At 38.0% G+C, this 546,419-nt stretch overlaps 7 protein-coding genes, 1 long non-coding RNA gene and 2 pseudogenes across 16 annotated transcripts; 4 read left to right on the top strand and 6 right to left on the bottom strand.

The window, feature by feature from the left end:
* Positions 1-51,506: 51,506 nt before the first annotated feature.
* On the bottom strand, positions 51,507-57,185 carry LOC149076649 (uncharacterized). The gene is made up of 3 exons (XR_016194083.1): positions 56,780-57,185; positions 53,307-53,409; positions 51,507-51,673 (listed from the first exon to the last, which is right to left on the bottom strand). It is a non-coding gene; the product is annotated as an uncharacterized LOC149076649 (long non-coding RNA).
* Positions 57,186-63,192: 6,007 nt separating this feature from the next.
* LOC149076648 (zinc finger MYM-type protein 1-like) lies at positions 63,193-63,675 on the bottom strand. Its single transcript, XM_089242276.1, has one exon. The coding sequence runs from the start codon at positions 63,673-63,675 to the stop codon at positions 63,193-63,195; it is 483 nt and encodes a 160-aa protein (XP_089098402.1).
* Positions 63,676-87,606: 23,931 nt separating this feature from the next.
* LOC149076647 (uncharacterized) lies at positions 87,607-88,482 on the top strand (annotated as a pseudogene).
* Positions 88,483-96,250: 7,768 nt separating this feature from the next.
* LOC149076644 (rho-related BTB domain-containing protein 1-like) lies at positions 96,251-502,673 on the bottom strand. 8 transcript variants are annotated; one of them, XM_089244256.1, is made up of 14 exons: positions 502,469-502,661; positions 481,481-481,759; positions 481,008-481,111; positions 468,893-469,090; positions 438,564-438,608; positions 437,947-438,154; positions 398,811-399,059; positions 383,421-383,857; positions 351,028-351,121; positions 321,442-321,598; positions 288,053-288,171; positions 239,981-240,223; positions 136,915-137,063; positions 96,258-98,002 (listed from the first exon to the last, which is right to left on the bottom strand). In XM_089244256.1, the coding sequence occupies exons 2-14, from the start codon at positions 481,658-481,660 to the stop codon at positions 97,834-97,836; spliced, it is 2,352 nt and encodes a 783-aa protein (XP_089100382.1). In that variant the 5' UTR covers positions 481,661-481,759; positions 502,469-502,661; the 3' UTR covers positions 96,258-97,833. The 8 variants fall into 8 exon arrangements, with proteins under 8 accessions (XP_089100383.1, XP_089100382.1, XP_089100389.1 ...); XM_089244257.1 differs by lacking the exon at positions 438,564-438,608 and having other exon boundaries at positions 96,251-98,002; positions 502,469-502,666; XM_089244263.1 differs by lacking the exon at positions 136,915-137,063 and having other exon boundaries at positions 502,469-502,653.
* LOC149076646 (uncharacterized) lies at positions 249,067-250,793 on the bottom strand (annotated as a pseudogene). The gene is made up of 2 exons (XR_016194082.1): positions 250,331-250,793; positions 249,067-249,287 (listed from the first exon to the last, which is right to left on the bottom strand). The product of XR_016194082.1 is annotated as an uncharacterized LOC149076646 (transcript).
* On the bottom strand, positions 415,360-417,285 carry LOC149076645 (uncharacterized). Its single transcript, XM_089244265.1, has 2 exons — positions 417,039-417,285; positions 415,360-415,867 (listed from the first exon to the last, which is right to left on the bottom strand). The coding sequence occupies exons 1-2, from the start codon at positions 417,041-417,043 to the stop codon at positions 415,534-415,536; spliced, it is 339 nt and encodes a 112-aa protein (XP_089100391.1). The 5' UTR covers positions 417,044-417,285; the 3' UTR covers positions 415,360-415,533.
* A 17,906-nt stretch (positions 502,674-520,579) lies between the features above and the next one.
* On the top strand, positions 520,580-521,386 carry LOC149076643 (uncharacterized). The gene has a single exon (XM_089242274.1). It carries the CDS (start codon positions 520,580-520,582, stop codon positions 521,384-521,386), a length of 807 nt encoding a protein of 268 aa, XP_089098400.1.
* A 37-nt stretch (positions 521,387-521,423) lies between these two features.
* On the top strand, positions 521,424-522,431 carry LOC149076642 (uncharacterized). Its single transcript, XM_089242273.1, has one exon. It carries the CDS (start codon positions 521,424-521,426, stop codon positions 522,429-522,431), a length of 1,008 nt encoding a protein of 335 aa, XP_089098399.1.
* A 1,725-nt stretch (positions 522,432-524,156) lies between these two features.
* On the top strand, positions 524,157-524,711 carry LOC149076641 (uncharacterized). Its single transcript, XM_089242272.1, has one exon. The coding sequence runs from the start codon at positions 524,157-524,159 to the stop codon at positions 524,709-524,711; it is 555 nt and encodes a 184-aa protein (XP_089098398.1).
* Positions 524,712-535,819: 11,108 nt separating this feature from the next.
* Positions 535,820-537,100, bottom strand: LOC149076640 (uncharacterized protein F54H12.2-like). Its single transcript, XM_089242271.1, has one exon. The coding sequence runs from the start codon at positions 537,098-537,100 to the stop codon at positions 535,820-535,822; it is 1,281 nt and encodes a 426-aa protein (XP_089098397.1).
* Positions 537,101-546,419: the final 9,319 nt, after the last annotated feature.

The raw sequence follows: 546,419 nt of genomic DNA, 5'->3' as shown, positions 1-546,419 counted from the left end.
TAACAAACCAAGAAAATAAATTTGCTTAAAAAAGGGGGAAAATTCAGAATTTTTTCCAAAAAAAATCAGAACCGTCCTGAAAAATTGAACACATTGTCACAACCACCGCCCCCACCCACAAATTTGCGTTTATCCACCACTGCACCCTTTTGGCCCTAATAAGAACGAGATGGTTCACTAAAATGAACAGTATTATGAAAATCATAACTTTTTTTTTATTTTTGCATCACCAAAACCATAAACACAAAAATAAGATAAGGAAATATAATGATATTCTCTGGTACTAGATGAAAAATAATCACACTCCCATTAAAAAAAAAAGTCACAGTAAAATTCTGCATCATATTTTTAGTAATCTAAGATGTCCGCCCTGGTGCCTTCAGCCACACGGCAAAAATGGAGATCCGTCATAGTTTTAGTAATTTAATATTACTGATTAATAAAGATTTGATAATATCTCAAATATAATATATTTGATTTGATATAAAGATACTGATAATATTTAATAGAAAAACATTTCTTCAATAGAGGGAAGAAATTATATCAGAGTAAATATAAGAATTATATTTTTAATGGAAGAAATTAGGTCAGAATGAATAAAATTTAATGAAAGAAATTATTTCATAATGAATTAAAATTATTGTCAATGAAAGAAATTATTTAAAAAAAATTTTTTAGAAATTATTATTTTTTATTTGTTTATTCTATTTTATTTTTACTATTATTATATTAATTATTATTATTTTCTCTTTCAGCCACCTCGTTGGGCACTCTGCCTGTTGTGGCCTTTGCCTTTGTATTATTTGTATTCAGAGTGAATAAAAATCTTCTATATTATGCCCCCCCCCCGTTTCGTTTAATAACGAAAAATGACACAGTATAACATTGTGGCCCGCGTACTTTATAAAATGTTTCAATATGGCCTGCTATGCCTCAAAGGTTGAAGACCCCTGCAGTAGACTCTCGCTAATCCGGTACGTATTAGACCACGGTGTGCCAGATTTTACCGAAATTGCTGGATTAACTTTGAAGAAACCCATTGAAATAATATATGAAATTTCGTGCAAAGACATAGTCAGGACTTGATCAGCAATTAAGAAATATTAGAACGTGTTAAGGGGTTAGGGCATCAGGAGAAAAGTGACACCACACCACCTAAATATCCTGGACTACTGGACGTGCTGGATTAGAGCACGATCGAATTCTCGAGAGACTACTGTAGTTGAAATGCTCAAATAAAAATTTATCAGATAATTTATATATTTTTAGTTTTGCTTACCGTTATTTTTGAAGACTCTGCAATCTATATCCTAAAGGAAATCTTGAGGATCGGCATGGAAATTTTTTTCATTACAATAACACACATTACAATTACATTAACAATAAACACTTTTCGGTCTGACACAAAGATGTTGTCTACCCAAGCCTCCTTGACCAATCCAAAAATGTAGCTCTTTTTTTTTAGAAAGAAGGAAAAGAAACCCCCTTGATTTTTTTCAGCCGGGGAGGGAGTGTTAAAAGAGAAACAGAAAAATCACGTGATTCAGAATGCATGTCATTCAGCATTCATTTCAAACCCCACTTTTTTTTTGTCATATGGTCGTATGGTTCCAGTCATAGATTGCAAATGTATGTGTAAATTGTCTTGTAAATTGTTCTTTTCTTTCAGTTCCCGTTTTTCTTCCATAACTCTTATAGGTACAGTATACATTAAAAAAAAAAAAATTGCGGTTAAAAAAAAAAAAAGGTAGAGCAGATACTGTACTTAGTTCAAGAGATTTGTTGATGTGCATGTAAATTCATATGTAGGATGAAGCACACAACTATTTGGAGGCCCCCCGCTCTGCCGAGGCCCCAGGCGCGCGCCTCATGCGCCTGTGCGGTAATCCGCCACTGGGTTCTAGCATAGACCAATGATTCCCAAGGTGGGCGTTAATGCCCCCGGGGGCGATTGAATGTTCCAGGAAGCGGTAGAAGCTACGGGTATAACATAGGATCCTATAGGTTGGATTGCGTTAGTGGGCGATGGGAGAAAAACATTTCTGCAGAAGGGGCCGATGGAACAAAAAAGGTTGGGAAACTATGCCATAGACCAGGGGTGCAGGCCCGTCATTTGGGGAGCTCAGGGGGACCGTTGCTCCCCTGGCTATTAAAAATACACTAAAAATGATATATATACAAATATATATATATATACATACATTGAGTACATGTCTTGGTCCCCCCACCCCTTCCCTGGAAAAAGTTGAAATGACGGCCCTGCAGGGGTGGCCAACCTGATTGTCCTACAGGGTTTTGGCACGCGAACGCTTTTCAAAAATCATAGGCTGCCAAACCTATATTTACAAGGCTTTTCAAATAGACGTCATAATCATCAGCATCACTCCTAAGGGACATACACTGGATGATCCCCATAGAGATCAATATTAAAATTGCTGATTTTAGCGTAGAAATGCGTAGTGTGGTTTTCCGCCACATCAATAATTTTAAAAATTGAATTGAATTTTTGGTTTTCGAGATATTGAGATCGCTTAGAGATACGAAGCTTGGAAAATTAAATATAAATAATGAACCAGACCCCCCATTTTTTAAGGTGGATATTCATGCTATAACATTGATTTCAAATTTTTATTTATACTTTCTCAAGCGGAAAAATGAGAATTAATGTCTCCGTATTGTCTTATATTATCCAATTGCACCAATTCATATAGTTTAGGATGTTTTTAAATTAATTATGGGCCCATATAAATTACATCGAAGAACCGCAGCTTTAATCAAGCATTTTTTGAAGGGAAAATAGGCAGATCGATTGAAGTTAAAAATAAGTCGAAATTTCTAGCTGCCATTGAAAAGAAAAAAACGATTCATTTCTATGTTTCTTAATTTAGATTTGTTTCTTTCATGAATCACACAGGAAGCCGCCATATTGGTTACCTTGAATGTCCCTAAAAAAAAGGGAAATATCACGTGATCCAAAAAGCCTCATTAGTGTAGCAGGCCCCTCTTAAAATAGTAACTATGTCATGACTTTCTATTCAATACGTTTCTAATCGGTTTTTCATCTTTAATAAAATAAAAAAATCTTTTGATTTTAAATAGGATGAAATTTAAATTATTCATTCTAAAAAAACTTAAGAACTCAAAAGAGTGGCACACTTAATGTGACCACGTATTTTTCTCCAGAAAAATACGGAAATTGAGATTTCAAATACGGAAAAATACGGGATATTGCCAATTTTCGCCAAAAATGACGTCAAAACCGAACAAATTTGCCAAATATTTTCGAATTTACGGAAAAATCACAATGGCGGTAAATGAAGCAATACAAATTCCAGTGGAGTAAAATGAATTCCACGAAAAAAACCGTTCACCAAGACAAATGTGAGAGAGTAATATTCTCATTTATAGTTGTAATTATCATAATATAATTGAAGAGTTGAAAAATAATTTCAATCTTTGACTTTAATAAAGAATTAAAATTCAAGTAAGCTTCGTGGAAAATACGGGAAAAACCGGGACACTTTTGCCAAAAAGTCGGGACGGCCAAAAATACAGAAAATACCCAGACTGGAATTTTTAGGAAAATTAGAAGACAGTGGAACAATATTTTGCAGGAACATTAAGAATGTTGATGTCCCATAAAAACAGGATGTATGGTCTGACTATTAAAATTCGTGGAGTAAATAATCATGATGAGGCTTTTTGGATCACGTGATATTTTGATCCTACAAGGTAACCAATACGACGACTACGGGTGCGATTCATGACCCGGCGACGTTGCCCGCCCCGTAAAAAATTCATATATGTATAGCTTATTAATTGCATGAATATCCACCTCAAAAAAGGGTCTGGCTCATTATTTTATATTTAATTTTCTACGCGAGCTCAATATTTCGAAAACCATAGATTCAATTCAATTTTTAAAATTATTGATGTGGCTGAAAACTCCACTAAATTTCTGCATTTCAACGCTAAAATCGGGAGATCATCTATGGAGATCATCCAGTGTATGTCCCTCAGGAGTGATGATGATTTTGACGTCTATTCGAAAAGCCTCATTGTGGCACGGTTGGGAAAAAGGTTGGCCATCCCTGCCGTAGATCATCGAGCTTGTATTACTGGAGGGAGCATACAGCCGCAGCGACGGCATGGACAAAATGCAGGGAAATCACGGGACTCGGTGAAAACAGTTCTTTTGCCCATAGAAATAAATGTACAGTTCGGTCTCTAAATAGTGGGTTTTAAATATTAAAAAAAGATAGAAGAACTCATCTAAAGATGAAAAATTATTTATTTTTCATTAATACTGGAATCATTTCTTTCATTAATTCTGGAATAACTTTTCTTTAATGTTTGAATAATTTCTTTCATTAATGCTGAAAATTTTTTTTCATCAATTCTTCAATTTTCCTTCATTAATTCTGGATTTTCCTTCATTAATTCTGGAATTTTCTTTCATTAATTCTGGAATTACTTCTTTATTAATTATAATTTCTTTCATTACTTCTGGAATTACTTCTTTATTAATTATAATTTCTTTCATTACTTCTGGAATTACTTCTTTATTAATTATAATTTCTTTCATTACTTCTGGAATAATTGCTTTCATTACTTCTGGAATAATTGCTTTCATCAATTCTGGATTTGTTTCTTTCATTCATTTTGGAATTGTCACTTTCATCAATGCTGAAATTATTTATTTCATTAATGCTGAAATTATTTATTTCATTAATGCTGAAATGATTTCTTTTATTAATGCTGTAATTATTTTTTCATTGATTCTGAAATTATATTTCATTAATTCTGGAATCACCTCTTTCATTAATTCTGGAATCACCTCTTTCATTAATTCTGGAATCACCTCTTTCATTAATTTTGGAATTATCACGTTCATCAATCTGAAATTATCTTTTATTAATGCTGGAAATTATCGCTTTCAATTGTTTTGGAATTATCACTTTATTAATGCCTGAATTTTTTATTAATGCTGAAATTGCCTCTTTCATTGATTTTCGAATTATCTCTTTCATTAATTCTATAATTATCTCTTTCATTAATTCTATAATTATCTCTTTCATTAATTCTATAATTATCTCTTTCATTAATTCTATAATTTTTTCTTTCATTAATTTGAAATTATCTCTTTAGTTAATTCTAGAATTATTTTCATTAATTTTGGAATTATCACTTTCATCATTCTGGAATTATCTTTAATTAATGCTGAAATTTTATCGCTTTCATTGATTTTGGAATTATCTCTTCGTGATCTCAGTAATATAAGCTCGATGGCATAGACATCAAATGCAAGAAAATCAAGTGACTCGGTGAAAAAAAAGCGCATGCCTGGCAATATGCCCATAGACAGTTCGGTATCTAAATATTGGGTTTTAAAGATTAAAAAAAGGATAGAGAAAACTCATCTCTCTATATATAAAGATGATAAAAGATTAAATTATTTATTTCATTAATACTGGAATTATTTATTTCATTAATGCTGGAATTATTTCTTTCATTAATGCTGGAATAATTTCTTTCGTTAATGATGAAAAATTTCCTTCATCAATTCTTGAATTTTCTTTCAGTACATCTGGAATAATTGCTTTCAATTATTTGTTTCTTTCATTAATGTTGAAAAATTATTGCTTTCATTGATTCTAAAATTATATCTCATCAATGCTGGAATTATTTCTTTCATTAATTCTAGAATTTTTTCTTTCATTAATTTTGGAATTATCACTTTCATCAATCTGAAATTATCTTTCATTAATGATGGAATTATCTCTTTCCTTAATTCTGGATTTTTATTAATTTTGGAATTATCTCTTTCCTTAATTCTGGATTTTTATTAATTTTGGATTTATCACTTTCATCATTCCAGAATTATCTTTCATTAATACTAAAATTACCGCTTTCATTAATTTTGAAATTAGTATGTATGTAAAATAAATAGCCTCGGTTGTTTGCAGTTCATTTATGGTGTAAAAGAGAGGAAATCAGCAGAACGAACATGGGACCTAGAGCCCTGTCTGCTCCTACCAGGGCCACAACTGAATGTTTCGTCACCCGGAGCAAGTGCGCATTTTAGCGTCCCCTTGTAATGTTGAAGAAGAGGTTTGATAATAAAATTTGCGCCCCCTCTAATCCAGAGCTCGGGGCATGAGACCCGCCTGCTCCCCCCCCCCCCCCCCTAGTTGCGGCCCTGGCTCTTTTCCCCGCCTTGTGTGAGCGATGACATTAGTTGATGACCTATTGGGACACTTATCGGTAAGCTACACATACAAAGTCCAATGCCTGAGCGACACGTGTTTATGTGAACCATGAGAGGAACAAGAATTTCTAATTTTCTGCATTTATCTGAAACAAAATCATTCACGTCTAATACCATTCGGTCAAAGTTAATGCACGGCAACATCAAGTTCTCTATCTTTCAGATCACTTATTCACGTTTAAATGAGACTGGGGTGGGGCTTTCTGATTATAATTAGTATCGAGGGAATTAGGAAATTTTAAAAAGAGTAATTCTTTTGTTCTCAATGCTCAAAATATTCAAGTTTTAGAGATTATGGCCTCTAAAATTCACTAATAAACTTAAAAATACGTTAAAATAATCATTTATGGCAGGAAACCGTCAAAAAGGCATTTTTACCAAAAAAGTTTGAAAATAGTAAAAAAAAAAACGCATTTATGGAAATTTGCCTGAACTTCTGGTCTCTAATAATAATAATTAATTTTCCCCAAGTAAAGTACCATTTAAAAGAGTGACCAAGGATTTCAAAAAGTCATAAAACATCTACCGCGGAACGGTAATTCTCCTATAAGGTATTCTTCCGCTATCAATGTAGGAGGGAAGCGCGAAGTTCGTCGCTTCTGGTCCCGCGGGCCAATAAAATTTTTTTCTCGGTGGTCCTAGTGTGTAATCATTGGTGTATAACCAGTGAACCACAACGATATTCTGACAATAAATAAAAATATCCATGTAGCATATTTGTGATTTTTTTTTTTTAATTCACTACAAATTCCAGTATTGTTTCATTTCCCGCAATTGGCGACTTTAATGTGATTTTAGCATCGAGCTTTATATCACTGGATACTGGAGAGAGTATGACGTCAGCGGTCTCCCCTTGGCAGTGTCCCCAACACCATTCGTCGGAAGATCAAACCAAACAAAAATATCAACGTTTCCTAGACATAATTATTCTCAACTTAAATCTGTGGACTAAATCATCATCAAACATTACTAAAGAAGCAAGAATAAATGGTTTACTAAAGAATTAATAGAAAAGATAAGTATCAAAGAAAAATTATACAAAAAATATAGAAAATATCCTAATATAATATCGTATGAAATAGAATACAAAAAAAAACTGTGATAAAATGGTGAAAATTTCAATACGAAAAGCTAAATTTGTTGAATGTACTGACAAACGGAAGCAATGGAAATGCTTAAACTATTTTGTGCTCAATAAAAATAGTGGAAAGCAAGTTCTACCAATTCATCAACATCCACAAGTTTTAGCAAATGAATTTAACAAAGAATTTATTGAAAGAAATATAAATAATACAAGTCTTGGTGCACAAGTACTTATCAAAGTCAAAGCAGGAATGATGTTATGAACTCAATGGTATGCATGAATATTGACATCCCTTTCTTGAAAAGAACGATAAATGAATTAAATTAAACTAAAGCAACTGTGGATATGATGGCCTAACTCAAGGGCGTAGCGAGGGGGGGGGGGGGGGCTTAAGGGTCTGGTCCCCCCCCCCCCCCGAAATGTGAGAAAATGACCGAAAAAAGGGAAAAAGATGGCCAAATCCATTGTTCTGTCTCTTTGGTCCCCCCTCGAAATGTGAGAAAATGACCGAAAAAAGGGAAAAAGATGGCCAAATCCATTGTTCTGTCACTTTGGTCTCCCCCTCGAAATGAAAGTGGTCCCCCCCCCCGAATGAAATTTCTGGCTACGCCCCTGGCCTAACTCCAAAAATGTTAAAAATAATTGCATCCTACAATATTGATGTACTTAAACATCTCATTGATTCATCTATCAGTGGAAATTATTTCTACAATGAATTAAAATTTTCTCTTGTCTACCCAATTTATAAGAAAGGAGACCCAAATGCAATGATAAACTACAAACCAACATCGGTTCTTCCAGTTTTCTCTAAAATAATCGAAAAATTTATAAATCAACAACTAATAGGTTTTTGTAACGTAACAATTATTTAACAACGAATCAATACGGTTTTCAAAAAAAAATAAAAACACTGAAATGGCTATAATAAAAATCTGTCACTATTTAAATACCGGCTACAATAACAATAAATACTGTACTGTTGTTTATTTAGACCTAAAACAAGCATTTGATAAAGTGGATTTGAGTGTATTAACAGAAAAATTACATAGAGCTGGTATACGAGGACGAATATTGGAATGGTTCAAAACATATTACTTTGACAGACATGAAGCAAAAGTTATAAACTGGAAAATGAGTAGTTATCTCCAGGTTCAGAAAGGGGTTCCCAGGGTCCCACATTATTTCTCATTTACATAAACGACTTCTGTAAACTAAAACTAAACGGTCTAGAGGATGACGACATAACAACTTTAATAACAAAGACAAAGGATGATCTTAGACGTATTAATCAGTGGATGGTTGCAAACAAACTTGAATTGAACGTGCAAAAGACCAAATATCAGATTACTAAAACGAGAGCTACCGACACAGAAATCCTCATTAAAATTCATATCTGTCATCCTCAAACACAACAAAACTGCACCTGCCAAGGAATCCAAAGAGTGTATGAATGCGAATACTTAGGGGTAACAATACAGGATGACTTGAAATGGAATATTCATTGCGATAAAATAACAAAAAAAAATTCGATTTTACACAGCTCTTTTGTACAAGCTCGAGTATTCGATAGGGGAGGATTTTTTGAAAGATGTTTTTTACGAGTGGGTTTTTTCAATTATAACTTATGGTTTGTGTGCGTAGGGTGGAGCATGCCATTGTAATATCATGCAACCAAGTAACGAGGTAAGAAATATGCTAACACAAGCCTATACTGGAAACGTAGAAAAATTAACTGTCACACACTAAACATCAGACAATTATATATTTACCCAACTTTGCGACGAAAAATAAAACTTGGCTTCAGAGAAAAACAAATAGAAAAGCAGCGAGATTCAAATATGATTTTGAAATGCCGAAAACAAAACAAAAAAAACTGTTTCAAAAGTGTTTCTCATTTACTGCTCGTAAACTTATGAATTCATTTCAAAAAACCAACTACTAATAATACTAACCACACAAATATGAAATTTACATTACACTGGTGAAATAAATTAAGAGAATTTGCATATTTTATCGAATTTCATGAAAAGAACTGAACTGAATGTAAAACCGCTGCTTCTAGACAAAAATGCAAATCTTGTACGTCAAATACGTAAGCTTACACGTGTGTGTAGGCGGAGCCAGTAGAGAAACAGGCTTTATGAGCGCGCGTAAGTTAAGACGCATTTCGTTCGCTAGCACACCTCGGCGAATTTCTTGGTGTTATTTTGTAGCAATAGGTTAATTTCAAATTGTAACAGTAAAAATGAGTAACCACCAACGTTTAGATGATGGAATGAGGTGGTGAATTGTGGGGAGGCTAGAAGCAGGCCAATCTCAAGTCCAGATTTGTAGAGAGTTCAATTTAATGCCCAGCGTCATGTGTAACTTATGGAAACAGTTCCAGGATACCGGATCCATCGAGAGAAAGCTTGGGCAAGGTCGTCCAAGAGCCACGACGGCCAGAGAAGATCGCCATTTGTCCATTATAGCGAGGCGTAACAGGAGTGCTACAGCTTCTCAGCTCTCTCGTGACTTGTATGCAGCCACAGGAACCCGCGCATGACTGTTTCCAAAAGACATCATGAGAGAGGGTTGTTTGCAAGAAGACCTGCTGTTTGCATCCCGCTCACTTCTACGGACAGGAGAATCCGATTATCATGGTGCAGAGAGCATAAAGATTGGAGTATGGATCAATGGGCGACCGTTCTCTTCACTGATGAGTCCCGATTCAGCCTAAGCACCGATTCTCGCCGTACGTTCATATGGAGAGAACCAGGGACCCGCTACCTACCCTCCAATGTCCGCGAAATCGACCATTATGGCGGAGGAGGTTTAATGGTCTGGGCAGGCATCATGTTGGATGGCCGCACACCTCTCCATGTCTTTGAAAGAGGCACTGTGACTGGGGTGAGGTATGGGGATGAGGTCTATGTTCACCTTTTCAGGGGTGCAGTTGGCCCTGAGTTCATTTTAATGGACGATAACGCGAGGCCACATAGAGCTCTTCTGCTCGACGATTTTCTAGAGTGAGGATATTTGCCGGATCGATTGGCCAGCCTGATGTCCAGACCTTAACCCTATAGAGCATGTCTGGGACGCTCTGGGGAGGGCAATTACAACTCGCAACCCCCCCTCCGGGAACCATCCAGGGAGTGAAAACAGCGTTGCTGAACGAGTCACCAATTGCCACAGGAAATGATAAATTGCCTTATTTCAAGTATGAAATCACGCTGCGACTGCGAGACCTGTATATCTGTAAGAGGGGACCATACCCCCTATTAACCCATCTATTAACCCATTTTTTTGTTTATTCTGCAACTGCTGTTTCATACCTTCTGACTCCAACGAGAGTTACGCACGATCATGCGTGTGTATTACAGTTATTGAATGGTTATTTGTTTTGTATTGTATCAATGTATGTACATATCAAATTTCATTAAAATCGGTACAGTAGTTCTAGAGATAATCGACCAAGTCTGCAAATTCTCTTAATTTCTTACACCAGTGTATATGCAAAAAGCATTCAAAATTATGATGACATGTTCTGAAACGGTTGATAAAAAATCTAGATAAATAAATATAAAATTAACAATTTTTTTACATATTACTGCTTAAAACTATATATTTTTATGTGAATTAATGTTGTATCCAGAACATACTCGCATCATCTTGTTTAAATTTCACTAACCCTACCAGCTTGTTCATGCCAAATCAATCAGTTTGGCAATATTGGAGGATTCCAATAAACCAGCGGTTCTCAGACAGTGCTCCGCAGAGCCCTTAGGGCCCCGTGTGAACTCCCAGGGGTTCCGCGGCCACTCGAGGAAAATAAATAAAAAAAACCAGTAAATTTGAAAAAAATAATTATTAATATTTTTGAATAATAAAAATAAGTCAGAAGCTTTGATGAATAAATAAAAAATAGGCGTCTGGGGCTCCGCCATAGAAATTACATACCGGAAAGGGCTCCGTGGGTCATAAAAGGTTGAGAAGCGCTGTAATAAACGCGTTAATCCTCAAAAGACTACAAGTTCTGATATATGTTTTTAATTACTTCTTGTATCAAACCGTTGTTTCGAATATTATTGCATAATATGTGTATAAAGATTTAAATAATCATACTTCAATCAAAACAGAGACACAACAGAATTAGTTAGACACTGAATAAAAATACATGCCTATAATCCGCAGAAGCTAATTTTGATACTTTTTAAAGAACATATCACCGTTAATGAGATGAAGCGAGAAGTTATCCATACACCTCGATGATGAAACCGTAATTTTTTTATGACCTGTGTATCATTATGAAAATGATTGTTATTAGCGATAAATGTATACGTGGTCGTTAATCACAAATTATCAGTGTGGATCCATTATTTATGACATCCCAGAATTATAGATTCCTCCTATATGCAGGGCCGTCTTAAGAGCATCATGGGCCCCCGGGCCAAATGATTTTTCTGTGGCCCTACCAGGCAAATTCTCGAAAATCTCAACCACATCTCACTTTTGTGAAGCCTTTTTTATTTTGAGGTCCCCTGGGCCGTGCCCCGGTGGGACCATGCCTTAAGATGGCACTGATTTTATCCGGCATGTTCTGTGCATAACCAATTTCAATGAACGCGCGGATGCTGCGATAAACTGGTTTCGATTTTGTAAGAAATAGAGATATGTATTGTGTGTGAGATGCTCATTATTTGCATCAAAAAAAGGGTTGTGTCCCTTTCATAACACACGGCATTCCAATTCAAATCCACGGAAATAACAGATATTCAGTACAATAAAATAGAGAAAAAAACAGAAACCATGTTTCCACAATGTTAGTAAGCGATGAGCAATCATCACGGTGGTTTCCGAAAAACGGGTTCTCAATCTCAAACATTTTTCACTAGCGCCGCCCATTTCCCTTATGAAGAGCCATTGGCGTACGCAAAGGGGGAATTTGGGATTCTAACCCCCCCCCCCCCTTAAGCCAAGATTATAGTGGTATTTTGCCGGAAAAACATAAACCCCCAGAAGGAAAAACAAATTTCAATTCCCCCCCCCCCCCGAGAAAATTCTGCGTTCGCCTATGTGAATATGTGAAGAGCAGTTGTCAACAAAGCATTTCTTTGAAAAACCTACGTCAGGGCCACTGCGAAGCTGCACCCCTGACAAAGGTTGGCGCGCACAGTTTGAGAACCCCTGCTAATCCATCAACGTGTTGACAAATCCAGGGCCGTCATTCGAGGTAGGGGGCTTTTTTTATAAATAATGTTTCCTGAACTGGTTTAACATTAATATAACTGATTATTTATTACTTTAAATGTGGAGATACATAATCTAAGCACTGGCGTGAAAATGCACAAACAGCTTACTCGCTGGAGACACAAAAACGTTGTGTTTTGTTTACAAAAACACCGTTGCCACTATATGATAGCCAAATAACATCTTTAGGTTTTAGCCTTTTAAATGGTTAAGTATATTTATTACACTTTTGAAAATACACTATATAAAAATGGTATATATACATACAAATATATATATACTAGGGGGCTCTGCCACCTTTAGCGGCCAACCCCCCCCCCCTTTTCTCATCACAACATATCTTGTTTATTTCGTTCCCTTCATCAGCGTACTATGGAAAGGGACATGTGAAAGCACCAGCTTACTGAAGAAACGAATTTTACAATAATAAAACCAAAACAAATGTGATTCATCAAGTACCCCCAGAAAACTTGCCCATGGCGGTCCCCAGACTCCAATTCGCTGAATTTTAGTGGGGCCCCTGACAGGATTTATCTCGGGCTACCGATGTGTTGCAAATTTTACAATGTTAAACAACAAAAATCAATAAGATTCATCAAGGGACACCCAAAATGAAACCTGTCAACATTTCCATGGGGCCCCGACCTGGAGACTTGCCGGACATCTCCCCGGTGAGGGGCCACGAAAGTTTTAAATTTTTATTAATTTTACAACGAATGAAATCCAGGACCCCCATCCAGTAGCGGGTACCCAATACTCAGATTTTTAGTGGGGGACCAGACTGAATTCTGGATTTATCTCGGGCTTCCGCTGTTGCAAATTATCCAATGTTAAACAACAGAAAAGAATGAGATTCATCCAGGGCCCCCAAAATGAAACCTGTAAACATGGGGCCCCTGACTTGGAAGCTTGTCGGTCATCCCCCGCTGCGAGTGCCATGAAAAATTTTCATTTGTATTCATTTTACCAACGAATAAAATCTAGGGCCCCAACCAATTACCTGGGACACCAGTTCGCATACTTTTAGTGGAGCCCCCAGATTGGCTTTATCTCGGGCTTCCGCTGTTGTAAATTATAAAATGTTAAATAACAGAAAAGAATAAGATCCATCCAGGGCCCCCAAAATGAAATGGTCCCCTGACTCGGAGCTTGTCATACATCCCCCCTGTGAGTGCCACGGCAAATGTTCATTTGTATTCATTTTATCAACGAATAAATTCCAGCCCCCCCCCCAATTACCCGTGACCAAATTCGCAAATTTTATGGGTCTCTAGACTGGATATATCTTGGGCTTCCACTATCGCAAATTTTTCAATGTTAAAGCAGGAAGAAAACAACGAGATCCATCAAGGGCCCTGGAAATCAAACCTTTTAACTTCCCCATTAAGGTTTATGTACAATCCCCCCGGGTACCCCAACCCTGTGTGTTGGGAGCACTGGTGTTATATGTATATTATACATATACATACCTCTCGGCATGATCCCCCGACACAAGGGCAGGGTTGACAGGGGCCGGAACGATTCATATCACTTTTTGATTTTTCACACTATAAATTAACCACAGAGGGCCCCTGAAAAGCTGGTTTGGGGGCTCGCCATCTATTCCAGCCTAGGGGCCCTGCTGTAGGATGTGGGAGCCTCTCGGTACATGCACGTAGCTTGGTCCCGATGGGTCCCGAATATGCTAGAGCTAAATAAATACTTGACCCAAAATCGTAACAGATTTCCGTCACTCAAAACACGTCACCCACTTCCGTAACATAAAATCGTCACTAATTTCGGTTGCTTAGAAACAGGCCCTTTTCGAGTTTGTGATTTTATATTATAGAGTAGATATACATACATTGAATTCATGTTCTTTGCCTCCCCCCCCCCCCCTGGAAAACGTTGAAATGACGTTCCTGCAAAAATCTCCACAAATTTTTTTGTTGAAATTCTAAGAACATGATCAGTATTGAGTAGAAAATGAGTGTCGACCAGCAATTCTCAACCTTTTTTCTGGGTCACGGATCCGTTTTTAGTATATAATTTCTACGACGTAGCCCCGTACATTGTTTTTTTTTCTTTGGTCATAAAATTTACTGATTCACTTTACTTTAATCGAGTAAACGCGGAGCCCTCTCAACTAGTGCACGTGGAGCACTGGGTGAGAACCGCTGGTATAGACAGTACATAGAAAAAGTTTTCTTTCTAAAAGATTTTTGATGTGTTTGTGGGGAAGACTGGATTTTTCCGCCCCAGCGACTGTATGATTTATAGTGGTATATAACTTCAGTGGCGGATCATGATTTTGGGAGGCCCCAGGCGCAACCTGATCTGGAGGCCCCCCCTATCAGGGGCGGATTAAAGGTAGGGGCTGTCACTCCCCCCCCCCCCCGAGAGCAGAAAAATTAAATGGAAAAAAAAATATTTTCTACGTTTTTGACTGAATAACAAACCAAGAAAATAAATTTGCTTAAAAAAGGGGGAAAATTCAGAATTTTTTCCAAAAAAAATCAGAACCGTCCTGAAAAATTGAACACATTGTCACAACCACCGCCCCCACCCACAAATTTGCGTTTATCCACCACTGCACCCTTTTGGCCCTAATAAGAACGAGATGGTTCACTAAAATGAACAGTATTATGAAAATCATAACTTTTTTTTTATTTTTGCATCACCAAAACCATAAACACAAAAATAAGATAAGGAAATATAATGATATTCTCTGGTACTAGATCAAAAATAATCACACTCCCATTAAAAAAAAAAAAAAAATCACAGTAAAATTCTGCATCATATTTTTAGTAATCTAAGATGTCCGTCCTGGTGCCTTCAGCCAGCCACACGGCAAAAATGGAGATCCGTCATAGTTTTAGTAATTTAATATTACTGATTAATAAAGATTTGATAATATCTCAAATATAATATATTTGATTTGATATAAAGATACTGATAATATTTAATAGAAAAACATTTCTTCAATAGAGGGAAGAAATTATATCAGAGTAAATATAAGAATTATATTTTTAATGGAAGAAATTAGGTCAGAATGAATAAAATTTAATGAAAGAAATTATTTCATAATGAATTAAAATTATTGTCAATGAAAGAAATTATTTAAAAAAAATTTTTTAGAAATTATTATTTTTTTATTTGTTTATTCTATTTTATTTTTACTATTATTATATTAATTATTATTATTTTCTCTTTCAGCCACCTCGTTGGGCACTCTGCCTGTTGTGGCCTTTGCCTTTGTATTATTTGTATTCAGAGTGAATAAAAATCTTCTATATTATGCCCCCCCCCCGTTTCGTTTGATAACGAAAAATGCCACAGTATAACATTGTGGCCCGCGTACTTTATAAAATGTTTCAATATGGCCTGCTATGCCTCAAAGGTTGAAGACCACTGCAGTAGCCTCTCGCTAATCCGGTACGTATTAGACCACGGTGTGCCAGATTTTACCGAAATTGCTGGATTAACTTTGAAGAAACCCATTGAAATAATATATGAAATTTCGTGCAAAGACATAGTCAGGACTTGATCAGCAATTAAGAAATATTAGAACGTGTTAAGGGGTTAGGGCATCAGGAGAAAAGTGACACCACACCACCTAAATATCCTGGACTACTGGACGTGCTGGATTAGAGCACGATCGAATTCTCGAGAGACTACTGTAGTTGAAATGCTCAAATAAAAATTTATCAGATAATTTATATATTTTTAGTTTTGCTTACCGTTATTTTTGAAGACTCTGCAATCTATATCCTAAAGGAAATCTTGAGGATCGGCATGAAATTTTTTTTCATTACAATAACACACATTACAATTACATTAACAATAAACACTTTTCGGTCTGACACAAAGATGTTGTCTACCCAAGCCTCCTTGATCAATCCAAAAATGTAGCTCTTTTTTTTTAGAAAGAAGGAAAAGAAACCCCCTTGATTTTTTTCAGCCGGGGAGGGAGTGTTAAAAGAGAAACAGAAAAATCACGTGATTCAGAATGCATGTCATTCAGCATTCATTTCAAACCCCACTTTTTTTTTGTCATATGGTCGTATGGTTCCAGTCATAGATTGCAAATGTATGTGTTGTTTGAACCAGCTTATAGTATTTCATTCAAACAAGTGGGAGACAAAATCACAATAAGAGCTCTACTACATTCATTTTAATTAGTACGAGTGTCTCTTCCTGTCGATGTCGCCGCTTGCCGATAGCCATCTTGTCATCCATTATACTGTATACAAAAGCTTACACCAAAGCTGTCGTATTATTGGCGCCTATAAAAGCATTTAATATTGTGGAATGAGACATCTGTTTATGCCTTCACTCCAATTTTCATTTCGGACAGACATTAGGACCTGCTGTTCTCACCCCTCCTCCTGCTTGTGCCCTTAGGGAAATACTGTTTGAAAATGACCCTCCCTGAATGATCGCTTTACAATGTCTCTTCTTTCTTTGTCGGGGAAGAACTGGCCCTTGAGAGCTGCGTCTTGTAAATTGTTCTTTTCTTTCAGTTCCCGTTTTTCTTCCATAACTCTTATAGGTACAGTATACATTAAAAAAAAAAAAAATTGCGGTTAAAAAAAAAAAAAGGTAGAGCAGATACTGTACTTAGTTCAAGAGATTTGTTGATGCGCATGTAAATTCATATGTAGGATGAAGCACACAACTATTTGGAGGCCCCCCGCTCTGCCGAGGCTCCAGGCGCGCGCCTCATGCGCCTGTGCGGTAATCCGCCACTGTATAACTTATGATTTTATAGTGGTTTTCCAGTTTCCGACAGAAATTGCCACCCTTTACATTTTGCAGTCCAGGGCAAAGGCGTGGGCATGAAAAAACATTGAGAGGGTTGAAAGTTGCCAGTCGTACCGTGACGAGCCCGTATGTAAAAGGATGCAGTGCCCCGCATTATTTATTCATTAACTGGGGAAGGGGGTTCTCAGCCCCCAACACAAAATTTATTGGGGGGGGAGAAATAGGCCCCCCCCCGCTATGTTCTGGTGCCTATGTCCCATGGCAGTACGTTTCTTATTAAAAGCTATTCAGGGACAATTGAAAAGATGAAATTTGCGCCCCTTCTGATACTACGCCCGGGAAACCAGACCCCCCCCCGCTTCCCTCCTAGTTGCACATAGTGTAGTTTTCCATGCAAAAAGCGCAATGGGATGGGCGGAAATTTGCGAAATATGCTACCTCGTAGTCCCAGTAAAATTTTGAAAAGTATTCACGTCTAAAAGAATGACGGGGGGGGGGGGAATTTATCCGTAAAATGCCACCACAACAATCGTCAAACTTTTAAATTATTATAGACTGGGTTAAGCACAATGGGAATCGAAAAGAGAGAGCGCCAAAAGTGAAAAAAAAATCTGAAGCGCTCCCTCCAAACCAAATGTGTGTGATATATGACCCCCCCCCCCAGAAGTTTTCTTTTTTTTCCAAGAGAGTGAATAGAAAAAAAAGGGGAGAAAACTGACCAATCCCCAAATAGCGTCTGATTTTACCTCGCGATAAAAATAAACCGGCTTGAAAGCATCAAGAAGAAATATAAGTAGAGGCACGACCTCCTATATAACCTAGGTGGTCGTGGTAGAGGGCGAAAGCCCATTCACGCCCTCTTCCGAACAGGTGCACAGAGTATATCACGTGACTTATATCAGCAAAGCTGCCATGATTGGCAGTTATCTTACGCGCTTCGTAATTTGGCGAGTTCGTAATCGCACACTGACATTTTGTCCGCGGAGCTTTTTGTCGTGGTATGCCGAGTATCTTCAGAAAGTGGATGAAAACTATGAAAGACGATTAATTCTAGAATTAATGAAAAAATAATTTCGGAATTAATCAAAGAATTCTAGAACAAATTGATGAAAATTCATAATGTCTGAAAGAAATAATTTTTCAAAAGTTAAAAATCTTAATTTACAATAATGTTTTTAGGTGCCTTAGTGTTAATAGTGCCTTTTTTTGTTACACATATTTCCAATCACAATGTTAAATTATTTTAAGTGGATACTGTTAATTAGTTTGTATTGGTTAAAAAGTTGAATGGGAAGTTGAATTAAAACCTTCACAGATTAAGTTAACTTTGAATACTTATGAAATATAAAACCTCAAGAGTGATATAATAAAGCAAACACAGTGAAAAACACTTTATTAGATATTGTGTGCATGTGGCACCAACATTTATTTCACAAATAATCATCCGTTCAAAATTCAACTCAAAAATTTTCAAAAGTCAAACAAACATCAAATTGTTTATTCAATAGTTTTGATGATATATGATGAAAATAATTGATGTATAAACACGATGTAAATAAGATGCAAATAAACATGATGTAAATAAGATGCAAATAAACATGATGTAAATAAGATGCAAATAAACATGATGTAAATAAGATGCAAATAAACATGATGTAAATAAGATGCAAATAAACATGATGTAAATAAGATGCAAATAAACATGATGTAAATAAGATGCAAATAAACATGATGTAAATAAGATGCAAATAAACATGATGTAAATAAGATGCAAATAAACATGATGTATAAACACTATGCTGGGAATATGATGCATAAACACGAGGGGAATAAATATAATGTATGAACAATGCTGCGAATAAATAAATGCTTGAAATATGGTTTCATGTTCCATATTATGGCTCCATATTTTTTGGTTGTCACAAAATTACAGCTGGTGCCATCAGTAGTCATAGAGACTACTGTGTAATAATCATCATCACCACCAGCCAAAGAATTGGGTAGTCAAAGCCGTCCGGATGGGAAGGGGAACTGACAAAACAATGTATATGCTCTGTGTGTTTGTGTATGTAATGTTTTTCTTGATTTAAATAAAGTGATAATACAACATGGTGGCAGCGGTAAAAGGCCATGACAACAAAGTAGCAGCAGAGAAAAAAAATGTTCTGATACACATCAAGTAGATGAAAATCAGTACTTGCCAGGAACTTTCAATCTGAAAAGTAAACATGACTGATCCAGTGCACTTTCCTTTTGCCATTCCAGCAATGCAGATGAACCAGCCGGACAATTTTACATTTTCAACACCTGCAAACTGGTCAAGATGGATAACTCGCTTCCAGAGATTCCGTATAGCTTCTGGGCTCTCCACCAAGATGGGAGAAGAGCAGGTAAACTCACTGATTTATATTATGGGTGAACAAGCCGAGGACATTTACACTTCTTTCAAGTTGGCTGACACTGAAAGGGGAAACTATGAATTTGTTGTGAAGAAGTTTAGTGATCATTTCATTGTTAAAAATAATACAATTTTTGAACGAGCACAGTTCAACAAACGTGTGTAACAAAAGCGGTAGAACAAGTTAGGCTTAGTGAATCAATCAAGCAGCAACAACATAAACTCAATGAAACGGAAACCAATGTTCCTATACATGCAATGTCTTCAAGAAAATTTGATCACTTTCAATATCAAAAGTCTGGTGTGAAAAATAAACCAAAGAGCAAGAACTTTTCAGATTCCCAACATTCGGAGACATGCAAATGGTGTGGCAAGCAGAAACATGAGAGAAGATTATGTCCAGCTAGAGATGCCAAATGTTTTAAATGTTCGAAACTGGGACATTTCGGAAACGTTTGTTTAGCAATGAAACCAAACCAGCATTCAAAAATTTCGTTCTTGGGTCATATTCAAGACAACACAAACCAGGATTGGACAGTTTTTGTCAATATTGTGAATAAGAAATTGAAATTTCGACTAGATAGCGGTTCAGATCATACAGTAATACCTACAACTTTGTATCACAAGATGTTTCAGAAATTGAATTTGAAACCAGCTGATAGAACTCTCTGTGGTCCAGATAACACTCCGTTAAAAGTGCTGGGCATGTTCGAAGCACCTCTGAGCTATGTAAACAAGAAATGCACAGAAGAAATCTATGTCATCGATAGCTTGAAAAACTGTCTTCTTGGGAAACCAGCTTTGATATCCTTTGGTTCAGGACCCAATATCAGTGTTGTTCAATGGAATACTGCAATAGATCCGAAAAAAGAGTTTCCTGAACTGTTTGAAGGACTTGGACACATGAAGGAATGCTATTCCATACAACTCAAGCCTGATGCCATTCCATGTGCAGTAACATCGCCAAGACGAGTACCCATACCTCTTTTGAAGAAGACAGAAATCGAGATAAAAAGGATGGTCGAACAAAAAGTCATAACTCCAGTCACCGAGCCAACAGAGTGGTGCTCTCCTTTTGTCATAGTGCCCAAAAGTGATGGAAAGGTGAGAATTTGTGTGGATCTGATCGAGCTGAATAAAAATGTTCTACGGGAATTACATCCCTTACCCAAAGTGGAATACACACTGAATCTGTTATCTGGTGCTAAAGTGTTCTCAAAACTGGATGCAAATTCAGGATTCTGGCAAATCCCATTGGATGAAAAATCATCTTATCTCACAACATTTATTACTCCGTTTGGAAGATTCAGATTTCTTAGACTACCCTTTGGAATCTCTTCCGCTCCAGAACATTTCCAAAGAAGAATGATACAAATTCTGGAAAACACAAGTGGAACAGTTTGTCACATGGATGACATACTAGTGTGGGGGGTCTACTCAAGAAGAACATGATGTGAGATTGAGAGAAGTTTGCCAGAAACTGAAGGATGTTCATTTGACTTTGAACAAAGAAAAATGTATCTTCTCAATGAGCAAAATTAAATTTCTTGGTCACATTATTGATAGCCAAGGAATTCATCCAGATGATGAGAAAATCATTGCTATCAAGGAATATAAGTCACCAACAAATAAGAAGGAACTGAAACAGATGTTGGCCATGGCAAATTACTTGGCTCGTTTTGTTCCAAATTATGCAGAAATGCTTTCTCCTCTAACTATGCTTCTCAGTAACAAAATAGATTTTATCTGGGATATGCCTCAGCAAAATGCTTTTCTCAAATGGAAGGAGATACTGTCATCTGATCCTGTTTTGAAAATCTTCAATCCCAACCAGGAATCCATAGTTACTGTCGATGCATCTTCATATGGCTTGGGAGCCACCTTACGCCAAAAGCAAGATGATGGTCAGATTGGTGTTATTGCCTATGGTTCCAGAACTTTAACCACAGCTGAGACTCGATACGCCCAAATCGAAAAGGAAGCCTTAGCTATTGCATGGGGTTGTGAGAAATTTAAGGATTACCTAACAGGAACTCATTTCAAGATAGAGAGTGATCATAAACCTCTGATTCCTATCTTCTCCAGAAAACATTTGGACGACTTGTCACCAAGGCTACAAAGGATCAAATTAAGGATGATGCGATACTCTTATGACATAGTTCACATTCCAGGAAAGGAACTGTATGCAGCAGATGCTTTATCCAGGAGTCCTCAAGTGTATCCAAACAAGACAAATGAATTGGAAGACGAAATAGATGCATATGTTCAAATGGTTAAAGAGACTCTACCAGCTTCATCGAAAAGACTGGAAGAACTACAAGAAGCACAACTTGCTGACGAAGTTTGTCAGAAACTTTCATCATATACAATGACGGGATGGCCTGCAAAGAAAGATGTCGATTCCTGTTGTCTACCTTTCTGGCAACATCGTTATGAAATCTCCATTCAGGATGGGATACTGATGAGAGGCTGTAGAATCATCATTCCTCGATCACATCAAAGGGAAGTTCTAAATCAGATTCACGAAGGTCATCTTGGAATTACAAAATGCAGAGCTAGAGCCAGATGTTCTGTTTATTGGCCTGGAATAAGTAAAGAAATAGAAGAAAAGGTAAAAAATTGCACAGCATGTATCCAAGAATCTAAGAACAGGCACCAACCTCTCATTCCAACACCATTTACTGAGAGACCATGGGAGATGATTGGCATGGACTTGTTCAAGTACAAGAATTCATGGTATTTTCTTTTAGCTGACTACTATTCTTGTTTTCCTGAAATGGCAAAACTTGATAGACTGACAACTGCTGAAATCATAAACCATTGCAAGTCCATATTCGCTCGACATGGCATTCCAGATATTGTTCGATCAGACAATGGGCCTCAATTTGATCCGGTGCGAACATTGGAATTTCAAACATTTTTTAAAAGGTATGGATTCACACACATTTCTAGTAGCCCAAAGTTTCCTCAAAGTAATGGACTGGTTGAGTCAGCAGTTAAAACAGTTAAAATGCTGATTAAGAAGTCTGAAGATCCATACATTGCTTTGATGGCATATCGAGCAACTCCCCTAGGAAACGGATTCAGTCCAGCAGAGTTGTTGATGGGTAGAAGAATTAAAACAACTTTGCCAATAGCTAAAGGTCAGTTGCAACCACAAGCAGTGGATAGAAAAACCATCGAGGTCAAGGAAGAAAGGGGAGTTGAAAGACAGTGCCAAAACTACAACCAAAGACATTGTGCGAGAGATCTAAAGAAATTACAGGAAGGAGAAGAAGTATGGATAACTGACAGAAGAGCTACTGGTGTAGTATTAAAAAAGATATCTGATTAAGTCGGGAAATAACATCTATAGAAGAAATAGGAGACATCTAATCCCATCACCAAATTTCCACCCAGAGAAAGAAGAATTGGACTTTCCTTCATTAGAACACTGTCCTGCAGCAACTCCATCGAATTCGAGTGAAACCTCAACTGTCAAGGTACCTTATGTCACTAGAAGTGGGAGGATGGTTCGCCCCCCCTAATAGGCTCAAACTATAAGAAAAAAAAGAGGGGGGAGATGTGTAATAATCATCATCACCACCAGCCAAAGAATTGGGTAGTCAAAGCCGTCCGGATGGGAAGGGGAACTGACAAACAATGTATATGCTCTGTGTGTTTGTGTATGCAATGTTTTTCTTGATTTAAATAAAGTGATAATACAACAGACTGAATCACCTTAATTTTCGTTCCCTAAGAGAGCTGCAAAAATCACTTTATTTCAAATGTGATTTAAAGTCTGATTTTTAGGATTGTAATGGTTGTGTTCATGCAAAATCACACCGCCAATCCTTTCCAAAACCAAGCGAGACACGTGCAGGAAATCTTCTGGAACTTGTTCACTCAGATCTCTGTGGCCCCATGCAAATCTCATCAAAAGGTGGAGCTCGTTATTTTCTTACTTTTATTGATGATTTCTCCCGAAAATGCTTTGTATACTTCCTGAAGTCTAAAGATCAAGTTTTTGACAAATTTGTTGAATTCAAGACATTTGTGAAAATCATATGGAAAGAAAAATCAAAGCCTTACGTTCTGACAATGGTGGCGAATATGTCTCTGGAAAAATGGAAAATTTTCTGAAAGATGCTGGAATATTGCATCAGCGAACTGTGCCACATACACCCGAGCAGAATGGAGTAGCTGAATGCCTCAACCGCACTTTGATGGAAGCTGCTCGTGCTATGCTTTTCAACTCTAATTTGGACATTGTGTTTTGGGACGAGGTTGTCTTGACAGCTACCTACATTCGCAACTGATGTCCTACACAAGCTCTGAAAAATTGCACTCCCCAAGAACTGTGGTCTGGACAAAAACCTAGCATATTGCATCTTTGGATGCCATGGTTCATATACCCCAGTGTAAAAGAAAGAAACTGGAGCCTAAAGCTTGGGATGGTATCCTTCTTGTCTACAGCAATGAAACCAAATGGTTATCGCATTTATAACCCCAAAACAGAGGAGGTGCAAATTGTTAGAGATGTGAAGTTTTTTGAAGACCAGTTACCATTAGGCAAAATGGAGAGGAGGAAAATGGAGGAAAATCACTGAGCCATGATCCATTTCCGTCGCCTGAAAATGCAGCTGATACACAGTTTTCAACCATTACTGTCTCTGAGACTTCTCTAGAGACTGAAACATCATTGGAAAGCAGTTCAGAACAGTCTTCTCCTTCCCATACTGTGAGGACACCTGACGTTTTGCCAAATGTTCCAATTAGATCTGATCACTATCCTGGACGTACATGACAACAGAACATTTGTACTTTCAATGATGATTTTGTATCCTTCCAAGCTTCATTGTGTGAATGTACACCTGAAGCTCTGAACAGCCAGGATGCTGAACATTGGAAAAAAGCTATTGACGAGGAACTGAAATCGCCATGCTCAAACATGGATTCCAGCTTAACTTGCTCCAGGTCAGAAAGCCATTTCCATGAAATGGGTATTCAAGATTAAGCAGACTGCTGATGGTTCCATTGAAAGGTACAAAGCCCGGTTGATTGCTTGTAGATGCTCCCAAAGCTATGTCCCTGATTATGATGAAACCGTTTTACTGGTCAACCGAACAACCTCGATCAGACTTTTGCTTGCCCTTGCTGCTAAATATGACTGGGATGTTCATCACATGGATGTTGTGACAGCCTTCCTCCATCCGAAGTTGGATGAAGACCTGTATGTCAAGCTTCCATCTGGATCCATTTGTCGTCTTTTGAAATCTGTCTATGGTTTGATGCAAGTCAGTCGTTCATGGTATATGTTACTACATGATGTTATTCTCGACCTTGAGTTCACTGCGTCCGAATATGATTCTTGTGTGTACTTCAAGATCGAAGGGGGGGAAACAATCATTGTGGGAATATATGTGGATGACATTCTAATTTTCAGTGATAAATCTGCTAGTGATGATCTCAAAACTGCCCTTGTCAAAAAGTTTAAGATGAAAGACCTTGGTGAAGTAAACCATTGTTTAAATATGAGGATCACTCGTGACCGAAAGAACAGAAAAATTTTCATTGATCAAAAAAAATATCTGAAGGATGTTCTTGTCCATTTTGGCATGTCTGATTGTCATGGTGTTGCCACTCCTCTTGAGGTTGGTCTTAGTCTATCCAAGAATGATGAACCAAAGACCGAATCTGAAAAGGAAGAGATGTCCAATGTACCTTACAGAGAATTGGTTGACTCTCTCATCTTCGCTGCATATTCAACGAGGCCTGATATAGCTATTGTTGGTCATCTAAGCAAGTTCAATAACAATCCTGGGAAAGCTCACTGGACTGCACTGAAGCGTGTTCTTCAATACATCAAGTCGACTGTTTCCTTGAAAATTATGTATAAAGCTGATCACTCTGAACTTTCTGCATATGCTGATGCAGATTGGGGAAATTGTTTGGACACCAGAAGGTCCATATCTGGATATGCATTCATGATGTCAGGAGGAGCTGTCACCTGGATGTCAAAACAGCAACACTCTGTAGCTCTCAGTTCGACCAAAGCTGAAGAATATATGTCTCTAAGTTCAGCAGCTAAGGAATGTGCCTGGTTGAGAGGAATAATATGTGAGCTGAAATTGAAAGGACATCAGAAATCCACTGTGATTTATTGCGACAATCAATCTGCAATAAAATCTGCAGAGAACCCAAAATTCTGTGCTCGCACTAAACACATTGATGCAAGGCATCATCATATTAGATCCAAGATCAGAGAAGGGGACATACTCCTTGAATATGTCCAGAGTCAAGATATGATTGCAGACATACTTATGAAAGTACTGCCAAGACCAGCTCACCAAAAGCTTTGCACAGAACTGGGACTTGTCACCTGATTTCCACTAAGGTAATTCAGGCTTACCTCAAAGAGACTTGCTGTTCTATATAAATTTCACATAGTCAAAAATGTCTATAGCTCTTTCTGAACATTATACATTTTCAACCCATCTCTTACTAAAAAAATTCAAAGAAAACAATTCTCTTTCAGTTTTACCCTTTTGTGGTGTCTTGTAATGTCTGAACTGTGTGTAGCAAGGAGGAAGGCAGCAAAAAAAAAAAAAAGAAGGATAAACCATTTTCTCAGAAGAGATAGAAAAGAAATTAGAGCTGGTATTGGCTTTGTTTTCAACAATGGAAAAGAGGGCCTCCTCCTTCATCCATTTACTGAAAAGCAGATTCAGTGACCTTGACCAGCCTTGGTTTCTAGTATGTAAAGGTCCGTTTACATGCACCGTTTTGTGGAAAAGAGGGATGGCAGTACGATGGTGTCGTGTAGATGGGAAAAAAAAAAAAGTCAAAGGTCAAGTGGTTCAAGGTCGCATCAAAAAATCTGGTGGCAGAGCAAAAGTTTTCGTGAAATTGTACGATAAAATGGTGTATGTAAACGTGTTTCCATGTTGTCATCAGTTTTTTCCCTCCTCCCACCCTTTTTTATCGAATGAATTTTCGTTTACAGTTGATCCCGGTTATAACTTTTTTCCCGCTTGATGCAACTAATTTTAAAGATCTAGGTAATTCTGATTGAAATTTACCGTTAAAAGCATTTTCCCGCTTACGTTTCCTCATGGTGGTTTTTTGAAAAATGTTATAAGCGGATCCACTGTATTTTATTTTAATTTTCTGAATTTCTTTTTCCCAGACTTATTTATAACGAACACAGTTTTAATGATAATTTGGCTATAACAACAATTCTTGGCAGAATGACTGATTCCCATGAATTTTTATGAATGTTGCTCACAATGTCGAAGAAATCGCAACGCTCTCAATTACAACGATTCATTTTTTGTCACTCTTTCTTTTGTTTTTATGGCATGTCTTTTTAAGAAACTTCTCCACACACATATTTTTCCCAATTTTTGATAATTTTACCTACAATTGGTTATATTATTAGCAAAAATTGGTGATGTCTCGTATTTATGATCCCAATTCACCATACTGTTCTAGATCAATTATGGTCAATGAACACTTTATTTATATTATTTGATTGCATCTGATTACATTTCTGATCAGAAAATATCAAGTATGTCTGCCTCGCTTGTAATGACTAGAGTCTGGAAGTTTAGGCACTAAAGATGGTCGAAATAGGCAGGCAAAAAGGCACTAAAAATGAATAAAATAGGCACAAAAAAAGACATTTATAATTTTAGGAAAGAAAAAAATAACTACAAATAACTAAAAACTAAGGTATTAAGGGCCCAAAAAATAGCTGAAAAATTGATTGCACTTAATCCATCTATTGTTTTAATAACAATGTATAATAACTGCATTATTATTTAAGTTAATAGATTTCAAGTCAAAAATAAAATGTTACTAGACCGTCAGGATTAGGCAAATTCCAAGGCCACCATTACCAGACGCGGGGTTGGTAGGGATAATGATCTGTGGGGCTATGGAGTTGCAAATGGTTCTCGTTTATTTGTCGTATCATTTTGAATAATCATTATCATTTCTATAGTTGAACACATGGCTATAGTGTTCTATTTTTGTAAAAAGAATTTTTTTTTTCTATATTAACTTTTTCTATATTAACTTTTTCTATATACGGGACTACTTCAAGCGTGTGGCCCTGCATGACCACATCTGTCACACACCACAGAAGGGGAACTCTTGTCAATTTAATCAATTTTAAACGGGTATGTTTAATAAATAGCCATGGTTGTTTGCAGTGCATTTATGGTGCAAAAAATAAAGCCAAACAACATGGGCCCCAGAGCCCTGTTTTCTCCTATTCCGCCTTCCTTGAGTAATGTTGTCAATTCAAGAACTCTTCGGACAATCATCGGTCCACTATACACATCATCATCATTTGGCGTCCCATAGGGGAAAAGCCTAGGCAAATTTTGCCCATTGCTCTAACACCAAGTGGTTCAACATGAGTTGTGGGTCATGTGAGAATGAAGAAAAATATTATTCTGTGGAAATACCCAGAGTTTGGTGGCTGCTCCGGGGACAAGAGTTATGGTATCTATTACCACATTATATTGAATCTCTGTATATGGGAGATTATGGAGAACCGCAACCGGTAAAGCCATGTCAGAAAATTTGAGGCTGCGCCTGTCTGCGGTGCCCTTTTAGAAAAGGAGCAGAGAAGGTCTCAGGGATATGGCTGAGAACTCAACATGAAGTTATTAGATAGTAATGCATGAAAGTTCAAGTTAAAGCAGAATTGAAACTCACCATGAATTTAGGTGTTTAGTGTAATTGAGAAAATTTACCAGGTTGTAAATGCAGGGAGCATTAACAACTTCACTTAGTGTCACCTGAAGATCACCGAAGTAGTTCCTTCTCGGGATAGAGAAGGTGGGACATCGTCCCACATAGAGGAGTGGAGTTTCGTCGTCTTCTCCACACGCAGGACAAATAGGTGAATCTGTATAGCCACAGTTGTGTAGGTGTTTCGCTAGGTTAGCATTACCAGTGATGATCTATATAACCTGTCGAATTTGTTTCCTGTTCAATGAGATAAGTTTTTTGGCGGCAATATTCGGATGGGTTCCCAAGGCCAGCTTGGCCTGTCTGCAGTCCTGCCTTGAGTTCCATTGCCGCATGTGTTTGTCTTCTATCCATTATTTGACATCTCCTTTGATGGTTGACATCAAAACAGGGTAGAAAAGTTCAGGTCCAGATAGCTTCATGTTCGCTGCCTCTTTGGCTATCTGGTCTGTGAGTTCATTTCCCTGGAAATTTACGTGACCAGGAACCCAGTAAAGGTTGATGTTGGTGCTCAATGCGGCCAAGTTATTTAGCATGTCAGTGCAGTATTTTACACACAGTTGAAACTTGAGGAAGTTGTCAAGAGCCAATAATGCTGCTTGGCTGTCAGAGAAGATAACAATTTGTTTCCCATGACACCCTTTGGTAATCAGACTTTCAGCCAGTATGGCTATTGCTAATACTTCAGCTTGAAAGACTGTGGACGTTTTGCCTAGATACAAATGTATCTTATGGTAGTCGTGATCCACTCCAAAGATGCAGAAAATTGCTCCAGCCCCAGTATCAGTAATCCTAGAGCCATCGGTGTAACACTCAATAACTCCTGTTGAGATGCTATCAATTATGTGAGCAACTTCATTTCTCCTGAGTATGTGGATAGTGAAGAATTTAGTAAAATTTTTTGTTTTGGAACAGGAGTCTTTTGGCATTAGTAGAGAGGGGAATCTACACTTTTCCCAGTAGACAGCTGTCAAGATGATTCTTGAAAGAAGGTTTGTATCCCATATATGGTCGATTGCACCATGTACCATTTCTTTCCATCCTATACATAGTTTTAAACGCTTCTCCTTGTAGGTACCATCTCAGAGGTGGTATCTTAAGAGTAGTTTCAAGGGCGATGGAGGGAGAGCTGGGTAAGGCTCCCGTAATAAGAATGCAAGCTAGTCTTTGCACTTTTTGCAGGACAGTTTCATAAGAGGTCTTTGATAACACCTGGTGCCATACCACACAACCATAGCTCAGCATTGGGCGTGCAATAGCAGTATAAATCCACTGAGTGGTTTTAGGGTTTAAACCCCAGGTTTTACCAATAATTCTTTTGCACAGCATAAGTATATTAGTGGCTCGTTTAGCTCTTTCATGAATATGGGATTTCCAGGAGAGCTTAGAATCCAAATGACATTCAAGGTATTTCACTCTGTCACATATGGTTAATTCTTGTCCCTTGAGGGTTAAGTTTCCAATTTCCCATTTTCTGTTCCATGTGAAAATCACAATTCTGGTTTTTTCCGTGGAAAATGTTAGTTGGTGTTTGTCACCCCATCTGCTGACAGAGTTTAAAATTTGTTGAGCAAGAATCCTCATTGTGGATAAATCATGCCCTTGAATGAGCACGACTAAGTCGTCTGCATATGCCCGTGTATACCCTGGTCCTTTCATTAGATCAGAGATCAGGGAGCTGAAGACCATGTTCCATAGAAAGGGAGAAAGGATTCCTCCTTGTGGACATCCTCTTCTGATAGCTCTTTCAGCTTGGGCATCAAGAACACGAGCAGTGATTGTTCGGTTCCTGAGCATGTGATCAATCCATCTAATTAACACAGGTGGAATGTTAAAATCTATTAGTGCCTTACATACAGAGTCAAAAGTAACGTTGTCAAAGGCTCCAACGATGTCCAGAAAAATACCAACAGCAAATTGTCCATTGATAATTGTGTTTTCAATTCTCCAAATCAGTTGATGCAGAGCAGAGTCAGTGGAAAACCCTGTATTAAAACCATGCTGGTTCACATTAATCTTACCCATTAAGAGAGGAATATCTTGAAGATGCCAGAGTATCAGTTTTTCCAGTAACTTTAACTGGAAAGAAGATAATGCAATCATTCTGAAGGATGATGATTTATAATAGGTGTCTTTTCCTGGTTTTGGTAGGAAGACACCTCTGGAGCTCTTCCATACTTTGGGTATATATCCCAAAACTAGGCTGGCTTTGAAGAGGCGAATCAGCTCAATGACTATAACTTCCCATCCTTTTTGTAAAAAGATAGGATATATTCCATCTGTGCCTGGTGACTTGAAGGGAGAAAATCCCCTGAAGGCTTCAGTACATTTGTCATATTCAACTATCATGTTGGCTACTGAGGTGTCTGTCTACTGGTTCCAGGATGGGCCTAGCCTGTACACCACAGTCTGGTTCCGTTGGTCCACCTAGGTGATAGTCCAGAAGACATTCCAGCGTCTCCACTGGACTGGCAGTATAGTTACCATCTGGTCGTTCTATAACATTATACAAATACAAATACAAATACAACGCCACAACAGGCAAATTGCCCAACGAGGTGGCTGACTTAGGACATCGTGGATCCCCGAGCCATTTTTTTTTTTTTGGAGTCCCTACCTACTACTGCTACACCACACATGCACCCCCCCCCCGCGGATCCCCCCAACGAATCGGTACATGCGGGAATGTGCGTGTACGTGTAGTGCAACCTGACGTAAAGTTTGTTTCGGTGTAATGCTTGTTATGTGTAGTGCTGTCATCTGCCCCCAGTTTTTCTAACTATGAGTGAAGTGTTATGGTTGAATGATTTACCGTTGTAGGACTGTTGCTCTCTGTGTCGAGACTTTTTAACGGGGAGATCAGCTCGCATTTGCGCCTTGAAGTTGGAAACCACAGAAAACCAACTTCAGCCGACCACCACTGTGGGGTTCGAACCCGGATCCTCGCATCACGAGTCCGGCACTATAACCACTCGACCACCACAGCGGCAATTCCTATAATTTTATTATAGGAATTGTTTTTGATCAACTTGGTAACCTTGGCAATTTCTGACAGTGAATTCATCTCTGTACAGAACTTCTTCCAAGAACTATTTTTCACTTTTCTGATTTCTTTCTTGAACTTTCGTTGAACTTCCTTATAGTAAGTCCAATTCAATTTAAGTTTAGTCCTAACAGCCTTCCTGTGTGCCTTCCTCGTTTCTTTACGGAGGAGTTCAAGATCTTTAGTCCACCAATTTTTTGAGTAGGCTTTAGATTTGTCAGGCTTGAGTGGACACGCCTGATTCGCTGAGTTCCTGATCACCTCTGTCAGAATATCAGCATGGTGGTCCAAGTCATCTACTGTTAAGATCTCGTCACCGGGGTTGGCGAAAGTGTTGAACTGTCTTTCCAGGTTTCTTTTAAAAAGATCCCAGTTTGTGTTCTTAAAATTCCGAAAAAAAATGGGAGTAAATGTTGCTTCGTAGTAGAAGTTTATGAACATATGATCAGATAAGGAGGGTTCATCGCTGACTCTCCATCTCTTGATCGTGTTTGCAATATCTATTGAGATCAGGGTCAGATCAATAACTTCTTCCCGATTACGTGTACGGAAAGTTGGTGTGTGCCCTTGGTTAGCCCAAACCAGATTTGTTTTCATGAGGAGCTCTAATAATGTTTCTCCTCTTTGATTTATGTCTGAGCTGCCCCACGCTGTGTGGTGAGCATTGGCATCACATCCAAATATCATACTTATATTGTGATGTTCGCAGTATTCCACCAGTTCACAGAACATTTGCGGAATTTTGAGATCATAGGCCATATAGACTGAGCAGATCATAATAGGGCGATTCTTGTTTAATCCCTTACCCTTTATCAGAACTGCAACAACGTCTTCTGATGTGAATTGTGGCAGTGCCCAGGCATGGATACTTTTGACAAGGTACACACATGCTCTTGGATGAAACCCCGTTCCTTTCTTAACGAAGAGTTTGGAGTTCGGTAGACAGCCCATAATCATCCCGTTTCCGACCCATGGTTCTTGAATCAGAGCTACAAAATGATTATGGTTGCGAAAGGAAGCTGCAAGGTTGTAGGATGCAGCCTTGCTATGTTGTAAATTTATCTGCCTAAATAACATTGGCAAGGTATGTTACAAAATTTACTTACCAGTGGGTAAAATAATACCACTCGGTGTATAGGTTTAACCGAGGAGGTCCTAAGATAGATCAGAGTCGGACCCGGTGTTATACTCCAGGTCCAACGCCATTTCCATCTCTGGGTTGTTGTCCTTATTTGCATCTAAGGGTCTGGATGTAAACCCCGTTTCATCAGCGGGTGCTGACCGTTCTTCTGCCTGGGGAGGTGTTGGCTTCTCAGGCCATTGGGTAGAAATTGTTGGCCTGTGCTGTCGAGATGGCTCCCTGAATGTGACAGCACTCAAGCCACAATGCACAGTGAAAGATCTGGTGGAAAGCCACTCCACCATCGCTTGCTCCACCCCGATCACCAGGGTATTACCCCCATTTCCCGGGATGACAGCTCGCAGGTGAAGTTGGCCAGGCACCAGATCTTTGTTGCATTTACTGAGTAGTTTAAGGGATTTGTTAGGATCCCTGTCTCCAGGAATCCAGACAAAGAATTTTTTCATTGGTGGTCTATCACCAGGTCCTAGGGCAAGGTACCCGGTGTGACCATCAACGTTTGGTGGAGGTGGTAAATCGTTGATTACTGTTTTCAACCACCCCAGGGTGGTCTGGTCTCTGCATATAATGCGAACACCTTCCTCCCCAAAGATGGTTCGATCAACGTGAGAGTAAATACCCCCCCAGCATCTGGTCCTCCACCGAGTTGGTAATGTGAGACACATCAGCTGGAGTCAGTTTCCTTTCTGTATCCTAAGCCTGGACCCTGAGGGTGATGCCTTTCTTGGTAGCCTTGCTGTAGGAAGAGTCCTTGCAAGACTTTTTGAAATTTGATTCTGGCGTGTCGCCAGGGACACTTCCACGCTTGCGAGGAATGGCCCCTTTTGTCTGTGAGGCCTCGACAGTGCCCGATGCAATTCCTGAGGGTCCAGGCGTGACAGCCTTCTCATTCCTTGCATCATCCTCTGCCAAGGTCACATTTGCCAGAGCTTTCTCCAGGTTACGCCTTTCTCTTTGGCGTTTCTTTTTGGGTTTCTTCTTCTCGTTGGCCGAGAGAAGTTGATTTCCCTCTACAGCAGGGTTCCTGGCTTACGCTTGTGCTTCCACACGTGCTTTGGCTCTCGTTTTCACTCTCGCTTCCACCTCTCCTCCTGATGCAGGGGTTAGATGCTTTGGGGATTCCAAAGCATTCCTTTTTTCTTTATTTCCCAAATTCATGGTCTGTTTGTAGAGAGATTGTGCGACCAGTATCCCTAGGTTTCCTCAGAGGGAGATTTCCTAGAGCTGACCCCAGATTCCTTCATGCAGCAGTGGCCTCGGGAGAGCCCCCCCCCCCGCATCGTCGAGCATTACCCCACCCAGGTGCCACCTGGAAATACAGGACGAGCAGGATTATACACCAGTTGATAGGGCAGTTATCCCGTTGGCTAGACAGTACCCCTGCACTACCTGGCGGCCCAGGAAACGCTAAACCCAGTTTTTCACCTGTACCCTCTACTGCAGACATCCTCTGAGACCCCATTCCATCCCCCACGGAGTTCCTCCAGTTCTTCTGATCGCACAAGGAAGAAGCTACCATTTTCTTCGTTCGAGTCTCGTTGCTTTAGCATACAAGATCCCAGGGGGCCCCGACGTGGAGGTGAAGATAAGTGGCTTTGACTGAGCAGGGCCCACCGGACTTCGTCGAAAATTACCCGCACCAATCGAGGACTGGGCACCAATCGTATACACATACAACACAGTCTGATGCCTGCGCGAGACATATTATGTGAAGCCTGTGAGGAGAAACAAATTTCTAACTTTCCTCCACTTTTCTAATACCGGCTGCGTTCATCTGAAACAAAATCATTCACGGCTAATACTATCCAGTCAAAGCAAAATTAATACATGCAAATACTCTCAAATCACTTAGTTGCGTCTAAGTGGGGCTATGGGGAGGGCTTTCTGATGATAAGTAATACTGAGATTTGTGAAATTTTAGAAATGGGCCGTTCAAGTATTACATCATCACCAAAGGAGGGAGGGGGGTTTCCGATTTCCTAACTTTTGATGACGGGGGGGGGGGGGGAGTTTGGATAATGCTTACATCATCAACCAACCTTTATGAAAATATTAAATATTTTTAACAGCATCTTTTACTCGGTACGGGAAAAACCTTTTGATAGTTTGTGGACACTTGAAGTGACATCCCTCCTCCAATTGATAAGTGCCCTACAGAGCCACTTTAGTGATCTTTAAATTTTTCGCGAATCCAAGTGATCTGGAAATGTGTTCGGGCTGCTTAAGTGATCTGGAACTGTGCCATACATCACTCAAGTGATTCATAATTATATGCCGCGGATCACTTAAATAATCTGAGAATGTGCCGCTGGTAACATGAGTGATGTAAAACCGCACTGGGGGCCACTTAAGTGCTCTAAAACTACGTCACATGTCACTCAAGGGATCTCAAAATGTGTCACGGATCACTTAAGTGTTCTGGAACTGTGTCCCAGGTCATTTAAGTGTTGATGTGATCATCCTTCACATCAGAAAATGTGCCACGGGCCTCTTAAATGTTCTTGTACCACGGGACACTTAAGCGATCTGTAGATGTGCCGCTTGGTTCATTTTTTTTACAAAATTAGGTTTGAGGAGGGCAGGCTGCATCAGATAACCCCTGGGACCATATTTGATCTGCGGGCCAAGGGCCTTTATGTGATTTATCATCGTATTTATCATTGCATAGCTTAGAGGGTGGGTCGCAATGAATTTATTAAAGATAAATTTTGAGTTCACATAGCCTTTAAATAACATTGAAATTAACAGAAATTGATTATAATAACATATAAAGGTATTTTCTTCCGAAATTTCAATTAAAAAAAAAAATTTTGCATTAAAATAATGAAGTTTTGATCGTGGGAGGGGGCACAAGCCTCCCTATGCCCCCCCCCCCCCGTTTGTATGTGTATCTCCACCTATGGTCCTGCACCAACATTTTTTTGTTGGATAATTTACTTTTTTTTTCTGTATTTTGATTTTATATTATGTGCCCTCCACTTCATCGATTCTTTAATATAGTAAATTATGTCTGACCTGCGATTTCTTTTAATTTTCTTCCTGCTCTTCTGCAGCTGATATAATTGCATGAAGTAAAGGTTGAATAGCAAGAGCACGTCTTCCATTGTGGACATCAACAATCACAAGCTTGATCGCAAGAGAAAACGGTTGAAAATTGTTGCGTGTAGACACCCCCAAAAAATAACATGATTTTCAGACCGGTTTGGTTGACCCCAGAACGGAAGATAAAATGGTGCATGTAAACGTGCCTTAAAATCTCACCCTTTAACTGATAAGACATTTTATTCATGTACACCTAAGTGTCTCTCAGTATGGGATCCAGAGGAAATAGCAGATAAAGATTGCTGATAAGTCTTCCTTATTCTCTCCCAGAGGATCTGAAAGAGATAATTTATTATGGGGAAAAAAAGTGAAGACCCCCACTGGAATGTGTGGGAATTCATCCCCCTTTTAATTTTTTACCTTCAGATTTTCCCTGACTTTTCCCAATTATTAAGAATTTTCCCTGACTTTTGACAAATATTTAACATTTTCCCTGACCATTTTCTGTTTCCCTGATTCTCCCTGACTCTCCAGGTTGCTGGGAACCCTGCAGTAAAATATCATATGCCTTTTTACCTATGCATCCTGCATAATATCAGTATAACATGTTTTGTAAACAGAACAATTGCTTTGTATGAATCTACTTTGGTAATGTGAATGTATGTGTGTATCATAATGCATTTTTCAATAATTTACCTGTAGCTCTGGAATACCGATGAGCTCAGCAGCTTCTACTATTTCAGACACTTTACCACACATTTGAAGATCTAAAAAACCAGAGTATAAAAATCTGGGGGGGGGGGGGGAATAAAAACTATTAAAAAAATAAATAAAACACAACTTTGAATAGTTAAACATTTTAATCAATCAATCATTAAATCATTCAGCTCTTTGATTTCATAGTAATAAGGCATGCCTTATCTCGCTCCATTTACATGTGATTAAGCATATTGGGTAGCGGGACCGTCGATGATTAAGGGTAATTAACGCACCGTCGGTGTGCCATTTTGCAGTTTTTTCTTTTATCTCCTAAAATAATTTGCCTGCTGATTTTATTTTGTAGAATTTCCTTGCTCCCATGAAGGTCAGCTATCTTGAATTTTTGAGATAAATGTCTATTATTTATTTATTTAGATGTATATAAATAATGTTTAATATAATAATGATTATTAATTAAGTAAATATAATAATGTTTATTATTTATGCACATTTTCGGATGAAATTTTTTTTCTCCCACTTTCACTTTTATGTTTCTCTCTGCAAATCTGTCTGGTTTTTCAGTATATTTTTTTGTATTTGATAATCTGCAGGTTGCCTGTTTGCTCATGCTAATTGGGAAAATCTTGTTCCATGATTTGGCCACTTTGTTGTTCTATTTCCTTTTCTTTTTGATAAACAATTTTTTATGTATTTATTTTCATTTTTTGGGGTTTCGTGTTGCAAAAAGAATAGTTTATTTTTCTGGCATTCTTTTATATTTATTACTTTAGGCCTAATATATTTTGTCTAAGTAGATAAGATAGTTTGTATTATAATAGCTTGATACTTTTTTCAAGGAATAGTGAAGTTATTTTATTTTGTCTCATGGTATAGTGTGGGTTGAATTTGAGATAAATGTCTATTATTTATTTCTTTAGATGTAAATATAATGTTTAATATAATAATTATTAATTAAGTAAATATAATGTTTATCATTTCTGCACATTTTTGGATGGAAAGTCTCCCCCCCCCCTTTCACTTTTATGTTTCTGCAAATCTGTCTGGTTTTTCCGTTGATTTGTGGTATTTTAATTAAGTGTGGGTATTTTAATTAATATTTTATTTCAATTTTCTCATAGATTTGTCTTGCAACGTATATGAGATTATAACACTACAAAGATGGGTTGGGGGACTATACATAGAAAAATGGGCAGGAGTCTGTGTGACCCTATTGCTTTTTCCATAAGTTTTTTTGCACATTTTAATATTTTACACGGAATGGTATAAAATTTTTATGACAGAATAAAATTATACTTCAAAGGATTAGTGAGTGAAATCATTGATCTATTAATATATTTTTATTATTTATTTTTTAAAGCATTTTATGCAAACGATCTCTCTTCATGGCGCATCAGTGAAGAAGAAACTCAATGGGGGATCCGTATTTTCTATATTCCAGATAGGCAGTGTTACATCGCTTCTAGGCTGTGAATATGATCAACAAATGTGTGTGTGTGTGTGTGTGTGTGCTATATTTTTTTTTATAGTTGGAAGCACCTGACTATGATCTTTTTGAACAGTTTCAACCAAGCTTGTTGATTTAGATTTGAAAAAAATTCACGTAATTTCAGTGATGTGGAAACAATATCTATAAGCAATGGGTTTCTCATAAAATATTTTGGAATTCTTTATGTCTTATTGACAAGGAACGTCCAGCGATATTTCTTACACTTTCATCCAGAGCAGTTTCTTCATAAGAAAGATAATGAAAAAAGCTTTGGTGTACGCCAGGAACATGATAATTCAGAAAAGTCCAGAAATTTTAAAGCTTTTTGGTTCATTTTTAAATGAGATATGGGAGCAGAAAGTGTGTGCTGAGTCACAAAGACCCTGTCCATCTTTCTTGTGTTAATCTGTTGATAGCAATTACCTTTCTCTTATTTTATGATTGTTTTATTTTGCTTGTTTAGCTTCAGCACTATTGTTAGTATGCCTCGACCATGATTAGTCTCATATGCAGGTCCACGCTCAACAAAAAATTATAAAAAGTAAGACAGGAAGGGTATCCCACTTAGACAGCATAATAAAAGAAAAAATTCCTAAAAAATATTTTTTATTTTTGAAAAATTAAAAAAATTCATAGCACTATTTCAGTATCCTGTAAAATTGACACAAGCTAAAGGAAAGTGACAGAAATTACAAAACAATTTTCGGCCAAAACAAGGTACTAGCAACCACTGATAATTCCTTTCTGTCTCTCCTCACAATATATATTTTATATTGTTTTTTGGAGTCTTCCATAGTCCAGTCTGTCAACTCTCTTCAACAATGCACACAGAAAATTATGAGAAGACATGTAAGTTTTTAATAATGACACTCTTTCCAAACCACTTTCAAAAGCACAGTGCAAAATCTGTAAATTACAAGGTCCAATGTAAACCAGTGATTTTACTGCGCTGTCCCTCCTTTTTTTAAATGGATTTATTTACATTTTACTGTTCGATGCCAGTGCAATCATTTTTGACAAATGAAGCACTTCTTTTTTAGCTCTTTGCTGAGCATTGAAAATATTTTTAATGCCTCTGCATGCCTTAAAAATACAGAAGACACTGAATGCTATTGGGTAGCATCAGAATCACCAAACTTGGAATAGGTCTATGTATCCAACTGCTTTGTTATGCAAACTGTTGTTTCACCTACAAACAAAATTTGCACCATAATTTTGAACGGTGAATGCTAGTTACTGTCCAAGACCCTGAAGTAGTAAATACAAAATTATTTTTTACATCCAGACAAAAGTTTTTAATGACTAGTCTACTTGTTGAACCCTCAGACTAAGCAAATAAAAGATTGACTAAATGATCCACATACACCCCCCCCCCTCAAATAACCTTGAAAACGATACAATTTCTGCTTTGGCAGAATCCTTAGTTGCAATCTACTACATTCATATTTTTTGTCCATTATCGATGATTGGTCCCTCAATTAAAATCAATTACACAAATTTTGTGGATAGGATTTGGTAAAAAAGTAGGAAAAGTAAAGAAAAAAAGTCTGTAAAAAATAAGACATTTTACTAAAAAAAAAAGGAAAAGTAAGACAAGCCCTGCATATGTAGGTTTTGCAAGGGGAGGTTTTCCTGGTTTAGGGGGATTGTAGCTGATAGTTTCATGTGTGAGAGTCATTTGGAGAAGGCTAAGTTACAGCTTGGGGTTGAAGCATTATGGGAGAGAGTTCTGGTTATGCAGAGCCTGCAGATAGCAAAGCCAACCTGTGCAGGGCCAGACTTGGGGGGGGGGGGGAATTGCAAAAGGTGTAGTTGCACCGGGCCACAATTCTCCCAAAAGAAACCCTTTCTTTTCTCAGCAGATGCTTCGGAAATTTTTGATTAAAATTTAATTTTTTCCCCATCAAACTATTATTGATTGTGAAAGGAGGCTTTCAGTTTAGAGCCCCTATAATATAATTTTTAGCGTTATTATATAGGTATAGCAGTAGCTTTTTTTCAAAAAGGAAAAGAATTCAGGTCTTTAAAAGACCCTGAAAAAAGTCAGACCTTTCTTTTTGCCATTAAAGAATAGCAGGGCTATATTAACCAAGAAAAAAAAACCATGCTTAGGGTATCAAATGAAGTGGGACACCACAGAAGAAATCTCGTATTTTTTTCCTTGAAAACTGTAGTTTCTTCCCAGCACTTGCAAAAAAAATTATTTTCGTCTTTGTGGCAACACCACAAAAATGTCAATGTCAAGGCCGTCTGGCCAGAGAGCTTTTGTTATTTATATTTTCCGGTCGCATCTTTGTACATGTCCCTGCTCTCGTCCAAATCGCGTATTATTTTACCTTCGTTTATATTTGTAAATAAATAATTGTTTAATATACGGCTTCGCGAATAATATAGTTATGTCTCAAAACCAGTTCACATAGCTATATATTGGTGACCCTTGTTTTCTCGAACCCGCTCGATATGTCAACCGATTCTACTGATGGATCCACCACGCAAGGCCTGCAAGCAGACAGCGTGGCAATCAAGCCACCCCCTTTCTGGTGTGAGATGCCAGCGTTGTGGTTCGTGCACTTGGAGGCTCAGTTCAAAACCGCAAGAGTGACCAGTGAAGAAACTAAGTACAACATCATGGTCGGCGCCATGGACCAACGACTCCTCAACGTGGTCAGTGACATCGTCATGTCTCCGCCTAATGATCATCCATATGCTGCACTGAAAGAGGCTCTCACATCAAGAATGTCCGAATCAGAGAGCACCCAAATCAAAAAATTACTCTCCGGTTTAGATTTGGGCGATCGTCGACCATCACAGGGAGATGAGAAACCTCGCGGCAAACAAGGTAAGCGACGACATTCTCAAATCCTTATGGCTGAAGCTCTTGCCACAGCATGCGCAAGCAATCTTGTCGGTGAGCTCCGAATCGTTGTCAAAATTAACCGACATGGCCGATAAAATTCTCGAAACTTGTGATTACGCGAATCCGAATGTCATGGCGATCGCGAAACCAGAAAATGACGCGTCTCAGTCATCACATGAAATATGCCTCACGTCTCTTTCATCTCAGATAGCAAAATTAACTAATGAGGTGCAAGAACTAAAACGAGCTAAAAGTCGACAACGCTCGACCAGTCGATCGCGATTTCAACGGAACAGTAGCAGAGATGTGACCCATTGCGGAAAGGACATTTGCTGGTACCATAGGTGCTACGGAGATGATGCCCGGAGATGTACAAAGCCCTGTGCATATATCAGCTCATCTAATCAGGGAAACGACCCGGGGCATCACTGATGACGACGTGTGATGCCAGCCAAGTCTCCAGTCGTCTTTTTCTATTTGATCGCACTTGTAATAGACATTTCTTGGTCGACACAGGAGCAGACGTTTCCGTGATACCGGTAACTGCAAATCGACGACCCTTTCCAGACAAAACTTTTTCCTCGTATGCTGCAAACTCTACCAAAGTTCAAACTTTTGGCACCGAACGTCTATACCTCGATCTTTGTTTAAGACGAAGGTTTCTCTGGACTTTCATCATGGCAGACGTGTCCAAGCCAATACTCGGCGCAGACTTTCTCAAAGAATTCGGCTTACTCGTAGACATCAAACGCAGACGCCTCATCGATCATGTCACTTCCCTTACCTCATCAGGCAGAGTCGTCACTGGTTCTTCTTGTGCATTGATGACTGTTTCTCATGACATCAGGGACGACCGCATCAGAATTCTACTGGCTGAATTTTCCTGTTTTACTCATGAATCACCAGTTCTGAGAACTGTACCCCATCGTGTCGAGCATCACATTGTTACAAAAGGCCTGCCCGTTGTTGCCAAAACACGTCGCTTGGCTCCAGACAAGTTGCAAATCGCTAAAAAGGAATTTGACTATATGCTGCAACAAGGAATATGTAGACCCTCCCAGAGCTCATGGGCCAGTCCTTTACACCTGGTGCCAAAGAAGACTGGTGGTTGGAGACCATGTGGTGATTACAGAGGTCTCAACGCCATCAATCAACCGGATCGATACCAGATTACAAATCTGCAAGACTTTTCATCAAACTTGCACAGTTGCACGATCTTCTCCACTATCGACTTGGTTCGTGCATATCATCACATACCAGTTGCACCAGAGGACATTGAAAAAACTGCCATCACAACACCATTCAGCTTATTCGAATTCACCAGAATGACATTCTGCCTACGAAATGCGGCCCAGACCTTCCAACGTTTTCTCCATTGTGTGTTCAGAGGCTTAGACTTCTGTTTCGTATACATTGATGACCTCTTGATTGCTTCAAAAAATGTAGACAAGCATCACATCCATTTACGACAAGTTTTCGAGAGACTCAAAGATGCTGGTCTTGTAATCAATCTCGAAAAATGCTCGTTCGCTCAACCTGAAATCACCTATCTTGGTCATCACATCACTGCTGAAGGTATCCATCCAACATCCGAATGAATCAATGCCATCCAAGACTACAAGAGACCAGAGACTGTAAAAGATCTACGAAAATATCTCGGAATAATCAATTTTTACCGGCGATTTATTCCCAGTGCTGCCAAAACTCAAGCTATTCTTAACGACTTCCTCAAAGGCAGCAAGAAAAATGACAAATCTCTCATCGAGTGGTCTGAAGAAGCTATTGCAGCATTTGAGTCAACCAAGCAACAACTCATTGATGTCACCATTCTCGCTCATCCGTCTCCTGATGCGGAACTTGCTGTAATGGTCGACGCATTCGATATGGCTGTTGGAGGAGCTGTTCAACAAAAAGTCAAGAATGATTGGCAACCGCTAAGCTTCTTCTCTCAACGATTGACTCCAACTCAGACTTGTTACAGCACGTACGACCGAGAACTTCTTGCTGCGTATTCAACAATAAAGCATTTCCGTTACTTCCTTGAAGGTAGAAAATTCACACTTTACACTGATCATCGTCCTCTCATTTTCGCTACTCAGCAAAAAGCAGAAAAGGCTTCTGGATTTCATATTTCGCCATCTGGATTTCATATTTCAGTTCACAACAGACATACAACATATCTCGGGTAAAGACAATGTGGTAGCTGATACCTTGTCCAGACTCGACGAAATTCATATGCCTCAAACTGTGGACTACACTGAAATGGCTAAAGCACAGGAACATGACGATGAACTGATCAAAATACTTTCTTCAAACACAAGTCTCAAACTTAAAAAATTTCCAGTTTTTGGTTCTAACTTACAAATCTACTGTGATGTTTCCACTGGACAAAGCAGACCGTATGTTCCAGAGTCCTTCCGAAAAACTGTTTTCAACTCTGTTCATGGACTTTCACATCCTGGCATCCAAGCCACTGCCACAACTATTGCAAAAAAATTTGTTTGGCCTTCAATCAAAAAAGATTGCAAAACATGGGCAAAATCTTGTCTGACATGTCAGAAGTCCAAGATATACAAGCATACCAGAGCACCTGTGGGACATTATCTACCAGTATCCAAGCGCTTCGATGAAGTACATTTGGAAATCATCGGTCCATTACTCTCTTCAGAAGGACATCAGTATTGCGTAACCTTGATTGACAGGTTCACGAGATGGCCTGAAGCCACACCAGTTCCAGATATCCAAGCCGACACAGTGGCGGCAGCAATATACTACGGATGGATCGCTCGTTTTGGTGTTCCTAGTGTCATTATTACCGACCAAGGTTCCCAATTTGGGTCCCACCTCTTTACAGAACTGTCACACATAATTGGATTCCAAAGACGGCGCACCACCGCTTACAATCCGAAATGCAACGGCTTTATCGAAAGATGACATCGAACTCTGAAAGCTGCAATCAGATGTCACAGCAACAAGCAGTGGACTCGAGTGTTGCCTACAGTCCTCCTGAGATTAAGGTCCACATTCCGAGAAGAGTTCAACTCAACCCCAGCTGAAATGGTTTACGGCACGAACATCCGACTGCCAGGGGATTTTCTCGATACATCTACCTCATCTCCATCTTCTTCCGATTTCATTCAACATCTTCGTGACCATTTCAACGACCTTAGACCAGCTCCGCCGTCAAGGCATTCAACACCGCATGTTTTTGTCTCTTCAGCGTTAAACACCTGTCCTAGTGTATTTATTCGTACGGACGCTGTGAGAAAACCCTTCCAAGCTCCGTATGAAGGTCCACACAAAATCATCAAAAGGACAGACCAATATTACACTCTCTCAGTAAACAGCAAAGAAAAAAACATTTCCACAAACCGGTTGAAACCCTGCTTCACAGAGAACTTCGACTTAAGGCCCGTTTACACGAGGCAAGCGCTTTAGTGGGCAACTTAATTTTAACTTACCGATTCTTCTTGAAAGTGTCCACACGTATAAGTGGCAAGTAGATGCTCATTGGATAATTTTTACGGAAGCAAGCGCAGTTAGCGCATGCGCGCTTCAGTCTACTCAAATCCACGGAGTGAGAGAGACGCAACATGCGGGAGTATAATAGTAATAATTTTTTATTTATCTGGCATTCAGAGAAATGCTTTTTTTAAAGCTCATAGCTTTTGTAACGGATGAAGATGATCAGGTAGAACTTAAGAATACTGTGATCACAGCCACATTATATGATATTTTTTTAAAGAATATAAATTTATTCACTTAAATAAATTTATTCAATAAAAAAGGAGAAACTATATCACTTGCGCGAGATCAACACACTGAGCAAGAAGTAGGTCACGCAAGGGAAACAGTTCGCTTGTCCCCTTTTTTCGCCTCTATCAGAAAAAACAAGTACCTGATAGAGAAGCGGTTTATTTTCAACAAGAAGCAGACGTTTATTTTCAACATTTCAGGAATTGGTTGTGAAAATTTTTATATGGCACTGAATACAAATACAACGCCACAACAGACAAAATGCCCAACGAGGTGGCTGATAAAAAGATGCCCATAAAAATATGGTTGTCATATATTTAAAAAATACAGCAACTCAATTAAAAATGCAATTACCACAAATTATAAACAATATATACACATGATAAAATATTATACAACACCTGAACTATGTGTATACAACATATACAACTGTATATGTTGTATACACATAGTTGTGAGATGATTGATGATTTCCAGCAATACAACATATACAACTGTATATGTTGTATGCAATCAAATAGCAAAATGCCACAAGTCAATTTTCCCAAAAAATTGATTTGTTCGTATTCTGGAGTCTCGTTCATAAATTTTAGAAGGTGACAAAATTTTGCTTATCTTTCGGTTTATGAGGAACCAACGAAGGCAAATTGCAATAAGTCAAAAAGCCACAGTATCACATTTTTACAAAATATTGTTCACAAATTTGCCCTCATGAAATTTTGAAAAAGTGACATTTTGCCGTCTGAGCAAGAATATTGAATATTGAATGAGAATATTGAAAAAAAATTTAACGTGGACATACATAAAATATAAATGATAAACAAAAAAATTAATTGCACATATACCTTCAATACTAGTATAAATTTCTATAGCTATTTCAGTAATTTTTAATTGCCTCTCTTTTCATTCATTTTTGCAGTCTTGCACGAATAATTACCATGTTTTACAAAGTCTGTAAAAATAATATTCATGAAAAAAATTTAACGTATGAACTTTTGAGATTTGGATTTCTTTCCATTTCATTAGGCTAATAATTTTTTTTTTTTTCAAATCTAAAACTTTACTTCTTTGACATTTTCAAGAAAAGTCTACACACAATCAAGATGTGTTCTGGCATTTGTGCATTACTCACAACTGAGATAAAAAACTACTGACATGACCATACATGCCACAAAAGATTTGCAAGCACTGTTAACCAAGTTGATTGTCATTGGTTAGTTTATTTACAAAATTAGAAAAGGAAAGTAGGAAATAAAAAAAAATGTTTTAAATATATGCAGTACCTAAATTCTTCACTCTGATAATGAATTTAATTCATTTCAAACCAAAAACTTCAGCTTAAAGGAAGAAAAGTTCAACTCAAGCAGATATTTGAGTCATCAGAGTTCAACTTATAGAAAATTCAAGATATACGGAAGACTGGATGTTGTGAAGATATTTATTATTTCAGATGTTTATTTTTTAAGGAAGGAAAAAACTCATCTCTGCCTCCACCGGGAGTCGAACCCGGGTCCCTCGATTGCCGGACGAGTGCTCTGACCACTAAGCTACAGAGGAGATAGAGATTTTCCTTCGCTAGAGCGTATATATGCCGAACGGAACCGTGCGATGGACGGTGAAACCGATCAGCTAATAGCTCATTGACGACGAGCCACCAGAGGGCTATATATATGACATTTATAGAAAATTGACTGTAGGTCTATATAGAATAACCTCATGAAAAATGCAACCATACCTATAAAAGCAGCATCAGAGATTGAAGACTTTTTCCTCATGATTTCCAGCATTTCTTGAAGAGAACTGACTTTTATCTCGACTGCCTTTCTTCTTTTTTTTTTTCTGCCCAATATTGTAATTTAGCTATTATTAACTTATCCTGCGGTTAGCTATTTTCAAAGTTTCAGTAGCTTATGGGCAGGGGACTTCATACCATCAGAACCGAAATCTCCAAGGTAGTATTTCTTTGTTTTTGGCAACTGCAAAATATGTTAACAGTAAAATTAGTGACAAGCATCAGTTTCACGTCAATCAACATGAAAACATAAAACAAAGTTTTGTGGTGTTGTGTTAAGACAAACATGTTCACGGGTTTTTACATCTGCATTTGAGATATTTTTCTTACGACAGACTAGAATCAAATTCATCTATGAAAAAACAGTTTAAGCTGGATTACAACAGAAAACTAAATGTGTTTTGTTACCTGCATATTACTCGTACTAGGCACATTGAATTTTCATCACTTCTCCGCTTCTTTGGCGACTTTCTAACAAGCTTTTTTTAGCTATGAACTTCTCCTAATCAAAACCGTCTTTTGTAAAATGCTTGGAGCAAATTTTGGAGTAATCAGAGGCCTTCTCTCTGAAGATTGATTTCCCAAAGCTGCCTTCTTTCATGACCTTTAAGAAAACTGAAAATTAAAAAATATTTATGTCAGTTCAAGGCAAAAAAACGAGACTATTGGAATACAAATCCAAATAACTTGTTAAAATTATAATTATTAACAAATTATGTTTTATGAGCAATATTTTTTTTTTGTCCTCCAGCTACTACTTTGAAAATTGCTTTACTGTGGCCTCTGAATCTATATTTTTATAAACCCATTTTTGACTCTTTGATTTGGCTGTGTTTAAAAAATTTTTCAAGTAATTTTCATATAAATTTTTGCAAGAAGTTCATCATTTCAACTTCTTCCGGGGAAGGGGTGAAGAACATATACCCAATATATGTATATATTTAACCTTGTTTCCCCATTGCTCTATTGTACTTTTATTATTTATTTACTTTTTTAATTATACTTTTTTTAGCTTTTTATTTATTTATTTTCACTTACTGTTACTTTTTAAATTTTTGTAAAAGCTGAGGGTGGGGGGAAATCGCCCTCTCCAAGAAATTATCATGTTAGGAAATAGAAAAGTAGGATGTTATACTATTTAAAAAAAAAAGGTACAAAGAAAATCACTTTGATTTTTCAAAAATCAAAATTCATATAATTTTTTCCATGTTTTGAAATTGCTCAGTTAAGTAACCAGTAATCATATGCAAAATTTGAGTGAAATTTGGTTAAAAATCGGAAGATCTGTCGAAAATGGGTTGAGAAAAAGCATCTGAGCTGCAGTGGTTGGCGAAAAATTTGGTCGCCAAGAAGAACATCAACATACTTGTGGAACATAGTGACAAATAGATCAAAATTTAATTAAATTTTCATTCAAAATTTTCATTCACGAAAAAACGCAAGTTTTAATGAATGCACCTTTGCATAGCAAACTTTAACAACTAATATTTAGACCAAGTGGCGCCCGGTGCAAAACCTACTGTCGGCCCCCCCCCCCCCCAGTTACAGAAACGAAGTTGGTCAAGCCCTTTTCTTATACAAGGATTCCTGTGATTAACTTTTTAGCAACCATCAAAACTAAGTGATACTTGATTAATTAGGAGATTTAGTAACATTGAAAATGTACTAATCTAGTATTAACACATTTATATAAATATTTTAAAAAATGACGCATTTACGGAAAATATACACAATAATTAATCACAAAGGCTGTAATTACTTTTTTTAATTCTGATTCCCGAAAATAGATTGTGCTTAATTTAGGAAAAGTTAAAACTCGATAAACCTACTAACCAACTACATAAATGGAATACAAAAATATAACTGCATAATAAATATAAAATTATGGTACTTGATGAAATAAACAACTAAAATACATAATGAAATAAACAACTAAAATACATAATGAAATAAACAACTAAAATACATAATGAAATATGCAATTAAATTATTGTAAAAAATATATAATACAAAGTAAAAAAATAATTATATAATACAAAGTAAAAAAATAATTATATAATACAAAGTAAAAAAATAATTATATAATACAAAGTAAAAAAATAATTATATAATACAAAGTAAAAAAATAATTATATAATACAAAGTAAAAAAATAATTATATAATACAAAGTAAAAAAATAATTATATAATACAAAGTACAAAAATAATTATATAATACAAAGTAAAAAAATAATTATATAATACAAAGTAAAAAAATAATTATATAATACGAACTCAAAGAAAAGCTACTTTACGAGCTTTTGCTTTGGCGAAATTTTTTAGCAACACTGAAAAGTCCAAGCTATGTGCAATCGAATTCTCAATAGACAGAATTGCTACCCCAGTAGCACATCAATATAGAACGACGTAGAGATTTCGATACCGTTCGACGTCGTTTACCGATGTCGTTCTACGTAAAAATGGCATATATTTGTCTGTATAGTTCGACCTGGCGAAATCCGACGTCGAACTATATCTGACCCCGACACCGTTCGACGTCGTTTACCGATGTCGTTCTACGTAAAAATGGCATATATTTGTCTGTATAGTTCGATGTAGCGAATCCGACGTCGAACTATATCTCTCCCGAGACCGTTCGACGTCGTTTACCGATGTCGTTCTACGTAAAAATGGCATATATTTGTCTGTATAGTTCGATGTAGCGAATCCGACGTCGAACTATATCTCTCCCGAGACCGTTCGACGTCGTTTACCGATGTCGTTCTACGTAAAAATGGCATATATTTGTCTGTATAGTTCGACGTAGCGATTCCGACGTCGAGCTACATCTCTCCCGAGAACGTTCGACGTCGTTTACCGATGTCGTTCTACGTAAAAATGGCATATATTTGTCTGTACAGTTCGATGTAGCGAATCCGACGTCGATATAAAAATGTCATACATTTGTCGACGTAGTTTGACGTTTACGATTACGTTAGCTATGATTTGTTATTACAATATAAAACCTGTCGCCACATTTCTATTTCGAGAAGTCGGCCCTTTCTTCATCCTGCGGCACACTTAAATTCAAATAAAATAGAAAAATAATTTTTTGTTATGATTGTCACAAAATATGTTTTAAATAACTATTTACTATAATCGGTCACAAAAAATAAATTCAAATTCAAAAACTCAATCTGCTGTTAATTTAATGTTAAATCCAAGTTAATACAGTTTACAATGTCTGCTTTTTCTAGGTTGAATTTTGAGCAAAGATAGGTTTAAATATCTTCTTGTAAGACTTATTATTTGTAATAGATTTCTGCGTTCCATAGTATCAAATGAAATGCAAAAAAGATTGCTTTCCATAAATATGATAACGTATGATAACAAGAACAGAGGTATTTCTATATGCCTTTTTTTTGTGCAATTCTTGAAAATTCTTCCATTAAGTAATAACAGAAATGAACCATGGCCAATATTTAAAAAAAAAAAACTATTGCTTTTTTTCTCTCAAAATTGCTGTTTCCCCTCTTACACATACATCTAATTTGAAAAAAAGAATTAAATTCCTCGCACTTAAGTACTCAGATACTTTGACCTTTGAAGACCGGACACACCCCGCTTCCCATCTCATAGATATATCGAAGTGTTCCCGGAGGATGGGTGTATAGTACTCAGATATTGTATAATCAATATCTACGGCTTCAGATTTCTTTTAAAAATTAATCTGATAATTTCCTTAAAAAATGTTTATGGCATAACTACAATTCTCACGTAGCACACTAGTTGAAAAACTCTGATGCATAAGTTCTAGTTACATTCAGAATTCAGTTTCTATACTACTATACGAAACACTTATGTGTTCTGAACGTAAAAAATAGAACGTACTGCTACAAAAAGTAAGTGTGCCAGTTCAAAATATTTAATGTTATTTTTAATATTTGAAATAATTATTTGTATAATAATTTATTATAATTCAAACTCATCTGTTATTGTTATTAGATCAAATTTTGACTGCTAAGAATTATATAAATAAAATATTTACAGTCCATATAGCAGTAAATGGCCACCCAGATATTGAATGAAAACAATGAAAAATATGCAATAGGCTTGACAAAATTGTAAAAAGAAACATCACTGAAAAATATTATAAGTGGAATAGGTCTCTGATATAATTTAAAATGAAAATTTGACTTTCTTGTATTCTTTCACAGGTGATATTTTTTATCCACAGAAAAACAAGGTGCTGCTCTTTCGATTTCAACTGTGGGAAATAATGCAATAATATCTGGACGTATTATGTAGACACATAATTTTGTACATGAACAAAACGCCTATTATTTCCTGTCAAACTCAAAAACCTTGAGCAATTATTTTTCTTTTATTTCTTGAAACAGGCATATAGTTATATGTATTTTTGAGAGCGCTTTTTTTTTTAAATTTTTATTATTTATTTTATTTTTATTTTGAGTTTTATTTTTTTATTTATTCTTTTCTTTTCCAATTCTTGCTTTTTCTGTTTTCTCTAAGCTTCATTTTTTTTATATTTAAGCATTCGAGAAGTTGCTTCTGCAGGAATTTAGTCTCATTATTTTTTTTTTGTCTTAATATCTGTATGTAGATAGAAAAGAATTCTCTTAAAAGATATAGTATGTTTGAAAGCAAAATGTATTTAAGATTGTTCACAGAGGAGGGTATCACTTCAGCAAGATTGGTAGGCCTGATTACAATGTCACGTCATAAAATTTGAATAATGTGAAAATGATTGACCCTAGAGTAGGCCACCCTTTCAACTTCACGTGCAATTTGTTTAACGTCTTTAAAGCACAATCAATTTTGTATTTAGAATATGAAATTATTACTCTTAGTGCAAAATGAAATGTCTTGCTTTGACTGATTATTGGCATCCTTTTTCCACCTAATTTTTTTTTTCAAAACCAGCTTGGACACCAAACGGCAACTGAAAAAATATAGCTTGGTATATGGTAAAAAAAGCTACAGAGTTTTCTCATAACTTTCGATATATATTTTTTAAAACTTGAAAAAGGAAGCCTATTACTGGCGTACTTACCTCACACTATATACGTACAGGATTCTAGAAATTCAGGCCATTTGAACACACCACCAATAATTTTAAATGCATTTTATATGACCTGTTCAAATAAAACTAGTTCCAGTTTTCTGGGGATTAAATGAAGAGAGCAAAGATAAAGCGAGCACAAATAGAATTATTAGACATGATTTAATATTGCTCCATATACAAGTTCTTAAAGAGATATTTTCAAATATTGATAAATTTTTTTAACACAGCTGCGAACTTTTTATTGCACATGGAACAGGGTGCTTCATGCCAGCAAAAAATTTCAGCAATCTTATGTTTCAGACAAAACCTATAAAACATTGAAAATACATTTCTTTTAATTTATTGAATATTGAGAATATTTTGATAGTAGCCTACATTAGAGAAATATATTTTATGAGTATAATTTGCAGGTACAACTTTTCACTGGCTCAAGCCGCCCCCCCCCCCAACAATATTTCATGAAATCATGATAATTTTAAATAGGTATATATTGAAATGTTGAGCTGGTGTCCCACCAATATCTTTGATAACTTTATGGTGTGAAAAAATCATATTCTCTAACATCAAAATAATCTCTCAGACCAATCACACGAATACCACAAAAAATAATAGCTACTGATACATTTGCACTGGATGTTGGAAATGTTTTGCATCAACGGGTGTTCATCTTGAGCTTCACGTTAAAAAAATCTGATTTCTGGATTGATTTGGACTTTCTAAACAGTGACTGAAATTTACTGGATGACTCTTAGCCGAACAAATTCAGTTTTATAGAATGAAAATAAGACAAAATGTAGTAAAAAAATTACAAACTGTGTGTGTGTGCATATACAAGAATATACTCAGATCTTGCTTTAAATCTTGATCTTTTGTAGAGGTCAAGATTTAAAGCAATGTTTTGTTCATTTGATAAACTAATTTTCAGGTTGTATGAATTGTCTATACTAAAAATATTGATAATTAATTTTCACTCTAAATTGTTCAAAACATGGTTTTTGAAATGAAAATTAATGCAGAAGCTCCACTAATTTTTGCTCAAGTCTCCACAATCACATTTTCAAAAACCTAAGTACAGTTGCAGCAGGAAAAACTGTAATTTAAAAAAAAAAAAACCAAATTTATACTGTACTTATGAATATTCTTTACATTGTATCCTGAAATTTGATTTTACTCCTTATTTTATTGCAAGTTATATAAATAGTCTTCAATTGTACACATAAACTACAAACAAATGCACCACTTTGAAACCATTTTGTGTACAATTCAAATTATTTTTATTTCTTTTAGTTGTGTATGGAGACCTATGCTTGGACTTTCCATGTCAAGGTTTTATGAACTGTAAAAACAGATTATTTCAACGTAGCAAGGCCATATATATGATATGAGGGATATTCCAACTCAGCAATATTTCCTTCATGACAACCCTGTATAGCAATCAGCTGCACAATCACACTCCGAGAATAATCGTTCAATGCATTAACTTCATATATACTGCACATCTTAAATTATATTACAAATTATACAAAATCACCATCATTATTGTAGGAATTGTCTATACTAAAAATATTTGATAATTAATTTTCACTAACTTTTTCAAGGTTGTATTATACAAGTTTACCATTTTAACCACATTTGCCCCCATGGCAGTTGAACAAGGGCCTAGCGAGGGGGGGGGGGGGTCTGGTCCCCCCCCCCGAAATGTGAGAAAATGACCGAAAAAAGGGAAAAAGATGGCCAAATCCATTGTTCTGTCACTTTGGTCCCCCCCCCCCCCGAACGAAATTTCTGGCTACGCCCCTGCAGTTGAACATCAGTTTCCAACAGATTAGAACGCATGTTGATTCCTTTTTTTCTGATACAACTTTTATTTAAAATAATAAAATATCATAAAAGGTAAAATTCCAATTTAATGGTATTTAAAGAAAAAGAAAAATACTTACCGTTGCACATGATTTATTGGTGGAATAGTGCGAGACGACAGCATGGTATCATTATATAGGGAATTATCATTGTATCGCAGTTTCATTGTGTCATGTTTAACTCCTAGAAAAATTCCAAATAGGTACATGTGGTATAAAAATTTCAAAGTATACATTTGCTTATTAATATTTCACGAACATACTTTGAACAATTTTAATCATAGCCCCTTGCATATAGAGTGGAAAGGGGAGCTGAAAAAGAATGTAATCACTGTTCACTTACATTAGAAATATACTACACAGAACCACATAAAAAATCCTGCTCTGAGCGATTATGGGTCCAGATTAGTATATCAGAGGCCCCATGATCTATATATAAGTTAATGGGCTAATAAATATTTTCAACATCACCAAGTAGGCATGCCCCCCTCTTTACATCTTGAAGATGGCCCCCAGACAGGAATCTGGTAAGGTACCCCCAAATGGCGTATTCACAAAGAGGCTAAGTGGGCTATAGCTCAAGGCGAAAATTTCAAAGGGGCTGCAAATTTAAGGAATGACTGGTCAAGTAGTCAACTGGTCATGTCATTCAACCTTCCCACTCTACCAAGAGATCATGGAACTAAGTCACTATGCAGCAAAAAGAATGTGCAAGTACATGAGTAACAGTGTGTGCAAGCATAGGAGTAACAAAAAGTGATTTAGAGGGTGTGAATATGGGAGTGACCTGGAGAGAGCAAGAAATCGGGTGAGTGTGTGACAAAATGATCAGGGTTGTAGTGATTTAAATCAGCAGTTTAAATCATGATTTAAATCAATTTTTTTCAGATGTGAAAAATTATCTGTTGTAATTGAATAAAATTATTTATGCAGCTCTAAAGTGATTTAAATTGTTATTAGATTATTTTAAATATCAATTAATTTAAATGCATTTTCAAATATTTTTATATTATAATGTATATTATAATGTATAAGTTGACTTAGAAAATCAAAAATTGCATGGCGATGAATGGATGGATAATGAATAAATTCTGTGTGTTATCAAATAGCGTGGTAAAGCCATCTATGTTGATACTATTGACACATCTGACTTATCACATGCTGGAAATTATTTAGCAAATGTGGTTTTTAGTTCAGTGAAGTCAACAGAAGAAAACTTCATATGTAACATATCAAATTTTGTTACTGCAAATATGGTTTCATCCAGAAAGACCCTGGATGAAAAGCTTGGCTTTTCGGGACTTACATATTGCTACAGTGCCCACATTTTAAACTTGTTAGTCGAAGATTTGGTTAAAACTGATGTAACAAAGCATGTTACAAGTATATTTAGATACTTCCGCAATCATCTCTCAAAAGCATGGTATCATGTGTAAGGTGGAAGTGCATTGGTCTTCCTGCAGAGGTATGATGGAATACAATACTTATTGTGATTCTCTTGAATCTTATGTTAAAAATTCGTCAGTTGTTACCAAAGTTTGTGAAGACCACAGATCTCAGATAGTAACATCTCTAGTGAAATCTTACATATTTATTAAAAAAGAAATGTCAAGGACATAATTGCAATTCTGAAACCAATAGCCAATTAATTAACTATTTTGTACAAAGGAACACACACACAACTGCTCCATAGCTGAATGTGTATTGGCATGGAAAAAGCTGCAATTGAAGATAAAAGAAGCATCAACATCAAACAATACAAAGGTTTTGTCATCAGAATATAAAAATATATATGAAAAATAATTAACAGATGCACACTTTTATGCATTTATTATAAGCTCGTCAGTGTTAACTTCTAATAGGGAATTAATGTCACAAAAGAAGAGAGAAATAAGGATCTTGAATTTATCGAACAAAAATGTGGCTCTGGCTTCTTTGCAATTACATTAGTTTTTGGGAAAGTTGGAACCATTTCATGATAAAAAAATTTTTTAACCCCAAGGTTGTTGATACAATGTCTGATTTTGAGTGATGGAATAGTTTTTATAATGTTTTGGGTAAAGATACAATTACAGAGAGCGATATGTGATTTGTAAACATGCTAACTACAGCCAAATCATTGGCTGGGGGTCAGGTTTGTTAGTGTGTATAAGCATGAGATTGGCTTAAAGAGCAATGAACTAGGCTGTGAGGCAAAAAAAAAAGAACAACATAGAGTGTGCAAGCATGAGAGTGACCTAGAGAGTAAGGAATGTGGCCAGAGACAAAAGGAGTTACATTGTTATTGATGAAATATTTTTACACTGTATAGAATAGTGTGCCAAGACCAAAGAGCAATATTTTTATATAGCCAATTATCACATTGTGTTGAAGTTTCAGTCAAGTTTAACTCATAGTATGTAAAATTTCAAATAAGTATATACTATAGATTTCAAATAAATTTCCATGTTCATATTTGATTTATTAAGTACATACTTTAAACAATTTTAAGCATGCTTCCTTACATTCAGGGAAAAGGGGGGCATGATGATTGAATTCTGTCATGACAAAATTCAATAACTTTAATTTCTACATAAAAATATAATTCATATAAAATATACATAATATTATACAAAAGTTTACTTCAGAGAACATAAAAACCCCTGCCCTGATAGCCCACAAGTGAGGCTTAGGATACAAAATGGCGAAAAATCGGGCCTGTAAATAGGCTGGGGCATCGAGCCAAATGGCGCCTCACAAAAAATATGTTTACTTATTTTGCAACCTTTTAACAGGGACCCCAAGACGGAACGCTACGACCTTGCCTTGCCCATGATCATTCAGTTTGACATGAAAATTATTGACAAGAAAAAAATATTGAGGGGGCTGAAAATCCCTAATCGTCCCGTAGGCAGGAGGAATGGTGTGTGGTATTGTGTATATTCGTGAATATGGGTTGGGGGCTCAGCGCAAAATTTATAGGGAGCGCTCAACATGGCTCATCACAAGGGTGGGGCCGACAGGGCCCCCCCGGGGAAAATACCATCATTTTTGATTTTTCCATGCTATGAATACAGAAGGGCCCCAGATCTTAGTCTAAGCGCCCTACCCCTGGATATGGGCCAAGGGCGTAGCGGCGGCGGGGGGGGGGGGGGGGACTTTGGGGTCTGGTCCCCCCCCCCCCCCAAATGTGAGAAAATGATCGAATATAAGGGAAAAAGATGGCCAAATCTATTATTCTATCACTTTGGCTCCCTCCCCCCCCGAACGAAATTTATGGCTCCCCCCCAGATGTGGGCCATAGGAGCTCAAATAGCCTCAGCTCCAAGGTTACGGTACGTACGGCTCAAGAGAGAGTGCCGTGACAACCCTTATTTATTTTTTTACATTGTAAATTCACTACAGGGGGCCCATGTTAACATGATCTAAGGGCCCGCCAAAGATCACAGCCCAGCAGGAGGGAACGGATTTATCAAAAACGACGGTAAAAAAAAAAAAATAAATAAACATTGACAATATCTAATACTTGGAAAATTTATCATACAGTTCGATAGCAATAGTGAAATAATGCTTACCTTTTCTCTAAACGCTGTCTTCGCGTCAACTGTTTCGTTAATAAACAATAAAAGCGCCGGCCTTCGCAGCTTGTAACTAACGCCGTGCTTTCAAAATGGCCGGCTTTGTTGATGCTTACTGACAGGGAAGACGGGAGGGGAGAAACGCGTAGTGTCCTATACCGTTCTTTGTCGTTGTCGGTCGTTATAAATGGCAAGTGCGACGTTATGATGGGCGAAAAATTTAGATTATTTCAAAAGAAACAAATTATCGTTTAAGATATTCTCCTTCGAAACGAAATGCTGTAAAAGTGAGAGTAAAACTATTTTAGAGAAAAAAATGAAGGTATTTTGGCGTTTACCGACTGAATACATTTTTACTATACCGTTCGGTATCGGACACGTAGAAATTTCCGACATCTTTCGACGCTCGGTATCCACTCGACGAACCGGCGTCGCATCGACGTCGATCCGACGCATGCCGATACCGTTGTGCTACTGGGGTAAAGAAGACAGTCTATCATCTGTCATAGTCGAACGCAGATAGGTCTTCATGAGTTTCAGTTTCGAAAAACTCCTTTCGGCACTTGCCACGGTCACCGGAATGGTCAATAAAATCCACTATGCCACCCACACATTGGGAAAGCAATCCTGAAGATTGGATTCCTTGATGAAGCGGAGAACTTGGATAGGCGAACCCTGACCCGGACGAATAAAATGTTTCTGTGGTGTCCTTATAAGAAATGACTAAAAGAACTAAACTGATAAGAACATACAACGCCACCTAGTGTTGTGTAAGGGGAACTAGTGAGTTCCACCTCGGACATCAAGTAGACAAGATGTCTAAATGTTCTGCTCTTTCCGCTTTATAAATTCTTCCTATCTATATGTATGCAATCTATCTAAGTCTAACGTAATAATAAATACTCAACAAAATAAATACCCATGTGTTATCCACTCGGCTAACAAAGTGTTAAAGAAAACACAACAAGTGGCGACGAGGCCCATCTTAAAAGTTGGATAGAGTATTTACTCGAAGACTGCAAAAGGTAGGAGAAAAAGTTTTTCATACATCTCTGACGATGGAAAATTTAGTTGAAGAGTTAATAAGACAGAATCAAGCTCTAATGGAAGCTCTCAAAGAGCAACGAGGCTCAACGTCAACAAACCAAAAAGTGACGGTTTCGTTTGATAAATATGATGAAGCTTCAGAGACTTTCGATTCGTTTATAGAACGTTTCGAGGCGTTTTTAGACATTCAAAATGTCCCAGAAGAAAAACGTGCTAAAGTCTTAATTTCGAGCATTTCTGCAAAGCTCTACAACTTGTTAAAAAATTTATTGTCTCCGGACAATCCAGCGGAGAAAGAATTCGCCATTTTAAAGAATGTTTTGAAGAACCATTTGAATCCTAAAGCATTGATTATACCGAGTAGGCACATGTTTATAAACAGAAAGCAGAACGAAGGCGAAAGCATCAGTTCGTATATAGCCGAATTGCGACATCTCGCAATCGCGTGCGATTATAAACAAGAGATGTTGAACACCATGCTTCGGGATGTTTTCGTCAGAGGGCTCCGAGATAGAGCGATCCGAGATAGAGCGATCCTCGATCGTTTATTTGAGGAAGACGACATCGAGCTAGACAAAACAATAAAGATCGCGCTGGCGATGGAGAAAGCTGTTCAGGGGGCGAATGAGATTATCGGGAAGCCGGCAGAATTGAAGGTAGTGAAAGCGGGGAAGAGGAAAACGAAACTGCCCACGCAAAACAGAAACTACTCTGCCGCCGCTGTCAAATATCCGCCGTGTATACGATGCATAGGGACAAATCACGATAAAGACTCCTGCAGATTTATTGCTAGCAAATGTCGCTTCTGTAAAAAAATCGGGCATATAGAAAAAGCCTGCTACGCGGCAAAGAAGACTCAATCGACACCTAACAAACAGAAACAGATTTCAGTTGAGGAAAACAAAAATGACGTTTCCATGTTTGGGTTAGAGAGAGTATTGAGTGAAGAGCCGAAAAAGCCTCCGATGATGGTTACTGTCAACATAGACAATAAACCAGTGAGTATGGAAGTTGATACGGGTGGAACAGTATCAGTAATGAGCTTACAGAGATTCAGAAAAATCTCGAAGAAAAAAGTTCAACCTACGAATTTAGTATTCCGGACATACAATGGAGAAAAAATTGTCCCAGCGGGATATGTCACTGTGAAAGTGGAGTACGGAAAACAAAAGTTGCACTTGAACTTATATTTGGTGAGGGAAAATTTAGACACGATTTTTGGCCGTGAATGGCTATACAAAATCAATCTAGACTGGAACTCTCTTAAGGCTGTGAGGACCGCTAATGACATGGATCTCAAAAAATTGTTGGATGATTATAAAGAAATTTTCGACAACAAATTGGGTGAGATAAATAACCATGAAGTGGAACTAAAGCTAAAACCAAATGTTACCCCAGAGTTTCGTAGAGCGAGAACTGTGCCCTTCGCATTAAAAGACCGGGTTGAAAAAGAAATAAACCGGCTTGAAAGAGAAGGCATTATCGAGCGAGTTGAAACTTCAGATTGGGCTACACCAGTTGTTCCCGTGGTGAAACCAGACGGATCCATAAGGTTATGTGCAGATTATTCTGTCACATTAAATCCTAAGCTAGAGGTGCCTCAGCATCCCTTACCAACGTTTGAGGAAATATTCTCATGTTTAAATGGGGGTAAACGATTTTCAAAATTGGATTTCAGTCATGCATATTTGCAAATGAAAGTGCACCCTGACAGTCAACGACTCCTAACCATAAACACTCATAAGGGGTTATACGCCTGTAAAAGATTGATGTACGGCCTAAATGCAGCTCCAGCAATATGGCAGAGGTACATTGATGGGCTATTCCAAGGAATAGATGGTGTAAAAGTTTTTATGGATGACGCCAGAGTGACCGGAACAAATGACGAGTCACATCTCAGGGCTTTGGAAAATTTTTTCAAAAAATGTCAGGAGCATGGGCTGAAGTTAAATTTGAAAAAGAGCACATTTTTTCAAAAAGAAATAAATTTCTTAGGTCACAAAATTGATGAAAATGGCCTAAGTGAAACAAATGAGAAAACTGAAGCAATTTTGAAAGTTCCCGCACCGAAAAACGTTCAGGAAATAAAAAGTTTTCTGGGCATGGTAAATTTCTACGGGAAATTTTGTCCTAATCTGGCAACCATTGCCTATCCTCTCAATGAGCTGACAAAAAAGGACGTTCCGTGGCGTTGGTCTAAAAAGTGTGAGACTGCATTCAAGAAGATCAAAAAGGAAATTTGCTCAAAGCGAATCTTGATGCACTATGATCCTACACTACCTCTTACTCTTGCTTCGGATGCTTCTCCAGTGGGAATAGGAACAGTTCTATCACATGTCTTACCAGATGGAACAGAAAGACCAATTGCCTTCGCTTCTCGTACGCTGATGAAAACGGAACAGAGATACTCCCAGATTGATAAAGAAGCTTTGGCAATTATCTGGGCAGTAAAGAAATTTATGCTTTACTTGAAAGGCAGAAGATTTACTCTCATAACAGATCACAAGCCTTTGGTAGCGATATTCAGCTCGAAGAAAGGTCTACCAGTGTTGACGGCTACTCGACTTCTGCATTATGCCTTGATCTTACAAGCATATCAATTCGATATCATTTATCGTAACACACAGAACCATGGTAATGCAGATTGTCTTTCCCGATTACCTTTAAGGTCGGAAGACTTAGTTGTCAAGGATGACATAGAACTCTTCCAGTTGAATCAAATCGAAACACTACCAGTGAAAGCTCAACATTTAGCAAAAGAGACACAAAATGATGAAGAGTTGGGTCCATTGCTGAGGAAATTGAAATTCGGTGAACCTTTAGGAGGGAAGGAAGCCGAGTATACCTTGCAGGACGGATGTATAATGCATGGCCAAAGAGTTTTTATTCCGAAGAAATTTAGAAATCAAATTCTTGATGAACTCCATCAATGCCATCTGGGCATTGTTAAAATGAAAGCAATTGCTCGATCCTACGTCTACTGGAGGGACATTGATAGCGACATAGAAAAAGCTGCTAAAAACTGTCCAGATTGCTCCAGATTCAAGTCCGATCCGGTGAAAGCAAGGGTACACCATTGGGAATACCCGAGTGCTCCGTGGGAGAGAATTCACGTAGATTTCGCAGGTCCCATATTCGAGCATATGTTTTTGATCGTAGTCGATGCTCATTCTAAATGGATGGAAGTATACCCGATGAAATCAACAAACACGTTCAAGACAGTTGAATGCCTACGGGACTGTTTCTCTCGATTTGGACTGCCTTTAGTGTTAGTGAGTGACAATGGTCCTCAGTTCACATCACACGAGTTTGAAATATTCATGAGGAATAATGGAATAAAGCACAAAACGTGTGCTCCCTTCAAACCATCAAGCAACGGGCAGGCAGAGCGATACGTTCACACCTTAAAACAATCCCTTCGGGCGATGCAAAGATTTCCCGGAAACATCTACCAGTGAAAGCTCAACATTTAGCAAAAGAGACACAAAATGATGAAGAGTTGGGTCCATTGCTGAGGAAATTGAAATTCGGTGAACCTTTAGGAGGGAAGGAAGCCGAGTATACCTTGCAGGACGGATGTATAATGCATGGCCAAAGAGTTTTTATACGATAGAGCGATACGTTCACACCTTAAAACAATCCCTTCGGGCGATGCAAAGATTTCCCGGAAACATCTACCAAAAAGTGAGCACGTTTCTGTTGAATTACAGAAAAGCGCCAAATGCGACTACCATGCAAAGCCCAGGAATGTTATTCCTAAAAAGAGAAATCCGAACAAGGATAGACCTAGTCTTGCCAAATATCAAAAACAGAGTTCAAGAAAGGATCAGAAATGAGGTCACAGACTTCTATGACCGAACTTTCGAGCCAGGAGATCGTGTGGCTGTGCGAGATTACAGATCCGCCAATAACAAGTGGAAGTTCGGAACTGTTCTCAACAAAGACGGAGTTCTACACTACACTGTAGATGTAAATGGAACTCTCTTCCGACGTCACATCGACCAGATGAGAGCAGCTGGCAATCAAGTCCAGTCAAGCTTGGTGATACCCCGAGTTCCAGGCAAACTTTCATCAACTCCTGTCGCTGCTGACTCCGAAGTACAGATTGCTCCAGAAGAACAGACAACTCCGGCAGAGATCAGTAGCGATCTACCAACACCAGCTAAGGCACCAGCGACGTCCAGCAAGCCACCAGCGATGTCCAGTACTCCCGTTCCTTTGCGACGTTCCCAACGAACCAGGAAAGCTCCTGTCCGGTTGGATCTTTAAATTAGCGGGGAGGAATGTGGTGTCCTTATAAGAAATGACTAAAAGAACTAAACTGATAAGAACATACAACGCCACCTAGTGTTGTGTAAGGGGAACTAGTGAGTTCCACCTCGGACATCAAGTAGACAAGATGTCTAAATGTTCTGCTCTTTCCGCTTTATAAATTCTTCCTATCTATATGTATGCAATCTATCTAAGTCTAACGTAATAATAAATACTCAACAAAATAAATACCCATGTGTTATCCACTCGGCTAACAAAGTGTTAAAGAAAACACAACAGTTTCAATTCTTTGAGTTCGTGCTCCAACTCTGTTCCACTAATGTCATCATTGTCCCCTTGCAAAGCTAAATGAAGGGCTCTACAGCGGGAAGTTCATTTGTCAGAGACTCTATGTCATAAAGGAATCCCCACAAGGCATAATGTTCTTTCAATAGCATGAAGCGCTCTTGTAAGGATACCAAAGTTTTATCTAATGTGGGGTAAAACAATTCATGCTTAAATTTATCTTCTGGATTTTTCACTGCTCCCTGGTCTGGTGATTCATAATCGAACAACTTCTTTTTCTTCCTAACTCGTACGTCTTCAAAAAATTTTGCTTCTATTTCTAAAGATTCTGCTATCTCTTCAGCCTTTTTTCTTGCTTCAGCATATCCGTCTTCTCTGTAAGACGAAATGCTAATTTATGTTCCTTCAATCAAGGTATGGACTACAGCTAAGTTGATGTTTTTTGATTGCAAAGTTTTGCTTATGCCGTGTATTTTAAACAGTATATCATACCATACGCAAAGCGGAACTAAAAATTGGAAATCCGAAAGTTGTTCGGCTAGACAGCAGGCTTCGTGCCGCATACCCGGATCAGATATTTCCGATATCTCCATCAGCCCCTGATATACCTCTTTCGTCTGAAATCTGACAGCTTTGACGCTGTCAATGCGACTCTCCCATCGTGTTTCACTCAGAGGTTTAACAGTAAGTGTTTTTACATGCTTCTGAAGAACACTCCACCGATGCACAGAAGCTGAAAAAACTGTATATATACTCTCTGGAGGACTCCAAATAAAGTTATTCCTGCTTTTGTTTCTGAAGCTGCGTCAGACACAACTAAATTCAAAGAATGACAACCACAGGGAACAAAAAAAAGCTCTTTGATTAACATCTAGAATTCTTGTTTTTACTCCTTTGTTTTTCCCTCGTATGTTCGCACCATTGTCATAACCTTGTCCACGAAGGTCTTCCAACTTTAAACCATGTGATGTCAAGGCATCAATTATGAGTTTAGAAAGACCTTCTCCAGTGATGCTACGAACCTCTTTGAATCCAATGAAGTGCTCAACTACATCTATCTTGGCAGCCAAAATATCTACGTATCTTATAATAATTGAGATTTTCTCAGAATGGCTTATATCAGGCGTACTGTCTACAATAACAGAAAAATATCGAGCACTTTTAACTTTTGAAAGGATTGTGTTCAGAACCTCTTGGGCCAAAATATTGATCAACTCATTCTGAATTCTTTTACTAGCGTAGTGATCAGAAACTTCGTGATTGAAAACTCGTCTAATATGTTCTTTCATAACGCTATCAAACTTCCCGAGTAATTCTATGAGGCCAAGGAAATTTCCATTGTTGGGTGAAATTTTTTTTTCTGAACTTCCTTAAAAGCCAGATTGTGTTCAGCCATAAACAATGTTATGGCCACGAGTCTTTCTAAAACACACTGCCAGTGCTGTACCTCCTGGTTCATTGAATGCTGATGAGCTGCATCGACTGTTTTGTTGGTTTTCAGCCTTATTTCGGCTTCAGACCAATCGCAAGAAGCCCTCAAGTGGTCTGGTGAGCGTTCATGCTCTCTCAGTCTAACTGCCACATGCCTCCAATCCCTATATCCACTTGAGCCGAGTGGAGATGCATTTTTCCCAAAAATTTTGCAACAAAAGCAAAACAGGCTATCTGTTCTAGTGGAATATACAAGCCAGCGTCTTTTCACCTTTTCTCCATTTTCAAACTCCTCCAATTCACGAGGTTTATGGAGAAGCGACGGCCGACCTCATTCGCAGGAAAATTCATTGGAGGAATTTCCATTGGTCCAGTTAAAATGAGTTGATCTCTATGAGAGCTAGTCGAAGGAATGGACCATTGAGATGGATCACTTACGTCTAATAGCTGTGATTGAATTGCCATATTGTCTTTGTTATCACCATTAACAAATGAAGTATTATGAACTTCATCATTTTCTACGACAAGGTTTGCTCGGTTTTCCAGATTTTTGTTGCCCTCGTCGGTTTTGGTTGCTTTCGTTTGGCCCTCATTATTCATTTCTTTCCCCTCTTCAGAACTTAAAGCATAATTATCATCATTTCTTTGAAAAGTTTCCTTCGCAATAGGTGAATTGACTGATGCGCAAGATTCTACTTTCTCTACAGTATTTTGGACCAGAACAATGGTTTTACCCTGGGCGTTGGGCAAAATTGAAACTTCACTTTGCTTGTTAAAATATTTCTGAAAACTGTGTGCAGCTTTTTTTTGCTCTGCCCCTCTTTCTGCTTTCCTTTTTCTGTTTTCTGTACCTGACTTTCTTTTTTGAGGAGCCATCAGCGAATTTCACAGCAAAGAAACGCTGGATTTCTGAAATAAAGAGGGAAAAAAATTGATATTCTCAAGATGTGTAATTTAATTGATAGTGTACATGAAAATAATAGGTACGTGTTCAAACGACCGATAAATTTTCATCGTCTCTTGAGCGTCGAAATCTTTTTCGATTTTTTTTTATCTGAATAACAGAGAACGACGCTAGGACAATTTCATATTATGTCACAATAAAAGAGTGATAAATCCGGTAAAATCAAACGTATCGGTGGTTATGCATAATTACAGACCATTTTGGTGAATTCGTTAAATTTTTTCATACACCGAGATACCTCGGCTAACGAAGATAATTCCTTCTGGAATCAAATTAATAAACCAAAACGCGATTTTCCATAGATTTCTATGGAACCGCTGGCTTAATGTAAAACTCCTCTCAATACAGCGATATCCTTTACCACAATAAATCAGAGATTTCGAAAACGCTACAAAATTTCTTTATATCTCGCTCAAAATGCCTTCAATATGTTTTTAAACTCTTTACTTGCTTTTATTCTTCCGAGGATATCAAATGATATCAGTATTTTGGATCACCTGACCACCGAAAGTATCAATGTAGTTTATTGCCAGTTTCTGTGCAGTACACAGAAATACGATAAACCTCTTTACACACAGTGCCTTTAATTTAACGCATTCAACTGAATTTTATTACCCAACAGATCAATTATAACTTTTTGTGGCGTATAAAATACATCCACTGTCGATTCTTACTTAAAATCACATTGTCACTAAACAAGTGTTTCATTCTAACCTGAAAAATAAAATTGACTATAAGTCTCTTCTTCGATCCAAAACTGCGTGATTTTAGCTCTCAATTAGAGATGCTCATTTTTAACGTTCAAAATTGGTGATTTTGTTCTCAATGTAAATAATCAACCGCCCACGAGTGCTTCTATCCATTAAGACAGTGTTTCTCAAAGTGTGCGTCGAGGTTCCCCCGCCGCCAACCTTTGTCAGGGGCGTCGTGGTGAGCTGTAAACATTGATTTATTATGTGTCGCCCTGAAGTGATTCTTTCATATGGTAAAATATCTAATAAACTATATTCTGGGAGACCGCAGGTGAACCATGAAATAGGCAAGGAAGCCATGGGAAAAAGAAGTTTGAGTTATTCAGAGCTGTCTTAACGCATGGGCCACCCGAGCATGCCCAGGGGCGTCACAAAAATGAGACCTGGTTGAAATTGTAAGAACCAGACAAGCAAATTTTTCCATGACACTTTTAAGATAGCCCTGGAACCACTGCATTAAGGGGGTTGGTGCACTATCTTGGTTTCGTATGCGTTGCACAGGCTTTTTCCTATAGGAAACATTTCCCTCCTTTTAGAAACATTTAAACATTTTCTATTCCCTTTAGGCATTCAATTTTTTTTACCTCAAATACTATGAATGTTTTTATACCATTTAAAGAGAACGTTAAGTATTTTTTGATAGTTTTTTTTCCTGAATTTTAACTTCAACAATTTACAGCTTTTTCAAGAATCACTGAAATTTACTCCTACTTTGTGTCATATAAAATTTCTTTAAAACATTTTAATATTTTAATAAGAAATCCTCTCGCATTAAGGTATGTAACACCTCAGTGTTGGGAGACACACACAAAGTTTCAAGACATTTGAACACGTGATTTTTGGAAAAATGTTCTTTATCTGAAAAAAAAACCCTCAGTTTTTCGAGAACAGAGCATTTTAATGGAAAACATTTAGCATATATAATGCCTGTCACCAGTTTATATTAAAATATGTTAAAAATACTTAAAGTAGAACAAAAAGGTGAACACACAGACGCAAAGTAGTACTAGTTAGTATTTTGAAATTGAAAAATTCGAAAATATGTTTTTTTAGAAAATTTGCGTGCACCAACCCCCTCCCCCTGGGTTTCTCATAATTTTGAAGCCGCATATCTTTGTCATATTTATTGGCGACATCTCGCGGGAGAAAGAAGATTTTTTTTCCCATCACAATTTTGATAAATGTTCAATATTAGATCTGCCTTTGTTCTATACCTGTCAAGTATTTACATAAATAGATCAAGCAACACCTCACGAAACGTGATATCCTGCCAAAATCCTGAGTTGTACGCTATCTCCTGATTTTATTGCCCCATTCATTGGCAGTGCTCCCTCCAGTGCTCTTGAATCAACTGATGACACCAGCGCAACTTAACCGTGCGTGTCTTCTCGGGGCCCCGGGGTGACTTTTCTTAGCCCCCCCCCCCCGAAAGAGTTATTATTAGTCAAAATCAGTGAATGTTTTTGTGAGGCACCTCATTCGGCTTGGGCTCCGGAGTAGCACCCCGCTGCCACATTCAAGTTATGGGCCTGCGTTATCGCATGGTCAGTTGCTATATATCACATGCTTTGCTTGATGCTTTCAATGAAAGCAACATCATTCATTCATGCATAAATTATACTTTTAATGTTATGAAATTTTTCGTGAACAATGTTTTTCGTAAAGCATTTGCACACAACTCAAACGTGTTACCAGATTTCAAAATTGTTCAAATTTTTTTCACGTGTCCTACAAAAAAAAAACGTTATTAACCTTAAAAAAGACAAAATTGACAAAACATTTCAAGATTTAATAAATTTTTCTCTAAATGATGCGCTGTGATCAGCTATTGGAGCCACAGTGATATATTCTGCTGAGTAGATCCACTAATTAAATGGCATAATAGTGTTATTAAAACATTTTTATAATTTATTATTAAAACACATTTACATAAATTATTTAAATTATTATTTTTTACCTAAGCAATGTAGCTGAACTATAACAACGACAAATAAAGGGGTGAAATATTCAAATGTGTGTTATAATGAAATGAGACATAACGAGGAAAAGAATTTGGTCGGTGGCGCAAGGCATGACACCACAACCAAAAAATTAACCACTGTGTTTGCGGACGAAGCATCTTGAATTTTTTTGGCTTTTAAGTTTGCATTTTACGCACATTTATGAAATTTACCTATTCAAAACAAATTGGACATTTCTGGTGAATCAGGAGCTTAGATTGAAGCTATTGTCAGGTCCTACACGTTATCCCTGTTTAATCAGTTTTCAAACAAATATAAATGTTACGGCAAATGTGATAAAACTGGTGATTATTCATAATCGCAGGTCATTATGTATAATCACCGACCATTCTGGTAAGTTTTATAAATTTTGCGAAGCAAGACTGATTAATTATTTTTTCCTACCTTCTTCTCACTTATACCTAATTTTTATGGAATAAACGTGTGATGTACGAGCAAACAAAAACATCAAGTACGGTAAAACCCGCTCTTAATTAAAATAAGGGCTTAAATTAAAGTGATATTACCGTAAAACTTCCATGTTTATCGAACTTGCTAACTCGGTTTGAGAATTATTGCCTGTAAAATTGATGAATGCAGTGAAATTTATCAAAACTACCGAGACGTTTAACCACTATATATATATATATATGCATCATCACCAATCGTCTCGGTAGTTTTGATAAATTTTACTGCATTCATATATATATATATATAAATAACCGATTTATCACATTCACACACTATTTTATTATGAATTTTATCAGCTTTAAAATACCTCTTTTCACCTCTACGAAGATACTTATATCTGAAAATTATCTTGTTCGAAACGGATTTGCTACTCCTATTCTTTTGTTTCAAATATGTGAGGTACTACTTCATTTTCTGTTTTCCATGGAAATCGTAATATAAACTTACCGTATTTTTCTGCGTATATTATATGCGGATTTATTTTTTTATATACGTTTAAAAATTCCTTTCTTACGGAATTTCTTATTGAGAACACTATATACGCTTCGTTTGTGTCTGCCGAATATTTTTCTTAGAAGTTTGAATTGAAGTAAATATTTTTTAAATTAATTTAAAGATTTATCTATGGCGTATAAATAGAAAAATCGACATTTTTGTTTTTTGCAAAAACGATACAAACAACCCTTTCTATACCTCAAGATTAAATTGGTGAATGGAATTTTTTTTTCCTGGTTGATATATGCCCTTATACGAACTTCAAGGTACTTTTTCCATCCTCAAACTAGTGAAATCCGCATTTGTGGATTATACGCAAGAAAATACGGTAGTTTAGTTTAATTCTTATTCAAGACTCACATCAAGGGAAGATAAAAAACATAAAAAATGGACTTAACTTTTTTTAGACGTCTGTTAGTTTCCAATAAGGTCTCCGTGAGAGCTTCTCCAGGGTTCCAGAATGTCATAAGCTGTAAAATTTTTCATTGATGTTGATACAAAAACCATCTATATTAGAGTGATATCAGGCGATTTTTGGTTTCCGAAGAAAAGTCTTGTAGCCATCAAAGGTTCCGCGTTAACTTAACCGTGGAACTCTCTAGTCTGGTCAATTGCATTGGACCATTGTCTCTGGTCTAATTGTAAAGGTCCAATCATTTTTTTTCAAAAGATGCTAAAAAAAGCTTATAATTCATAGAAAACTAATATACACTGCTGGCCACCCAAATTGCAACACCAAGAAAGACAAGAGATATCGCAACAATATTTATATTGTAGATAACATGTTGACCAAGCATCAAATGATTAAATTTATAGACTTCTGTGAAGTGTGGTTCCTGCCAAAATCAGTAGCCAGAGTAGCCGCCATTGTTGGAGATCACCGCTGCCACACGCCTCGGCATTGATTCAAAGAGACTTTGGATGTGTTCTTGGGGTCCAGCAGACCAAGCAGCTTCCACGCGTTGCCAAAGTTGATCTGGTGTGGCAGCTGGGGATGTAATCTGGGTCAATCGTTGAGCAACCATGGACCACATGTTTTCTATCGGCGAAAGATCCGGAGAACGAGCTGGCCAGGGAAGCAATTCAATCTGGCGATTGACGAAGAACCTTTGGACTATGCGTGCCACGTGTGGTCGCGCATTATCCTGTTGAAATATGGCTGTGGGCAAGCCCTGAAGGTAAGGAAGGACAACTGGCTCCAACACCTCGGAGATGTAGCGCTGGCTTTTTAAAGTACCGGCAATGCGTACTAGAGGAGTGCGAGAGTGATATCCAATACCGCCCCATACCATAATACCCGGTGCAGGACCAGTGGGGCGGTGCATAACGCAGCTGTTCAGCATCCTCTCACCACGGTGTCTCCAGACTCGAATCCGACCATCGTGGTGTTGCAGACAGAAGCGTGACTCGTCAGTAAAGACAATTTCATTCCATTGTGCCGTCCACATCCTTCTTTCATCGCACCATTGGCGGCGGAGACGTCTGTGGTTCTGCGTCAAGGGTAGACGAAGCAATGGACGTCTTGCGGACAGACCACTCTGCTGTAAACGGCGTCGAATGGTACGCGCAGACACTGGATGATGCGGTACAGACTGAATGTGCTGTGCTATGGTTCGTGATGTGGCTGAGCGATCCGTCACTGCCATACGCACAATACGCCTGTCATCACGTGAAGTGGTGCACTGAGGTGGATGCGATCGAACACGTCGGTCCGTCGTACCCTCCTGCATTCAACGATCACATATCCGCATTACAGTTGTTTCGTTTCGTCCAACACGACTACCGATTTCCCTGAAAGATAATCCACAATCTCGGTAGGCCACTATCCTTCCTCTGTCGAACTCGGATACTTGATCAAAAGATGATCGCGGTTTTCTACGAGGCATAATTGATCGTTTTTTTGAAAAAACCACAAGAAAAACACAATTGCCGTACTTCAAATCGTCGAAATCTCCAAGCCTTAAATAGCGCTTTGAAGTGGCACCACAGGCGCGCGTGATGTGCGTCTGCGCTGAAATTCTAATCATTTGCATATCTCACCTCCACTAATGCATGTTGTAAATTTCATATTATTTGCATGCTTCCTTCAGGGTGTTGCATTTACGGTGGCCAGCAGTGTAAAAGCGATAAAATTGAACATTTCACTACGATCATTGAGCACCAGATTTTCAAATCCATCGAATTCATGTTGAACAATTAGGCCCCTCCTGGAAAAAGGTGGTTGACGTATTTTTTTTCAAGCAATCCCATGTCTTGGTCAAGAATTTGAAGTGCGTGATTTGTGTTTACCACGACGCTTAAAAAATTATTGGCTGACCACTCCAACATGGCTGTCGCAAAACATCCCCTCGAAAGTGTATCCCCCCCCCCCCTTTTACGAATTTAAAGTGCCTATAGTACAGGAATTAGTCTCTTACGATGTTATACGTACACTTTTTTTGGCATTTGAACAGTGAACCAACCCCACTTGAAAGTCATAAAAAATGGGACACTGCAATGGTTTTCGATTCCTGCCTTCCAACATAGCTGTATATAGCTCCCTATAGTATTTGTTCTAAACCGATGGTTATCAACCTCCCCCTCACGTTTGAAGGTAAAATAACTTTTATTACTGACTTTGCACAGCCCTCAACATGATGGGTATTGAAAAGGGAGTTCAATCTATGGCCCTTTATACAAAGCTGGGCTGATTGTAACTTTCAACTGTTTTACATCTCCTTCTAATGGCAATAAAAGACCACCCAATCTTCTCCTGAAAATCTTGCATTTATTTCAGATATTATCTTTATCGTTTATCTATTACGTGTTTCCTTTTTCTAAAAAACACGGCCATAAAAATCGCCCCAGTTCCCAATTTTTTTTTTGGTCCGCGGTGCCCTTTGTGAAAAGTATGAAAAAGTTTACCATGGTGCCTCAATTCACAACATAAGCCTACCTAACAACTACAGTGCAGCTTGATTAATTTCAAGGCAATATGCATTACGGGGGGGGGAATACACGTTTTAATAAATCGTCACACAATTAAATTAATAAATCTATTTGGTGAGATGTATCGTACACACCCCTCCCAGCTTACCTAAGCACAGAATAATGCCGCGGAGCATAGTTTTGGAACAAATATCCTATAACGCGCTATTCTTCACTTCAGACTTCTTCCTTTGTTTACAAATGCAATTGGGAAGGGATTATTAATTTGGAATCTAGTTTCCAAACACAGCTATTAAAAAAAATCAAATTGGGTTTTTAACAAAAATACCTCATCAGTTTCTTCAAAGAAAAGAGAAGAATTTAATTTTTTAGGCCCGGTATATGACCACAACTTAAGGCTCGTTTACACGACGCAAGCGCTTTAGTTGGTAACTTAATTTTTAGTTGCCAAGTACGATACAATGTATGCTGACGATAAAGGCCCGTTTACACGAGGCAAGCGCTTTAGTTGGTAACTTAATTTCAACTTACCGATTCTTCTTGAAACTGTCCACACGATAAGTGGTAAGTAGGCGCTCATTGGACAATTTTTACGGAGGTGAGCGCAGTTAGCGCATGCGCGCTTCAGTCTACTCAAATCCACGGAGAGAGACAGACGCACAACGCGCGAGAGAATAATAGTAATAATTTTTTATTTATCTGGCATTCAGAGAGGTGCCTTTTTTAAAGCTCATAGCTTTCGTAACGATGGATGAAGATGATCAGGTAGAACTTACGATTACTCTGATCAGAGCCACATTATATGATATTTTTTTTAAAGAATATAAATTTATTCATTTTCACTTACTCAAGGGGGGTATAGTTATATGATACACATTGAGGACGATGTATATTCTGACTCCAATTGAAGAAACGGTTGATAATATTTAAGTTCATTTAATTTTAAAAAACTATTTACATAGGTTAACAATTTTAATTCCAAATAATAAAAAAGGAGAAACTCTTTTCTCACTTGCGCGAGAGCAACACACTGAGCAAGAAGTAGGTCACGCAAGGGAAACAGTTCGCTTGTCCCCTTTTTTCGCCTCTGCCACCCACGCAAGGGGGCGAGAGATGGCCCCACAGGGGAAAAAAGAACACACAACATATTATAAACTTAAGTAAGTCATCGAGAAGAAATATAAGATTTCTCTATTTCTCCTCTAAGTTGTAAATACCGATTATATGATATTTTAATCGATGTTAAAGAGGAGATAATTATGAATTATGTAAGCCGAAAATACGGGAGAAGATTCTTGCCATTCGTAGGAAATTCTAAGGGTTAAAAATTAAATAATAAAAATTCATTAAACAAAAATTATTTCCAAATTTTCGAAATCATTATTATTTTTTAATTTGATCTATAGAGATGATATCTTTATGTTAAATATTTGATCATGTATTTTTACAACAGATGGCAGCAAATTCGTTCTGGACGAGAGAAATATTCGAAACCCCCCCCCTCTCCAGTTTTTAATATATAAATCCTCCCCACCAGATAAAAAAAATTGAAGATTCAAAAATATATAACTCCTGACATCAAGTCGACAGAATATTCCATAGCTTTTCCCAACATCGAATAATTTTAGCTTGTTTGAACAAGGTAATTTCCATTTCTATAGTTCAACAAACATTCATGGCGAAGATATTTTTCAATAAACTTGAAGATTGTGTCCTCTGGCCACCTCACCATCCAATATTTCGGCGGAATTCTAGCGAAACTTCAGGAGACGACGGAGTATGAACAGGTTCACGCTTGAGATCAAAATAAACCCCTCCGTGAGAGAGTAAAAAGACCCCTCCAGAGCGGCAGGTCACGCCCACTGGCGCATGCGCATAGGTCTACTTAACCGGAAAAAATAGAACCGTTCTTATCTGACTTACCAACTAAATCACTTCTGCACTTGCGCACTTGTCAACTAAAGCCGTGTAAACGGCCCTTATCGTCTGCATACATCGTATCGTACTTGGCAACTAAAAATTAAGTTACCAACTAAAGCGCTTGCGTCGTGTAAACGGGCCTTAAGGGCCGTTTACACGGCTTTAGTTGGCAAGTGCGCAAGTGATTTAGTTGGGATTTAGTAATTTAGTTGGTAAGTGAATACGAATGGTTCTATTTTTTCCGGTTAAGTAGACGTATGCGCATGCGCCAGTGGGCGTGACCTGCCGCGCTGGAGGGGTCTTTTTGCTCTCTCACGGAGGGGTTTATTTTGATCTCAAGCGTGAACCTGTTCATACTCCGTCGTCTCCTGAAGTTTCGCTAGAATTTCGCGGAAATATTGGATGGTGAGGTGGCCAGAGGACACAAGCTTCAAGTTTGTTGAAAAATATCTTCGCCATGAATGTTTGTTGAACTATTGAAATGAAAATTACTTTAACAAACAAGCTAAAAATTATTCGATGTTGGAAAAAGCTATGGAATATTCTGTCGACGTGATGTCAGGAGTTGAAAAAAATTGAAGATTCATAAATATATATCAGGTGGGGAGGATTTATAAATTAAAAACTGGAAGGGGGCTTTCGAATATTTCTCTCGTCCAGAACGAATTTGCCGCCATCTGTTGTAAAAATACATGATCAAATATTCAACATAAAGATGTCATCTCTATAGATGAAATTAAAAAATAATAATGATTTCGAAAATTTGGAAATAATTTTTGTTTAATGAATTTTTATTATTTAATTTTTAAACCTTAGAATTTACTACGAATGCCAAGAATCTTCTCCCGTATTTTCGGCTTACATAATTCATAATTTATCTCCTCTTCAACTTCGATTAAAATATCATATAATCGATATTTAGAACTTGGAGGAGAAATAGAGAAATCTTATATTTCTTCTCGATGACTTACATAAGTTTATAATATGTTGTGTATTCTTTTTCCCCTGTGGCGTCATCTCTCGCCCCCCTTACGTGCACCTCCTGATGCGTGGGTGGCAGAGGCGAAAAAAAGGGGACAAGCGAACTGTTTCCCTTGCGTGACCTACTTCTTGCTCAGTGTGTTGCTCTCGCGCAAGTGAGAAAAGAGTTTCTCCTTTTTTATTGAATAAATTTATTTAAGTGAATAAATTTATATTCTTTAAAAAAAATATCATATAATGTGGCTCTGATCACAGTATTCTTAAGTTCTACCTGATCATCTTCATCCATCGTTACGAAAGCTATGAGCTTTAAAAAAAGCACCTCTCTGAATGCCAGATAAATAAAAAAGTATTACTATTATACTCCCGCGCGTTGCGTCTGTCTCTCTCCGTGGATTTGAGTAGACTGAAGCGCGCATGCGCTAACTGCGCTCACCTCCGTAAAAATTATCCAATGAGCATCTACTTACCACTAAATCGTGTGGACACCTTCAAGAAGAATCGGTAAGTTAAAATTAAGTTGCCCACTAAAGCGCTTGCCTCGTGTAAACGGGCCTTTACGCACAGGACCGCAATCAAGCGAGAGCAGGGGCGTTTGGCATCCTGGTCGCTGGACAACTAAGGGCCCTGAGTCACACTTTTTTCGGTTAAAAATTATATTGAGTGGGGCGCTAAAATGAAACCTGGCCCCGGGCGACAGAGTTAACTTTCCTTCCTAGTTGCGGCCCTGCTTACGCACCAGATTAATTCTGGGACTGGGTACCTGGAACTTCGGTCTATGAAACTCCAAAGGGTGTTCAGTTGTGAATGTGTGGTATGTTATAATTTTTCTGTCCACCTACATGCCCTGATCCACTAAGAAAGTCTGGTAAGCCTGGAGACATACCAGGAGTCCGAAGTCCGACGCAAAAATGCATGATTTCCTAACGTGAGACATTTTTTTTCTAATTTGTTCTTGTGAGACGTTCAGAAAAACGGCGCCCAGCGCAAGATCCCTCTATTCAAACAGGGCCTACAAATAATTATTTTTATTTACATTCATTTTTGAAATATATTTCTTAAGTCAATATTTAAAAAAGAAACTGTGTTCACAATTGGATTGCGTAATTGGGGGAACTTTTTTCCAGATGGTCCAGCCTCTCTGGCCATTACCTCAAAAAAAAAAATCTCTCTCAAGAGGGGAAAAAACCCACAACTTTCTCGACTCCCTGCAACACAGGAAACCATTGAGGAGGGGGAAACTCTTTCTTGTTAGCAGAAAAATGGGGTGATGGAGGCATACGACTCCAATTCTTTTTTATTTTTTCCACGAGTACAGGGACAACAAAAGAGGAAGCAAACTGTATCTCCGGGAGGGGCTTGAAGAAAAAACGAGTGTTGTGTAATCTTATCTTCACCGAAATTGGTATACAGTAGACGCTGGAATAGTTGAGCGCCCCCCCCCCCCATGTGCACTGCTCAGATTTTTCTTCCTTTTAAAAAAAATCGTCTTTATACAGCATATACTTAAAACCTTGAACTTTTTTCCTCGCTGTTGGTTTCCATGTATATTTTGTACAATAATTTTTCTTTTTTAAATACCTTAAAGATTATTTTTCATTTATGTGAATCTGATTTTTCTACCTCGTTTCGGCACCCCCCATTATTTTTCGCCCGGTGCAATTGCACCGGTTTCGCACTGCCCTAAGACCGCCCCAAGGTTGAAAGAGTCGCATACCTCTTGGAGCTGCCTCTTTCTCCTCGAAGAAGGAAACAGCTCAGAAAAGTCTCGAAGAAGGAAACTCTCAGAAATAGGAAACAGCTATTTTTCCTTATCTCCCGTAGCGACGGATTATTCTGTAGATTCCTCCACCATCTATAGATGGCGCTGTAAATAATGTACACATTGTAAATAGTGATTATGGTGAAGGTATCAAAATTTCTTTTCTCTTATACTCGTATATTTTTTACAGTATAAATAAAATTGTTAAGGCATATATGTGTAAGTCAAAAAAGAGCTCTCCGGATCTCGCTGGTGATGGTCGCATTTTTCTGCTGCTCTTGGGATCGTCGTTGCTGCCGTGAAGGTGGAGATTTTGCCGTAAAGGGATTTTGCCCTACACACGCTCAGTTATACCTGCGCAGTTATGCCTGTGCAGGCCAACTGTGCAGGCATAACTGAGCGTGTGTAGGGGCCGTCAGTTGACCTGCACAGGCGACCTGAAGGGAATGGTTTTTCGATTCGGTATAACTGTGCAGTTATGCCTGCGCAGGTATAACTGAGCGTTTGTATGGGCCATCAGGTATAACTGCGCAGTTTTTTTTCCCCGCTTTCTTATATTCGCCCTTCTCTCTCTTTCTTCCCTCTTATTTTTTCACTGATAATGTAATAGAACAACTGAATAACTTGTTTAGGAGAGGGATTCCATTTAATTAGAAGAAATTTTTCTAATGGCGTAATTTTCACGATATTTTCTTGCAATTTCATATCGAATAAAAAAATCGAAATAAAATTTTAGAAATATTTCGACCATTGTTAAAATTCGCAATTGTGTTTCTGAAATCACTCTTTTCAATAAATTTGCCCGAAATTATGCACCGAAACACACAAACTCTATATTCAAATAATGTGCTATGACTATTAATTGTTTATTGATTATTTAGAGAAGAGGTTTTTAACCAGGGTTCTTGGAGATTTTAGGGGCCCCGTGACATCAGATTATTTTAGTATTCTTTCACATGTACTTCCTTTAGAAATCAAGCAGGTGTTTATACGAGTCAGTTAATGTTTGCAATTGTTTGCAATTTCAAACGCAGGATTCCTACTCCTTTCTTGACCGAAAACCAGCAAGCATCAACAGGACAAAAATCACTGCAATTTATTATTTTCTTTTACATGTAATTCTCAATGAATCTCATTGAATTTGTTTTTTGGACACATCTCGTCAGATTGCAACGAATTTCAACTTTCAGCTCAAACATTGAAAGAAAAAAATTCAGATGAAATTACGCTAGTTAAACGTAAGAAAACAATCGAAAAATTCTTTGAGAGAGATATACGATTGATAATATAATTATATCATTGAGTAATACTATTAATATACATACTATGCTTCCTAATAAGTCAATTTCTAATTGAGTTGAATTAATCGTAAGAGGTCGCGTGAAAATGCGGTTTTCTTTCAAGGAAAAACACTACGTAAGTTACCGTAAAAATTGTCAAGTCAAAAAAATTATTTGTTTTAAATCGACGCTATCGCGAAAAGAAAATACTATCATACGATGCTGAAGGAGCATGTCTGTATATTCAGAGGAGAAACGATGCTTGTTTTCGAAGATACAGTCGACGCTCGTTATGAGAACTTTACGTTATAGCGATCATTCACGTTATAGCGACAAAGACTGGTAGGGTAGGTCCCAAATGTTTTATGTTTTACTTATATAACGACCGTCCCAATCAGGCCCGACCACACCCCCAAGTCTTCCCCTCGCTACGACCTTGCTCCAAATATAACGTCCATTCTCGACGAGACGAAGGGGTCGTTATATCGGGCGTCGATTGTAATACCAAAATTTCTCTTTTATTGCCTATACGTATTGTCATAATCACTGTAGATATGGATAGCATTCTTGATAAGTATGAGGTCATTATAAGAGGTTTTAGTAACATCAAAATACATTATTGTACTTATGGTGTAGATTCAACAAACATCTTCCGTTACAGCAGTCTTCCTCAAAGTGTGCGTCGCGGCTCTTGAGCGTCACCCCCCTGCCCCGTCCCACCCACATCCTGCCGCAGGGTACAGAGGCTATTCTCTTTGCCGAGCCGCCACTATAGTGAATTTTTTAACGTGGGAAAAAAGAATGATTGGAATCATCTCGGGCTCTGAAACCAGAATCCTGATCCCAATCCCATCTTTGTGGGGGTTGGGGGGAAATGGCTCGAATGATGACAATATTCATTAGTAAAACCAGCCCCCGGGGATGCAGGACCCCAGATGGTGTGGAGATCTGTGACAGTAGGCTTTACCGATCAATTTACAGTTACAATACATCTGAAATGTACAGCGCACATTCAAAGGGAGAAAAAAACACTTTAGCTCTGATGAAACAAGTACGAATTTCTGTGTGCAATATTAGTTTTTTTTTTTTTTTGCCCAAGGCCCATATTTACAAAGGCTTCCTTGGTAAAATGGTCTGAGTTTTCGAAAACTGATGTTTTCCTCTCGTCCCCCCATCACCCCCCTTGTGTCCATTCATAGCCTGAATAGTCCTACTTTGGGAAACACCGATTTCAACACTTCACCAGAGTTTAGTTCCGAGTTCAGTTTAGTTTAGTTTTCACGACTCGAGGTTTATAATGACGAGCGATCTTCGAAACGGGCAGCGCGAATGTTTGGAAGAATTCATTGAAATGTATAGGAATAAGAAATGCTTGTGGCAGGTGAAAACTAAAGATTGCCATAACAAAATTAAGAAAGATGATAGTTATGAGAGATTGGTGTGGAAAATGAGAGAAATAGATCCTCTAGCGAAAAGAGACAGTGTTGTTAAAAAAATAAACAGTTTGCGAAGCAATTTCCGAAAGGAATTGAAAAAAAAGAAGCTTTGAGTAGGTATCTTGATCCATTCTGAGAAAATTATGCCAATCTTTTGGTGCAAATCTCAATTCCTGTAATAATTTAACGTGCGAATATTGTTGCCTTTTTTTTAAAACCAATCTTTGTACCACGCTACCCGTTTTTTTTTTTTTTGAGTTAATAACTTTCAGTGCCATAACCAATCCAACTACACCCAAAGCATCATCTGTGGAAATCATACTAGAAAATTCCGAACTTTATAGACTATGAAAAAATCCGAACTGATCAAAAGACTATGAAAAAATCCGAACTGATCAAAAGACTATGAAAAAATCCGAACTGATCAAAAGACCGCGAAGACAGAGATCGAAGAACGAAAATATCCCCACAGATTGCATAGAACCGGTTCCAGAAGCTTCGCCTGCACAGTTATGCCTGTACAGGTATAACTGTGCAGGCATAACTGAACGTGTGTAGGGCCCTTAAGGACTTGGGACTGCTTCGACGCCGAGTGATAGTTGGAGGACTCCGCTGAACAAGAGTTGCCGTGCTGCTACGGGAGGTGTCTCTTTTAGGGGGGCCTGAGGTTGCACCTATCGCTTGGTCCCCCCTCCTTTGTTTTCTAGGTTGTGGTTTGTAGCATTTACCGACGTCTTGGTGCGACTGACCTTGGTGGACCTGGCTCGTCTGCTCCTCCGGCTTAGGAAGTTAAGGTGGCCCTGGATGTCTGAGAAAAATTAGCGGGGATCTTTTAAAGGTGAGTGCATTTGGTTGTTTCATGCACCATGGTAAAAATTTGCCCCGCAATAGACTCCCTTAAGGGCGTGGGCCCGCAAAATAATTTTGATTTATTGTGCACTAAAACCCAGGAATTTTTTTATGAGGATCGGGAAGCGCTTCTTGATCTCGTGCAACCTTGGTTAGGTCATTATTATGACCTTCAGCAGAACACAGCCTTGATCGTGGAAGACGCCGATTGTTGTACGGCCGTAAATTTTGATGTTTTGTTAAGTACTTTCTCTGATTTTATAAACTGTGAGGATTCGGATAGAGAGGTGTCTGAAACTAAACTTATTCGTGGTACTGTGATATTTTTCGAAAATGTTAAAAAGGAGCTATGTGTACATTTAGAGGCTAGAAAAGAAAGAATGAGAGAGCCCCGTAGTGGGGCCCCTGGGGAAAGCATTGGAATGCGATTACGTAGTTCAAATAAAAGGGGTAAGGGTGCAAGTGCTGTCTCTAAATCAAAAAATAGGGCGACTCATGAAGTCAGCCCCTCGCCGGAGAAAGATGAAAATGTTAGGAGTGATATGGGACTAAATGTAATATTTGAGCCCTCCCTTGTGAGTGGAGAAGAGACTGCAGTGGGCTCGGGAGAGGCCGTAGATGGTGTGGCATCAGAATTGATAAATGAGGGGGGCATGACACCCACGGTTAATGTTGAATCCAGTAATTTGTCTGTGTTACCTGACCCCCAGGAGACAGCGGAAACTTGGCATGGGGATGTTGAAGGCTTCCGGGCCGTCACGTATAAAAAACGTAATAATATTCCGCCCATTGTGCTTTCTGAATGGGGTAGTCAATGGTTGAGGGACTTTTCGGAAATTAAGAAAATATGTGAATTTGTGCCCGAAACAAAATCGACGTCAAATTCGGTAACGGTTAGGGTTTTTTCGGAAAATGATTACAGAACGGTGACCAGGATCTGCAATGAGAAGAAATTTAGATTTCAAACTTTCCAGATCAGGAGAAACAAAAATTTGAAGGTAGTGGTCAGGGGACTCCCCACGAATGTCTCAGTGGACGAAATAGCCGAGGATATATCAAGTCAGGGCCATGAGGTTGTTAAGGTATCTGTTATGAAAAATTACCGCACTGGGCAGACTCTCCCTGGGCAGTTCACCCTAGAAAATAAGGATATCTTTAATCTGGTGAAGATAGCGGGCATCCCAATAAATTTTGAAAGATACAAGGGAAACAAGAACACCCTTCAATGTCGGAACTGTCTCCGCCTGGGACATACCACGCATACGTGTTTCGAGGCCCCTCACTGCGCGGACCCCCCTGCCGGAAAAAATTGTAATAATAAGGGGAACCCTGGAATGAAAAAATGTTTTTTGTGTGATGGAGGACATTGTGGTACTTTTGGGGGATGTCCCGTGAAATTACAGTGGCAAAACCAATCTAGAAATGTACGCATAATAATTCCCTCCCTCCCCCCTGCCCTGAGACCCGGGGGGGGGATCTAGACGGTCGAACCTTCTCAGATGTAATAAGAGGTACAAGTTGGGCACCTTCAAAGGAATTGGGGAGTGATAAACCTGTGAAAATCTGTTAATAGATGATGCCAACTCCGGGAGGGCTGGAGCCCCCGGCTGAAATGCCGAGCTCCGGGAGGAGAACGAGAGGATAAGGCATGGAAGGCATCCACTTGACAAGGGGGACTCCCTGGTTGAGGGAAATTTCGAGCTTGCTTTGGCAAGGTGTATTGAAAATGGACGCCCAACAGAGGTTGAAGGGGTCCTTACTGGTATTTTGGAATTGGTAGAGAGGGAAGTGGTGGAGCCAGTGGCGGATCCAGGGGGGGGGCGATGGGGGCGATCGCCCCCCCCAAGAGCCTTTAAACAATAGGTGAAGGGGCGATCGCCCCTCCCAAGAGCCTTCAAGCAAACATAACTCCAGTTACCTCACTTTTTTTCTTTATTTATCCTAATTTTTTTAATTAATTTCCTTTTTTTCTCAAAGTTCCTTTCCCTATAATTTGTTCCCCAAGTTCCACCTTGAGATTTCTTCTGCTGGTAAGGTCGAAAAAAATAAAGAAGTCATAGCCGGAGGAGGGTCAATTGTATTCCATCAAGGTTCTACAGGGATTCCATGCGATTCGGCTGTCACGCTGCCTTTTCGCTGCAACATACCTCCTAGCGCCTAAGGGCTCGTGTAGAGAGGCAAAAAAATGTACACTCTTCAGTTTTCTTGGTAACGCGCAATAAAGCACAAGCCATCCAATAAGATGAATCATCGTTTTCTAGCGCCTTTCTAGCCTTTGTTATCTCTCTTTTTTTAAATTCAGTCCTGAAACCCGCAAGCTTGACGTGGATCAAAAAATGGTCATGTCTTCGAAAAAAACTGTTTTCAGTAAGCAAAAATTTTAAAATGAATGGGCGTTAAGAAAATTAATTCTATTACTTTTTGTAGCACATCTGGGGTTTTCCCAGAGAATGAAGCTGCATTCGCTTACGGATTCACTGATAATGACATTAACGGGGGGTTCCCCCACAGGGTGAGGCTAACAGGGCTCAGGACGATTCTTATCATTTTTTGATTTTCACTCTACAAATTCACTATAGTGGGGCCTAAAAGTATGAAAAATCTCAGCAAAGCCCCCCCCCCCTCGAAAACGTAGCTCAAAAGCCCTGCTGCAGAAGGTGAGCATTTGAACACACATAGCTTCTCTATAATATCTATGAAAATATAGGCCTTGGCCCCATCTAATAATTAAAGCCTTTGTAATTTAAAATAAGTACCTGGATTAAACATTATAAGTGGATCGCGCGTATAACGCTTTTCCAAAAACCGCCATAAAGCGTTTTTCCGCTTGCAACGTCTCTATAGTCTGAGCATTAGTTGAAGATGGGACCACGAAAACTAAGCGGGAAAAGGTTCTAAGAGTTCGGCCTTGAGGAACGTTATAAGTGGAATCCACTATATAAAATTGATTGTGTGGTGCCGGATGTTCTGCGGGAATTAAATTTAACCACCATCTTTTTAGACAAAAAATCTGAAAATTAATATTGTGCACTTGATAATCATAATTAAATATTAATAAAAATCATTCCGATTTGCATGAAAATAAGCTTTTTCTATTTAACCTATCTGTGGTGAAAAACTGTTTTTGAATAGGTTTTTGACAACCATATAGTCTGCACAAAATTGAATAAGAAATTTATTATTTTAAATCGCGCAATATTATAATTTCATTAGGAAGTTTTTTTACTCTTAAATTTTTCTTAATTATGCAGACAAATTGGTACCCACATATTTTATTGAAATATGCGTCAATTATTTCTTGTTATCGAAAACAGTCTATACTTGTTTCAATAACTTTTCAATGTTATATTTTCATATTTAAGAACATTTTCATATTTTATCTTGACGTCCTATTCGAATAAGCAAGATTTACCATTTAGTATTTCGTGTATTTGTGTTTCCAAGATTTTATATTTCCTGATTAGTAATTCTCTGAAACTCGTGCTAAGGTGGTTCCAAATTAAAGTTTTCATCCTTTATGAGTTGTCCATTTGAAACCGAACCAGAGATTCAGGTTAGGAGATTGAGAGTAATTTAGATGTTCAGTCAGAAGCGCATTTACGGTTTTGCCGCCTGTAGGCTACACAAATTTCACCGCCCTTCTTCCACTCTAGTCTAATTTTCTTGACTACTCTATCTACGAATTTTCCATCCCATGTTATAGCCCCACTTCTGCAAGTACACCTGTGTTAAAGTCACTCTTTTAAAGGTCCGTCCCACGAGAGTTTGCTGGGGGACGCTGGGTAAGATAATTAAAGTTAAAGATAATAAAAGTCTTTGTCAGGATCCGCGGTTACCTCGGGGAAGCAATAATTTTTATGGCTTTCAATACAAAGGCAGAGGGACGAGCGTCTTCCTTTGTGAATGATCGAACAAGTACGGTTTACTTCACGCCCGCTGTTATTTTTGCGGTTTATGTCCGACAAAGACTTTTATTAACTTTAATTATCTTACCCAGCGTCCTCTAGCAAACTCTCGTGGGACGGACCTTTTAGTCATTTACATGTTTGCACCCTGTTTTGGTCACACGTGTTTGACGCTGGTTTTGGTAATTGTTTCGTTACTTACACGCACTCTAGACAATACCGTCTTAACCATAGACTAAAGATATAAATATATAAAAAATATTATTCTTACTCTATGGTCTTAACGCATTCCCCGCGGGCGGGGGCCTCAAATGCAGAGGGGCCTCTGGTTTAAAATTTTAAAAGTAAACGTGTCTCACCAGGTAGGGGGCTCAGAAAAATTACTTTTTCCGAGAGCCCAGTATACGCTTCTGACGGCTGACTCTAGGCCACTCACTGAACTGGTCCCTCATTCTTTATGTCACTCATTAGATCATTAACATACTCTTACTCCCGCTCTAAGTCACGCTTTTGCTCATTCACGTGCTTGCAAATTCTCTAGGTCACTCACTGACACGGTCACTTGCTGTCTGGGCAGAGGTGGGTTTATTTGAGGGTTATAAAAATTTCACCGCCGTTCTCCCATTTTGCTAATTTTCTTGGCCACTCAATCCTCAAATTTGCCGACCTTCTGAACTTGCCGCCCTGGGCCCATTTAGTTCTGTAAATAGGACATTGTCTTCAGTAACGGGGCATGAGGATGGTTAAAATCAGTGTTGCAAAAAAAAAAATTGAGGGGAAAAACTGAAAAATCACCAGCAACAAAAAAGGCTGATGGAATTCAATTTTTCTAGAACTAATAGAGATATGAATTATTAGTAAAGTAGACTCTCGCTAATCTGGCACATATCACACCAGGGTGTACTGGGTTAACGAAATCGCTGAATTACTGCAAATTGATTGAAAAAGTCCATTTAAATAACAAACTTCTGCTCATAAACATGTGCGCACTATGTTTTCCTCTTCTATGCTCGGAGAAAACCGGCCTAAAAACACCGGATTACTGGAGGGATTATTGAAAGTCTGACTCTATACGTAGTAGGATGGGAAACTTTATTTGAAGACATAAATGGGTTTCAGACGCAAAATATTTTCATAAATCGGGTATACAAAGCTGGAAATTTGTAATTTTTTTAATTTTATCGTCTCGTTTGAAAATTATAAGTGATAAATGAGGAAGTTAAAGGTATTATTTGTAAATACAGACATGTCATAAATGGGTGTTTTACTGTGTATAGTACTTATTTTCATTTTAAGAAAGGATACAAGTTTGGTGTGCTATAAAATTGTTCACAGAAAGAAAAATTAACTGTCTAGAACGTGAGTAACTGAAAGAAGACTGCTTAATGTTCTCTACACCAATCGCCAAGTCCTCGAAGCGTATACGTGAACACGAAAAGTTGCTGGAGTGAGTGGAGCTCGGCTTTGGATGCTTGAGTTTCCAGCAGCGGTTCCGAACCTTTTCAGTGCATACGCCAAGCAGATCATGAGTAAATACTAAACAAGGTATTGAGCGAAACAAGAGGGACCACCTTAGAGATCCCATGGATGGAAACAAAGTCCCTTTGGTCGGGTCCAGCGCCGAGTGGGGAGTACTGAGCTGATATGAATTAGTACGAGACAAGCAGAGCCAGTTGAGGGCCCCACATGGATCTGCCGACAAATAGATAGAATTCTCTACCGAACGAGACAGACCACAGAGGGCTCACCTGGAATCATGTAAACAAAGCTCATTTGGCCGATCCCATCACCGGCATTCAAAATCTGAACAGGGAAAACATCTACCCTGTGCTGTACTGAAACCGAAACTGCCTTATCACGGACCCTACATATGAGAGGACAAAAGCTGCGCCGCATAGGTTCAGCTTTTTATCTGAAAGCATGAAGTCGTTTAAAGTTTGAGCGGTCACAAGAATTTTTCGCAAGCTCAGTGCGACCCGTTACGGGTAAGGGGGCTGTCAGTGTGCGCGTAGTAGCCTATCTACTTTGATATCTACTTTGTTGTTGTGCGTAAAGTTCATGCTCCCAAGGGTGGAGCTGACAGAGCCGGGGACGATTCTCATCATTTTTTTTGTTTTTTTAAGCTATAAATTAACTATAAAGGGGCCCGTGAAAAGTCTGGTCTGGGGGCCCACTAGAGGCTTTAGCCTAGGGGCCCCGCTCTAGGATGTGGAGGCCATGGTCAGGGCTTTAGATAATAGTTTTTTCCTTCAAATGTTCAAGGATCGTCTCTCTTAAACGAGGTTTCTTGTATCCGAGTTAGCTTAGAATTCATTTCCTCTGGTTGACCGAGATCCTTATTTTATTCATATTATTTTGCCTAATTGTTATCATAACGTCACAAAGAGAAACGTTTAATACTTTCACAGGGATAAAAAAAAAATTAAATTTAAACGGAAAGTATCTCTCTACTTTGACTTGAAAAGCTGGAAAAAAGCATTTATCGAATACATTCGGATGAATTTTTATTTGTGCACATTGTTTTGTCCGGTTAACTGTGAGCCTTAATTTTTATCAAGCGAAGGAGGAAGAAGTAGTATTCTAGGAACATTTTAAAATACCAATTCTTCATACGCTTTTCATATTCTGCTCTCTTTTCATCTGCAAAGTTTTTATTTATTTGTACAATTGCTCATGATACTGTTAATAAAAAAAAATTTTTAGCTACATCGGAATTCCTTACAATGTTTATAAATATAACACACATTATTCAGTCTGCACCTCAAACTTTTTTTTCGTACGGTATTTTTTGCGAGGGTAGCCGGCACAAACGTTCAAATTTATTATCAAAAACAGCTTATTCATTAATTGTAACACCAGTTGCTGCAAGCAATTTTTTAAATAAGTATGTTGCATATTGAAAAAATATAATTTTTATAAATATAAATTTTAATTTAGATTTAATTTTTAACTGCCTTCAATTTTTAATTAATTTTCATTTAAATTAATTTTTATTTTCAATTAAATGCAATCGTAATTAATTTTAATGTTCAATTAATTTTTTAAATGAAAATTAATTGAAAGTTTTAAATAATTTTAATTCTTAATTAATTTTTTATTAGTTTTTTAATTTTAAGTACGTTTGGCACCTGCGGACACTAGGTTGGGTCTCACCGATCGACATCTTCATTGTAAAAAATCGCCCCCCCCCCAACACATCACCCTGGATCCGCGCCTGGGTGGAGCACGTGGGGGGTGAGCCTAGGACCGCTGGTGATATTGTTGATGGGGCGCCCCCGGGCGTCGAGTCCCTTGAGCAAGAAATTAACATAGGATGCGAGGTGGAGACAATTATTTTATCTGCTACTAAGATTACGGCAGCGTTTGTACTGACGCCTGAAATTCAAGAAAAGCTGGCTCAGCTTCTGAGCGGCCTTACTGAGATTCTCATCACACTATCAACCTCAAAAAATTAGTGGACAGGCGACGCTGAACAGCGGGGCTGTGGGCCCATTGACCATAATGTCTTGGAACGCTAACAGTGTAAAGAATAATATTAGGTAGGTAGAAGAGAAATTATTTGAATTAAACGTAGATGTGTTCTTGATTCAGGAAACCTGGCTCATACCAAGTGATCGAATACGGATAAATAGGTATTCATGTGTCCGGAGGGACCGCTTACACAACAGAAGCGGGGAATTACAATTTTCATAAGATCGGACATACCGTTTACGACCTATGACCTTGTGGCGTCGCCGCCGACGTGTGGAAAAAGAAAGCCACTTCCTCAGAGCGAGGATTGATGTACGCGCTCAAAGCGCCATCAGGTGATTATTCTAGTTATTGCGCAGTTCGTTTCTCGTCATGTATATAGGATGTTGTGTGAAATAAAGTCCGTCCCTTGTGTAAGATATGTCTCTGTAACTACACGCAACCGATGCATCTCATAATTCCCGATATTGGTGACCTTGGAAAGTCTGATCATCAGTTGAGACATTATATCTAAAAAAAGAAACAGCGGACGCATCTCAACGGAAACAACACGTGCTGTTAAACATTCTCGCCCACGCAAAAGCGAAAGCATGGCGGACGTGGCAGCGGTAAAGATACCACCGTACAATTTCGCCGATCCTACACTGTGGTTCTTGATGTGCGAATCAACTTTCGAACTGGGGATTCCGAAACCGGTAACGGACAGTCGCACAAAATTCAACTACATAGTGGCCCATCTACCACCGGAAGCAGCTTCCGTCATCCGCGATGTCATCACGAATCCAACGGCAACAGATCCCTACGGACACGTGAAATCGGAATTAATCAAGCGCAGTGGTGAATCGTCACAGCAAGAGATACGGAAACTTCTCACTGGGGAGCAACTCGGTGATCGTCGTCCAAGTGAACTTTTGCGCGTCATGCGGCGTCGCGCGGAATCACACAGCGTTCCGGACGAGCTCATGTTGGAACTGTTTCTTCAGCATTTGCCAACATCTGTGCAATCTATCCTGGCTGCAGTCACACCACTAACGTTGGACAAAGCGGCCGAAATCGCCGATCGTGTCATGGACGTAGCACCACAAGCGGTAAGTGCCTGTTCTAACTCTTCCGCGAATTCCATCGAGGAACGTTTGTTGTCGGAAATCGAAAAGCTCCATGTGCGAATCGACGAGATTTCCCGAGGGCGAAGTCGTAGCCCGTACCGAAATCGCTACCCGCGACAGCGTAGCAGATCGAAAAATCGAGTGTTGGTATCATCGACGATTCGGCACCGATGCCAAGAAATGTGTCTCTCCCTGCAAATATTCGGGAAACGAACTCAGCAAAGAGTAGAGGCGACTTGCTCTTTGCCATCTACGTCACGTCGCCTGTTTGTGAAAGACATGAAAACGAATCTATCTTTCCTCGTTGATACGGGCAGTGATGTTTCGATCTTGCCGGCAAGCCTTTCTCAGCGCAAACAACGGCCTGTTCAAGCGTTCGCAGCCGCGAATTCATCATCCATCGAGGTGTACGGCCAACGTATTCTTTCCGTGGATTTCGGCTTGAGACGAAATTTTTCCTGGCCATTTTACATCGCCAATGTGTCAACTCCTATACTGGGTGCGGACTTCCTTCATTATTTCGACTTAGTCCCGGACCTTCGCAACAAGTTCCTACGTGACTTGAAAACGAAATTGAAACGTCCCGGACGCGTCTCAAATGCAACGTGCATTCATTCGGTGAAAACAATTACCGGTGACTCGGCGTATCACAAGCTGATTTCTGAATTCCCGGAGATCACTAAACTTCCTAATCCAAATGCACCAGTAAAGCACAACACCATCCATCATATATCCACAAAAGGACCGCCTGTGGTGGCGAAACCTCGTAGGTTAGCTCCAGACAGATTAAAAATAGCGAAATCGGAATTTCACAACATGCTGCAACTGGGGCATTTGAGACCTTCGAGGAGTAATTACGCCTCACCACTTCATATGGTACCAAAAAAGGGTACCTTGGAATTTCGACCGGTCGGAGATTTCCGTGCTTTAAATGCACAAACGTTAAAAGACAAATATCCCATTCCTTGCATTGCTGATTTCACTGCTGAACTGCATGGCACTAAAATTTTCAGCCATGTGGATCTCATAAAAGCCTATCATCAGATCCCAATAAATCCTGATGACATCCACAAAACAGCAATATGCACACCTTTCGGATTGTTTGAGAGCACCAGGATGCAATTCGGATTGTGCAACGCTTCTGCAACCTTCCAGCGATTCATCGATGAAGTGACCAGAGGACTTCCTGGAGTTTACGCATTCGTCGACGACATCCTGATTGCATCAAAAGATCCTGATGAACACATCCATCATCTCAAGACTCTCTTCAACAGACTTCAAGAATATGGACTCTGCGTCAACGTCTCCAAGTGCAACTTCGGTAAAGAAACCATCGACTTCCTTGGATTCCGGCTATCTACAAGCGGCATCGAACCTCTGACAGATCGAGTTCAGTGTATCTTGGATTATCCACAGCCAACGACCTTGACACAACTTCGAAGATTTCTCGGTATGTACAATTTTTATCGACGTTTCATTCCGAAAGCTGCCGATTTGTTACATCCGTTAATAAAATTTCTCGAAGGTCATAAAAATAAAAAATCACCTCGTTCTGCTCGTGCCAACGACCAACTCGCGTGGACCGATGAAGCAACAAAGTCGTTCACTTTGGCCAAAGATGCCATGGCAAATGCCACACTCCTGAGACATCCACTTCCTGGAGCTAAATTAAGTGTTTGGGTAGATGCTTCAGATGTCGCAGTGGGTGGTGCTCTCATGCAATTAGCCGACAAATGGGAACCCATCGCATTCTTCTCTATGAAATTGTCCAAAAGTCAAAACAAATGGTCCGCATACGACCGAGAACTATTTGCAATTTATTCATCTATAAAAAAATTCAAGCATATGCTCGAAGGCAGGGAGTTCATTATCTACACAGATCAGAGGCCCCTAATTTATGCCTTCAAGCAAAATCCAAACAAATGTTCGCCGCGACAGCTTCGTCATTTGGACTTGATATCCCAGTATTCAACCGATATCCGTCACGTCCAAGGCTCTCAAAATTATGTCGCAGATGCACTGTCAAGAATCGAAATCGACGCAATAACTGGTTCTAAGGACATTAATTTCAAAGAATTCGGGGAATTTCAATCAAGCGACCCGGAACTGAAAGAAATTTTGAAGGGTAACAACACATCTCTACAGCTGGAACTGAAGCCATGTCATCTAACAGATGGTGAATTATGGTGTGACATTTCAACTGGCTCACCCAGACCTTTCGTTCCAGACTCGTATCGAAAGCTGATTTTTGACCACCTTCACAATCTATCGCATCCCGGAATCGCTGTAACAAAAAACCTCATTTGCTCACGATATGTGTGGCCAAACATGAACAAAAACATCACAGCTTGGGTACGCTGCTGCCAATCATGCCAGCGATCGAAAATTCAGAGGCACACAAAAGCACCTCTGAGCACCTTCGCACTTCCCGACGCTCGTTTTTCACATGTGCACATTGACATTATAGGCCCTTATCCACCATCAAACGGGAACATCTACTGTCTTACCATGATAGACAGATTTACAAGATGGCCCGAAGTAACACCGATACCGGACATACGCGCCGAAACCATCTGCAAAGCATTCTTTGATTCATGGATCAGTCGTTTTGGGTGTCCCTCAACAGTGACCACAGATCGTGGAACTCAATTTGAATCTCATCTCTTCCAGCTGCTCGCAGCACTACTAGGAACAGATCGCATACGAACCACTGCATATCATCCAATTGCCAATGGTCTGGTCGAGCGATTTCATCGCACCCTAAAAAGTGCCATCATTGCTCACGACAATACCAAATGGTCAGAATCGCTTCCGATAGTCCTCCTGGGTCTACGATCCGCTTTCAAGGAGGATCTTCAAGCCACCTGTGCCGAACTGGTGTATGGAACCACTATTAGATTGCCATCTGACCTACTTTCAGATGAGGTGTCCAAATCTACACCAGACGCTACCTATGCATCAATGCTGTCTTCGCTCATGAGGAGTTTATCACCCGTATCTCCATCTCATAAGAATACTTTCAAGATTTATGTTCATCCTTCCTTAAAATCTTGTTCTCATGTGTTCTTACGCGTAGACAAAGTTCGACCTGCATTAAGCGCACCCTACACTGGACCATATCCTGTAGTGCGAAGGACCGACAAAGTTTTTGTAATCAAAGTAAATGGTAAATCTATCTCAGTGTCTATTGACAGAGTCAAACCTGCATTTGCCATGGATGACAGAGAACCACCTGCAGTCACCGAACTACCAAATGAGATCAGTTCTAAACAGGACTCCAAAAGTCCAGTGTCAACGACAGAAAAAACAGTAACAACTCGTTATGGACGAAGAGTTCATTTTCCAGAACGATTTGTTTCGTATTTTTGATTGCATATGTTTTACACCCATTTATATTCTTGTGTTATGCCTTTACATTTTCGCATATGTGTACATATTATTTTCGCATTTCTCGCATAAGTGTTAATTTACATTATTTATTTTTTCAAATCATTGCAAACATGTTAACATCGTATATATTCGTATTTTTCATTCGTCTTAGCAAAATATTGAATTCTCAGCTGTCGCAAGTATTTATACACATGCACATTGGTTATTATTTGTTATAATTTTGTATCATCAATATGTGAATGTCAATCTTGTATTTCCTACATTAGCGCTCGCTCGCTCACTGGGAGGATAGTCCGTGGCGTCGCCGCCGACGTGTGGGAAAAGAAAGCCACTTCCTCAGAGCGAGGATTGATGTACGCGCTCAAAGCGCCATCAGGTGATTATTCTAGTTATTGCGCAGTTCGTTTCTCGTCATGTATATAGGATGTTGTGTGAAATAAAGTCCGTCCCTTGTGTAAGATATGTCTCTGTAACTACACGCAACCGATGCATCTCATAATTCCCGATAACCTAATTGATTCTGCCTCTACGGAGGCTTTGGGGGTCACGATTAGAATTAATGGTTTTGATCTGAATTTGATCTCCCTGTATAAGGCCCCCAATAATAATCTGGATTTCAATTTGCTGTCTTTCATCTTCCAGTCGAATAAGCCAACTTTGGTTGCGGGGGACTGGAACCTGAAACACGAGGCTTGGAATAGTAACATTTCGACCGCAAGGGGCACGGCCTTGTATAGATACACTGTGAATAATAACATAGATATTAACGCTCCCTTGAGCCCCACGCATTTTCCATCATTTTCCTTGTTCAGACCTGATGTGATAGACCTGTTAAAAAATTTTGATTCGGCCATCTCGGTGGTTACTAAGGCGGCATTGGTTTACCCTCATAACCCCCTTTTGATCAAAGTGGATTTCTTGATCCACTTGAAGTATATGTATAAAACGGATTGGGGGCCTTCTCGGAAGATATTGCCCAAATGCCAATCTTTACCCTGCCGGACCCGACCCCCTCGGGAATAGAGGAGGGAATGGTGGCTCTAACCAATGGGATCAGTGGGGCCATTGGGCGTGCCACAACAAGAATTAAAGTTAAAGAGCACCAGTATGGGTTATCGGGAGACCTATTGCTGAGAATGGGGGAGAAAAATAGGATAAGAAAAGATGGCAACGCGGTATCGGCGGGTTACCGACCAAAGATTGTTAGCAAGAATGGAAAATGAGATAAAGGAGGGCATAAGGGCGTATGTAAATGAGAGATTTTGGAAATTTTATGGAGTAGGTTGAGCTGGCGAATGGGTCGCTCTGGAGGGCCCTACGAATTTGTAAACCTAAAGGGGAAATTGCAAGTAGTATTCATAGCGAACATGGTGGTGTTGTTTTTACCCCCGGGGATATTGCAGAGGCATTTGCAGAACAGTTTGAAAAACAATTTCCCCCGAATGGGATTCAGGACAGAGATACGGCTGTGTGGATACGTGCTGAAATTGATCATTTCTGGGAGTAGTGTCCCCCTGCTCCCTCGGGGGCTCATGAAGGAAAAAAACCTTTTTCCTTCCATAAAAAAAAAATTAACATCTCAAATAATAAATATCTTCACAACATCCAGTCTTCTGTATATCTTGTATTAACAAGTTGAGAGCGACATTCATGTCATATATGATTAAATTAAATTATTTTCCCACTTGCTGGAAAACAGCTGTGATAAGGGCCATCCATAAACCAAATACTGATCTTCTGTTTCCACAAAAACTATCGTCCCATCTCCCTATTGAACAATATTTCTAAACTTTTTGAGCGGATTTATAATGTTAGGCTTGTCTCCTTCTGCTATACAAACTCAATCCTTAGGCCGGAGCAGCATGGGTTTCGGAGAGAGCATTCCTGCGTTACGCAGCTGCTCAGGACGACGGAGTTCTTAATGGACGCAGTCAATAGCAAGGAATATGTTTGTGCGCTGGCCCTGGATTTTTCCCGGGCATTTGACCGGACTGATCATCACACATTGCTGGCAAAGCTGATAGAAATGAGTTTCCCTCCGGATACGATTTATATTATTGAGGGCTATCTGAAAAACAGAAAGTTTATGGTGAGGGTTTGGGATTGCCTGTCCTCCTCAAGACCGATGCGGGCCTCTGTTCCTCAGGGGAGTGTTTTGGGACCCCAGCTTTTTCCGCTTTATGTCAATGATTTTCCCGGTCTACAGCGTGGCTTAATTTCTCAGTACGCAGACGATGTTCTGCTGTTGACAAACTGTCGTGACCTTCAGAAGGCATATGACAATTTGCAGGAAACTGGAGGATTATTGTGCTGACTCAGATATAGTGCTGAACTCAGAAGTGCCACTTCATGTGGTTCCATAAGCGGAAGAGTCCCCCTTCGGCCCAAATCACCAGCTTGAGGTGGGCAGATCGAAACTGAGACCAAAACCACAAATAAAATACTTGGGGGTGATCCGGGATCGAAAATTAAATTTTAAGGCACATGCGGAGCATGTGAAAATGAAGGCTATAAAAAACTTGGGGATGCTGAATAGGGTATATTTTCCGCAGAGTAGATTGTCACTCAAAAAAAACTAATCCTTTATAATAGCGTAATTAGGCCAACCATCACTTATGCCTCCCCTGTTTGGGCTTTTGCTCATAAGGGTAATCTGAGCCTACTGCAGATATTTGAAAACAAAACTTAACGGAGACTCACTGGTGCCTGCAATGCAGACATACGTAGAGATCTGGGACAAAATTTGCTCCTCGAACAGTTTAGGAAGTTAGCGGAATCACAGTATGAGGCATTACAAACCTCTGAGTTTAGACACCTCTCTGAAATAGTAAATTACGACCCGGCAATTATCAGGTACGGGGGACCAATGAATTTGCTCTTTCGTCCCTGGTAATCTGAATGATATGGTGAAGGGCCAGTGGAGCCGTGGTGAAGAAACGTAGTGTTGAAATTTAATATTAGGGCTCTTGATTGAAAAGAGATGATTTTTGAAAAATGCAGAGAAATTTGCCGTACTCGCGATCGGGGTTGTGGGACTGCTGAGACATTTGAAAGGAATTGTACACGGGAAGTTGAGGAATCCTTTTGGGATTTCAAAATTTTAATATGAAACTTTTTGGGGATTTTTAAAATTTTTAATGGTTTTCTGATTTTTAAGAGGTTCTGGTTTTGGTAAAACGTGTTTTAAAATTTTTGGTGTTGATTGTTGGTTTTAAATACTTGTTGGCCCTTGGGGGGCAATATGGGCCTATGTCTGTCGAGTGAATTTGATGGCTTTTTCCTCCCTCGTTATTTGGGGTTTTTTTGGTGACGGCTGGATGGTTTTTAATTAGTTCTTAATGGGTTTTTTAAATAAATTACTGGTTTTGTAATTTTAACGGTTTTTAAGGTGCGGTTTTCCCCCCTATTTTTTAAGAAATACCATGGTGTTTGAAAGACTGGATGTACTCATAATCTGTTTTGTATTTGATTTCTGTATACCGGAGGTGTCAGTTTTTTCTTCCACTTACAGTGCACACACATTACACATTCACACACTACACATATATATTAGATCTCCTACGTAGGGCATCCGTGTCTTAAGTCTGGCCTAAAAATTAGTGCAATGGAGCCGGCGAGCAAATTTCAATTCAGGTCAGGTCATAGGTGTAAGTGATACGGCACCAGCGTGCTGTTGGACCTTAGAAGAATCCGTTTTGAACCAGATAACAAATAGATCACGACTTGGCCTCGTTCCCTCCCTTCTCACGAAGCGATTAAAACTCAGCTGATAACACCCGAACAATAGAACGGGAAAAGAAGAACGGCGGTCTGTGTATTGTGTCAATACCCCACCATGGTCAATACCGTTCTCGTGAATCGATGAAACTTTCACCCCCTAGATGGACGTTAACTTTTTTAAAGGAAAGTACCTTTAAATGAAATTAATCTGCACACAATGTTATGGCTTCAAGCGATATTCGCTACGCAGATGGCGATGCAAGATGAAGGGGGCATGAGCCGCTACTGAGCGGAATACGGGACCCCTACCGATCAGTTATGTGTATGTCTATTTATTATCGTTTATTAATATATTTTTGAAGGCCCGAATAAATGTGCCTTTGTAGAAATCTAAATCAACTGTGAACTTTGTGAAAAACTCGCTCCCTGAAATTTAAATCTTGGCCCTCTTGCCAACAATGAGCGGCGATGGTCGATTTTTCACATTGCTGATTCTTAACGCAGCCAGCGTGCTCGTTTAATTTTTGCTTTTATGGTTCTTCTTGTCTGTCCTATATAATCATGAGGGCGATCACCACATGGAATGTAATAAATGCCCCATTGTTTATTCTGTGGTTTAGGGAGCCTGAAACCTAAGTTTCTAGTCAGCACATCTATACAAGGTTCATTCAAAAGTTTCTAAATAAAAATTAAGGATACAAGATTCATCGAAAGACTGGTTATTTGTGGAGATGAAGATTACAAGGAAGAAAATTCATCACTGACCCCACTCTCTCGCTTGTCGGACGAGTGCTCTACCATCTAAGCTACGGAAGCAGATAAAATATTTCAACCTTGGACGTATATATATGTTGAAAGGCACCATACATTGACGGATTAACAATCAACTAATAGCTCGTGAATGACAAAGGCCAACCGGAACAAAATACTATGCAAAAAATTAAGGAGTTTTTAAGGAGTTTCAAGCAGTTTTTAAGGAGTCATGGCAAACTTCATAACTTTTACAGCAATAAAAAGGTTAAATTTTATTAATAAGTTTTACAGCAAAAAAAAAAAGGGTGGGGCACATATGAAAATTTATTTGCCAAATTTTCCCTCTTCTCAAAAATATAGACGTAGAAGGGGTTCAGAAATTACACCTTTTGATTTGTTACCCAGCATCATAAGAATTCATAAAATAATCAATATCTACATACATACTTTTCTATTGTCACCAAAGTATTCTAAAACTTTCAAGTTTCGGTCAAAAATATAACTCATAACAGCATCACATAAATTCTAAAAATTCTAAAAGTGATATTCATTCCCCCTCTCCCCCAATTATTCAAAATAAAAATCCACAGCTGACAAAGATTTTTCTTACAAAATTATATTTGCAGCAACTCTTTATTCATCTCTCGCTCAAAGTGGATCAACACATACACAAATTCTTTAAAATTAAGTTTTTCAATTTTCCTTCTTGTTTTTCAGTTGTACTCAGGAAGAAATTGTTGCAAAATGAAGCAAATTTCAGGACATTCAACACGATGTTTGGCGATTTAGCACTCGTTATTTGGCGACATTGGCGATTTAACACTCGTTATTTGGCGAAATTTACAAATTAACTCTCATAATTCGGCGGACTAGCTGTTATTCGTGAAATGAATTTTTTTTTCCCACGAAACATCGGGATTTGACGCAATGACGATCGACCATAGTAATTTCTGCTGCTTGCAGTGGTGACTTTTTCTTTTCTTTTTTGAAAACGGAAACCGCTGGCAGTTGTTGAGAAACACTGGACTAAAGTAAACCATCTTAGCTGTACGATCAAAGATATGATCGGAGTTTAACGATGAAAAGCCCGATGAGGGGCCGATAATTTGAATAAGGAGCTGGAGTTACCACAATCTGATTTACGGGGATAAAATCGAGAGCGGGGGGAAAGTCGATTTTTTTTTTTAGAAACAGCTGGATGGATTTTAAGGAGTTTTTAAGGGCCCTTAAAAACGAAATGAAAATTAATGACTTTTTAAGGAGTTTTTAAGCACCGTACGAGCCCTGCTATAGTTGTTAGGTTAAACTTTTAAAAACTCAAAAAGTTTGGAACAGTACATACATAAAATTAACTTTCAATTTTAAAATGAAAAATCATATCTTGATACAGTGTTAATTTTTTATCTTAATTTATACATCTAGACAACAATTACAAATAACAATTGCAGGTAACAACATCACCTAAAGCAAATCAGAATATCGCCTGTTACATTATATTAAGAGTATTCATACATATTAATTTTAAAGTACCGTACATCACAGAAAAACCGAAAAATTCAAACAATGACTGGAGGCAAATTGGTCTTCGCTGGCATTAAAAATTACAAGGAAAAAAAAGTAACATAATATTCACATGATAAGTAACATTGCGAAACAACAGCTCCCTTCCCCACCCCCGAATGACAAAGTAAGAAGACAAGCAGAATGATGCCCCCATCATTAGATGTGCAACACTCATAAAGCTGAGGAAAGGAAGTGGCTGCATCACTGGCTGAATATTTTTTCGAATATATTTAGAATGATGCCATATTGAAAAAAATAAATCTCTGGTATTTAGACAGTGCTGTAGGCACGTTTGGAGTCTCCGCTTCTACTTTTTCCAGCAAAGCACAAGCAACCACTAGATCCATTGTTTCTGTTGCGTTTTAGAACTTTTGGAGCTTTTTCTTGCCATTCTCTTTCACGAACACATCTTTCGTAGTAATCGTACTCTTTGAGATACCTTTATATCATAAAAAAAAGTATGTTTCATTTATTAATTATATGTGAAGTGGTGGCCGAAATATGTAGGTTCTAAAAAGCATGACGTAGCAGAAAAAAAAACACAACATATACATAACACACAACAAACAAGCAGAAAAAATACACATTAAAGCAAGAGCAACAGACCGCAAAAGAAGACATGCCTGATAACTTTTATATAAAATTCGTAGTACAATGCATGCTGCTTAATGTGATCACATTGGGGCTCGTATGTTCACGAAACCTACACACTAAACCACACATGCACTTCGTCCACATTCATTTGATGGATTTCTAATGAATAGGTACATGTTAAAATATGCATGGTGACGTTGTGAACCTAATATGAAGTTTCTTGCTTAGGAATGTTGCTTGATATGTATTCAAATAGTGCCACTATCTCTCTTCTGAATCCTGAAGCAGATAACTTAGCTAGTTTATTTTTGCTTGACATGAATTTATAAATGTTTTAGGCCTGATTGCTCTCTGTAGTAAGATTGGGGAGATTGGCTCACATTCGAGCCTTAAAGTTGGGAACCACAGAAAACCAACTTCAGCCAACCACTGACTGTGCCAGCAGTGTGGTTTGTCACTATGACCACACAGCCGTACAGTCGCTTGCTCATGAAACCTACAGACCCAATGTTAGGGGAGTCCAGATTCAGTTTCGTGATTGATGGCAGGGGCAGTCTTAGGGCTACCGGCGCAATTGCACGGGACGCAAAATGATAAAGGGCACCGAAACACGTTAGATATACATTACTAAAAATATCTTTAAGGTGCGCATTATAAAAAAATAACTATGAAATATACATGAAGAATGACCGAGATGAGAAAAAAATTGAAGTTGTGAGTGTGTACAATAATACACAGAGTGATTATAACTGACGTTCGTTTTTGAAAAGGCTGTAAAAAAAGAACTAATGGCCAGAATGACCTGATGTTGCACCTGAATATACATGAAGCAATGGGATTTTTTCTACCAAAAGAAAAAAAAAAGTTCAAAAATTGACTGATAGATGACGCCGTACTCGTCATAAGATGCAAATTAAAAGACGTGACCGTAAGAAAAATCGTAGAAAAAAAAACGGTGATGAAACCATCAGGAAAAGGATGTGGTAAATTAGCTGCTACTCAAGAGATATTCAATATGCTGTCCACCGTTTTCTCTAATTAGCCGAAAGCGAACAACAGCACGTTCCACAACAGATCGAAGAGTATCAGGGGTGCTGACAGGCATGTCTGCAGTTCGGCCAATTCCCCGAGCACTGCACGCTCCCAAAGAACTGCTTGACGCTTCCTGCAATGCCACTTGCTCCACTCACATCGAAGCAATTGCTTTCTTCCCTCTGCCACATTCCACGTCAAACGAACCGTCTCTTCGAATTTAGCAACCATCTTCTTTGGACCGTTTGCAGACATCGGACCAGAGCCGCTTCTAATACCCTGTAATGTCCGGAATTTCTTTCCGGATTCCACACCGTTACCGTTCTTGTAAAAAAGTTTCAAAAGCAGAACCCGACCCTTCAATAACAACGTCATGACGGCCTTCTCGTACGCAGAGAATAACAGGAACTTCATATTCCCCGCCCTTAATTGCAATGTGCATTGATCAATTTTTTAACTATTTTTTTCTTTTGCCAGACAAAATCCCATTGCTTTATGTATATTCAGGTGAAATATCAGATAATTCTGACCAGTGGTTCTTTTTTACGACTTTCAGGGGTGGGAACTCTGCGCCAATTGCGCCGCACTGCGCCAAAACTAATATCTTGCGCCATCCTGCTCCAATAGCGTATTTTTGCATTTTTCTGCGCCAAATAGCGAATTTTGCTTCAGTATGCCCGAAATTTCGGAAAGGACGCCAAAAAATTTTTGTTCCTGCTAGCCACGAAACGTTTCTTTACGAGAAGAGCGTGTTTTATTCCACTATACTTATCGGCCCCTGATCGGACTTTCCATCGCGAAACCCCAATATTGTCTGTGATCGTGGAACTGAAGATGGTTTGCAATGCCTTTCAGCTTTAAAGTGCAAATTCGAGTGTTTCCGTTTAAAAAAAAAGTAGTCACTGAAAGCAGCAGAAATTACTGTAGTCAATTGTCATTGTGCTAAATCCCGATGTTTCGTGAAAAAATTTTTCATTCCGGGAGTAAAAAGTGCATGTCCGCCGAATTATGAATGTTAGTTTAGAAACTTTGCCGAATATCGCCAATGTTGCCGAATAACGAGCGTTAAATCACCAATGTTGCAGAATAACGAGCGTTGAATCGTCAATATCGCCAAATAACGAGCGTTGAATCGTCAATATCGCCAAATAACGAGCGTTAAATCGCCAATATCGCCAGATAATGAGTGCTGAATCGCCAAACATTTAGTTGATTCTTCCGAAATTCTCTCCCATTTTGCAACAATTTCTTTCCAAGTATAAAAAAAATTAAAAACTTATAAAATTTTTTTAGCTCATTTGAAGTGCTGCTGTTCCAGGCAGCAAATAGTGCCCTCAGTAAGCAAAAATTATCTTAAATAGAGGGGTGCAAAAAATTTTATGATAGCCGCTTTCAAACAAGGTGTCAAAAGCCTAAAACCCCAAAAACAAAAATCAAGCTGACGAAAAGATATTTGATAACAAAAGACAGTGCAGTTTTATTTTGAAAAAGGTTGAGGGTTAATGAAAATATTCTTGTTTATTTCACTGCTCCAATTTATAAATATCTGCTCCGAATCCCATATTTTGCTGCTCCAAAATTGCTCCAAATCCCGAATTTGCTGCTCCAAAACTGCTCCAAATCCTGAATTTGCTGTTCCAAAACTGCTCCGAATCCTGAATTTTGTTGCTCCAAGGCTGCTCCGAAATGGACTTAGTCACTTTCCATCCCTGGACTTTTCAAAAACGGAATTTAATTATAATCATCCTGTATTACGGTTATTTTTCCAAAAAGAAAAGAATCAATGGGCTGTGCACCTATATACGTACGATATATAGCGAATTATCGGAATCGAATCACCAACACAGTGCAATATTAAAACATATATATATATTGAATAAATATTTAAAAAAAATGAATGAATTAAAACCTATGATTTGCAGACCATTTTAAATAGGGATCCCCCTTGGGCTTCGTTCCCGTCACACGAGTAGAAAGAAAGATGTGCTCTCTCTCACGCGAGAAAACCTGTGCACTTTGGCACTCACGATCACTGGTCTGTCTCTTGACTCAAAAGACTTTCCTAATTATGCAACCAGAGGCAGCTCGATCGCACTCGGGGTGCACTAGAAGGGCGTCAAATCCGAAGTGAAAAGGAGAAAAAAAAAGGAAAATTATTTGTGCCGACTGTAGGAGGGGCTCCAAGTCTAAGGTAGAAAGGACGAAAAAAGTTAGGGGAAATGATTTCCACCCCCTCTAGTAGGAGCGCCAAATCCGACGTGAAAAGGTGAAAGAAATTACAGAAAATGAGAAACCGGATACTGTTTGCTTAGTGTTATCACGGAAAAGGGTTCGACCACCTAAAGTTGACCTCCTTCTCACATCAAGTAGGAAACCGGATGCTGTGTCCGTAATGCCATCACGGAAGAGGGGACGACCTCCCAAAGTTAGAATTAATAGTAACAATGAATAACCTCCCACAACGCCTATTGCTAGTTCCAGAGGGGGAGTATGTAACCAGAGGGGGAGTATGTAACAGGCAAGCTGTTGACAAGGATGGAATACTTTTATTCACGAGATACGTAAGGATTAATACGATTAAGGATTATATTGTATCGAGAGACGTGTGGGGAATCGGTCAAAGCCGTCCGGATATTAGATATATTTTTTTTCCTTGTGTTTGGTAGAGAAGTCAAAGCCGTCTAGAGAGATGACGCTCAGTGTTTGGTTGAAGTGTCCCATGTTATTGCGCGGGTGTATGTCCATTCCATGCGTATATAGTGATTTTTGTTATTTGTTTTTGTTAATTAAATAAATTGAATAGATTCTATCATCGTCAATCACTACAACTGGTGACCTATATTGTGAAGAGGACAGGCAACGAAAGGATTTAAACAGAACAAAATAGCAGATGAAAACGCAACTGGTTCGGCAGAAATCACCCATGTTTCCGTAAAAGCTCCACCATTTTGGCGAGCAAATCCAGATATCTGGTTTAGGCAAATGGAAAGTCAGTTTCTTCTAGCAGGAGTGACAGTCGAGGTGACAAAGTATCATCACATCGTGTCTGCCTTGCAACCCGAGGAGCTGTCTGTTTTCGAGGACATTATCACCAGCCCACCCACCGCAACATATCTTACGCTACGCTAAAACACCGTTTGTGCACGCAGTACGCGGACTCGGAGGAACAGCGGTTGCGCGACCTAATTTCTGGATTGCAACTGGGTGACCGGAAACCATCACGCCTTCTCCTGGAAATGCGAAGTAAAGCTGGGCAACGGGTGAGTGATGATATTTTGAAGTCTATTTTCCTCCAGCGGCTGCCTACAAATGTTCAGCAAATATTAGCAATATCCAATGACAGCCTGGATAAATTGGCAGAAATGGCCGATGCCATAATTGCCGCCGCGGAAAGCTCCACTGCAGTTCATGCGGTGTCAACTGAAGCTTCGCAAATGCAAACCATTCTAATGGACATTTCTTCCCGTTTGCAGCGTCTCGGAAAGCGTGCTCGATCCCAATCAAGAAATCGCAAAGGATCTCGTCAGCGTTCCAGCAGTCGTGACAGAAACTACCAGTACTGTTGATACCACTGGCGTTTCAAAGAAAAAACAACCAAATGTGTCCAGCCTTGCAGTTTCAACCAGCAGGGAAACTAGCTGGGCCGTCACTCGATGCTCAGAGTGACGGCAAACTCGAGTGCTTCTGGCTATATCTGTCTGACCAATCATCATCCGTGAAGTTCCTCATAGACACTGGAGCCGATGTATCTGTACTGCCACTACGCAAAGAAGATTCCCGACGTCAGCCAGACAAGCTTCAGTTGTTTGCTGCAAACGGAACTGCCATAAATACCTTCGGTCAGCGACTGTTAAAGTTAGACCTTGGTCTTCGTCGTGTATTTCATTGGTCGTTCATCGTTGCTGCCGTTTCGCGTCCAATCATCGGATCTGACTTTCTACGACATTCCGGACTGCTTATAGATGTTCGGCGCGGTCAATTAATCGATCCACTCACTCAGCTTCGTTCACGTTATAAGATTGCTGGTGCGGATATACCATCCCCAGCAGTGAAGTGCATCCGGGAGAATAGTGAATTTCATCGAATTCTCACCGAGTTCCCTGAACTGACAGAGACTGTAGCAACGTTTAATGCTGTTAATCATGACGTCCAACGCTGCATAGAGACAAAAGGCTCGCCCCAGTTGCATCAAAGCCTCGTAGGCTACCACCGGACAAGCTGCGTGCAGCCAAGAGGGAATTCGATCATCTTGTTGCCCAAGGAGTTTGCCGACCTTCTCAAAGTTGCTGGGCAAGCAACTGCACATGGTACCCAAGTGCAACGGAGATTGGAGACCATGCGGCGACTACAGGAGACTGAATAATGCAACTATCCCTGACAGATATCCCGTTCCGCACATCCAGGACTGTCTCCAGGTGCTAGAGGGGAAACAAATATTTTCTACCCTAGATCTCGCAAAAGTTTTTCATCAAATCCCTGTGAGACGAGGATATTCCGAAAACCGCCGTAACATCATTCGGACTGTTCGAATTTCTCTTCATGCCTTTCGGACTGTCGAATGCAGCTGCAACATTCCAGAGGTTCATACATATGGTGTTGCCGGGTTTCACCTTTTGTGTACCGTATTTCGACGATGTTCTCGTGGCATCCACAAACGCTGAAGAGCACAAGGAACGTTTGCGCCGAGTATTCAAACGTTTTTCCGAATTCGGAGTTCGCCTCAACGCTGCTAAATGTGTTCTGGAGTCATCAGTTCGATTTTTAGGTCATATGATCTCTGCAACCAGCGTTGCACCTCTTCCAGAGAAAGTATCGGTCATCGCTGAATACCCAAAGCCAGACACATTCAAAGAGCTCCGACGTATTCTTGCATAAATTTCTAGAGTGTGCCAAGAGACATGATAAGAGGAAGATCGTTTGGTCCAAAGAAGTCGATGAAGCATTCCCGAAGTCTAAGCGGGATCTGGCAGATGCAACAGCTTTGGCGTTTCCAGCGGCAGGAGCATCTTTCGCTACTGTGGTAGATGCTTCCGATGTCGTCATGGGCGAAACTTTGCAACAACGTGTGTCAGGATCATGGCAGCCACTTGGGTTCTACTCTAAGAAGTTATCTCCTGCACAAAAGAATTACAGTGCCTATGATCGAGAGCTGCTGGCAGCTTACTCTGCTATCAAATATTTCAGGCACATGGTTGAAGGTCATTCATTCGTCCTGTACACGGATTAGAAGCCTCTCACATATGCCTTCAACCAGACTACTGACAAGTGCTCACCTTGTCAGCTTCGACACCTGGATTTCATTGGTCAGTTTACCACTAACATCCGACACATCAAGGGTACAGAAAATGTTGTGGCAGATGCATTGTCTCGGATATCCATATCTTCCATAGACACACCATCTCCCACGAATGGCAGAAGAACAACTCCAATATGAAAGTATTCAGCAACTACTCACCAATCCTTCATCTACATCCTTGAAAATCCAGTCTCTTCCTGTTGATGAACCAAAGCTTCAGCTGTACTGTGACGTCTTTGCAGGACGCATTCGACCACTGGTTCCATCCTTGATGCGTAGGGACATCTTTACTGCCTTGCATGAACTGTCAAAATCTTGGAGTAAAGGGCTCCGTGAAACTAGTTCGAAAGCGTTTTTTGTGGCCCGCACTAAAGGCTGACGTGACCACTTAGACATGTGCATGCATTAACTGTCGGAAGTCTAAAGTGAGTCGGCATACAAAGAGCCCACATGAGAAATTTTCACCACCTGATGCCAGGTTTGAACACGTCCACATTGATATTGTAGGCCCTCTGTCTCCATCAGAAGGCTACACATATTGCCTCACCTGTGTAGATCGCTTCTCTAAATGGCCTGAAGCCTTCCCTATGCCGGATAGCTCTGCTGACACAGTGGCCAAGGTTTTCTATGCTGGATGGGTTGCTCGGTTCGGTTCACCTAACAGAACTACCTCAGATCCAGGTGTCCAGTTTCAGTCTTTTTTGTGAAAGGCTCTAATCAAGTTCTTGGGAGCCAATCGTTAGAGGACCACATCATACCATCCACAAGCAAATGGTCAAGTAGAACGCTTCCATCGTGACCTGCGATGACCTTAAGTCTGCTGTCAAGGCTCATGCAACTAACCGCTGGATAACAGTACTTCCTACGATTCTATTGGGTTTTCGAGCCGCCTGGAAGGAGGACTTGCAAGCTATAACTGCGGAAATGGTATATGGTGCACCTATACGACTTCCAGGAGAGTTTTACCTAGTCGTCATCACCCAGATCCATCAAGCTTCGTTGATAAGTTAAAGACCACAATGGAAAATTTAAGCCCTATAAAGACTGTTCGCCTCGGAAAATACGCTGTTTTTGTCAGCATGGACCTGCTGTCCTGCTCATATGTTTTCCTCCGAACGGACAGAGTGAAGAAAGGCCTAGAACCTGCTGTCAAGATCGGAAAAGGTCTTCCAAATACTAATAAAAGGTCGACCAGTATCTGTAAGCATAGAGAGAGTCAAACCGGCTTACATCTGCGGTGATGACCTGTCCTTCAATGCCCACAAGCCTTCCAACGATCAGCAAGCAACCACACAAGTTAAAAAAGATCGACAGACCTCCAGTGGCGAGGACCAACCTTTCATGACCACCCACTCGGGTAGATGGGTCAGATTCAGGTTGCCCTGCAAGTAGTTCTCTCGCTATCGCTGGTGGGGGACTACCTGTGAGGAATCGGTCAAAGTCGTCCGGATATTAGATATATTTTTTTTCCTTGTGTTTGGTAGAGAAGTCAAAGCCGTCTGGAGAAATGGCGCTCAGTGTTTGGTTGAGGTGTCACATGTTATTGCGCGGATGTATGTTCGTTCCATGCGTATGTAGTGATTTTTGTGATTTGTTTTTGTTAATTAAATAAATTGAATAGATTCTATCATCATCAATCACTACAGACGAAGACATTCCCGCGGAGTTCGATTTTAACCTTCATGACGAAGATGGGAGGTTCGTGAAAATACCAAGTTTTTTGTGTTCGAAGTGGACTCGTTCAAATTTCGGCCACTTTCCCTCTCCCCACTCTTTCTCCATGAGTTTCTTTTCATGCTACCTTTTGCATTGACGTTCACCCTTTCATTTCAATGGATTTTCGGGAGATAATTTGTCTATATATATGTTACCGGCAAAGTATGAAATCCAGGCATTCTATAGAATGCCTGGTCGTTTCAGGCAGAGTATGAAATACCGGTTTTATTCTATACTTTGACTAGGCATTCTACAGAATGACTAGTCATTCTATAGAATGCCTAAACACAAGTATAGCAAGTGGCGGTATAAAATATTACAATTTCTTCGGATTAAAATTTCGCAGAATTTTCGTCATTTTTTCCCGGAAACGTTTCCCTTTTGCTCTCGTGAAAAAGGATCTGTTGAGTGGCGGTATAAAATATTACAATTTCTTCGAATTAAAATTTCGCAGAATTTTCATCATTTTTTCCAGGAAAAGTTTCCCTTTTGCTCTCGTGAAAAAGGATCAGTTGAGGGGCGGTATAAAATATTACAATTTCTTCGAATTAAAATTTCGCAGAATTTTCGTCATTTTTTCCCGGAAAACTTTCCCTTTCGCTCTCGTACAAAAGGATCTGTTGAGGGGCGGTATACAATATTACAATTTCTTCGAATTAAAATTTCGCAGAATTTTCGTCATTTTTCCCCGGAAAACTTTCACTTTCGCTCTCGTGCAAAAGGATCTGTTGAGGGACGGTATAAAATATTACAATTTCTTCGAATTAAAATTTCGCAGAATTTTCGTCATTTTTTCCCGGAAACGTTTCCCTTTTGCTCTCGTGAAAAAGGATCTGTTGAGTGGCGGTATAAAATATTACAATTTCTTCGAATAAAAATTTCGCAGAATTTTCGTCAATTTTTCCCGCAAACGTTTCCCTTTTGCTCTCGTGAAAAAGGATCTGTTGAGGGGCGGTATAAAATATTACAATTTCTTCGAATTAAAATTTCGCAGAATTTTCGTCATTTTTTCCCGGAAACGTTTCCCTTTTGCTCTCGTGAAAAAGGATCTGTTGAGTGGCGGTATAAAATATTACAATTTCTTCGAATAAAAATTTCGCAGAATTTTCGTCATTTTTTCCCGGAAACGTTTCCCTTTTGCTCTCGTGAAAAAGGATCTGTTGAGTGGCGGTATAAAATATTACAATTTCTTCGAATTAAAATTTCGCAGAATTTTCGTCATTTTTTCCCGGAAACGTTTCCCTTTTGCTCTCGTGAAAAAGGATCTGTTGAGTGGCGGTATAAAATATTACAATTTCTTCGAATTAAAATTTCGCAGAATTTTCGTCATTTTTTCCCGGAAACGTTTCCCTTTTGCTCTCGTGAAAAAGGATCTGTTGAGGGGGGTATAAAATATTACAATTTCTTCGAATTAAAATTTCGCAGAATTTTCGTCATTTTTTCCCGGAAAACTTTCCCTTTCGCTCTCGTACAAAAGGATCTGTTGAGGGGCGGTATACAATATTACAATTTCTTCGAATTAAATTTCGCAGAATTTTCGTCATTTTTTCCCGGAAAACTTTACCTTTCGCTCTCGTGCAAAAGGATCTGTTGAGGGACGGTATAAAATATTACAATTTCTTCGAATTAAAATTTCGCAGAATTTTCGTCATTTTTTCCCGGAAACGTTTCCCTTTTGCTCTCGTGAAAAAGGATCTGTTGAGTGGCGGTATAAAATATTACAATTTCTTCGAATTAAAATTTCGCAGAATTTTCGTCAATTTTTCCCGGAAACGTTTCCCTTTTGCTCTCGTGAAAAGGGATCTGTTGAGGGGCGGTATAAAATATTACAATTTCTTCGAATTAAAATTTCGCAGAATTTTCGTCATTTTTTCCCGGAAAAGTTTCCCTTTTGCTCTCGTGCAAAAGGATCTGTTGAGGGACGGTATAAAATATTACAATTTCTTCGAATTAAAATTTCGCAGAATTTTCGTCATTTTTTCCCGGAAAAGTTTCCCTTTTGCTCTCGTGAAAAAGGATCTGTTGAGGGGCGGTATAAAATATTACAATTTCTTCCAATTAAAATTTCGCAGAATTTTCGTCATTTTTTCCCGGAAAACTTTCCCTTTCGCTCTCGTGCAAAAGGATCTGTTGAGGGGCGGTATACAATATTACAATTTCTTCGAATTAAAATTTCGCAGAATTTTCGTCATTTTTTCCCGGAAAACTTTCCCTTTCGCTCTCGTGCAAAAGGATCTGTTGAGGGACGGTATAAAATATTACAATTTCTTCGAATTAAAATTTCGCAGAATTTTCGTCATTTTTTCCCGGAAACGTTTCCCTTTTGCTCTCGTGAAAAAGGATCTGTTGAGTGGCGGTATAAAATATTACAATTTCTTCGAATTAAAATTTCGCAGAATTTTCGTCATTTTTTCCCGGAAACGTTTCCCTTTTGCTCTCGTGAAAAAGGATCTGTTGAGTGGCGGTATAAAATATTACAATTTCTTCGAATTAAAATTTCGCAGAATTTTCGTCATTTTTTCCCGGAAACGTTTCCCTTTTGCTCTCGTGAAAAAGGATCTGTTGAGGGGCGGTATAAAATATTACAATTTCTTCGAATTAAAATTTCGCAGAATTTTCGTCATTTTTTCCCGGAAAACTTTCCCTTTCGCTCTCGTACAAAAGGATCTGTTGAGGGGCGGTATACAATATTACAATTTCTTCGAATTAAAATTTCGCAGAATTTTCGTCATTTTTTCCCGGAAAAGTTTCCCTTTTGCTCTCGTGAAAAAGGATCTGTTGAGGCGCGGTATAAAATATTACAATTTCTTCGAATTAAAATTTCGCAGAATTTTCGTCATTTTTTCCCGGAAAACTTTCCCTTTCGCTCTCGTACAAAAGGATCTGTTGAGGGGCGGTATAAAATATTACAATTTCTTCGAATTAAAATTTCACAGAATTTTCGTCATTTTTTCCCGGAAAAGTTTCCCTTTTGCTCTCGTGAAAAAGGATCTGTTGAGGGGGGTATAAAATATTACAATTTCTTCGAATTAAAATTTCGCAGAATTTCCGTCATTTTTTCCCGGAAAACTTTCCCTTTCGCTCTCGTACAAAAGGATCTGTTGAGGGGCGGTATACAATATTACAATTTCTTCGAATTAAAATTTCGCAGAATTTTCGTCATTTTTTCCCGGAAAACTTTACCTTTCGCTCTCGTGCAAAAGGATCTGTTGAGGGACGGTATAAAATATTACAATTTCTTCGAATTAAAATTTCGCAGAATTTTCGTCATTTTTTCCCGGAAACGTTTCCCTTTTGCTCTCGTGAAAAAGGATCTGTTGAGTGGCGGTATAAAATATTACAATTTCTTCGAATTAAAATTTCGCAGAATTTTCGTCAATTTTTCCCGGAAACGTTTCCCTTTTGCTCTCGTGAAAAGGGATCTGTTGAGGGGCGGTATAAAATATTACAATTTCTTCGAATTAAAATTTCGCAGAATTTTCGTCATTTTTTCCCGGAAAAGTTTCCCTTTTGCTCTCGTGAAAAAGGATCTGTTGAGGGTCGGTATAAAATATTACAATTTCTTCCAATTAAAATTTCGCAGAATTTTCGTCATTTTTTCCCGGAAAACTTTCCCTTTCGCTCTCGTGCAAAAGGATCTGTTGAGGGGCGGTATACAATATTACAATTTCTTCGAATTAAAATTTCGCAGAATTTTCGTCATTTTTTCCCGGAAAACTTTCCCTTTCGCTCTCGTGCAAAAGGATCTGTTGAGGGACGGTATAAAATATTACAATTTCTTCGAATTAAAATTTCGCAGAATTTTCGTCATTTTTTCCCGGAAACGTTTCCCTTTTGCTCTCGTGAAAAAGGATCTGTTGAGTGGCGGTATAAAATATTACAATTTCTTCGAATTAAAATTTCGCAGAATTTTCGTCATTTTTTCCCGGAAACGTTTCCCTTTTGCTCTCGTGAAAAAGGATCTGTTGAGTGGCGGTATAAAATATTACAATTTCTTCGAATTAAAATTTCGCAGAATTTTCGTCATTTTTTCCCGGAAACGTTTCCCTTTTGCTCTCGTGAAAAAGGATCTGTTGAGGGGCGGTATAAAATATTACAATTTCTTCGAATTAAAATTTCGCAGAATTTTCGTCATTTTTTCCCGGAAACGTTTCCCTTTTGCTCTCGTGAAAAAGGATCTGTTGAGTGGCGGTATAAAATATTACAATTTCTTCGAATTAAAATTTCGCAGAATTTTCGTCATTTTTTCCCGGAAAAGTTTCCCTTTTGCTCTCGTGAAAAAGGATCTGTTGAGGGGGGTATAAAATATTACAATTTCTTCGAATTAAAATTTCGCAGAATTTTCGTCATTTTTTCCCGGAAACGTTTCCCTTTTGCTCTCGTGAAAAAGGATCTGTTGAGGGGCGGTATAAAATATTACAATTTCTTCGAATTAAAATTTCGCAGAATTTTCGTCATTTTTTCCCGGAAAAGTTTCCCTTTTGCTCTCGTGAAAAAGGATCTGTTGAGGGGCGGTATAAAATATTACAATTTCTTCGAATTAAAATTTCGCAGAATTTTCGTCATTTTTTCCCGGAAAACTTTCCCTTTCGCTCTCGTGCAAAAGGATCTGTTGAGGGACGGTATAAAATATTACAATTTCTTCGAATTAAAATTTCGCAGAATTTTCGTCATTTTTTCCCGGAAAACTTTCCCTTTCGCTCTCGTACAAAAGGATCTGTTGAGGGGCGGTATACAATATTACAATTTCTTCGAATTAAAATTTCGCAGAATTTTCGTCATTTTTTCCCGGAAACGTTTCCCTTTTGCTCTCGTGAAAAAGGATCTGTTGAGGGACGGTATAAAATATTACAATTTCTTCGAATTAAAATTTCGCAGAATTTTCGTCATTTTTTCCCGGAAACGTTTCCCTTTTGCTCTCGTGAAAAAGGATCTGTTGAGTGGCGGTATAAAATATTACAATTTCTTCGAATTAAAATTTCGCAGAATTTTCGTCAATTTTTCCCGGAAACGTTTCCCTTTTGCTCTCGTGAAAAAGGATCTGTTGAGGGGCGGTATAAAATATTACAAGTTCTTCGAATTAAAATTTCGCAGAATTTTCGTCATTTTTTCCCGGAAACGTTTCCCTTTTGCTCTCGTGAAAAAGGATCTGTTGAGTGGCGGTATAAAATATTACAATTTCTTCGAATTAAAATTTCGCCGAATTTTCGTCATTTTTTCCCGGAAAAGTTTCCCTTTTGCTCTCGTGAAAAAGGATCTGTTGAGGGGCGGTATAAAATATTACAATTTCTTCGAATTAAAATTTCGCAGAATTTTCGTCATTTTTTCCCGGAAAAGTTTCCCTTTTGCTCTCGTGAAAAAGGAACTGTTGAGGGGCGGTATAAAATATTACAATTTCTTCGAATTAAAATTTCGCAGAATTTTCGTCATTTTTTCCCGGAAAACTTTCCCTTTCGCTCTCGTGCAAAAGGATCTGTTGAGGGACGGTATAAAATATTACAATTTCTTCGAATTAAAATTTCGCAGAATTTTCGTCATTTTTTCCCGGAAACGTTTCCCTTTTGCTCTCGTGAAAAAGGATCTGTTGAGGGACGGTATAAAATATTACAATTTCTTCGAATTAAAATTTCGCAGAATTTTCGTCATTTTTTCCCGGAAAAGTTTCCCTTTTGCTCTCGTGAAAAAGGATCTGTTGAGGGGCGGTATAAAATATTACAATTTCTTCGAATTGAAATTTCGCAGAATTTTCGTCATTTTTTCCCGGAAAACTTTCCCTTTCGCTCTCGTGCAAAAGGATCTGTTGAGGAACGGTATAAAATATTACAATTTCTTCGAATTAAAATTTCGCAGAATTTTCGTCATTTTTTCCCGGAAATGTTTCCCTTTCGCTCTCGTGCAAAAGGATCTGTTGAGGGACGGTATAAAATATTACAATTTCTTCGAATTAAAATTTCGCAGAATTTTCGTCATTTTTTCCCGGAAAACTTTCCCTTTCGCTCTCGTACAAAAGGATCTGTTGAGTGGCGGTATAAAATATTACAATTTCTTCGAATTACAATTTCGCAGAATTTTCGTCATTTTTTCCCGGAAAAGTTACCCTTTTGCTCTCGTGAAAAAGGATCTGTTGAGGGGCGGTATAAAATATTACAATTTCTTCGAATTAAAATTTCGCAGAATTTTCGTCATTTTTTCCCGGAAACGTTTCCCTTTTGCTCTCGTGAAAAAGGATCTGTTGAGGGACGGTATAAAATATTACAATTTCTTCGAATTAAAATTTCGCAGAATTTTCGTCATTTTTTCCCGGAAAAGTATCCCTTTTGCTCTCGTGAAAAAGGATCTGTTGAGGGACGGTATAAAATATTACAATTTCTTCGAATTAAAATTTCGCAGAATTTTCGTCATTTTTTCCCGGAAACGTTTCCCTTTTGCTCTCGTGAAAAAGGATCTGTTGAGGGGCGGTATAAAATATTACAATTTCTTCGAATTAAAATTTCGCAGAATTTTCGTCATTTTTTCCCGGAAAAGTTTCCCTTTTGCTCTCGTGAAAAAGGATCTGTTGAGGGGCGGTATAAAATATTACAATTTCTTCGAATTCAAATTTCGCAGAATTTTCGTCATTTTTACCCGGAAACGTTTCCCTTTTGCTCTCGTGAAAAAGGATCTGTTGAGGGACGGTATAAAATATTACAATTTCTTCGAATTAAAATTTCGCAGAATTTTCGTCAATTTTTCCCGGAAACGTTTCCCTTTTGCTCTCGTGAAAAGGGATCTGTTGAGGGGCGGTATAAAATATTACAATTTCTTCGAATTAAAATTTCGCAGAATTTTCGTCATTTTTTCCCGGAAAACTTTCCCTTTCGCTCTCGTGCAAAAGGATCTGTTGAGGGACGGTATAAAATATTACAATTTCTTCGAATTAAAATTTCGCAGAATTTTCGTCATTTTTTCCCGGAAACGTTTCCCTTTTGCTCTCGTGAAAAAGGATCTGTTGAGTGGCGGTATAAAATATTACAATTTCTTCGAATTAAAATTTCGCAGAATTTTCGTCATTTTTTCCCGGAAACGTTTCCCTTTTGCTCTCGTGAAAAAGGATCTGTTGAGTGGCGGTATAAAATATTACAATTTCTTCGAATTAAAATTTCGCAGAATTTTCGTCATTTTTTCCCGGAAACGTTTCCCTTTTGCTCTCGTGAAAAAGGATCTGTTGAGGGACGGTATAAAATATTACAATTTCTTCGAATTAAAATTTCGCAGAATTTTCGTCATTTTTTCCCGGAAAAGTATCCCTTTTGCTCTCGTGAAAAAGGATCTGTTGAGGGACGGTATAAAATATTACAATTTCTTCGAATTAAAATTTCGCAGAATTTTCGTCATTTTTTCCCGGAAACGTTTCCCTTTTGCTCTCGTGAAAAAGGATCTGTTGAGGGGCGGTATAAAATATTACAATTTCTTCGAATTAAAATTTCGCAGAATTTTCGTCATTTTTTCCCGGAAAAGTTTCCCTTTTGCTCTCGTGAAAAAGGATCTGTTGAGGGGCGGTATAAAATATTACAATTTCTTCGAATTCAAATTTCGCAGAATTTTCGTCATTTTTACCCGGAAACGTTTCCCTTTTGCTCTCGTGAAAAAGGATCTGTTGAGGGACGGTATAAAATATTACAATTTCTTCGAATTAAAATTTCGCAGAATTTTCGTCAATTTTTCCCGGAAACGTTTCCCTTTTGCTCTCGTGAAAAGGGATCTGTTGAGGGGCGGTATAAAATATTACAATTTCTTCGAATTAAAATTTCGCAGAATTTTCGTCATTTTTTCCCGGAAAACTTTCCCTTTCGCTCTCGTGCAAAAGGATCTGTTGAGGGACGGTATAAAATATTACAATTTCTTCGAATTAAAATTTCGCAGAATTTTCGTCATTTTTTCCCGGAAACGTTTCCCTTTTGCTCTCGTGAAAAAGGATCTGTTGAGTGGCGGTATAAAATATTACAATTTCTTCGAATTAAAATTTCGCAGAATTTTCGTCATTTTTTCCCGGAAACGTTTCCCTTTTGCTCTCGTGAAAAAGGATCTGTTGAGTGGCGGTATAAAATATTACAATTTCTTCGAATTAAAATTTCGCAGAATTTTCGTCATTTTTTCCCGGAAACGTTTCCCTTTTGCTCTCGTGAAAAAGGATCTGTTGAGGGGCGGTATAAAATATTACAATTTCTTCGAATTAAAATTTCGCAGAATTTTCGTCATTTTTTCCCGGAAACGTTTCCCTTTTGCTCTCGTGAAAAAGGATCTGTTGAGTGGCGGTATAAAATATTACAATTTCTTCGAATTAAAATTTCGCAGAATTTTCGTCATTTTTTCCCGGAAAAGTTTCCCTTTTGCTCTCGTGAAAAAGGATCTGTTGAGGGGGGTATAAAATATTACAATTTCTTCGAATTAAAATTTCGCAGAATTTTCGTCATTTTTTCCCGGAAACGTTTCCCTTTTGCTCTCGTGAAAAAGGATCTGTTGAGGGGCGGTATAAAATATTACAATTTCTTCGAATTAAAATTTCGCAGAATTTTCGTCATTTTTTCCCGGAAAAGTTTCCCTTTTGCTCTCGTGAAAAAGGATCTGTTGAGGGGCGGTATAAAATATTACAATTTCTTCGAATTAAAATTTCGCAGAATTTTCGTCATTTTTTCCCGGAAAACTTTCCCTTTCGCTCTCGTGCAAAAGGATCTGTTGAGGGACGGTATAAAATATTACAATTTCTTCGAATTAAAATTTCGCAGAATTTTCGTCATTTTTTCCCGGAAAACTTTCCCTTTCGCTCTCGTACAAAAGGATCTGTTGAGGGGCGGTATACAATATTACAATTTCTTCGAATTAAAATTTCGCAGAATTTTCGTCATTTTTTCCCGGAAACGTTTCCCTTTTGCTCTCGTGAAAAAGGATCTGTTGAGGGACGGTATAAAATATTACAATTTCTTCGAATTAAAATTTCGCAGAATTTTCGTCATTTTTTCCCGGAAACGTTTCCCTTTTGCTCTCGTGAAAAAGGATCTGTTGAGTGGCGGTATAAAATATTACAATTTCTTCGAATTAAAATTTCGCAGAATTTTCGTCAATTTTTCCCGGAAACGTTTCCCTTTTGCTCTCGTGAAAAAGGATCTGTTGAGGGGCGGTATAAAATATTACAAGTTCTTCGAATTAAAATTTCGCAGAATTTTCGTCATTTTTTCCCGGAAACGTTTCCCTTTTGCTCTCGTGAAAAAGGATCTGTTGAGTGGCGGTATAAAATATTACAATTTCTTCGAATTAAAATTTCGCCGAATTTTCGTCATTTTTTCCCGGAAAAGTTTCCCTTTTGCTCTCGTGAAAAAGGATCTGTTGAGGGGCGGTATAAAATATTACAATTTCTTCGAATTAAAATTTCGCAGAATTTTCGTCATTTTTTCCCGGAAAAGTTTCCCTTTTGCTCTCGTGAAAAAGGAACTGTTGAGGGGCGGTATAAAATATTACAATTTCTTCGAATTAAAATTTCGCAGAATTTTCGTCATTTTTTCCCGGAAAACTTTCCCTTTCGCTCTCGTGCAAAAGGATCTGTTGAGGGACGGTATAAAATATTACAATTTCTTCGAATTAAAATTTCGCAGAATTTTCGTCATTTTTTCCCGGAAACGTTTCCCTTTTGCTCTCGTGAAAAAGGATCTGTTGAGGGACGGTATAAAATATTACAATTTCTTCGAATTAAAATTTCGCAGAATTTTCGTCATTTTTTCCCGGAAAAGTTTCCCTTTTGCTCTCGTGAAAAAGGATCTGTTGAGGGGCGGTATAAAATATTACAATTTCTTCGAATTGAAATTTCGCAGAATTTTCGTCATTTTTTCCCGGAAAACTTTCCCTTTCGCTCTCGTGCAAAAGGATCTGTTGAGGAACGGTATAAAATATTACAATTTCTTCGAATTAAAATTTCGCAGAATTTTCGTCATTTTTTCCCGGAAATGTTTCCCTTTCGCTCTCGTGCAAAAGGATCTGTTGAGGGACGGTATAAAATATTACAATTTCTTCGAATTAAAATTTCGCAGAATTTTCGTCATTTTTTCCCGGAAAACTTTCCCTTTCGCTCTCGTACAAAAGGATCTGTTGAGTGGCGGTATAAAATATTACAATTTCTTCGAATTACAATTTCGCAGAATTTTCGTCATTTTTTCCCGGAAAAGTTACCCTTTTGCTCTCGTGAAAAAGGATCTGTTGAGGGGCGGTATAAAATATTACAATTTCTTCGAATTAAAATTTCGCAGAATTTTCGTCATTTTTTCCCGGAAACGTTTCCCTTTTGCTCTCGTGAAAAAGGATCTGTTGAGGGACGGTATAAAATATTACAATTTCTTCGAATTAAAATTTCGCAGAATTTTCGTCATTTTTTCCCGGAAAAGTATCCCTTTTGCTCTCGTGAAAAAGGATCTGTTGAGGGACGGTATAAAATATTACAATTTCTTCGAATTAAAATTTCGCAGAATTTTCGTCATTTTTTCCCGGAAACGTTTCCCTTTTGCTCTCGTGAAAAAGGATCTGTTGAGGGGCGGTATAAAATATTACAATTTCTTCGAATTAAAATTTCGCAGAATTTTCGTCATTTTTTCCCGGAAAAGTTTCCCTTTTGCTCTCGTGAAAAAGGATCTGTTGAGGGGCGGTATAAAATATTACAATTTCTTCGAATTCAAATTTCGCAGAATTTTCGTCATTTTTACCCGGAAACGTTTCCCTTTTGCTCTCGTGAAAAAGGATCTGTTGAGGGACGGTATAAAATATTACAATTTCTTCGAATTAAAATTTCGCAGAATTTTCGTCATTTTTTCCCGGAAAAATATCCCTTTTGCTCTCGTGAAAAAGGATCTGTTGAGTGGCGGTATAAAATATTACAATTTCTTCGAATTAAAATTTCGCAGAATTTTCGTCAATTTTTCCCGGAAACGTTTCCCTTTTGCTCTCGTGAAAAAGGATCTGTTGAGTGGCGGTATAAAATATTACAATTTCTTCGAATTAAAATTTCGCAGAATTTTCGTCATTTTTACCCGGAAACGTTTCCCTTTTGCTCTCGTGAAAAAGGATCTGTTGAGGGACGGTATAAAATATTACAATTTCTTCGAATTAAAATTTCGCAGAATTTTCGTCATTTTTTCCCGGAAAACTTTCCCTTTCGCTCTCGTACAAAAGGATCTGTTGAGGGGCGGTATACAATATTACAATTTCTTCGAATTAAAATTTCGCAGAATTTTCGTCATTTTTTCCCGGAAAAGTTTCCCTTTTGCTCTCGTGAAAAAGGATCTGTTGAGGGGCGATATAAAATATTACAATTTCTTCGAATTAAAATTTCGCAGAATTTTCGTCATTTTTTCCCGGAAAAGTTTCCCTTTTGCTCTCGTGAAAAAGGATCTTTTGAGGGGCGGTATAAAATATTACAATTTCTTCGAATTAAAATTTCGCAGAATTTTCGTCATTTTTTCCCGGAAAACTTTCCCTTTCGCTCTCGTACAAAAGGATCTGTTGAGGGGCGGTATACAATATTACATTTTCTTCGAATTAAAATTTCGCAGAATTTTCGTCATTTTTTCCCGGAAAAGTTTCCCTTTTGCTCTCGTGAAAAAGGATCTGTTGAGGGGCGGTATAAAATATTACAATTTCTTCGAATTAAAATTTCGCAGAATTTTCGTCATTTTTTCCCGGAAAACTTTCCCTTTCGCTCTCGTACAAAAGGATCTGTTGAGGGGCGGTATACAATATTACAATTTCTTCGAATTAAAATTTCGCAGAATTTTCGTCATTTTTTCCCGGAAAAGTTTCCCTTTTGCTCTCGTGAAAAAGGATCTGTTGAGGGGCGGTATAAAATATTACAATTTCTTCCAATTAAAATTTCGCAGAATTTTCGTCATTTTTTCCCGGAAAAGTTTCCCTTTTGCTCTCGTGAAAAAGGATCTGTTGAGGGGCGGTATAAAATATTACAATTTCTTCGAATTAAAATTTCGCAGAATTTCCGTCAATTTTTCCCGGAAACGTTTCCCTTTTGCTCTCGTGAAAAAGGATCTGTTGAGGGGCGGTATAAAATATTACAATATCTTCGAATTAAAATTTCGCAGAATTTTCGTCATTTTTTCCCGGAAAAGTTTCCCTTTTGCTCTCGTGAAAAAGGATCTGTTGAGGGGCAGTATAAAATATTACAATTTCTTCGAATTAAAATTTCGCAGAATTTTCGTCATTTTTTCCCGGAAAAGTTACCCTTTTGCTCTCGTGAAAAAGGATCTGTTGAGGGGCGGTATAAAATATTACAATTTCTTCGAATTAAAATTTCGCAGAATTTTCGTCATTTTTCCCGGAAACGTTTCCCTTTTGCTCTCGTGAAAAAGGATCTGTTGAGGGGCGGTATAAAATATTACAATTTCTTCGAATTAAAATTTCGCAGAATTTTCGTCATTTTTCCCGGAAACGTTTCCCTTTTGCTCTCGTGAAAAAGGATCTGTTGAGGGGCGGTATACAATATTACAATTTCTTCGAATTAAAATTTCGCAGAATTTTCGTCATTTTTTCCCGGAAAAGTTTCCCTTTTGCTCTCGTGAAAAAGGATCTGTTGAGGGGCGGTATAAAATATTACAATTTCTTTGAATTAAAATTTCGCAGAATTTTCGTCATTTTTTCCCGGAAAACTTTCCCTTTCGCTCTCGTACAAAAGGATCTGTTGAGGGGCGGTATACAATATTACAATTTCTTCGAATTAAAATTTCGCAGAATTTTCGTCATTTTTTCCCGGAAAAGTTTCCCTTTTGCTCTCGTGAAAAAGGATCTGTTGAGGGGCGGTATAAAATATTACAATTTCTTCGAATTAAAATTTCGCAGAATTTTCGTCATTTTTTCCCGGAAAACTTTCCCTTTCGCTCTCGTACAAAAGGATCTGTTGAGGGGCGGTATAAAATATTACAATTTCTTCGAATTAAAATTTCGCAGAATTTCCGTCAATTTTTCCCGGAAACGTTTCCCTTTCGCTCTCGTGCAAAAGGATCTGTTGAGGGGCGGTATAAAATATTACAATTTCTTCGAATTAAAATTTCGCAGAATTTTCGTCATTTTTTCCCGAAAACGTTTCCTTTTCGCTCTCGTGAAAAAGGATCTGTTGAGGGGCGGTATAAAATATTAAAATTTCATCGAATTAGAATGTCGCAGAATTGTCGCCATTTTTTCCCGGAAAAGTTTCCCCTTTCGCTCTCGTGAAAAAGGATCTGTTGATGGGCAATATAAAATATTAGTAACAATTTCATCGAATTAAAATTTCACAGAATTTTCGTCATTTTTTCCCGGAAACATTTCCCTTTCGCTCTCGTGAATAAGGGTCTGTTGAGATGCGGTGTAAAATATTACAATTTTATCGAATTAAAATTTCAGAGAATTTTCGCCATTTTTTCCGGGAAACTTTTTCCTTTCGCTCGCGTGAAAAAGGATCTGTTGAGGTTCGTAATTTTTTTCGAAAACGTGCATTGACCAGCGACGACTTCCATTCTTATTGGTGTATAATCGCACCATTTGATCCACGATGTCGACTCCATATTTAATTTCGTTATTGTAGGCAACTGTTTCTGGGGTCTTTTTCACGTTTTCGTTGATAGTTACATCAGTATGAAGTGAACTCAGAACTAGAACATTTTGCATTTTTTTTTTCTCTGATAAGATGTCAGCGTGATATCAGTTCCAGTTTTGAATACTATCGACGAGTATAGTTCCTGTGTTCCTGTTTTTGCAGTTGGAGGTACCTCACGACGGTCGTTTTGAAGGGTCCCAACCAAGCTTGTCCTTTTGCACAAAAATGCACATAATCTCAGTGATGTAAAATAATCATCTGTTGTTTTGTTTCGACGTTCTCCTAGATAAGGTTTGACTAATCGAATTACATGTTCATAGACAAGTTGATTTGCTGGTCTGGTGTTATCTGTCCCAGTGTAATTGAAACTGATTTTCTGTCCATTCAGAATATATTTGGAATCAACGCAGGCAAGAAGCCAGAATTTTATCCCAAATTTGTCTGGCTTACTTGGGATATACTGTGTAAATGGACATCTTGCTTTTGAGGGTAGAAGTTGTTCGTCCACAGTTAGATTGGGCCCTGGTTTGTAGCAAGTCGCACTGTATTCTATGAATGAAATCCATAGTGAACATGCAAGAGAAAATTGGTCAGATCGAATCGCATGAATTTCAAAATTTCTTTGAAACGATATCTTGCCATTGTTTGGGGAAAAAATAGAGGACCCCAAATCTCGACGACCACAATGAATTCAGTAGGAAGTTTTTTGCACCTCTTGCATACATAATGGATATCGTTGCATCCAGTTCAAGCAAAGAAACTGACAAAGAAGTTTCATTTAGACGAAGATGGTCTTCAGCTTCTGTATATGTCGAATCATTTTGTCGCAGAAAATAAGGCGTCACGAACCCAGAACACTTTCATTTATGTTTTTTGAGTGCATAAAATGTGGGGCCTTGATTTTCTCTCAATATATTTTGCGATCCTCGATATCCTAAAGTTGAGGACGGTTCTATGATTTTCCATATGCTCCCATCTGCTGCAGTTTCTTAGATCGTTTCTGTGGCTTCAACGAGTTATAATGAGTCACACCACGGTCGTTTTCTGCACACGAGAGCTAATTAGACCGGGACCTACAATTTATTGCCGATTCCGAACGACAAGCTTGTTTCTAAGCTCATCGAGAGGTTGGTGCACTAACTCCTCAATGGGGGACTTCGTGCGGTCAAGTCGCCGTGTCTTGTACCCCTGTGCCAGGAAAGTTTTCTGACAAAGACGAACCGGGTATCAAACTCGCGACACCTCTAAACATCCTTTGGTACTTTAGGCGAGTATCTTATCGACCTGGACTACCGCGCCCGAGAAATAATTTTATATTGATTTAAATCTTCGTCATCAGAACCGCTACTTTCTTCACTACAGTTCGACATAGGGTAGGTCTATGCTCTTCTGCACTTTCATCATAACTGCTTCCAGAGTTTCTCTCATCTAATCTTTGCATCTCCTGGAGTATTTCTTCAGTAAATATACGTTTTCTCGTCATTCTAAACCAATGTTTCCCAAAGTGGGCAATATCGCCTCCTGGTGGGCGATAGAAAGGGCCAAGGGGGCGATAGAAGCCACGGGTATAACATAGGATCCTATGGGTTCGCTTGAGTTGGGGGTGATGAGAGAAAAATTTATCTGAAGAAGGGGGCGATGGAGCAAAAAGTTTGGGAAACTATGTTCTAAACTAACTGTTTGAAAAGATCACATGCACTCAAATTTTCTACGTCCCAGAATAAACAATTTAACGGATAATATGGCAAGAATGTTTGCAAAAACCAAAAATGACACACCTGCTGACGACACTTGCAGATAAGAATGAGAGGAAAAGAAAGGTCACACACAAGGTCAAATGCAAAAAAGACTTTCAGAAGGATTATAACCTACTTAGAAATCAATTGTGACGACGATAGTAGTATTTACCGCATAATGTGCTAGAATATAAGGAAGGGTCACTATGACCCCCTTCGGTCTTTCTAGGTATATTATCCGCTCGTAGCTTCGTTGTTAAAAAATATAACGAAAGGAAGCTTTGGTATACAATAAGAACATGCTAATTCAGGAAAAGTCCAGAAATTCCAGGTGGTTCGGTTTATTCTTAGCAGAGATATGTAAGCTTAAACAGCGTGCAGGGTCAAAAAGACCCCCGTTCCGTCTTTCTACTGTTAATATTTCATCATTGATAAATGGAACTTGCAAATGCGGATTATGCGATATCATTTTGTCTTGAAGTAACCGAAATTTTCATCTACGGATTTATGAACAAAAAATATAATGTATAAAGCGCCCGTTAACTCATCTATTCGAGGGAAAGTGACCGTGGTATGTCGGTCACGGAAAACAAATTGGTATACGTAGTTTTACCATATTTTATCGGTGGAAATACGGGAGATAGAGATCCTAAGTAAAGAATTGCTTATTGTTAGGACGACCATATTTGCTCGAGTAAAATACGTGAAATTGGGATTCGAAATACGGGAAAATGCGGGACAATGTCAATTATCGCTAAATGATGCCTCGTTCTAAAATCACTGAAAATTCGCCAATCGCGAGAAATAAAGCGCCACTTCAAATTGCAGTGAATTTAAAAAAAACATGACAAATGTGTGAGATGAATATTCTTGTTTTTAGTCTCTTAATGAGGCTTTTTGAATCACGTGATATTTCCCTTTTTCTGGAGAGACATACATGGTAACCAATATGGCGACTTCCTGTGCAACTCATGAAAGACATAAATCAAAATTAAAGAAACGTAGAAATGAATTGGTTTTTTTTTCTTTTTGATGGGTGCTAGATATTTCGAAAATTTTCTTGAAGCTCAAGTTATCGATTTGCCTGCTTTTGCTTAAAAAAATGCTTGATTAAAGCTGCGGAATTTCTTCAGTGTAATTTATGGGCCCATAATTAACTTCAAAACATCCTAAACTATATAGATTGATGATATTGGATATTATAAAACAATACAGAAGTATTAATTCTCATTTTTGTGCTTGAGAAGATATAAATCAATGTTATTGCATGAATATCTAACTCAAAAGTAGGTCCGGCTAATTATTTTATATTTAATTTTCTGTGCTTCATATTTCTAAGCAAACTCAATTTTTCGAAAATCGAGAATTCAGTTTAATTTTTAAAATTATTGATGAGGCGGAAAACCCTACTAAATTTCCACATTTCTACGGTAAATTCGGTAATTTTAACATTGATTTCCATGGGAAAAACATGCTGTGCTTGTCCCTCCAAGTGATACTGATGATCATAGGCGTACGCAGAATTTTCTCGAGGGGGAATTGAGATTTTTTTACCTTCTGAGGGGGTTTTACCTTTTTTCCTGTAAAATAACACTATAATCTTGGCTCGGGGAGGGGGGTTCCCTTTGAGTACGCCAATGCTGATGATGATTATGATGTCTATTCCAAAAGCCTCATTATCGTGATGTAATTTCTAAGCTGGAAAGATAATTTTAATCGCTGATTTGAAGAATAAAAAGTCAAGTTGACTTCGTTAAAAATATTTGAAAACTCAGGACATTTCTGCAAAAAAGTCGGGACAGCAAAAAAACAGAAAAAAACTGGGACTGTCCCAAGAAATACGGGATGTATGGTCACCCTGCTTATTGCTATTCTATCTCTCAAAAAATTGTCAAATGTTGAAAAATTGATAATTATGGTTAAAATTGATGGGAAAGAAATGCTGATGGGTATGTACGAAGAAGGACTACAATAAATTGCTGTAAATAAAAATGTATTTCACGAAATAAATGTTATGTTATTGATATTTTTTTTTAAATGTCTTGTTTTTGTTATGTAAAAAAGAAACACGTCACAAATATATACGACATGAACGTTTATGTTTACAATCATAATTAATCGTACCGTGATTTGAAAGAAATTAAAATTATCTTCCTCCACGTTTTCAGTCAAGATTGAGCGAGTTTCAGCGAGTCAAGTGAGTTTAGTCGAAAATACGGGACATTTTGAAAAACAAATTCGGGACAGTGAAAATAAAAGATAAATAGCACAATATAGGCCTACTTAGCAAACGTTTTGTGGTGACCTTATGCATATGACACATATGTCACGCATTTCCCGGGACATTCCCGTATTTTCACTTTATTTTGGCTGTCCCGACTTTTTTTGCAAGAATGCCGTGGTTTGTCGCGAATGTTCTACATTGTAGAATCTACAAAGCCTACTTTTAGATGCTTATAGTTATACTTTATTAAAATCAACTATTGAAATTATTTCTCGACGCATAAATTATATCACTATAATTACAACTATGAATAAGAATATTCACCTCACATACATAATGGTTTTTTTACTTACTTGATAAAGTGATCCTCAAATATGTTCAAGAGATCCTGTATGATCTGTTCAGGGAATTTGTTAATGTTAATAAACATCCATGCCCGAGAGAATCGGGGTTCGAACCAACACTTCCACAGTAAAACGCTAGCTCCCAAACTACTCCACTGCAAGACGGCAAATACTAAACGTTGATTTAATTGTTTGCCCCTTCAAACGTTTTATTTCGTTATTTTACAATGTACTTCGTGGAATCCAGTTTTGTTCACTGCAATTCTCTCAGAGTAATGCTTTGTTTCCTGCCATTGGTGTTTTTTAAGGGATTTCTGCAAAAGTTTTCAACTTTGCTTACATTCGGCGTCATTTATGACGATGATTGGCGATGCTCCGTATTTTACCCGTATTTGAAATCCTGAGTTCCGGTATTTTTCTCGAAGAAATTTGGTTAGCCTAAATGTGCAATAAAACTTAGTGACACGGTTTTTACAATCTACCAAAATTACGAGAATTCTTTGGATAGCAATTTACTTCAGCTTTGGGAGCTTAGGTCAGTGGTGAAATAATTGACGTTATGTGTCTCATCAGGCCCCTAGCCAGAAATTTCATTCCAAGGGGGATCACTTTCATTTCGTGGGGAGGGACCAAAGTGATAGAAAACTGGTTCCAAAATTTTTTACGTCGAGGGGCACTTTTCAGAATTGTTATCATTGAGCACTAAATTTGACAACATTTACAGGTTGGTGCCATGTATAAAATACAGTAATTGTGATAAATGTGGTGATTATGCATAATCGCCGGTTATTATGCACAATAATTTCATCCGTTTTGATCGGTGATTATGCATAGTAATCGATATAAATCCGGTGATTATGCGTAATTACAGATTTATGCCGTTTTGTTTACGGTAACATATAAAAGGTATTCCACGAAAAACGTCCGAAAGCGATAAAATGTTGTTGTCCGTATCCGATTTGAAATTCCGAAAAGAAATTAATCGCTTAAATTCAGTTGTGATTTATTTTGACGAATGAATTTTAATTTGACGAAAATGTGACATTTCATATCGTCCATCCACAGATCCCTTGTCAAGAAAGCCAAAGGAAAAGTTTACAGAAAAAAATTAGGAAAAATTATATTAAATTGTAATCGTATAAATTGAATATTTTATACCGCCCCTATAAAAAGATCCCTTCTGCAGAGAGATAGACGTTAAGGTTTCCCGGAAAAATCGAAGAAAACTGTGTGAAAATTTAATTTGACGACACCGCCCCTCAAGGGATTCCTTCTCAAGAGAGTTAAAGGAAAACGTTTCAAATTGAAAACTGTGTGAAATTTTAATTTGACGACACCGCCCCTCAAGGGATCCCTTCTCAAGAGAGCGAAAGGGAAACGTTTCCAGAAAAACATGACGAAAATTCTGTGAAATTTTAATGCGACGAAATTGTAATATTTTATACCGTCCCTCAACAGATCCTTTTGCACGAGAGCGAAAGGGAAAGTTTTCCGGGAAAAAATGACGAAAATTCTGCGAAATTTTAATTCGAAGAAATTGTAATATTTTATACCGCCCCTCAACAGTTCCTTTTTCACGAGAGCAAAAGGGAAACTTTTCCGGGAAAAAATGACGAAAATTCTGCGAAATTTTAATTCGAAGAAATTGTAATATTTTATACCGCCCCTCAACAGATCCTTTTTCACGAGAGCAAAAGGGAAACTTTTCCGGGAAAAAATGACGAAAATTCGGCGAAATTTTAATTCGAAGAAATTGTAATATTTTATACCGCCACTCAACAGATCCTTTTTCACGAGAGCAAAAGGGAAACTTTTCCGGGAAAAAATGACGAAAATTCTGCGAAATTTTAATTCGAAGAAATTGTAATATTGTATACCGCCCCTCAACAGATCCTTTTGTACGAGAGCGAAAGGGAAAGTTTTCCGGGAAAAAATGACGAAAATTCTGCGAAATTTTAATTCGAAGAAATTGTAATATTTTATACCGCCCCTCAACAGATCCTTTTTCACGAGAGCGAAAGGGAAACGTTTCCGGAAAAAAAAGAAAAATTTGTGAAATTTTAATTTTATGTAATATTTTATACCGCCCCTAAAGAGATTTGTTGGAAGAAGATATTTCATACTTTGCCTGGATTGTGTTCTATAGAATGCCTAGGCAAAGTATAGAATAAAACCGGTATTTCATACTTTGCCGGTAACATATATATATATATATATACTGAAAACACACCCCTTTCCTCACAGTATTATCTCTTTGCAAAATGCATTGAGTACCCTTATCTTTCTATAAATGAAAAGACTGGTATACATGAGTGTGAGTGCAAGGAGGTGTAATCCATACAGGTCTATTGTGTGAGAGGGTCTACAGTGTCAGTAAGGAAGACAGTAACTTTACTTGGATATAATCAGTCCATTCTCAAGGAACATTCTACTGTAGTACATCAGCTTTTAAATTCCCATTGATGGGGCGTTGCAGTTGTCTTTTCAGTTCTCACCTCTGACAAGAGCTTCCATCTTCTTCCCCGTTGACAAAAGCCAAAGCCTCCTAGATACTACTACTTCTAGGAGGCTTTGCAAAAGCCCACCAAAATATACCCATACCCCTTAGCTGGGCCGACTTGAGGCGGTTACGGGTATTAACCTACTCGGCCGATCTGGGCATTATAGAGTTAATGTAGAATAAAGGAATTTTCCATGTTCGCCGCTCCGTATACACCATACCGACCGTCACACACTTCTATTAATTTTGGAATTATCACTTTCATCAATCTGAAATTATCTTTCATTAATGCTGGAATTATCTCTTCCATTAATTCTATAATTTTTTCTTTCATTAATTTTGGAATTATATCGCTTTAATTAATTCTATAATTTTTCTTTCATTAATTTTGGAATTATTACTTTCATCATTGTAGAATTAGCTTTCATTAGTTTTATTATTATATTTTTCATTAATGCAGACTTCTCTTTCATTAATGCAGACTTATCTCTTTCATTAATGCAGACTTATCTCTTCCATTAATGCAGACTTATCTCTTTCATTAATGCAGACTTATCTCTTTCATTAATGCAGAACTTATCTCATGCAGAAAATATATCTTTCATTAATGCAGAAATTCTCTCTTTAATTAAGGGGCCGTTCAAGTATTCCGTAAGCAAATTCTTAGCCATTTTTGACTCCCCGTTGTCAGGAAAATTTCGTCATCATTGCCCCTACCTCCTAACGCATATTGGTGGGATCCGAAACGTACGCGGGAGGGGGGGGGCACAGGGAGGTCGTGCACCTCCTCCCCACAGAGTAAGAATAATATAGAGAGCGCGCGAGGGGTTACAATGTGAAGCAAAGATCCGGAGTCACGTGACTCCGGTCAAAAGGCTGGTCAGGGAATCTCGCTTTCAATGCTTTCCTTATGGCTATTCGTATGATGATCTACACGCGCTGTCTTATTTTTGGAATGGCCAACACTTGCGAAGCTTTCGGATGTTCTGAACGGTTTAGGAAAGGGGAACCAGTATCCTTTCACAAGGGAATACTTTTTTGCTTATTCCCCTTCTTATAAATTAAAAATTGGAATATTAAATTGACGATTCAATGGATTTCTGACGTAGTCTCAGTTTTTAACGATTCCATTTTGGATTTAATTCAATTAAAGTTCCAAGTTTTGGTAAAATTCAAATGTCATGAGCCATTATTAAATGTTTTATAAGGGGTAATAGAATTTTTGGCAATAAATGATTGAAGTAATGAGTTTTATTAACTTTTAACTGAAAATACGTCTCCGCAAGATTTGGCGAGATTTGGCGAGCTAGTGAATTAATTCGAGTTTCGCTCAACTTGAAGAAAATATGCTTTTCAGAATGAGGAATTTATGGCAAATATTTTATTTAAATAGAATGTAATGAAAACGCACCCTCTAGACAATGGCAGTTTTGCATAAAAATGTATAACTACCTCTAAAAATAGTATTTTTACCCCTCTCTTCACGCCTGAGATAAAACTATTACAGAAAAAAAAATTTTTTACTGATTAATTTGTGTTTGCTGTATGTGAAATTGCCCTCAAACAACAAAAATCAATTAATTAATTGATTAATTAATTTTCAGTCAATATCTTTATTAGGACAATCTGAGTTAAGATCTGAAGTCACTATATGTACCTCAGATGTTAACTTGAAGAAAGAATCATTCTAAATACTACTTAATGCCTAAAAAAATGAAGATTCACATATGTATACTTCTGGAGCGAAGAGGTTACACATATGTCACATGTAACATACATTTACGTACTCTAAATTATTACATATATACGCTACACGAAATTTCATTTCTTATAATTTAGAAAAGTACTAACGATGAGGTATTGCAATTTTCTTGAAAAATTCATTTTATTCCTGAAATATTATGTAAGTGTTTACATTTTTGTGTGATAAGGTTATAAAAGGTTTTTCAAGAATGACTTTTACTTATTGTTTAAATATTTCATGACTGAATATGGTATGAGTGTGAATGTGTTACATTACATAACATAATATGATGCATTATAATTATATACTCAAAATAAATGCATGATTAGAGTAATTTTCTAGAGTAATTTATCTAGAGTAATGTTCTTGGAAGATAATTTTTATGTTTTAATAACCCTTAGTTAAAATAAATTTTCGAAATTAAAAGTGTTAAAGTGAATGAGAAGAGAATATTTAAAACTATAAATGAAATAGGCTGTATATATAAGAGATAGCTAATATATATAATAGGATTTAAAAACTCAAAAGTCTTAAATTATTAGGAATTATCCCTTTTGGAAAATAAAACAATTTAGTTTTTCAATATTTGTTTATATTATATAGAATTGATTTTTTTTTCGAATCCCTCATTCCCTAAATATTTTACAAAAGAATGAATGAAATTCATTGAACAAATGAAGGAAAGTTTTCATCAACTCGATCGAGTCAAATTTCGTTACAACAACATCCTAGCATTAACACGAAATCACTATGTTCTGCGAAAACGAGCCAAATGTAATAGCGCAGAACCTGTTCTTTCCCCGACAATACAGCTCATCTTTTCTTCACATTCGACAAGTTTTATGAATAGCGTGCACGGTCTATTATATCTTTGGTGTATGCTCCTCCCCCACCAGACGAAAAAAAAATTCATGCTAAAAATATTTAAAAAAAAATTAAAATTTCAAAAGAAAATACCTTTATATTTTACGATTTATAGACGATAGATGGCTCGCAGAAATATCGAAATCGGTTGATAAAGTTTTCGGTTTGGCGGAAATACCTACGACTGGCGGAGAAGTGGTGGGAACATTTTAGAAGGTCCCGCTCCTTCAGACAGTGGTTCCGCACTTTCGTACGCCAACGTGGCACCGCCAACTTGGAAACTGTAAAGTAGAATTTTGTAGAATGTTCCTTTTCTCGAAGTTTCGACAGACCTATAAATAGTAGGGAGTTGTGAGATTTTCGGCTCAAATAGGGACTGGAGGAAAAGTCAGTTGTGATACTTTGCAAGAAAGTAGTTAGCTCTCTGATTAGGTTGTAAATACGTCTAAATAAATCTGTGTTTATACAAGGATGACGTCACTCTTCGCTACCATACGATGGTTTTTAACAACAGGCTGTTGCGAAGATATATTTCAAAAAGAGAGAAAATTCAACTGCCCCTGCAGGGAATCGAACCCACGTCCTTTCACTTTCCGGGTGAAGTTATGAAATTTGGTCCAGTAGTTTTATTTTATGACATTAAAACTAACTAAGGAGATTTTTGAAATTCGATTCTACAGGGAATCATAAAGCCCCGTTTACATGTGCAATAAAACACATCCCAGGAAGTTCCCGGTAACGGGGATTTTAGCAACAAACCATTCACATGACGTTTAGTTAATGCCGGTAATCCCCCCTCTTCTTTCCGGAAGTCGTCACTGGTTACTTGGGCTGAACGGAAGTGGTTGGTTCAAGATGGATACGAAGGAGCTTACAGTAGTTTTCGCGGCACAAAGGATTATGGGAGAGGAGGTCGGAGTCACCCACCATTATTCCGCAACAAAGATGGAACTCTTTTGACGAATCTTCGTCCCCCCCCCCCTTTTTCCCCCACGAAGAAAAAAGTTGCCATGCAGGTAATAATCACTAAAGCGACCTCCAATCTTACACATGTAAACGGGGTTTAAGAGGGTTCAAAGGTTATATAGCGAAATCACGCTGAGCTGAAACCACTGCAGCTATAATTATGAAATTTGGTCAGTTTTATTTTATGACGTAAAAACTAACTAAAAAGAGGATTTTTGAAATTTAACCCTAATGGGGTCAAAAGAGGGTTCATATAGACATAGAGAGTTCATATAGACATAGAGGGTATATAGAGAAATCATGCCGAGCCGGAACCGCTGAAACGATAAATATGTTATTTAGTCGCCACTTACATTTTATCATGTAAGGACTCAGTAAGAAAGGGTTTTTCTAAATTCGAACCCTGAGGGGGGTTATAAGGGGGTTCAAAGGTTACATAGAGAAATCCCACCAAACCGAAACCGCTGAAGCTACAATTATGAAATTTGGTCAGTAGCTTTTTAGTTTGTAGAAACTCACTTTTAGTGAGTTTCAAAACTATTAGCGATATTTCAAAATTCAACATCTAAGGGGCTCATATGGTGGGGGGGGGGGGGTTTCATAAGATATATAGCGCAATTATATCTGAAGCAAAACAGCAGAAGCTGTTTTATATGACCATTCACATGATATATATTTCCCCCCACCTTTCTGGGGAATTTCGCCATTGACCAATCAGCGCCCAGCTAAAAATTAACAACTTGTTGTTGACAAGGTGGGGGAGGGAAAAAGAAATTTTAGAGCGACGCTAGCCTGAAAAAATGGCGGAGATTATTTCTGCAAATGTGAATACGGTTGAGAAGAAATGATAAATACATAATATTTTTTGTAACACGTTGCAGTAAAAAACAAACATACCCATACTTAATCATCCGATATGATTCGAATCAAAGATTCATCCCACGTTCACTGGGATGGATCCCTGCCACCCTCCATGCTATATATGTTAAGGTGAAAGTGATAAAAAGCTATTATTATATGAATAATCACCAGCCATTTCGGTAAGTTTGATAAATTTTGCTCATATACAGTGAATCTATCACATTTGTAGGTCATTATGCATAATCGTCAAACCATGGTTAATGCGATAAATGACTCATCGTTGTGTTTACATTATGTATGTAAGTGAAGCTAACATTACAAGAGTAACAATAATTTTTATAATATGCTTCATGTTTCTTTAAATTAATTGTCATGGCGAAATGAACGTGGTATTGTACATGTATTGCATAGCTGCTTCGTGGCCAAATAAAAATAATATATAGTGATCAGATAATACACCAATATTAAAAATGGTCATCGCTTCTGTAATGTTGGCTTTTTCACGTACACCGAAGTATGTGAAAAAAACAAACGTAGCAGCAGGTTAATAATGATTTTTAATTTATGTACAATTATATTTCGGCCGATTGAAGCTTTATCTCATATATTTTGTGGGCGAAATTTAATTTTGTCAAGTTTTAAACTAATAAGAAATTTAAAATCCACAAGTTCCCATAATATGAAAAAAATTGTATTTACGACTCATCGATCATATTTATGGATTGAAAAATTGAGAATTCTGCATAATAGCTAGTAAATGTGATAAATGTAGCAAAATTTATCAAACTTCATTGAAATAATCCGGTATTTTATCGCTACTATCAACATATATGTGCTGTATATAAACTCCAACACTGTTTTCAACTCTCCACACAACCTTCAGATAAGTTTTCTATAACTTAAAAAGTCTTACGAATTCCTTATTTGGAAATAAAAATGCATTAGTTATTTTTTTTTTTTCATTTTTTTTAAAATATGAACCATAAAAACTTCTATTAAAGAAAGAATTTAAGTTATCTCGCATAGAAGAAAAAAAATTGCTTACTAAGAATCAAACTAAGAAGAGAGGGTAGCTTTGTTTCTTTGTAACTCGATTCTTAATTACGGAACAAAAACGATTTTTAGTTAAGAATGTGGTAGCAAAATTCCCTCTTAATTCTTAACTAAAGATCAAATCCACAGTTAAGAAGCGGATTCTTATTAAGAATCAGAAGGTGGTATATCCCCTGGTGTAACCACGAGACGCACACGGTGTTGCAGTTTCTGGCGCCTCGACGGTCTTTCGAAATAATAGAGCCGCCGACATGAATGGAGAGTTCCGGCGATTTCCGAGAAGCAATTCTTCTGAAGAACCGCTGGTACCATCGGGCCTATAGGCCGGGACCTGACTACGGCGCGGTTGCAGGCGGTTGAGGTTGGGGGGGGGGGAAGGCATCATCCATAGTTCTATTCTGTCAACGCACAGATGCAACCGCAACAGCTAAGGGCGGTTTTTTCAACCGAGAAAATCCACATTTTTTTGGACGGTTGGGGTAACCGGAAAACCACCATCATCTATTGAAAAGGCTTGAACACCCTGATGACGGTTCGGCTGGACTCGCGGTTGCTGTCTTCCATTGTCCATTAAGTGGTTTGACAAGGAGGGTGATGGGATTTTTGATGCACTGGACAAAGGAATTGCTCTTCTTCTCAGGCTGCCATAAAACATGAGGGGAAAAGACAAATTCGAGGAACTAAATGGTGAAGTTCTATCAGACAGAAACTAATACTTTGTTTGGAGCTCTTGCGCTGATAACAATAAAATAAACCAATGAAGAAAAAATTAAATTTTTCTAACTAATAAATTTTTTTTTTGCTTTCCTACATGAGCATACATTAAAACTCGGTTATAATGACATTCATAAAGTAACGTGATTACGCCGCTACAACTGAGATATATATTTTAAAATACTTGAATGAAATGCATTGGATCACAACTTCGAATTAATTTCAAACGGCAAATATTGTTACAGGAAATTAAATAATTTAATCACCTGAAAATTGTATTACTATATACAGTAAAACACCTCTTTTGCGGACACTAAAAAAAAATCCGTGAAAGAGGGGTGACCGTTAATCAGGGATTTGGAATACATACTTCAATAATTTACAGTTGTATAATATATAATTTGACCGTAAAAGACGGAGGTGACCGCATCTGAGGGGTGTCCGTTAAAAGGGGTTTTACTGCAACGCAACTTATGAGCACGAATTTGCATGATGATCGTAACCAACTTCAGCTTGGCGAAAATAATTTAGCCAATCCCGAGATGTCACGAGACATTAAAATATAAAAAAACCCGGTTGCTAACAGCAGTGTGTGTTTCACGCGAAATTCCACGGTTGCTGATTATATCAACCGCACCAGCCGAACCGTAGTGGGATCTCAGCCACTCAGCAAAGTTTTTCGCCGCTCGTCGATCTGCCGCGAGATAAGGGATTTCGTGGCGATTACCCATCGCTGTTTTTTGCCGCCTTTTTTTTGCAATGCGTTACGTGACATCCAGGGGTTGGCTGAATTATTTAGCGCCAAATCGAAGCTGTGTCTGGTTAGCGGGCTAATTAGTTTTCGCAGTGTTAGATAATACGAAAAATTTTCAAGTGGTAATATGATTTAAATTTTTGATGCAATATTTGACATCTGAAATTAGTTCAAAATTAAGAAAAGACATCAAAATTAAAAAAAAATTCCTTATGCAAAATGAAAGCAACTGAACAAATTTTATAAGCAGAATTTTTTTTTATCGATATTTTTTACTCTTATCAGTTCGAGCGAGTCAATCAAAGAATTATTTTGTGCCAAATGGAACTTCACCGTTCAGTTCCTTGAATTTTCCTCTTGCCGAATTCCTCAGCGACTTCAATTAGAAACTTATACGGTAGAGGACCAACCCAAGCTACCACACCTAGAAGAGAAGACGTGGTCCTGGGCTGGCCACGGTGGAGGCCTCACATGGGCCACTAAGCCTAGAAGAGAAGACGTGGTCCAGGACCTGGCTCCGGGCCACAGAAGACGACAAAGGGCTCACTAGAGCTACAAAGCCATGGACGTAAATTTTGTACGCAATAGGAATTTTAAATCATAATTTTTTTTCAAATCTGTATGCACTTTTTGTTTCTTTTTTTTAATATGTGTGTTTTATTCATGCATTATTTATATATGCATAATAAAGCACCCGACACCGACCAGCCCACTCGTCCGGGACAATGGCTGAAATTGACAATGGTTCATAGAGCTCGGGTGGTGCATGGCATGAAGCAGTTAAAGGGTGAATTCGGCGCTCTTCACGTTCACCGATCGGGACATCAGACCCGCCGGCTCCCCTCTAGTTGCGGCCCTGGTTCCGAATCTTATTTATAGTGGTTTTTTTTTTTACTTCTGTGTAACATGGACTCCCTTATGCATTTTGGGCCCGGCTCATGTATTATATAAGACATTTACTTTTATTTGTTTCACCGAGCGAAAAAATAACGTAATTTCATGAAGGCTGTCATAATCAGGTTTGACTCTACAAGTATGCATGAAAGAAAAAGCACCCGTAAATTTGCACTCAAGTCGTGCCGCCCCCCAAGGAGGCTAACAGGGCTGCAGCCTGGAGCTTCAGAGCAATTCTTACTTTTTGTCTTTTCACCATTGCTGTCTTAGTGCATGGGCTCACGCGGGCCTCCCAAAAATAAGAACCGGTTAAATTTTCAAGAATTTGCTGTGTGGTCTCAGAAAAATCACTTGGCCGGAGGCCCCATAACGTTATTAAGACGGCCCTGCTTTCCCCACTCTAAATTCATTTGTGAGAGCCCTTGAAAAATCTGGCCTGAGGCCCGACACAGATCTGGGATGGCCCCCGCTTTAGAATGCAAGGGTCCATGCCTAGGGGGCTCAAAGACTGTGGGGGCAATAGTAAGAAAATCCTTAATCATTTAATCATTTGATATTCGGCACGTCAAGTTCATATATTTGCAATGGTATAACATGTTGGATGAGGATCTCTTCTTTGAATAACCTTTATTTTATTTGATAATTTAATAAATTCATTTGTTATTATTAACCCCTCTATGTGTATTCTATTAATTTTTAATAGTCGTTTTCTTTGTTGGCGGACGTTAAAACACAACGCAAAAAGATTCCTTAATCGTAAATTTAATTGTTTTCCTTTTTTATGCCCCTTCCCCAGTCGACTCCGTCACACTGGGTAGAACTGAGAGTTTTCCCCCTCACAACACTAGGTGGAACAGTGTCTATACTAGTGTTACATCTACAGTTCTTACTTCATCTACAGTTCTTACTTCATCTACAGTTCTTACTTCATCTACAGTTCTTCATCTACACTAGTCCCTATCGGTTCAGATCTTTTCTAGATGGACATCTCAGGCAGTATAATGCTTGATGAATTTTACCTTCGTTTTTTTTTTAGTAGACATGTTGATAGAGGTTAAAAAATATGTATACAATTAACAATTTTATAGTCCTTTATGAAATCCGAATTGCTCAAAACCCAGACTAAATAACTATAATTCAAAGCAAGAATCAGAATCACCATTCACCTATGCAGCTCAGTATTCTATCAGCAGGAGTCTGTCAACATATTGCAAATCCCAGAAAAAGACTAGAAATACAATCCACAGGACATGTACAGCATATCATAGATAAAGTAAGGGACTGAGTATTAAAGTTTTTAAAAATGATGTCTTGTTTGCTAAATGTTTCACAATTTTGTTAATATTTAGACTTTTGGGAGCAGGCGTTTAGTTAAAAGTATGTACGGATAAAAATGCCAATAAATAAATTTATTTAAAGAACTCAAAAAAAATTCAGTAAAAAAAAACAAACAAAAAGCAACATGGGCTGTATAACATGATTATCGCTTATTACTTATTGTGTGAGCATGACTACACAACAAAACATAATTTATTGGTTTTTGTTTTTATGCAATGGTTAATTTTATGCAAATACATCAGTGAACATGTAATGGCTTCAGCACTGCAATAATTTTAAAGTAAAAATAACAAAACCCTCTTCAAATTGCCATGTCTCATCATTTCCGAAATAAGAGGTTTTTAAGGAGGTGAGATACCTCATAATTGCCAAAATATAAGGCATCAAGTTAGATGAAAGATCTCGTAAATGCCATATCTCGTAATGAGCATAGGAACCTCAGTTTTTCAAAGGTTTTTTTAGTTATCCTGAATTCTGCAATCAATTTTTCCTTACAATTTCAATTTCCACAGACTTGATGATATATAGCAAAAAATAACTAGTGAAAGACTGAACAAGCCAACGAGCTGAATGTAACGACTTTTAGGTTGCCACTGATGTGTTTGTGCCTTCCTTGCTGGAGGGGTGCAAATTCATCATGCTTTAAAATAAGAAAGCCGGCTCTCTCTCTCAAGAGCCAAATATAGACATATTTTGGTCATAGAGAGGTAGAATTATTCAATGGCTTAGTATCTGAAGAAAAAAACTTTTCACACAAAAGCGATGCAGTAAAACATGAACAGAGTGATTACTTAAGAGGATAACAGTATAAAGAGAACTATATATGTATATATATGAAAAATAACTTTCACCAAATCCAAGTTATCCACATGCAGGACAAATGAAACATTCAACAGTTACACATAAAAAAATACATATAATATATAAATTAAATAAGCATGTGGCAAACAAAAAGAGTGAGCTGTGTTACTGCAATTATAAGTAAAGAATTTATTCTCAAATTTTGTCCAATTGTAAGAAGTATATGACAAAAAATAATAATTAAAAATATACATTTTATTCTCACAGTTCATATGATGATGAAAAAATAAAAAGCAAACAAAAAATCAGTTTCATACCATACTGGTGGCCATCTGTTTCGGTTCAAATATGCTTGATTCTCAGGATGGAGATTTCTTAACAATTTTGCATTTCTCCGGCAAATTTCATTATAATTAACTGCAATATAATATAAACACCAATCTGCCAACTGGTCAGCATTGTGGATCTACATGTGATGATAATAATGGGGGGGGGGGAAACTTAATTTGAATTACTGCACAAAAAAAAGGCACTCAATGAAAATCTCAATTTTTAAATGGCTTTACTATCAATCTGGATTAGAGTGCCCAACTTTTCCTAAGCAGTGCAACAATCAAGATAATTTTCAATGTGCATGCCATTTCTAAATTTTAACATGAAGACCTTAGACCCATTTTCACAGGATGAGATTATTTCCTTCTCCCTCTCGGTATAATTTAACTATTCTCTTGTTTTTGTTAAAATGCTTATTTCCTGACTTTTTAAAGTAAGAAATTTTTTTGTTCTTGAATCTGCAATTCGGTTATTATGATGCAAATCATTTATAGTCCTCCAAGCACCAAATGAGATCTATGTCGCCCCATTTCACATCACGGCGGACTGTAAGAATAGATTATATTCTTTTTCTAGAAGAAATCATACGTGACAGCTTGGTTGGTGATGAGCGATTCTCGAAGCATAGTCGCTTTGCCTAAAAGAATACATAGTCGTGACATAACAGTCTCATGTCGTGGTTTGAGGTTTATATGCATTCTGATAAAAGTCACATACACAATGGCGGCATAAGCAATGGAACCTGTGATGTTTGGGCCTTCTGTGACGGGGTTGAAACCTCAAAAATTTAAAATGTACAATGAAATTTTGCATACATTTGAATGTATAATGCAGTGTATGCCCCCTTCTATACAAGTGCACTCACATAAATACTGTATAGAAGACCTAACATACAAAATGTAGGTTTGGTAGCCCAAAACCGTATCATTCATTCGAAACAGATCGTTCCAAAATTAAAGAGCATATTGTCGACGTTCAAGCATCACTTAGTCCGGTTTTGAAATTTTGTCAGTTTGGATCCTTATGAAAAATAATCAAAATTATTTTAAAGATTTCTAACACCTACAGTATATTCACTGATGTTCAGATAACCAGTTCGTGGTGCATAACTGTTAATATCAACTGCAGTAGTCCGTCAAAAACTTTTTGTGGACTTGACAATATTTGCTTGATAGCCAACGATATGCTCACACAATTAAAAAATTTAATTATTATTTTTTTAGTTTTTGAAGAGAAGAAAGTTTTTGTCTGCAACTCCTGATACCATGACATGCCATATGTGACATATACATGCCAGGGGTTGGCTATCTCACGAGAGGGACAGAGCCTGGGTTGTGACTGGTCTGTCGGGTTGGCTATCACTGATGCTGACCGGACTACAAAGTGTCATTAACACAATATCTTTCCTTACAGGAGAGCGTTTTGAATCATGCACTGAATTATTTTTGTTGCATATTGTTCAGTAGAACCTCTCTAATCCAGACTCCTCTGGACCTAAATGATTCTACATTATGGATACAGTTTTGTTTACTTCCGAGTTTTCATATTTAAAGCAGTAATGTGCTTCTTTGAGCATTTTGATTCATACTTTCCTTTAAAAGAAAATTGATAATAAATTAAGAAAATTAATAATTAATAATAATTAATAATATACCACTGCCATGGCCCCCTAATGAGGGGGGGGGGCTGACAGGGCTCCAGCCCTGGGCCCGGGTGCTGTGATCTATTTCGTTAATATAGATGGCAGCATCTAATAGACCTTATTCTGTGCTTTGTTTATAATGTCCAAGTGATTTAAGATTGCTGTCTGTTCTGCTTCTGTGTCTCACGCTCTCTCGAGCATTCGCAATCATGTAGCCAACGCGTTAACATCTATTTCTATTCGTGCTTCATCCTATATCATGTGTATGTGTATTAAATGCAATAAGTCAAAGAGTTCACTTCGTCTTCTATCGTCTTCCACTCGGACGAATGTTTCAGCGAGAATGAAACATAAAACTGGCGACGAACTATGGGATGTTTACCAAACTGATGCCTGATGAGAGCTGGTATGTTTATTTCGACATTGCTTTTCCTTATCACGCTCGAGTTTCGTGGCACTGGTATCTATTTATATTGATGTTTATAAAATTCTAACATGGCAACAATTGGGTCTATGCCTGAGTTCGATACCTCAAATTCGGGGTCCTGGGATTTATATATACAACAGCTGACTTTTTTCTTGGAAGCAAATGCGATAACGCTTCCTGAAAAGAAAAGGGCTGTTCTTTTGGCTGTGTGCGGAATAAAAACGCTAGGGATTTTGCGTTCCCTTGTGTCGCCTCAGCAGATTTCTGATGTGAGTTTCGATAACATACTCGAACTACTGAAGAATCATTTCTGCCCAAAACCCTCCGAAATTTATTGCAGATTTCAATTTCATAAGAGAGTACAGTTAAACAATGAGTCAGTAAATTCGTACGTTACCGAATTAAGAAAATTAGCTGAAAATTGTAAATTTGGTGCTACTCTTGCTGAACGATTGCGCGATCAGTTGGTATGTGGATTACGAGATGAAGGAACTCAACGGAAGTTACTGGCAGAGCCAAAATTGAATTTTGACGATGCTGTTGCCAAGTGCCTTGCAGCTGAAACTGCGTTTTCACAATCAAAACAAATTCATTCTCAAAATTCTCAAGTTTCTAATTCAGGAACTTCTGATTTCGTTGATCAAGTGAAGTGTAAAAAGAAATTTAATTCGAAACAAAAAAATGTTTCAAAGGATGATTTTTCTAATAACAGTTATGTATGTTTTGGTTGTGGTGGACGACATGACCGTTCTAATTGTCGTTTCAAATCAGCGACTTGCAGGCACTGTGGCAAGAAAGGGCATGTACAAACTGTATGCCGGGCCAAGAGTATTCAGAAAAATAAAGCATACACACATAATACACATGAAATTAAAACCGAAAATGAATATTCGAATTCTGTAGTTAACTTTTCTGGTTTCAAACAAGGTATCGAGGTTTTATTGAACAACCATGCATTAAAAATGGAGATTGATTCTGGATCTTATTATTCTATAATTTCTAAAGAAACTTTTGAAACTTTGTTTGGTTGCTGCAAACCTAAGCTTAGAAACACTTTTGTGAAGTTGCGGGATTTTCAAGGAAATTTAATTTCACTTCTAGGTTCATGCATAGTAGAAGTACAATTTGGGAACAAGAAAGTCAGATTACAATTGCTAATTTCAAAACGTAAATGCACAAATATTTTGGGTTTCTCATGGTTTGAGCCTCTGGGTATTTCATTGAATGGAGTCAAAAAGATTGAATCTAATCCTGTGGATTTTGTAATTCAAAAATATAGCGAGGTTTTTGATGCTGGATTGGGTACATTTGCAGGACCTGTCGTGTCTTTACCTCTTGATCCTCAATTTCCTCCCATTCGACTCAAGGCTAGGAATGTTCCACTTGCAATGAAACCAAAAATCGAGATTGCTTTGAAAAAACTTCAGGATGAAGGAGTTATTGAACCTATTTCGAACCCAAAGTGGTCAACTCCTGTTGTTCCCGTTATTAAACCTTCAGGTGACGTTAGATTATGTGGGGACTATAAGGTAACTTTGAATAAGGCCATGAATGCTCACCCCTATCCAATTCCAGCTGTTAATCAGTTACTGTCAAACCTGAAGGGTGGAGGATATTACGCTAAAATAGATTTAGCTCAGGCTTATTTACAGCTTCGTGTAGACGAAACTTCAGCTGAGGCCCAGACAATTGTAACTCACAAGGGTGCTTTCAAGGTTAACAGATTGCAATATGGTGTTAATGTTGCTCCTGGAATTTTCCAAAATATGATCGAAAATTTGTTTTCAAATTTGGAAGGAGTAGTTCCATATTTTGATGACGTTTTGATCAGGGCTAATTCTCTAGATCAATTAGCATCAAGATTAGAATGCGTTCTAGACAAACTTAAAAATGTCGGATTACGTGCTAAAAGAGAAAAATGTCTTTTTGGAGTCACTGAAGTTGAATTTTTAGGGTACCGTATCGATGCTGCGGGTATTCACCCTTCCAATTCGAAAATTGAAGCAATACGTTCGACTCCCATTCCAAAAAACAAACAACAATTGCAGGCATTTTTAGGACTGATAAATTTCTATAACAGTTTTCTTAAGGATAAGGCTACAGTTGCGGAAGTGTTGCATAGATTACTGGATCAAAATGCACCATTCAAATGGTCAAAGATCCACGATGATGCCTTCAATTCTCTGAAGGAATTGTTAAGTTCGGATTGTGTGTTAGTTCCTTTCGATGAAAAGCTTCCCATTGTGTTGGCATGCGATGCTTCACCTTTTGGAGTTGGTGCGGTTTTGAGTCACGTACTTCCTGATGGTTCAGAAGCACCAATAGCTTATGCCTCGAGAACTTTAACTACTACAGAACGGAACTATGCTCAAATCGATAAGGAAGCTTTGGGTATAGTATTTGGAGTAAAAAAGTTTCATCATTTTCTGTATGGTCACTCATTCACTATAGTTACTGACCACCAACCTCTGTTGGGAATGTTCAATAAAAATAAGCCCACGAAAGAGATTTTATCTCCGCGAATGCTAAGGTGGAGTTTGCTTCTAAATGCATATGATTTTTTGTTAATTCATAAGCCGGGAAAGAAAATTGGTAATGCGGATGCCCTAAGCAGATTACCGAATGCAAAAACTCCCGAATCCATGGTCACTTCTCCATTAGAAGTGCTATTCATAGAAGAATTAGAAAATCCACCACTTCATGCTGTGGATATCTCAAAAATGACTATTAGAGATCCAATACTTTCTAGAGTGTTGAACTGGGTACTAAAAGGTTGGCCTGTTGAGATGAAAAATTCACAGTTTCGAATTTATTTCATAAAAAGGAATGAACTATCAGTGCATAAAAATTGCTTATTATGGGGAAATAGAGTAATTATTCCAGTGCCAGGTCGATCTCGAGTTTTAAGTGAATTGCATGTCGCGCATCCAGGCGTTGAACGCATGAAAGCTCTTGCAAGATCGTTCGTATGGTGGCCAGGCATGGATGCTGATATTGAAAACTACGTAAGAAGATGTACGAACTGTCAACGTACAAGGCATGCACCTCCCAGAGTTCCAATCCATCCGTGGGAAATAACGACAAAGCCTTGGTCTCGAGTTCACATAGATTTCGCTGGACCATTTCAAGGACAAAACTTCTTGATTCTGATTGACTCTTACTCCAAGTGGACTGAAGTACGACGAATGACATCAACTACTGCCACCGAAACCATCGATGTGCTGCGCGAGATTTTCGCTACTCATGGTTTGCCGGATGTTGTAGTTTCCGATAATGGACCTCAGTTCACATCTAACGATTTTCGCCGTTTCCTGGAAAGTAATGGTATTCGTCAAGCACTGATTGCTCCTTACAGACCATGTGCAAATGGTCAAGCAGAGAGAACTGTCCAGTCGGTGAAGGACTCTCTAAAACGCATCGTTTCAGGTTCCTGGAGAAAGCGTCTTTCCAATTTCCTACTTCATCAACACATCACGCCATCTTCAGTAACAGGGGTCAGTCCAGCTGAGCTACTGATGGGAAGGAGGCTAACTACTGTCTTGGACCGTCTTCATCCAGACTTGGTGGGTGATAGAAGGTGGAAACAAGAGCAAGATGCAGCTACAGAGCAAAAGCAACGAAAAGTGAGACGATTCGATGCCAAAGATGCTGTCTACATCAGAAATTATAGCCAGGGTGCATCCTGGATTCCGGCTACTGTTGTGAAACCAACCGGACCAGTGTCATACAAAGCCATCACCAATACCGGAGATGTTGTCCGACGTCACGCTGACCAAATGATGAACCGTTATCCTACAGATCCTACAAGTTCAGAGATTTCCGGATCGAGTCCAATTCCTGCAGATGTGTCAACAGAGACTAGTGCAGAACCTTCAAGTTCAACGTTTGCAAACGAGCAGATACCAAACGATAACGGAACTGTGGCAACAAAGACTCCGAGACCGAAACGAACAATCATTCGCCCAAAACGACTGGGAATCGACGACTTTCCTAACTAAGAAGGGAGGGGTGCTGTGATCTATTTCGTTAATATAGATGGCAGCATCTAATAGACCTTATTCTGTGCTTTGTTTATAATGTCCAAGTGATTTAAGATTGCTGTCTGTTCTGCTTCTGTGTCTCACGCTCTCTCGAGCATTCGCAATCATGTAGCCAACGCGTTAACATCTATTTCTATTCGTGCTTCATCCTATATCATGTGTATGTGTATTAAATGCAATAAGTCAAAGAGTTCACTTCGTCTTCTATCGTCTTCCACTCGGACGAATGTTTCAGCGAGAATGAAACATAAAACCGGGAGTCAGGGGGGCCAGTGGAAAGATCTTTTTGATTTTCTTTCCTTCAGATATGTCCCATAGGGAAATAGACAGGACTCTTTAATATCAATCATATCAATTTGTACTCCTATGGACCGATATCTTGACCTACATACCTTAGATCTCATTGATATTTTTTTTAACTATACACATGTAAAAGTAAACGAAAAAAAACAAACCCGGAAACGAAGAAAAGAACATTGTACAAGGCCCCCCCCCCCGGCTCTCATGGCAGTCCTTCTCCTAGGAAGGAAGAAAAGACATTGTGATAGTCATGGCTACTGACACGTCAAGGACACCAGTATTTTGTGTGTCTTCAGGGCTATAGCCACTAGAATAAGGGAGGCCACCAGAATAATCCTTATCTAGTCGTCGAGCGTGCGTAGGGACCTACAGGGCTACCGCGCGACCCCTACTGTTTCAGTTCGTAGAAGGCCATAATGTCTCGATAGAATGAAAATTGGAGTAAACAGACGTCGTATTCCACAGTGAAATTGCCTCTGGGTGCCGATAAAGCACATGAACTCCCCCCACCCCAACATCCTGGAACAGGGGTCCGTAGGCTGCGCTCTTCAGCAGACTCCCTCTATAGTGAACTAATAGTGTGAAAAAAAGACAAAAAATGACAAGAATGGTCCAGGCCCCAGGCCTGAAGCTCTGCCAGCCCCACTCTCGTGGGCGGGTTGCGATACTGAGACAGCTTTGCTGCAAGCTTTTGTATACAGTGGATCCCGCATTACTTTTTCCTCCTTGGGTCCTGCGACTCTCTGGTGCCAACTCGACTCTCTTATTACTGATACTCATCGAGATTTCTCGTTTAAAGCGTTTTCCCGCAAAAAGTATTGTACGGAATGGCTGTAATGACGTGTGTACTGAATCACGTGATTTCGCTCACGGTCTCTCTAGTAACCCCCTCCCTCTCCCAGTCCGAACAAATCAAGGGGTTTTTTCCTTGCTTCTGAAAAAAACGGCTACATTCCGTATCGGCCTTTTTTATTCGCTGTACTGTCTTGAGGATACATCTCCCCTCAAAACTTCTATTCACAGACGATATTGTTGAACAGAAAAATATTTACGGTTCGCGTCTGCAAAAATACAGTTGTTCGAAATCTAGTAAAATACACTGCTCAAAACAATCAGGGGAGCACATGGTTTTAACAAAATTACGCAAAGATGTATACCGATAAGTAACATAAAATGAATCATCCATAATTTAAAGCCTAGCAGGAAACGGAAGAAGAAAACTTCATATGCAAATCAAAGTTCATGACGTCAAAAACCAGAAAAAGGAGATAAGGGCAGACATCGGGATGTTGCAGAAACGTCTGTTTTACTGCCGTAACTGTGAAATTTGATTGCGCATTATTTTTTTTTGAGACAAGGTGACTTGAGGATGTCTCAACAACGTGATTTACCGGAATCCATGGCATGGCGTGTTATAGGCAAACTGGAATCCGGGCAAACACAACGTAGTGTCGCGGACGCTGTTGGAGTCGCCAGAAGTGTTGTTGCAAGGCTGTGGAATCGATTCCAAGAAACAGGAAATGTTAGACGTCGACCAGGGCAAGGTCGGCCACGCGCCACTACAGCAACTGATGACCGGTATATACGGTTAACAGCCCGTCGAAACAGAACAGAGAATGCTACGCAGCTGCAAAGACGGTTGCTCTTGGCAACAGGATGAAGGGTGTCCATCCAAACACTACGTAATCGGCTTCATGAGAGAGGGCTCTATGCACGTAGGCCAATGGTCTGCATTCCGTTGACCCCACGCCACCGTGCGGCCCGAAGAAGATGGGCTGCTGAACATCGAGATTGGGAGCCAAGTTCTGTTTACAGACGAGTCCCGATTCAGTCTGGAGTGTGGCACCCGACGTGTTCTGGTATGGAGGGACGTTAGAGGTTCTCACGAATATTAACGTGGAGGCGCGTCTGGTCTTTCGGTATGGAGCAAAGCCGCTTGTAAGTTAAGCGTACCCACTCAATGTTAAAGAAAGGCCGCGGAATTGATGGCAGCGCCATCTGAAGTTTGATGGGTCAAACTTGCCGATTGATCACGTGGCTCCCACGCTTCTCTTCCCCCTTCCCTTGATCGCGTTATTCCGATTTCAACTTTGATTTATTTTTCAGTCTATTGCTACGGAACCTAAAAATCTTAATTCCCACTAAAGCGGACATTTTTAACTTCTTTATAGGAGACGTACTTGTGCATAAAAATATAAATCACTCAGTAACAATAACAATGTTATCGACACTTCAACAGCTAAATCTATACTTGTGAACACCCGTCTTCGTGTTCATTTTACACCCATCAAATGCACGCGGACTTATTCAATAAATATAATTTTAGTTGGCCCTCAGAAGGCCCGTTTTTATAATTTTAAAGATGAACAATTTGCCAAAATAACCACGAGCAATAGCTAACCAACCTAACCGAGAGTCTTCACATGAGTAAGTAAACAAAATGGCGCCGTGATGGGGAAATGCATTATGGGAAATGACTTTACTACCCGATGCTAGCAGCCAATCACAGGCCAGCAGCTACCCATCTAAACAGAAAGGGCGCTGATGCCGTTTGGCTACCAGTTTAACGATAGGACTGTTTACGCTTACTCTTAATGCAGCTTTGGTATGGAGGGACAGGGGCACTCGAAATAACCCCGCATTCGTTCGTGAAAGGTCACAATACAGACGAGCTGGTTGGATGGTATGGGGTGGAATCAGCATAGGCGGATGTACGGACCTGCATATCATTCGGAATGGCACTTTGACGGCCCGAAGGTATGCAGACGAGATACTGCGACCTCATGTCATCCCTTACGCTGGAGCCATTGGAGATTCCTTTGTTTTCCAGGATGATAATGCCCGACCGCATAGAGCTCGTCTGGTGGAGAACATGCTTGAAGCTGAAACAATACAGCGTATGGAATGGCCAGCGTGCTCTCCTGACCTGAATCCAATCGAGCATAGGCCGCCTGTTACTGTCCGAGACTTGCAGATTGCACTTCTTGAGGAGTGGAACAGTATTCCCCAAAGTCTGATCGATAACCTCATCGCATCCATGGCAAACCGGTGTGCAGCAGTCTTAGCTGTTCGAGGAGACCACACGCCCTATTAAAACTCATGCATCATGTCTAAACAGTACTTTTTTTTATCGTTTACATGTAACCAAATTGTTACCCTAAATCATCTTTTCATGTTTTTTCCATATTTTCAAAGAATTAAAGCTTAATTCCAAATTTTTTTACGTCATTTTTCTGTATTGCGCATTGATACGCGTGTACTATCCATTGTATGCCAATACGTGGCTGTCTCGCACGGTTTTCTTCACTTTTTTGCTTGCTCCTCTAATTGTTTTGAGCAGTGTAGTTGACCGAGTTTGCGTACATAAAAGATTAATTTTTTTCCCACGTGGATGAATCCTACGGTTCTAGCCCAAAAGAACGGTAAGCAAAACTAAAAATTTGAATTTTTGTTAAATTTTTATTTTGAGCATTAAGAGTTAATTATAATAAATCTATGTCAGAAGAGTTTGGCCCTGCATCGAGGCCAGTTGCGATGTTTGTTGAATTGCGTTTCATAAAATTTAAAAACGATTATTTTTAATAGGGCATATCTACAAATTACAGAGTAACCTCGTTCATACGTCACTCAGTTATACAACTTTCATGTTTATACCACGTTTAACTTGGGTAGCAACTGGTAACAATCAATTTTACACAACAATACAACAAATGCATTTTCATGTTAAAATATTTCATTCATTTATTTAACGTAAAACCTCAATTATTCGACGTTTTCACTTCGACTAAAACTCGGAAACTTTTGAAAAAAGAAAAACGTAATTTATATCCATCAAATGCACGCAAAATTTTTGTATGCAGTGAAAAAGCGTTGCTGCAACAGTTCTAGCATATTGTCATTGCAAAAAACATAAATTTTAGGGTGATTGCTGACGTATACGAAAATTGCCAGTGAGATTGCTGATGACCATTTAGAGTGGACACTTAAATAATTTGTTTATTGCCTCTTTCTCAGAATACGTAGATGTGGAGAGTCCCGAAGAAATGGGTTTCAATTGTTTTGACGGCCGTATGATCTTTCAGAATTTTTTCTCTCCCTATGTTTTCAACGTTATCCCGAGAGGGTGAGAAACTCTACTGTAAGCATTTGGGGGGTACAGGTCTGCCGAAAATAGGTACACATGCACAGCAAGTTCGTTCGATCATTTCCTGTAGAACTTTCTTTCGATGTGGTGCTTTGCTTGCTGACAGGGCCGTCTTAGGAGCATCATGGGCCTCCGGGCCAATTGATTTTTCTAAGGCCCAACCTAGAGAATTCTCGAAAATTTCAATTACTTCCCATTTTTGTGAGCCCCCCCCCCTATTCTCTTGAGGTCCGCGGGCCGTGCTCGGGTGGGTCCATGCGTTCAGACGGCACTGCTTGCTGACTGTGTCAAATTCGTCGTTCGTAATGTCGGAAAAACAAAAAACGCTCTCTTTAAAAAAAACGAAATTTTGGAAGAATTCAACAAGAATTTTAAATTGATAACGAAAGTTCATTTTGCAAACAGGCCCGTCATTTAGGGCTTTTGAAAATACACTAAAAATGGTATATATATACACATACATTGAGTACATGTGTTTTGCCCCCCCCGGAAAAAGTTGAAATAACGGCCCTGCTTGCAAACCAGTTGAATATGTTCGTTTCAACTTTTTGAAACGATTATAAAGTAGAGAAACAACCAAAGAGCAAGCTCCTGATTGAAGAAAAGTCCAAGATGGGGAAATTTTTGCAAGTCGAGAAGATTTTGTTGTAATTTTGTACTCAATGTCGTGTCCCAAAGGTAATGTTGTGCCAAATTTTATTTCTTTAAATGATTTGAAATGTGATTTAATTTCCTCTCAAGTATGAAATATTTTTTTAGAACAGAATTCGAATGCAATTATAACACATAAAATTTTATATGTATGGGGGGGGACATTTTTTAAAAAGGCTGTTATATTCACTTCGACTAACACATAAAACGTGTTTTATAAAACGGCCTCTTGAACGTCGTATAAACGACTGTAACAGAATTGTAAAGTTGCTCAGTTGCAGGGACGCCGGAAGTCAAAAATGATTGGTGTTGCTCAAAGTATGTCAGTTATTTCTTTGTACAGGCCACGATATTTACACATATTTTCGGCTCACCATACGTCCTTTTTGAAGTAGAGCGTCCCGTAATTCTATCGTATGTATTTTACAGTTTTTTGGATTGGATTGTTGATGATTTAGTTGGATTCGCGTTTCAAGTTCTCCGATAATTTAAATTGACAACCATCACCACAGAGTAAAGTCACGGAACATTTGAGTATAGTGTTTTAGAATATTGGGGAAGCTTACATTGAAAACAGAAAGGGGTACAAATACATAAAGCAGGGGTTCTCCAACTTTGTGCCGCGGCACCCTGCAAAGGTTTTTCGAAGAGACTCTTTGTCAAACTGCTCTGTGGGGATCCGCGGATAAGCGTTGATTAGAGAAAGAGGTGCTGCGGGTGGGAAAAGTTTGAGAGAACTCCTGACATATATATAAGTGTATAAGATGCCCCACACATCCTCCAACGCTGCCTGCACTAGGATCTTTGATGGGCCCCCAGGCCAAGTGATTTTTCTGAGGCCGTATTAGGCAAATTGTCGAAAGTTTCAACCGGATCTAATTTTTGTGAGACTCCTCTTCTTTTAGACCCTGAGCTGTGTCTGGGTGGGCCCATTCTTTTTGACGACACTCCCGCCCTTACCTAAGGGGTCCGGTGCGTCTCAACAGTTTCAGACACGAAAAATATTTTCCCGATTTTATATATTTGGTGGGGGGAAAGAATCGGCATCCATTATTTCAAAATATACAAGAATGCTGCGAAATATCCACACAAAAAATGCTAAATACACAATTCAATAAATTAACACAAAACCTGGCGAAAATTCAGCACTGAAGGTAATTTTAAACTAATTAAAGAAAAAAAAATCCTGAAACCGATAAAAATTTTGTACTTGATGAATCAAAAATAATTGAAAGAAATAATTCCAACATCAATAAAAATTCATAAATTACAGGGGGGGGGGGGGAATTTAAAATTGTTGAAGCTTCAGAATTAATTCAAGAAGTAATTTCAGAATTCATGAAAGCCTCCAATAGTTTACCGTGAGTGCAGGGGTCCACAAAGCACGGTGCCCAGTGCGACCGCTCCTGTCGCACACTCCTAAGAGCGGCTCTCACTTTCACAGCGGAAATCACTTTTTCTCATTTCCCTTTGACAGCCTCAACCGTTTTCTCCACTGAGGGCAAAGCAAGAATTGGGGAACGGGGGAGGGGGTGAGACTAAGGTGAAGAGATGCTTGGCTAGTCAGTGAATATCCTGTTGTTTAATATTTTGTTGGCTGGGCTATGCCCTCACATCCCGTAGGCTGGAATTTCTGGAGGGCCCAAGTAGGAGGTGGATTTAAGGACCGGCGCACAACCTGGGCCGCGTAAAACCCAAACATTACACTTTTTTCTAATTTACGGGGTCCATTATTTACTTTTGCCTCATCTCCCCCCCCCCCTCCCCCCAAGCAAAACTTTTCACGGGCTCTTCTGTAGTTCATTTATAGCTTGAAAAATCCCAAAAAATTATATTAATTGTTCCAGGCCCGTTCCCATGTCAGCCCTTCCCTTGTGGGGTCAAATGCCGAACTTGGAAATTGGGAGTCGACATCTGCACAACAATTTTACCGAATTCAATAGTTGAACTTAAAAATTATTGGCAACAATCCCAGTTTAAACGACAGCGGATGTTTTTTCTACAGTTAATTACATAAAAGAAAGCAAAAAAAATGTAATTTAAATAAAAGCAAACTTACGTGGGGTAGAATCTAGTTCATCATGTCACTATGAAATCCTTTGAACTTTGAAAAAAACAAATCTTAAGCATTTTTTTGCTCACATAGGAGTGTTTCATTATTCCACACATGGCCCCCACATCCTGAAGTAGGGCCCCTAGGCTGGAATCTTTTGCGGAGGCCCCCGACCAGACTTTCACGGGGCCCCTTTATGATGGATTTATAGTGTGAAAAAACAAAAAAATAATGAAAATCGTCCCGGGCCCCAGGGCTGGAGTCTTCCCAGGCCACCCCTTGTGGGGGACATGATTCCACGATAGTAGAGCAAATTTGTGATTATTACTATCTGATAAATAGTTCAATCTTACACGAACGGCAAGGAATGGTTCGATTCAGTACACGCAGCTGGTCATCCGACAGAGATGAACGGAAAAAAAATTACACACCATAGGAAGTCCAGCAGTACGGCTGCCGGCACACTGCGGTTCGGCTGGTGCGGTTGATCTTATCAGCAACCGTGGAATTTCGCGTGAAACACACACTGCTGTTAGCTACCGGGGTTTTTCATTTTTTAATGTCACGTGACATCTCGGGATTGGCTAAATTATTTTCACCAAGCTGAAGTTGGCTCCAGTTAGCATGCAAATTCGTGCTCATAAGCTGCATTGCACTAAAACCCCCTCTTAACGGATACTCCTTCTTTTACGGACAAATAATAATTTACAGTTGTATAATATATAAAAGTATGAATTTCAAACCTCTTTTAACGGTCACCCATTTTACATGGATTTAATTTTTTTGTCCTGTCCGTGTTCACAAAAAGGAGGGGTTTTACTGTATATACTAATAAAAATATTCATTTAATGAAATTTTATTTTCTGTAACAATATTTGCCGTTTGAAATTAATTCAGAGTTGAAGAAAGACAGCCTACAAGTTGACCCACTTTTGATGCTTTTACGATTCGTGACCAAATCGCACAAATTTTTTTATATATGATGACTGGAATCATAATTTATTTAAATAACATATATTAAAAAACTATTTAAGTAACATATTTTTGAAGTTTAAAAAAATTGGCCAGGAATTTAGCACGTTTTTCTTTGTAATTAAAGTGAATTTCAAATTAATTAAATTTCTAATTAATGGAAATTAAGCATAATAATTGTAAGTTTGGGAAACCCCATATGACCAAAAAAAAAGTCAAGGAAAAAATTATTTTCTCCTATTTAAAAAAAATATATATTTCTTTTGATGGTCAGGAAAAAAAAATTCAGATAGGAAATCGGAGTGAAATGTCTGAAAATTTCATGTTTTAAAAACCGTAAAAAATCAAAATTTAAAAAACATTGATACTCATTAGACCTTTTAGTTCCCAAAAATGATCATTTGGGGTAATTCAAGTATTACGTCAGCATCGAAGGTGTGGGGGGGGGGGGGGATGGGGGGTTCGGATGTGCGGACATTCCATGACAAAGGGGCGAGGGGGGTTTGAAGGTTGCTTACGTCATCAACCACCCCCTTTTTTGAAGATATGAAATATATATGACACTAAGCTGCTGACAAAATTTTACTGACGGGGGGGGGGGTCAAAAATGGCTGAAAATCTGCTTACGTAATACTAGAATGGCCCCTTTCATAAAAACATTTACGTGAAAAATATTAAACAAAGCATTGCACAAACGCAACGTTAGTCAAAAATGGGATTAAAAGAAAACCTCATAAAAATACATTGTGCACTCAATGTTTGCACCAAGACGGTTTTTGGCAAAAACCGATGCATGACATTAAGAAGTAACATGAATCCTGAGATCTTTGTCCTGATTCCACCTTCCTCTACACCTGGTTTTTTTTATTTTTTACACTAGTTTATTTCCAGTATGGACTTCGAGACGACAGCCTGTATTGCTTACCTAATCGTGAGAAATCGGAGAAATGAGCGACGCCGACGCTTTCATAGGTACTGGGTTCATACTTTAACCAGCCAACGTTTCACGAAAAGTTATTTCTATAAACTTTATTCCGATATGCGTGACTCAAATTTATTGAAGAAAAATCTCTGTTGTAAAGAATTACTCAAATTTGCCGCCCCTCTGAACTTGCTACCCCGGCCTGCTTAACACCCTGTACATACGGCATCAGGGCCGCACCTACAGAGGAGCAGGTGGGACTGGTGCCAGGGTCGTCTTAAGAGTATTATAGGGCCCCCCCGGGTCAAGTGGTTTTTAGGAGGCCCTACATGGTAAATCCTTGAAAATTTCAATCGGATCTCATTTTTGGGAGGCCCCTCTTCTCTTGAGGCACCCGGGCCGTGCTCGGGTTGGCCCATGCGTTAAGACGGCACTGACTGATGCCCCGACCTCCGAGCCAGACAGGAGCGCAAATGTTAACCTTTCATCTCTCCTTCAATATTAAAAGGGGGCGCCAAAATGCGTGCTTGCCCCGGCTGACCACGCATGTCGTTGTGGCCCTGTACATCAGTATGTATGTTGCAAGGTTTAAGGTACATACAGGGCCGCAGATACTTTTTTAACTGGAGCTAGCAAGCTTTTGGCGTCCCCGTGTAAGGAAACGTTAGAAGGAGTGGCGTTAAAGGGGAAATTCGGCGCCCCCGCTAGTTCAGCACTCGATACAGTGGACCCGCTCTCTCTAGTTGCGGCTTTGTAAATCAAAAACTGCTTGAAAAGAACGGTAGGTGTGAAAATTGTCTTAGTGCACTCTTCGATATTACCCGCGTACAATGTTTTGTTTAGATCAGCGGTTCTCAAATCTTTTTTGACCCACGGAGCCCTTTCCTGTATGTAATTTCTATGGCGGGGCCCCGTAGGCCTATTTTTTATTTATTCATCAAAGTTACTGATTTATTTTTATTAAAAAATATTAATAATTATTTTTTTCAAATTTACTGGTTCTTTTTTTATTTTCCTCGAGGGCCGCGGAGCCGTTGGGAGTTCACACGGAGCACCGGTTGAGAACCGCTGGCCTAGATGGTTTTTTTTAATTGCAAAAACAACAGATAGACAGCCACATTCATATACGATACAAAAATAAATACCAAAAAAAAGCAAAACACACGCTTAGGGACATATTTCCTTCCCGGTTCATATACTTATGCTTTTAATAAATGTTTCAAAAGTTTTATATGGAATTTTTTTGCAAATATAAAAATTTATTCCTTCAGATGTCTAATTATTTTTATTTCTGATAATTTTTTATGAATTTATTAGAAATGGTTGGGCCCCGTGGTAATTTGTACTTTTTTGGATGAGGTAACTAATTGGTTTTTGCTAAAACGTTATAATCGGGATTCAATGCATTTCATTCAAGTGTTCTAAAATATATATCTCGGTTTTAGCGTAATCACGTTAGTTTATGAATGTCATTATAACCGAGTTTTAATGTATGCTCATGTAGGAAAGCAAAAAAATTTCACTAGTTAGAAAAATTTTTTCTTCATTGGTTTTTTTTATTGTTATCAGTGCAAAAGCGCCAAACAAAGAATTAGCTTCTGTCGAATAGAACTTCGCCATACAGTTCTTCGAATTTGTCTTTTCCCCTCATTTTTATGACAACCTAGGAGAGCAATTCCTTTGTCCAGTGCATCCGAAATCCCATCACCCTCCTTGTCAAACCACTTAATAGACAATGGAAGACCGCAACCGCAGGTCCAGCCGAACCGTCATCAGGGTGTTCAAACCTTTGCAATACATGATGGCAGCTTTCCGGTTATCCCAACCGTCCAAAAAAATGTGGATTTTCTCGGTTGAAAAAACCGCGCTCAGCGGTTGTAGTTGTATCTGTGCGTTGACAGAATAAAACTATAGATGATGCCTTTCCCCCCCCCCCCCCAACCGCCTGCAACCGCGCCGTAGTCAGGTCCCGGCCTACAACAGAAACGATTTTTTTCCCCTTCATATGGTAGGTATACTGCCTATCTATTCAAGGAACAGCCAGGCTGCACACCAATTGTATGCTATCAGCGGCTCTCTTTTCGCTGAGTAGTAAAAAAGACCGACAGCTAAAATATTGTTAATTGAGCGCATGTGTTGAATGGGTCTGCAAAACGATTTTTTCCTCTCCCTATAGAAATATTTGGTTCCGTTCGCAATTCCTACATTTCCGCGCGGGAATCGGTGCCGGCTTTGATTTTGAACAATACAACCCAATCACACGGGTATATGAATACAAGAAATGTGGGAAGAAAACGACAACTACATTTGCAAGGACATTTGGTTAATGGTGTCCTTTTTTAAGCAAAATTCTGTTTTGTCAACCCTAGGGGATAATGAGCAAGCCTGGACGTCTGGAAAAGTGTGCAGACTTCTCAAACATAAATTCATTGGTAACTTATGGCCCGAAATAGGGCCAGGCATCACCTCAGAATGCTGATTCTGGTTCTATGAATTCATGGGTTCTCCGTGGGTTGGGGGGGGGGGTGGCTTTTACAGTTGGCAGTACGGAAAGTAATGAAAAAAAAACATGCAAATTAAAATAAATATAGTGATTTAGCTAAAATAATTTTTTTCAATTACTTAAAAAAATTTCCTTCACTTTTCCATTGTACAACATGATGTATAATTTGTGTATGTCCAGAAAAGAGATGCACGAGACATTTTTGTCTCAATTTTCATGGTGCATGCAATCAGTGTGTGATCTCGTATATCGAATCATTTTTTCTTTCATGCACAAGAATCATTGTTGAGATTTGTCTTCTGTAAATATAGAATGCTGAAATGATTATTCACATTCGTTCTGAAAGTAGTTTCAGAACGCATGGGGGTTTCCTGGTGTTTTCGACGATAACTTCATGGTCATTGGCGTACGCAAGAGGGGGTGGGGATTGGAGTTCTAACCCCCCTTGAGCCAAAATTGTAGTGTTATTTTGCAGGTAAAAACGTGAACCACCCACCCCCCCCCCCGAGAAAATTTTGCTTACGCCTATGTTCATGGTGATAATTAAAATGCTGTGTATCTTTTCTTTTTATTTGTAGTCATTTATGTATTTTTTTTCTTCACAAATTCTCTCACACAGTCAGAAGTCATGAAAAATAGAAAAACAAACGTCGAACCATTTCTCCTTCGTCTCTGAATCTCAATATACAGCATCTCATTTTATTAGGATGGTTTTTTTTAAATACATGTTTCTGTGTCGTCAGAAACATGTTTAATCATGTTTAATACATGTTTCTGTCTACGTCAAAACATCGCTTGTCAAAACATCGCTGTGACAAAAACATCGCTTGTCAAAACATCGCTGTGACAAAAACATCGCGGTCAACAACATCGCTGTCCCAAACATCGCCAAATACCTCAAAACATCGCCTGAACATGGCCCTCGAAAAAAGATCGCCTTCTGAAAAATTTTTAAATTGAAAATTTAATGGATTAAAAATTGTAATGGAAATCACCTCATCCCTTTTTTTTGTTCAACTGGTAACCAAAGCTGCACTAAAAGTGCATTAAACTTTCAAGCGGCTTTGGTTGTGACAAAGCCAAACTGTCATGTGTATGTCTGTGTTCGACTGTTTCCACACCTATTAGTTTTCTCTCAATCCTTCGAATTCGGCCTTTTTTTGAGAAAATGAACAATGAATAGAGAGAGTTCTTATAAATTCTGTATTATACAAAAAGGTTTGTTTAACAGCTGGCTGATGCGAAGATATACAGGGTGATTATAAAAAACTATCCCGACATATGGGCCCCTAACTATCATACCATTCACAGAAACTGAATGAAATTTTGGCATAAGGTATTTTGAGGTATGCGCTCAAGAATGATATGGAAAACAACAGTGTCACTCTAACAGTTACGATTACAGTGAGAATATTTCGAAAATATCAAACGGCAACACCAAGTTTTTTGTATTGGAATGTGATCTCCATTGTGAAAAACCCTAAATAGCGTTCGAACGGCAACTGTAGCATGAAAATCACCGGCGGTAGATAGGCTAAAAGTGAGGACAACCAATAAGGACAGAGAAGCAGCATAAAATAAAGCATTTTATTGTGTTTCACAAATTTTCCACAGGACCTTGTGGAGGACTAATCGGGCTGGGATCTCAGCCGAAGAAACGGTGTGACGAATGAAACGAACATTAATGCTCTGGTGCACGACAGAGTCCTTTTTACTTTTTCCTTGCCTAGCTCCGGGGATTTTCGTGCTACAGGTGCCATTCCAACGCTATTTAGTGTTTTTCAGTATGGAGATCGCATTCCAATACAAAAAACTTGGTGTTGCCGTTTGATATTTTCGAAATATTCTCACTGTAATCGTAACTGTTAGAGTGACACTGTTGTTTTCCATATCATTCTTGAGCGCATACCTCAAAACACCTTATGCCAAAATTTCATTCAGTTTCTGTGAATGGTATGATAGTTAGAGGCCCATATGTCGGGATAGTTTTTTTATAATCACCCTGTATTTTGAAAAGAGAGAAAATTTAACTGCCCCTGCGGGGAATCAAACCCACTTCCTTTCACTAATCGAGTGAACACCCTAGACCAATGGTTCTCAACCTTTTTTTGTTCATGACCCCCCCCTTTCAACCATTTTTCATTCCTGTGGCCCCCTTGCGACCATGATCAATTTCCTAACCCCCCCCCCCGTTTTCCCGTTAAATGACAATTGTTCAAATATTGTTTGCAGTATAAATATGTGTTTGAATTTAATTTATTTTTAATTTATGAAAATTAAAACACAATAAAAAAAATATATAATAAGTTATTTTCAATCAATGTAAACATTGCGCTTGCAGACGGCATGTCATCAAGTTACTGTTCAGGATGAAGTTTGAATTATTTACAAATTTGAATTTGGGTGAATCAGAATTTCGAACAAATCACAGGAAGTATAAATAATCAGATTTCAAAAAAAATTATCGGTTTATTGATTATAATTTCGATACGGTGAGATTTTTAGTCGTCGTGAAAATCTGATGTCTCGCTGAATGACAAGTTATATCCAAATGGGTTTTTGGTTCATAATGTGACCTCTCTCCCACAGGCGAACGAAGCAACGTGTGAGTTGGCTTAAATACAATATTTCACATAACAGACACTACTGTATGTAATGTACAGAGGGCATAGGTAACAAGACGTATGGTATTTCACTTTACTGGCAAACCGCGTTCACCCTACAGGAATACTTTCAATTAGAAAAATTATCCAAATAACGTGTATAGTACTCAGATATGCCATTCATGTTGCAAGGGAGTGTATAGTTATTAAAATAAAAATGTTAACTTTTTATACGGACACGTGTGCTCAAAAATCCAATTACGATGTTGTTGCAACGTCTCTTTTGACGCCAACAAAACAGTTTTATTCGCATTTAACGTTGTTTTTTGGTTGGTTGTCTTCAAATAAATGTTACCGTCAATCACTGTCAATAAAGTGACACTGTATGCATATATATGTGCATTCATCTCGAAACCTTATAATTATTGATAAGACAAGCTTTTATGACAAGGGCTTTGATTTTTGTGACCTAAAGAAGAAACTTAGTAGCTAATAATTTATCAGCAACGACGTTTCATCTCTAGGTAAAAATCAGAGCCCTACTTATGAGAAATTGGTTACACGCACGCAAAAAAACTCAACTTTGCAAGAAACGCAAAGGGAATTCCTGATATTCGAATTAACCAAGTTCACCTGTACCTGTATTATTTCTGTAATAAAATCTCAGAAAAATATGAGATAGTGTATATCTTAAGGAATAAAGCAATAATAAAATAATGAAGCGCAATAAAAAATATCCGATGTCTTTTTGAAACGATGTTTTTGTCACGGCGATGTTTTTGTGACTGCGATGTTTTGGCGGGCGATGTTTTTGTTGGCGATGATTTGACGCGATACCGTTTCTGTGTCTGTGTGTATTTGTTTATTTATACTTATGGTGAGCTTTGAATTTTAAATTTTGGTAATAGCGCTGGAATAAACGATTCTGCAGTATGATTTTCTTTTTTTTTTGTGGTATAAACTTCAGATAACAAAGCTATGTCTCATTATTGCATTTATTATTTTTTTTTTGTTTTATTTTCTCAGTGACTTTTTTTTGTTTTTTTTTAACTACATCGATGAGACTATTTGATGTTTTTATCTCTTTACACGGCATAATAGCAATAAGCTTCCTTACGATTTTCAGCAGTAAATGTGTATAAATTAACGAAAAAGTAATGGGTATAGTGCATGGTTTCCCAACCTTTTTTTTGTCCCATCGCCCCCTTCTTCAGAAATTTTTTTCTCCCATCGCTCCCAACGCAATCTAACCCATGGGATCCTATGTTACACCCGTAGCTTCTACCGGTCCCCCCCCCGGAACCCAAGGGGGCGTTAACACCCACGTTGGGAATCACTGGTATAGTGCATGGGCGGAGATACAGGGGGCATGCCCCACCCTCAGCGTTAAAGGTGGAGTCGACTAATCTAATGTATATATTTATATAGGAATTGACATCATTATTAGCGTGCCCCCCCAACCCCAGACGTCCAAGCCTATCTCCGCCTATGGTATAGAGCAGCTTTTTCAAAGTGTGTGTCGCTGTTTCTAGGGGCATCGACAACCTTTATGTGAGGTGTCACGGCGAGCTTTATATATTCATTTGTGCACCTATTTATGCTTTGAAGAAGTTACGGGTAAAGTTTATATGGGAAAATATCTATTAATCTATCTTGAAGAGCCCCTGGCGAATCGTGAATTAGGCAAGGTAGCAGTGGTCGACAAAAGTTTGTGAACCATTGTGTACCTATAGGGAAAAGTGTTCCACTGAGAGAGGGATTAACTTTACAAAATATTTGGGCTTGTCAATGCTAAAATAAGAAGGCGAGATCTTGTCAGTGCCACTCAAAGGGTTTAGATTCAACTAAAATCAGCGATGAAGTGTACTATCTCAAGTCTATTGCTGTGACTGCCGTTGTGGTATTCATATTCTATGATGCTCATTTTATTCTCATGCTTAATGGATATACAGGGTGTATTGGACGTGAAATGACTAGCAAACAAAAGGAGCTATATTTACAGCTATGCAACTCACAAGGAAAGGGTGTTTTTTCAAAAATTTTAATTTAAAAAAAAAAAAAGCTCTTTCATTGCAATATTTGAGCTATGTTCAAATAGTGATTGGTATGATTGGTATTGCTCTAGCAACACGAGCAAATACGGGGTGATTATAAAAAACTATCCCGACATATGGGCCCCTAACTATCATACCATTCACAGAAACTGAATGAAATTTTGGCATAAGGTATTTTGAGGTATGCGCTCAAGAATGATATGGAAAACAACAGTGTCACTCTAACAGTAACGGTTACAGTGAGAATATTTCGAAAATATCAAACGGCAACACCAAGTTTTTTGTATTGGAATGTGATCTCCATTGTGAAAAACCCTAAATAGCGTTCGAACGGCAACTGTAGCATGAAAATCACCGGCGGTAGATAGGCTAAAAGTGAGGACAACCAATAAGGACAGAGAAGCAGCATAAAATAAAGCATTTTATTGAGTTTCACAAATTTTCCACATGACCTTGTGGAGGACTAATCAGGCTGGGATCTCAGCCGAAGAAACGGTGTGACGAATGAAACGAACATTAATGCTCTGGTGCACGACAAAGTCCTTTTTACTTTTTCCTTGCCTAGCTCCGGGGATTTTCGTGCTACAGGTGCCATTCCAACGCTATTTAGTGTTTTTCAGTATGAAGATCGCATTCCAATACAAAAAACTTGGTGTTGCCGTTTGATATTTTCGAAATATTCTCACGGTAACCGTAACTGTTAGAGTGACACTGTTGTTTTCCATATCATTCTTGAGCGCATACCTCAAAATACCTTATGCCAAAATTTCATTCAGTTTCTGTGAATGGTATGATAGTTAGGGGCCCATATGTCGGGATAGTTTTTTATAATCACCCTGTATGTTCTCTATACAAATCTACAATTTTAGATCGATCGCCGCCAAATTTTGCATATATACCAAATGGGACCCGACTTGAACGATAGGCTACTTTAAAATTTCGTCAGAGCAGGGCAAGTGCCCCAAATGGGCAGAAAACTGTAGGGCAACAATGCTTTCTCGGCCTCAACAATCACTTTCCGAACGTTTACTTTGGTTACCGTGGTTCCCTAGCAATGCGTTCAAGACGTGTTTTATGCCTTTAGAATGGTTTGTCATTTCTTCAACGCTGTCAGTATATGTATAATATTTATGCTTTTATAATGGTTTGCCACTTTATTCAATCCTTCCAGTTATGAGAGCTTTTTGAATAGACACCATCATCAGCAACACTTTGAGGGTAAGGCAAAGGATGATCCCCCATATAAATCAGTGTTAAAATGCCGATTTTAATGTAGAAATGCGGAAATTTGGTGGGGTTTTTTCTGTCACATCAATAATTTTAAAAATTGTATTAAATACTCGATTTTTGAAATATTTAGTTCGCTTAGAGATAGATATACGATTAAATATGAAGTAATTAGCCCCGGACCTACTTTCGAGCTGGATATTCATGCAATAACATTGATTTCAACTTTTTATTTATATCTTCTCAAGCATGAAAATTAATGTCTCCGCGAATTGTCTTTTGATATTCAACTGCATAAATTCATATATGTAGGTTGTTTTAAAATTAATCATGGGCCCATAAAGTGCATCGAAGAAATTCCACAGCTTTAATTAAGCATTTTTTGAAGCAGAAACAGGCAGAATCGAAATACCTAGCACCCTTTAAAAAAAGGGGAAAAAAAAATATATTTTTTTACGTTTCTTTAAATCTAGATTTGTTTTTTTCATGAGTCGCGTAGGAAGTCGCCATATTGGTGAACTTGGACACGGTTTGCAATTCCCTCAAAGAAAGAGGGTGGTATCACGTGATTTTAAAAAGCCTCAATGAAAAAAACCCGGGCAACGCCGGGTATTATAGCTAGTATCTATATATAACTGATTTTCTGTCTGTGTGTATGTTCTCTATATAAATCCACAATTTTAGATCGATCGTCGCCAAAATTTGGATGCATACCAAACAGGGCCCGGATTTAACGATAGGCTACTTTAAAAGTTCGTCAGAGAAGGGCAGATACCCGAAATGGACGAAAAATCGTCGGGCAACAATGGTTTCTGGGCCTCAACAATCACTTTCGGAATGTTTACTTTGGTTACCGTGGTTCCCTAGTAATGCGTTTTACACGTGAGTAGTGGGAAAAGGGGGTTTCTGGAACAAAGGACTTAGTACAGTCAAGGCTAGGATCGGAAAAAGGCGCAAAAGGCGTTCGATGTACGCATGCGCGTCAGGTGCTTCTTGGGGGGGATTATTCATAGGGTCCTTGAACTTCGGGAATATATATTCTACAAGATTTTTTTTCATACGAAAATTATAATTGATCCGTTATAAAAGAATACCCAATATGATGTTCTCAAGAAAATCGCACCTGTTCCCTACTTTCACTTTCGGAGAAGATCGTTATGCACCTGTTCATCCGGGGGACGTTCTCAAGAAGGTGCACCTTGCTCGACCTACTTTTACTTTCGATATTGAACACCTGTTAACCTGTGGGAATATGGGATATACTTTTTTTTTTCAAGGGGGACGTTCTCAGAAGATGCACCTTGCTCGACCTACTTTTGCTAGCCTTTCCTTTGGATATAGAACACCTGTTAACCTGTGGGAATATAGCATATACTTTTTTTCCAAGAAAACTTTCACCGCTGACAAAAAGTCACTGTTACTTTCGGTCCGAACACCTGCTAACGCACTAGTATTCTCGTATTAAATCACTGCATTTTCTTCCGCAAGTGGATAACGCCAACTACCTATTTATACAGGTGCTACCCTCATTTTCAGTTGCTTCATCTGCTGCTCCTGAAGTAGTTCCACGTCTTCCCGAACTCTCGTGTAAGTAAAAATTTAATATTTCTTATATTCTATTTTCTTTTCGTTTTAAATAATTATAGATAGACGATAAAATATTTTTCATTATATTTTCAGTTATCTGCCATGGAAACAACATCCAGCAAGGATACTATGAATGCCGTAAAACGTGTTCAGAAGGAAGATGAGACCAACTCGATGAAACGTCCGAAAATAGCACCCAGCGAAGTGAGCATGTTTCCCGTATGTGATGGCGTACACCTATCGGTAGTCATCTTCAAAAATACTTTAAAAGTTCACTTACGAATGTTTGAATCTGGTGGATCCCTTATCCCTACAAAGAAAGGGATATCGATGACGCCCTACTTATTTGAGACCTTACGGGAGATGATGTCGAATGAACCCCGAAAAGTATTCTTTTTTGTGGTATGCGAAGATCTGTTGGTGAAGTCAGACGGAGAAAAGGTGTTGTTTCAACCGATTTACAAAAAAGAAGACGGTACATTCAATACGGTTAAGAACTATATAACAATCTACCGCGATTGTTTCATGAAGTTAGCTGATCCGGCAGCGAAGTGCTCGTCGTATTTAAAACGTGTGAAGTGCATCGAGTTCATGCAGGATTGCATGAAGAAAAACGGATCATTTTCAGAGACCGCGGATCCTGAAATTGCATATGCTGAAAAACTCAGTGACATGCTCGAAGAATGTATCAACGACATCTTCCAGTGTGATGGATGTGATCTTGATGCCCCGGGTCAGAGTTCTCATGATTGTTTAAGCCAATCTTTTGACATACGACTCGTGCGATATTTCAACCGGGCGTTCGCTAAAATTAACATGAAGAGTATTGCTAGCGATTTGCATGTTCATCCGAACTTTTTAAACAAGTTAGATTTTGAAAACTTTATTTTACGCGTGAAGGACCTCTATTCACGTAAAGATCCCCTACCCTGTTGGATGCTATGAGGGAAATAGCCCCCATCAACTTTCTTCTTCCCCCCCCCCCCCGTAGGTGAATAAAAACCCCATCCGCTTGATGAACTCTCCTCACTTGAAAGATGTCGGATCTTAACGAAGATTTTCTGGACTTCGGCATACCTCTTGACGAACTGAACGCGTTGTGCGACTTCTACGAAATCGAAGAACATTTTAGCGAAGTGCAACCAGACTTCTTCGATACACCGTCTTCTCCGAAAAAGCAGAAAGTTACTGTAAGTACTTTTGATATTATTACTTCAAATTTATTTTACAATTAATTCTAATTAGTATTACTTATTAGTATATATTATGTTTGGGTTTGAAGAAAGACTTAATTTTGAAATGTTTAAATTTTCCGGTTCAAATACAGGGATTTTTCTCTAATACTGGATTACACGTTACCCATATGGAAGACTGGTTGAACTCTAAACATTAGATCCAACCCAGTAACATTTTAACTTTCACAAATCAGAGTTCAAATAATAGGAAGAAAAAACATTTTTCGTAGAATTTACGAAATTCTGTCATTGTGCATTTAAATCAAAATATTTTAATCGACAATGAATTCCCAAGTTTCTAGAACATTGCAAAGCATTGACGGTTACTATATTATGTATCCAACTGAGTATAAATTCTCTTATATTTTATTGAACAATAAATATTTATCAACACCGAAAAAAGGGTTTTATAATGGGGAGGGGACTAGTTTGATTCAAAATAATCATACTTTGGTCACATGAGATCTGAAGTATTTGGGGGATATCATTATATATAAAATTGATTTTGTGTGTGTATATTCTCTATGCAAATCTACAATTTTAGATCGATCATCGTCAAATTTTGCATATGTACCAAATGGGGCCCGACTTAAACAATAGGCTACTTTTGTCAGACCTGGGTAAATGGGTGAAAAACTGTCGGGCAACAAATGGGTTTTGGGTCTCAACAATTACTTTCAGAACGTTTACTTTGGTTACCGTGGTTCCCTAACAATACGTTTCAGATATGCCTTTATTAATGGTTTGTCACTTCTGTCAGTGTATGTGTAATAGTTTATGCCTTATAATGGTTTGCTACATTTTCAATACTCCCAGTAATGAGGCTTTTCGAATAGACGTTATAATCATCATCGCTTTGAGGACCTGGAAAATGGTGATCCTCATAGAAATCAGTGTTAAAATTGCTGATTTTACTATAGAAATGCAGAAATTTACTGGGGTTTTCCACCACATAAATCATTTAAAAAATTGTATTGAATTCTCAAGTTTTGAAATATTGAGTCCGTTTAGAGATACGAAGCCCAAAAAAAATTAAATACGAAGTAATTAGTCGGGACTATTTTCGAGTTGGATATTCATGCAATAACATTGCTTTCAACTTTTCATTTATATCTTCTTAAGCATGAAAATTAATGTCTCCGTTAATATTCAACTGCATAAATTCATATAGTTTAAGTTGTTTTTAAAATTAATTATGGACCCATAAAGTGCATCGAAGAAATTCCACAGCTTTAACCAAGCATTTGTGGAAGCTGAAATAGGCAGATGGATAACTTGAAGTTCAAAAAGAAGGGTTGAAATACCTAGCTCTCTTTAAAAAAGGAAAAAAAATATATACATTTCTACGTTTCTTTAAATCTAGATTTGTTTATTTCATGAGTCGTCATATTGGTTAACTTAGACATGGTTTGCATGTCCCTCAAAGAAAGAGGGAGATATCAAGTGATCCAAAAAGCTTCATTGAAGAAAACCCGGGCAACGTCGGGTATTATAGCTAGTATTTTATGAAGCGCAAAACTTTTCCGGATTGACCAATACGTTTGTTAGCGTTAGATTTTTCTACTCGTTTAATCAAATCTATTAGACATATTTTCAAAATTCGTATTTACCATTAACGGAGACTAACAAAAATACTGAGGATACCACTTCAGCCATTTATTGACAAAGGAAAAAATTAAAATTTCGAATGGCAAATTTCCATACCAACCGGCGTTAATGGGTTAAGAAACGAAGTAAAAGTTTTATAAAAAAGGCCCGGTATTTTCTGGTAAACCAAAATCTGATCTTGGAGAATGAACTCCAATGTTTCCCTAAGAGTTTTCTTGTGAATATTACTTCAAAGTCGCTTATATACTCAGTGACCCAAATCGATGAGCTATATGAGAGATGTGAACAACTTAAGAGTTACATTAATTGAGAACAGGTCAGAAATATTTTTTTCCCAGAAGAGAAAAAACTTAAAAACCATAAATCAAAATTCCACATTTTTATGCATATTAAACAGATAATAATTAACCATGTCTGCACAAGGCAACTTCAGTATGGATCGTCAATGATATGTCTGACATAAGAATCGATTGAGATAAAAATCACATAACGATAAAATTAATGTCTTTCTCCCATATCGTCAACCATGACCGTTTCTTTCATTATAGTGTTTGATGTTGCCATTTAATCTTATGGGTACCTGATGTTTATGTATTTTGTTTTTCCATAAGACAACTATTTTTCAGGTATTTTATCTGTTTGTATTATTATTTCTCAGACGTTGTTGCATTTCTACTTTCAGGATGCGCAATCGAACTCTAATGAACAAGATGGTTGCTTGCCAGGCACATCGAAACAGACGGTAAGTAATCAAGTTTATAGATTACTGAGGAAAAAACTTAAACACATGAAAGGATTCGAGAATTTTATTATTATTTCTCAGACGTTGTTGCATTTCTGCTTTCAGGATGCGCAACCGAACTCTTGCAAGACTTGTGGTAAGGTGTTTAAAAGGTTACATGATTTACGTCGACATACAAGAATCCACTCAAAAGAAAAAATTTTTACTTGTAGAAAATGCAGCAGACGCTTTTCCCGAGGCGATAACAGACGAAATCACGAGCGGCAATGCTTTCATGGGGCGGGTGCTCCCCCAAACCAACAGGAAGATGCGTTGAACACTTTCACAGTTATAGTGATAGAACCAACTTCCGATAACGCATATGACCCCATTCTTTTCTTTAACGAGGTTCGAGCCGAAATACAAAACATCATACTCCGGGAAGTAGGTGTGAAAAAGGCTCTTAAATTTTATATTGTGCTGAACGTTCTCTTCTCAAGAAGAACAGAATCCAATGAAATTGAATTTATACAACCTTTTTTCCGCTCGAGAGTGGAACTCATACATTCTGAGGATGAACTCGGTGATAAGATAGATTCAGCTATCAAAAAAATTCTGTCTTCGCTCGACGAGTTTACAAGAATGGGCAGCGGGTGGGTCTTTGATAAGGTTTTAAAATTAGACCTGAATATAGCTGCCTACAACCCATTAGCAGCAGCTTCTTACTTACCCATACCTCCATCAATCGTGAACAGAAAAGCGATTATAAACATCTCAAACACGGATAATAAATGTTTTATTTGGAGTGTATTAGCAGCCCTTCACCCCCAAGACGAGAATCCGCAACGAGTATCAAAATATCTACAGTTCGAGCATGAGTTGAACATGGGTGGGATAGAGCTCCCAGTCAAAATAACCCAAATAAATCGCTTTGAAAAACAGAACCCACACATTTCTGTCAATGTCTATGGGTTAGCGGATAATGAAATCTTCACGATGAGGGTGACAGAGGCAACCCAACGTCTTCACCACGTTGACTTGCTATACATATGTAACGAAAATACCAGTCATTACAGTCTAATAAAAAACATGAGTAGGTTGTTATCCCCTCTAACTAAGCATAAAGCTGCTCGGTTCTATTGTCCTTACTGTCTACACAGGTTTTCTAGAGAAAATTTGTTGGTCGAACATAAAGAGTATTGCAAACCTCACGGTCTACAACGAATATCTATGCCTAATGAAGATGAAAAATGGCTTAGATTCACTCAGCACCAGTATCAGCTACGTGTTCCTTTCACGATTTACGCTGACTTTGAGTGTATCTTAGAAAAAATTTCTTGCTGTACTCCGAACCCAACACACTCATCCACTACCCACACAGAAAAACATGTACTAAGTGGTTTCAGTTATATTATAGTAGGCCCTGACACCACACTTTATAAACCCCCAGTGGTGTATAGAGGAGAAGATTGCGTGCAGGTATTCCTTCACATGCTGGTGAAGGAGAACGCTAGCATTCAAAACATTCTTAACACCGTGAAGCCCCTTAACATATCCCAAGAAGACGAGAAAAAATTTCAGGATGCTGTTGTATGTATGACGTGTGAGAAACCGTTGGGTGGTGATAGAGTTCGACACCATGACCACATATCGGGTGAGTTCGTTGCAGCGTTGCATAACGCGTGCAATTTACAGCTGAAATATTCTAACCATGTACCTGTAATAATACATAATTTGAGAGGGTATGACAGTCATCTAGTCATGCAGGCGGCAGGGCTCTTCAAAGATCAGGATATCTCAGTCATCCCTAATAATTTGGAGAAATACATTTCTTTCTCGATTGGGGATTTACGTTTCTTAGACTCATTTCAATTCCTACCGGCTTCTTTAGATAAGTTGGTTGGCAATCTTACCCGTTCAGATTTTCGATTGACTGACAGCATTTTCGAAGATGCCGACCTACTTGTGAGGAAAGGGGTGTACCCGTACGAGTACATCGACTCGTTCTCTCGATTTTCAGAGACTGAATTACCACCCCGCGAAGCTTTCTTCAGCAGTCTAACTGGAACCGATATAAGTGTGGATGATTACACTCATGCACAACTCGTATGGGAAAAATTCGGCATTCAACATCTTGGTGATTATCATGACCTTTACGTAAAATCAGACGTGCTTTTACTAGCAGACGTGTTCGAACGTTTCAGGAACCTTAGCATGAGCTATTACAAAATTGACCCTGCGCATATGTATACAGGCCCTGGTTTGGCTTTTTCGGCATGTCTGAGGATGACCGATATTAATTTGGAACTTCTCACAGACATAGACATGCATTTGTTTTTTGAATCCGGTATTAGAGGAGGTGTTTCTATGATCACCCATCGTTACGCTCAGGCTAACAGCCGATACAGCGAACAGTTTGAACCCAATCAACCGACCAAAGAAATAGTGTATTGGGATGCAAATAACCTTTATGGTTACGCTATGTCCCAATACCTACCATATTCAGGTTTCCGATGGTTGAGCACAGAGGAAATATCTAACATAGACATCGCAAACGTTCCCGAGGACTCTCCGAAAGGCTATGTCTTGGAAGTCGGACTAGAATACCCCAAAGAACTTCACAATGACCATAACGATTATCCGCTAGCACCTGAAAACATGGTGATAACAGAAAAGTTGTTTTCAAACCATATGAAGAGCGTGTGGGGGAAAATTAACCCGGAGGGGAAACCGTCCGAATGCACAAAGCTAGTTCCCAACTTATACGACAAAGAAAACTATGTAGTACATTATCGCAACCTCCAACTCTACCTCACCCTCGGTCTCAAAATAAAATATATAAAAAGGGTTATAGAGTTCAATCAAAAACCATGGCTGAAACCGTACATTGACTTTAATACCGAACGCCGTCAAGCAGCTTCGAACGATTTCGAAAAATCGTTCTTCAAACTGATGAACAATGCAGTATTCGGGAAAACCAGCGGAAGCATGTTAACGTAAAAATTGTGCATAAGGAGAAAAAAGCTAAAAAATTAATTGCATCCCCAGCCTTTGAAGCCTTCAGAATTTTTAACAATGGATTGGTTGCCATAAAAATGAAAAGGTTAAAACTGAAATTAGTTCGACCTATGTATGTGGGTTTCGTAGTTCTGGACGTGAGTAAAATCAAAATATATGATTTTCACTATCGGTGGGTTAAATCACGGTTCGGAGAAAAAGCGCAACTTCTCTTCACCGACACAGATTCGCTAACGTATGCAATCGAAACCCAAAATCTACACCGCGTGATAAAATCCAACATGGACGAATTCGACACTTCCAATTTCCCTCCAAATCACACCCTTTACAACCCTCATAACAAAGCAGTGCTCGGGCTGATGAAGGACGAATGCCCCGGTGACCCCATTCTATCGTTTGTCGGTCTTCGTTCAAAAATGTACAGCATTGTTACGGCTAAGGAAAACGGCCAAGGGAGTCAGCAAAACCGTTTCCCGCAATCAACTGCATCATGAGCTGTACAAGTCTTCGCTTTTCGATCAAGTGCGGTACAGACATACGATGGTAAAAATCACGAACACTAAGCACCAACTCCACACAACCATGGTACGAAAAGTAAGTCTTTGTCCCCTTGATGACAAACGCTATATATTAGATGATGGGGTCTCAACATTAGCTTATGGACACCACGCGATTAATCCCCACGGAGAAGAAGAAAGTTGATGTAACCAACAGAAAAATAAATGCTTATTGTACATGTTTCTAAACGATTGTGTGTGTGTGTGTGTGTTTTTTTAACAACAGGAGACACAATTCAGAGAAGAAAATCTTTATTTCCAGTACGTTTTTTACAACTCAAGCCATCTTTTCATATATTTTTTATTTCTTATGTAATAATGCGGTAAACTTATCTCGTATAAACCTTGAAGAAACTCTTTCTCACCCGGAACAGGTTTCTTTTTTTGAATGCTCACGACACTGGATAACAGTTCGGAAATATTTGTATTATCTATCTCCACCCCTTTATACACAAGCTGACCGCTCGGTGACCATTTGATAACATTTGGGTAATCTTTAAGGTGACTTATAATTTTTCCCGATATTTCACGGTGAGATTTCGGTAAATTTAACAATATATCAGATGTTGCACTTTTCTTCAACGGCGGTTTACTGAGATCGCGCATTTTAGGTTCTTCTTCTTCTTCATCGAAACGGTCGAGTGGCGAATTGTTTCCTAAGGCAGTATTCCTCTTGTTCAAAATCTGTTGATAAAACTTTATTTTAACCTCGTTCGGTAATTCACTGTTCAGTATCTTCGCCATTTCAGTATCTAGTTCCGTCAGCTGCGGCTCTTTAATAACATGGCGGTTCATCCTATCTTCTGGAACAAGTACCATAACTTTTTTAGCGAATTCCATGTCCTATCAGACTTGAAATCAAACCGATTGCAGCGGGTAAAAGAACTTGAAGGAAACCACCTTTTTGTATGAGGATCTTTCTCTTTTTATAAAGAGGTGTTTTCCTCTTTGCTAACGTGCGGAGCAAACCTTTATACTTTTGAAGTTTAGCTTTTTGGAGGGTGGATATTGGGATATTACCATGCAGTAAATTCAATGCACATTCACAAACGGTTTTGATGTCAGAATTTGGTAACCGCTTCAATAATTCTTTACGTTGTCTTTGAGGACATCCGCTTAACAATCTCAGCACTTGTTGCTTCCTCGCGGACATATCGTTGAATAAATAGTGTCGCTGACGTACCCAGTCTTTTAACGTCTCGGTTGATAGACATACTGCGTTTGCGCGGGTAACACGTTGGTGCGTAAACGCATTTTTTCATCCGTTTCTTGCCTAAGATCGATCGATAAATATGAATACGGAGATTTCGTTGCATCTGCGTAACTTTCTTCGAAAAAATTTAATTTCGTAGGATACAACTGTCTCCCCAAATCCCTCCGGTTTTTAAACAGGAAAATATAATGCGCGTTTAGCGTTATTTCCCGCAGTTTCTTATGAAAGAAATTCTGAGTTACAAAGATAACCGATAAATTTCGATGGTGGCTATACTTAGTAAATAGCTTAACCATTTTCTCTTCTCCCGATAACTCTGACATAAAATCATCGAAAATCAGTAAGGCATTGGAGACTCCCTCGAAATTACAATCGTCTCGGAATTCAACATCTCTAATTTCCTCGTGCAGTGGCTGAGATTCTCCGTAAAACCATATCACGCGTTTCGGTAAAGGTTTGATAAGCCTTTCACGATGTTCGAGCAGACCCTTTAAAAAATATGTTTTCCCGCTACCGCTTGCACCTGCACAGACGGCAGTGAATGGATGGTGTAACGTTAACGGTTCCATCGTGAAAAATGATGAGACATGAGTTATGCAAATCAATTTTATTAAAAAGAAAAGTATTTTCTTACAAAGTTAAACACACGTAAATCGTTGTTCACATTGAAGCGAGATACAATAGAATTCATACTTTCACCCATACATTTACAGTACACGTAATAAATAACATAATAGCCACAAACTTGGGTATCAGCTGACTGCAGCGATACGTCATTGTAGGTGAGTCGTTGATATCTTCTCAGGAATTTCGTGATATTACCTTTCTGAAAGTTTGAAGGATGTCTTCCGAATGAGTCAAAAAACTCCGCGGTCAAATTGTCATGAAGATATATAGCCAACCAATGTGTTCCAGACTCTGCACTGGTATCTGTGTTAACGATCAGAGCTGTAGGATAATTTCGTATTCTCGAAGGCAACGCGTCACTAGCGTAAACGTTCCTGAAAACTTTTTTCGTTTTCGGGTCTCTGCGGAGTGCTCGACGAATCTGTTCGGAATCCATCAGCCAGAGAAATCGCACAATACACTTCTCGATTTTGTTATCTCTATAAGGTTCTGAAACTCACCATATATGATTACCGAGATGGTTTTAGGTAGTGCTTTCGCAAACTTTAGTTCCACACGTAGATTACTATGTTTCACCAAGTGTAAGTGTCCGCAGTCGCTCTGGTCGGGGAGTAGGGAGAAACAAAATAGAGTGTAACCACTATGAAATTCTTCTCTGGTTATGTCTATGCCACGATCTTCCTCGACTCGAAACAGGTTATTGTAGGCTCTTACGGTGTTTCCGGTCTCAAAGTTAGGCTCTAGGGGTTTGTGGGGGACTGGTCGACCATCAACATATACGGAGACGAAGTTGAGATCGTAATGCTTGAAATCGAACGGGTTGCTTCTAAATGTACCGTTGAAAGATTCATTGTCAACTAGGCCGATGATAACTCGTTGAGGCATTGCACCCAGATACACATTGTCTTGGACGAATGACATGCTTCCCTGTGCCACAGAGTAAACCTTACAAAGTACTCTATTGATAGGGTATTTCGCAGTGGTCTTCTCCAATGCTTTAGCATGCCCGATGGCAACAGCTGGGTTAACTCTCACCTTCCTTACAAAGAGGCTGGCATGATCTATGTGCACGTTATAATCAGCTGTCGAGGATATTAGAAAAAACGATGGTTTCGAACGCACTAATCTAAGTTTAACATCTACCAAGTTGAGTAACAGTCTTTGTTGAAAAAAAAGTGAACAGTGTACTCTTCCCAATAGGTCGTAAGATCTGCTGTTTGCAATGTGTTTTGACCGCTCTTTCATACCTTCGTTATTTTCGTGGTCGGCCATGGCACCTGCAGTGTCCTTGTGGAAACCTTCCATAGTGAGGGGGCCCATCTTCGCATCTCGACCATAGTTCAGCAAAGTTTCGATATAGGCTCTGTAAGGGTAGGTGTGAGACGAATTCGTGATATTCCTACCATTGAGAGAGACGTCTACTTGGGAGAAGAGGGAATGTAGCGGTAGATTCGCAGGAGAAACTAGGTCGGTATCAAGAAGGGGTTTACCGTCCTTCTTTGTGACCCTCAACTTGACGTGTAGTTGTGTGGAAGATAGGTCTATGTAATCTTCGGTGCTACCTGTAATGTTGAACTCAATCGGACCGTCTTTAATACTGCAAAGTGGGAGAAATTCAATCCATTCTCCACCTTCTATGGCGGTTTGAGTAGGGGAGCCATCTTCTCAATCGAAAATATCGGGTGCTGTCGTCTTCCTAGCTTTCTTACGAATGACGTTTTTTCTCGCTAAGCGTTTCCTTTTATGTCCTCCGAGCATTGTTTTAACTTTCGTAGAAGCTTTATCACTCAGCAAGCGACCAGCCTCTTTTGCTCTTTCCACCGCAGCTGTTTTCAAATCTCTACCTTGTACGACGTCATTGGCAAAATCTACACCTGACCTGAGAACCTGACGGCCAAGAGCCTTCGCTCCTTTTTTGAACAAAGGCATAGCCGATCGGAAAAGGGAGCTGAATATTGAACCGAAACCGTAACCCCGTTGCAGTGGTATACCCTGATAATATCCAAGACCTTGACCCGCTTGGTTGACGTAATAATCAGTTACGCTGTCTATACAACAGCGATACGGGTGGTAAGACATCATAAATGTTTCAGTCGGAAGTGGAGTTTAACTATCACCTTCCCACGTTCAAATGACACGAGATGACCTGTGTGCGTCCTTATATGAATGTGAACTGTTTCAAAACTCCTTCGGGCTAGAGGGATGTAGTGACCCCTCTCGAAGGCTGCGTTGACGATGTGTGTCCTTCGGTCGCCATCGTGTCCTTCGGTTTTTACGATTCTTAATAACGGGGCAAAGGTGTTGCCGACAATCTGCGGTTCGACTATATCACAATAAACGTACAACTGATGAAAGTCTAGTTTCGGATCAGCCGTGAAAGGCCCCTCTGTCATCATTCCCTTTATCTCACCGGGTTCAAAACCTAGATTCTCTGCTATTCCTGTATGTAGAATTAACTTAGCACCTTTCCTCGTAGCCACCTTTACTTTTTTCGTGGTTTTGTTGAAAATCAAATCAATATCTTCCTTTCTAAAATTTCTCGTCATCACCTTAATCAGGTCTGTGGTACTCTCGTAGAAACCACAAGGGATGACACCTTTTTTTATCACTCCATCTCCAGAATTAAATTCAAAGCTGTTAGACCGTTCCGTTATGTTGTGGAAAGAATGGGGAAATATCAGCTCTGATAGAGCTACTTCCATATCCGAATCAAACTCTAACGCGCTGGGGAGTTTTGTGACGAAGTTGGAAAGGGTGTTATCAGGAAAGAAATTCATGCTCGAATCGCTTGGGAGCGTTAAGTAGAACGAAGCCATCTTGTTGAAATGAGTAAAGATGGATTGAGTCGCTGTATTTATATCCATGATATAAACTTTTCTGGATAATGCATCCACTTTACGAGTAGCTCTGTTTTACCTTGCCTCTTCCTTTTGCTTAGAATTTTTTCTATAGGAAAGGTGTCTTCTAGTGTGGTCTTCGTCATTTCATGTTCGTAAAATGTCCCTTTAATTTTTTCACCCATCAAATCTCTTAGTCTGTAGACGGGTATCTCCCTCGGTATGTATTCATCCACCACGAAAACTTCATGTGTAAAATTAGACTCGTATCCCTTTTCAAAAGGGTGTTTCGTACGAGAAATACGAACGTGGTCGCCGATAAAAAACTTTTGTTTTACTTTTTTAACCTTTTTCTTCCCATAGAGGTTGTCCCACACCCTCTTTTCGTTTTCTTTATTAACTTCGGTAGGACTCATCATTATACTCCTGTGAAACTTATTATTATACCCAAAAACCAGATCTTGTAACACGTCTATGTATCTATGCGTGTTATTTTCTGTGAAGTATCGCCACATCCTCGATTTCAGCGTTTTATTGAACCTTTCTGCTATCGCAGCCTTTGTGACGTCATCCTCTGTCGTAAAGAACTTGACCCCTTTTTCCTTCAGAAACTTTTGGAAGACCTTATTCTTAAATTCGGTGCCTTTATCCGTTTGCAGAACATGTGGTTGCCTTTCGACAAATATTTGATCAAACGCTTTCACCACGCTCCGCCCCGTTTTGTCTTTGAGCGGGATGGCCCAAGCATATTTAGACAACACATCAATACACGTTAAGATATACTGATAACCGTCGTTGTATTTTACCAGGTTTCTCATGTCAACTAAATCAGCCTGGAATTGTTGATTCATTGCACCAACTATAATACGGTTCCTGGGGAACTTTTTTCTTCTTTCACGATGGAGTGTGTAAGATTTTTCCCCTTCTAACCACTTTCTTATTTTTGTTCGAGAAAATTCCCCTTTTAGAGCTCGATATAATGGTTCGACACCCCCATAACTACCCTCACTCTTCGGATTTCGATATACATCTTCCATTTTTTTTTTTTTAATCGGAGTGAAAGTGGAACACGGGTTCATTCCTCTTTTATAATGGGGGGGGGGGGGGGTAAAACCGGGACGCGTACATCGAACGCCTTTTGCGCCTTTTTCCGGTCCTAGCCTTGACTGTACTAAGTCCTTTGTTCCAGAAACCCCCTTTTCCCCCTACTCACGTGCCTTTACAATGGCTTGTCACTTCTTTAATCCTGCCAGTATTATATATTTATTCCTTTATAATGGTTTGTCACTTTTCCAATCCTCCCAATAAATGAAGGAAAGACGGACAGCGCCGGGTATTGTAGCTAGTATTATGCATGATAAAACTGTAGTGAAGTCTCGATATAACGATATTCTGCGGACGAAGAAAAATACCATAATAGAGGTATTATCGTTAATCGAGAGACTTTGACATTGAACACTAGCCATCAGGGTCGTAACTAAATGCTTGATCAGCTGAGGTAAGCACATATTTTGACATCCCTCTCCCCCTGTAATTTTGAAGAGGCGGCTATAAAAAGTGAATTTTGCGCACTCTTCTGGTCCTGGGCAAGATATCTGCTTGCCCCCCCAGTTGCGGCCCTGCCGACCATGGATCACGATCACCATTGGCGTATGCAAAGATTGTTTAGGGTTCTAACCCCCCCCCCCCCAGAGCCGAGATTATAGGGAAAATTATTATAAAATTATTGCAGGAAAAAAGAACGTAACCCCCCCCCACCCTCGTGAAAATGGCAATACGTCTATGGCAATCACAAGTTTCTATGGGAAAACCATATCGCCTAACCAATTCGTTCTTTTAACTGGCCCATAGGGGAGCTCTATTGTATTGCGTAAAATTATATACAAATCACATAATCATATCTCGAAATGTGATAATATTTATCACACACACACACACAAAATTATATTTTATTATTTTGTTTAAATATACAGTGAAACCTCGATATAACAATATTCTACGGACCAAAAAAATATATTGTGGTAGAGGGGTTAAAGAGGTAACATTATCCTCACGTGAGATCAAATTTATGCTATTGTCATTTTTTCTATATCATCATTGTTAATATTATCGGAAAATGAACTTTTATGTATTTATTCGTTACAAAAAATTGTAATTGATTAGTTTATTTATAAAATTCACTTAGATGTGTATTGTCCCTGTACAGAAGCTTACCGCATAGTGCTTTTGTGTCGTACACATAGTGCAGCAATACAAATAACGTTAGCTATCGGTGATCATTTAGTGCAAAATATTGATGTCATCAGACGTCTTCAAAAGAACGAGAACAAGTGGCGAAGTTAAAATTAAATTCAAAACGATTTTGAACAAAATATAAAAAATATTGTTGTAGCGATTTCAAAATTCTCCTAAAAATATCGGGTTATAGAGGCGTTTATCATAGTAGATGATGTCGTTGTACTGAGAGTTTAACATTGAGCCAGGCAATTCCAAACAAGATTTAAAAAAATATCATTGTAGATGTATTTATATTATCGATTATCGTTGTAGCGATGTTTTGCTGCATATACAAATGCCGTATTGTATGCAGGATTTTCTCATGGGGGGGGGGGAAGGGCATTCGACATTTTTTTCTTCCCGAAAGGGGTTTCTTTTTTTTTTTTTACTGAGAAAATACACCATAATCTTTTCTCAAGGGAGGTGCGCAAAATTTTTCGGGGGGGGGGGGGGTAGGAGCCCGCGAAAAATCCTGGCCTGGGGGCCCGGCACTAGCATGTGGGGGCCATGCACTGCATTCAAAAAGTTCTGGAACTTATTTTTTCTGAACAATGATAAGTAGAACCAGCTCATCTGGTATTTGCTTCGAAGTAAGTATAATGCATAAATGTATAATAAATATACATTTAACTATGCATTTTTAACATTGATCATTCAATATGTCAATGCTGGTTGCAAGCCTTCCCTGTTGTCACATCCTCCAGTGCCTTCGTCACTACTACTATATCACATCTGCCAAAATATCTCAATGTGATCATTTCCTTTATCCTCAAATAAAGAATTTGCTTATAGGGCAATGATTCTCATATTCTGAAGAGGTACATCGACGAAGGCACTGGAGGATATGATAAAACAGGTTTGCATGCTTATACCTGCCACATCCCTTGACATTTTCTGCATGCTTCACTTCAATATCAATTCAAATAAAAATCACTTCAATTCAAATCACAGAAAATAACACACCACTGGACAAGTTATAAAACACTAAGGTCAACTGTACAGCGTGGAGAAATCAAATGAAAAAAATAATAGTTCTTTTGGCTAAAGCCAACATTGACTGAAGACATTCATTGATGAGGTACAATCATGCACCTGCTATCATTTTTTACACTTTCCCATAGACCAATAAAACACCTGGAAAATGTGGAACAAGAAAAAAAAAAAAAAATTGTCAATGTAAGAGAAAGTCGAAATGGAATTTGGGTAAAAAAAACACCAGTCCTCGGTCGAGAAAAATAAAAATAACTCGGCAGAAGTGTCCAGATTAGAGAGGCTCTACTGTGATACCATTTCACTCAATTTGCTTGGAATTAAATTAAATTTTTTAATCACGTCTCCTACAGTCCAGCCAGCAGAGATTTCGATTCGAGACTTCGATTTCCCAGTGACGATGGAGTCTATTTGATTTAAATGTGAAAGGTATCATCTTGTCACCATTTCTGTTATTGTAACTCCGCGAGACGCAGACAGTGATACAGTTTCTGGCGCCTCGAAGGTCTCTAGAAATAATAGAGCCGCCGACATGAAGGGAACCGGCGAGTTCCGAGAAGCAATTCTTCTGAGGAACCGCTGGTACCATCGGGCCTATATGGCCGGGACCTGACTGCGGCGCGGTTGCAGGCGGTTGAGGTTGGGGGGGGGGAAAGGCATCATCCATAGTTATATTCTGTCAACGCACAGATGCGACCGCAACCGCTGAGGGCGGTTTTTTCAACCGAGAAAATCCACATTTTTTTGGCCGGTTGGGGTAACCGGAAAACTGCCATCATCTATTGAAAAGGCTTGAACACCCTGATGACAGTACGGCTGGACTCGCGATTGCTTTCTTCCATTGTCTATTAAGTGGTTTGACAAGGAGGGTGATGGGATTTTTGATGCACTGGACAAAGGAATTGCTCTTCTTCTCAGGCTGCCATAAACATGAGGGGAAAAGACAAATTCGAGGAACTGTATGGTGAAGTTCTATCCGACAGAAACTAATACTTTGTTTGGCGCTCTTGCACTGATAACAATAAAATAAACCAATGAAGAAAAAATTAAATTTTTCTAACTAATAATTTTTTTTTTGCTTTCCTACATGAGCATACATTAAAACTCGATTATAATGACATTCATAAAATAACGTGATTACGCCGTTAAAACTGAGATATATATTTTAAAATACTTGAATGAAATGCATTGGATCCCGATTATAACGTTTTAGCAAAAAAAAACAAGTTTTAGCAAAGTACAAATTACCGGAGGCCCAAGCATTCTAATAAATTCATAAAAAATTTTTCAGAAGTATGAATCGGGAGGAAATATGTCCCTAAGAGCTGCATTGTGTGTGTTTTGCTTTCATTATTCTGTCTTTTTGGTATTTATTTTTGTATCGTATATGAATGTGGCTGTGTTACACTGTAAAGGAATTAGCAAAGTTAAATAATAGTATCGTTCGAGGAATAATGGTATGAAAGGATGGACTTTGAAGTTATGTATTTCAAAGCCATACCAGCCAGGTGTTATCCAGGTGTTAGAAGTTAGAGTCCCAAAGAATATGGATCATGAAAGAAACCTATAAATTTGGCGCGTAGCACGTAAGGAATACAGAATCGAAGAAGTAGTATAAAAAGTAGCGATAAACAGATCTATAAATATGGGGACTGAAATGAATCGCATAAAGGGTGCAGGACATTATGAAAGAAATCGGTATAAGTTGTATATGAAGAATATGGTAATAAAATTCAGCGGTCGCGCTCATATTTCAATGATATTTGCAGCTGGTCAGAATTTTGTATACATGTAAAAGCGTGAGAAAGTCCAGGGTTAGAGCAGATGGTATTAGGTGAAAGGAGATTGGACGGATTCCGGGAATAGTTCCCACAGGAACGTCAACCGAACCAAAGGGATAGCAGTAGCCAATGAAACGCATGTCCATAGGAAAATGTTATCCAATAATGTAAAGTGAAGAGAAGTTCGGTAAAGAAAATTTAGGAAAGAAAATCGGAATTAGCGAATGAAATGAAGTTTATGGAATATAGGTAGGAGTAGGCGGATAGCCAAAGAAAAATATATATATGAAGTTTGAGAGAGTCAGAGAGATACAGAGACTGAGTGAGTGAGATAGAGAGAGGTAGTGGAAGTCCACAAGATAAGTGTGAGATGGGCACCAACGAAGGAGTGAAGTTGATCTTCACCGGATTTGGGGTAAGTCACACTTCCGACTTTACGAACCATTTATCACTCTCCATGTAAATTGAAAATATGTAATGCACTATCATAGCTTCTATTTGTAAATCGTATATTTAATGCCCTTATTTATCGTAGCCTAATAATTAAAGAATAATTAACTGTTTTCTCTTTGTTTCCTTGGACTTGTCATTTACACGGGCCTGTGGTTATTGACTTAGTTTCACAGCGCAATGATGTCTATGGAGCACTAAATTCGTAAGATTATGAATAAAATTCAATCACGGCATTTTGGGATGTTTACATTAGTGGGATGATTAGAATCAATGTTGCAGTAGGGTCACACCCGTTTACAATAAAAATAAGGCCACGCGTTAACAGCTGGCTATCTGTTATTTTTGCAATGAAAAAACAATCTAGATAAAACGTTGCATGCGGGTAATATCGAAGAGTTGCACTAAGACAATTTTCACAACTACCGTTCTTTTCAAGCAGTTTTTGATTTACATACGCACACAAAGCCCCAACTAGGGAGAGGGGGTCCATTGTACAGGGTGCTGAACTAGAGGTGCGCCGAATTACCCCTTTAACCACTCCTTCTAACCTTTCCTTACCCGGGGACGCCAGAAGCTTGCTAGCTCCAGTTAAAAAAGCATCCAGCTGCGGCCCTGTATGTACCTTAAGTCTTACAACATACATATTGATGTACAGGGCCACAACGACATGCGTGGTCAGTCGGGGGTAAGCACGCATTTTGGTGCCCCCTTTTAATATTGAAGGAGAGATGAAAGGATAACATTTGCTCACCCCTCTGGCTCGGAGTTCGGGGCATCAGTCAGTGTCGTCTTAACCCATGGACCCACCCGGACACGGCCCGGAGGCCTCAAGAGAAGTGAGGTCTCACAAAAATGAGATCCGGTTGAAATTTTCTAGGATTTACCAGGTTGGGACTCCAGAAAACCACTTGCCCCGGGGGACATGATACTATTAAGACGGCCCTGGCATCAGTCCCGCCTGCTTCTCCCTAGTTGCGGCTCTGGTGTCGTATGTACATGGTGTTGAGCGGGCCGGGATTGCAATTTCGGAGGGGTGGCAAAATTTTTTTCCTGACCATCAACAGAAATAATTTTTTCCTTAATTTTTTTTTTTGGCACATGGGGTTTCCCGAAATTATAATTATGATTAACTAGCTGATACCCGGCGACGTTGCCCGCCCCGTAAAAAATTTATATACGCATAACTTATTAATTATTTCTTAATCAAAAAAAATTTCTGCATCAAGTAAGAGAAAATTACTTTCACATTTTTAAATATTTTAATTAAAATCTTCAGGCAATCGCTTGTGGATACACAATATTTTTTCTTTTTCCATCTGGTGTGTAGATGTTCAAATTTTTGCTATTACCAACACTCGAACAGGTGACGAAAAGGTGTGAAAAACAGGGCTCAAGTAAGTTGATACCTGCCACTGCTAACAACTGGCCTTGCACTTTGTTGATTGTCATGGCAAAAGCTAAACGAATCGGGAACTGTAATCGCTTGAAAGTGAATGGCATTTCTTCGGTGATGATTGGGATACGTGGAATGAAGACTTCTTTTTCTTTGTAACATCCAGTTAGAATCGTCGCTTCAATGATGCAATTGTGCAATTTCTTCACGCAGAGTCTGTTGCCATAGCAGAGTATCGGTGACTCCAAATTTCTTAAAAGCATTACAGGTGACTTTGAGGGTCAAATTGTGTGGTGGCACACCCGGAATATCCAAAGAGCTCAGAAATTCTGCAGGATACAGAACTGTCTGCGCTGTGTCTGTGACAGTGTCAACCGATTTGTAAGATGTGGAGTCTCCCGGAATAATTTTTAGGATTTTTCCGTTGATCTTGTTCACACTCATTTTTCGGTGCCAGAATCGCACTCTCACAAAGCCACTCATGGTTTTGGTCATTTTGTTGAATGTTTGGGAAAACTTTGTCTGCAAGTTCTTGAACTGAGTTTATATATATAATAACTGGCAAAATCCATTTGGGAACGTTATCAGTCCAGTGCTTGGGTCTACGGGAATTCTTCCATTGCCAAGTTTGATCAACTGATGTGAAAATGATAGCAGTGCTGAGTCATTTTGCAGTTGAACTCGCATGTTGGTGGATAATCATAATTTTTTAGCTTCGTGCCAGAGTGTTGATGTCCTAACAAACTCGAGGCGACCACCGATAGACAGCACCTTCACTTCCAACCCATCTCACTAATGGCAGTAAATTGCAATGTAGCGATTTGGCCAGAGTTGGTGTTTGGTGAAGTAGAGTGCTGAGGTTTACGGAAAATTCACCGCCAACAATTCACCGACAACAATTCACCGCCATGCAATTCACCGCTAGGAAAATTCACCGACCAACAATTCACCGACGACAGTTCGATGCGAGTCAGTTAGCGAGGGAATGAGCGATTGAGTTACTGAGTGAGTGAGTGACCCAGTGAGTGACTGAGTGACCGAGTGAGTAAGTGATTCAGTGAGCGAGTGGGTTACTGATTCAATGAGCGAGTAAGTCAGTCCGTGAGTGAGTGAGCGAGCTGCTAAGTGAGTGAGCGATCTAGTGAGTGAGTGATCTATTGAGTGAGTAAGTGCCATGTCCTAAAGATATGGCGGAAAGTTTAAATAATGACTTTATGAGAAGAAATTCAAATGATACGGATTCGGGTTGCTGTATTTTTTAAATATATGACATCCATATTTATTGGGCATCTTTTTCTCGCTGGGCATTTTGCCTGTTGTGGCCTTGTATTTGTATAAATTACAAATTGCTGTTGCCCAATACAAGATAGTATATTCAACAAAATTCCATTAACTCTGTTTTACTCAGAAACTTCTAATGAAATGTTAAAAGGGATAATAACAGAATTAAAAGATAATAAAGTAAGTGGATACGCGATGAATTAACTTCCTAAAAATGCTTAAAATCATCTCCTGTTATCACTTTGATGTTATAAAAAACATCGCTGATCATCACAATGGATTTTTTTTCTGCTGAACTAGCTGTTACCCGCGATTTCACATGATGAACTTTCAGGAATCCCGCCTTAGTGCGTATCTAGTATATGTACTCTATATTTACTATATACGTATATATATACTTCCTATGCAACGGAAATTAGTGACGATTTTTTTATTACGGGAGTCGGTGACGTTTTTTGAGTGATGGAAATCTGTTACGTTTTTGTGTTACGGAAGTCGGTTACGATTTTGGAATCAAGTTTTCATTTAACTCTAGCATATATCGGGACCAAGTTATGTGCATGTACCCAGAGGTTCCCACATCCTACAGCAGGTCCCCTAAGCTGAAATAGATGGCGGACCCCCAAACCAGCTTTTTCACGGGCCCCTCTGTGCTTAATTTATAGTGTGAAAATATCAAAAAGCGATAAGAAACGTTCCGGCCCCTGTCAGCCCTGCCCTCGTGGGGGTCATGCCGAGAGGTATGTATACGTAAAATATACATATGTCACCAGTGCTCCCAACATACAGGGTCGGGGTACCCGGGGGATTGTTCATATACCTTCATGGGGAAGTTAAAAGGTTTCATTTCCAGGAGTCCTTGCGATAGTGGAAGCCCAAGGTATATCCAGTCTGGGACCCCATAAAATTTGCGAATTCAGTCAAGGGTAATTGCGGGGGGGGGGGGCCGCTGGATTTTATTCGTTGGTAAAATGAATATTTGCAGTGGCCCTCACAGGGGGATGCCCGATTGGCTTCCGAGTCAGGGGTCTCGTTTCATTTTGGGGGCACTGGATGAATCTCATTCTTTTCTGTCGTTTAACATTGTAGAATTTTCAACAGCGGAAGCCCGAGATAAATCCAGTGTCTGTGTGCCCCACTAAATATCTGCGTATTGGGTCCCCGTTACTGGATGTGGGCCCTGGATTTATTCGTTTTTAAATTGATAAAAATTAAAAATTTTCGTGGCCACTCACAGGGGGTATGTCCGACAAGCCTTCAGGTCGGGGCTCCATGGGAAAAGTTGACAGGTCTCATTTTGGGTGTCCCTGGATGAATCTCATTGATTTTTGTTGTTTAACATTGTAAAATTTGCAACACATCGGTAGCCTGAGATAAACCCAGTCAGGGCCCCCACTACAATTCAACGAATTGGAGTTTGGGGACCCCCCATGGGGAAGTTTTCTGGGGTTACTTGATGAATCACGTTTGTTTTTTGTTGCTTTATTATTATAAAATTCGCTTCTTCTGTAAGCTGGTGCTTTCACGTGTCCCTTTCCATAGCACGCTGATGAAGTGAAACGAAATAAACAAGATATGTTATGAAGAGAAAAGGGGGGGGGGGGGTTGGCCGCCAAAGGTGGTAGGGGAGCAGAGCCCCCTAGTACTGTATATAAAATACCATGTCCTGACTGATCCATCATCGCCGAGCCAAAACCGCTGAAGCTGTAAATATCAAATTTTGTGAATAGTTTTTTTCACGACGTAAAGACTCACTACTCACTAAGAAATGGTTTTTCCATATTCGACAACCTAAGGGCGTCATAAGAGGGGAGGGGGCGGTCAACGTTGAAATCATGCCGAGCCGAAACAGCTGAAGCTATAAATATGACATTAGATCAATATTGTAATATAGACTCATTGAGAAGGGATTTTTCCAAATTCAACCCCCTAAGGGGGGTTTCAAAAGTTATATGGAGCAATCAGCACTGAGCCGAAGTCGCTTAAGCCATAAATATGAAATTTAGTTAGTATTATATTTTATAATGTACATACACACTAAGACAGGATTTCTGAAAGTTCATCACCCATGGGGGTTATGAGGTGAGAGTAATTTTGAGATTGCAAAAACACACGAGAGAGAAGCCGCGGATAACAACTGGTAATAAAATATAATGCTTACTAAATTTTATATTTATGGCTTCAGGGATTTCGGCTCAGTGATGATTACTCCATATAACCTTTGAACCCCCCCCCCCTCTTCATTAGGGGGGATTGAATTTTGACATTTGACTTACAGTCTTAGACTTAAAACGAACATTCGATAATGTTGATTTAAATATTCTAACAAATAAAAACACTTCTCAGCAGGCAAATGAGGTAATGTACTATATTGGTTTAAAACATATTACTACAATAGGAAACAAGCTACCATAATAAATGGTAAAATCAGCACATTTGAAATATAATGAAAGGAGTCCCACAAGGATCGGCCCTTGGGTCATAATTATTTCTAGTTTATATTAATGATTTATGTAAAATTAAGTAGAACGGTAAAATAATTTCATTCGCAGATGACACAAGCCTATATGTTGAAGACGGGGGTGGATTTAGGGGTCGCTATTGGTAGGGGTGATTTTACAAATCTTTAAAAATCTAGTCTAAGCATCGGTGACCACATGTCCTGCATTTTGTCTCGTATTTTCCGTGACAGTCCGGTTTTTCTGTTTTTTCTTCTCCATCCAGACTTTTTGAAAAATGTCACGGTTTTACTCGTTTATAGTCGAAGTTTTCTTGAATTTGTTGTTTAATTTTTTTTTGCAATATTACCGTATAGAAGTTCCGAAAATTTCATAAAATATCGCATTTCGTTTGAGGGGAAATCTAAGGAGGACACCTACATCCAGCAGTGCATTGAAATTGGTTGTTGATGAAGCCACACCTATTAAAACCAGTATTTTAAATACAGTTAAACTCGGTTATAACGACATCGAAGATTCCGCGGGATTTCGGCGTTATAACCGAGTCTGGCTGTATTGCTTTCACTTTTAGAATATTGTTCTAGAGCTCTTTTAGTTATTTTCTAACATTTACCGGTGATTATGTATGATCGCCACCTCATATCAGTTCGCTACGACGCAGTTCGTTTTGTAGAGGCCATATAATTATGTCCTACTACTGATGCTGGAAAACAAATTAATGGAATAAAGTGAATATAAAGATAAGTTAAATTTTCTCAATCAACAAAACTGGTAAAAGAAAGCCATAGCCTCATATTGGTTAAAATTATATGCGTGAGTTCAAAAATCGTATGAAATTATCTCGTTTTAAACATCCAATTCTTGGACATAAAACCTCTTGGGTGACAAATAACATTTTCGAAAACTGAAACTCACGGAACCACAGCTTCAAGAAACGATATAAAAAATGACATTCTTTTTGGGCAATGTTAGAGGAGTATTTTAGAAGGATAATTTTCACACAGTTTTCATTACATACATATTTAATTGGTAATTTTCAATCAAAACCTACAATATTTAATTAGTAATATCTGACAAAATTTTCATTCAAAACATACAGTATTTATTTAACAATTTTCGACATGATTTTCTTCCTTACATATTTATAATTAAAGGGTTCCAATCTACTAATCTAGAAAAACAGATAACACGCAAATGTAAGGAAAAACGGGAGAAAAATATTCATTTCTCACAAATATTGATATCATAATTAAAATGATACATTATGAGCTATACCTCTCAAATAGTCTTTAATGTCACATCCTTGATGATACTTATCAACTAAATTCTTTAATCTCTGCGCAGAGTCCCGGTATTTCTTTCTCCTAATGTGATGGTTTTGTCCACTTACAATTTGCTCCATCCGAACTTCATTCAAACTCTGTTCTCTTTTTATGGCACCGATGAACGTCCATATATCTGGGTGGTGAGCAGATAATTGCTGTTGGAACGCTCGATGCCATCCTTCTATAGAATTGTTGGTAAATCGTTACGCGTTCCTTGAAAGCAGTTCCGAATGTCGATGTCAAAGCGCGACGACCACCACGACGAAGAGGACGCCCGATCCAAGTGTCTTCAAATCTACACTTCATCATAAATACGTTTTCGGAAAAATCGGATTTTTTAATCATTTGTGACACTACTAGGTTAAAAACTAACTAACTAACCAATTCACTCACTCCCTCACTCACTTACTGACCATTCACTCACTCCCTCACTTACCAATTCACTCACTCCCTCACTCACTAACCAATTTACTCGCTCGCTCAATCACTGACTTGATCAACCATTTACTCACTCGGTCACTCAGTCACTACTGGATTGCTCACTCACCCGCTCAATCACTTACTCACTCGGTCACTCAATCACTTACTTACTCGTCACTCAGTCACTCACTGGGTCACTCACTCACTCGGTCACTCAATCATTTACTTACTCTGTCACTCAGCCACTCACTGAGTCACTCACTCACCCGCTCAATCACTTACTCACTCGGTCACTCAATCACTTACTTACTCGGTCACTCACTCACCCGCTCAATCACTTACTTACTCGGTCACTCAGTCACTCACTGGATCACTCACTCACCCGGTCACTCACTGGGTCACTCACTCACTCGGTCGCTCAATCACTTACTCACTCGGTCGCTCAATCACTTACTCACTCGGTCGCTCAATCACTGACTCAGTCACTCAATCACTGACTCGGTCACTCAATCACTGACTCACTCGGTCACTCAGTCACTCACTGGGTCACTCACTCACTCAGTAACTCAATCGCTCACTCCCTCGCATTGAACTGTTGTCGGTGAATTGCTAGTCGGTGAATTTTCCTAGTGGTGAATTGCATAACGGTGAATTGTCGGTCGGTGAATTTTCCTAGCGGTGAATTGCATGGCGAAGAATTGTTGGTCGGTGAATTTTCCTGGCGGTGAATTGTTGGTCGGTGAATTTTCCTAGCGGTGAATTGTTGGTCGGTGAATTTTCCGGCGGTGAATTGTTGTCGGTGAATTTTCCGGACACGGAGTGCTGATGATTTGAGGTAAGCATTGAGTTCATCAGCTGGCGTTGAACATTTTTATTCCCAGTTTTATCGTCGTAGTTGTTGTTCTCTGTTGTTAGTGACGTCATATGTCCAGCTTCTGCAGCAAATATTATTCAAACTCCTTTTAAGCACTTTTTAAATTGAAACTATACCTCAACGATGGGTGGTTGATGAGATAAAGGTCACATTAGCACTTACAGAACACCCTGTATACATGCAAGCAAAAATATCTGGCGCTTCCCGGGTTTTTTTTTAATTACTGGGAGGATTGGAAAAGTGACAAACCATTATAAAGGAATAAACTGTTATGATGGCAGTGTTAAAGATGTGACAAACTATTGTAAAGGTATATATATGTCTGAAATGAATTGTTGGGAACCACGGTAACCAAAGTAAACGTTCTGAAAGTAATTGTTGAGGCCCCAAAACCATTGTTGCCCGACAGTTTTTCGCCCATTTCGGGCATTTGCCCAGCTCTGACGAACTTTTAAAGTAGCCTACGGTTCAATCCCGGACCTGTTTGGTATATGTGCAAAATCTGGCAACGATCGGTCTAAAACTGTAGATTTGTATAAAGAGCATACATACATACTTTCACATTTATATATAAGACTAGCTATAATACCCGGCGTTGCCCGGGTTTTCTTTAAAGAGGCTTTTTCGATCACGTGATATCTCCCTCTTTCTTTGAGGGACATGCAAACCGTGTCTAAAGTTAACCAATATGGCGACTTTCTGCTCGACTCATGAACTAAACAAATTTAGATTTAAAGAAACATGGAAATGAATATAGTCCCTTTTTTTTGATGGGCGCTAGGTATTTCGATTCCCTCCCCCTGAACTTCAAGTTATCTGCCTGTTTCAGCTTCCAAAAATGCTTAATTATAAAGCTGTGGAATTTTTTCGATGTACTTTTTACGGGCCCATAATTAATTTCAAAATATCCTAAAATATATGAATTTATGCAGTTCAATATTAAAAGACAATACGGAGACATTAATCTTCAAGCTTGAGAAGATGTAAATAAAAAGTTGAAATCAATGTTATTGCATGGATATCCAACTCAAAAGTAGGTCCGGCTATAATTACTTCATGTTTAATTTCCTGGACTTCGTATATATCTCTAAGCGAACTCATTATTTCAAAATTCGAGAATTCAATGCAGTTTTTAAAATTATTGATGTGACAGAAAACTCCACTAAATTTCCTCATTTCTACAGTAAAATCGGCAATTTTAACACTGATTTCTATGAGGATTCCCCCTTTTCCCAACCCTCAAAGCGATGCTGATGATGATTATCACGTCTATTCAAAAAGCCTCATTATTGGGAGTATTAAAAATGTGGCAAACTATTATACATATACGTACAGCATTGAAGAAATGACAAACCATTGCAAAGGCATATACACGTCCTAAACGCATTGTTGGAAACCACGGTAACCAAAGTAAACGTTCCGAAAGTGATTGTTGAGGCCCCAAAACCATTGTTGCCCGGCAGTTTTTCGCCCATTTCGGGTATTTGCCCAGCTCTGACGAACTTTTAAAGTAGCCTACGGTTCAATCCCGGACCTGTTTGGTATATATGCAAAATCTGGCGACGATCGGTCTAAAACTGTAGATTTGTATAAAGAGCATACATACATACTTTCACATTTATATATAAGACTAGCTGATACCCGGCGACGTTGCCCGCCCCGTAAAAAATGCATATATGTATAGCTTATTAATTATTTCTTAATCAAAAAAAATTCTGCATTAAGTAAGAAAAAATTACTTTCATTTTTAAATATTTTAATTAAAAACTTCAGACAATTGCTTGTGGATAATACACAATACTTTTGTTTGTCCATCTGGTGTGTAGATGTACAAACTTTTAGGATTACCAACACGCGAAAGGCGACGAAAAGCTGTCCGTGTGAAAAACCGGGCTCAAGTAGGTTGATACCTGCCACTGCTAACAACTGGCCTTACGCTTTGTTGATTGTCATGGTAAAAGCTAAAGGAATCGGGAACTAATCGCTTGAAAGTGAATGGCATTTCTTCAGTGATAATTGGGGTATGTGGAATGAAGACGTCTTCTCCTCCAGCACATCCTGTTAGAATCGTTGCTTCAATGATGCAATTGTGCAATTTCTTCACGCAGAGTCAGGTGCCATCACAGAGTCTCGGGGTCTCCAAATTTCTTAAAAGCATTATAGGTGCTCCGACTTTGAGGGTCAAGTTGTGTGGTGGCACACCCGGAATATCCAAAGAGCGGAATATCCACAGATACAGCACCGTCTGCGCTGTGTCTGTGACAGTGTCAACCGATTTGTAAGACGTGGAGTCTCCCGGAATAATTTTTAGGATTTTTTCGTTGATCTTGTTCACACTGTCATTTTTCGGTGCCAGAATCGCTCACTCATGGTTTCGGTGATTTTGTTCAATGTTTGGGAAGACTTTGTCTGCAAGTTCTTGAACTGAGTTTAACAACTGGCAGAATTCATTTGAGAACATAATCAGTCCAGTGCTTGGGTCTACGGGAATTCTTCCATTGCCAAGTTTGATCAACTGATGTGAAAATGTGCTGAGTCATTTTGCAGTTGAACTCGCATGTTGGTGGATAATGATAACTTTGTAACTTCGTACCAGAGTGTTAACTTTGTGCCAGAGTTTTTTAAATTAAAACTATACCTATACGATGGGCGGTTGATAAGATAAAGGCCGCATTATCACTTACAGAACACCCTGTATATAGGCTAGCAGAAATACCCGGCGCTTCCCGGGTTTTCTTCAGTTACTGGGAGGATTGGATAAGTGACAAACCGTTATAAAGGAATAAACTGTTATAATGACAGAATTAAAGGTGTGACAAACCATTGTAAAGGCATATATACACGTCTGAAACGCATTGTTGGAAACCACGGTAACCAAAGTAAACGTTCGGAAAGTGATTGTTGAGGCCCAAAAACTATTGTTGCCCGACAGTTTTTTGCCCATTTGGGGCATTTGCCCTGCTCTGACGAAATTTTAAAGTAGCCTACGGTTCAATCCCCGACCTGTTTGGTATATATGCAAAATCTGGCAACGATCGGTCTAAAACAGTAGATTTGTATAAAGAGCATACATACATACTTTCACATTTATATTTATAAGATTTCTATAAATTAGAAATTTAGTTAATTGGAAATTTACTTTAATTACAAAGAAAAACGTGCTAAATTCATGTCCAATTTTTTGAAACTTCAAAAATATGTTATTTGAATAGCCAGTCATCATATACAAAAAAAATTGTGCGATTTGGTCTCGAATTGTAAGAGTGGTCAAAAATGGACAACTTTTGGGTTGTCTTTCTTCCACTCCGAATTAATTTCAAACAGCAAATATTGTTACAGAAAATTAAATATAATTTAATTACCTGAAAATTTTTATTAGTATATACAGTAAAACCCCTCTTTTGCGGACACTGACAGGACTAAAAAATTCGTCCGTGAAAGAGGGGTGATCGTTAATCAGGGGTTTGAAATACATACTTTTATATATTATACAACTGTAAATTATTATTTGGCCGTAAAAGAGGGGGGTGGCCGCATCTGAGGAGTGTCCATTAAGAGGGGTTTTACTGCAATGCAATTTATGAGTACGAATTTGCATGATAATCGTAGCCAACTTCAGCTTGGAGAAAATATCTTAGCCAATCCCGAGATGTCACGTGACATTAAAAAATAAAAATCCCCGGTTGCTAACAGCAGTGTGTGTTCCACGCGAAATTCCACGGTTGCTGATATCAACCGCGCCAACCGAACCGTAGTGTGCCGTTAGCCTATAAGGTGACACGCTGCTAAAAACGGGGTCTTTTTCCCCATAGTCGAATTGAGAAGGAGGTGAGAGGTCGAAGTGAGATAGAGCAGTGGTTCTCAACCTTTGAAAGCTCGCGGCCCGGTTTCATTAATTTTTGTAAGTGGAAGGCCCGGTCAAACACATGATTAACGGAACATGAATGGGGGAAAAGGAAACGGCAGATTAGTCGCGGCCCGGCGGTTGAGAAACACTGAGATAGAGAACGAGAGAGGGAATCGGGTGATGATTATGGACGATCAGGACTGAGATGAGTCCGAAAGATTTGGTGGTGAGTGCCGTATCAATATAGTCTCGGAATTATCTCTCTCAGTAACTAATTTAATTTCTATTTTTAAGGAGATAATCATTTAACATTCGGCATGTCAAGTTCATGTATTTGCGATGGTATGATATCATGTTGAATAAGGATCTCTTCTTTGAATAGCTCTTATTTTATTTGTTCATTTAATAAATTAATTTGTTATTATTCACCCCTTTTGTGTGTATTCTATTAATTTGCAATGGTCAATTTCTTTGTTTACGGACGTCACAAAACACAACGCAAAAATACTCCTTAATCGTAAATTTAATTGTTTTCCTTTTTGTGCCCCTTCCCCAGTCGACTCCGTCTCATTATTCCTCTGCAGGAAAGATACTGAGAATGATTAATGTTAATTGTGTATCAAACTTCTGATATCTCTGAATGTCTTTTGTTACTGTAAATGAGGGTTTGATTGACCTGGGCTACTGTATTCCCTTTCTGAACTAACATTCCCCCTCCTATTAATAAGTCCTCTATCTCTATATAGAGGTCTACTCTAGACCTTCTACAGTGGACCTCTCAGACTTCTCCACAACACCCCGCCCTTCACATCCTGTTTCACTTACAGAGGGAGGGGGGGATAGGTAGGGCCTAAGCGTGCCTTCTCGGGGCAGGCATTTTCTTAGGCCCCCCTGAAAGGGTTATTCTCGAAAAAAGGAGGGGGTCGGCATCCCCCCCCCCATCATTTTTCCCAATGATCAAAGTATAGAATATACACACACACAGTCTGCAAAAAAGAAAAATGTAGGCTGAAATTGGATCAGAATAGGCCAACTGACGGTTCCACGGGAGGGGTAGTTACCCCCCAACCGAGAAGTAATATCTTACTGGCTTAAGAAAGAAAAAAAGTCAAAATAAAAACTTTATACAACTACACACACACCAAACTTTTTTTTTTTAATTTTTCTCATCCACGTTTTTCCTCTCTGCTCTTCGTGTTTGATCGGATTATTTCATTAGGGCTGGTTTGATTAATAGATCAAATGTTAATCCTAGTTAAAAATTTCAGTTGAGTTTATCAGCTCGATCAATTCGATTAAAATTTGCATGCAATTTTTATTAAAAGTTCGTAAATAAATTTGATTTATATGACAAAATCGATTAGAGATGTCATATAAAAATTGTTTCTATATATGTTAATATTATATATACATATATAATAACATCTACTCTATAATATAAAATCACAAACTCGAAAAGGGCCCGTTTATATGCAACGGAAATTAGTGACGATTTTATGTAACGGAAACCAGTGACGTTTTTTGAGTGACGGAAATCAGTTACGTTTTTGTGTTACGGAAGTCGGTTACGATATTTTGTTGAGTTTTCATTTAACTCCTGAACTGATGGGGAACTGCTTGACCTGTAGGGATCAAGTTTTGTTCATGTACCCAGAGGTATGTAACACACGGTCCGGGTACCCAAAGCAGGGGATTGGACAGATCTCTTCATGAGGAAATTGACAGGTTTCATTTTGAGTCGAGGATGAATACTTGCTTTTCATTGCGCATTGTGCTGCATTGCTTATTGTGGTGCACTGCAAATAATGGTTCATTGCCTGCTGTATTGCTCATTGTAATGCAGCGTTTAATGCGTATTGTGGTGCATTGCTTATTGTATCGCATAATGTGCCGTATTGCGAATTGTGGTGCATTGCTTATTGTGATGTATTGCATAATGTATACTCATCCGTATTGCGAATTGTGGTGCATTGCTTATTGCGATGTATCGCATAATGTGCCGTATTGCGAATTGGTGCACTGGGTACTATGCTGCATTGCTTATTGTGGTATAAAATATTACTGTTTACACACATTACTGATTGTGATGCTTTACATGTTGTAGTGCACTGAGTGCTGTATTGCTTATTGTAATGCAGTGCACTGAGTGCCGTATTGCTTATTGTAATGCAGTGCACTGAGTGCCGTATTGCTTATTGTAATGCAGTGCTTATTGCCTGTTATGGTGCTTTGCTTATTGTGATGCATCGCATATTGCGGTGCATGAGAGCTGCATTGCTTATTGTGGTGCACTGTAAACATTTGTTAACTGCGCATTGTTATGCATTACGTATTTTAGTGAATCACGTGCCATATTACTTATTCTAATGCAGTGCTTATGGTGTACTGTGGTTCATTGCGTATTGGTTATTATGGTGTATTGCCAATGGTGGCGGTGTATTTGTTATTGTGGTGTATTGCCAATGGTGGCGGTGTATTTGTTATTGTGGTGTATTGCCAATGGTAGCGGTGTATTTGTTATTGTGGTGTATTGCAGATGGTGGAGTATTGCGTTTTGTGCTGTATTACTTAATGTGGTGCACTGAGTATAGTGGTGCATTGCTTATTGCGATGCTTTGAATATGGTAGTGCACTAATTATTGTGCTGTATTGCCTACGGTTGCGCATTGCTTATTTCACTGAATCACTGATGGTGGTGCATTGCGTATTAAACTTCTTCTTGTAGTGGATAGCAAATAATGGTGCATTGCGTGATGTATTGCTTATTGTAATACAGTGCGTATATTATGGTGCTTCGCTTATTGCGATACATTGCGTATTGTGGTGCATTACGTTTTATGTTGTATTGTGGTGCATTACGTTTTATGTTGTATTGTGGTGCATTACGTTTTATGTTGTATTGTGGCGCACTGTAAATAGTGGTACATTATTTTTGGTGCACTGCATATTGTAATGCATCGCGTGCTGTATTGTTTATTATGGTTCTTTGCTTATTGTGATGCATCGCGTATTGTACTGTACTGCATATTGTTATGTATTATACAAATACAACGCCACAACAGGCAAAATGCCCAATGAGGTAGCTGAGAACTATTGTGGTGCATCGCATGCTGTATTGCTTATTGTTAGATTGAAAGAATTATATATTTATGTATTTTTGCTCAAATGAAGTATATATTATATTTGTGTTTATAATTTGAGTAACTATCAAGTTAGAGATAATATTTATTTAATTTGAATTTGTTAGAAGAGATTATTGGTAAATATAAATTTTTAGAAAGTGTTATCAGTATATGTAAATTAGCAATTATGTGACATCACTCATTATCCTCCAATCAGAGTAAGCACAAGGGCATTCTGGGAAAATTTCCTTTTTATATAGTAGATCCATAGATTAGTAGTTGATTGTGTATTGGAGAGGTAGGAGGTTCAGTAGAATATAGTCTAGCTATTTTTATTAGCATTTATTATCCTAATCTATTAACTGGCTTATCTTGTGCACTTTATCCAAGAAAAAAACCATGTTAAAAACCACTGATATTACTCTACTGTAAGTCATTGCACTGGAAATGAACACAAAAAATGGTTATGGGCCTAGAGCCCTGAAAAATCTTGGACATTATGCTGACTGAATCATGGCTGGCTTAGATATGGAGGATATTGAAAGCATTGGACTGAAAATGAACTCAAAACTTATTGTAATGCAGTGCGTATTGCTTATTGTGATGCATTACTGATTATAGTGCATCGCGTGCTATATTTCTCATTGCAATGCAGTGCTTATTGCGTGTTGTGGTGCATTGCGTATTGGGATGTATTGCTTATTGTGGTGCGCTGCAAATAGTTGTGCATCGCTGATTATAGTGCATCGCTTGCTTATTGTATTTCAGTGGTTATAGCGTATTGTTGTACTTGTGGTGAGATTCGATTTGTATTTTATCTCACAGATGGCGGCACTTGTAAAGCCGACGCCATTGGATTGTCACGCGGGAAATCGCGGGAGAAGCGATCAAACCATCAAGAGCTTAACATGTCGCTCCGTAGATTTTTTATTTCGTCTTATGTTTCGTGTTGTAAATAAATAATTATTTTAAGAAATTAATCAATTATCCTGAATCCATCATTTTATCCAAATCACGCAACCTCATAACCTCATGGTGACCGCGGACTTCAAACAAGTTCCAGTTTCTTCACTGCAGCACGAGGCAATCTACGGGCGTTTCCCGTGAGTGAACTTTCGCTTTCCGGAACTTGACATCACTTTTCCTGGATTTTCATCATGGAAGTAAGTGCCGTTCAGGTACCACTTTTTAACCACCATGATCCAGCGCTGTGGTTTATCATGTGTGAAAGCACTTTCGCTCTCGCTGTTCCGAAACCGATAACCGAATCTGTCACAAAGTACAACTATGTTGTCGCGAATCTGCCTCCGGAAAGTGCGGCTCTTGTCCGGGACATTCTCGTTAATCCGCCGGCCACGGATCCGTATGAAAGGCTGAAATCGGAACTGATTAAACGGTCGAGCGAGTCGTCGTCCACTCAATTTCGAAAGCTCTTAACATGCGGGTCATTGGGAGATCGGAAACCATCCGACATTCTCCGCGAATTGCGACGACGAGCGGAATCGCATTCTGTCTCCGAAGAATTGCTGATGGAGCTTTTTCTCCAACACCTACCGGCATCAACTCAGTCCATTCTCGCTGCTGTCACTCCACTCGTTCTCGAGAAAGCTGCTCAACTCGCCGACAAAATTCACGAAGTCAACCCTCAGCATGTTGACGCAGTTGAGAAACCGCAACAGCCGGATTCCGTCGCGCAACTTCGGGACGAAGTGGCTCAGTTACGCCGCGAGTTGAAAAACATCCTGCGTTCGCGCAGCAACTCTCGCCAACGTACCTCACGTGCGCGCAGTCCGCATCCACGATCGGAAAACTGCTGGTATCACAAGAAATTCGGCAACAACGCCAAAAAGTGCGTGTCGCCGTGCAAGTTTCAAAAAAACGGGGCGGGCGAGGAGTAATCGCGACATGCTCCTTGCCACAGGCATCTCGTCGCCTTTTTACCATGGACAGAAATTCCAAAATTCGATTCCTGATTGACACTGGATCCGATGTTTCTATCCTTCCAGCATCACCATCACAACGACGCTGCGACGCCACTATGAAGCTCTCTGCTGCTAATGCTTCATCCATTAGTGTTTATGGTCAAAAGAGGGTGACATTAGATTTCAATCTCCGTCGTAATTTCACTTGGACTTTCCTATTGGCTAATGTTTCCACACCCATCATTGGGGCAGACTTTCTGTTCAACTTTGATCTTGTTCCGGATCTCCGACGACGATGTTTGCTGGATAGGACAACAAAACTCAATACTGACTGTGATCTTCACATTGCAGAAGTTCACTCAATCAAACTCATCGAAGGTGACACCATCTACCACAGCCTTCTCAGCAAGTTTCCCGACATCATCAAACCACCACAACCAGGACAACCTGTGAAACACTCTGTCGTGCATCATATTGAGACTGTTGGTCCACCTGTGCATGCCAAACCAAGACGTCTAGCTCCTGATCGATTGAAAATCGTGAAGCAAGAATTTCAGCAGATGCTTGACCTCGGCCATTTACGACCATCTAACAGCTGCTATGCATCACCTCTGCACTTGGTCCCGAAAAAGGACAGTGATGAATGGCGTCCAGTTGGTGATTACCGAGCTTTAAATGCACAGACTGTGAAGGACCGGTACAGTGTTCCAAATGTTCTGGACTTTACATCTGAATTGCATGGTAGTAAAATCTTTTCCCACATAGATCTCATTAGGGCCTATCATCAGATTCCTATACATCCGGAAGATGTCCATAAAAGTGCTATTATCACACCGTTTGGGTTGTTCGAGAGCACTCGAATGCAATTTGGCCTTTGCAACGCTGCAGCCACATTCCAAAGGTTTATTGACGAGGTCACTCGTGGACTTCCATTTGTATATGCCTTTGTTGATGACATACTGGTAGCCTCGAAATCACCAGAAGAGCACATCGAACATCTAAGGTTGTTATTCGAACGTCTGCAAATATATGGCCTCAGCATCAAGCCCTCTAAATGTGTATTTGGTGTTTCATCAATTGAATTTTTGGGTTACCAAGTTTCTGGATCTGGCATCGAGCCTTTAACAGATCGTGTTGATTGCATCCTGAACTTTCCTAAGCCAAACACCATCACTCAATTACGACGTTTTCTTGGTCTCTTCAACTTTTATCGTCGTTTTGTGCCCAGAGCTGCACACATCTTAACACCTCTACACAAGTTTTTGGAGGGAATAAAAAACAAAAAGAAATCCAAAAGAGCTACTCAAACCAAGCCAGCTGATATCCTTCAGTGGACTGATCCAGCCGAGCAAGCATTCATCGATGCGAAGCAAGCTTTAGCGGGTGCAACATTACTTCACCATCCAATTCCTGGTGCCAAGCTAAGTCTATGGGTTGACGCCAGTGATTTAGCAGTCGGTGGTTCGCTAATGCAATCAAATGGAAAAGGATGGGAACCCATTGCATTCCTGTCCATGAAACTGACAAAGAGTCAACAGAAGTTCTCCACTTACGACCGAGAACTGTTAGCAATGTACACTGCTGTCAAAAGATTCCGGCACATGCTAGACGGCCGTGAGTTCATAATTTTCACCGATCAGAAACCTCTCGTCTTCGCCTTCAAGCAAAATCCTGATAAATGCAGCCCACGTCAATGGCGACACCTTGACTTCATCTCGCAATTCAGCACTGATGTTCGTCATACTAAAGGTGCAGATAATGTGGTAGCTGACGCTCTTTCAAGAATAGAAATCAACTCGATTTCCAAATCACCATTCCTGGATTTTGACCTTTTTGCAACTGCTCAACGAGAGGATCCAGAATTAAAACAGTTACAGCAAGACAACTCTAGTTCACTGACTTTCAAGTCAATGCCAAGTCCATTTACCGCAACAGAACTCGTGTGTGATGTGTCTACAGGCTCACCAAGACCATTTGTTCCAGCGAGCTTCCGCAAGACTATTTTTCATCATTTCCACAATCTTGCTCATGCAGGTGTAACATCATCTACTCAGCTAATATCTGCAAGATACGTTTGGCCTAACATGAGAAGGAACATCAAAGATTGGGTAAAGTGTTGCAATGAGTGCCAACGCTCAAAGGTTCATAAGCATACCAAAACACCTTTAGGCACCTTTGCAACACCCGATGCAAGATTTTCTCATATTCATATCGATCTGGTTGGACCTCTGCCTCCTTCAGAAGGAAAGACATACTGCTTAACAGTAATTGATCGCTACACCAGATGGCCGGAAGTCATACCTGTAGCAGACATCACAGCAGACACAGTTTGTTGTGCCTTGTTCGATGGTTGGATTTGCCGTTATGGATGTCCATCAACCATAACAACCGATCAAGGACGGCAGTTCGAATCATCGCTCTTCAGAGAACTGATCAACCTGCTTGGCACTAGCAGGATTCGTACCACTGCTTACCATCCACAGGCCAATGGCATGGTCGAACGGTTTCACCGTGTCTTAAAAAGCTCATTGAAGGCACATAAGAATCCAAAGTGGACCGTCACATTGCCAGCCATCTTACTTGGTCTCAGGGCAGCCGTCAAGCCGGATATCAAAGCCTCTAGTGCCGAGTTAGTTTTTGGTACATCTTTGAGATTACCTGCAGATCTCTGCACGGATACACCCGGTCAGCTCTCATCAACATACACATACGTACAACAGCTCAGAGAGCGTATGAATAGTATCAAACCATGCAAAACATCAGCTCATGGTCAATCCAAAATTTATGTGCATCCTCAACTGCAAACTTGCTCACATGTGTTTCTTCGAATTGACAAGATCACACCACCTTTGACACAACCATATACTGGACCCCATGATGTGATTTCTCGTAATGAAAAAAATATCACTTTAAATGTAAATGGGAGAAAGACCTGTGTTTCACTTGACAGAGTGAAACCCGCATTTATCTTCAACGATGTCTGTGTGGAACTTGACAAAAACAAGCTCGAAGAAAAGAAAAATGACACTGTGCCAGTACAACCATATGTCACTAGGTCTGGCAGAAAAGTCAAATTCAGTCCTAGGCTGATAACCGAAATTAATTTTGTTTCGAATTGTGCATCATAATATTTTTTTTTGCATCATATAATTCTACATTTCATTGATTTTTTTTGCATCTTGTATTTCATGCATCTCATTTATATTATGCATCCGATATATATTTTGTACAGCTTATTGAATTTTCTGCATTTAATTGTACATTTTGCATCATATTTTTTTTGAGTGTATACTTATTGCACATGATTTCCTGCATCATTGTATTATGTCTTGCACATCTATTATTCTGCATCTTATGATTAATTTTTTGTATCACATTTTCATTTTGTATCTCATTTATCGTTCTCTCACCATGTTCCTTCACTGGGGGGAAACTCATGTGGTGAGATTCGATTTGTATTTTATCTCACAGATGGCGGCACTTGTAAAGCCGACGCCATTGGATTGTCACGCGGGAAATCGCGGGAGAAGCGATCAAACCATCAAGAGCTTAACATGTCGCTCCGTAGATTTTTTATTTCGTCTTATGTTTCGTGTTGTAAATAAATAATTATTTTAAGAAATTAATCAATCATCCTGAATCCATCATTTTATCCAAATCACGCAACCTCATAACCCAAATACTTATTGCGATGTAGAGTGTCGTGTTGCTTATTGCGGTGTGCGTTGCGCATTTTTATGCATTACATGTTGTAGTGCATCAGGTGCTGTATTGGTTATTATAATGCAGTGCATATTACGTATTGTGGTGCATTGCATATTGTGGTATATTGTGTTTTGTGCTGTATTGCATCGTGTCCTATTGGTTATTATAGTGTTGTGCTGTATTGCATATTGTAGTACATCGTGTCCTATTGCTTATTATAATGTTGTGCTGTGTTGCATATTGTAGTACATCGTGTCCTATTGCTTATTATAATGTTGTGCCTACTGCTTATTGTGGTGCACTGCAATATGGTGAATTGCTGATTGTGGTGCATTGCATATTGTTATGCATCGATGCAGTATGTATTGCATATTGTAGTGCATTACGTATTGTAGTACATCGTGTGCCGTATTGCTTATTATAATGCCGTACCTACTGCTTATTCTGCTGTATATCTTACTGTAGTGCACTGCAATATGGTGCATTGCTTATTGTTATGCATCGCGTATTGTAGTCAGGGTTGTAAAAAAACTGAGTTTTTTGGGCAAAATGAGGAAAATTGAATTTCCTTTTTCCACAACCACAAAATATCTAATTTAAATATGTATGTACATTTTTTATGTGCACATCTTACACACACACACACATTATGCCTAAATATATATTTTTAGTGCATGTTAAACTATGTATTTCATTAATAAAATTTACCATACAATAATGAAATAATTGTTCACTTACAGCGGGAATTACAATCGGGAGGGATTTTTGGGCAAAAATGAGAGGAAAATTGAATTTCCTTTTTCCACAACTTCAAAATATGTATCTTAAACATGTATGTACATTAAGGTGGGTTGAAAAAAAATGAAGTTTTTATTTTCAAATTGCTATAGTGCCGAAAAGTTGTCTCCTTTAATAAGAAGAAAAACATAAAAATTTTTTAAATCGGTTGATATCTTCCGGTCGCGCTTGAATTTTATGGAAACTGATGAAATTGAACATTTTTCTTAATTTTTTAAATATTACTTAAAATTGAACGATTGACACACAAAAGTTTGTTATTCTTATTTTATGGTTCAATAAAGTAAAATAAATTAAAACATCATTAATATTTCAATGTTTATCGGTCTCCCAATGTGTTCGAAAAATGGGAATGACCAAATTTTTTCAAGTTTCATTGTGCAGCTCTTCGCCTACTTTGTCAGAACAAAATGGCCCAGAACTTACCACGAAGAGGTGGCTGCACGTCGAGTTCCCCCTATACCCTATCCAATTAACCATCCAAAGTAAACTGAAGAGCCAAAAAAACTGGTTCAGGCATGCGTATGCAAATAAAGAGATATGAAACCAATCAGAGTACAGCGCTGCTGTCGGCAACGCCTATATAACACAACAAGTGTCTGGCATAGTTGCTAGATCGGTTACTGGTGCTACAATGGCAGGTTATCGAGATTTAAGTGAGTTTGAATGTGGTGTTATAATCGGCGCACGAGAGATGGGACATAGCATCTCCGAGGTAGCGATAAAATTTGGATTTTCGCGTACAACCATTTCACGAGTGTACTGTGAATATCGGGAATCCAGTAAAAAATTAAATCTACGACATTGCTGCGGCCGGAAAAAGGTCATGCAAGAACGGGACCAACGACGACTGACGAGAATCATTAAACGTGACAGACGTGCAACCCTTCCGCACATTGCTGCAGATTTCAATGCTGGGCCATCAACAAGTGTCAGCGTGCGAACCATTCAACGAAACATCATTGATATGGGCTTTCGGAGCCGAAGGCCCACTCGTGTACCCTTGATGACTGCACGACACAAAGCTTTACGCCTCGCCTGGGCCCGACAACACCGACATTGGACTGTTGAGGACTGCAAACACGTTGCCTGGTCTGACGAGTCTCGGTTCCAATTGCTTCGAGCTGATGGATGTGTACGGGTATGGAGACAACCTCATGAATCCATGGACCCTACATGTCAACAGGGGACTGTTCAAGCTGGTGGAGGCTCTGTGATGGTATGGGGCGTGTGCAGTTGGCATGATATGGGACCACTGATACGTCTAGATACGACTCTGACAGGTACGTAAGCATCCTGTCTGATCACCTGCACCCATTCATGTCCATTGTGCATTCCGACGGACTTGGACAATTTCAGCAGGACAATGCGACACCCCACCAGTGGCTCCAGGAACACTCTTCTGACTTTAGATACTTCCGCTGGCCACCAAAATCCCCAGACGTGAACATTATTGAACATGTCTGGGATGCCTTGCAACATGCTGTTCAGAAGAGATCTCCACCCCCTCTTACTCCTACGGATTTATGGACAGCCCTGCAGGATTCATGGTGTCAATTACCTCCAGCACTATTTCAGTATTTCAGACATTAGTCGAGTCCATGCCACGTCATGTTGCGGCACTTCTGCGGGCTCGCGGGGGCCTTACACGATATTAGGCAGGTGAACCAGTTTTTTTCGCTCTTCAGTGTAGGAGAGTGTGTGTAAATTACATTATATTTAAAAACTATGTACCAAAATTGACACGTTCCAAATCTGACGATTAGGAGAAATCAGGCGTAACAGATCTTGATAATAGTGTACATCTGATGCAGCCATCTCTAGCTTCATGTCTACATACTTTAGTTGAGAGGCCTCTGTAACAAATTTTACACATCTCTGGACTGTCTGAGTGTGACAAAGAAACTTTTTGATGGCTCTGATGTTAGTGTCGGAATTGATGAATATAATATCATCATTACATACTTCCCGTAACATTGGGGATACAACAGGCCAGTATTCCAGTAAATAATCTGAAGGTAATCAGTAGCTTTAAAGTTAATCTTAGATAGCATGAAGTGTCTGAACTGAACAGAACAAACCGAGCACAACCAGGCTCTATCACATTAGCGATGTAAGCTCAGTGACGGAAAAAACTCCAGTCTGCAGTCCAGCTGGTTAATCAAGGGATCAAGAGAAAAGAAAAGTGAGAAAATTAAAAAAAACAGAAAATGATAACAATTAAAATAGGCTAATACAATTAAGCTTAGCATGAAGTGTTCAATAGTTCTTGATTCAGAGGCAGATTATCTTGTTTTTAAAATTCTTCTATACTCAACATCTCTCGAATGTGTTCTCTGTCATCAATGATCATAGCCAATAGTAAATTTTCAGGGTGTGCAAAGAATGCATTGTGTTCAATTATTGGATTAACAACTTGAAATCATCAAATAAATACCGCAATGTTTGAACTGCTTGAAAAACATGATTAGCGCGTCACTAAAATACTTTTTATTTTTGGTGTCGAACCGTGACAGAGTACCAGGATCTCGAATTGACAAATCCTCTGGACAATGTCTCGACTTGCTTTGGATATGTCTAATAAATACAGTACTGCTGGCCTTTGCACAGCATCTTTCTGGCTACTTCTATACTTGTAGAATAAAATAATCTCATGGTTCATACTCCATCACATTGATCTTTTCAAACTCAGTAAGCTGTTATCCAATGGGCCCAGAAAAAAGATTTTGGTCCTGTGGGTGCACCATCTATATGCTGAAAAATATGACGGAAAGGGAGTTCATTGAGAAATGGAGTAGACACACGATCCACCGTAGGTTCTTCTCCAGTGCAATTCACATGTGCTCCAGCCCCACTCAGGCAGTCAAGAGATGTGCCTGGCTTGTTACCGAATCCTCAACTAAAGTATGTGGAGATGAAGCTAGAGATTGCTACACCATATCTACGATGTTATCAAATTTAGAGAGAGTCATGCCTAATTTCTCCCAAAAGTCAGACTTTAAACATGAACACTCTGAAAAGAAACAATAGAAGAAACTGTAAACCACTAAATCCTAGTCAATTTTGGTAACTATAATGTAAATTACACACACTTTCCTACTTTGGATGGTTGGTTAAATAGGTTGTGGGTGAAACTCAATGTGCAGCCACCTCAACATGGTAAATTCTGGGTCATTTTGTTCTGACGAAGCATGCGAAGAGCTGCACAATGAAACTTGCAAAAATTTGGTCACTTCCAGTTTTTCAAATACATTGCGCGACCGATAAACATTGAAATATTAATGATGTTTTAATTTATTTTACTTTATTGAACCATAAAATAAGAATAACAAACTTCGGCATGTCAATCGTCAAATTTTAAGTAATATTAAAAAATTAAGAAAAATGTTCAATTTTGTCAATATTCATAAACTTCAAGTACGATGCACGACCGGAAGATGTCAACCGATTTTAAAATTTTTTACGTCATTTTTCTTTTTATTAAAGGACGCTACTTTTCCGCACTATAACGATTTGAAAATAAAAAAAATTTTCGACCCACTCTAATATACATCCTTTATGTGTACATCTTATATTATACAAATATACAAATACAACGCCACAACAGGCAATTGCCAACAAGGTGGCTGACTTAAGAACATCATGGATCCCCGAGCTATTTTTTTGGAGGCCCTACCTACTACTGCTACACCCCCCCCCCCCCCCCCCCGCGGAACCCCCAACGAATCGGTACATGCGTGTATGTGTAGTGAAACCAGACGTGAAGTTTTTTGTTTCTCTGCAATGCTTGTTATGTGTAGTGCTGCCATCTGCCACTAGTTTTTCTAACAATGAGTGAAGTGTTATGATTGAATGATTTATCGTTGTAGGACTGTTGCTCTCTGTGGCGAGACTTTTTAACGGGGAGATCGGCTCGCATTTGCGCCTTGAAGTTGGGAACCACAGAAAACCAACTTCAGCCGAATATACATTTGTTTAAATATACATTTTTGGTGCATGTTAAACTATGTATTTGATCAATAAAATTGACCATACTATAGGGCATAATTGTTCACACACAAACACACCAACTTCTGTATAATTATATCTGAACCTTGAGTTGTATGCAGAACTGTAGCAAGAAGATTTTTTGTGGTAAAATTAATGAATTTGGATAATGAAAATTCTGAGAAATCAGAATGGTGCTTGAATTTTTTTTCCTCCAAATTTTTCAAACCCCGCAGAAAATGTAACCAAAAGTGTCCTGATACGTCAAAAATAAAACCTTTAACTATGTAACCAGAACCATAAAGTTTTTTTTTAATCAAACTCAAACTTTCAGGAGCTAGTCTCTCATGCTTCTCTTTTTCTTGAATTCCTCACTGTTAAAGAATATCCCTACTTCATTAAATTCTGAAATATTTTTAAAGGAACAGTAATAATTAAAAAATGATCTGGTTAAGAGGAAATAGCAGTCATTCTGAGGATTCATTACTCTAGAGGTGTTTTCCACTTGTCCAAATTAGCAATTTTTGGGAACTTAAAACTACAGAATAACTTGAATTATCATTAAACACAAACGTCAATAACATTGTTGTATATTAATATCACTTTATACAAGAAAACCTGTCAAGTATAGCAACAGACCTACAGAATGCCTTCATCTGGCTGAAGATTTTAACAGGTAAATTTTCAGGGTCGGGCTTATATTATGAGCATCTTGAAAAGTCATGCTAAGGCTTATTTTCGAGTTAGGTGTTATTTTCATTAAAAAAAACTATACTTTTTGTTCTGTTTCACTTGAAGGTGTTCGTTACTAATGTTCAATTCAAGAATTCCACAATGTTATTTTCTTTTTGTTATGAGTTAGTTATTTTTGTCTCTTGATATTTCAGTTATGAAAGTCTCATGTATAAAACTTATAAAAATCTAATGCAAACATGTAAATATTTTTTAAATGAAAATTCAGTTTACGTAGATCGGTTTAATTCTTCACAGAGGCTTCAATTTATTTACACGAGGATTAGTGTGTGTGTGAAAAACTATTGTGTATTATAAATAAGCAATTTCTGTGGGTATGCTTATCACTAGAGCCCGGTTTATATTCATATTTTGGTTTTTTTAGCATTAATGCATATAAATGCATAAAATCAAAGAATTTTCAGTATAAGTGCATATTTTTGAAGGTTTATTTAAGCTCATTAACTTTTTTTATAATTTTTCAAATAAATATTGTTCATAATATTTTCATAACATCGGTTTTTTTTCCCGCAGGTGAAATTTTTAGTGAATTAATGCATATTTATAAAGTATTTTAGGAATACTAACCCTTTTCTTGTAAGGCTATTTCCAGAGATATATGTTAAATTTTTTTTAGAAATAGTGTCGAAATTCTTTTGTTACTGCTATTTTCGTTTTTGAGCAGCAGTGGCGTGGCCGGGGGGAGAGCAGAGGGAGCGATTGCTCCCCTCAATCGAAATTTTGCCTACGTTGACGCCTGTTTTTCTAAATGACTTTTGATCTTTAAAAAAACTTGAAAAATATTGACTTTTTCATTTTCTACCTTCATATACTAAAATGATGTAAGAAAAAAAATCTACATTTATATTTGGGCCTCTTGCAGTTTCACAGTGATTGGGTTTGTACTAATCCTTAAGAGAAGGAAAAGAAAGTGGAGGTTTTTTCATTACCATTTTTGACAATTGCTCTCATCTGGAAGCATGTTCAGATTAGCCTCTGTTCCCCACCTTTATTAAAGGGCAGAATCTTGCCCACTAATAAAAATATAGAAAAATATTTCAATCAATTCATACACCTGCTACTTTCACTTCGATTCGGAAGATGAGCAGTGGCATTACAAACACGACTCAGAGATACTTAATTAGATTACGGACACATGCGACAATTTTTGGCGCACACTATTTCGTTTGAAGCAGTAGTTCCTAAACCTTTTTGGATTCAGGCCACCCTCTGTGCGTCTGCAATCTAGTAGTGCAATCTGCAGTGGTAATCTATGTGATAACCACTGCGATCGTGTGGGCATCATGGTGGGTTCACCCATCACCTCCTAGAGATAGAAGGCCTCTGCCCTGTTTGCCATAAACGTCATTCAGACTACCTAGCAAGTTTGCCACATTTTGAAACACAGCATCCTATTTCGTTTCTTCTTATTTTGGCGTAGAATATTCCTGATTGGCTCACAAATACGGCGTAGTGATTGGATGTGTGGCATAGAAATCGTCAATTCTCAACATTTATTTTCCTCACAACGATAATACTGGCACGATCAGGGAATTTTTTTCCCTTTAATATTCTGAGGGAAAATGGACTGCTTACTGACGTCACAAGCTGAGTGCGGAGGCCTTCTATCTCTAGGAGGTTCTGATTCATGCCGGTTTGAACTGCACTAGTGGCACAGTGGCGATGACCAGAGCGAGACTTTTTTTTTTCAATTTCTAGGTACGAATACTAACGATTTCGTTTGGAAAGCCTTCCCGCAGAGAGCAGGAAGGCTTTGATCATTTTTTTCGCACCACTGTCATTTTCTGCACGAGGGCTAATTAGATCGGGACCTGCAATTTATTGCCGATTCCGAACGGCAGGATTGTTTTTTATACTCATCGAGAGGTTGGTGCGCTAACCCATCAATGGGGGACTCCCTGCGGCAGCAATTTTTTGCTGCGGTCAAGTCGCCGTGTTTTGTTGTACCCCTGTGTCAGGAACAAGGGCGTAGCGAGGGGGGGGGACTTGGGGGTCTGGTCCCCGCCCCCCCCGAAATGTGAGAAAATGACCGAAAAAAGGGAAAAAGATGGCCAAATCCATTGTTCTGTCACTTTCGTCCCCCCCCCCCCAAAATGAAAGTGGTCCCCCCCCGAACGAAATTTCTGGCTACGCCCCTGGTCAGGAAAGTTTACTGACAAGGACGAACCGGGTATCGAACTCGCAACACCTCTAAACATCCTTTGGTACTTTAAACGAGCATCTTATCGACCGGGCTACCACGCTCCTCAGGCAGGTTTTCACAGTGGTACTTGCATAACACGAAACTTCAGGCATCTGCCAGTTTTACTTCTAATATGGATGGCAAAACTTCTCGAACTGAAACCATACATAACTATGACATCATATATACGTTACGGTCACGCATAATATAAGAAAGAACTTTCCGGCATGCATTAATTTGTTAGAAATGCGATAAATCTGTCTTGCTATCTTCCATAAGTCTTGGAAGTACATGCACGATTAAGTAGAATTAGTGTACATGTCATACGTGCTCACGAAAAGAGTGTAACATGATAAAAACGATTAAATGGAAGCATGAAGATTTCTCCGTGCTTTCATGTCTTGAAATAATTTTAGAGAGAGAGCGTTTTGTGCTTTATTTCTCATTGTAGTGCACTGCATATAGTAGTGGATTGAGTATTGTGCTTTATTGTCGATGGTGGTGCTTTGCGTGTTGTGATACACCGCATATAGCGGTGCATTCCTTATTGTGATGCACTGCATATAGTGGTGCACTACTTACTGCGCTGTATTGCCTATCGTGGTGCATCAAGTATTATGCTGTATTTATGATGGCAGTGAGTATCGAAATCAGAATGGGAAACTGGCAATTGAATGACTATTTTGCAGGCATTCACAGTGCCTGAGGAATATTTTGTTTTATAATTAAAGATGTGACAGTCCCTTGGCAGGAGTTTGGGGGGGGGCGGTTGGATGCGGAAGGAGTCAGGGGGCTTTGCCCTCCTTGTTATTATATATACATAAAATGCTTCTAATTATGTCAGATCATTATATACGTGGTAAATCTGACCTATTATGCCAAACGAAAGGGGGTGATAGACAAGCCCAAGTGGATCATGAAACACCCCACCAACCGTCCTATCTCAAACCATTTTTGAGTTATGGTGGATAATCGATTATAGAAGAAAAATGCGTAATGTCTGACGAAATCCAAATTTTTGAAGTTTCTGAGAGACTTGCACATGCAAACTAAGCACATATTTGGAAAAAGCAGGAAAAATCCTTTAATGCTATGGCATCGATACACATCGTTATCATATGAAGCAGGAGAGTTCAAATTTCCTGTTTAATATAATAAAGAGAAACGGAAAAGAGCCTTTAGCCATTTAAATGTACAAAACATACACTATACCTCTTTTTCCTCTATCATTCAGCACTCCTTAATTTTATGACTACTTACTTAAAGGGACCCCTTCAAAGGTTGCGTAATAGCCCCTGTGAATTCTTTTCTCTCCCCCCCCCAATACTGAAACCTATCCCTTGACCATTGTATTGCCACCTGCAGGCATTATAGACTTGATGGTTTTATTTCAACTATTTTACGCATTCCTTCCGTGGGAATACGTGTCGTTTCTGACTCTTTCCTTCGATCTTATAATACTGGAGGGAGCATCCAGCCGCCACGACGGCAGCTACATCAAATGCAAGGAAATCACATGACTCAGTGAAAACAACATTCACGCCTGACAATTTGCCCATAGGAATGTGAATGTACAGTTCGGTCTCTAAATATTAGGTTTTAAAGATTAAAAAAAGGATAGAGAACTCATCTAAAGATGAAAAAGGTTAAATTATTTATTTTTCATTAATACTGGAATTATTTCTTTCATTAATGCTGAATAATTTCCTTCATCAATTCTGGATTTTCCTTCATTAATTCTGAAATTTTCCATCTCTATAATTAATTCTATAATATTTCTTTCATTAATTTTGCAATTATCTCTTTCCTTCATTATGGAATTATATTTCATTAATTTTATTATCTCTTTCTTTAGTTTTGGAATTACCACTTTTATCAATGCCGAAATTGTCTCTTACATTAATTCTAGAATATTTTCTTTCATTAATTCTGTAATTATCTATTTCATTAATTCTGTAATTATCTATTTCATTACTTCTGTAATTATCTATTTCATTAATTCCGTAATTATCTATTTCATTAATTCTTGAATCATCTTTCATTAGTTCTGGAATTATCTCTTTCGTTAGTTTTGGAATTATCTCATCAATGCTGAAATTTTTCATTTATTGTTTTGAATTCCTGTGGATGCCATAAGAAAATAGCAGAAGATTGTGTTTGTTTTAACAGAGTCACGTGATCTTCAGGCTAAAGATGTTGGGGGACATCGTCCTCAGCACTGCCAAGGTGGAGAGCGCTGACGTCATACTCTCTCCAGTAATATAAGCTTGATTACTCTTTCTTTGCTCACTCTATTATTTTCTTTTCCTTCTCTTTTTTGTACAAACCCCCCCCCCCCAAAAAAAAATGTTTCCTCCCATATGCATCGAAGATTCTAGAGGGTGAACCTGACCAATGATAATTTTAATACTAATTTTTATCTACGTAATCTGTTAGAACATTATGTTAATGAACAAACTATTTATTTATTTATTTCTGTTTTTGGTATCTGGCAACACATTATTAGTCAAGTATTTAGTTTCAGAGTTTTGGCAACAGTACAAAAACATGGCTGCTCAAGTCTGAACAGCAACAGATGTTGTGTCCTACTTTGTGTTTAAATCTCTATTAAATATGTGTGTCTTGAATATTCTGGTTATAATTACTTACACTCACACACATTAGTAATAAGGATATATCAACAGATCCAAAATAATAAGAGGTTATGGGTCTCTTCATGCTGACTTTGCTGTGTGTGTGAGTAAAAAATGAGTTCCTAAGGATGGAAGCTGGCAAGAGTCAAGTCAAGCCATTGAGTGACAAAGAGGACTGGACATTATGGAAATATAGGATAAAATTTGCATCAAGTTTCTATGGTGAGGGCTTAGATATAGTGAATGGGAAAATGCAACCGCCAGAGAAGCCATTGGATGGATCATCAGAAACTATTGTAAGTCAATACAATATTGACTTGAAGGAGTATATTAAAGCAAGTAATTGTGCTATGATGGTTCTAACAAATTCAATGACAGAGGACACACTACAGAAAGTAATGAGATTTGACGGTGCTAGGGATGTATGGCTAGAGTTATACAAGCTATTTCAAGCCCCATCTGAAAATCAACTGTACAACATTTGTTTGGAGTTCTTCCAGTTTAAGTGGTCATCAACTGAGGACATCGCAGCAAACTTATCCAAATTGAAGAATCTATGAAATGAGCTTAACAAAGGTTTAGAAAGTAAACAAGAAACCAAGTTTCCACATATGCTGCTGATACGCAAGATACTTGATGCTCTTCCTCAAAGCTATCGTGCCTTCAAATCAAGTTGGTTGCTACTGAGTGAAGAAAAAAGAACTGTGGATGATTTAACGAAACAGCTATGTTCTCATGAGCGGGAATTAGGGACAGACATAAATGAAAGTCAATCAGGTCATGAAGCACTAGTTGCAAGTTTCAAACAGAATACCCAGAATCATCAGAAAAGGGAAGAAAACACATCTTCAAATAAGAGATATAGTACGTGTAATTACTGTCATCTGAAAGGACATTGGGTCAAGAACTGCCGTAAATGGATTGCTGATGGTAAATCACAGAAAACCCAGTTTAAGTCGTTCCACAAGATATCAGAGTAAGGGTGGTGGTACTGCTTCTGCTGTCAGTACGATTCTCTTGGCTATAGATGATGTTTCCGCTTCAGAAATTAATTGTGATTGGTATATAGATAATGGTGCATCTAAACATGTTACCAAGAGTAGTAATTTTTCATAGTCTTTGAAAAATTTGAATATCCGCATGATACAACTGTGGCAAATGGAAAAGTACTACCAGCCGTAGGGAAAGACACAATAAAAATAATGGCCATGGAAAATGGTAGAAAACAATTTAAAAATTTACAAGATGTCTGGTACGTTCCTGATATTAGCAAGAATCTGTTTTCAGTATTAGCAACTCAAGACAGAAACCAGAACAGTGTATTTGAATCAACATCTAGAAAATGTTAAATGAAAATTAATGGTGAAGCAGTTCTTAGTGGAGCACGAGATATCAGTGGTGATATTTTTAGAGCTGAAATTAAAGTACTGCTACCAGAAACTCCAGTCGAAGTAAATATGGCGAGCAAGTTCTTCAGCTTTATCATGAAAGATGGGGACATCAAGATAAACAGCATGTGAAGCCATTAATGGAAAAAGAACTCAATATCAAGGTCAACAAGTTATGTGAAGCCTGTATCTATGGCAAAGCTCATCGTTTGAAGTTCGGCACTAGAGAGAAAGTCACAAAACCAGAACTTATCTCTATAGATATATGTGGACTATTAGATAGATATATGTGGATGTATCATGTAAAAAGTATCGATACTTTGCTGTTTTCAGGACCAGTATATCAAATTTCGCTATGTTTCCTTCTTAAAGCATAAATCAGAAGCTGCAAGTGCATTAGAAGACTTTTCAGCTCATGCTAAAAACTTGAGGCATAAAGTTGAACAAGTATTGAATGACAATGGTGGAGAGTTCAACAACCAAGCAGTCAAAAGAATTCTTAAGAAGAATGGAATTATTCACAGATTGACTGCACCGTATACTCCTGAACAAAATGGAAGTAGCAAACGAGAAAACAGAGCTCTTGTTGAGATGGCAAGAACTCTCAAGTAGTCCAACAAAGAAATGAGCTTCCTGGCTTTCCTATGGCCGAGTTTATCAATACATCAGCTTATATTCTGAACAGAACTGGAAAATCTTCGGTTCACAATGTAAGTCCGTTTTAGCTATGGATAAAAAAGAAGTGTCGAATAAGGCATACGTGTATCATTGGGTACGTTTGTTATGCTCATATTCCGAATTAAAGGAGGATAAGAAAGCAACAAAGGCCTATCTTGTCGGATATGATGGAGATGAAAGGTATCGCATCTATATCAAAGAAAGGCAGACAAGAATTTGCTGTCGTGATGTTTTATTTCAAGAGAAAATGTATGGAAATAAATTAATGCATTGAAAGAATGTCACGTGAAAGAGCTAAATTAAATCTCATCATATTGAACATCATTCAAAAATTGTATGAATCCAAATCCATTTGAAAAATTTAGTTTAGAAAATGGAAGTTAATTTGGGTTTAAATATAAAAGTGGAAAATATTATGGAGTAGAGAAAAACAACAAGCCAGAGTATGAGTTAAAAGACGTTGAATGAATCGATGATCTTAGTAAAATCCCTTTGATTTCGCGGGAATAGAAAAGTTAAAAATGGCAGTATGGATGCAAATGATTGCAATATCAAAGCTATGGACAAAACAAATGCAGAAATGTACGAGAACAAATACATAGCTAATCATCATATGTGAATCACATCGAAACCTATATAATTTCAAAGATGAGAGAAAAATGAATTCATAACCACCGTATGAGAAGATGAATTAAAATGGAAGATTCATCTTGATTTGTTTGAGAATAATACATGCAATCGACGTAGTTATTCCGGATGCGAAAAAACTCTAACAAAGTGTATTTTACAATATTAGATAAATAAGGAAATTTTTAACTTTAGTATTGCTGCTCTTGTTTGGCAGTCGGAGAACAAACCAATTAATTGATTCGTTTTAAAGCGTAACGGTTAGGTGAGGCCTTGAACATCACTGTGAAATCTATGAAAAACTAGAAAAACGAGATTTAACCCATTCCGTTGAATATATGAAAAAATGAAAATAATCTAAGAAGAATAATTTATGTATAAAAAATCATTTGATTTCGTTAAATCTTGTAATTTTGTGTGAAAGTAAATGTAAAATTTGTCTTGTTTCAATGTTTAAAGCCTTGTTTCTTTTGCACTTTTCATCATAAGATAAGAATTTTGTCTTATTTATGTTGTGTTTGTATGTGTTTTTCTTTGTCTATTTTATATTTTTTATTTGACATTAATAATTCTGTCTTGCTAATGTTGTGTGTTTTTTTTTTTTAATATTTTGTTTATTTTATTTATTTCCTTAATTATAACGTAATTTGTTTAATCTTCGGTGCCTCTAGATGGTAAACATGTTTCTCATAAATTCACCTTTTTCTGCATGTATAAAAAGAACAAATTCAATTTGATTTGAAGTGGAATGTGTCAAAATTAGTAAAATATAGTAAACTGAATGAGAGGATAACCACTGATAATTCATTCATTCATCAAGAAAAAAAAAATCGAGTATAACCGAATCAAAGATTGAAAACCAAAAACTGTTTTGGGAAAGCATTCACTGAGAACTTTTACGAAGGGAATAATGAATGAAAGATCCCTACTAAATAATTTAGAGAGAAATAATGCTCGGTTAATAATATAGTCATTCTAAGTTATGATATGACATGCGATTTAGAAATAGTAAAAAAAAAAGACTCGTATTAGTAGTTGACTTTCATATTGAATTTTTTTCAATCATTTTTATCACTTTTAATGTTTTTTTATCACTTTTCTTAGAGTATAATTATTTTATTGGATACACACACTTGCTTCTGAGAATATTGTAACTTTTATTCTTTCTCGCACCAATATCATGAAGGATGTCCACTCTTTAGTTGACACACATCATATCAGAAACCGCAGTTTATTTTTTTTAGCCTTTATCATTGTCATCAGTAATTGAAACCTCTCCTCTCGTCTTTTAAGAAAATGTTCGTTTCGGTATATGGTAGCAGTTGACTGCGTGCACTTTAGATGTTTGCGCATATGTATGGTATGGAACAGTGATATCTAAGGAATAATGCTGCAACAATATTTTTATGGGCATCTTTTTTTCAGCCACCTCTTTGGACATTTTGCCTGTTGTGCCGTTGTATTTGTATTTGAATATAATCAGCAAAATCTTTCTTCAAATCAGCAAAAATTGAATGTTTATAGTGTGGTGATGAAAATCTCTATGAAGTTTCCGCTGAAGAATTCAGTAATGTTATATTGAAATCGTTGTATGCAGCGAGAGTGCTTGGTGAGAAACACATTCGAATACATTTAAATTTAGTAAGAATATATATTCAAACAACCATCTCATAGTTAATTATTTTGATCTGTTTTATTTTTTCAGTTGTTAATACAGCTATTTATGTCAGTATTTTATTTATTATTATTTTTTATAATATTATTAATATTATTATTTTTTATTTTCATTTGTTTTTGCTTCATTTTATTAATCATTTAGTATTTTAATTTTATTGTTATTCTTACTATCGCTATGTTAATTTTGTGGATAGTTTTTGCATTTATTTATTCAATTTTTTTCATGTCTTTATCTTATCTATTGGATTTTTGTCTTTGTTATTTTATTTGTATTATCATTTTATTTTATTTCATTAATTTTTTTAATTATTCAAATTTTAACATTAGTTTTATTCGTTCTTTTGTTATTTTTTTATTCTTTATTTCATTTACTCATCGTAATTATTTTATCTATTTGATTTTTATTATCTTTGTGTAATCATTTTATTTTCATTGTTAATTTTTTTCACTCCTTTATTTTTTTTCATCGTTACTATTTCATGTTTCATTTTTTCATTACTTTTGTTGTTTTATTTATATTAGATTATTTTTAGTCGTTCAAAATTATTTATTTCTGTAATTATATCTTATTTTTATTGTTTTGGAGGCTTATTTCGATTAATTTTTTTATATAAAACGTCATTTTTATTTTACTTTTATAAAATTTGTTTTAAATCGTTTTTAATTCTCAATTTTTCTACAATGTTTCTTATTTTAAAACGATTCAGCATTAACAGCAATACAGTAGATCGACAGCGAATTAGAAAAAAAATTGTATGGAGAGAAGCAAGTTGGAAAAAAAAGTTATAACGACTGACAAACAACATAATGCAAACTATTTACTGAGACAAGTCTGAGATAAATAGTAGTTTGATTTGTAAATAAATTTGAGATTCTTAACTAGATATGTTTCTTTTTTCTAAATACATTGTTTTAGGGTATGTTTAAAATCATAATACAATCAATTTGGAATAAAAGGAACTGCTAAAATTTTCGGATCCTTTCTTTGCACGGATGCCTTCTATGTGGTTGAACACTGTCAACTAGAGGAATAAGTAAGAGAACATAAATACATCAGCGAATAACAGTGATAACAGGGGCGTAAAGACATGCTTTAAAGTCGTAACATAACGTCATCAAAACACACATCATTGGGGGAAGGAAAGAGACGGGTAGTGCCGAGACAAGGTGAGAATTCTGGCAAAAACCGGAAATTAGGACAAAAGCCCCCCTCTTAGATGGTGGAAACACTCTGGAGTGAAATGCCCCGTTTTTTCAAAATATAGTCACTCGATACTCGATGAGTCTAGAAGCTTGTTCAAAATATTTACAGCGTCAGTAGTCCTCAATGATCCGTAGTCCCTAATTACCAATAGAAATAAGTCAACACAGAAGTCAAAAATAATGGCGATAAGACACCGGAAGTCGTTTAATGAACAACAGATGTCACTTAATAAACACCGGAAGTCTAAGAGACTATAACCATAAACACAGGAATAGCGATAAGACAATGGAAGTCGCTTAATGAACAACAGATGTCACTTAATAAACACCGGAATTGAGATAAGACACCGAAGTCGCTTAATGAACACCGGATGTCGGCATTCTGTAGAGATAAACAACAAAGGTCACCTAATAGAGAACAGAGGTCACTTGATAAACACCGGAAGTCACTTAATTAACAGCAGATGTCACTTAATGACCGGAAAAGAGATAATATGTAGTTATACATCTCGTACTATAGTAGACACCTCGTACTATATCTCACCGCCGGAAGTCATTTAATAAACAACAGCTGCCACTTAACACCGGAAAAAAGATACGATACCGGAAGTGCGATAAGAAACCTCGTACTATATCTCACCACCGGAAGTGTGACGTCACTTCCTGCTCTATACCGACGCGTATACTACTTCCACATTCATTTTTCTCATTTCAATAAACTAATTAGACCGTTACTTATACAGTTCACAGCCGATCCCGAACGGCTTTTTTGTTTCTCACCCAGAGGAGTTTGAATGCCAAACGTTTGGTGTGCACACTTTCTTCAATAGGAATAGTTCCTTGTATCAGAAAAGCACTATAAAGGAAAAAAGAGGGTATTGAACACATGACATCTCTGAGCATCTTGTGGCACAGTTCATGAGTATCTTATTGACCTAGGCTACCAGATTTCACTGCTATGTAGTTAGTATTTCACAAATACCCACAGTTTTTTAATCTTGACAACTAGTACGCAATATCACTGATTTCTCGTTTAAGTATTCACATTGAAATTAGGCGTCAAACTTTAGGGGGGGGGCAAATATCAGTGAAAAACAAAAATACTTTTATAAAATCATCAGAATTTAAGTGGAGAGGGTGACAAAATCATGTTCGCCCTCCTCATAAAAATCGTAGTCACTACTTTGGATGAAATTGCCGTTAACGACAAATAATATTGATAACAAAATACAGAACAAGAGGAAAAAATACTACTCACTGTACTTGGTCATGGGTTGAGTGTGAATTTTGCCATACCCCGTTCTCATCCGAAATGTGGAACGAGTGGCCAAAGTAAGAGAAAGGGTGAATATAACCCCCCCCCCCCCGGTCCAGGGTTCCAAACCAGCACCAGCTATAGTGAATATGAACAAAAACTATTTATTCTTAAGCTTCAACAGAGTAAAACAAGACGAACTGAGGCTTCAAACAAATACGAACACAACGAAACTACAGACAAATCGCTGGATCCCTTCCCTTGTGAGGAAAGGAAGCACAAACTGATATCGTGGCCTCAGAGGAGCGAAAAATTCCAGCAAAAACACAAAAGTGAAAGGACGGTGAGTTTTTAGCAATTGACCATTTTGTTTTCCTGGACCATGCTAAATGTTTGCTTGTCATGGAATGTTACATGACCAACACTGATAAGACATTGAGAGCGATTATGTGTTATTACTAGGGGTGGGAATATTGGCATTTTCGGTGAACTCACTCTGATAGAATGATGGCCACTCGTAGAAAATTTCCCTTACGCTTTTGTTTCAACATTAAACAAAAGAATAATTGGAAGGAAAAAAACGCAGGTCAATGTCAATGCCTTTCTCGAGACCTTCTTCCGGGAATGATCATTTCTATACATTGAGTCGATGTACTTAATTACTGTAAATTACAAAAATGTATCACTATAATTGTTTTTCATTGCATATTGTCACCTCAAAAGCCCCAAACTTTGATGATCGACTAATTGATTGTCGACAGAGGTACGGTATCAGAGGCCGCAACCAGATGCTTGGTCAGCAGGGGCAAACACGCATCAAGAAGCCCCCCTCCCCTTTAATGTTGGAGAGAAGTTAAAGAGTGAAATTTTCGCCCCCTGTTGTCCGGCACCCGGTTCGCCAGAACTCCCAAGTTCCTCTCTGGTTACAGCCCTACTCAAAATAGTTAAAAAAAGCACCCCTTTAAAGCACTGAATAGGCAATCAGGAATGTCGACAGCTTACCGCGACGCCCTTGACAAAGGTTGGCAATGCCCCTGAGAGACTTTTGAGAATTACTGATATCCAGTATTTCGGTTCTTCTCTTTTAGACAACTTTTACAGATCTATGTCCAGCTATTATCTGCTTTGCTCAGATATGGAAAACAAAACTTTTTCAAAAAAGTGAAAAGTTACGTTTTTTATTTTTCAAATCTTCAGAAGAGCAATATAAGAATACTACAGGACATTAGTAGCCTCTCCTAACTACAGGAAACGGCCCCCAGGTCGGACAGTTTAGAGAGAGATAGATGGCTTTCTCAGCCCAAGATATCAAGGAAATACTTATTTTCCATAAATAGCGAAATATAACATGGCGCCTAATTCTGTTCCTCATTTAACCGCAATGAAAAAAAAGTTAAATGTACAAAGAAACTCGTTAAAATTTCAATAAAAACTTCATTTGTTCAAGTTTTGTTTTCGTGTTTATTTTTTATACAACTTTTTTAACTGAAAATAAAAATGCAAATAATAGTTTATATATAGTGTAAACTACAAGATATGCGGAACGAAAAACCCTAAAATTATCAAAATTATCACGACAGTGAAAAAAAATATTTATATGGGTTTCTAGAACTATGTAATATTGTTTTTATCATGGGATGTTTATGCAACAGTTTCGCACTCATAAGTGAAGCTGAAAAAGTTCGATTAAAACGTATATGGTCGACTTCCACTCCGAGTTTTGGCGCAAATTTTTCAAGAGCAAATTTCATAATTAGAACTCTTTCTACTTTTTTTTCATCTTTGAAAAGTGCTCAATTAGTTTTTGAATATCAAGCTCATTGGCTTATTTCCTTTCTATCGACATCGATGCCAATCCCACTAATCTTTCTTCTTTCATGGTCGATCTTAAATAAGATTTTATAATTTTTAAATTGCTGAATGATCTTTCTGCAAAAGAGCTGCTGATTGACAAAGTTAGATAAAGTCATACAATTTTTCCATATTTGGAAAAATTATGTTCATTCATAGGCGGAGATAGACTTGGAAGTGTGGCGGGGGGGGGGGGAAGTATGATGATGTCAATTCACGTATATATACATTAGATCAGTCGACTCCACCTTTGACGCTGGGGGGGGGGGGGCATTGCCCCCCAGGCCCCCTTATCTCCACCCATGCGTTCATTCCATGTATAATCATGAATTTTAGCATTGTGCTGCTATTCAATGCTTTTATGTCACCCCTTATATATCTTTGCAGAGGTTTCTAAATGAAGAAATTCCTTCACCAGTTCGTCTTTATCTAAGACATCGTCTTATTCTTAGCCAAAACAGCAATTTTTTCTTGCGCGTCTTCAAAAAAGTCAATCTTTCTGTTAAGATGTTAATATACAATGAAACCTCGATATAACGATACTCTGAGGACCAGGAAAAAATATCGTTGTAGAGGAATTATCGTTATATAGAGAGGTAACATTATCATTGCATATCATCAAATTTATACTGTTTTTCTCTTTTCTAAATCGTCATTGAGGAGTTCAGCATTAGAGGACAGGCAATTCAAAACAAGATCTGAAAAAATATCGTTGTAGAGGGATTTATCGTTATATCGAGCATCGTTGTAGCGAGGTTTCACTACTAGTTCTCAAGAGAGAGAAAGTTTGCATTCAGAAAAAGTCATAAATAATTACAGAATATACACAAGTGCTGAAAAATCAAATCCGCACAAAAATACATGAGCACACTAAACGAAAATTATTAAAATTTAAATATTTATTTGAAGAAATAATTTCATAACAGAAGAAATTTTTGAAAAAACAGAATTTGGATTTTCGGAACTACCACAGGAAAATGAAGTTACATAAGCAACTGGTGTTCGCTCCCCATAATGATCGGAATTTCGGTCTAACTTCTTTTCTATTTCTCTCTGTCGGCGCCCAAGAAGCTCAGTGATAAATGATGGGGCGTGTATATAAAAAAAAGAACTCACCTTCTCTTAGGAACGTCGGTCTTCGGGTAACAGGTGCCTTCCCCTTATGATGATGATAATAATAATAACAATCGCAACAGAAGCACATTTACTATAGCAATAAAACTAATGAAAGAAATAATTTCTTGAATTTAAGAGAAACATTCAGAATCTATCTTAATTGTGAATAAGTCTACAATAATACGTTCTTTGTTTCATCCAGGGTCACCTCAAGATACTTGGTCAGCCGAGCGAGCACACATTTTGGTGACAGTGCGTAAGGGGAAATTTCAGGATGAATTCGGCCCCCGAGGAATCAGACCCGCTTGCTCCACCCTAGTTTCACCCCCCCCCCCGGGCACTTTAGTTAAGACGTCTTTATCAACATACAACTCAAGAAGTCTTAAGAGCTTTTCCATTAAGTAGTCTTATAAGGGGATGTCGTGTAGGAGGTGCGTCTCTTTTCCGGGAGATGGCGGAATATTTCTAAACCCTTGATATTGGAGGGGTGTCCAATTAAAGCACGAAACTGCGGAACTTAAAGAAGACGACTTTATTTCGAAGCACACTCAAAACAGACAACCGTGCAGAACGGAAGCCACATTCCAACTCACGTACTCTTCTCTTGGAAGATAGATTTTCTCTTCTCAACTTCTTTTAACAACGTATAAACAAACAAAACGCATTAGGTGCTGTAAGGCCACAGAGAGTTAGTAAAAATATCCATACTGGGAAAATAGATTCGTTACAATCTCCCCCTCTGGCTCCGACGACGTCTCGGCGAGGAGCCAGTAACAGCCATCTTTCCTTTGGGAGTAGTTCCTGACGAACAGAACGGGAAGCTCCGGGCAACTGCTGACACTCTTGTCTCAGGTCGAAGTTCAGTTTTCGAGTCACACCGGTTCTGGGAACGTCGACGAGGGTTCGGATGCACTTTTGAAGAACGCCGCTCTCTTCGGGTCCGGGTAACCACGGTTGTGGTCTCAGCATCTCGTAATGGAGTCAACTCCCCTTGGAGTCGGTACTGCTTTACGGGATTCAAGACGAGCTCTTGTTTCCCGTTCAGAAAATCTTCAGCTTCCTGAGTAGATTCAACGTTTTCAATGATCTTGTCCAAAACATCATTGCCACTTTGGGACTCGCGGAGAGTCCGTGAACTCTTCTCCACTACAATGAAGTTGAGCAGCTCACACTGCTTGGCTCCTTTACCAATTGGGCTGGATAGCTTATCAGTGTGGCTGCCTGGACAGTTACGGGCAATATGACCACGATTTTTACACTGATAACACACTATCGGATCCCAACATCTTCGGGCAATGTGTCCACGTCGACCGCAGTTATAGCAAGCATGCCTTCCTCGCGAGGCCGAGTGAGAATTTGAAACACGACACTTTTCGTAGTCTTCTCTAGGGCCACCTTCACAGCGGTATACCATGTCATCACCACTCTTGTTGATCTGGTGCTTGAGAAAAGGTCTTCCTCCACCTAACTTGGAGCATCTATGGGATTCTTCTGAGAAGAAATAAAGTTCTCGTTGCTCGATGAAAGGTATCGGGCCTCCCCCTGGCTTGAAGCATCGCTTGAACTCCGGCGGGAATGAATCAAGTTCTCGTTGCTGAGAAGTAAGGTGGGTACCTTTATCTTCACGACGTCGACACGAGGGTGACTCAGCAGGTAGTGCCAGGAGAGCACTGCTTTCATATGGGCTTTCGACGAACGGATGTCGCTTCTCAGGAGCTTCAGAGAAGTATCACTTTCCTTGCTGAACATCCAGGACGATACCAGCATCACTGAGAAAGTCGGTACCGAGAAGGGTTAGGTTTTCTCTGGCCTGTGGTAGCACCATCATCTCGGTGGGAATCACTTTACCTTGGACGTTAATGTCCACAGTCGTAGTTAGGACTTCGGCTCTACGAGCATATCCATCGGCTAGTCTCATAACGATAGTCTTGCTGTAAAAGGGCAAACCATGTTCTTGTAGGAGATGATATAGCTTCTCCCCGCCACCGAATGTGTGGCACCCGTGTCAGCACACACTGCTCCACGCTTATGACAGATCATGACTTCGATAGGATTTCTTTGACGTCTCTCAGTTGAGAAACTGTAAAAGTTCAAGGCGTCGACACTAACTTCTGGGGTGTTCGTGGCAGGACTGCACGTTCGACATCGGGACTTGACGACACCAGGTTCTCCGCACCAGTAACATCTTAGGATATGACTGATACTGGCATCTTTCGATTCCGTATTAGGATGGGATGATAAACTGTATAAGTCCAAAGCGTTGACACTGGGTCCTGGTCTATCCGTTGGAGGATTACACGTTCGGCATCGGGACTTGGTAACACCAGGTTCCCCACAACCATAACATCTTAAGACAGGATGACGTCCTGCATCTTCCGATTCCGGATTCGCAAGTTCATTAGAATGAAAGTCTCTTTGTCGCACTGGGGACCTAGGGGGTTCATGTTGCTTTGACTGCAACTTCTTCCTCTCACATTGGATGTCGCTCTTTTTGTTTCGAAGGTTATCATAAGCATCAAGCTTCTCCACGATTTCATCAGGGGTAGTCCACTCACTCCAACAATCCAGAAAATGTTCTTTTACTTCGGGTAGAATCCTCTTCTTCATCTGATCCGAAATCATCAGATCTTTCAGCTCGTCAAAGTTGCTAATGTTCAGTTCGGACAGCCAGCCTTCGAAATAACTTTGGATCTCAAAGTGATAGTCCTTCCAGGTGATTTTCTGTGAGTAGAGAAGAGCTGCCGGAACCTTTCCGCACTCAGCTTGAAACGGCGTAAGAGAGCCTCCCGGATGTGGTCGTAATCATGGGCCTTATCTTCAGGTTCTCGAGCAATGAGCTTAGCAACTTCATTTGGCAAAACTCCCAGCAGATACGAAACCCAGTTCATCTTCTCCACTTTCAAGAATTTTAGCTGTCTTTCAAACAACTCTAGGAATAGCGACATATCATCTTCACTCGAATTGAAATTCGGGATCAACCTCTTCACGTCGAACTTGGGCTGATTGATGAGAGCGACGGATGGCTCTTCTGCCGGTTGCGAGAGTCGTTGAAACTCAAGCTGCAACCGCATCTTTTCAAGTTCAAACGAACGTTCTCGTTCCTTTTCTTCGGCGATCCTAGATTGTTCCTTTTCTTCGGCGATCCTAGATTGTTCCTTTTCTTCGGCGATCCTAGATTGTTCCTTTTCTTCGGCGAAACTAGATTGTTCCTTTTCTTCGGCGATCCTAGATTGTTCCTTTTCTTCGTCGATTCTAGCTCTTTCCTCAGCTATTCTAGCTAGTTCTTCTTCTCCCTCTCTTTCTCCGATAATAGTAGCCAGCAGGGATTTCACGAATTCTTCCTCATAACCGGAGGACTTTGTTATTATGTGCTTGAGAACTACTACACGCGAATCATTCGGAATTTCCTCTCCTAATTCTAGAGCGAGTAGGATCAAATCACGTTTCTTACCCTTGGCCAAGTACGCCATTTCGATTTTAAGCGCTATCAGGAACCTCACAGTTGAGATCGAATGTCCGTTTCGTACTGCCTTGAGTTCGAGCCACGACGGTGGGCGCCACTTTTATAAGGGGACGTCGTGTGGGAGGTGCGTCTCTTTTCCGGGAGATGGCGGAATATTTCTAAACCGTTGATATTGGAGGGGTGTCCAATTAAAGCACGAAACTGCGGAACTTAAAGAAGAAGACTTTATTTCAAAGCACACTCAAAACAGACAACCGTACAGAACGGAAGCCACATTCCAACTCACGTTCTCTTCTCTTGGAAGATAGATTTTCTCTTCTCAACTTCTTTTAACAACGTATAAACAAACAAAACGCATTAGGTGCTGTAAGACCACAGAGAGTTAGTAAAAATATCCATACTGGGAAAATAGATTCGTTACAGTCTTATTTTCAGAATCCCTGTGTTTTTCCCAGTATCAAGACATCCTTCGTTTAAGAACTTTTTCCGCTCAATAAGTTTATTTAAGAATGCATTCTGCACACTCGTCATAATGAGAATTGATGAATTCACTGTTGAAGGTGTGGTTGAGGTATAAATTCATGAACCCCAGCGTCTCCTGCTCGATGTTTTGACGCAATACATTAGATAACTTTATGCTATGGGGAGGAAACCAGGGCTGAACGGATCTATTGGCCGACAATCTTGGGGCATGTAAAATTTTCAAATACCCGACTATAAGTGAATGCAGACTCCTCGAACGTGGGGGGGGGGGGGCATTGCGTACCACCGAAGTATCGTGTATAGTGAATGGGAGCGGGCGGCGAAGTTCTACCTCCACCCTGCCACCTATGTCACTCATACAATTTTTTCAATGAACAGGGAGGGGGCGATTGTCTTCATGCTCCTCTTTCTCTGCCTACATATGTACCCGGCACTAGTACATAAAATATTGATTCGAGAATGTAAATTTTTGGAGATTTGTCCAGTCCTGGAGCAAATAGTTCCTGGTGTTATTTCAACTACCATTTTCAGATACCCGATGGCAATAATGTCTTCTGCCAGAGTACGATAATCAGTGATATATCTGCAGCTGTTTTTCTAATGCATGCATATATAGATTCTGCAAAATCACTGCTCCTGGTATACAGTATTAACGCGCGACATCGCTTCAAAGATCTGAAAAAGTGTATGGTAGACTCTCACTAATCCGGCGAATATAAGACTAGGGTTATGATGAAGTACTGAAATTACAGGATTACCGGAAGGAAGTTGAAAAAAAAAAATTAAATGTGCTGATAATTTCTGTGTATAAATACAAACAACGCGTGATTTCCGCGTGGGCGGATGGATTTGCCCTCGGGTATCATAATTTTGGGGGCCCAAAAGTTGAAACATATATTCATTGACTAATGAAACATCTTTGACATAAATCATTTGAAGGCGTACAACAACTTTAGAAACTTCCAGGCCTTGGAGCTCTTTTACTTGGGGACCCAACTTCCATTTCCTGGAACAAACCCTGCCGTTGTGTTGGACCTCGGATGTTTTATCTCAAGAGCACCGAATTCCCCCCCCCCCAATTGGCCCATACATTAGCTAACTCTGACGCATTGCTGCTTTCCAATAGGTCACTTCCAATAGGCACCCCTTCCAGTGCATGCCTGTGAAAAGCTATGGGAGCTCAGTATAATTACAAAAGAAGCATAAACCCACCTCCTCCCCTTTCTAAGCACATATTGACCCTCAGTAAAACCAACACGAATGACAGTAAAAAATTCAGAACTACTTTTTTGTCGCAATTTTTTAATACTTCGTTAGTCATTTTTAGGAAGATAAGCGCCAATGTTGGCAGAATTTTGATTCGGGAGCATTCGCTTCCCCTTGCTCCCTCCTGGCTACACCACTGCATTGATCGCCTTAAACCATGTTTCATGTTAAGTAATAATTTATATGATACTTAAATTAGTATGTTTAATAAATCAGTGTGTTTCCAGATCAGACCAAACAGTAAGATTTCTAATTGACTCTGAAGTTTCTCAAAATGTTTAATCTTCAACTTGACGGTGGGAGTAATGTAGTGCGGCATAGTTTGTATAGATGGTGCACCCTCTTTAAGGTCTTGTGCGTACTTTGTGTAAATTTAGTTTAACCTGTAGTGCTGACATGTAAACACGTCGTTGTACTCCTAGCTAATTATACAGTAATAAATTGTTGTTTTTAATACTTTTTTATATTCTGACTACATGCAGAGCACAGTGGTGCATTTTGCGGAAATCGTGGCCAAAACTCCAAAAAAAAGTTTTGCCATTCGATCTTGGTTTTTTCACAGATGAAGTAGTGAATAAACCCCGGCTTCTCGGCGTATGTTTTTTTCGTTCATCACCTATTAGCCCAGAAGGAGCTTCAATGTGGTGATTCAAGTAGCAATATACCACACACCAATCTTAACCTTTTGCACCGATTTAAAAAATCTCTTAAAGAAATGAACACAAAATGAAGTTTTAAATTAATTAAGTAAAATTTGAAGGGTGTACAGAAAACGCAAAAAGAATGAATTGCAAGTCTCGGCTGGTCTTAACAAACGTTATCATTTTCTGCGAAGTACTGTACACACAAGCAATCGGTGGCAAAGACATATCAGAATTTAATGGGATTAATAACAGAATAAAAAGAAGGAAAATAACTGATTCAATTAAGGAATCAGCAAATACATAAAAAACTTGAATAATTTCGAAGAAGTTTCTTGCAAAAATTCTCAAGATGTAATGCACATCAATTCATAATTGTTTATGATCCATTCATATTTAGCATAAGGAAACAACGAAAAAAAAATTTAAGATTACCGCAAAACATCTACAATAACACAAAACTTGTTTTGACTATTTCAGCGATATCTATATATATAAAAACGAATGTATGTCTGTCTGTCCTTTATGCATTACTACACCATTCATCCGATCGCCACGAAACTTTGGGAAGTTGAGTGCACTCCCGCGAAGGTTTCTGGCATACTACATATATCCTACGATAGGTGGCGCGTGTGTCGAAGGTTTCTGGCATAGTTGTGTAGCGGGTGCTAGACAACGGCAATTTATGTTTTATTTTTATAATAATTATCATTTAACAGTTTTAAATCATTTTTTTTTAATATTTATATATTATATTTGATTATTATGTATTATATACATATTGATTTATTAAAAAAAATAAATATTTAAAATATAACAAAAATCATTGGGCTTGGTGACACAACAATAAAATAATCAGTACGAAAAAAGTAACTTCCAAAGAAATCAAGTTAAGGTGTCATCTAGCAAAAATATCCCGTGCTACCCAAGTTTTCTTCAGTTACTGGGAGGATTGGAAAAGTGACAAACCATTACAAAGAAATAAACTGTTATATTGGCAGCATTAAAGAAGAGGCAAACAATCGTAAAGGCATATGCATGTCTAAAACGCATTTTTTGAGAACCACAGTAACCAAAATAAGCAATCCGAAAAAGATTATGGGGGGGGGGGCCCAGGATCCATTCATCATGTTACTATCATTATTACTTCTACCACTGCCGGATTCAGATCACAAATTTCTCCAAATTTATTTCATGGGAACCACTGAACAAGTTGATCAACGTTGTCGATTCAATACCAGCAGTAATCGAGAAATTGTTGCTGCGATTCAAAACTTATTCGATCAACACAACGAATTAGTTCGACTGTTCCTCGAGCGAATGCCAGCTGATGATTAAGTTGTTGTCATTAGAGCTGACAAAACACCAGCCGGCCAACATGAAAGACAATGCAACGCACCAACAATTAATAAAGTGGCGATCGTCATAGTTAGCGAAGAATTTAACTCGCGTGATATAGTTCTTCATCGCAGAGATAGTAATGTTCAGCGAGTCTCCGAAACTCATCGCTCATACGATGCATTGCAATATCCAATTTTATTCTGGCAAGGAGAAGATGGATATCATTTCAACATCAAAATGAGAAATCCACAAACATATGAGAAGACCAATATAAGAAAGTCAGTGCCATTGATATCGATTGATGATTCGTGAGAACCCAGACCATCACATTTTGAAATTTCTGCAATTGTTCCATCAATACATTGTCGATATGTATGCAAAAATCGAGACCGAACGACTTCTCTTTATTCGATTGAATCAAACCAAACTGCGCTCAGAAGAATATATTCATTTAAGCGATGCAATTGCTACTGATGGTAATCCCAATGAACTGGGAAAAATGGTCATACTGCCAGCTACATTCACAGGAAGCCCACAGCACATACATGAATACTCACAAGATGCAATGACTTATGTTCGCGCATACGGCCGTCCAGATTTTTTCATAACATTCACGTGCAATCCTACGTGAGAAGAAATTAAAGAACTTCTGTTGCCTGGACAATCGTCTTCGGATCGCCATGACATCATCGCCCATGTGTTCAAACAAAAACTGAAATCTATGAAGGAGTTCATTGTCATACATCATGTTTTTGGGGAGACACGCTGTTGGATGTATTCCACTGAATGGCAGAAAAGAGGATTACCGCATGCACACATTTTGATTTGGTTGATCGACAAAATTACACCAGACAAAATTGATGAAGTCATCTCAGCAGAAATACCAGATGTCCACATTGATCCAGGCTTATTCGAAGTCGTTACCAAAAACATGATTCATGGTCCATGTGGCGCGATCAACATCAATTCTCCGTGCATGAAGGATGGAAAATGCACGAAACGCTATCCAAGAGAGACTTACACGCCGAAACTATCACTGGAAATGATGGATATCCACAATATCGTCGACGATCAACTGAAGATGGTGGCAAATTCATCACTCTAAAAGTGCGCAACAATGACATTGAAGTCGACAATCGTTGGGTTGTCCCCAGTTATACCCTTTCAAACGAGCGCTGAAGATGCGGACGAATCGCCCGCATCTTTAGTTCGAAATTCGTGCATAAAAACTGTTTTTTCGCAATTTTTGTAATTATTTTTCTCCTTCCACCCCTGATTCAGCGCCCATAGGCAGCCTAGAGGCATTCTTTGGTGGTTTAATCTAGAGCCACATAGAATATGGGAATAAAGATGTCTTCATTCCGATCCTCACAAGTAGTCGATGGGAGAAAATGTCTTCAAATATTTTCAAAATATGAAAAAAAAAATCCATCTTTTCGGAAAAATATGGAAGAAAAATTCCAAAAAAATCCAAAACATTCGATGTTCCAAAAAAAAGAAAAAAAAATTCTGGAGATATCAAAGAATTTGCAAGTAGTAAAAAAGGGAAGGGGTAGAGACTTTCAAAATGCCTGTGCTTAGAAATATTCACATCACAATTCTGTCTTAGGCCGGGATTACACTATAAAAGTTCGTTTATAAAACTTGAAAAATGCAACCAATAGGCGGTCAGTTAAGTTCTCTCGAATGTAACAGATGTGTTTATTGGTTACATTTTTCAAGTTTTATAAAATAACTTTCATAAACCTTTTAAAGTGAAATCCCATCCTTAGATTAGTCTCACTTCTGAAATATAAAATTCCATTTTTTTAAGTTTATAGACTGAATATCGAGTAAAATAAACTTGTAGGTATCGGGGGAACCACCAAAAATATTCAAGGGCTAGGGTCTTAATCCGGCCCTGAGTGAACACCGTACGTGGATAACGTTGTTTAATAAAAGTATTTTTTTTAAAGTTTAAAAAAATTAACAGATTAAAAATTTAAAAAAATAACAAATATTTAAAATAATATTTCAGATATTTATATTTTTAAATAATTTTAAAAATTTAAAAAGAAAAAAATTAAAATTTTTAAATTAAATTTAAAAGTTATTAAAGTATGTAGTCAATTAAATATTCGTAATGGCTTATAATTTTGGTCCCGTCAGTGGCCGTTGTTGACAGGTTTCATTGTATAAAATTGTGAAATATGGACAAAAGGCAGTTGAAGTTGCTATATCTCCATCTCAGAAGGAAACGGAGGGATAGACGTATGTAGGTACATTATATTAATGAGCAGGGACCATCGTATGCTGTTTTTAAGGGTATTAATGGCAAATAATTAAAAAAATTCCGTGAAAAATCACCTTCAAAAAGTAGTCAAAGATGCGGACGAATTCGCTCCGCATCCGCATCGTCTGAATAGCTCCGAATAAACCTATTGTCAAAACTTCTATGTGCGGATGCGGAGCCCGCACTTAGGTTTTGACACATGCGGACGACGTCCGGACCCGCATGAACATTTCCTAGGTGCGGAGATTTTTCGGCTCGTCTGAAAGGCGCAGTATATTCCAATTGTTAAAACTTCTTCCGGACCCGCATCCGCTCCGTGTGAAAGGGCCCTTACTCAGAAGTGCTGAAATACTACACATGAAATGCATCAGCGAAAAAGTTTCAACCTCGTAAACAGGGCAAACCAGTTGAAGGACATCAGAATTTATATTCGTCCGACGCGTTAGGCCGTCTGTATACAGTTCATCCAAACAATCAAGAATTTTTTTACTTGCGATTACTGTTAGTTAACGTACGTGGACCGAAATCCTTCCAAGAACTGAGAACAGTAAATGGTGAAGTATGTGTGATCTATCGAGAAGCTTGCCAAGAATTAGATCTTCTTGAAAACGATGCCCATTGGGACACCGCAATCGCTGATGCATCGAATACTGCTCAACCACAGCAAATACGCACGTTATTTGCGATAATATTGACAACGTGTTTCCCATCCAATCCGAAAGATCTTTGGGAAAAATACAAAGATTACATGAGTTAAGACATCCTACGTCGTTTGCGAGCAACGAATCCGGACATACAATTCACACCAAACGTGTATAATGAGGCGTTGGTTTCGATCGAGGATATATGTTTGTCAATCGCTAACAAAGGATTAGTGCAGTTGGGAATGTGTGCACCAAATCGATCTGCAAATGACACTTATGATCGTAATTTGCAACGTGAAACACACTTCGATGTCGATGCTTTGGGTACATTTGTTGAAAAGAATCTTTGATTCGAACCGAAATTGGTTCCAGAGTAACGCATTGTATATGACACAATCATGCAAGCAATTACAAATCAAAGCGGCGGATTTTACTTCATAGATGCGCCCGGAGGTACAGGCAAAACTTTTCTCATTTCAATCATTTTGGCAGCCATAAGATCACGGAATAAAATTGCACTGGCAATTGCATCATCTGGAATTGCGGCAACACTTTTGGATGGTGGTCAAACAGAGCATTCAGCACTGAAATTGCCGATGAATTTGCAAACTACTGAGACGCCAACATGCAATTTCACCAAAAATTTCGGAATGGGCAAAGTTCTCCAAACATGTGAACTTATCATGTGGGACGAATGCACAAAAAAGCATTGGAAGCGCTTGATCGTACACTGCAAGATTTGAGGGGAAGTGGACAGCCCTTCGGTGGAGCACTCATTTTATTGTCTGGTGATTTTCGACAAACTCTACCAGTTATACCACGTTCAACACCCGCTGATGAACTTAATGCATGTCTCAAATCATCAGTTCTATGGCGACATGTAAAGAAATTGACTTTGAAAACCAATATGCGTGTTCAACTACAAAATGATACATTCGCCGAACGTTTCGCAAAACAATTGCTGGATATTGGGAATGGGAAGATGGCAATCGACAGATCTACACAATGTATCACATTGCCAACAAACTTTTGTAAGATGACATCAACCAAAGACGAATTGATTCAAAAGGTTTTCCCAAATATCGCGTGGAATCACAAAAATCATCAGTGGCTCAGTGCACGTGCTATATTAGCAGCTACGAACAACGATATCAATGCCACCAATTTCAGCATGTAACAGGCAAGCTGTTAACAAGGATGTACAGCAATACTTTTATTCACGAGAAACGTGAGATTTAAGTTGTATCGAGAGACGAAGACATTCTCGAGGAGTTCGATTTTAACCTTCATGACGATGGGTTGTGTGTTTCGTAGGTTAATGCAACATGTTCGTCGCTTCGTATACACCTCACCAATCGTCACATTGGCGCCCAACGTTTTAAAATAGACGCGTGAGTGTTTTTTAGCTAAGCGGACATCCCCTCTAATTAGGTACCAAGTGATTGAAAATTGCCTATTTAGCGAAATATCGAAAAGACGAACTCCGACACCTTGCCGAAGAGATGGGCGAACTTACCGAACCCGAGATGAAAGTGATAGAGCTGAAGAAACTTATTACGTCCAGTAAAGAATACGACGAGATCTTCGCAAAAGGAGTGCTACAGACCCTCGTAGAAGAGATAATTTGACAAGAAGAAGCAGAAGAAAGAATTCGACGAGAAGAAGCAGAAGAAAGAATTCGACGAGAAGAAGCAGAAGAAAGAATTCGGCGAGAAGAAGCAGAAGAAAGAATTCGACGGGAAGATGCCGAAGAAAGAATTCGACGGGAAGATGCCGAAGAGAAAGAAAGAATTCGACGAGAAGAAACCGAAGAGAGGAACCAGCGAGCAGAAATGCAGTTCGAACTCGAGAGACTGAGGATAGAAGCGGAGAAGTGCCAAGCTTCCGTTCGACCGGCTGTGACAAATCGGGACTTTCAAGTGTCGGTTCCGCATTTTGAATCATCGGATGACATTTCATTGTTTCTGGTCCTGTTCGAACGACACATGGGATTACACCAGATTCCGGAAGAATTGTGGATTACGTATCTCATCAATAGCTTACCGAAGGAGGTGGCTAGGATCTATGCCAGGGTGCCTGACAAGCACTATCGGTATGTCAAGGAAATGTTGTTAAAGCGATTTAAGCTACATGCGAACAGATTTCGACAACTTTTTGTAGAGCATCAGAAGAACTCGGAGAGTTCATGGCGTGACTTTTATTTTGAGTTGAAAACGTATCTTGAAGGGTGGTTAACAGAAGTTAAGGTTACAACATTCGAGGACTTGATTAATCTAGTCATAGCTGATCAGATGAAGAAGTGTCCTCCACAAGTGAAAGAACATTTCATCGATGTATGGGCCATGTTGATCTCCCCATCGGAACTAGCTGAGAAACTGGATACGTATGAAGATGCCAGGAGTACCTTTACAAAGTAATTCAATCAGCAGTACGATGTCGAGGGTCGTCGAAAACAAACACCGAGGAAATATCCATGGACGTCATCAAAACCAGTGATTCCACAGACCTTTCGTGCAGATGAACAGACACGTCCCATGATCAGCCTAGATGAACAGCGACCTGAAAGCTGCTATGGATGTGGATATCCGGGGGTAATTAGAGCGCAGTGTCCGACCTGTAATCCTGAAACGACAGCGACAACCACTCAGTTTGGTTAGTTGGCACTGAATCTATGCTCTTCTGTAACAAAACCCGTAGCATTGTTAAAAATTCATGTAAATGGCAAAGTGGGAACTGCCTGTGTGCCGACAGCGGTGCTACGCACTGTATTGCAAGGAATACTCTGCATCGTATTTTGAAAGAGCAAAACGCCAAATTCCATCGGGAAACTATCGAGATGCGTCTTGCAAACGGACAGCAATCAACGGTGAATGTGTTGACCACAACGATATTGGTCAACATCCAATGGAAGCGACTAAGGACGAAATTAATAGTTCTTCCTGGAATCGTCGGTAACAGAACTCTTTTGAGAATCGACTTTCTAGAGAAAGCTGGTATCTTGTTGGATCTCAAGCGAAGGCAATGGTTGTTCGGGGAAAATACTCGGAAGCGATTCCACTTTGTGAACGAGTCTACGATTAAAACTGTTAGTAGAGCATGTTAACTTGAATTCTTTCCAACTACGACAATTTGAAGGAGAGCAACGGAAACAAGTGCTGAACAGGTCGTGGAAAAATAATGAAAATTTTTTCAGTCCAGGGGGAGGAGACACTCCCGAAGGCGAAGTTCACCATGGAGATATGGCATCGGAACCTCAGCGGTGGGATCGGTCTAGACGTCTCAGGAACCAAACAGGTCGCGTCCGTGACTATCCACGTCCTGCTGTCCATAGCGAAATCCACCGATCCGCAAGAAGCTTTCATCACCAACCGGTGCAAGGGCAACCACGAGTTACTCTGACAGGCAGGCAAGTACTAGACTTACGTTTCCGCCTGAACGAACGAGTCGAACTTTCCGGTGCCAGGCGACGCAGTCCAGGATTACCAGGATATTATCACATGCGGCATCGTTGTAAAATGCCAAGCCAAACAATAACGTCTAGTAATAGCTTCCATGAGTCAAGAACCCAAACAGGTATAAGCAGTGCTAGAGAAGGGAACAGTAAATGAAGGGGGAGTGGCTATATATATATATAAATATTCTGATCAAAACCCTAACGCTCGTCGATCAGAAGGTCGCAGCCATGCCCAAAGAAGTCGTGAAAACAGGTTGACTCGCATGCGAAGCCAAACAAGAGGTTCTGTAAAGCGGAAGGTGGAACAAAAACGGAATAAACGCAAAGGTTATGTTGACAACGGTCCCAGGCAGAGTTTTCGAAGGAAGAACTGGTCGACAAAGTTCACGCCACAACGAGATGGACCGTACCCTGTGCTAGCCCAGAGATCGCCTACGAGGTACATAGTCGCTGATCCGGCCAAATCGGGTGTCTCTCTCGGCGTATACCGTACTTCTGCTCTCACATCATGTGCGAAACCGGATGCTGTATCCGTAGTGCCATCACGAAAGAAGGGACTTCTTTCGTGATGGCACTACGGATGGGACACGATCACTCAACTTCGATTACTCAAAGTTGGAACTAACAAGAACACTGAACAACTTCCAACAACGCCTATTGCTGGTTCCTTGCCGGGACGTCCGCTAAACCAGAGGGGCAGTATGTAACAGGCAAGCTGTTAACAAGGATGTACAGCAATACTTTTATTTACGAGACACGTGAGGTTTAAGTTGTATCGAGAGACGAAGACATTCTCAAGGAGTTCGATTTTCATGAACGAAGGGTTGTGTGTTTCGCAGGTTAATGCAAAATAAAGGAATGATTCATGTTCGTCGCTTCGTATACACCTCACCAATCGTCACAAGCATTCAAAACGGAATACCAGGCGAAGCGACAACGTATAAGTCCATCGATACTGTGATGAATCAAGACGAAGTTGTCAATTACCCAACGGAATTCTTGAATTCACTCGATTTGCCAGGTATGCCACCGCACATTTTAACATTGAAAATTGGCGTGCCTATCATTCTTCTCCGAAACATCAATCCACCACGACTTTGAAACGGTACAAGACTTCCGGTGAAAAAGATGATGAACAATGTCATCGAAGCTACAATTTTGAATGGGAAATTCAAGGATGAAGATGTATTGTTGCCACGTATTCCAATAATCCCAACAGATATGCCATTTGAATTCAAACGTTTACAGTTTCCGGTGCGACTCGCCTTTTGCAATGACCATCAACAAAGCACAAGGACAATCACTGCAAGTGTGTGCGCTAGATTTGGAAAATCCGTGCTTCTCACATAGACAACTGTATGTGGCCAGCTCACGCGTAGGAAAACCTTCCGATTTATTTGTGTACGCACCAGACGGAAAAACAAAAAAATATAGTGTATCCACAAGCACTTAAATAAATAGAATCAAAACGACGCTTTTTGAAAGTTTTCCATATGAATTCATGCATGAATTTTTCACATTATGGCTTATGTTCAGTAACAACGAGAAGAAAATGTTGGCTATAAATAGGGTAATGAAATGTTTGTATCATGTGATGGTCCAAAAGCCTATATGAAGACGTTAGAAAAGTTAAAGAGAAAGAAGAAATACGTAAGAGCATATTAAAGAAACGTTCAAACATAAAACATACATCGAAACGAAAAATTTCAAACGGGTTATTTTATGTAATATGTTTTAATTCTGGTACGTTATTTGTTTTTTGTACAATTTTTTTTTTGTATTTTGTAATATTTTGCAATGTTTTCTTAATATTTAATGATATTTTTAATTTTAGTTAATTTTGAAAGGTTTTAATTCCTATAATTTTGAAAGGTTTTATACAAATAGAACGCCACAACAGGCAAATTGCCCAACGAGGTAGCTGACTTAAGAACATCGTGGATCCCCGAGCGATTTTTTGGAGGCCCTACCTACAACTGCTACACCCCCCCCCCCGTGGAACCCCCAACGAATCGGTACATGCGGGAATGTGCGTGTACGTGTAGTGAAACCTGACGTGAAGTTTCTGTTTCTCTGTAATGCTTGTTATGTGTAGTGCTGCCACCTGCCACCATTTTTTCTAACTATGAGTGAAGTGTTATGATTGAATGATTTATCGTTGTAGGACTGTTGCTCTGTGTGGCGAGACTTTTTAACGGGGAGATCGGCTCGCATTTGCGCCTTGAAGTTGGGAACCACAGAAAACCAACATCAGCCGACCACCACTGTGGGGTTCGAACCCGGATCCTCGCATCGCGAGTCCGTCACTATAACCACTCGACCACCACAGCGGCTTGTGTAGAATTATTTTTGCGTAATTTTGAATAGTATTATTTTTGCGTAATTTTGAATAGTATTATTTTTGCGTAATTTTGAATAGTATTATTTTTGCGTAATTTTGAATAGTATTATTTTTGCGTAATTTTGAATAGTATTATTTTTGCGTAATTTTGAAAAGTATTATTTTTGTATAATTTAGTGTATTACTATTTTTGTGCAATTTTGTATAGTATTATTATTGCGTAATTTTCTATACTCTGGATATTTTCAATTTTCCAAACTTTTGCATAGTTTCAATAAAAATGACACAATGTAAATTGAATGTTATCATAACGAGGGTGAGTTTCCTTGAATTTCCTTTCTTCTGAGATCGCAGCAACGCGCGACGGGTAAGCTAGTACTATATAAAATTGATTTTCCGTGTGTCTGTCTGTGTGTGTATAAGTCCTCTCTACAAATCCACAATTTCAGATAAATCGTTATCAAATTTTACATATACTCGTAAACGAAACAGCACCCGACTTGAACTACTTGGCTACTGTAAATGTTCGTCAAAACGGGTCAAATGCCCGAAATTGTCGAGCAACAATGGTTCTTGGGCCTCAACAATGACATTCGGAATGTTTACTTTGTTCACCGTGGTTCGCTAACAATGAGCCTCAGACATGTTTATGCCTTTACAATGGTTTGTCACTTCTTCAGTGCTCCCAATATGTTTAGAAAACGTGGGCAACGCCGGGTATTACAGTTAGTTGTTAATAAATCATAATTATGATCATAATATTATTACGATACACATTAATATATCGCTGTGACCATACGATTTTACACCCAGACTACGACCAGAAATATTTTTCCATCCATTACAAACTTTTTATTATAAATTTCTATGTTTAAATTACGTTTTATGCTTGTTTTAACTTCCTGTTTTTACTTCTTTTTGAATTCTTAAGGTGTCCGACTACCTTTCTTGTCACTTTTCTTTAAAATGGTTCTGGAGTGAACTTCAAATACATTTTTTGATAGAAAGTGTCTCGAAATGGTGAAAATAGTGACAAATTTTGGTCTATTATATTTTCTATGAAAAAGTCATTTTTATGTCAAATTTTAGGCAAAATTCATGTGATGTTCGAAACACGATTGCAAAAAATTTTATTAATGAAATGCTTTGTGACATTCATAGTGCATTTAGCTAGTAATGTTGCAGGTTATGGACCAAAATTTGAAGGATTGCATGATATGTTCATAAGTTACACCAAAATATGTTTAAGTACGTGTGAATTTTTTGAAATTTCATCCTACATTTTGTCTATAAAACACTGTAATTCAAAAAATATATGTGATAGACCTTAGATTTTGGTTCACAACCTCAACAATATATAGCAAAATACCACATTAAAATTTCGTAAGAATTCAATGCATCAATTTTTACAAATCATGCCACAAAGTCAAGTAAAATGTCAAAAATAGCATTCTTCGTAAAACACGTTTAAAGTCTTTATTCGCGTATTACTTGTATGTAAAAACGCAACACTAAAGTGAATGTAACTTTCATTCTAAGCATCATATAAACAAAACAAGGCCCGTTTTGGCATCACAACAAATAGGGCTTTTATAAAAATAAAAAAAATAAAAATCCATATTTTCTTCCAAAATGACGTTTTCAACGTAGTCGGATACCTTAGAAAGTGCTGCATAAAAAATTGATTATGTTATTATAAGTTTTTAATGCATCTCAGCAATAATCTTACATGTTACTGCAAATCAAATGTCATGTATATGATGATGAGATATCATGAACAAATCCATGCTATGTTTTTTATCGCAATTCTATCCATAGCCATATAATATAAATGCAAACATATCATTTTTTATACATTTCATATCCTTAAAATCTCTTTAATCATATAATTTGCGCCCTACCGTTAAAAAAGCATAATATTTATTGTTCCAAACAATTTTCAAGAATATGCAACGAATTTCAAGACGAGTAAATAGTTTTGACCACGTTTTTTACAAAACGCACCACTGTGCAGCGTCAGGATAGATTCAATCTATACAGAAAGGATTTTCATGAAGTTGGATCACAGAGTTTTGCCGAATTCCAATCATCAATTGTAATTTTTTTGTTGAACTGAGTTGCTAAAAAAATAAATCGGATGCACATGAAAAGCAAATTAAATTCTGGCATAGTTTTTAGCATAAAAGGGCTAGAAGTTTTTAGCATAAAAAGAGTGCCTTTTCGAAGAAAGAAGCACTCTTTTTGTATAAGTTACATCAAAGGTCCATTATAAAACCTGGGTATGTTTTTAACACTGGCTGCACATTTCTTTTCACTTTGCTCAGCAGACTGAATATTAGTATAGCCCTTTCAACCAGAAGTCAAGATCGAAAAAACGGCATCCATAGTATTCTGAAATTATGTCAGAATTTTTTATGTATTTTTGGTCTTCAAAAATTTATTGTATAACAACTAGGTCAAGTAAAAATCTAACTGTGCAGAATTTTTCCAAACTAAATTTGCTCCTAATATTTTGCTCCCTGATTTTTCCCTCCAACTTCGAATTATGCAAAACATTTGAAAAAAAATTAGAATTAAACAAGAAATTTCAACATTAAATTAGATAGAAAACTCAAGGAAAGCTCGTAAAGGTTCAAATTATCCAAAATTCAAACTAACCAAGTATCCTGTACTTTCCACAGATTTTTCAATCTTAATCACCATATAAATAGTACTGTTTCAAAGGTATCTAATAATATTGGTTTTAAAATTTGCTGCACTATTTTTTTTTCAAATACTGAAACCTTTTTTCTTTTTTATAACTCTTATGTTTGACCTGTTCTAGAATACTGCTGCATAATCTGTACACTATACATTAGGATGTATAGTACACTATCCACATTAGGATGGAATGTGTGCAGAATAAGCTCTCTTTTGCGCTTTGTACATAATAAGAAATTATAGATACAGGGAAACTTTTATAGGCGGTCACCTCTATTCTGCGACCTACTTCCCCTCACGGCCAGTTTTTATCAATAGGCTCCATAGACATAATACAAAACCACTCCCCTTTCTGCGGTCGCCAGCCAACCTGTTTGCAGCCACTAAAATAAGATTTTAAAAAAGTTTTTGTGCGCTTTTTTTTTTTTTTTTGAAATGCAAAAATTAATAGCTGATAGTTCTTTTCTACCTTAAACATTTGTGCATAAATGCTTGACATAAATGCTTTTGCGAATCAATCAGATTTTCTGTTTATGTGTGATACTATCAAGTTTTTCAAAAACATTTGTAAATAAAAAGTTTTAATGTCCTTTTTTTATTACATGTATGTACATATATTTTGTATCATATTTAAACATTTGAATGAATTCATTAGTTATTTGTATGTTATCCTTTGCTTTTCTCAAAGCCACAGCGAATGGAGGGGGGGGGTATGCAGTCTAGTCCCCCCCCCCCTCCCACCTGCCTCGAAAATAAGGAAACTACTTTTAGGACTGGAAATCGATTAAAAATTTTTAACTGGTAAATCAAAAAATTTTAATCGAAATTAAAATTTTGATTGAATATTTTTGTGACCAAACACACACACACACTCACACACATATAATATTAATAGATGGTATAAAAAAATATTCTTATTCATTTCACTCACCTATTCGGTAGATGTAAACAAATATAGGAATATGGTTAAGAAATTAAGGCTGCTCACTTCAAGCAATTTAATATGCTGAACATTGCCAAAACGTGTAATTTCTTCTCACGGATGTTGCCATTTTTTTAATCTGTTATTTTTGGTTATTATTCACTGATTTTTTGAAACTACTTTTGATTATACTGGTGCTTGTTTTCCTCTCGAATGGTACTTGTGAGAAGATGAGCTGATGCTTCCAAGAATGCGGAAAAACTACTGTTCATAGTGAAGACAATAAATTTTGTTCGTCTTCTAAAACTCTGATCAAACTCAATTTGATGAAAAATCACAAGAAATCAATCGTTTTCATTGAATTTAATTTGATCAAAATATTAATCCAAATAGTTTTAAATATGGTCACATCAAAAATGTTCTTTATAGAACATAATTTGTAAGAGACATCTAACCTGTTTTTTCAACAACAAAAAAATCAAGTTAATATCTCAATATGATGTTCATCATGTTTCACACTACACTGTAACTGGGCCTCATGTGCGAGATTACAAATTAATAAAATAGCCACTGATGAAATCATACCTGACATGGCTCAAGAAGACTAAGGGCTTGTTCAGTAACATCTGCACCAGTCTCGGACAACTTTATTAATTCATCAATTACTTGTTGTTCAATAAGACCTACTAGACGTGACAGACACAAACGATTTGCAAGTTCCAGAAGTTCTATGCAGTTTGACGCTGAAACTGAGGAATCTATTTCATCGGTGTACAGATATACTAACAGTTGTTCAAAGCCTCTTTTTTTAACACCAGGAAAATGAACCTGAAATATTAATTATAGTGTTTTATAAACAACATGTAAAGTCAATGCTATGTTGTGACACAACAATGATGTTTGCAAACATATTTTAAATCACTACTTTATAACATGTTTCATGTATTCATGTGTTCTCAATATAAAATTAAGTTAATTTATTTAAGTGAAGCAATGTGGTATTACTATGACGGCACTAAATGTGGTGGTTATAAATTACGACACCAGATGTCGAAGTTGACCATCACCGCAAAAAAAAAATGTCTCTTGATCTTGACTGATCCAACTGAATTTAAAAACCAAATTTTTAACCCATTTAACAAGAGCGTATTCAAACAATTAGGCCGGTGATCAGTATAGCATGATCAGTATACAGTGCGCTATTATCCTGACCGCAACACCCCTTTATTACGGGGAGTGCTTTTGTTTACGACAGTTATCTTGCGACATGAAACAAAAAAAAAAGAATTCACCAGAACGAAAGATAAATTTTTGTCACACACACACACATGGTTGGGTTGAATAAAAAAAAATTGTGTTTAATGGTTTTTTCATTAATAGGAACTGTTTCATTTCACGCATGACACAGAACAAATTTAAAAAAAAAAAAAGTCTCTTCACACAGAATTTAACTGTTCATTCTGAAAATTCTATACACCAACACAATTTCTTTTTTCTTTACTTCAACAGATATGTTTAGACACTTTTTCCACAAAAAAACCAAAATGAATGCATTTCCACCAATGTTTTTCTCAGAATTTTCAAAGAATATTTTAACTTAAGCGAGACACTGAAAAATTTATTCAATGGGGAGTTGGAGCGGACATTAGAATGCTGTGTTTTACAACTAAATTACTTATTCTGACACGCCAGTATTTCCCAAAAATGAGAGGTACAAGGAAAATTTTCTCACCAAAGTTTAACTGCATCAAAAACCGAGAGACTGACTGTATATAAAAATTAAAAGGCGGCAGGGCTTAGAAATGCGCGCCCTTTGATTCATAGCGCAAACTTTTATCACCCAAATTGTGACCAGTTGAGATGAAAGGGGCATGCCTAAACCTGGACTAGAGCACACCATGAACCCAGTGCCGTCTTAAGGCATGGGCCCACCAGGGCACGGCCCGGGGGCCTCAAGCAAAGAGGGGTCGTCACAAAAAAGATCTGGTTGAATTTTCGAAAATTTGTTTGGTAAGGCCTCAGAGAAAACGATTGGCCCGGGACCCATGGTACTCTTAAGACGGCCCTGCCTGAACCAGAACTGAATTACGGGACTATCAACTGAAACATCGAGGGACGATTCACTAAAATATAAACAGCTTATAACGAAAATACAAAAACGCTTAATTAAGCTCACACAACATAAAAATCAAAATTAAAATTTTACCATCGTGTGGGAAATTAATTCAGCTTTACAACAAGAGGTCACACCACCAACTTTGCTACATAAATAAAAGTACAGGAAAATATTTTGCCACACGACAAAGAAAATTAAAAAATTAATTAACAATCAATCCTAATTTCACGACAATACACAGAATACACATATTTGAAATATCTGCATGTATTCTGATCGAAATTACAATTTATATTCATTGTTGACATGCTTCAAAGGCACGTGGGGAACTTTATTTTTCCAAAAATTTAAATTTTTTAACAAATTAATTATTGTGGAAAAAAATTAGTTCAGTGTGAATAACTCATTCTCTAGTTAACTTCTGATGACAAAATTAAAAAATTCAGACTTACGAAATGCGGTCATTAAAAAAATAAAAAAAATAATAAAAATTCTCTCTCCAAGATCGAAAACGAAAGCTCAGAAAAATGGCTATCTCTTGCCTTCCCTTACCAGATGAATTCACATTCACGAAAACTATCAATTCCATCCAAAAAGACACTTCAATTCGGCCCAAAACTTAGCACAAAGGAGGGGGAAAAATTGAGGATTAATTTAGTGAAATCGGCTAAGCTCTTAAATATCGGGATTGTATCCAAATTCCAAAAATTTTGAAAAAAACATAGTTTGTGTACCAAAAAAAGGTGTGCAACCTACTCGTTTTCCCAATAATGACTCAAGCTAGGACTTTTCCCGAATACGTAGTATTAACTGAGTAGATAATCACAGGATTAGACCTGATAAATACTACCATCGAACAAGGACAATAAACGAATCCTCTTGGGACGAAATATACATATCTACGATTTGACAAAAATCACACGTATAGGAAATACATGTCAAAAGAGGGGAAAAAGTGTCCCACGACTTTTCCACCTTTACAACAAACCCAACTTCTCCGTATGAAAGCGCACTGTAACCCTGCATGAGCAGATATCGCACTAATTACATTTTTACTGGAAAATAGAGTAAGGTACAAAAGAAAAACTCTGCAAAAGACGGTTTTCAAAAAGATAACTAAATTTTGAAAGTCATATGGCCTTCTAGATGGCAAGACGCCATTGATATCTAAAAACAGACAGTTATCGAGCTCCGAAAATAAACTTATAAATTAAGTGTCTCATCACACTGGATTATCAAAAATAACAGCGCTGGAAGCTGCAGTACTGTGAGCACAGTGATTATGTTCAAATAATATCATAATATGACAGTTAGAATGTAATAAAAATAAATGAATAAAGTATAGCTGTAACGAATCTATTTTTCCAGTAAGGACATTTTTACTAACACTCTGTGGTCTTATATCACAATGTGTTTTCTTTGTTTATACGTTGGTAAAAGAAGGTGAGAAGAGAAAATCCAAAGGGTGAGAGAGAATCTTCCAAAAGAAGAGAGCGTGAGTTGGAATGTGACTTCCATCCTGGAAGGTTGTCTGTTTTGAGTGTGCTTCGAAATAAAGTCATTTTCTTTAAGTTCTGTAGTTTCGTGCATTAATTGGCAGGGGGTCGTAAGTATTTTCGACCAGTGGGTGCTCACACAGGCGTTCGCCGAGGGGTGGGGCACCCCCCCCCCCCCCCGCTCTTGAAGGATATCAAAAATGGAAAACGTATTTGTAAAAATAAATATTTAATTTAAAAAAAAAAAAAACATATTTTTGTACAAATTCTGTATACCATGGGTGGCTTGAGCCTCGGGGCAAAAGTCTCACCATGCAAGACGACATTTGTTACGTGCCACTGTAGCATATAAGCCGCATCAGTGAAACGATCCCGAAAATTCTCAACTGTATTCCTAGCTAGATAAAAATGCATAAAAAATTAGATTCCTCTGATTGTCATTAATGCACTGTAGTCCGAGTGTTTTTACAGACCCGAAACACATTCTTTCTTTCTCTAAACTTTTCTGCAATTATATTTCTCTTTACTCCTGATTTATTACTTTTCCCTATAGCAGTAAGAGACATCCCTGTTTATATGCTGCTACAATATATATCTATCATCATCTATTTACTCTTCGGCTCCAGTACTTAATAAATTAATTTTTTATTTTTTATTTCCTGTGATAAGATACTTTAGTAATAATTTCTAATAATTCATTATTAGAATCTTATAAACAAGTCATGGTTTTTTCTTTATAATTATTTTTGCTACGAGCCTATTATTGGCGCCGGTCGGGGCTTTGGTGAGAGTCTTGAGGCTATGGTTTAGGCTATTGTTGCCAGAAGCGGCTCGGGCTTACCTGCAACAGGGTGCGAAGCCTCATGTGCCGTCCCTAAGGCCGGGACCTGACTATGACGCGGTTGAGGTTGGGGGGGGGGGAGGCATCATCTATAGTTTTATTCTGTCAACGCACAGATACAACTGCAACCGTTGAGCGCGGTTTTTTCAACCGAGAAAATCCACATTTGTTTGGACGGTTGGGGTGACCGGAAAGCTGCCATCATGTATTGCAAAGGTTTGAACACCCTGATGACGGTTCGGCTGGACCTGCGGTTGCGGTCTTCCATTGTCTATTAAGTGGTTTGACAAGGAGGGTGATGGGATTTCGGATGCATTGCTCTCCTTCTCAGGTTGCCATAAAAATGAGGGGAAAAGACAAATTCGAAGAACTGTATGGTGAAGTTCTATTCGACAGAAGCTAATTCTTTGTTTGGTGCTTTTGCACTGATAACAATAAAAAAACCAATGAAGAAAAAATTAAATTTTTCTAACAAATGAAATTTTTTTGCTTTCCTACATGAGCATACATTAAAACTCGGTTATAATGATATTCATAAACTAACGTGACTACGCTAAAACCCGAGGTGTATATTTTAGAACACTTGAAGGAAATGCATTGAATCCCGATTACAACGTTTTAGCAAAAAACCAATTGGTTACCTCATCCAAAAAAGTACAAATTGCCAGGAGGCCCAACCATTTCTAATAAATTCATAAAAAATTATCAGAAATAAAAATAATTAGACATCTGCAGGAATAAATTTTTATATTTGCAAAAAAATTCCATATCAAACTTTTGAAACATTTATTAAAAGCATAAGTATATGAACCGGGAAGGAAATATGTCCCTAAGAACTGCATTGCGTGTGTTTTGCTTTCATTATTCTGTCTTTTTGTATTTATTTTCGTATCGTATATAAATGTGGCTGTCTATCTGTTGTTTTTGCAATTAAAAAAAACCATCTAGGCCAGCGGTTCTCAACCAGTGCTCCATGTGAACTCCCAAGGGCTCAGCGGCACTAAAGGAAAATAAAAAAAGATCCTTGAAAAGGAATTTGAAAAAAATAATTATTAATATTTTTGAATAAAAATAAATCAGTAACTTGGATGAATAAATAAAAAATAGGCCTACGAGGCTCCGCCATAGAAATTATATACTGGAAAGGGCTCCGTGGGTCAAAAAAGATTGAAAACCGCTGATCTAGACAAAACGTTGTATGCGGGTAATATCGAAGAGTGCACTAAGACAATTTTCACACTTACCGTTCTTTTCAAGCAGTTTTTGATTTACAAAGCCGCAACTAGGGAGAGCGGGTCCACTGTACCGAGTGCTGAACTAGAGGGGGCGCCGAATTGCCCCTTTAACACCACTCCTTCTAACCTTTCCTTACACGGGGACACCAAAAGCTTGCTAGCTCCAGTTAAAAAAGTATTCAGCTGCGGCCCTGTATGTATCTTAAACCTTGCAACATACCTACTGATGAACAGGGCCACAACGACATGCGTGGTCAGCCGGGGCAAGCACGCATTTTAGCGCCTCCTATTAATATTGAAGGAGAGATGAAAGGTTAACATTTGCGCCCCTGTCTGGCTCGGAGTTCGGGGCATCAGTCAGTGCCGTCTTAACGCATGGGCCCACCCGAGCACGGCCAACACCTACTAGAGAATAAGGCCGCAACACGAGCTCGTGACGTCACTAAACTTAGGCGACTGCTTGCGCTACGCACTGTGGAATCGACTTGATATATGTACCGTACTCATTTATTATTCCGCGAGTAAAATTGGTGCTATGAAATATTTCTGCCTTAACGTTTTACTAGATGAATTTAGGTTATATATATTTATATTTTTTTATTTTAATCACCCCCCCTCCCCCCATTTTTCAGTTCAGACAAAAATACAAAAAATTCCCTGTACTTGTCTAGGTTCACAGAACCATTGAAATTATCCTTTTCCTCCTTGAAAATGGGTTTTAGGAAAATAAATTTATAACTTAAATATGAATATTTTTTTTCTCAATCAAGTTTCACATCACACACCTACAGAGAAAAAAAAAATCAACAGAAAGTGGAAGTTTTTTTTAAATTAATATTTTCAAATATATTTTACGAATTGGGAAAACACTATCTGCTTAAACGTTGTCTTCTCAAACAATTTAAGCAATAATTTAAAAATTTCCTTCAAATGTTTTTCATTACACACAAGCAAGAATTTTAATATTCAAAAGCTAATAAAATGGTTCTTAATAACAGTAAAGGAGAACAAGATAACTTTCATTAAACTTTATTTACAAAATTATATACACTTTATTTACAAAATTATATACACTTTATTTACAAAATTATATACACTTTATTTACAAAATTATATACACTTTATTTACAAAATTATATACACTTTATTTACAAAATTATATACACTTTATTTACAAAATTATATACACTTTATTTACAAAATTATATACACTTTATTTACAAAATTATATACACTTTATTTACAAAATTATATACACTTTATTTACAAAATTATATACACTTTATTTACAAAATTATAAACACTTTATTTACAAAATTATATACACTTTATTTACAAAATTATATACACTTTATTTACAAAATTATATACACTTTATTTACAAAATTATATACACTTTATTTACAAAATTATATACACTTTATTAAAAAATATTATATTTCATAAACAGTTGTATCGCACAAACCATCAAATTCCTTTATATTTTTGTAAAAGTTTGTAATTTTCTTCTTTTACGCTGAGCCATTAAAGATATGGAATCATTTACTTTTTTGCAGTAATTTTTCAAAAATACATTTGTAGCTCGTTTTATTATAGAAATTGCTATTAAATCTGCAGAATGACCACTGTCACATGTATCCATTGGTATCTCAACTTCATACGATCTTAAAATATGCATTGTTACATCGCAACAAATTTTGCGTTTATTTTTCACTTTGAGAAATTCCGTTTCACAAACTGTTAACAATTTCGAAACAACAACATAATTATAGTAAACAATAGTTATAATAACATCATTAGGATATTTTAAACCACCTCGGTCTAAATTTTTTATTAGAGCAAAAGCTTTATCTGGCTCGGCCAATAACTTTTCGGTCAAGAGCACTTCTTTGCAAACAAGACATTGAAGTTTTTTTAGCACAGCATGGATACAATAGCCTGCTATATATGTAAGGGATGGAATGAAAATTTTTAATTCTTCCATGTCATTAGATGAAATGGAAATTTCATTTGAAAGTATTTTACTTACGTTTGGCTCATCATTTTCTATTTGATCACAACTCTGCCCCTCATCAACATCATCAATACCCACATTACAGACACCATATGTACTGGACTTCAAAGTCAGTGGTAGAAGGGACTGTAGCCTTAGTTTTTTTTCCACTTCATATACTTGTGTCAATGACACATGATATTGGGAACCAGCCAGCTGACGATAACGACCAAAACGGTCTTCCAGAGCATCAGTCTGGAATTTAGCTGTTAAAATAAAACTCATACCGAGTTCATCATTACAATAATTGGCCATTTCAGTAATAGCATAGGTAGAATGCTTCAAGGCAAGTTGTGTTTCTTTGGTAAAACCACCACATTGAGAATTACTCTCCCAACATTCCAACCAATGTAGGAAATCATTTAAGAATTTCAAACGTGTATCTCCAGCTTTATTGGTCAGTGGCTTTTGAAATTCATTAAGTTTATGCGAGCCTAGAAATAATGTTTTCACATTCATAATTTCCCACCAAGAACAAATTATATCAATGAAATCTGCAGTATCATTTGCACTTTGTATGTCGTAAAAGCTTCACTTGCCACTTTCAACCCAGCAGCAACATGCCGGTTTATAACCTGAAGTGCTAATTTTACACTTTGCTTCTCTATGTTTGAAGGAAATAAAGATTTTGTAGTGAGGGTATGTGCATGCTTAACATTAGAATCTGACTCCATGTCATGCAATTTTCTAATAGCTGCAAATGAAGCATACTTAAGGGAACTTCCATTGCAGTTACATTCACCATCTGAACAATTGAATGAGAACTTTGGATAATGCATGCAAATGCCAGGAGTTTTCTGGTTCAACCAGTTGTTACGCATGCATTTCAATATATGAACACAATCAATAATGAAAAAAAGGGGACGTTCAGCATCACATGGGTGCGGATAGCAAATGCTTAGCTGTGGAGGAGATGTTAAAAGTGAGATGGATTTTTTATTAATAGCATTATTATCAGTGCTAATACACATAACGCGAAATCCAACACTTTCCAACCCTTTTATTACTTTCAATATTATCCCATTCAATATTTCAGCTGATATTTTTGAAACCGGAAGTATATGTACAACATCTTTGTAATTAGATCTTATACTCTGCACCATAAATGTGAAGGCCGAGTTTGCCACTTTATCACTATCGTGTGAAAATCCAATAATACTCCCACCTTTATATTCCAGGAAAGGTTTTATATGGATTTCATTAATCATTAAATTGACATATTTATCCTTATCATCCAAGTAAGTTATTTTTTCCTTCACATATTTTAAAAATGTGTCTGCCAACTGCTCATGGTGGGGATCAGTTTGGAATTTTGAGCATAACCTTTTCAAAGTGAATGGGTGGGATAATACAAAATATCCACTATTTCTGATGAAGCGGTAAGCATGTGGTGATATTGAAAAAACCAATGAACAAAAAATTAACAATGAAGATGAATAACGTCGTTGAGTTGAGCAAGATGAATTGATTAATGACAACTGTTCTAATAAGAAATCGACAACATAGTCATTTTCTTCTTTCAACCCCTTCAAATTTTCAACAACACTTTTTGCCAACTTAATTATGGAATCAAACTTACAACTCTCTTTCGGGCAAACTATGAGTTTGGTAACTTCTTTTAAAAGAGAAATTATTTCAAAAATATTTTCCATTTTTCGAGGAAACTGTTTGCCATTCACATCATTGAGTACCAAGTTATTATGATACACTGATACACTCAAATTTTGGTCGATAGTCACACAATAAGAAACTGCAGGGCATGGAAATACACTCAGATGTACAAACAAAGCCATATCGTTTTTGAAAATAACATCATATTCCTGTGGAACATTTACCTTTTCCAATAGCTTTTGAAGGTCTTCCACAGATTTGAAGTGGTTTTTGTTTTTATAGTCATTTTCAGAAATGACACTTTGAGCTATGCCTTCTTGAAGATGATCATTTTCGAGCCTCGTTCTTCTTGCATCAGGATCTTCTCGACAGCTTTTTGTTCGATGACAAATACTTTGGGCATCCTGGAAATATTGATGGTACGGCTCCTTCACAAGGTCGAGGTTGTGAGAGCTTGACGACCAGTTTCTTGCCAGAGGCTGGATCATAATGTTGAGCGACTCTTCTAATGTCATTTTCACTGAAATGTAATTCACACACCTGTGTAAGAAAAAGAGAATTTTACTTGGCAATCTACTGATTTACAAGGATTCATTAAAATATCAATTAAATCATACGATAAATATGCCTGATGAGGATCATGATAAGATAATGAAGCACTATAGTCAGCTTTGACAAAAATTGTTTGCTCCAAAAAAACCAAATTTTAAAAAAAAAATTCAATATTTTATTTTTCCTAAATTTCGAGTCGAATCGAAAATTTCAACTTTGCAGGGCGTTTTCCTCTGTGTTGTGAATAAATAGAATAACTTTCCTTTCCTTCGGGGGTCATGAATTCTAATACAACTGTCACATATTAAAAAGAAATGTGATAAACATATGGGTATTAATCAAGAAACTATACATAATAAAAAATGAGACAACCATAATTTTTTATGGGCAGTATATTTATGTTTTATCATAATTATTGGTGTTTAATTGCTCTTATTGGGTTGCTGTATTTGTGATATATATTTAACATCCATATTTTTTAAGGGCAGCTTTTGTCAGCCACCTCATTGGACATTTTGTCTGTTGTGGTATTTGTAATAGGGGGTATCAAATATTTTTCATAACAGTTATAGTTCTCAGTTTTTAAATTATAGGCAATATTATTAAGCTCTGAAGATCTGTCTTTAAAACATACTAAAAATCTCATTTGGCATACCAACGACATCAAATTCTACCAATTGTTTATCTCGCGCCCCCCCCCCCCAAAATAAAAAAAACTCCATCACATTTGTTTAAATATTAATGTGTAAATAATATGAACCAATCTTCACTTTACTGGTATTACATCACACATGTTAAAAAAAAATTATATTCAAAATTGCTTCAAACATTAGGTCTGATTTAAATCAGAAATTTTTCGTTAGCAAATGTTCATTAGCAAATTGATTATTCAAATCAGTATTTTTAGCTTCAGTTACTTGTATCAAATTTCGGGAATAAAAAAGAAAATTCTGCAATATGTATTATTTGTTTCTAAAATCTGGCAATTACGTAATTCCAATATTCAAAAATAATTTTAGTTATGCACTTACCTTGTGATTCTCTGTCGGAACGAAGTCTTTTCTTGGAATGGCTGAAAGCCAACATGGCATTCTCCGGGAATGAAAATACTGATACTTTGGGACCTTTAACATAGTTTCCCCGACAATAAGGTACACAACATTTATATGGCATGATTGTTAAATTTTTTTAGGTGTTCAAATTCACAGAAACGAATAAAAAAGAACGATTTTAAGAGCTTCGTTTTCGCACATGTCTGACAATAACAACATGGAAGATACAAGGTAGAAGCCAAGCAACGTGCTTTGTTGGCGAGAAAACAGCGTGCCTACATACGTTGAAGAAAAATAGCTTTTTATCACTTGGCGCGTTTTTTCGAATAACTAATGGCTTATCGTAGGCTGATGGCAACCATTCCATTTAATTCTTCGGCCTAACTATGCTACGTCACAACTACTTTTGGGTTACCGTGTACAGGCCTTGTTTTCTAGTGGGTGTTGGCACGGCCCGGGTGCCTCAAGAGAAGAGGGGCCTCCCAAAAATGAGATCCGATTGAAATTTTCAAGCATTTACCATGTAAGGCCTCCTAAAAACCACTTGACCCGGGGGGGCCCATAATACTCTTAAGACGACCCTGGCACCAGTCCCACCTGCTCCTCTGTAGGTGCGGCCCTGATGCCGTATGTACAGGGTGTTAAGCAGGCCGGAGTAGCAAGTTCAGAGGGGCGGCAAATTTGAGTAATTCTTTACAATAGAGATTTTTCTTCAATAAATTTGAGTCACGCATATCGGAATAAAGTTTATAGAAATAACTTTTCGTGAAACGTTGGCTGGTTAAAGTATGAACCCAGTACCTATGAAAGCGTCGGCGTCGCTCATTTCTCCGATTTCTCCCGATTAGGTAAGCAATACAAGCTGTCGTCTCGAAGTCCATACTGGAAATAAACTAGTGTAAAAAATAAAAAAACCAGGTGTAGAGGAAGGTGGAATCAGGATCAGGACAAAGATCTCAGGATTCATGTTACTTCTTAATGTCATGCATCGGTTTTTGCCAAAAACCGTCTTCGTGCAAACATTGAGTGCACAATGTATTTTTATGAGGTTTTCTTTTAATCCCATTTTTGACTAACGTTGCGTTTGTGCAATGCTTTGTTTAATATTTTTCACGTAAATGTTTTTATGAAAGGGGCCATTCTAGTATTACGTAAGCAGATTTTCAGCCATTTTTGACCCCCCCCCCGTCAGCAAAAATCAGCAGAACACTGACCCCCCCCCCCCCCCCCCGTTAGCAAAATTTCGTCAGCAGCTTAGTGTCATATATATTTCATATCTTCAAAAAAGGGAGTGGTTGATGACGCCAATGATGACGGCTTCAAACCCCCCTAGCCAATTTGTCATGAAATGTCCGCACATCCGAACCCCCCCCCCCCCACCTTCGATGCTGACGTAATACTTGAATTACCCCAAATGATCATTTTTGGGAACTAAAAGGTCTAATGAGTATCAATGTTTTTTAAATTTTGATTTTTTACAGTTTTTAAAACATGAAATTTTCAGAAATTTCAGGAAGAGGGGCCTCCCTCTAAATTTCATTACATGAATATTTTTATTAGTATATACAGTAAATCCCGTCCTTTTTGTGAACACGGACAGGACAAAAAAATTATATCCATGTAAAATGGGTGACCGTTGAAAAGAGGTTTGAAATTCATACTTTTATATATTATACAACTGTAAATTATTATTTGTCCGTAAAAGAGGGAGTATCCGTTAAGAGTGGGTTTTACTGCAATGCAGCTTATGAGCACGAATTTGCATGCTAACTGAAGCCAACTTCAGCTTGGCGAAAATAATTTAGCCAATCCCAAGATGTCACGTGACATTAAAAAATAAAAAACCCCGGTTGCTAACAGCAGTGTGTGTTTCACGCGAAATTCCACAGTTGCTGATAAGATCAACCGCACCAGCCGAACCGTAGTGTGCCGGCAGCCTTAAGGCTGAGATCCGACCAAAGTTTTTTTCGCTGCTGATCGATCTGCCGCGAGATAAGAAATTTCGGGTGGTACACCCATCACTATTTTTTGTGAAGAGTCACGTGACATCCCCGGGTTGGCTGAGTTATTTAGCACCAAATCGAATGAGAAAAGCGATGTATGTCACTGGAAGGAAACCCTGAATCCTCCTGTTTTTGCCGCGATACAAATTTCTGCTGTGTATATAACGTATATCTATATCTTATATACAGCACTTCATTTCCATTATGATGCATAATAACGATGAACAAATCCATCTTCAAATAATTAGTGAATTCGTACTGATGAACATGAAGAAGCGTGGTAGCAAAGTATTTTATCTCATTTATTATTTTTCTTCGAAAAATTACCAGAAGCCGTTTTTGTTGACTCGAGATCGATTGATGACATGAAAGGAACATAATGTCTTTCGTACTAAATCCATAGGTTATATGTGCATCTAAATAATTAAAATAACTACAGTAGATATAAAATTTATGTCTGACAGTATGCTTCATCTACCAATTCATTAGAAATTCCGCAGAGGAATGTGGACTGCTTATTGCGTTTTTCAAAAAACCGTCATTTAATAAAAGCTGTAAGCGGAAAAACGCTTTAAACGGGAAATCTGAATGAGAATTAGTGGAAATAGAAAATAGAAATAGTGGTACCACAAAAATAAGTCGTACTAAGCGGGAAAAAGTTCTGAGTGGGAACACTATAAGCAGGCTCGAATATATTTCAAAAACGTTATAAGTGAGCATTTTCTTCCTGTTTTTCAAAATATGCATTGAACTTTTAACGGCATAATTTCATGAATTTATGAATATCATTATAAACAAGCTAGACCATATGCAAATGAATAAATTTTGTTAATAGAAAAAATTAGTTTTTTCATCGGTATTTTTTACGGTTATCAGTTTGATTGAGCCAGTCAAATAATTATTTTGTGCTGAATGGAACCTTTCCTTTCCTTGAATTTTCCTCTTTTGAAATTCCTCAGCAACCTCAATTAGAAACTTATGTGTTGTATTAAACAGAAATGATGTCCGCCAATCTGAAACTCCCTCCCCCCTCGATGCTGACGTAATACTTGAATTACCCCAAATGATCATTTTTGGGAACTAAAAGGTCTAATGAGTATCAATGTTTTTTAAAATTTGATTTTTTACAGTTTTTAAAACATGAAATTTTCAGAAATTTCATTCCGATTTCCTATCTGAATTTTTTTTCCTGACCATCAAAAGAAATATATTTTTTTTTTTAAATAGGAGAAAATAATTTTTTCCTTGATTTTTTTTGGTCATATGGGGTTTCCCAAAATTACAATTATTATGCTTAATTTCCATTAATTAGAAATTTAGTTAATTGGAAATTCACTTTAATTACAAAGAAAAACGTGCTAAATTCCTGGCCAATTTTTTTAAACTTCAAAAATATGTTATTTAAATAGTTTTTTTTATAATATATGTTATTTAAATTAATTATGACGATTCCAGTCATCATATATAAAAAAAATTTGTGCGATTTGGTCACGAATCGTAAAAGCATCGAAAATGGGTCAACTTGTAGGCTGTCTTTCTTCAACTCTGAATTAATTTCAAACGGCAAATATTGTTACAGAAAATTAAATTTCATTACATGAATATTTTTATTAGTATATACAGTAAAACCTCTTCTTTTGGTGAACACGGACAGGACAAAAAAATTAAATCCATGTAAAATGGCTGACCGTTAAAAAGAGGTTTGAAATTCATACTTTCATATATTACTAGCTGATACCCGGCGACGTTGCCGCCTCGTAGAAAATGTATATATACGTATAGCTTATTAATTATTTCTTAATCAAAAAAAATTTCTGCATCAAGTAAGAAATTATTTTTAAATATTTTAATTAAAAACTTGAAGCAATTGCTTGTGGATGCACAATATCTTTTGTTTTCCCATCTGGTGTATACAGGGCCGTAGCCAGAAATTTCGTTCGGGGGGGGGGGACCACTTTCATTTTGGGGGGGGACCAAAGTGACAGAACAATGGATTTGGCCATCTTTTTCCCTTTTTTCGGTCATTTTCTGACATTTCGGGGGGGGGGGCAGACCCCCAAGTCCCCCCCCCCCCCCGCTACGCCCTTGGGTGTATAGATTGGAATTACCAACACGCGAACAGGCGACGAAAAGCTGTCCGTGTGAAAAACAGGACTCAAGTAGGTTGATACCTGCCACTGCTAACGACTGGCCTTGAGCTTTGTTGATCGTCATGGCAAAAGCTAAACGAACCGGGAACTGTAATCGCTTTAAAGTAAATGGCATTTCTTCAGTGATGATTGGGATATGTGAAATGAAGACGTCTTCTCCTTTGGCACATCCAATTAGAATCGTTGCTTCAATGATGTAATTGTGCAATTTCTTCGCGTAGAGTCTGGTGCCATTGCAGAGTCTCTGTGTCTCCAAATTTCTTGAAAGCATTATAGGTGCTCCGACTTTGAGGGTCAAATTGTATGGTGGCACACCCGGAATATCCAGAGTTCAGAAATCTGCAGGATACAGAACTATCTGCGCTGTGTCTGCAACAGTGTCAACTGGTTTTAAGATGTGGAGTCCCCTGGAATAATTTTTTCGTTGGTCTTGTTCACACTGTCATTTTTCGGTGCCAGAATCTCTCTCTCACAAAGCCACACATGGTTTCAGTGCTTTTGTTGAATGTTTGGGACGACTGTCTGCAAGTTCTTGAACTGAGTTTAACAACTGGCAAAATCCAAATCCATTTGGGAACGTAATCAGTTTAAGTGCTTAGTTCTATGGGAATTCTTCCATTGCCAACTTTGACCAAGTTTGATGTGAAAATTATAGCAGTGCTGAGTCATTTTGCAGTTGAAACTCGTATGTTGGTGGATAATAATATTTTTTTAACTTCGTGTCAATGTGTTGATGATGTGAGGCAAGCATTGAGTTCAACAGCTGGCGTTGAACAGTATTATTCTCAGTTTTGCCGTCGTAGTTGTTGTCCTCTGTTGTTAGCGATGTCATACGTCCAGCTTGTGCAGCGAATATTAATCAAATGCCTTTTAAGCATTTTGTAAATTGAAACTATACCTCTACGATGGGCGGTTGATGAGATAAAGGCCGCATTAGCACTTACAGAACACCCTGTATATAGAAGGCCGTTCAAATATTACGTAAGGAAATTTTTAGCCATTTTTAATCCCCCCCCCCCGCCAGAAAGATTTCGTCATCATTGCCCCCTACCACCTAACGCATATTGGTAGGATCAGAAACGTAAGCGGGAGGGGGCATAGGGAGTTCGTGTGCTTCCTCCCCCCCCCCCCAGACGAAAAAAAATATTTTTAATGCAAAAAATATTTTTAAAAAAAATTAAAATTTAGAAAATTCCTTTATATGTTATTATAATCGATTTCTGTTAATTTCAATGCCATTTGAAGCAAGGGCGTAGCCGGGGGGGGGGGGGACTTGGGGGTCTGGTCCCCCCCCCCCCGAAATGTGAGAAAATGACAGAAAAAAGGGAAAAAGATGGCCAAATCCATTGTTCTGTCACTTTGGTCCCCCCCCCCCGAAATGAAAGTGGTCCCCCCCCCGAACGAAATTTCTGGCTACGCCCCTGATTTGAAGGGTAAGAACTCAAAATTTCACTTCAAGAAACTCACTGTTGCCCACCCTTAAGCCATATATGGTAAACCTTTGACCCACAGACCAAATGTGGCCCTGAAGGTTATCTGATGTGACTTGCCCCCTCAAACCTAATTTTGTTAAAATGAACTACGCGGTACATTTACAAATCGCTTAAATGACCCGTGGCACAATTCCAGAGCATTTAAGTGGCCCGTGGCACATTTAAAGGTCCCTTGAGTGACATGTGGCACAGTTTTAGAGCACTTAAGTGGCCCCAGTGCGGTTCTACATCACTCAATTTTCCCGCGGAACATTCCCAGATTACTTAAGTGATCCGTGGCATAATTACGGATCACTTGAGTGATGCGTGGCACAGTTTCACAGAGCACTTGAAGGATCCGTGAAACATTTAGAGATCATTAAAGTGGCTCTGCAGGAGACTTATCAATAGGTGGAATGTTAGTTCAGGTGCCCAATAACTATCGATTTTTTTTTTCGTTTTTGGAGCACCGAATGAGATGCCATTAAGAATATTTCATATCTTCATGAAGGGTGGTTGATGACGTAAGCATCATCCAAACCCCCCCCTCTCCGCTTGTCATCAAAAGTCGGAACCCCCCCCCCCCATCCATGCTGATGTAATACTTGAATGACCCCTAGGCAAGCAAAACTATCTGGCGCTTCCCGGGTTTCCTTCAATTAATGGGAGGATTGGAAAAGAGTGACAAACCGTTATAGAGGAATAAACTGTTATAATAGCAGAATTAAAGGTGTGACAAACCATTGTAAAGGCATATATTCCCGTCTGAAACGCATTGTTGGAAACCACGGTAACAAAAGTAAACGTTCCGAAAGTAATTGTTGCCCGACAGTTTTTCGGGCATTTGCCCAGCTCTGACGAACTTTTAAAGTAGCCTACGGTTCAATCCCGGACCTGTTGGGTATATATGCAATATCTGGCGACGATCGGTCTAAAACTGTAGATTTGTATAAAGAACATACATACATGCTTTCACATTTATATACCCTGTATAAGATACAACTGTAAATTATTATTTGTCCGTAAAAGAGGGAGTATCCGTTAAGAGGGGGTTTTACTGTAATGCAGCTTATGAGCACGAATTTGCATGCTAACTGGAGCCAACTTCAGCTTGGCGAAAATAATTTAGCCAATCCCGAGATGTAACGTGACATTAAAAAATAAAAACCCCGGTTGCTAACAGCAGTGTGTGTTTCACGCGAAATTCCACGGTTGCTGATAAGATCAACCGTACCAGCCGAACCGTAGTGTGCCGGCAGCCTAAGGCCGGGACCTGACTACGGCGCGGTTACAAGCGGTTGAGGTTGGGGGTGAAGGCATCATCTATAGTTTTATTCTGTCAACGCACAGATGCAACCGCAACCGCTGACGGCGGTTTTTTCAACAAAAAAATTCCACATTTTTTTGGACGGTTGGGGTAACCGGAAAGCTGCCATCATCTATTGAAAAGGCTTGAACTCCCGGATGACGGTTCGGCACACTAAATAGACATCTGAAGGAATAAATTTTTATATTTGCAAAAAAATTCCATATCAAACTTTTGAAACATTTATTAAAAGCCTAAGTATGAACCGGGGAGGAAATATGTCCCTAAGAGCTGCATTGTGTGTGTTTTGCTTTCATTATTCTGTCTTTTTGGTATTTATTTTTGTATCGTATATGAATGTGGCTGTCTATCTGTTGTTTTTGCAATGAAAAAAAAAATCTAGACGAAACGTTGTATGCGGATAATATCGAAGAGTTGCACTAAAACAATTTTCACACCTACCGTTATTTTCAAGCAGTTTTTGATTTACATACACGCACAGTCGCAACTAGGGAGAGCGGATCCATTGTACAGGGTGCTAAACTAGAGGGGGCGCCAAATTACCCCTTTAAAAAGAAGGAGAGGCCTCACAAAAATGAGATCCGGTTGAAATTTTCTAGGATTTACCAGGTTGGTACTCCGGAAAACCACTTGCCCCGGGGGCCCATGATACTCTTAAGACGGCCCTGGCATCAGTCCCGCCTGCTTCTCCCTAGTTGCGGCCCTGGTGCCGTATGTACATGGTGTTAAGCGGGCCGGGATAGCAAGTTCGGAGAGGCGGCAAAATTTTTTTCCTGAACATCAACAGAAATAGTTTTTCCTCAATTTCTTTTGGCACATGGAGTTTCCCAAAATTATAATTATTCTGATTAATTTCCAATAATTAGAAATTTAGTTAATTGGAAATTTACTTTAATTACAAAGAAAAACGTACTAAATTCATGTCCAATTTTTTGAAACTTCAAAAATATGTTGTTTGAATAGCCAGTCATCATATACAAAAAAAATTGTGCGATTTGGTCATGAATTGTAAGAGTGGTCAAAAATGGGTCAACTTTTGGGTTGTCTTTCTTCAACTCCGAATTAATTTCAAACGGCAAATATTGTTAAAGGAAATTAAATAATTTAATTACCTGAAAATTATTGTATTAGTATATACATCGCGAACAAAAACATCGCCCGTCAAAACATCGCAAGTCAACACATCGTACGTCATAACATCGCCTGAACATGGCCCTGGAAAAAAGATCGCCTCATGAAAAATTTTTAAATTAAAAATTTAAAGGATTAAAAATTGTAATGGAAATCACCTCATCCCTCTTTTTTGTACAACTGGTAACCAAAGCTGCACTAAAATAGCATTAAACTTTTAACTTTTTTTCTTCACAAATTCTCTCACACAGTCAGAAGTCATGAAAAATAGAAAAACAAACGTCGAACCATTTCTCCTTCGTCTCTGAATCTCAATATACAGCATCTCATTTTATTAGGATGGTTTTTTTTAAATACATGTTCCTGTGTCGTCAGAAACATGTTTAATACATGTTTAATACATGTTTCTGTCTACGTCAAAACATCGCTTGTCAAAACATCGCTGTGACAAAAACATCGCTTGTCAAAACATCGCTGTGACAAAAGCATCGCGGTCAACAACATCGCTGTCCCAAACATCGCCAAATACGTCAAAACAGCGCAGCTCAAAATATCGCCTGAACATGGTCCTCGAAAAAAGATCGCCTTATGAAAAATTTTTTAATTGAAAATTTAATGGATTAAAAATTGTAATGGAAATCACCTCATCCCTTTTTTTTGTTCAACTGGTAACCAAAGCTGCACTAAAAGTGCATTAAACTTTCAAACGGCTTTGGTTGTGACAAAGCCAAACTGTCATGTGTATGTCTGTGTTCGACTGTTTCCACACCTATTAGTTTTCTCTCAATCCTTCGAATTCGGCCTTTTTTTGAGTAATGGACAATGAACAGAGAGAGTTCTTATAAATTCTGTATTATACAAAAAGGTTTGTTTAACAGCTGGCTGATGTGAAGATATATTTTGGAAAGAGAGAAAGTTTAACTGCCCCTGCGGGGCAGAAAACCCACTTCCTAATCGAGTGAACGCCCTAGACCAACGGTTTTCACCTTTTTTTTGCTCATGGCCCCCTGTGACCCCCTTGCGACCATGATCAATTTCCTACCCCCCCCCCCGTTTTCGTTTTCCCCGTTAAATGACAATTGTTCAAATATTGTTTGCAGTATAAATATGTGTTTGAATTTATTTTTAATTTATGAAAATTAAAATACAGTAAAAAAAATATATAAGTTATTTTCAATCAATGTGTAAACATTGCGCTTGAAGACGGCCTAATGTCATCAAGTTACTGTTCAGAATTATTTACAAATTAGTTTTTCTTGGGTAAATTTGAATTTGGGTGGATCAGAATAAATAATCAGATTTTAAAAAAAAAATTTTTTTTTTTCAATTCAAATTTATTTTTTAAATTTGTATGAATACATGTTATATGATATTATTGGCAACCAAGGAGACAGATGTCCCATACTGGTTGTTACAATGAATAGGTTTAAAAAATATAGTACAGTGATATTATTTTCAGATATATGATGGGAAAAAAATATAAAAAAGATAGTAGTTACAGATAAAAATAGTATAATTAAAAAATGAATATGTTAAAAATTGCAATATAAACAATAAAGAATATTCTCATGCAACGGCGGAGGTGCTATAAAAATTACATATGAATAATATCAACATGAGCTCTTAATATAGACTTAATATTTACCCAAAATACACAAAAGAAAAAAAAATATGATTATCATGTTAACGATATACATAATAAATATGGAGCCAACACATGAATTTGTACAGGATTATGGGAGGTGATTTAAAGATATGATTTAATTAAGCATAATGTTAGAGGATGTAATCAGAAATGGGACTCAATGTTAATGAGTTCGAGTAGGTAAAGTTTGAGGCGTTTTTTAAAGGAAGTAAATGCAGTAGTGTCAGTGATTTCTCCGGGTAGATTATTATAGAATTTTGGAATCAGAAAGCAAAAGTGTTTTTTAAGAATATTTTTATGAACTAATGGCAGTGAGTAGATGGCATTTAGACAAGCAGAAGTACGAAATACGTTAAGAGGTAAGGAGTATTGGTGTTTTTTTATTATTAATAAGGATTTATAAAAGTAGAGGTAACGCACTGGGAGAATTCTTAATTGATGAAATTGATCAATTAGAGGGGTAACATAATCATTAGTGATGCATCTGATAGCTTTATTTTGGAGAGAAATAATAGGCTTAATATTAGTTAGATAATCTCCTCCCCAAACTGAAAGACCATACATTAAATATGAATGAAACATTGAATAATAGAATGTTATAAGGAAATGGTTATTAATGTACGGTTTCAGATGATAGACCTTATATAAAATGAAACGGAGCCGAGTTTGAAGGTATTTAATATGCGATTTCCATTTCAAATTTTGGTCAATATGAACGCCAAGGTATTTAATGGATGTTACTTGTTCAAGACATTGGCACGTGCACGAGGTGAAGTGTGAACATACATGGAAGTTATATTATGATTGATTTGAGGTATAGATTGAAGAGAAAAATTTATAAATTTACTTTTTGTTACATTTATTTGTAAATCATTGCATTGAAACCAATTTCTAATTTTGATGAGGTCATTGTTAATAATGTTAGTGAGTGCCAAATATTCCGTGCCTGAATAAAGTATGACTGTGTCATCAGCAAAGGTTATAATTTTACCTACTATGTCGAGGTTACAAAGATCGTTAATAAAGATTATGAATAGCAGCGGGCCCATAACTGATCCTTGAGGGACTCCCTTTTTTATTTGCATGACATTACTCAGAAAGCTATTGCATTTTACCATCTGGGTTCTATTGTCAAGATAAGATTTGATGATACTAAATGCATTTCCCTTAATTCCATAAGCATATAATTTCGAGAGTAGTATACTATGATTAACACTGTCAAATGCTTTCTTGATGTCTAGAAATACTCCTATTGTTTTTTTAGAATGATCTATATTCTTATAAACAAATTCAGTGAATGTCAATAGAGCAGTTTCTGTATTACTGACAGGTAAAAAACAATGTTGATTTTTCGAAAAAAAATTAATAGTAGATATTAAATCCAGAATTTACTGTTTTTTAACTGTTTCAAAAATTTTAGAGGTTTGAGATAAGATAGAAATAGGTCAAACAATTTGAATCTCCATTGAGAGACTTAGGATATTCCCCATTTTCAATACAATTATTTATAAGATCTGTAAGAATTTGTAAAGTACAGGAAGGAAGACTTTTTAAAGCCTTAGCAGTTATGATATCAAAACAAGTTGCCGAATTGCGCAAGGACCTTACAATTTTTGTAATTTCACCAATATCTGTCGGAGCAAGAAAAATAGAGTTTTCATTGGAACATACGAATTGTAGAAAGTTATTTTGTGCCATTGTTTGTTGTGTGATATTTATGAAATGAGTGTTAAAGTTATTAGCAAGGAGGCGTAAATTTGTTTCAGTGGGTAGTATGCGATTTTTGAAGTCGGATCTCAGTATTTTATTCGTTAGTTTCCAGCGTTCAGTTGACGTTTGGCAATTTAAAAATTGTACTATGTAATAGTTTTGCTTAGCTATTTTTATTTTGTCTTTGACAAACTTTGCAACATTTTTGTAAGCATGCTTGAACATTATATCGTATGGATATTTTTTAGTTTTTAAATATAATTTTTGTTTAATCTCAATTAAGTGGGCTAAGCCTGAATTTATCCAAGGTTTGTAGGATTTCTTGTTAGGAGTTTTATGGTAGTATTTAGAATGATTGTGTATTACAGTGTGTAGTTTTAAGATAAATTCATCAAAGATGAGTCCAGGGGTGTGGCTCTTAAAAACAAAATTATAGTTTTCTAAGTAAGATGTTAGTGTTATAAAATCCGTTTTTCTAATGTATTTCTCCATCTTATCATCTGATTTTAAAGTATGATAATTAAAGTTTAATTTGCAAATAATAGGGAAATGATCTGTTATTTCTGTATTGTAAATAGATGATGAAATTTCATTAATTTTATTAGAGTTTCGAATAAAGATATGATCAATGCAGGTTTGTGAGAGAGATCTAGTTGTATTCATGATTAAGGGTGTAAAACCATGACAACTTAACATGTCCTGATAGTCACAATGCATACCTGGGGCATTGTTTAGAATATCAATATTTATGTCGCCTATTATTAGTACATCTTTGCATTTGTTATTCTTTATCATGATTTCAAGCTCTTCAATAAATTGCTTGACAGGATAAAAATGTGATCTATATAGGCTATATAGGATCTATATAGGATATATATTGTGATCTATAGAGAATTTTAAAGTATCATCAAGAAGTATTATTGCTTCTCCAGATTGCATAGTAAAATTAATCAATTGAGTGAAATGGAAAGATTTTTTAGTATATACAAAAATACCGCCCGATCTATTGTTATTTCTGCAACACGTGAATAAATAAATTCTGGCAATGTGTAAAAATTGATCTCGTCCTCAAATACCCATACTTCAGATAAACAAGTATATCAATAAAATCAAGGGAATCGTTCAATAAAACAAGAAGCTGGTCAATGTTAGCTCTAATACTTCTAACATTTAAATGCACCACCCTAATACAACAAATTTGATTAAAACTGCTGTTATAATCATGTGAGGATAGGTATTTGTTAAAATCCTCCTGGGTGTCAAGGATTGAACAAAAAAATTCAGGATTCATGATGTAAGTAAATTACACTAAGCAATTTTGTACCTCAAGGAGATCAAAAACCACATATTATTGTGTGGTTAAACTATTTAAAAGGGGGAAAAAATTTGACTTTATAAAATATGGCATATGTTATAAAAATTATATTAGTACTTCAAATGTAAACCAAAATTTGGTTAAAGCAACATATACACTATCTTGATTCGATAACTTCGGTTAAGAAGGGTGTGATTGTTATTTGTATATATAAAATTTGTTAAAAATGAAAAGTGACATCAATTTCAAGAGATACTGATACACATAACATACTACTAATAAAAATACATAAATATAAACTTATTGACTAGTGTTATAAAGATCATCAATATGGGTTATTTTAAATACTCTAGATTTCTCTGATTCCCTTAAATATATTTTTCCATTGCGAGTCCAACAGAATTTGTAATTGTTATCTGTTTTGAATTTTTTTGCATGATAAAATACCTGTTTATTGTGCGGTGCTAGGTGTTCATTGAAATAAAGACGGTTTGCTGCGAGACGATCATTGATCTGAGCTGCACACATCTTTGTTTGGCGAGCTGCACTATAACATAGATCACGTTTGTTTTTAGATTTAAACTGGATTATAATCGGTTTTATCTTGTCTTTCCTAGAAGATGGAATACGATGCATGGCACTAACATCTCCCACTAAATCCAAGAGATTCAAATTATGGAAAATTGCAGTTTTTATGTTGTCCAGGTCTTCATCCTCCGACTCAGGAAGTCCAAGGATTTCTATGTTGTTTCGTCTTGAATACTGTTGGAGATCTGAGATGTCAGTTTCAAGATATCGGATTTTTGATCTCAATTCGGCATTTTCAGTTTCCATTTTCACTTGATTTATCTTGTATTCAGAAATTATAGCTCTCTGCTGTGCTACTTCAGATTTAAGTGCCTTTAACTCTATAGAGTGAGCCGAGAAATTCTCATTCATCAGGTCAGCAAGAGATTGTGTGTGATTTTGGATCATTGAGGAGATACATGTGACCAGTTTTGTTAATTCTGGTGATAATGAACTGAAAATATCGTTTAAAGCACTACATATAGTAGGGTTTAAATTGAGTATTTGCAAGGTTTCATTCATTTGATTTGAGAAACAGTCACCAGATGATGCACTCACCATGTCTGGATTTTCATAATTTGGTTTGGTTGCATGAGAAGTTGATGTCTTTTCATTTTGCTGTGTTGTACATCTAAGACACATCCACTTTGTTGTATGGCTTTTCACTAATTTCCGAAAGTTTTTCTCACTTAATCCTGCACAGAAGAAATGAAAGGAGCCGGAACACCCATCACATATAATTTTTTCATCATCACATTGAATGTTTTCACTGCACGCTAGGAACACGGATAAATTTTTTTTAGAACTCATGTTGAATAGATTTGAAGTCAGCACTGTGTTTAGATTTAAACCAAAATTAAAAAAATATATATATTAATGTAGTTAAAATGTTCAGAAATATAGTAAATAGATGAAAATCGGCACTCAAGAGCTAACTCGTGTTACTGCAACAACCACGTTGCCACCGTTTCAATTATCGGTTTATTGATAATAATTTCGACACGGTGAGATTTTTACATTCCTCGTGAAAATCTGATATCTCGCTGAATGACAAGCTATCTCCAAGTGGCTTTTTGGTTCATAATGTGACCTCTCTCCCACAAGCGAATGAAGCAACGTGTGAGTTGGCTTAAACACAACACAATATTTTACATAACAGACACTACTATATGTAATGTACAGAGGGCATAGGTAACAAGACGGGTTCCGTTCACAATCCCGACAGACGAAATCCCGACAGGTCAAAATCCCGACACTGTCGAATTTAAAAATTCAATTTCGCCGCATAAGCCGCACTTCGCGATTATTTGTGTACGCCATTTTGTTTTTCGCTTTTTATAATTTTGAAATATTTCTAACTTTATACAATAAAAAAATTTTGGTGATATGGACCAATTTTCCACTTTTTCGAATGATGCAAATGGGTTTAAACGGAACCTGTCTAACGTGGTAACAGAAAGAAAAATTGTATCCTTTAACAGAAAATTTCACACACGGCGATCAATGGACGAAAATCATCAGAATGATATAAAAATGGTATCGGAGGACAATTTATGAAGTAATAGTAAACATTTTTGAGTAGGTAAAATTTTTCATCTCAATCTATGCTCGCAAATGAGACTCATACATTATCAACACCTTAGATTAGCATAAATCTTTTCTGTACTTAATGCAGTGGTTTTGATAAGCCATAACCATAGTAAAACAGTTGCTTTCTGAAATTGTAACAACATTTTTCGGAAGAGCAGGCTTTTCAACAGCAAAAATCAGTGTAAGGATTGAATTTTCAAATGTTATGCAAGACTTACAAAATTGTATGCAAGCTGTGTGCATTCCGTGGTGGCAAGGCTTAGCAGGGCCGGAATTATTTAGAGAGAGGAAAGGAGGGGAGGGGGGCTACTATACTGGTGGCAAAGTTCAGGGGGCGATAAATTTTAGGTGGTAACAAAAAGACCGCTACAAAATCTTCGAATTTTACAGTGGTAGGGGCAGCAAGACCATGTTGCTCTTTCACTAACAAAATTTCCTATTTAAGGTTCTGATGCTGAGGATTACATAAACATTGACGATAATGTACAACCTGAACCTGACACGACAGACAATGACACCCTGATCAAAAATTTTTGAGAAAGTTAAAAAGAACGTAAATGTCGTTATTTTAGGACACAGTGTAGGTCGGAACTTTATAGAGGTGCTGCCAGAACTCAAATACATTATGTAGTAATTATAGACTGATTATTCATTTACATTCAATTATTTTAAATATAATTAATTTTATCATCTATTTTTAAATTATTTATTTTCAATTAATTTATTTTTATATGTTATTTCACTTACCTAAGAGATCGTTACATAATTTCACACGTTATATCAATTGAACCTTTATTAAGCGGAAACCTGTGCTCAACGGAAAAAAAATCTCGGTCCCTTGTGATTCCATTGAAGACAGGTTTTACTGTATTTGCAAAAGCAATCAAGAATGTATTGAACTCAATCCTCGAACTGAACTGTAAAAATTAATTTTACCGTTTTATATGTGAAAAGAAATTTCCATGTGTTAATCCAGGGGTATTCAACCTATCAAACATTGTGAGAAAAACCAGAAGTCACCACGAAGCCCACGGGCGAACAACTCCAGCAATTAACAACGGCTTAATTCGGAGTACAATGGGCCAACGGGAATCCGGTTAATCAGAGGGCCAAAAAATAATTGAAGGCATTTTATTAGTTTGAAATTATTTCTTTTTTCAGTTTGAGTCAATTTTGAGAGAGTAAAATGATTCTTTTCGGTATGCAAATCATCATGAAAATGATAAAATTTTCATCATTTATTAGTATGCTGTATCATGCTGTTGAGACGGTCCTGGTCACAGGGGTTCCTTCAACAAATAAGCTAGCTAGGGCAATGCGTACGACCTCGAGTATTTTGGAGCCATCGTGGCTCCTACAAGGGTACCAGCCCTGGTGCTCAGGACAACTGTGCATAATTTTTGTTCTGCATACTTTATAATGCAATGTGGGGGTCAAAAAAAGTCATTTGGAAAACACTACACACATCTGGTGATCAATTTGGCTATATAGTGATCAAACTTATTACGTAATAAGAAGGTTATAATATTAATCCTCACGAAGAGGAAAAGTCCCAATCGTGAAAGAAGACAATCGAACTTGGATTCTAACGTGATTGAATATTTCAGTTCATTTTCAAAAAGCACACCACAATCCGCTGGGGAAGAATTTAACTTCCGTTGGTTGTGTGGCGCGTAACTGGCCGTTATAAAAATGATACGTCACAAAAGTTCAAGCTGTTATAATACATTTAATATTCTCACGATCCTAAAACGGAACACACTTTTTGACAGTTTTTCACAAGGAATTATGTGTGTAATTATCGGCCAGTCGATAGTTCTACCACCCCGTATATATATACAGTCGACGCTCATTATAACTACCTCATGTTATAGCGATCATTCCATTATAACGACCAATGGGATAAGACCCCATTGTTTTCACAGAACGACAATCATATATATTTTACTTTCGATACAACGACCCTCCCACTATAACGTTCATTTTGAAGAGACGAGGGGGTCGTTATATCGAGCGATGACTGCATATAATTATATATATTTATATATGTTACTGTCAAACCTTGAAGTTGGCCACTTCGCGAACCCAGTGGACCCGGCCAATGTCCGAATTATGGGCTTTCCCCAGGCCCTACATGTCGATCCCTATATATGGATCACAAAGATATCTATATTCAGATTCTTTCGACTGTTCGAGTTGCCACAGCTAACCATAATAATTACGATTAGCTATAGCTAATTATAAATGGCAATAATTGTCACAAAAAATATTTCAATTCGGCGATAACCTCGAACCATAGGCATCGATATAGGGATACACACACACACACACAAAAGGCTGGCCAAAGCCCGTATTTTGGACATTGGAAGGGTGAACTGGGCTAGTCAGTTTGCGAAGTGGGCAATTTCGGGCTTTGGCAGTAACATATAAACCGTTATTCTCCTCTCTGGGCTGAATCCCCCCAGCTCCCACTGTGGGGCCATGGAAGCTGGGCCCCAAGAATAACACTGCTGTGTGCACGGGTTCTGTCTATAGTGAAGTACAAAATGAATCGGGGGGGGGGGGGTGTGATGGAAAAGGGGGAATATCCATGAATAAGGAACTAACTATTACACGCGTCTTCACTAGCATGGATTTGGTAATCTGCAAATTCTTCCTTAAGGCCAACTTAGAGGTAGAATTTTAAGAAATTTTTTTGGGAGTCTCAACAGTATAAAATAAAACTATTGACAGAATTTTATGTTTATAGCTTCGTAGTGAGAAGGGGGAATTGGGGATCCGGTCCCTTCGAAATGAGAGAAAATGATTGAAATAAGGTAAAACATGGCCAGATATATTATTTGACCACCTTGTCCCCCCCCCCCCGAATGGAATTTCTAGATACGGGCCTGACCTTCAGTGGTTGCGGCTCGGCGATGAATCAGTGAATTAAGCTGTCAAGACATGTAATTTTATACATATGAATAAAAAGAGTTCTCTACTATTACATTGCTTTCGAAAAACCTTGAAAATTTTAAATTAAGATCTTCATGATACGGTCTAACTTTGTGCAATGTCATTTGACATTTTAAGTCTATTTGAAACTTGAGCGAGAAAGAATTTCGAAAAATTCTCAAAGAAAATAATAAGGAATAGCAGTATTTGTGGTGGATAGAAAAAGCGATAAATGCCAGAAAAAGGCAACCCTGAATCCTTTGCTTTCCGCCAAGTTGGAAAAGTAAATGAATTTCCAAATTATTGATCTCCATTGATCGTGGTATGCGCCACAAACCACTTGCAGCGACAAACGGGAATCCCGACAGAAATAGCGAAGTGCGGCTAATACGGCGCAATTAAAATTTGAAAAATTTATTTGATCGCAATTCATCATTCACATCGGCGCCCCCACGCCCCTCGCCGCGAGAAATTCAAATCCCGGCAGAAATCGCGAAGTGTGGCTTATACGGCGAAATTAAAATTTGAAAAATTTATTTGATTGCAATTTATCATTCACATCGGCGCCCCCACGCCCCTCGCCGCGAGAAATTCAAATCCCGGCAGAAATCGCGAAGTGTGGTTTATACGGCGAAATTGAATTTTTAAATTCGACCATGTCGGGATTTTGACCCTGTCGGGATTCTGACCGTGTCCGGATTTCGACCTGTCGGGATTGTGACTTATCGGGATTATGACCCACACCCGTAACAAGACGTACGGTATTTTACTTTACTGGGGCAAACCGCGTTCACCCTACAGGAATATTTTCAATTAGAAAAATTATCCAAATAACATGTAGTACTGAGATATGGCATTCATGTTGCAAGGGGGCAGGGGCGTAGCCAGAAATTTCGTTCGGAGGGGGGGGGGGACCAAAGTGACAGAACAATGGATTTGGCCATCTTTTTCCCTTTTTTCGGTCATTTTCTCACATTTCGGGGGGGAAGACCAGACCCCCAAGTGCCCCCCCTGGCTACGCCCTTGCAAGGGGGTGAATAGTTATTAAAATAAAAATGTTGACTTTTTATACGGACATGTGTGCTCAAAAACCCAATAACAATGTTGTTGCCCCGTCTCTTTTGACGCCAACAAAACCGTTTTATCCGCATTTAACGTTGTTTTTTGGTTGGTTGTCTTCAAATAAATGTTACTGTCAATCACTGTCAGTAAAGTGACAATGTATGCATATATATGTACATTCATCTCGAAACCTTATAATTATTGATAACACAAGCTTTAATGACAAGGGCTTTGATTTTTATGACCTAAAGAAGAAACGTAGTAGCTAATAATTTATCAGCAACGACGTTTCATCTCTAGGTAAAAATCAGAGTCCTCCTTATGAGAAATTGGTTACACGCACGCAAAAAAACTCAACTTTGCAAGAAACTCAAAGGGAATTCCTGATATTCCAATTAATCAAGTTCACCTGTACCTTTCTTATATCTGTAATAAAATATCAGAAAAATATGCGATAGTGTATAATATTAAGGAATAAAGCGATAATAAAATAATGAAGTGCAATTAAAAATATCCGATGTCTTTTTGAAACTCAAAGCCGCTGATTATATGCAGGTAAATACGATATATATATATATACAGTATATTAATTTTCGGCGATATTTTTGACGTGCGATTTTTTTGTCACGGCGATGTTTTGACGGGCGATGATTTGACGCGATACCCATTAAAACACCTCTTTTGTGGACACTCACAGGACTAAAAAATTCGTCCGTGAAAGAGGGGTGACCGTTAATCAAGGGTTTGAAATACATACTTCAATAATTTACAGTTGTATAATATATAATTTGACCGTAAAAGAGGGAGGTGACCGCATCTGAGGGGTGTCCGTTAAAACGGGTTTTACTGCAACGCAACTTATGAGCACGAATTTGCATGATGATCGTAACCAACTTCAGCTTGGCGAAAATAATTTAGCCAATCCCGAGATGTCACGAGACATTAAAATATAAAAAAACCCGGTTGCTAACAGCAGTGTGTGTTCCACGCGAAATTCCACGGTTGCTGATTAGATCAACCGCACCAGCCGAACCGTAGTGTGCAGTTAGCCATAAAGCTGAGATCCCACCAAAGTTTTTCGTCGCTCGTCGATCTGCCGCGAGATAAGGGATTTCGTGGCGAACACCCATCGCTGTTTTTTGCCGCCTTTTTTTTGCAATGCGTTACGTGACATCCAGGGGTTGGCTGAATTATTTAGCGCCAAATCGAAGCTGTGTCTGGTTAGCGGGCTAATTAGTTTTCGCAGTGTTAGATAATACGAAAAATTTTCAAGTGGTAATATGATTTAAATTTTTGATGCAATATTTGACATCTGAAATTAGTTCAAAATTAAGAAAAGACATCAAAATTAAAAAAAAATTCCTTATGCAAAATGAAAGCAACTGAACAAATTTTATAAGCAGAATTTTTTTTTATCGATATTTTTTACTCTTATCAGTTCGAGCGAGTCAATCAAAGAATTATTTTGTGCCAAATGGAACTTCACCGTTCAGTTCCTTGAATTTTCCTCTTGCCGAATTCCTCAGCGACTTCAATTAGAAACTTATACGGTAGAGGACCAACCCAAGCTACCACACCTAGAAGAGAAGACGTGGTCCTGGGCTGGCCACGGTGGAGGCCTCACATGGGCCACTAAGCCTAGAAGAGAAGACGTGGTCCAGGACCTGGCTCCGGGCCACAGAAGACGACAAAGGGCTCACTAGAGCTACAAAGCCATGGACGTAAATTTTGTACGCAATAGGAATTTTAAATCAATTTTTTTTCAAATCTGTATGCACTTTTTGTTTCTTTTTTTTAATATGTGTTTTATATTCATGCTTTATTTATATATGCATAATAAAGCACCCGACACCGACCAGCCCACTCGTCCGGGACAATGGCTGAAATTGACAATGGTTCATAGAGCTCGGGTGGTGCATGGCATGAAGCAGTTAAAGGGTGAATTCGGCGCCCCTTCACGATCAGCGATCGGGACATCAGACCCGCCGGCTCCCCTCTAGTTGCGGCCCTGGTTCCGAATCTTATTTATAGTGGTTTTTTTTTTTACTTCTGTGTAACATGGACTCCCTTATGCATTTTGGGCCCGGCTCATGTGTCATATAAGACATATTTACTTTTATTTGTTTCACCGAGCGAAAAAATAACGCAATTTCATGAAGGCTGTCATAATCGGGTTTGACTCTACAAGTATGCATGAAGGAAAAAGCACCCGTAAATTTGCACTCAAGTCGTGCCGCCCCCCAAGGAGGCTAACAGGGCTGCAGCCCGGAGCTCCAGAGCAATTCTTACTTTTTGTCTTTTCACCATTGCTGTCTTAGGCATGGGCTCACGCGGGCCTCGCAAAAATAAGAACCGGTTAAATTTTCAAGAATTTGCTGTGCGGTCTCAGAAAAATCACTTGGCCGGAGGCCCCATGACATTATTAAGACGGCCCTGCTTTCCCCACTCTAAATTCATTTGTGAGAGCCCTTGAAAAATCTGGCCTGAGGCCCGACACAGATCTGGGATAGCCCCCGCTTTAGGATGCAAGGGTCCATGCCTAGGGGGCTCAAAGACTGTGGGGGCAATAGTAAGAAAATCCTTAATCATTTAATCATTTGATATTCGGCACGTCAAGTTCATATATTTGCAATGGTATAACATGTTGGATGAGGATCTCTTCTTTGAATAACCTTTATTTTATTTGACAATTTAATAAATTAATTTGTTATTATTAACCCCTCTATGTGTATTCAATTAATTTTTAATGGTCGTTTTCTTTGTTGACGGACGTTAAAACACAACGCAAAAAGATTCCTTAATCGTAAATTTAATTGTTTTCCTTTTTTATGCCCCTTCCCCCACTTAATTAGTGTGTTTTTCACGCGAAATTCCACGGTTGCTGATAAGATCAACCGCACCAGCCGAACCGTAGTGTGCAGTTAGCCTAATGGTGACCCTGTCAGGAGGCTGATAGGAATGAAGGAAATTCTGTGTAATTTTAATTTGACAAAAGTGTAATATTTTATACCGCCCCTCAAGAGATCCTTTCTCACGAGAGCGAGAATCCACATTCATCGGAAATCTATTAAAATTAATAATTCAACAAGAATCTCTTATTTTATTCAGCGCATTTGGTATCCTGCGGTTTATATAATGAAAATTTTGTCAATGTTTGTTATACAGATGAAGAATTTCATACTTTGCCTGAAACGACCAGGCATTGTATAGAATGCCTGCATTTCATACTTTGCCGGTAACATATATACAATTCCGGTTGTATATATATAAATTCTTCCAGTGGTCTGATATAACACAGGGAAAAAAATTACGACGGCCCTACTAGACCAACCCAAGGTCCTTCCGAAGGAAGGATTTCACATATTGCTTTTCCTATTCACATTTTTCGAAGTCCGATATTAGACCCTTGTTGATGTTGCCCCATCGTCATGCTTTGTTGTCGGTCTAAGATCGCAAGCTTGTCACCGTATTCCAATAGTTCTCTTTTGTTAGCTGCCCCCTTTGCGTCATTCATGGTTCATCGGCGGCTCCCAAAAAAGCTTGGCAGATATTTTCCCATATAAAACAACCACTTCAAAGGCGCACAAATCAATATTTTCAGCTCGCCACAACACTACTAGGAGCCGCGACGCATACTTTTAGAAACACTGGTATTCCTTTAAATTCGGCCTATATGTTGCGTCGCCACACAATTAATGGCGAATGAATCCGATGTGTTTGTCTTCTCTTGAACTCTCATTCTGTCACATCCGTGTACTGTACGATCGCGTCGTTCGCTATAGCTAATAGGAAAAAATGGACTTGATTAAAAAAAAGGAAAAAGGATGATAATTATTAAAAAAAATTCCTTCCTTCGCGGGGGAAAAAATTGGCGCCTTTTCACCTGGCCCCCGCAAGGATTGGGTTGACAAGGCTGCAGTCCTGAGGCCCGGACAATCGCCATCATTGTTTGTTTTTTTTCATGCTATAAATTCAGTGGAGTCCCCACCCCGTGAAAACTCTGGCTTCCCGACCCGCCAAAGATCAAACGTCATTTCAACTTTTCCGGGGAGGGGGCGCGAAGAACATGTACTCAATGTTTGTATATATACATATGGCCGCTGTGGTGGTAGAGTGGTTATAGTGACGGACTCGCGATGCGAGGATCCGGGTTCGAACCCCACAGTGGTGGTCGGCTGAAGTTGGTTTTCTGTGGTTCCCAACTTCAAGGCGCAAATGCGAGCCGATCTCCCCGTTAAAAAGTCTCGCCACAGAGAGCAACAGTCCTACAACGATAAATCATTCAATCATAACACTTCACTCATTGTTAGAAAAACTAGTGGCAGATGGCAGCACTACACATAACAAGCATTACAGAGAAACAACAAAAAACTTCGTCAGGTTTCACTACACGTACATTCCCGCATGTACCGATTCGTTGGGGGGGGGGGGGGTGTAGTAGTAGTAGGTAGGGCCTCCAAAAAAAATGGCTCGGGGATCCATGATGTTCTTAAGTCAGCCACCTCGTTCGGCAATTTGCCTGTAGTGGCGTTGTATTTGTATTATATATACCATTTTTAGTGTATTTTCAAAAGCCGGGGGGGGGCAACGGCCCCCCAACCCCCCAAATGACGGGCCTGTACACGATGTGGGGGGGGGGGTGAAAGGTCATGTCCTTTCCAGGGAAAGCCGATATTGTTCCCAAGAGGACTCCTAACTATCCTGTCGGTAGCGAGACAAAATCGGACGGGACATATGCGGACAAACAGGGAAATAGGGTCAAAATCGGACAAATTTTACCGAGCCGACGATGTTAGCGGTTTATCCCTAATTTTTCCACCAAGCTGCTTGTTAAAGAGAGAGGTGCGAACAAGGCGATGTCAGGAAGAAGCCTCTTTATTATACAAGAGAGGACACAATATACAAGCACATACACACCTACGCAGATAACTAGAAACGACCGGTTGATGGACATGCAGCGTCATCTATACACATACATATATAACATAAACTAGTGCGATTACATTTCTAACACCCGCCCTTAATCGCACATTTTCAGACAACACAAATGCATAAGTTCAGACAATACAAATTTGGGCAATGCTTTCGTGAGCATATCAGCAGTTTGCAATTTAGTAAAACATATTCAATTTGAATATTATTTTCTTTGATAACATCACGTAAAAACTTCAGCTTAATGCCCAAGTGCTTTAGCCTACCATGACTATTCTAATTTGTTACACATTTAATGCAAGATTGATTATCTTCATATACAACAAAATTTTCGACATTAATTATTTCAGAAGATACGTTCTTAAACCACAAAAGATCTTGAACTGCTTTTACCAATAACTTCTGCTTCGGTAGAAGACAAAGCAATATAATTTTGTTTCTTGCACAACCATGATATAGGACAGTCATTTATCATAATAATATTACCTGAGACTGATTTTCTATCATTGGGATTTGCTCCCCAATCTGCATCGACATACACTGACAATTTCGAAACAGGGGAATCATTTCTTTTATATTTCATTTTCATGTCAACCGTTCCCTTTAAATATCTGAGGACCCTTTTCAAGGCACTAAAAGCAACATCAGTTGGATGCTCTTGGAGCTGACTCAAACAATTGACAGCAAACAGAATATCGGGTCGAGTAACGTGAGTCAGGTACAGCAGAGAACCTATGAGCTCCCTGTACGGTCCTTCGAACAAATTCCCACTCATGAAGTTAGTAGATGTTGATTTCGGTTCCATTGGAACAGCACTAGGTTTGCATTCATTCATATTAAATTTCTGTAACAATCTTAAAATATAGGATTTCTGATCAAGATATAAACAATCAGAAGAGAACTCCATATGAATACGTAAGAATTCTGCTGCTAATTCACATTTTGACACAAAAACTTGTAGATTCTCTTGAAGTATCACCACGAGTACAAGTCGCTAAGCCGAGATATCAATGACTGGTGAATATGTCTCGTTGTAATCCAGTCCTTCTTTCTGCATGAAGCAGAGAGCTACAAGCCGAGCTTTGTGCTTACAATCGCGTTTCTTTCTGCAGACCCACTTGCATGAGATAGCCTGCTTTCCTCTGGGAATTTCCTTTAGAGTCCACACGTCGTTCTTGATCATGCATTTCATCTCTTCGTCCATGGTCTGCTTCCAGGGTCGCTGTTCCTCTTTCGAAAGCGATTGAATATCGTTGTATTCAAGAGTTTCTTGACAGGCAACCATTGCCATATAGGTTTCAGGGTCAGGATACCGGATCGGCTGTTTCGTTTCTCTTTCGGATCTTCTTGGTTCTGGTGTGGCATGGTGGTTTTTGTAACTTTCCTTCTTCGTTGGATCGCCATCACTGTCCTGAGAAGAGAAATTATCTTCCACGGTTGCATCATCGATCAGGTCGTCTATGTTGTCATTGATGACGGCCTTCTTTTCTTCATTGAATTTTACATTTCTTGAGACTATGATACGTTTCGTCTCTGGATCTATGAGTCGGTATCCCATTGAAGAGTATCCGACGAAGATCATTTTCTTCGATCTCTTATCCAGTTTCTTTCTCAGAGCTGCAGGAGTTAACACGTAAGCACTGCATCCAAAAACTCGAATATTGCTTAGATCAGGATCAGATCTAAACTTCAGTTTGTACGGTGTACAGTTCTTTACGGTATTGCTTGGAATTTGATTATTCAAGTACGCAGCAGCTCGAATTGCTTCGCCCCCCCCCATTTGTTTTGGCAAGTTGGCTTCAAATATGAAGGCCCGCCCTTTGTCCAACAAAGTTCGGTTCACTCGCTCAGCAGGATCAATCGTGATACCATTTTCTGTTGCGTAACGAACGAGTTCGCCTTTCACATATTCGCTAGCATTATCACATCTTATTTTCTTCACAGAAGTATTCAGCTTCAGAAATTTTATCAGTTCTGTAGGAACTTGACTTTTCTTTTTCAGCAATCGAACTTCCATGAATCGTGAGTGATCATCAATAAAAGTGATGAAATACTTCTCACCCTCATGGGTCGCTGGAGTGATCATCAGTGTGCACCATCACCATAGGCTCGGTTTCTCTTTTTCTCGGTCCTTTCCCAATCGGTTCAGCGCTCTGTTTGGAAAATGTACAGACTTCGCAAAATGAATCTTCAACTGGAAACCCAAGTTCCTTTACAGCTGAGATCGATGAATGACAAAACCTTCGATGCCACAGTTTCGCATTGCATTCAGCAACATACGATGAAGCTATGCGAGGAGCGAAACCACTTACATACTGTCCTTTGCTGTTGAGTTGAGCTATAATGAAATTTTGATTTCCCTTCCGGACACGAACACCGCTTTCTGAGAAGGTAACCGCAAATAAAGCTGCTTGAATTTGTTTCACAGACAGTTTTAAAAGCACCAAGTTCAGTGTCTTGATTTTCTCTTCTATCCCTTTTTTTTTCTTACAACCTAGGAAGAAGAGCAATTCCTTTGTCCTAGACAATGGGAGACAATGCAGGTGCTGGTCTTGTCTGTGCTTTGGGCGAACGCACAATTGACCTTTCAACAGATTACAGAAGTTTCCATGCATTTCCGCCGCGAACAAAATGTTGAATTTTCGCGACAGAAAACTTGCCGCCTCTGTTGTTGTTGTTAGGAACCATCGAGTCGATTTCGACTCCTGGTGACTTTGTAGATTATGGCTCTCCAAGCTGGTCTGTCATTCACATCATGTCTCAGTTGTGCTAGCTTCATTCTAGTGCTTTGCAACACCTCTTCTATCCATCAAAGCGAAAATCGCCACTTAGCAGTGTTAAAAATGTAATCGCACTAGTTTATGTTATCTCAGCTCACCGTTGAGCTCCGGAACATACAGCACGTTGGTCAGGGTCAGCTTTCTCCCGTCAAGTTCACCAACGATGGTTCCAATTCCCTGAATATTCAACCTTCAGTTTTTGAAGCACAGTCAACAGTTCCATTATATGATATCATCGTTTCAAACCATTCCCGCTTGCTACACATGTGTGACGTAGCACCGGAATCCATGATGAAGAATCCTTTGTTGACACCACCGACAGCGAAAGTCACAGCAGCTGATTCAAACTGCTTCGCAACGGCATCTTTCCGAAATAAACAATCCCGCTTGAAGTGGCCGACGCGACCGCACCCATAGCACTTCGGTTTATATTTCTGGAACTTCGATGAGTTTCCTTTCTTCTTGGAAACACCAAAAGCAGCATCACAATTCGACGTAGCATTTTTCTCGATCGATTGTCCTTTCGATGTGCTTTTCTCCAGCATCAGTACTTCAGCATCAACGAGTCTTTTCGTCACAAATTCCAGACTTATATTGTCACTAGGCTGATTCTCTATCGCTGACTTGATTACATCATATTCCGCTGATAATGACATGAGAAAATAAACAACAACGTCCGCTTCATCCACTTTCGCCCCCGCGAATTTCATCTCGTTCACGATACCGAGAAGTTCATCGATGTGTTGACGCATCGAACATTCACGTTTCTTTTTCAAGGTAGCGAGCCTTTTGCGACATAAAATCTGACACCGTCCCATCCTTTGTATACGTGGATTTCAGCTTGTTCCATATCTGCAGGGCAGATCGTTGTTCACTCATGGACATCAACACCTTGTCGTTGATAAGAGTCATCAGCAATGCGTATGCTTGCTTGGCTTCCTTGACCTCCCTTGGTTTCGCTTCACGTAGTAAGTAAGCATCAAGCTCTTTCGCAGCAAAAAGAGCCTCCACCCGTCTACTCCACAACGGATAATTCCCTCCGTTGAAAGGTTCCACTACATATTGAAGTTTCCCTTCCGCCATGATGAAACCTACGAGATGATCGCTTACGAAACCAACGTAAACCGCGAAAACATAAACCACGCTCTGCTGTTAAAGAGAGAGGTGCGAACAAGGCGATGTCAGGAAGAAGACTTTATTATACAAGAGAGGACACAATATACAAGCACATACACACCTAAGCAGATAACTAGAAACGACCGGTTGATGGACATGCAGCGTCATCTATACACATACATATATAACATAAACTAGTGCGATTACATTTTTAACACTGCTAAGTGGCGATTTTCGCTTTGATGGATAGAAGAGGTGTTGCAAAGCACTAGAATGAAGCTAGCACAACTGAGACATGACGTGAATGACAGACCAGCTTGGAGAGCCATAATCTAGAAAGTCACCAGGAGTCGAAATCGACTCGATGGTTCCCTAACAACAACAACAGAGGCGGCAAGTTTTCTGTCGCGAAAATTCAACATTTTGTTCGCGGCGGAAATGCATGGAAACTTTTGTAATCTGTTGAAAGGTCAATTGTGCGTTCGCCCAAAGCACAGACAAGACCAGCACCTGCATTGTCTCCCATTGTCTAGGACAAAGGAATTGCTCTTCTTCCTAGGTTGTACGAAAAAAGAAGGGATAGAAGAGAAAATCAAGACACTGAACTTGGTGCTCTTAAAACTGTAGCCGCCGCTTACAAGAATCACATTTTGTTCAGCCATTTTGATTCTTATAACCGAAATTTTTGCTGTTACTCTTCCAGTTACCACTGGAGTGCACAGAGTGGGGGAGCCTTCAGGCGAGATTATTATGTTTTCAATGTGAAAACCGAAAAAAATCTTAATTATTTTAATATTTTAATTTCTAAAATCTTAAATCAATAGCATATCATTGTCCTTAGAGATCGTTCGTTTTAAATGTAGACTAACCAATGTTACACAGTAACAACTATAACCCTCACTGAGGATTCCAGCGACCTAGAATGATTCTTATCACTTTTGTTTTTCTCGCTGTAAAAACAATAGTAGTATTGGGGGCACTTTGAAACCGGAAGTGACGTCACTCGTTCGCCCCCATCGTCCTCCCTCCGTTGTTGGTCAGGGGTTTTTTGGCCGCTAGGGGCGCTGATAGCGAAATGGCGGGAAAACTCTCCCCCTTTTTTTTCTCCTGGAAGGGAGTTTTTTTTACCTCGATGTTGGTAGGGGTTGTTTCGCCCCCTTTTCTCCTCTTATAGGGGGTTGATGCTTTTATATAATTTTTTTTATGGACTTTAGTTACTGATAGCGGAAAAACTCTTTTCCCCCCCCTTCCTATTGTTGGTCAGGGGCTGTAATAAGATCGGATGGCCGTTCAAGTCTCCAGGCCATCCTAAACCCGCTCTCTGAAACTGCAATGGCGAGAAAGATAAGGAGTATACTTGTATCTCACCCATCAATACGCATCTATGGGTAAAAGCCCCCAACGGCCAGTGGGGAAACGAGCTAGAGGATGCGGCAGCCAAAGAAGCGAGCCATACCGGAGTCTTTTACGACGAACTCTTATATCCAGCTTCTTACGCAAAATCACTCTTCTGGAGGGACATATTGGCAATTGCATTGGGATATGCCGGATGCATCAGGCAGATCAACTCATGAAGTTATAAAGAAAGGAGATACTAGGAGCAGGGGCTGGTCACGAGAGCTCATCTTATTTGTCATGGGCCTTTCCCGGCAACGTTACATCGATTTAAAGCGATCGTCAGCGATAAATGCTCTTGTCTTGAGCCTGGCACGCCCCTGCACTACGCCACATACTGTCCAGAAATGACGCCCTTCCACTTCTGTTCGCCGGCTCCACATCTACACAGACCATGGATGCTTGGCATACTACGCCGGGAAGAATCAAAAGATAAGAAAAATGGTGAAATTCCTTGAGGAACATCCTGAGAAGATAAGGGATCCGTCTCCTCCAGCTCCTGTAACTCCAGTACCAGCGCCGTTAAGGAGATCACCACGTCTTCACACTGACAGTGCGCTGGTGGCACTGTTTGCAAGCGAGGAGCAGGATGAATCCCAAATCTAATTAATGAAGTCCCGGAGAAATTTGAAAAGATCTTCAACAGTGATCAAAAGCGAATTAGACTGAGTGTATTGAACTGAACGAGCGCAACGGGGTGATCTGCCCTTCCGTCATACAATCCTTGATCAATCAAATTTCTGATTGCGCCTTTTGCGATATGATTTTTTTTTTACAACTTTCGATGATTATTTATTATCCGTGCCCTTGCACTTTGATTTTAACTTGATTAATTTGATTCTTCGATTTACATAATTTTTTTTTTTTTTAATTTCCTTGCAGTATATATAATCTTTGACACATCAATAAATTTTGGTTTTACCGGAGATGCCCTGGTTTCCTCCCCCCCAGGGGGCCGAAGTGCTTCCGTTTCTTCTTGCGACAGAGCCGGGGTGTCTCGCGGTTTCTCCAGTTCTCCAGGGGCTTTTTCGCCCTCCAGTTTATACTACTATTATTTTTGCTATGAACGTTGCTGCTTTGGCGCTTATTTTTCTCTTGCTTCCATTCTTTATTACGAGCCGTTAAAGAAATTTCCCGGTTGCGATTAGCACACGACAATAACATGTCACATTCATGAATACGATGGAATCTTCAATCAAAAACGACCTGTTTTTCCCCGTCGGTAGCTGTTTGTCCCTGATCGCCATATTGACAGTCGTTATCAATATGGCGGACCCCCCCCCCCTTCTTATCAAAAGTCAGCAAATCGGAAACCTTTCTCCCCCCCTCATCGATGCTGACGTAATACCTGAATGACCCCTTAGCACGCATGTGCGTGCAATTTTATAATGATATATTTCTAGTTTAAAACGTTAATTTTATTCATTTCTTGGCGAGGCAATAAACAATAAAGTCCTTTAAAAGTCCTTTAAAAAGAATATCTGAAAAAACAACAGTTAATCCGACTACCAGCGAGCTTCAGTGAAGGAAGTATAGGCCTATCTGTGCAGCTGCATATAAAATCACACAGGTGAGTTCATTTTTTACTATTACATGAAATGCATTGATGAATATTCTGTAATATTATTATAACAAACATCGTTAATCTCATAATCCCAATTTTCATAAACTCAGTGCTATACATAGGGAGCTTTATTAAGTTAATTGATAATATTTGTGCAGTGCTATTTGAATCATTTTTTAATGTTATCCTTCAACGTAAGAAATTTTTAACGAATAAACAGTTGGAGGGAATTAAGAATAATTACAGAAAATATATTTCATGCCCCCTCCCCTCACATCCTTGGAGCCAGGCTTCTATGATAAACTTTTTCGTGGATCCTACTCTAATTTCTCATTTAGCCTTCGATGGAATTTCAAATAATTACATGAAAGGAAATATTTTATTTCATGCCCCCTCCTGACACTGGGTCTCTTGGTAAGATCTGTGGAGATCTTGGTAAGACCTGCAAGGATCAAAGTAATGAAAATCCAAAATTTTTTTAACGTTATAGTTTCAACTGAATACATAATACATTCAAATTTTGAAAAATTCAAAAGTCTTGATGCTTTTATTTCATGTCAATAGGTGTGTATTATTGTGTGACTTGGACAGTATCATGGGATCATGTGAATTTGCTTAACACCCAAGAAGAGCGAGGACTGGAGCTAGCATTGATTGTAACTACATCTAATCAGAGTCTTGTGGTAGACTATTTGTACTTATACAATCTGTTACTACAGGTGCATTCTTATCCCCAGATTTTGTTCACAGTAAATGCGAATGACCTCAATGTTCCTGCATATTTTGAAAGTACGGTTGAACCCCGTTATAGCACCTCCTGTTGTAGTGCCAACCCCACTTGCCGCCATAATTTTCAGTGAACACATCTTCCATAATGTAAAAAACATAGGGATTATAATGTTATGTAGAACTAAAATAATTTCCAAGGTAAGTGTAAAATATGTGTCTCAAGTTTTATATCAAAAAATATTCAAGTAATATTGTACAGTTTTTAAAATTTCATGAATTTTCTCTTAAAATTGAATGAGTCACAATATTTATAGAATAACACTAATAAGACAGAGATACAGTGTTTCATTATAAACGTGTGAATTTATGTAATGAAGCCTCTCTGCAACACTATTCCAACCATTAACCAATATAACGCCTAAATTCTTTGGGACGGGTGGTGGCGTTATAACTGGACTCGACTGTATTATGTTAAAGAAATGTCAATTCATTTTTCCATATAAATTAACAAATTTCTCTGACATTATTAGAAACACCAAAAGGCAAGATTTCACCTATACATAAAGTCTTCACATAAAACAACTTAAAATATTCAAATGATTATTATATTGTTGATATCAACACGGGAGTAGTGTATAATCATAGAGTATTAAATAGAATTTTGCCCCATGTCTATAAATTTGGTCAGATACATATTTTGCCTGTCTTTATGCTTTATAATGTAATTCTCAAAATTGATCCACGTTTGGATGTCATTGGCTTTTGTGTTTGGTTTGTTGTAGCCATCGCAACTGATAACATAAATCAGAAAAGCTGGATGTATTAAAAAATGGTGTTTTTTCCTCAAATAAGAATTTTGTCCCACCTATAAATTTTGTGAGGTTCATGTGTTGCCCTTCTTGAACATAGATCACATGTTGCTTCATAATATAATTATCAAAATTAATCTACATTTGTCAATGATTGGTACAGGTAGTGATTTTTTCGAAATAGACTCTCAATGCGTTATGATAAACAGCTTTGGGTTCTTTAGAAATTACAAAATACTGTGTTGATGAATTTGGTTTTCCATGTTTTAACTGGAAAATATATATGCAAATACTTATTCAAAAGCCAGGTTTGGGAAATATAGACAGGTACTAACAATATTTCTTTGAGGTGAGTTTTAGAATGTGGGAAGAGGTAATTCTGTCGATTTTTTTTCAGACATACTTCTAAAGAACCTTCGAATAAAAATGCACTTTTAAAAAGAAATAATAGTAAAAACATTTTATGCAAAAAGGAAGCTGGTGACATTTTTAAAAAAGCACTATTTTTGAAGTAGATTTTTACTACTTAAATCACATCTTAGAATAGAATTCATGCCTCTGTGTATGAATGAGAATCGTGTAATCATCCATATTCAATCCATAGTGGAAGGAGTAAAGCAACGTATATTTATTTCGTGAAAAGTTCTTTTCACATATATATATTTTTTTCTATAAATGACTGAAAATATATATTACATGTGATGAAAAATAAAGGATATTATATACAGTCAAACCTTGTTAATGAGTCACTCTTGGGAGAGCAAAAATATGACTTAGTGAGCGGAGTGACTCGTTAAACGGAGTAAGCCATAGCTGTGCCAATTCCTGCCTGAGGGCAATTGAGACTTCCAAAAAGTGACCCGATAAGTGGAGTGACGTATTAACCGGGTGACGCACTAACGAGGTTTAACTGTAGTTGAATTGGTCTCAATTTTCTTCTGGTATTCAATGGATATTTTTTCTGGTTAAAATCAACAGAAATGAAGTTCTGAAAAATTAATGCTCTTGGGGAAGTTTTCAAATATTGTGAAGTTTTTTATTAAAACTCTGGCCCTAATTGATACTTAAAAATAATGAATTATAAGTATAAACTTGTCTATTCGAGTGCTCAAGTCTTTACTAATTCGGCCTCTTTTTCTATAACATTGAGAAAAAATATAGCAATGTGGGTCAAATATATAACACAGGTGTGGTGCTGCTGGAAAACGATCTTACAGGGAATATGGGTTTTGTAGGACGGTTCTCGATGACGTCACGAATCTGGGGGTTAGGCTTTCTGCTCTAGAAGGTGTTGGTGTAGCCCTACAAAAAATTTGACCACATTTTTTTTTTGTTTGGGGACCAAATATCTGCCAAATAAAAAATTTGCCAAAATATCTGCTACTGTCCTAGTATTAGTTTCCACCATTTTTTTTTCTTGTGTATGCCGTATGCTTGCCTGAGGGTGTGGTTGTTTTTTGGTTGAATTATCACATCCATGTGAATGCAAAATCTTGCAGTTTTTAAAAAACATGCTGAGTTTTCTTGATTACTAAAAAGCTCTCGTGGACTTTTTTTTTGGAAGAGTAGAAACATCAGAATGCAAGTTGATTCATAACGCTGGTGGCCGTAAATGTAAGAAAAAAACTATGACCACAGATAATGTACAAGATTTCGGTTCTCTGTGAAAAATGCACATTTCTTAAATTCAATCACTGAATTTTTGTCGAGATTTTATTCATTGAAAAATCAAAATAAGGAGACCCTGAGAGTGAAAAATCAAAATAAAGACAACCAAATGTAAATAATCAAAATAAAGACAACCAAATGTAAATAATCAAAAAAAAAAGAACCAAATGTGAAAAAAATAACTCTTCGTAAAAACTCAATGACTACCATCACGATCAACAAGTTTAGTCCATTAACTGTGACGTGCATTGTGCTTCCACAAATGTTTAATTTTCACATTATTTTGTAAATTACTATATATATTTTATATCCCCCCCCCCATGTAATTTCAAAAAGTGTTCTCATGTTTGATCGGGTAGGGTGGATGGATTTGATGGGCTGGGGAAGGTGTTGCTACTTTTCCAACAGATACCCTTTACGTTAGAGGTTCCGTAAGGAATATTAACGTGGGTATCTGTCTGGTAGTTCAAGTTTAGTCCATTAGTCATCTACCGTATATACTCGTGTATAAGCCGAGTTTTTTTATGGAAAAATTCGTTCCTCAAGTGGGGGGGGGGGGGGTCGGCTTATACACGGGTCAGTTTTTGATGAGAAAACATCGACCCCCACAATAAGTAGTCATTTTTGCAGCAGTGTTCGAGAAACAGGCATTATTCGTATGGGATATGATCAAACCCCACAGAACTGATAATGTCAAAGCTGAGGTAAAAAAATAGAAAACATCATTGGCTGGTGGTGGCTAAAGTTGATTGTACAGCCTTTAGATGTGAGCATCGACACGCCTCTCAAAGACTATTTGAGGAATTTGTGGATCAAATGAATGAGTTCAAATGATAAACAAACTACAAAAAAGTGTTGCATCAGCAATGCGATGGACGGAACTCAAGATGATATCTATCCTCTTTGAAAGTGACAATGGCGATGACAGCCCAGATGAGGATAAAAACGAAGATGCCGCACCCCCTATGATGATCTGATGGATTACGATGAGCTTGGACACTCAGAAGAAACGGATTAAAAAGTTTGAATCATTTTCTACTGTAAATTTCCGTAAGCTATTCATTTTGCATGAAAATATAAGAATTTTGTTTCTCTGAAATGAACGGATTTTTTGGAGGATCGGCTTATACACGGGTTTTCAATTTATTGCGGTTTTGGTAGTCCTGAAGTGGGGGGGGGGGGGGTCGTCGGCTTATACACGAGTATATATGGTATTTTAAAAAAGTCATCATCACCCTCAAAAAGAAAACCTCCAAGGGGGTAACTGACAGACACTTTATTTACTAATGGGATAACAAGAGAGAGTATCACCAACCAAAAAACCAACAGCATCCTTGTACAGTCCCACGAGAGTTTGCTAGGGGACCCTTGATAAGATAATTAAAGACAATAAAAGTCTGTCAGGATCCACGGTCGCCTCGGGCTATAATTTTTATGGCTTTCAATACAAAGGCAGCGGAACAAGCGTCTTCCTTTGAAAATGACCGAACAAGTACGGATTGCTTCATGCTGGCTGTGGTTTTTGCGGTATATGCATGGGCGGAGGTGGGGGGGGCATTGTCCCCCCCCCCCCCAGCGTCACAGGTGGAGTCGACTGATCTAATGTATATATGAGCTAACATCATCATCATCGTGCCCCCCCCCAGCAATAATGACCTTGCCTTCCCCCAGACTTCCAAGTCAATCTCCGCCTATGAGTATACACTGGTGAAATAAATTAAGAGGAATTTGCATATTTTATCGAATTTCATGAAAAGAACTGAACTGAATGTTAAACCCCTGCTTCTAGACAAAAATGCAAATCTTGTACGTCAAATACGTAAGCGTACACATGTGTGTAGGCGGAGCCAGTAGAGAAACAGGCTTCATAAGCGGGCGTAAGTTACGATGCATTTCGTTCGTTAGCACACCTCTGCGAATTTCTTGGTGTTATTTTGTAGCAATCGGTTAATTTCAAATTGTAACAGTAAAAATGAGTAACCACCAACGTTTAGATGATGGAATGAGGTGGTGAATTGTGGGGAGGCTAGAAGCAGGCCAATCTCAAGTCCAGATTTGTAGAGAGTTCAATTTAATGCCCAGCGTCATGTGTAACTTATGGAAACAGTTCCAGGATACCGGATCCATCGAGAGAAAGCTAGGGCAAGGTCGTCCAAGAGCCACGACGGCCAGAGAAGATCGCCATTTGTAGATTATAGCGAGGCGTAACAGGAGTGCTACAGCTTCTCAGCTCTCTCGTGACTTGTATGCAGCCACAGGAACCCGTGTATGACTGTTTCCAAAAGACTTCATGAGAGAGGGTTGTTTGCAAGAAGACCTGCTGTTTCCATCCCGCTCACTTCTACGGACAGGAGAATCCGATTATCATGGTGCAGAGAGCATAAAGATTGGAGTATGGATCAATGGGCGACCGTTCTCTTCACTGATGAGTCCCGATTCAGCCTAAGCACCGATTCTCGCCGTACGTTCATATGGAGAGAACCAGGGACCCGTTACCTACCCTCCAATGTCCACGAAATCGACCATTATGGCGGAGGAGGTTTAATGGTCTGGGCAGGCATCATGTTGGATGGCTGCACACCTCTCCATGTCTTTGAAAGAGGCACTGTGACTGGGGTGAGGTATAGGGATGAGGTCTTGGAGCTCTATGTTCGCCTTTTCAGGGGTGCAGTTGGCCCTGAGTTAATTTTAATGGACGATAACGCGAGGCCACATAGAGTTCTTCTGCTCGACGATTTTCTAAAGAGTAAGGATATTCGCCGGATGGATTGGCCAGCCAGATCTCCAGACCTTAACCCTATAGAGCATGTCTGGAACGCTAAGGGGAGGGCAATTGCAACTCGCAACCCCCCTCCGGGAACCATCCAGGGAATGAAAACAGCGTTGCTGAACGAGTGGGACCAATTGACAAAGTAAATTATAAACTTCCTTATTTCAAGTATGAAATCACGCTGTAATCTGTAAGAGGTATATCTGTATATCTGTAAGAGGGGGCAATATCCCCTATTAACAAATTTTTTGTTTATTCTGCAACCGCTGTTTCATACCTTCCGACTCCAACGAGTGTTACGCACGATCATGCGTGTGTATTACAATTATCGAATGGCTATTTGTTTTGTATTGTATCAATGTATGTACATATCATATTTCATTAAAATCGGTACAGTAGTTCTAGAGATAATCGACCAAATCTGCAAATTCTCTTAATTTCACCAGTGTATGTCCAACAAAGACTTTTATCAACTTTAATTATCTTAGCAAAGGTCCCCTAGCAAGCTCTCGTGTGACTGTACCAGGCAAGAAAAAAGCCTAGTTCATCCTGGACTGGAGTATATCATAAGGTTTTGGAGACCATACCTTCAGAGGGACATATTCTTGGTTGAGGCGGTGCAGAGAAGAGAGTTACATGTGCTTTTGTTGACACACAAGGCTTGGTTTATCAAGTTTGTTAAACCTTTTCAACAGGATGGATAGGGTGGACAACAAATTATTAATACACCGTCAATCAACTGCTTTGACAATAATTTAATAAGAGACAATTCCAGGTTGTGGTGTCGCAGGGAGTTTTCCTCTAATAGGGTTGTTAATAAATGGAATAGCTTCCCTCAGGGGTCGTGACTTCTAACACGATAGACATGCTTGTGTGATATGAAAGAAGTATGATAAACATAGAAGGATAAGAAAGAATTTTAAAGAATTTTTTTTTTAAACTTTTTCTCTCCTCCCACATAATTTTAATGTTCAACTTCACTAGAATTTCAGCTAAAGCAATGTTCACACACATAAACGGATGAGGACTCACCACTTTTGCTGAGCTCTCACGAAAATCCCCCCTGAACATGGCAGCCATAACATCACATCTGGCCATTAATATAGGCTTATGAGCAGAACACAGACCATCTTCTAATTGGAAATATACATCTACAATAAGGAAAAATTCAAAAATTAATATTTTTTTTGAGGTTTAAAGATTATAAAATAATCAAGTGACAAAGATCTCACATCAAAATAAGTGATCAGATTTTCAAAAAATAATCTACAGGGTATATATATTAATAATTATTAGTATAATATCAGTATTCAATTAGAATTAGGTTATTAACCTAATTATAATTAGGAGATACATAATTTTTGTATTTATGAAATAGATGCAATAACTGCAAAACTTGCGATTCTCTATATATATATAATATATACGGGGTGATTATAAAAAACTATCCCGACATATGGGTCCCTAACTATCATACCATTCACAGAAACTGAATGAAATTTTGGCATAAGGTATTTTGAGGTATGCGCTCAAGAATGATATGGAAAACAACAGTGTCACTCTAACAGTTACGGTTATAGTGAGAAAATTTCGAAAATATCAAATGGCAACACCAAGTTTTTTGTATTGGAATGCGATCTCCATACTGAAAAACACTAAATAGCGTTGGAATGGCACCTGCAGCACGAAAATCCCCGGAGCTAGGCAAGGAAAAAGTAAAAAGGACTTTGCCGTGCACCAGAGCATTAATGTTCGCTTCATTCGTCACACCGTTTCTTCGGCTGAGATCCCAGCCTGATTAGTCCTCCACAAGGTCATGTGGAAAATTTGTGAAACACAATAAAATGCTTTATTTTATGCTGCTTCTCTGTCCTTATTGGTTGTCCTCACCTATCTACTTCCTCACTATCCTCACCTATCCTCACCTATCCTCACCTTTTAGCCTATCTACCGCCGGTGATTTTCATGCTACAGTTGCCGTTCGAACGCTAATTAGGGGTTTTTCACAATGGAGATCACATTCCAATACAAAAAACTTGGTGTTGCCATTTGATATTTTCGAAATTTTCTCACTATAACCGTAACTGTTAGAGTGACACTGTTGTTTTCCATATCATTCTTGAGCGCATACATCAAAATACCTTATGCCAAAATTTCATTCAGTTTCTGTGAATGGCATGATAGTTAGGGGCCATATGTCGGAATAGTTTTTTTTATAATCACCCTGTATATATAGATATATATAAAATTGATTTTCTGTGTGTGTGTCTGTCTCTGTGTATGTTCTCTATCTACAATTTTACATCGATAGTCACCAAATTTTGCATATATACCAAATGGGACCCGACTTGGGGGTCGGTCCCAATGGGCTACTATAAAATTTCGTCAGCAAGGCAAGTGCCCGAAATAGGTGAAAAACTGTCGGGCCTCAACAATTACTTTCTGAACGTTTACTTTGGTTACCGTGGTTCCCTATATAGCAATGCGTTTGAGATATGCATATGCCTTTACAATGGTTTCAAATTTCTTTAATGCCGCCAGTGTGTATGTATAATAGTTTATGCCTTTATAATGGTTTGCCACATTTTCAATACTCCCATGAGGCTCTTCGAATAGACATCATCATCACTCCTGAGGGACATACACTGGATGATCTCCATAGAGATCAATGTTAAAATTGCAGATTTTACTGTATAAATGCGGTAATTTAGTGAAGTTTTCTGCCGCATCAATAATTTAAAAAATTGAATTGAATATTTGGTTTCTGAAATATTGAGCTCGCTTAGAGATACGAAGCCTAGAAAATTAAATATAAAATAATGAGCCAGACCATTTTCTGAGGTGGATATTCATGCAATAACATTGATTTAAAATTTATATTTATATCTTCTCAAGCGGAAAAATGAGAATTAATGTCTCTGTGTTGTCTTATATTGTCCAATTGCATCAATCCATATAGTTTAGGATGTTTTTAAATTAATTATGGGCCCATATAAATTACATTGAAGAACCGCAGCTTTAATCAAGCAATTTTTGAAGGAAAAACCAGCAGATTGATAACTTGAAGTTAAAAAAAAAAAAATCGAAATTTCTAGCTCCCATTAAAAAAAAATGAAAAAACGATTCATTTCTGTTCCTTTAATTTAGATTTGTTTCTTTCATGAATCGCACAGGAAGTCACCATATTGGTTATCTTGTATGTCCCTCAAAATATCACACGATTCAAAAAGACTCATTAATGAGGCTTTTTGAATAGACGTCAGAGTCAGCATCACTTTGAGAGTCAGGCAAAAGATGAGCCCCATAGAAATCAATGTTAAAATTTCCAATTTCACTTAATAATGCTGAAATTTGGTGGGGTTTTCTGTCACATCAATAATTTTAAAAATTTTATTGAATTCTCGATTTCTGAAATATTGAGTTTGCGTAGAGACATACCAAGCCCAGGAGATTAAATATGAAGTAATTAGCCTGGCCTACTTTTGAGTTGGATATTCATGCAATAACATTGATTTCAACTTTTTATTTACATCTTCTAAAGCATGAAAATTAATGTCTCAGTAATGTCCCAAGAGATTGGAAACTTGCTAACGTTGTTCTGATATTTAAGAAGGGTAGTAGAGAAGCGGTGTCAAATTATCGTCCAGTGAGTTTGACGAGCTCCCTTTCGAAAATTTTGGAAATTATCATCAAAAGGCAGTTTGTGAAGTGGATAGACGAGAATAATGTATTGTCTGTATTGTCGAATGATCAGCATGGGTTCAGGAAGGGGAAGTCATGTGTAACTAACCTCCTTTGCTTCTATGATCACGTGACTAAGGCTTTGGGTAAGAGCAATAATGTAGACGTTGTTTTCCTTGATTTCCAGAAGGCATTCAATCGGGTCCAACATGGCAAACTCTTGAAGCGCTTACACGAGATTAGAATTGGGGGCAACTTGCTGAATTGGATAGAATCGTGGTTAAGAGATAGGTCGCAACGAGTTATGGTGAACGGGGAATTCTCTGGCTGGACAGACGTCACAAGTGGAGTTCCTCAAGGAAGTGTCCTTGGCCCCATACTTTTTTCACTTTTTATCGATAAACTCGATCAGGGTATCGATGGGATTACTAGCAAATTCGCAGATGATGTGAAGCTAATGGGGGTAATCGGGAATGAAAGCGATAGGGAGTTGCTCCAGACCAACTTTAACAGGATTGCAGCATGGGCAAATGAATGGAGCATGACGTTTACCATTGATAAGTGCATGGTCACCCTCATTTTGGTTCGAACAACCCACGGTTCTCTTACGAGTTGAATGGTGTCACTATCCCGGATGCAACTAGGGCCCACCGATTTGGGAATTCTCATTGACGAGCGACTTAGGTTTTCTGAACATTGTTCAGCGGTGGTCAAAAAAGCGAATAGAATGCTTGGTCTCATTTTCAAAAAGGTCTCTTCGCGTTCTCCTTAAGTCACTCTTCCGCTTTTTCGAGGCTTAGTTCGTCCTGGACTGGAGTATGCTGTAAGGTTTTGGAGACCATACCTACAGAGGGACATAGACTTGGTTGAAAGGGTGCAGAGAAAAGCTATGCATGTCCTTATTGGCACACGGGGCTTAAGTTATAAAGAGAGACTTCATTTTTTGAATATGTTTACATTGGATGAACGCAGGTGTCAAGGAGATGTGATCGAAGTGTTCAAAATTTTCAACGGGATGGATAGGATGGACCATGAACTTTTAGTACACCGCCAATTGACTGCTTTTACAAGGGGACACCAGTATCGATTGGTGAAAGACAATGCAAGGTGGTGGTGTCGAAGGGAATTTTTCTCTAATAGGATTGTCAATAAATGGAATAGCTTACCCCCAGAGGTCGAAAATTGTAACACAATTGGCACGTTTAAGAAGAAATACGATAAACACGATGGTGTAAATCGAGAAGCTATCCATTCTTAGAATAAGACAACCATAAGTATTCTTTATGGGCGTTGTATAATATTTTATCATGTGTATATATTGTTTATAGTTTGTGTTAATTGCATTTTTAATTGGGTTGCTGCATTTTTGAAATATACAAGTATGACATCCATATTTTTATGGGCATCTTTTTATCAACCACCTCATTGGGCATTTTGCCTGCTGTGGCGTTGTATTTGTATAATGTCTTTTGATATTCAACTTGCAAAAATTCATAGTGTTTAGGTTGTTTTAAAATTAATTATGGGCCCGTAAAATACATCAAAGAAATTCCACAGCTTTAACTAAGCATTTTTGGAAGCAGAAACAGGCAGATGGATACCTTCAAGTTCGGGGGGGGGGGGGGAGGATCGAAATACTTAGCGCCCCTTAAAAAAGGAAAAAGTATTCATTTCCATGTTTCTTAAAATCTATATTTCTTTATTTAATGATTCGCGCAGTCTCCATGTTGGTTAACTTAGACACGGTTTGCATGTCCCTCAAAGAAAGAGGGAGATATCACGTGATCTAAACAACCTCACTGCAGAAAACTTGGGCAGTGCCAGGTATTATATCTAGTTGATAAATAAATGCGAAAATTTGATTTTTATCACATTCCGACAAAATTTTTATAGTTTACTTCTCATTAATGCAAAAATAAGCGATAATTTTGTGGAGTACTTGAATTCATGCTCATGAAGCACTAAAATAAATAGTTGACTTTCATGTCTGAGTGCTGCGTCCAAAAATTGGAATTTATTAAAAATTTTGAAGTACAAAGAAAACTCGCTACAAAGATACTTGGTATAAAAATAAATCCTCTAATTTTAAGCTCTTCTCAATACAACAATATCCTTTTTTACCACCATAAATTCCTCCATAACAATATTTTGTTAGGAGATTGTGAAACTGCTACAACGATAATTTTTATACAGTAAAACCCCTCTTTTGCAGACTCACGGGACAAAAATATTTGAACATAAAAGAGCGATGGAGCATCAGAGGGGGTTCCTGTTGAAACTGCAAAATGCAATACTAACAGTAACCAAAATGGTTCTTTGTTTGTAAATGAACGGAATTCTGACAATATAAGATGCATTTGAAGTCATAAAAGAACATAATTATTGCACGAGTAAAAAATTAAGATTATAAAAGAAATATTACACAATTTTACATACTGAATTCAAATTTTTAAAAAACTGAACAATCAATATTTGGTGGGTTTTGCTGAGTATACCAACTCTTTCTAACATTGGCCGCATGCAGCAAGTAGGCCAGCTGCCATATCATTGGCTGAATATCCGCATTAATTTCTGATTATTTTACTCTATTCTTTTGCACACTTCATCTCTGACATGAGCATATTCACCTGCAATTTCTTAAATACAATCTCGTGATGAACATGAAAAATCCAACCAACCATTTGAAGTTTTGAAATACAACTCCGAATTCTTCTGCAGCTCTTTCAGCTTCTTCTTGTATAATTGGGTCAGAAACAGGTAAATTCTTGCTACTTGCAGAAACAAACCAATAGTACACAGCTGAATCTATGGTAAGTTCCTCTCTTTGTCTTCGGAAATTTATTTTTCCTAACTTGATTACCATTTTCCAGCCATTCTTCTTGCCAACGTTTCTTTTGCTTCAAAATAGAATATGTGTGTCCTTCCGACATTGTATTCACTTGCAAGAGCACGAATACCTATTTTAAGTTTTTCAATTTTTCATTGTATTTGATGACATCAATTTTTTGTGTCTTTAAAATCTCTTCTCTTAGTGATAGAAAGCGAGGATTACTAGAGCTGGTCATTGTTAAACAGCAAGAAATTATGTGAAATATACTAGCAAACTGATATCAGAGTTCCTAAACAAACAAAAACGTCAAGGCAAAATCTCATTAAAATGGCCAAAAAGTGGATGAACTATTGGAACTTGTGCTGCCATCTACTAATTATAATTCAAAACAAAATTACAATGATTGGTGTCCATACAGGGGTTCTGGTCCAACAGAATGAATGACGAAAATGGTGTTCGTGACCGTATCTGAGAGTGACAGTTAAGCAGGGATTTGAAATACATTATTGAAATAGGCTTTCTGCTGGGATATTTTTATTTGGACGTAAAATAGGGATCACCATTAACAGGGGTTTTACTGTATTTCACTCAAAATCCCATTCAATATACGGGGCATCCATAATTAAAAGACTCTATTTTAAAGTAGCCTACAGGCGAAACCAGTCATCAGAAAAGTGTGAAATTTTGTGGTGAGCTTTATGAAGTAATGAGAATTTGTTTTGGGTGGAAAAATAGTTTCACATGTTGCCACCAGAATGAATGAAGGAATGAATGAACACCAGAACTTTGCCACTGGACTTATCCCGTTGCCGAGATCTCTTCCAGCCCAGCTTCGTGGCAGAGTCTGGAACACTTTATTTAGTGTCAAAAAAAAAACAACATACAAACTTTTTTGCAACATATTTTCCCCGGACAATTGGGTACTGTCGTGATTAACAAATTTTGTGGTGATTACAGACAAGATGAGATTAAGAGTTGGAGAAGTTTCGGGGTTTAGTTAAGATGAATGTACACATATTAGGATGGAGGCATGTTTTAAAAGCAATTGAGCCCCCCCCCCATGCCATCTCATCTGTTATCTTACACTTGCCATATTATATACACAGGATACAAAAAGAAAAAGAAATGAGAATCTTATTGTGAAATAATATATATATATATCCATCGGAGCGAGTCATCTCCCTTAACACCTTATTGGTGAGCAAATGAGTTTGATAAGTTGCGACTAGAAGCCAGCATCAGTTTTATTGGGTTGAGTTCACTCGCTCCGGTGGATTTAATGAAAATATGCAAAATAGAAGTATTGTGTGGGGGAATATATACAATTAGGGAGCACCCGTGGCATCTCGCTTAGCACCTTATTTGGTGAGCAACATGAATACGACAATATGAGTACGCACGTGTGTTGTGGACATGAAATGCATGGACAACTTGAATGGAGGAAAGAGAAATACACACATATACACACATTTATATACATATATATATAACTGCCAGGCCGAGTCGTCTCGCCCTAAACCTATTTTGGTGAGCAATGTGGGCTTGGTTTAAATGGGGGATTGTCTGGAGAGAGCCTCAGCTAAGGACCAGCTTCAGTCTTGGTGTTTTGGTTGACTCGATCTGGCTGGTTATACTTATATTTAAAAAAAAATGAATATATATATAATATAAACTACATGTGTAATGGTTATTATGAAACCATTCGTGTCGTCCCGCCTAGCACCCTAGTTAGAATAGCGGCATGAAGGACACTTGTGGTTATCACATTTACATCATTTTAACGGGAATGTCATAAAAATTCTTGTTCGGGTCCCGTTAGTACATGCTATATCATGTATTAGTAGTGGCAGTCATGTGGATATGATTTTTGTTGTTGTTTTTATCCATTTCTGTTTTTTCTCCCACTTATTTTTGTAATATTTAAAACATTATTTTATAAATCTGGTGGACAGATTTCTTGTTTTTCGTTGGCGTGTATATATCTGACAAGGCTTGTAATCCTTGCTGCTGTGTTTTTGTTTTTGATTATTTGAGTGAACCATTGTTTTCTATTGTTTTCGGAATATTTGTACATGTGTAGATGTTTTGTAAATTTGCACTCTGTTGCATAGTGAACAGGAGTACCCTGTAAATATTGGTCAGGCGACTTTCTTCCGAGTTAATGTTCCCAGAGCAGATCTCCCTAATTTCATCTATCAACTCTTTGGGTGTTTTGTCGGATTCATTCATTGTTGTGCCGAGCGTGTCGGGGAAGGTGGTGTCGTTTCCCGTTGTAGAGACATCATCCAAGGAATTGGCCGTCGGGCTGTCTTGGTCATCAAGTGATAGTCTCAGAGAGAAAGACATGTCAGTTTTGTGTGTTACTGAATGCGACGTCGCACTAAATACGAACTATGGAAAATTTAATTAAATCTAAGAACAGTGTGTGGCTCGGCACGTGCATGTGAAAATATCAAAGAATGCCATTTCGAGAAATATTGTATAAAACTATCTAAAATCTAAGAGAATAAAAAAACAAAATAAACAAACAAACAAAAAAAAAAACACGTGCACTATATATACGGGGTGATTATAAAAAAACTATCCCGACATATGGGCCCCTAACTATCATACCATTCACAGAAACTGAATGAAATTTTGGCATAAGGTATTTTGAGGTATGCGCTCAAGAATGATATGGAAAACAACAGTGTCACTTTAACAGTTACGGTTACACTGAGAAAATTTCGAAAATATCAAATGGCAACACCAAGTTTTTTGTATTGGAATGCGATCTCCATACTGAAAAACACTAAATAGTATTGGAATGCGATCTCCATACTGAAAAACACTAAATAGCGTTGGAATGGCACCTGTAGCACGAAAATCCCCGGAGCTAGGCAAGGAAAAAGTAAAAAGGACTTTGCCGTGCACCAGAGCATTAATGTTCGCTTCATTTGTCACACCGTTTTTTCGGCTGAGATCCCAGCCTGATTAGTCCTCCACAAGGTCATGTGGAAAATTTGTGAAACACAATAAAATGCTTTATTTTATTGCTTCTCTGTCCTTATTGGTTGTCCTCACTTTTAGCCTATCTACCGCCGGTGATTTTCATGCTACAGTTGCCGTTCGAACGCTATTTAGGGTTTTTCACAATGGAGATCACATTCCAATACAAAAAACTTGGTGTTGCCATTTGATATTTTCGAAATTTTCTCACTGTAATCGTAACTGTTAGAGTGACACTGTTGTTTTCTATTCCTTGAGCGCATACCTCAAAATACCTTATGCCAAAATTTCATTCAGTTTCTGTGAATGGTATGATAGTTAGGGGCCCATATGTCGGGATAGTTTTTTTATAATCACCCTGTGTGTATATATATATATATATATATATTACATGAAGTACTACGGAATGGCTATTCAACTACGAGAGCGGACAGAAAAACTCGAAAAGAAAAAAAAATTACAGCAAAGTACAAAATACCAGCTACTTATCCAATGGAGGGATGTCTGAACAAAGAAAAAATGGCACTAGGGGGGAAAATACACAAAAACGTGGCTACATTAAATGACGAGAAATGTACAAAAATACACGTGGCATGAAGATTAAAAAAAATAATAAAATCTGATCAAACGATGAGACCCCTATCGAAATGGCACATGTAAAACGTTAAGAAAAAGTTTTGCCTAAAAGATATGAAAAAAAATATATATATGTAAAACACTAACCTGAATATATTCCGGGACCCGAAGTACTCCTACATTGATTAACTAAAAAGAACTAACACACAGAATAATTGTTCGCTCAAATTTTTCCGGGATCTTGTAGTTTTGGCCCTGTGATGCTGTTGTTGAGATCTCCTGGCGTCGCACTGGTCTTGCTCACTTCGGTCGTATGGACACTGCAACCTCGGTCTGCTTGCTTCAAGTCAGCTGGGCACGGTTGGCGAGCACTTGAATCGGCAATCCAACGGTTATTATTATTTTCCTAATTAACACATAGTTAATTGTTTGATCTTGCAATGTATGAAGCTAATGGAAATCAAGATGGCGCCGGCTATGACACTTCGCTACCACGAGAAAAGTTGGCTGACGTAGAAACGGAAATTTTTTACCCGGGGGTGAAGCAGATACGCGCCGCTAGTGTTGTGACGGTTTGTGCGACGGCCAGAGCAAAAAAATCGCCACCAGAGAGTGTTGCACTTTGAATATCTGTAGTAAACCTGTAAATTTATGTGGTAGGGGATTAGCGGAGATCTTGTTTCTCAATATTTTTGCTGCTCACAATGACGATAAGTTAACGCGATCGCGATTTCTTGGTCAAATTGTTTTATATAAAAACACAATTCCGTAGTAACTGCTGTATGGAAATATCAGACTTGGAAGAGGATTCGAAAAGGTCCAATGAATGTTAAAACCTTCGGAGTATAATAACGAAATTTGAAACCACAGAATCGTTGGCTGTTTGTCCTGGGGGGCATGCCCCCAATATTATCCGTACAAACTTTCACTTGTACAGTGGTTGCTTCCACATGATTCTCATGGTTTGGGGCCATCTTTTCTTCGACTCCGGTTCTCACTGCAGTTTCTAGCTTGCGTTGAGGTCCAGGGGCGTAGCCAGAAATTTCGTTCGGGGGGGGACCACTTTCATTTCGGGGGGGGGGGGGACCAAAGTGACAGAACAATAGATTTGGCCATCTTTTTCCCTTTTTTCGGTCATTTTCTCGCATTTCGGGGGGGGGGCAGACCCCCAAGTCTCCCTCCCCTGGCTACGCCCTTGTTGAGGTCGATTCAGAATGGTCTTGGAATATCCTCTGGACAGAAGAAGCACATTTTCACTTAGATGGTGCAGCCAATACTCACAACTGTCGAATCTGGGAAACAGAAAATCTGCACGCTATCTTAAAGATTCCATTGCATTCACCAAAAGTGACGGTATGGTGTAGATTCACAGCATCATTTATTCTCTGCCCCTACTTCAACGAAGAGTTATGTTCTACAGGTATAATGACACATGTTTGATCACCGGGAAGCGATATGCTTCCCAGTGGTCATATACAGAATGAAATTGTTCCGGCTCTGCAACACAATCTTTATGCAAGACGGTATTCCTCAATCTTGCACACACTGTAGTCTGTGTTAAGAATGTTCTTAAAACACATATTACAGAATAACGTGTCATCAGCCGGTGCTTCGCTAATCTATGGCATCCCCAATCCCTGGGCCTAAATCCATATGATTTTTGGCTTTGGGAGCATTTGACACGTCTGGTAAGTTGTGACAATCCAAGAACTTTACCTGACCTTAAAGGCAACATTTCCCGCCACGTGCAGAACATTTCCCCGTGCACACTTCAGTCAGTTGTGAAACATGCCATCTTGCAATTTCACATGGTATCTGAAGATAATGACCATCATGTGGAACATGTTTTGTAGCAGTAAGGATTGCAAAAGTGTTTAACAGTTGCTAAAATTGTAAACGTTTGTCTACCTAAATATGTCTTTTTTTAATAAAACGCCCTCTGGCGTCGACACATGGAACTAACCCCCCCTCCCCCGAAACAAATTCATCACTTCATTAAGTCCTCCACAAAATTTCATTTCACTCTTTTCTGATCACTGGTTTCGCATGTAGGCTACTTTAAAATAGGGTCTTCTCATGGATGCCCTGTATTTTTGAATCACCAATTTCTTTTCTTTCAAGAATGATAAATAGCATGGGCATTTTTTGCACTACCCTCCAAAAGTTAGTGAAGTTGCCGTGAAGCTATTTTCTGTGTAGTAGAAAAAATTGAGTTAACAGGGAAGCTACTTTGCAGGATGAAACAACCAACTGAATTTTATTCACCAACTAATCAATTATTATTTTTTGCTGTTGAATGCTTATAAAAGCATTTTATGGTGGTACCAACAACAGCATAAATTTGATTGCGTGTGACGATAATGCTACTTCTCGATATAATTGTATATTGGACAACTGGAAGAATATATACAGGGTGTTCTGTTAATGGACTCACAAACTCAGAGGGTTGTTAGTAGACATCAAGTGAAACAAAAACTGCAATGGAACATGGCGTCGCAAAGGGGACATTGAAGTATTACATGAGCAAATGTTGAGATATATTTGACCCCCCCTCATCCCCCTTGTCAGCACTGCCCTCTACCTCATAACGCATATTGGTGGGATCAGAAACGTACGCGAGAGGGGGGCATAGGGGGCGTGCCTCCCCCCCCCCCCCCCGAGATTGAAAAAAAAAATTTTATTGCAAAAAATATTTTTTTAATTAAAATTTCAAAAGAAAATACCTTTGTATATACAGGGTGATAACTATCGACCGCCCAATAATTACACACGTGATTCCTTGTGGAAAAACTAATATAGAAAAAGTGTTTTCCGTTTTTTGACCTGACCCATAATTAATGAGTTATAACGCTTTAAAAATTGATGACGTCACTTACAAATCCCGCCAAATTCACCAAACGTACACCAAATGTATAACTTATTGTTTTACACAATGCTAAAAATGTTTTACACCCTGCTATACAGAAAACGAAAGAGATATAAAAACCAGTTTTTTTTCCCCTCACACTTTTCAGGAAAGAGAAAAACTTTTTTTACAAGTCAGAACAGATTAGCATCTCACAAAGCTAGCTTCACAGAGGTTATAAATAAGAGTTAGTCGTTTTGTTTTATTCTCCAGAAAGCACTGCGTCTAATTATTTATTGTTATAATTTCTAATTTGATGGCCTTCAGCATACAAGAATATTATGACATGCACCTTATATTAGGTGAGTGCCACGGATCAGCCTTGCAAGCAGCAAGGTCAACGGTATCCAATGCGAAAGCACAAAGACCATTAAGGTCATTTTGCAACTGGACCGCCGATTGTGCGAGTCAGGGTGTGTATTACCACAACCAACAGTAGACGCTGAGCCAGTATCGTCCGTAAGAACACCGACTTTTGAAGATAACGTGTTGTCGTTGGTTGAATTGGATCCAATGACCAGCAGTCAAGCGATCACACTAGAATTAAATTCAAGTCACATAACGGTCTTAAACGTTTTGCACGATGAGTTTTTGCATCCGTATCATTACACACGAGTGCAAGCACATTCACCAGAAGATTATCCGCGAAGGAAAGAATTTTGTCAATGGCTGCTTCAACAGCATTCCAATGACAGCACTTTCCTAAATTCTATGGACTGACGAAGCAACATTTACTCATGAAGGTGTCTCTAACAGCCATATCTGGGATTTTTCAAATCCCTATGCAAAACGTCCAAATCTCATCAGGTTCGGTGGGGAATTAATGTTTGGTGTAGCATTATAAACAACAATCTTCTGGGACCATATCTGCTTCCACAACATCTGATTGCTGAAAACTACCTCGTTTTCTTGACAGATTGACTCCCAGACTTTCTTGACGATCTTGCCTTGACTATCTTGCGAAATCTTTGGCTGCAGCATGATAGGGCACCGGCCCATAACGCATCGAATGTCTGCGAGTGGTTAAATCAAGAATACCCAAATAGGTGGATTGGCCGCGGTAGCCCAATACAGTGACCTGCTAGATCCCCTGACCTAAACCCTTTAGATTTTTTTTATGGGGCCATCTTAAAGCACTTGTGTATAGGCATACGCTTGACTCACAAGAAAACTTTGCAGCCGCCTTGCATGCGGCAGTGACAATAAGGGCACCATCCATGCTGGAGCGGGTTCAGCTCTCTATCCCACGTCGTGCTTCTTCATGTATCTCAATGGACAGAGCAAATTTTGAGCACTTACTAATGTAAGATGCAATCTTCTTTTTAGCCACTGTGGTGGTTGAGTGATCATAGTGAAGGACTCGCATCACGAGGTCCCGGGTTCAAACCATGGTCTGACGGTTGTGACGGGTTCAAGAGTTGTTGGAAGTGGCGGCCGCTGACATTATTACAGTCTACAACGACGTAAAAACAATTCCCGGACGCGCTCGAATATACCAGGTATGCATTTGATGTCTGTTGCAACGATGACAATCCGTGCTATGAGATCCTCCAGCGTGTGCCATTGCCATCTGCTCGACCGTAAATCAGATGCATATCAGCGTATTCTTCGTTCGTGTAGTCAGCCATCACGATACTCATTGAAACAGAAGTGTACCTGCTACATGTGCTTACAACCGCAATAGCGCTTATTTACGTCATCCGCAGCGAGTGATACTAGCACAGAGAATGAGTTTCGCGACGCTGCTTAAGTCATATATGGTGAGTAAACCCACGAACGCATTCAACTAATACTTTTTTTTTTTTCAAACCGAGCACAACTCAAGTCTATCACCATTTATGGGCGATTTACTACCTAGTGAGTTGTGCCGGAGGTGTAACTGTGTGTGTACCTAACAGTCTGAGTGCATATGTAGTGTTGTGTTTGTTTTCAGTGCTGCCATCTATATTTCAGAAGTGAAGTGAGTGATGCGTTATGATTGAATTTGTGCTGTTTGTAGGTCTGTTGCTCTCTGTGGGGAGACTTTTTAACTGGGAGATCGGCTCGCATTCGCGCCTTGAAGTTGGGAACCACAGAAAACCAACTTAATTAATACTGTAACATTGCCGTTAGACCTCCCGCGGAAATAGACCTTGAATCTAGTCATTTTAATGTTTACTTGTCTTACCTCTTTTACTTCCGGCGATAGATCTGCAAGAATGTATAATAGTAATTTTGTGTATGCAAATTAGTTTTATTTCAGTTCATCCTTCGATTGGTTCTTAGTATAGCTCATGCTTGGAATATTCTCCTTTGAATTCTCCGACAGTGAGCTGGGTACCGTACGCTGGTTCATTTCTTTTAGAAGCATTCGATATTACTAAGGCGTTTCACCCATTGAATGATGTACACCGGGTATCCTTACTAACATCATCATGTATTGAAAGTCTCGCTGTGTGCCTCGGCACTGTTCGAGTCACTTCGCCTCATGGGTTGACCGGTAGCTTGGCCGGATTTGCCTTTCGGCATCGTCCTGATCACTCTGCCTGTTCTCCAGTGGTTTGACTGGTATCTTGACAGGAGTTTCTTGGTACAGACGTATCGATGTCTGTGGAAGTCCTGTTCATCTCCGATCTATCGCTGTTACTGTGCGAAATTTGATATAAATTCGTGGGTTTTTTTGGACGTTAGTGTTAGCAAACAGTGTATACTTTTTCCCGGTTACTACCAAAAATTTTTGTTTTTTCCCATTCGGGCCTATTGTTTTAGTGTTATTAGAATTAGCTATCTATCTCTATTCACTAAGTATAAATTATACTTTCTAACTTAATACTTCTTTTACAGAGAGAAGTGTGTTGTATTCTTTACATACGTAGCCCTATATATTTTCTCTTCGTAATTTAGTGCTGAGCATTTTATTTTGCTTAATTTTTTCGTACAACTCTTACGTATATTTCGCATTGTAATGTATTTTACGTTATTTTAATTTCCTGTAAACGTTTCTCATAAGAAAACATTTTCCTATTTTTTAATTATTATTTAGTTTCAGCAATAGTGTTAGTATGCCTCGACCTCAACTAGTGTTGTATAGAGCTTGCGACGGGAGGTTTCCCTGATTTAGGGGTATAGTAGCTAATAGTTTTAATTGTAAGGGGTGTTTGGATAGGGCAAGGTTGGAACTCGAGGTCGAAGCATTACGGGAAAAAAGTCAAGGTTCTAGAGGCCAGGGCCGTCTTAAGAGTATCGTGGGCCCCAGGCCAAGTGGTTTTTCAGAGTAAAAACCCTAGGTAAACCCTAGAAAATTTCAACCAAATCTCTTTTGTGAGGCTGCTCTTCTCTTGAGGCCTGGGTAGGCCCATGCGTTAAGACGGCACTGCTAGAGGGCCCGGTTATAACGGAGCCACTTGTCGAGCCACCTGTTGATAAAGAAGCGATCTTTACGAGCAACGACAGCTTAGAGCAGTGTTTCTCAACCGCCAGGCCGTGAGAGATTCACCTTTGAATAATTTTAATTTTAATTTCAGTTTTCCTGAACACAATAATGGAATTACTTCAAGAACTTTTTTTCCAAAAGCAACACATAAATCAAATCTCTGTCCAGAAAATTCATTACATCCGAATATAAACAAGTGAACGATTTCCACTGCGACAAGCAAGAATAGCCATGCGGGGGGGATTTGTTCAACTCCACAATGGGAATATCTTTCTCAAGGCGATCCTCGTTCGCAAGAGTCTGGTCTTCCCTCAAAGAACTTTTTCCTTTTTTTTTTTTTGTAGTGCGACTTTCAAGTAGCCATCATGATTGCTGGACAATTAAGGACCTTTTAGGAAAATTAGTGCTCTCATGCTTGCCGAAAAAACTCCCGTAGCTATATGGGTGTGGTTTTTTTTTTTGTTATACCTATGGTCGATCGTTACTATAATGGGATTATTCTCAAGTAAAATACTACTTTACGTTTCTGAACACAGATAAACACAGATGCCCAGGAGAATGAAAATACATGTGCTAGTCACCATGTGCTCGTCAGTGACCAAGCGGCATCCTTCTCAATGTGTAGGTATTGAAGAATGATGAGAATCTTTTGAACAATCAAAATTCTTAACCCATAAGATAGGGCCTATAAAAATGCCGCTGTTGTTGACCATTTGTGAAAAATGCTCTGACAAATCTAATTACAACTTTGAATGGGGAAATCTTCCCCTTTGTCATATGTATGGCAAATGTCAGCCACCAATCAGCGAGGTACACAAAAAATACTGTATTCCGGACATAAAGCTTAATCAGACATCGAAGCAGTCTGTGTCTGGTTCTCAGAATTGTGCGGCAGTTTTCTTCGGGTTAAAAAAACATTGGTGCTACGTGCAAGCAGTTATTTCAATTTTTTTCCTGGCTTTTTATAGATACCGTATATACTCATGTATAAGCCGACTCCCCAACTTCAGTACCACCAAAATCACAATAAATTGAAAACCCGTGTATAAGCAGACCTCAAAAACTCTGTACATTTCAGAGAAAAAAAATTCTTATATTTTCATGCAAAATGAATAGCTTACGGAAATTTACAGTAGAAAATGATTCAAACTTTTTAATCTGTTTCTTCTGAGTCTGCAAGCTCATCGTAATCCATCAGATCATTATAGGGGGTGCGGCATCTTCGTTTTTACCCTCATCTGGGCTGTCATCGCCATTGTCACTTTAAAAGAGGATATCATCTTCAGTTCCGTCCATCGCATTGTTGATGCAACACTTTTTGAAGGATCGGATGATAATTTTGATGGAAACAGAATTCCATGCCTCACGTATCCATTGGCACACTAGGCCAATGTCAAGTTTCTTCAAGGCACCACTTTTTTGTAGTTTCTTTATCTTTGAGAGGCTTGTTAATGCTCACATCTAAGACTGTATAATCAACGTTAACCACCACCAGCCAATGATTTCGATTTCTTTGCCTCGTCTTTGACATTATCAGTTCTGTGGGGTTTGAACATATCTCATACCAATAATGCCGGTTTCTCGAACACTGTTACAAAAATGGCTACTGATTGCAGGGGTCAATATTTTCTCATAAAAAACTGACCCGAGTATAAACCGACCCCCACTCTTTGGGAACGAATTTTTTCACAAAAACACTCGGCTTATACACGAGTATATACGGTATATACTTTTTCAAGTATTCATTTTGTTTGTGAATAAGTATTCAAATTTAAATTTCATCATGAATAAAAGACAAGGGACTTTGTTCAGTTTTGGAGTTGAAAAATCCCGTATCGAAAATGGAACTAAAAAAACCCGAATTTCCCCGAGTCAAGCCATTAGGACGTACATAACGAGGAAAAAATAGCTAGTGTCACTCAGAAAAAAAATTCAGCGTTCATCCGTAAGCCCAATGACGATTATTTGAAATTTGGTTTCATTCTTTGCCCTGACACCAACCAATTGCCTTATTTGTGCTACTGTTTTGGAAAACGAAGCCATAAAGCCATCGCGTCCCATCCGACATCTCAGCACGAAACATCCTGATTTTGCGAACAAACTTATTGACTTCATGCGCAAAAAAGGTGCTCTTCAAGCAGAAAACTATTTCTCAAACTTCAACGACTGACGATTTACTATTAACGATATCATATTTGATATCGTTGCAAATGAAGGTTTTTTAACAACTGGCTGTTCCGAAGATATATTTTGGAAAGAGAAAATTCAACTGCCCCAGCGGAGAATCGAACCCACATCCTTTCACTTTCCAGGTGAACGCACTAGACTACAGAGGCACCGAATCTCTCACTCTTTCCCTGGAGCTCGTGTACACTGAAAGAGACCGTACATGGACGGCCGGACCAGACTCAGTCTAAGCTCACAACTGCTGATGCTGCCACCAGATGGCGACTTATACAAGGATGACGTCACTCTCCGAAAGATTGGGAGAAGATTTAGTTGAAAGGAGAAAAGATTGATAGATTCGGTGCCTCTACGGTGGTCTAGTGTGTTCGCCTGGAAAGTGAAAGGACGTGGGTTCGATACGCCGCAGGGGCAGTTGAATTTTCTCTCTTTCCAAAATATATCTTCGAAACAGCCAGTTGTTAAAAAATCTTTGTATGGTAGCGGAGAGTGACGTCATCCTTGTATAAAATAGCCAAATTCAAAAAACTGTATACTATTGGCGAAGAACTCATTAAGTCTTCTTTGATTACTGCTTGCTGAGAAGTGTTAGGCCAGTCTGCGGCAAAGAGAATGGAAGACATTAAATTGTGAAATGATACCATAGAAAGGCGCATATCCGACATGGCACTAGACACCGAAATGCAACTCGTAGAAAAAATTAAGATGTCAGAATTGTTTGCAATACAGCTGGATGAATCCACTGATGTCTAAAACCATAGCATTTTGCTCACGTACATTCGATTTATTGATCATGTTGCTTATAACGTGAAGGAAGACATTCTGAGTATTTTGGAATTAGCCGGCAACAAAATTTTCAAAGCTTTGGATAATTTTATGAAAGATAAAGGACTGGATTGGCAAAATTGCGTTGGAGTTTGCACTGACGTTGCTGCGAATCTAAGGCCCCTTTCACACGGAGCGGATGTGGGTCCGGAAGAAGTTTTAACAATAGGTATATACGGAGCCTTTCAGACGAGGCAAAATTCGCCCTCAACTTTGAAGTGTTCATGCGGGTCCGGACGTCGTCCGCATGTGTCGAAACCTAAATGCGGGCTCCGCATTCGCACATACAAATTTTGTATATTAGGTTATTCGGAGCTATTCACACGACACGGATGTGGGTCGAATTCGTCCGCATCTTTGACTACTTTTTAAAGATGATTTTGCACGGAATTTTTTTTATTATTTGCTATAAATACTCAAAAACATCATATGAAGGTCCCCGTTCATCAAAAGGATGAACCAACATACGTCTATCCCTACGTTTATTTCTGAAATGAAGGGGATATAGCAACACTTTAACTGCCTTTTGTCCATACTTTACAATTTCATACAATAAAACCTGTCAACAACGGCCACTGACAGGACCAAAGTTATAAGCCGTTCTGTTCATTACGAATGTAATATTGACTACATAGTTTAATAACTTTTAAACTTAATTAAAAAATTATAATTTTTTTTCTTTTTAAATAAAATTCTTTTTTAATATCTTAAATATTTTTTTATTTTTAAATTTTTAATCTTTTGATTTTTTCAAACTTTTAAAACTAAATACTTTTATTAAACACCCCTTCACCCTGATTCAGTGCCCATATGCAGCCTAGAGCCATTCTTTGGTGGTTTAATCTAGAGCCCCATAGAATATGGGTATAAAGATGCCTTCAGTTCGATCCTCACCAGTAGTCGATGGGAGAAAGTATCTTAAAATATTTTCAAAAGATTTTGAAAAAAAAAATTTAAGATCTGTTTTTTTGGAAAACATAAAAGAAAAATTCCAAAAACATCCAATGATGTTCCAAAAATAAAAATTCAGGATATATCAAAGACTTTTTTTGCAAAGTAGAAAAAGGGGAGTGGTGGAGACTATGATTTGGCGGCAGATCCGCACGGTGCATTTCCGCATAGGGGAGATTTCGGACACATTTCTGCACAATCAAGCCCCTTCTTAAATATCTTCTTTTTTTCCTTTCTACCCCCTACTTTCTTTTATTGCCTTCCTGAAGTGGTAGGAGTTGTATAGGAGCTGTATCCACATTACATTGGTAATTTACTTCAATTTTTTTTATCACTAGAGAGAGAGAGAGAGAGAATGTCGAATTTTTTTGGAATATTTCACTCCAAACTATTTTTTACCCATAAATGTTATGGAAAAGCTGCTAAACTAGTAATTATGCATAATCACTGATCGCCTCGATGAGAATTGAATGAATTTTAATGTATTTATCACTTTCACCGGTGATTATCCATAATTCCTAATTGAAGTCTGTATATTTAATGAATATAAAAAAAATTATCACTTCTGTTGTCTTCATTTAACCTGTTTATTAGTTTGCGATACGTCCACGACACGTACTTTGCCATAAAAATTAAATTAAAAGTGTCTAAAGATTTTCTGCACACATATAATTATGTACAAATAAAACCAACATTACCGATTGAATGAATAATTTTCGGTAAATTCAAGTAATTTACTGTGTGATTATTATACTTTACGAACCGGGGGAATATACATAATCACCGATAAATGTGATGAAATCTTGGTATATGAAAATAATCTATTAAACTTACCAAAATGGTTATGCATTATTGAATCAAAATTTTCATTTACAAAAAAAGGTCTCTTCGCGCTCTCCTGGATTCATTCTTCTGCTCTTCCGAATCTTAGTTAGTTCTGTACTGGATTATACAGTAAGGTTTTGGATACCATACGTACAGAGAGACAGACTTGGTTGATGGGGTGCAAAGAAGTGGTACGCGTGCTCTTGTTGGCACACAAGGCTTGAACTATGAAGAAAGACGTGATTTCATGAATATGTTTACATTGGAGAAACGCAGGTGACAAGGGGGGGGGGGGTATATAATCGAAGTGTTTATATATATAACATTTTCATTGGGATGGACCTTCAGTTATTAATGGGTCATTCCCAAAAAAGTGTGCAAACCGTTTCCAAGACTAATTTGTGTTACAAAATTTCAGATCACTCTGGTAGCAATTTTAATTTTTTTCTAGTACTTCATTTAATTCCCTCTCACATGCCATTTCTTAATTTGTTTCAGATGGTATCTAATTTTTTTTAATCGTTGTTTGTAGCAAAACCTCCAAAAACTGGCTGTTCCAGCTAGAAAAAAATGTTAAATGAAGAGGGTGCAAATTTGGAATTTTTTTTCAGAAACTTGGCATCACATTTTATGTGTACGCCATAGATGAATAAAACTGACTAAATTTTTGAGAAAAAAAATTTTCGAATGAAAAACTTTTTTGTTCGTGTCCCGAAATTTTTCCATTTTAAAATGTCCACTCTGTTACGGTCATTTGGGAAATACATTTTTATTCCAGATTAAATCTGATAAAATTTTTGACCTCATTGAGAGGTTTACTTTTAATGCTTAATCAAGAATTTTGGATTTAACTTTTCAAAACAACTTAATATACACGTTATTGCTTTAGTACCAGATTTGTCTGTCAGATATCCGCTCTGTTACGTCATTATCATAAATAATTGAGATTTTTTTTCATCATATTAACATCAAGTACATGGAGATATGCTTCAATACATAAAAAAAAAATTCGTCAATCATTTAAATTTGTAATGAAAAAATATTAATTTAAGCTAATTTGGCCACTCTATTACGTCTCCCAAAAACTCAAGCAATGCAACAGAATGGAAGCTATGATTTAAAGTAAATTTTTCTTAGTTAAAAGGTTTTGAAGGTTTAAACCGAAATTCTATTCAGTTTTTAAACCCTTTATCACATTTCCCATCATGTTATTTTTTCAGTAAAATACGGAAGTAAAGTAGTACAGATCATTAAAATCACTGCCAGGCACAGATCCAGGGAGATGCAAATGTTATAAGGGGCATTTCAGTATGAGTGACGGCAGTTATATGACAATACATTCTGTATTTTATGGGGCAGAACCATTATCTTCCTATATTTTTGTTTCCAGGCCCAATCCCTCCCCCCCCCCCCAGTCCACTCTGGATCATTAATGTGAGAGGCATAAACGTGAGATTTATACCAACATCAAATTACTATTCAATTTCAACAAAAAACTTTGAAATAAAAAAAAAATCATCCTGATGATGCAATATATACAGCTGAGCGAGTCCAGTGTCCACGTTGTCTAGATTTTAATCATTTTACCAAACCAAAATTCAAACTACGAGAGATAGGGTGCGTGTTTTTAAAATTTGGTCATGGGTTGAACGTTTTTTACAGATAATAAGAGGATGGGCCCCATATCACATTTTGTATGTAATTTTTGGGAAAACAAAAGTGTATTTGTATGGCCTATTTAGAATATTTGAGATACCTTTCTCTCAGTTAAACATTTCTGTGCATTCTGTTACAATGATGTCTCATATTAATGATGTTACGGGAAGCATTTTTGCAGTTCACAGGCAAAAAATTTTAAGAACACTCCAAACGAAGATGTTAAATTATAAATTACCAACCTATTGTCTGTCAGAAATAAAAAGTTTTGATTCTAAGTAGCTAAATATATGTAAAAAATAAACTTTTCCATGAGCTATTTCGAAAAAATCATCAAAACGACAGGAAAAAAAGTAAAAAAAAAATTTAAATGGCTTTTTTAGCATATGTCACCAAATGCTTCCACAAGGAGATGCAATATCATTTAGTGAGGAAAGATTCCAGGTTGAGGGGTCACAGGGAATTTTTCTCTAATAGGGTTGCCAATGAATGGAACAGCTTACTTACGGGGGTTGTGAATTCTAACACAATTCATACGTTTAAAAAGAAGTACGATAGACATAGTGAGATGAGTCAAGAAGCTATTCATACTTAGATAAAACAATCATAATCTTTTTATGGGCAATTTTATATTACTAAATTTTTTTTTGGTGATATATACTTTTACATTGGGTATTTTGGTCATATTTGACATCCATATTTCTTATGGGCATAATTTTTTCAGCCACCTCTTCAGCGATTTGCCTGTCGTATTTGTATATAATTACCGAATTTTTCACTTTTACCTTAACCTGTGTATGAATATTAGATATAATACTTTGTACATGTGTGTTAAATATTATTCCTTGTTTGACGACTGAGGAAGCTCACACGATGCCTCAGTCGTTGGCAGGAGAGAGAGGGGTCACATAAAAAAAAATCTTCCTAAAATATAGCTTGTCGTCCAACTAAACATCAGCTACGTTGAATGCACATTTTCGGACATCAGGATTAACCCATAAAATAAACCAATAACTTACCGATTTTAAATCTGAATATTCATGCTGATAAAGAATCATCATTGTTTACAAAAAATATTTAAACCCTTTTTTTTTTCTTTAAATGAACAGTTTTGTCGCTCCGCTCATTTCCTCTGGAATAAACCATTTGAAGGTTAAGTCCTAAAAAGTTATCACACTTATTGATTTATCGTGTAACATGAATTTGAATCCTCAACCGTATTATAATGAAAGTAGTGTGAAATGCAAAACTTTTACTTTGTCGTCTGAAATAAACATTGCTTTAAAATTTTTCAAACGCATATTTACATGATGCAGGAAAAAAAATCAAAGCTCCAAATAAGAAATAGCGGTTAAATACTAATCGTAAATTTGCCTGCAAAATATTTCATTGAAAATAAATTAATTTCAAAATAATTCGAAAATAATTCGGTGCTATAATGAAAAAGCATAAAGAATATTTCGGTTGGAAAAGAGAAACATGGTTAATAAAATCTAATTAGCTATGAAGTATTGTAATCATTTTTTCCTGAATATTTTTTATTTCCCGGCTATACTTGTTAAAACACATACTAAAATTCTGTTGCAAAAGTTTACTCCAATTTTGCAATGTAAGCTAGGGACTCCAGAACTTTTTGATATCTTTCATGCTTTCATAATTAAGCAGAATAAGTGAAATACGTCTGTCTAGTTTAGCGTATCTTGCATATCTTTTTTCGCCCTCTAAATCCACCTCTGCTCGACTCATGTAGAAGTCACTGTATTTATATTCCCCTTCAAAACCCAGGATCGGCATTCTGATCTTTGGATTTGGTTTACCCATAATGGAATTGAATCTGTTATGTCATCCTTCAAGGGCGTTGTTTGTTGTGTTTTTTTTTTTTCATTACAAATCCAAATATTGCTTTTCAACACCGAATTTTCAAACCACTCTTTTTCAACGCAATCATCAAATTCTTGCAATTTTGGGTGTTCAGGAGAGTTTTCCTGGATGTATAGCCACACACCCATCATCTACATCTTCTAATGGTAGATGTGCTAATGCTGCACACATACACACATGTAATCTTACTTCAACATTGCTCTTGTAATAATTTACCAGCTTATACGTGCCGCCATAGACATTGGTTGAAATAGAAATTGCATCCGAAAATTTTGATTAATGCGAAGAGACTTTATTGATGCGATTTCAAAATCTACAGTCACTGACTGAGTATTCCAACTGGCTTCTTTTAAAACAGTAAATAGTGTTGCATAAGTATTCTCAGTTGTTTTTTTTTCAAGCAAAGCAAAAACTATAGGTACTATTGTGACTTCATCATTCCTACTTATGTCTTCATGAATCGTATACAACTGATAAAACTGCTTACTACAACAAAGTCCCATCTGCAAAAAAGTTCTTGAAGCTTTGAAGACCATTTCGGCCTTTGTCACTAGCAAATACTAGTATCTTCTACAACAAACATGATGATGGTGACAAGCGTGCTACACTGACTGTAGAGCAGGCATCTTCAATCTTTTGCACGTGAGCTCATGGTGCTCACCGAAGCTCAAGAGTTCTCGATCCTTGGTGTTCGCGGCATCAAGTCTTCGACTATCGAACCGTTCACGTTTCGTTAATGGATATATTTTGAATTTTTGCAGATATTCCCTGTATATCCTGTATATTGTGGATTAAAATACAGTAGACTCTCGCTAATCCGGCGCATATCAAACCGGAGTAACCGAAATCGCCCGAATACTGGAAGTTAATTGAAAAAGTCCATTTAAATAATATAAATTTTTTGCAAAGACATGCAGTGACATGATTTCCTCATCTGTGCACGAAGAAACCACGCCTAAAAACGCGGGATTACTGGACCTGACGAACTAGCGCACCACCGGAGTCAATGTAAAAATTTTGCAATCAAATCAAAATCCTAAAATATCAATGAAATTTTCAGTTTCAGAGGTACATGTACGGATTAATATAAGTAAATATTTCAGATTTAGAAATGTTAGAAGTTTTCTGCCATACAATAGAACTCATCTCGATTTGAAGAGAAATGTGTCCATCTGTCAAATTTGAAAACATGTTATGGATATTGCCATAAGCGGATACAGGCTGTTTGAATGAGAAGGGAATGAAGAGCCAAAAAAACTGGTACAGGCATGCGTATGCAAATAAAGAGATATGGAACCAATCAGAGTACGGCGCTGCGGTCGGCTATATAACACAACAAGTGCCTGGCGTAGTTGTTAGATCGGTTACTGCTGCTACAATGGCAGGTTATCGAGATTTAAGTGAGTTTGAACGTGGTGTTATAGTCGGCGCACGAGAGATGGGACATAGCATCTCCGAGGTAGCGATGAAATTTGGATTTTCACGTACGACCATTTCACGAGTGTACTGTGAATATCGGGAATCTGGTAAAAAATTAAATCTACGACATCGCTGCGGCCGGAAAAAGATCATGCAAGAACGGGACCAACGACGACTGACAAGAATCATTAAACGTGACAGACGTGCAACCCTTCCGCAAATTGCAGCAGATTTCAATGCTGGGCCATCAACAAGTGTCAGCGTGCAAACCATTCAACGAAACATCATCGGTATGGGCTTTCGGAGCTGAAGGCCCCGTGTACCCTTGATGACTGTACGACACAAAGCTTTACGCCTCGCCTGGGCCCGACAACACCGACATTGGACTGTTGAGTGTTGAGGACGGCAAACACGTTGCCTGGTCTGACGAGTCTCGGTTCCAATTGCTTCGAGCTGATGGATGTGTACGGGTATGGAGACAACCTCATGAATCCATGGACCCTACATGTCAACAGGGGACTGTTCAAGCTGGTGGAGGCTCTGTGATGGTATGGGGCGTGTGCAGTTGGCGTCATATGGGACCCATGATACCTCTAGATACGACTCTGACAGCTACGTAAGCATCCTGTCTGATCACCTGCACTCATTCATGTCCATTGTGCATTCCGACGGACTTGGACAATTTCAGCAGGACAATGCAACGCCCCACACGTCCCGAATGCTGTTCAGAAGAGATCTCCACCCCCTCTTACTCCTACGAATTTATGGACAGCCCTGCAGGATTCATGGTGTCAATTACCTCCAGCACTATTTCAGACATTAGTCGAGTCCATGCCACGTCGTGTTGCGGCACTTCTGCGGGCTCGCGGGGGCCTTACATGATATTAGGCAGGTAAACTAGTTTTTTTCGCTCTTCAGTGTATATTTTAGCATGCCCAAAAAGAAAGAAAAGAAGGGCCTTTGTTTTCACAAATGCGGAAATGGAAAACTGTCGATACACAGTTAGAAATATTCACATTCTGTCTTAAGCCTGGATTACACCAAAAATTTTATAACAATTCTTTTACTAATGCAACCAATAAGCTGATCGGTTGCATTTGCTCGAATGTAACCTATGAGCTCGTTGGATTTTTTGAGTTTTATAAAAGGGATTTTATCAAACTTTTATAGTGTAATACCGGCCTTAGATTAGTTACTTCTGAAATATAAAATTTAACATTTTTTAGTTTAGGGGCCGTTCAAGTATTACGTCATCATCGATGGCGGGGGGGGGGGGGGAGTTTCCGATTTGCTGACTTTTGATGACGGGGGGGGGGGGGGGGGGAAGAGGGTTTGGATGACGTTAACGTCATCAGGCACCCTTGATGAAAATAGGAAATATTTTTAATGGCATCTTACTCAGTGTGCCTAGAAAAATCTTTCCATAGTTTGTGGGCACTTGAAGTAGCATCCCCCTATTGATAAGTGCCCTACAGAGCCACTTTAGTGATCTCTAAATGTTTCGAGGATCCAAGTGATCTGGAAATGAGTCTGGGCCTCTTAAGTGCTCTGGAACTGTGCCACTCTTCACTCAAGTGATCTGTAATTATATGCTGCGGATAACTTAAATAATCTGGGAATGTGCCGCGGGTAACTTGAGTGATGTAGAGCCGCACTGGGGCCACCTAAGTGCTCTAAAACTACGTCACATGTCACTCAAGGGATCTCCAAATGTGTCGCGGATCGCTCAAGTGTTCTGGAACTTTGTCCCGGGTCATTTAAATGATCTGAAAAAGTCCCACGGGCCACTTAAATGCTCTGGAATTGTACCACAGGTCACTTAAGCGATCTGTAAATGTGCCGCTTAGTTCATTTTTCACAAAATTAGGTTTGAGGAGGGTAGGCTACATCAGTTAACTCCCAGCCATATTTCGTCCGCGGGCCAACGGTCTTTATCCAAAGATTTATCATTATATGGCTTAGATGGTAGGTCGCAATGAATTTATTAAAGATAAATTTCAGCCTTCAAATAACATTGAACTTAACAGAAATTGATTATAATAACATATAAAGGTATTTTCTTCTGAAATCGCAATTGAAAAAAATATTTTTTTGCATTAAAAATTTTTGATCGTGGGAGAGGGCACGAGTCCCCCTATGCCCCCCCCCCCTGTTTGTACGTCTCTTATCCCACCATTATGCGTTAGGATTCAGAGGGGCAGAGCTGATGACGAAATTTTGCTGACAAGGTGGGGGGATCAATAATGGCAAAAAATTTACTTACATAATACTTTAACGGCCACTTATAGACTCAAATATCGAGTATTTGTAGGTATCGGGTCTGGGGGGGGGGCAACAAAACCATTCAAGTGCTTTGCTTCAAACATCTTAATCCAGCCCTGAGTGAACGCCGTACGGTGATAACATTGTTTGATAAAAGTATTTTTTTGAAGTTTAAAAAAATTAAAAGATTAAAAATTTTAAATAAAAAAAATAATAATAATTTTAAATATTTATATTTTTAAATATTTAAAAAGAAAAAAAATTAAAAATTTTTAATTAAATTTAAAAATTATTAAAGTAGTAGTCAATTATATTCGTAATGAATTACAGAACAACTTATAATTTTGGTCTCGTCAGTGGCCGTTGTTGATCACGGAGCAAAGAATACAAGGAGGTGACATCAGGCACAAAAATTGAAGCTGTTGTGGCAACCCTATGGGCTGACAAGTAAGCCCAAACAAACCGCTCTTTTCCCTATACTTAACATGTGTTTTGCCGGATCGAATTCTTTTAAAATATTAATAACTAAATAAATTTAAGCATCATGACTGTTTAATGCGTCTTCAGGTAATCTACATGATCCAATAAAGGGGAAAGATAAAATTTTATCCTTGTATAAGGGCTTTTTATATTTTTAATTTGTTTTTGAAAGGGAAAGATCATTTTTCCCTCTCAACTCTTCATAAGTTTTTAGTTCAGTGCCTTCAATTTATTTTAAAAATTCGATGTATCACATTAATGTCTATGGGAATATGATTAATTAAAATAATATGAAGCTCCAATAAACTGCAATTTTCATAATTATTTCTTTCAACTGTTTATTTTGCCTTTTTGTTTCGTTTGTCATTATGATAGATCTGGGAAATTTCAAAAGTATTTGAAGCCTGTGGGCGCTCGTCTTAAGCTTTACATGAGGAATTTTGATTTCTGAATCAATTCTGAGGTGCTCGAGCACCTTCTGACAGGGTCGTAGCTAGGATTTTTGTCACCCGGGGCAAACAGCATTTTGCCCCCCCCCCCCGTGCCTCAAAGCACTGGAAGTGCTCGAGCGTCCTCCGCCACTGTGTATTTATGGTTTTGCTGCCTGTAGGCTGTTCTAATTTCGCCACCCTTCTTCCGTTCCACTCCCGTATTCTTGAACACGTATTGCTGAAATATATGCCGCCCTTCCGAACCTTCCATTATGTGGATATAGTATTGAGAAAAAAATATAAAAAACTCTTTTTACGATCAGCGATGAGTCATCTCTTTGGCCTATAGTATTTAGGAAAATAATCACTTGAGCTGTTTTCTTTTCTCTTCATTTTGTACCTATTATTTTGCTCTTAAAGTGGTGTGTGTACGAAAATTTGACAAAAAACAGTTTCAAATTGAATTTGAAATTTAAAATTGTCTGTGTTCGAGTTTATGTTCTACCTGGAATAGAAGTATTTCCACAAACTACAATATTTTGATATAAACAGCTGTAAGGCATTATATATGCTAATGTTTTGCATTAAAATGCTCTTTTCACAAAAAAGAAAAAAAAAAGTCAGGTTTTCTCAAACACCGCTTGTTCAAGTGCCTTAAAACATTGTCTCTCTCTCTCAGCATTGAGGTATTACATGCTTTCGCAGAATTTTTTTGAAATTCAAACGCTGAAAATAAATTTTGTGGCACAAGATATGGGTAAATTTTGGTTATTTTTGCAAAAGGTTTATGTTTTCTATACAAATCTGCAATTTTAGATCGATCGTCGCCAAATTTTACATATATACCAAATGGGATCCGACTTGAACGATAGGTTACTTTAAAATTTTGTCAGAGCAGGGCAAATGCCCCAAATGGGCAAAAAACTGTCGCGCAACAATGGTTTTTGGGCCTCAAGAATCACTTTCCAAACGTTTACTTTGGTTACCGTGGTTCCCTAGCAATACGTTTAAGACGTGTATATGCCTTTACAATGGTTTGTCATTTCTTCAAGGCTGTCAGTATATGTATACTATTTATGCTTTTTTATAATGCTTTGAGGCATTTTCAATACTCCCAGTAATGAAGTTTTTTGAATGACGTCATAATCATCATCAGCATCGCTTTGAGGCTCAGGAAAAGGGTGATCCTCATAGAAATCAGTGCTAAAATTGCCGATTTTAATGTAGAAATGCGGAAATTTGGTGGGGTTTTCTGTCACATCAATAGTTTTAAAAATTGTATTAAATACTCGATTTTTAAAATATTGAGTTCACTTAGAGATATACGAAGCCTGGGAGATTAAATATAAAGTAATTAGCCGGACCTACTTTTGTGTTGGATATTCATGCAATAACATTGATTTCATCTTTTTATATTTATATCTTCTCAAGCATGAAAATTAATGTCTCAGTAATGTCTTTTGATATTCAACTGCATAAATTCATAGTGTTTAGGTTGTTTTAAAATTAATTATGGGTCCATAAAGTACATCGAAGAAATTCCACAGCTTTAATTAAGCATTTTTGGGAGCTGAAATAGGCAGATGGATACCGTGAACTTAAAAGGGGGGGGGGGAAATCGAAATACTTAGCGCCCTTAAAAAAGGAAAGAAAATATTTTTATTATTTCTACTATTTCTACGTTTCTTTAAATCTAGATTTGTTTATTTTATGAGTCACGCTGGAAGTCGCCATATTGGTTAACGTGGACACAATTTGTATGTCAGGCTCGTCATTTGGGGAGGGGGGCGGAAAATACACTAAAAATGGTGTGTATATATATATAAATATATATATATACATGGAGTACATGTGCTTTGCCCCCCCCCCCCCGGAAAAAGTTGAAATGACGGCACTGTGTTGTATGTCCCTCAAAGAAAGAGAGAGATATCACGTGATCCAAAAATCCCCATTGAAGAAAACTCGGGCAGCGCCGGGTATTATAGCTAGTAACAACTAAAATTGTAAAAGCTCTCGTTTAATTGTATAAATATATCCACAGAATTTGAGGGGAAAAAATCGAGTTCCTAGAGTGAACAGTAATTTTAAATGTTTTTTTAAAAACGGGGATGTTTCTCATAGGAAAGCATGGGAAGCCACGGTTTGTTTGGGCTTACTTGGTCCCTTTAATAGAGCGATCACTGGATTCATCTGGCAACCCAGATTTCCCTTTTTTTTTCTCAACGGACTCGCTAGTTGCGCCACCTCCTGTTATTTTTACTCCATGGTTGTTGATAGATTTTATTGTATAAAATTGTAAAGTATGGACAAAAGGAAGTTAAAGCTGCTATATCTCCTTTGTCTCAGAAGGAAACGGAGGGATAGACGTATGTGGGTACATCCTATTGATGAACATGAACCTTCATACAGTGTTTTTAAGGGTATTTATGGCAAATAATTAAAAAAATTCCGCGCAAAATGTTTAAAAAGTAGCCAAAGATACGGACGAATTCGACCCGCATCAGCATCATGTGAATAGCTCCGAATAACCTAATGTACAAAACTTGTATGTGCGGATGCGGAGCCCGCGCTTAGGTTTTGACACATCCGGACCCACATTGTGGCATCATCACATTCATGCAAATGAAACTGAACTCATGACGTCATGTTACCAGATCTACAAAAGGCAATGTGCCAATCCAGTTTTGCTCTTGTTCTTTATTTCACTCACTATGTACTAGTTGTTCCTGTTAATCGTTAATTTTCCGTTCATGTTATCGGCCGATTAAAATTTTTATAAATATATTCAGAAAGTTGTGTCTTGATTTCGCGCAACTACACTGATGACCCATTCCCAAGGATGATGCTGTTCTGTTGACGAAAAACAGAAACATGCAGAAAAACATTGCGGTAGCAATGTTTTTCTGCATTCTGGTTCAAAACACTGAACCAGACGGAAAGAAAACTTGAAGGGGGGGGGGGTGCATAACTAGGATCTTTACAGCCAGGGGCAAACATTATATTTCCACCCCCACAACTTTAAAAATTCGATAATTTTATAACAGTGTTCCTTGTTCCCACCTAAAATTGTTACGCCCCCCCATAAATTTTGCCACCCTGTGCAGTTGCCCCTCTAGTTCCGGCACTGCCTAGGGCTCCTTCGACCTTTGAAGACCGGATACACTCCGCTTCACATCTCAGAGAGATATCGAAGCATACGTGGAGGACGGGTGTGGAAGAAGAAAAATTCATTTTTTTTTCACAATAATCAACACTCGTCAATGGGTGGATCATTATATACAATAAAAAATCAACTATAAAATCCCTATGATCTTCTGAAGTTCTTCAGGAGCCGAGGTTCTGGCTCTTGAACCTTTGAATGTTGTTTATTTTTCATTTCATTTTTTTAAAATTAATACTGTATTATAATTAACTTTTTTATTTGATTCTGTGTTCCACCTCTCTCCCCCCCCCCCCCAATCAAATTTTGTTGCGACGAGGCTCAAAAACTTTTTTGGCATCGGCCGTTTGGTTCTCTGTTGTGAGTGGATATTTAGACTGTACTGTTTTTCCCCAATATTTTTCACGAAAACATTCGGAGAAGGTGGGCTGAAAGTTGGTTTTCCTGTGTATATATACGGGACTCAAGTGTGTACGAAGGAGAGTGCATTTCTTTTTCAGAAATTATTGGGGGGCTCAGTATCGTTACAAAATTTCTTGCGTGGACTTAAATGGCCTCAGCCCTTAGGTTCCGATGACTATCCTGTACAGAGTGTAATTTTTCTTATCTTGATTTCGATATTATTGACCTTCCGATTCTCACCACCACCACACATAAGCGCCGAAACCTACGGGATGAAGAGATTTGAGTCCCCCCCTCCCCCAGAATAAATTTTGTAAGGGGGCTGAGACCTCCCCACCCCCAATAATTTCCAAAACAACATTGCAATGCGCTTTCTCTCTCCTGCATACTCGCTTGAATACCGTATATACGGGACAACCAGCATCTTTCAGCGCCCCCCCCCCACAATGTTCTTTGTGTCGGTCCCTTTTCCACCACACATCTTTAGGCTTCCTTTCGTGTTGGTGTCCTGCGGCCCACTTTCCCTTTGTCACAGTGAAAAAAAGAAGAGACACTCTTGAGTTTGACCAGGCAAACAAGCAAAGACCCCTCCCCACTCCAAGAAACTTTCTCAGTCATGCTATCTCGCAATAAGGATTGTCACAGAAGAAGGGTGGATCTGGGGGGACTGAGTGGCAGAGAAGAAATGAGAGAGAATCATTGGCGTGGAACAAGAAAGCCAAAGATCATTGAGAGTATTTAAAAGAACTAAAATTTTGAGTCGATTGTTTACATTATCTAATTCATAATTAGGACAATTTTTTTTCATCATAGCAAAATGAAGAAACCATTCACACGAATTTTTGGGGGGACAGAGCCGGGTCTCCAAAAATATTGGGGAGGCTCGGGCCCATGGGCCGGATACAAGTTTATGCCTATGACAGAGACCTAAATAACGTTTCCATCAACTTTTTGTTTATCTGAGCTGATCCTTTTTCATCTGTGCAGAAAAGCAATATGCCACACACATCAATGATGTATTTAAAGATTGTGCATGCGCTGAAGCATTTACACTATGGTTTCCCAAACTTTGTATTTCATCGCCGCCTTCTTCAGAAATTTTTTTCGCTTATCGCCCCCAACTCAAGTGAAACCATAGGATCCTATGTTAAACCCGTAGATTCCATCACCCACCGGGAACAATATTGCCCACTACGGGAAACACTGATGTACACCATGCATGGGCTAATGAAAGCTTAAAGGAAACATAGAATTTAAAAAAACGGGGACAGGTTGCCATGGGAACTATAGCGTGAGTATTAGTGCCTAAAATTTTGTATATTCAATTACTAAATCAGAGTCTAAGAATAACACAAAATTTTCTGACTTCATAATGATGTGTCTTCCAATGGAAAGGGGTCATAAAGCCTCAGAAAAGGTGAAAAAACATTATTTTTAGGACTGTTTTTCTTAGGGAAAAAACTATTGTTGGCTGCTGAAAAATTTGTGTGGAGCGTAAATTTTTCTTCAATTTGTCAAGCCCTCTCTCTGCTTAAATATAAAATAAATAGTACCTGAAAAAAGTCCTTGTTGAAGACAAACTTCTCTAAGTCTATTACGAACTTTGTTAATGAAGTTTTGATGAATTTCCATGAGCCTGTGGTCTTTCTTGCACTTATCACTGGTAAATAAAAATTTCATAGGAGAAGGAAATTCATCTTCTTCATAAACCTAATAATAGAATCAAAATATTAACAATACTATATTGTTCTCTTTGTATGATCTTAACACAAGTGCTCATAACTCTATGTTAAGGCCTGTAAACACTAACATGCACTAATTCATTAGAATCACCCAGAGGAATGTATATGAGGTGCATGTGAGGTTCAGCAGGGTATCTTTGAAATTTTTGAAATATTTCACTTTAGTTGATCATTTTAAATCCTAATTTACTTCTTATAAAATATTTGATGAGAAGGTGTTTAGGTATAAATACTAAGAGGGCATTTTTTTTATTATTTTATTAAGAAAAATATTTACAGAGGGCTCCAATCCTGGCACATCACGTTGTGTGTTGCCAGATACATAACAAAACTTTCTCATATTAAATTTAAAGATGGTTAATAATACAATTAAAAATTAAACACAAAATCAGCATTTTGATAATGAACAATCACAAGTTCAATCTTTCAACTGGTTTTCTGGTGCACATCAAGCATCTCAGTTGAGTTGTCTTAGCTGGAAAAAGAGCAGTTCAAGCCAAAGCTGCATTAAGAGTAAGCGTGAACACTCCTATGGATAAACCAGAATCTAAACATGACATCAGCACCCTCTGTGTTCGGGGAGGAAGTACTACTACCGCTGGCCTGTGATTGGCTGCTAGCACTAGGTAGGAAGCATCTTTTTTCCCCACCCCGGCACCATTTTGTTTACTCACATGGAAAAGGTTGAATAGGTCGGCAGCTCATGGTTTGTTTTTAGGCTAATTGTTTATCTCAATTTATCAAAAAAGGCCTTTTTAGGATCAACTAAAATTCTCTGGACAGCTGGTGTTATATTAGACATATCTTGGTAACCAAAATTTTATTGCAGGTATGTTTTCAAAATGAACACTAAAACGAAAACCCATATGCATAGTTTTCTGAAAGTTAACAACAGGTATGTTGAAAATTGCCCTTATTTCCTATTTTATATTTTCAAGAAAAAATAGATATATAATTATCACAAAAAATGAGAAACTTTGCCTGGTTTCAATTTATACAAAAATTGCCACGTTTTTAAGACAAATAAATTCAATCGGTCGAATGGTCGACGCGTTTCGGCTCTTCAATGGAGAGCCGTCATCAGGACTTCGTGGTCAGCATTCACACGAATGAGTTGTGGCAGCAGAGAACTATGGAAGCCACGGCCATCAATCTGCAAGTTTTCCCGTTCAAGCTGACAGTTTGCGCTATTCCAGTAGAAGCATCTACCATATATGAAGTCAGGGCAGGACTTAAAGGTGCGGTCGCACCGGGCCACAAAGTTTCAGGAGCCTTTCCTTTCTCAGCAAATGTTTTGGAAATTTGTAATAATTTTTTCCCACTAAACTATTATTAATTGTCAAAGGAGTCTTTCAATTTAAAGCCCCTATAATATAATTTTTAGTGTTATCAGGTATGGCAGTAGCTTATTTCAAAGAGGAAAGGAGTGTATATATGCAGGTAGTCGCATTCTTTACCCCTGAAAAAAGTCTGGCCCTTCTTTCTACCATTAAAGACTAAAAGGGCTAGGAAACCTAATAATTTTTTCCCTTGAAAACCTCCCCTCTTGTTGGAGTTATCATCTGGTCTAGAGGTACCAATAGTTTGCACAAGCTGAATGTTAGTAGTTTCATCCAGCAGTGCTTCCACTATTGATATTGTTAGAATATTATGTTAATGGACAAACAATTTGTTTATTTCTGTTTTTGGTATCTGGCAACACATTATTAGTCAAGTATTTAGTTTCACAGTTTTGGCAACAGTACAGAAAACATGGCTGCTCAAGTCTGAACAGCAACAGATGTTGTCTCTCACTTTCAGTGTTTAAATCTCTATTAAATATGTGTCTGTCTTCAATTGAATGTTCTGGTTATAATTACTTACTCACGCATCATTAGTAATAAGGAGATATCAACAGATCCAAAATAATAAGAGATATTCCATAATAGCTTGTAGCATGGACATGACTGCCCTGGAGCAAGACAACTGTGACTGTCTTTGGAATGTTAATTGCATGCCTTCCTGGGAACCTCTGAACTGTCATGTTTCCCTAGGGAGGCTTGAGAACATCGAAATTTTCAAACACCACCATCCGAATCATTTTCTCATATATTCCAGAATTTAGGATGTGGACTACACTGCTTGCCATCTCAGTAGTTCAATCTTTGTTGAGACAATATGTTTGCTTACTATTTAATAAATTATACAGGGTGGGCGTTATATACGTCTATTATTTATACGTCTGTAAAACCTTTAAAAATGCATAAAAATCGGAAAAATAATCAAAATAAAAAATGGTTTGCAGAGTTAGCATCGCTAGGTCACTGGAATTTTTTTGAGACAGGAAAAAAATAACAAAAAACAGCAGATAGCCTAGGTGATGCTGACATACACAAGTCAAAGAAAAGATACGCAAATAACAAACAGAATACTTCCGAATCATTTATCACAGCAGTATTTGTTCCACATGACCACCACCACAGGGGATAACACATAGCAGGCAAGTCGCAAATCCAGCAACGGCAGAGTGCAGAGAGGTCTGCATGTATACATGACACCTCTCGGTGGATTGCATCTTTCAGTTCCAACAGATTGGATGGACAGGATTGATAAACCCGAGATTTTAAATATCCCCATAACCAGAAGTCTGTCAGCGTCAAATCTGGAGACTGAGGCCATGGGAACCTGCAACGCCTTCTAATGATTTTGTCTTCCCTGAACGTCTGTATCAGGAATGCATTGACCGGAGTAGCAGTGTGACTAGTTGCTCTATTTTGCATAAACGTGACGGTAGAAAGCGAATCTCTTTCACTCAAACATAACACAACCTTCTCGCGAAGAAGCCTTAAATAACGCTGCTCATTCACCGTAGCCGTTTTCCATCCGTTCACTGGGCACTGTGTTTCAAAGAAGAAGGGCCACATGATGAACCTGTGAGCCCACGCCACACTGTTACTCTTGGGGAATGCAATGGTTCCTGCATGTACTCATGTGGATTAGATGTTGCTCAGATGTGACCGTTATGGGTATTAACGTCGCCATGAAACGAAAAATGAGCTTCATCTGTCCACAAGATGTTGAAGACACAGGTGGGATTCTGTTCAATTTTAGAGAAAGCCCACCTCACAAATGCTTCTCTCTGTACAGTATCCGCTGGTAAAAGTTCATGGCACGACTGCAATCTGTATGGGTACAAATCAAGGATCCCATGAAGAATATTGCGTACCGAAAATGGTGGTGAACCCAAGTGTCTGGCAGCTTCACGATCACTGTTGGCACCTGCAGCTGATTTGGACGCTAACGCTTCCATTTCAGCTGCAACACGTGGCAGGATATGAGGGCCATCATGGCCCCCCTATCCTGTTGCGGGCCCCTCGGTCAGACTTTTAACGGGCCCCTTTTGTAGTTAATTTATAGCGTGAAAAGCAAAAAAAATTATAACCGTCCGGGCCTCAGGGCTGGAGCCCTGTCAGTCCCCCTATGTGGGGGCCATGGGACCATGCCACGGCGTATTGCGATTAACGTGGGCAATACATCCAAATGAATTTTATTAAAAAATTAAATTATTTTTGTGGTGAATAAATACTCAAAAGCACATTTTTTTGGTGGTACTAACAACGTGATTCAGAAAAGATGCCAACAGCAACAGAAATTCCAGGGCGTGTGATGATAATGTTATTTCTCGATATAATAATAAATAAAGGGATAATAACAATAATCCCTCTACAACGATATTTTTTCTTGGTCCGCAATCATTATATTGACGTTTCACTGCATTTCATTTAGCTATTGTTTATTTGTCTTGGTGTTATTAGTCATACAGTATTTTGTTGAAAATGTTTCGGCCCAGGCTCCCGAACTCGATAAGTGAAATATGGCTCTCAGAGTGTACTTGTTTCGGTTTCAATCATTATCGGTTTATTTTTTTACCTTTCTTTTCCTCCTGTATAGTCTGGAAGCCTCCTTCCCCAAGGGTCACGTTCGAACAAAAGAGATGCTTACAACAGCGGGAACAAGAAAGGACCAAAGCACCTCCATCCCATATTATCGTCTCCAGATGCCACCCAGATATACATGCCTTTGGGCTCCTACAATTGGCACCAAGGGAGAATGATAATTGGAGATCGAGTGTTGCTGTTGATCGTGAGAAAAATACTACAAATTGTTACAAAAAAAAAGCCAAGGACAATTCGATTGCGATTTTCAAAAAGTACTGAAATAAAATTTTGAGATTTTTTTTATTAAACTTTTTTTTTGAGGGGCAGTTTTTTTAATCATAAAAATTGTTTTTCCGAACCAAATATGGGAAACGTATCCACATACGAAGATGAAATTTATCCTTGTACTTAGCAGAAGTTTTCTGCAATCAATGTAAGAGTTCAGGCATCAATTGCTCATGAAGTAGAGCTGTCACTATGCAATAAGACGTTTCCCTCTTATCATAGTGCATATATTCAATAAGGGAAATTCAGTTCGATTGTTCCAAGGAGCACATTTTTTTTTTTTTTTAATACAAGAAATCACCAAAATAATAAAAAGAGTTCCATTCAAAAAGTGCTCAATAACAACATTATTTACAACACAAAAGAGTTTCATTCAGTAAGTGCTCAAAACAAATATTATTTACAACATGAAAAAACAATTATTTATATACATGGATTCCAAATGGACGCAAGATATGAATCTCAACAGCAGAATGAGTACAACCAAGCTGCCTGAAGTATTCATTTCAAGATCAATATAATATATACAGCCATTCGCCTTTTACAAGTGAGGAGGCAACTAAAGAGTATAGAAGAGTTGATCAACTTTGCCCAAGAATATTGAGAAGACACCAACGAATAAGGCAAATACACAAAAAATAATAAAAGTCCTAATGCATTTCAATACCAATGGGTGCTGTCTTCAGAGGAAAAATTTAACCACTAGTCTCGCTGACTGAGTTTCCCACTTGGGTTGAATACCAAATCTTAACGCTCGGTTGCTCAGTGGAAGAAGTACATTGTTCACTTCAAACATTTAGTATCTTGCAACCGGTCTCATCAAAGATGACTGATAGCTTAGGCTGACTGTGTACAAGTTTGCTAACACTCAACAAATTCAGCGCGAGCGTAGGTACAGACTTGAAATCTTTAGCATGGAGTGTTTTTGAAGAGCTGAGCACTATGGGGACATAACGTCCCCATGCCCTGTAACTGGCAATTTTTCACCATTGGCTAGACCAGTGTTTCCCAAAGTGGCTCACAGCTTCATTCTGACCATGACGTTTGAAGTGAACAGACGTACTTCTTCCGCTGAGCAACCGAGCATTAAGATTTGGTATTCAACCCAAGTGGGAAACTCGGTCAGCGAGACTAGTGCTTAAATTTTTCCTCTGAAGACGGCACCCATTGGTGTTGAAATGCATTAGGACTTTTATTATTTTTTGTGTATTTGCCTTATTCGTTGGTGTCTTTTCAAAACTAAAGAGTATTCCAATTTAAGTGAAAAATTTGCTGTGGCCTCCTATATTTCCTTAGTTCTTGTGTATCATAATCCCCAATATCAGCAAGATGTTGGTATGTGGATTCTTTCATTCTATCAAATTGATCTTTGTTTATGCTCTGAATATAATCGAATATGTGGGGAATACCCAAGTTCCTTCTAATAGTAGCTCCTCTAATAAACCAAGGAGCTTTTGTGAATCTTCTGAGAATCTTGTTTTGCACAACTTGCAAATTCTTCATGTTCATTTTGCAGGCGTGTGCCCATGCAGGGGATGCATATAAAAGGGTGGATCTGAGAATTGTTTTGTACAGAATAATTTTGTTTTGGAGTGATAATTTAGCTTGTGGGAAAGTAATCTTGTTCAACATTCCCAACATTCCCATTACTCCATTCGTTTTGTTTTTGACAAAATTAATGCGAGATGAAAAAGAGAGGTTCTTATTAAGTATACAACCTAAGTATTTAACCTGGTCCACTGGTCTTAAAATTTGATCACCAATAAGCAGTGGTTGCCTAGGGAGTTTACGACGATGAGTAAACCAAGCAAATTTACATTTTGCAAAATTCAATTTGACAGCTGATTTATCACACCGATATTCAATAGTATCAATTGTGTCTTGTAAATTTTCCACAGCTTGTGTTGCATTTCTGCTGCTACATAACACAGCACAGTCATCCGCAAAGAGTGCAATTGTTCCATTCTGTGGAGCAGGGATGACGTTTATGTATAAAAGGAACAATTGTGGACCCAATACACTGTCCTGAGGAACAGAAGCTTGTATGGGTTTAACAGTAGAGAGGCTATCTTGAATTTTAACCTTCTGCCTAAAAGGTAATTGTAGAAAAATATTGTGAAATGAGATGGAAAATTGAGATCTATTAACTTGGAAAGTAGTGTGACATGATCGCAGCGATCGAATGCTTTAGAGATATCGAGGAAAGCAGAAGCAACGTAGTCAAAATTGTTAAAAGCATCAGTGATGAATTCTGATACTCTTAAAAGCTGAGTGACACATGAATGCTGTGATCTAAATCCATGCTGTTCTGGTCTTATGATGCTGTTTGTATCAATGTATTGTATTAGCCTGGGAGCAATGATTCTTTCGAATGCATTGCTCAGATTGCTAAGAAGGCTAATCGGTCTGTAGTTTTGTGCAATTAACGGATCAGTACTAGGCTTATAAATTGCCTTAATTACTGATTTCTTCCAAGGGGAAGGAAAATAGTTGTTTTGGATGGCAGAATTAAAGATGTTGTTGATGGATTCTAGAAAATTAACTGGCAAACACTTCAGGGCTTTATTACTAATACCGTCAATACCAGCAGCCTTTTTAACATCCAGATGGTTGATGATGTCACGGATTTCATTGACTGTGGTTAAGTCCATGTTGCCTTGTGGTGAATTTGCGGAATTGTAAAGGTATGAAGTCACCTTGTGTCTTAGTCTCAGGTACGTATTTACTGGGTTGATTAGTGTTTCTAGAGCACTGACTTTCATATACCTCTGCAAAAGTGTCTGCTATTTCTTGGTCAGTAAAGACTGAATTCCCAGCCGGTGTCTGAATTTTGTTAAGTCTTGCGTTTTTAGGCTTGCATATTCTCCAAGCCCTCCAGAAGGCCCCATTCTCAGCTGTGGCATTACCAATAAAATCTGAGAACCTATCATTAATGTGATTTGCAACCTCTTTCTTGATTTCTTTCTGTAATTTGTTTAAGATGATTTTATCCAAGTTACCCCTACAGGTTTGCCATCTTTCCCTTACTCTGTTTTTGTGTTGAATTTTTTTGAGTATTTCTTTTGGAAGTCCAAAATTATTTTTTGAATTGCGCTTCACTGTTGTTGCCTCTTTAATTGTTGTTAATGACAGCAGTGACATGCTCAACAGCTTGATCTATGTCCAGAGCACTTGAATCATTTAACTCAATAACTGGTAAACTTTCTAAAGTATTTGTGTACTGAGCCCAATCGATTTGATTCCATATCAATTTCTTCCTTGGGATCAAAAAGTCTATAGTGAGAAAGTGGGTTATGTGGTGAGACGAGAGCAAAGGTTTAACATGCATGTGTATATTGTGCAAGAAATTTTTTGCAATACCGAAGTCAATGGCATCCGGAGTTCCAATGTTTTGCGGGGGGGGGGGGGGGTGATGCGTGGGCTCCGGTGATGATACAACCTCCAAAAAATTGTCCAAGCAGAATTTTCTCAATATTCTGCCCTGTCTATTTGTTGTAAATCCCCTCTTTTTTATTCTAGAACAATTCCAGTCACCTATGGCTAAGACTGGTATAGTAGTGTTAAATATTTCTTTTAGGAGTTCTAAATCAAAGGTATTATTCGAGGGTTTATAAATAGCACAGAATCTCATCGCTATTCTATAAACATAAATAGTGGCAGCTATTGCTTTAATGTCGGTTGAGTCAGAGAGTACGTTTTGCTGAAAGGGAATGTTGTTCCTCACAAATAGTGCGACTCCACCCCCCCCCCCCCCCCCGATTGTGAAGTCGATCCCTTCTTATACATTGATATCCATTTATTTCATACTTATTGCTAGGTAATAACCAAGTTTCACTTATCAGTGCCATATCAATTTGGTGATCAAATAATGTTTGTTTTTAAAAATTTCTTTTGCACTTCCTCTTAAGCTGTTTGCATTTCAGGCCATTAGGGTTAATGGCCTGGGGGGAAGGGCGTTAATTAATTGAGCTATTATTAGACAGTTCTAGAATTTGAATCAAAGTTGAAATGATCAGTTGAACTTTGCCAGAGTCAATTTTAGCTGACTCTAACAATTTGCCAAATTTGTCAATGAGTGAGTTGTGCATGTTATGTGAATTCTCCGGATTTTGCACCTCGTCATTGGGAGTCGGAGAGTTGAAATTGTCAGGTTTTTATTTACTCTGAATCTGCACTTCATTACTCTCTTCAGTGGTGTGATTTGTCTCCTCATGTGATGACTTGACACCGCTCATATCAAGTTCATCAGTGTGTGTGATAATGTCATGCAGTACTTCTCGATGTAGAAGTTTTTGCAATTCGATTTCCCATTCCTCTGCAGACTTGTGTATTTTCCCACAACCAAATGGGTGTGGGCCTTTTCGAATGGTGTTATGCAATGCTTCCTGCTTGTAAAGTAATTCTAATTTTTCCCTCTCAACGTTCACTTGAGTGGGTGGATGGAAACTAGAGGTTGTGCTGGTCTGTCCTTGCTTAGATCGTACAAAGAGTGCATTGTAATCAATATTGTAATTATCCTTAACTTGTCCAACTACTGTTGGAAAATCATCAGACGCTGGTGGTCTAATACCTGCTGGTATAAGTGGTAAGATAGTACGTGTATTTTTATTTGCAAACCCAGGTCTGGAGTTGCCGCCTGTGTATCTAGCTGTATGGCTTCCTCCAGAGAAGAAGCACTTCAGGTATTTTTTGTCGCCTTTTACGACACAACTTCTGGTCTCATGGTTACCTCAACAGAAGGAGCATACTAGTAGATTTTTGCAGAAATAGGAGCTATGTCCCATCTGCATGCAGTTCCTACATTGAAGGGGCACTTGGTTTCCCCTGTAACGTTCAATGCTTATTGGAATATCACCTATGTTTTTAACATTGGCAAACTGTTTGTTTTCTATAGTCACTTCTACTAAAAATAACGATAGAATTCTACCAGAAGAATAATTTTTCATGTTTGTTACTTTGACAGTTGGGAACCCTTGCTTTAGGAGGTCCTCAGATATCTCCTGAGGTTTGATGTTTGCTGGAAGACCTCTGATTATGAATTTAATAGTTCGATTACCCCTAGTTTGATAGGTGTGATATCTGAAGTTTTTCTCGTCAAATATTTTGGTTACTGTTCTATGATCCTTCTCAGAATAGACCTGAAAAGTCACGTTATCCCCAGTTAGCTTTTGTTGGGGGGGGGGGAATCACATTTGGCTTTAATTTCACTAAAATCGTGAAGCCAATTATTGCCCCAATCAGTCAGGATTATTGGGGGTATGTTGCTCTTTTTTTGCTTTTTGTTACCGTAATAAACCCTTCATTACCATTGACTTTACCGTCACAGTGAATATTTGGTGGGGAATCATTAACCAGAGAACTATGTAAGGGTTGTGAATTGTTAAGTGTGTTTTCTCTGGATTTTTTTCCCTTTTTGTTAGTCACCACTGTGAATCCATCATTACTGTCAGCTATTTCTTCACATATGCCATTACCGTTATGTGACGTTATTTGCAATGGTATCTATAGGTACCACAGAGTTTGGATGTAGAGGTGTACTATGTGAGTCATTACTGCAATCGGATTGCTATGCCAACACTTGACTAAGCTCGTTGGACTCAGAGGCATTGGAGGCATTATCAATTAACAAATTTGGTGTTGTAAATGCAGAATTTCCTTCAAAAGTATTGTTATTAGTTGTGTGTGCAACTGTATCATCCATCGTAAAATTAAGAGTACTATTCTGTATATTCAAGATGGGTAATATGTATTCACTAGAATTTATTGAATCCACCGAAATGCTCTTGTTTTCCGGTGAACGTTGCTCTGACGAATCAATAGTGCTACTACTTGCCGTAGAGTCAGAAGAGCATGCATCGCAAGTGTAACTACTCGAGCAAGAAGATGTAACTGAATCATAGTCCAATTTTATGCGGGTACCCCTATTCCTGGTTTTACCTGAGTGATTTGTGGTGCTATTCACAGAGTGTTGGGAAGCTGCCTTATCGGGACTATTATCGAGACAATTGTCGGGTTTGATTACTTCTTCAGTAGAGTCCTTATTTTTCTTCTTAACCCTGTTTTTCTTGCGCCTAGGGCCAGAATCACAAGAAGGGGGGATTTCACTGATTTTAGGGACAACCAACTCAAATCTAAGCTTGCTACAATGAATACAAGTGCTAGTAGCATTGACCTCCTCAAAAAATAACTGAGATGTTTTCAACATTTTTTCATGCATAAATTCTTTCTCATCAGGAGGAAATTCTAACAACAAAACATATACAGAGAAAACTTCCTCAAGTTTCTTTGCAATTTCACAATCATCATTGTTACTCAAGGAGTTACCCTCGTCATAGCTAATTTTTAACCAGTCAAAAACCAGTTTTTCAAACTTCTCTTTTTGGTCTGGGTAATCATCGTATTCCTCAGCTACAGAACACAGTTTCCTGACAATTGAAATATTATCCAAGTTTGGGAATGGCCAGATGAGACCCATTGTGCACTTACAAAATGAATAGAACTCACCTCAGAAAATCCAACTGGATAACCTGTAAGAAAAGAGCACAACAGGGAAAAAGGGGCAGGCGTAATCACTGGGGGAGACAATGGGAACGCAAAAACAGCTTCACTGTAGCACTGGCACTCATTGCAAGCACTTTCCGCCCGAAAAAGAGCTGCCATCAGTAGAAAAAAATCACTATCAGCAAGTCGATGCATCATCTGTGACGAAAACTGAAGCAGGATTCCCAGACACCGTAGGATCGGATGGTTTGACGAACTCTGTAGACCCTCGTTGACGTTATGAATCTGACGTCGAAGAGCAGCTAAAAAGTGCGCCTCTTCTTCACAAAAACCAAACGGCACCTCCCAGGCCAACATGTTAGTGTTGTTAATTACATGTTACACTAACATATTTCACAATAGTGAAATATGTCAGTGTAAATAATGTCTGGTAGATGGCAGCACTTGTAACGCATGTTGTTATACCCTGTTCCGTGTACTGTTGTAACCGTCCTTCCTAATTCCTCTTGTAACTGTAGCTGTTTGTATTGTGTAGTTTGTAGTAATGTTTCTGTAATAAAACTATATCTTAATTGATCCACGGACTCATCCTAACAGGTTATGGAGCCCGCCGCGTAAGATTATTTTTGTGACTACAAACTTGCGAATTCCGATGTTTTTTAACGATCTTTCTCGCGCCAATTATTTTTACAAATACAACGCGACAACCGGCAAATTACCCAACGAGGTGGCTGACTTACGAACATCATGGATCCCCGATCCATTTTTTGGAGGCCCTACCCACTACTGCTACACCACACATGCACCCCCCCACCCCCCCCCCCCCCCCCGCGGAACCCCCAACGAATCGGTACATGCGGGAATGTGCGTGTACGTGTAGTGAAACCTGACGAAGTTTTTTGTAACTTTTTCTCCAACATGGCGACCGCTGAAGAATACGAAGCCTTGAGGCGGGAATTGGAAACTATGAGACTTTCTATGTCGACGACTTCCAGAAATGTGACAACCAGTTTTGCTGTAGGCACGTTGCCGGAATCGAAACATCTCGAAGGTCCGGAAAATTGCACAGACTGGAAATTAGCCATGAAAAACTTCCTCATTGACTGTGGTTTGTGCAGTTGCATTGTGCCGGGAACCGAACCAGTCGACAACGCATTGGATCGCCGAGCTCTCGCGAAAATCAACTTGTCTCTCAAGCCTGCGACTGCAACGATCACGCGGAAATGCAGGCCCGTCATGCCCCCGCCCCTTGGCTTTTGAAAATACACAAAAAATGGTATATATATATATATATACAAATATATATACATACATTGAGTACATGTGCTTCACCCGCCCCCCCCCCCCCCCCGGAAAAAGTTGAAATGACGGCCCTGCGGAAATGTGAAGTTGCCAAAGAAGCATGGGACTTGACACCTTCGAAGATAAAGGTATTGTTCGTGCGGTAGGCCTATATCAGAGTCTTCTGGATATTCATTTTCATGATTGCCGTACAGTAGACGAATACTTGAATAAATTCACGATCGTCGCGGAACAACTCGAAAACGTCGGGAAGCCGTTGGACGACAACGTCATCGGTGATTTCATTCTCGCGAAATTACCGGACTATTACAAGCCTCTCGTCCTGGGTATTCGCGGATCTGGACAAGAAATCACGACTTCATTCGTGAAAAGCTTGCTGCTGGAAGACGCCACTGAAATTCCGAAACCGCCATCGAGTTCTGTGTTTTTCGCGAAAAAGCAACCTGCCAGTGCTACAAAAAAGCAATCCGTTGCCTTAATTGCAATGAGCGCGGACACATGTATACGACCTGCTCGAAACCAAAAAAGAAAAATCACCAGAAAACTGAAAGTGTTCTGCTAATGCAGTTTGCTCTGAAAAAGAAATTGCTTCTGTTTCTTCCGTCTTTTCTGCCGCAGTTTTCGCTGACAAACATGAATGGTTCATAGACTCTGATGCATCAACTCATCTCAGTTGTTCATTGCCAATTTCACACGATGTATCATCCGAAGAAGAGGTCTGTCTAGCCCGTAGTTTCCCAAACTTTTCGTTCCATCGCCCCCTTCTTCAGAAATTTTTTTCTCTCATCACCCCTCAACTCAACCGAACCCATAGGATCCTATGTTAAATCCTTAACTTCTATCGCCCCCCTGAACCATTCCATCGCCCACCAGGGGGCGATATTGCCCACTTTGGGAAACACTGGTCTAGCCAATGGTGAAAAATTGCCAGTTACAGGGCATGGGGACATAACCATAGTGCTCAGCTCTTCAAAAACACTCCATGCTAAAGATTTCAAGTCTGTACCTACGCTCGCGCTGAATTTGTTGAGTGTTAGCAAACTTGTACACAGTCAGCCTAAGCTATCAGTCATCTTTGATGAGACCGGTTGCAAGATACTAAAAGAGAAACCCATGGTTAACAGCTCATCTGTTTTAGCAACTGCAACAGAAGTGAATGGATTGTATCATCTTGATAATGAAACAAACTTTGTTTGTACCACTTCAATGAAGCAAGTCACCTGTCAGATATGGCACAGGAGACTGTGTGTAGTAATCATCATTACCACCAGCCAAAGAATTGGGTAGTCAAAGCCATCCAGATGGGAAGGGGAACTGACAAACAATGTATATGCTCTGTGTGTTTGTGTATGTAATGTTTTTCTTGATTTAAATAAAGTGATAATACAACATGGTGGCAGCGGTAAAAGGCCATGACAACAAAGTAGCAGCAGAGAAAAAAAATGCTCTGATACACATCAAGTAGATGAAAATCAGTACTTGCAAGGAACTTTCAATCTGAAAAGTAAACATGACTGATCCAGAGCACTTTCTTTTTGCCATTCCAGCAATACAGATGAACCAGCCGGACAATTTTACATTTTCAACACTTCCAAACTGGTCAAGATGGATAACTCACTTCCAGATGTTCCGTATAGCTTCTGGGCTCTCAACCAAGACGGGAGAAGAGCAGGTAAACTTGCTGATTTATATTATGGGTGAACAAGCCGAGGACATTTACACTTCTTTCAAGTTGGCTGACACTGAAAGGGGAAACTATGAATTTGTTGTCAAGAAGTTTAGTGATCATTTCATTGTTAAAAAGAATACAATTTTTGAATGAGCACAGTTCAACAAACGTGTGCAGCAAGAAGTAGAATCAGTAAACAACTTCATTACTGCTTTATTCAGCCTTGCTGAACATTGTGATTATGGAGAATTGCATGATCAACTCATACGTGATCGTATTGTTGTTTTGGTATTCGAGATAAACCTCTAAGTGAAAGGTTGCAACTGGATGCCGAACTTACACTAACAAAAGCGGTAGAACAAGTTAGGCTTAGTGAATCAATCAAGCAGCAACAACATAAACTCAATGAAATGGAAACCAAGGTTCCTATACATGCAATGTCTTCAAGAAAATTTGATCACTTTTAATATCAAAAGTCTGGTGTGAAAAATAAACCAAAGAGCAAGAACTTTTCAGATTCCCAACATTTGGAGACATGCAAATGGTGTGGCAAGCAGAAACATGAGAGAAGATTATGTCCAGCTAGAGATGCCAAATGTTTTAAATGTTCGAAACTGGGACATTTCGGAAACGTTTGTTTAGCAATGAAACCAAACCAGCATTCAAAAATTTCGTTCTTGGGTCATATTCAAGACAACACAAACCAGGATTGGACAGTTTTTGTCAATATTATGAATAAGAAATTGAAATTTCGACTAGATAGCGGAGCAGATCATACAGTAATACCTGCAACTTTGTATCACAAGATGTTTCAGAAATTGGATTTGAAACCAGCTGATAGAACTCTCTGTGGTCCAGATAACACTCCGTTAAAAGTGCTGGGCATGTTCGAAGCACCTCTGAGCTATGTAAACAAGAAATGCACAGAAGAAATCTATGTCATCGATAGCTTGAAAAACTGTCTTCTTGGGAAACCAGCTTTGATATCCTTTGGTTCAGGACCCAATATCAGTGTTGTTCAATGGATTACTGCAATAGATCCGAAAAAAGGATTTCCTGAACTATTCGAAGGACTTGGACTCATGAAGGAATGCTATTCCATACAACTCAAGCCTGATGCCATTCCATGTGCAGTAACATCGCCAAGACGAGTACCCATACCTCTTTTGAAAAAGACAGAAATTGAGATAAAAAGGATGGTCGAACAAAAAGTCATAACTCCAGTCACCGAGCCAACAGAATGGTGCTCTCCTGTTGTCATAGTGCCCAAAAGTGATGGAAAGGTGAGAATTTGTGTGGATCTGATCGAGCTGAATAAAAATGTTCTACAGGAATTACATCCTTTACTTAAAGTGGAATACACACTGAATCTCTTATCTGGTGCTAAAGTGTTCTCAAAACTGGATGCAAATTCAGGATTCTGGCAAATCCCATTGGATGAAAAATCATCTTATCTCACAACATTTATTACTCCGTTTGGAAGATTCAGATTTCTTAGACTACCCTTTGGAATCTCTTCCACTCCAAAACATTTCCAAAGAAGAATAATACAAATCAGATCTGATTCTAAATCAGATTCACGAAGCTCATCTTGGAATTACAAAATGCAGAGCTAGAGCCAGATTTTCTGTTCATTGGCCTGGAATAAGTAAAGAAATAGAAGAAAAGGTAAAAAATTGCACAGCATGTATCCAAGAATCTAAGAACAGGCACCAACCTCTCATTCCAACACCATTTACTGAGAGACCATGGGAGATGATTGGCATGGACTTGTTCAAGTACAAGAATTCATGGTATTTTCTTTTAGCTGACTACTATTCTTGTTTTCCTGAAATGGCAAAACTTGATAGACTGACAACTGCTGAAATCATAAACCATTGCAAGTCCATATTCGCTCGACATGGCATTCCAGATATTGTTCGATCAGACAATGGGCCTCAATTTGATCCGGTGCGAACATTGGAATTTCAAACATTTTTTAAAAGGTATGGATTCACACACATTTCTAGTAGCCCAAAGTTTCCTCAAAGTAATGGACTGGTTGAGTCAGCAGTTAAAACAGTTAAAATGCTGATTAAGAAGTCTGAAGATCCATACATTGCTTTGATGGCATATCGAGCAACTCCCCTAGGAAACGGATTCAGTCCAGCAGAGTTGTTGATGGGTAGAAGAATTAAAACAACTTTGCCAATAGCTAAAGGTCAGTTGCAACCACAAGCAGTGGATAGAAAAACCATCGAGGTCAAGGAAGAAAGGGGAGTTGAAAGACAGTGCCAAAACTACAACCAAAGACATTGTGCGAGAGATCTAAAGAAATTACAGGAAGGAGAAGAAGTATGGATAACTGACAGAAGAGCTACTGGTGTAGTATTAAAAAAGATATCTGATTAAGTCGGGAAATAACATCTATAGAAGAAATAGGAGACATCTAATCCCATCACCAAATTTCCACCCAGAGAAAGAAGAATTGGACTTTCCTTCATTAGAACACTGTCCTGCAGCAACTCCATCGAATTCGAGTGAAACCTCAACTGTCAAGGTACCTTATGTCACTAGAAGTGGGAGGATGGTTCGCCCCCCCTAATAGGCTCAAACTATAAGAAAAAAAAGAGGGGGGAGATGTGTAATAATCATCATCACCACCAGCCAAAGAATTGGGTAGTCAAAGCCGTCCGGATGGGAAGGGGAACTGACAAACAATGTATATGCTCTGTGTGTTTGTGTATGCAATGTTTTTCTTGATTTAAATAAAGTGATAATACAACAGACTGAATCACCTTAATTTTCGTTCCCTAAGAGAGCTGCAAAAATCACTTTATTTCAAATGTGATTTAAAGTCTGATTTTTAGGATTGTAATGGTTGTGTTCATGCAAAATCACACCGCCAATCCTTTCCAAAACCAAGCGAGACACGTGCAGGAAATCTTCTGGAACTTGTTCACTCAGATCTCTGTGGCCCCATGCAAATCTCATCAAAAGGTGGAGCTCGTTATTTTCTTACTTTTATTGATGATTTCTCCTGAAAATGCTTTGTATACTTCCTGAAGTCTAAAGATCAAGTTTTTGACAAATTTGTTGAATTCAAGACATTTGTGAAAATCATATGGAAAGAAAAATCAAAGCCTTACGTTCTGACAATGGTGGCGAATATGTCTCTGGAAAAATGGAAAATTTTCTGAAAGATGCTGGAATATTGCATCAGCGAACTGTGCCACATACACCCGAGCAGAATGGAGTAGCTGAATGCCTCAACCGCACTTTGATGGAAGCTGCTCGTGCTATGCTTTTCAACTCTAATTTGGACATTGTGTTTTGGGACGAGGTTGTCTTGACAGCTACCTACATTCGCAACTGATGTCCTACACAAGCTCTGAAAAATTGCACTCCCCAAGAACTGTGGTCTGGACAAAAACCTAGCATATTGCATCTTTGGATGCCATGGTTCATATACCCCAGTGTAAAAGAAAGAAACTGGAGCCTAAAGCTTGGGATGGTATCCTTCTTGTCTACAGCAATGAAACCAAATGGTTATCGCATTTATAACCCCAAAACAGAGGAGGTGCAAATTGTTAGAGATGTGAAGTTTTTTGAAGACCAGTTACCATTAGGCAAAATGGAGAGGAGGAAAATGGAGGAAAATCACTGAGCCATGATCCATTTCCGTCGCCTGAAAATGCAGCTGATACACAGTTTTCAACCATTACTGTCTCTGAGACTTCTCTAGAGACTGAAACATCATTGGAAAGCAGTTCAGAACAGTCTTCTCCTTCCCATACTGTGAGGACACCTGACGTTTTGCCAAATGTTCCAATTAGATCTGATCACTATCCTGGACGTACATGACAACAGAACATTTGTACTTTCAATGATGATTTTGTATCCTTCCAAGCTTCATTGTGTGAATGTACACCTGAAGCTCTGAACAGCCAGGATGCTGAACATTGGAAAAAAGCTATTGACGAGGAACTGAAATCGCCATGCTCAAACATGGATTCCAGCTTAACTTGCTCCAGGTCAGAAAGCCATTTCCATGAAATGGGTATTCAAGATTAAGCAGACTGCTGATGGTTCCATTGAAAGGTACAAAGCCCGGTTGATTGCTTGTAGATGCTCCCAAAGCTATGTCCCTGATTATGATGAAACCGTTTTACTGGTCAACCGAACAACCTCGATCAGACTTTTGCTTGCCCTTGCTGCTAAATATGACTGGGATGTTCATCACATGGATGTTGTGACAGCCTTCCTCCATCCGAAGTTGGATGAAGACCTGTATGTCAAGCTTCCATCTGGATCCATTTGTCGTCTTTTGAAATCTGTCTATGGTTTGATGCAAGTCAGTCGTTCATGGTATATGTTACTACATGATGTTATTCTCGACCTTGAGTTCACTGCGTCCGAATATGATTCTTGTGTGTACTTCAAGATCGAAGGGGGGGAAACAATCATTGTGGGAATATATGTGGATGACATTCTAATTTTCAGTGATAAATCTGCTAGTGATGATCTCAAAACTGCCCTTGTCAAAAAGTTTAAGATGAAAGACCTTGGTGAAGTAAACCATTGTTTAAATATGAGGATCACTCGTGACCGAAAGAACAGAAAAATTTTCATTGATCAAAAAAAATATCTGAAGGATGTTCTTGTCCATTTTGGCATGTCTGATTGTCATGGTGTTGCCACTCCTCTTGAGGTTGGTCTTAGTCTATCCAAGAATGATGAACCAAAGACCGAATCTGAAAAGGAAGAGATGTCCAATGTACCTTACAGAGAATTGGTTGACTCTCTCATCTTCGCTGCATATTCAACGAGGCCTGATATAGCTATTGTTGGTCATCTAAGCAAGTTCAATAACAATCCTGGGAAAGCTCACTGGACTGCACTGAAGCGTGTTCTTCAATACATCAAGTCGACTGTTTCCTTGAAAATTATGTATAAAGCTGATCACTCTGAACTTTCTGCATATGCTGATGCAGATTGGGGAAATTGTTTGGACACCAGAAGGTCCATATCTGGATATGCATTCATGATGTCAGGAGGAGCTGTCACCTGGATGTCAAAACAGCAACACTCTGTAGCTCTCAGTTCGACCAAAGCTGAAGAATATATGTCTCTAAGTTCAGCAGCTAAGGAATGTGCCTGGTTGAGAGGAATAATATGTGAGCTGAAATTGAAAGGACATCAGAAATCCACTGTGATTTATTGCGACAATCAATCTGCAATAAAATCTGCAGAGAACCCAAAATTCTGTGCTCGCACTAAACACATTGATGCAAGGCATCATCATATTAGATCCAAGATCAGAGAAGGGGACATACTCCTTGAATATGTCCAGAGTCAAGATATGATTGCAGACATACTTATGAAAGTACTGCCAAGACCAGCTCACCAAAAGCTTTGCACAGAACTGGGACTTGTCACCTGATTTCCACTAAGGTAATTCAGGCTTACCTCAAAGAGACTTGCTGTTCTATATAAATTTCACATAGTCAAAAATGTCTATAGCTCTTTCTGAACATTATACATTTTCAACCCATCTCTTACTAAAAAAATTCAAAGAAAACAATTCTCTTTCAGTTTTACCCTTTTGTGGTGTCTTGTAATGTCTGAACTGTGTGTAGCAAGGAGGAAGGCAGCAAAAAAAAAAAAAAGAAGGATAAACCATTTTCTCAGAAGAGATAGAAAAGAAATTAGAGCTGGTATTGGCTTTGTTTTCAACAATGGAAAAGAGGGCCTCCTCCTTCATCCATTTACTGAAAAGCAGATTCAGTGACCTTGACCAGCCTTGGTTTCTAGTATGTAAAGGTCCGTTTACATGCACCGTTTTGTGGAAAAGAGGGATGGCAGTACGATGGTGTCGTGTAGATGGGAAAAAAAAAAAAGTCAAAGGTCAAGTGGTTCAAGGTCGCATCAAAAAATCTGGTGGCAGAGCAAAAGTTTTCGTGAAATTGTACGATAAAATGGTGTATGTAAACGTGTTTCCATGTTGTCATCAGTTTTTTCCCTCCTCCCACCCTTTTTTATCGAATGAATTTTCGTTTACAGTTGATCCCGGTTATAACTTTTTTCCCGCTTGATGCAACTAATTTTAAAGATCTAGGTAATTCTGATTGAAATTTACCGTTAAAAGCATTTTCCCGCTTACGTTTCCTCATGGTGGTTTTTTGAAAAATGTTATAAGCGGATCCACTGTATTTTATTTTAATTTTCTGAATTTCTTTTTCCCAGACTTATTTATAACGAACACAGTTTTAATGATAATTTGGCTATAACAACAATTCTTGGCAGAATGACTGATTCCCATGAATTTTTATGAATGTTGCTCACAATGTCGAAGAAATCGCAACGCTCTCAATTACAACGATTCATTTTTTGTCACTCTTTCTTTTGTTTTTATGGCATGTCTTTTTAAGAAACTTCTCCACACACATATTTTTCCCAATTTTTGATAATTTTACCTACAATTGGTTATATTATTAGCAAAAATTGGTGCTGTCTCGTATTTATGATCCCAATTCACCATACTGTTCTAGATCAATTATGGTCAATGAACACTTTATTTATATTATTTGATTGCATCTGATTACATTTCTGATCAGAAAATATCAAGTATGTCTGCCTCGCTTGTAATGACTAGAGTCTGGAAGTTTAGGCACTAAAGATGGTCGAAATAGGCAGGCAAAAAGGCACTAAAAATGAATAAAATAGGCACAAAAAAAGACATTTATAATTTTAGGAAAGAAAAAAATAACTACAAATAACTAAAAACTAAGGTATTAAGGGCCCAAAAAATAGCTGAAAAATTGATTGCACTTAATCCATCTATTGTTTTAATAACAATGTATAATAACTGCATTATTATTTAAGTTAATAGATTTCAAGTCAAAAATAAAATGTTACTAGACCGTCAGGATTAGGCAAATTCCAAGGCCACCATTACCAGACGCGGGGTTGGTAGGGATAATGATCTGTGGGGCTATGGAGTTGCAAATGGTTCTCGTTTATTTGTCGTATCATTTTGAATAATCATTATCATTTCTATAGTTGAACACATGGCTATAGTGTTCTATTTTTGTAAAAAGAATTTTTTTTTTCTATATTAACTTTTTCTATATTAACTTTTTCTATATACGGGACTACTTCAAGCGTGTGGCCCTGCATGACCACATCTGTCACACACCACAGAAGGGGAACTCTTGTCAATTTAATCAATTTTAAACGGGTATGTTTAATAAATAGCCATGGTTGTTTGCAGTGCATTTATGGTGCAAAAAATAAAGCCAAACAACATGGGCCCCAGAGCCCTGTTTTCTCCTATTCCGCCTTCCTTGAGTAATGTTGTCAATTCAAGAACTCTTCGGACAATCATCGGTCCACTATACACATCATCATCATTTGGCGTCCCATAGGGGAAAAGCCTAGGCAAATTTTGCCCATTGCTCTAACACCAAGTGGTTCAACATGAGTTGTGGGTCATGTGAGAATGAAGAAAAATATTATTCTGTGGAAATACCCAGAGTTTGGTGGCTGCTCCGGGGACAAGAGTTATGGTATCTATTACCACATTATATTGAATCTCTGTATATGGGAGATTATGGAGAACCGCAACCGGTAAAGCCATGTCAGAAAATTTGAGGCTGCGCCTGTCTGCGGTGCCCTTTTAGAAAAGGAGCAGAGAAGGTCTCAGGGATATGGCTGAGAACTCAACATGAAGTTATTAGATAGTAATGCATGAAAGTTCAAGTTAAAGCAGAATTGAAACTCACCATGAATTTAGGTGTTTAGTGTAATTGAGAAAATTTACCAGGTTGTAAATGCAGGGAGCATTAACAACTTCACTTAGTGTCACCTGAAGATCACCGAAGTAGTTCCTTCTCGGGATAGAGAAGGTGGGACATCGTCCCACATAGAGGAGTGGAGTTTCGTCGTCTTCTCCACACGCAGGACAAATAGGTGAATCTGTATAGCCACAGTTGTGTAGGTGTTTCGCTAGGTTAGCATTACCAGTGATGATCTATATAACCTGTCGAATTTGTTTCCTGTTCAATGAGATAAGTTTTTTGGCGGCAATATTCGGATGGGTTCCCAAGGCCAGCTTGGCCTGTCTGCAGTCCTGCCTTGAGTTCCATTGCCGCATGTGTTTGTCTTCTATCCATTATTTGACATCTCCTTTGATGGTTGACATCAAAACAGGGTAGAAAGGTTCAGGTCCAGATAGCTTCATGTTCGCTGCCTCTTTGGCTATCTGGTCTGTGAGTTCATTTCCCTGGAAATTTACGTGACCAGGAACCCAGTAAAGGTTGATGTTGGTGCTCAATGCGGCCAAGTTATTTAGCATGTCAGTGCAGTATTTTACACACAGTTGAAACTTGAGGAAGTTGTCAAGAGCCAATAATGCTGCTTGGCTGTCAGAGAAGATAACAATTTGTTTCCCATGACACCCTTTGGTAATCAGACTTTCAGCCAGTATGGCTATTGCTAATACTTCAGCTTGAAAGACTGTGGACGTTTTGCCTAGATACAAATGTATCTTATGGTAGTCGTGATCCACTCCAAAGATGCAGAAAATTGCTCCAGCCCCAGTATCAGTAATCCTAGAGCCATCGGTGTAACACTCAATAACTCCTGTTGAGATGCTATCAATTATGTGAGCAACTTCATTTCTCCTGAGTATGTGGATAGTGAAGAATTTAGTAAAATTTTTTGTTTTGGAACAGGAGTCTTTTGGCATTAGTAGAGAGGGGAATCTACACTTTTCCCAGTAGACAGCTGTCAAGATGATTCTTGAAAGAAGGTTTGTATCCCATATATGGTCGATTGCACCATGTACCATTTCTTTCCATCCTATACATAGTTTTAAACGCTTCTCCTTGTAGGTACCATCTCAGAGGTGGTATCTTAAGAGTAGTTTCAAGGGCGATGGAGGGAGAGCTGGGTAAGGCTCCCGTAATAAGAATGCAAGCTAGTCTTTGCACTTTTTGCAGGACAGTTTCATAAGAGGTCTTTGATAACACCTGGTGCCATACCACACAACCATAGCTCAGCATTGGGCGTGCAATAGCAGTATAAATCCACTGAGTGGTTTTAGGGTTTAAACCCCAGGTTTTACCAATAATTCTTTTGCACAGCATAAGTATATTAGTGGCTCGTTTAGCTCTTTCATGAATATGGGATTTCCAGGAGAGCTTAGAATCCAAATGACATTCAAGGTATTTCACTCTGTCACATATGGTTAATTCTTGTCCCTTGAGGGTTAAGTTTCCAATTTCCCATTTTCTGTTCCATGTGAAAATCACAATTCTGGTTTTTTCCGTGGAAAATGTTAGTTGGTGTTTGTCACCCCATCTGCTGACAGAGTTTAAAATTTGTTGAGCAAGAATCCTCATTGTGGATAAATCATGCCCTTGAATGAGCACGACTAAGTCGTCTGCATATGCCCGTGTATACCCTGGTCCTTTCATTAGATCAGAGATCAGGGAGCTGAAGACCATGTTCCATAGAAAGGGAGAAAGGATTCCTCCTTGTGGACATCCTCTTCTGATAGCTCTTTCAGCTTGGGCATCAAGAACACGAGCAGTGATTGTTCGGTTCCTGAGCATGTGATCAATCCATCTAATTAACACAGGTGGAATGTTAAAATCTATTAGTGCCTTACATACAGAGTCAAAAGTAACGTTGTCAAAGGCTCCAACGATGTCCAGAAAAATACCAACAGCAAATTGTCCATTGATAATTGTGTTTTCAATTCTCCAAATCAGTTGATGCAGAGCAGAGTCAGTGGAAAACCCTGTATTAAAACCATGCTGGTTCACATTAATCTTACCCATTAAGAGAGGAATATCTTGAAGATGCCAGAGTATCAGTTTTTCCAGTAACTTTAACTGGAAAGAAGATAATGCAATCATTCTGAAGGATGATGATTTATAATAGGTGTCTTTTCCTGGTTTTGGTAGGAAGACACCTCTGGAGCTCTTCCATACTTTGGGTATATATCCCAAAACTAGGCTGGCTTTGAAGAGGCGAATCAGCTCAATGACTATAACTTCCCATCCTTTTTGTAAAAAGATAGGATATATTCCATCTGTGCCTGGTGACTTGAAGGGAGAAAATCCCCTGAAGGCTTCAGTACATTTGTCATATTCAACTATCATGTTGGCTACTGAGGTGTCTGTCTACTGGTTCCAGGATGGGCCTAGCCTGTACACCACAGTCTGGTTCCGTTGGTCCACCTAGGTGATAGTCCAGAAGACATTCCAGCGTCTCCACTGGACTGGCAGTATAGTTACCATCTGGTCGTTCTATAACATTATACAAATACAAATACAAATACAACGCCACAACAGGCAAATTGCCCAACGAGGTGGCTGACTTAGGACATCGTGGATCCCCGAGCCATTTTTTTTTTTTTGGAGTCCCTACCTACTACTGCTACACCACACATGCACCCCCCCCCCGCGGATCCCCCCAACGAATCGGTACATGCGGGAATGTGCGTGTACGTGTAGTGCAACCTGACGTAAAGTTTGTTTCGGTGTAATGCTTGTTATGTGTAGTGCTGTCATCTGCCCCCAGTTTTTCTAACTATGAGTGAAGTGTTATGGTTGAATGATTTACCGTTGTAGGACTGTTGCTCTCTGTGTCGAGACTTTTTAACGGGGAGATCAGCTCGCATTTGCGCCTTGAAGTTGGAAACCACAGAAAACCAACTTCAGCCGACCACCACTGTGGGGTTCGAACCCGGATCCTCGCATCACGAGTCCGGCACTATAACCACTCGACCACCACAGCGGCAATTCCTATAATTTTATTATAGGAATTGTTTTTGATCAACTTGGTAACCTTGGCAATTTCTGACAGTGAATTCATCTCTGTACAGAACTTCTTCCAAGAACTATTTTTCACTTTTCTGATTTCTTTCTTGAACTTTCGTTGAACTTCCTTATAGTAAGTCCAATTCAATTTAAGTTTAGTCCTAACAGCCTTCCTGTGTGCCTTCCTCGTTTCTTTACGGAGGAGTTCAAGATCTTTAGTCCACCAATTTTTTGAGTAGGCTTTAGATTTGTCAGGCTTGAGTGGACACGCCTGATTCGCTGAGTTCCTGATCACCTCTGTCAGAATATCAGCATGGTGGTCCAAGTCATCTACTGTTAAGATCTCGTCACCGGGGTTGGCGAAAGTGTTGAACTGTCTTTCCAGGTTTCTTTTAAAAAGATCCCAGTTTGTGTTCTTAAAATTCCGAAAAAAAATGGGAGTAAATGTTGCTTCGTAGTAGAAGTTTATGAACATATGATCAGATAAGGAGGGTTCATCGCTGACTCTCCATCTCTTGATCGTGTTTGCAATATCTATTGAGATCAGGGTCAGATCAATAACTTCTTCCCGATTACGTGTACGGAAAGTTGGTGTGTGCCCTTGGTTAGCCCAAACCAGATTTGTTTTCATGAGGAGCTCTAATAATGTTTCTCCTCTTTGATTTATGTCTGAGCTGCCCCACGCTGTGTGGTGAGCATTGGCATCACATCCAAATATCATACTTATATTGTGATGTTCGCAGTATTCCACCAGTTCACAGAACATTTGCGGAATTTTGAGATCATAGGCCATATAGACTGAGCAGATCATAATAGGGCGATTCTTGTTTAATCCCTTACCCTTTATCAGAACTGCAACAACGTCTTCTGATGTGAATTGTGGCAGTGCCCAGGCATGGATACTTTTGACAAGGTACACACATGCTCTTGGATGAAACCCCGTTCCTTTCTTAACGAAGAGTTTGGAGTTCGGTAGACAGCCCATAATCATCCCGTTTCCGACCCATGGTTCTTGAATCAGAGCTACAAAATGATTATGGTTGCGAAAGGAAGCTGCAAGGTTGTAGGATGCAGCCTTGCTATGTTGTAAATTTATCTGCCTAAATAACATTGGCAAGGTATGTTACAAAATTTACTTACCAGTGGGTAAAATAATACCACTCGGTGTATAGGTTTAACCGAGGAGGTCCTAAGATAGATCAGAGTCGGACCCGGTGTTATACTCCAGGTCCAACGCCATTTCCATCTCTGGGTTGTTGTCCTTATTTGCATCTAAGGGTCTGGATGTAAACCCCGTTTCATCAGCGGGTGCTGACCGTTCTTCTGCCTGGGGAGGTGTTGGCTTCTCAGGCCATTGGGTAGAAATTGTTGGCCTGTGCTGTCGAGATGGCTCCCTGAATGTGACAGCACTCAAGCCACAATGCACAGTGAAAGATCTGGTGGAAAGCCACTCCACCATCGCTTGCTCCACCCCGATCACCAGGGTATTACCCCCATTTCCCGGGATGACAGCTCGCAGGTGAAGTTGGCCGGGCACCAGATCTTTGTTGCATTTACTGAGTAGTTTAAGGGATTTGTTAGGATCCCTGTCTCCAGGAATCCAGACAAAGAATTTTTTCATTGGTGGTCTATCACCAGGTCCTAGGGCAAGGTACCCGGTGTGACCATCAACGTTTGGTGGAGGTGGTAAATCGTTGATTACTGTTTTCAACCACCCCAGGGTGGTCTGGTCTCTGCATATAATGCGAACACCTTCCTCCCCAAAGATGGTTCGATCAACGTGAGAGTAAATACCCCCCCAGCATCTGGTCCTCCACCGAGTTGGTAATGTGAGACACATCAGCTGGAGTCAGTTTCCTTTCTGTATCCTAAGCCTGGACCCTGAGGGTGATGCCTTTCTTGGTAGCCTTGCTGTAGGAAGAGTCCTTGCAAGACTTTTTGAAATTTGATTCTGGCGTGTCGCCAGGGACACTTCCACGCTTGCGAGGAATGGCCCCTTTTGTCTGTGAGGCCTCGACAGTGCCCGATGCAATTCCTGAGGGTCCAGGCGTGACAGCCTTCTCATTCCTTGCATCATCCTCTGCCAAGGTCACATTTGCCAGAGCTTTCTCCAGGTTACGCCTTTCTCTTTGGCGTTTCTTTTTGGGTTTCTTCTTCTCGTTGGCCGAGAGAAGTTGATTTCCCTCTACAGCAGGGTTCCTGGCTTACGCTTGTGCTTCCACACGTGCTTTGGCTCTCGTTTTCACTCTCGCTTCCACCTCTCCTCCTGATGCAGGGGTTAGATGCTTTGGGGATTCCAAAGCATTCCTTTTTTCTTTATTTCCCAAATTCATGGTCTGTTTGTAGAGAGATTGTGCGACCAGTATCCCTAGGTTTCCTCAGAGGGAGATTTCCTAGAGCTGACCCCAGATTCCTTCATGCAGCAGTGGCCTCGGGAGAGCCCCCCCCCCCCCGCATCGTCGAGCATTACCCCACCCAGGTGCCACCTGGAAATACAGGACGAGCAGGATTATACACCAGTTGATAGGGCAGTTATCCCGTTGGCTAGACAGTACCCCTGCACTACCTGGCGGCCCAGGAAACGCTAAACCCAGTTTTTCACCTGTACCCTCTACTGCAGACATCCTCTGAGACCCCATTCCATCCCCCACGGAGTTCCTCCAGTTCTTCTGATCGCACAAGGAAGAAGCTACCATTTTCTTCGTTCGAGTCTCGTTGCTTTAGCATACAAGATCCCAGGGGGCCCCGACGTGGAGGTGAAGATAAGTGGCTTTGACTGAGCAGGGCCCACCGGACTTCGTCGAAAATTACCCGCACCAATCGAGGACTGGGCACCAATCGTATACACATACAACACAGTCCGATGCCTGCGCGAGACATATTATGTGAAGCCTGTGAGGAGAAACAAATTTCTAACTTTCCTCCACTTTTCTAATACCGGCTGCGTTCATCTGAAACAAAATCATTCACGGCTAATACTATCCAGTCAAAGCAAAATTAATACATGCAAATACTCTCAAATCACTTAGTTGCGTCTAAGTGGGGCTATGGGGAGGGCTTTCTGATGATAAGTAATACTGAGATTTGTGAAATTTTAGAAATGGGCCGTTCAAGTATTACATCATCACCAAAGGAGGGAGGGGGGTTTCCGATTTCCTAACTTTTGATGACGGGGGGGGGGGGGAGTTTGGATAATGCTTACATCATCAACCAACCTTTATGAAAATATTAAATATTTTTAACAGCATCTTTTACTCGGTACGGGAAAAACCTTTTGATAGTTTGTGGACACTTGAAGTGACATCCCTCCTCCAATTGATAAGTGCCCTACAGAGCCACTTTAGTGATCTTTAAATTTTTCGCGAATCCAAGTGATCTGGAAATGTGTTCGGGCTGCTTAAGTGATCTGGAACTGTGCCATACATCACTCAAGTGATTCATAATTATATGCCGCGGATCACTTAAATAATCTGAGAATGTGCCGCTGGTAACATGAGTGATGTAAAACCGCACTGGGGGCCACTTAAGTGCTCTAAAACTACGTCACATGTCACTCAAGGGATCTCAAAATGTGTCACGGATCACTTAAGTGTTCTGGAACTGTGTCCCAGGTCATTTAAGTGTTGATGTGATCATCCTTCACATCAGAAAATGTGCCACGGGCCTCTTAAATGTTCTTGTACCACGGGACACTTAAGCGATCTGTAGATGTGCCGCTTGGTTCATTTTTTTTACAAAATTAGGTTTGAGGAGGGCAGGCTGCATCAGATAACCCCTGGGACCATATTTGATCTGCGGGCCAAGGGCCTTTATGTGATTTATCATCGTATTTATCATTGCATAGCTTAGAGGGTGGGTCGCAATGAATTTATTAAAGATAAATTTTGAGTTCACATAGCCTTTAAATAACATTGAAATTAACAGAAATTGATTATAATAACATATAAAGGTATTTTCTTCCGAAATTTCAATTAAAAAAAAAAATTTTGCATTAAAATAATGAAGTTTTGATCGTGGGAGGGGGCACAAGCCTCCCTATGCCCCCCCCCCCCCCGTTTGTATGTGTATCTCCACCTATGGTCCTGCACCAACATTTTTTTGTTGGATAATTTACTTTTTTTTTCTGTATTTTGATTTTATATTATGTGCCCTCCACTTCATCGATTCTTTAATATAGTAAATTATGTCTGACCTGCGATTTCTTTTAATTTTCTTCCTGCTCTTCTGCAGCTGATATAATTGCATGAAGTAAAGGTTGAATAGCAAGAGCACGTCTTCCATTGTGGACATCAACAATCACAAGCTTGATCGCAAGAGAAAACGGTTGAAAATTGTTGCGTGTAGACACCCCCAAAAAATAACATGATTTTCAGACCGGTTTGGTTGACCCCAGAACGGAAGATAAAATGGTGCATGTAAACGTGCCTTAAAATCTCACCCTTTAACTGATAAGACATTTTATTCATGTACACCTAAGTGTCTCTCAGTATGGGATCCAGAGGAAATAGCAGATAAAGATTGCTGATAAGTCTTCCTTATTCTCTCCCAGAGGATCTGAAAGAGATAATTTATTATGGGGAAAAAAAGTGAAGACCCCCACTGGAATGTGTGGGAATTCATCCCCCTTTTAATTTTTTACCTTCAGATTTTCCCTGACTTTTCCCAATTATTAAGAATTTTCCCTGACTTTTGACAAATATTTAACATTTTCCCTGACCATTTTCTGTTTCCCTGATTCTCCCTGACTCTCCAGGTTGCTGGGAACCCTGCAGTAAAATATCATATGCCTTTTTACCTATGCATCCTGCATAATATCAGTATAACATGTTTTGTAAACAGAACAATTGCTTTGTATGAATCTACTTTGGTAATGTGAATGTATGTGTGTATCATAATGCATTTTTCAATAATTTACCTGTAGCTCTGGAATACCGATGAGCTCAGCAGCTTCTACTATTTCAGACACTTTACCACACATTTGAAGATCTAAAAAACCAGAGTATAAAAATCTGGGGGGGGGGGGGAATAAAAACTATTAAAAAAATAAATAAAACACAACTTTGAATAGTTAAACATTTTAATCAATCAATCATTAAATCATTCAGCTCTTTGATTTCATAGTAATAAGGCATGCCTTATCTCGCTCCATTTACATGTGATTAAGCATATTGGGTAGCGGGACCGTCGATGATTAAGGGTAATTAACGCACCGTCGGTGTGCCATTTTGCAGTTTTTTCTTTTATCTCCTAAAATAATTTGCCTGCTGATTTTATTTTGTAGAATTTCCTTGCTCCCATGAAGGTCAGCTATCTTGAATTTTTGAGATAAATGTCTATTATTTATTTATTTAGATGTATATAAATAATGTTTAATATAATAATGATTATTAATTAAGTAAATATAATAATGTTTATTATTTATGCACATTTTCGGATGAAATTTTTTTTCTCCCACTTTCACTTTTATGTTTCTCTCTGCAAATCTGTCTGGTTTTTCAGTATATTTTTTTGTATTTGATAATCTGCAGGTTGCCTGTTTGCTCATGCTAATTGGGAAAATCTTGTTCCATGATTTGGCCACTTTGTTGTTCTATTTCCTTTTCTTTTTGATAAACAATTTTTTATGTATTTATTTTCATTTTTTGGGGTTTCGTGTTGCAAAAAGAATAGTTTATTTTTCTGGCATTCTTTTATATTTATTACTTTAGGCCTAATATATTTTGTCTAAGTAGATAAGATAGTTTGTATTATAATAGCTTGATACTTTTTTCAAGGAATAGTGAAGTTATTTTATTTTGTCTCATGGTATAGTGTGGGTTGAATTTGAGATAAATGTCTATTATTTATTTCTTTAGATGTAAATATAATGTTTAATATAATAATTATTAATTAAGTAAATATAATGTTTATCATTTCTGCACATTTTTGGATGGAAAGTCTCCCCCCCCCCCTTTCACTTTTATGTTTCTGCAAATCTGTCTGGTTTTTCCGTTGATTTGTGGTATTTTAATTAAGTGTGGGTATTTTAATTAATATTTTATTTCAATTTTCTCATAGATTTGTCTTGCAACGTATATGAGATTATAACACTACAAAGATGGGTTGGGGGACTATACATAGAAAAATGGGCAGGAGTCTGTGTGACCCTATTGCTTTTTCCATAAGTTTTTTTGCACATTTTAATATTTTACACGGAATGGTATAAAATTTTTATGACAGAATAAAATTATACTTCAAAGGATTAGTGAGTGAAATCATTGATCTATTAATATATTTTTATTATTTATTTTTTAAAGCATTTTATGCAAACGATCTCTCTTCATGGCGCATCAGTGAAGAAGAAACTCAATGGGGGATCCGTATTTTCTATATTCCAGATAGGCAGTGTTACATCGCTTCTAGGCTGTGAATATGATCAACAAATGTGTGTGTGTGTGTGTGTGTGTGCTATATTTTTTTTTATAGTTGGAAGCACCTGACTATGATCTTTTTGAACAGTTTCAACCAAGCTTGTTGATTTAGATTTGAAAAAAATTCACGTAATTTCAGTGATGTGGAAACAATATCTATAAGCAATGGGTTTCTCATAAAATATTTTGGAATTCTTTATGTCTTATTGACAAGGAACGTCCAGCGATATTTCTTACACTTTCATCCAGAGCAGTTTCTTCATAAGAAAGATAATGAAAAAAGCTTTGGTGTACGCCAGGAACATGATAATTCAGAAAAGTCCAGAAATTTTAAAGCTTTTTGGTTCATTTTTAAATGAGATATGGGAGCAGAAAGTGTGTGCTGAGTCACAAAGACCCTGTCCATCTTTCTTGTGTTAATCTGTTGATAGCAATTACCTTTCTCTTATTTTATGATTGTTTTATTTTGCTTGTTTAGCTTCAGCACTATTGTTAGTATGCCTCGACCATGATTAGTCTCATATGCAGGTCCACGCTCAACAAAAAATTATAAAAAGTAAGACAGGAAGGGTATCCCACTTAGACAGCATAATAAAAGAAAAAATTCCTAAAAAATATTTTTTATTTTTGAAAAATTAAAAAAATTCATAGCACTATTTCAGTATCCTGTAAAATTGACACAAGCTAAAGGAAAGTGACAGAAATTACAAAACAATTTTCGGCCAAAACAAGGTACTAGCAACCACTGATAATTCCTTTCTGTCTCTCCTCACAATATATATTTTATATTGTTTTTTGGAGTCTTCCATAGTCCAGTCTGTCAACTCTCTTCAACAATGCACACAGAAAATTATGAGAAGACATGTAAGTTTTTAATAATGACACTCTTTCCAAACCACTTTCAAAAGCACAGTGCAAAATCTGTAAATTACAAGGTCCAATGTAAACCAGTGATTTTACTGCGCTGTCCCTCCTTTTTTTAAATGGATTTATTTACATTTTACTGTTCGATGCCAGTGCAATCATTTTTGACAAATGAAGCACTTCTTTTTTAGCTCTTTGCTGAGCATTGAAAATATTTTTAATGCCTCTGCATGCCTTAAAAATACAGAAGACACTGAATGCTATTGGGTAGCATCAGAATCACCAAACTTGGAATAGGTCTATGTATCCAACTGCTTTGTTATGCAAACTGTTGTTTCACCTACAAACAAAATTTGCACCATAATTTTGAACGGTGAATGCTAGTTACTGTCCAAGACCCTGAAGTAGTAAATACAAAATTATTTTTTACATCCAGACAAAAGTTTTTAATGACTAGTCTACTTGTTGAACCCTCAGACTAAGCAAATAAAAGATTGACTAAATGATCCACATACACCCCCCCCCCCTCAAATAACCTTGAAAACGATACAATTTCTGCTTTGGCAGAATCCTTAGTTGCAATCTACTACATTCATATTTTTTGTCCATTATCGATGATTGGTCCCTCAATTAAAATCAATTACACAAATTTTGTGGATAGGATTTGGTAAAAAAGTAGGAAAAGTAAAGAAAAAAAGTCTGTAAAAAATAAGACATTTTACTAAAAAAAAAAGGAAAAGTAAGACAAGCCCTGCATATGTAGGTTTTGCAAGGGGAGGTTTTCCTGGTTTAGGGGGATTGTAGCTGATAGTTTCATGTGTGAGAGTCATTTGGAGAAGGCTAAGTTACAGCTTGGGGTTGAAGCATTATGGGAGAGAGTTCTGGTTATGCAGAGCCTGCAGATAGCAAAGCCAACCTGTGCAGGGCCAGACTTGGGGGGGGGGGGGGGAATTGCAAAAGGTGTAGTTGCACCGGGCCACAATTCTCCCAAAAGAAACCCTTTCTTTTCTCAGCAGATGCTTCGGAAATTTTTGATTAAAATTTAATTTTTTCCCCATCAAACTATTATTGATTGTGAAAGGAGGCTTTCAGTTTAGAGCCCCTATAATATAATTTTTAGCGTTATTATATAGGTATAGCAGTAGCTTTTTTTCAAAAAGGAAAAGAATTCAGGTCTTTAAAAGACCCTGAAAAAAGTCAGACCTTTCTTTTTGCCATTAAAGAATAGCAGGGCTATATTAACCAAGAAAAAAAAACCATGCTTAGGGTATCAAATGAAGTGGGACACCACAGAAGAAATCTCGTATTTTTTTCCTTGAAAACTGTAGTTTCTTCCCAGCACTTGCAAAAAAAATTATTTTCGTCTTTGTGGCAACACCACAAAAATGTCAATGTCAAGGCCGTCTGGCCAGAGAGCTTTTGTTATTTATATTTTCCGGTCGCATCTTTGTACATGTCCCTGCTCTCGTCCAAATCGCGTATTATTTTACCTTCGTTTATATTTGTAAATAAATAATTGTTTAATATACGGCTTCGCGAATAATATAGTTATGTCTCAAAACCAGTTCACATAGCTATATATTGGTGACCCTTGTTTTCTCGAACCCGCTCGATATGTCAACCGATTCTACTGATGGATCCACCACGCAAGGCCTGCAAGCAGACAGCGTGGCAATCAAGCCACCCCCTTTCTGGTGTGAGATGCCAGCGTTGTGGTTCGTGCACTTGGAGGCTCAGTTCAAAACCGCAAGAGTGACCAGTGAAGAAACTAAGTACAACATCATGGTCGGCGCCATGGACCAACGACTCCTCAACGTGGTCAGTGACATCGTCATGTCTCCGCCTAATGATCATCCATATGCTGCACTGAAAGAGGCTCTCACATCAAGAATGTCCGAATCAGAGAGCACCCAAATCAAAAAATTACTCTCCGGTTTAGATTTGGGCGATCGTCGACCATCACAGGGAGATGAGAAACCTCGCGGCAAACAAGGTAAGCGACGACATTCTCAAATCCTTATGGCTGAAGCTCTTGCCACAGCATGCGCAAGCAATCTTGTCGGTGAGCTCCGAATCGTTGTCAAAATTAACCGACATGGCCGATAAAATTCTCGAAACTTGTGATTACGCGAATCCGAATGTCATGGCGATCGCGAAACCAGAAAATGACGCGTCTCAGTCATCACATGAAATATGCCTCACGTCTCTTTCATCTCAGATAGCAAAATTAACTAATGAGGTGCAAGAACTAAAACGAGCTAAAAGTCGACAACGCTCGACCAGTCGATCGCGATTTCAACGGAACAGTAGCAGAGATGTGACCCATTGCGGAAAGGACATTTGCTGGTACCATAGGTGCTACGGAGATGATGCCCGGAGATGTACAAAGCCCTGTGCATATATCAGCTCATCTAATCAGGGAAACGACCCGGGGCATCACTGATGACGACGTGTGATGCCAGCCAAGTCTCCAGTCGTCTTTTTCTATTTGATCGCACTTGTAATAGACATTTCTTGGTCGACACAGGAGCAGACGTTTCCGTGATACCGGTAACTGCAAATCGACGACCCTTTCCAGACAAAACTTTTTCCTCGTATGCTGCAAACTCTACCAAAGTTCAAACTTTTGGCACCGAACGTCTATACCTCGATCTTTGTTTAAGACGAAGGTTTCTCTGGACTTTCATCATGGCAGACGTGTCCAAGCCAATACTCGGCGCAGACTTTCTCAAAGAATTCGGCTTACTCTAGACATCAAACGCAGACGCCTCATCGATCATGTCACTTCCCTTACCTCATCAGGCAGAGTCGTCACTGGTTCTTCTTGTGCATTGATGACTGTTTCTCATGACATCAGGGACGACCGCATCAGAATTCTACTGGCTGAATTTTCCTGTTTTACTCATGAATCACCAGTTCTGAGAACTGTACCCCATCGTGTCGAGCATCACATTGTTACAAAAGGCCTGCCCGTTGTTGCCAAAACACGTCGCTTGGCTCCAGACAAGTTGCAAATCGCTAAAAAGGAATTTGACTATATGCTGCAACAAGGAATATGTAGACCCTCCCAGAGCTCATGGGCCAGTCCTTTACACCTGGTGCCAAAGAAGACTGGTGGTTGGAGACCATGTGGTGATTACAGAGGTCTCAACGCCATCAATCAACCGGATCGATACCAGATTACAAATCTGCAAGACTTTTCATCAAACTTGCACAGTTGCACGATCTTCTCCACTATCGACTTGGTTCGTGCATATCATCACATACCAGTTGCACCAGAGGACATTGAAAAAACTGCCATCACAACACCATTCAGCTTATTCGAATTCACCAGAATGACATTCTGCCTACGAAATGCGGCCCAGACCTTCCAACGTTTTCTCCATTGTGTGCTCAGAGGCTTAGACTTCTGTTTCGTATACATTGATGACCTCTTGATTGCTTCAAAAAATGTAGACAAGCATCACATCCATTTACGACAAGTTTTCGAGAGACTCAAAGATGCTGGTCTTGTAATCAATCTCGAAAAATGCTCGTTCGCTCAACCTGAAATCACCTATCTTGGTCATCACATCACTGCTGAAGGTATCCATCCAACATCCGAATGAATCAATGCCATCCAAGACTACAAGAGACCAGAGACTGTAAAAGATCTACGAAAATATCTCGGAATAATCAATTTTTACCGGCGATTTATTCCCAGTGCTGCCAAAACTCAAGCTATTCTTAACGACTTCCTCAAAGGCAGCAAGAAAAATGACAAATCTCTCATCGAGTGGTCTGAAGAAGCTATTGCAGCATTTGAGTCAACCAAGCAACAACTCATTGATGTCACCATTCTCGCTCATCCGTCTCCTGATGCGGAACTTGCTGTAATGGTCGACGCATTCGATATGGCTGTTGGAGGAGCTGTTCAACAAAAAGTCAAGAATGATTGGCAACCGCTAAGCTTCTTCTCTCAACGATTGACTCCAACTCAGACTTGTTACAGCACGTACGACCGAGAACTTCTTGCTGCGTATTCAACAATAAAGCATTTCCGTTACTTCCTTGAAGGTAGAAAATTCACACTTTACACTGATCATCGTCCTCTCATTTTCGCTACTCAGCAAAAAGCAGAAAAGGCTTCTGGATTTCATATTTCGCCATCTGGATTTCATATTTCAGTTCACAACAGACATACAACATATCTCGGGTAAAGACAATGTGGTAGCTGATACCTTGTCCAGACTCGACGAAATTCATATGCCTCAAACTGTGGACTACACTGAAATGGCTAAAGCACAGGAACATGACGATGAACTGATCAAAATACTTTCTTCAAACACAAGTCTCAAACTTAAAAAATTTCCAGTTTTTGGTTCTAACTTACAAATCTACTGTGATGTTTCCACTGGACAAAGCAGACCGTATGTTCCAGAGTCCTTCCGAAAAACTGTTTTCAACTCTGTTCATGGACTTTCACATCCTGGCATCCAAGCCACTGCCACAACTATTGCAAAAAAATTTGTTTGGCCTTCAATCAAAAAAGATTGCAAAACATGGGCAAAATCTTGTCTGACATGTCAGAAGTCCAAGATATACAAGCATACCAGAGCACCTGTGGGACATTATCTACCAGTATCCAAGCGCTTCGATGAAGTACATTTGGAAATCATCGGTCCATTACTCTCTTCAGAAGGACATCAGTATTGCGTAACCTTGATTGACAGGTTCACAAGATGGCCTGAAGCCACACCAGTTCCAGATATCCAAGCCGACACAGTGGCGGCAGCAATATACTACGGATGGATCGCTCGTTTTGGTGTTCCTAGTGTCATTATTACCGACCAAGGTTCCCAATTTGGGTCCCACCTCTTTACAGAACTGTCACACATAATTGGATTCCAAAGACGGCGCACCACCGCTTACAATCCGAAATGCAACGGCTTTATCGAAAGATGACATCGAACTCTGAAAGCTGCAATCAGATGTCACAGCAACAAGCAGTGGACTCGAGTGTTGCCTACAGTCCTCCTGAGATTAAAGTCCACATTCCGAGAAGAGTTCAACTCAACCCCAGCTGAAATGGTTTACGGCACGAACATCCGACTGCCAGGGGATTTTCTCGATACATCTACCTCATCTCCATCTTCTTCCGATTTCATTCAACATCTTCGTGACCATTTCAACGACCTTAGACCAGCTCCGCCGTCAAGGCATTCAACACCACATGTTTTTGTCTCTTCAGCGTTAAACACCTGTCCTAGTGTATTTATTCGTACGGACGCTGTGAGAAAACCCTTCCAAGCTCCGTATGAAGGTCCACACAAAATCATCAAAAGGACAGACCAATATTACACTCTCTCAGTAAACAGCAAAGAAAAAAACATTTCCACAAACCGGTTGAAACCCTGCTTCACAGAGAACTTCGACTTAAGGCCCGTTTACACGAGGCAAGCGCTTTAGTGGGCAACTTAATTTTAACTTACAGATTCTTCTTGAAAGTGTCCACACGTATAAGTGGCAAGTAGATGCTCATTGGATAATTTTTACGGAAGCAAGCGCAGTTAGCGCATGCGCGCTTCAGTCTACTCAAATCCACGGAGTGAGAGAGACGCAACATGCGGGAGTATAATAGTAATAATTTTTTATTTATCTGGCATTCAGAGATATGCTTTTTTTAAAGCTCATAGCTTTTGTAACGGATGAAGATGATCAGGTAGAACTTAAGAATACTGTGATCACAGCCACATTATATGATATTTTTTTAAAGAATATAAATTTATTCACTTAAATAAATTTATTCAATAAAAAAGGAGAAACTATATCACTTGCGCGAGATCAACACACTGAGCAAGAAGTAGGTCACGCAAGGGAAACAGTTCGCTTGTCCCCTTTTTTCGCCTCTGCACCCACGTAAGGGTGGCGAGAGATGACGCCACAGGCGAAAAAAGAATACACAACATATTATAAACTTATGTAAGTCATCGAGAAGAAATATAAGATTTCTCTATTTCTCGTCCAAGTTGTAAATATCGATTATATGATATTTTAATCGAAGTTGAAGAGGAGATAAATTATGAATTATGGAAGCCGAAAATATGGGAGAAGATTCTTGGCATTCGTAGGAAATTAATAAATAAATAATAATAATAAATAAATAAATAATTCTAAGGGTTAAAAATTAAATAATAAAAATTCATTAAACAAAAATTATTTCCAAATTTTCGAAATCATTATTATTTTTTTAATTTAATCTATAGATGACATCTTTATATTAAATATTTGATCATGTATTTTTACAACAGATGGCAGCAAATTCGTTCTGGACGAGAGAAATATTCGAAACCCCTCTCCAGTTTTTAATTTATAAATCCTCCCCACCCGATATATATTTTTGAATCTTCAATTTTTTTCCACTCCTGACATCACGTAGACAGAATATTCTATAGCTTTTTCCAACATTGAATAATTTTTAGCTTGTTTGTTAAGGTAATTTTCATTTCTATAGTTCAACAAACATTCATGGATATTTTTCAACAAACTTGAAGCTTGTGTCCTCTGGCCACCTCTCCATCCAATATTTCCGCGGAATTCTAGCGAAACTTCAGGAGACGACGGAGTATGAACAGGTTCATGCTTGAGATCAAAATAAACCCCTCCGTGAGAGAGCAAAATGACCCCTCCAGCGCGGCAGGAGGGGTCATTTATAATCTTCGCGAATAATATAGTTATGTCTCAAAACAAGTTCACATAGCTATAAAACCTCCCCTCTCGTTAGAGTTATCATCTGGTCCAGAGCAGAGGTGCATTTATGGTTTTGCCGCCTGTGGGCTAAACAAATTTTTCTCCCTTCTCCCATTCTAGTCTAATTTCCTTGACCTTCCCTCAAATTTAACATTTTAATCTACAACCCAGTTACCCTGCAAGTATAAATGTGTCTCTAAGTCACTCTTTTGGTCACTCCCATTCTCACACACTCTCTTAGTCACTCTTTTAGTAATTCATATGCTTGCACACTGCTTCGGTCATTCACATGCTAGCACATTGTTTTGGTCACTTGCACTGTTTGGGTTAGCCCCCATGCTTGCACAATATTTTGGTCACTCACATACTTACACATGCTCTAGGTCACTCTTTTGGTTACTCACTCACATAGCTCCTTGCAATATGGGTTAATCTTTTGATCATTTATATCTTTACACATGCTCTAGATCAGTGGTTCTCAACTGGTGCTCCATAGAGCCCTTGGGGCTTGTAGGGACTATCCTGTAAATATTTTAGAGAAGTCAAAGCTGTTGATGTGACGCTTGTTTTTCTGTTGTGGTTTTGGCACGTTGTTGCTCGCGTGTGTTATGTCCGTGCCGTGCGTTTGTAGTGATTTCGTGGTTTGTTTCGGTTAATTAAAGTAAATTAAATAGATTATTCCATTGTCAATCACTACAACTGGTGACCTATATTGTGAAGATAACAGGCAACGAAAGAATTTATGCAGATAAAAATGACAGATCAAAACGCAACTGGTTCGGCAGAAATCGCCCATGTTTCTGTAAAAGCTCCACTGTTTTGGCGAGCCAATCCGGAGATCTGGTTTAGGCAGATGGAAAGTCAGTTTCTCTTGGCAGGAGTGACAGCCGAGGTGACAAAGTATCATCACATCATATCTGCCTTGAAACCCAAGGAGCTCTCTGTTGTCGGGGACATTATTACAGGTCTAGGTCAATTTGTCGCGGGACAATTCGTCGCATTAAATTTGTCGCAGCGTTAATTCGTCGTGCTACAAACTCGTCGCGGTACAAATTTGTCGCAGACTCGTTTCGTCGCGGTAGAAATTTGTCGCAGGCTCATTTCGCCGCGATACAATTTTGTCGCAGGCTCATTTCGTCGCGGTACAAATTTGTCGCAAGCTCATTTCATCGCGGTACAAATTTTCCGCCGACTCATTTCGTCGCTGTATTCTCAATTCGTCGCGACAAATTTGAATTCCTTTAAAATTCATATGTTTGTTGTGATCTTATAAATAGGGTAGTTGCTTTAGGCGTAAAAAATGGAACTAATTTTTTTTCTCATTTATTGGAAATATTCCACCTCCCCATCTGTTTTAATTTTTAACAAATGAAGGAAAGTATTCATTGAAGTCATTGAGGAACATTGAAACGTTCACCAAGATAATAAATTGGGATCCAATAAATTTTTAAAATTAAATTTTTATCACATAAGCCGCATTTCTGTCGGGATTTTCATTTCTCTCAGTGAGGGGCGTTGAGGAGCTCACCCAAATAATACATTGGGATCAAATAAATTTTGAAAATTTAGTTTCCATCGTATAGGCCACGCTTCCCGCTTTCTGTAGGGATTTCCATTTCTTGCAGCGAGGGGCGTTGAGGGGTGCACAACGAGATAACAAATTGCGATCGATGTGGCCCCCCGACAAACCAGACACGACCCAGGCTCTGTCCCTCCCGGGAAAAATAATTACTCCCTTTTGCCGAAACCCGGGAAACAATGTGGCCCCCCAGCACGATTTCCGTAGTTCACTATTAAATGTATCCATGCAGAGAATATATCTTTAACTCTTTAACGTCCAGATAGAAAACCTGGGAGGGTCGTGAAAATACCAAGTTTTTTGTGTTCGAAGTGGACTCGTCCAAATTTCGGCCACTTTCCCTCTCCCCACCCTTTCTCCATGAGTTTCTATTCATGTCACCCTTTGCATTGACGTTCAAACATTCATTTTAATGGATTTTCGGGAGATAATTTGTCTATATATACTGAAAACACCCCTTTCCTCACAGTATCATCTCTTTGTAAAATGCATCGAGTACCCTTAGTCCATTCTCGAGGAACATTCTAGTACATCAGCTTTTAAAATCCCATTGATAGGGCGTTGCAGTTGTCTTTTCCGTTCCCGCCTCTGACAAGAGCTTTCATCGTCTTCCCCATTGGTGACAAAAGCCCACCAAAACATACCCATACCCCCTAGCTGGGCCGACTTGAGGCGGTTATGGGCATTAACCTACTCTGCCGACTTCGGGCGATCTGGGCATTATAGAGTTAAGGAATTTTTTATGGCAATGTATCTAAGTTTTATGTGTAACAGTTGCGAAAAGTATTATTTTCAAATTATTTTTTTGCAATGCAATGCACATTTCAAATCCCTTAGTATTATTACACCGAAATAATAATCGAACACTCTGACCATAGGCACCAGAAACTGGGGGCTGGTGCTATTTGAGCCCTCCCCCCCAACTCCAATAACTCATGAATACGTGTATACAATACAATGCACCATTTCGCCTCCTGAGTACGGGTTTGAGTCCCTTATAAACGGAATGAATGGCGATTTTCAGCCTCTCTCCCCCTCCTCAATGTTTCCTTCACATCGGCACCTTTGACTGGCCAAGGATGCCGGAAGTTTTGGAACTTTTGGGTTCTTGTCTTGATCTTGAAGTAGGAAATTTTGATTTCTGAATCATTTTTCTGGGTGCTCATACCCATTCCCTAAAGTACCCTGAGCACCAACAGCATCTCTGTCTCTGACACCACTGCAAATGTCAATCGATTTTTGATTTTTTTTCAACTCTAAAGTAACAACTCTCGAGTAAAAAGAATGAAATCAGACTTTTAATTAGCCCATTGTATGTAACTTCATGTACATGACACTCATACGGCTCCAGTCAACGATTAGTAAAAATTTCTTCTTGCAAACACAAGGGAATAAACATTAACAGACAATAAAGGATTATATTCAGAGGTATATTTACTGGGTGGGACGGGAGTATGCGGGCTTTATCCCAAGATGACAAGTTCAAGTGAAAGGGCGTAACCAAAATTGAGTAATTGGTGATCAAGAACATGAATTAGAAAGGAAGAAGAGAGGCAAAGTTTGAATAGCCCACAGGTGGGAAAACTATAAATCCGCCTCTGATTATAGCCTACATTTATTAGGATAATTTTAATTTTAAAAACAATTCGCATCGTACATATAAACACTCCACATTATCTAAACCTTTATTTATTTTCAGTTTCAGTAACATTTTATTTAAACACCTATCTAACGTGAATATCACAATAAAAATCCAGATGATGATTAATAGAATAACAAGTGATGCTATTTTAAACTATCATAAAGTTTTCCTTTTTTTAACGATACGTAGTAGAAATTTAAATTGAATTCAAACAATTTAATTTAAAAAGTACTACATTATTTTTTGACATCCGTATAATCTGTATCTCCATTTTATGACACAACAAAAAACTCAAATAAAGAAAATTAATAATAGGCTAATTCATTCAATTGCATTAAAAGTTTTTCTAATTTCGGAATGGGGGATATGGGGGAAAAACTTTTAAACACACACGCAAACCAACATACCATTTCCACGTTCGGTTTTGCAATATTCCATGTTTTTGCCAACAGAAATATGTAGACCAAGCACACCAACCTTGTACCAAAAGCTTAGACGCTAATGAAAACTATGTGAAAATATTCCGACAAGCCAGCCAAAAATATGTGACTGATTATAAACGTAAGATTAATGGTTATATTATATCTATGCGACTGACCCATAGTCATCTTTCTTATTGGTGATTACATTGCCTTTGTCGGTGCTCATCCTGTGGACATTATGAAAACTTCATCGAATCGTCATTCACAAGCACTGTATATTTCTACCCTTGATCTGTGCCCAACACCCTTCGCTGTGAGAAATAGAAATCCCAACAAAAGCGGGAAGTGCGGCTTATACGGTGAAAATTAAATATTAATTTAATTGAATTATTAATTAATTATATATTTCAGGTTCTTATGGAGATACTGTAATAGTAAATGTTGGTGACTCTCGAAGGGGGGTGGGGAGAAACTCTCGAGTCCATGGGGCAGATAGAAATTTACCGTTAAAGATAGGCTCACTGTAATTTGGGGAATATCATACAAACCGAAATTTTTCCGCATGATATTGAAATTTTTTATCACAGCAAAAATAAATTATTTAACATTTCAAATTTTTATAATTGAATTTTCAAATATAGTTAAATTTTTATATGCAGTTAAATTTTTAAATGTAATTGATATTGTAATTTTAATTACCTCTCTGCATTGACAAAAAATAATTATTTTTCAGTTAACTGCATGTACACTTTTGTTCATGTTTTTATTTCACGTGTAAGACAAAAACCTACATACAAGCTCGCGTGGAACATGTACAGTGAAGAATTGACGGTTCGACGAATTGATTCTGTGCTGTAATATATAAATTGATGTCACGACGAATTGACACGGTGGCAAACTTGTACAGCTACGAATTGGAGCTGCGCCAAATTTGTATCGCGACGAATTGGAGCTGCAACAAATTTGTACCGCGACGAATTGACACTGCGACAAATTTGTACCGCGACGAATTGGCACTGCGACGAATTTGTACCGCCACAAATTGAGGCGCGACGAGTTGAGCGCGACAAATTGACCAGCTACGCATTATTACCAGCCCGCCCACCGCAACATCTTACGCTACGCTAAAACACAGTTTGTGCACGCAGTATGCGGACTCGGAGGAACAGCGGTTGCGCGACCTAATTTCTGGATTGCAACTGGGTGACCGGAAACCATCACGCCTTCTCCTGGAAATGCGAAGTAAAGCTGGGCAACGGGTGAGTGATGATATTTTGAAGTCTATTTTCCTCCAGCGGCTGCCTACAAATGTTCAGCAAATATTAGCAATATCCAATGATAGCCTAGATAAATTGGCAGAAATGGCGGATGCCATACTTGCCGCCACGGAAAGCTCCACTGCAGTTCATGCCGTGTCAACTGAAGCTTCACAAATGCAGACCATTTTAATGGTCCCAATCAAGGGACGCAAATATCCAATCGCAGCGGATCTCGTCAGCGTTCCAGAAGTCGTGACAGAAACTACCAGCACTGTTGGTACCACTGGCATTTCAAAGAAAAAGCAACTAAATGTGTCCAGCCTTGTAGTTTCAACCTGCAGGGAAACTAGCTGGGCCGTCACTCAATGCTCAGAGTGACGGCAAACTCGAGTGCTTCTGGCTATATCTGTCCGACCAGTCATCTTCCGTGAAGTTCCTCATTGATACAGGTGCGGACGTGTCTGTAATTCCTGCCACAACAGCAGAATCAAGTCATCAGCCTGGCAAGTTGCCGTTTTTTGCAGCAAATGGAACTGTCATAAGCACCTATGGCCAACGCCTGCTTAAGTTGAGCTTAGGACTACGAAGAACATTTCACTGGCCATTTATTGTTGCAAAAATTTCGCAACCCATCATTGGGGCAGATTTCCTACGTCACTTTGGCCTGTTAGTTGGTGTTCGACAAGGATGTCTGGTTGATCCTTTAACACAACTTCGATCAAAAGGTCAAATCTCAACTGCACCACAAATTCAAGTGAAGTCCATGGATGGAAACTCGATCTTTCACCGCCTGCTAGCAGAATTCCCAACACTAACAGAAGCTTCCGGGGGTCCTTGACAAGTTCAACACGCTGTGCAACACTTCATTGAGACAAAGGGGCAACCGGTCTATGCGAAGCCAAGGCGATTACCTGCAGGCAAGCTGAAGGCTGCTAAACAAGAATTTGAATATCTCGTGGCGCTTGGAATATGCAGACCATAAAAAAGCAGTTGGGCCTCACCACTTCACATGGTGAAGAAAAGCAATGGTGACTGGGGCCCATGTGGCGATTATCGAAAGCTCAATAGTGTAACGGTGCCGGACAGGTATCCAGTCCCACACATTCAAGACTGTGTACAAATGTTGGAAGGCAAACAGATATTCTCCACGCTTGACATAGCCAAGGCATTTCACCAAATTCCAGTAAAAGAGCAGGATATCCCAAAGACTGCTGTGACAACACCATTTGGACTGTTTGAGTTTCTATACATACCTTTCGGTCTATCAAACGCGGCTGCAACCTTTCAACGGTTTATACATTATGTTCTCAGAGGATTGAACTTTTGTATAACATATTTTGATGATGTCTTAATGGCCTCAGAAAGTGAAAATCAGCATGTTGACCATCTGAAAAAAGTTTTCCAGAGGTTTCAAGAATTTGGTGTTCTCGTCAACGCTTCCAAGTGCATTCTTGGTCAAGCCTCTGTGAAATTCCTGGGTCACACTGTAGATGCAAAAGGCATTTTACCTCTTCCTGACAAAGTCTCAGCAATCAAAAACTTTCCTAAACCAGATACCTTGAAGGAACTGCGTCGATTTCTGGCCATCAATAATTTCTATAGGCGTTTCATTCCTCATGCTGCACAATCTCAAGCAGTGCTGAATAATTACCTAAAGGGTGCCAAAAAGAATGATAAAAGGTCTATCGAGTGGTCAGACGAGTCCACCAAAGCGTTCCAAAAGTGTAAGGATGACCTAGCTGAAGCAACCACATTATACCATCAGTGACCTACAGCTGCCTTAGCTATTGTGGTTGATGCATCTGACACCGCAGTGGGAGCTGCGCTTCAGCAACAGGTAGGAAAAGATTGGCAACCATTGGCATTTTACTCCAAGACTTTATCCCCAGCCCAGCGAAAGTACAGTGCATATGATAAAGAGCTGTTAGCAGTGTACATGGCAATCAAATATTTCCGCCATATGATGGAAGGTCGCTGTTTCATGCTTTTTTCTGATCACCGGCACCTTTCCTATGCATTTACAAAAAAAGAAGACAAGTACTGTCCCCGCCAACTGAGCCACTTGGACTACATTAGCTAATTTACTACGGACATCAGATATCTCAAGGGCACAGACAATGTAGTGGCTGATGCACTATCAAGAGTGCACATATCATCGATTAATACACCATCAATGTTCGACTTTAAGGAAATGGCACAACAGTTAGCAGAAGATGAGGAACTCCAACAATCGATATCTGGCATCATTTCATTCTCTTTGACATTTCAAGCCATCCCAGTGGGCGACCCTCCATTGGATCTTTTTTGCACACATCTACCGGCCATATCCGTCCAGTTGTCCCACGCAACTTTCGTCGACCAATATTTGAAAAGCTGCACGGTCTCTCTCATCTGGTGTTAAAGCCTCAATCAAGCTGGTACAACAACGATATGTGTGGCCCTTGTTAAGAAGTGATATTTCTTCTTGGGCTCACAAATGCATCAATTGCCAGAGGTCAAAAGTCTCCAGACACACCAAGAGCAAGCCAGGAATTTTTCAGCCATGTAGTTCCAGGTTTGAGCATGTTCATATTGACCTGGTAGGACCACTTCCTCCCTCTGAAGGGTTCCAGTACTGTCTCACTATGATCGACCGTTTTTCTAAATGGCCAGAAGCTGTACTTCTGGTGGACAGTTCCGCCAACACAGTAGCAGAAGTTTTTTACGCCAGCTGGGTTGCTCGTTTTGGCCCTCCTCTTCGGTTGACATCAGACCAAGGTGTCCAGTTCGAATCATCGCTCTTCTCTGCTCTGGTCCCCTGGCTTGGTACTATCCGTCATCACACATCTCCTTATCACCCAGCTGCTAATGGGCAGGTGAAAAGATTTCACAGGCAACTAAAATCTGCAATCATGGCCCATGCTACAAGCAGCTGGAGTAAAATTCTCCCTTCCATTCTGCTAGGCTGCCGTGCTGCTTGGAAAGAAGATATCCACGCTACAGCAGCAGAAATGCTATATGGGGTTCCGATTCGCCTGCCTGGAGAATTTTTGACACCTCTCAGTGACAGTCCAGATCCAGCGGCTTTCATTGGCAGGTTGAGACAATCTGTGCAAAACTTGTGTCCTACTTCAGATCAGGCACATGGATCAACAACAATCTTCGTCAGCAAAGACCTAAAGACATGCTCACATGTCTTCTTGCGGACTGATGCTCTTCGTCAAAGCCTTCAGCCTCCATATACTGGTCCACATCAAGTTGTCTCTCGTGGGGATAAAGTTTTCAAAATTATTGTACGAGATCGTACGGTGACAGTGAATATTGATCGTGTCAAGCCTGCATATGTGGTGAAAGACACTGATCTGCTAACCGCTACCTCATCTCGAACAACTACCTCATCTCCAACAGCTGACTGTACTCCTGCCAAGGACTGGTCAAGTGATTCCAATCTCAGGTGGTGACTAGATCTGGGTGCAAAGTAAAATTTAACTTGAAGTATCAAAATTGATACACTTTGTGTAGCAATCATCTCGCTGCGCTGGCGGGGGGCTACTGTAGGGACTATCCTGTAAATATTTTAGAGAAGTCAAAGCCATCCGGATGTAATATTTTTCCTCGTTGTGTTGGGGAGAAGTCAAAGCCGTTGATGTGACGCTTGTTTTTCTGTTGTGGTTTTGGCACATTGTTGCTCGCGTGTGTTATGTCCGTGCCATGCGTTTGTAGTGATTTCGTGGTTTGTTTTTGTTAATTAAAGTAAATTAAATAGATTATTCCATTGTCAATCACTAAAGGCTCTATGTGCACCCACAAGGGGCTTTGTAGCCACTTGAAAAAAAAAAAGAACGGTAAATTCAAAAGAAATATATACATAAATATTTTTAAATTAAAAATATAAATTGGTAACTTTTGAAGAATAAATAAAAATATGTCTATGGGCTCTGCTACAGAAATTATATACCAAAAATTATATACCACGAGTCGAAAAAGGTTGAGAACCGCTACTCTATATCTTTTGGTCATTCACATGCTTTCAGACTTTTTAGGTCAGTGTTTCTCAACCGCTGGGGTGCAGCCCAGTACCAGGCCTTGACACTAATTACACTGTTTTGTAAGTGATTCACAGTTTCATTTTACCCATTAATTTCTCATCAGTTGTGTGTATAACAGGGCTTTTCACTTACACAAAAGAGATTTACCGGGCCGCTGGCTTCCAAACGTTGAGAACCACTGCTCTAGGACACGCTTTTGATCATTCACATGCTTGCACAGGCTCTAGGTTACTCATTGACTTGGTCCTTAGCTTTGTAAGTTATTCTTTTGGTCATTTGCATGCCTACACAAACTCTAGGTTCTTCACTGGTCCTTTGCTCTGTAGATATATATTTTTTTTTGGTCGTTTCCAAGCTTGCTCAAGCTCTTATAAGTCACTCTCTCTCTGGGTCACTTTTTTTGGTCACTCACTAATTTAGTCCCTAGCTGTCTGGGCAGACTGGGATTAATTATGGGTTACACAAATTTCTCTGCTTTTCTAGTAATCTACTAACTTTCATGGACCCTCATTCCTCAATTTTGCCACCCCTCTGAATTTGCTGCCCTGGGCTATAACCTGCTAAGCACCCCTATAAATATGCCACTAATCTGGAGGTACTGATAGTGCACACAATATAAATGTTTATAGTTTTATCCAGCGGTGCTTCGATTATTAATGTTACATAGTAGCCTGTACCATGGATATCTCTAGAAAAAGACTGTCATTCGGAGTGTTAAATGAATGCTTTCCTGGGAGCCCCTGAACTGCTATGATGTTTCCCTAGGGAAGCTTAAGAACTTCTTAGAAATTTTCAGTCATACCACCACACCACCATCTGAATCATTTCCGTATATATTCTAGAAAACGGATGCACAATATATGAATTTTAAATTTTTACAACCAAACTTCCCCAGAAATAAAAGGCGAGACATTTCTCTCAGATTTTTTTTCTCAATCTAATTCACACCTGGTAGAATACTAATATTCGATATATTTGGTTTCATGAATAAAGAGTTCATGCATAGAAACATTTAAAAGCACAGAGGTCCAAAAATTTAGAATGTAGGCTACATTGCTGATAGTTTATTCTCTGATAAGACAATGTGTTTGTTGACTATTAAATAAATTATATTTCAGGTTTAGGCTGATAGCAGCTAATGTTAATATTTGACAACCAGGGAATCTTTATAAATTTTGAATTTGAATATTCAAATATTGAGATTCCAGTCTTGGATTTTATTTGTGGCAAGAAACTCTTTGGTTTTAAACTAGTAATAACATTGAAGAGATTATATACAGTGAATCCCACTTATAGCGTTTTCTGAAATCTTGTCATGAAAAACATTGTAGGTGGGAAAACGTTTTAAACTGGAAATTTCAATAAGTGTTAGTGAAAGTTGGGATCATGAAAATAAGTCATACTAAGCGAGAAAACTTTCAAAGTGGGAACTGTATATAAGTGGAGTTTACTGTGTATCTACATTTTCTAACACAGTTCTAACGTGTTTCAGATTGCTTTTCTTTATTTTTGTGAATTCCAGTACTTGATTCCTTTACTTGCATTAATATACATTAATTAAACAAAAACAACAATAAAAGATTTGAAAAATGATCAAAGTTATCAAATCACAATATGTATTTGATAAATATTATTAAACTCCTTAAAACTATGTCAGAAATGTTCATAACCCGAAAAGTTTGTAAGTCGGGGAGTGATTAAGTAAAATGTTTTTGGAGGGGACTCAAACATTTTTTTGCACCGGGCGCGAAATTTTCAAGTCCAGCCCTGCACCTGTGGGCAAAGAAGTAATCTCCACAATCCACGATAATTCAGAGGGGAAAAGGAGTAAGTTGTAAATGAGATAGAGGGTGATAGTGGTATAATTATCATGGTTTCACCTCGTTTCATTTTATTCGAAGAGTTGTATACCTTGTTGTCACAAATTGAGGCATGTCTCAATTCTCGTCCTATCTGTGAACAATAATCCGAAAGATGTATCTGCTCTCATGCTTGGCCAATTACTTATAAGTGTTCCGTTGACAGCATTGCCCGAGCCTGACTTCACACAAACAAAATTTAATTGTCTCACCCATTGACAGTTCATACAGCATCTTCTGCAACATTTCTGACACCGTTAGGAGAGCTGAGTACATTTCCCAGCTGCAGCAGAGAAGCAAGTGGTTGAAACCAAAACAAAATCTCCCTCTAGGGAATCTGGTTCAAGTAAAAGAAAATTGCCTACCACCAGGGTTGTTTGGTTTTAACCAAGTGGTTTTTTTTTAAAAAAAAAAGTTTGGTTTTTTTTCAAAAAATCAAATAAAACTGGCCTAAATATCATTTTTTTCTTGAAAAATATCATATTGGTTCATTATTAGCCAAAATTTTTCATTTTTACCACATTTTATATTCTTGGGGTACATTCTGATGGTGTATCTTTAAATGGAATAAGATGGTATAAGTGTTTTTTTTCAAAACGTCTCTAAAGTGGCCTGAATATATATTTTTTTTTCATATAAAGTATCTTATGTATTTAAAGTGGTATACAGAAGCCAAAATTTCTCATTCTTACCACATTTTCTCACCTTTGGCTACATTTCGATGCTCTATATATCTTAAGCAAATTCATGAATAAGGATTGCATCACACTTCTAGTAGTGGTGCATCATCTCACAGGGTTTCTTTTTCCCTTCACAAAGGAGCCACCATCATGCTATGGGTAGGTGGTCCTATCATCCAATAAAGACACCAGCTGTCCTTAAAGGACAAAGACTAGTGTACTAGTTGTTACATTACCTCACATACATGTTCATTTTCTTTCCCATAAGAAGTAGCACATCTCCTACTGTATATCTCCCAGTCTTAATATTCAATAGTTGTTTTTTTTATACTTTCACACACACACTGTTAAGCCCAGTTAATCAAGGTTCTACTGTATAGTAGTAACAGATTTATGGAAAATAATCAGCTATACACAGGGTGATTATAATTAAAGATTTGATTCCAAAACTATACAATAAGTACTGGTCAGAATGACTTGAAAATTTACATGGATACTTCTGAAGCAATGGAAATTTCTTTGGCAAAAGAAAAAAAAAGTGAAGTAGCTGCTGTACTTGGCTAGCAGTATAATCTATTTCGTGCAACCGACAGATTTAGACAATAACAGGATGCAACTTAACCCTTGCAAGTTCTGGCTGTGGGGGGGGGGGGGAGGATGGTACCTAAAACAGTGGCCAGATTGCGAACTTCAGTGAATTGCAATCTTCAGCGCATCCCCTATATGTTAGAAGTTCCTCAGGAATATTAACATAGTGGCCCGTTTGGTTTAATAAAGGTGAATTGCAATCGCATCCACATCATGACCATGGCATATTCTGATCTGTTGTTGAACAAGAATTTTTGTGTTTTCACCTCATAGCCAGAACACGCGGTGGACAACATATTTAACATTTTGTGAGTAAGTTGTAGTTATTTGTTCAATTACTTCGTTTTTTGTGATGTTTCCATGAATTATGAAATCGTGCAATGCTATAATTAAGTTATCATTTTGCCATGAATGGCTATTGTTTCCATTCTGTGAGAAAATTTCCTACGTGTTGGATGATGTCATTAATTTTACATTTTCAAGTATTTTTTCCCCTTCACCAAATACAACTGCATTTCTTCAGGAATATTTTCATGTCAATTTTCAAATCATTCTGACAATTGCTCTTTTTTACAGTGTTTTGAAATCAGAATCTTAGTTATAATCACCTTGTATATCGTAAATCATCACTAATCAATCTGCATTATTTATGCTTCATTAAAAATACATTATATTCACCTAATTTTTATTATAGTTTTTGCAAAATAGCTTCCTAATTAACCATACTGAAAGTAACTAGAGAAAACATCTTTATATTATATATATGATTAATAATTAAAAAAAATTTCAAACCTGTGAAGTAATCCATTGCGTTAAGCAAAGATAATTAAATTGCAAAAATTAGTTTTTGTTAAAATGTAAGAAATATTTATTGTGATTAATTAATATGGGAATAGTGTTATGGGACAGTTGATTACATTAATAAACATTTATTTTAATTAATTATAAGAAGTTTGAATAATTTTTCAGAAATTTTATTGTTTTTAATGTTAATACTATTTAAAACAAAAAACCAGTTTAGAACAATAAAACCTGGTTTAAACCAAAAAAACCCGGTTTTTTTTTACCACCCTTGCAATGGAGATTTGGTTGAGTAACAGGATCACAAGAGCTTTTTCTATCAAAACCAAGGATGGGATATTCAAGAGAAATTTGCAAAAAATCCAATCCTATTCACCATTATATATTACATGGTTTTTTTTATTGTTGTATTAAAATTTTCATTTCATTATTTTCAGAAAAGTGTTACATTACTTCACATAATCGTATTGCTTTTTACGTATTTCATTTATTGCACATTTTTAATTTCATGTAAAATACAACATGTTTCTTCGCATCTATACAATTCACGTTTCTTCACACCTGCATAATTCACATGTATCTGTCATGATGGTTTGCATTTCATGTAAGCAATGCCAATATTGAAACTCAAGATGTTGTAACAATAGTTGGGAACCCTTGGGGAATTCGCCAAACCTGCCTCCATCTCATATTTTTGAAACATGTTTATATAGTTGTAATTGTATAATTTTATAATAGAATTTATGTTTTCTTACCTTTTATAATCGTGCACGGTTGATTAAATTACTCTGTGATATTTTCATAGTCCAAAAAATGTGCGATCGTGACACATCGCCATTTTTGATTTATTGTTGCTAATCTTGTTTTGTGTAAGTTTCTATAAAAATATATTGTTATTTCTTTATATAAATTTGATGTTATATTTTTCCTATTGGTCGTACTCAGATGTATATTTTTTTGAGATGGTCGGTCCCTGGAGTTGGATTGTACCGCACTTCCCTTTCAGGTATAAATATCCGGAGTCACAATCCTCATTCCGCATTTCATTTCATCCCACTCGCTCTCAGCTCAGTGTAACTCACCTAAAGTGAAGGTGGTCCCTGGTCCCTTTTTGGTGAATAGTCTACAGCAGTGGTTCTCAACCTTTTTTGACTCGCTGAGCCCTTTTCATTATATAATTTCTATGGCGGAGCCCTGTTTGACTCGAGGAGCCCTTTTTTGTACATAATTTTTATGGCAGAACCTTGTAGGTCTCTCTTATTTATTTATCTATCAAATTTACTGATTCATTTTATTTTCCTCGAGTCGCAGCGGAGCACCTGGGAGTTGCACATGGAGCACCGCGGAACACCGGTTAAGAACCGCTGGTCTACAGTGTGAAATAATTAGTCTCACTGGTGCTTGGCATGTCGCCGGCTGGTCCCGGATCTTATCATGCCATCCGTTGTCACCACCGTCATCCCGGATCCTGTTCATCCATCGTTTGGCTTGGCGTCAATCCTCGCTGCCGATCCCGGCTGCCCAATCGTTACCTCGGCTCTAGCCGTTGAGCCTGCAGTTCTCGCCACCATGTGGAGTCTCAGGTCGTGACCTTCGCTCGCTCCTAGCAAGGTCAATGACGTCACAATAATTCAAGATCATCGCCGCTGTGGTGGTCGAGTGGTCATAGTGACGGACTCGCATCGCGGGGACCCGGGTTCGAGCCCCACCGTCGCCACAGTGGTGGTCGGCTGAAGTTGGTTTTCTGTGGTTCCCAACTTCAAGGCGCAAATGCGAGTCGATCTCCCCGTTAAAAAGTCTCGCCACAGAGAGCAACAGGCCTACAAACAGTACAAATATACAGTCATTACTCATCACTCACTTCACTTCTGAGACATAGATGGCAGCACTGAAAAACCATACACAACACTAGATACTCACTCAGACTGTTAGATACACACACTTACGATTCCGGCACAACTCGCTAGGTAGTAAATTGCCTTTGGCGATAGACCTGAGTTGTGATCGGTATATAAAAAAAAAAAATTCAAGATCGTCAAACTTCTGTCGCCGAACTACATTGATGAGTCAACAGACTTGCATGGGAATTGGTATGAATTTGAAAAAAAACTTAGTGATAATTTTGTTAATTGTAACCCACGTAATTGTTAAAAGTGTTAATAAATCTACTTATGTTAAAACCTGGAAATTCTCTCGAAATAATTTCTCTCTCTCTCTTACTGTGTATCGATTGCATCGATTTTGCCAGATCAGAATCCTGGGTCATTATGCAGGGACGTCACAACGTTTTAAGGTGGGTAGCAGGTTGAGGCCACTAGATCTCAGGAATATACTGTTAGCAAGCAGATGTCGCCTTGGGTGGTTGCACGCGCACAAGTCAGTATCATCATAGCAACCAAATGGACAACATGCAGCTGGTGTTGTTTCCCACTTATAACATTGTAAGAAAATTCCTGGAATTTGCCGTTTTAATTACCTTGAACTGATGTTATAAGTCATGCCACACGATTGTGAACAGAGTCATTGTGCAATTGCAACATGCAAAAATAATTCTAGGATAAATACTTAATCTTCTGGTGGATTAACAGTGACATCTAAGACATGGAGAAGAACAGTTAATGGATAGCTTTAAAAGAGTTTTTAAATCTTTCTATGGTGAGCATGAGACATTCAACCACAGAAAAAGATGTAATTAAAGAGCTAAAATAGAGCCTGATATATTCCTACAAGCTATTCACATTTATTGTAGCTAAGGAATTTTATCAGAATTTAAAGTTTGAATAGGGATAAAATATGCATTCGGAAGGAAATGAAAAAAAAGAAAAGAAATTGGAAAAATCTAAGAAATAGTTGGTAAGTAATTATTGTCTTTTGATATTAAGGGTCATTCAAGTATTATGTCAGCATGAATGGAGGGTATCCAATTTGCTGACTTTTGATGACAAAGGGGGGGGGGATGGATGATGCTTACGTCATCAATCAACCTTTATAAAAATATGAAATATTCTTAACAGCATCTTACTCTGTTCACCAAAAGCGAGAAAACCTTTCACGTGGGCACCTGAACTAATATTGTCTCTAATAATAAGTCTCCTACAGATCCCCTCTAAATGTTTGGTGGATCCTTCAAGTGCTCAGGAAAAATGTGCCAAGTATCACTCAAATGATCCGTAATTATGTCGCGGATCACTTAGGTAATTAGGGAATGTGCCATGGGGGTTATTTCAGAGATATAGAACTACACTGGGGGCAGCTTAAGTGCTCTAAAACTTTGCCACATGTCATTCAAGAGATCTCTAAACGTACCACAGATCATAAGTGTTAATAACTTAAGTGTTCTGGAACTGTATTGCGGGTTACTTAAGTAATCTGTGAATGTGCCACAGGCCTACTTCAGTGACCTGAAAATGTGCCATGGGCCGCTTAAATGTTCAGGAATTGCACCACAGATCATTCAAGTGATCTGTAAATGTGTTGCTTATTTCATTATCACAAAATTAGGTTTTAGGGGTAGGCTGACATCAGATAACCTTCAGGGCCACATTTGGTCAGCGGGCCAAGGGTTTACCATACGTCTTATAAAGGGTGGGTCACAATGAATTTCTTAAAAAGAAATTTTGAGTTCTTAGCCTTCAAATAGCATTGAAATTAATAGAAATTGATTATAAGATTATGATTATACATATATAAAGGTATTTTCCTTCGAAATTTTAATTTTAAAAAAATATGTTTCACATTAAAAAAATAAATTTTCATCTGGGGGGGACACAAGCCCCCTCTCACGTACGTCTCTGATCCCACCAATATGCGTTAGGAGGTAGGGGGCAGTGCTGACAAAATTTTGCTGGTGGGGATGTGTTATGTATCTGGCAACACCAGAAAACAAGCAGTATTGTGTTGTACGAAGGTGGCAACAGTTCAAGGGAAATAACGACATGCCGGTAATAGGTTGTAAATATTGCTCCATAATAAAATAGTAAAGAGTTATCGTTCAGCTTATGATTCACTAACAGAAATGGCACATAAAATACAATAAAGGAGGGGAGGTCAAAAAATGGCTAAAAATATGCTGATGTAATACTTGAACGGCCCCTTTTTAGCATTCAAAATAAAAATATTAACTTCAAACCGGATAGGATTTTCAATAGGATTTTCACACATATTCGTTTTTTTTCTTCCCATGTCTTATGATGCACATATATTGGTAATAAGGAAGTCCAAAGCTTTTAAAAGCTACACTTAATTCAAATTAAAAGAAGAAGGTATTTAAAAATTATTACAGAGAACTCAGAAGATAATTGAAATGACCAGTTTCGAGTTGGCTTTCACTCAACCCAATAAAAGTTAACTTATGTGATTCAACTGAAATGAATCTCAGAAAAATATTTTTAGTGGAATAAACAATACAAGACTTCATATTTCAAATGTTGGCTGAACAAAGCAAGCCAATGATGAAAATAATCAAGATAACTTTAGAATAAAATTCAGTAAAATAAACAGTACAGTGATTGTGCAAACTACTGCAATTAACAAGGTAGCAGAGTGGACATACAGGCGGGGCCTTCGTGATTTTTCCCTTCTTACCGGGCCTGCTCCAAGGGTTTGTGACGTCACACAAGGGATCTGACTGTCCTTTCACTCCGCTCTGTTCGGAAGGGGAAAATACCAAGTACACACAAAACATTCGAATCACAATTTTTAATACCTTGTAAAAACCTGTCAAAAAAAGAAAAATAAACCGAAGCAAATATTTAATATTTGCTAATTTCTACCTTTGTCAAGATGTGCATTTAATTTTTGGAATTTTCAATTTTTTTAAATTGTGCAATAAATTATAAATTTGAGGTTCTATTTCCGGTTCTATAACCACTTAAACCAATTTTTCAAAATTTAGTTCCTACTAATGACTGACCAATGAAATCTGTAATTCAAAGATTCATATAAATGCATCATTCAAAATAAATTTTTAACAAAATAAAGGGAAATAAATTTAAACACAAAACTACAAGCATAAAAAAAATTTATTTACAAGAACAAACACTGCAAGATCTCGGTGACAACATAGCCCTGAGAACAGTCAAAATTCATTTCAAAAAAGAAATTTAGTATTCAATAAACAATTTTTGGTTAACCAGTATTATCAATATTTAGAACATGGTCATTATATGACAAATAACACATTTCATAAATTGGCAAGTATAGATAATTTTCTTTTGCTCTGTTTGTTAGCTAGTCTGTTGTCATTTTTGGCTTTTGTGTTCATAAGAATATTTGTAATTACACACAAACACTTTTTAATAACACTATAAAGAGTACTACCACAACTGCATTGTGTAGCAAACTTGATCCCCAATATTTCCATTTTTTCTGTCGTTAATTGAATCAGTAGATTTTTTTGTTCAGAAAAATTCAAAAATGCATTTTCAGAATTTTTACCAATAAGCTTTTGAAACAACTGGAAAGATGTTACCACGACATGTATTAGTAATTTCTGAGGCCATTTAAGTTGGCCTCTGTCAGTCAACAATAAATATTTAAAGACTTCATCGGAACACTCAAGAGTTTTTTCTTTAATTAAAACAGATATGCACTGCTCACATTTTAAATTATGCAACTTTGAAGGCTATGTAACCAGCAATATAAATTAGAACGGAAATTGTATCTTCTGAAATTTCATCATGATCATAAGTGTTAAAAGCATTGTAAAAAAATTCTGGTATTTCTAAGCTTTTCGTATAGTTATTAAGTTCTGAACAATTATGGTCTTTCAATTTAAAATCTCCCTTTTTCTCTGAGTGCAAGCTAATAGTGCTCAGAATCCTCAATTTTTTTTCGGCTTCCATTACCTGCAAACAAGAAACATTGTAATTCCCTCCACTCATCTGGCGATATTGCCCAAAACGTGCTTCAAGACTGTCGGTCTGAAATTTCCCCAGCAATATATATGAACAGCCCAATGTGTCAAAAACATATTTGACAACTTCAATTAAGCTTTGAGTTGTCAACTGGAGTGCAAAAAATGTCTCTTTTGATAGCATGCCGGGAATACCTAGCTTTTTCTTCTCAGGAGCTTTCAAAGCAGACAATTTGTACCACCTTTTCAACCATGAATTGAATGCTATTAAGAAGGTTACATTATTATCGTTTACTGATTTAATGGGGTATGACATCTCATCATTAGTTTGTTTTCCCTTTGAGGGATGTTTTACATTAACTATTTTCCACCACTTGGAAACATAATCTATGAACAATTTGGTATTCATTGCATTATCATTAAAATTTTTGTACACTTCTAAAGCCACACAGTTGCTGTCATGAAACAAATCTAATGCATACTTTACATTCTGCTTCTCAATTGAGTTTGGGAAATGAACCTTAAGTGAAAGTTTCGGAGCTGTTTTTACAACTAAGCATTTCTCTTTTTCGTAAATATCCTTCAAGTTCTTTAGTTTTGCATGCAGAATTTGCTCACCATCAGGACAAGGAAATATGAAAGTTTGGTCCAAATTTTTTAGATTAAGCCAATTGTTTCTAATAGCTTTTATCAAGTGAACACTGTCAAATAGAAAAAACAATTTTTTATTTGGATGGAAAGGGTTGGGAATAAATGGTTTTGTTTCCCCACCACACATTATTTTAAACATATTTCTATTGTCTGAGTTATCAGATATCAATAACACAGTAAATCCACATTCATTCAATATAGACAGAACACGATTTGTATAGATATGCAACAGATCTGCAGTGAGCTTGCAAACAGGAAATAATGCAACTATGTCTTTATATTTAGATAGCAATGAATTTATCATAAACGTTTGAATAGTTGTTGCAGCGGAATTGGTGTGTTCAGAAATACCAACAAGACTTCCTGCTTTGTAAGAAATTTATGGATTTATATAAATCTCATCAAGCATTACATTGACAATTTTTTCATTTTCATTCAAACTATCAGCTTTGTTTTTTAAATAGGTCAAAGAGCTTTCATTGGCATATGTAGGGTTACATAAATGAGTTAACTTCCTTAAATAAGATGGATGTGGTAATGTTAACACTTTGCTGTTTCAAATTAAGATATATGCAGAAGCACAGCTAAAATAAATTTTGGATGCCCACAAACTCAAATTAGCAGAATATCTAACTTTTTTCGTACATAAAAGTATAAGTTGTTGTTTGGATATATTCCAACTTAATTTGCATGTCTTCGTCATTACACTGATCTAAATTTACAATACCATTTAAATATTCAAGCAAAAAACACAACTTTTATTCAAATGTTACATTTTTTTTCATGAGCATTCAAAATACTTACTATGTTTTCGAATTTAGTCCATCTATCACATATATGACTCGTTCCCAACAACCAATGGAATGAACTCATATTCACGGGTACTTCACCATGAAATACTTCAACTTTGAGATTTTCATATATTTTAAAACTTGCACAAATTTTTGGACAATCTGTTTCTTTCAGTTTGAAGAACACAACAAACTCGTCACGAATCACTCGCATCCAGTCTGGTTGCAGCTTATCCACACATTGTGAAGCGAGATCTTCAAACGTCTGTATGATGTCATTTGTACACAACAGTTGAAACTCCTGCTCCTCTCTTTCTCTGGCTCGTTCAGTTCGCTCACTTGGATCCTTTCGCTGAGGAGGCAGAGGCTTCGAAAAATAACTTGGCACATTTTCAAACTTCGTAGGATATGCTTCTGATGTAAGCGTAACTTTTTTCCTTGGAACTACCAGCTCTGTTCCATCACTATGCTTCACTCTGTCCTCACGAACAATGAACTGTTCCTCAAAATGCTTTATACATAAAACTGCTGTTTCACTGGGGGAAAAATCAGCTCGCTTCAGTGCTCTTGTCCATAGTTTTCTTCTCTCAGGATCAGAAGGAAAAGTGAAGACACTTGTGTATTGGTCTTGTGAATCGTAATTCGAAGTGCATCCATTTGCGCCCCATTTCTGAAAAATGACAAATAAACTTCTTAAGTACGTTTGACAAACACAGATAAGGCAATGTTTTAAAGCTGGAACTGTTTGCAATTATTGTAAAAACACACTAAAAAATGATAAAATGTTCAAATTTTTTTATATATATTTTAAAAACTTTTGGTTTTTCCTCTTCTGATATTGCCTTGAAACTATGTAGGCCTACTTATTTGTAATGTAATTATCTGTAAAAATTCTAGGGCTTCGGCCTAAACGAATAAATTATCGTAATGATTAGAAAAACTCAAAAATGTAAGATGCTGTTTACACATTGAGAAGGAAAATAAGCAACTTTTGCTATGATAAATACAGGAGAATAAATAAAATTATATCCATCAACATAACTTTTATATATCAATTAATAAAATATTACTAGGAAAATTTCATTAGAAGTTGGCGATTTCTTCAAGAGTACGCTTTAAATTCCTGATTCTTTGCAAAGTGGATTCACGATTATTTTTACTGGGTTTGATTAATTATAAATTTGATCAAAGAAGTTAAATGGAACAGCTTTAATATACGGTCCACGCCAAGTTCGCGAGTTTTAAAAAAAAAATTTTATTTGATTTCGGGGGGGGGGGGGGGCAACAAATGAATCTTTATTTTAATGTAAGATTGGAGCTATTTCGTACATGCAAAGGATATACTTGATAGCTAAGTAAGATGAATTCTTTCATACATATAAATATATATATAAGCAAGTTAAAAAAATGAAAATAACACAAAAGTATTACTTACCAGTTCGATGGAAAAACTATATGACGACAGAATTTTTGTAGGGTGAATAAAATAAATTTCGCTGAACTACTTGAAAAGCACGTGCAAAAAACTTCACTCATCAACATGGCTCCTTGCAAAGCACGTGAAGCTGTCTCCTTTCTTCCTGCAGTCTCGCGAGGTCAGACCTCGTTTGTGACGTCACGGCTCTCTCATGCTTGTTAGAGCAGGCCCGGTAAGAAGGGAAAAATCATGAAGGCCCCAATACAGGCTAATTACGTCATACCTGAAGTCAGCTGGTACAGACTCCACTGCCTTGTGAGACAGCCCTTGTTATATGGCCCTGCAGTGATTGGACCCGTTTCAAGGAGCCTGCATCAGCTTATGTCTAAGCTGTGTGCATACCCATATTCGCAAAATTCCATCTGTTATTTCATTGAAGACTTGAACAAATAGGCTATCAAGATATTGAATAAGATCCTGATTTCCACATGCGCAAGGCAAATGTGGCACTTTCCCAAGGCCACTAAATACATACAACTTTTTTCCACTAACTAATCAAACACATTTTTTGGCCTTAATAAAGCAGACATTTTAATTTCTGCTCTGCCCGGGATCACGTAATTGTTAGGCCCTGAACTTGAGCAAAATTGATTTTTTCCCCCCTTTCTTTCAAACTAAGCACAACTCTTGTCCTATTGTCATGGGCAATTTACTACAGAATGAGTTGTGCTGAAAGTGTGGATGTTTACCTAACAGCCTGAGTGTTAGTGTGAATTTTTAGGGCTGCCATATATTTTTAAAACTGAGTGAAGTGGAATGACTGAATATTCGTACCGTTGTAGGTCTGTTGCTCTCTGTGGCAAGACTTTTAATGTGGAGATCAGCTTGCATTCATGCCTTGAAGTTGGGAATCCCAGGAAACCAACTTCAGTCAACAACCAATGTGCCATCTGTGATGATCTGCACTCTGCTGGCATTGTACTTAAATAATCTTGAAAATGATAGTACAAAATCTCATTATGTAGACCCCCCCCCCCCCACCGTGGACAAGAGGCCCTTGAAACACGTTGTGTGGCAGGGTTATAAAAAAACCCAGCCTGGGTGAGTTTTATTTAAAAAACCTGGATTTAATTGAAAAAAAAAACAGGTTTTTTTTAGGCAAAATGAAATTTCTTTATCCTCAAGGTGAAAATTATCTTACATAAGTGCATATGTTTACATTTTTTATTATTTCTGAATATAAATGTGTCATTAAATTATTCATTAAAATTATATTTGATTAATAAATGGAATACTTGTATACTGTTGGTTGAAGGGATTACATAAATTTACAGGTACACTCACCAGTAAGTTACTCTATTTGAGCTTCAAGTTCAAAAGCAGGGCAGTTTGAATACTAATTGGGCTGTATATTAACAATCACTAGTAGTACTTGGAAAAAATTCATACTGACCCTATGTATGGCCTTCGCCCAGATATACAAAAGAAATCTTCCAATCTTATTTTCAATTCATCTTTCAAAAGGCATGAATGTATTATAATGTATATATGTAATATAATGTATTATTAAGATGTTTATAATTCAGGAATGTTATCCAATATATTGCTTTAAAGGGCACAAAATTCAAATTTTCTTATATCTAGAAGTCTGTTACAATGACTATGTTTCTCGCGATTGCGGGATCTCATTATATCAAACGTTCACTGTAATATTGACTTGTTGTATAAGCTTACCGCAGACAACTTTGTGTGGCAGCAGGTGTAATAACACTAGCTAATGTAAGCACAGTCTGTATGGACGTTGAGACATTTCCCCGATGATCAAGGCCTTCACACTGCTGTACACTAATGGACTGATAAGCATTATGGTTTAGAGCAATATGAACACCTGGCTTTAAAGGCAAAGGCTTGGCTGCAGTAGCTGCATTCATGCATTCTTCGTGTGGTAAATGACTAGTCAAACACTTGTGCACAAGAGATGATGATGGCTCACCAGGATGAAAATGAGCACTGCAAGCTCTGCTAGAGTGACTATTGCTACCATGACGATTATTTAGAGGCATATGAAAGGAGGCACGGGTGGTGACAACAGCATATGATTTTTCTGGTATCAGGTTTTCTGTATCATCATTGAAGTTACCTACTGATGACGATGTATCTGATGAACTTACCTAATCATAAAAAATAAAAAAGTTATCAAAATAATTTATCAAATAATTATTTATAAAAATTTTACCAATTCACTTTGAAATTTAAAATTTATTATACAAAGAAACTTCACTACAATGATGCTCAATTTAACAAAAAATCTCTGTACAATGATTAGTTTCGAAAATTGTTTTTTTTTTTGTTAACACTAGAAAGATGGGCAGAGTCTGTGTCATCCTGCATGCTGTTTATGTTTCCCATGCTTCTGCTAAGAATGAACCAAATGACCTGAAATTTGTATGAAACTATTTCACACAGAAAAATACTACATCAAAATTGATTTGGTGTCATTTTTTGACGTGGATACGTCTGTTAAACCATCTTGAATACTACATCAAAATTGATTTCAGCAAGGTTATAATCCTTCTGAGAGTCTTATTTTGCATTTGACTCCCAATGTGACCTACCATTCTTATCTCCAAGTGTCCATTAGCAGGTGCCGTTTTTTGACTTGGATACGTCTTTTAAACCATCTAACGATGGCCCAATGCACCCAGTAGGGTGCATTCGCAAAATGTTGCATAACAAAACAATTTAAACACTGATATCTCAGAAAGTATTCAGAATATATCTGCATTTTGTATGTCTGTGGGTAGATATCGTTACGACAAAACCTCTGCCAGCCCGCTTTTGTAACAAAATTGTTTTATGCTATATCTCGAGAGGTTTGCAATGCAAACAAAAGCTAATGATTGCCATCTAATAGGTATTTTTGAGACAAATCCAATGAAGCTATGTAAAATATTTTTTTCCTGGTATTGTTTGTTTACCGGCGCAATGTTTGTAGAACATTCGGACAGCCTTGACTGTGATGTTGCATGATCCTACGAAATGTATAACTGTTTTTGCCGCTGTGGTGGTCGAGTGGTTATAGTGATGGACTCGCGATGCGAGGACCCGGGTTCGAACCCCACAGTGGTGGTCGGCTGATGTTGGTTTTCTGTGGTTCCCAACTTCAAGGCGCAAATGCGAGCTGATCTCCCCGTTTAAAAGTCTCGCCACAGAGAGCAACAGTCCTACAACGATAAATCATTCAATCATAACACTTCACTCATAGTTAGAAAAAACTGGTGGCAGATGGCAGCACTACACATAACAAGCATTACAGAGAAACAAAAAACTTCACGTCAGGTTTCACTACAAGTACACGCACATTCCCGCATGTACCGATTCGTTGGGGGTTCCGTGGGGGGGGGGTGCATGTGTGGTGTAGCAGTAGTAGGTAGGGCCTCCAAAAAATGGCTCGGGGATCCATGATGTTCTTAAGTCAGCCACCTTGTTGGGCAATTTGCCTGTTGTGGCGTTGTATTTGTAACTGTTGCCATAAGATAAGTCCTGGTCGTTTTGAGAGTTGGAAAATGTAAATGAGATGGGTGGCATTGTGATCAAGGCTAATATAAAGCTGGATAGCCTGGAATTTCCCTCTCTTCTGAAAGTAACCAGTAAGGATCATTTCGTTCAATTTTTATTTTGAATAAACTTGTGCTCGTGAGATATGTGTATCGTAGCATATCTTGACAGCCAGGTGATGTAGGTTGGAGGGTCGGCCGACCAAATCGTCATCTTGGCAAAGGGATTGTTTAGAGAAAAACGATGTTAAGGGCAGTGTATGATGGTTTTTTTTTTTGTCTTATGGGAAAGAGCTTTAATTTAATATAATTTTTTTAGTTTTATTTAAAAACTTATTGTTAATGCTCCCCCTAGAATGACGAAGAAATCACGAGTAAAATGTGTTACTTAAAAAAAGTTACGGTTTTAATACTTTTTTCGGTCTGGCACCAGGCTCACAGGCTTGATTTTGTAACGAAATTGTTTTATGCTATATCTCAAGAGGTTTGCAACACAAGTAGGAGCTAATGGTATCGTCTGACAAGCATTTTTGAGACAAATCCAATGATGCTACTCTAGTATAAATACCTCTTCGGGTCTAGAAACTAAACTCGCACAGCCCACTTTTGTAACAAAATTGTTTTGTGCTATATTTCGGGATGTTTCACAATGCAAATAAGTGACAATAGTTTCGTTTGATAGATATTGTTAAGGCAAATCCAATGACATGGCTCTGGTTTTAACTCCTCGTTTGGTCTTCACACCAGATGTGCGGCCCATAGTCGTAATGAAATATATTTTACACTATATCTCCGTAGGTTTGCAACACAATCAAAAGACAATTATTCTGAAGACAAATCTGATGATATCAATTCCACTATGCCAATATCTACCATGCAAAGATAGGCACAAAGAATGTATTAATGTCAAAACTTGCGTCATGACACTGCCTATCCCATTTTTTTTTTTTTTTTTTGTCAAGCATTCTTGTCATATTAGCCAATAAATTGTTCATTCCGAGATGTAGAAAAATCTGAATGCATGTGATATTTTCAAGCAGTTAGTTTAGCGAAATTGCCCATAAATGGTGGTAGACCTGAGTTGTGCTCGGTTTGAAAAAAGAAAAAAAAAAAAGTTAGTTTAGCAATAACAAGAAGATGCATATTCACTGAGGAAAAAAATACTTTAAAAGTTGCAAAAATTAGATGAGAAAAACTCTGGAAGCACAAATAATGAAAGTGCAGAACAGCACAAGGTCTACCATATACCAAACAGTGGTGAAGCAAGCAGCGGTTCTGATTATGTAAATGAAAATAAAATTATTTCTCATTTCTCCAACAGTGCTTCTGCTGGTACAAAACAAAACACCAGGGAAACTAGAAATGTAAAACTGTGAAGAAAAATACCTCACTGAAGCCACAGAAACGATCTAAGCGTCAAATGTTGGCTAAAAGTCTATTTCTATCCAAGAGGACCAAAAGTATTTACTTGAGAGGTTGACCTCAGTATTGCATCTATCACTAGTGAAGAAACTGCAGAAGATTGAAGCATATAGGAAATCATAGAGCCTTTCTAAACTTTCGAGTGCCAAGGACCTTAAAATATTTTTTATAGAAACTCAAAACCCTACATTTTCTGCATAAAAAAAAAAATTAATGAAAGTGTTCTGAGCACATGGCACCTATTTTTCAGTGATCAAATCATGCGACATATACAGAAATGTACAGAGGCTGAAGCTCTTTGGTTGTTTGGTTTAAACCAGTGATTCCCAACGTGGGCATTAACGCCCCCTTGGGGCAATGGAAAGTTTCAGGGGCGGTAGAAGCTACGAGCATAACATAGGATCCTATGGGTTAGATTGCGTTGGGGGGCGATGAGAGAAAAAAATTTCTGAAGAAGGGGGCGATGGGACAAAAGGTTGGGGAACTATGGTTTAAACCTTGGTTTTAACCAAATAGTTTTTAAAAAAAAATCAGTTCAGTTTTTTTCAAAAATCAAATCAGTGGCTTAAATATAATTTTTTTCCTTGAAAAATGTCATATTGGTTCATTATTAACTAAAAGTTTTAATTCTTACCACATTTTATATTCTTGGGGACATTCCGATGACATATCTTTAAATGGTATAAGGTGGTATAAGTGGTTTTTTTTTCCAAAAAATATCATATAAAAGTGGACTGAATGTATATATTGTTTTCATATGAAGTATCATAGTTATTTAAAGTGATACACAGAAGCCAAAATTTCTCATTCTTACCACATTTTCTAACTTTTGGCTACATTCTGATGCTCTATCTTTAGCAAATTCATGAATAAGGATTGCATTACACATATAAATGTAGTGGTACATTACCTCACAGGGTTTTTTTTTTCCTTCACAAAGATGCAGCAAAAGTAGTGACACCATCATGCTAGGGGAACACACACAGGTGGCCTATAATCCAATAAAGACACCAGCTGTCCCTAAAGGACAAAGACCAGTGTACTAGTAGTTACATTACCTCACAGACATTTTCATTTTCTTTCCCATACGAAGTAGCAGATCTCATACTGTATATTACCTAGTCTTAATATTCAATAATTTTTTTTTATACTTTCACGGTTAAGCCCAGTCAATCAAAGTTCTACTGTAGAGTAGCAACAGATTTATGAAAAAAAATTAGCTATATACAGGGTCATTACAATTTTAAGTTTTGATTCGAAAACTACACAAGAATTACTGGTCAGAATGAATTGAAAATTTGCATGGATACTCCTGAAGCAATGAAAATTTCTTTGGCAAAATAAAAAAAAAGTGCAAAATGTGCAAGTAAATGATGCTGTATTTGGCCAACAGGATAATACCATTTTGTGTAACCACATCATTTCGGCACTTCAACAACAACAATGTGTGGATAGTACAACTTTCATCAAGTTGCACATTGCAATACCAGCAAAGCAGCTGCTGAAGAACCACTTTAACAATAAAAGCATGACATGACACCTGGCCGTCAGTTCACCTGACCTTAACTGTTGCAACTTCTGGCTTTGCAAGCACATCCACATCATGACCATGGCATACTCTGTTGTTGAACAAGCTATATATCTGTTGTTGAACAAGCTGTATATCTGTTGTTGAACAAACATTTTTGTGCTTTCACCTCATAGCCAGAACACAGTGGACAACATATTTAACATTTCTTAAGTTGTAGTTATATTTGTTGAATTACTTCATTTTTGTAATGTTTCCATGAATTATCAAATCATGCAATGCTAATTAAGTTATCATTTTCTCCTGACTGGCTATCATTTCCATTCTGCGAACAAATTTCTCACATGTTGGATGAGCACAGTGTCGTTAATTTTATATTTTTAAATATTTTTCCCACTTCGAAATTCAAAATTCCATTGCTTCAGGAATAATCATGTAAATTTTGAAGTCATTCTGATGACGATTCTTTTTTTAAAGTTTTTTGAAATCAGAACTTTAGTTATAATCACCCCGTAAATCGTAAATCATTCCTAATTAATCTGCATTATTTGTTTCATTAAATACATTATATTCACCTAATTTTTATAGCAGTTTTTGCAAAATAGCTTCCTAATTAAGCATACTTAAAGTAGCTGGAGAGAAAACCTTTATGCTATATGGTTAATAATAACATTAAAAGAATTTCCAAACACACAGTAATCCATTGAGTTAAGCAAAAAAATAACTAAAGTGCAAAAGTGGATTTTTGTTAAAATGTAAGAAATATCTGTAGATTAATTAATATGGGAATATTGTTAATTACATTAATAAACATTTTATTCTAATTAATTATTAGAAGTCTGAATGATTTTTCATAAATTTTATGTGTGAATAGCTTGTAGGCATATATCAGGGAACTCTTTTATGAGTCTCTATTTTAGCTCTTTAATAACACCTTTTCTGTGGTTGAATGTCTCATGCTCACCATAGAGAGATTTGAAAACTCTTTTAAAGCTATCCATTAATTGTTCTTCTCCATGTCTTAGATAACACTGTTAATCCACCAGAAGATTAAGTATTTATCCTAGAATTATTTTTGTATGTTGCAATTGCACAATGACTCTGTTCACAATCGTGTGGCATGACTTTCAGATGAGTTCAAGGTAATTAAAACGGCAAATTCCAGGAATTTTCTTACAATGTTATAAGTGGGAAACAACACCAGCTGCATGTTGTCCATTTGGTTGCTATGATGATACTGACCCATGCGCGTGCAACCACCCAAGGCGACGGCTTCATGCTAACAGTATACTCCTGCCATTTTATTGTTTTTAATGTTAATGCTATTTAAACCAAAAAAAACCTGGTTTAAAACAAAAAAAAACCCGGTTTTTTGATTTTTTTTCAAAAAACCAGTTTTTACCAACCCTTCTTTGTCGTCTAAATGAAAGTTCTTGGTGAGTTTCTGTGCCTGAACTGGGTGCAACGACGTTTCTAATGTACACAAGAGTTAAACATAAAAGTCCCCCAGAGTAAAAACTTTCCTCTGAATCCATTGTGATCATCAATTCACGCCATTCTTTTCCCAAACAATGTCGTTTCTAAAACGTTTTGAAATTTGTGAGATTTTATCTGAAAACTGGAGAAGTTCTAAAAGGTTAAAAATCAACAAATTTTTCCAGGCATCTTAGCTATGGAATTCATTTACAGGAAATGGTGCATTTTACTACAAACCAAGGCCAGATCAGAGCCAACTTTCATGATCAGAAAACCTGCAGATCCATGTTTGCACCCTTTAGGCTGGAAACAAGAGCCCCAAGCAAGCCAGTTTCCATGTTACATGGAGCATCAGTACATGTCATAATTTTCCCAAGCTTGAAATCTCATTTTGGTGACATCACAAGATATGCTCCTTAGTACCTTAATGAAGAAAGAGACAACCAGTTTCCATTCAAAAGGTGTGAACATAGTGCACAGCAGTTTCCAATTTTGGGAGTGGGCATGGTTTACTCCTGCCGAGAGGGTGTGCAAGCAGATTATCAAAAGCAGATGTCAACAGTAGTTTATATATTTTTTACTCACTAAATCTGGTAAAGAGGTAAAAAAATAATAACACTTTCGATTTGCAGCCAATTTTTCGCCAGTAAAGTGTCTGGATGGGGAAGGGGCAGTTACTCTAAATCAGGGGGTAGCCATCTACTTTCTGTTCATGAAAGTATGGCCAACATAAGAGTAAGCTGCAATGTTGAGGGCCATATACGGGTGTTTCACCAGCGTATAAGCAGCACCAGTAAAACACAACCCACAAAACTCCCACATTTGTATATGCCATAAGTAAGTGGTAAAACATGGGCAATATTTAGTCGCCAAACTTTTACACTGTGTGTGTGTGGGCATTCTATTCCCCTTTCATATTCATAAACATATTCATTGTTTATTTGGTTGCATTCCCAGTCACATGTAATACATAACAAATTAATTTCTTCTGCAAATCATTCCATCAAATCTATTCTAATAGTTTAAATGTTTTCTTAGTTTATTTTTTTTTGCATAGTTTGAATTTCACAAAGGAAATATTTGTTACAATTTTTCTTCAATTATTATTTTGGCAAAATAGGCTAGCCAAACGAGATTGCGAAAAAATAGGAAAAAATTTCTCATATGCCAAGCTTAATGAGCAATTTGAGTGTTTGACAAAACAGTGCTAACATAGTAAATAATTTCCATCACTGACAATAATGAACGCAAGTAGTTTTACACTGTTGGAAATCAAAAAATAATTATTTGAGTATAGCTCAAATTATGATGAGTAATTTTATTTAACATATTGTAATTTATTAATTTTAATTTGTAATTTATTTTTACCTTATTGAGAGAGACCCGCGGGCCAGCTGCTTGCCATCCATGCCATAAAGCATGAAATGGGAGAGAGAGCTTGAGTTCATCATTTCTTCCATCTACTAGAAGTCCAGTAAACTTGTCTCAGGAAAAGGTTCAATTAACTAAATACAGTAAAATCCTGATTTAATGAACTCTGATTCAACAAATTCTTTGATTTAACAAATTTTTCTGAAATTTTGGCAAAAATAGAGGTAAAAAAAACCCATTATCTATTGAATAAAAAACCTCAATTTTATGAATATTTTTTAATTATCCAAAAATTATTTTTTATTTCTCATCACACTAAGATACAATTTCTTGATTTGCCTTCCCAGGATTTGAGAACTTCAGCTCTTCTTTAGACTCAAACAAAAAAAGGGTAACAGGAATTTGTTCCTTTTTGAATAAAGAAGACAAAAAACAATTCAGAATGTACATGTAAAAGTTGTTGTAGCAGATCAGTGTACAACATCAATACAATAAAGAATTCTGCTATCTGCATGTTTAGATTTCAGGAAAAAATAAGTTTCTTCAATTTTTTGCACTGCAATTAGCCAAAAAATGATGGACGCATGAAACAAACGTCAAGAAATTTTTTCATGTATCCTGACTTTATTCTTAAGAGTTTGTGGTGTTTGATGTAATAAATAAGTATTAATTGCACCCCCCCCCCACAAGTGTGTAGCCTTTAAACTTTGCCATTTCGAGTGTTAATCCTGCTGATCAATTTGATCCCAATTTAACAAATAAAATTATAGATTTCTTCCAATTTGTTAAATCTCCAAGGATTCAACTGTAATAATAATTAAGTTGATGTAATACCTTTTTTATTTGTAAATTATTAATACAGTGAAACCTGTATAAAACGGAAGGTCAAGAGACTGAAATTATTTTCAGTTTCAGACAGGTTTCCATTTTATAGAAGTGCACATGAAAATATATGCAGTGATTTATTTCTATCATTTACAAAACTATCATTACGAAAGCTTTCAGAACATCACCCTAACTCCTATAAACCAATGAGCGTCAAAAAGAGACATGCATATTATTATTTTGAATGTTTGCGGTTTCAAATAACTATGCATTTGTGATTTTATATTCAATGCATATATATAATTTTATATTCAATATATAGCTAAACTTCAATATAAAAAGTTCTCCTGAATAGCAATAGAATGAACACTTAGTTTCATTAAAAATTAAAAATTTTTTAATACAATGAAACTTCAATGTAACAATATTTTGAGGACCATTAGGGAGATCAAATTATAGGAGATATTATTATATACTGGGCGGCCAACCCTCCCTTCTCTTCACAACATACCTAGTTTATTTTGTCCCACTTCATCAGTGCTATGACAAGTGGCACGTGAAAGCACCAGCTTACTGACGAATTTTACTATAATAAAGCAACAAAAAACAAATATGCGATTCATCAAATACCTCCAGAAAACTTCCCCATGAGGGTCCCCAGACAGGAGTCCTGTTGAACCTCGAAAAATTTTCATTGCATTGATTTTACCAACAAATAAATTCCGGGGCCCCAATTAAGGAGATCAAATTATGGGAGATATTATTATATACTGGGCGGCCAACTCTCCCTTCTCTTCACAACATACCTAGTTTATTTCGTCCCACTTCATCAGTGCTATGAAAAGTGGCACGTGAACGCACCAGCTTACTGATGAATTTTACTATAATAAAGCAACAAAAAACAAATATGTGATTCATCAAATACCTCCAGAAAACTTCCCCATGAGGGTCCCCAGACATTAGCCATGTTGAACCTCGAAAAATTTTCATTGCATTGATTTTACCAACAAATAAATTCCAGGGCCCCAATCAAGGACCCGGGACCCAATTCGCAGAATTTTAGCAGGGGCCCAGACTGGATTTGTATCGGGCCTCCACTGCTGCAAATTTTACAGCGTATAACAAAAAAAAATGTGATTCATCCAGGGACCCAAGAATGAGACCTGCCAACTACAACATAGGCCCCTGGCCTGGAAGCTTGTCAGCCATTACCCCAATGAGGGCCATGAAGAATTTCCATTTGTATTCATTTTACTAACGAATAATATCTAGAATCTCCAACCAATTACCCGCAACCCAATTCGCATACTTTTAGTGGGGCTCCAGACTGACATTATCTTGGGCTACCAATGTTGCACATTTTATAATGTTAAACAACAAAAATCACTAAGATTCATCCAGGTGCCCTGAAATGATACCTGTCAACTTTTTCATGGGAGCTCTGATCTGGACGTTTGCTGGGCATCCCCCTGTGAGGGCCACGAAATTTTTTCATAATTTCACAACGAATAAAATCTAGGCCCTCACATCCAGTAACGGGGACCCAATACGCAGATTTTTAGTGAGGGGACCCCAAAAATGGATTTTTCTCTGGCTTCTGCTGTTCCAAATTTTACAATGTTAAACAACAAAAATCATTGAGATTCATCCAGGGTCCCCCAAAATGAAACCTGTTAACTTTTCCATGGAGGCCCGATCTGGAAGCTTGTCTGACATTCCTCGTGAGGGTCACAAAAAAATTTTCATTTGTATTCATTTTAATAACATTTGAATAAAACACAGGGCCACCAAACCAAGGACTCTGGACCCAACTCACAGATTTTTATAGGGCCCCAGACTGGATATATCTTGGGGTTTCTGCTGTTGCAAATTTTTCAATGTTAAAGCAGAAAAAAAACGAGATCCATCAAGGGCCCCTGGAAATGAAACCTTTTAACTTGGGAGCACTGGTGATATAAACTGAAGAGCCAAAAAAACTGGTACAGTCATGCGTATACAAATAAAGAGATATGGAACCAATCAGAGTACGGTGCTGCAGTCGGCAACGTCTATATAACACAACAAGTGTCTCTGGCATAGTTGATAGATCGGTTACTGCTGCTACAATGGCAGGTTATCAAGATTTAAGTGAGTTTGAACGTGGTGTTATAGTCGGCGCACGAGAGATGGGACATAGCATCTCCGAGGTAGCGATGAAATTTAGATTTTCACGTACAACCATTTCACAAGTGTATCGTGAATATCGGGAATCCGGTAAAAAATTAAATCTACGACATCGCTACGGCCAGAAAAAGATCATGCAAGAATGGGACCAACGACGACTGACGATAATCATTGAATGTGACAGACGTGCAACCCTTCCGCAAATTGCTGCAGATTTCAATGCTGGGCCATCAACAAGTGTCAGTGTGCGAACAATTCAATGAAACATCATCGATATGAGCTTTCGGAGCCGAAGGCCCACTCGTGTACCCTTGATGACTGTGTAACTTATTGGGATCTCGTTACCTCCCGGTTCTTTAATATTTTTCCCCCCAGTAACCATTGAGTGGATGACAACAATGAAATAGACAAAGTTCAGATAGAACTATAACATTTATTCAATTATATTGTTAAACCATTAAATCAATGTTATCACAATTAGGCTTTTTATATGTTAAACTATTAATTAACGTTTCATCACAATTATCACAGTTAGGCTTTTCTCTCATTGTCACAATGAAACAGAAATATGAATCGATCTCACCGCCGTGCCCAGGTTTTTCACGTGTTATCACATCGTCCAGTAGATACTCCTAGGTGTCTGTCACACAGCCAAAGACTCGTCGGCACCAGCTTCAGACGGTTTTGGTGTAAACACACACGTTGAGATGAAAGCTCAGCCACTGCACATGGAACTGGAGATGAAGGTCCACGGGTGGCCGGTCTGGCCACTAACCGATCACTGGATCACGACAACGTTGAAACCCTACGTGCGATGAGACGGGATAAGTGCCAAGGCACACTTCTACTATTGTAACTTCATTGTATTTATGAGACGATCTAGCTCACACCATAGCAGGACGTGACGCCTTACTGATTAAATCGTTGATTCGGTCGTAAGCAAGGAAGTCGTAACTCAGCACATCTCTAGCTGGCTTTTATATAGCGGCATTCCCACAATGCCTCACTGAAGAACCAATCACAACATTGAAGGTGCAGTATTAGCTTGTATCTAATTTACATAGTTTCATGAGAAAAGGAAATATCGTAAACATTATAATATTGAATCTGGCAACCAAACATAACAAATTGGCGGCTGATCGGCGGACACGATCCTGCCAGTCGATCCCGGAGACAAAATATATAAACAATGACTAGAATAAAGCACGATTTCCATGGGGCCCAAATTTGGTAACGTTACAACTGCACGACACAAAGCTTTACGCCTCGCCCAGACAACAAAGACATTGGACTGTTGAGGACTGGAAACACGTTGCCAGGTCTGACAAGTCTTGGTTCCAATTGCTTCGAGCTGATGGACGTGTTCGGGTATGGAGACAACCTCATGAATCCATGGACCCTACATGTCAACAGGGGACTGTTCAAGCTGGTGGAGGCTCTGTGATGGTATGGGGCGTGTGCAGTTGGCATGATATGGGACCACTGATACGTCTAGATACGACTCTGACAGGTACGTAAGCATCCTGTCTGATCACCTGCACCCATTCATGTCCATTGTGCATTCCGACGGACTTGCACAATTTCATCAGGACAATGCGACACCCCACACGTCCAGAATTGCCACAAAGTGGCTCCAGGAACACTCTTCTGACTTTAGACACTTCCGCTGGCCACCTAAATCCCCAGACATGAACATTATTGAATATATCTGGGATGCCTTGCAACGTGCTGTTCAGAAGAGATCTCCACCCCCTCTTACTCCTACGGATTTATGGACAGCCCTGCAGAATTCATGGTGGCAATTACCTCCAGCACTACTTCAGACATTAGTCGAGTCCATGCCACGTTGTGTTGTGGCACTTCTGCAGGCTCGCGGGGGCCCTACACGATATTAGGCAGGTGAACCAGTTTTTTTTGTCTCTTCAGTGTATACGTATACAAAAAAACATAATTATTTTAAAAAAAGGATAAAAAATTGAATTTTATGAGAGTGAAATAGAGCCTATGCAGTAGGTCGTCATCAGGGGAAACCCCATGCATGGTTCGAAAAGTGTAGGTGTTTCTGAAGGGTGGCTATGCCTAATTAAAAAAACGTGAGTTTTTCACAACCCTGATTTAAAGAATTTTCTAATGCTTCTATTCAATGAGGTTGTTTATTTTTTATTTTTATGTATACATATACATTTTTTCTTATTTTATTCAATGTATTGTTTGTAATGCATGTATCATGAATGTATTAACCTCAAAGTGCAGTTCTTTCCCTTTTTTTTTGCCCCCACTCTCCTATCTCAACTTGATGTATTGTCTCACTCACTCTTCAGTGTATAATATATATTCAATGGCCCCAAATGTCATAGGCTCACAGCCTAACAATAGAATTTTGTCTGTCTTGTCATTTTCTCAAAAGCCTAAATTTTAAAGCAGCGGTTCTCAAACTTTTCTGATTCGCGGAGCCCTTTTCAGTGTATAATTTCTATGGCGGAGCCCTTTTTTATATATTATTTATATCGCACGCACACACACACACACACACACACACACAGCTGGAGTCTTTATTGGATTAAAAGACTACCTGTGCCCCTAGCATGATGGTGTCACTACTGTTGCTGCTTCTTTATGAATGAGAAAAAAAACCCTGTGAGATAATGTACCACTACATTTAGATGCGTAATGCATTCCTTATTCATGAATTTGCTAAAGATAATATCATATAATAAAGCATCACAATGTTGCCAATAGTTAGAAAATGTAGCAAGAATGAGAAGTTTTGGTTTTTATTTATAACTTTAAGCAACAAAGATACTTAGGGGCAGTTCAAGTATTACGTCAGCAATGTTTCAGCCACTTTTGACCCACTTCCCCCCCCCCCCCATCAACAAACTTTCGTCATCTCTGCCCCTTACCTCCTAACACATATTGGTGGGATCAGAGACTGTACGCAGGAGAGGACCCAAATGATCAAAAAATCACTTTTTAAATGCAAAAAAAAAATTTTTTTTTTTAAATCAAAATTTCAAAAGAAAATACCTTTATTTATTTATTCAAAATTGTTTGGCTGAGGCCTATACTATATATGTTATTATATAATCAATTTCTGTTTATTTCAATGCTATCTCAAGGATAAGAACTCAAAATTTCTTTTTAAGAAATTCATTGTGACCCACTGTCTAAGCCATATAATGATAAATCTTTGGCCCATGGACCAAATGTGGCCCAGGGAGTCATCTGATGTGCCTGCCCCCTCAAACTTAATTTTGTAAAAATGAACAAAGTGGCACATTTACAGATCACTTAGGTGAACCATGACACAATTCCAGAGCATTTAGGCAGCCCGTGCCACATTTTCAGATCACTCAAGTAGTCCTGTAATGCATTCACAGATCACTTAAGTGACCCGCGACACAGTTCCAGAACACTTAAGTGATCCATGGCACACTTAGAAATCCTTTGAGTGACTGTTGGCACCATTTTAGAGCATTTAAGCAACCCCAGTGCGGCTCTACATCACTCAAGTTACCCCCAGCACATTCCCAGATTACTTAAGTGATCCGCGGCATAATTACAGATCACTTGAATGATGCGTGGCACAGTTCAAGAGTACTTAAGTGTCTCAAACACATTTCTAGATCACTTGAAGGATCCACAAAACATTTAGAGATCACTAAAGTAACTCTCTAGGAGACTTATCAATAGGGAGATTGTTAGTTCAGGTGCCCACAAACCCCAGTTTAGGATGCCATTAAGAATATTTCACATTTTTATAAAGGGTGGTTGATGACGTATAAGCATCATCCAACCCACCCTTGTCATCAAAACCCAGCAAATCGGAAACCCCCTTCCCCCATCGATGCGGACGTAATACTTGAATGATCCCTTAATATAAAATAATTTCATATTCAGGCCACTTTTATGAGATTTTTTTGGAAAAAACCACTTATACCATTTAAAGATGTACCATCAGAATATACCCCAAGAATATAAAATGTGGTAAGAATGAAAGATTTTGGCCAATAATTAACCAATATGATATTTTTAAGGGTTTTTTAAAAAAAACTACTAGGTTAAAACCAAACAACCCTGGTAGACACCTTGTTTATTATGCCATGCATCGCCTTTAAGTAGTCATTATCTTATGTAAATATGAAATTAATGCATGTCTCTGTAAATCTCGCCAAACTAACAACAAACTTGGCGAAGTATGGCGACAGCTGCGATGATTTGGCAACGTCAGTATGCCAAAGAAATTATGGGATCTAGAGAGAATTAAGAACTTTCTGAACTTTTTTCTGCCTGTATAAAAGTGCGCCAAAACAGAAAAACAAACTTGACTTCCATTGAGAATGTTTGTTAAAGAGAAGAGGGGGAGGGGGCTGCCTGTCTTTGAGGAGATATTTCGGATAGTTTTAAATAGGTTTGCCAATGATCTTTAGTGGTCACAAATCAACATAGTAAAAATTATTTATCATGACTTGGGATTGCATGGAAAGACAAGTCAATGCCTTTGAGAAGAGGCTTAATATAGTCCAGGGATGAAAAAAATGTTGAATACCACAGATTCAAATGCCTAGATTTTTTTTTTTTTGGGGGGGGGGGATTGAGAAAAGAGTCTCTCAAGAATCGTAGAACATCTGCAACCTTCATTCAAATTTCGTGACTTGAAAGACATTTTCTCTCATTTAGTGACTTTTCCGTAATAGTAAATACCCTGGTAAATGAAAAATCAAGTAAAAATTCACGAAAAATTGAAAGTAATTAGTAAAAAAAAAACCAAATAAAACTCACCATACTTGAATCACTAACACTGCGACCATTAAACATGAGTTCTGATGACATATCCATAGTGAAGAGCTTATACAAAGAATTACATACTGCAGACAGGACACTCTTATGTGCTGAAAATCCAACCTTACCAGCAAGAAATATAACATCTGTATAGGCTTGGCTATGCAACAAACACAGCATATCATCTTCAAAGTGAGTTGATGGGACAGCTACTTCTGGAGGCTGAGGAGCAGGAGGACAGAAGGGTACCTAGCAATAAATGAAATCTGAGAGGAAAATTCCAAACTATGTTTTTAAACAAACTTTCAGTTTCTTCAAAACCTATATCCTCCCCAAAATAAAGTATTTTTGAATACTTAATTAATCTATAATATTAAAGCATAGCCTTAAGACTTTAATGCAGGGCTTTGAAATAACACAGAAATGATACATTCCTTAAGAAACATGTTATTTGTGTGCTATGAAAAAATTTTAAGAAAAAATCAATCAATCATTTTTTAAAGAAGTTCAAACATCATAAGTTTTACAATGAATTTATAATTAAATTTTTCAAATACAGTAACCTTGATTTAATGCCATCATCTGTCCCAGAGAATTTTGCTGCAACAATGAGTTCGGTGTTATATCAAATTATGGTTGGAATAATGTTTCAGAGAAGCACCATTACATAAATTCACACGTTTATTATGAACTACTGTATTTCAATGACTTATTTTAGAGTTACTCCATGAACAAAATAACCTATTTTATAAGCCTTTAATTTCAAGTTAGGAAAATTGGTAAAACTGTAAACACTGCGCAACTACTTGAATAATTCAGCACAAAAACATCACATCAGGCACTTGCCACTGAAATTATTGTAATTCTGCATAAATTTAGCAACATATTTTATTACGTGAAAAAGCAAAATAAACAAAGGGAAATAATGGAGGCATTGATTTTCTTTTAGTCCGTATTTTTTTTATAATAAAAAAAATTATTGTTTGAATGTAGAAAATCTACAGACATGATTGTTTTTAATGACTAGGGCGCAACTGAGTGTGTGGGGGGCAGGCAGGTCTGGTGCCCATGGCGCCGGACAAGGAAGCGCACAAAATATGTGCTTGCCTGGCTGACCAAGCATATAGTTGTGACCCTGTATTAGCTTCCAGGAATGGCTGTTTCTTAAAGCAATGTATTCCAGGGTCTATTACAGTAAGAAATACAAATACAAGACCACCATAGGCGTAAACTTCTATACAGCCCATGGGCCTGAGCCCCCCCCCCAACATTTTTGAAGACGCGGCTCAGCCCCCCCCCCCCCCCCAAAAATTCGTATGAATATGGCTTATTCATTTTGCAATGATGAAAATTTTTTTTTTAACCTGGAAACAATCTGCTCAAAATTTTAGTTCTTTTAAAAAATCTGGATGGTCTTTGGCTTTCTTGTTCCATGACAATACGTTTATCTCATTTCTTCCCTGCCGTTCAATCCCCAATTGCACCCTCCATCGGTTCCAATCCTTACTGCCAGAAGGCACGGCTGAGAGGAAGATTCTTTGAGGTGTTGAGGGGGCTCTTTCTTCTTTGCCTGTGGCAAAAACTGAGTGTGTCTTCTTTTGTTCACTGCGACCGGAGGACGGCCATGGCGCCGACATGAAAATAAGCCCAAAGATGCATGGAGGGGGGGAGGTTGAAAATTGGGAAGCAATAATATTGAAACCGAAATAAATTACACTCTATAGAGAATAGGTGCCAGAACCTAGAGGCTGAGGCCATTTGAGCCCCCCCCCCCCCCCGCCGCAATAAATTTTGTAAGGGGACTGAGCCTCCCCAGTAATTACTGAAAAAAACCATTGTGCAATGCATTCTCCCTCTCCTTCGTACACGCTTGAGTCCCGTATATGCGGGAGGACCAATAACTTTTAGGCCCCCCCCCCCCAATGTTTTTTTGAAAAATATTGGGGAAAAAAGCACATTCTAAATGCCCATTCATAACAGATATTGAGGACCGATGCCGAAACATTTTTCAAGCCCCTTTACAACAAAATTTGACTGGGGGTGGGGGTAGAACATAGAATCAAATAAACAAGTGAATTATAATATTGATTTTAAAAAGGAAATGAAAAATAAATGATAATTTTTCAAAGATCCAAGACCAACCCCTCGACCGGGATTTATTGGCCCATTCGTTAAGTCACCACTACATTTTAACAATTAATACAAAATATTATCTTTATAACTAAGGGATTCCTGAACTATTTACATTCGCAGCACTCGTGGAAATTTTAAATGTTGCCCAACACCTCAGCCAACGTCTTCCTAAAGAGTGTAGTCAACACCATAACCCTTGTTTTGTGGAACAGATTTGCACCCTCCACTAATATAATTTGACTGGCTCTTCGTTTTCGTAAGAATGCTCATTTAGGAAAGAAAATCAGAATTTTTTTTTGAATTTTTGAGTAGGGAAACTGAACATCCTAATCTAAATTGTGCATGTGTATCAATAAAAATTGTACAAACTGTATAATTTTTATTGATGAGGTGACTGAAAAGGCAGTGACAGCAACGCCAATGAGGTATGTGATATCCCCGCCACCTCAACGTTTTCTCCCCATCTGGTTGGGAATTTCGAAGATGAGAAACGAAACTAAAACTAATTCAATAAGAAGTTATCAATTAGGTCATTGCAAAGATGGCCTACTACACATTATCGGTGAGGGGAGGGAGATAGCCTACAAGTCAGCTACAAGACTCATTCATTCTTAAGAAAAATATCGCTCTTAAGAAAAATATCGCTCACAAATTGAAAGGAATTTCTTCAATTTAAAAAGTAAAAATTAATCTTCAATTACCTAAGGAAGCAGGTTGGCCACCCCTTGATAAATAGTGAAATGCATGCACAATATCGGTATGTAAGTGCCGCAAAATGTATCTATTTAAAATTCAATAAATCATAAATAGTCAGTCCTCGGTATAACGTCACTCGGGGACCAAATAAAAATGACTGGAAGCTGCGATAACTTGATAACGAGTAATCCCATTTCACTAATTTTGTTGGCAAGGACTATAAAAGAGATGTTATAGGCATCCCCTATCCTGCATCAGGGCCTTTGGTGGATATAGTGAATTTTTCGTGTGAAAAACAAAAAATGATAGGGGGAGGGGGAATCGTCCCCCCGCACTAGAGCCCTGTTAGTCCAATGCCTTCTAAAGCAGCTTGCTCTAGAAGGTGTTGGTTAGTCCCACCGTTGAGCGGGGGGGGGGCATGTTTATAGTGCAATGTATGTCTGATGATAATAGTTATGACTTTACAACGAGATCTTTGGACGAGAGATCTTTTCAAGCCTCTCTCTCGGTCATCCGTTTATAAGATTTCAAATGGAAAATTAATTCAACAAAGAAAAAATTATAGGTTTTCTTTCCATGTTTAGGGAGAAAATTCTTTTTCTATGAACCATAGCGTGCCTTTTCGGGGCCCCCAGGGCACACTTTTTCTGGGGGCCCTTGGAAAGGATTATTATTATGCAAAATAAATGTACATTATTTTGTGGCGCCCAATTAGGCATGTGGCCCTGGTGCAATGCCCCGGTTGCCCCAGCCTAGTTAGGGGGCCTGTATGACCATATAGTAGTTATTCCAGACAACCAGCTTTCGCGGGTAGATAGGACAAGGCAAATCGCTTTGGGACAAGATCAAAGAAAAGCGTTGGGTCACAATAGGCAGGATTAATCATTGAGGACAACAAAGCACGTACTTCTGACACGGGCATCAGAAAAGAGCAATCACTAATTTATTTTTTCTTAGCTGAGGATTGTTTACTGTCACTGTACTGGCGACAGAAGTAGAAAATACCATCAGTGAATCCTCTTGAATGCACTTCTGTACTATGCCTGTGACAGATACCCATTATGAGTTTAAAAAAAAAAAGAAAAAAAAAAGGAGAAAACTGTTCAACAGAATACACCCCAACCCCCCCCCCCCCACTTGTTAACTTGGGAACTGGTTGACGGGTCTATACACGACCACCTAGATAGGTTATATAGGAGGTCGTGGTCTATATCGCTTCCTGTACGATCTCCTTCCTCATTGTTTGTACACCCCTCTGGAGGTAGCAATGTATTATATGATAGCAATAATGAGATGGATGTTGTAGTTTTCCTGTCAGCGGCGCTTTGACTATTTTTGTTCCACTGTAGAAATTTAGTAGCCTTTCTAGAATACAACTGCCCTGAAGCGAGGCGGAGCATACACAAACACACACATATATATAGGCGAATTCCGAACAAAGACGCACACGAATGGGCAGCCCGATGTATTGGAAATTTTTCCCTGAGGAAGCGTGAGAACTTTCCCGAAATTTTCAGTCATGAATACCGCCATCTAACTGAATCATGTGTTTATAGGTGTTTTTATGTTGTCCAGATATACTAACCAGGAGAAAAAAACGAAGAATAAGACATCCGAAATGTTCACAAAAGATGAATTCGAACTATAGTAGTTGCAAAAGGTAATTGCCGACAAATGGTTGCGCACGCAGACGTGAGAAATTTTTCTGTACAGAGTTGACAATACCGAAAACAGGATTGTCATATTAACTATAGCATATAAGAAGAGGAAGAAGCATCCAGTTGTTTTTGAATACAAGTGTCATCGTTGAGTGTTCATGTTACAAATTTTCAAGTCAACGCTGATCGGTCGTTGCATCCTTACTCATCCTTCATGATGAAGGAATCATCATCAAAGCCCAATTTGTAGCAGAGCAACAATAATCTTGGTAAGTACAACCTCATTAGCAGTTTCTCTAATTTTTTGGGAATTTTGCGATTGCATAAAATGTTTATACAGATATTCTTGAGGCCAAAAGCTTTTACGACAAACATTGTTTGGAACGAGATTGCTAAAGAAATCTAAAGTACAGTAGAACCTCGATTATCCGAGGGTGGATTATCCGGAGTTCAGAAATTACAAAACTACGAAAGGTGAAAGAAAACCGACCATGAAATTATTGATCAGACAACACAAGAGATTTTGGTAATAATATTCGGTGATAGTGATTAGAAGAATGGGAACAGAGATTGTTATTGAAGTTATGATCAGTTAGATCAGAGTATCCTAAAATGGGCAATATCGCCCCTTGGGGGCATGGAAAGGTCCAGGGGGGGGGGGGGAGATTGAGGAAAAAAACAAATTCTGAAGAGGACGATGAAACAAAAAGTTTGGAAAACTGCGAGTTGGATTATTCAAATTTGTTTTGCTTAAACAGTGGTCTCTAATAACAAGGAACAAAATAAGTCGAAAATAATTTGTGTAAAAAAACATCTTATGACACCCAAATTTTTTGGTTTTTCTGCAAGTCAGGACCTTTGACTTGAAGTGCCCCTAGAAAAAAGTGGACAATTATAACCCTGCATAAATAGGGTCAAAGATGTTTAGTTATTAGCGAATAGAGTAAATACTGTGCTGTTTAAATTAAATGGGCCACTTCGTGCAGAAATTAGGACCGGTTCAGAAACCATATAATTGTATAACTAGGTTCTTGTGTGTATTTTTGGCGTAAATTTAAATGTGAGTATTTGACATGAACAACATGAGGATACAAGAAATATTTATTTTAAATCAACGAAATGTATAAATATGCGTTTCATTCGAACTGTTTGCTATTGCTGCTATGTTTGGTTATTCCTGGTGATTTAAACTGTGGTTTTCGATACGCCGTGGTCAGCATTACATGATTGAAAATTTTTATATCGTCAGATTATTTTTGTTAAAATTAATTTTTAGGATAAAATATGAATGGCATATCTATCACGTGGGTGTTTATGGTCAAAACTGATACCAATTGATTTATTGAAAATGATTGCAAATAAGATAATGCTTGACCAAAAATAATTACCGGTCCTGCAACGTTGAAATTTTTTACATACATCAGTAGTATATGAGCAAAAAAACACTATACGTTGAATATAAGTGTTATACAAATACTAAAATTTCGGTTAATAAGCACTCGGTCAGACATATATTACATGTAAACAAAGATTTTTCCCCCTTCTGATTTATGAATTTAAAAAAAAAGTATTTATACTTTTACTGATATCAGTATGACTTCAGTATTATACTAATACTGAAGTGTTTGTTGTTAAGAAAAATAAGCGAGCTGCTATGCCAATGGATTTTTAAACGTTTGCTATCTGCGGCACACCTTAATATTAATAGCAACTGATCACCTATGTTGGCCAAATAAAATCGAAACCAATGTTTTTATATCCTCTATGGTTCTCCTCCATAAAACGTATTGAAAATTATTTTTTTTCCAGAAACCGATGTAAATTGGCACTGTTAGCATATTTTTAACTGAAACAATACATCATCACAGCAATTTAATTAATTATACTGGATTTAACTAGCTAAAATAACTAATTAAGGGTAAAATATAGTCTGCCTTAATTTTAATGTTATCTATAAACAGATAGAATTTTGCTCAGCAAAGTTGAATAGTTTCGTCCTTGAATTTTATTTCCATTTCCCTCAATTTGGTGCTATAATATAAATCTCTGAGCACGTAAAATTGAGACAGCTCTCAAATATGTCACCAACAAGGAATCAGCTTTTTCTAGATAGATAAAAATTATTGTACTTATATAGCTGTACCTTGTACTGAAATGACACTAAAGGATGTACTTTCTGAAATACCAAAAAACCTGTTTGTGTTTTTTGACCATTTACCATGTCTATTCAAAAATCAACGGGACTATATAGGGTTAATGCGAAAAAAATTTGCTCTTCCTTAACATTTTTTTATGATGCAATAATTTTATTGCATCATTGATTTCATAATGAGATTATCACCATATCAGATATTATCTACACTGAACTTTTGTCATTAATTACGCAATAATAATTTTCTCATTATTAATACGTGAAAGAGCTCAGTATGGTGTTGCATTTTTCCTCTCTTTAAACACTGTACTCACTCAGACATTTTAATATTTTTGTTTTGTTTGTTTATATTGAATTTTTTGCAAATCAAATACGGTACTCCTGTACTATATTGAAATGCACATTATTGAACACAAATGAAACGAAATTAAGTATTTCTGCTCGAAGAAATGCCGACCAACAAAAAACCAAAATATCAAATCGTAATATTTTCAGTGATTTTGTCCTCTTCCCCCCACCCCTAAAGAGAAAAAGAAAATGAACATGAAGTAAAATCATTTGTCAAACATTTTATAGGATAGCGGCTCTGGCTGCATAAGCCTATATGACCATGCTTTTTGAATTTTTCATCGAGTATAAATTTCAATACTGTTTTAAAACATTGAATGATTCCTGTTTTGATGTCATTTGAATATAGCCGATCTTGACAAATCAAAAACTATGTAGGAAACAGCCATATTCCTGAAGAGCCAAGCATGGTTTTTGCTGAAGAAAAACGGTCCGAAATGATGTTTTTTAGATTTTTTCAGGACTTACGGAGACCCCCTCCCCCCCTCTCCCATGTTGAAAGCCACACTGTTTTCGTCATCCTATGATTCCATTCTAGCAATCACATGCAGAGAATGTTTGGTGCCGATACCGATTTTCTATTCGCCATGGTGACCTGGAGCCCGAGATTTGCCAAGCCCTGGTATATAGGGACAGGGTTCGTACCCTCCTTGAAAATCCTTGGAGAAAAAGTTCATTTTCAAGTCTTTAAAAGTCCTTGAAAAAAATTATAATCATTTTCAAAGTGTTCCTGCGGATGTGACCACGGAATGGAGGTGGCTTCAACAATATCTGTTGCAAGTTCCGAAATGAACTGACTGTTAACGGAAGTTGATTGTTGACCGTAGATGCACGCAAAAACAGTTCTTTAAAACAGAACTGATTTTTTTCAGAAGAGCTGAACTCGATGCTTTATTGACTTTTTTCTTGAATATAGAAATCGAACAACACAGACGAATTTTTTGTTTAAGTTTATAAATAACGCATTTTTGTATTTCAAATCTTGAAAGGAACATCATAAGAGTGCTTGAGGTTTATGAAACAGCAATGTTATGTCAATCTTAGTGCTGTATTTCGAGTAATTTGTTTTTGTAATATAATTTTTTCTTGATTTCAATTTCATGAAATATGGTTTTGAATTACAATAATTTTTAGTTTTCTTAGGGAAATTTTTGCGGAAGAGTAAGGTAGAGACAACGTTTCAGTTATAAGATTTTTGCATTTAAATGACACTTTGACCCGACTGTTCGGCGACGTGCTTAAAAACCTCGTTTATTCGTCGCGTCGTATAAACGAGGTTCCATTGTATGGGGCTTGAGCCCCTCCCCCCCCCCAACATTTTCAATAACTTTACGCTCTTGAAGACCACAACATGCAAAATGCCTGAAAAAAAAAGATGCCCATAACAAATACGGATGTCATATACTTTTAAAATAGTGACTCAATTAAAAGTGCAATTATAAAGACTAAAAACCATATATACATGATAAAATATAATACACTGCCCATAAAAAATATCTATAGTTGTCTTATCTAAGAATAAAAAGCTTCTCGATTTACCCCAAAATTTTTATCATATTTCTTTTTAAATGTGTCAATTGTGTTATAACTCACTACTCCCCAGAATAAGCTATTCCATTCATTCACAATGAAAGTAGAGAGAAATTCCCCGCGACACCACAACCTAGAATTATCCCGTACCAATCGATACTGGTGTCCCCTTGTAAAGCAGTCAATTGACGGCGTATTAATATTTCATTGTCCATCCTACCTATCCCATTGGAAAAAAACACTATGATCACGACCCCCAGACACCTGCGTTTTTTCAATGTAAACATATTCAAGAAATCAAGTCTCTCTTGATAACTCAAGACTTGTGTAACAACCATAGCACACATACCTCTTCTCTGCACAAGTTCAACCAAGTCTATATCTCTCTGTAGATAAGGTTGCAAAACCCCTTTACAGCAAACCCTTCCAAAACAAACTAAACCCAGGAAAAATGGAAGAATTACCTTAGAAGAACACAAAGACACCTTAAAAAAGAAACCAGCATTCTGTTTGCTTTTTTGACCACCGTTGAACAATGTTCAGAAAACAGAAGCCACTCATTAATGAGAATTTTCAAATCTGTGACCCTAGTTGCATCCGGGATAGTGAAACCATTCAACTCATGAAAAAAACTTGAGTTTTTGGAACCAAAATAAGCAATCATGCCCATGCTCCAATCCTGCTCAATTTGGTCTGGAGCAACTCCCTATCGCTTTGATTCCCAACTACCACCATTAGTTTCACGTCATATGTGAATATGCTACCAATCCCATCAATAGCCTGATTAAGTTTATCGATAAAAACAGAAAAAAGTATGGGGCCAAGGACAATTCCTTGAGAAACTCCACTTATGAATATGCCTGTCCAATCAGAGAATTCTCCATTCAACATAACACATTGTGAACTATCTTTCAACTATGATTCTATCCAATTCAACAAGTTGCCCTCAATCCCAATACCATTTGCCATGTTGGACCCAATCAAATGCTTCCTGGAAATTAAGATATTAACATCATTCCTTTCTCCAAACATATATAAACAAACAAAAAATATATATTTGATAGCAGATGGCAGCGCTATAACAAGCGTTACACAGAAACAAGCTTCGCTTTAGGTTCACAACAGACATGCACATCCCGACATGAACCAATTCGTTAGAAATTCCGCAGAGGAATATAGACAAGGTACATGTGTGATTTAGTAGTCGTAGCAGATGGCAATGCAGTCCCTGTTTTATTCTGAATGAAGTTGTATTTGTATGCAATTTGTAAATTTCTGCAGCACCAGTTACTTTGCTCACAATGATTTATTCAAATGAGACTTACAACAGTATTCACCATCAGCGGCTAATCGGTAGGTAGTTGCAAAAATGACAGTTATTTGAAAAATGGTATTCTCCATACGTTTAACCGGCAAGTTACCACTCCTTTTCCCCTTTAACTTTTACCGCTGCTTTTGGGCGGTTAGCATTACCGGCGCTGGTAAACGCATGCAGGCTAGTATTATTTACTTCTTGAAACATGGCTTCCTATCGTAGATATTTACCGTATCTTCAAGCTCTGGAGGAAATTGAAAATGTAGAAAAAAGAAGATCGCGGATCGTTTACAGCGATAGGTGCTCAGACTGAAGATTTCATGTCCCAGTACAGAATAAGTCTGAGTGAAGAAATTTTACTTTTGGTTAGAGACAGTTTGCCTCCAGATAATAGGGTAAACAACAGCCTATCACCTGAAGAGAAGCTGTGCATTGCACTAAGGTTTAATGCCACAGGCAGTTTCCAGCTGACATTAGGAGATTTGGCCTATGTCAGCCAGCCATCCAGTTGCCGTGCCATCAAGCAAGTGTCAAAATGCCTTGCTGGACTGTCAAGGCAACACATCACATTGCCTTCCACTGTAGGTGAGAGGCAGGAGGTGAGTCTATTTCACTATTTAAAAAATTATGAATTGCTTGTTTCATTGTGTTTACATGTGCAAAAATTGATTTAAAATTCAGTTATAGGGTTTTCTAATTGAATAAAGTTATTTATTGTCAAAAAATGGAATCTCATAACTTTTTACGCGTAATCAAACTAGAGATGTGAAATTCTTGCAAAAAGGTAAAATTCTCACCCAAAGAATATTCATTATTAATAATAACATGACATCATAACAATATAAATGATCTTTATAAATAAGAATATTCAGCTGCATATTCACAATTTTGATGCCCTTCTCTCATTCCAGTTTTCTTTTCTTGACTAATCATTTCTTGAATTTACTGCCTTATGCCATCCCATTTAGCGTCCCCTCCCCATGTCTTTAGGCAGGGCTGCAACTAGGGGATGCAGGCGGGTCTGGTTCCCAGGGCACCAGACTAGAGGGGTGCCAAAATGTGTGTGCTTATCCAAGCTTACCAAGCATCTAGTTGCTGCCCTGTCTTTAGGTCCTTCTTGGTCACTCAGATGCTAGCACACTGTTTTGGTCACACACTCATGCTCAACACTCTCTGTGCCACTCTTTCGACCATTCACATGCTTGCACACTGTTATTGTCATTCATATGTTTGCAAACTTTTTCAGTCACCCACATGCTTTCACACTTTTTCAGCCACCTGCATGCATACACACTCTCTTTTGGGTCATGCATATGCTTGCACACGCTTTGCATCACTCTTTTGATCAATCACATGCTCGCGCATAATGTAGGTCACTCTTTTACTCACTTATGGACTCGCAAACTCTCTAACCTAGTCTTTCAGCGGCGGATTCTTAGTTACAAAATTCTTTGCCCTTCTCTCATTATGCACTAATTTAGCCACTCAATTCCTAAAATTTACAGGTCCCTGGCTGTGTAGTCAAAGCCTCAGACTCCCCCCCCCCCCGTAAATATGCCACTTTATTATTTACCTCTGTAAATACGCCATAATTTGAGAATATTCTATGGAAGGACCAATATTAGAAATAACTTGAGAATATTATCGAGAATAAAAATATTCTAAAGTTATTTATAATAGTAGTCCTTCCAGAGAAAATTGACAAAAATATTTACAGTGATATTATTGATAAATTATTTCAACACCTCTCCTGCTACCCGAGAGTATTCTGAAACAAAGCTGTCATTATTAGGTGATAATAAAAAAACTTTTGTTTGAAATGTTTTGATTTAAAATTGAATTATGTTTCATATTGCACACAAAATTAGTGAAATTTTCATTATTTAAAAGAAAAATGAATATTTTTTATTATTCTCAAATTTTTACATTCAGTATAATATAAGCAGATTATTCTTGTTCTCTAAATATTTTTACTTCAAAGAAATATTAATCATAAGCTTTTTGTACAAGCTTGAATAATATTCATGCAGATTTTTTCCATGCTCAAATTTTCATGTACACTTGAAAAAAATTTTCCCCAAGACTTTTTATCCTGACTGGAACAAATATAATCAAATTTTTATGCATGCTCAAATTGATTAATAATGGAATACCACATTTACTCATTTCTTGATGAACACATGCGTGTCAGATTCTGAAGTGGTATCAGAAGCATTGTAATAGTTTTAAACATGGTGGTGCTGGTTTTGAGCATAGGAAATTTTTATATTAGAATATATTTTGAGGGTGCTCCCACCAATGTGATAAATTACAGCGGGTGTAAGAGAGGAAGGGTGCTGGGAATATCAACCTTGTGGAAAGATTGGTGGAAATTGATGTTAGAATATGTGTTAAGAACATTAGCCTATGCAAAGGGGGTTTTGGGGTTCTAACCCCCCCCCCAAGCCGAGATTATAATGTTATTTTGCAGGAAAAAATGTAACCCCCCCCCCCGAGAAAGAGAAAAACATCTCAAAGGCCGTAGTCTGTGTACATGGGAGCCTCCATTACACCCTACAATTGTGGTATACGTGGGAGGTCTGGCAACACGACCCTCTTCCTTTTGTTTTATTCTTATCAACTCTTCTTTGTAAGCTGTTCTACATCGTTATGTATGCGCTGCACATTGGCAGAGTAATGTAAGATATGATACAGATGAGTTAGTAGTGGTGTTCTAATTTTTTAAAATTATTTTTTTTTTGTATGCTCAGATTACAATTGCAGTTGTTCTATTTGGAGAATTTCATGTATTATAAATTAGTGTATCATGTATAGTGGGAAACTGAATTGTGTAAACTTTTGCCTGTTGTTTTTCATTATAGATTGCTCGGAAAATCTATTTCACAAGTGGCTTCCCTGGGGTGTATGGAGCATTAGACTGCACCCACATCCGAATCTCCAGTCTTGGTGGAGACCAAGCAGAGGTATTCAGGAATAGGAAGGGATACTTCTCCCTGAATGTGCAAACGGTCAGTGATGCCAATTTATACATTAGGGATATTGTTGCTCGCTGGCATGGTAGCACACATGACCGCACCATTTTTGCCCATTCCCATTTGCAATAACTCTGCGGCAATGGTTTCATACCCCTAAATTACCATCTCATTGGAGACAGTGGCTATGGGTGTTTCTACTTTCTGCCCACTCCACATTGCAAATCCCACCACAGATGCAGAGAAAAGTTGAGCACTAATACAAAATGTCAACACTGACCTTTGATTAATGATTAGAGCATTTCAAAATATTTTTTCATGTTGAAAATCAGAATTCAATGTCCTATAAATGTTTTTTTTTCTTTGTAGGTACAACATTGCTCATGTTGATGATCGAATGTTGTGGAAGAGGAAATTCTCTTGTCTCTCCACTGGTTTGCGATGCTCATTAGAAAATACCATGGCCACCATCGTCACAACAACAGTGCTGCACAACATATCGAGAGCAATGGGTGACAGCTCGGGAGATGAGGATGCTTTTAGTGGTGGTGATGATGTTGAGAATAACCTCCAAAAAAACCGGCAAGCCCCCCTGCAGTATTTCTGGAAGGGCTAAGCAGAATACAATAATAAGAAACCATTTTTAATTAAATTTTAATCTGTGACCTGCTTGCCAGCCTCAATTTCTCTTATTTCTGGTTCTTAACACAATAATTAGTCTGCTTATTGGAGTCTCCTACTCTGTCCTATGTAATCCCCAAAGCAATCAACACATGGAATGTACTAGATACTACATTGTTTATGTGGCAAAAATTAGAGTAAGACTTGTAGGATATAAGTAGTTTGTAGGCAAGCTGGCAATTTTTCTAAGCCTCATCATAAAAACTGGGGTATTCATCACACTTCATATGGTGATTGTCTTCTGGGTTAGATAGAATATACGAGGATATCTTCAAAAGCAAGCTTGTTTTCAGAATGTTCAATATGAAAAATTGACCACCCCCTCCCCCCTCCACTGTTTTCACATAAATGATCAAAGTGATCCGTGATAAATGAGAAAATTTAATGAAATCAAATAATTTACATGCTATCACATACTCGTACTGTCTCATTTCGTACATATATCTATCACTTTGCATTGTATTCTCTGAATTATGACTCTTTTCATCAGTATTTGTTACCGCTCCCTCTGGACACACTGTATTAGTAATTGCTACTGCTGTTTCTCGATATGCACAGCATTGCGGCCACCCCATGTTTATCTATTTATATATCCTGTCTCATTTTGCACACATATCACTTAGCATTGAATCCTCTGCATCTCATGACACTTTTCAATGGTATTTGGTACTGACTGCTGTTTCTCATTGCCATATCCTTGTATCCTTTTTATGCTTATCTATACACTGGGTGATTCAAAACTCAATATACAAACTTTTAGGGTATTTAGAAAACACAAAAACGAAACAGAAGCACATAGAAGTGTATGACCAGAAACCCCAGAGGTAAAAACAAGAGCACTTGTAAAGCTTGCTGTGCACACGTACTGTCCTTGTGTAAAGTATAGCTACATAAAGAGTTTTTCCACCTATTATTGGATTGTCATTTCTGCATTTTTGTTTATCCTCCAGCTGATCAGTATGGGGTTTCTGGTCATACATTCCTGTGTTATTGCTTTACTTTTGTGTTTTCGATTTCCCCTAAAAATTGATACGTTTAGTTTTGAATTGCCCTGTACATTCACGAGATGCACAGAAATACATAATTTTAACGGAGTTAAAGCCACAAGTTTTGGTCTGCATGCGTTCTTTCCCTGGTGATTCATTTCCAAACAAATTTGTTCATTCTGGGGAGAGGCCATTTCAATGTGACATCTGCGGTAAGATTCACTAGCTGATCTTTAAATTTGCTGTGAGTTTTGAATCACCTTTTATAGACTGATTTTGCACACATACAGTTAAATCTTGTTGAATTCCGCCATCTGTCTTAAAAAATTTTGAGTGCTATAACGAGTTTGGCATTACATTTCAGAGAAGCTTCGCTACATAAATTCACACGTTATAAACTATTGCAGCTCAGTGTCGTACATTAGTGTTACTCAATAAATAACCCATTTTATATGCATTCAGTTTTGAGATGAGAAAATTAATACAATTATAAAAACTAACAATTACTTGAATATTTCTTGATATGAAACCCAAAAGATACATTCAACTTGGAAATTATTTTAATTCTGCATCAATTTATCGTCACATTTTATAAGTGCAAAAACAAAATAAACAAAGGGAGATAATGGTTTGCCCGTATTAGGTTTGATAATCACAATCTTCCTGCTTTCCGGATATTGAAAGAACAATTCCTTTCTATGATTTAATAAAGCAAATCAAGGGAGATGATAGCACTCAAAACATAACCAGTTAGTAAAAAAAATGTATGGTTGAAATTTTTTCTTTGCAACCTTGGGCACACTTGTGCCTCATCAATAAATTTGTTTCGTTGAATACATTGGTTGTTTCGAGTCCTACACTTGTGCAGGTATTAATTAAACACACATTTACCTTGTATACAACTGAACAGCGGCTGGCGCTACAACAGGTTTTTCACATAATAATCGCTGTACTCCCTCCAGACCACCCGTGGCCCCCGCTGCACTCCCAAAGCCAAATACTGTGACATGCGTCACAGAGCTGACAATCATTGCTGTTGCATAACAATCTCAGTAAGAACTTATAGAAAAATACTTTTTTTGTATAAAAAAATGAAATTGTGGATTTTTTTATTGAACATTTTCAATCCGCTAAGGGTTTGGCCCATATATACCCTAAAGCAGAACATTCTGCTATGGGGGCCTATATGGAAAATTTGTTCACTGAAAAGTTATGGTGCTAACCAGGGTTGGCGATATCATCATGACACTTTGTTATAATATTATCCTGAATATATGAATTAAAATTGTTTATTGATGAGCTATCTTTTTTTTTTCTTCTGCAGTGGCTTCATTATTTTGTTGAATTTTTTTTTACCTGAAAAACAGTGAAAAGGTTATGCAGTGGGTATGTCATGAAAAATGTGAGAAAAAATTTTAAAAGGAAGATTTTGAGCAGAATTAGTTTTGAATTGGGACTACAAAAGTAAAAACATAGTGAAGAGGGATTTGAGTGTTCTCCACTTTTTTTAGTTATATTTAATTCAACTTTTAGAACACACAAGCTTGGTAAACTACTAGTAATTTTCATTGTTGATTGACGGAGAGGTGGGAAGAAAAGAGACATATCTTTTAACACACGAAAAATAAAATTAACTCTATTTGCAGTTGATGTGAGCATGTTCAATCTTATTTTTTTTTTTTTTTTTTGCTACGCAAGCACTAAATTATGTTTCTTCCTCACAAAGCGCACACTCGCAAATTATAGGCAATCACCTCATTTGTGTGCTCATTCATCGCAAATACTATAGAGACATTCATTGTCGTATGCACAGGGGAAGGGGGAAGCAAGCTCAGATTATAGTGTTTATTTTCCAGGATGAAAACTTAAACCCCCCCCCCGAGAAAATTCTGTGGACGCCTATGGAGACATACAAAAGTTTTTTAATTGAAATATGTTTATTACGTACAGAAAAAGGAAAATTAAAAATGGAATGAAAAATTAAAAAAGAAGTGAATAAATGAAAAATTTAAAAAAAAATAGATAAATGAAAAAAAATTAAGATGAAATTAAATTTTATATGTACAATATATATTTATTTGCCATCTTCTGAAACGCCTCAAAAATAGCTAATTGTGTTTCCAAAATGTTTCTCTTAAATGCATGCAATTCATCATGGACTTCTAGTTCTTTTTTTCTCAACTGCATAATTATTTCATGTTGCTCTATTTGCTGGGTTTTTTTTTTGCAGTTTATGTAGTTCAGCTTCTCTTTTAGAATTTTCCTGTATCTCTTCCGATACTCTTTTGGCTGACACTGCAGATGCTGAAATAGCTCTCTGCTTCCTTGTTTGAGGCCATTTCACCACTCTTTGCGTGGAGGTAACTCTTCCGCCTAAAAAAGCTCTTGCCTTTTTTGCAGGTGGCTCTGCTACTGTTGGTAGTGGCCGCATCATACTTTTTTTTTCCGGAGTTGGGAGGATGTTCCCTCTCCAGGGTCATATTCCACAAACGAGCTGTTCTGCTCATTTCTGGAAGGTGGTGTTGAGGCTTGAGACAATGACACGCCTGCCTCGAAAGACGGTCCTTCTCCAGGATTGTTACTGTCCTGCAATGACATATTAGTTTAATGAATGCATCAGACATAAAGGTTGTTGATAAATTGCTACTTATACATCAGTGCCCTCATGCCAGAAGCACGAATGATACTTTCCTCATTGGGAAAAAAACAAACAGGGGTAATGCAATTTGAATGTTGACTATACACATGTATGAGGTTATTTGCCTAAAATGTTTGAATAGGGATACACATTTGTGTTTCAGGCATAACTTTAGATAGCAAAATAAGGTCTCACACAAACCAGGTGATAAAAGAAATGACAAATTAGCACATTCATGCTTCTGGCATAAGGGGGACGAGATGTGAGAAAGGACAATAATAGCATGAGCTGTTTTTCTCATAGAAGCAACACCAGGGTGATGAGATATTTTTTTGCCTGAGAATGGGGGGCAATGGGACAAACAGATGCAGACCTGTGGAAAAAATTATGAAATGCATTTGTAAATATTAATGATTAATATTCCAAACACAATCTTGAATAGATATGAAATTCTCAAATACTGTTTTGGAGATTTCTTGTCAAGAAAAATATTCTAAAATTTTTAAGCACTTTATAAAAATTTTTGTAATGTTCAAGAGTCTCCAAAAAAACTTCATAACAAAAAGCTAATGCGACATCCCACAGTAACAGAGAATATTCTCAAACTGTAAGTTGTATACTTTTTATGTTTTAGGCACCCAAAACTGAATTATATTTCATAGTGTAAATTAAAGTAGTACATTTTTAGAACAAACACAGTCTAAATTATTCAATTTTAACATCCAGGAAAATGTTCCCGATTTGCATCTCTATGCACATTTATGAATAGCTTTTCATGATGGTGAAACTTTTCCCCCCATTGGATTCGACAATATTTAGAATATGTGTAATTGCATGAAAAACTTTTCATTGCACAACTTCATCTTACATTGCAAACACAAAAATATTTTCACTACTATCAACTTATAAATATATATAAGTGAACTGAAAATATTTTTGTGTGCATTGCAATATAAACATATTTATAATTAATTTTTTGTATGATATTTCAGTCTACATTTTATTTTGATATGCAATTGCAGAAAGCTGCATCAATAAAAAAGAACTTGATATATGTACATAGAAATGTGAGGCGAGGACATTTCTCCTGAATAACAGTAAACATTCATATCATCTTACCTCATCGTCACAGTAGCTTTGTGCCTCCTCTGATTCTGCAAAAGACACTGTAAAGATAACAAAAATGAGTTTCCAAACAAAAATTTTAAAATTTCACATGTTGCTTATTAATGGGAAGCAAAGGTTTAAACACAAAATGATTTCTTACCTTCAACATCAATGGGTGATAGTCAGCATCAGAATCGGCTGCGTTTGGCAGGGGAACTCTACAGGCACCTATAGACATTATTCTTTCCTGCAGTGGTGTAATGATAGGGGCCTGTAGTGTACCCCCGCCAGTCTTGAACCGTTCCCTCTTTTCTTCTGCCACACTCTTCAACGATTGTTTTTTCATATTTCTGTATCTATTGTGCAATTACTTGATGGTCCCGAGGAACACTACCGGTGATGCATTGAATTTCTCCCTCAAGATCTATCTCCCTCTAGTCAACCCTGGATAGATAAAGATAAAATGATGTTGGTGACCTAATCGCTTATGTCACATTTGAATGTCAGAATTTTTCACAAGACAAGCTTTAGAAATTATGACAGGCATCAAAAGCTTGTATACACCATTGTGTTGCAAACTCCAACATCAACAATCTGTTTTTCATTTCTGAACTCGCTTGTGCTTTTTGTAGCAAACTCTACGAAACCATGATTCAAAGCAGATCCCTATGAGAGCTGATGTGTGTGATGAGATTCTGATTAGATTTCTGAGACATACCAAGCATTTTTCAATTGACCTGATATCCACTTCCCACATACCAGCATTTCCACATAAATTGTACCACATCCTTCAGCATACATGATGTCCCATTACCAAGACCAAGTGGGTTTTGGTTCATCAAAAGAGCATATGATAAGAATTCTGAATAGGTCAATATGTGATGTGAAGCCTCCGAATCAATACTACAACAGTCCTTGTTGAAATGCGTGATAGGCACAAATGCCTGAGGGGTTTCATTTACTTTTCTTGAACGACAGTTTTTTTTTCTATATGACAGACTTTGCCGCAGGAGAGTAGCATACTTCACCAGTTTCTTCTTCAGCTTTTGAACCTTCAAAGTTTTGAGCTTTTTCTTAGCCATCAAACTAACATTTTTTTACAATAAATGCTACAGTGCTTGATTCAGATCTCTGTAAGTCTTTGTTCATGAAGCCTTAAATGTTCAAAGTTGCTACACTTCTTTCTTCAAGTGAAGATTCCCAAGCGTTTTGGAACTCAAGATACTCACTAGGAAGAAGATATTGAGTATTCTATCAGACAACATTGAAACAGGAAGACACATTTTTTCTCTGAGCTCTTCTTGCAACTCTTGCCAAATTTGTGGTATTTTTGATACATGTGAGGTAATATGCCCCTCCCTCACAACTTATCCCAGCAATTCCTATCACAAAAACCTTTTTTGCCCTTTCATCATGCACCTCTGCAGAGTGGACAGAAATAATTTTCTTTGGTTTTTTTTTTTTCGAGTAAATGAAACTTTTTCACCCATTCAAGTCAGATTTAGCATCCTCCTTGAGTGGGCGAAATGGGTCACATGGCCCAAAGAGTCTGTCTTGAACTCACAAGAAACAAGTACACAGTTTGGTTCCCCTTACCTAGTATTTTTTCCAGAATGGTCAAATGAAAAGATAAAATTAGCTCCTTACTTGTACGGTCCCTGGAGCAACAGAAACACCTTTTAAATAAATTTCTTAATTAAAATCAATCTTGTTATACATCATCTTTAAAGGATAAATTTAAGTGATAATGGCTCACCAGCAAGTGCTGTTTTGAGGATTAAGTCATCATTATGATAAAATAATTCTGGATCAAAAGCAGAAAATCCTACTTTAAAAGTGGGACATATGGTCACCGATATTTTTCATGCTAAACAATAATATGTGACTTTCTTCTGGGAAAAAAAAGTGTTATCTCAAGGTCCGCAGAGTGAAGCCTTGTCAGCCTACCACCAGGATCACCTATAGGAGCGGCACATGAGGCTTTGCACGCAGGCGGCAGATGAACTCAAACCGCCCCTGATGGCCTGTATCGCAAATGAAACCTGTCATTCCTGAATTCCTTTAAAATTGGCTTAAATGTTACATCCTAACATTCTTTAAGGTAAATGATTCATCAATTTGGTCACGACCATATTCTAGTCGGATTGCAGGGAAACGAACCCACGTCCTTTCAGTGAAAGGACAGTCAAATTTCATGACTTTTCCCATGATGGTAGACACCCTGTATGATTAAATGCGATAATTGTATTTACAGCAATTGGACTATAGACAATCATTTCAAGAACAAGCATATAATTAAATAAATATTACAAACAATTTTAATTGTTTGTTTAAAAACTAATTATATATTACAGCAATTAAACATTGCTACATATTGCATAATAAACTAAAGCCTCTCATATAAAATGTTGATTCGGTCAATTATGTTTTCAAGTCTTTGATAACAATTTCTGAAGATTTGTCTAGCCCTAGTACGGACGTTAGTTGCTGCCAATGACAAAAGAGGTAAGGCCTTAAAAAACATAACCCACCTGCTAGTAACAAATAAAAAGCCACTCAACAACACCTTACTTTTTTATGAAAAAATTCAAGTTTATATTTGATTTACCTACTGTATAACTATTTTAAAAAGTCTGTCTGACGAAATTATTTTGGGAAAGATAAAATTGTAATCTGAGAAGTAATGACTATATGTTACACAATTGTATTTAGACTTTTGAAAATGAAAATTAGAGAGTTTTTTCAACAGACTCGTATTTTATGCTAAAACCTGACTACAAATTTTTTACAAAAGGGATTTTCCACATATAAAAGTTAAAGCAAGTATGAAGTCCTTACAAAATCAAGGACATAAAGCTCCTCGAAAAGCCACAGAGGTCGTTTACTAAACGAATACCTGGCATGAGCGGTCTATCTTATTGCCAGAGACTTCAATTTCTGGGTTTACACTCGCTGGAATGGCATAGAATCACTGCAGATCTGAAGATGTGCTACAAACTAGTCCACCAAATTGTTTATCTACCATTGAGAGAACCTTTCTTCGAGATCATAGACAGGCGAGTTAACCTACGTAGGCATAGCTTCCAAATAAGAATACCAACGACAAGAAGAGATTGCTTTTTCCACGAATATAGATGCCGTATGGTGAGAATATGGAATAGCCCTTCCATCAGAACTTGTATGCACCTCCTACGTAAGATTTGCTTCCGCTATTGAGGATTTCGACCGGACTCCATATGCGAAGTGCTTCCTGCGTTCTGACTATTTTTTTTTTTTTTTCTTCTTCTTCCAGTATAATTGCATTTCATGTCTTCTGGGTTATTATTGTGAATAAATAAAATCATCGGAAGATGAAGGGAAAAAAGCATCAATATTTTTTAAATACTCTGACTTTTTAAGACACTTGCTTGATGTTTTTTTGATTTGACATGGGTGGTGATGCCAGTCTTTCTACCATGACCAATGTTTATGTCCGTAACACAACTTGTACAAAAAAGAAAAGTCTGCCCTCTTCTGGAACGTTTGATGAAAGGAAATTCATCAGAATAAGTATCTTTAAAATTGATTAAATATGTTTTTGCTTATCAGTATTCATGTTTTGTTACATTGCACATACATAACTTACACAAAAGAAATTTTGACCACATGCGCGTCATTATAATCTTCAATTATTGTCCAGGACTACTGGCTGCTAAGCTATTTCCCTGCACGATAAGACAAACAACTTTCTTGTTACTATCTGAAGGTTTTGTGAAATTTCCCTAAAAAAGGAATTTCTCAATTTGACATGGGACGTCATTTCGAAAGAGGGGAAAAACAGAGGCAAAAGATGCCCCACAAGAAATTCCTTAGGGATTGTTTTCAGAAGCTGGAATTTTTAAATGAAGTAGGGAATTTTTAGGGACAATTTAGGGATTTTTTGTGATTTTTATAAAAATTCAGGAGATTTAAGAACTTTTCAGGAGGTTGAGGGATGAAGCTAAAATTCGGGAGATTCTCAAAAAATTCGGGAGACTTCACAGCTATGTTATATTATTATTTAGTTTTTTGCATTTGACTTGATATTTATACCTGATACTCCTAACATGTTCTATATATTTTGGTAGCTTATTTTCAATTCAGACAAGCACTGATGCTCTAATTAAATTATTTTTTTTTTTATTGCATTTCCATCTTTTTTTTGTGTTTATCGCTTCTTTTTTCATTAATTTTATAAGTACAATGGATTCATAATTTTTTTTTTGTTTTGCTACAGCACAAGCTGCATTTTCAAAGCGAAGTCTTTAGATGAAACATAACTGTAGCTCGATGTTACAACCCAGAAATTTGGTTTTTTTTTTACTTCCCCCTCCTACTTATGATCAAACCTTCCTTCCGGTTACCTCATGCCAGAAGAAAGACATTTTTATGTTTTGGAACAATGAAGTCTCTAAACTGAAACATGAGGTAAATTGAAAATAATTTTCAATAAAATATTTTTCATGAAAAAAAAGTAGCCAAGAAAATAACATTTAATACAGACACTAGCTTCTTTTTTCCTGAATTTGCAAAGTAATTTAAAATTCTAAATGATTTTAAAATGACATTCTACATTCTTTTTAACCCTTTCAACACAAAATTAGATAAGAGCAGATGTGTCAACTTTTGGAATCCAGAAATCCAGAGATTCACCTGAGAGGGCTACCCGCCAAGCAGTGGAGTATGAAGGCGTGTGCGGTGGGTGCAACCCGCACCGGGTACCAGCTCTGAGGGGGGAAGGGACAAAAAATTGCCGGTTTTGTATTAATGTGCCTTTTTGTTACATAAAATAACATGCCAAATAATTTACATAGGCTTTTACAATCGGTAATTGCAGCAAATTGTGGGTGAATGATGTGATGCTGTAATGATTTAATATTATTGTGTAGTGCATGGGGGGAAGGGGTGTTCTGTCTTGTTTCTTTTGAACTGTGCTGATGCTCAAGTAAACAAGCAACTGGTCCTGGTGACTGTCATCGTCTCATCCCTGCCACAAATATCATTTGCCCAAGTCGTTCTGTGCAACGAGATGATAATTTTAACCCAAGCATCATAATAATATAGTCAGCACAGAAACGTTTTAGACAGTGGGGTGGGTAGGTATTACCCGGTCTAGAACCGACCATAAAGTAAACAAGTATGTCTATCTTGTAAAAAAAGAAATTGGTGCAGGTTATAGTGCATCAGACTGTGAAACTGAAGGTCAAGGTTTGAATCCAGATCATGGAAGTTATAAATTTTCTCAGCCACCTCGTTGGGCATTTTGCCTGTTGTGGCGTATTTGTGTTTGTATCTTAATATACTTAAGAGCGAGACAGACATACTTGTTTTCTTTTACTTTAGGATCATTCTACGAGCGAACTGACAGACGATATCCCCCATCCCACTGTCTAAATCATTTTTATGCCAACTATACCTCATTATAAGCAATATTTTGTCATGCTGCAAATCATTATTTAAAAATTAATCCGATTTACGCTATGAAGAAATATGCATCTGAGAGATGGTGAAGACGTTTTTGTGCTATTACACCGTACTTCGCTTTGTTCATCGAATCATTCTTCTCTTTTCCTTCTATGATATTGATTTTGGTAAGTAGAGTTTCGAGTTTGTAAAATAAAATGAGTCTATTTGTCTGTCTGTTAGTCGGTAATACCCCTCTAAAGGCCACACCTTAAGTGGGATTTTCGTAAAAATTGGCAGTTTCCTGTATGATGGTTTCCCGAACGCAGGTAAAATATGGAAGTTTTTTACAAAAAATCGCAACTCAATCCCTGTTTACCTACTTATTATTTTGAACTGGTTCAGTTATATGTCCACAAATTCTGCAATGCTTACGCAATACTACTATTCCTTAATATAGCATGCGTTAAACAAAATAAACTCAAGTAAAAATTGTTATTGCATTAAAATATGTTTCTACAACAAGTAACACACACAATGACAGATGAAATAATAAAACCATCCAAAAGTAATTAAAACTGGTTAGTTTGGAAACTTCATAACAGTATCAATTTTTCATTAGTGGCTCTTGCATCTCAGACTATAGCCCTGCCCAGGTTAGATTTTAAATTTATGTTTATATATATACACATGCCCTAGCCAAGCTTGTGTTTGTGTGGGCATATAACCAAATATTATGTAAATTTTTTTTTGCTTTTTTCAAAGCAACCAGTCGCTGGAAGTCCAGTCGCTGGCTGGCTCGATGCTGAAATTTATAAAACCTTCAACATCAAGTGTGGAAGAAGACGTTGCAACATTATCTCAATCCGAAAGTGAAGTTGGAGTTAACGAAAAACTTGATAGAAGTCACAAAAGTGAAGAATAAATTAGAGTATATATTCACGAAGAAACTGAAGAGCTCAGAAAGAAAATGAAGAAAATTATAACTCCAGAGATAATCATAATGGAGAAGAAAATAAAGTAGAAGACCGCGCATCAGACAAAGAGGAAGGAAAAGCAGCAGATAAAAAAGAAACTAATAGTAATATATTTTGTTTTCTGACATCTCTGATTGGTCTTTCCCTGTTCCAGATAATCTAAGAGTTAACTTAATTAAAAGAGGAAGTGAAGTGTTTCAAAACACAAAGATGGACCATTTGTTTCAGTTAAGAGACAAGGGGATAAGACTAAGTTTGCTAACCGACAGTTGACGTCGGATTGGTTCTATATTAGTCAGTCAAATGGTGAGAAAATTCTGAGCACCTGGATGGCATACTTAACTAAAAACCAAACCTTTTACTGTTTTTGTTGTAGGCTCTTTGGCACAGATGCGAGTTTAAGTAATACATCTAAATTTATAACTGGTTTTCAAGCTTGGTGGAAACTTAGTACTCTGAAACCTCAGAACAACATGAAAACCTCAACAACTCAGAACAACATGAAAACCTCAACAACTCAGAACAACATGAAAACCTCAACAACTCAGAACAACATGAAAACCTCAACAACTCAGAACAACATGAAAACCTCAACAACTCAGAACAACATGAAAACCTCAACAACTCAGAACAACATGAAAACCTCAACAACTCAGAACAACATGAAAACCTCAACAACTCAGAACAACATGAAAACCTCAACAACTCAGAACAAGGCTAAGAACTCAAAATTTCTTTTTAAGAAATTCATTGCGACCCTACCTCTAAGCCACATAGGTAACCTTTGACCCGTGGATGATGCAGTTCGGTTCATGCTGCGCAAAAAGACAACTTCTAGGAAAACCCAGCTTTAAGGTTGAACGTTCATTACGGGATCCCAAGAGAGAAACCTATAGTCTCTCATGGAATCTCTCATGTGCGGACAGAGCCTGTCTCTTCCCCCCCCCCTTTTTGCTTTCTTATTTACGGCAACCTATCCTGGAAACAGATTTGCTTTACCCATTGGACCTCAGTTTTTAGCACTTCAGTTTAGCACTAGACTAAATCGTGGGGGCGCAGAGATACGCTTGTAGCCGTCCCTTACTACAGTGGAACTAAAACAATTTTTCTTTTTTTTTTCTTTTCTTTTTCAGCAGCGAGTTGTGATGTGAGTAAAACACGTTAAAAAGGGGAGGGAAAGCAGTGACGTTTTATGGTTTCTCGGAATTTTCGTAGTGAGATATTGGCTGTAAACAAAACAAGGGAGGGATAAAATAGGAATAGTAGGAGAGAATTGGGGTAAAAAAGGACGACTGCTGCAAAAGTACGAAAATAGGAGGATATTTCTAAAGAGCTTCCCTTTCTCCAGAAGATCTCGCGGATCAATCAAGAAGTGAACTGTTCGTGTTCTTGTGAAGGGTGTAATCAGCAGACCGATCAGGTGAGAACATTTTGAATCTGATATATTACAGCTAAAACTCTAAAGGAAATTTACCGATGCATGTTGTGCAGGCTTAAAATGTTTGTTGTAAAATCTAAAGATTAATGCTGTAATAAAAGTCTCAAGTAAATGAAATAGTTGTCATCTCATTATTGTCATGTCTGACGAAATTATTTTGGGAAAGATAAAATTGGAATCTGAGAAGTAATGACTATATGTTACACAATTGCTTGGACTCCTGCAACTGAAAAGGCTTTACAGACTTGTAAGGACATGATCGTTAATGCTGCAATGTTAGCTTACCCTAAGCAAGACCCCGAACTGGTTCTTATAACCGATGCCTCAGACACAAGTCTTGGAGCAGTGCTGAACCAAAAGCACTCCACTTCAGTTGAGCCCACACACACATACATTGCTTTCTTTTCTCTCAAGCTTACTGCAACAGAAAAGAACTACAATGTTCACGACTGAGAATTGCTGGGAATCTATTCTGAAGTTCGACACTTCCGTCACTTCTTGGAGGGCAGGCAGTTCACCATATTCTGTGACCATAAGCCTCTGACCTATGTCTTCTGTCAGAAGACAGACAAGTGCAGCTACGACAACTCAAATACGTATCCCAATTTTCCATTAACATACAGCATGTTTCTGGTGAGCAACACACTGCTGCCGATGTGTTTTCTCGCGTGGCAGGCATAGAAATGCCCGGCAATATTGACTATCATCTGATGGCACAGGAACAGAAACATGATGAAAGTTTGCATTCCTTACAGCTTAACAGTTCTGGACTAGACATGAAACTGTTTGTTCTTTCTCCTGATGGTTCTGATCTTCAATGTGACATCTCAACTGGTGTTATTCGACCTCTTGTACCAGAAAGCTTACAAAAAGCTTTTCGACTCTGTGCACTCGCTGTCACACCCAAGTGGTGGTTGTGCTACAACAAAGTTTGTGAAAAGCAGATTCACGTGGCCATCTTTGTAAAAAGACTGCGTGCATTTTGCGTAACTTGCCAGAAGAGCAAGGTCAGCAGACAAGTCACCACTTGGACAGTTTGCATTACCCAAATCTCAGTTCTGGAACGTTCACATTGACATCGTTGGCCTTTTGTCACCTTCACAAGGCTACATGTTCTGTCACACATGTGTTCACAGATTCACTCTGTGGCCCGAGGTGTTTCCTATGGTCAATCAAACTGCTAAATCTGTTTCTGAAATTTTCTTTGCACGATGGATTTCAAGATTTGGTGTCCCAGAGGTTGTGACTAATAACCGTGGTGCACAATTTGAATCTGAGTTGTTCTGTTCTTTCACGTGTCTACTGGGCACAAGAGAGAACAAGAACCACTGCATACCTTCCAGCTGCTAACCAGGGTTGCCAAATTTGCTCTTCGGGTAGATACCCATTCCCCCCCCCCCTTTTTTGGGAAAAATTATTTGTTTTCGAAGAAAATGTGTTGCTTTTAAGTTAAAATTTTATTTTAAGGTGAGTTTTTTTATGTATTCCAAAAATTACAGAATAGCGCAGTGTTTAGAATATGTATATTTTGAAATATTTTTAAATGCTTTTTAGGAACAAATGTGATAAATAATTTCTTGGAATCACAATCACACACACTTTTTATAATTCTTCTGACTACCTTTTTTATGTAAGCATTTAGGTGTGAGATTCACATATTAAAATATTACAAGAAACCGCAAACAGAAAATGTAACCATAAACTTAGATATGTAATATACACTGAAGAGCCAAAAACACATAATATCGTGTAGGGACCCGCGAGCCCGCAGAAGTGGGCCACAACACAACATGGCATGAACTCGACTAATGTCTGAAGTAGTGCTGCAGGCAATTGACACTATGAATCCTGCAGGGCTGACCATAAATCCGTAGGAGTAAGAGGGGGTGGAGATCTCTTCTGAACAGCACGTTGCAAGGCATCCCAGATATGTTCAATAATGTTCATGTCTGGGGATTTAGGTGGCCAGCGGTCTATAGTCAGAAGAGTGTTCCTGGAGCCACTTTGTAACAATTCTGGACGTGTGGGGGTGCCGCATTGTCCTGCTGAAACTGTCCAAGTTCGTAGGAATGCACATTGGACATGATTGGGTGCAGGTGATCAGACAGAATGCTTACGTACCTGTCACCTGTCAGAGTCGTACCTAGACGTATCAGGGGTCCCATATCGTGCCAACTGCACATGCCCCATACCATCACAGAGCCTCCACCAGCTTGAACAGTCCCCTGTTGACATGTAGGGTCCATGGATTCATGAGGTTGTCTCCATACCCGTACACATCCATCAGCTCGAAGCAATTGGAACCGAGACTCGTCAGACCAGGCAACGTCTTTGCAGTCCTCAACAGTCCAATGTCGGTGTTGTCAGGACCAGGCGAGGCGTAAAGCTTTGTGTCGTGCAGTCATCGTTGGTCCCGTTCTTGCATGATCTTTTTCCGGCCGCAGCGATGTCGTAGATTTAATTTTTTACCAGATTCCCGATATTCACGGTATTGGTTGGTTCTATATCTCTTTATTTGTATACGCATGACTGTACCAGTTTTTGTGGCTCTTCAGTTTACAACAATGTTATTGACATTTGTGTTTAATGATAATTCAAGTTATTCTGTAGTTTTAAGTTCCCAAAAATGGCTAATTTGAGAAGTGAAGATGAGGGGCAACAGGCCACGATAGAGAACGCACGCACGTTAAACCGTGTCTTAACTGTGAAATTTGAAATTTTTTAGATGACTAAACTAACAATTTTTGGCTTTAAAAAAAAAAAAAAAAAAGGTAAAACGCTTCTATGGATTAATTCATGAATGTCTGGGCTATTTCATAAAAACTGCACTAAAAGTATGTAAATGAAACATAGTGAAAAATAATAAAGGTGCATATATTTTGATTTTATCTGCTGTGAACTTGGTGTATAAGTGGGAGCCAAGCTGCTGTTTGTGAACCAGACAAAATGGATGCAGGTGGTTTTTGCAAAACTTGTAAAGGAAAATTATTTGAACTTGCGGAAGTTTTCAAGTGTACACAATGTAGAGATCTTTATCATTCAAAGTGTATGAGTGTTCCTGAATCGCTCTTCAGAAAAATGAATACTAAGGATAAAGATAGCTGGAAATGTGAAATGTGCAAGATCTCATTCGAGAATCATGATCAGAAAATTATCGAAATTATTAGATTGGAAATGCAAAAAATGACATCAAAAATCTCATTGAAATTGACCCTAGAATGTCAAGAACTTAAAACCGAAATTGCAGATCTGAAAAAAGCCCTGGAATTCAATGACAACGCAATAAGGGATATTAGAAATGAAGTTAATGAGATGAAACATGAACTTAAAGAAATTAAAGATATCAACAATACGTTAAAACTGGAAAATGATGAATTGAATCAAAAAACTGAAAACGCCCACTAGACTCTGGATGACATTAAATTAAGGTCGAAAGCTTCAAACATCGAAATCCAAGGAATGCCGGAAGACAGGGGAGAGTACTGCTAAATATATTGTCAAAAATCGGGTCCCTGTTCTGCGTTTACCATTCTGAAGAAATCATAACCATGCATTGTGTAAACTCTATTAACAAGAATAAACTTCATCCCATTATTGTAAAATTTCGAGAGTCCACGATCCATGATAAATGGTTGCAAGCGGTTAAAGCCTGAAATGGTATATCAACAAATGAATTAGATACCCTCCGTTGAAGCTGTTTGTGAATGAGCATCTCACAAGGAATCTAAAAAAAATCTATTTTATGACGTGCGACAATTCAAAAAATCAAACGATTACAAATACGCTTGGATTAAAAACGGTAAAATCCTATTGAGAAAAGGTGACGGTGAAAAAATAATTCATATTAAAAATCACAAAGAACTGGACAGAATAAAAAATAAAGTGCAGTGAATGATCCTCTGAACGAGTGTTTAGTAAGTCCAAGGTCACCTTATATTGAATCTATTGACAATGTAAATGAATTTTTAACAAAAAATGGGATTAATATTATACATGTAAACATTAGAAGCGTAAGAGAAAACTTTGATCAATTGATGGTGTATATGGCAAAGTTTAATTATTCATTTGATTTTGTTTTGTTGACAGATTTGGATAAAAGATTGCGAAATTGATTTATATCAAATTCCAGGTTATTACTCAATTTATCAGACCCGAACAAGAAACAAATCTGGAGGAGTAATAGCTTTCATTAAAAATAATTATTCAGTACAAAAAATCAATATTGACATGATTACTGCTGAAATAATTTATTTTCATGATGAACATTTAGATCTTGGTATTTTATTGATATATCGAGCACATGACTATTCACCGATTGAATTTATTAACGAATTGAAACAAATTATAACTAAGATAAAACATAATAATATCTGTCTAGGTGATTTCAATATTGATGTACTGAAAATCAATTATGAAACCGAGGAATTAACTGGCATGTTAGCGGAATATGGTTATGAATTATATATTAATTTGCCTACTCGGTTATCATGTATTGATCATGTCTATATAAGAAACTGCAAATTAAAATGGAAATATGAAACAGCAATAGCTAAACTTCAGATAACCGATCATTGTCCATTGATTATTAAGGGTTATGATGTCGAAAAACCAGAAAGTGAAAAAATAAATTTTGAACAAAATTTTAAAAGAGATTACTCAAAATTTGAAATTTGTGTAAAAAATGATCAGATCGATAATATATTTGATCAAAAAGATGTAAATGCTTTGTATGATATATTTTTGGATATAATACTTAAATATCATTGTTTTTGGACGAAATACTACAAATTTAGAAAAAATGGCAAAAAACAAAATGAATGGATTACGGATGAATTAAAGAAAATGATTAACATCAAGGAAAGACTTTACAAAAGATTCAAATTAAATAATGATAATAAAAAATTTGAGACAGAGTACAAAAATTATGTTAAGTTATGATATCTGTAAATATCATCTAAAATTTTTAAATCATATGATAAGCACCTTATTTTCAGAGGGTATATTTATTGATAAATTGAAATATGCTATTGTAAAACCCATACATAAATCCGGTAATATAAATGAATATAATAATTACCACCGAATTTCAATTCTTCCGATTATGTCAAAAATAATAGAACAAGCTGTTAAATCAAAGATAATAAACTTCAACTCTAATTCGTATTTTTCAGAAAATCAATTTGGCTTCTTCGAGAATAAAAATACAGAAACTGCAATTTTGAAACTTTCCGAGTGTATTTATAAAAATGTTAATACATATAACAATAATAAAACTATTGCAATTTTTCTAGATTTACGCAAAGCATTTGACATTGTAAACCATAATATTCTCTTGAAAAAAATATATAAATCTGGAATTAGGGGAATTGCCTACTGGTTTAAAAGCTATCTTTATAACAGAAAACAAGCAGTCAAGATCGATAATCGTACTGACAAACCAGTCGCGGCCCAGGCTCTGTCCCTCCAGGGATATAAGCCTTTTACCCTTGCGGATTGGGTCGCGCTGGGGAGGACGATAATCGTACCGGCTCATTTAGGGAAATTTTTAGTGGGGTCCGCCAAGGATCTGTACTTGGCCCCTTGTTGTTTTTGATTTACGTTAATGATATTCAACATTTACAACTAAATGGCAATATCATAAGTTACGCGGATGATACAGCAATTGTTATCTCTGATAAAAATCAAACAACTCTCAAAATTAAAGCGGAATCTGATATTTCAATAATCTCAAATTGGCTAAATTGCAATAAATTAACTCTTAATCTAAAGAAAACCGAATTCCTTTATTTTCAATTATACTCAACTAAAAACAAAGAACCTATCATAATCCGGTGTCATACAAATAACTGCCCACGGGAGCATTGTACTTGCGAACAAATTTCAGAAACGGATGAATTTAATTATCTGGGTATTATCTTCAATAAAAACCTTAAATGGAAATCCCATGCTGTTTCTATAAGTAATAAATTGAAGTTTATCAACATTAGAATCCATACATTAAAAAATATTGTCTCCCCACTCTTTCTTTGATCAATCTATTTCACTTGGGTACTGCCAGTTATACAATATGCTATCACAGTTTGGGGGGTGACTATGAGACTAATGTTGACATGGTTAGAAGCTCTTTGCAAAAAGTAATCAACAATGTATCTCAAAAAATTTTCATGATCCAGGACTGCAATAATGACTATAGATTTAATACTCAGAAATTTTATCTTTATAAAACAATTTTATTTATCCAGAAAAACCCTGCATGGTTCAAATTAAAGCAAACAGTAAGACAAACAAGGAGAACTGGATACCCAATATGAAGTGATAAAACCATAATAGAGAAACAGTTTTTATACATCGCACCTAAAGAATATAATAATCTAAATCATGATATAAAATCTGAAAAATGTATTAGAAAATTTAAACGATTACTAATTAATGATATCAATCAAATCTCTTGAGTAACAAGTAGAATGCAATCTGCCTTTCTCACTCTTATTTTTTGGATATCTTATATTTGACTGTATTTATGTTTTTTTGTTGTTTTTTTGCAATCTGATTAATTTTAAATTTCAGTGAGCATGATAAATTTATGGTTGCAAATAAATGATATCAATTTCTCAAAGTGCAAGCACAGCGAATACTAATTTTTATCTACTCAAGTCCAGATACGAGTGCTGTTTTTTACCTGGTTGGTCTGTTGCCAAGTATTACCATTTAAAGAACCCTGGACAGATCGTACGATCCCTTGGGTTAATATTGGAATGTAATATGTGTTTGTGTATTTATGTTCTGTATTTGTCTTGATGTGTTAATTAAATTTCAATTTCAAGTGGAAAACACCTCCAGAGTAATGAATCCTCAGAGAATGTCTATTATCTCCTCCTCTTAACCAGATCATTTTTTAATTATTACTGCTCTTTTAAAAATATTTCAGAATTTAATTTAATGAAAAAGGGATATTCTTTAACAGTGAGGAATTCAAGAAAAAGGGAAGCATGGGTCATTCCATTTCAAATCACCCGGCAAAATGCCAAAATGACACCCATAGTCTCAGATTTCAATAATTTTCTTTTATTTGTTGCATTTGCCATCCTTATCAACCATGTGAAATATTATTTGCGTATCTCTAAAACTTTTTGAGAAAAAAAAAATGTTGAAATTTATTAAAAACATGCAGATGACTTTTCCGAGGCTAAATTTTTAAGTGGCATTGTTTGAGAAAATAAATCTTAACTTTTTCAATTGTCAGTATATTCAAGTGAAATTTTCACTAAAGTGTTCACAAAAATGGGTAAAAAAAAATTCCGGCTCTGGAGGGGCGAAAAATCCAAAATGAAGGGCCGAAAAAAATAATTTGTTAGGAATTTTTTGGATAAATTGTGAGGGACGGGCATGACCTTCTAAGGGTAGGGCTGACAGGGCTCCAGCGTGAGGCCCAGGACTAAATCCTTATAACTTTTCTTTTTTCACTCTATAAATTAACTGTAGAAGGGGCCCCATGGAAAATCGGGCATGGACCCCACGAAAGATTCCCTGATGCAGGAGGTAGGGGCTATGGAGGGAGCAATAGGTAGGAGGCGCAAAAAATAAGTCCCACACAGGTACAGATTTTGCCTCGAGCCGCCCAGATAGCTTGCATTCTTTGGTATTACGATCAGAGGACTTGTGTATTTTCTCAACGTTTCCGTTGTTGAGGTATAGTATGACTCAAAAGCATGATATCGTGAATTTTTACTGTGTTAAATTTTGTTGTCTTAAGTAAAGTCTACGCTGCCGCCCCTTACAACCTGCCACCCGGGTGCGCCGCACCCCTCGCTTAAGCCGCTCCTGTCCCAATACATTATCACAGCAATGTCGTTTTAAAATATTAAATTTCGCAGGTATGTTTCCTCATGTATGATTTGGTCTCTTGGAGTTCGTTATAACTGAATTCGACTTTATTTCTTTTCAACAGAGGCAATGGATTGGCACCCCCTTTCAAAATTCATAAAAAATACCCCAGAGCAATCATTCTATATTTGATTTTTATAAATATATTCCCCATCAGATCACTCAGTGCTGGCTGAAGATAGCTTTGTGCTAAACTAGATGGCTATCTGTTTGTAATTGCATGAGGCTATCCGTTTGTAATTGCATGAAAATTTTAATGTCACAAATTTATTCGTACCCCCCCCCCCCCCGTATCAGTAGCTGTGGCTCTCCTTTTGCAAGATTTTCATCCGTGGCTCCCCCTGAAATATCTTAGGGCCCCCCCTAGGGCGGTTGAGAACCACTGCTCTACATTACTATCACTGTTCATCTCTTCACAATATTCAGTTTCTTCATTTAATTCATTGTTGTTTATATTCACTGTCCCTACAGGCATGGCATATTTTTTGCCCTAGAATTGATTTTGTACAACCATTTATTTCATTTATACATGAAAAATACAAGTTTACTATCCTTAAACCTTTTTGTTATTTTTTTTTCTTATGGCATTTTAAAGGATTAAAGCATGCTTTCGGATATATTTCATACTTTGAGAAAAAAGCTCTATGATGCTTAAACACACAGTAGATAAATGTTCCGAACTTGCTCCACTCCTCAATATTGATGTCCGACGGGTCCAATGATGTAATGGGTAACAGATTTTACACTTTTGCTTAACACTTTTTATGACAGTCAGATCCAGTTTTTTTTCCAACACTATAAATTTCAAGTGTGTTTTCTGACATTTTACTTTGAATTCCAAAATGATATAAAATATTTAGCTCAAATGGAAATTGTGTTCATAAATATGTTGTGTTCATTGTATCATAAGAAAAATTTGCTAACCCTGGAGTAGGCTACTCTATGGAGCACATTCTCTGTCTTCAGCAAGATCATAATTGAGACTTGCATCATTTTATGGGGGGGGGCAGTTTAGTTTGTTTTAGTTTTCCCAATGAAGCAGCAGCAATGACTTTATCATCGCCTGCTGGGATGGCATATACATCCATCACCTGCTGGAAGTCTTATAATTAAATAAGACACCAGCTGCCCTCTGAAAGACAAAGACCAGTGTGCCATAGTTTATATCTTTACAGAAGCTATTGTTATATTTTACAATCATCACAACAAGAAACATCACATCTAATATATCACCACCAGGCATTATATACATCAGGTTTTCAATTCTACTCTCTTCCATCTGCCTCATTATTTCATTCTTTGTGATTTAATGCCTCATATTCTGGCTTTTTATCAGCAATTTTAAATTATTTCTTGGGAAAAATATATAGAGGCTTGTGTTAAATATCATAATGTAGATTTTTTTTCACACAAGTATAACCATTTTACATTTATCATATACACTAAATATATGTTTATTAAAATATATACTGTAAAAGTCAAAGTAATTAAAAAAAAATTTAACACTTATAATTAAGCATGTTAAAAAAACTTCGAAAATTAATCTATATATATGATTAATATGACATGAATGTCGCTCTCCACTTGTTAATACAAGATATACAGAAGACTGGATGTTGTGAAGATATTTATTATTTGATATGTTAATTTTTTTAAGGAAGGAAAAACTCATCTCTGCCTCTACCGGGAGTCGAACCCGGGTCCCTCGATTGCCGGACGAGTGCTCTGACCACAAAGCTACAGAGGAGATAGAGATTTTCCTTCACTAGAGCGTATATATGCCGAACGGAACCGTGCAATGGACGGTGAAACCGATCAGCTAATAGCTCATGGACGACGAGCCACCACATGGCTATATATAATCTTGTATATGATTAATATTATCTGGTTTTATCAAGTACAAAATAATTCTTTATGAAAAAATATATCAGATTGCAAAAGTTTGTCTGTTGCATCATAAGAAATATTCATAGATCAATTAAAAGTGAAATTAATTATTCAGAATTTCAACACCTTTCTAAGAATCTGAACATGAAGGTTTAATTTAAAAAAATATTTTATTCAACAATAAATGAATTTATTGTAAGTATGAATTTAAACCAAAACCTTTTTTTTTCACCAACTCTGATTTGACACATTACATTAACATTTCTAATTATTTCATGAATTCATTTAATCCTAGAATTATAAAATTTATTGTTTTGAATTATTGCATTAACTACTCACGAAAATTAATTTAGTGAATACTGTAATAAATGTATAAGCGTACGTGAAAAATAAAATATACATTTCTTTTAACTAAGCCTGAATCATTATATTAAGTCAAAATGTACAAATTAATTAGTCATATAAGTACAATTGTGTTTTGTTACTCAAATGTATTAACTATCACAATAATTTTTACTCTTCTAAAGTCTTATTTCTTAATATATTAATAGGATTAAATTTAAAAAAAATATTTATGCTGTGCATCCAAAAAAAAGTGTTTAAAAAATTGTGTTAAAAATAGAAAAAATATTTAAATTTAATTTTTTTATTAATTGACTTTTTTCCTCTAAGGTTTACATTTTTTCTATTCATAATCTGCATTTTTTGTGAGCATTTTAGTGGAAATTTCATTTGAATGTATTGAAAATCTGCAAAGTTATGATATATTTTCACAAATAATATTGCTTGAATGGGGTCAGCCTAAGAGACGTTATTTGTGAGGTTAGTAAACATTTTTTTTCTCAAAAACTTTTTAGATATGTACATGAAATTTTGCGTGGTCAACAAGGATGGTAGAAGTAATAAACAAAAAATAATAACTGGAATCCGGGATGATGGTTGCATTTCAGTATCTAGTTTAATGATTTGAAATCGGAATGATCCAGTCTTATTTCGATGAATTTTGTGTTGCGAGCCAGAATGAACATATTAACGGTGAAAAAACCTTTTTTTTTTCTCCAGTATTTTACTTCATATATTTAGGAGAAATTTAAAATAAAAAGTTGTTTTGGTAACTGCTGTGCCTCTGGTCTAAAAATACGTTAGAAAAATTGTATTTTTTCTAACGAAAAATTCCACAAAAACAAAGTTTACGTAATTTTTTAACATGTACATTTCAAATGTATGTGTATGAATTATTTTTATTCATTTTCTGTATGTTTTTGTGAACACTTTAGTGAAAATTTCACTTGAATATATTGAAAATTGAAAAAGTTACGATTTATTTTCTCAAACGATGCCAATTAAAAAATTGAGCCTCGGAAAAGTCATCTGCATAATTTTTTGATAAATTTCAACATTTTTTTCTCAAAAAGTTTTAGAAATATGCAAATAATATTTCACACGGTTAATAAGGATGGTAAATGCAACAAATAAAAAAAAATCATTGAAATCTGAGACTATGGGTGTCATGGCTGGGTGATTTGACATGGAATCACCCGCATCTGACTTTAGCTCCTGAAAGTTTCGGTTCAATCAAAAAAAGAAAAACTTAATGGTTCTGGTTACATAGCTGAAGGTTTTATTTTTGACGGATTAGAACACTTTTGGATAAATTTTCTGCGAGGTTTGAAAAATTTGGAGGAAAAAAAAAAATCTGGAATCAAAATTCATTTGTTTTATCACAAAAAAATTTCTTGCTGCAGTTCTGCATGCAAGGTTCAGATACAATTATGCAGAAGTGGGTGTGTTTGTGTGTGAAAAATTATTCCCTTGTTGTATGGTCAGTTTTATTAATCAAATACATAGTTTAACGTGACCAAAAATGTATATTTAGACATAATATAAGATTTACACATAAATGATGTACATACATGTCCAAGGTACATATTTTGAGGTTGTGGAAAAAAGAAATTCAATTTTCCTCCCATTTTGCACAAAAAAACCCACCCAGGCTGTAAGTAAATAATTATTCCCTTATTGTAGGTCAATTTTATTAATCAAATACATAGTTTACGCACACAAAAATGTATATTTAGACAATGTAAGATGTACACATAAAGGATGTACATACATGTTTAAATTAGATATGTTGAGGTTGTGGAAATAGGAAATTAAGTTTTCATAATTTTGCCTAAAAAAACCCGGGTATTTTATCCAAAAAACATGAGTTTTTTAGAAAAACCTGCTTGGACTGGGTTTTTAACAACCTGTAAAAGGATGGTTGAGCGATTCCACAGACAGCTAAAGGCTTCCATCATGTGTTTTCAGACCAGTAGCTGGACAAAAGCATTGCCATCTGTCTTACTTGGAAATCGCTGCAGCCTCAAAAAAGATGTTAGAGTCAGTCAGCAGAAATCATCTAGGTCAGACACTACGTTTACCAGGGGAATTCTTGCACTCTTCCAAGATCTCTCCACAAGCTGACCAATTCTTGGTTCATCTGCAAGAACACATGCATAACCTCAAACCTGTGGCAGCAAGCCATCATAGTTGACAAAACATCTTGGTTCATAAGGAGACAACTGAAGGTGAAGGAAAGAGCACCCATTGTCCAGATAACGAGACCCGAATTACTTTTCCAGGTTGTAAATATAGATATAATTAGGCCCATTCATCCTCCCAGCTCAAGGGGTCACAAGTATATCTTAACTTTAGTAGACCAGCACAACAGGTGGGCAGAGGCAGTTCCACTGACCAGATTAGATGCCAAGGCTACATGCTATACTCTGTTGAGTATATTCTCCGGTACTGGCATCCCGAACACTATAGCCTCAGAATGGAACTAATGTTAATGCTAAGTAGACTATGGAGTTTGAGAAATGCATAGGATTTTGTCCTCCGTTCTCAACGCTGATGTATCCCCAGTCTAAGGATTTAGGTAAATGCTTTAATTCAACATTGAAAAAATGCTCCATCATGTGATAAGAGAGGAAGCAAGAGTTGGGATCAGCAAATTCCATACATATTGGGGGCATACAGGAAGGCACCAACACCACCACTGGGATGGAAAAATTCAGAGGAGACCTTCATCCAGCAGCAGACTGAAAATGGTTGATGATAGTATACTGTACATAAGGAAAAAAGTTTCAAGAATAAAATTAGAGTGAAAATGAGCTGGTTTCGTCTTCTTCACATACTGCAACGAGTAGACCAACAGCCGTGCTATTGACAGCTGGGGACAGAATTACGGTCAATTTTGTGAGAGAGAAAACCATCCATATGGAACTAAATGAAATATATTGTGAAATAAAAATACTCAAACTGATTTTACCTGCAAAAGTGGTCGCTGCACATGCTTCAAGTTGGTCATCCAGAACCTCTGCTGCCTCCGAGACAAAAGAGCAGACCTTATAACATTTTCAAACACTTCATTAACTCCAAAATGAGTCAAAACACTACTTTCATAATATGGTGCACCAATTTCCTTGGCAACCATTCTACCTTGCTCAGGAGAAAGTATATCACTTTCACGTAAGGGCCTGTGAAAGGAAAATATTGAATTTCAATTTTAAAAATTATGGTAAATATGTGAAAACCAAGCGTTTACATTTATATTTTAAATTCACTGACAATAGATATAAAACAGAGATACATAGAAATAGAAAAAATCTGATGATGAAACTTTTTTTTATCAATTCATATCGATAAAGGAAGAAACAAAAACATGAAACTTAAAAAAATAATTTGTTGTATATATAAAAACAAACTATGTGTGAATACAATATCTCAAAGAGAAGTCAGGGTGAAAATGTGGGCTCACAAAAGGATGAAAAATAACTATTTGTATTTGCTTTTCTCAGCAGTTAAGTGTTCAGAAAAAATCTACTTTGGTGGAATGGACTTGAGACACCCATGCACATACACAACACATGGATAAGAATAATCTACCTTCCAAATTCAGGAAACCTGCTGGAGGCACACAGATGATTTCCCCTGAAAAAATAAACAGCATATTACATGCCCAGAGAAATGTTACACATGATTTTGTTGATATCTGAAAATTTTGGAAAATTTATTAGAAAATACAACATATACAACATCAGGCCTAGAAGTGAAAATTTGAAAAAAAAAAGTATGAAAAATAGAAAAACCATTGAAAAAAAATAGGAGGGGAAAAAACTGAATTCCCAAATTATCGTGGCATTTAATAATGTTGTGCCATTGAGATTCACACCTTATATATTTTAATTATAGTATTATCTATTGATATTTTAAGAAACTCAATTTCTCATGAATTTAAAAATATTTCAATTCCACAGAATGTGATATCGAAAACAATGTAAACAGCAAAACTAAAAAGAAATTAATAAAATTTCTACAGTTACTTTAAAAGTCCAATTAATGATCGTGATCCATTTTTTCCCGTGCTTTTCAGAGAAAGAAGAAAACCTGTCTAGGTGCCATAGAAATATAGCACATGCATGCATAACCCATTGCCCACTGGCCGAATGTGGCCCTGGAGTCAGGTTTGAAGCTGTGGGCCTCAACAGATAATTTTGCAAAAAATGAACTAAGCGACACATTTCTAGATCATTCAAGAGAACCTGCAGCACAGTTTCAGGCCATTCAAGTGGCTCGCATCACAGTTCCAGATTAATCAAGTTACCCGAGCTGCTGTTCCACTTCATTTAAGTGACTTGTGGCACATTCCTAGATCACTAGAGTAACCTGTGATATTGTTCATCTAAACTTAAGTGACTCACAGCAGAGTTCTAGACCACTAAAAGTGACCCGTGTACATTTACACGTCATTCAAGTGACCCGCGGCACATTCTCTAATGAGTAAATATGTCGCAGCATATTTACAGATCACTGCGGCACAGTTCCAGAGCACTCAATCGACCCATGAAACTTTTAAAGATCACTCAAGTAACCTGCACCACAGTTCCACAGTCTTTAAGTGTGCTGCGGCACATTCCTAGATCATTTGGGTGACACACGGAAAATTTACACATCACTGCAGCACAGTTTCAGAGTACTCAATTGACCCAGAAATATTTACAGGTCAGCTTCAGTGACCCGCGATACATTTCAAAATCAATGAAATGGCCCACACTCTACTGAATGTTGAACACCCTTGACGTAACACCTTCTGGAGCTACATTACATCCCAGGGATACAACGATTAGAATGGCCTGCATATATTCATGAATGTCTGGTTTTTTCCAAAGACACACATTTTCTTAAAACACTTATGCTAACCTGTGGCCCTCTGAGTTATCTCATGTGGTCTAGGACAAATAACAAAACCACACAAGTGGCCCATGAACGATCATCAAATCATTTAAGTGGGACACATTTCCAGATTACTTTAGTGGCTTGCGGCACATTTCTAGATATAAGCTGCCAACAGCATATATCCAGATCACCTAAGTAACCTCGCGCACATTTCCAGATCACTTGAGCGACCAGCGGCAAACCCCCAGTTCACTTAACTGGCACATAGTTCAGTTGCAGATTACTTTAAGTCGCTGGAGGCACATTTGATCATTTGAGTGGCCCTCTGCATGCTTCGAAATCATTTGAGTCGCTCGCTGCACACAGATCACCTAATGGCTGCGATACATTAACACTTCAAGTGGCAAAATGAATTTTTTATAGATATTCTGCGATATAAGAAGAAAGGAAATTCAAGGAAATGAAAGAAAGGGGGGAAAAATTATGCCAGAAACCTTCCCAAAGTTTCATGGCGATTGGATGAATGGTGTAGTAATGCATAAAGGACAAAAGGACATACATTCATTTCTATATATATAGATTTTAGTGGCGCTCTTGGCACATTTCCAGACCACTAAAGTGACCCGCTACCAAAGCCTCCTAGATACTACAAGCCTGAAACATGTTTTCGTGACGTCACAACCCGGGTCCTACCGCGTACACGCTTTGTATTTAAAACGCTACCAACATGTATTTTTTGACAATTAGAAAGAAAAATTGAAGATTTTTTTTATTGCAATTATTACCTAGTATGGTATACGGAAAACACTGAATGTTTAATTGATGAATAATGAAATTATAAAAAGAGGTAATTTAACAATTACTAAAAAAATAGGGGTTTCACAAATTCTCTGCCAACATGTATTTCTAGGTGGTTTTTTTTGCTCCCAAGCAAATATTTTTGAAAAGTCAGGCAATATATATTTGACTTTTCATTTTTTTATTTGTACTTAAAATAAAAGGATACACAGGCAATGTACAAAAATAAAAATGTCATCAAAAAAATTTTTATTCACTGAGCTACATTCATATTATCAATTCTAATTCAAAGGGAAATTAGTTGCTGCTCTAAACATAAAATTTTTGTAAATGTTCAAATTTATTAATCTATGAGGGGAACTTCGAAAACACATTTCAAAATCCTGATGGGATTTCACATTATGAAAAGTCTCTTGTTGCACTAATTTATAAAATTTCCATAAAATAAATTTTAGTTTTTAATTTTAAATGGTGAATTGTGAACACTTAGAAATAGATATTCAACTAAAATTCCAAAAATAAAATGTTAATATGGGATCAATGTTTTTTTTAAATATTAAGTTTCAAAATGAAAAAGATATCTCCTGAAAAATGGAAAACATTTTTTTCATGTCTACTCAAAATGCATACTCACTTTTTTTTTAAAATACTCCAAATTTAAAAAATAAACTATTCATTGCAACAATTGTTTTATAGAAGCAAGTTTCTTTTAATCAAAGAGTTCTTTTATGAGGTGTCATTACTTTAAGCATGGCAAAAACTATACTCTAGAAGAAATATTAAAAATACTATTTAACCATTGATTTATCCTAAATTTTTTACACATGTTCTTGATTATATGTGCTATCCTATGCTGGTATAAAGTTTTACGTATCATAGATACTTAATTTTTTGTAAATTTTCAAAAAGAAAATTCATTAAAAACAGCTTGCACGCATGATAAAATACATCAATGTACACTGCTGGCCACCGTAAATGCAACACCCTGAAGGAAGCATGCAAATAATATGAAATTTACAACATGCATTAGCGGAGGTGAGATATGCAAATGATTAGAATTTCAGCGCAGACACACATCACACGCGCCTGTGGCACCACTTCAAAGCGCTATTTAAGGCTTGGAGATTTCGACGATTTGAAGTACGGTAATTGTGTTTTTCTTGTGGTTTTTTTCAAAAAAACGATCAATTATGCCTCGTAGAAAACAGCGATCATCTTTTGATCAAGTATCCGAGTTCGACAGAGGAAGGATAGTGGCTTACCGAGATTGTGGATTATCTTTCAGGGAAATCGGTAGTCGTGTGGGACGAAACCAAACAACTGTAATGCGGATATGTGATCGTTGGATGCAGGAGGGTACAACGGACCGACGTGTTCGATCGCATCCACCTCAGTGCACCACTTCACATGATGACAGGCGTATTGTGCGTATGGCCGTGACGGATCGCTCAGCCACATCACGAACCATAGCACAGCACATTTAGTCTGTACCGCATCATCCAGTGTCTGCGCGTACCATTCGACGCCGTTTACAGCAGAGTGGTCTGTCTGCAAGACGTCCATTGCTTCGTCTACCCTTGACGCACAACCGCCGCCAATGGTGCGATGAAAGAAGGATGTGGACGGCACAATGGAATGAAATTGTCTTTACTGACGAGTCACGCTTCTGTCTGCAACACCACGATGGTCGGATTCGAGTCTGGAGACACCGTGGAGAGAGGATGCTGAACAGCTGCGTTATGCACCGCCACACTGGTCCTGCACCGGGTATTATGGTATGGGACGGTATTGGATATCACTCTCACACTCCTCTAGTACGCATTGCCGGTATTTTAAAAAGCCAGCGCTACATCTCCGAGGTGTTGGAGCCAGTTGTCCTTCCTTACCTTCAGGGCTTGCCCACAGCCATATTTCAACAGGATAATGCGCGACCACACGTGGCACGCATTGTCCAAAGGTTCTTCGTCAATCGCCAGATTGAATTGCTTCCCTGGCCAGCTCGCTCTTCGGATCTTTTGCCGATAGAAAACATGTGGTCCATGGTTGCTCAACGATTGACCCAGATTACATCCCCAGCTGCCACACCAGATCAACTTTGGCAACGCGTGGAAGCTGCTTGGTCTGCTGTACCCCAAGAACACATCCAAAGTCTCTTTGACTCAATGCCGAGGCGTGTGGCAGCGGTGATCTCCAACAATGGCGGCTACTCTGGCTACTGATTTTGGCAGGAACCACACTTCACAGAAGTCTATAAATTTAATCATTTGATGCTTGGTCAACATGTTATCTACAAAATAAATATTGTTGTGATATCTCTTGTCTTTCTTGGTGTTGCAATTTGGGTGGCCAGCAGTGTAATTGAATAAAAATTGATTAAAAATAAAGGAAATGAAGCAAAAGGTTGAGATTTCATTGACTCAATCTTATTCAAAATTAAATTTTAAAACTTAACTAAAAATTTTTGAAATTTAAAATTTAATTTTAAATAAGATTGAGTCAATAAAATCTCAACATTTTGCTTTATTTCATGAATTGAACAGTTTCCTTTATTTTTAATCAATTGCATTGATGTCATGGTATTTTATCATGCATGCAAGCTGTTTTAATGCTTTTGTTTTAAATTCACAAAAAATTAAGTATCATTATGTAAAATTTTATACCAGCATAGGATAGCACATACAATCAAGAGCATGTGTAAACAATTTGGAATAAATCGATGGTTAAATAGTATTTTTAATGATATTTCTATTAGAGCATAGTTTCCCACAATGTTAAAAGGTACGAGACCCCTTAATTGAAGATTTGGTGTTAAAGTTATAATTTTTAGTTTTTGTGTAAATTCAGGAATACTTTGATATTATTTTGATACAATAATGAGAGACTTACCTTGAATATTTTACCTTTGAATATTATACTGATGTTAAACTTTTAATTGAAGCTTTCTTATAAAATCTTCCAAGCTTAAAATAATAATTACACAAATTTTGGCCATTATCAAACCAACTAACTTCTCAATTTCAAGAAGTTCACAACTTCAGCACTTTTCGTGTTAGATGTTTCACGTTTGAATTCTGTACCATACGCTAGGGCACCTACTTTTTGTAGCAATACTTGAAGTAATATGCATGAGGTAGTATCAGTTTATTTGAATTCCTCACAAAGGGATATGAAGCTGGATTGGTGAAATAAAATATTGATGTTCATAATATCATTTCTGAGTAATAGCGAGCAGCTTTCATAAAACTCAGTTCCAACTATTCATGCAGAAAGGATAAATTCACTTATTTTACCATGAAGTACTCTGAGTTTTTTCCTAGGAACCACTCATAAGAAGACTCGGCTACAAGATGATTATCGAGCGAGACAGTGACACTCTTTGAATTGCTTTTCATTGATTTCAATATTTTTCCTCTGGTGACTTTCTTTTAATTGGTAACTTTGTCGTTCCTTTCTCAGTACGACGAGGGTTCCATTCTGTCTTTCGCTTCCCCTTGCAGTTTGACCTACCGCTGCAAACACAGCGGCACCAAGACACCTAAAAGAAAATTTAAAATGTTATAGGTGTAGCATTTATAATATTCAGCATATAGGCAACAAAATTGTTGAATTATAAAACATTCTGAATAGTGCAAGAATGCTTACACAGGGAAATGACTCACATTTAAATTTAATGGTTTAAAATGCAAGTTGAATTTGCAAACTATATTATTTATTTAAAAAGTAGCCTATCCCTTCATTAAATTGCACGTCACTCAGCACATTAATATTTGCATTTCTAATTCATTATAGACCTCAGAAATGTGATTTACTCAATATTAAAAAAAAAATGTTTATATATTAGATGTGAAAAATGTGCTCCCATGATTAAACAAGTGTATAAAAACTGCTCTCAATGCAGGAGGAAATAAAATTTCAGCACAAAACAGCACCGAACATATCTACTTTCAAATTAATTACGTAAAATAAAGTCAGAAAAAATAAATATTTCAGATGTATTGACTGAATTGTGTACAAATAGCTACATACCTTTTTTTTTTACCCGTCGTCTGATGATTATCGAAGTTCTCAGCTCCTTTTTACAATTATTTAAATGAAATTTCTCCCGCTAATGCGTTACAACAAATAAAAAAGCAATAACAATAAGTAAATAGTAAAATAAATATTAAAAACTTGAAGAATTTAAATCAAATATGACGATAAATGCACGTGGCGTGCTTCGTTAAAAACATCCAAAATAGCCACGCTAAGGACCCGGATTGTGAGGTCACAACCTCGGCGGAGCAGGGTTGGTAAAAAAACAAAAAAACCGGGTTTTTTTGGTTTAAACCAGGTTTTTTTGGTTTAAACCGGTTTTTTGTTTTAACATTAAAAAAAATGAAATTTCTGAAAAATCATTCAAACTTCTAATAATTAACTAAAATAAAATGGTTATTAATATATAATATTATATATATTATATATATTATATAATATTATATATATTATATAATATTATAATATATTCCCATGCTAATCAATAAATATTTCTTACATTTTAACAAAAACCAACTTTTGCAATTTAATTATTTTTGCTTAACTCAATGGATTACTGTGTTTGAAAATTCTTTTAAAATGTTATTAATCATATAATATGTAAAAGTTTTTCTCCAGTTCCTTTCAGTATACTTAATTAGGAAGCTATTTTGCAAAAACTATAATAAAAATTAGGTGAATATAATGTATTTAATGAAGCATAAATAATGCACAATAATTAGCAATGATTTACGATATACAAGGTGATTATAACTAAGATTCTGATTTCAAAACACTGTAAAAAAGAACAATTGTCAGAATGATTTGAAAATTGACATGAATATTCCTGAAAAAATGCAGTTGTATTTGGTGAAGGGGAAAAAATACTTAAAAATGTAAAATTAATGACATCATCCAACATGTGGGAAATTTGCTCGCAGAATGGAAACGATAGCCATTCATGGCAAAATGATAACTTAATTATAGCATTGCACGATTTCATAATTCATGGAAACATCACAAAAAACGAAGTAATTGAACAAATAACTACAACTTACTCAAAAAATGTTAAATATGTTGTCCACCGCGTGTTCTGGCTATGAGGTTGAAAGCACAAAAATTCTTGTTCAACAACAGATCAGAATATGCCATGGTCATGATGTGGATGCGATTGCAATTCACCTTTATTAAACCAAACGGGCCACTATGTTAATATTCCTGAGGAACTTCTAACATATAGGGAATGTGCTGGAGATTGCAATTCACCAAAGTTTGCAATCTGACCACTGTTTATAACATTTTGAGGTACCCCACAGCCAGAAGTTGCAAGGGTTAAGGTGCATCCTGTCAAAATGGGTCTTCAGCAGCTGCTTCGCTGGTATTGCAATGTGCATCTTGATAGAAGTTCTATCCACACACTGATGCTGTGGAAGTGCCGAAATGATGTGGTTGCACAAAATAGATTTATACTGTTGGCCAAGTACAGCATCTACTTGCACATTTTACACTACTTGCATTTTTTTTTTTTTTGCTTCAGGAGTATCCATGTAAATTTTAAAGTCATTCTGACCAGTACTTATTGTATAGTTTTGGAATCAAAACTTAAATTATAATCACCCTGTATATAGCTGATTATTTTTCATAAATCTGTTACTACTATACAGTAGAACCTTGATTAAATGGGCTTAAGTGTGAAAGTATAAAAAAACTACTATTGAATATTAAGACTAGGAGATATACAGTAGGAGACGTGCTACTTCTTATGGGAAAGAAAATGAAAGTGTATGTGAGGTAATGTAACTACTAGTACACTGGTCTTTGTCCTTTAAGGATAGCTGGTGTCTTTATTGGATTATACTACCACCTGCCCCGCATGATGGTGTCACTACTGTTGCTGCTTCTTTGTGAAAGGAAAAAGAAACCCTGTGAGATAATACACCACTACATTTAGATGTGTGATACAATCCTTATTCATGAATTTGCTAAAGATAGAGCATCAGAATGTAGCCAAAGGTTAGAAAATGTTGTAAGAATGAGAAATTTTGGGTTTTGTATATAACTTTAAATAACTAAGATACCTCATATGAAAAAAATATATATTCTGGCCACTTTTATGAGACTTTTTGAAAAAAACCACTTATAAAATCTTATGTCATTTAAAGATACACCATCAGAATGTACCCCAAGGATATAAAATGTGGTAAAAATGAAACATTTTGGCTAATAATGAACCTATGGTGATGCTAGTGCTGGTGGATGTGTCTGGTTGTTATTTCGGAAACATACAGTCATGACTCCTTTCTTTTTTTAGTTATTTAATAGAAGAGAGAGAGACTTTTAGGACATGTTCGGTCGACAGTTGGAGCCAGACTGAACTCCAATACAAGAACACACTAGATAATTCCTAGCTAGTAAGTAGCATAAAAAATATAATAAAAATATAAAAATTGTACAAGACAAGTAGCGCCACAAACCAATATGATATTTTTCAAGGAAAAAAATTATATTTAGGCAACTTTTATTTGATTTTTTGAAAAAAACCACGTGGTTAAAACAAGTAAGAAGAAGTACAAGCCGTAATGTATCACTCCGCCGCAGGGTTGTTTGGTTTAAACCAAACAACCCTGCGAGGCTTCTATGAGGCTTTGCCGCTACGCACTTTCAGATCACTCAAGTGACTTGCGGCACATTTCCTGATGACTCAAGCAGCCTGCGGCACACTTTGACCATCCGAATGACTCGCGGCACATTTCAACTTAACTCAATCTTTTGAAGAGTGTGCGGCCACTTTATTGATTTGAAAACATGCCGCAGGCCACTTTATTGATTTGAAAACATGCCGCAGGCCACTTCATTGATTTAAAAACGTGTCGTGGGCCACTTGATCAAGTGATCTACAATAGCACCGTAGGTTATTTGTGTGATCTGTAAATGTGCAGCGCGTCATTTAAATGAGGTATGAATGTGCGACGAGCCACTTAATGTATTTGTAAGTGTACTGGGGCCACTTGAGGAGGCCACATTTAGGCCATGGGTTGAGCACATGTATGCTTTAAAATAAGGGGCCGTTCAAGTGTTATGTTAGCAAATTTTTAGCCATTTTTGACGCCCTTCTTGTGAGAATAAGTCAGCAAAACTGACCCCCTGTAAGCAAAATTTTGTCAGCCCTCTGTCCCCCCCTTCCTCCTAACGCATATTGGTGGGATCAGAGACGTACGGGGAGGGGGTGGAATCTGGTTTGGGAGCTCGTGGTCCCCCCACAGGCGATCAAAAATTTATTTTTTAATGAAAAAAATATTTTTTAAAATCTGTCAATTTCAATGCTATTTGAAGACTAAGAACTCAAAATTGCTCAAGAAATTCATTGCAACCATACCTCTAAGCCCTTGGTAATCCTTGACCACCGGTAAACATTTGGCCTGTGTGGCCCAAATGTGGCCTGGGGTTATGATGTGGCCTGTCCTTCTCAAACCTAATTTTGTAAAAATTAACCAAATGGAACATTTACAGATCGCTTAAGTGACCCGCTACACAATTCCAGACCACTTAAGCGATCTGTGGCACATTTAGAGATTCGTTGAGTGACATGTGACAGTTTTAAAGCATTGGTGCGGCCACCAGTGCGGTTCTACTTCACTCAAGTTATCCGCGGCACATTCCCAGATTACTTAAGTGATCCACGGCATAATCACTTGTATGACACGCGGCACAGGTCCAGAGCGTTTAAGCGGCCTGCGACACATCAGATCACTTAGATCCGCTAAGTATTTAGAGACAACTAAAGTAATTGTGTAGGGGACTCAATAGGGAGAATGTTAGTTCAGGTACCCACAAACTAGTGAAAAGTTTTATCAGTTTTTTGCGCACCGAGTAAGACGCCATTAAGAATATTCATATTTTTATAAAGGGTGGTTGATGATGTAAGCATCATCCTAACCCTACCCCCTCCATCATCAAAAGTCAGCAAATCGGAAATCCCCCCCCCCCATCGATGCTGACGTAATGCTTGAATAACCCCTAACATAAAGATAACCGAAAGTTATTTTCTGAAGGTTAAAAAAAAGTGGGTTCCGTCTTCCCCCTCCTGTAAAACCAGACGTGGCTCGGGCTCTGTCACCTAAAGCCGGGTTTTCCTAGAAGCAGGTTTTCTTTGCTGCGCGCAACGTGAATCACCCAGTGTGAAATACCGTCCATTCAACAATAAGCAAAGCAGCACGACTGTTTCCCTAGAGAGCGCATACGGCTCACGACAGCGCTTTACGTTGGGTGTGATTGGTGAACTGCTTCTGGAGGAGTTAAGCGTCGTGTGTGTGCCGCGCGTTTTAACGATGATTTTTTAATTTCGTGTTCTATTTCCCTTCCCTTCAAACCGGAGCATAAAGCCGATAGAATAGCTGACGTCAGGGTCATATACTATATAGCCGTCCTGAGCTGATGCACTACGCTTGGAAAACACGTCATTATGTAACACATTTCCGCCGACGCGAAATGATCCTGTTCGGTTCACGCGGCACAAAAAGCCTACTCCTAGAAAAACCCGGCTTCAGGGATGAACGCTCGTTACAGGATCCCAGGAGAGAGAAACCTATAGTCTCTCATGGAATCTCGTATGTGAATGGATAGAGCCTGTTCTTCCCTCTTTTTCTTTGCCTTCTTATTTACAGCAACCGATCTACGAAACAGATTCGTTTTCCCCACCAAGTTTTAAGCACTTTGACTGCACAGCGGCGGCGAAAAGATACGCTTGTCGTCGTCCCCTCTCCAGTGGAACTGAATTTTTTTTTTCTTTCTTCTTTTTTAGTAGCGAATTGTGATGCGAATACAACAAGTCAAGAAGGGAGGGAAAGCAGTGACATTTTGCGGTTTCTCGGAATTTTCGTAGTGATATTTTGGCTGTAAACAAAAGGGAGGGAGGGATAAAATAGGAATAGTAGGAGGGAATTGCGGTCAAAAAGGACGATTGCGGCGAAAGTAGGAAAATAGGAGGACATTTCTAAAAAATAGGAAAAGTAGGAAAAATAGAAGCGCTGCGAGGTCTGCAACATGCAGACATTTTTGGAAATGTTAACATTTCTCTTTTTTTGAGTTTATGCCAACAGTTTTCCTTTGAAGGTGACAGTATTGCACAATTTAAAAATTTAGAAAAATAACCCACCAATTTTTATGTGAATTTAATATACACGTCACTAATGAATACACTTGAATTAGCATAGTTTTTCTAGTGAGGGGGTTGATTTACAATAATTGTTCTTTAATCACAGTTAGCTCATTTATCAGTAAAAAAATAGCAAAATGACAAAAAAAGTAACGATTCAATAATTCAAAAAGCATAGACGATAAAATTGTTTTTCTGTGCAAACTGTATTGAATGTCAAAATAACTACATTTATTACCGACAGGTAACAGTAAATTTAATAAACTATTTTGGCAAATGTAATTCATCATTTATTGAAAAAATTTAGGTCTTTCTGTGAGAAAACATCAAAATGTGTATACAATGAATGTTGTACAAGAAAGGTTTGTTTCTGACGGTATTTTTTTTGGGGTTTTTTTTTTTTTTTTACTTTCCTTTCCATACTTTCCTTTTGCAGTATGCTATACCATTCATTTGGTATGTCTACAGTGTATGTTTTAAAAAGTGTATATTATAATAGAGGTAAAAATATGTAGACGTGAATGAGCCAAATTTCAAGGATTACACAACTGTACATTATATCCAGGGTATGTTAGAAGTGTACTCGACTGTACTTTCCCCTGTTATTACATACCCAACTTAAAATATATACTGTGGATATAGCATACAAAAACCTCTCTTAATTAAAAAAATAATTCAGACATAGCATACTGCAAACAAAAATCTGCAAAAATGAATCTAAAAACTGACTTATTTGTGCAACAAATACTGTATGCACATGATATAAATTACTTTATCACAGAAAGCCTGGGAATTTTTATAATAATGAAAAATTCACTGAGGAAATAACTATATTAACAATGGATAGATAGTACTTTAATGATCTACAGCTAAAAAAAGTGCTACCTGTAACAAGAAAATATAATGATTTTAACAGTAAAATCTTTTTACAAAAAAATCAGTCTTTCACACTTTCTTCTGTGAAAACTGCAAAGAATAAGCTCTTCAAATTTTTGAATTTTCTGTTACTTTTGCATCACTTGATAGATGAGATGGTAGAGATAAGTCATTATTCTGATTAGTAAAAGCAAAAATCTGGATTGATTTAAACAGCATCAAATCTGTACCTATTTGAAGACTCCGGGCCGGAGCTAGACATTCAAGTGTAAGTGGATAATATTTTGGAGCCCTTCCCCCCCCCCCCACCCACTATGGACATCGGTGAAAGAATCCATAGACACGCATTATGTATAATATAAACATTTACTACACATAATAAAGTAAAGCGGGATTATAACAAAGATACAAACGTGCGTACGGTACGACAGACAAATAGCAACTGACAAATAGTCCACATTATTGCATGAGGGCCCTGTGCTCAATACGGAAATTGCATTCCATAACATCAACACCCACCTCAATGATAATAAAAGTGTAGGAAATTATTAATGGACAAAAATAGTCAGCAAAAAAAGAATCATAACAATTACAATCTCCTTCAATATCTGTAGGTTCCCCAAGAATATCCAACAGGTGGCCAGTGGCAAAACAATAACTATGATGAATACAGAACAAAGCTCCAATTTTAATAATTATATATGTGACCAATTTTTACCAAATACACGCCACTAACAAGGAAGGTCTCCTGACTGTCATCCACTGAATTTAATAAAAATTAATAAGGCGATTAAATATCAAATAAGTAAGATATATCAAAAATTTTATTTTGATAATTACAACTGGAACATAAGTCAAAACTTCGTTTCTGTTGTTACTCCAACATTCGTTTTAGACTTTTCTGACAGTTGTTTCTGCAAAAAGTGCCAATTTTTTTATCATGGGAGGCTTCATACACATCATAAATTTGCTCAGGATATTTAAATTGGCAAGCAACTAGGTAAAGATATTTCATCGACCCTCTACAGTAATTTTTTTCTGTAAAGGTGAAACTACATTACAATGATACACGATATAACAATAAATCTGTAAGTAATGATGTTTTTTTTTCTGCTTTGGAAATGCCTATACTCTAATGTCACGCTGCTGTTTCTCGATGCCGCTGTGGTGGTCGAGTGGTTATAGTGACGGACTCGCGATGCGAGGATCCGAGTTCGAACCCCACAGTGGTGGTCGGCTGAAGTTGGTTTTCTGTGGTTCCCAACTTCAAGGTGCGAATGCGAGCCGATCTCCCCTTTAAAAAGACTCGCCATAGAGAGCAACAGGCCTACAACGTTACAAATATTCAATCATTATACTTCACTCACAATTTAAAGTATAGATGAAATATCATACACAACACTATCTACACACTCAGACTGTTAGGTGCACTCACTTTGTTCCAGACTCTGCCACGAAGCTGGGCTGGAAGAGATCTCGTCAACGGGATAAGTCCGGTGGCAGATACCCTGGCGTTCATTCATTCATGCTGTTTCTCGATATAGCGATAATCCCTTTTCAACAATATGTTTTCTTGGTCCCCAGAGTATAGTTGTATCGAGATTTTACTTTTATCCTGGGCCTTTGAGCTAGAGCCCTGTCCATCCTCCATGTACATGTGTGGGAGGAGGGTCTGACACGAGCCTCCAACACAAAACATTTGATTGATGACAGGCTTAGTACTTAATTCTAGCTAATAGGCAGAGATAGACTTGAAAGTCTGGAGGGGGGGGGGGCACAACGATAAGGATTATGTCAATTCATATATACACATACATTAGATCAGATGACTTCACATTTGAAGCTGGAGGAGCAATGCCCCCCATGCCCCCGTATCTCCACCCACATTCTAGCTCGGTGTTGAAAACAGTGGGGGAGGGGAATTCATATTTCAATCAAATCAAAAATTGTAAAATTTTTCAAGAGATCATTGATCATTTTTGTCGCACCACAGTCATTTTCTGCACACGAGCACTAATTAGATCGGGACCTACAATTTATTCCCAATTCCGAACGGCAGGCTTGTTTTTTATACTCATCGAGAGGAACTGTCTTTCTACCAAACTCAACTATATTTCTACCTCTTTATTAACGGAAATCTACAGAAGAATCTCTCATATACAGATGATTCTCTGCCCGCTCTTTTGTGAACAGAGTAGGTTTTCAGCCATTCTACCCACCTTTCTTTCTCTGTTTCTTTTAGTCATCCATAGTTTTTCCTTGTACTTTCCTAAAAAAAAACCCTGTCTATGCACTATAGCTTCTTGAAAAACAATACACAAGGATACAACAATAATTAATGAGTAATCTGCATATGTTAATGAATGTCTGTTTCTTTCAAAGATGACCATAGGATCAATATATATAACAAATATATATAATTCCTCGAAAGACTGGTTATATATATTTTTTTGCAATGATGATTACAATGAAAAAAATTGTTCTCTGCCTCCATGGGAACTCGAATCCCGGTCTCTCGTTTGTGGTGGTTGAGTGGTTATAGTGACGGACTCGCATCGCAAAGATCTGGGTTCAAACCCCACTGTCACCACAGTGGTGATCGGCTGAAGTTGGTTTCCTGTGGTTCCCTTCTTTGAGGAACAAATGCAAGCCGATCCCATTAAAAAGTCTCGCCGCAGAGAGTAACAGGCCTACAATGATAAAATCTTCAAACATTAGACTTCTGTGATGTTTGGTTTTATATCACAAAAAAATTACACGGCACCAATATGTTATATGTTCTCTTACTTGAGTTACTCTCTGAAAATTTCAACTTGCACAATCACAGCACCAATATATTATATCATGTTACTTCCCAAAGAGACACTATTTCACCAAAACAATATTATTTATGAGAACTATGACCATTTTGCTCCTTATATGAGTATCTTTCAACACCTAGATCAGTGATTCGAACAGGGCATACAGAGCGTGGTTACCTTGACCACAAAATAACCCTTATCTACGGGGAGTGAAAGAGTTCCATCTTAATTAAGATTTACCACATGAAAAACAAGTAAAAAGAACCAAACTAATACAAGTCACATCTATATATTTATAATAGATAAGATAATTAAATTTTAATTACTTTTCTTCCCAAAAGAGATATTTTAACAATACAGCAGCATCATTTAAAATACTTCAAAAACTGACATTGAGCAAATTCAAAACAGTCTCTCTGTGCAGAAAAAATGATTTTCCAACATCAACATTTAACAAACCTTTACTTTAAACAGCGAAACAAACATATCAAAATCAACCCGAAATTGTGCATTGTCATAGAGATCATTAGAATTAAGACACCTTAAAGAACTTTTATACTTAACCGAAAATTTCAACGGGGGTGGGGGGGGGGGGAATTGGATCTAACCTCAATGAATCACGATATTAACAAAAAAAAATTACAAATTCCCAGATCACCGCCACAAAAAAAAAAAAAGAAATGATGAATGAGAGAGAAAACCAAGAAATAACTTCACATACTTACAAATTCCGAGTGACTCGACATTCTGTCTCCCAGGGGTCAGTGTTCCGCATCCTCTAAAGGTAACTGCCACAGTTCTTGGATCTCGAGTCAAGTTTGAGGGACATCGGGAAACAGGCGGCCTATCCAAGATAGGACAAAACTCTCCGGATCCTTCTCAGCTGGCATAGAACGCTCTCAGGCTCTGCTCTAGACATGGTGACAGGCTTCAGGATTGCCTCGGTAACAAAATGGGAGAACTACTGCGGTAGCGAACAGCAACATCTCGCGAGAACGATTTCACATTACTATCATCGAAGGGACCACGTTTTTTCGACGAGAGAAAATGGAAGACTGAACCAACCCACCGACGTTTCGAGGGTACAAGTAAATTGAAAAGTGGGCGTGGCTTCGAAATGCGCACACATTGATTCGTGGCGTAAATTTTTATGACATCACTTTTGACCAATTAAGGTGAAAGGGCAAGTCTAAAATCTGGACAAAATAATGCCATGAACCAAACTTTCTTCCTATGGGGAGACTCTTCTGATCCTAAGGACAATGCACTAAATGTTATACAAAAAGGAAAACGCTTAATTACGCACACACATCATTAAAAAAATACAAATCAAATTTCACCATTAGATAGGAAATTAATTCCGCGTTCCAATGATAGGTCACATGACATACTTTGACACATAATTAATGATACAGGAAGAATTTCGTCATATGACAAAGAAAATTAAAACAATTAATTAACACATGATTTTAAATTCAAGATGACACATAGAATTGTGACATCTTGAACATTCTTCGACATTCTTGTCATCTTCACATTCACTTTCTTGAATTATCTAAATATTTTCCAATCAGAATTACTATCCAAATTCAACGTTAACAAATATCAACACACGTGTGCAAGTTTCCTTTTAAAAAAAAATGAAATTATTAACTAATTATTTAATTAATGACTCCAAAAAATAGTTCAGCATGTATGTCTCATCCTCCAGAAAAATTCGGATGACATGGCAAAAAGTTTCAAACACGAAAAGCAGTAATTTTGTGTGTTTCCATCCGCAAAAATAAACCAAAAAAAAATATTCTCTCCACGTCACCTTCGAGATTGGAAACGAAAGTTCGAAAAATGGCCATCTCCTGCCTTACTATCCTGGAACAAATTTAAATTTTTACAAACTCTTAATTTCTCCAACGAAGATGCCTCGAAATCGGCTCACACCTGACACCAAGGAGCAAAAATTCCGAAGGATTAATTTAGAATAATCGGTCAAAGTCTACGATATCGGATTCGTATCGAAAATCAAAAATTTTGAAAACACATACTGTGTGTACTAAAAATAGTTGTGTAACCTACTCGTTTTCCCAACTGAAAAAGGACAAACTAATTTTCTTACAACACAAAACACATGAAACACATCTACTATTTGACACAAAAATATCACGCATAAATATGATATGATTAACTCTCGATTACAAAAAAACTCATATGTCAAAAGAGGGGGAAAAGTGTGCTATGACTTTTCCACCTTGACACTTCACTCTTAGTTTGAAAAATATGTGGTAGATGGTCACTACACATAACAAGCATTGCACAGAAACAAACTTCACGCCAGGTTTCACTACGCATACACATTCCAATATGTACCAATTCGTTAGAGGTTCCGCAAGAAGAATACCGACGAGGTGCATGTCTGGTTTTGTAGTAGTAGTGGTCTATCGTTTGCGGGATGAGTGTCTGCCAACTAAACTATGGAAACAGATAGAATGTTTCTCCCTTTCAGTGTATATATATCTTGCAAGGCTTGTTGTAGAAGGAATAGGGCGGTTAAAGGCAACACTTCCTTCACAATTCAAAGATAATTAAGCATTTATTATACAACTAACGTAACAGAATCTACAAGAAAGTATCGATACAAATGGACCGCGTGACCATCTGGTTTGAGTGAAAAAATATAAGTCAAGTCCCTTCATAGCACAGGTGCACTCTTTTCCTATTACGCTGACGGCGTCATAAAATGGTGGTGACTGTCGCCACAGTACCCCTCCTTTAAGTGACAGTAACATAGTTTAATTCAGTCTACCCAGAGCAGCAGCATTATAACGAACAGAAAGAAAACAGCACATTATCATTAGATCACCTTGTGGTATATAGTCTCTGCTTAAAAATATGGTACATGGTAAATCATGTCATCCGAAGTTCAAGAAGGCAAATTCATATTTGCCTAAGGGGCATACAATTGCAGTTTTGTATTGATGAGGGCTATATATTGGTATTTGAAAATACACCCAAGTCAAATCCGGTTTCAAAAAAAATTATGCTGCCGGCTATCTGGTTGTTTATGTCCTGAAAATGTGTGGTATGGGGATCATCGCATGAATACATTAATACAGAATCATCAGCTAAGTGATCATGGAACCATCAAATTCTAAATTACAAAGATCATTAATGAAAATCAGAAAAAACAAAGGACCCAAGGTCCCTGTGGGACTCCTCTATTTATATGGACATAATTACTCAAATTATCTTGTATTTTGACTCTTTGTTCTCTATTATATAAATATGAAGTGAACCATTTTAAAATATTACCCCGAATACCAGCTGAATTGAGTTTTGGAATGAGAATATAATGGTTCACATTGTCAAAAGCCTTTGAAATATCTAAAAATATTGCAACAGTAAATTTTTTCTTGTCAATGCCATTATAAATTTTGAAAAGGCCAAAAGGGCATTTTCAGCACCTCGTCCTTTTATAAAACCAAATTGGTTTTTAGCAAAAAAAATTCACAGAATACAAAAAATTATATATTCTAATTGAAAGAATTTTTTCAAATTATGTTGATTTTCAGATTCAAAAAGTATCATTCATACGTTCAGATAGTTTAGCCAGTGACACTGCTCCACACAGTTCCAGAAGTAGTATGGTTGTAGGTCTCAAAGGAGCAACCTTTGTCTTTGCACATATCAAGGCCACATTCACTGCATCATCTGTAAACTCTATATGAAGGTAACAAACCTCAGAATATGCCTTACATGATACATAACAAATTCCATGGATGTCTATGCCCCTGACAGTCCTTGTACTCCCCATGAGAAATCAGGGAACAGAAATGTTTTTTGAAAGTGGAAATTCCTTAATGGTTTTGTTCCTTTCAACGAAATATCAGTCGTCCAAACAGAGTCAGTCTTAGGGCAGTGCGACTGGTGTAATTGCACCGAGCACCAAAACGTAGATATACGTTGCTAGAAAAATATCTTTAAGATACATATTTAAAAACTATATAATATACATGAAAAATGACAGAATTGAGAAAAAAAAACTGGGGGTTTGAGTGTACATAATATTACGGTTATTTTTCGAAAAGAATCTATGAGCAGTGCACCTATATACTTACAGTGCATAGTGATTTTGATCAGATACACACTCTTTCTCTCTTGAGCTCTTTTGTTTACACCTAAAGAAGATTTGGGGGGAGACGCAATTTCTTTCTCTTTTGTTGAGCTGTAAAAAAAAACAATGGAGGAATCACCCTCGGACACCCAATTTTTCTACCAATGAGAGCAAAAGTGTTTTCCTGTGTCGTGGGGAGTATTAGAGGAATTGAAGGTGTCTTCTGATGTGGGAAAGGTTTTGAGCCAGAGGCCTGTCATGCCTCTTTTTTTCCCGACTTGCATTAAAAATACAGAATCGAATCACCAACACAGTACAGTATTTCAAAAAAAAATATATATATATATTGAATGAATATTTAAAAAAATGAAAGAATTAAAACCTATAATTTGGTGACCATTTTAAATAGGGATCCTGCACCTGGGCCTCGTTCTTACCTGTCACACGAGAGGAAACAACAATGTGCTCGCACAAGAAAACCCATGCACTTTGGCGCCCCTGATCACTGGCCAGACTTTCCTATTAGTTCAACCAGGGGCAGCTCAGTGGCACTGGGTGTGCTAGAAAGAAAATCCGAAGTGAAAATGCAAAAAAAAATTAGGAAAACTTATTTGTGCCCTCTCTAGGAGGGGCATCAAGTCCAAGGTAAAAGGGCGAAAAAATGGGAAAATGATTTCTGCCTGCTCTAGGAAGAGCGTCAAATCCAAGGTAAAAGGGCAAAACAAATTCAACGTATGTTATGACATAAAACATCGCTGTTCCTTTGAATGCATCAAAACGAAGCGATTGAAACTAACTTTTTTTTTAATTGGGGGAGGTCAGGGGGTCTAAAAAATGGTCCAGCTCAGGTAAAGATCTTGTCTCAAGCCGCTCCTGAGTGCAACGTATGTGTGTGTGTAAACTTTTAACAACCCTTACATACACAACTGTACATCTTTTCGGAGTGTCATGGATCTTGTTCCAGATACCATTTAGTAACAGTAAAGCCTCTTATGAGGCTCCTAGACAGTATCTTTGTCTAGGAGGCCTTGTGGTCTTTCCCCTCAAAGAACCGATAACTGTGTTGAACCCTCAAAGCATATCAGTAATGCATAATCACCAATCATCTCAGTAAGTTTGATAAATTTCGCAACATTTTATCACTTTTATCTGCGATTATGCAAAATCCTTTTAGACCCTGTATGCACAAACGTGCCAGTTACTTCTTTTCACTTTAGATATTCTTTTTTTAACCTCAAGGACGTTCAGCTCAAACTTCAAGAATTGTACGTTATCTCAACGATAATGAACAATTCTTGAAGCCGAAGTCCCTGGGGTTAAAAAAAATCTACAGAGAGAAAAAAACAACCCCTTCTTAGGGGCGTCTAAATGCATGGGGCCCACCCGGGCGTGCGTCGGAAGCCTCAAGAAAAGGAGATCTAGTTAAAATTTTCTAGAATTTACTAGGTAAAGGGCCTTAGAAAAACCACTTGGCCCGGGGACACATGAAGTTCTTAAGACGAGGGGAGAAGGCCGACCTGGGAAGGGGCCCCCCAGGGCCGTCACATCCTTTCTCGGGGGCAGTCTTTTCTTGGAATCTCCTCGAAATGGTTATGCTCAGAAAAAGGAGGAGTTACAACCCCCCATTCGGCTCGGGGCACCGCCCAAGTTGCCTCAGAATAGTTATGGGCCGGCCCAACTTGCAGGGCTCTGTGCTTTAGCTGGTCTTTGCCTGCCCCTTCTGTTTCTTAGTACTGGTTCTGAAAAGGATTATTTCAAATGAAGTACATGAGTTTTATAAATATGAAAGAAATCATATGGAAATATCACTTTAATTTAAGCACTTTTATTATCAGTTTAGCCCATACGTGATCCGTGCACTACATGCATTTTACCATAAAATTCAATTAAAATATGTATGAAGAAGATAGATTCTTCATACTTATTTTAATTGAATTTTTATTTCCTTTGTGATGAGTATCCTGCATGAATGTGCGACATTTTGCTTTTTTAATGTTTTTAAATCTCATAATTAAATCAAACGAGTTGGGTTTTTATGCTTGTTTACAAGTCAAATAGCAGTAATCCCATTTTAGGAAAAAGCTTTTCCGACTTCTTCGTCCCTTAATATCCAACCAAGATGGGGGAGGCGATGGGGACGATCACCACACCAAGAGTCTGATAATATGGTAGAACTAATCTGTCCCATATTTTACAGAATACACGGGAAAGTAAATGATTAGCAAAAATTACCTCTTCCGACACATCACTCTGGATCCGAGCCTGGGGGTGGGAGGGGGCTGACTACTGTTTTTACACCGGGCGCCACTAGGTCTTAGACCGGTTCTGCCTCCAAAGACTCATCCCAACCTTTATGATCCTTCCACAGACTTTGCATCACAATTTCTAGAATCATGGTGGTTGGATTCAAAAAACCCAGAGGATCATAAACTTTTGCAATGTGGGATAAGAGCTGTCTTTTGGTGATGATTTCTGTAGCAGTTCAATCAACTTGAACACTGAAGTTATCCACACATGTACTCCATAAAATTCACAGAATGTTCGTGAACAGAGTTTTTTCAAATCAAACCAGATTTGTAGAACCTTCGATTTTGTTCTTATATTTACAGTTGTGGGTAAAACGAAGATTCCAGGGGGAAGGTCATTCATATCTTCTGTGATGTGAGAGTTCCACTTCCTCAACTGGAAGCTTCTCCTTTGCGTACGTTTTATCATTTGATTCATCAAAGTCCTTGCTTCACTGATGGTTGCAGCACCAGTCAGAAATTGTCGATGTAGAAATCCTTTGACGCAATCCTTGAAATATCTGGGATATCATGGCTACAAAATTAGAACCCAGTGTTTGAAACTGATTTGGTTCTATCCTTGATCATCCAGAGTTGTAATTCAGTTGTTGATTTGACTCCCTTCTGGCCCTTACATCTGTGAGGTCACGTCTTCGATCGCGGCAATATCTGATCACGTGTCCAGCTCGACCACAATGGAAACAGACCGGTACATTTTCAGGTGTACGCCAAAGATTGGTTTTCCTCTCTACGATTGGAGTTGCTGGTTATTGTGGACGTCTCGGTCTGGTTTTTCAGGAATTCCTCTTACCTCTTCCTACTGGCATCAAGGATTCGGTGTCGTCTCGGGGAGAGGGGCCAGCGTGTCCTGGATCATGTTTTGTACCTCTTCCCGGATCATATCTTCCAGACATTCAGTTTCATCGTCTCATGCAAGCGAAGCTATCTGAGGAATCACTCGTTGAATTTCCTCTTTGACAATGCGTAGGATCAATGTTAATGAACTCTCTGTGGTCGTCAAAGATGCAGCCGTCACGTTTGGTAGCCTTTCATACTGTGGCTTGATTACACGACATCTCCCCATAGTCTCAATCAGTCACAATCCAACAAGACCACAAAAACATATTGGAACATTTCAGAAAAAAATAATAAATAAGAAGACAAGAATAAAATATACCTTGTTAATGGCTGGTCTTTCAGTCGAGTTAATAATGATACTTGAATATCTGTCTTATTTTGAGTCTTGCCACAATATGAATCAAAAACAATAATGGCAAGAGGACCAAACCATGGGGCATGCCATACTTGACTTGCAGAAATGGGGAGTTCTGGCCCTTAAAGGAGACAAAGTGGCTACGGTTAGTAAGGTAGGCTTCCACCCATTTAAGCAGTTGAACACATAGGCCAAGGTTTTGGAGCTTAAGTAGAAGTTTATTGTGGGGCATCTTGTCAAAAGCTTCAGAGAAATCCAAGAAAATTTCAACCGTTCGGACGTTTTTGTCGATACTGCTTGATAAATCATGTATGAAAAGAGCTTATCAGTAACTACGCAATTAAGATAGTTGAAAGCCCTGCTGATTTGAGAAAAAGAAGCTTATTGAATCAAGGTGTGAGCGGATTTCCTTGGCAACTATGTGCTCAAAAAGCTTGCAGCAGGTAGAGGTGATAGTGACGGGTCTGAAATTGATAGGATTTGAAAGAGAACCCGATTTATGAATTGGGATAATCCTATTAATTTTCCAGTCAGATGGCAAGGTTGATGTGTTTAATGATACAATGAAGATAATCAAAAGATAATTAGAGATTTCATCACCGCAAAATTTGAGAATATGATTTGGGATCCCATCGGGGTCAGTGGAGTGGGGTTTCAGATTTTTTAAAAGGTTCAGAAGACCTGCTTTAGAGAAAAATATAGGACTAGTGTTGAATAATGAATCTGAAAAAAAGTAGTGAGAAGTGTGGGGTCAGAGGAAAAAACTGGCGAAAAAGCCCGATTAAATTCTGTGGCAATATCAAGGTGAGAAGTAAAGTCGATATTATCAATTTTTAGGGAAGATGGGCCAGCTTATTTAGGGTGAAGCAAATTCCAAAATTTTGAAGGATTAGTTTTAAGGTATTGAGGTAAAGAGTTAGTTAGGTAATGTGTTTTTTGCAGAGGATGAGATCTTTAAGGTCATGTGTAGAGGTTGAGATCTTAATTCTGAGAGAAAGCGAGTTATTGAATTTGAGTTTGGAGACATTTCGGCGAATTTTTCTTTTTAAATGGATAATATCACGATTGATCCAGGGGTTAAAGATATATTTTGAGGAGGTATTTTTGATGGGAACAGAGGCTTTGCATTTTTCGATAACAGCTTTGAATTTACTCCAGAGAATATGAACATCATTTGAGTCAGAAAATGAAATGAATTCAGGGAAATGGGTGCGAAGGATATATTGCAAAAGGGGAAAGTTGGCCTTGTTAAAATTGAGTTTTGCAGTGTGCTTAAAGGAAGGGGGGGGGGTATAATGGAGAGAAAAATTTACAAAGGGCATTTTGTGATCAGAAATGCCATCAAAAACTGAGATATCAGAAACCGAGATTTTATTTAAAACAACAATTAAGTCTAATGTAGAGCTTGAATAGTCTGAGATTCTTGTGGGTTCTAGGATAGTTTGAATGAGATTAAATTTAAGGAAAAAAAAAAAACTATTATTAATAAAATGGTTACCCGAGAGGGACTCCAATTTATGCCAGTCAATTCTGAGTAGGTTCCAGTCACCAGCTATGATAAGGTGGTGTGAATTAGAAAATTTATCTAAAATTGATTCCAATTTGATAAAACAGATAAGATCTGGGGTAGGGGGTAAATAAAGAGAAAATATTGCAATAGGAGTGCAGTTCGGGCAATGCCACTCAGCCCCAACGATTTCAAGATTGGTATCCAAAGAAATTTCAAGAAGAGGAATGGAACTGTTAAAGACTAGGGCAACACCCTCTCCCCGGGTGTTTCTATCTTTATGAAACGCAAGGTTAGGAAGTAAAAACTGGGAATTGCTGATATTTCTATATAACCAAGTTTCAGAGACCGCAAGAAAATTTGGGTTATGAGCTAACAATTTGGAATCGAACGAATGAATTTTATTGGAAATGCTTCTTTTGCATTTATAGTACCGAGTTTGAAGGAATTTTTCCGAGGTGCTATTAGGGAATTTGAGATGGTGGAGTTTTGGGTGCGAAGCCTAAAGGGGCGGTGGAAGAAGATTGGGGGGGGGGGGTAGGATTACGGTGAGTTTGGGAAATCAAAAGGATATCATTAGCTTGGGATCCCAAATGTATTTAATGTTATAGATGAGAGCAAAGTTGTGAAAAAGTTTGAGTTTCAGACCAGCATCGCGGAATTTCTGGGAAGCCCTCAAAATCTGTCCCCGCACTCTGTTGGTCTCGAGAGAAAAATCCTCGAAAATGGAAATTCCATTACTTTTTAATTTCAAGGTGTTTTGGAGAATTTCAGTTTTGACTTTGTATTTATTGAATTTAATTATAGAGAATCTAGATCTGACGTCTCTTTTAGAACCAAGTCTATGGCAGCGGTCAATATCCTAAGGTGAGATATTGATGTCTAAAAGATCGGAGCAGTAATTAATAATTTTTGATTCAAGCGTCGAGGGGGTTTCCAAGTCCGAGGGTTCCTCTGGGATGCCACGAAAGATCAAGTTGGCGCGACGGGAGCGGTCCTCAAGGTCTGTTATTTTGCTGACAAGGGAAGAATGAAATTCGGAAAAGTCTGATGGAAGGTCGGAAAAATGTTTCTGAAGGTCTTTGATAGGGAAAAATTTGTATTCAACTGTACTTAATCGTTGGGATAAGCCATTTAGTTGGGAACTGAAAGAGTCCTGTTTTTGTGAGAGAAGTGTCAGTTGGTTGAGAATAGTCATTTGAGTATCACGAATACTAAGAAGGATAGAAGAATCAGGATTATCAGGTGCTTTGGCTGCATCAGAAAGGGAATTGGATCTAGATTGCGTTTGAGATTTTGTGGGTGAGCAGAGAATTTTAGGACCAGGATTCAACTCGATATCTCTGGAAAGCAAGAGAAGGAACAGGTGAGAAGTGGGAGGGGGGGGGGGGGAAATACAATGAGTGTGTAAGATGGAACAACCTTTAACATAAAATTGGGGAGGTGGAGCGATTCAATCGGAAACATATTATGGGTAGAATGGTAAACAAAACATAGTAAAATATATGTAAAATAATCAGGAGATGGATGTAGGATCGTCGGAAAAATATTGACAGCAAAAGTGAAAGAAAAAAAATTTAGAATTAGGTAAAGCTTAAAAACAGAAAAAGGACTGACCTGAATAAAAATAAGAACTTTCAGCATCATATTAGATGAGAATATGACGATCCCGCATCCAACGTGGTATAATAGAGCAATGAATTTATACAAGCTCTGAGACGCCCCCCTTTGCAGTGAACGAGTTCCAGGTGGCAGCAGGTGGCACTGGAGAAATCCAAATCTAGGAGGTACGACAACTAGCAAGCGAGGGAGATGACGTAAGAACAAATTTCTTGGCACACAGTAAGGAAGAAAATATCCGAGGAGATGAAAATCCAGTAGAGTTCTTTCCATTCGACGAGCAATAGAGAAATTTCGAGAAGTCCCGTCCATAAAACACGAAGAAAATCTGAATAAAAATAAGAACTTTCAGCATCATATTAGATGAGAATATGATGATCCCGCATCTTCCGTTTGAGATGAACATTATTTCACCTATCATTCTCTACTGGGATCTCATTTTATTATTTTCTCAGACTACACATAAGTGCATTCCACAACATAACTTTTCCTATAAATTCAACAATCTCTCTCATTCCTGATAAACTTTTCCCAATGAAATTCACCACTACCCAACAATGCTTCCTGACTTACATTCTTGTACTAACATAGGTTTCTTTTACCTTTTACTTTTCTTGACAACTCTTACTTTTCTTTCTTCTCAGCTACATTTTTCCCATACTATTATTACTACTATAATACCCATATAACTATTTCAATCTTCTTAACTACTTTCGGTTAACTCATCAAGTTAACACATACGACTGAGTTTCATAGCTGGATCGGTCTTCGGCTGCAAGCGTCTGTAACACTTTGGCAGCTTCTCCTCAAAGTGGGGTGGCTAGGTGGAAGGCCAAGAGAACACAGTCCAATCCATTCGCAGAGGCGATAATCTCAAACTGGGTCCTGTAGATCAGCCACTGTCTTCCCGCCATACGTTGAGGGCTTGGTGTTCAGCTGGCTGACGGCTGGCAAGATCTGGTGAGCATTCGCGGGAAAACGTAGGTTTGTGAATTTTTTTGGAAGGTTTCTTTTGCCTATATAGTGGCACCACCAGAAAATAACTATGCACAGTTTTGTTGAAATTTCTTGTAGGGAAAGGAGTCGCTCTCTGGTTAGTGTGTTTCATCAAACTTTCTGCTTGAAAATGGCTGTTCTGTGAAATTGCAACTTTTGGCTGTTGCATTTCCCAGTTCAATTGTTAAGTTAAATCCAGTATTGATCACTGAATAAATGACAACAATGAAACGAGCACATCATTCGTTATAAAATAAACATTTATTCAATTAAATATTAGAATTTAGTATAACACACATTTACACACTCAGTTACCACAGTTAACTTTCTTCTCTCAACATATTATTATACTGAAACTAATTTAGAACACTCTCATCCCCAAAGCATAATGTTTTGCATTGTTCTGCAACGAGTCCTCTACTGAATGGAGATGTTCTGCAGTAAAAATCACTGTTTACCCCGGCAGTGACCTATTGGTTAGAATTTCTTCGGAATATGGACTGGGTTGCCGTTTCCATTAAGTAAAAATCACTGCTGTGGTGGTTGAGTGGTCATAGTGACGGACTCGCATCACGAGGTCCCAGGTTGGAACCCCACCGTCGCCACAGTGGTGGTCAGCTGAAGTTGGATTTCGGTGGTTCCCAACTTCGAGGTGCGAATGCAAGCCGATCTCCCCATTAAAAAGTCTCACCACAGAGAGCAACAGGCCTACAATGATAAAATCTTCAAACATTACACTTCACTCATAGTTTGAAAAATATGTGGTAGATGGCAGCACTATAACAAGCATTACACAGAAACAAGCTTCACGTTAGGTTCACAACACGGACACGCACATTCTAACATGTACCAATTCGTTAGAAGTTCTGCAGAGGAATATGGACAAGGTACATGTGTGATTTAGTAGTAGTAAAAATCATCAAAATAGTGTTTTCTACACTTTTCCTTAAAATTCTTTCAGATTGTTCTGCAATAGCACTGATTGTTCTGCATATTCTGCTTTGGGGGCTCTCACCACTTGTCCAGACAATAGGAAATACATGCTTTTGCTCACATCGTTCACAAGACAGTCCTAAGTCTCTCAGTCAATTTATTAGTCCTTTATACACCAAGTGGTCAGAGAAACCCTTGAGCCAGGATAGACCTAGGTTTGCAGTTTGAAGTGTCAAGCTATCAGCCAACCATTGAGCAGGAGAAGACAACAGATAGACATCAAGTCCCGAGGCAGCCGATCTGGATACCGATCAATCCATATGATAGACGATGGAACAAGGAAGACGTTGCATTAACACATGTGAATGGGTGATGAGACGCTAGCGATGCCGAGGCACACTGTTCCACAATTAGCACATCGCTATGGTTGAGAGATCACCTGGAGCATGCCTCAGCAGGGCGAAACCCCTTGTGTTAGGATCGAATGTCTCGAAGAAATGAACATGTGTTGTATCTCACTATGTATCCAGTATTTAATATACGAGAGCGTCTCCACTATTCATCATGCTAGGAACCAATCACAAGGTCGAAGAAACGGCACTGAACTCCGCATCTATTTTACATATCTTCATGAAAGGGAAATAATATTGCACAAAATATATCACAGAATCTGGCAACAACAAATACAAGAATCTCAACACAAATACAGGAATCTCAACACAAATACAGGAATCTCAACACAAATACAGGAATCTCAACACAAATACAGGAATCTCAACACAAATACAGGAAATTGGAGATCTGGCCAGGATCCACAACTTTCAGGCCTATTGTAATTTGTATAAACTCATGACATTATTAACCATGAGATGGTCCTAGAACCCATCGATGGCGTGAAGGTAAAATTATTGCACATTTATATATAACACTTTGCAGGACAATATTATTTTGCACAAATATATAACATTTTGCAAAACACTAATATTCCACATTGCAAAAACAATTCATTTCTCAACACAATAACTCAATAATTCTGAGTTAGACGATGACTCGACGTGGTTTTCACCAACAAGCCGCGGAACCCCACAGGGACAGAGAAGGTAACAAGACGAGCTACTGGGATCTCTCACATGGATGTAAACCAGAATTTATATGGGATGTACGACCTCAGGCCCCATTCTCGCCCGACAGTCAGGAGACTCCACCCCCTGGCTGTCAGACTAAATGAACTAACTGGCCCAAACCGGATCACAAGGGATACTTTGGGTGGTTTCCGATAGCCAAACGAATCCTGGGATCCAAATAAAGATTAAGAAGTTGAAGAATTAAGATTTGTAAGAGATCCCAGGTCATCATGTTACAAATTTGTGTTGTCCTTGGAATTACTTCATGCTTTGCCATCTCAAGTGCCAGTGAGAGACATTATCAGGAACAATATTTTGAATTATAATTACTGAGTATAAAATATATTTTTCAACATTTTAAATTTTCTGATCCGCCCAAAATTGTATTCCATATAAAAATTTTTACACAGCATCTGTTAAGGGGGATTGTACAGTCTTTGATACACTAATTAAACCAATTTATTCTAACCTAAAAACTTCTTAGCTTAGGTTGTGTAAATTCAGAGTTTTTAAAGAGCATTTTCAAGCAAAGCCAGCAGGACTTAATATCCAAAGCATTTTTTTTGCACGTTTAGATACAGCTTAAATTGGAAAACCATTGCATTATAAATGTTAATTAATAGGCCACATCATAGTCAAACTTGGTTGTTCTTACTTTTACGATAAGAATAAGTTACAGGAGTATTTTTAACCACCATATTCAAACCAGCACTGCCAAATTAAAGAACATTTTAGTCTTGCAATTTTTAGTTTTTATTGCTAGATATATTCTAATGTTATGTACAATAAGAGTATTGCTTTAAGTATCAGTGATTATCTATATAATTTAATAATAACAGAAATCAATATTATATATACGGCATAAAAAACTTCTGAACCAACTTTCTGTATTAAGTAAAGCATATGTGTAAATGTCTCTCACAATGTTCAACATTACATATATGATGTAAAAGAACTTTCTAAACGTGTGTGCATGTGTGTGTTACAAAAAGAGTGCAGCAGATGTTCATATCTATATCTATACAAATCTACCGTATAAGCAGTTGAAGAAATTTCGAAAGGTCAAGAATCATCTTGAATTTAAGAATATCAAATCATTCCATAGTTTTTCCTTTAGCTTTTATGCTTTATTCAAATTTAAAAGAAATGAGTGTATTTTATAAGAAAAAAAAATTAGATTGTGCAAAATAATTCTGTAGAGTAGAAAATAATTTTACAATCACATTAAGTATTTATTCTTTGTATAACATAGTCACTTTAAACGCTACATGCACACAATCAACATGTGTTATTGCAATGAAAATTATTATATTGAAAAGCACTATTTGAGGTTTTGACATGACAGTTTAAACCATGATATAAACCATGAAAAACTGTCATTTGTCAAAAACCTGTCAATCCTGGTCCTGAGCAATAAGTATTTGAATTAGATGCCTCTTCTATTGCAACTATCTTATGTGATGGCAACAAAAATTATCAGCATCTTTACAGGCATTATTCAAGAAAAATGCACTGCTTTCTTATGTGAAGAAAACTAAAATTTAAAAAAAAATTCATAAACTTTTATTAATTATGAATCATTGATGCACATAATGGCAAAATTAAATTTTACCTGAAAAATGGGCTACGATCCCTGCATAGACTGAGGAACTGTTCATCTCTATACATGTATCGCAGATCATTCTTACAGCCAACAAGTACAATTGGAGTACTTGGACAAAATCTACGAATCTCAGGATACCAGATGACTTTACAATTTCTTAATGAGATGGGATTTGCAATGGAGAAACAAAGTAATACAACATCGGACCTAGGTAATATAAATCAATACCACTGGTTAACAAAGATTTATAACAATAAAAACTTCAGCTGTTTGTTTTAAACTAATTATTGGGTGTTGATTTCAAATCTGACCATTAACACCAGAACCACTGGAGTCGCCATCCCTCCTAGAACTACTGAAATGGTCAAACTGACAACTATTGTAAAATACATGATGCAGCTGTAAATGTGGATCTATTTTTAGATTGAAACATAAGAACTAGAGTTGCCTGTCTTGAAATGTCATAGTGGGGTTTTTGGGGACCAGTGAAAAAATGCTATACTTATATTTTTAAATTTAAACTGTGTATTATTTATTCAAAGATTTAAAATTTTTTGAATTTAAGCTTCTTCATGAAAACAGAGTGACACCCCATCCCCCTACTCAGGGGTTCCAATAAGGCAAACAATGAAGGGTTACTAGGTATGTGTGTGCCAGACATCTGGCATACAAGGGATTCAATAACACATGTGGGAGAGCAAAGATGCCACTGTACTTTAATTTACCTGGGTCCCGGGACCCAGGGTATTAAAAAAATTGGGGTCTCTTTTGAGTTAAAGTGGGTCCCTCTCGAAAAAAATTATCTTGAAAAAGGTATGCCCCCTTCCCTACAATTCACTGGTATCTCTATGAATTTTTTTTCTAGCATGCCCCAGGTCTTTCATCACATGCTTATACCTCTTCATTGAGACACAGCAGCGGGTCATGTTCTGGGTAGGAGGAGTAGTTACCTCTGTGAATCAAATGGTTCATTTCTAAAAACCTGTTCTAAATACAAAGGTTCATTTACTTTCATTGTCTACTAATAGGAAAAGCTTGCAAAGAAACGCATTAATGAGAATTCAGCGTGGAATGTAGCACATATAACAAATCTAAACCATATACACAGTTGATCCCGCTTATAACATGTTCCCATTTAGAACATTTTTTCACTTAGTACAACTGATTTTCATGGTCCCAACTCTTAAGTAATTCTTAAGCTTTCCTGCTTACAACGTTTTTTTATGACAGTTTTTGAAAAACATTATAGGATAGAGGCACACATTTATATATTTACTAATAAATGAATCTATAAATTCCCTACTGATTTATTTTCCATTTATTAAAAAAATCTTAGCTCTTTCAATAATATTTTCTGATTTAAATTTAAAAAGCAAATGAGATTTTTTTTTTTTCTCTCTCTCTCTCAGACACTTATCTTCCGATTCTCTCTATTTATAGGAGCAAGGATTTCATACCAATCCTTGCTCCTATCGTAGTGATTTTTTGGTAGAATGGCTTTATTTTCCCTCCCTGTCAATCTGATCTGTTGCCATTTAACTGCCACATACTTTCACACCTGAATATTGGAGCTATGTCAAATTTGTGTTGGTGAAACTCAAGTGTGTTTGCGTGTGCCCGCCATTCAGCAAGTTTTGTGTTCAGTAGGTGGGTGCCATCAGTCTCGGGCTGCAACTACACTGGTGAAATAAATTGAGAGAATTTGCATATTTTATCGAATTTCATGAACTGAACTGAATGTAAAACCACTGCTTCTAGACAAAAATGCAAATCTTGTACGTCAAATACGTAAGCGTACACGGTTGTGTAGGCGGAGCCAGTAGAGAAACAAGCTTTATAAGTGCGCGTAAGTTAAGACGCATTTCGTTCGCTAGCACACCTCTGTGAATTTCTTGGTGTTATTTAACAGCAATTGGTTAATTTCAAATTGTAACAGTAAAAATGAGTAACCACCAACGTTTGGAATGAGGTGGCGAATTGTGGGGAGGATAGAAGCAGGCCAATCTGAAGTCTAGATTTGTAGAGAGTTCAATTTAACGCCCAGCGTCGTGTGTAACTTATGGAAACAGTTCCAGGATACCGGATCCATCGAGAGAAAGCCTGGGCAAGGTCATCCAAGAGCCACGACGGCCGGAGAAGATCGCCATTTGTCGATTATAGCGAGGCGTAACAGGAGTGCTACAGCTTCTCAGCTCTCTCGTGACTTGTATGCAGCCACAGGAACCCGTGTATCAAGGGTGACTGTTTCCAAAAGACTTCATGAGAGAGGGTTGTTTGCAAGAAAACCTGCTGTTTGCGTCCCGCTCACTTCTACGGACAGGAGAATCCGTTTATCATGGTGCAGAGAGCATAGATCGCCATTTGTCGATTATAGCGAGGCATAACAGGAGTGCTACAGCTTCTCAGCTCTCTCGTGATTTGTACGCAGCCACAGGAACCCGTGTATCAAGGGTGACTGTTTCCAAAAGACTTCATGAGAGAGGGTTGTTTGCAAGAAAACCTGCTGTTTGCGTCCCGCTCACTTCTACGGACAGGAGAATCCGTTTATCATGGTGCAGAGAGCATAGAGATTGGAGTATGGATCAATGGGTGACCGTTCTCTTCACTGATGAGTCCCGGTTCAGCCTAAGCACCGATTCTCGCCGTACGTTCATATGGGGAGAACCAGGGACCCGCTACCTACCCTCCAATGGCCGCGAAATCGACCATTATGGTGGAGGAGGTTTAATGGTCTGGGCAGGCATCATGTTGGATGGCCGCACACATCCCCGTCTTTGAAATAGGCACTGTGACTGGTGTGAAATATAGGGACGAGGTCTTGGAGCCTTATGTTCGCCTTTTCAGAGGTGCAGTTGGCCCCGAGTTCATTTTAATGGACAATCACGAGAGGCCACATAGAGCTCTTCTGCTCGAAGATTTTCTAGAGAGTGAGGATATTCGCCGGATGGATTGGCCAGCCAGATCTCCAGACATTAACCCTATAGAGCATGTCTGGGACGCTCTGGGGAGAGCAATTGCAACTCGCAACCCCCCTTCGGGAACCATCCAGGGAATGAAAACAGCGTTGCTGAACGAGTGGGACCAATTGCCACAGGAAATGATAAACTGCCTTATTTCAAGTATAAAATCACGTTGCGAGACCTGTATATCTGTAAGAGGGAACCATACCCCCTATTAACCCATCTATTAACCCATTTTTTTATTTATTCTGCAACTGCTGTTTCATATCTTCCGACTCCAATGAGTGTTACACACGATCATGCTTGTGTATTACACAATTATTGAATGGTTATTTGTTTTGTATTGTATCAATGTATGTACATATCAAATTTCATTAAAATCGGTACAGTAGTTCTAGAGATAATCGACCAAGTCTGCAAATTCTCTTAATTTCTTACACCAGTGTAGATACTTTCTCAAATGGGCAAGCTCACATTTTCGCACCCCATGTAATGTAGAAGAAGCAGTTATAAAGGGTGATTTCTGCACCCCCTGTAGTCCAGAGCCCGTGGGGGGAGGGGGAACTAGACCAGACTGCTCTCCCCCCCCCCTCCCCCCACCCTAGTTGCGGCACTGAATCTATCCTCCAAATTGATTTTTCATGGATTTGAAATTCAATGTATATGCGGAGTCACCACACAGAGCCACAGCTTCTTAATAAACATTTATTACGACGACACAAACATGATAATCTGGGTTAATAAAAAAGACAGGCATAGAAATTTTTGAACCTCATGCTTTCGTGTGCAGTGACTCTCTGCTCTGCTGTTTTCCAGACGGTCGTCTCCAGTACCCGGGATCACGTGACACACTTGAGGTCATTGACCCGACTCTTGGGGAGTCGTCTGCGTGAGACACCACATATACATATCTGTGTTGTAGGTCTGTGTGATTTTCTCGTGGCGACCAGAGCTTTTTTCAAAGGAATAGCGAACTCAAAATTGGAAACCTTAGAAAATCATATTTTAGGCAATTATCACTACGCAATCGCGATGTTAATTTGAACGTTAATGATCCACAATTTCTGTGGAAGAAATCCTTCTGCCCCTCCTAAAGCGGATTCTGCGTACACACTGGTTATTTTCCCAATGTCAAACGGTGACTACCATATAGCAGCTATATGACAAAACTGAACATTCAAGGTAGAGTTTTTAAAGATTCATTTTTTTTTTTACGATCTTGGAAAATATTTCACACTTTGAACGGGAGTTCCAAATCCTTTGAGATTTTTCAAAAATGTGCATTCATAATCATGTAAAGAACAAGGCTAATTTACGCCGTATAAACCAGTCTTTGAATGCTGGCAGATAGCCGCGAAAGTATTGTAATTTCTGATATGTAACTGGAGGGGAGAAAATCCGTAGGGGAGTAAAAACTGAAATTCTCTTAACATTCTGTACACGGCCCGTCATTAAGGGAAACAATATCGTCAACAACACATGTGTATATCGGTCTAATACAATACAGTATACAAAGTAGTAAAACCACTTTTTCAAGGTCACACGGGATCGTGATAAGACTGTGAAAAAAAGATAAAAAAGTCATGGAAGTTTTTTCTCTCTAGTATTCATGTGATATTTCAAATTTCCTTATTTCTGCTTTCATGTTTTTATTTTACATCTTGAGTTTTTGATTTTCTTTGCTTATTTGTCAAACCATTTCTTTCAAGTTTCCTACCTGCTTTGAAAAATCTTTCATTCATTTTGAGTTGTATTGTATAGACTTTATAACCTCTGTCATTTCATTTTCCATTGCTTCTTGCTTATGTATAATTTTTTCTGCGGCATGTTGGATAGTTTCCTTTACTTTCTGTTTGAAATCACATGATTTTTTCTATCCTGTCAAAATTCTCTTGCTGTTTATCCTTCACCACTGTAGCTCCTTCACCTTGTTTATTTTCACAGTTTTTAGATGTGAATTTGCTTCTTTTATCTTTTGTCATCCTTCTAAAGGCAGATTCATTGTATCCAGCACAAACGGGGTGTACATATTGTTTACACACTATACACAAGAAAAATTTGTTCACGTCTATTACTTTCTCGTGACATTTTCTACAGCTTGATCCATCCATCTCTGATTTTTTTTTCCAATAAAAAAAATTGTGTGTGCATATATATATATATATTCAGTTCTTAGTTTAAAATTTTTGTTATAGATGGCAATTCTGATTCTATTTCTTTGTTGTAGAATAGCTATACTTTATTCATTAATTTTATTACTTTTTAATTGTTATATTATATCTATATATATAAAATTGATTTTCTGTCTGTCTGTGAGTGCGTGTGTCTGTCTGTGTGTGCGTGTATGTTCTCTATACAAATCTACAATTTTAGATTGATCGTTCCCAAATTTTGCATATATACCAAATGGGGCCCGACTTAAACGATAGGCTACTTTAAAATTTTGTCAGAGCAGGGCAAATGCCCCAAATGGGCAAAAAACTGTCGGCAACAATGGTTTTTGGGCTTCAACAATCACTTTCCAAACGTTTACTTTGGTTATCGTGGTTCCCTAGCAATGCGTTTCAGACGTGTATATGCCTTTACAACGGTTTGTCACTTCTTTAACCCTATTATGTGTATATTTACAATAGTTTATGCCTTTATAATGGTTGGCCCCATTTTCAATACTCTCAGTAATGAGGCTTTTTGAAAAGACGTCATAACCATCATCAGCATCGCTTTGAGGGTCAGGAAAAGGGTGATCCTCATATAAATCAGTGTTAAAATTGCAGATTTTACTGTAGAAATGTGGAAATTTGGTGGGGTTTACTGTCACATCAATAATTTTAAAAATTGTATTGAATTCTCGATTTTTGAAATATTGAGTTCGCTTAGAGATATATTTTTTCTTTATCTTCTTTATCTGGTACTGCTTCAGTTTCAGCAACAGTTAGCTGCATTAACTCCTCCTCGGTCAACCCAATATCAAAAGAACTTTGAATAGCATGTATTCACTAACAAGGTACCTCCTGACTTCCGAAACGAAAAACCGTTTAAACTAATCCAGGAAAAGTGTTTTCATAGTCCAAGCCTTTTTATTGTTCGTCCAAAATACTGGGAGCTTTGGCTTATTCTTCCCTTCAACGCTCGCGAATTCGCAGATTTGAAAATGATGGTCGGCCTTATCATGTACCATTCGCATTTGGGCAAAACAACATAGTAAGTCTATCTCTACTTGCCTTAAAACCAGGAGCTCGCTTTCTTCCTGTTGCTTAACTTCTTTGTGGCATTTTCTTCCAAAATAGTGTAGTTTCGTCAGCGTTAAACACCTGGTGAGGTGCATAACCCTTCTCTTTAATAGTTTTCTACAAATTTTTCGAAATTTTCTAGCTGCCTCCTGGTCGGCAGAGGCTTGATCGACTGTACTTTTTACATTGCGCAATCCGAATCGTTTCTTAAACCTATGAAACAACCTTTAGTTGCGCCCAAATAAAAAGCGATACTTCTTGCAGCTTGAATCCTAGTCATTACTTTATAGGTTCAGTGGTCTGTCTACAACAGGTTCCCGAGCCTAATTTCGTCAAAAAGTGCCTTAGTCAATGCTCTTGGTGGCTCTTCAGAACAGAATGCATTTTGTGAACGCCATATCCTGCATACCTATGAAAGGTATTTCTAGGAGCTCTACCGAGAACGACCAATAGCAACAGAAAAAAGAGCTAGAAGCAGGCAAGATTCTGCTTTTTAATAAAGGTGGGGAACAGAGGCTGAGATCTGAACATGCTTCCAGATGAAGAGCTTGAGAGCAATTATCAAAAATGGTAATGAAAACCTCCAGTTTCTTTTTTTCTTCTTCTCTTAAGGGTTAGTACAAACCCAATCACTGTGAAACTGCAAGAGGCACAAATATAAATGTAGATTTTTTTTTTACCCCTTACTTATTTTAGTCAATGAAGGTTGAAAATGAAAAAGTCAATATTTTTCAAGTTTTTTTAAAAATAGAAAGTCATTTAGAAAAATAGGCGCCAATGTAGGCAAAATTTCAATTGGGGGAAGCAATCGCTCCCTCTGCTCCCCCCCCCCCCGGCTACGCCACTGATGAGAGGACCTAAAGCTGCACCGCATAGGTTCAGCTTTTTACCTGAAAGCATGCGGTCATTTAAAGTTTGAGCGGTCACAACAATTTTTCACAAGCTCAGTGCAACTCATTACGGGTAAGGGTCTGTCATTGTGTGTGCGTGTATAGTACCTATTTATTTTATAACTACTTTGTTGCTGTGCGTTAAGATCATGCCCCCCCCCCCAAGGGTGGAGCTCACAGGGCCGGGATGATTCTCATTTTTTTGGTTTTTTTAAGCTATTAATTAACTATAAAGGGACCCGTGAAAAGTTTGGTCTGGGGGGCCCACCAGAGACTTTAGCCTAGGGGCCCCGCTCTAGGATGTGGAGGCCATGGTCAGGGCTTTAGATAATAGTTTTTTCCTTCAAATGTTCAAGGATTGTCTCTATTAAACGAGGTTTCTTTTATCCGAGTTAGCTTAGAATTCATTTCCTCCGGTTGACCGAGATCCTTATTTTATTCATATTATTTTGCCTAATTGTTATCATAACGTCACAAAGAGAAACGTTTAATACTTTCACTGGGATCAAAAAAAAATTTAATTTAAACGGAAAGTATCTACCTACTTTGACATGAAAAGCTGGAAAAAAAGCATTTATCGAATACATCCGGATAAATTTTTATTTATGCACATTGTTTTGTACGGTTAACTGTGAGCTTTAATTTTTATCAAGCGAAGGAGGAAGAAGTAGGACTATATTAGCAACATTTTAAAAAATAATAATTCTTCTCATATGCTTTTCATATTCTGCTCTCTTTTCATCTGCAAAGTTTTTATTTGTTTGTACAATTGCGCATGATACTGTTAATAAAAAACATTTTTAGCTGGTAAGGTGCATCAGAATTCCTTACACACACAATGCTTATAAATATAGCACATATTATTCAGTCTGCACCTCAAACTTTTTTTTCGTACTGTATTTTTTGCGAGGGTAGCCAGCACAAACATTCAATTTTATTGTCAAAAACAGCTTATTCATTAATTGTAACACCAGTTGCTGCAATCAATTTTTTAAATAAGTATGTTGCATATTTGAAAAAATATAATTTTTATAAATGTAAATTTTAATTTAGTTTTAATTTTTAACTGCCTTCAATTTTTAATTAATTTTCATTTAAATTAATTTTTATTTTTAATTAAATGTAATCATAATTAATTTCAATGTTCAATTAAAATTAAAGTTTTAAATAATTTTAATTCTTAATTAATTTTTATTAGTTTTTATTTTAAGTACCTCTGGCACCTGCGGACACTAGGTTGGGTCTCACCGATCGATATCTCCTTTGTAAAAAATCGCCCCCCCCCCAACACATCACCCTGGATCCGCGTCTGATTTGTACCACTGCTTACCATCCACAGGCCAATGGATTGGTCGAATGGTTTCACCGTGTCTTAAAAAGCTCATTGAAGGCACATGAGAATCCAAAGTGGATCATCACATTGCCAGCCATCTTACTTGGTCTCGGGGCAGCCGTCAAGCCGGATATCAAAGCCTCTAGTGCCGAGTTAGTTTTTGGTACATCTTTGAGATTACCTGCAGATCTCTGCACGGATGCACCCGGTCAGCTCTCATCAACATACACATACGTACAACAGCTCAGAGAGAGTATGATTAGTATCAAACCATGCAAAACATCATCTCACGGGCAATCCAAAATTCATGTGCATCCTCAACTGCAAACATGCTCACATGTGTTTCTTCGAATTGACAAGATCACACCACCTTTGACACAACCATATACTGGACCCCATGAAGTGATTTCTCGTAATGAGAAAAAAATCACTTTAAATGTAAATGGGAGAAAGACCTGTGTTTCACTTGACAGAGTGAAACCCGCATTTATGTTTAATGATGTCTGCGTGTAACTTCACAAAAACAAGCTAGAAGAAAAGAAAAATGACACTGTGCCAGTACAACCATATGTAACTAGGTCTGGCAGAAAAGTCAAATTCAATTCTAGGCTGATAACCGAAATTCATTTAATTTCAAAGTGTGTATCATAATTATTTTTTTCGCATCATATAATTCTACATTTCATTGATTTTTTTGCATCTTGTATTTCATGCATCTCATTTACATTGTGCATCTGTTATATATATTTTTTATGCCTTATTGAATTTTCTGCATTTAATTGTACATTTTGCATCTTATATTTTCAAGTGCTTACTTATTGCACATGATTTCCTGCATCATTTTATTTTGCATCTTATACATCTCTTATTCTGCATGTTATGGTTAATTTTTTGTATCACATTTTCATTTTGTAATCACATTTATTGTTTTCTCACCATGTTCCTTCACACAGGGGAAACTCATGTGGTGAGATTCGATTTGTATTTTATCTCACAGATGGCGGCACTTGTAAAGCCGACGCCATCCGATTGTCACGCGGGAAATCGAAAAAGAAGCGATCGAGCCATTAAGCGAGCAACATGTCGCTCCCGTAGATTTTTGTTTTGTCTTATGTTTCGTGTTGTAAATAAATTATTATTTTAAGAAATAAATTAATCATCCTGAATCCTTCATTTTATACAAATCATGCAACCTATCAACTAAACATGGTTCGTACTCGTCCAACGAAAAAAAATTCAAGGACTATTCAAGCACTTTTCAAGGTAAAACTTGACAATTCAAGGTCTCTTTTTACAAATGCATATTTTTCACATCAATAAGGGCCATTATTTTTCACATGAATAAATTGCCCCGGGTAGCAATTGTTAGGTGAACACCATTATAAAATTATCAAATTCCAAATTGGTGGGGGGCGGCAAGACAATACAAAAATCCTAGATATGGCCCTGCGTCATACTCCCTCCAGTAATATAAGCTCAATGGATTTCAGCGCCGATTCACCTATTGAAACGATATTGATGATTTTGAAGCACAGCTTGCATTTGGCGGCATTTTTGTCTCGCACACTCAGCAACCAATCTTGATAGCAGGGATTTTTCAGCCACAAGTTATTAAAAGTACATATACACTTGGCACTCATTTTTTTCTTTCGTTAAAGAAGCTTGTACAAGCGCTGCATATCACTCGTTAATTTAAAAAAATTGGTATTTTGTTGACACTAATTAGAGGTAGCTCCGTTCACTTACGGACTTCCAATGGGAAAAAGGGGGTTGGTGCCCCTCAAACTTTACTTTTTGGAATTTATGAAAAATTGAAGGCAGATTGATTAGTGCAAGTTAAGAAAAAGGTAAAAAAAACGAGTTTTTGAGAGGTTGTTTTTGCAGACATCGAATGTAACTACCATCGGACGATGAGGATGGAGAAAAAGGTAGGAAAGAAGTTCTTACCACATTTTAAATTGTAATATGGGGATATAGGAAACATAAAATTAGGAAACTATTCAGGGCGATAATTTTTTTGGTAATTTAGCATCTAATGAGATTTTCTCCTCTTTAACGTCAATAAATTCCAGCATCAAATTTTGGATTTATTACACCTGAGATTTAAATTTATACAATATATTGTTTCTCACTATACTACTTGAAATTTTCATCAATAATTATTTGAATAATTTGATATTTGTGTGTAATATTGTGTGTAATGGAAAAATTGTTTCATGATTTTTTTTTGCTTGATTAAATATTATTTAAAAATTTAACAGTAACACAATTCTTTCATTCGTGAGTCATAATTTCTTTTCTAAATGTGTATTGGACCACTAGGAACCTGGGTTAAATCTACATAACTGCATACATATATATTCTTCCAGTGTTTTGATATAACAACAGAGAATAGGTTTTTGGCACCGCATGAACCGAACTGGATCATTTCAAGTCGGCAGAAATGTGTTACATAATCATGCTACGCGTTTGTGTTTTCCTACCGTGCCGCATCAGCTACTCCGTCGTCTGTATGGACCAGTTTGAAGGGAAGCATCGAGTTCGATGAAGGGAAGTGAAAGAAAACAACAAAAATGATAGAAGATCGGTGAAACGTGTGGAGCACAATGTATTTGACTCCTCCCGAAGCAGTCGACAAATCACGTCCGACGTAAAACACTGGCATGAGGCTTGTTGCGCTCTCTAGGAAAACAGTCAAATCTGTTTTCTTATTATTGGTGTGGACAGCGTGTCACACTGGGCACTTTGCACGTGCGACAGAAAACTTGTTCCTAGGAAAACCCGGCTTAAAAATAATGGGAAAAAAACGTGCTTTAAATCCGATTATCCAGGGTTATTGGCTGCTAAGGCTTTTTCCCTGTGCTTGCAATTTTTTTTAAGGACTTCACTTACGTAGTAAAAATAAAGGTGAAGAAAACTATTTCGGAAAACACTGGTTTTTTTCAAGGACTCTCGCAGAATTCTTAAAAAAAATGTCTTTTCTTTTGAACTTTTTTTCAAGGGGTTTTCAAGGACCGTATGAACCATGATAATATACCATTTTTAATATATTTTTAAAAGCCGGGGGAGGGGCAACGGCCCCCAGATTCCCCCCCCCCAAATGACGGGATTGATAAAAAATGCATATTACAGTACAAAAAAATATTTCAATTCTCAGGAATTTGCTGAGATTTTTTGCTGCCCACAATTCAAAAACATTTTTAAAATTGAATTGTTGCCTGCTCAGACCATAAACAGAAACAGGTATACTGTTATTTGAATTTTTTACATCCATTCTGTTCCACCATGGTGTTTTAATAAGGTTCATAGAAATTGTCCAGTAAAGGGTTCAAACAATAGGTTGTTTTTTGCATGTAGGCTATTGGGGTGTGGTCAACTAGTCGCGCTTCCAGATGAGGTTGACCCCCTATCCTCCTCTGGAATCATACCGAAAATCACTGAAGATTGCCCAAAAAAAATTTCACTTCCGGATTTTTGCACATGCCTCAATTGGCCAATCAAGCGGCCGAAGGGATAATCGCAATTTGCCAAATTCAATCGTTTGTTCATTTGCCAAATTAAATATTTTGTCGCGATTTGTCACAATAACGATCGGCAGCACGAACACTGATCCAAAATTTTGTGAAGGGTCCAGAAAACACACCCAAATTTTGACTGGACAGACCCAACTCAACAAGAAATTTATGGAAAAAAAAACCAAAACTTATTTACCTTCCATAAGCAAATCTTCTGTCTTTATCATGGTCACCAAATGTATCCCACAGACGCAAGGAAACGCTAACACCATCAACAACCTCACAAGATCGTTCAAGAACCTAGGGAATATTTTATTCTATAATAATATTTGTATACCGGAGGTAAAGGGCATGACATCACAAAAACGAAATTTTACAGGAGAGCTGTTTAAAGATTTTTTTATGTCTGTCTATGGAGCTTGCTTTGTTTTATAAAGTGAATATCCTCCGGTTATTTATTAAAATAGGACCTGGTATCTTATACCTATGTGTAGCGCAATGAAAGTACTACAAATTAATATCGTTATCCCAATATTTATGAAAATGGAAATAGTGCCCTTCACCTCTGACATATATAAAATACTGAATAAAAAAAATATTTTTTAGATCTTTGGAGAGAGACAGAATATGACACATAATGATTTTCAAACAAGTAAATTCAAGACCAACCTCTTTATAGATTCTGTACTGATCAATAGCCCACACAGTGGGTATGTGAGTTGTCAGAAGTTGGCTGAGAGTGAGACGAGCATTGCATGCACGTGCACATATCAGTCTGGTTTTACCAACAGCTGTGTCTCCCACCACCACACATTTCACATGCTCTTGATAAGGCTGCTCATTCTCCATGTTCTTTGGCCATTGTCAGCCTTCATGAAAATGTCCAAGAAGTAGATCTTCTCACCAAACTCATTTGGGCACAACAATGTGTTTCATTTGTATCTGGTACTGAAGTCAAAATAATAAACCTTAGAAAGTTATAAAATCTAAGTCACTTCATTTATGAACATGAAAATAACAGAACTTAGGTAACAGCAAATTTTTACAAAATTTTTCATACTTTGGGGACACTACCACCCTTTTGTTATTGATGATTATTCTTGTCCTATAAAATTCGGGACAGATTTATTCTACTATATGACATGAATGTCGCTCTCCACTTGTTAATACAAGATATACGGAAGACTGGATGTTGTGAAGATATTTATTATTTCAGATGTTTATTTTTTAAGGAAGGAAAAAACTCATCTCTGCCTCTACCGGGAGTCGAACCCGGGTCCCTCGATTGCCGGACGAGTGCTCTGACCACTAAGCTACAGAGGAGATAGAGATTTTCCTTCGCTAGAGCGTATATAGGGAGTCGAGCCTTATCGAGGGACCCGGGTTCGACTCCCGGTAGAGGCAGAGATGAGTTTTTTCCTTCCTTAAAAAATAAACATCTGAAATAATAAATATCTTCACAACATCCAGTCTTCCGTATATCTTGTATTAACAAGTGGAGAGCGACATTCATGTCATATATATAGCCCTCTGGTGGCTCGTCGTCCATGAGCTATTAGCTGATCGGTTTCACCGTCCATTGCACGGTTCCGTTCGGCATATATACGCTCTAGCGAAGGAAAATCTCTATCTCCTCTGTAGCTTTGTGGTCAGAGCACTCGTCCGGCAATCGAGGGACCCGGGTTCGACTCCCGGTAGAGGCAGAGATGAGTTTTTTCCTTCCTTAAAAAAATTAACATATCAAATAATAAATATCTTCACAACATCCAGTCTTCCGTATATCTTGTATTATTCTACTATATTATCAGACTCTTGGTGTGGTGATCATCCCCATCACCCCCCCCCCCCCCATATCTTGGTTGGATATTAATGGACGAAGAAGAAGGGAAAGCTTTCTTCCTAGAATGGGATTACTGCTATTCAACTTGTAAACAAGCATAAAATCCACCTTGTTTGGTTTAATTAACAGATTTAAAAACATTAAAAAAGCAAAACGACACACATTTATGCAGGGTACTCATCCAAAAGAATCTCTTTTTCATACTCATTTTAATTGAATTTTATGGTAAAATATGCAGAGTGCAGGCATCAAGTACGGGCTAAGCTGCTAATACAAGTGGTTAAATTACAGTGATATTTCCGTATGATTTCTTTCATTTATAAAACTCATGAACTTCATTTGAAATTATCCCTTCAGACCCAGTACTAAGAAACAGAAAAGGGGCAGGTAAACACCAGCTAAAGCACCGGGACCTGCAGCTTGGTCAGGCCCCCCTAACTATTCTGAGGCAACTTGGGTGGTGCCCCGAGCCGAATGGGGAAGGGGCACTTATAAATCCTCCTTTTTCTGAGCATAACTATTTCAAGGAGACTCCAAGACTGCTCCCGAGAAAGTAGGCTACGGCCCTGGAGAAGGGCAGAGCTATCTTGAGAGCATCATGGGCAAAGTGATTTTTCTAAGGCCCTACCTAGTAAATTCTAGAAAATTTCAACTAGATCTCATTTTTGTGAGGCCCCTCTACTCTTGAGGCTTCCGGGCCGTGCCCGGGTAGGCCCATGCATTAATACCAGGGTTTTAAAAAACCCAGCCCGGATGGGTTTTTCTAAAAAAACTTGTGTTTTTTGGGTAGAAAACCTGGGTTTTTTTGGGCAAAATGGGGAAAATTGAATTTTCTTTTTCCACAACCACAAAATATCTAATTTAAACATGTGTACATCTTACACATTATGCTTAAACATATATTTTTAGTGCATGTTAAACTATGTATTTGATGAATAAAAATGGGAATAAAATAAGAGAATAATTGTTCACTTACAGCCCAGGCGGGATTTTCGGGCAAAATTGGAGCAATATTGAATTTCCTTTTTCCACAACTTCAAAATATGTAACTTAAACATGTATGTACAACAGGGTGGGTTACTGAGCGTCAACAGTTTTATTTTCAAATTGCTATAGTGCGGAAAAGTTGCCTCTTTTAATAAGAAGAAAAATAACATAAAAAATTTTAAGATCAGTTGATATCTTCTGGTCGCGCATAGTACTTAAAGATTATGAAAATTGACAAAATTGAACATTTTTCTTAATTTTTTAATATTACTTAAAATTTGACGATCGATGTGCAAAAGTTTGTTATGCTTATTTTATGGTTAAATAAATTAAAACATTATTGATATTTGAATGCTTATCGGTCGTGCAATGTTTTTGAAAAACTGGAATTGACCAAATTTTTGCAAGTTTCATTGTGCAAAAGTTAGACTTTAAACGTGAACACTTGGAAAAGAAACAATAGTAATAAAACTGTAAACCAGTAAATCCTAGTCAATTTTGGTAACTATAATGTAAATTACACACACTCTCCTACTTTGGATGGTTGATAGGATAGAGTGTAGGTGGAACTCGATGTGCAGCCACCTCTTCATGGTAAATTCTGGGTCATTTTGTTCTGATAAAGCATGCGAAGAGCTGCCCAATGAAACTTGCAAAAATTTGGTTAATTCCAGTTTTTTCTAACACATTGTGTGACCGATAAACATTGAAATATCAATTATGTTTTAATTTATTATAACATTTATTATTTATTTACACCCGTAGTCTCAGATTTCAATGATTTTTTTTATTTTTGTTGCTTTCACCATCCTTATTAGCCATGAAATATTATTATAGCTCTAAAACTTTGAGGAAAAAATGTTGAAATTTATCAAAAAATGATGCAGATGACTTTTCTGAGGCTCAATTTTCAAGTGGCATCGTTTGGGAAAATATACTAAAAATTGAAAAATTATGATTCATTCAAGTGAAATTTTCACGTTCACAAAAACATGCAGAAAATGAATAAAAATAATTCATACTTACATTTGAAATTTACATGCAAAAAAATTATGTAAACTTTGTTTTTGTGGAATTTTTCGTTAGAAAAAATACAATTTTTCTAACATATTTTTAGACCAGAGGCACAGTAGTTACCAAAACAACTTTTATTTTAAATTTCTCCTAAATATATGAAGTAAAATACTGGAGAAGAAAAATGATGGTTTTTTGACTGTTAATATATTTATTCTGGCTCGAAACACAAAATTCATTGAAACAAGACTGGATCGCTCTGATTTCAAATCATTCAACTAGATATTGAAATGCAACCCATCATCCCGGATTCCAATTATTATTTTTTGTTTATTACTTCTACCATCCTTGTTGACCATGCAAAATTTCATGTACATATCTAAAAAGTTTTTGAGAAAAAAAAATGTTTTCTAACCTCACAAATGAGGCTAACCCCATTCAAGCAATATTATTTGTGAAAATATATCATAACTTTGCAGATTTTCAATACATTCAAAAGAAATTTTCACTAAAATGCTCACAAAAAATGCAGATTATGAATAGAAAAGAACATGTAAACCTTAGAGGAAAAAAGTCATTTGAATTTAATTTTTTTATTTTTAACAATTTTTTTGGATGCACAGCTTGAATTTTCAATTTTTTTAAAATTTAATCCTATTAATATATTAAGAAATAAGACTTTAGAAGAGTAAAAATTATTGTGATAGTTAATACATTTGAGTAACAAAACACAATTGTACTTATATGACTAATTAATTTGTACATTTTAACTTAATATAATGATTCATGCTTAATAAAAAAATAAATTTACATTTTATTTTTCACGTACGCTTATACCTTTATTACAGTACTAGCTGATACCCGGCGACGTTGCTCGCCCTGTAAAAAATTTACATATATATAGCTTATTATTTCTTAATCAAAATATTTCTGCATCAAGTAAGAAAAAATTACTTTCATTTTTAAATATTTTAATTAAAAACTTCAGGCAATCGCTTGTGGATACACAATATTTTTGTTTGTGCATCTGGTGTGTAGATGTAAAAATTTTTAGGATTACCAACATGCGAACAGGCGACGTAAAGCTGTCCGTGTGAAAAACAGGGCTCAAGTAGGTTGATACCTGCCACTACTAACAACTGGCCTTGCGCTTTGTTGATTGTCATGGCAAAAGCTAAATGAATGGGAACTGTAATCTCTTGAAAGTGAATGGCAATTTCTTCAGTGATAATTGGGGTACGTGGAATAAAGACGTCTTCTCCTTTGGCACATCCAATTAGAATCGTTGCTTCAATGATGTAATTGTGTGATTTCTTCGCATAGAGTCTGTTGCCATTGCAGAGTCTCGGTGTCTCCAAATTTCTTGAAAGCATTATAGGTGCTCCGACTTCAAGGGTCAAGTTGTGTGGTTGCCCACCCGGAATATCCAAAGAGTTCAGAAATTCTTCAGAATACAGAACTGTCTGCTCTGAGTCTGTGACAACCGATTTGTAAGATGTGGAGTCTCCCGGAATAATTTTTAGGATTTTTCCGTTGGTCTTGTTCACACTGTCATTTTTCGATGCCATAATCGCTTTCTCACAAAGCCACTCATGGTTTTGGTGATTTTGTTGAATGTTTGGGAAGACTTTGTCTGCAAGTTCTTGAACTGAGTTTATATATATAAGAACTGGCAAAATCCATTTGGGAACGTTATCAGTCCAGTGCTTGTGTCTACGGGAATTCTTCCATTGTCAAGTTTGATCAACTGATGTGAAAATGATAGCAGTGCCGAGTCATTTTGCAGTTGAACTCGCATGTTGGCGGATAATAATATTTTTTTAACTTCATGCCGGAGTGTTGATGATTTGAGGCAAGCATTGAGCTCATCAGCTGGCGTTGAACATTTTTATTCCGTTTTGTCATCGTAGTTGTTGTTAACGACGTCATGCGTCCAACTTGTGCAGCGAATATTATTCAAACACCTTTTAAGCATTTTTTAAATTGAAACTATACCTATACAATGGGTGGTTGATGAGATAAAGGCAGCATTATCACTTACAGGACACCCTGTATATAGGCTAGCAGAAATACCCGGCGCTTCCCAAGTTTTCTTCAATTACTGGGAGGATTGGAAAAGTGACAAACCGTTATAAAGGAATAAACTGTTATAATAACAGAATTAAAGGTGTGACAAACCATTGTAAAGGCATACATACACGTCTGAAACGCATTGTTAGGAAACAACGGTAACCAAAAGTAAACGTTCCGAAAGTAATTGTTGAGGCCCCAAAACTATTGTTGCCCGACAGTTTTTCGCCCATTTGCTCAGCTCTGACGAACTTTTAAAGTAGCCTACGGTTCAATCCCGGAGCTGTTTGGTGTATATGCAAAATCTGGAGACAATCGGTCTAAAACTGTAGATTTGTATAAAGAACATACATACTTTCACATTTATATAACTAAATTAAGTTTCATGAGTAGTTGATGCAAATAATTCAAAACAATTAATAAATTTTATAATTCTAGGATTAAATGAATTCATGAAATAATTTGAAATGTTAATGTAATGTGTCAAATCAGAGTTGTTGAAAAAAAAATGTTTTGGTTTAAATTCATATTTACAATAAATTCATTTATTGTTGAATAAAATAATTTTTTAAATTAAACCTTCATGTTCAGATTCTTAGAAAGGTGTTGAAATTCTGAATAATTAATTTCACTTTTAATTGATCTATGAATATTTCTTATGATGCAACAAAGGCAAACTTTTGCAATCTGATATATTTTTGCGCAAAGAATTATTTTGTATTTGATAATCCAGATATTTTATTAATCTATATATATAAAATTGATTTTCTGTGTGTCTGTGTGTGTATGTTCTCTATACAAATCTACAATTTTAGATCGATCGTCGCCACATTTTGCATATATACCAAATGGGACCCGACTTGAACGATAGGCTACTTTAAAATTTCGTCAGACCAGGGCAAATGCCCCAAATGGGCAAAAAACTGTCCGGCAACAATGGTTTTTGGGCCTCAACAATCACTTTCCGAACGTTTACTTTGGTTACCGTGGTTCCGCAGCAATGCGTTTCAGACGTGTATATGCCTTTACAACGGTTTGTCACTTCTTTAATCCTGTTAGTATATGTATAATAGTTTATGCCTTTATAATGCTTTGCCACATTTTCAATATACTCTCAGTAATGAGGCTTTTTGAATAGACGTCATAATCATCATCGCTTTGAGAGTCAGGAAAAGGGTGATCCTCATAGAAATCAGTGCTAAAATTGTCGATTTTACTATAGAAATGCGGAAATTAGTGGGATTTTCCTCCCCATCAATAATTTTAAAAATTGTATTGAATTCTCAATTTTTGAAATATTGAGGTCGCTTAGACATATACGAAGCCCAGGAGATTAAAAATGAAGTAATTAGCCGGACCTACTTTTGAGTTAGACATTCATGCAATAACATTGATTTCAACCATTTATTTGTGTCTTCTGAAGAATGAAAATTAATATCTCCGTATTGTCTATTAATATTCAACTGCATAAATTCATATAGTTTAGGATGTTTTAAAACTAATTATGGGCCCATAAAATACATCGAAGAAATTTCACAGCTTCAATTAAGCATTTTTGAAAGCTGAAACAGGCAGATGGATAAATTAAAGTTCGGGGGGGGGGGGATCGAAATACCTAGCGCCCCTTAAAAAAAGGGGAAAAAAATATATTCGTTTCTATGTTTCTTTAAATCTAGATTTGTTTATTTCATGAAGTCGCTCAGGAAGTCGTCATATTGGTTAACTTAGACACGGTTTGCATGTCCCTCAAAGAAAGAGGGAGATATCACGTGATCCAAACAGCCTCATGGAAGAAAACCCGGGCAGCGCCGGGTATTATAGCTAGTCTTATATATAGATCGATTTTTCGAAGTTTTTTTAACATGCTTAATTATAAAGTTATTTTACCAAAACAGTGTTAAATTTTTTTAATTTGATTTTTACAGCATTTCAATAAACATATATTTAATATATATGATAGGGTCAGGTGGGGTAAAATGGTCATAAAAAGAGGTGTTATCTTTAAAGAGGTATAACCATATGGCTTTTTCAAAAATACGATATCTTTTGGCTGATATTTCACATTACATTCTTAAAGAGTATATAAGCACATTTTTCAAAAATATTTTTTGAGTGTAACAGTTTTTTTTCAGCAGCTTTTTAGACCTCAATTTTATATTACAGTAGTGCAGTTATTTGAGTAGTGCATGGGGTAAAATGGTCATACAAAATAATAATGAAATTTTAAGAAAATAATCAGTGGGCAATGAAATTTTATTTAACACATTTATCAAACAATCATTTTCTACTTTTAAATTTATAACTTTGAATGTACTCTATGGTTAAATCTTGGCTTCATTAGGATCTTCAAATACAACTGATCCCTTATTTCATCTATGTCCTTATTTTCTGGAAAGGTATAAAAATTCATTATTTATATAGGCTTTTTCAAGATATTCAACAGATAATAAATACTTATTAATCACTTGTCTGATAATTTGCATTATTGGTTTTTGTTCTCTTCCAGCACCCCACACAGCCTTCTGACATCTTTCATAAAGTTTGAATAGTTATAAATTTGCCTCAGATCTCCAAGAAATTTTTTCTTTGGCTATGGGAGTTTAATGTAATTTTCGCATATTTATTTTGAGCAGTCAAAGTTCAACTATTTCCTTAATTAAAGTTTCTCCTATTCCATCCCATGGACGCCGGAAGTCAGGAATGATTGGTGTTGCTCAAAGTATGCGAGACATTTCTCTGTACAGGCCATAATATTTACATATATTTTTGCCTGACCATACATCCCTTTTTTGAAGTAGAGTGTCCCGTTTTTTTCAAATCTATTTGATTTTGGCGATGACCCGTTCTTCAACCTACTTTTGTAGCAGTGGCAAGATTTTTACTACAGTAAAATGTAACAAACCTATGCAGGAGGGGGTATAGAGGTCCCGTGTCTGCCCCAAGACCAGCGCTGTCTTAATGCCCACCTAGGTATGGCCCAGGGGCCCCAAGAGAACGCGGGTCTCACAAAAATGAGAAAGTTACAATATCTGAGAATTTGTTGGGTGGGATCTCAGAAAAATCGCTTAGCCCTGGGACCCATGATGCTCTAAAGACGGCCCTGCCCAAGACAATCAAAAATTAAAATTATTTTTTTGAATAAATTAAAATATTGAAAGAAAATACCTTTTTATGTGTGCTATATTTTTCAATTTCTGTTAATTTAAAATGTTTTTTGAAGGTAATGAATTCAAAATGTCTCTGGGACAGATGCCCTGAGTTCCCCCCTCATAATATTCACATAAAACTGTGAAATTCTATTATAAACCGATAAAGTGGTGGAAAATGAGTTTAACCATCAATCAATGATGGTTTTTATCATCAATTCTTTAAAACCATGCTAATGTGTATTCTGAAATCGAATAGTTCTGTGGTACGTATTTTATAGTTTTTAATCAATAATTATGGATTGGATTGTTGATGATTTAGTTGAATTCGCGTTTCAAGTTCTCCGATAATTTAAATTGACAACCATCACCACACAGTAACGTTGCGGGTCATTTGAGTATAGTGTTTCAGAATATTGGGGAAGCTTACATTGAAAACAGAAAGTGATGCCAACACATAATGCAGGGGTCCTCGAACTGTGTGCCGCGTCATCCTGCAAAGATTTTCGAAGAGACTGTTAAACTGCTCCGGGGAGCCGCGGATAAGCTTTGATTAGGAGGAGGTGCAGCTGGTGAAAAAAGTTTGAGAGCCCCTGACATCCTCCAACGCTCATAGCTGCCAACTTTTGAAAATGAAAATTCGGGAGATTTTCGCGCAAACCCGTATTTTATGCTAAAACCACTCCCTAATAAATACAATAGGGATTTTCCAAACATAAAAGTTAAAGCTTAGGGAATAAAATCCCTACTGAAGTCATATTAAAATAGGGATTTTACACACATAAAAGTTAAACCCTTGGGAATAAAATTCCTACGCAAAAAAGAAGTGAAATTGGAGGCCAAAACTTCAATGACATAAAAATAAATATTGTGTTCAATCAGAAACGCTGTGAACAAACATTCTGCGCGAATGACCCCAAAATCATTGGAAGGAAAACACCGTCAATTTTTGAAGAACACTGACTTTTTGTGACACTTGCTTGTCTTTTTTTTCATTTCACATGAGTGATGATGTCACTCTTTCCACCATGACCGATGTTTATGTCCGTAACACAACTTGTACAAAAAGGAAAAGTCGCCCTCTTCTGGAACGTTTGATGAAAGGAAATTCATCAGGGTATAAGTATCTTTAAAATTAATTAAATATGTTTTTGCTTATCAGTATTCATGCTTTGTTATATCGCACGTACGTAACTTCAACAAAAGAAATTTTGACCATATGCGCGTCACTATAATCTTATCCAATTATTATCCAGGACTATTGGCTGCTAAGCCATTTCCCTGCACGATAAGACAAACAACTTTCTTGTTACCATCAGAGGGTTTGTAAAACTTCCTTAAAAAGGGAATTTTCCCATTTACGACGTGTGACGTGATTTCGAAAGGGGAAAAAAAGAGGCTTCATGCCCCACAAGAAATTCCTTAGGGATTGTTTTCATAAGCGGGGATTTTTTTAATGAAGTAGGGAATTTTTAGGGACAATTAGGGATTTTTGTAAAAATTTGGGAGATTTAAGAACTTTTCGGGAGGTCGAGCGATGAAGCTAAAATTCGGGAGACTTGGCAGCTATGAACCCTGCCTGCGCTTTGATTTTTCTGAGGCCCTATTACGCAAATTATCGAAAGTTTCAACCAGATGTAATTTTTGTGAGGCTCCTCTTCTCTTGGACCCCCGAGCCGTGCCTGGGTGGGCCCATTTTTTTTGACAGCGCTCCCGCCCGTCAGCAAAATTTCATCAGCACCGCTCCCTACCTCCAAACGCATATTGTAGGGATCAGAAACGTACGCAGGACGGAGGGTCATAGGGGACTCTATACCAAAAAAATATTTTTTAATAAAAATTATAATTTCAAAAGAAAATACCTTTATGTGTTATTATAATCGATTTCTGTTAATTTCAATGCTATTTGAAGAGTAAGAACTCAAAATTTATCTTCCAGAAATTGATTGCGACCCACCCTTTAAGCCATATATGGTAAACCCTGGACCCCTGGAACAAATATGGGACTGAAGGTTATCTGATGTGGCTTGTCTCCTCAAATCTAATTTTGTGAAAATGAACTAAGCGGCACATTTACAGATCGCTTAAATAACCCGTGGCACAATTCCAGAGCATTTAAGTGGCCCATGGCACATTTTTGGATCACAAAAGTAAGCCTGTGGCACATTTCCAGATCACTAAAGTAAGCCCGTGGCACATTTTCAGATCACTAAAGTAAGGCGTGGCACATTCAACGATCACTTAAGTAACCCCCGACACAGTTTCATTTAAACGATCCGTGGCACATTTAGAAATCCCTTGAGTGAAATGTAGCACAGTTTTAGAGCACTTAAGCGGGCCCCCGGTGCGGTTCTGCATCACTCAAGTTACCCGTAGAACATTCCCAGATTGTTTAAGTGATCCGTGGCATAATTATGGATCATTTGCACAGTTCCAGAGCACTTAAGCAGCCCGGACACATTTCTTGAGCACTTGAAGGATCCCTGAAATATTTAGAGATCGCTGAAGAGGCTCTGTAAGGAATTTATCATTAGGGAGAATGGATAGATTGTGGGTGCCTGAACTAACAAAGGTTTTTCGTTTTTGGCGGACCGAGTAAGATGCCATTAAAAATATTTCATATTTTCATAAAGGGTGGTTGTTGACGTAAGCAGCATCCTAAACCCCCTTTCCCCCCCCCCTTTTCATCAAAAGTCAGCAAATCGGGAATTTCCCCCCCCCCCCCCATCGATGCTGATGTAATACTTGTATGACCGCTTACCTAAAGGGCCCGGTGCGTCTCAATAGTTTCGGACAAGAAAAATATTTGCCCGATTTTATATATTTGGGGGTAGGAATCGCAAGAGCGTAGTGGGGGGGGGCGGACTTGGGGGTCTGGTCCCCTCCAGAAATGTGAGAAAATGACCTAAAAAAGGGGAAAAGATGGACAAATCTATTGTTCTATCACTTTGGTCTTCCCCCCCCCCCCCGAACGAAATTTCTGGCTTCGGCATCCATTACTTCAAAATATAAAACCATGCTGTGAAATATCCATACAGAGAACGTTAAATACACACAATTCAATAGATTAACACAAAAACGTGCGAAAATTCAGCACTGAAGTTAATTTTAAACTAATAAGAGAAAATAAAATCCTGAAACTGATAAAAATTTTGGACTTGATGAATCAAAAATAATAAATACAAATACAACGCCGCAACAGGCAAATTGCCCAACAAGGTGGCTGACTTAAGAACATCATGGATCCCCGACCATTTTTTGGAGGCCCTACCTACTACTACTACACCACACATGCGCCCCCCCCGGAACCCCCCAACGAATCGGTACATGCGGGAATGTGCATGTACGTGTAGTGAAACCTGACGTGAAGTTTTGTTGTTTCTCTGTAATGCTTGTTATGTGTAGTGCTGCCATCTGCCACTAGTTTTTCTAACTATGAGTGAAGTGTTATGATTGAATGATTTATTGTTGTAGGACTGTTGCTCTCTGTGGCGAGACTGTTTAACGGGGAGATCGGCTCGCATTTGCTCGCTCAAAAGTGATGTCATAAAAATTTACGCCACGAATCAATGTGTGCGCATTTCGAAGTCACGCCCACTTTTCAATTTACTTGTACCCTCGAAACGTCGGTGGGTTGGTTCAGTCTTCCATTTTCTCTCGTCGAAAAAACGTGGTCCCTTCGATGATAGTAATGTGAAATCGTTCTCGCGAGATGTTGCTGTTCGCTACCGCAGTAGTTCTCCCATTTTGTTACCGAGACAATCCTGAAGCCTGTCACCATGTCTAGAGCAGAGCCTGAGAGCGTTCTATGCCAGCTGAGAAGGATCCGGAGAGTTTTGTCCTATCTTGGATAGGCCGCCTGTTTCCCGATGTCCCTCAAACTTGACTCGAGATCCAAGAACTGTGGCAGTTACCTTTAGAGGATGCGGAACACTGACCCCTGGGAGACAGAATGTCGAGTCACTCGGAATTTGTAAGTATGTGAAGTTATTTCTTGGTTTTCTCTCTCATTCATCATTTCTTTTTTTTTTTTTGTGGCGGTGATCTGGGAATTTGTAATTTTTTTTTGTTAATATCATGATTCATTGAGGTTAGATCCAACTCCCCCCCCCCACCCCCGTTGAAATTTTCGGTTAAGTATAAAAGTTCTTTAAGATGTCTTAATTCTAATGATCTCTATGACAATGCACAATTTCGGGTTGATTTTGATATGTTTGTTTCGCTGTTTAAAGTAAAGGTTTGTTAAATGTTGATGTTGGAAAATCATTTTTTCTGCACAGAGAGACTGTTTTGAATTTGCTCAATGTCAGTTTTTGAAGTATTTTAAATGATGCTGCTGTATTGTTAAAATATCTCTTTTGGGAAGAAAAGTAATTAAAATTTAATTATCTTATCTATTATAAATATATAGATGTGACTTGTATTAGTTTGGTTCTTTTTACTTGTTTTTCATGTGGTAAATCTTAATTAAGATGGAACTCTTTCACTCCCCGTAGATAAGGGTTATTTTGTGGTCAAGGTAACCACGCTCTGTATGCCCTGTTCGAATCACTGATCTAGGTGTTGAAAGATACTCATATAAGGAGCAAAATGGTCATAGTTCTCATAAATAATATTGTTTTGGTGAAATAGTGTCTCTTTGGGAAGTAACATGATATAATATATTGGTGCTGTGATTGTGCAAGTTGAAATTTTCAGAGAGTAACTCAAGTAAGAGAACATATAACATATTGGTGCCGTGTAATTTTTTTGTGATATAAAACCAAACATCACAGAAGTCTAATGTTTGAAGATTTTATCATTGTAGGCCTGTTACTCTCTGCGGCGAGACTTTTTAATGGGATCGGCTTGCATTTGTTCCTCAAAGAAGGGAACCACAGGAAACCAACTTCAGCCGATCACCACTGTGGTGACAGTGGGGTTTGAACCCAGATCTTTGCGATGCGAGTCCGTCACTATAACCACTCAACCACCACAAACGAGAGACCGGGATTCGAGTTCCCATGGAGGCAGAGAACAATTTTTTTCATTGTAATCATCATTGCAAAAAAATATATATAACCAGTCTTTCGAGGAATTATATATATTTGTTATATATATTGATCCTATGGTCATCTTTGAAAGAAACAGACATTCATTAACATATGCAGATTACTCATTAATTATTGTTGTATCCTTGTGTATTGTTTTTCAAGAAGCTATAGTGCATAGACAGGGTTTTTTTTTAGGAAAGTACAAGGAAAAACTATGGATGACTAAAAGAAACAGAGAAAGAAAGGTGGGTAGAATGGCTGAAAACCTACTCTGTTCACAAAAGAGCGGGCAGAGAATCATCTGTATATGAGAGATTCTTCTGTAGATTTCCGTTAATAAAGAGGTAGAAATATAGTTGAGTTTGGTAGAAAGACAGTTCCTCTCGATGAGTATAAAAAACAAGCCTGCCGTTCGGAATTGGGAATAAATTGTAGGTCCCGATCTAATTAGTGCTCGTGTGCAGAAAATGACTGTGGTGCGACAAAAATGATCAATGATCTCTTGAAAAATTTTACAATTTTTGATTTGATTGAAATATGAATTCCCCTCCCCCACTGTTTTCAACACCGAGCTAGAATGTGGGTGGAGATACGGGGGCATGGGGGGCATTGCTCCTCCAGCTTCAAATGTGAAGTCATCTGATCTAATGTATGTGTATATATGAATTGACATAATCCTTATCGTTGTGCCCCCCCCCCCTCCAGACTTTCAAGTCTATCTCTGCCTATTAGCTAGAATTAAGTACTAAGCCTGTCATCAATCAAATGTTTTGTGTTGGAGGCTCGTGTCAGACCCTCCTCCCACACATGTACATGGAGGATGGACAGGGCTCTAGCTCAAAGGCCCAGGATAAAAGTAAAATCTCGATACAACTATACTCTGGGGACCAAGAAAACATATTGTTGAAAAGGGATTATCGCTATATCGAGAAACAGCATGAATGAATGAACGCCAGGGTATCTGCCACCGGACTTATCCCGTTGACGAGATCTCTTCCAGCCCAGCTTCGTGGCAGAGTCTGGAACAAAGTGAGTGCACCTAACAGTCTGAGTGTGTAGATAGTGTTGTGTATGATATTTCATCTATACTTTAAATTGTGAGTGAAGTATAATGATTGAATATTTGTAACGTTGTAGGCCTGTTGCTCTCTATGGCGAGTCTTTTTAAAGGGGAGATCGGCTCGCATTCGCACCTTGAAGTTGGGAACCACAGAAAACCAACTTCAGCCGACCACCACTGTGGGGTTCGAACTCGGATCCTCGCATCGCGAGTCCGTCACTATAACCACTCGACCACCACAGCGGCAGAAAGAAATTGAAAGAAATAATTCTTGCACCAATTCAGAATTACCGGGGGGGGGGGGAATTTTTTCAGAATTATTGAAAGAAATAATTCCAGAATTGATGAAACTTCAGAATTAATGCAAGAAGTAATTTCAGAATTCATGAAAGCCTCCAATAGTTTACTGTGAGTGCAGGGGCCCACAAAGCACGGTGCGACAGCTCCTGTCGCACATTTCTAAGAGCGGCTCTCACTTTCACAGCAGAAATCACTTTTCCTCATTTCTCTTTGACAGCCTTAACCGTTTGTCAGTGAATATATGTTATTTAATTTTTTTGTTGACTGGGCTATGCTATACAGAGAGCACTAAAAAGCAGGAGGATATTTTCGGGGAAAAGGGACGGAAAGTATGGAAAAACATTCCCCACCCCTGCTGTATTGTTTGGGTCTCATGATGTCAGATACTCAAAAATACGAAAATGAGAAAAAAATACTAATTTCAAGGGGGCAGGGGAGAACCAGAGACATGTTTCCCTTCCTTGGGGGCTTGCAACAAAACGAAAGATTTTCAGTGCGATAAGGGGAAGAGGGATCCTCCAAATTCTTATAATTTACAAATGCAGCTGCAAGCCTTTGTTCTGGGAGGGTTTTTCCATCCCCTTGTAAATGATTTTTAGACTGAAAAGTTAAAGTAATATGTACCATAATAGTTAAATAAACCAATTAGTTATTCGTGGAAATGCTTGAAAAATGAAAGGGTAATGCATATATTCTCGCGGCCCAGTACGATTGATGTCACATTGCGGTTGAGAAACACTGTTTTAGACGATAACTTTATGGTGATAATTAAAACGTTGTGTATATTTTCTTTTTATTTGAAGTCAGTTATCTATTTTTTTTTCCTTCACAAATTATCTGTCACACTGCAAGAAGTCGTAAAAAATGGAAAAACAAACATAGAACTATTTCTCCTTCCTCTTTGAATCTCAATATACAGCATCTCATTTTACTAAGCTGTTTTTTTTAATTACATGTTTCTGTGTCTGTATTTGTTTATTTAAACTTATGTTGAGCTTTGAATTTTAATTTTGATAACAGCATTGTAATAACCAATTCTGTAGTCTGATTTTTTTTTTGCAGTATAAACTTCAGATAACAAAGCTATGCCATTATTGCATTTATATTTTTTTTTTTTGTTTTATTTTACAAGTTTTATTTTCTCAGCGACTTTTTTTGTACTTTTTAACTACATCTATGAGACTATTGATTGATGCCTTTTAACCCTTTACTTTCAGCAGTAAATGAGTATATAAAGTAATGAAAAAGTAAAATGAGTATAGAGCAGTTTTTTCAAAGTGTGCGTCGCTGTTTCTAGGGGCATCTGTAACCTTTATGTGGGGTGTCGTAGCGAGCTTGAGATATTGATTTGTGCATCTATTTCTTTTATATGGGAAAATATCCATAAATCTATCCTGAAGAGCCACTGACGAATCATGAATTAGGCAAGGGAGCCATGGTTGACAAAAGTTTGTGAACCATTGGTGTAGGGAAAAGTGTTCCCCTGAGAGAGGGATTAACTTTACAAAATATTTGGGCTTACCAATGCTAAAATAAGGAGGCGAGATATCTTGTTAATGCCACTCAAAGGACTGAGATCCATCTGAAATCAACGATGAAATGTACTGTCTCCAGTCTACTGCTATGACTACCATTGCGGTATTGAGATTTTATAATGCTCATTTTCTCATGCTTAATGAGGTGTATGGGAAAGTCCCTTGGACCTGAAATGATTTGCAAACAAAAAGAGCTACAGCAATGCAACTCCTTACAAGAAAAGGGTCCCACGGATATGTCTTCAAAAATTTTAATTTAAAAAAAAAAACACTTTTAGTGCAATATTTGAACTTTCTTCAAATGGTGATTGGTATGATTGGTATTGCTGAGCAATACAATTCAGATAATTGGTATTGCTTTAGCAACACGAGCAGATATGTTCCGGCGTCTCTGTTCCATCCTGAACATGTTTTCATTTTGAATTTGAGTTCTGTTACCCTTACAGCTGAGATTAACGAGGGCAAGATAGTCAGTATATGGCTCGTTTCAAGTCTCTCATCAAACACAATAATATTAGCTAATTTTGACACTTTTTCACTTTCTAAGTTCAAGTCAGCCACTCATGAAGTTGATTCTGTATTTTTACTTTCCTTGGTCGTGAATTGTGAAAGTTTAACATCTACAATAGGGGTGGGGGAGGTGTTCATGTTGAGCAAGAGATATCTAGCCTTCATTACTAGTCTCCTTTGCATGGTAATCATGATTTTCTTCTAAAATCCTTTTGTCTTGACTTGTTAATGATCCATCTTCTTTAAGTGATATGGAATCTTTAACTCATGTTCTTGCAGCTCACACAATACTCTAATGTTCTTTCCAACAGCTAGCAATACTAATTGGAAGAATGTCAGGAGTACTGTTGCATATTCTTTTCACATATAGGTTCAAACACCTATTTTCCAAGCTCATGTTTGCTCTGGAAAAGAAAAAAATTGAAATATATTAGGTAAAAAAAATCTTACAAGTTCAATTATATGCTAGTCAAAATAGCTCCTAGCAACTAAGTGTTAGTTAAGCCTAATGATATGACCACTTTACCCCACATTGTTTAAATTACTATAAAATATGAAATATAATGATTACAACTTACCAGTGAATGAAATAGTGTTCTTGAGATACTTCTGAAGTGTCCTGTACAGCCAATCTATAAAAAGTTTTAGCAACTAAAATGGTAGAGAGAAGTTATTCAGGCACTCCAGAAATGGAACCCGTGCTTGAACAAAAAAAAAAAACTCTTCATTGCCACTAAAATATTGCTTGGCATAAAATTTTAGGTGAAATACTAGGAAGTGAAAGTTATAACAGAAATTTGGTAGCAATATCAATTGAAATTCTTAAGTTATGCCATTTTATGTTCAGTATGACTATTTTACTCCACCTGACCCTAAATATGAAATGGTTATACTTGTGTGGCAAAAAATTCTAAATTATAATATTTAATGCAGGCCAATAGATTTTTCCCAAGAAATAATTTAAAATTGGTGATAAAAAGCCAGAATATGAGGCATCAAATCACAAAGAATGAAATAATTATCAGATACAACCTAATTGTTGTAGCTGAGGCAGATGTAAGAGAGCAGAATTAAAACCTAATGTATATAACGCCTGGTGGTGATATATTAGATGTGATGTTTCTTGTTGTGATGATTGTAAAAAATAATAATAGCTTCTGTAAAGAGAAAAATATAAAAGGTTTAAAAATATTCAACTTGTATTTTTCACAGACAATAGATGAAATAAATGGTCTTACAAAATTAATTCTAGGCCAAAAAATATGGCATGCTTGTAGGGACAAAGTGAATAAACACATCAATAAATTAGGTGAAGAAATTGAATATTTTGAAGAGGTGAACAGTGATATATTGATGCAAAAATAAGTAACTTGGAAATGTCAATTTCTAAACAAGAAACACTGGAAGAAATAAATTCATCTCTACAGAACATAGAAGAGTCATCAGTTGAACTTCATAGGGTAGCTCCACAGTGCAGTAGTTTGAATACCAAAAGAAAAGTTTGTAAAGTTTGTAAGGTAGTACAGTTTTGTTAAAGTTTTTGAAGAATTACCAGAAAATGAATCTCAAAGCACACTTAATGAAGATATTAAACAGAAAGCAAATGATATTATTTTGATAGAGTTAATTTGAAAAGAGAATCAATTTAACCATCACAACAAGGGAAAAGTTCCAAATTTTAACTCTTAATGGAATAAGGAAAAAAATCTGTGAAGAGTTCAATATCACTGAATATGCTGTGCGAAAAGCAGGAGGGCTTTTGTAAATAAAAAAGCAAAGGTGAGCCATTGTGTTTTTATTATAAAAAGAATCAAAAATTAAATTTCAACGATGTATTTGCAATATAATTTTTTAATGCAAGGGTTTAAATTTTCTTTCCTAGTTATAATCTACATTTTTTTGTGAGCATTTTAGTGGAAATTTCATTTGAATGTATTGAAAATCTGCAAAGTTACGATACATTTTCAGAAATACTATTTCTTGAATGGGTTAGAAAACAGTTTTTTTTCTCAAAACGTGTTTGTACATGAAATTTTGCATGGTCAACAAGGATGGTAGAAGTAATAAACAAAAAATAATAATTGGAATCCGGGATGATGAGTTGCATTTCAATATCTAGTTGAATGATTTGAAATCAGAGCGATCCAGTCTTATTTCAATGAATTTTGTGTTGCGAGCCAGAATAAACATATTAACGGTCAAAAAACCATTATTTTTTTTCTCCAGTATTTTACTTCATATATTTAGGAGAAATTTAAAATAAAAGTTGTTTTGGTAACTGCTGTGCCTCTGGTCTAAAAATATGTTAGAAAAATTGTATTTTTTCTAACGAAAAATTCCACAAAAACAAAGTTTACATAATTTTTTTGCATGTAAATTTCAAATGTAAGTGTATGAATTATTTTTATTCATATTCTATATGTTTTTGTGAACACTTTAGTGAAAATTTCACTTGAATATATTGAAAATGAAAAAAGTTATGATTTATTTTCTAAAACAATGCCGCTTAAAAATTGAGCCTCAGAAAAGTCACCTGCATCAGTTTTTGATAAATTTCAACATTTTTTTTTCTCAAAAAGTTTTAGAGATATGCAAATAATATTTCACACAGTTAATAAGGATGGTAAAAGCAACAAAAATATAAAAAATCATTGAAATCTGAGACTACAGGTGTCATTTTGGCATTTAGCCGGGTGATTTGAAATGGAATGACCCGGCATCAACTAAAAAGTGCCAAGCGAGCTATTCGACAAAACTTGGTTTCGCCAAAACTCTGCCTCTTGTGACATCTTGCTACCTTTCTTGATCATAGTAACCAATCACCTGCGTGCTAATGCCTCTTGGGTTGCTAAGAGAGTAGGAATAATAAATACGCTAACAGGCCATGTGCCCACTGGCACGTGTGCATAAACCAGATTCTATTTCCACTTTTTACTCGACCAATAAATCACTTGCCCATGGAACTAAACCAGCGTAAATAGCCCTTAACATCTGCTAATATTTTAAAATACTTGACAATTTATAATTTGGTTTACTATTTTAACTTGACAGTTTTGAATTGGCCTTTATATATGAAGCGGAAAAAAATCCTTTTTCACCCCCTCCCCCTTTATCGAATAAATACAATGCCACAACAGGCAAGATGCCCAACGAGGTAAATATCAAACTCGCGACACCTCTAAACATCCTTTGGTACTTCAGGCGAGTATCTTATCGACCTGGGCTACCTTTCTCTCCACTGCAACAGGAAGAATGAAGAATGGCTAATCCAGTGATTTCGTAGAAAATACTTTCTAGATATGCTTTTTCAGCAGAAAAGAGCCAAGCTGCAGGTTTTACAAAACTACAGCTTTCATTGAAAGTGATTTCTAAGTTTGAAATTAAGAAATCGTTAAGGTTTAAAAAAAATGTGCAAAATTAGTTATATGTTATTGGATGCTACATGGTAAAAGTGTACTTACCACTAATTAATTTTTGTTTCAATTATTTTACTGAATTAGTATTGAGAAGTAAAACATAATATGCAAAAAAGTAAATTTCTCATTGTGTTAGCTATGTACTTATTGTGTTCAAAACATTATCCAAAAGCATTTAGGTTTTTGAAGGTTTAAACCAGTTTTAGACTCTTGTTCATGTAGTGAAACCCAACCCTGCTTTAAGGGGGGGGGGGGAAATGCATAAACAGGAATACAAGAATTCATTCTCTATGGACTAACCCAGTGTTTTCCAAAGTGGGCAATATCGCACCCTGGTGGACGATAGAAGCTGCAGGTATAACATAGGATCCTATGGGTTTGCTTGACTTGGGGGGGGGGGGAGGGCGATGAGAGAAAAGTTTCTCTTAAGAAGGGCGTGATGGAACGAAAAGGGTGGGAAACTACGACTTTTCCTGGCGATCTTCTCCTTCAATTATACAGGCCTTTATGCCTTCGGGTCATCCCCCCGACGACAAGTTGCCAACGCTGGTGCTCTGGGTTGTAGTTGTTCCAGAATGTTTCTCCTTCCCCTCTTCCATTAAAATTTATTTCAATTTTTAAAAATCCATTCATTATAGCAGCATTTTCGCTTAAATGTGATTAATTATTTAGATGTTCCATCTCAATGGAGGGCAGGAGTAACATAATATCAAATCCAAATTCTATAGAAAATGCGTAAAACTTACATGAATAGGTCATAAGAATACGCAATCTGCTCGGAAACAAACTTGCGAATCCTTTGAAAAATAGAAGCAAAATTGTTGCGCAGTCTAACAATGCACAAAATTTGCAGGTGTGAAAATTTACAAGGTGATGAGGGATTTTCTCTCAGAATGGCTACAACATAGTTTCATGCTTTACCATGCTCTTTTAACTGTTGTTATGGTACGCAATGTTGCCAACCAAGGAGGTTAGAATAGTTGCCAAAAAGTGAACTGACCATATTTGTTCAAGAAAATTAAGTGAATTCGGGCTTCGAAATACGGGAAAATACGGTCATTGCCAATATTCGACTAAAAATGATGCCAAAAGTGAGCAAAGAGCCACTTCATTCTAAAATCTTTAGAAAAGTCGCCAACCGAGAAAAATGAAGCGCGACTTCAGTGAAAAAAAAAGACAAATATGTGAAATAAATATTCTTGTTTGTAGTCGTAATTATGGTAAGGTAATTTTTGAGTTGGGAATATAATTTTAATCGTTGATTTGAAGAATAAAACCCAAATTGGCTTTGTTGAAAATACGTGAAAAACTAGGACATTTTCGCAGAAAAGTCGGGGGAAACAGAAGAACCGGGACGCTAATTTCGCAAATGCACCACTATTCCTAGGGTGACCATACGTCCCGTATTTCCCGGGACAGTCCCGGTATTTTCTGTTTTTTTGGTTGTCCCGACTTTTTAGCAAAAGTGTCCCGGTTTTTCCCGTATTTTGCACGAAGCCTACTTGAATTTTTATTCTTTATTAAAAAGAAAGATTGAAATTATTTTCAACTTATAAATTATATTATGATAACTACAACCATAAATGAGTATATGAATCTTCCATATTTGTCTTAATGAAATTTTTTTTTCGTGGAATTCATTTTAATCCACTGCAATTAGCAGTAATGCTGCATTTCCCGCCATTGTGATTTCTCCATTATTTCAACAGTATTTGGCGACTTTGTTCGGTTTTGGCGTCATTTTTGGCGATAATTGGCAATGTCCCGTATTTTCCCGTATTTGGAATCCCAATGTCCCGTATTTCTCTCGAGGAAATATGGCCAGCCTAACTATTCCGCGATTACACGATTTCAGCCAATCCCATCTCTTCTTGGTTTACGATAATTCCCACTACCTTAATATCGTACGATCTGTTGTGCTTTCGGTCACAAGGTGGCTTCGTTATGAAATCACTGGAATGTGATTCTGAAATATTAACACGCAGTTATGCCAAACAAACATTCCTTATTTTCATTCGCGTAAGGGAAGGATTAAAACTCCGTGGTTGATGGTAGCGAGTGATTTTGGTGATAAACAGTTTTATGACCTTTTCCGTTAACCGAGTTAGTGTAGGTAATACGGCCGTATTCATCAGCGTGCTGAAACGCGGATCAGTTTAAACCCGTTTCAGTTTCAACACGAAATCGGTATTCTCGAAACACTACCAAGCGAGTATCAAGTGAAACTCATGGAGGAAAGAATAACAGGAGGTGACGCGACCAGCGCCTCCGTTGAGAAAGCATGGGGAATCTAGGTTGCCAGATGAAGCCAGTTATCGCTCGTATTTATTAAAGGGACCAAGTAAGCCCAAACAAACCGTGGCTTCCCATGCTTTCCTATGAGAAACATCCCCGTTTTTAAAAATCATTTAAAAATTTACTATTCACTTTAGGAATTCGATTTTTTACCCTCAAATTCCTTGGATATATTTATACAATTCAACGAGAGCTTTTACAATTTTAGTTGTTATTTGTTTTCGAATATTAACTTCAACAACACGGAACCTTTTGCAAAAATAACCAAAATTTACCCATATCTTGTGCCACAAAATTTCTTCTCGGCATTTTAATTTTAAAAATATTATGCCAAAACATGTAATACCTCAGTGCTGAGAGAAATACAATGTTTAAAGACACTTGAACAAGCGGTGTTTGAAAAAATCTGACTTTTTTTGCGAAAAACATTATATATGCAACGCTTTTCAGCTGTTTATATTAAAATATTGTAGAAATATTTCTCCATTCCAGGCAAAAACTCGAACACAGACACAATTTTAGATTCCAAATTCAATTCGAAACTTTTTTGTGTTAAATTTTCGTACACACACCACTTTAAAAGCAAAGTAATTGGTACAAAATGAAGAGGAAAAAAAACAGCCCGGATTATTTTTATAAACACTATAGGCCAGAGAGATGACTTATCGCGGCTCGTAACAAAAAGTTTTTTATTTTTTAATATTTTTTTCTCAATACATCTACATAGCGGAAAGTTCGGATGAGCGGCATATATTTCCAGTAATACGTATTCAAGAATATGAGAGTGGAACGGAAGAAGGGTGGCGAAATTTGTACAGCCTACAGGCAGCAAAACCATAAATACACAGTGGCGGAGGACGCTCGAGCGCTTCCAGTACTTTGAGGCGGAGATTGACTTGAAAGTCTGGGGGGGGGGGGGGCAAGGTCATTATTGATGGGGGGGGCACGATGATGATGATGTCAGCTCATATATACATTAGATCAGTCGACTCCACCTTTGACCCCCCCCCCCCCCCGTATCTCCGTCCATGTTTGAGGCACGGGGGCGGCAAAATGCTGTTTGCCCCGGGTGCCAAAAATCCTAGCTACGGCCCTGTCAGAAGGTGCTCGAGCACCCCAGGATTGATTCAGAAATCAAAATTTCTCATGTAAAGCTTAAGACTAGCGCACACGGGCCTCAAACACTTTCGAAATGTCCCGGATCTATGATAATGATGAACGAAACAAAAAGGCAAGATAAACAGTTGAAAGTAAAAAATTATGAAATTGCATTTTATTGCAGCTTCATATTATTTTAATTAATCATATTCCCATAGACATTAATGTGATGCATCAAATTTTTAAAATAAATTGAAGCACTGAACTAAAAACTTATGACGAGTCGAGAGTGAAAAATGATCTTCCCCTTTCAAAAATAAATTAAAAATATAAAAACCCCTTATACAAGGATAAAATTTTATCTTTCCCCTTTATTGGATCATGTAGATTACCTGAAGACGCATTAAATGGTCATGGTGCTTAAATTTATTTAGTTATTAATATTTTAAAAGAATTCGATCCGGCAAAACACATGTTAAGTATAGGGAAAAGAGCGGTTTGTTTGGGCTTACTCGTTAGCCCATAGGGTTGCCACAACGGCTTCAATTTTCGTTCCTGATGTCACCTCCTGTTATTCTTTCCTCCATGAGTGAAACTCGGTTCAGTTGGCGAGTATTTAGCGTATATTAGCTTGGCGAGAGTAGATCCGATGCTGATTGGATAAAGGGTTTTTGATCTCCTAACGAAGTAGAAAACTCAACGGTAGGATTCTTGTGTTTACGTTTTACAATTTTTTGTTGATAAACAAAATATGGTCTTATCATCCCCTTTTTAATGGAAATTCCATTTCATTCCAGCTACGTTTTTCTTTCCAACTCCCGTATATCTATAATGGTTTTTCATTTCGCTACGGAATTGCTAATAATCTCAGATTAGATAAATTGGAACAGATGCAGTATGGTCCGCCACGACTTTGGTGACTTTTTTCTCGCGGTAAGTCGCCAAGACTGTCATAATGCTTCTCTGGTTTGCCGTATTTTTTAACACTTTTCCGGTTTCGTTGGGTGGTACTAGATGGAGCTGGCTTCACCAAACAGGATTTTTCAAAATTTCTAAACTGACGGATGATTCAAAAATTCTAAACAGCCGTTGTTCCATTTCCAGCGCGTCTCTCTCTCTCTCTTTGATTATTATTCCTCCCTTCTGTAGCTTGCATCATTTGGATTATTATCTACTGCTCAGGTTGTATCATACCGTTTTGTTATTTCGTTGTATTTATTAGTTATTCATCCATTGCGATGCCTTCTGTTTTATCGGTTTATTATTTAAAATGAACCTACAGAATTTTTCATGCCCGGATCCGTTTATTAAAAAAAAAGGGTCCGGGTTTTAGTTTTAATGCATAGAATATTTATGCCCGGAATTCCTTATGCCCCGATCTTTTTGTTATTAAAAAATGGGCCAGGTGTAATTTTTTTAACTAATATTTTTTTCTATTTTTATGCTTGGTGGTTTCTATTATGTTTTGCACGCTGTTTTTTTTTTCGGCGTCCGTAGTGTCTGACGGCCTTGGCGACTCTTCGTCAGGACGTTGGAGGCTGAGGATATTTTTAGGCCTCCTTCTAGACAGGATCTATAGTTCGTTTCAGGTTAACTTTGCAGTGAAGAGGAAGCTACGAGGGAACCGCATCACTCGTTGCTATGACAACGAAAGCCTCTTAACCTATGTATCGATGCGCGGCCTCTGTAAGGTATGGCCGATTCTCGCCAATCTCGCAGAAAAAAATATTTTTTACGTATAACGTAATGCTTGTAGAAAAAATTGCAGTCAGTTAGTAACAATTAGCTAATGAAAAAAAAACCATCGTCGATACTTTCAGAAATTAAAATGCGAAAAGTATCTTAGTAACTTCTATTAACCCGGTTTTCACGTTTGAATTTGGGAATAGCCCCAAATAATAATAATAAAAATGATAAGGAAAAATTTAGAATTCTTTTACTCACTTTTCTTGCTGAAATTTCCGTCGCTCGCCCACCCGAACACATATACGTCAATGCCACTTGTTAGCACTACAGTTTTAGTCATTTTTTACGGATTCCCATTCTATGGAATCCTCACTTGAAGTTGTAGAACTATCGAATTCTCTATTACTTATTAATTGTTGCTCCAACATGTATTCTATCAGGCCATCTGCAATCCAAAATTCTTTCCTTTTCAATAACGTGCTTTATGCATTATTGCCAAAAGGAACGAAGAACGTTTTAGCGTGTTTCTATCTCTGGTGAAAAGAAAGATACAACTGTCACAGAAGGAAAAAATACACTGCAAGCCTAAACCATTGTGGGTCTCTCTCTCTCTCGCTTATTTATATTTATCTGGAGAGACACCGAAGGGGCATCTGGAGCACAGAGTAAGAATAATATATCTTTTAAGAATTTATATCTTTAGTCTATGATCTGGAGGAACAGCCTCTGCTGTGGGGGAGAAGATGGCGTGTTGGTGTGGGTGCAAAAGAGACATTACTTATGTCAACACCCTCCGCTACCGGCTATTGGAATTCAGAAACCACCCCATCCTACGAACACGGCAAGAAATAGATAATTTAAAAAAAAGGGGGGGGCGCCTGGAACCGTAACCTACACCCATAAAGAGAGCCTCTCACAACAGTATCGGCGCTGTCGTGAAAGAGGGACACTTCCTGTAATCTATGAGTGAATATCTGAATTCGTTGGAGGATTTTTTCGGGAGAAAAAAAAAGCTGATTGAATATTCGTCTGGGTGTGTAGGCCTATAACTACATGCAAAACTGAATGAAAAATTGTATCTATTGGAAAATTCAACAAAATGACGATATAATATACATATATAATTGTGCAACCAAAAAAAAAGCACGACAGTGATATTGGCGGGGAAATTTCTTGGAAATCGCGCCAAAGTGTTCTTGAGCTCGCCATGGATTTTTGATAATGGTAACCAATATTTTTTCTAATTTAAAAATTTTAAACGAATATACATTGGTTCAAAACGGTATTTTTTTCTGTATCTTTTTCGAAATCATAAAAAAAATTGAAATATTCTATATAAATGATCGTCAGAAACCTCCGATGTATGGGAACTATATTTTGCGGCAAAGGAATACACTCTCTACTTTTCTCTTCACTGCAAAGTTAACCTGAAACAAACTATAGCTACTATCGTAGTCCGAGACCCTGCGTAGTTGTTCTGATTCGGAATTTTCGACGTTTTCGTAGAATCTCCTGGCGAGTTTTTGGATAAATTTAAATACTGTCTCGACTTGTGTGTCCTTTCTGATGCTTTTGTTTCTCAAAAACCATGGGGCTATAAAAATTTCCTGAGATATTTATTTTGTTCCCGTTCTATCCTCACAATTATTTGGTCCCTGCGATAGAACCATGATATCGCTCCATAGGTCATTGTGGGCCTTATCACAAGTTTGTAAAGAATTATTTTGTTTTTGATTGAAAGTGATATTCTGCTTTGGCAGATTCTCCTCGTCAATTCTGTGGAAATCATTGGTCTTCTGACGGCCTTCTTGCAGTGGGGGGTCAGGGATAGCGGTCTGTCAAGGATAATACCGAGATATTTCGCAGTATCTGGTGGTAGAATTCTAGTACCATTCACTATAAGTGCCGCATTTTGCGGAAGGTTAACGGGTCGTTTGCCCGTTACCCACATAAAGATGGTTTTGTTGGCGTTAAGCTGAGCTCTGCTTTTCGTAGACCATTCCTCTATTAGTCTAGCATTCTCCTGAAGGGCATTCGATGCTCTCAAGGGGGACCAGTGGCACTCTGCTACAGCACTATCATCTGCGTAAAGGTCTGTTAAGCCTGTATTCGTCACTGGGAAGTCATTCATATGGTAGTTGTGAAGTGCCGGGCCTAGAACGCTTCCCTAGGCTATGGAAGCCCTAATGGGGCGAGCGGATGATAGTACCTGGTTAATTTTGACCTTGAAGGTTCTACCCTCAAGATAATTGGGAAAATCGTCGGAATCTGCCACTGTTGTGGTTTCGCTTTGCGAGCACCCCGCCCATCTGATGGTGTTATTGTTGACGTTGACGACCGTTGCTACGTCTTCTTTCTTTGCCTCCGCCTCTTGGCTTCGGCGCAGCTCGCTCACGACCACCTAGATAACCGGCCTCTGCCACGACCACCTAGATAACCGGCCTTTGCGTAGCGTTGTGACGTCACTAGAAGTAGTGCTAAACCTCCACCTCCTTAAGCGTAACGATCTGATCAGACACGGCGACGATATTTTTTGAATTTTTTTTCTCTCTGAAGAATTTGAATCACGTAACCAGTCAGAAAATTTTCTTAAAAGACATCGATATTTTTCAACAATAAACACATTAGACTCATTTTAAAAAAAAATTCGTTTGCCCTTTCCCATTAGTTATGCACTGCACTATTCACTTTTTTTTTCAATTAAACAATGATTTCATAGATCTTCACACACACATTGTAGAGTCATCTTAATTCCTCAATTTTTTTTCTATTTGAAAAAAAAACCCAATCATTCTGTACAGATATTTCTATAAGTATGACTTTTTTAAAAAAAATCGAGTGTTCCTAAAATTCAACTTTTGTAGTAATATCTTGAAAACTTCTGATTTTTGAACAGATAAATGAGAAATATAAGCCCTGCATCTTTTTTACTTCTAAATATTATTTGATAGCAATAAAAGACACCATAATAATGTCAAATTGGAAAAGTTTATTTTCATTTTTCAAAAAATGTTGACAACTTTATTTTACATGAATATAAAATCCTTTCATGATGTAGGAAAAACAAATGTCCACATTTGAAATAAATTCAGAAATACACATTTGATAAATGATTTATATAATTTCAATGATTTTGAGTAATTTCAGATATATTGATTTCAAAAATACGCAAATTTGATTTTAATGTAAGTTGGTGGTTTTGAGGAAACAGCACAGTTAAAAATATATTTTTTGTGATCATCTGTGGCGTGTAATAAGTAACATACTATGGAACCCCAATAACTTGAAACCCAAAGACTATCGAAAAATAATTATATTGATGTAAGCAGATGTCAAGTTAGAGAATTCTATTTCATTTTCCTTTAAACAATTTTTAAATTTTTTTATGTATGTATATTGTTGAACACACACACAATTCTTGATATCATTCACAGATTCATGAAAACAAATGTTCTTATCTGCAATTTCCTACGAAAAGTTTTCGTATTGGGAATAATCTCAAATTTTAGGTGGGAAAGGGGCATATATTTTGATTGTTGGAAGATGTTATTTGTGAATGAGCATATTGCAATGGACCAAAAAACAGATGAATTTCCTCCGCTCATTTAAAACACATCAATTTAGCTTTCTCGTGTTGTCTCTCACACTCAAAAGTCATTCACACCTGTGGCTTTCATATTAAACGGGTTGAGTTTTCAGGTTCCTAACAGAGAAATAACGGGAAGTAACCTTACTGAAAGGAGTAGAGAGAATTTGACGTATATTAATCAACAAATAGCAGAAACAGTGAAAAATACAATTTTCCTCACACGAGAGTAATGTCACAAAATTTTGTGAACTGATCAACGCATGGGCGATTTCTGAGTATGAGTTATGGTAATGCAGTTTAAATCATAGTCGACTTAAGTGGGATATGGTACTCATGTGTCAAGTGGAAATATTTTCCCCAATGAATCGAATATTGTGGCAACCATATAAATAATAAAAGGCGAGTTATCAAGGTTGCACTGTATTATAATTTAACACTTCAAAATACTCATTTTGAGATACAAAAAAAAAGTTAATGAATAAATTTGGAGATTGATGTCTCCTTTCCAAATCACAGTAATGTTACATGAAGACATGTTCGCATTTAGCGATTATGCTTTTATCATTTTTATGTCATAGCAGCAGGCTGTTTCGAATTATACCTGCACCGTATTAAAAAAAAAACCCTTTGTGGAAAGTATGAACAAGTAATAATTATTTGCCTGATAGACATAATTGAAAAAGAAACCAACGATGATAAAGGCAAAGCTATGATTCAAGCTGGGGGGGGGGGGGGGGTTACGATTTTTCTTACTCTGAAACAGAGTTCCTCACTCAAAATTTGAAATTCATGGCTTTTCCTTATTCTTTATCGTTGGTGACCTCTTCGAATAATTAGAAAGTTTTGAATTTTTCTATTACCTTTCACTTGCCATTTTTTCCTTTTTGTTTCAAATTCATCACAAGTCATTTTTTTTATAGAAAGTATTTGAGAATGCATCAGTAATAAAACATACACTCATATACGAGACCTCATAGTGTTATCCATAAATGTTTTTCACATCTTTCTGATAGAAAAATTTCCCTTTCAATCAATAAATTGCATGTTATTTCATGTGCGACATGGAGTTAATTGATGTTAGTGGTGATCAAGGATACGCTAAATACCTTCCAAATTACCACTACTAGCAGAAACATTTAAATCGTTGTCACTAGCAACAGATGATTTCATCTTTAGATTGGGAATCTACTATATGAAGAAACATACCAGTCTTTGTTATTTACTAGTGTCCAATCATCTCGAATATCAAGGAAGTTCATTATATTAAATATTATATAAGCTTGTTTTTTTACAAATTTCAAATACTCCTACCGGTTTCATATTCTTTTTCTCCCTGGCTTGTTTTGAAGTGTGGAACAGTGAAACGCGAAAGTCCCAGTGTACAAAAACACATGGAAGAACCATCTGAATTAACCATAGTAAAAAAATTTGTGACCTGACTCGATGGATATGAAAGAGCAACTCCCTGGCAACCTATCAATCACGAACATACTCCTACCCTGTAATAATTGTTGTAATTATACGTGCAAAGTTACAAGGGAACCTAATTCTTAAGTCTGCTTCTAAAGGCTCTTGGAAGTCTTCATAGTGTGACTACACAACTATCTCTGGCAGATTGGCAGAAGTCGAGCAAACTGTCAGAGTATAACACTTGATCTTTGAAAGGCATCACCGATGGTCGAAGTGATTCAACAGTGGTACATCATAGAGAGTTTCTCGAGACCTTACTGTATCCGTAGATTTGCCGATCAGGAAGCTTGTTGAATTCGTTGATGAAGGATAGATAATGTTGTCATGACCGTGTTTGGTGCTGAGCAGATATGAAATCAGGAACGTTTCCTCGGGGTTCATAAATAGCTTGTTGAGAATCTGGCTTGAAATGTGGTTTACATACCTGTAAGATGAGAGAAAAGAGCCCTTATAAAAATTTATGGCATTAAATCAGTTTATTTTGAAAATAATATAATTTTATTATGATTACAAATTTTTTTCTCTCTCTACTATCACAAGATTTCCTACTTGTAGGTACATCTTGAAACAATAAGTTTTCTAAAAAATATTTTTGAAAATATCTAAGCATAAAAAATTAAAACTGTTTCATAATATTCACAATGTTGAAAGTATATGACAAATTTTCATAATGATTAAGTTCTTTAAAAAAAAAAATTGAAAATTAAGAAAGGAAAAAAAATTCCCGAGGTGAATAATTCTCCTTTATTAATGCATGCCTAATTTTCATTGAGTTCATTGCCAGTAAGAAATTGAACTAATGTTAACTCTTTAAAATTATGTAAAGATAAAATGAGAAAATTTTTTCAAATGGACAAAAAAATTGAGTAATATGTGAACATGTAATCTAAACACAAATGCTGTACCTCATCTGTTCAATTTTCAACAATGATCAGTTTTGAATTATTGGAGTTAGATTAATAAAACAACAGAAAAAAAGTTAAATAAACTTTCATTTGTATCGAAGTTTGTTGTTACGGAAAAAAATATATTATATCAAAAAAATCAGCGATTTTGCACTTTCGACATGGAATAGCCATAATCAACATTTTTATAAAACTAGTGGCCTAATGTTCTTATAACCAGAAAAATTCAAGAAAATTTTATTAAATAATACAAGAACGTTCTTACCTTACTATTGCTGGTAATTTCGAAAACCTTTCGATGGCATGCTATTTCTCGGCATCTGAACACGGCGACTTTTGGATCATTCCTTCAATTTAATTTATAATTCGGCACGACTATCGTGAACGGCATGAGAAATATATAAAAATACAAATTCGAAAAAACTGAGTTAAAATAAAATTATAAAAACACGTGCGAAGCAGAGATGAAGAACAAACAAACACGTTCAATCCAAAGCGCTTCTCTGCAAGCGCATTGGTTCAATCGTGCTTCGCTGAGTAGGGTCATGGAGGAACAAAGCCGCTTGAAAGCAGCTTTGTGGAGGAACGCTAGCACTACTCTTGCTGACGTCACAGCATTCCTGATCACGTGTGCAGCCACGACCTCCTATATAACCACGACCACCTAGATAACCGAATAACCTAATGAACAAAACTTGTATGTGCGGATGCGGAGCCCGCATCCCGTTTTGACACATGCGGACGACGTCCGGACCAGCATAAACACTTCGAAGTTGCGGGTGAATTTCGCCTCGTCTGAAAAGCTCAGTATATACCAATTGTTAAAACTTCTTCCGTACCCACAACCGCTCCATGTGAAAGGGACCTAAGTGCTCTAAAACTGTGCCACATGTCACTCAAGGGATCTCTAAATGTGCCATGTATCGTTTATGTGTTCTGTAAATGTGCCGCTTAGTTCATTTTTACAAAATTAGGTTTGGAGGGGACAAGCCACATCAGATAACCTTCAGGGCCACATTTAGTCCGTGGGTCAGGGGTTTACCATGTATGGCTTATAGTCGCAATGAATTTCTTATTCTGAAAGAGAAATTTTGAGTTCTTAACCTTCAAATGGCATTGAAATAAGAGAATAGCATTGAAAAAAGGGAATGGAATGATTCCATTCCTGCGACACCATAGCCTTGCATTGTCCCTCACCAATCGATACAAGGTGGACACCAGTATCGATTGGTGAGGGACAATGCAAGGCTATGGTGTCACAGGGAATTTTTGTCTAATAGGGTTGTTAATAAATGGAACAGCTTACCCCCGGAGGTAGTAGATTGCAACACAATTGACACTTTTAAAAAGAAATACGATAAACATGTTGGGGTAAATCGAGAAGCTATCCATACTTAGAATAAGACAACCATAAGTATTCTTTATGGGCGTTGTATAGTATTTTATCATGTGTATATATTGATTATAATTTTTGTTAATTGCATTTTTAATTGGGTTGGTATATTTTTTTTGGAAATATATGACATCCAATATTTTTATGGGCATCTTTTCTCAGTCACCTCGTTGGGCATTTTGCCTGTTGTGGCGTTGTATTTGTATTAATGGTCCTCCTCACACGAGGAAACTAAAATCGCCTCAACTTGAGAGTCGAGTTGCCCGTTCTCCCTCACACGGCGCTATTAAAAAATATTCAAAGCCCGGGAAACTGAGTAAAAACAGTACAGTCTATAATTCTCCTTCTTATCTTCCGGTATTATCTTGTTGATAGGGATAGGAAAAATCGAAATATATCAAAAATAAATAAAAATCGTAACAAAGAAATAAGGAGAATAATTTCTATTATATGTGAAATTGCTACAGAATTTCAGCTCACAGGTTTCTTTACACAATTTCTTTATTTAAATTGATATACTTTAATTTTGAAATGACAATAAAATGGTAAAAAAAATTATGTAATTTTTTAGTACAATTTCATTTGTTTTTTGAGTGATTTCAATGGAAAAAAAAAACTCGCAATAAAATGTCTGTTTTTCCTCAATAAACATGTCTCTCAGTATGTACACTGTAGAGCCAAAAAACTGGTATACCTACCTTGTAGGGCCACGACCACCTAGATAACCGGCCTCTGCACACGTGATCAGGAATGCTGTGACGTCAGCAAAAGTAGTGCTATCGTACCTCCATGACCCTACTCAGCGAAGCACGATTGAACGTGTTTGTTTGTTCTTCATCTCTGCTTCGCACGTGTTTTTATAATTTTATTTTAACTCAGTTTTTTCGAATTTGTATTTTTATATATTTCTCATGCCGTTCACGATAGTCGTGCCGAATTATAAATTAAATTGAAGGAATGATCCAAAAGTCGCCGTGTTCAGATGCCGAGAAATAGCATGCCATCGAAAGGTTTTCGAAATTACCAGCAATAGTAAGGTAAGAACGTTCTTGTATTATTTAATAAAATTTTCTTGAATTTTTCTGGTTATAAGAACATTAGGCCACTAGTTTTATAAAAATGTTGATTATGGCTATTCCATGTCGAAAGTGCAAAATCGCTGATTTTTTTGATATAATATATTTTTTTCCGTAACAACAAACTTCGATACAAATGAAAATTTAACTTTTTTTTTCTGTTGCTGTTTTGTTAATCTAACTCCAATAATATAGACAAAAAATTAAGTAATATGCTCTAAACACAAATACTGTACCTCATCTGTTCAATTTTGAACAATGATCAGTTTAAAAACTGATCACTACAAGTAGGAAATCTTTTGATAGTAGAGAGAAAAAAAAATTGTAATCATAAAATAAAATTATATCAAATTTTATTTTTTCAAAATTTTTATTTTCAAAATAAATTGATTTAATGCCATAAATTTTTATAAGGGCTCTTCTCTCTCATTTTGCAGGTATGTAAACCACATTTCAAGCCAGATTTTCAACAAGCTATTATGAACCCTGAGGAAGTGTTCCTGATTTCATTATCTGCTCAGCACCAAACACGGTCATGACAACATTATCTATCCTCCATCAACGAATTCAACAAGCTTCCTGATCGGCAAATCTACGGATACAGTAAGGTCTCGAGAAACTGTCTCAATGATGTACCACTGTTGAATCACTTCGACCATCGGTGATGTCTTTCAAAGGTCAAGTGTAATACTCTGACAGTTTGCTCGAATTTTACTGCCAATTTGCCAGAGATAGTTGTGTAGTCACGCTGTGAAGACTTCCAAGAGCCTTTAGAAACAGACTTAAGATAATTCGTTTCTCTTGTAACTCTGTACGTAATAATTACAACAATTATTACAGGGTAGGAGTATGTTCGTGATTGATAGGTTGCCAGGGAGTTGCTCTTTCATATCCATCGAGTCAGGTCACAAATTTTTTTACTATGGTTAATTCAGATGGTTCTTCCATGTGTTTTTGTACACTGGGACTCTCGCGTTTCACTGTTCCACACTTCAAAACAAGCCAGAGAGAAAAAGGATATGAAACTGGTAGGAGTTTGAAATGTGTATATGCAATTTATTGATTGAAAGGGAAATTTTTCTATCAGAAAGATGTGAAAAAGATTTATGGATAACACTCTGAGGTCATGTATATGAGTACGTATGTTTTATTACTGATGCATTCTCAAATAATTTCTATAAAAAAAATGACTTGTGATGAATTTGAAACAGAAAGGAAAAAATGGCAAGTGAAAGGTAATAGAAAAATGCAAAAACTTTCTAAATATTCGAAGAGGTGACCAACGATGAAGGTAAACAATAAGGAAAAGCCATGAATTTCTAATGTTTTATGAAAATTTTCAGATTTTGAGTGAGGAACTCTGTTTCAGAGTAAGAAAAAAATCATGACCCCCCCAAAAGACATGAAAAAAATCAATGCTTTCGCTTGAATCATAGCTTTGCCTTTATCGTTGGTTTCTTTTCAATTATGCCTATCAGGCAAAGGATTATTACTTGTTCATACTTTCCAAGTAGGTTTTTTTTTAATATGGTGCAGATATAATTCGGAACAGTCTGTTATGACAAAAATGGTTTTAAAAAATAATCGTAAAATGCAAGCATGTCTTCATATAACATTACTGTGATTTGGAAAGGAGACATCAACCTCCAATTTTATTCACTAACTTGTTTTTTTTGTATCGCAACATGAGTATTTTAAAGCGTTAAATTTAGTACAGTGCAACTTTGATAACTCGCCGTTTATTATTTATATGGTTGCCACTATATTCGATTCATTGGGGAAAATATTTCAATTTGATACATGAGAACCATATCCCGCTTAAGTCGACTACGATTTAAACTGCATTACCATAACTTCTACTCAGAAATCACCCATGCGTTGATCAGTTCAAAAAATTTTGCGTCATTACTCTCGTATGTGGAAAATTGTATTTTTCATTGTTTCTGCTATTTCTTTATTAATATTCATCAAATTCTCTCCACTCCTTTCAGTAGGGTTACTTCCCGTTATCTCTCTGTTTGGAACGTGAAAACTCAATCCGTTTGATATGACAGCCACAGGTGTGAATGATTTTTGAGTGTGAGAGAAGACACGAGAAAAAAGCTAAATTGATATGTTTTAAATGAGGGGAGGAAATTTATCTGTTTGGTCAATTGCAACGCTCATTCACAAATAACATCTTCCAACAATTAAAATATATGCCCCTTCCACCTAAAAAAAATTTGAGATTATTCCCAATACAAAAACTTTTCGTAGGAAATTGCAGATATGAAAATTTTTTTATGAATATGTGAATGATATCTAGAATTATGTGTGTGTGTGTGTTCAACAATATTACATACATAAAAAAAATTGAAAAATTGAAGCAAAATGAAATAAAATTCGCTAACTTGACATCTGCTTAAGTCAACATAATTATTTTTCGATAGTCTTTGGATTTCAAGTTATCGGGGTTCCATAGTGTCTTACTTGGTACACGCCACAGATAATCACAAAAAATATATTTATTTTTGACTGTACTGTTTACTCATTACCACCAACTTACATTAAAATCAAATTTTCGTATTTTTGAAATCAAAATATATTTGAAATTACTGAAAATCATTGAAAAATCAAATTATTGAAATCATTTATCAAATGTGTATTTTTCAATTTATTACATGTGTGGACAGATTTGTTTTTCCTACATCAATGAAAGGATGTTATATTCATGTAAAATAAAGTTGCGTCAATATTTTTTGGAACATGTAAATAAACTTTTCTAATTTGACGTTATTATGGTGTCTTTTATATTTATAATATTTAGGAGTAAAAAAGATACAAGGCTTTTTTTTCTCATTCATCACTTCAAAAATCAGAAGTTTCAAGATATTTCTGCAAAGGTTTAATTTTAGGAACGCTCCTCGTCGAGGTGACGTCACGGCTCGTCTGCTCTGCCTTTCTTTTTTCCCCTGTTTCCCTTATAGAGAGAGGGGGGAAATCGGCCGAGGTGGACGGGAGAGGGGGAGGAGTGCTCACAAGGGGGCACGCTGATAACATTCTCTTCTTCCTCCTCTGTTATTTCCTCCTCTCTCGTCTCCTTTTCTTTCCCTCTTTCTCTCTCGGAGCGCGTGTCCTTTTCTTTTTTTCCCCGGCCTGAGCCTGAGGGGGCGGTTGCACCGCTACGCCACTGTCTTCTTGACGCTGGTTGCCTTGCTTTTCGCCTCTATTCCTGCCGCTCTTTTTAGGCTTGGGGAATTTCGGACATCCGCGGTACGAAGCTGGGTGCCGGCCTAAGCAATTACAGCACTGTACCTCGTCTACGCCTTTTTGTTTACCACACTGTGTTGAGTGGTGACTTTCGATGCATTTTACACAGCGGGGCGTGTTCCAGAAATTTTTGCTTACATGCCTGTAGTTTTGACAGGCGTGGCATTGAACAATGCCTTGCCTTCTTCGGTAGAATTCTATCTTGACTTTGAGGAAATTTATATTATCAAGATTATATATTTCCTTGCTCTTATTGCATCGGGGTAGCTCGATCAGCCATATCGGCAAAAGCACGACCTCCTTGTTAGGGTGTCGACCCCTGTAGCTTTTCAGCTGAGAAATATTAATCGGATTGAATCCGAGCTCTTTTAGTGTCCCTTCAATGTCCTCCTTTTGGGCGCTGTGTTCCATTCCCTTAATTACCACTTTAATGGTCCTGTCAGATGGTAGCGTATATGTGCTGAAGCGAATTTACTTTGCTTCAAACGCTTTGGTCACAGCCCTATGGTCAACTTCTGACTGAAGCTGTAGTATCAAATTTTTCACCGCTGTTTTCGCGGTGAAAGGTTGTTGACAGATCTCCTTAAGTCAGCCTGAGACTTGGGTCCAGCTCCCATACTTCGTGATATGGAGTGGTGGAATCTTAGCTTTTCCTTTTCGGACAAGGTTCCAGGGATTTGGGTTGTCGGCGTCCGACCAAACATGGTTTGGTGTTAACGGGGGCCATGGCTACACGCTAAATATATAATTATACACTAACGCAACGCTAACAGATAGCTAAAAACTAAATAAAGCGGGCACTTTAAGTGGACTCACTCATTTTGCCACCGCTGCCTTGACTTCTCAGAAAATGGCACGGTGCGACAAAACGCGTAAAAAATCGGTAAAACCTTTTAGACAGCCTCTTAAATTTCCGTCGTCAGTGAAAATTAGCTGCTGATCCTCAGTTACTAGCCAGCACTAGGCCAGGCTAGGGGCGAGTAACTCCGTACTGCGCCCGGTGGATAAGCGCATTCACCAGAGCACGCTGTCGTATAGGCTTAGATATCCACTTTTCCGTTGTCCGGGAAGCGAATTTCCACACGTCCGTTCACTACGGTGGTCAGCGATCTTTTCGCAGAAACTAGTTCCGTGTGCTTACCGAAAATTGAACTGTCTTCGTTCAGTGGAAAACTTAACGATTGGTTACCATTTCCAGATATGTTCACAACTACCATCGATCAAAATAAAAGTTTAAGTGACATTCAAAAGCTACAAGATTTGAAACTATGTGTCAAGGGAAACGCTGCTCAAGTAATTCACGCGATCCCGCTCGCAGGGAGCAATTACGGCAAAGCATGGGCGCTTTTGTACGATTGGTTCAACAACGAAACTGAAATTGTTCATACAACTCTGGAGAAGCTGTTTTCGCAATCGAACATCGCACATGAGTTAGCAACATGCCTACGTCGGCTTCTAGATACCACAAATCAATGCCTGGAAGCTCTACAATCGCTCCAGCAACCGGTGCAACATTGGGACAGTATCCTGATCTACTTCCCATCCAAGAAACTGGATCCGGAATCTTTGCGCCAGTGGTCTCTTCATTCGCAGGGGGATAAGAAACTTTTCACTTTCAGTGAATGGCGGGAATTCATCCACAATCGAGCTCGCGCTCTTGCAGCTGTCAGCACAAGCAAATCATCAGGTTCAGCCAAGTCGAAGACGCAAGGTCACCCGACGAATTCATTCGAATCACGAAAATCAGTGTTGATAAATCATGGTGTTTCCAGCACATGTGTGGTTTGCAAAGGAAACCACCCCATCTTCAGATGATCAAAATTCCTCGACCAGAGTGTTTCAGCTAGAAAAGCAACAGTCGAAAAGCTTCGACTTTGTTTCAACTGTTTGGGATCATCACATACGGAGTTGCTCTGCAGGACACTGCAAAAAATGCAACAGTTCACACAACACACTACTGCATGAAGCGGATGTCGATACCACAACGACGGTCAAAACGACTTCAGTCTTTTCGTCACAGTTGTCGCGTACAAGGAAGACGTCGACTTCACAGTTATGTCATCTTGCCGACGGCCATTATCAAAGGATTTGACAAAATGGGTCAAGTTCACACATTCAGGGCACTTCTCGACACCGGAAGCCAATCAAGTTTCGTCCGGGAGGCATGCGTTCAAACACTAGGTCTCCGACGACATAATTGCAACTTGAATCTCTCTGGATTATCGTCAACCAAACTTCGCAAGGTAAGAGGACTGGTTCATTTTAACATATCTTCATGTGACAACGAATCGACTGAACTGGTTAAAGCTTTTGTGTTGCCTAAAATAACATGCAATTTGCCGCAAACAAATATTTCTTCAAGTGGGTTGACACAGTTCAAAAACTTGAAACTAGCAGATAAACATTGTTTCCGTACTGGTCCTGTGGATGTACTTTTGGGTGCAGATGTTTTTGGAAAACTGTTGTTGCCTGGACGAGTAGCATCTCATGATGGTTCACTTCATGCCCTCGAGACAGTGTTCGGCTCGGTAATCTCGGGGAAGGTACATACCACAGACTTACCGAGACCTGTTTCAACAATACTTCTCGTACAAAGTACAAGCTTCGATCTCAATAAGTTTTTGGAATTGGAGGAAGTCCCACAAACTTCATTGTTGACAGCCGAAGAGCAAGCGTGTGAAGAACACTTCGACACAACCCACACACGTAATTCATCGGGAAGATTCATCGTCAGGCTTCCTTTCAAGAACATCGATGGAAAATTGTCATCATCCAGAGACGTAGCTGAGACACGACTTCTACAAAATGAAAGGCGTTGGAGACACCAGTCAGAAGCTCAGAGAATGTATCGTGAGTTCATGCAACAGTATGAGACTCTGGGAACAGCTGGAGGTGACAAGTGACAATCAAGACAAGTACTACCTACCTCACCACGCAGTTATGAAGCCTGAGAATCAAGCCAAGTTTCGTGTGGTTTTTGATGCTTCAGCAAAATCATCATGGGGTTTGTCACTGAATGGTAAGCTGATGGTTGGATCAACATTGCAAGACGATATTGCCACACTTCTTCTACGCTTCCGAACTCACAAGGTCACAATGACAGCAGATATTGTCAAAATGTATCGTCAGATACTTGTTCATCCGGACGACGCGAAGTACCAAACAATCTTGTGGTGGGAATCGCCAGATATACTCATCAAGGAGTATCAATTGCTGACTGTGACCTACGGAACTGCATCAGCACCTTACTTAGCTACCAAGTGCCTGCAGCAGTTGGCTGAGGATGAAAAAGATGAGTTTTCCAGAGCTTCTGCCATAATCAAGCAGGATTTTTATGTAGACGATTTGCTCACTGGAGCAGATTCAGTCGAGGAAGCTATTCATATTCAGCAGGAAATCATTAAACTTCTTCAAAACGGTGGATTCGTCATAAAAAAGTGGGCATCAAATGAAGAAGACGTTCTTATATTTCTACCGGATGACTTTCGTGCGACAAGTACTACGTTCGAAATAGAGACTGACATCAAAACTTTGGGCATTTTATGGAAGCCAAAGGATGATGTATTTGTTTTCAATTCAAAATCACCACCGGTGAATATGCAACAGTGGACCAAGCGCTCTGTTCTATCACACATCTCCAAGGTGTTTGACCCACTTGCATGGCTGGCTCCAGTTGTAATCAATGTCAAAATTCTAATACAAGAAATGTGGAAAGCTGAACTGTCTTGGGATGAGAAATTGCCAGAGAACATTCACAATCGATGGACAGCATTTTATGAAGACTTCAAGCAAGTGGAGGACATTAAAATTCCAAGATATATGATGCAAATCTCTCCACATATGTTAGAAATTCACGGTTTCAGTGATGCATCAGAAAAGGCGTACTCCGCGTCCGCGGTTGTGTACATCGAACAATTTCCAGTGAAGGAGTTGCGAAGGTTCAACTAGTAACAGCAAAGACACGAGTGGCCCCTGTGAAGCCAACAACCTTGCCTCGACTTGAACTTTGTGGAGCAGTGCTGCTTGCAAAACTCATCAAGTTTACATGCAATGCACTACGTCTAGTCAACACAAATATATGGTGCTGGACTGACTCTACAATAGCTTGGCTCTCTTCACATCCAAGCCGGTGGAAGACGTTTGTGGCTCATCGAGTGACAAAAATTCATGAGCTCCTCCCTGGGGGTCATTGGAATCACATTGATGGAACCGATAATCCCGCTGATTGTGCGTCACGAGGAATGACATCCAACAAATTGAAGGCATTTCCCCTATGGTGGTATGGCCCAGAGTTCCTTTCCAAGCCAGGTCAGCTAGTAGACAAACCTGTGTTGTGCAGCTCCGTGGATGAAGTTTTGACTCAGGAGAAGAAAAATATTTCTTGCAACCAATCTGTATTTGTTGGTATTGCACATGAAATGGAAATTATCGACAGGTTTTCCTCACTTACTTCTCTTCAGCGAGTCACGGCATATGTCTTCATATTCGTAGACAGCTGCAAACTTGCTGCACCTGAAAAGAGCACAGGGTTTCTTACCACTCAAGAGCTGACACATGCATTATGTATATGGGTCAAGAGCAGGGTTTAAGCTAGATAAAAAATTCCTTTAGCAAAAAAGCGAAAATGAAGGGAAAAGCTTAAGCAAAATGCTACAATGCTGGCATTGATGGCTGGATTCATTGGCGTACGCAAAGGGGGGTTTTGGTGTTCTAACCCCTCTTGAAGCCGAGATTATGGTGTTATTTTGCCGGAAAAAAAATTTAACCTCCCCCCCCCCTTGAGAAGAAAAAAAAATTGAAAGCCCCCGAAAATTCTGCGTACGCTTATGGTTGGATGTCTACTCGTTTTGTACCTCCGGTACGCATTTTTACGAAAGTGGCTACTACTTCTTTCGAATTCTAAGATTTTCTTTCGCATTTTGCGAAAAATGCGACTGTAGCTTAAACCCAGGTCAAGAGAGTTCAAGAAGTAGAATTCGATTGAATCCATTCATCGGAGATGATGGAATTATCAGGGTGGGCGGAAGATTGCGACATGCACATTGGTTGGGAAGTCACCGACATCCGATTCTTCTTCCAAAAGAGCATCATTTTACTCAGTTGATTATCCAGCATTATCATACAATGCGTTTGCATGCTGGACCTCAACTTTTCCAGTCTTGCATTCAATAGCAATTCTGGATTGTTTCTGGAAGAAGTGTCATCCGGCAGTTTGTGAGAAAATGCATAACCTGTGTTCGCTATCGTAGCGCAACAGCTCCTCAAATCATGGGCGATCTACCGGTTGCAAGAGTAACACCGTCTCGAGCATTTCTTCACTGTGCTGTAGATTATGCAGGACCTTTCACCATCAGGATGTCGAAGGCATCTCGAGCAAAACCATGCAAGGCATACCTGGCACTTTTCGTATGTTTCTCAACCAAAGCTGTGCATTGTGAAGTTGCAAGTGACTTGTCAACAGAGGCATTCATCGCCACTCTAAAACGATTCATTTCCAGGAGAGGAAAGCCGAGTGATAAATACAGTGACTGTGGAACTAACTTCGTGAAAGCTGACAAGGTGCTAAGGTAGTTTGCTCGTCTGTTTTCATCTCGCACTCATAACGAACGTGTTTCTAGTCATCTAACCGATGTCTGAGTAAACTGGCATTTCAATCCTCCAGCATCTCCACACATGGGAGGTCTTTGGGAAGCTGGAGTGAAAGCCGTGAAATACCATCTCAGGCGAATCACTTCCAACATACAGCTAACATTTGAAGAGCTGTACACCTTGTTGTCACAGATTGAGGCATGTCTCAATTCTCGTCCTCTCTGCGAACTTTCAAATGATCCAAACGACGTGTCTGCTCTCACTCCCTGCCACTTTCTCATAGGTGGTCCGTTGACAGCATTGCCCGAGCCAGATTTCACACAAACAAAATTCAATCGTCTCACTCATTGGCAGTTGGTACAGCGCCTTGTGCAACATTTTTGGAATCGTTGGAGTGCTGAGTATCTTACTCAGCTACAGCATAGCAGCAAGTGGTTGAAACCAAAAGAAAATCTCACTCTGTGTGATCTCGTTCTAGTGAAAGAGGATCATCTTCCACCCTTGCAGTGGAGACTTGGTCGAGTGACCGAGTTGTTTCCGGGATCCGACGGGATCGTGAGAGTTGTCTCTATCAAGTCCAAGGATGGGACATTTAAGAGAAATGTACAAAAACTTTGTCGTCTGCCAGTTGACAACTAGTATGACGGCTCGATGTTATACACTTATATATCATGTTTTTTCTTGTATTTTGAATTTTCATCGTTATATCATATATCACATTTTTTGGATTTCATGTACACATAGCATATGTTTCTGCGCATCTATACAATTTTCACACACATATATATATATATATATATATATATATATATATATATATATATATATATATATATATATATTTATTTATTTATTTATAATTTTCACATGCAGCTGTCCTTGTATTTCATGTAAGCATGTCAGTATTGAAACGATGTTTCAAGGTGGGCGGCATGTTGACGCCCCTGGATGGCGGCAGCATACCGTTGGCGAGCGGCCGTTGCCTTGAATGGCTGCGCGCATGATATGCAGGTCCGTACGTCCGCCTATGCTGTTTCCACCCCATACCATCCAACCAGCTGGTCTGTATTGTGACCTTTCACGAACGAATGCGGGGTTATTTTAAGTGCCCCTGTCCCTCCATACCAGAACACGTCGGGTGTCACACTCCAGACTGAATCTTGACTCGTCTGTAAACAGCACTTCGCTCCAATCATGTTGCTCCCAATCTCGATGTTCAGCAGCCCATCTTCTTCGGGCCGCACGGTGGCGTGGGGTCAACGGAATGCAGACCATTGGCCTACGTGCATAGAGCCCTCCCTCATGAAGCCGATTACGTACTGTTTGGCTGGACACCCTTCGTCCTGTTGCCAAGAGCAACCGTCTTTGCAGCTGCATAGCATTCTCTGTTCTGTTTCGACGGGCTGTTAACCGTATATACCGGTCATCAGTTGCTGTAGTGACGCGTGGCCGACCTTGCCCTGGTCGACGTCTAACATTTCCTGTTTCTTGGAATCGATTCCACAGCCTTGCAACAACACTTCTGGCGACTCCAACAGCGTCCGCGACACTACGTTGTGTTTGCCCGGATTCCAGTCTGCCTATAACACGCCATGCCATGGATTCCGGTAAATCACGTTGTTGAGACATCCTCGTCACCTTGTCTCAAAAAAAAAATACTGCGCAATCGAATTTCACGGTTACGGCAGTAAAACAGACGTTTCTGCAACATCCCGATTTCTGCCCTTATCTCCTTTTTCTGGTTTTTGACGTCATGAACTTTGATTTGCATATGAAGTTTTCTTCTTCCGTTTCCTGCTAGGCTTTAAATTATGGATGATTCATTTTATGTTACTTATCGGTATACATCCTTGCGTAATTTTGTTAAAACCATGTGCTCCCCTAATTGTTTTGAGCAGTGTAGTTACCATCCTGATAATCATGCCACACGATCGTGAACAGTTCCAAAAAGTAATTTCATGAATTTTTGAATTGGTGTTTTGAGCACGAATGGTATGATCACACACTAAAATCTCGATAAAATGATATTATGCAAATCAAGAAAAAAATATCATTGTAGGGGGATTGCTGTTGTATTAAGAAAAGAGATGTAAAATTCTTGAGAATATTGTCACGAGGGAGAATATTCTCTGGAAAGACTAATTTTATAAATTACTGGGGATTATTCTTATCAAAAATAATAATTATTCTCAAGTTATTTCTCATATTAATATTCTCAAGTTATTTCTCATATTAATATTCTCAAGTTATTTCTCATATTAATATTCTCAAGTTATTTCTCATATTAATATTCTCATCTCACATCTCTAATCAAGTGGCAGCAGTTTAACATTATACTATAGGAATTTACAAACAAGACTTTCAAAATATCGATGTAGGGGGATTTAATCTTATATCAAGTATCATTGTAGTGAGGTTTAACTATAAACTGAAAAAACTGTGTAATAAACTGTGAAAAAAAAAATAAACCAATGAACTGCAATAATTCTATGCAAAATATTGATGCACAAATAGAATGAAATGAGCTGATAATTATATGATTTTGGATAATGAGAATGCACCACAGAAAATATTTTTTGTTGTGCATGTGTTTTCATTTATGCTAATACTGTGGATTCTGCTTATAAAGTTTTTTTTTTTTTTCAAAAAATTACCATGAAAAATATAAGCGGAGAAAATGCTGTAAACAGGAAATCTTAATAAAAATTAGTTCGAGTACTAAGCAGGAAAATGTTATACGTGGGAATGTTATAAGCGAGATCGACTGAATATAGAAGGAAAATGTCATGTTTACACACAGCTGCAAAATATTTATTTATTTTATTTATTTATACAATATTGTTTGGCCGAGGCCTACACAAGAGGATGCGGAATTATATATGGCAAAAGTGTCGATTGATGGTACGAGAAAATTCAGAAATCGTAGTGCAATCTACAATATTTGATGGTAGGTTGTTCCAGTAGATAATAGTTCTTGGGAAAAGGCTAAATTTGTGACAATCTGAAGAGGCAAAGATGGGCTGTAATTTTTTGGAATGATTGAGTCTAACAGAGAAATGTGATGGTTGGATTAGAATATTGGATGTGTCAATATTAAAAACCCCATGGAAGAGTTTGTAAAGAAAAGTTAAACGAGAGATAAGTCGAAGAGAGGAGAGCGGTTGGATATTGAGTGGTCGCTTGAGTTCCGTTATAGAGACATGTGAAGACCAACAGTAGTATAAAAAGGACAGTTCAAACACAGGGGGAGGCGCGGAGGCGCGCGCTTCATATCCGGCCCCCTCACGCGCCTCACATCCGCTCCCTCACACACCTCGCATCCGCCCCCTCACGCGCCTCACATCCGCTCCCTCACACACCTCACATCCGCCCCCTCACGCGCCTCACATCCGCTCCCTCACACGCCTCATATCCGCTCCCTCAATCCTCTTATCACCCTAGCCAATGCACCGCGCCAAACAACGTAGACTTTGATTTTTGGGGAGCAATTTCATGCAAACGGTAAACGCCAACTTGGCGTAACTCGTCACACATTTATTTAAACGCGCCGCTGTTGCACTGCAACCACTTCATTTTACTCAACGTTTCGCCTGTTTGAGTACTCTCAGTCTCTACACTCCACAGCTAGCATTACCTGTAAGTAAAGTATTTTCCTTTTTGAATCGTCATGTCTTGTGTGTTAGATATCGAAGGTTTTAGATTGAATTCACGTGAATTCATCGTAAAGGAATTAAGTTTTTCCAATTTGGAATCAAGTGAAACTTATCACACCGTTTATAAGCCGCCATTCGACGTACATGATTTATCAGATTGGGAATTAACCCAAGTTTCATGGGTGTATAGGAACATACATAACATAAATTGGTCTAAGGGGTTTAACCCATATGAGATGGTGACGGTTGACATTAACCGAATTAATGAGAACTTCAACACCATCTACGTGAAGGGCGAGGAAAAGGCAAATGTTTTGAAGCGGCAATTCGACCTTCACTCCTTCACGCTACTGGATTGTCCTAAATCTATTTCAAAGAGTAGGGCTTCATGCCCATATCACCCAAAGCAGAGAGGTCATTGCACTTTAGCCAAAGTTGCTGCATTCAGGGAATGGTTGAACTGCGTTCATTAGCAGGAGAAAAAAAAAAAAAATTCTTTTAAAGTAATAATAATAAAATAAAATATGTGCTAGCAACTTTTGTGGAGTGTAGAGACTGAAATCTAAAAAAAAAAAAAAAAATTCATTCAATTAGCTAAATCCATGGACGTGAATTATCAAGAAAACATTCTGACTTCGCCTGATGACGTCTTCGAAAAGTTGGAAAGAGAAGTTGATTACCTACCTCCCGAACAGTCTCGAGTCACGGTGCAAGGAAAGGTTTACCAAATACCACGTCAGCATGCCGCGTATGGAGACCGAGGTGTTTCGTACAGCTTCAGTGGACTTACGTTAACGGCGAAAGAATGGCTTCCAGTGCTCCAAAAAGTACGAGACATTGTTCAATTAGCTACGGAGTGCAAGTTCAACTTCGTCCTCGTAAACAGGTACTCCAATGGTAAGCATCGCATCGGCAGTCATCGAGATGATGAAGACTCAACTGTTGCCACTATCTCCCTCGGTGCACAACGCAACATCGTCTTCACTCGCTCTGGATTCGAACCCGTGAACTATGTACTGCGGAACAACTCTCTTCTGGTGGTACGCCCGCCCACTAACCAATTTTGGTTCCACAGCATTCCAAGCGATCCCGAAGTTAAAGACGTTCGGATCAGCCTCACGTTTTTCAACATCAACACCAAACGCGCTCGCGATGTTGAAGTCTTCGATACCGTGAAACGTCCGCGAATTGACCCACAACAAGAGAATATTTTCCATGTGCACGACGGTGTCTACCTCTCTGTGAACATTTTCAAAAAGACTCTGCGAGTGCATCTGCGACAATACGAATACAACGAAGAGAGTTATCTAATACCCACCAAGAAAGGAGTCTCAATGAGCCCTTTCGTGTTCGAGTCACTGAGAGAATTAATTCCTACGCAACCACGAAAACGATTTTTCTTCACGGTGTGTCAGGATTTATTAGTTTGGTCTAACGGAAGCGAAGTGTCATTCCAACCCATTATGAAAAAGGACGATGGTTCCTACATAACGTGTAAGAACTTTATCTCCATCCGCAGTGAGTATCTCAATACTCTAACTGATTCAAAGTGCTCTTCTTACCTACGCCGTGTAATGTGCACCGACTTCATGCGCGAATGTATGGGGGTGAAAGAACATTTCGTGCAACTGCCTGATCCTGAAACCGAGTTCGCGAAACTGCTGTGTGATAAACTTGAACTACGCATAGGTGAAATAATCGAGTGCGATGGATGTGATATCGAAGCGGGGAGTCAACTCCCCCATGACTGCCTGCAGTTTTCTCACGAGACACGGCTTCTCAAGTATTTCGATCGGGCTTTTGTGAAGATAAATATCAAAGACGTTGCTAAGGACTTTAACGTAGATCCAAAATTTTTACATGGAATAAACGTCGACAAGTTTTTATCAGCGGTAAAGGAAATGTATGTAAAAAAAGACCCGCTGATGTCCTGGTTCACATTCTAAGATTAAATGTATTCTCTATCCTATGTTTGCTCCTCGTTTCGTTCTACGTATTGTTGTGACTTTATTTTTGGCAATGTATCGTATTGTTATCTGTGTTCAGATGACCCCAACGCGCCTCATATCCTCCCCCTCACGCACCTCAAAAATCCTCACCCTCATTCCTCAAATATACATCCCTCACCGTGTTAGATAAGAGGGTTTAAATACTCGGGGTAAACCATGATAACCATCTCACTTTTAGTCGAGTCCACCTCAGTCGTTTTTTTTTTTCGCTTCGAGTTTCTGCTTTTAACGATGTCGCAGTTTATCAACTTCGGAATTTCGGAACTGGAGTTCCATGATTTAACTGTTGATGATAGAGCATCAACCTTAACCAACTTCGGCATTTCCGAAAGGAAGTTTGACTTAATTTTTGAGAATTCGGACATGTCTGATGACTTTATGATACCCGAGTTGGAAGAAGATTTTTTTGAAAAAAAATAATCAATTCATCTGTGTTAAAAGACCGGCAGAGGATTTGAATCCAAGGGTAAAGAAGACGAAAGTCACCGTGAGTACTCTTTTTTAAAAAAAAATTCAGTTCGTGTAATTTTTTAATAACCATAATTTCCGATAATTAAGTTGATAATATAATTCTCCCTCGTCGTGGTTAATTTTCGGTGCTCGTTTTCAGGAATGTGAAATCAATGTCGGGGTTAGTTGCTCGACTGCAGAGCAACCCGTAGGAATTGTGAGTGTTATTTTTTTTTTAAATTTCACTTATCAAATTTTTTAAATAACCGTAACGTACCCTCGCTCGCGAACATTGATAATATAATTCGCCCGAATGGTAGTTAATTTTCGGTACTCGTTTTCAGGTGTGCAAAGGGGTTGATCGTGTGACCGTAGAGCAACCCCAAAGAATATGTGAGTTCTGTGCGAAGGAGTTTGCTAAACCATGCGACCTCATTCGTCACCGTAAACTCCACACAGGGGAAAAAAACTTGTCGTGTGGGGAGTGCGGCAAACACTTCTCAAGGAAAGATAACATGCGGAGACATGAACTTACGTGTTCAAGCATCCAACGGGGTGAAGGTGACAGACCCATTAATGCATCTCGCCTTTGTGAGGTTTGCGGAAAAACTTTCCGAAACAAATATCACTTTAACAGGCATGTCAAGCAGCACACAGGTGAAAAGAAATTCGCGTGCAGAAAATGTGGAAGGTATTTCGCACGAGATGACAATCGGAAGAGGCATGAACTTACATGCATCCGTGAAACTCCAGTTGCAGAACAACCTCCTATAGTAGTGGAGCCCCCGCTTGCAGAAGCGGAGGTAGAACCACAACAAGAGGCGTTAAATACATTTAGCGTTTTTACGATAGAACCATCACCTGATAATCAGTTTGATTTGATAACATTTTTAAATCATACCCGGAGTCAGCTGCGGGATATTTTGATCCGAGAATTAGAAGAAAGGAAGGGTGTGAAGTTTTATATAGTGGTTAAGGTTCTATTTTCGAGACAAACCGAGTTGGGGGAGATAGAATACGCTGAACCATTTTTTAGATCGAGGGTTGAGGTTCTACTTTCAGAAGATGGGTTTGATGATAAGATAGACACCGCATGCAACAAAATCTTATCCTCATTCGACGAATACATCAAGCGGTTGGGTCTTCGAAAAAGTGTTGAAGTTAGACATTCATGTTGCGTCATATATACCCCTAGCGCCGGCCTCATATATTCCTCTTCCTCCATCGATTGCGAAAAAGAAAGCTGTCATCAACATACAGAATGATGATAACAAGTGTTTCCTATGGAGCGTACTGGTCGCATTACATCCACCTGTTGTGGCGTTGTATTTGTATGAATTTATGTAGTTGAATATTAAAAAACAATAAATAGACATTAATTTTCATGTTTGAGAAGATATAAATAAAAAGCTGAAATCAATGTCATAGCATGGATATCCAACTCAAAAGTATAGGTCTGACTAATTATTTTATATTTAACTAGCTATAATACCCGGCGTTGCCCGGGTTTTCTTCAATGAGGCTCTTGGATCACGTGATATCTCCCTCTTTCTTTGAGGGACATGCAAACCGTGTCTAAGTTAACCAATATGACGACTTCCTGCGCGACTTCATGATATAAACAAATCTAGATTTAAAGGAACATAGAAACGAATATATATTTTTTTTCTTTTTTAAGGGGTGCTAGGTATTTCGATCCCCCCCCCCGAACTTTAATTTATCCATCTGCCTGTTTCAGCTTTCAAAAATGCTTAATTGAAGCTGTGGAATTTCTTTGATGTACTTTACGGGCCCATAATTAATTTTAAAACATCCTAAACTATGAATTTATGCAGTTGAATATCAAAAGACACTACGGAGACATTAATTTTCGCTTGAGAAGATATAAATAAAAAGTTGAAATCAATGTTATTGCATGAATGTCCAACTCAAAAGTAGGTCCGGCTAATTACTTCATATTTGATCTCCTGGGCTTCGTATATCTCTAATCAAACTCAATATTTCAGAAATCTAGAATTCAACACAATTTTTAAAATTATGTATGTGACAGAAAACTCCACAAAATTTCAGCATTTCTACAGTAAAATCGGTAATTTTAACACTGATTTCTGTGGGGCATCATCCTTTGCCTTACCCTCAAAGTGATGCTGATGATGGTGTCTATTCAAAAAGCTCTCATTACTGGGAGGATTGAATAAAGTGGCAAACCATTATAAAGGCATAAATATTATACATATACGTACAGCATTAAAGAAACGGTAAACCATTGTAAAGGCATATACACGTCTTAAACGCATTGCTAGGGAACCACGGTAACCAAAGTAAACGTTCGGAAAGTGATTGTTGAGGCCCAAAAACCATTGTTGCCCTACGGTTTTTTTGCCCATTTGGGGCATTTGCCCTGATCTGACGAAATTTTAAAGTAGCCTATCGTTCAAGTCGGGTCCCATTTGGTATATATGCAAAATTTGGCAACGATCGATCAAAAATTGTAGATTTGTATAGAGAACACAGACACACACACAGAAAATCAATTTTATATATATAGATAGATTTTTTGTGGGCTTCGTATATCAATATATCAAAAATCAAGAATTCAATTCAGTTTTTTAAATTATTGATGGGACGGAAAAATCCACTAAATTTCCGCATTTAAATCGGAAATTTTAACATTGGTTTCTATGGAGATCATCCTTTGCCTGACAATCAAACTGACGCTGATGATGATTCTGACGTCTATTCAAAAAGCCCTATATAATGGGAAGATTGAAAAAGTGCTAACCATTATAAAGGCATAAACTATTTTAGATATATACTAACAGCATTGAAGAAGTGGCAAACCATTGTAAGGGTATGTATTGAAACGCACATTGCTAGGGAATCACGATAAGTAGAATAAACAGTCCAAAAGTGATTGTTGAGGCCCAGGAACCAGACCCGTCATTTGGGGCAGGGTCAGGGGGCCCCTGGCTTTTGAAAATACACTAAAAATGGTGTATATATATATATGTACATAAGTAGTAGAAAACCAATGTTTTTTTTGTTTTTTTTCAAGATAGAGCAAACCGTTGTCGTGGTAAAACCGGTAGCTGTTGTGTTCCCTAGGATGAGGGTTACTCCGGAGTCATCATCAGAACCATCCGCTGATCTTTGGCCTTCCCCCACCCGCAGAGATGATGATGCACGATGGTCACCCCCTCATGATGAAGCATCAACGGAACCATTTCCAAACCACGGGGATCCCTCAAGCCCCGAATCGCCCTCAAACCCTGGATCACCTGGGGATCCCTCAACATCATCGATGCCTGAGATTGAGTATTTAGGCAGGTTGTGGTACTTGTCAGAAAGCGACGACGATTTTGAATAAATTTTTTATTCATTTCCAAATGTAGTTTATCAAGAGACGCAATTGTTTTGAATTCAATATTATCTGCGTTTTATTATTCACAAACATTCTAACATCGTATGTTGTGTTACAGTGAGTTAAAAAAACATTATCACCGAGCGGCTCGGAAACAGTACAGTTCTTTGATATCAGCACGATATGTTCAGAGACAAGTGTCACTACCGTTATCAGCGAGAGAAGAGAAGCCGCGGTTAACAGCCCTCTAAATACACGCAGCTTCACAGAGTCAACCATTTCTTCTTGAACTTCTTGTTTCTTATCAAGTGTTGCGGTAGGCGTATCTTTTGTAAACCATCTAAGAATTCTTTTTCGGCTGGAAGGCTCTTCTTTTTTTGTACACTAACAACTTTCGATATCAAATCGGAAATGTTTGAGTTTTTCATCTTCACACCTTTATATATGAGTCGACCATTCGGCGACCATCGGATGACGTCTGGAAAGTCTTTTAAATAATTCAAAATTTTTCCTGAAAAAGGACGGTGAGATTTCGGTATAGTCAGCAACGGGTCCGGCGGTTTGTCGAGATCGCGCACTTTCGGTTTTTCTTCTTCCTCTTCAATAAGCGAAGAAAGATTTAACGGTGAGTTATTCTCCAGCGTGGTGTTCCTCTTATTCAGAACTTGTTGATAAAACTTTATCTTAACATCGTCGGGTAGTTTACTGTTTATTATCTTGTCCATCTCGCGGTCAAGTTCCGAAAGCTGTGACTCTTTGACAACATGACGATTTACTCTTTCTTCTGGGACGGTGACCACCATTTTTTTCGTGAATTCCATATCCTATTAGGTTGGATATCAACCCGATAGCCGCCGGTAATAGAACTTGTAAAAACCCACCCTTTTGTATAAGGACTTCTCTCTTTCTATACAAAGGTACCTTCTTCTCTGCTAACACTCGGAGTGTGTTCTTATATTTTCGAAGTTTCTCCTTCTCCTTGACCGATACCGGAATATTACCGTGCAGCAAGTTCAACGCGCATTCACAAACTGTTTTAACATCTGATTTTGAAAGTCTTTTTAATAATGTCGCACGTTGTTTTTGAGGACATGCGCGTAACAACCTCAACACTTGTTGCTTTCTCGTAGACATGACGTTAAATAAAAAGCTCCGCTCATTGCCGCAGTCTTTTAACGTCTCGGTTGATATACGTATTGCACCTGCGTAGGTAACACGTTAGTGCGTAAACGCATTTTTTCATCGGTCTCTTGTCGGAGATCAATCAAGAGGTATGAATAAGCGGATTTCGTAGCATCTGCGTAACTTTCTTGGAAGAACTTAATTTTTGTAGGATACAGCTGTCTACCCAAATGAGTGACTTGGTTCAAATCTCTCCTATTTTTGAACAAAAATATATAATGTGAATTTAGCGTAATTTCCCGCAGCCCTTTATGAAAAAAGTTCTGAGTTATAAAAATCACTGATAAATTTCTATGATGACTGTATTTAGTGAATAGTTTAGACATCTTCTGCTCGGACGAAAGCTCAGACATAAGATCGTCAAAAATGAGCAACGCGTTATTAACCCCCTCAAAATCATAGTCGTCTCGGAATTCGACATCTTTAATTTCCGCGTGCAGTGGTTGGGATTCACCGTAGAACCATATTATTCGTTCCGGTAATGGTTTTATGAGTTTATCACGGTGTTCAAGCAACCCTTTCAGAAAATAAGTTTTTCCGCTGCCGCTTGCTCCGGCACAGACTGCCGTGAACGGGTGGTGTAATGTTAATGGTTCCATTTTGAATAATGACGAGATGCGTACAATGTAAATCAGTTTTATTAGAAAGAAAAATATTTTCTTACAAAATTGAACACGCGCAAATCGTTGGTTACATTGAAGCGGGATACAATCGAATTCATGCTCTCTCCCAGACATTTACAGTGCACGTAATAAATGACGTAATGTCCACAAACTTGTGTATCAGCCGACTGTAGCGCCACATCGTTGTAGTTGAGTCGTTGATATCTTTTCAGGAATTTCGTTATGTTACCTTTCTGGAAATTAGAAGGCGGTCTTCCGAATGAATCGAAGAATTCTGCAGTCATGTTATCGTGGAGATAAATCGCCAACCAGTGTGTTCCGGGTTCAGTGTTAGTATCAGTGTTAACGATCAAAGCTGCTGGATACTTCTGTATTTTCAAGGGTAAAGTATTACTAGCGTAAACATCTGTAAATGTTTTCTTAGTTATCGGGTTTGTTCGAAGAGCACGTCGAATTTGATCGGAATCCATTAGCTTGAGAAATCACACAAGACACTTCTAGACTTTGTAACCTCTATTAGACTCTGAAATTCACCGTAAATGATTACCGAGATGGTTTTGGGTAATGCCTGTGCAAATTTCAGTTCCACACGTAAGTTACCCTGTCGGACTAAATGTAGGTGTCCGCAGTCACTTTGATCGGGGAGCAGCGAGAAACAAAAGAGGGTATAGCCGTTTTGGAATTCCTGTTGGCTTATATCGATGCCACGATCTTCCTCGATTCTGAATAAGTTGTTGTATGCTCTGACTGTGTTCCCGGTTTCAAAGTTGGGTTCCAGAGGTTTATGAGGCACCGGACGTCCGTCTACGTATACGGAGACAAAGGTGAGGTTGTAATGCTTGAAATCAAACGGGTTACTTGTAAAGGTACCATTGAATGCTTCGTTATCCACTAAACCAATTGTAACTCGACGTGGCATTGCACCGAGGTACACATTATCTTGCACGAATGACATGCTACCCTGAGCCACTGAATAGACTTTTGTGAGAACCCTATCGATGGGGTATTTGGCTGTGGTCTTCTCTAAAGCTTTTGCATGTCCGATGGCAACGGCGGGACTAACCCTTACTTTTCTTACGAAGAGGCTGGCATGTTCAATGATGATGTCGTAATTGCTAGTTGCTGCGATTAGGAAGAACGAAGGTTTAGAACGCACTAGACGGACTTTCAAATCCACCAAATTGAGTAACAGTCTTTGTTGGAAGAATAAAGAGCAGTGAATTCTTCCCATCATATCGTAAGATCGGCTGTTTGCGATTTTTTTGGTTCTCTTCTTCATACCATCATTATTTGTTGCGTCGGCCATATGTCCCGCGGTGTCCTTGTGATAGCCTTCCATCGTGAGCGGCCCAATCTTCGCATCTCGACCGTAGTTTAATAAGGTTTCTATGTATGCTCTATACGGATAGGTGTGAGACGAATTCGTGATGTTCCTCCCGTTTAGAGATACATCAACCTGAGAGAAGAGAGAATGTAGCGAGAGGTTAACGAGAGAGACCGGATCTTTATCCGGTAGAGGATTACCATCTTTCGTAACTTTCAACTTGATATACAGTTGTGTAGCTGATAAGTCGATGTAATCTTCAGTGCTTCCAGCAATATTAAACTCCAGCGGACCGTCTCTGATGCCTGAGAGCGGGAGAAATTCGATCCATTCACCTCCTTCAATAGCGGTTTGCGTGGGAGGTAAAGCAAACAAGTCCACTTCGCTTTTCAAGCACTCGGGTGAGTTTGTCATGATTAGAGTCATCTTTTCAATCAAAAATATCGTGTGTTGTTACTTTCCTCGCTTTCTTGCGAATGACGTTTCTCCTCGCTAAACGCTTTCTTTTATGACCTCCAAGCATTTTCTTTACCTTTGTTGACGCTTTGTCGCTCAGCGAACGACCCGCTTCTTTGGCTCTTTCCAGTGCTGCCGTTTTCGCATCTCTACCTTGCACGACATCGTTCGCAAAATCGACCCCGGATTTCAGAACCTGTCGACCTAAAACTTTTGCTCCTCTTTTCAGTAGCGGCATAGCAGATCGGAATAAGGAGCTGAAAATGGATCCAAAACCATAACCTCGTTGTAGTGGTATACCCTGATAATATCCAAGTCCTTGACCTGCCTGGTTGACGTAATAATCGGTAACGCTGGTTATGCAGCAGCGGTATGGTTGATACGACATGTTTATAAATGTTTCAGTCTAAAGTGTAGTTTAACTATCACCTTCCCACGTTCAAATGACACGAGATGACCTGTATGTGTCCTTATATGAACGTGAACTGTTTCAAAACTCCTTCGGGCTAAAGGGATGTAGTGACCTCTCTCGAATGCAGCATTGACGATGTCGCCATCATGTCCTTCGGTTTTCACGATTCTTAGTAATGGGGCGAGGGTGTTGCCAACAATCTGCGGTTCTACTATATCACAATAAACGTACAACAGATGAAAGTCCAGTTTCGGATCAGCCGTGAAAGGTCCTTCGGTCACCATTCCCTTATATTCACCGGGTTCAAAACCTAGGTTCTCTGCTATCCCTGTATGCAGAATTAACTTGGCACTTTTCCTCGTAAACACCTTTACTTTTTTCGTGGTTTTGTTGAAAGTCAAATCAATGTCTTCCTTTCTAAAATTTCTCGTTATCGCCTTAATGAGGTCGGTGGTAGTCTCGTAGAAACCGCAAGGAATGACACCTTTATTTAACTCACCATCTCCAGAATCAAATTCAAAGCCGTTAGACCGTTCCGTTATGTTGTGGAAAGAATGGGGAAATATCAGCTCCGAGAGAGCTACTTCCATGTTAGACTCGAGTTCCAATGCATTCGGGAGCTTTATGGTGAAGTTTGAGAGAGTATTATCGGGGAAAAAATTCATGCTAGCATCGCTGGGCAACGTGAGGTAGAAAGAAGACATGTCGATGTAATGAATCCAGATCATCGCGGAGTGGGGTATTTATAGCTCAACCCACATGTTAAATTTGTCACCGTAATGTTGAAATTTCACAAGATGTTCCGTTTTCCCATTCCGCTTTCTTTTCCTCAACACTTTTTCAATGGGGAACGTCTCATCCAATTTCACCTTCACCAACTCATCTGTATAAAAAGCCCCTTTAATTTCTTCACCCATTAAATCTTTCAACTTATATACGGGTACCTCTCTCTCGATACATTTATCCACTACGAAAATTTCATGGGAAAAATTAGACTCGTAACCTTTTTCGAATGGGTGTTTCGAGCGGGTAATGCGAACGTGGTCGCCAACTTGAAATTTTTGGTAAACTTTTTTCCTATTCTTTCGCATGTATAGGTTCTCCCATACCAACTTCTCGTTTTCTTTATCTACTTCCGAAGGGGTCATCTTTATGCTGCTATGATGAGTGTTATTATAACTAAATATTAAGTCCGGTAAAACGTCGATATATCTATACGTGCTCTTCGCTGTGAAGTGCCGCCACATCTTAGATTTCAGGGTTCGGTTGAATCTCTCGACGATGGCAGCCTTCACGTCATCGTTCTCAGTCGTGAAGAATTTTACGCCCTTCTCTTTCAGAAACTTCTGGAAAATCTTGTTTTTGAATTCGGTGCCTTTATCGGTCTGTAACACTTGCGGTTGTCTTTCCTGGAATATTTCCTGAAACGCTCCCACGACAGCCCTCCCCGTTTTATCTCTCAGCGGGATAGCCCAAGCATATTTTGAGAATACATCGATACAAGTCAGGATGTATCGCTGACCATCGTTGAATTTCTCTAGATTTCTCATGTCCACCAGATCGGCTTGAAACTGTTGGTCGATGGCACCTACCAAAATGGGATTCCTGGTAAATTTTTTCCTTCTCTGACGGTGAAGAGTGTAAGACTTTTCTCCTTCCAACCACTTTCTTATTTTTGCTCGTGTCACCTGTCCTTTCAACGCTCTGTACAACGCATCCACTCCACCGTAACTTCCGACGCTCCTCGGATTTTGATAAATATTCTCCATCGAATGGAGGGAGACAACGTTCAGCTGATGAGGGTTGGGTGAATGAGGTTTTGGATGAAGTTCACGGTGAGGGAGCGGATGTGAGGCGCGTGAGGGGGCGGATGTGAGGTGTGTGAGGGAGCGGATGTGAGGCGCGTGAGGGGGCGGATGTGAGGTGTGTGAGGGAGCGGATGTGAGGTGTGTGAGGGAGCGGATGTGAGGCGCGTGAGGGGGCCGGATATGAGGCGCGCGCCTCCGCGCCTCCGCGCCTCCCCCTGTGTTTGAACTGTCCTTTTTATACTACTACCAACAGTTGAAAATGAAACGAGTGGACTTATTTTGGATAGATTCTAATTTGTCCATGTTGGTTTGGGTGTGGGGGTCCCAGGCTTCACAGGCATAGGAGAGGGCAGGGAGAATAGATAGCACAAGTAACGAACATGACGAGTGGAGTATTTTAGGTTACGGCGAAGGAAAAACAGTTTTTGGAAACATTTATTACAGATATAATCAACGTGAAGGTTCTCGCGGAGATCGGAAGAGATTACAATGCCCAGGTATTTATATTGCGAAACCTCAGAGATCAAAGAGTCGTTTATAGAATAATAGAATAGGGGAATTCGTGAGGGATTCTTTTACGGGTCAGGTCACTTTCATAAAAACAGTTTTTGAGAAATTGAGGGGTAATTCCCAGGTTGAGCACCATTTGGAAATAATATTAAGGTTGTGTTGGAGAGATTCTTGGTCAGAAAGATTGGACACTGTTTTATAGATGACACAGTCATCAGCGAAGAGTCTAATGCGGCAGTTTATGGAGTCGGGTAGATCATTTATGTAAATTAAAAATAATAAAGGCGAGAGGACCGAGCCCTGGGGTGTGCCAGATTTGACATGAAGAAAAGGAGAGTTCTGGCTCTTGTACGAGACAAACTGGCTACGGTTAATAAGGAAGGCCTCCACCCATTTCAGCAGTTGAACATTTAGTCCAAGGTATGAAAGTTTTAGTAGAAGTTTATTATGGGGCACCCTGTCAAATGCTTTGGAAAAAGCTAGGAAAATTATGTCATGTGATAAATATATTCCTGCCAAGAGGTAAAAGCTAAAAAAAGGTAATATATTTTGCTTGGCATTAATATAAATATTTTCATATTGGAGATGAAACATTTCATACACAAATCTATATTTTAGAGTGTTGGTGAATATTGTATTGTTTAGGAATTAAAATGCACTACTGTAATGATCGCTTTTGCCTAGTACATTTTGTGAGTTCTTAAATGTATGAGGCTGCTCAAGAGAAAAGGGGGGGGGGCCCACAAACATGAGATCTGGTTGAAATTTTCTAGAATTTACCAGGTAGGGCCACAGAAAAATTTCTTGTATCAGGGCCCCCATCATGCTCTTAAGATGGTCTGGTTAGGGAATTTTTTTTTCTAAAAAGAAATTAAGATTCATACTGAGAAAATTCGAAGCTGTATACAAGTGACTATTCCTGCAATTCAAGAGAGATATTCATGACTTCTTTTCAGACCCATGATTCATTATTTTCAGAGAGGAAAAAACTTCAAAAGCGTGGCACTATGCCCCACCATTTTAACCTTTAGGTCAGGACCAGCTGAGGCAACCGGAGCACTTCCCAAGGGCCGAGAGAATGGGGCCCTCACAGAAATGTACATTTTATTTTACATAATACTTTCAGGGGCCCCCACTCAAGAAAAAAGTCTGCATCGAGAGAGCCCACCACGACCTTTCTTCAGGTACCATAAAGACGAATTTGTGTCATTAATATCAATACATGAGTATATTACACATAAAATTCTATCATTATTTGATTATGATCTTTTTGTTAGCGAATAAAGTTCAGATTTGCAGGAAATCATAGAAAAGTATAATTACTCACCTTCTTTCGTCACTTGTTGATGGCTTCAAGTAGTTGTTGAAGACTTTCATTGGTCGGGGATAATTATTTAACATATATTTAATACCTAAACGCGGTCACTCATCACCTTATGATTAATAAATTATTCTAAATTCCCTATGTCATTCTGGCTCATCGTAAAAACAATTCAGCACGACCGCCATTACTACGTCGATGTTTGTGTTTGCAGCGACGATAATACTCACTGCGCATGCGCTGAAACTCGATCCACCCTGCTGGATCGCCGAAATCGGAGGTTCAGTTTCAGGCTCGAAAACCTAGTCCCTGGATCTCGATTCAGGGCAAAGCCTCCTTGAAGTACTAGTAGTAGCTACGATGCTTTGTTCAGGGGCAGTGAATACCAATTTTGAGGTGAAACGCGGTTTACAACCTGGATCGCGTTCTGAAACTGGACGGTGAATACGGCCGTTACAGTACTTGTATTTTAAGAGTCCACAAAATATATTGTGAAATGTATTGCATCAGCAAAAAGAATTAAAATGTTCAAATCATTTTCTGACGAGGAGTTTAAAAAAAAGTTGATAATATTTGTGAACTGAATTCAAACATTGATATTTAGGTTCGCAGTGCGATACACTATCGTATTCCATGAGGGTGGATCGAGTTTCAGTGCATACGCAGTGTCCCATTTGTAATTTCTCCCAACAGCGCAATGCATGAACGAGGTTGCTTTAAAATTGGCGCTTAGCGGCGACAGTTGATTGGCGCCAACATATTACCTGATTACATTCAACACTATATATCCACTTAATTTTACATCGGACGCAATCGTAATTGGTGTAGTGGTTATCGAAACAGGCTCTGGTATCGAAGGTTGTGGGTTAGAATTCCACTCGGATCAAAATTAACTATTTTTTCCTCCCTTCCATATATTCATATTTTTGAATCAATTTTAATTGTTCTGGCTCTGATCCTTCTACGAAATACGAAAGACTGGATAACCAAGCGGAGATGTAGTTCGGAAAGAAAAATTAACATTCCTCTGTGGGAATCGAACCACCATTCTCTCACTACCCGGGCGAGTGTTCTAGTAAAGTTCCCCTCTTCTTCTTATCGGTCGTAGGTCCTCGGCTGTACCTCCACTACGATTCCAGGGCGAAATAACTGGATTCTAGACTCCCAAAAGGAAGAAAACAACACTTTATTTAATTTATTATCCAACACCTCCACGAAACCGTCCTGTCTCTTCGGTACAAACTTTTACACTACTTCCCTTTTTCGAATGTCTCAACTCGTTCTCGTTTCTCTCTCTCGCGACTCCTGTTTCTCCTCGGCCTTTTTCCAACCTCTTTTCTCCTGAACCTTACAGTTCTAACCATTAAACAACAGAGGACAGACATTTTCATTCCTTAGAGCATATGTATGAATGCTGAACGGGACTGCGCATGGACAGCCTAGCTCAGCTAATAGCTCTTAGGACGTTAGCCCCCAGATGGCGACATATGGAGAGAAACGATGTCACTCTCCACTGTTTGTACGAAAGTCTGGATAACCAAGCGGAGATGTAGTTCGGAAAGAAAATTCACATTTCTTTGTGGGGAATCGAAGCACCAATCTCTCACTGTCCGGTGCGAGTGTTCTAACCATCAAACTACAGAGGACATTTTCATTCCTTAGAGCAACTAGGCTGTCCATGCGCAGTCCCGTCCAGCATTCATACATATGCTGTAAGGAATGAAAATGTCTGTCATCTGTTGTACAATGGTTGGAACACTCGCCCGGACAGTGAGAGATTGGTGGTTCGATTCCCCACAGAGAAATTTTAATTTTCTTTCCGAACTACATCTCCGCTTGGCTCCAGGCTTTCGTACTTCGTATGAACAGCGGAGACCGGAGAGTGACATTGTTTCTCTCTATCTGATCCTTCTAGTAAAAATTGGAACTTCGGAACATTCCGCCCGTAGCCGGTTTTTGGAACATTCTGTTTGAACTTTTGCCATGTTCAGTTTTGCCATGTTTCTGGTTGTGGTGAAAACAGAGTTGATATTTTCAGTCCGGGGCCTTCTTTAACTGCCGGAGGAGCAAATAAACGACGTCCGAACGCAGCGAGGCGGCAGAGCAGTTAGGGCCGTTTGCAGCCGTATTTACTGAAAAAGTAGTCGGAAACGGTTTTTTTTTTTTTGCGCTGCTGTATTATATATCATTACTAGCTGATACCCGGCGACGTTGCCCGCCCCGTAAAAAATTTATATATGTATAGCTTATTAATTATTTCTTAATCAAAAAAATTTCTGCATCAAGTAAGAAAAAATTACTTTTATTTTTAAATATTTTAATTAAAAACTTGAGGCAATCGCTTGTGAATACACAATATTTTTTTGTTTTTCCATCTGGTGTGTAGATGTACAAATTTTTGGGATTTCCAACACGTGAGCAGGCGACGAAAAGCAGTCCGTGTGAAAAACAGGACTCAAGTAGGTTGATACCTGCCACTGCTAACGACTGGCCTTGCGCTTCGTTTATTGTCATGGCAAAAGCTAAACGAATCGGGAACTGTAATCGCTTGGAAGCGAATGGCATTTCTTCAGTTATAATTGGGATACGTGGAATGAGTACGTCTCCTTCTCCGGCACATCCAGTTAGAATCGTTATTTCAATTATGTAATTGTGCAATTTCTTCACGCACAGTCTGGTGCCATTGCAGAGTGTCGGTGTCTCCAAATTTCTTAAAAGCATTATAGGTGCTCCGATTCGACAGACCTGTCTGCGCTGAGTCTGTGACAGTGTCAACTGATTTGTAAGATGTGGAATCTCCCGGAATAATTTTTAGGATTTTTTTGTTGATCTTTTTCACACTGTCATTTTTCGATGCCAGAATCGCTTTCTTACAAAGCCACTCATGGTTTCGGTGATTTTGTTGAATGTTTGGGAACACTTTGTCTGCAAGTTCTTGAACTGAGTTTAACAACTGACAAAATCCACTTGGGAACGTAATCAGTCCAGTGCTTCGGTCTACGGGAATTCTTCCATTGCCAAGTTTGATCAACTGATGTGAAAATGATAGCAGTGCTGAGTCATTTTGCAGTTGAACTCGCATATTGGTGGATAATGATAATTTTTTAACTTCGTGCCAGAGTGTTGATGATTTGAGGCAAGCATTGAGTTCATCAGCTGGCGTTAAACATTTTTATTCCTAGTTTTGTCAGCGTAGTTGTTGTTCTCTGTTGTTAGCGACGTCATACGTTCAGCTTGTGTAGCGAATATTATTCAAACGCTTTTTACGCATTTTTTAAATTGAAACTATACCTATACGATGGGCGGTTGATGAGATAAAGGCCGCATTATCACTTACAGGACGGGCGCGGTAGCCCGGTCGATAAGATGCTCGCCTAAAAGTACCAAAGGATGTTTAGAGGTGTCGCGAGTTCGATACCCAGTTCGTCCTTGTCAGAAAACTTTCCTGACACAGGGGTACAACAAAAAATGGCGACTTGACCGCAGCAAAAAATGCTACCGCAGGGAGTCCCCCATCGAGGGGTTAGCGCACCAACCTCACGATGAGTACGAAAAACAAACCTGCCGTTCGGAATCGGCAATAAATTGTAGGTCCCGGTCTAATTAGCCCTCGTGTGCAGAAAATGACCGTGGTGCGACAAAAACGATCAAACGATCACTTACAGGACACCCTGTATATAGGCTAGCAGAAATACCCGGCGCTTTCCGGGTTTTCTGCAATTAATGGGAGGATTGGAAAATAACCGTTATAAAGGTATAAACTGCTGTAGTAACAGAATTAAAAGTGTGACAAACCATTGTGTAAAGGCATATATACACGTCTGAAACGCATTGTTGGAAAAAACAGTAACCAAAGTAAACGTTCCGAAAGTAATTTTTGAGGCCCCAAAACCATTGTTGCCCGACAGTTTTTCGCCCATTTCGGGCATTTTCCCAGCTCTGACGAACTTTTAAAGTAGCCTACGGTTCAATCCCGGACTTGTTTGGTACATATGCAAAATCTGGCGACGATCGGTCTAAAACTGCAGATTTGTATAAAGAACATACATACATACTTTCACATTTATATATAAGACTAGCTGATACCCGGCGACGTTGCCCGCCCCGTAAAAAATTTATATATGTATAGCTTATTAATTACTTCTTAATCAAAAAAATTTCTGCATCAAGTAAGAGAAAATTACTTTTATATTTAAATATTTTAATTAAAATCTTCAGGCAATCGCTTGTGGGTACACAATATTTTTTCTTTTTCCATCTGGTGTGTAGATGTACAAATTTTTGCTATTGCCAACACGCGAACAGGTGACGAAAAGGTGTGAAAAACAGGGCTCAAGTAAGTTGATACCTGCCACTGCTAACAACTGGCCTTGCACTTTGTTGATTGTCATGGCAAAAGCTAAACGAATCGGGAACTGTAATCGCTTGAAAGTGAATGGCATTTCTTCGGTGATAATTGGGATACGTGGAATGAAGACTTCTTTTTCTTTGTAACATCCAGTTAGAATCGTTGCTTCAATGATGTAATTGTGCAATTTCTTCACGCAGAGTCTGTTGCCATAGCAGAGTATCGGTGTCTCCAAATTTCTTAAAAGCTGCTCCGACTTTGAGGGTCAAATTGTGTGATGGCACACCCAGAATATCCAAAGAGTTCAGAAATTCTGCAGGATACAGAACTGTCTGCTCTGTGTCTGTGACAGTGTCAACCGATTTGTAAGATGTGGAGTCTCCCGGAATAATTTTTAGGATTTTCTCGTTGATCTTGTTCACACTGTCATTTTTCGGTGCCACAATCGCTCTCTCACAAAGCCACTCATGGTTTCGGTGATTTTGTTGAATGTTTGGGAAGACTTTGTCTGCAAGTTCTTGAACTGAGTTTAACAACAGGCAAAATCCAAAACCCCCTCCCCCCCCCCCCCCTCGATGCTGACGTAATACTTGAATGGCCCCATACGTGGAATGAAGACGTCTTCTCCTTTGGCCCATCCAGTTAGAATCGGTGCTTCGATGATGTAATTGTGCAATTTCTTCACGCAGAGTCTGCTGCCATTGCAGAGTCTCGGTGTCTCCAAATTTCTTAAGAGCATTATAGATGCTCCGAATATGAGGGTCAAATTGTGTGATGGCACACCCAGAATATCCAAAGAGTTAAGAAATTCTGCAGGATACAGAACTGTCTGCGCTGTGTCTGTGACAGTGTCAATCGATTTGTAAGATGTGGAGTCTCCCGGAATAATT

This window comes from Pholcus phalangioides, unplaced genomic scaffold (genome assembly GCF_987345545.1).
Source record: "Pholcus phalangioides strain wild (caught in Gottingen) unplaced genomic scaffold, Ppha-v1.0 ptg000015l_1, whole genome shotgun sequence".
Lineage (NCBI taxonomy): Eukaryota > Metazoa > Arthropoda > Arachnida > Araneae > Pholcidae > Pholcus > Pholcus phalangioides.
This window is presented reverse-complemented; position numbering and strand designations above follow the sequence as displayed.

What these genes read in the sequence shown, in the direction of transcription:
- LOC149076648 (XM_089242276.1), bottom strand. Translation starts at nt 63,675, where the DNA reads ATGAAAGAACATATTAGACGAGTTTTCAATCACGAAGTTTCTGATCAC.
- LOC149076644 (XM_089244256.1), bottom strand. Translation starts at nt 481,660, where the DNA reads ATGGAGAATGAGCAGCCTTATCAAGAGCATGTGAAATGTGTGGTGGTG. An exon ending in AGTACAGAATCTATAAAGAG is followed by an intron (nt 481,112 to 481,480) that starts GTTGGTCTTGAA and finishes AATATTCCCTAG; the next exon opens with GTTCTTGAACGATCTTGTGA. An exon ending in TCGGTATTCCAGAGCTACAG is followed by an intron (nt 321,599 to 351,027) that starts GTAAATTATTGA and finishes TTCTATTATTAG; the next exon opens with GTTTATGAAGAAGATGAATT.
- LOC149076643 (XM_089242274.1), top strand. Translation starts at nt 520,580, where the DNA reads ATGGGTCAAGTTCACACATTCAGGGCACTTCTCGACACCGGAAGCCAA.
- LOC149076642 (XM_089242273.1), top strand. Translation starts at nt 521,424, where the DNA reads ATGAAGCCTGAGAATCAAGCCAAGTTTCGTGTGGTTTTTGATGCTTCA.
- LOC149076641 (XM_089242272.1), top strand. Translation starts at nt 524,157, where the DNA reads ATGGGAGGTCTTTGGGAAGCTGGAGTGAAAGCCGTGAAATACCATCTC.
- LOC149076640 (XM_089242271.1), bottom strand. Translation starts at nt 537,100, where the DNA reads ATGACTCTAATCATGACAAACTCACCCGAGTGCTTGAAAAGCGAAGTG.